General features: G+C 42.7%; 4 protein-coding genes across 4 annotated transcripts; 1 reads left to right on the plus strand and 3 right to left on the minus strand.

Annotated features, from left to right (window-relative positions):
- Positions 1 to 13853: 13853 nt before the first annotated feature.
- Positions 13854 to 321212, minus strand: LOC150076633 (uncharacterized). Its single transcript, XM_090386740.1, has 4 exons — positions 321009 to 321212; positions 156422 to 156666; positions 129445 to 129625; positions 13854 to 16524 (listed from the first exon to the last, which is right to left on the minus strand). Exons 2-4 carry the CDS (start codon positions 156624 to 156626, stop codon positions 14031 to 14033), a joined length of 2880 nt encoding a protein of 959 aa, XP_090242866.1. The 5' UTR covers positions 156627 to 156666; positions 321009 to 321212; the 3' UTR covers positions 13854 to 14030.
- Positions 321213 to 494997: 173785 nt separating this feature from the next.
- Positions 494998 to 499366, plus strand: LOC150076634 (uncharacterized). Its single transcript, XM_090386581.1, has 5 exons — positions 494998 to 495012; positions 495094 to 495207; positions 496051 to 496140; positions 496233 to 496304; positions 496469 to 499366. Exons 1-5 carry the CDS (start codon positions 494998 to 495000, stop codon positions 499364 to 499366), a joined length of 3189 nt encoding a protein of 1062 aa, XP_090242707.1.
- A 2666-nt stretch (positions 499367 to 502032) lies between these two features.
- LOC150076635 (uncharacterized protein F54H12.2-like) lies at positions 502033 to 503319 on the minus strand. Its single transcript, XM_090386582.1, has one exon. It carries the CDS (start codon positions 503317 to 503319, stop codon positions 502033 to 502035), a length of 1287 nt encoding a protein of 428 aa, XP_090242708.1.
- Positions 503320 to 504655: 1336 nt separating this feature from the next.
- LOC150076636 (uncharacterized) lies at positions 504656 to 505099 on the minus strand. Its single transcript, XM_090386583.1, has one exon. It carries the CDS (start codon positions 505097 to 505099, stop codon positions 504656 to 504658), a length of 444 nt encoding a protein of 147 aa, XP_090242709.1.
- Positions 505100 to 576716: the final 71617 nt, after the last annotated feature.

A 576716-nucleotide genomic window follows, 5' to 3' on the forward strand; every position in this document is an offset into this window, starting at 1 on the left:
TACATTTAAAGGAAAATGAAGCAAATTTACTTTTAAAACGTGACTCTGAAACACTTGAAGTTTTTTCTCAAAGGCAATAATCTCCTCGTAAAAAACTACCACAAATTTATCTTTTCCCTGTAGTCTCAAATTTAACTCATTTAAATGGCTGAAGATGTCAACCATAAATGAAAGTAATCCTGAAATCTTCAATAAAAATTTAATTAAAAGGGTTTCTTATTGCTTTCTATTAAAGATTTTACTTCTTCAAACACCTCCCAAATTCTGGGGAGCTCCTTTCCACGACTGAACCAAAGAACCTCTGTACGGGTAATAAGATCAGAATACGATGCTTGAAGATCTTCTGAAAATATTTTTCGCTTATTTAGGGATTTAGCAATTAAATGGTTGATGACTTTAACAATGACTTCAAGACATCCTATAATTTCCTTTTCATATTTCATTCGTGAACACAAGGCCTCAATATAAATCAAATGATAATGCACAAAATCAAGTATCATTTCATCTCTATTAAGATAACCAATAAGGCATTTGTTTTTACCTATCATGGAAGGCACTCCATTGTAACAATTGATACAAGTTTACTCAGATCAGGTTTGTGCATTGAGGAATTTCATAAGTGCGTCATTTACATCTTTTCCAAGTGTATGACCAGTAAGCGGCAAAATAGCCAAAAAGTCTTCTTCACTGCTGCCATCATGATGAATGTAACGAACAAAGCGCATCAGTTGTGATATACCCCCAAACATCAGTGTAATAATTACAGTGAATATTACATCTGCCATTTTATGAACTCGATTTGAAACTGTATTATTACTCAAAGGAATATTTTTGGCGGAGCTGATCTGGGCAGCTTTCTGTTTTCTGATAAGACGCTAGCAAACACTTCTAATGATGACACTACACAAATTTTTATTATTTCACCACTAGTGTAAGGCAATGAATTCTTTGCAATTATATTTGATAAAATAAATGAAACTTCATTCGCTAACACTTTGCTACTATTAGCTTAACCTGAATTTAAAAGTTTTCTGTCTTTCACGTTTCTTTTTTTCTTCTTGAAGTCCAGCTTTTCTAATATCACTAAATTTGAGAAAAGCTTCGGAAAATTCCTGTGGCATGTTTGGTAATGTCTTTCACGATTCGACTTCCGATAGCCAGCCAAACACGCCGAACATACAGGTAATAAGCAAATTACACCAGTTCCGCTACTATTATCTGTTACCAAATAATCATATTCCAAGAGGACTGAAATGCGTAGTTTTTAATTTTTTGTTTCTTTGCACTTGAAACGTGTAGGTCTAAATCGGACGACTGCGAAGGAACTGTTAATGCATCATTTTTTTCCTCATCATGTTCGTTTCGGTTTTTTTTTTTGAAAACGTATCCATTTTGAAATTAACTTTAGTTAAATCCGTTAAAAGAAAATATATTTAAGTATTTGCGCACAAAATCAAAAGTCAGCACTTTACATATACGGTACCTATTTATTGCAGCAGAGCAACTGAGCGTAACACGGCAGAAACCTGTTTTAACTTGTTAAAACCAGAAACTGAGAATCACATGAGACAGTACCATCGGTCTGTAGCGACACTACGGCAATATTGCCCGTAATCTCAACAAACCGTTTTGAAAAAGATTTTCTTCCTAAATTGAATACTTCCAAGAGAAAATCACTCCACGGGGCTCACAACTAGTGAGCATGGACTTGGCACACCCAGGGTTCTGAGCTGGATATCATTATTCTTCTCTTTCTTGATGATTCCTCTCTCTCTCTCTCTCTCTCTCTCTCTTAGGGTAACTCGGGAATTGGTTTTGGCTGATGCAGCATAAGCCTCATGGTTTATTGCACCATATGGCTAATAATAATAATAATAATATTTACCAGTTGAACAAAGAAAGTGTACCATACTACAAGTACAAACCCCAGGCAGTACTAGAGACCCGAACCCACAAGCTGTACTGGGACCGCGCCATAATAACGGATAACATCATCCCGCACAACAGACCGGACATAACCCTTGTGGACAAGATGAAAAAAGCTTCCTACTTGATTGACATAGCGGTGCCGAACACTAGCAATGTCCAGAAAACCAATGAGATAAAAATTAGGAAGTACACGAACCTGAGACATGAGATCAAGGAGATGTGGCATATACAAGAAGTATCAACCATCCCAATCATCGTGTCAACAACCGGTATGGTACCAAAGACTCTACATAGCAGCCTAGCAGCAATAGGTCTCCCAGAGAACACCTACAAGGAACTCCAGACAGTCGCAATCCTGAACACCTGTAGGATAGTCAGAGATTTCCCCGACCGACAGTAACACCAGACATTCAGGAAAGCTTTTGACACTGTTGCGCATGAAACGCTATTGTACAAATTGGAGCAGAATGGTATTAAGGGTAAGTTGCTACAATGGATAAAAGGATGGTTAAGTGGGAGAAGACAGAGGGTGGTAATCAATGGGTGCTGCTCTTAGTGGACTAATGTTATTAGTGGAATCCCACAGGGTTCGATGTTGGGTCCACTGTTGTTTTGTATATTTATCAATGATATTGATGAAAGTATATCAGGCTTAATATCGAAGTTTGCAGATGATACAAAGGTTGGCAGGGTTGTTAATGACAGTAATGGCAGTGTGCTACTGCAACAGGATCTAGATAATTTGGGCAGATGGGCTAAGTTGTGGCAACTGAAGTTTAACCTTGATAAATGCAAAGTACTGCATATGGGTAGAAGTAACCCCAGAGAAACGTACCAGCTGTGTGGTACTACACTTAAGGTGGTGGAAAATGAAAAAGAAAGACCTGGGAGTAATTGTGCAGTCAGATATGAAGTTTTCTGAGCAATGCAGACAGGCTGCAAGGGCAGGTCATGAGGTTTTGTCAATGATATATAGGAATTTTGCTAGCAGGGAAAAGGAGGTGATTATCCCTCTGTATAAGGCAATGGTCAGGCCACGCCTTGAGTACTGCGTACAGGTCTGGTGGTCTCATTTTAGGAAGGATGTAGATTTACTCGAGCGTGTACAGAGAAGGGCAACAAGATTGGTGATTGGAATGAAGGGATCCTCTTACCAAGAGAGGCTTAAGTTCTGCAAGTTGCAGTGGCTGGAGACTAGACACCTGCGCGGTGATCTGATTGAGGTGTATAAGGCCTTGAATGGGTTGAGCACGCTGAATTCTGATGGGATCCTTCCACTTGTTCAGATTACGAACCTAAGGGGGCATAAATTCAAATTAAGAAAGGACAGATGTAGAATAGATGTGCGTAAATTTGCCTTTAGCCAGCGGGTGGTTAATTGCTGGAACAAACTTCCATCTGTCGTTGTGGAAGTTGATAGGTTGAAGAAATTTAAGGAGGAACTGGACAGGCATTTCGAGGGAATGGTGTGATTTTTTTTTTTTTTTTTTTTTTTGGCTGATGCTGCATAAGCTCATACACATGCCACTTTCTTGCATCACATGCCACTACTACTACTACTACTACTACTACTATTACAACCATCCTGTGTATTTGGTAGCAGTACCCGTTACGGAGTGGAATCCCCCAATCAGGGAAAAATAATATAAGAGCAACAACAACAATAATAACTCTGTACCTCATAGCTGGCTAATAGAGACCCTGAAGATCTACAAGGTCAATCCGATAGTGACAAACTTCCTAGGAGCAACAATGGCGAAATGGAGTACCACCATTAAGGACAAGAACATCACAACCAGGCTAATCCCCATTAGAAGAGGAATCTTTCAGCGAGATGCTCTGAGCCCACTGTGGTTCTGTTCAGCACTCAACGTACTGTCCACCATGCTTAACGGCAGCAAGTATCGATATAATCTCAAAGAAGGAAAGAACCTGTACATCCTCATCCACCTGATGTACATGGATGACAACAACTCTATGCTGCAACCGAGAAGAAACTCCAGAAACTACTCCCGATTACCGAAGAATTCAGCAAGGACATCAGGATGGAATTTGGTCTCGACAAATGCAAGACCCACACACTGCAACAGGGAAAATTAGTTGGCCGAAACTACCAGCTGCTGACTGGTAAACAGATCAAAGCTATGACAGAAGGAGAGTTTGTTTTTGCTATTTGGTTTTTAGGAGCATTAGCAACTAAGGCCATATTGCTCCGGGATATGCGGCGGTCATTCCCTGACCTTTCCGCATCCTCCGTATTTTATGGTGACAGGCTCGAACCCCGGTCTAATCAAGAAGCGTGCGCTACGCACTGCTGCTCCTTCCCACCTGGCTACGGAGGCGCCTGATAGAAGGAGAGACCTACAAATACCTAGGGATGATGCAGGCTCAGCAGTTAGAGCACAAGGAAATCAAAAAGTGCCTGACTGAAAAATATCATCGGAGACTCAGAAGCCTGCTGAAAGCAAAATTGAACGGAGGGAAGACAGTTAAAGCCATAAACACCTATACCTATGCAGCTCCAGTACTAACATACATGTTCGGGGTCATAGATTGGACTAACACCGAGCTAGAAGATATCATGCAAAAGACAAGGACAATGATGACCAAGAGCCGCCAACACCACCGGAAGTCAGCAGTGAAGAGACTAACAATAGCTCGGAAAGAGGGAGGAAGGGGCCTGATAGACCAGACAGAACAACAGAAAACAGCGATAGTTAACCTGAAGGATTACTTCGAGAACAACACAGCACCACTCCACTAGGCCATAAGGAAGATAGATAAGTGGTATACTCCACTCAACCTAAGCGAGGAACCCCCACCTACCCAGACGTCACAAGAAACGAAGTTAGAAAGATGGGCAAAGAAGACACTCCATGGCAGACACTACTCCACCAAGATCATATCAATAACATTGCTTCCAATGCATGGCTCACAAGCGGGATACTCTTCCCCGAGACTGAAGGATTCATGCTGGCCATCCAAGACCATGTAATCAACACCAGAAACTATAGAAAATACATCACAAAGGAGTCCGGAATGCCAGATGACACATGTCGACGATGCCACCTGGCCTCAGAAATGATCCAACACATCATCTCGGGGTGCAAGGTGATCACCCAGACTGAGTACACTCATAGACACAACCAGGTAGCCAGTTAATACGTCAGAAGCTAGCGAGGAAATACCAGTTGACCAATGAAAGTGTACCATACTACAAGTACGAGCCCCAGGCAGTACTAGAGACCCGAACCCACAAGCTGTACTGGGACCGCGCCATAATAACGGACAAGATCATCCCGCACAACAGACCGGACATAACCCTTGTGGACAAGACGGAAAAGGCTACCTGATTGATGTAGCGGTGCCCAACACTAGCAATGTCCAGAAAACCCATGAGGAAAAAATTAGGAAGTACACGAACCTGAGACATGAAGCCAAGGAGATGTGGCATATGCAAGAAGTATGGACCATCCCGATCATTTTGCCAACCACCGGTCTGGTGCCAAAGATAGTGAGAGATTTCCTCGACCAACAGTAACACCAGACATTACAACCACCCTGTGTACTTGGTAGCAAGTAAACAGGGTGGTTTTAACGTCACGAATTGGAATCTCCCAATCAGGGAGAAATAATATAAGAGCAAAACGATAATAATAAGATCAATAACAGTGCGTTTTAACTATCAAGTTCGCATCATTCGTCATGAATGCAGTAGAGACAAAACAACTTATAAAGCCGTTTTCGTTTTTCTTTCCAAAAAGGTTGGAGAATATTTCTTACAGAAAATTACATTTTTTTATTATTATGTAGGATTAATTAATAAGCGCATTTACAGAGGTTCTTGATAGGATGAAGGTAAATCTATCTGGCGGTGGCTTGTATGTTTTCTGTGAAGTCGAGTTCTGTGTCCACTGTAGACTACCGAATTCTATTACTTTATTATACGATCCTACGCTTTTTTGTAGAATTTGAGGCGTCGGGTGAAAAAAAGAATTTTCTAGAGAAGATCGGCATGGAGTTTTGTAGAATATTCAGAAAGTTCAGAAATAGAAATCACCTTTTTTTTTTTTTTTAATATTAAAATTTATATAATTTTTCAGCTTAAACGATCGATCCTAAAATGGGAGCGAAGGTGCTCGCTCCCATTTTAGGATCGAACGCCAGCAAAATTTATTTTTTAAATCGCATAAGCACCAGATTAAGAGCCCCTGATTTAGGGTCTGTGTGCCCTGTGTGTGTGAGAAGTCTGTAAATAAATAAATACCGAAATTTGTAAAGTTGTAAATTCGTATGCTTTAAATCTGCTTAAATTTGTAAATATTTCTTTTTTATGGCAGTTAATGAACTAATGAGACTCGTGCAGAGAAGAAAAATGCATGGGGTGCATATAAATTATCAGTGACACAGAAGCCTGTGGTAGATACAAGCTAGTCTGTAATCAGGTCACAAAGGAGGTTATGCAAGTGAAGGCTGATTATGAGAAATCCTTGGTAGAGGATGCAAAGAAAAACAATAAAGACTTCTTTACTTATGTAAACTCTAGAAGGAAGGGGATGAATCAGATTGGTCCACTTGATATCGATGGTTCAACTGTTGATGATCCTGCTCAGGTGACTAACAAACTAAATGAGTATTTTGCATCTACATTCACACATGAGGAGCTATTAAGGATTGAAAATGCCAGAAGTTTAAAAAATTGTAACAGGGTGCTTAATGATTTTGTAATAACTGAGAGCAAAGTGGAGGAGAAACTGTTGAAGTTAAACAAAAAAAAAGGCACCTGGGGTGGACGGGATCTATCCAGTTATAATTCAGTGGTGTCCAACGGTTTCCGTACGAGGGCCCTATTCGAAGTTAGATTTGTTTCGCTTGCCGCACAGAGTGATTCGAGAAAAAAATTATCACATTTTCTGTATCTTGTTACTCGTAAAAGGAAGTTTATATTTTTATGATATCGTTTTTTTCTTTTCAAGCTATATATATAAAAAAATGCAAATTACCAGCACTTTTATGTGCAACAAATCTATGTCAGTGATTTATTTTTTAGATTTTATTAAAATATTACTTACTTTACTTTTTTTTCTGTTTGAAATACTTCACGTTTGTTTAAAAAAATACTTTACTTTTGCTTTTAAATGCTCATGTAGAAATTTACACCTGAAAATGATCACTGCTTTTCAATATTAAGGTGATTAAATAAAAATAATGATAAACCTAAAATTGAAATATTCGAAAATTTTATTAAGTACAATACACATTAACATTTACTGGACAAAACTGAACATTTAATGTGATAATTGAGGCTGGATATTTTTAAATAATTGTTCAAAATTTGGTTGCAAATTTGTGACGTGAATCTCAATACATAATGAAGATTATGTCCTGATGGTATTTCTCGATGGAGCTCCACGTCCTGATGGTATTTCTCTACTTGTTCTCAAAACCTGCGCTCCTGAACTTACACCTATTCTATGCCATCTTTATTCACTTTCTTATTCCAAAGGTGTTTTTCTTTCTGCTTGAAAATCTGCTTATATTCAGCAGTTCCTAAAAAGGGTGACAAATCCCTCCCATCCAATTACTTCTATTCTTTCTAAAGTAATGGAGAAATCACTTAACCGTCAACTCTTAAACTATCTAGAAACCTTCCGTCTGATCGCCAGTATGAATTCCGTCAGTGTCGATCCACATGTGATATTCTGGTCTATGTTACCAATTTATGGACAAATTCAAATGGAAAGTTCGGTGAAACACAAGCAGTTGCTCTTGACATCTCAAGGGCTTTCGATCGTGTTTGGTATAAAGATCTTCTAAACAAGTTTCCATCTTATGGTTTGCCAACTGTTCCTTGTAATTGGTTATCCAGTTTTCTCTCTGACCGCTCACTGAGAATGATGGTAGATGGCTCTCTGTCTTCTAACTCACTACTAATGCTGGTGTCCCCCAAGGTTCAGTTCTTTCCCTCCGTTCTTTTAGTGTTGTATATTAATGACCTTCTTTCATTGATCGGAAATCCTATCCATAGTTTTGCTGATGATAGCACATTGCATTCCACTTTCAAGTTTGAGAAACCTTGCCCTGCTCAATCAGCTTCAACTTCTCGAATATCCGCAATCAATTACTTAAATGCCGATCTACAGGTAATTCTCCAGTGGTGCAAAGACAACTTAGTTGATTTCAATCCTTCTAAAACTCAGTCCTGTCTTTATATCTCGCAAAAAGGGTTCTTCTGCTCCTATGTTTATCTTTGGTGACACTCCGATTTCTAGGCAAAATGATATATCTCTTTTGGGGATTACCCTGACTTCTAATCTCTCTCTCTCTCTCTCTCTCTCTCTCTCTCTCTCTCTCTTGGCACAAGCACATTATAAATATTGCTTCCTCTGCATCTAAAAAACTTGGTTTTCTCTTTCGCTCTCGGCGTTACTTTTCTTCCAAACAGCTTCCATGAGCACTGTTCTTTTGAATTGGTTTCTATAATTCCCGCTGTCTCTTTCAAAACAGTCCGAAGTCAACATCCATTTACTGTCCAACTTCAAACTCACAGAACCAACTTTTTTTCTTCCTCATTTATTCATTCAACTGCCGTTTACTGGAACAATCCTCCTTCATACGTATTTCCTGAAAATCTACAGAAGTTCAAGTCTAATGTTAACAAATATCTTCTTTCGTCTTCTCAACTTCCAACCCATGCACGGTACTATAGATTCTAATACCTCTCGTGTTTGGGGTTTCATAAAAAAAATGCTCATCTGTTATTCTGTTTCTTTTTTAAATATTTATTTAATTTTACGAGTGAAAAAAAATCTTCTTGCAAACATATGTTCGGATTTCATGGCATTTTATTTTAATAGCGGAAAATCTTCAGATGGGAAAGCCTTGTAGAATTCAAATAGTTTATTTTTGCAGTCTATATACTTATTTTTGAATCATATTTTGGCTTGAAGATCAATAATTTCAAGTTGCAATCTGGGATTGTAGTTTTCAGCCGCCATAGAAGTGAATGGATTCTCAAAGAAAAGCTTATGTTTATTCATGGAATTTGATATCAGAAAATCGAATTTCAAACTTGTCGAAAAGTAATTGCAATCACGAAAGGCAACGATTCTTTGGAAATGTGTTTCTCCTTTAGCTCAGCACAACATTCAAAGTGAAATAAATTGTCTTGCTCAACTGGGATTTAAATAATAACAACATATTTAAAATGATTTGGTGTCACGAAAGAAATTGGACCAGTATTCCTTTCCCTTGTAGTTTTAAATTAAGCGCATTTAAATGATTAGAAATGTACGTTTGAATTGCAAGATCAAACAGCCACTCCATATTTGATAGTTGTTTTTATTGGTTTCCCTTTTTCTGTGTTGAAACATTCGGTGATGTTTCAACAGCCATATTAAGGCCATGCGATCTTGTAAAATTTACAGTTGAAATAACCACATTCATAACGTGTTGGAGATCCAATACTTTCCCATAAAGAGCTTCTTGATGCACAATGCAGTGAATTCCAATCGGAGTTTCAGCTCCGATATCTATCATTTTCTTATTCCACCCATAAGCCCAATGTTTTAACCAATCATATTTTTTGCACCGCCAGTTGTGACTTCTACCAGATTTTTAACATTTAATCCTAACTTTTCGATAGATTGGCAAACATTTTCAAAATGATTTTCACTTGTAGTTATTCCGCGCATACTCTGTAGATCAGCTAAATCTTCAACTGGTACAAAATTATCATTAATTTCACTTATGAAGATAATGAGTTGGGTTGTGTCATTTACATCAGCACTGTCATCCAGTGCCACACCAAAATATTCCACTTGTTTTATGTTTTCAAAAAGTGTTCGAGCAAATTCTTTCCAATATCTTCTACTCTTCGCATAATTGTTTGTCGAGACAAACTAATGTCTTGTATCATTGTCCGTGTCTCCGGACAAATTTCTTCCACAACTTTTAAGAAACAACGCTTAACAAATTCACCATCATTGAAACGTTTACTTTCAAAAGCGATCAAATGTGCAACTTGAAAACTGGCACGCACAGCAGATAAATTTCTTGACTGATACCTTCTCAGTATTTTTTGTTGTTTTCTTAATTCGTTTTGTAACTTTGAACACTTTTCTTTTCGCAGCACTCCTTTATGTTGATTTACGATTGGAATCAGAGTTATATTCTTTAAAAACTCACACAGTCTCCTGACACACCAAACACACTGCTTTTTCGTGGTAATCAATGAAGAAGTGGTCTTCAGTCCATCTTGGATCAAAAACACGACACTCCAACTCGATTTTCCCCTTTTGGAACATTTTTAAGAATGACTTTTTTAAAATTCAATACAAATTAATAATTAATTCAATGCAATGAACAAGCTATATCAAAATACATAACTGTATTTAGCGTACATATGACTGCACTGAATCACATGTACATGCTAATTCAGAAGAACAGTGCCCATGGAAGTATCTGCAGAAGAGGCATGCAGCAGAAACAGTACGTCTATGAGACAGAGGGGAGAGACTCTGAGTCGCCTCCGTAGCCAGGTGGGCAGGAGCAGCAGTGCGTAGTACACGCTTCTTGATTAGACTGGGGTTCGAGCCCGTAACCACCAAATACGGAGGATGCCGAAAGGTCAGGAAGTGACCATCGCATATCCCCGGAGCAATATTCCATGGTAGTGCGGATTTGCGATTTGTACAGAGTGAGCAGCTGTTTGAAAGAAAAGTAATGTCGAAAGAGAAAACCAAGTTTTTTAGATGCTTGGTTTGGTTTGGTTTGGTTTTTAATGGCGCATTGGCAGCTCTTTTTAGATGCAGAAGAAGCAATATTTGTAATGTGCTTGTGCCAAGAGGGATTAGAAGACAGGTTAATCCCCAAAAGAGATATATCATTTTGCCTAGAAATCGGAGTGACACCAAAGATAAAATTAGTAATTAATTTTATGTTTGGTGACATACATAAAAAAATATATAAGAATATATGTTTTTTTAATTTATTTTTATTATTATTTTATTTTTTAAAAATTTATTTTAATTTTTATTTTTTTATATATTTTTTATTATTATTCTATATTATTTTTATTTATTTATTTTAGTTCGTTTTTTGCTAAATTTGCTATAGTTATAAATTTTGATTTTTATTTATTTATTATTATTATTTTTTAAATTTTATTTTATTTTTTCCTATATAAATATATTATTTTATTTTTACCTACACCACTAGCTTTTTATTATTATTATTATTATTATTATTATTATTATTATTTATTTTATTTTATTTATATATTTCTTATTTTTTAAATTTGTTTTTATTATTATTATTTTATTTTTTTATTTTTTATTTATTTTACTGGCACTTTTTTTTTTTTACAATCTGCACCACGTGTAGTTTTTTTTCCTCGGAATGGGTTCCAGGGGGGCCCATTCGGGGGAAAATTCTGGGGCCCATTCTGACCCACCTGCTGACAACACCAGGTGGGTCAGAGTGTCATTTGAGAATACGTGCTCTATACGGATTGACCCACCTTCCCGTGGTGTGGACGAGTATCCAGAATCATCTGTCCAAGTGACTGATGCTTGTGGGTAGCCAATCGGCCAGAACATTACAACAGATTACACACAGAATACAGATAAACCTACGTCACACATATATCTGGCCCATTTGTACTGATTTTGTTCTTCACAGAGATATGAGGAGGAGTTGAAGTGACGTTCTAGTTGCTGCCCTTACATATACACGTGTCCACATGTATGCTCCAATATTTAATTCTACGGTTCTGTAAGTGGTGTTGTTTAGCTTCTTCGGTGGGTGCTTTTCAAGAAGAAGCTTCCACCCCTCACATACTTCAGAAATGACCAAACTTCTAAAATACAGAAAAGTCTGAGAACGGATCTTCACCTTCCGCTTCCTCGTCACCATTAAAATGATAGCGAGTTGATATCAATACGCAAAGATTTTTCAGATTTGTAATTGGAGAATCCCCCCGAAACCCTTAAGGGCCTTCTCTTGTTTACAGTCCGTGGCGTGGAGGCTCAGGAAGGGCTACAGATTCCTACCAATGGAGATGCTCCAAAACGTTCAAGAAATGGATGCTGACTACAAGAAATTCATTGAGGACAAAGTCTACAGAAGACGTATCATCAGAGAGCAGCTCTCGTCTTCAACCGTGACACTCACTGTTTCTCCTTGATCGGTTTGTTGATATTGTGAAAAAAAAAAAAAAAAAAAAAAAAAAACAGTTTTTGTGATTACAACTTATTTTTTTTTTGTTTTTAGAGTTTTAATTGGTTTCTCTGTCAAACCCCTAGCATTGTTATGGGCATTGCATCAGGCATCCGTGCAAAATTTACTTATTTTCGCTGATTGCAATAAAGGTATTATGATACGTAATAATACAGTTTTTGTTTTTTCTTTCCTCGCCTTGTTGATTACATTGAGTTATCCTTTCGCGTAAACCTGTGAAGGGTGTTGTGCGCGGAATGTGCCCTGTGTATACAACAAACACTTCTAATCTCTTGTCAATAATCTCATTTTGTAAATAATTGCCTTTTTGTACACCCTTCTAATAATAATATTTAAAAAAATATATTAAAAAATTAAGAAATAATCATTTTATAATAATATTATTGTTATTTGTTTTTTGCGCATTAAAGTGGGGGCCGTAATTTCAGCGGCTTAAAATGGCGTCAAAATGTTTCTCGCAAAGAACCCGTAAAAGCCGCAAAAGAACATTTCGGGAGGAGGAGCGGAGTTTAGAACATCGGATGGTCTGAGAAATACTCCGTGCCCCCCCCCCCCGTCCCTTTTCAAGTCCACGATTTGCCCAAAGTGAGTTTTCGTGAACAACTTCCGCCCATCTCACCGGGTCTGTCCTGACGATTACGACGTGTTTGTCCTCGGAGAGCGGCACGTGCCGAATTACCCAGCGGATGAAGAGAACGCGATTAATCCCCGCTTGGAAGGAGGCTTTGTATTCACGCGCCACTCTCGTAATCGCGGTACGATCAGCGGAATGGCAAGTAGACGCACGTGCGTTCAGCTCTGTGCGCGAGGACTGCGTCGCCATCCATCATCTGGCTCCGACAGGAAGGACGCTACGTATGTGACGAGGTGCTTCGCGCATCATTTTGCGATCAGCGAGGTCCAAAACCAGCGAACCGGCGGGGAAGTGCACCTGTTGAACGCGCGCTGATAACAGTTTGAAAGTGTTGGCGGAGAGAGAGATGAGGCAACGACTGTCTGCAAAAGTTGACATTTATTGACACTAACAGTGGGATGGAGAGGAGCGGAAGGACGAGCCTTTGTGCCTCGACGACCCCCTTGCATTCTCAACAAGCAACTTTCCAGTGGCCCTGCAACTGGGTCGGGCCTTTCTCAACGCGGGTCGAAACTTACGCGAGTGATCGGAAGAGGCGATGAACGGACGAAGATCCTTTCGTTGTCAATAAGCGATCGCACAGCGTCCAGTGTGGGCCGGGCTGGGTGGCAGTGGTAAGAAAGGTCATTCGCGTGCGCCTTACACTTGTCGGAGGCAACTGCAACGCTGTCCGCTATGTGCGCACTTTACCACTCTGCCGAAGAGGATCAGTTTGTCATTCTCGGGAAGATTGAGAAGTTGCCATAACAACGAGGCAACTTCATTGTTGCTATGACGCTGGTCATGTTAATAGTAACTGTGGATAGGTTGCCATAACAACGAAGCATCTGCCAACGGGGTGAAGCCAGAGGGATCGGTGACTCGTATACCGCGCTCGGCATCGCATCTCAGCAGACACCGCTTTTTGTCAGGTCGCCAGAAGCTCTGACCCTCCGCAGACGGACTTCCTCGCCTCAGCCCCGTGGAAAACTGACCAAGCGATCCTTGCTTGAACAGCAGAGAGACAGGGCATCCATTCCTCTCCCCCTGGTCCTCCGTATAAGAGGGGAAAACTGGAAAAGGGTCGTCCTTCCGCTTCTTCTGGGTGACAGAATACGGACATGTGAATTGACAATGAAACGATGGAGGAACGGAACGCAACTGGATCGACGGGGGAAAGTAGGAAGACTCCATCTAAGTCCGCAGTCTCGGCGTGAGTGAGGCACTTGAACGCAGTGTGGGGGTCGTCTCAGATGTGCAGAGTGGCCATTCGGATCTCCACCGCCTGCAGGTGTCGGATGTCCTTCGAGGTCTTCTTGCGGCGACAGCGACGACTCAACACCACGGCCACCACCACGACAACGGCCAGGGTAACTCCGGCCCCCACGGCGAAGTAGAGGGTGGGAAAGCGTTGGCAGTTCTCGGGCGACTCGTCGTATCCGTAAGGGCAATGAACGGTCCCGTCGCACCACAGTTCGGGGTTGATGCACGCGCTCAGCTCGGGGCACTCGAAAAGGCAGTTCACATTGCGCATCGTCTGCCCGCTCTGCGTCCTGATCGACGGCTTCGTCACTTCAATCCAACGCAGCGAAAATGTCCCAGCATAGAACGCCACGATCTCGACGATGACCTGGTCGCGGTGGTGGTAGCGGTCCTCGTGGCGGGTGTCGTTGCTCCACGAAACCGAGAAGAAGTCGTAGGTCTCTTCGTTCGCCCCTCCGTCCGCGCACACCACGGCGTCGGGCTCGAAAGTGCCCCTCCCGTACACGATGATGCGATTGTCGTCGTGACAGTGTCCGGTCGCGGCGTCCGTCCCTTTCAGACGAATGTAGAAGTACGTCTCGGGGGAGGACTCCAAAGTCCATCGGCACCTGAGCGGCAAGACGTCCCTCGGAGGAAGGGAAGGCGCGTAGAAGAGCAGTTCGCCCTCGCTGCTTCCGTTCTTCAGGTAGAGCCCCGAGTCGCATGAGGCGGAGGTCAGAAAGCGGAAGGTACCTTCGAAGTTATAGTCGGTGAAGTCTTCGAGCGGGGTCATCCCGCTGACATAGAAGAGCAGCTTGATGGAGTTGCTCACGGACTGCAGGGTCGCCGGGAGGTCGCTGTTGCACAGACATCCCACGGGGGAGTTCGATTCGCGGTACTCGGTCACGTACACGAAGGCGTGCCGGTCGCTGGTGCTGTTGGTAGTGTTGCACACGTGCCTGTGCAGTACCCTGTCGTAGTGGTGTTCGCACGTCTCCGACTTGAGGTTCAGCTTCGTCAGTTCGATCTGCACCCTCTCCGAAGGAAGGCCGTCGAAGGAAAAGCTGCACGAGAGGCGCGACCTTCCTCCCCTCCCGTACAGAAACACGTTTCCGGGCGAGCGGAATGTTCCGTTCTTGAGCCTTGTGCTGTCGAAGTGTCGGTCGCACGAGGTCCAGTTGTCCGTAAGCTCGTCCTGCGAGAAGTCCACGAACTCGAACCTCGCCACGAAGGTGCTGCTGGCGCTCGCGACCTCGGCCGAGCGGAAGAAGTTGTACTTGAGCAGCAGCTCGGAGCCGTTGGACAGGTAACTCTCGGCGGGATACAGGCAGGGACGGAGGGGCACGTGGTCGACACGGTCGGCAGCGCGGGCGCACATCACCGGGGCTGTCTTCTCGCAGAAGCGGAAGGCTGGCTGCTCGGGGTTCTCAGTTCTGGAGAGGTCGAACAGCTGGAGGGCGCTGACGTCGCACGTGTCCTTGGCGGACCACTGGTGGTCGTCCCGCACGAAGTAGGTGAGGAAGTAGAGCCACACGCGGTCCGAAGGCGCCGACCCCCGCAAGAGGATGCTGCACGACGTGTTCACGGGCATTGTGTGGCGGGGGCTGTAAATGAGGCCGAATCGTCTTTCGGTGACGTCCACTCGGTACTCGCACGTGCCGTTGTCTATCCGATATTCAGAGGCGTTCACGAACTGCACCTTCACGTCGATGTCCACCCGCGAGTTGTAGAGCAGCTGGTAGGGGGCGCTGTACAGCTGGACCACCATTTCTGGCCCGCTGGAGACGAGTTCCGAGAGACTCCCCGAGCCGCAGAAATCCATGAGCAGGGGAAACGCGACGCTGGGTCCGTCGAACACCCTGACGATATCGCTGAAGCATTCGGTGGTGAGGCCAGTGCGGGAGATAGTGGCCGAGCTCGTGCCCCCCGTGTACACCGAGATCTTGTACTCGTTCTGCTGGAAGATGACGATCTGCGCGTGTTTTCCGGGAGTCACGTGCTCCTGCCGGATGGCAAAGTGGCACGTGAAGTTGCGAAGGTAAAATCCGGGAAAGTTAGGGGAGCGGATCTTGCACCTCTTCCGGTCGCAGTTAACCAGAACGCGGTCGCAGTACGTGTTGGGCACCCGCGAGCCGAAGTAGAAGGGCGCACTCTCGTGGCCGAACCTCGTCCTGGACGGGAGGCTCGGCAGAAACTTGTAGGTCAGGTAGACGCTGAAGGAGTGCGAGTGGATGGAGGACCTGCTCGGCAGGGAGACGACCAGAGAAACGTTGTTGCCCTCCGAGTAGAAGGTCACACTGCGGCCGACCATGTGTCCGCAGAACTGTCCGAAGTCGGCCTCCCCCACGGTGTCGTAGAGCGACGAGAGCTGCATGGGCGGCTCCTTGAGGGCGGAGATGAGCTGCGAGAATCCCCGCGTCTGCTGACTCCGGAGGCCTTCGCTGCCCTTGCGGGACTCCACCAGCTTCATATAGCCCTTGTGGCACACCTGCGTCTGGTTTCTGCGAAGAAAATTAAAACAAAAAATTAGCACCGAGGCGACCTCTTTTGGCATTTGTATTTTGCTTTATTTAGAAGAAGAACTGTTTATTGCATACAAAAGGCACACGCCGTACGCAATACCCTTCACGGCTACAAGCCAGGGGTTCTCAGTAAAGGCTAACACAATCAAGGATGAGATAGGAGGAAAAAATAATTTTATTACTAATTATAAAAGTGTAGGATTAAACATTGGAGAAAACAAATTGCAAATTTACATATGAAAATATATGCACAACAACTAGTGACCCAATACATCGAAAGATGTATTGTTCCTGTTTCCCTCTATGCCTCAATTATTTGGTCTTCTGCCCCAAATACTAGGAAGTTTCTCTACTGGGTGCTGCGGTGGTTGAATAGGATTGCCGGGAAGCCCTTTACAATTTCAAAATCCATACTGTATACAAACTTAAACGTAGCTCCATGGATACAGATGGTCACCGTGCGTAATATCAGCCCTCTTGCACAACTTCTGACTGGGAGTTTAGATGCCCCTCAAATTGATAATCTTGTGATCAGGCCATGCCCTGGGGCTCGGCTCTACTACCCTTATAGTCTCCGAAGCTCTCCATCACACGGAGGAGTTGTTTCCTGCCAATACTCTGGAGCTCTTTAGAGACTTCAAAATGGACCTAAACAGGTACTGCCCTGACAAAGCCTACAGGAAGCTGATAGCAGCTGACTTTATTTATACTACACTAGAAATTGAACGAAGAGGAGAGTGAACATTTGTGTGGAATTTGAACTGTTGATCATCTGTAAAGAACGATTTTTGTGGCAGGTGACTGTCGATGTATTTATTCTTATGTATTCATTGATTCATTTATTCTTATGTATTTTCTGATTTTCAGGATTGCCCTCTAATTTGTTGTAGGATGTCTGTATTAGCCACCCTCCTAGACAATGTCTGTACAGGGGTGTTACATAAATAAACTGATAATAATAATAATTTCTTCGATTTAAAAAACAAAAGCGCAGCACTGTTTTCCGTGACTTTCGCTACTTATTGCTCTGTTCGAAAAGTGCCGGTTCGATTCCCGTCGATCAATGCAGGAATTTCTAAAGCAGACGGCTGTGTACAGGCGATCCCGTAATCAACTAATGTGAGCAGGACCGAGCGAACATTGACCTGCTAAGCTGGACCCTCACAAATAAATTAAAAATATCAAACGCGAAAACTAAGATAATGATCTTCAAAAATAGGTTGGATTACAGCAAACCCCTTAAAGTGCTCATTCATAGGAGGCAAATTCCATATGTGGTACAATCTCAACACCTTGGTACCATTCTGGACGACAGGCTCAGTTCCGAACCACACGTGATCAGTTTAGCAAACAAAACCAAAGCTTTCAGCCTTCACCACAGCCCATTCGAACTGGGACTCGCCAAAAGAACCCCCCCTTCTCTCTCTCTCTCTCTCGCTCTCTCTCTGTGCTACAAAGCTTGGGTCTTGCCATTTGCCTCCTGTGCTCAGGGGTCTGGTTCCATGGGATCACTAACAGCAAAATCCGGACCAAACTCATTTTCATGCAAAGAACTATGTTGCTTGCGATATACCGAGTACCAAAAACAACCTGAACTAATGCACTGCAGGTTGTATTAGGGGGCCCCCTCCCCCGAACCTCTATATAGCTTATAGAGGCTTCATCTACAAACTCAAAAAAGCCTACCAACCTCACTCGTAGAAATAGACTGCAATGCTGCTACAAATATGAAACGAGAAAAAAATAAACTTATGGAATAAACTCGTATCCCTATGGCAGGTTAGATGGGATGAAAGTCCACTGGAGAGGTCATCTGACTTTTCATCCCGAACGTCACGTTTGTTACGAATAAACCGTATTGCAAATGGTTCTACTCAGCCATGAGCAAGGTGGTAGATGACTTTCATCAACCGGTGAAATACCACCACTTTGCTTATTGGAGGCTTAAAGTGGTGAAACCCATGTTCAGTCTCTAGAGCAAAGTTTCCGGCATCCCCCTCCCCCCCCCCCCCCCTATACTTCTCCTTCAACCCATGCACGGTGCTAAGTACTATAGGTTTTGACACCTTTCGTGTTTGGGGTTTTCATAAAAAAAAAAAAATCCTAACAGGATATGGTGTCTTTAAGGCGAAACTGTTCCAATTGGACTAGTGACAAACTGTTACTGGTTCTGTGGGGCAAAGGAACTTGGAATCACGTCTTATTGTCCTGCCCCCACTACGAAGAACAACGATCAACAGTTAAAAATAAGTTACAGAACAATCTTAAAGCCTTAACAGAAAATGAGACTACAGCTTTCAAGCCCTTCAAATCTTCACCAACAGCGTCTTCAGCAGAAGAATGCAGTTCCTTCACCACACTGGATAATTCAACAAACCCCTGCTGAGCCGTTCCCTGTGTCACCACCAACCGTCCTGGACTTCAGTTCTATCGATCTCTCAGGTTGTTCAAAGATGGCACCCACTAGTTTCTTTTCTTTTTTCTTTATTGCTGGTACTTCCGTACACAGGACTGGTCATCCTGAGTACGGGATTGCTGTCATCCCCTGCTATTGCACTACATCCAATGAATGCTGGATTGTAGGGCACTACTGAGGCGCAGATAGTAGAATAAGCCCGGCTCCACGTGCCTAGGGACGGGCGTCAGGCAGCAGTTGCCCAGGTGTTGGCTGCTCTCTGGTGGCAAAGAGGCCTGGTACAATACACAAACACCCACTAACACGTGCATATTATTATTATTATTATTATTATTATTATTATTATTATCTGTTTATTTCTCTTTCGAGACGCCCATAGACAGCACGTGGCTAGAGGGTGTGGTTACATTATATCAGTATTTACAAGCACATTTACACGAACTTATTTACAAATTTGGTGATGAAAAAACACAGAGTATGTGGTTAATGAATTAATTGTTAAGTTGGTTTAATTAATTGCAAATGGTTGTTAAATGCTAAATATTATTATATAAATTATTAAATTAGTCTTCTTATTATATTTATACTTGCCGATACACATTACCAAAGATTTCTGTCCTATACATTTTGTCTGTACATAGTTTCTCTGCATCTATATTTAAATTATTAAAATAACTCGCAGTATTTGCTGGGAAAAATCTCCCCAGAGAGTCCAATTGAGTCAGTTGGCACTTGAGACTTGGTTCTCACTCTGCGTTAGTAGCTTTGCCAGAGTTAAGATGTTTCTGGTTATGATGATATACTTCCAGGGTGTGATGTTCAGATTGGCAAACAAGACCGCTCTTGGGATGGTAAACGGTTTCCTGGAGATCTTGTTTAGCCATCAATAACTTGTTTATTCATCAGAAACTCACATTTGAGGCTTCTGCTTCTCTTTACAGACATTCTGTAGTGAACACAGACGACTGGTGGAGATGGATCCAGGGCCAGAAGCCGCTACAGTCAAGCCACACACATACACATAGATGCCGAAAAACTGTGTGAGGATGCAGCATACCGGAAAGAGATCTTCCAGAATTCTTACCGGAAAGAGATCTTCCAGGATTCGTACAGACTTACCGAAATATGAATCGGCTGCAAAGTACCAAAGAATTGTGAATAAAAGTGAAACTTTCTGCTTTAAGAACAATAATAATTTGTTGACTGTAAAAATATACCTTCTGTAACAGTTATGTATGTTATAGATGGAATTATTAGTGAATTGTAAATATATGAGTTGTAGAATGTATGTCCACAATCATTAATGTGTAAATACTGTATATATTAAACATAAAATGTGTATATAATATTTCGTGACGAGACTACGTGTTCAGTATATGTTATTATTATTTTTAACATATAATATACACAACAGGAATTAGCCCAGTAAAAGTGTATAACAGAGCAAAGGTTGTACAAAACATAATATACTTTGTACAATGAAAGTTAATTTAAACTGGAAAAGTCCAATTCACAAAAATAAAAAAGATATTCATGACGTCAAGTCCAGCGCTATGTAAACTCGCAGAAAGCAGTTTGCTGCAGGAGACATCATCACACACACACACACACACACACACACACACACACACACACACACACACACACACACACACACACACACACACACACACACACACACACACACACACACACACACACACACACACACACACACGAATAATGAGGACATCTTTAGCCCAGAACTCATCCGTCAATCGGTCAACTACTCCAAATAGTTCTGTGAAACTGTTTCTTGTTCACAGCCATATCCAAGTCAAATTTGTTCATGAGTGCCAATGTTCTTTTGAAGAAGGAGTTCCTGGATATCTCTAATCTAGAATTACCGATGTGGAATGTAATCTTCTGTCTAGTGGCCACGGCTGGAGCGTGAAGGTCAATATGGCATAGAAGATGTGGTACAACAGTTTTAAATCAAGAACAGTTCGCCGAGTTTCCAGAGATTGAAGCTTGAAGTAGGAACAGAGATTCCGGTAGAAGATTCTGTGGTAAAACATGGGGTTACGTCTGGAAAGGTAGTGGATAAAGTTCATCTGGAGCGATTCTATTTGCTGTATCAAGTATGCATAGTGTGGGTTCCATATAGGAGAAGCAAACTCCATATAGGGAGTATAGTTGTCTTAAATAGGAGCACAGAGAACTCAGGATCTTGAAATCTGTACGTCTGCCGTTTAATGAAGCCAATTTGTTTTTTCGCTTGGTTTAATATATTCCTAACATGTTTATCAAACCCACATGTAGCGGTAAAAGTAACTCCCAGATCTTTAACTTCGTCAACTCTGGAAATCGGCATCTCCTTGATGTAATATTCATTAACTAAAGTCTTAGTTTTCCTCGAAGCTGCAAAGGAAATAGAGCTGCACTTCATAGTATTAACCTCCAAACCATTCAAAGCAACCCAATCAGCAAAAGAGTTGAGAGCAGTCTGAAGGTTAACTGCATCATCTTGACTGCTGATACGTGAATATAGTTTCACATCATCGGCAAACATTAGTGTCTTGGTACCACCTCTCTCAACAAATTGCGGTAGATCGTTGATAAAGATGGTGAATAAAAGAGGCCCAAGAGATGATCCCTGAGGTACTCCTCTCGATGGAAAAAATTCCCTTGAGACTTCCTGTCCGATGATCACCCTATGTTTTCGATATGAAATATAGCTCATCAACCAGGATAGTAAAGGGTCAAGTATTCCATAGTGTCTCAGTTTTTGAGCAAGTTGATTATGCGGGACACTGTCGAAAGCCTTAGTGAGGTCTGTGTAGATCACATCAACCTGTCCCCCGCGATCGACGGTGTCTAGAACCTGTTGCCAGACGGTGAGAAGATTAGAAGATTAGTTGATCGGCCCCTGGTGAAGCCATGTTGGCAGTCGCAGATAAAGTGATGAAAATATTCCATTAATCGATGGTGAATGACAGAGACCAGAATTTTTGCCACCGAGTTCATAAGGCAGATGGGACGGTAATTCTCTAGTGAGTGGTTTGCACTTCTCTTTAGGATAGGAATAACATTAACAGTTTTGAAGTGAGTGGGGTAGATACCAGGCTTAAAGGAAAGATTGAATATATGCAATATTATATATTTAAGTTGTGGAAAGCATTTCTTCCACAAGATAAGTGGAATCTTATCTGGGCCTGCAGAAAAATCTTTTGTTAGTTTCGAAGCGCTTGAATGATATCGTCTATGTCCACCGAGAGATTATTCAGTGTATCATCCTTAATGACTTGAAATCGATAAGCTGAAGCAGCAGTAGCTGCTGCTGTTTTTTCTGAAAAGGAGGAGAAAATGGTCGCAAAAATATCTGCTTTAGTTTTGTCACAGGTTTTCCATCGGAATCAATGATCCTGGTTCCTGTTGAGCAGTTATTAGAATTCTTTAGCATGTTCCAGAATGGCTTCAGGTCTCCATTTACTGTGAAACTGTGTTGAATTGATTGAATATAACGAGCGTATTGTTTTCTGATCATCCTTTTAACGTTACTTCTGTGTTCCTTGAAGAGTGCCATATATACTTCATCATGTGTCGTCCTAAAGTGTTTTCTGCACTGTTCTTTGGCTCGTATAATCGCAATTATGTCTGTCGTGATCCAATAAGGAATCTATTCCTGTAATTTTTACTAAGAGGTACGAACTCTTGAATGATAGAGGAGATTGTGCTAATAAGATGATCGGTGACTGCGTCAAGATCATTAATCCGTGGGAAGGAGAACCAATCAATGCAATCGAGCTCACGCCCTAATAGTTGCCAGTCTGTTCTCCTAAAGTTCAGCTTGGCTGGGACAGGAGTAGTGCTTCTACTCTTCCGTGATATGTTGATTTGACAGCTTAAAGCCTTGTGATCAGACGGCAGAAATGAAACTGCTTCTAAAATTAGGATCTGCTTGGATGCAAAAATGAGATCCAGCATCGCCTTGCCTCTAGTACAATTATTGTTATACTGCTTGAAACCCAGTTCAGACATGATGTCATATAGCAGCTTAGTTGTAGCGGTTGATTCCTCAATGCCTAGTGGAGAGTGTTGAGTATTGAAGTCTCCAAACAAGTACACCTCATCCTACTGGTGAAAAAACGTTTCAAACTCACAGAGTGCTTGCGACAGCCTCTCCATAAGAAGCAGATCGACTGGGGCGGAAGGTAGATAGCTGCAATGAGAACAGTTTTATTATGAACCTTCAGCTGACAAAAGATTCCTTCAATGTTGTGGAAAGTCCTGTGCATTGTAACTGCAGATTGGTTTGAGATGATAATCGCGACACCACCTCCCCTAGATCCCCTGTCTCTTCTGAGGACAGTATAGCCCACTGCTCCCACTTCCGAATCCAGAATCCCAACATGTAACCATGTTTCTGTGAAGATATATACATCAAACTCCAGACAGCAATGCGAGATTCTAAATTTGTCAATTTTATTCACTAAGCTCCTACAGTTCTGATAATATATGTGAAGAGATTGCTGACAGGCATCATCGGTTCTCTCTGTATGTACAGAATCAGTAGAGGCCTGGAAAAGAAGAGAACAAGAGTTGTTTGTGCACTGTGATTGCTAACTATCATTCTTCTCCACATTATTTGTACTCTTGTTGTAGATTTTGAATGGTCTGATTATTAATCCGGGAGGCCAATACAGGGAATCCAGTAGTTTTCTTTCATCTAATGTATTGCAGGTCATCAGGAAAGAAGCGTAGGATGGATGTTTAGTTCTAAGTGCACGAACTTCAGCTACCACTCCGATTTCGTTTCTGATGAATTCATGTAAAACTTCCACTTTTGTGTGTGGACTGAGCCGGGAAATAAATAACTTGGATTTGCGTGGTACTACAGTGAGATTGTATTTGCCTTTGAATAGGCGATCCTCACATTGAGAAGGTGTGTGCGCCGAAGAGAGATAATTGGCTGCACGATAATGGGCTGAAGAGGTGTTGTTATCAATTAGATCCTTATCATTCTCGTAAGTTCTTCCACCAGTATTTTTGTTATCATTCCCGTGAGTTCTTCTACTGGATTTTTTGTTATTATTCTCGTTAGTACTTCTACCGGTTTCGATGTTTCTATCCTCTAAGCTGCCGACGTCGAAATCCACCTGCAGTGCCTTATCCTTTGGAACTTTAGACACCTCAGACTCTGATCTCTTGTTACCAATAGGTATGAGATTACTGATGTTGGCTTCGCCTACAGAGCCAGTTTGTTGTGGTTTCCTCTGTTTTCCTGCTTTAGCCTGAACATCAGATATTTTCTTCCCTTTGCTGAGGGTACTAACTTTTCAGCAGATCTATCGATCTTGCTTGAGGAAGTCTGCGGTCTATAAACAGTTGATTGCTTAGCTGGGTGCTGATTCCGTTTTCTACATCGCAAAAATCTCCTCCTGAAGAGGAGGATTGCCACGCAATCCTGTCAGCAGGATTGCGCATGCAATGAGGGCAGATTGCAATTAAGCTGGATTGGGCATAGTTTTTATAGAATCGGATAAGCTCAGTTGAATTAAGTAAGTTCGTCAATTTAGCTGGGTCATCAAGATTCCTTAGTTCGATTTTGTTAAATATATCTAGGAGGATAAGTTTGATTTCCTTATTTTCCCTGTGCAGTACCTTTCAGCTCTTGTAATTGAGCTTTAATAAGAACGTTTCCTTGCTCAGGATTAGTAACGAAATCTGAATGAACTTCACCATTGCACTTTCTTCAGTTTCAAGTATTTTTTTCTCAGATTGTAGGAACTGAGTGATAACACCGAGGTTGGTTGTCAGTTACTTCCCATCATGAGAACCCTGTTTTGTCAACTCCAGAAGTTCAATTAGTTTATTAGCCATAAGATCGGCTCTATTTGAATGATCTTTCTGGAAGTTGCGGAACTCATTTGAGAGTTGTTTCACAGCTGTCGAAATCTGTGTAAATTCTTCGTCACTGCTCACGCTCCGCGTTCCATTCCATGTTAACGACGGAGGGCATGTTAAATCGGCATCATCTAATGAGTCGTCATTTACTGAGTCCTTAGACTGATTGCCACCCTTACATAACTCACATTTCCAGGATTTTTTTACTTTTTTGGCGAGTTTTTTCAGATCCGCGTAGGGAGAACAGGATCCACAATAATGGGCATGACAGGATGTACATTGAAGTGCATAGTCCACTTGGATGCTGCAACTAGTACAGATTAACAATTTCTCCATAGTCTTGTGGAAAAGAAAACAAAATATACCAAGAAGCCCTTCCGATGTGCTTCGTAGTGACAGTCAGTAATTAGCCGTGACCTTGAGCGTGTCCAACTTAACGCACGCGCGATGTGTGGGTTCTTTTAGCTGGTTCTATATTCGGGAATTGGAAGTACTGTATCGTATTGAAAAAATCAACCAATAAATCATATATATTAAAACATTATATGAATCAAATTGAGAACACTGATAATGGTAACAAAATTTTTGAATTCCTGAAAGATTTAAAAAGCGAAACTATTCGGCAATAGAGGAACCAACAAGACCTCCTTTGAGTGAAATACAAATCACCAAAGGGAGCGTAATGAAAGCAATCAACGATCTGCCCAATAAGGTCACTGTTGGACCAGACAAATTTCCAATGTTCATCCTTAAGATAAGTAGCCCATTTATAATAGATCTATTACTGCACATCTATCAGGAAATCATTAGGTCAGGAGCTTTCCCGCAAGCCTGGAAAAATTACATTGTAACCCCAATACCGAAGATTAAACACCCAAAATCGGCTAAGGATTACAGACCAATTTCTGTCAGTTGCACCCTACAGAAGGTATTCGAAAAAGCACTGCTTCCCACCATCAATCAACACTGCTTCAGCCATAGACCACAACATTTGCACTCAGTTATTTCGGGTAGATCAACAATAACAAACTTACTGGAAACCCTTTTTCGCGTGCAGAAAGCACTAAATGAGAAAAAGCAAATTGATATTATTTTTTTGGATATCTCCGCAGCCTACGACAACGTCTCAATTCCAGCGCTCTTTGCGATTTTAAGGAATTATTTTAATGTAAGAGGAAACTTGTTAGCTATAATAACCAGCCTGCTAGAACATAGAAAACTTACTGTTAAGCACCAAAAGCTACAATCTTGCTTTACCATCTCGCAAGGAGTGCCACAAGGGGGAGTTCTTTCGGCTACTCTCTTCGCGGCCGCCTTGGAGCCGTTTCTTGCACGGTACTACAATTTTATAACATATGCTGACGATGTAAAATTCTTCATCACTTCCAAAGACCATGAATCAGCAGAAAGTATTTGCCAGATGGCAAATAACACAATCCGAGAATTTGAGAGCTACCTGGATTGCATCGGGCTCCGTATTAATGCACAGAAGTCTGCCCAAATGACCATAAGTTACAAGCAGAATAAAAATGACATCTCAATCTCTGTGAACGGGTCTAGTGTGGAAAAAGTGCACTCTCACCTGGACCTGGGTCTTAAGTGGGATGACAGACTCACCTTTGCTCAACACTTCGCCCATATGAAGAGAAAAATATTCGTCGCTTTATGGGCTACTAGACAGGAACTGGTAGGAATTAGGGATCCTCAGCTACCGACCAAGTACATTTTAATGTGTGTCCTGCCAATTGCAATGTATGCCTCGCAAATCTGGTCTTCAGCTCCAGATTCACATTATAAATCTGTCCTTGGGATCGAGTACTGATTCTCGCGATGGCTTAACAGAGTTGCTGGCCACCCTTTTACTATCTCAAGGACCATTCTCTACTCAAACCTTAACATCACACCCTGGATGCAGCGAACAATTAACAGGAACATACACACTCTCGCACAAATGCTCACAGGCAGAGTGGATTCTCCAGTCCTGGATAATATGCTAGTCAAACCGCGTGCCACTGCTAGACGTTGCGGGGAAGTAAATAATCATTGCGTTTAGTCCTGAACAATCTTAGTAGCCTGCAAAGATTCTTCCCATCAAATGCAGCGAAAATATTTAACTCACTACACATAGATGCCGAAAAACTGTGTGAGGATGCAACATACCGGAAAGAGATCTTCCAGGATTCGTACAGACTTACCGAAATATGAATCGGCTGCAAAGTACCAAAGAATTTAGAGTAAAAGAGAAACTTTCTGCTTTAAGAACAATAATAATTTGTTGACCAGAAAAATATACCTTCTGTAAAAGTTATGTAAGTTATAGATGGAATTATTAGTGAATTGTAAATATATGAGTTGTAGAATGTATGTCTACAATTATTAATGTGTAAATACTGTATATATTAAACATAAACTATATTTCGGGACAGGACTACGTGTTCAGTATATGTAACCCACTGCACGTAGTATCTCGCACCCTGATATGTACTTAGCACCCTCCTGGCACTTTGACGTCCCGGGGGTGGTTTCCTTATGGAAATAAACAGATAATAATAATTTATTTATTTTTGTTACACAGAGCATTAAAACTATGATAAATGAATTAGCTTTCGGCTGGGTGGCAGCCTTCATCAGATTAAAATACTTTGAATGGCAGTTAGAATAGAGATGCACTGCCAGGATGGTGCGTGAGACACGTGGTTAATTGTTTGTTGATGTTTGTGGCTGTGACGTATGGTGGTGACGTGGCCAGCGTTTGTCCATGGACAGAATTACTGTTTCTGTGATGGGGTTAAGTTGACAACCACTGTTCCTGTTCAACGAGGTATCCGAGCATTTTATACTTAACGATTCCAACCAGGTGCGCCTTAGGTAATGGTGGGACTTGTCTACAACCACAACATCGCGGTGTGGGTCGATGTCGTGGTGGGTTGTCCAGACATGCTCGGCAATAGCTGAGTGTTCTACATCCGCCAAACGGATCGCCCTTTTATGTTCTGAGAGGCGTTTCTCGAGACGACGACCAGTCTCTCCAAAGTAGCAGCTCGTGCAGTCACGGCAAGAGATGCGATAGACCACACCACTCTGTAGAAGGGTGGGGACAGGTGTTTTTATGTTGGAAAGGAGAGAACGCAGTTTCTTGCCTGGGAGTTGGATGCACTTTACCCCATGCGATCTTAGGATTCTACCGATCTGCTGTGACAGGTTGGGGTAGTATGGGATGAATGCCCTCGTGGAAGACTCGTCACTGTTGGCGTTGCTGTCGGTCGTCACGTTGTCGCGTGCTTGTAGATCACATCTGTTAAGGACATCGATGGGGTAGCCACACCTCGTAAGGTCTATTTTGACTCTGGTGATCTCTTTGCGCCTTTCATCTGCAGAGCTGGAGTGTGTCCAGGCGCGAGTTAGCAAGGTTCGGGCGGTTGAGAGGAGGTGTGTGTGCTGACTGGAAGTTGGTAAATTGGCCAGCACACATAGGCTTACGATAAACTGTCGTCTTTAAGCATGTGTCTTCGCGCCGGACAAGTGTATCTAGGTATGGTATAGAGTTGTTCGACTCCAGCTCAACCGTGAATTTTATGAAGGGCGACAGTGAGTTGAGGTGGGTTAGGAGTCGCTGACTTGAGTCTCTAGGGATCACTACGAACACATCGTCTACGTAGCGACACCAAAAGGCGATGTGATCCGGTGCGTGTGTAAACGCACGTCCCTCTAACTCCTCCATCACGATGTTTGCTGTGACCGAGCTGACAGGGGAACCCATGGCTGTGCCATGTATCTGCTGGTAGATTGAACCAATAAACATGATTGCACCCCCTGTTAAGCACAGTCTGAGGGCGGCGGAAATGTCATCAGGCGTCAGCTTAGTTCTGTCGCTGAGGGTTCCATCATTGTCCAAGAGTTGTTTTGCGCAAGAGATGGCAAGTTCCACAGGGATGGAGGTAAAGAGTGATATGACATCGAACGATGCCATGACTTGATCTTGCGAGATGGATATAGTGCGGATCCTTTCTATGAACTCAACACTGTTGGAGACGGTGTAGGTGGTCTTGCCAACTAGAGGAGAAAGAAGTCTCGAGACAAATTTAGACAGCTCGTAAGTCGGTGATCCACAGCAGGATACAATAGGTCTTAGTGGCGTGCCTTCTTTATGCACTTTCGGCAGGCCGTAAAACCGTGGGATCTGACACCCGGAGGCACGGAGGTGATTACGGGTTGACTGTGTGATTTTCCCTTGCTTCAGCCAAGTGTTGGTGAGGATATTCACCTCTGACTCCCATCGTTCCAAAGCCTTGTTGGGGTCGATGGTTAGGGGTTTGTAGACGGTAGTGTCTCGTAAGAGCAGTAAGGTTTTCGCCATGTAATCAGTGTGGTTCATTACAACTGTACGACGGCCTTTGTCCGCCGGTAGAATGACGATGGACGAATCCCGTTTCAGTGCCTTGAGGGTAGAAATCTGTATACGGCTGAGGTTTGAAGAGACGGGGCGAGCATGGTGTAGAACTGCTGCAGTCTTTAAGCGGATTGCGTTGGCTACATCTTCTGGGAGGCGTGATAAGCTTGCTTCCACACCCAAGGCGATGTCGGTGATTGGTGGGTGCTTTGGAAGAACGGCAAATGTCATGCCAAGGGTCAACAAGTTTGTTTGTTCTGCAGATAACTGCTTGTTGCTTAGGTTCAATACGAAATCCGTGCAATTTGTGGGAGGGGCATTACGCTGGCGCCGAAATTGACGGGATTCATTAATCAAAGTATTGAACTTACGTTTCTGTCGGGCACAATAACGATCTGATTCTCTGACGGCCTGGCAACATAAAGTATTGATTACCTTGGTGTAAATAGGATCGGGAATCAGAGCCTTAAGGTCGGCAAGTAGGGCTGCTTTGCTCGCTGAAGCACGTTGTATGTCACGATGGAGGCAGCCGATCCATATGCGTAGAGTTCTGAAGCCGAAGTTCCGACAGGCACGTCCCATACGCTCACTAGGAAACGGTTGTTTGTAGCGAAACCCTTTCGGTATAATCCAGTTAGCTTTGCATCTATGTGCAAACCTCAGGTGTTGCCTGCTACGGGCTATGAAGATAAAATCTTTCTGGAGTCTCACGACCATATCATATGTTGGTTGGCCAAGAATAGTCCGTACATAATAAAACACGCCTGCGTGCTCTGGATTCATAATTTATTTATTTTTGTTACACAGACTCCTAACCCACCTCAACTCACTGTCGCCCTTCATAAAATTCACGGTTGAGCTGGAGTCGAACAACTCTATACCATACCTAGATACACTTGTCCGGCGCGAAGACACATGCTTAAAGACGACAGTTTATCGTAAGCCTATGTGTGCTGGCCAATTTACCAACTTCCAGTCAGCACATACACGGGGCCACCTCCTCTCAACCGCCCGAACCTTGCTAACTCGCGCCTGGACACACTCCAGCTCTGCAGATGAAAGGCGCAAAGAGATCACCAGAGTCAAAATAGACCTTACGAGGTGTGGCTACCCCATCGATGTCCTTAACAGATGTGATCTACAAGCATGCGACAACGTGACGACCGACAGCAACGCCAACAGTGACGAGTCTTCCACGAGGGCATTCATCCCATACTACCCCAACCTGTCACAGCAGATCGGTAGAATCCTAAGATCGCATGGGGTAAAGTGCATCCAACTCCCAGGCAAGAAACTGCGTTCTCTCCTTTCCAACATAAAAACACCTGTCCCCACCCTTCTACAGAGTGGTGTGGTCTATCGCATCTCTTGCCGTGACTGCACGAGCTGCTACTTTGGAGAGACTGGTCGTCGTCTCGAGAAACGCCTCTCAGAACATAAAAGGGCGATCCGTTTGGCGGATGTAGAACACTCAGCTATTGCCGAGCATGTCTGGACAACCCACCACGACATCGACCCACACCGCGATGTTGTGGTTGTAGACAAGTCCCACCATTACCTAAGGCGCACCTGGTTGGAATCGTTAAGTATAAAATGCTCGGATACCTCGTTGAACAGGAACAGTGGTTGTCAACTTAACCCCATCACAGAAACAGTAATTCTGTCCATGGACAAACGCTGGCCACGTCACCACCATACGTCACAGCCACAAACATCAACAAACAATTAACCACGTGTCTCACGCACCATCCTGGCAGTGCATCTCTATTCTAACTGCCATTCAAAGTATTTTAATCTGATGAAGGCTGCCACCCAGCCGAAAGCTAATTCATTTATCATAGTTTTAATGCTCTGTGTAACAAAAATAAATAAATTATGAATCCAGAGCACGCAGGCGTGTTTTATTAGATAATAATAATAATAATAATAATAATAATAATAATAATAATTACCTGAGGAAGATGCAGGCGATTTGGCATCATTACCGGGCAGATTATCACCAGAGGAATTCTTTAAAACATCTTTATCGAAAATCAAAACAGTATAAACTTTAATCGGAGCTCATTCGCAGGCTGCCACACACTCACTATACGCGCACGCACTTGCTCCAATTCAAAACTTTATGTATCGTATTCCCAGGATTATCCACTAAGCCTAACTGTCAACAATGCGTGTGTGACTACAGCAAAATATAGTGTTAGCAGAATGCTAAGCCTAAAGGGATTAGGTAGATGACGAGAGAGTACAGAGAAGTTAACCCTCGTAATAACAAAATTTTCTCCACCACGTAATCCTCTTGCGAAGTTCTTTTAGCTGGTACACTTTTCCAGTGGAAGAAAACACTTTAAACACATTAAAATAACGCAACATTCAGGAGCTCCAGAACACGTGGCTACACTGAATGACGGCCACTTTAATTAAATGATGGCCAATGTAACCCACTGCACGTAGTATGTCGTACCCTGATATGTACTTAGCCCCCTCCTGGCACTTTGCCGTCCCGGGGTGGTTTCCTTATAATAATAATAATAATAATAATAATAATAATAATAATAATAGCAGCATGTGGGGATGAACTCAACGTGTTTTAATCTCTGGGGAGCAACTTGTCAACATCCCACTGGGTTTCCGTTGTTAGCGTCTGTTCGGGGACAGTTAGAACAGTCCAAGCGCGTTATCCACGAGTTTTCTTTTTTTTTTTTTTTTTTTTTTGTTGCTGTTTTTTAATGGCGGAACGTTTAAAAGGACCACTTAAACATAACCGAGGCGAGCGCGTCTCGCTTGTTCCGTGCGCGTTGTCATGACAATTAACGCCGTAATTATGGAAAGTGCGGCGCCCCGTATGAGCTCGTGCGACGTAAATGAATTCGCAAAATCTCTTTTCGCCGCTCTTTTTCTGCAGAACGACTGGCGGTGCTACCCACTGGAGGGAGAGGGGGGAGGGGAGCGGGCCGAATGTAAATAAGTCCGAAGAATTTAAACAGCACCGGATCGTTATTCCTTTTAAGAAAGGAAGAAAAACCGGGACTTTAATTGCGTTAATTATTATTATTATTTATTTATTTTTTTTTTCATTTAACTGCGCGAGCCTCTTCATCCTCGGGTTTTATCCCCCGCACTGTCGGTAGTGGTTGCTATGGTTACAGGCACCGGGGAACTTCTGGCTCGTCACTTTCTTCCTGCCGAGATTTGAACGTGACGACGAGCCGCACAATCGCCCTCGTGCTCCAAATGAACCACCAGCGACACTCACGAACACGCCCTCCACGTCACATCTCGTCTTTCAAGAGTTAAACCAAATGCGCGTGTTGCGTGTGTAATTTCACGAAGAACAAGAATAGGTCGGGATACAGTTTATTAGGGAGGGGTTCAACGAGCTCCTGAGCAATCCCCTACACGCGGTTCCCAACCGGTGGTTCGCAAAAGTGTTCCAGGGAGTTCGCACTAAAATATTCTGTAATGGCGTCTGCTAGATTTACATATTAGGTTAAGTTACCTGCAGCCATTATCAACCCACTGCAGGATGGAAGCCTCCTCAACAATTCATGCTGAGGGAAATGGATCACCATAATCTGCCATGCTGGTGCAGTGCGGCTTGGCAGATCGACCGTTTTCAGCAGTCAGGGGCTTGAACCCCGGTGTACTCAAAGAGCGTGTACTACTGCACTCCCGCTCCTGACCACTCGGCTACGAAGGCCGCTGTTCTTATTTTTGTTAACCTCATTTTATCAGTGGGCACACCCCCGGAACAGCCTGGTTCGGCTAGAGGGGCGACTACATTGATTGAATTTAAAAGAAAGAAAAACACATTGTATTTACAAGTAAGCTAACATCGACATTGAAGTTTCAAAACTGTGAGAGTGGTACAGTAAAAGTGGTTCTACTTTATACGCTTCTTTCAAAGCTTTAGCGCTTCCAGCTGCACAAAGCCGAGCCACCAATTCCCACCAAGGAGTTAAACGGTTCAAACGTATTCCCCCGGAAACACTGATTCTAGGTATTGAAGGGTTTGTAGTGATGATCTAAGACAGTGGTTTTCAACCAGGGCGCCGCAACAACATTCCAGGGGTGCCATGTAATTTGGGTTTAAGTTACTTAAACTTATTTATTTTTTTTTTGAAATTTATATATTTATTTTATTATAAAAAGGCGTATCCATTGTACCGTATCTTTTTAATTTTGCGTTCATCTATAATTGATGTTTAGTACTTCCACATAAAGAATAAAATTATTATACAGTATAGGGCGTTTCAAAAGTGATGGTCAATAATTTAAAGGTGAGCTGTACAGACTACAATATGCAAAAAAGCCTAGTAAACATGGGTCCTTAAGTGAATTGTTTTCGAGATATGGCACATTTCTAGTTGGGATCCACCACCGACTTGTTTGTTTAGGTTAGGTTATGCTCATTCTCTCCGTTTCTCCTCTCTCAATGCTCTGAAACGTATCAAACATACTTGCCAAAGGATAGTCAACATGGAAAGAGGTTACAGCAACGAAGACTATGCGGACGTGCACTTCATGTAGGGTAAAGCTAATGCACTCGAGGCTGCACGTTTTCTTGTTTATACTCCGGCACGACCACCAGGTCACTGGAGTTTACAATAAATCAATCGATATAAATGTTAATCGTATTTAGCAGTCACGGGCTTGAACCCCGGTCCACTCAAAGAGCTTGTGCTACTGACCAATCGACTACGTCAGGCCTGTTGTACCAAGAAGCATTTCCTCGCCGAAAGCAGCCCAACGGGCGCACGTTCATTGGGGCACATCAACTCTCTTAGAAAACATGGGCGCTTAGCACATGGAGCACGAGCAGGTAGGCCCAGAAGCATAACACCTGATGTTAAGGAAAGAGTATTAGAAAGAATAGACATATGTAAGGAGGCTCCCAAACGCTAGATCAACTCCACCGTGGTACACACGGTGGAGTTGATGTTACAAAAACTCTGCAGAAAGGCCAGAAATGTGTGTTTTAATGCTACGTTTGTGCCGTGTATGTGTTTGTTTAGTTGTTTCTGGCGCTTTGCTATCAGGAAGCAACAAGAACCAGGGTGGTGGGTCCTGATACCCGTCTACGCCGCGAGGAGGCGGGTCACAACTGAGCGCGAACCGCAGAAAACCTCGAATTTCGAAATCATTCAAAATATAAGCAAAGTTAATTTTAACAATAAATTAAAAAAATAATAATAATAATCAGAAAAATTAAAGATAAAAATAAGTAAAAATAAAATAAAAATAAAATTCAGTAAAAATAAAGATAAAACTAAGTTAATAAAATGGAAAAAAATAACAATAATAATAATAATAATAAAAAAAATCATCCTGCACCAGTGTAAGGATGCAGACCCCGCCTCAGGACCAGCCTGAGATCAGCAGGAAATAGAAATCAAGAAGACACAGTGATGTCACTCGGCGTCATACACGTTTGTTAACCAACTGTCCAAGTCGAAGATGGTGGTGAAGACGGTACTTGAGCTAAAAAAAAAAAAAAAAATGGTGGTAGTGACGATGGTGGTGGTGGTATCACGAGATGGCGATGGTAGAGATTCTGGTCTAGACTGGTGGTAGGGCTGGAATAGGAGTAGTTCCTGAAATTGGGGCACTACTGATGATTTCTCCACTTCTGGAAAAGGCTTTATGTGCAAAATCTTGCAGAAGATGAAAGTTTTCTTTGGAGTCCAGGGTTTCGACAAGGAGGGTTGCTCTGTAAGAGCTTATACTCAGTCATAACAGTGTGTGGCAAATTTTACATCGCCAATTACTGTACCCCTTCCATATCCTGTACAAGGTCTCAGCAATACAGACTACCCTCCCACAGTGAACTTCTGCCAGTGGATGCAACAACAGTGTGTCCTGAACCCCAATTTTTAAACAAGATTTTGTTCACTGACGAAACTAGGTTTAATCGTGATTGTATTTTTAATTTTCATAACTCTCACGTTTGGTTCGATGAAAATCCTAATGCAATTCACGAGTCACGACATCAGCAACGTTTCTCGTTGAATGTCTGGGCAGGACTACTAGGAGACCATCTAATTGGACCACACTTTCTGCCAAACAGGCTAACAGGAGAGCTGTACCTTCAGTTCCTGCAGAATGTTCTTCCAGACACCCTTGATGATGATAATATTCCACTTCAGCAACGCCAGAACATGTGGTTTATGCATGATGGTGCGTTTTGCTCGAGTTGTGACTCGGTATCTAACTCGAAGGTGTGGTCAACGGTGGATAGGTAGAGGTGGGCCTGTAATGTGGCCTCCCAGATCGTCAGACTTAAATCCTATGGATTTTTATATCTGGGGGTCATGTGAAAAGCTTGGTGTACACTTCTGACATTAACACTCTTGAGGAATTGCAGCGTCGGGTTGAAGGAGCCTTTCAGCAAATCACAAATGACCCAGGAATGCCTCTCGCAACTCAATGCAGAGAAGTCTACAAAGCTGCGTACGGCTGCAAGGACAGCATTTTGAACATGTAACATCTGTAAAATCCTGTGGTGTTAAATCCAAAAATTAAAAATGTATTATCTTATGTTTAATAAAACCACCCTTAGCAGAGGATTCACAGCTTTTTGCTAAACTGGTGCTCCCATAGTCAGTGGCGGATCGTGACAGAAAATATCTCGAAAACGGTTCATTTGCGGCCCGATGTTCACCAGGACTTTTTTGCTTATTTTAGTTTGTACTTTTCACCTTTAAATTATTGACCATCATTTTTGAAACACCCTGTATAAGTATATATAATTTGTATTATGAATTGTAATTTTGTTTATAATTATATTATTATAACATATATTTTTTAATATTATATATATATACACAGAGAGAATCAGATTATTAAAATGTCGAAACCACTGTGTTAGGTATTTCATTTGGCCTATGGTGCTGTGAAAAAGTTACTGGAACACTAAGGGCGCCTTGAACCAAAAGTTTTGGAACTCTGATCTAAGACAAGGTGTTGCACTTCACCGATTCGTTCGGTGGTCCGACAGTTTGTCGTCACTTCCCAAATGTCGGGTGAATCCATTCGGCCACAAAGCAGTTGTGCCAAAGTGTGCAAATTCCGCTCGTTGATGATGGTTTCCCATTGTTTCATGCGAGGTTTGCGTATAGCACGCTCAGAGAGATGGTAAAAGGATGGCTCATCGCCCTGTTTAACCATCTCAGGAGCCAATACTCTTTTCCAAGAAATCTCTTGAGTTGAGGAGAGGAGGCCACTGACCAAAGTACAGATGCGTAGAGCGGTACGGGGACCAAATTTCTTTGGACGTAATGCAAGAGGAACCCTCGAGGCCTAAGACTGCTCATTTACTGAATGATTGCCCAGAGAGCCGCGAGCGTTTTCTGTCTGGCCATATTGAGGTGGTCTTTGAAGGTTAGTCTGTCATCCCACTTCAACCCTAAATCGGTGTGAGAGTTAACCTTTTCAATGTTTGTAAGTGTAAACCACAGAGGGTGGCAAGGGTCGCGGCGTTTACCTCTTGTCTTGTTTGGGCCAGAGATTAAAGGGGATATAGATGGAGCATCTATTCGGCCTGATAAGTCGTGCTGGCATGAATGCATTTCTTGTCGTGATGAGAAGTCTCCAGGGAGTGGTCCCTAGATTAGCTTGGAGGATGGATCTGGAGATAGTAAAAGGGTGACCCCACCAACCTGTTCATCCATCTGAGCAACCAATATTCCAGACTACATGAGGAAAGAACTTTCCCATGTGGGATGCCAACAGAGGGCGTGGTGGTGCTGTCCCATCTATGGTCATATTTGATAAAAATTTATCTGCTGTTGAGAAGTTCATTGAGAATAGTAAGAAGGTTTCCTTCGATTCTAAAATAATGTATAAAAATGTTAATCAGCTCTGTTCTGCTTGCAAAGTGTGTCAAAAGCTGGTTGTAGTCCAAGGATGCGATTTCGAGTCGTAGAGCTTTTTCGATTACCCAGATGGTCATTAAAAGATTAGACAACGTAGACCTTCCAGGAATAACAGTATGGAGATAATAAATAATAAATATCTTTATTGCAGGCAGTGATTGGTTACATGATTGCCTGATGCAATAATACCCACAACAGCGACAATGCTAGGGGTTTAACATTAAATAACTTATACAGAATAAATTACTTAAAACATATATTAGGACATAAAACGTATAATTACATATTTTACATATAAAATTAATATTAACATGTGAAATGAAGAAACATGAAAAGCGATGAAAAGAGGATGGCAGTCACTCGGTTGAAGACGAAAGCTGGTCCCTGATGATGCGTCTTCTGTACGATTTGTCCTCTATGAACTTTTTGTAGTCCACATCCATCTTCTGCACATTGTGGAGCATCTCCATAGGCAGGAATCTATCCCCTATTCTGAGCCTCCACACCACAGACTGCAGAGAGGGAAGGGCTCTTAAGGGTTTTGGAGAGATCCTCCAATTGCACATCTGCCAAAAATTTGGCGTATTGACTTCACCCGCTATCATTTTAATTGACACAAGCAAGCGGAGGGCGAATGTCCGTTTGGAGACTTTTCTGTAATTTAGAAGTTGGGTGATATCTGAAGTATGTATGAGTGGTGGCAGTTTATGCTTGAAGAGGACCCACCGAATAAGCCAGTACTCATCAGATGCAATGGTTTTTAGCGTAGTTTTCGTTGCCGACGCCCAGATTTCTGACCCGTAGGTGATGGCTGGCTGCAGAAACCGGTATATGTATTGGAGCGTGTACTCGGGCTCTGTGACATGAAGGAGGTGTTGTTTGGCAAGCCATCTTGCTCTGCAGACCTTGTTGTGAATGTCTGCAACATGGTGCTGTGGTCGTCCGTTGAAACAGTGTTCGACTAAGATGGGGAGGATTGTTTTTTTTTTTTGTAAACTACAAAATAGTTTAATATTAATTTATACGGTTCTGTTCAAAGTTTATATTTCCTTGTGGTTTGTGTTACGCTCCTTTACATAGCGAGCATGCGCAACGGGATTGGTTGCGAACTTGCCGATATGTATCGCACCGTTCGGCTGTAGTAAAAAACCGGTTTTAAAAATTATAACTAAAAATAAAGAAAGATAGAATAAAGTAAAATAAAATTAAATATAAAGTAAAGAATTGTCAACGAAAGAAACCACATCCCCACAATTCCTTATAATTAGTTTGAGATCTGACAGTATCGTGTTAGATAAATATGTTTTCATTCTCAAAGGCCATGGCTCTGTAGAGGTACTTAATAATAATTGTACATAATATTTGTGTAATAATTGTATAAGTTAAATAAACATAAATTAATGTGTAATATATTATTACGCAATGCTGCTTATAAAAACGTAGTATTGGAAATATTTCATAATAAAAATTCCGAACTATTATTATTCGATTATAATGGAAAGGCGCCTCACCCTAACTGCTAAAATGAGCACTGGAATAATCTCGGAGCCCAGCACAGTTCCCAATTGTGGGAACTGTGCAGCTGGAGAACCCCTCAACCCGGACTGAGGTCAGCTCCCACACTTATAGCCAACCCTAATAGACTAGCCCTTAGCGACCGCTTTCTCCCCAAGCAGATGCTCATCACAGTCCAAGCAATCGAGGACGATCTGTCTACAAATTTTCCAAGGATCGCAAATACCGGAGAGAGATTCTTGATGACCTAAACTCAACCAGGCAAACTGCACAGTAATGTGGCAGTATAATAAATTTAAAAAGGATGTCTGTATAATGTTGTATACAGGGTGTTTCAGTTAAACGTTTCAGAACTTCTAAGAGGGGTAGGGTACATCCTGACAACTCGAAATCATATAGCAATGTGGGGTCGGAAATGCTTTCCTGAAGCGGTATTGTACACAGAAGTCGTCGTGCGACGTCGTGCAGCACAGATTCGATTTTCAGTCAATGTATGGGCCGGTATTATGGGAGATCACCTCATCGGACCTTACCTGTTACCGTGTCGTCTAACCGGACCTATCTACTTGATCTTTCTGCAGCAAGTATTGCCACAACTTTTGAGAGATGAACAGATTTCTGCATGGACGCAACAGACAATGTGGTTCCAACACGATGGAGCCCCTGCCCATTATAGCGGAGATGTTCGTAACTACCCGGATGTCACATTTGGTCAACAGTGGATCGGACGTGGTGGTCCCGTGCGTTGGCCTGCTCGGTCACCCGACCTATCATGTCTTGATTTTTATTTCTGGGGTCATATGAAATCGCTAGTTTATGACACCCCTGTTGACAATGCTGAGGAGCTGGTTGCAAGAATCGCAGTAGCTGCCGAAGAAATTCGAAATTCGCCTGGAGTATTCCAGAATGTTCGGATGTCCATGCGTCGGAGATGTGAGGCGTGCATTGTAGCCCGTGGAAGAAACTTCGAACACTTACTTTAATCCATGTACCTTTTGCTTCTTCTTTTCATGTATTATTAAAACGATTTCTCACTTACGGTCTCTTTTCTTTATGGTGCTTCTGTGTACAACACCGCTTCAGGAAAGCATTTCCGACCCCACATTGCTATATGATTTCGAGTTGTCAGGATGTACCCTACCCCTCTTAGAAGTTCTGAAACGTTTAACTGAAACACCCTGTATATTGTCAAAAATACTGTATAATGTCTTTATGGGTATATTGTGAATAATTTAACTGAAAAGTATTATATTGTTGGCCCTGGGGGATGAACCCGAATCTCGATGTGTACCCGGTCCTCCAGGCCTTTGTCCACCAGCCAATGTGAAGCCCCTGGCATTCCTGTTATATACACCCTTTTGTACACAATAAAGATTATATATATTTCACAGAATACAGGTTCCTGATAAAAAATATTATGGTGAAAGGGATTAGCGAGTCAAAAGAGGTTGGGACTGCTGGCCTAGACGGACACCTTGAACGTTTACCGAAAACAAAGGAACACCGTCTTCCTGGAACAGGGGAGGAATCTGTACAACCGTTGCGACATCTATTGGAGGTATTCTGGATCTCAGCAATAAACCAGTAGGAAGAAGGTCTTTCGTATACATCACGCTAATTGCCTGACGTACAGGAACACTTCATTTAATGCGTGACGGGGAGCGCCTCCATATATTGCGCACGTGGTAACCCCATTACATAGATCGTCCAATACTGCAAAGATACGATATGTGCCCGCCACAGCCAGCAGGCCAAAGATGATGAGTCATTCTCAACGGGAATCACTGCTCGCTGGTGTGTCGAAAAGCAAAATGCCCATTTATGGCCACCCTCTGTCTCCAGTCTTTCGGCCATCCCTAATCCACTGGTCGGTTCTTCCCTGTTATCCCGACCTGTTGTAATTTAGGCAACGTCTCATCAAAGGGCGTCGAAAGCCTCGCCGAAGTACAGAACGTCAAAGTTGCTTCCTTCCTCAAACAGCTTTATAACCTGGTCGTAGTAATTGACCACATTTGTCAGGCAACAACTCCCCCTCCCCTTTGCGAAATCATGCTGACACTCATTTCGCGCAAAATTCTTGTCGCGATGGTGTAACTCTAACCTTTGATTCCACCTACCGCAAAAGTCAACTTAGTGGTATTTTACTCGGGGAGGTTTATTTTTGTCCCTCCCACCTAAGAATCACTCGCTATATCTGGGAACCTTCTTTTCCAGTCACGAAAGAAAAAAATCGATGCAAAAATTAAGAATAAAATCAAAGAAATGGCTCTATTTTGTTTTGGAGATGAGAGAGAGAGAGAGAGAGAAAGTCGGAAAGTCGGCGCTTTGTTATGAAGAAAGATAAGAAGGACAGAAAAAGGGCGGCGAAAGTGGGAAGTCGGCTTTATTGGGAATTGGCAAGCCGCGAGCTACGAAAATGCACCGGCAGAAGATACGAAAGGCGCTTCCCGCAAAGATACGGAAACTGCAGAAAACGGCACACAAAGGGACGAAGGGAGATTGCATCGAGGCAACGAAAGAAACAGAAAAGAGCACGAAAGAAAAGGGCCTCTGACGGGAAAGGTCACAGCGAAATGCAAGTTGCAGGAGTGCGGTTTTGATCATTATAAGAAGGCTTTGGGATTGGAACTGGGTCCGAAACCTCCCCAGGGAAAAATTAGGAGTTGATCTGAGTTCTGGTTGTCGAGGAATGCTGAAAAATTCTTTGATGGCTCGAAATCCTATGGAAAGGAAAAAAAAAAAAAAAAAAAAATGCCCAATATGTATTTGTCCAATTTTAATGAAATTGGACAAATACATATTACTGAACTCTAAAAATATCCAAATATAAAATTTTATGAAATTTCGACCACAGAAACGTGCAAACTACCGAGAAATTTCAAAACCGAGTTTAACCGAAGTTTATTCTTAAAACCGGGTTTAAAACCGATTTTCTCAGACTTAGGAAAAATAATTAGGAAAAAATTAGGAAAAATAATTAAATGTTTATAACGCAGTTATTTATTTTATCTTGGGTAGATTGTACAAATCGTAACCAAATCTTTTAAACAAAATCTATCACTTCTTATAGTAAAAAAAATAAAAAAATTAAAATGCTCCAAAAATGTAACCGGCTTGAGATTATACAAAATTACAAATTGTATTCAAATCCTTTGAATAAAAACTATCTTCTCGTGTAGTAAACAAAAAAATAATAAGCCCTATAATAATAATAATAATAAATAGATAAAAATAATGTGAAAAAAACAGTTTGGGGAAATTACTTTACTATTTATTGCTCAGCTTTTTTCTGAAAATGATCCTTTAAAAACACAGTATATTAAGCATTTTTCCTGATAGACTTGACCTTATTTTTGTGTTAAAGAGACCAGTGATCGAAAACACTGTCTCAGATTGGACACTTGTTGGTTTAATGGTCAGCAGTGCTCTATAAACTTTCTCCAGCTTTTCACTTCTACTGTTAGTTGCCTCCGAAATTTTAAATTCTTTGCTGATTTCCAATTCAGACGGATATTTTGAAGGCTCTTCAGTTAATCTCGCATGAGTGTATCTCCAACATCGGAACTTGACGAGTCTTGTTTTCTTCTAAAAGAACAGTTCGTTTATTTTCAGTTTCTTCATTCAACGCTAAGACTCCTTCGCAATGTTTTGCAAATGATCTCTGATAAATCTCTTCAACATGCTTTTTCGAAACTTGCTTACTTGGAAAATCAAAAGTTCTTGAACCTGAATCTTCTTTCCTAAACTTTTTGGGGTTGTGTAGATAGCTCAGCAAAGCCACAGTTTGGCAATTTTGTCTTGCATTGTAACGCTGCAAAGGCTTTGGTGAAACTTTAAAGCAAATGGGTTTTCTGCTGTATCAAGCTTAGCAAGCAAAAATTCTATTGAAGACTCTGCTTTAAGTAAGTCTCTATCTTCTGAGGTTATATCCTCAGAATCATTTCAACTGGTCGCAAAGTTTCAGGTAGCAATTCAAGTGTTTTCCAGTCATCGTCAGACACAGCTTCAGTTGACAATACTGCACATAGAGCATTTGGAATGCAATCTTTCAATTTCAAAAATCTCTCAGTCATATAGAATGTGCTATTCCATCTATTCAAAATCTAATATAAATTTATATTCTTTCCCATTAAATTTTACTTTATCAAAATTTTGTAATATGTCATTTTTGGTAGGCGATTTTTGAAAAGGTTTGCAAATTTTTCTGACTTGGTTAATAGTTTGTGCAATATTGGCCATTGGATTAAAGAAATAAATGAGCTCAATGGTAAAGTCGGTTTGATAAAGCATGTCTTGCTGGCTTTCTTCAACTTCTTTATCATCACTACTTTCCTCATTATTTTCATTTTCTTCATTGTCTTTGGGAGACTCAGAGACTGTGGCACCATAATTGACTGCTTTTTCATAAAGTGCATCTATAACTGACAGATGTATACAATGGGCTATACATTGTTGATGATTAGGCGTAATTTGCTTGCCAAACTTAATCATCATTGCTGCTCCATCGGTGGTGCAGGCAACAATATCCTCATCCAAGTTCAAACCAAATTCCTTCAAGTGTTCATTCCAATTTGCTCAGTTCTTCTGCTATCAAGTGAACCATTAATCTCAATAAGACCTAACGACCAATGATTGTCTTTTGAATGCACATTTATATTCATATACATTTTATTTTGTATAGACGTATATTCGTCAATGAATACCGTGCACCCAAAACCATTGAATTTTTGAAATGCTGAATGAGTTCTTCTTTCTTAGTTTTATGATAATTCAGAACCATATTTTTAATTCCATTCACTGAGGCTGGTGGTAATTTATCGTACTTATTTCTGTGAAGGTGAAGGCTTCATTGTATAAACTCACTCTTGGCAATTGAATGAAAAGAAAATCCATCTAAAGCAGCTCATTTTGAAATCTCTTCTTCCATAGATTTTTTAACGATAAAGTTTTTTAATGTTCTTACCATTTTTACGGGAGGTTCACTGTTATCTTGTTTAATGTCAATCTGATCCATTTTCTTTAAATGCAACATCAAAGGTGATGTAGATCCTCCAGACGACTTCATTATCTTCTGACATTTCGAACATTGTGCTTCATCTTTGCTTTTTCGAGCAAAATAATTCCATACATTTGATTTCATCTTAGACATATTAAGAATAATAAATATTAATTAGTAGGAATTTATATCACCGACAATTTAAAAAATATATATTGAAGATAACAAAGGCACAATACTATGCGTCACTCCCGCAAGCACTGAATGAAGGGTCTAAACGAGGTACGTTTCAAATATTTCCCAAAAGAAATTTTTTATTTATTTACTCGAAATTTTTTTTCCCCAATTAAATCTATTGTATTTTAAAAATTACATAAAAGCTAAATTTGGTGAAGCTGCTTTTTGGAGAACATTTGATCGCAAATTTAATAGGAATAAAGAAGCAAAAAACTTTCAACGATTGAAATTTGATGCAATATTCAGCGAATCTGTTTCTAGTTGGTAACCATCAATAAGGCCGGTTCCACAACTTTCCTGGCGAACAAGATAGATGGAACGGAGAAATGTTGAGCATTTTCTTTTACGCTATCGCTCCGACTCACTCAGTCGTAAATGAGTGCACCTGCATCGTGCCATGATACAGGTGGGAAGATAAAAGGTACCTCTCCTAGATTTGGGCCACTTGTCCATGAGATTCGTACCTTAAAATAAAATAAAATAATAAAAACATAAAGCAGTTGAACGATCCAGACAAACGAACAAACAAAAGAAAATATGCGTAACAGAAAACTATATTCGAGGGCTAACTAAGAAAATATTCGAATCCAGTTTTAGAAGCTCGGTTTCGGTTTTAACAACTCAATATGAAAACCGATTTAAGCAGTTTTATAAAACCGGTTTGCAAGCCCTAGAGCCCAATGGTGGCGGTGGTTCCTAATATGGGATATATCGCCATAACCAAGGCATCTTATAGGTCGTCAAGTAAGAACAGAGTTTGAACCAGACCCTGTGCTTGGTGGACAACAGAATTAACCACGGGTCTAAGGAGAGATGTCCACAGAGCGCGAAAACAATATCAGACCTACAGAGACTGGCCAGCTTCTGATGTCACCCGGCTCTATAGAGACTACACAAATAAGAAAAATACATAGACCAGGGAAATAGCAAAAAGCGAAAAAAAGAGACCGGTTTTTTTTTTTTTTTTTTGATTTGGTAGTTGTTGGCGCATCGGCTTCTGTGGCCATATTGCACCTCCCAAGGTTTTTTGCAGTACTTTGATCCAAGCCCGAGGCGAGAATCGAACCCGCGACCTTTGGGTTGCCGGGCAGGTACTTTACCCACTCGGCTAGCCCGGTCGGCCTAAAAAAAAACGGGTCCAACTTTGTAAATGAATCAGGTAATATGAATCCATGGGGATTACTATACAAGTTAGCACGAGACAAGACTTGCATCAGACATATTTTTTCGAACCATCAAATCTAGTCAGCAGGAAACCTCTAACTGACCCATTCACAAAACTGGAACATGAAGCAGTTCTTACGAAGATCAACATCAAAAAAAGCCCATAAAATTAAACCTGAGCTCCTGCTACTGTTATACAACAAATGTCTCTCTCACTCTTGTTTCCCACAAATTTGGAGGACTGCACTACTCCGTCTCATTGCCAAGCCCAATAAACCAATTACAGAGCCGAGATCATTCAGACCCATAGCACTTCCGGCCAACATAGGAAAAATCCTAGAACGGTTAATAGTTCTGCGCATTAAAAATCTGTTTCTTTCTCGGAATCTGATCTCGCCTGCACAATATGGATTTACCACAGGTAGGTCCTGTGAGGAAGCGCTCTCAGACATGGTCCTGCATCTGGAGATGTCCAATCACAAGTACGAAATGGCATTGTTCATTGATTTTGAGGGACCTTCGACAACGTGTGGTGAGAAAGCGCCCTGGAACGCCTCAGATCAGCAGAATACCCTCACAGTTTCTATTGGCTAATCCGAAACTACTTTTCAGAGCGATCGATCATCGTAAAATTGAAATACCAACAGATCCACAGGCCTGTTTACAGGGGGTGTCCACAGGGGTCGGTTCTGGGACTACTGGTCTGGAATATGGTGCTTCAAAACAGGCTACACAAATCATTTGAACATACTAAAGTCATTGCATTTGCCAATGATTTGATTGTCGTCATCTCAAGTCATTCAAGATTGGTCCTTGAACTGAGAGCGCAGAAAGTCCTTGATTTCACCCAGGAAACAAACTTCAGATTAATCCCACCAAAACAAAGATGATGATTTTCAAAACTAAACTTGACATAAGAAGGCCCTCCCCAGGTCGAAATTAATGGTATCCAGCTACCCTGGTCGTGCAGGCCAGGATCTTGGGCGTGATCATAGACCACAGGCTATCATTCCTACCTCACCTACAACACCTTCTTGAAAAAACCAGGAAGTTTACAGCCTCCATCATTAGAATTTCAAGAAATGAAATGGGGCCTGTCCAGGACGACCCTGCTCCTCTACTATAAAGTGGTTTCCCGCCCCCCCATAGTTTCATTCGCGGCCGGAGCTTGGTTCCACAGAGTGGTAATCGTCAAAATGAAGCAAAAACTCAACTCACAGAGGGCTATGCTACTAGCAACACATCGCATCTGCCGAACGGTGTCCACTGCAGCAATTCAGGTTATTGCTGGGACTCTGCCGTTAGACCTTTATGTAATATTTAGAGGATTATGCTGCAGGCTCAAAAAAGGAATACCTACCTCCATCATGGATATAGACCTATCGCTGAATGATGACAATAAAAGGGAAAAAGCTCGATGCTTTAAAGAGCTAATAAATGTCTGCAAACAAGGTGGGACAATTGAACTGTTGGCACTGTAACCAGAAATTTCCTACCGTCTCCTTTGTGATGTCGAAGAAGGTTACTTCGTGGTTTACAATTAGTCTGGAAACATCGTATCTTATTACTGGGCATGGATCCCTTAACGAAAATCTCCACCAGCTAGGCCTGTTAAACACTGATCTCTGTTTCTGTGGAGCAAAAGAAAATTGGCAACATCTTCTCCACCGATGTGCCTGCTGTGAAGACATTACGAATGAGCTGCGAAATGAAGTCCCATCCTTCAGCATAAATCAGGTTGACCAACTTGTTCTGACCCCACATCACTTGTCTCCACTCCAGGCTTTTGCAGCTGCTGTCTTTGTAAGAAGGAAAGATATGCTTGCAACTAATGCGGTAGCAACATAACATCAAGCAGCAATCAAAGATCAACGTTTTCAGGCATATTATTATTCTATTTTTTTTATTTATATTTTTTTTTCCTTTCCTCACCTCTCTCTTTTTTTTTTTCTTCTTCCTTCTTTTCTTTTTTTTTCTTTTCTTTTATTATTATTATTATTATTTTTTTTTTTTTCTTTCTCTCAAAATCTGCACAACCGGTGATTGTTTTTTTTTTTTTTTTTTGCTGAAGTCCCTCTGGAATGGGCCCCCAGAGGATCCTGGCCCACCTGCTGGCAACACCAGGTGGGTCAGAGTCTCTTTTGAGACGTTACCTGATATACTGGGACTGGCCCACCTTCCCGTAGTGTGGACGAGTATCCAGAATCATCTGTCCAGGTCACTAATGCTTCTGGGTAGCCAAGGGGCCAGACACAACAACAGAACATACGCATAATACACACAAACCTACGTCACACACACACACACACACACACACACACATATCTGGCCCATTTTTAGTGATTCTGTTCTTCACAGAGATACGAGGCGGAGTTGAACGAATGTTCCAGGTGCCGCCCTTACATATACACATGTCCACATGTCCACACATAATATGGGATATGTTTTGCTGGCAAGAACTACGTCTCCTAAGAGCTGCCATGTTACGTTTTTTCCTGTACAGAAATGAGATCTTCCAAAGACTATAATGCGCCGTGTGATCGGGCCCCGCACTGTGCACAGGTTTGAGGAACGAAGTGAATATATCATCCGTCTCGAATGGCCTCCAAATTCTCCTAACCTCAATGCGATTGAACACCTGTGGGATGTTTTGGAACGGGAAATGTGACATATGGACACGCAGCCGTCATCCATTCCAACGCAGTAGAAAGTCGCGCAGATAGGACGGCTGCAGATTCCTCAAGACGTCTTCAGACATCTAATGGAGTTGATGTCTAGGCGAACAGCGGCTGTTATCCCTGGCAACGGTCTCTTAACACGTAGATATCCATAATTCAGCGGTCACTGAGTGTATAAAAAGTTGGCCTCAAAAATCAAATTATCCACAATGGACATACTTCTGGAACCGTATCGTTTGGAAGTGGACTTCATCGAGGGTCTTCTTCTTCTTCTTTAGGTCCTTTTTAGAAAATAAATCAAAAAACTAGGATCGAATCAAATGCGAAAGAGATCGTCGTTAGCTAAATGGCGTTTGTGGCCTGATCCTCAGGAATGTTCACAACTTGAAGTTACAAAGGACCAACGACCACTAGCGCCTAACAGGTGAAAAAAGAAGGAAACGGGGGAAATGCTCGTGCGCAGTGAATGGAAGAAATGAATTTGGGTTTGGCTCCCACTCGAACGAGACATTTGCAACAGAAGTTGGCGACAGGTTTCGAAGGTGCTTTCGTAGGAACCGAATCGCCGAGGGACTGAACCATTTCTGTTTCTTATTACCTCCGGAACAATCGGATCAAATAAATAATCTTTTATTTGTCCCACCATACTGTCATCGGTCCCAGTAACGCACTCTGCTTGTGTCGAATACAAAGTGCAGTCGTAAAATGCGCGAAAATCGGCTTAGCAGATCGTGGCCATCGTGAAACATTCTGTGTAGGCGAGATGCTCTTCCAGGCATCTTTGTACTGGGGAGGGACGTGGGGAGGTTAACGTCATAAATTAACCGAGAAAAATAAATTAGTAAAATTATAAAGATGGTTGATATTTTGTTCAAAGTTTGCAAATCCGACGTCAGCACCCTTATTTTAAACAAGAGTTGCTTTTTTTGGACGACGGGGATGTTTAATTAATTGCCGTTTGAAACGATCGCTTAAGAGGAAATAAATCATTAGCGGGATCATTTGGAGGGGAGGGGGGATCACTGAAGAAAACACGTTTTATTTGCTCAGATAATTAGTGAACGCTGTGCTGAGTGCAGGTGGAGCTACACTATTGATACCGAGACATCCTCTTTTCCAAATGAAGCAAATTCGTAGAATCAAAAAAAGATCGTCCGCCATTAAAGCGAACATCCCCTGTGCGGACGAAACTGGATCTCCTCCCGAACACGTGCCTTTTCTAGAAACAAATTAAATGAGATCAGCACGAGATGCCGTCTGCCACACTTTGCTTCTGGGTGGGGGGGGGGAATTCGTGCCCGGCGTCAACCGCGTGGTGTTGCGAATGATTTTCCCAACCAGAAACCCGCCCGTTCAGTTCGCTCATCCGAATCTCCTCCATCTTCGTAAACTCGAGGAGAGAACAGAAAGCTCGAGGCCGGGAGTAGTAGACCGTGCACGAGGCAGTAAAGTCGAAATGGACAGACGAGACAATGCGGAGGGGGAGGGAGGAAATGGGGAGGAGGCGGTTCTCTTTCTCTCTCTCTCTCTCTCTCCAGGGCAAACTTTCCTCTTTTCATTTGTCTTCACGACTCTCTGAGTCGCTATCGACGACGGCTGACCTCTGACTCCATTTCAACAGCTACTCAAGCCGCTATCGATTCCTTGTCAGCGTCAGCGGAACACGGGACTGTGCAGCGCTCGCTCCCTTTGTGGCACATTACGAGCGTGTCTGGCGGAACAATAACTGAGCTGCCACAGTGTACAGCCGGCGTTGTACTCTGGTAGTCGCTGTGTGTGTGTGTGCTCGCGATGTGATGCTCCGAATGTAATTGCCGGCTCGAGCCGTCAAGGGAGCGTTGTGTTAATCTCCTCTACTGCAGCGAAGATAACTCGAAAAGACCATTCCACGCCGTAATAAAGTAAACGTGTTTTAAGCGAACGAATTGTCCGAATGCCCCTCTGAAGGGCTTTCTTTACAGAAGCCAACCCCACCATAAAACCATTATTACCGTCAAATCAATTCGTTACTGAATTCCGAACGGGGCGTCGACGTTGCAAAAGGCCTGCCCGCGGTATGACCGAGAAAAGACGACAGCCAAACGATTAAGTTGAATTCGAAAATAATGCGAAATTTCTGCATCCTTTTATGACACGGTGGGCACAGCGGAGGATGAAGTTGCAAAAGATAAGCGCGGATTAAAGAAAACGGGAGAAGGAAAGCATGGGAAGAGTCCTGGCAAACATCGTGACTAAAGCCCTCGTTGATAGGGGGGGGGTGGAATGGAAAGATCGATAAGATAATCGCACGAAATGGTTTAACAGCTGTGATTCAATAGAGGAAATCAGTTGAATCCACCCAACAAGGAAACATAACACCTCGATCTAATTTATCGAAGATATTATCAAAAAGGTAAACGAACGACATTTTGTTGCAGAATCAATTGCGTCCTCATCACTTGCTGGAAAAGTATTGATCAGCTATTACGGTCGAAAGAAATCTCCTTTTTGGAAAGGAGATTTCTTTCGATGGCGATAAAAATGCTAACAGGTGAGATAAATATCCGAAATATTTGGGACATACGTGTGTGGCACGCTCCTTCGCAGTCTGAGAAAAGGAAGCTAAAAGTAAACAAAATCAGCTCTTTTAAGAACTGCTCCAGAAGACGCCTTACAATTTTTTCCGGTTACTTTGTCTAGGTATTTATAGGCGTACCTCAAGGCTCCTCCTTGGGACCATTGTTGTTGAACGTTTGTATACACGACCAAACTAAACTTCTCACATTACGTGAGGTTCATTTACCACTACGTGCAGATGACGTAAAGTTCTTTACCGCCTGACGTAACCCAGTGGTCAGGAGCGATAGCACGCGTTCCTTGAGTGGACCGGGATTCAAGCCCGTGACTACTAAATACGATAAATAAATATTTGTATTGACGATTTATTGTAAACACTACTGAATTGGTTTTCGTGCCGGAGTATAAACAGAAAAAAATTTATTATTTTTTTTATTTTTTACACTTTGCAAACCCCCGATACTATTCCTCCCTGGACTAATGAAAATAACTTTTTTTGGAGGACTTGTACGCATTGAAGTGCTTGAGCCGGTAAGAAGCGATCACATATGTGCAGCAGGTTCCGTTTTGGTATGGTTTGGGGGCTCCATCTGAGAGACTGCGAAGGGGCGTGCCACACACGTATATCCCAAATATTTCGGATATTTATCTCTCGTGTTAGCATCTTTATCACCATCATCGTACGCCTCATGGTAGTGAGGTTTGGCAATCTTGGGACGTTCAGATATTGTACCATATCTGTGGTTCTAGTCTCGGGGGAAGGTTGCTCTTGGCTATCGTCTATTTCAAGGGCGCAGCTGAGTTCAGAACTGAATACTGACTTTTGCAGGGAGAGAAGTTCCGAGGCACAGATTTCTGGTGCGTGCAGGACTGCGGAATATACTGATGTTTGTACCTGCTGGTTGTTTCCTTATCGTGCACGTACAGTGGGTGCTGCTTCGCTCTCCATCTTCTTTTCATCCGAGCTTTGGATCAAAATACACCCTGAGATCTTTACGACTGGTGGCTGGGGGTATTGTCGACCCTCGAACTTTACGTTGGTTTTTCAGAGAGAATACCATAATGATTGATTTGTCTGGGTTCAGGTGTAGGCCGAAGAAAAAAGGCAGGTGCTTGGAGGCTCTCACTAATGCCTGAAGTCCGTAGAAGATGTGATTTCAGTAAATAGCTTGATATCACCTCCGTATACTAAATACCCAATTCGAGGGCATATGAAGAGGATAAGGATCACAGTGAGTAGGAGGCTGGGCATCCTCCTCCCTCCTTGCGGGAGTTATCTTCCGGGTGAAGGCCCTTTTTGAATGGTTAGACGCACAGTCCTATTCATCAACAGTGCAGAAGGAAAAGCCAGGAGGTCCCGATTTATTGTTAAAAACGATTGCAGCAGTAGGAACAGGGCTGAGGTGTTCACGCTGTCGATGTGTTATTGCCATTTCGGTTTCGAAGGCATTTGTAGGATTGCCTTTCTTCTTATATATATATATAACTTTATTGATATTTATATATTTGTACCACCTTCTGCTGAATTAAGGTTATCCTTTTTGGCCACTGACTGCTTTTGTGTGTCCAGGGATCTTAAGTTAACTAGAATAGAGTGAAACAAACTAACATGGACGCAAATATATTTGCAACAAAATTTCAAGCGTTAAGCTATACCTTATCGTTACAGATAATAAGAATGAACTTTCCCTTGTTCCTTTTACCACCGACTTCACAAGCAAGTTGTTTATGACAAATAAACCCTTTGTTGTATGCACAATTACTACGCTTTACAATAATTGCAGTTCTCAGCAACGGGTCCTTGCTACTTCATTAGACATTTCTCTTCTAGAAATCAGGTAAAATTTCCCCTTTTATTACATTTGTTAATTGAGTCTTTTGTTAGCAGGAACGCAGAGTGCCTTTTTCTTTAGTTCTTAATTAAAGTTTAATTCCTCTTTTCAGGACAAAATATTTTGAGCTAGACATAGTATAAAAAATTTTTTCTTACAGTTCTTTTTCCCATCGCCAGGTTGGGCCAGTTCCCTTAACAAAGGATGATTTTTCGATTCTGGGCTTGAATTTTGGAATCCTCTTTCTTTGGCTGTTTTCTCTTTTCAGGACTTTAGACCGGACTCAGGTGCTAACGGACTTTCTGTTTTTCAGAACCCTTCGCATCTCCTTGACTACGGCTATTATTATTATTATTATTATTATTATTATTATTATTATTATTATTATTATTATTATTAGTTTACTAATGAAACACCCCAGTACAGAAGTTATCTAGGAGGGTGGCTCATACATACATCGAATGTAACTTATTAGATAGGAACACATATAATTACATAAAATTATCACAAAATACATAAATAATTATTAAGTAAATAAATAAATAATAATATAACAGTCATTTTACACTTGGATTGAATGTCATAGTCATTCTTCTGAACGGAAAATCGTCAGTCCTATAAGAGTCTTTTGAAGATTCTATAAACCGTTCATTACAGTTTTATGAATTCATGGGCTTTTGAAGTCTTTTTCTATGAGCAAAACTCATTTTTCTCGAAATGCATTCTTCATTAAGTTTGTAGCTTAGTGTACAGATCCGCTGCAATGAGTTTCCTGTAGGTTCTGTCATGGCAGTACCTGTCCGGGTCTATTTTGAAGACTCTAAGGAGCTCCAGAGTATTGGCAGGAAATGTCCGCCTTAATCAGTCCGAATGATGGAGAGCGCTTCGCAGACTGTGAGGGTAGTGGAGCCGCGCTCCCGGGCGGGGCCTGACCACAAGATTTTCAATTTGAGGGGCATCTAAACTCCCAGTCAGAAGTTCTGCTAGAGTGTAGATGTTACGTATTGTGATCATCTAATCCACGGAGCTGTATTCAAGTTTGCATAAGTGTTGAAATTGCGAAGGGCTTCCCGGCAATCCTATTCAACCACCGGAGCAGCCAGTATTCCACTCTGAGAAACCTTCCTGATATAGGTATTTGGGGCAGAGGACCAAATTGTCGAAGCATATAGGGATACAGGAACGATACATCTTTGGATATATTGGGTCACTACTTGCTGGTTTCGAATCCCAGTTATTTCCTGTCTTACAGCCCATATGGCAGCAAGAGTTTTTAATCTCGTGTTCTGAAAGTGCCTTTGGAAGCTGGGCCCTCGATCCACGTCACTCCTAGGTCGGTGTTTGAGTTGACCTTCTTAACCTGTGCTTCATTAATAGATAATTTGATTTTTTATCTTCTTATTAGTTACTGTCAGTTGCGCTGACTTGTCACAGTTTAGCCATAGACCGATTATATCCAAGTATAAATGCAGTACGTGAAGCTTGGCGTTGGACACAAGAGATCTTTCGTTAGACACAACGAAATACTTTATATCATCAGCATAAGAAATAAAATTACGGTTCTGCGCTAGAAAGGGTTCCAGGACGACAGCGAACAGCAAAGCTGATAAGGCACCTCCCTGAGGTGTTCCCCAAGTGAGGGTGTATTCTGCACGGAATTCTTTATATTGTACAATTAGGTACCTTGGCTTCAATATGGTCTTGATAATATGTAATAGCTTGTCTTCAATGCGGAAATAAACTTTCAGTATATTTTCAAGTGCATGTAACGGCACTTTATCGAAAGCTGCCTTTATATCAAGGAATATAACATCAATTTGGGCCTTTTCATTTAAAGGTGTTGCATTCTGAAGAGGGTCTCAACAAATTATTATTATCATTATTATTATTATTATTATTTTATTTAGTGGATTGTATTGGTACTGTGGTATGGAGGTGGGGTGGCCTGTGCGGAAAACACTTGTTTTGTTAAAGAAGGAAGAATGGCTTTTTCGAAAAGTTTTAAAAGAGAACGATTGACCGATATGGGTCGAAAGTGTGAAGATTTTTTGGATTCTTCTTTTTTGGCAACGGCCTCACAAAGTAGTGATTCCATCTTCGGGGGAGAACCCCGTCTTTGAGGATGTTTTGGAAAATGCGCAACAACACATCAACAATATAGGCGCTGCATATTTTTAAAATAAAGATAGAGAACTCTTCGGGGCCGATCGTAAATTTGTTAGGCAAGGAGTTAATCGCATTGATGAGATCTTCTCTAGAAATAGCGAAGTTGGATAAAGCATTCCTTCTAACCCTGCCACCCTGAACAATATATTGTGCCATATCCTCCGGCTGATCCTCTTGTATATTTCTAGCTTGACATTCAACTGCCAGCCTTTCGAAGCTCTCCTTAGCCCAGTTTCTGAATATGGGTGGGTAGGTACCCGAGTGATGCAATGATGGCAAAACAGTTATGAAGTATAACAGTTATGAAGTACTGTATAATAACTGTTTTGCCATCATTGCATCTTTTCATGCCATCATTGCATCGATTAACTGTTCAGGCATCTCTCATATTGTGGAGTTATACTTCATAACTGTTTTGCCATCATTGCATCACCCACCCACCCAAGAAAGGCCAAATAGCTCTGAAACGGTGCCGTCTGGGTGGTGGTGGTGGTATCCATCTGAGAATAAGTAACATTAGTCTTCTCCTCAGGTGAAGCGGTACTTATTCGAAGTAGTGCAATATCATGGCAACTCATGCTTGGCCACAAATGCCTGTTTTAAATACTTGTTGAACCACCGTTTAGATTTGTCCATGATTCTCACCTCCTTCGAGGCACCCGGGTCAGCAATAAGTAAGAGCTCTTTTTCAGTCAAGTTGGTAGCTTCATCCACCGGTTTATTGTACAGATCAATCCAGTTGTAGATTTTTAGATGTGCTAGAATAATTTTAGATTTAATAAACTTAAGGGAGTATATTTTCTTAGTCTGTCGAGTTAGCACATCGCTATGTTTATCACCTGCACAATTCGATGGGGAAATTTCGCAACATATTGGGCATTGATCTGACTGGAATTTAGTTTAGTCGATCGTCACCACAAAAGTTATTAGCCTACCCTGCTCATATTCACCTGTTCAACCCAAAACCCCTTCCAGTACACCTCTTCTCCTACCGACACCACCAAGGCTTTTCCCGCCTCTTAGCTCCTTTTATATCAAATCACGCTCCCTTTTCTCCTCCCCTTATTTTTCTCTACTCCTCATTAATCCGGTCCCCTTGGACTGTCTCATTCCTTTGCTCCGCGCTGTCTCCGTATATTCCCCCCCCCCCTCTTTCTAGGCCTTTTTACCTTCTCTGAAGCAAAGGTGTCCTTTCTTTCTGGGAAATTTGCCTCGCTTTTACGCACCTTCTTAAACAATTAATTACCCATTTCTTTTTATTGAATAATTTGGTGTTCAATTTTTTTTTTTTTTTTCTTCGCTTTTTCCCATTATATATGGGGTCAGCGTTTTTATTGTTTTGGCATGAAATTTTTTTTGCTACTGGATGCCCTTCCTGACGCCTACCCTCACCCTTTATCCGGGGTGGGGATATGCGGTGGTCATTCCCTGACCTTTCCGCATCCTCCATATTTGGTGGTCACGGGCTCGAACCCCGGTTAATCAAGAAGCGTGTGCTACGCGCTCTGCTCCTGCCCACCTGGCTACGGAGTTCAAATAAGTATTGTTAAATGAAGCAAAGCTGAGGCCAATTAAAAAAACTATGGAATTAATAAAAAAAAATTCAAAGTAAGCCCGAGCTTACACATCTGTGGCGTTTCGATCACTCTTATCACTTGATTATCACATTATAAGGGTGATCATTATCACTCTTATAATGATCTTAATTTCATTCCTTTTATATAATTTCATGGGGTTTTTTTTTTGTATTTTTTATAAAATTTCTAAATAAAAATAAATAAATAAATATTAACCGCATTGTTTCAATTACAAAATTATAAACCATTTTTGGTTTTAAATTTTGCTATTGAGCAAACAGTGAAGATATTTATTTTCACGTTTTTCTTGTTTGCTTTCGCGTGTTCCTGTGAACTGTTTTTTTTTTTTTCACACATTTTGTACGAGGGTTAAGTTGCAACTTCTCCATAAATAAATAAATAAATAAATAAATGATTTATATACAGTGAATTTATATGCACATGTATCTATCTTAAGGAATAAAATCAAATATATCTATCAATGCGTGTGTGTTTATTCTGGTGTTGGGGGTGGCTCCTAGGCAAATGCCCATGTCCACCTTTGTACTCTGTGATCGTACAGAAACTCTGTATAGCGAGCCTGAAAAAAGTTAGTGTTTGTTGTTATCATCTGTGTATGATTTTTTCTGCACAGATCCCGCACCCACCGGAGGTAGTGCAATACCGGTGGGAGCCAGCAATCCCACTCCCAGGTTGCCCATAGCTGGGAGCCAGCGAAAAAATATTACAAAATAAATAAATAAAATAATAACAATAAACAAAAAAATAAATAAATAAAAAAAGAAAATTGAATCATATGTGATCGTTTTTTTTTTTTTTTGGAGCTAGGGACCTGAGCTGAAGCCGCTTTTTAAAGACATTAGAAGCGAAGTTTTGCAAGGCTCTGAAATTGCCAGCATTCTCTATAAGAACAGTGACATCCTCTTGCGATAATTCTGGAACCAGAATCAGCAGTGTGTGCCTGAATTATACATACTGTGGGCAACGCATGACAACATGTTCCAAAGTCTCGAAACCACGACAAGCACAAAACAGGTCCGGCTCAAACTCACGCTCAAAAGGCTTAGCTCTCAAGGAGCCATGCCCCTTGATAACCAAGGCGTGAACCAAAAATTTATACCAGGAGTTGCTAAGTAATCAGCTTGTTGAATGTATCTCTTTGTGGTTAGGCCATGTTGACTCTCATTCCATCTTTTTTGCCATATTCCTGTGAGCTCTCTCTATACACACACACAAACACACACAATAGTTTCTGCATCCATCGCCGTGTACCAAGGCGGAATTGAATTTCGGACAGTGTTGAACTCAGAGAGTTTGCACCGGGGTGAGGGGAATGTAAACTTCGGGGTTAGATGTATATATTTTATTATTATTTAATATTTGTAACATATGTATATGTTACAAACAAATCTGTATATTTACATTTATGCATATTTTTGCATAATACGCATAAATGTAAATATTCAGATTACGCATATTTATAAATGTTATAATAATAGAAAACAAATTAGGAAACATTTAACATCTAAATACTAACAGTGAGTTCACAAAAACCACATCATTGACAATAATCACAGTTTAATATGAAAATCACCGGTTAAAATTTGCAAAAAATAAAAATAAATAAGAAATTATACAAATTTTACTGAAACATGCAAGTACTGCATTGTAATAATCTTATTCTTCTTTGCATGTGTATCAATCACTTCATTTATTAATTTTCCCGATAACTCATTCGGACGCTCAGCTTATCTTCATGCAATATTACAGATGCATACATAATAAAAAGATTACAAAATGTATTGTTTATAGGCTGCGACCAAACCGTCTTATTTGCTGTATACAAAAGAAGATTTAGCCAAAGGTAGACTTTTTGCTGTGAAAAAAACAAAAAAAAAAAAAAGGAATGTGAAAACCATAAAGCGAAACTGCTGACGGTTGAATTAGTGGCTGCAGACTCCCCAAATGTAGACATTAACTCTGATATGTATGCCTTCATTAATATCATTGATGAATACAGAAAATAACGATGGACCCAACACCGAACCAACACTGAAGGCCTCCACAAATAAAACATTAATCCACAAAGAGCAGTGTCCATTGGTTACCACTCTCTGTCTTCTCCCACTCAACCATCCCTTTATCCATTGTAGCAGCTTGTGTTTAATGCATACTGATCCAGTTTGTACAGTAGTCTTCCATGTGCAACAGTATCAGAAACTTTCCTAAAATCCAAATATATGATATCAAAATTATATTTTGCATCCAGTTCCTTTGGTACAACATCATAGTATCCAATCAAATTGATCAGGTAAAACTTGCCCTTGACAAAACCATGCTGTGTCCGAGCTATAGCTGAAGTCTTGTCTAAATGATCCTGCAGTGCTTCTTTAACCAGTGCCTCCATTAATTTTCCTGGAACAGAAGTTAAACTAACAGGTCTGTAATTACTTGTGTCAGCCTTTGATCCTCCTTTGTGAATTAGTGATGCATTAGATCATCTCCAGTCCATGGGAACCTCCCCTGAGTCCAAGGATGCTCTCATAATTATGGCTAAGGGTTTGCTTACTCCCTTTGCTGCTTCCTTTAATATAATTAGATAGATCCGATCCACCCTGGGTACCTTTCTTATGTTTAACTTCAACAATTTCTCCTCTACTTTGCTCTCAGTTATTACAATATCATTAAGCCCCCTGTTAGAGTTTTGAGTATGGGCTTGGCCTACCCAGGGTCCTGAGCTGGATATCATCATTCTTCTCTTTTTTGGTGATTCCTTTCTACTTCTCTCTCTCTCTCTCTCTCTCTCTCTCAGGGTAACTCAGAAATAAATTTCTATTTTGCTGGCGCAGCATAAGCCTCAGGCTTCCTTGCACTATATGGCTAATAATAATAAGCTTCTGTGCTCCCCTGAAAGCCACGGGACACTTTATAATTACAATAGCATCTATCAGAAACCAATTCAGGCGAACCTATTCCTAGTGGTCAGGCGCGCGGGTGCATAAGTACACGTGCCTTGAGTGACCGAGGTTCAAGCCCGTGACTGCTGAATACGGTGCTGTTTTTTGTATTCTGTGTATCTTTTAAATTCCTCTGACCATTTGGTCGTCCCAGAGTATAAACAGAAAATTTATTATTTTATTATTCGCGGCCTGCAACCTTGTTTGCGATATACAAAGAAAGAATTAGTCACGAGTAGACCGTTTGTGGGAAACACTCCCACAAACGGTCTACTTATTGTAACTAAAAGCCACAAATTGTGGCGTTTAGTTACAATCTGTGCAGTCAGAAATATTGGCCATTTAATTATTTTGAAAATTTCGTGTCTTCGATTTTAGTGATTTATTTTCGCCACCTAACAAGAACCACACTTAGTTGATGTGAGTTTTCGCGTTGTGTTTGTTTGACGTGAAATTTTTGAATTCGTGTTCTATAAAATAAAAATTACTATTTTTCACCGGGGTTGGATTTCATCCCCGGTGAAACCCTCCTGGTTCAACACTGGGTTCGGGTGCCGCCCTACATTAGATCCTGTACGTGCCTGCATCTCTCCCCCACCGCGTTACAGTACAATTTGTGGGGTGCTTTATGTGTGTTTGCCAAGTCAGAGACGTTTCCTCTCCGGTCAGTTCACGCGCTAATTAAAGACGCAGAATTTCAACTCGCTCTGCAAAAGGAAATAACATCGGAAGGCGACACGTCAAGCACGCGATCTCACAGGAAATGATGTGCTCGACGGGGGTGAGCGGAATCGCTTCCCGTCGCCTTTGTCTTCGGATGAACTTGCAAAGATGGGCGACAACAGAGACGCCACAGCAGCGAATGGCGGGGGGAAGCGACACTGGCCGTTATCTACAGCGCGGTCATTACCATAGCAACAGTGGCAACATTGCGACGCACTGCTCCGTGCGGATTTAGTGTTCCGCTTCAAACATCGCCGAACCCGTAACCATGCCAACGCCACATAATATTCGCGCAGAAATATTTGCGGAGGGGAGGGAAGGAAGGGTTCGAGCATTTTTTTTCAGAAATCCCTTCGCAGTTCGGTGATGGAAAGTCTCCGATTCTCGAAGTCGTGAACAAACTCTCGGGAGTTGTTTCTCGGCCCACGTGCCCAGCACGACAGTCTGTTGCGTTATCGGCTCAGCTCCTCGAGCCTTTCGGACAGTAGAAGTTTAAAACCTTTCCCTCGAAGTTGTAACGCATCAAACTTCCCGCCCATCCTTGTGGAATATCCCTTCCTCTCCTCTCCTCTCCCCTTCCCTCCCCAACAAACCGCTCTTTAAACGTTTATGTATCCCTCCCGGTCATCAAATGAACGCTGGTTTCCAGAAACGGCTGGATTCCCTCAAATCGGATTCGCCTCAACTGTGCGAAGGAGTTTGTTTTTCGTTTTCCGAGAGAAGACGTTATTCACGTCTTAATTCGCGTGTGACACGTGCTTAATATCACGCCCTAGCACGGGGCTGGCATTACTCGGTTCTCGCACCTCCGCCATTACAAAACTGCCGCATTTCTGCCCCCTCCCACGTGCAATTAACAAACCCCGGAAGTTTAATTTGGAAGCGCTGAAACGGAAGCTGTAATAAATATTTATGCGCTCGCTGACTTCCAATTTGTCTCCATTACGGCGGAGTCTTTAATGGGCCCCCACTTAAGCCGTTAAACTTTACATGGGACGCTACTTATTACGGGTGAAACATCCCCCCCCCCGTCTTCAGCGCCGCCGAGATTTATTAGGAAAGCCCATTTCTCACCTTCCCCTCGAACGGACCGCGCACCTTTCAGTCGCGCTGAACTTCTCAGATGTCAACGACTGTCGCCCGTTTACGATCTGTCACTTTTATTTCAAAAGGCACCGAAACGAAACAAAAAGAAAAAAAAAGAGAAAAGCCGCCTCCAGAAATTTTCTGTTGGGGTATACACCGAGCGGTGGATCCGATCTCCGTAAGAATCGATACGCCATTAAACCTGACGATAACACTGCAGTGTTGTTCATAATAAACTAAAAAGAGCAAAAAGAATTACTAGCAATAGAAATAGCACAGAGAATTTGACCGAATGCATTTTCAAGGAATGGGCTAATAACACTTTTAGTAACCTGCATGGACTGAATCAAATTGAGAACACTGATAATGGTAACAAAATTTTTGAATTCCTGAAAGATTTAAACAAGCGAAACCATTCGGCAATAGAGGAACCAACAAGACCTCCTTTGAGTGAAATACAAATCACCAAAGAGAGCGTAATGAAAGCAATCAACGATCTGCCCAATAAGGCCACTGTTGGACCAGACAAATTTCCAATGTTCATCCTTAAGATAAGTAGCCCATTTATAATAGATCTATTACTGCACATCTATCAGGAAATCATCAGGTCAGGAGCTTTCCCGCAAGCCTGGAAAAATTACATTGTAACCCCAATACCAAAGATTAAACACCCAAAATTGGCTAAGGATTACAGACCAATTTCTGTCAGCTGCACCCTACAGAAGGTATTCGAAAAAGCACTGCTTCCCACCATCAATCAACACTGATTCAGCCATAGACCACCACATTTGCACTCAGTCATTTCGGGGAGATCAACAATAACAAACTTACTGGAAACCCTTTTTCGCGTGCAGAAAGCACTAAATGAGAAAAAGCAAATTGATATTTTTTTTTTTTTTGGATATCTCCGCAGCCTACGACAACGTCTCATCTCTAGCGCTCATTGCGATCTTAAGGAATTATTTTAATGTAAGAGGAAACTTGTTAACTCTAATAACCAGCCTGCTAGAACATAGAAAACTTATTGTTAAGCACCAAAAGCTACAATCTTGCTTTACCATCTCGCGAGGAGTGCCACAAGGGGGAGTTCTTTCGGCTACTCTCTTCGCGGCCGCCCTGGAGCCGTTTCTTGCACGGTACTACAATTTTATAACATATGCTGACGATGTAAAATTATTCATAACTTCCAAAGACCATGAATCAGCAGAAGGTATTTGTCAGATGGCAAATAGCACAATCCGAGAATTTGAGAGCTACCTGGATTGCATCGGGCTCCGTATTAATGCGCAGAAGTCTGCCCAAATGACCATAACTTGCAAGCAGAATAAAAATGACATTTCGATCTCTGTGAACGGGTCTAATGTGGTAAAAGTGCACTCTCACCTGGACCTGGGTCTTAAGTGGGATGACAGACTCACCTTTGCTCAACACTTCGCCCATATGAAGACAAAAATATTCGCCGCTTTATGGGCTACTAGACAGGAACTGGTAGGAATTAGGGATCCTCAGCTAGCGACCAAGTACATTTTAATGTGTGTCCTGCCAATTGCAATGTATGCCTCGCAAATCTGGTCTTCAGCTCCAGATTCACATTATAAGTCCGTCCTTGGGATCGAGTACTGGTTCTTGCGATGGCTTAACAGAGTTGCTGGCCACCCTTTTACTATCTCAAGGGCCATTCTCTACTCAAACCTTAACATCACACCCTGGATGCAGCGGACAATTAACAGGAACATACACACTCTCGCACAAATGCTCACAGGCAGAGTAGATGCTCCAGTCCTGGATAATATTCTAGTCAAACCGCGTGCCACTGCTAGACGTTGCGGGGAAGTAAATAATCCACTGCGTCCAGTCCTGAACAATCTTAGTAGCCTGCAAAGATTCTTCCCATCAAATGCAGCGAGAATATTTAACTCACTACAGATAGATGCCGAAAAACTGTGTGAGGATGCAACGTACCGGAAAGAGATCTTCCAGGATTCGTACAGACTTACCAAAATATGAATCGGCTGCAAAGTACCAAAGAATTTAGAGTAAAAGAGAAACTTTCTGCTTTAAGAACAATAATAATCTGTTGACTGTAAAAATATACCTTCTGTAACAGTTATGTTAATATGTAAGTTATAGATGGAATTATTAGTGAATTGTAAATATATGAGTTGTATAATGTATGTACAGAATCATCAATGTGTAAATACTGTATATATTAAACATAAAATGTGTATATAATATTTCGGGACGAGACTACGTGTTCAGTATATGTAACCCACTGCACCTAGTATCTCGTACCCTGATTTGTACTTAGCACCCTCCTGGCACTTTGCCGTCCCGGGGTGGTTTCCTTATGGAAATAAACGGATAATAATAATAATAATAATTTGGGGAACTTCAAACGAAACTGCGACAGAACGTATTCGGTCGTTCGCTTTACGAGCATATCTCGGCACCACGAATCTTGTCTGATGGAATGGGGTTCTGTTTCTTCATCTGGGTCATAGGATGGTTTCAGCAGTGGACAGCTTCTTAAAACTCTGGTCGAAGTTCATTTTTGAGACTAAGTTGGGGCTATTTATGGCGCCATTTAGCAACTCGTTGAACAGGAGTAGCTTTGATCAAAATTACTCACAAGCCGGACAAAAATAAATCTCACCCCAAAGCATACAGACTCATCTCTCTTTTGGCAAACCTTGGCAAACTATTTGAAAGATTGTTAGAGCCCACAGTAGCAGATTTAATTGAAGGTCAAAACTTAATGTCTCCATCCCAATTTGCCTTCAAGAAGGGAAAATCCTGTGAAGACGCCTTAGTTAACCACATATCAGCTTCGAGGGCTAAATATGAAATGGCCATATTCTCTGACTTCGAGGAAGCTTTCGATTCCAACTGGTGGGAGACCGCTCTCAATTGTCTTACCAAGCCGACCGGGCTAGCCGAGTGGGTAAAAGTACCAGCCCGGCAACCCAAAGGTCGCGGGTTCGATTCGCGCCTCGGGCTTGGATCAAAGTACTGCAAAAACTTTGGGAGGTGCAATATGGTCACAGAAGCCGATGCGCCAACAACTACCAAATCAAAAAAAAAAAAAAAAAAAACTGTCTTACCAAAGCCAACTGCTCTCCGAAACTGTTCCAAGTTATTAGAAGCTACTTCCAAAATAGACTCATCCAAGTAATCTCAAAACAGCAGTCTGTCTCGAGGACCATCTCAAGAGGATGCCCCCAGGGATCAGTTCTGGGACTCCGCTTGTAAAACATAGTTTTGGACAGCAGGCTCACACAAAAACCTGACAATATCTCTGCCTTCGCCTACGCCGATGATTTGGTTCTTCTAATTCCAGGTAGATCGCATCTTCAACTAAAACAATCAGCCAATATAACTCTTTCTGAGCTAATCAAGTGCTCAAGTATACATAAACTGCGAATATCTGCCACAAAAACAAAACTGATGGTTTTTAAGGGCAAGGTACAGAAGACCTCCAAATATAAAGATAGACGGAAAGAAAATCCGTTTTGTTCCTGAATTAAAACATCTGGGCGTAATTTTAGACGACGGGTTAACCTTCTTCTCCTCTCATATTAATGACCTCGCCACGAAGATTATGAAGTTCACTGCAGCAATTATCCGCATCTCCAAATCGGACTGGGGACTAAATAGGAAGACTCTCTTACTATATTATACAACATTATTCGTACCAATAACAATATATGCTTCGGGACTCTGGTTTCATAGAACCGTTAATGCTAAACTCCGTTCCAAGCTCATCTCCATTCAACGGATTATGCTGCTTGCCATGCTCGCGGCCTGCAGGACAGTGTCCTCTGCTACTCTGCTGGTCCTTGCTGGAGTCTTACCACTAGACCTGCATGTCATCTTCAAAGGAGTATGCTATCGTCTAAAGCATAGAGTTCCCTGCAAGATTCTCGGCATCTCATGCAACCTAGCTGCTAACATCAAAGACGAGAAACGGAGAATCTGGAATGAACTTATCAGTGTGTGGCAATCACGATGGGATTCCAGTACTACTGGTCAAGTCACCCGCTGTTTTGTTCCTGCAGTCACCTTCCCTCTCAACAAGAACGTCAGCCAATGGTTTTCTCCCAGCTTAACAACATCGATTATACTTACTGGGCACGGCTCATCAACTCCAAACTATTTCAATTTGGCTTGTCTGACACCAATCTCTGCTTGTGTGGTGCTGAGGAAACCTGGACACACATTCTGTATCGCTGCAGCCTGAACCACGACGAGAGATCCACACTACAAGCTGCTGTCAGCAACTTCTCTGAAGGAAATGAAGTGGCGCTGACTGAAAATTCTCAATCGTTCTCAGCTCTATAACAATTCTACTCTGCTGTTTTCACCAAAAGAAAGCAACTCTTTTCAAGTTTATCAACGTATCAACAACAAGGAACCAACCCAACACCTGCAATGTCTATCGATATTTCTTAAAACTGATATCGCCTGCCATCTACCTTTTTTTTTTCGTTCTTCCTAGGACAGAAAACGACTGCTGTCTTGTGGTTCCTGTGCCACAATTTATACTTCTGATTAGTTGCGTGATGTGATTTGCTGTGTGAACATGTTACATGTTCATTACACTTATAACATTGTAATTAACACGATTATATGTATCATATATATATATCATTGTATATATATATATATATATATATATATATATGTAACCATATAAGTAAGAATAAGAGTTAAAAAATAATGCCAGCAGTATGGTAAGACAAGAGCGAAAATAATCAAAAATATATATATCTATGTATGTACATAGCGGATTTACCACTTTCTGGCTAAGGGCCGCTTGTTGTTTTTGTTAATAAACTGTTTTGATTTTCGAGAAAGATGTTCTAAAGAATTCCTCTGGTGATGATCTGTCCGGTAATGATGCCAAATCGCTTACAACTTCCTCAGGTAATGTTTTTTTAATATATTATTTCTTGACTGATTGTATCAATACGATACAGTACTTCCATTGTCCAACTGTAGAACAAAAGCAGTTGGCTATTGACAACCAGTGTTCGACGACTGTGAGTGCTCCCACCTCTTGGTATCTAGGTCATTGCCTCCGGCTGTTTTAAAGACTTCGCCTGAAATAAACTAGGGAGTTGTGCTACCACAAACACCGCCTAATCCCTTTAGAGCAATTGTCAAAAGTGTTCTGCTTCGCCTTCGTTTTTCCGCCCTGGTAGGGTAACTACTAATATCATTACTGTCGCTTTCCGTCATACTGCAATGCCGTCCAGGAACACCAAAAATCAACTAAAGACGACTACTGTCGTTTGCAGCCGCTGCAACAAAGAAGTCAGTGAAGTGGTCTCGTGTAAATTATGTTTCGCCCTGCTTTGCGAATCATGTTCGGGCCTAAAATCCCTACATAAATTAAATGCCCCGCGTCGCAAGAATTTCACGTGCGTTCCTTGCAAGAACAACCAGCCGAAAAAATTTAGGTCCTGCGAGCAGTTGACCAGTTGCACAGATAATCAACTTGGTGAAGCGATCGCAGTTCCATTAGCAGATGATAATGATACATCACCCACTTCCAGCACACCAGCTGCTGATACATTTCATCCAACTGACTGCTTCCCAGATATAAGGGCCGGATCCGTGGAACGGCTTATTTCCCATTGTGATATCACTAACGCCGCAACCTGTTCGGTTGACCCTGATGATGAAGACTCTAGCTTCTCTAACTTAACAGATGCAAAGGATAAGTCCCACCATCGCAGTGTCGCCACTGTAGCAACTCAAACAGAAGACTTCGCCAATATCCCGCATGCACAGCCAACAATGCATGCAGATCCCCAAAGAAGGAACTCCCCACCTTCTATCATGTTTACTAATGTGTCTGCACAAACTAATTTTTCGCTTGCTGAATCTTTGTTTCCTAGCCATCCCACGTGCCTCTTCAAGAACCGTAAATCACTTGAAATTATTATAACATCAATACTTGAAGATATCAAACATCGTATGCTCTGCACTACTAATAACTACGTATCCGCCATAGCTGATAACTTATATCAAGATCCAAGTTTGTGTACATGTAATGATGGTGGTCCAGCTATTAAATGCGCTACGACTCAGACCTGCGCTACTAATCAGGATCACAATAACTTATCCTACAGCACTAATGCACTGAATTCTAGCCAAACACTAAATTGCCCCGAGATCCAGATAGCCAAAGAACTTCCTTGCCAGGAAAACCAGACCAGAAACCCTGCCAATCCTACGGAAGAATCAGCTAATCCAGATAAACCACTTAGTGTCCCACCCCACAAATCACAGAAGCCATCTACTACATTGCAATGGAAACTCAATCCTGAAACTATCGTCGAGCCTTACTCGTACTCAAGCCGAGTGTATCAACCTACAATGCCGAAGAAACCTGAAATCCACAATTGCGGCCCCCCACTGCTAACATTACAACCATCCCGGGCGGAAGTTGTAGCTGCACCTCCTCCTACACTTGTGGCCCAGAGTTACTGCAGTAAGCCTCGCCATCCTGAAGAGGGTAAAATGGGAACCCCAAATGTACTAAAGAGAAGGCGATCATTTAAAATGGGCACCTCGGCCACCTCCAGGCTGCAGGCGATGAATCCACCAACTGTCCGTCTTCGACGAAGTCTATTCGTTTCCCGACTGGCCCCAAATACAACTCCAGATATTATATCGCGTCATACATAATGCATGAGCTGCACTTTACTGTGTCCGTCACACTTCTTAAGAAAACACCCCTGCATACATCGTTCAAAGTTGAGTGCGATGCACAGAATTTCAGCTCCATATCAGCGACTGCTCTCTGGCCGTCTGGATCACTACTCAGGCCATTCTCTGAACCTAAATCCAATATCACCCCACGCCTAGCCATGGCTAATGCGCTATCCCACCAAGACTGCTCCCAAGCGTGACGGTTTGATAGGCATTCCTATTCTCAGAAGCCCCAAAACCAGGAATCAGGGTCACACGATGATGAGCCCTATACATACCCCGATGACAAAATCTCTGATCAATCTCTGCAATACCACAGCTACAATGAAATCCACCCTCAGCTCATACCAACTATTGTAACCAACCGTGCTAAAAAGCCAACAAAAAAAATAAATAATGTCCTCGAATCAGCACTCGTGAAGGTCTCGTGTCACCTAACACTCAAGATTTTTTATCAAAATGTTCGTAGTATTCGGAATAAGCTCGAGACACTTGAGCAGATGCTTCTGTCCCAAATGGCTGACGTCATCTGCATGTCTGAAACCTGGCTGGAACCACAACAAGAATCAATTGCCTCCGCCCAAGCTGCTGGTTACAAATCTTTCTTCACCTCCCGCTCTCATACCTGTGGTGGGGGCGTTGCTGTTATCATAAATGCCAGTAGACTTGAGTTCGTACATGTAGTCTCCAGTAAATCCAATCTATTCGAAGCATTGATAGTAACGGTGAAGATCAACTCTTGCTTATTAGATCTCGGTGCAATATATACACCCCCAACCCCCGATGCTCAGACAATCAATGATATTGCATCCTGGCTAATAAATACGCTTCACACATCTGCTATCCACCTCATCTGTGGGGATTTTAACTTACCACCAAATCTCCAACATCTTCATGAGTCACTTATGGCTAAGATTGCACCTAGTGGCCTCAGGATCATAAACGAAGGCCCAACTAGAGGTCTTCATCGCCTGGATCTCATATTATCGTCTGGTTCCTGTAGCGTCGACATTAAACCCGAAACTCACTTTGAATCCGATCATGAACCCATCGTAGTCCTATTGCAGCTCCCAACGCCCAACTTTAATGTCTCCCACTACGTCAAAAGGAAGATCATCATCTCTCCCACCTTCCTACAACCGAACAGATGCCTTTATGCAACAAGATTAATTCCCTGGGAAGTTCCCGAATCAGGAGATCCGGAACTGGCTCTAGACATATTAACTAGATGGTTGCACACTGTTACTATGTTCTCAGCAGCTAAACAGGTCAGTATCTCCGCTAGAACTAATGCTTGGTGGTCTTCGGAGCTAAATCACAGTTTCAAGTGCAAACAGTCCCTCCATAAACAATGGAAACAGTCTGGTACAGCATATGACCGAACTCAGTACTCCAAAGCTAGAGCACTGTTTAATAGACTGAAATCGCAAGCCATTAAAGAATACACTGACAAGACCTTATCCAAAGGCAAAGTGCCATATACCCGTAACTCTGAACCAGATTCCAATTTCAATCCAGTTGAATGGATCAACTATGTAGCCAGATTCCAAGACAACATCACACAACCATATGATTACCAACCAGACCCCATTTCAAGTCCAGATGATGAGCTGTTTTCCATTCAAATCGATCGACAGCAGCTTCGTCAAGCCATCAACTCGCTGCGTCCGTCATGCACCGCTGGCATCGATAATGTCCCATATTTCATCGTAAAGTGCCTCAGTCCATATATCCTTGATACTCTGCTCTACTTGTTCAACTCCATCCTCTCTCATAGAGTGTTTCCGGCATCCTGGAGCAAATACAGTCTTGCCCCACTACCTAAAGTTCAACTACCAAGCCAGCCGAAGCACTATAGACCGATCTCCACTGCATCCACGCTCCTAAAGCTACTGGAAAAAGTCCTTCTTCCGCATATAACACGCCATCTTCTTCCACAATCATCAAAACAACTCCATTATGTTCTCCCTAATAGATCAACTGTCTCCAACCTTCTGGCAGTCCAAACGGAAATTTTAAATGCATTTGAGGCCAAATCAGAAATGGCGGTTGTTTATGCCGATATTGAAGCTGCTTTTGATAGCCTCAACATCTCAGCCCTTCTGAATCTCCTAACCAATTTCTTTCGGATCAAAGGTGACGTTTTCGCTTTTCTGCACTCGCTCCTCCGGAACAGAACAGTGTACCTCACTCATCGTAACCTCTGCTATACCCGATCCATCAATGCTGGTGTGCCGCAAGGTGGCGTTTTATCGGGGTTACTTTTTACCGCCCTCCTTATTCCATTTGTGTGTAACAGAGATGGTTTGGTTTTGTTTTGTTTTTATTTGGTTTTTAGGAGCATTAGCAACTAAGGCCATATTGCTCCGGGATATGCGGTGGTCATTCAATGAATGACCTTTCCGCATCCTCCGTATTTGGTGGTGACGGGCTCGAACCCCGGTCTAATCAAGAAGCGTGTGCTACGCACTGTAACAGAGATGATGTCATTACATACGCCGACGATATAAAGTTCCTAACGGAAATACCACCATCAGCCGACAGGGGAGTGATCACATCGGAAATCTGTAATAAGATCACAGCTTTCTCTAGCCATCTCAACCATTTCGGTCTCAAACTGAACCCCCAAAAATCCGTTATTATGGTTTTTTCTCTGAAGAAGTGTCCCACATCCATACAACCCTCACTGCAGGGTGCAGTTATTCCAAGTGTAACTAAACACAAAGATCTCGGTGTGACCTTCGACCCAAACCTTAGGTTCAACTGTCACATCGAATGTGTTCTACGCAAGATCAACCGAATGCGCTGGATTGCCCGTCAACATCTTCTTCATAACACAGACGCAAGAACCACCATCAGATATCTGGAAACCATTGTGTATCCTACCTTTCTGTATGCCTCTGAAATATGGGCATCCGCAGTACCTTCTCTCATGAAGCCCATCCTCGCCAGTGAATACTGGATATTGAAGTGGGCAACCCACAAACATCGACTCTCCCCTCAGCAGAGGACCACCAGCATGGCCGACCAACTCCAAATCCCGCGGCTACCTCAAATAATAGGCATGAGGAGAACTGTGACCACAGTCAAAATGCTGGTTGGCAAAATCAACTCCCCTGACTTCTCGGATATATGCCAGTGGCATGTTCCACTTCCTTCCTTACGAGCCACCCCTCTTCTTCAGCTACAACGGAACAGGCTGAAGATCAGTGACAGATTCCTTCCTGGACAAGTACTTCCTACAGTACAAGCCCTGCTAATGATCGGAGTTGACCTCCAGAAATTCGCTTCTGATCGCAATTACAGGCGCTCATTGGCCGAACTTGTTCCCCTTTTGTTTGGCCCCTGATGTCGACTCATATGATATCTCCATCTGCTATCTCCTATGAGGCGCATAACGGCACGTCGCAGGCAAATGGACGAACTGTTTCACAATAAAATGCAATACCGAACATCAATTTGGCACTGTGAAATATTCTGACATGTGTGAATATGCTTAAATATGTGCTTTGTACATAAGAACGTGTACATACCTTGGTGTACTGTCTGCCTCACAACTATGTACATACTCATATCTATTGAATGGCTAATGCTACGTTTTTAATTGTTATGTAATATTTTATACTGCACAAATTTTTATACTGTACATATTTTTATATTTCTATATCATTGTCAAGCCCCTGGCCTCCTGGCTGTGGCGGGCACATTATTGTATCTTTACTGTACAATAAAGATTTTCTTCTTCCTCTTCTAGGAGTAAAATGTCCTCAGTCTTTTCCAGAGTTTCAGAAAGAAATCGCGCCACTCTTCAGAATATTTCTCGTTGTCTTCTAACGTTTAAGACAAATGCTTTCAATTTTAATCTCTAATTTTTGATAGGCTGCATGGGGAGACTGACTATACCTGTGAGGCATATTCTGGGACTGGCCTAACGGACATCCTGTGAATACGGATGAGTAATGCCAACTGATTGAAACCTCTGCTTACCCTCTTAAAAAAACCTGACCTTTTGCCTGCTGCTTTCCCTCACAATGTTTGGGACACGAAACTTAGAGGATTCTCTAACAAAAATACCCGAATTTCTCTATGCACTAACTTTCTTCATCACGTTATTTTTATTTATTTATTATTCAATTTATTACATATACTTCACCCCTGAACAGACTTCAGCCAGGAGGGTGCCTATATACATTTGTACAGTATAACTTAGAGAGCAAACATAGAAATCGTACATAAATTACGCATATTATTATTATTTATATTTTATAGAAACATTAGTTTCTATATTCCAAAAAAAAAAAAAAAAATAACATCTAAATTATTGTTAGTACGATAACAAAAACTGTTTCGTATTCTATGTGTGTGTGTGTGCATTAGCAAAGCTCATCAGCTCACACTTATTCTCATTAAGTGCCAAATCCATTAACTGCCATTCTGTTCATCTCCTTCAGGCACTGAATTATGTTGCAGAGCTTTATTTAAAACGATACAGTGGTTGGTACTGCGAATTGCTCCAGAAATTTCTATGCCGTATGCAAATATGTTAATTTTGGTTTGGGAGGTCCCTAAAATATTTGGCAGTTCGTTGACATAGATTACAAATAGCAGCGGGCCCAAGGATGAACATTGTGGGACCCCAATTGCGGATTTTAAACGGTATGAAATGTTACCTTTAAAGGGTACCGACATTTAGAAAGAAAGAATCTTTATTTATCCTACCAAATGTAAATATTTGGTAGGACAAATAAAAAATATGAGACAAATTCCCTTCACGGCACAAAATGCCAGAGGATTGATATAAAATGAAACGTAAAAGAAATATAACAGAATAGCTAAAATATAAAAACCAAAAAACTAAACTAAAACATAAAAGAATTGCACTTCCTTTCAAGTAGTTTGCAATTCAGTGAAGAGCCTGTCCTCTGAGTCCGTAAAGTAAAGGACTTTGACCTTGTCAGAGGCTTTGCTTAAATGCCTAGGAAGATTTTGCCAAATTGCTCTTCGTTAGGATACGAAAGAAATCATGAGTGTGTAGGTGGATCGTCCCTAAAGGGACCCTAAAGCCACGAGTATAATCCGACAGATTAAGTTTCATAACTTAAACAGCTGCTTCATTACAATGGATTCAATTGTCTTTGAGAGTATATTTAATTCGCGCTTGCGCGAGTTGATGTATGTCGTGTTCAGTTATGCTCTTCATAGATAGTAAGTTTTAGTTACTTATCCTTGACCATGATTCAAGTACTAATGGATTCCTCTTCTTCCGCCCAACACGGATGAGCCATCATCTCCATCATCAAACAAACAGATACTTCATGTTTTATACTTTTCTATGCTATTGCTTCCATTATATTAGCTCTAACCCGTATACAGCCAGCAAACAAAATGCCCTAAAGGCATATGACGACATCGTGGTCAACCTTGAGAAGTCACAAAGCCCTGCGCTGCTGAACCCCCAGGGTACGTTAAACTCTCCTATTCTTTCAACTTTAAAAACTCCCCTCTCAGCAGAAATACAATGGTTGTATCAATACTAATTCTCAGAAGTGAATATAAAGGCTCTGTATAACCCGTCTTATTCCGACTCCCACAGTCAAACCATCGTCAAAAGAACACCTAAAATACAAGCGGTTTTAATTCTTCGCAGAAAAGTAATTAGTCGGACAAATTTCAGCCTAAAGGCAAAGTATGGCAGAATCAGAAATTTCGACAAGCCCTCCCACGTGCTTCCGTTGTAAAGTAGATCAGGAAGCAGTAATCCAATGTATGTCATGTCGGCAATTTTACTGCGTGGCCTGTACCAAATGCGACATAAAGCGGTTCAACAAGCAGCGACGTCAAAAGTACATTTGCCCATTCTTGAAAGAAAGTAAAGAACAAATGACAAATGCAACGGAATGTGTGGATATCCAGAATGACACGAAGGTCGAAAATAACCACACATCAAACTTTAGTCAGACTCACGCTGCAAGTCAAACTGACTCAGTAGCGGTTAACCCGGAGTGTGATATGGACTCAGAGGTCTGCAGTCAACAACCAATCATCGCGATATATGAAAATCCTGTGGAATGCAGGAAAGAAAGCCAACGGGAAAGTGCCCTCCTTAATGATGAGCAAAACAGGTTCCTGAAAAACATTGATGGCATCTGTACAGAACACATGAAATTGTTCCACATGCAAACTGCAGAATTTCTGGAAAACATAATGTTGAAACTCACATCAATCTCTGACAGTCTGCAGAATTTATCTGAAGAGAACCGGCAGCTTCGTGTATAAAACAATGACATGAAACAAGAAATAGGTTAAAGGAGACAATCCATACTGGATAGGGTGCATCAAGACCCACATTTGCAGAAGTAGTCACCGGCAAAACAAAGATGCTGAGAATAACCAAAAGATCCCACCAGCAGGGCTCATAGGCAGCCTCTACTCCCTGGCATCTCTCAACCGACCAACTCAAAAGAAACCCGGATGACATATTCAACGTATCAGAACATGGAACATGGAAGACAACACGGCAATAGAGATGCCACAGAACTTTCCTCGAAGGGGACTCGTGCTAATTCGTACAATATCACAGCAGTTCAGACTCATGGTCGAATCTTTATATCTCGATTAGAACCGACTACTAAACCAGACAGCATTAAGGCCATGTTTACAGAAGTACATAGGATGAATATTGGTGTGAGACAGAAAAGAACCAGGTATCCAACCTACGCCTCTTTCATCCTTACCTGCCACCCAGGGAAGATGAGCTTCGTACTGGATCCAAGGCTATAGCCCCCTGGAATCCTCGTCAAATCCTTCCTAGATCAGAAGTCAAGAACCGCAATAAACCACCGACATCAACATCAAACGCAATAGCAATTAAAGCTACCGAGCTCCCAAGCCAACACAAAGCATGAGAAATCAAATAATTTCACTGAGAACAAACTTACCATAGGAAACAAACTGTATACATATCATTCAATCCAATTCTCAGCAGATTATAATGACAATCCCCAGAGTTCCAGACCTGTGAAGAATATCCCTGTACACATCGCAATGCACAGTAGACCAGTGCGAACCTTAAAAAGAGGCTTGCCACCTGTACGAACTCCAGTTACTTTGGCTACCACCATTCGAATTGTCTATCAAAATGCAAGGAGTATTTGTAACAAGCTAGACACTGTCGAACAGCTTCTCCTCTCTAAAACCTTTGATATTCTCTGCATTGTGGAAACATGGCTTGGGAATGGGCGGGACACCCTTGCCTGTGCTCCTCAGGCTGGGTACCAGATGCTCAGTTCCTCCAGAGAGGATCGTAGAGGGGGAGAGTCGCAATATTCTATAATACCACTATCTTCTCATTGGCACATTCTGTGGTAACCCAATCCCTTGCATTTGAAGCTGCTATGGTGTCCCTCAAGCTCAATGCCAACCTGATAGACATAGCACAGTATACATTCCACCAGGCCCAAACAGTGACATCATTGAAGATGTGATCCACTGGCTGGTAAATTACCTCTATGCCTCTGCTAAGCACATTATTTATGGAAATTTAAATCTTCGACCTACTCTCACACATTTCAGTAGAAAACTCATTAGCAGTATCGATTCATTGGGTATCGGCGAAAGGTGTGGACATGTGATATTTGTAACAGAACGAGCGAAATCAACAGAGAGAATGAAACCGTAAACCCACGGAAAGCAGACAGCAGCATCCTAGACACTGACCTCGACAATTTCACATCACTGACATCATTACCGCCTGCCGAACCTTCTGACTGTCTTGTTACTAACGAAAACGGAACAGAGATTGTTTGTAATGGTTCCAACACAAAAACTATTATGCCTGAAAGCCCGATGGCCAATACTGACCAAGTAATCACCAACGATTTCATTAGTAGAAGCCTTACAGAAATCATCACTGAACACACGAGAACTATCACAGCCCTACAAACAGATAATGCAAGGATTACGTTAGACAAGATGGAAAGAATTTTTGAATGCGTCGCTGATCTCTTCACTGAAAACCAGTTTCTGCGGGCTCAAAACTTAGAAATCCTGCAGGAAGTATCTCATCTGAAGAGCCAACTTGAAGAACTTAAGAGCATGACTATGAATAGTTTCACTTCGAAGCCTGGCCAAGGTGCAGGATTCCCATTCACCTCTTCTATACTCACTAATGGGATGACACATAACGAGAATGATGTAACAGCATACAATCAGACTTCCGCACTGAAAAAGAACCCAATGCGGAATCAAAAAGAAACCTATGAGGTATCAACTTATGAAAGTAACGCTGCATGTGTAGATCCCCTAGCTCTCTTTATAGCAGGCCGAACGTGCACACCTCACCAGCTTGACGCACCGAATCAAATTTTGGATAGATCCATGATTACAAATACCATTCATCCCAATTCTGTTAGTAGACACTGTCAGGAAACTCCTACAGAAACTCACCTTGGCCCCCACTCGTGGGGTGAGGTTGTCGCCGGGCCGTCCCCTCATGTATCCAAAGGAAACACAACGAAGGAAAAGCGCCAAACGGCAAGGATGGTACCTGAGACACGAAGAAACAAGAGATCGAGAAGATCATATATAACTGGGACAGCCCCAACTACTTGGCTCAAGACTAGTGGCAACGTAGCACACATCGACCAACAACCCACTCGCAAAAGCCTATTCATCTCACGATTGGCTCCACACACAACCTCTGAGCAAGTTAAAAATGGCATAAGTGATAATTTGAATATATCCGTTGATGTATACCAACTACCCACAAAATGGCCTTCTTATTCATCTTTCAGATTAGATTGCAACAGTACCCAATATAAAATCCTGTGTCAGCCATCCACTTGGCCTCAAGGGCTCCTCATCAGGCCCTACTTTCAATCTTCGCCCCACACCAGACTTCAGAGGCACAGCCAATCAAGACACGATCACATTCAGGGTCCAGTAAACCCCACTAGCTGACTCACTACCGAAATCATGAATGGAAGCCAATTCACAATAATTCCTGTTAGGATATCTGAAAGAAACACCTTAAAAAAAGAGAGAAAAAGACCGCAGAGGGTACTAAGGAATATCCCCAGACATAATAGCATCTCTATATTCTATCAGAATGCCCGTAGCATCCGTAACAAGCTTGAAACTGTAGAAGAACTTCTACTTTCGCACAAGTTTGATGTGCTTTGCTTAACAGAAACCTGGCTTGGCCGAAATGAGGAGCATTTTCCATATGCAGTGTCGGCTGGATATAATGTGATTCTCTGCTCCCGACAAGACAAAAGGGGAGGTGGAGTGGGACTCTTCTACAAAACACCGCACATACTTGTTACTAAGAATTATAAAAGTCAGTCCACTAAGTTCGAAGGGCTAATTGCGTCATGCGAATTTAAATCTGCTCGCATTGATTTTGCAGTTATATACACCCCTCCAGGACCCGATGCTGAAACCGTCGACGAGATAACTAATTGGCTCATTCATGGGCTCCATCACTCAGCAAGGCATGTTATCTGTGGAGACTTTAACTTTTCCCCTCAACTTGTTCATCTTCAGTCCAGATTGCTAAATAACCTTCACCCATTAGGAATCCATCTGATTAATAATCTCCCGACCAGAGGTGATCACCATCTTGATCTTGTGCTATCATCGAGCAATTGTGAACTTGATTCTACAACAGAAATAGCTTTTCAATCTGATCACATGCCAATTTTAATTAACTTATATTTTCCGACTCCAAATTACAACGTCTCGACTCAGGTCCACACCAAGATAATAACGAGCCCAAAATTACTCAACATTACTAAATGTCTAGAAGCAGCCACTGCAATTCCTTGGAATGCACTTGAGCAATGTGATAATCAACTTGCCTTAGACCTTTTAACTCGCTGGCTCATCACAATTTCTAATTATGCAGCCTCAAAGAAAATAAGGATCTCTGAACGTACGAGAGGATGGTGGACTCCTGAGCTGAGTAACAGTTTTAAGCTTAAACAGGAACTGTACAAACAGTGGAAAATGACAGGACTAGCTCCGGACCGAATTGCGTACTCCAAAGGACGAGCAAGCTTCAACCGCCTCAAGTCTCAAGCCATAAAACATCACATTGAAACCACACTTCATAAGGGCTGTCCATCATACCGACAGAAATACAGTGAACTCCCTCCACAGTGTGATCCTGAAAGGTGGATGGACTTTATTGCACGAGTTCAGCAAAACCAACTTGAGCCCAGTGATATTCCCATGTTTGATGATGATGTGCCCAGAGATGCACTTGAAACCATTCAATTAACAAGACAAGACCTTTTATCTGCGATTAATAAGTTGCCTGCAACTGGTACAGCGGGAATCGACAAAGTACCACAATTTATCATTAAATGTTTGAGCCCATTTCTAAGTGATCCGCTCCTAATAATTTTCAATAGCATATTAAAAGGAGAATTTTTCCCTCCAATATGGAATTTATATTCTGTTAGGCCACTCCCAAAAGTTTCCCAGCCAACTGAAGCCAGGCACTTTAGACCCATCTCTCGTTCCTCGTGTCTATTGAAATTACTTGAAAAAACAGTACTGAAAACACTTACCACGCACATTCTCCCGCACAGGCCCCAGCAAATTCATTATTCGTTGCAAAACAGATCAACAGTTAGTAACCTGATTATGACTACTAATGCAATCCTTGGATCATTTGAGGAGAAAGAAGAAATGGCAATCACATATCTTGATTTACAAGCTGCGTTCGATAGTGTTCACATCCCAGCCTTGCTCAAACTCCTTCGAAATTACTATCACATCACAGGCCCAGTATTGAAGTTTCTGACATCCCTTCTTCAGAGCCCCGCGAGCAAGAAGACTGCCCGGGTGCACAGTGTATTAAAAGTGATTTCTATAGTGCTTATTTTGAGCTAGAGACAATACTAACTCAAGACTTCCTTTTTTTATTTTGTGGACTGCAGTGACTGCTCAGAGGCTCTCACATCCGCGTTGTGCGGGGTGGGCGCCCAGGCTTGGCCTGGACGGCTAAGACGAGCCTGACTGTTGATTAACAGTTAAATTGTCAGTGTAGTGTGGGATATTGGAAACATTAATCCGAGTGTTCCGCGCCCTTTTGGGTTGCAATAACTGGTGTTTTGGCTAAAGAACTTGTTGCTTTATTGCGACGAGAATTGTTATTGCTCCTGTGGAGTAAGTATATTTGTTATTTTGTTTGGCAATCTGCGATTGCTGTATACTGTGTGTTATCTATTGAATTACTTTTGGTTGTATTGGCTTCTCATGGCTGCGCGTCCTGAAGGGAGGCCTGGCATTTCTGGACATGATGAACAGAATGTAACAGAGCTGGACTTGACCTCGTCTCCGCCTAGGTTGAGATCATTGGCAGTTTGTCTCGAAAGAATGGAGGATCCAGAGACCTCCATGGATGATTCTAGTGATGCAGATGCACGTCTGGACACGGCACAACGTACAGGTTTAAAGAGGATAAGAGTTGACAGTGGTGAGAAGATAGAAGTTGAGGGGGCCTTGTCATTTGACGATATTAAGGACACAAGGAAACAGTTGCAAGAGTTCCTTTTTAGGGACAGTAATAAAGTGAGTCGTGCGGTAATTAATGCGATTCTTGATATGTGGGACGTCTTGGAGTCAAAGGCGCTTAAGGTGAATGAGTCCAATAAGTTACTTAGGGTTCGTTTGCAAGAACGTGCTGTTGTGGGACAGGTCCAGGAATCATTTGCAGAGGTAGTAAAGAGAGGTGGTGGTGTAACACCTCAAAAGGAAAAGGACAGACATGTGGTTTTTATTAAGGCGGACCACGAAAAGTATAAAACAAGCGAGGACGTGAGAAGCGAAGTCCTTAAGTCAGTGAGACCTCAGTTAAAGGAAATGAAAGTTAAGAGTTTCCGAACGATTCGCGATAAAGGTGTTGTGCTGGAACTTGACTCAAGGGAGGACCTAGCCAAGGTCACGAACTGTGCTGAGATAAAGAATTGTGGGATGAAGTGTGAGATCCCAAGGAAACAAGGAAATAGAATAATTATTTACGATGTGGATGGAAGCTTAGAAAAAGATGAATTCCTGGAGCAAGTCTATATCAAGAATGTGCAAGAAGCTGGAATTTCGAAAGACAAATTTTTGAGTGAGACTGTAGTAAGATCTGTTGCCAGGGTCTATGATTCAGAGGCGAAAAATTGGATCCTAGAGGTTGCAGAGCCAGTGAGAAAATTTTTGGTGGAGAGGGGTCGTCTTTACGTCCATTGGAGCTCACATAGAGTGCGAGATATCGCATTCTTAACGAAGTGTTTTAGGTGTCTAGCATTTGGGCACGTTTCCAGAAATTGCAAAGCCAAGCTAACCTGTGGGCATTGTGCGGGAGAGGGTCACCTCTTCAAGGACTGTTCTCGGAAAAAAGATTCACCGAGCTGTGCGAACTGTAAGCGAAAGGGATTGGGGGCTGACCATAGTATTCGGAGCAAAGATTGCCCAGAATACAAGAAATATGTTGAATCTATCAAAAGGAAACCGTTAAATGGATAGTACAACTAAAAATAAAGCAGTTGCAAAATTAAAAGTTATTCAAATTAATGGTCAGCGTTCCTCCCAAGTAGCGTCGCAGTTGGCGCAGAAGACACGAGAAGAGGATTGTGATCTCCTCCTTGTACAGGAGCCCTATAGGGTAAAAGATGGAATAAAAGGATATCCGGTAAGTTATAGGATTGCGCAGCATGAGAATTGCCAGGCTGCTGTTGTTATATGCAACCCCGACCTTGCAGTTACTAAGATACAAAGTCTTTCATTCTCACATGGAATTTGTGTAGAAGTTATTGGCCCGATTGGGCGGATATACTTAGTGAGTCTGTACTGCCAGTTCCAAGAGACCCCTGAGTTGTACCTGAGGTACATAGATGCAGTGTGTAGAGCGCTTTCAGGGAAGCGGATAATACGTGGCGTGGACTCCAATGCAGACTCTGTACTGTGGTACAGTAATGAGACCGATGCTAGGGGCACCCTCTTTGAGGATTGCCTGGTTAGTAATGGCCTGGAGGTTGCGAATCGGCCCCACAACCTGAGCACCTTTTCGACTGCTAATGGCGAATCGAATATTGATGTAACACTATGTAGTGTATCAGCCATAGATGTGGTGCAGAATTGGTGTGTACGGGAGGGGTGGTCGACAAGCGACCACCGGGCTATAACGTTTGATATAATAAGCAGAACACAGAGTCTGGGGGAGGAAGTGCCAAGTAGGCTTGTTAGGAAGTCTGTGAACTGGCAGGTATTCTGGACTTGTATCCACAAGCGAATGCAGGAAGGGAAAGCTGATTTTATTGCTAATAATGCGGATTTTAAAGCGAACTTTTTGACTAGAGCTCTGAGAGGATCTTCATGCAGATCAATGGTTAGGGGACCAAGACGAGCTAGATCGGTGCCCTGGTGGAGTGTGGGCCTCAGATGCTTGCGAAAGCAAGTTAACTGTGCCAGACGAAGGTGGAAGAGGGTGCGAGATGGTAGGCCGGAATTGGTGGCTGTTTATCATAGACTGTACAAAGACCTTAGAAACAGATATGTAACTGAAATAAGGAAAGCAAAGCAAAAATCCTGGGAGGACTTTGTACACATAGAAGGAAATCGGGACCCTTGGGGTTTCCCGTATAAATTAGTTATGGAACGGCTAAAGATGGAGACAGTTACCTTCTCGATTCGTACTGCGGGTTCTGAAACAAGAACATGGGAAGAGTCGATTGAGGCAGTGTTGGATGCCCTCTTTATTCCTGATAATGCACAAGAGGACACACCGAACCAGGCTTGCATCAGGAGAACAAATGCTGAATATCTTGGGCAAGGTATAGAAGGCCCCTTTAAAATGGAGGAGCTGCAGGAGGCACTGAAGGTAACGAAGAATAAAAAAGCCCCAGGTGACGATGAAATCTTTGCTGAGACACTTAAAAAGTTTTTTGAGAAGTATGCTTCTTCTTTGTTGGAAGTTTACAATGGGTGTCTGGCGGAGGCAGTTTTTCCGGCTTGTTGGAAGTCTGCCTTGCTAAGAATCTTGCTAAAGAATGGTGATAAGGACACATCGAACCCCAGGTCATATAGACCGATAGCACTTCTTTCGGTGCTAGGAAAGGTTTTGGAGCGCCTAATGTTGACTAGAGTCTTAGTGAAATATGAAGCTAAAGGGCTAGGCTCGGCGAGGCAGTACGGTTTCAGACGAGGGAAGTCTATTGAGGATGCCCTATCAGAAGCCATGCGATGCGTGCGAGTCAGTGATAGCAGGTATGTGTTAGGCATATTTGTTGACTTCAGAGGTGCCTTTGATTCTCTCTGGTGGGAGAGTATATTGGCAAGATTGAGGGTTATGACCTGCCCGCATAACCTCTTTAAACTGATGCGAAGCTACTTTTCAGACAGAAAGATCATAGTCAGGAATAAGTTCACCTCCGTAGTTCGGAGGATTGAACGGGGAGCACCGCAGGGCTCGATTTTGGGCCCTGCGGTGTGGAACATTGTCCTTGACGAAGCTCTTAATGATGATTGGGGAAATGCTGAGATATTTGCCTATGCAGATGATGTGTTATTGCTAGTTCAAGGGAACTCACGGTTAGTCATTGAGCAGGAGGCTGAACAAGCAATACAGAGGCTGGATTTGTGGGCAATTACAAACAAGTTAGCGATATCGGCGGAAAAGTCGATGATTATGTTGCTTAAAGGAAAACTGAGTGCCAATAGAAATCCCACGGTGAGATTGAGGGGGTGTCCTCTGAGGTACCAGTGCCAGGTGAAATATCTTGGAATTATGTTGGGCGAAAGGCTTAGCTTCGTGCCCCATGCAAAATATGTGCGCGAAAAAGTAAAGAAGATCTCCGGCAGGATTCGGAGGATAGTTCGCCACGAGTGGGGTCTGAGAGGTAAAGCTCTCGGACTACTTTACCACTGTGTTTTTGAGCCAATTATTATTTATGGCTGTGGAGCATGGGGCGAGGCTGTTAACCACTGTTTCGTGCGAAGGCACTTAAGTGCTGCACAAAGATTAGCGGTGCTGTCTTTGACGAGGGCCTGTCGAACGGTGTCCAGTGAAGCGTTGCAGGTGTTATCTGGGAAGTTTCCCATAGATCTGGTTGTAGCTAAGCGGTTCCTGTTGTTTAATACCAGAAGGAACCAACGGGTAGAACTTTTTGGGCTAAGTTCTTGTCCTGAGCAGGGACGTATTTATGGAGTCCTTGATGTAAGGAGAGAGGAGAAACGATTGCTAAGTGAATTGACCCAGATCTGGCAAACTCGCTGGACGACTTCAGAAGTAGGCAGAGTGACGTATAAATTTATTCCTTCGGTAGAGACTCGAAGGCTGCAAGAAAGGTGGCCACATCTGGGATTGCACCAGACAATGGTGGTGACTGGCCATGGGCTTGGGGTTCGTTTGAAACAGTTTGGACTAATTCAGCAAGATACGTGTGCCTGTGGGCTTGCAGAAGATAGTGAGCATATTATGTGGTATTGCCCAAGATATGATGGGCCCAGAAATAGATTCCGGCAAAGGATCGGAGGTGTAGTTGATCTGCATGAGATCTTCGAGGACCTAGGTTTTTATAAGGCTTTTTTGTGTTACATTGATGAAATTTTTAGAATAAGAGATGTTTAAGTAGTTACTGTTGTGTATATAGAGATGTGATGTTTTATAGTGATAAAACACTATGTGATTGCTTCAGGCAAGCCTAATTTGTATTTAGGGAAAGCTTTTAGTGTGTTTTTAAGGAAGTATGTCTTTTAAGGTATGTTTTATGGTAAATGTACTATGGAAGTTTTATATTTTAACGTAGATAGTAGAGGACCCACCTCCACGCGGTAGGGGCGGAAACCCCTATCACAAAAGCTAACTGCGTTAGCTGGTGGAGGGGGCCAAGTGGTCCGAGGGCATATATGTAAAGAATAATCTGTTCTTTTTTAGTTAAATGTGTTGATGAGCTTTTGCTCAAGGAACACAAATAGATTATATGATGATGATGATGATGATCCCTTCTTCAGAATAGAATCATCCAAATGTACATAGGAAAACAAAGGTATACTAGACAAATACATGCAGGCGTTCCACAAGGAGGAGTCCTGTCCGGAATTCTTTTCACTGCTATCATCTACCCACTAATACACAATAGAACAGATATGATATCATATGCAGATGATTTAAAGATCTTCACAAAAATAAATTTGACCGATGAAGCCAAAAACGCCACAGTAACCATCAACAAGACCTTATCAGAAGTACAGCAGTACCTCAAGAATTCTGACCTGCAAGTGAACCCTGAGAAATCTGCCATCATGGTATTCTCTCTTAAACCCATACCAACCATAATCAGCCTGCGATTGACGGAGTCCCGATCCCCTGCGTTGAAAAGCAAAGAGATCTGGGTGTAATCTTCGACAGAAAATTACGATTCCATCACCATATAGAAGAACTCTGTGCTAAATTCAACAAGAAACGGTGGGTTGCCAAGCAGCACTTGCTACACATTCACAACAGAAACCTGATAAAAATGTATATCAGGATGAAGATTTTTGGAATTGTACTGTATGTAGTAGAGTTGTGGGGCTCAGCTGCAGACACCACAATTAAACCATTAAAAGCCGCTGAATACTGGCTCCTGAAGTGGGCAACCTGGAAGTGTCATCTCCCACCACAGCAGCGCACAACACCGATGGCCAACGCGCTGAATTTAACCAGGTTTTCAGCATTAATGCACGAGAGAAGACTCATCTTCACCGTAAAAATGATTGCCGGGAGAGTCTCAGCACCCAACGTTTGGGACACCGTGTGCTGGCGGATTCCCCAACCAGGTCTCCGCTCCACTCCCAAGCTTCTTGCTCTTCCTTCGAGACTACATTTGAAAGATCGGTTCCTGCCTTATCAGAAGCTCCACCTGGTTCAATCCCTGGATGCTGACTTATTTAAAATCATAGATGATAAAAAGTATAGACGGATCATCCTAGATCTGCACGTGGTCTCCAGAACTACCAACTGATCTCAGATCGTAATGGCGGGGCAAGAGACTCTCAGAAAACTGGACTTGAGGAAAAGCTTTTGTTATCACAATTTGTTATTTTTGTTATTTTGTATTAGTTTTCAATTCAAGTCAATGTTATCTGCTATGAGTACTTTTTTTTTTTTATTATATAATTTGCTTATAATTAATCTTTACAATTTCTTTATTATCTCTGCCGTTTGTTAACCTCTGGCATGGTGCCGTGAAGGGTATTGTATGGTCGTGGTACCTGCGTGTACCGGTGAACTGTACAATAAAGATCTTATTTATTTAATTGCCACCCCACGAGAGGATCTAATCTCTTGGATCTGATATTCTCTTCAGCACCATGCGACCTCGAAGACAGTCTCAAAACCTATTTCAATCCGATCACGAACCCATTGGTATACTTCTGCACTTAGCCGCACCTAACTTTGATATCCAAGGCCCAAAAAAGAAAAAACGACATCACAGTCCCAAATTCATTGATCCACCACGATGTCTCGAGGCTGCATCCTCGATACCTTGGGAGGATCTCAATAATTGTGAACTCGAGCGAACTGTGGACCTCATGACCAGATGGATTCGAACCATTGCAATTTATGGTACTACAAAGACTGTCTGCACCACTCCCCGTTCGAGAGCTTGGTAGACACCAGCACTGAACAACAGCTTTCAACAAAAACAAAATCTGCATAAGAGATGGAAAGAATCAGGCGCTATACAAAATCGTATTGCCTTCTCCAGAGCCCGGGCAGTTTTCAACCATCAGAAAATATTTGCAATTAAAAAGCATTTAAATGCAACCCTACGAAAAGGCAAATCGTTTTATGACTCAGCACACAGGAATTCCTAAAACACTGGGCCTTGAACTGTAGATGGACCACATTGCACGGTTCTCAAACACTGTGGCCCCGAAGCACCTAGGCAACGTACCCATCAACAACGTCCCTACTGATATGCTCGCCACCGTTCGCATCACCAGGAAGCAGCTTATAACTGCTATAAATGGATTGCCACCCACTGCAACTGCAGGCCCCGATCTTGTGCCACAATTCATGATTAAATGTTTTAGCTCGTTTATCATCGATCCTCTACTATCAATTTTTAGCCGTGTCTTAACGCAGCACTACTTTCCCCCTCTCTGGAACAGATATGCTGTGAGGCCACACCCTAAATGCCAATCCGCAACCCTCATTAAACAATTAAGGCCAACTCTCATTCTTCCTGCCTCTTGAAGCTCATGGAGAAGACATTACTTTCCACCATCACCAATCAAATCATGTCTTACAAACCCCCACAGATTCACTATGCCATTCGAGGAAGATCCAATTTAACATCCATAACCAACACCATTCTCAGTGCACTAGAAGCGAAATCAGAGCTTTCTGTCACCTTCATCGACCAGGAAGCTGCCTTCGACTCCATCAGTGTCCCCTCACTTGTTCACCTCCTTGAAAACTACTTCTACATAAAAGGTGGCATGTTGTGGTTTATCACAGCCCTGCTCTCCGACAGAACCATTCTTCTTAAAGCGGATCAACACACAATCTGGAGAAAGATCACTGCGGTAGTTCCCCAAGGCGGAGTTCTCTCCGGAGCATTATTCACCGCAGTTATTCTTCCGTTTGTGCAACAGAGAGAAGACATACTCTGCTGTGCCGATGATATTAAGATATATACTCAGATTAACCCCGGCGAACATCTCTCAAACATCAATAAAAAGATCTGTGAAAAGTTACACAACTTAGGATCCTATCTCCATCAATTTGGCCTCCTCATTAACCCTGCCAAATCAGCACAAATTGTCTTTTCTCTGAAGCGCCAACCCACTGAAATCCAAGCCTCTCTAGACGGCATTCCCTTCCCAGTGGTCAAGATGCATACAGACTTGGGAGTCGTCTTCGACTATAAACTGAGCTTCAACCCCCACATTGACAAGCTCATAGCAAAATTCTGTCAAATGCGCTGGACCACAAAACAACAACTGCTCCACGTTAGGGATCTGGATGTGACTCGTCGGTATGTATACACCTCAGCGTACTCCGTCGTACTGTATGCCTCGGAAATTTGGGGGTCCGCGGCCCCTACCAACATCAAGCGCGTGTACTCCGCCGAATACTGGCTCCTTCGTTGGATCACGCAAAAACATCGTCGTCCACCCCAGCAAAGGACAACTGCGATGGCGACGTCACTTCACTTTGCCCGCCTTCCAGATCTTGTATTTGAAAAACGCCTCGTTCTCACTGTCAAGATGGAATGGTCTCGGAGCCAAGCATCTGGGAACTGTGTGGCTGGAGGATCCCTCTACCCAGACTGAGGTCAGCTCCCACGCTCACAGCTCACTATAACAGACTAGCACTCAGTGAACGCTTTCTCCCCAGGGAGAGGCTCCCCAAAATCCTTTCAATTGACGGCGACCTCTGTAGGTTTGTGAAGGGTAGGAGGTACCCACCGAAAACAGATCCTTAAGAGCCTGACCTTGGCCAGGCAAAGTGCACATTGATAAGGGCACGTTCAAATTTTGGATTACTTTTGGAATTAGCGATTTTAAAGTAGTGTCGTCGACTCCATATTAGTTGGTGAGTTGGTGCATGTATTTTTGTGGCTAAATTTTAAGTGAGTGAGAAGATATTAACGTTTTTCTAATTTGCATTGTACAGACATGCTACCTCGTTGTTGCTTGTATGTAATGGCCGCTCCCACTGTAGTTCTGCCTATGTCTTGTATGTCTTGTAATAATTTCTATAGTGTCAGTTAATACTGTTCCTGCTGCTTGTTAGTTTGATTAACTGTACTTTTGGAACACTGGGGAAATTGTTATTATTTCTATATCAGTTATACTCACTACCAAGAAGACTATGGGGTTCTTAGTATTGTTGCCACATTTAGCGATAAATTAATTAGCAAATAGTCGGCCATTGCTTCTTCCGGAAGCAAGTCACGTGAACAGTGCTTTCTTCTGTGATTGGTTGCTGGAATTCCTGCATTTGAAAACTGCCATGAACCTATATTTTAATTATGCTGCTGCTTATTTTCTTAAATTTATAATCCCCTTATTTCATAATGTGTTATACAGTATAATGAGTGGAATTAATTCAATTGTCTCCACAATCAGTATAGTTAATTAGTGCTTGGAAACTTGATCAAAACCTTCAGATTGTAACAGCGCGCTATTCGCAGTGCCCCCTAGCAAGTTCGCAGCAAGTGCAAATTAAAAATTATCTCCTCAGACAGCCCAACCTCCAGCCCAACAAGCTGCTGGTTTTTGTCAATGCTACATCGCTACACTTGTGCTTTGCTTTTCATCCTGCACTCCCTTCACCTGACATGAGCGGGAGGGAAAGTTCCAGTTCTGCTAGTGAGGAGGAGCCTGAAACAGTTCCAGAGAATCCCCCTCCAACTAGTACCCTGCCAAAGATCCAGCTCAAAAGTGGCTATCTCGCGAGGAAAAAAGAAAAGAAAAAGAAGGCCAACAAGAAAACTAAGGAGACCATGGAGACATGGGCTGCTCTCCTCTGCTCGGAATTTGTGACCCAAGATGAGGGGCAACCACTGGCATTGGCCCCTGACCAAAGCCCTGTTGCTGAACCCACTGATGCTGCTCCACCTTCTGGGGAAATAGCCTCCACCCATACAGAGATTAAAAGTGTCTCCCAAACTATCACACCGACAGCCCTTGCCAACGCTATCGCAGTTGGGTTAAAACCCTCTCCTAGACTGGGGATACCTCCTCCATCTAGTGTCCCAGAAGGTGAACCCACTCCAGAGCCAGCTACCCTTCAACAAACAATCTCTCGACTTCGTAGGCAGTTGATCGCATTCCTAAACCACGACTCCAGTCGCTTCACCAGAAGTGCAGGTAACCGTGTGCAGGAGTTGTGGTCCACCCTTGAGTCAATTACAACTGAGCTCCTCATTGACAATGAGAGGCTCAAAGCTGTGAATGAAGAACTTCGATCCAAAACTGATGTCCTGGAAAAGGTCATTGATGCTATTGGCAGGCCCCAAAATTGTACTAATGCTGACCCTGACTATATTGAGACTCCGTGCCCCCCTGAGCCTGCTGCGGATGTCACTTCCTATGCTGATGCAGTGAAGTCGGGACAGGAGCCCCTTGCCCGTGGCATGATACAAACTCTCCATGTGCACCGCCCAGAGAAGAAGCCACAGCATCTACTACTGTTGAGAGCAAGTGATACCTCAGAGCTCAAGACTAGCAATGACGTCAAAGATCTGGTGCAAAGCACTATAAGGGCTGATTATAAGAATCTAAAAGTGAAATCCCTGAGACCCATTAGGAACAAAGGAGTCCTACTGGAGACCGCAACAAAAGAAGACCTAACAAGTATTGCCACATGTGGTACTCTCACAAATGCAGGAGTGGTCATAGCTCCTCCTAAAAAGTCAAATCCGTCAATCATAGTGTACGATGTTCCAAAGCACAGTTCCAACGACGAATTACTTGAAGATCTGTTCCACAGAAACCTACAGGACCGGGGATTCGCCTGGGAGGAAGTTAAGGATGAGACCACTTTTAGGTTTGCAACAAAATCAAAATCCAACTCTACAGAACACAAAGTAATCAGCTTCTCTCCACGGATTTATAGAACTGTCCTCTCTACAGATAGATTATTCCTTGGTTGCAGTGCACACCGATTTCGCCCGTTTACAATTGTCACTAGGTGTTTCCTATGTCTGGGATATGGGCATACCTCCCAACGCTGCTCCCACAAATCTCCATCCTGCGGGCATTGTGCCAGGAGTGGGCATGTCCAAGCAGAATGTCCCTACATTGACGAAGAGCCCTCTTGTGTGAATTGTAAAAGGAACAGGCGAGCACATAACCATTCCCTCCGGGATATTTTATGCCCAGAATACCAAAGGGCTCTGGAACTCGTAAGACTAAGGACCGCTGATGCCTAAATCAACAAGAAATCCCAGTTGTGTCCCCGCTCCAGTCCTGCCCACTCTTTCTGGGAGCCTAAGAGGAGCCCCTGTATCTCAAACTAAATACTTGCGAATGATGCAAATAAATGGGCAAAGGTCCCGCACAGTTGCGGATGAAATACGCCAGGCCACTGAGGAGCATTCAATTGATGTTGTTCTGATTCAAGAGCCGTATGCTGCAAGAATACAACCCCATCCAACCTCTAAAATTACTGGCTTTTCCATACACACGCGAGTCATTCAACCTGTCCCAGTGGACCCAAAAACATGTATAGCAGTCATAAATAGGGATCTCGATGTCCTGGTTGTCCAGGGCCTCTGCAATCAGTTCTCCACCTGTATCCAGATTACATGTACAGATCAATCATTCTACCTGATGTCACTCTACAGCCCTCCCTCAAGTAACATCAATGAAGCACTAAACTTTTTGGAATTTGCCCTGAATTTTATTGGCTCCAAACAACTCCTGGTTGCATCTGACTTGAACGCAAAATCCCCCTTCTGGCACAGTGCAGTTGCCAATGGCCGTGGCCAGCTTCTTGAGGACTTCATCCTCAGCCAAAATCTTATTATCCATAACCAGCCTAGCCAGTTCACTACTTACTCTAGCTCCACCGGTGAATCTAATATTGATTTAACCCTGTCTACAAAAGACCTACGTCAGTCAGTTAGTTGCTGGAAGGTAACTCCGAATCTGACTGTTAGCGACCATAGAGCCATACTGTTCCATCTTGACTTGGTTCCACCGAGAAACAACAACAGAACAAGGCCAACTGACTTCATTAGATTCTCTTCGAGAAACGTCAATTGGGAAGCATATGACAGCTCCATAGAACTGGACTTTCCAAATCCAGACCCATCACAGATGGACTCGCTAAATGCACAGGACTTGACCACCTTTATCCAGCACTCCATACTCAGAGCCTCATACAGGTCCTCAAGGAAGAAGGTGTTCCGCCCAGCAATCTGCCCATGGTGGACCCGGGAACTTACCATCCTTCGTAAGGCAGTCCACTCTGCGCGCAGGAACTACCAGCGACACCGTGATTGGCCAGCTCCTGATGTCGAACGCCTTCATAGGGATTATATCGCCAAAAAGAATGAGTATACCAAGGCAATTGCAGCCAGAAAGAGAGAAACTTGGGCAAATTTCGTAAAAGAAACCAACCGTACAAATCCATGGGGCCTGGCATATAAGATTTTGAGAGAGAAAACCTTCTCCCCAGAAATATTCAACACTGTTTCAGTAGACGCTCAGGAAACTAAGTGTTGGCAAGATTCTGCCAACCTTATTCTAGACAAACTGTTTCCACCTGATGACATCTCTGAGGATCATCCAGAACACTCAGCAATTAGAGCTGCCAACAGCAATTACATAGCAAAAGAGCAAGCCAACCCATTCACACTAGAAGAACTGGGAGCAGTCCTTAAAAACATTAATGCCAAAAAGTGTCCAGGCCTTGACCTAATAGAATACATCTTCATCAACCGCTTTCACACACTGCGGCCGCACCATCTACTCCTTCTCTTCAATAAATGCTTGGAAGAAGGATGCTTCCCAAAAGAATGGAAATTTGCCCTCATTCGCCTCATCAAGAAGCCTCACAAACCACCAACAGACCCCCGCAGCTTCCGGCCTATTGCCCTGCTGGCTAACCTTGGTAAGGTCCTTGAGCGACTCATGGCTCTCAGGGTTGTCTCCATGCTACAAATGCACGATTTGGTCTCACCATGCCAGTATGGCTTCACCCGTGGAAGGTCGTGTGAAGAAGCTCTGTTCGATTTGGTTTTACATATTGAAAGTTCTGAAGAAAAATTCGAATTGGCCATCTTCATAGACTTCGAGGGAGCCTTCGATACCGTCTGGTGGGATAGTGCCTTGGCACGCCTTCGAACTGCCGCTTGCCCCCAGCAATTATACAGCCTCTTCCAGAACTATTTTTCCGACCGAGCAGTTATTCTCAAGTCAAAATTCCAGCAAGTCACAAGATCAGTAAATCGAGGTTGTCCCCAAGGGTCAGTCCTGGGACCCCTCATTTGGAACATAGTCCTCCAAGACTGGCTCTCCCGCACCTTCAGGAATACAAAAATTGTGGCCTTTGCCGATGATCTCACAGTTGTGGTGTCAGGGCATTCACGGAAGGCCATTGAAGAAAATGCAAACCAGGTCCTCGACGATCTCTCAACTTGGGCCGCACTTAATAAGTTGCATATCAACCCAACAAAAACTAAAATGATGCTATTCAAGAATAGACTGGATCTCAGGCGCCCACCGCAGGTAAAGATATGTAATGCTCAACTGCCAATCGTCACCGAAACCAAAGTACTTGGAGTGATTATTGACCACAAACTCAGCTTTCTTCCACATCTTGTTAATTTAAGAAACAAAGTTAAGAGATTCTCAGGAACCATCATACGCATCTCTAAGAATGATTGGGGACTCTCCAAAAGGTCCCTGCGGTTGTATTACAACGCAGTATTTTTACCAATTGTGACCTATGCAGCTGGAGCCTGGTTCCATCGGGTAACTCTTGTAAAGATGCGAGACAAGCTTGGAACCATCCAGAGGTCAATGTTAATGGCAATCTGCCGAGTGTGTAGAACGGTCTCCACTCCTGCCATTCAGGTCATTGCGGGAGCACTTCCGCTCGATCTACATGTCACCTTCCGAGGGCTGTGCTTCCGCATTACGAAAAATATCCCAACAAGGATCCTTGACATTGAGGTTAATCTGGATGCTGACCCCAAGGCTGAGATGACACGTTGCTACAACGAGCTCTTCAACATTTGGCAAACTCGATGGCATAATTCAACAAAGGGCATTGTCACAAAAAGATTCCTACCTGATGTAACCTACACTGCTACTAAATCTGTACAGTCTTGGTTCACCCCTTCACTAGAAACATCATACCTAATTACCGGACACGGATCCATGAATGAAAAATTACACCATCTGGGTCTCCACCCAACAGATCTCTGCCATTGTGGAGCCAAAGAGAACTGGTGGCATGTACTATTCGAGTGCATTGCGTATGCTGATCTGAGACACAACCTTGTCAGCTGTACACAGATCTCTGGCGAGTATCTAGAGCTCTTCCTACAGAACCCTAACAACCTCCCTGCACTGCAAACCTACTCAGCTGAAGTCTTTAGGCGCAGAAGAAGGATTAACAGACCACCAGTGGCAAACATCGATGACCAAGCAGTGGACTGAAACCGACCATGTATTTCCCCCCTCCCCCCAGCCTGCTGCATGGGCTGTGGAGCTTGTTTCTGCGGCCTGTGTTCAGGAAGGAAAACATCTCTCTCTCTCTCTTTCTCTTCCCCCCCCCCTTTTTTTTTTTTTTTTTTTTTTTTTTTTTTAATAAATATATATGTATATATGTTTTTTTTTTTTCTCGCATTCTACAATCAATCCATGGCTGTTTTTTTTTTTTTTTTTTTTTTAATTTATTTTATTTTTTAATTATTATTATTATTATTTTATTTATTTAATTTATTTTATTTCTTTTATTCTTACTATTTTTTATTTATTTATTATTTATTTTTTTTTTCTCTCTTCGCGTTCTAAATCAGTCACATGGTTGTTTTTTTTTTTTTTTTTTTTTTTTTGCGTTCTTCAGGGTTGCTGTCACTTTTTTTTTTTTTTTTGCGTTTTACAGTGATATTATTATTTTATTATTATTATTATTTTTTTTTTTTTTTTTTTTTTTCTTTTGCACCACGGGAAAATCTAAATAAATATATATGTTTTTTTTTTTTTTTTTTTCTCTCCTCTGGAGTGGGCCCCTAGAGGAATCTGGCCCACCTTTTGGCAACATCAGGTGGATCAGAGTCTCATATTGAGACAGTACGTGATTAGCTGAGACTGGCCCACCTTCCCGTGGTGTGGACGAGTACCCAGAATCATCTGTCCAGATGACTGATGCTTCTGGGTAGCCAAGTGGCCAGAACAGAACAACAGAACACACACATAATACACACAAACCGACGTCACACACATATCTGGCCCATTTGTAGTGATACTGTTCTTCACAGAGATACGAGGCGGAGTTGAACTAACGTTCTAGGAGCCGCCCATTACAAAAACACATGTCCACATGTCCACATTGATAAGGGCAGCATAATAATGCCCAAATATATTGTAAATAATGTTAAAAGCCCGATGTCTTTATGAATGTGTTGTAAATAAAGTCAACAATATCTTTATGAATATAAATATCAATATAACATAATGTAAATCTGAATATCTTTATTATTTCAGTGTAAATACTGTGAAAAGCATAAAATGTCCTGTAAATAATCTGACACTGATTCTATTTTATTGTTGGCTCTGGGGAATGAGCCCGAACTTCGATGTGGGTCCCGTCTCCCCGAGACTATTGTCCACCAGCCAATGTAAAACCCGTGGCATTGCTGCTGTGAAGGGTCTATTGTATATACGACGTTGTATACAATAAAGATTATATATATAATTGACAAAGTGATCTCCAGTTGATGTGGTCAAGATGAATCTCCTTCCTTTTTTATATAAATAGGGGAAACGAAAACCTTCTTTAGTCGAGCGGGATGGATTCCCCTCTCAACAAATAATTTTTATTAAGTGAAGCGACGGCTTTGCGAATGTTGTACCCAATTTTTCTATAAAACGGTAGAAATACCATCAGGACCGCGAGCAGACCATCAAGAATTCGGCTTGATAGATCTCAAATGGCTTATTGTATATAGAGAAAATACTTTGATTATGTCGTTGTCTGTTCTGGTTTGAATACTTCTTAAAAGCTGCTGGCAGGCCAGTCTGCCTCAGACGTCTCTGAGAGATCTTGGGGAATGTCTAGCGTGTTCACAACAGCATTGATAATTTGCCTTAACGTACTGTAACCGATATCTTAGGCTTCGTACTGTTTGCCTCAAAAACACTCGTCTTTCAGCGAAGTCCAAATATTTGTCGAGTCACGTTTTAAGGCGGTCTTGATCTGTATTCTTAAAGAAGATTATTATAAAAGTAATTTCCTTATTTATCTTAAATCTACTATACAATTTTGTTTTTATTTATTTTATTTTATTATTTGATTTTGCCAAGAAACATTTTTAACTTTAATTTTAACCATTTTAATTCGTTCGAGAGGCAGTGTGGGTAATCTGAATCTGTAGCATGCACGGTACAAGGCTGTTTCTAACTTCGTTAATGCTTTCATAAAAGCTGTCCAGTGCTTCGGAAATTGGTTAAATCCGAGTAGTTCTCGTTTCCTGTTAGAATTGCCCATTTCTGATTCAAATTTAAAGATGACATTACGTTTTGAAATGTGTGTTTCAGTGGGCACGCATTAGTTTAATGGGCATTACTCGCATTGGAGGCATGTGGCGTATTGAAGTCGCCCAAAAGAAATAAATGATCCCGAGTCTCAGCTGTTGGTCAAAAATTTGGTCAAATTCTCATATGCAACCTTTAGAGAATTATGTAGAGGTGGTGGAAGTCAGACAAGCACAACATAGCAGGAATAAGGAGCAATGCCCACTTGGAAGAAAATACTTTTAACCATTTTAGAGAGAGCAATCTCTCCACCGCCTTTCTTATCCGTTCGATCCCTGCGAACAACATCAAACCTCGGAGGAACCAATTCAACGTCCCTAACATCTTCAGTGAGCCGCGTGTTTCCACTGAAAATGAAAGTCGACAGCAGTGTGTCCCAGTGGAACCACACGGCGGGACTTCGGAGACGGTGGACTGATCAGAACACGAGACGTAGAACAACTGCAAAGAGAGAGCGTGATAAATGAAGTTTGCAACGAGGGATGTTTCAAGAATCAGAAGGAACGATGGAGTATATTAAAGGGGCGACAGAAGGGGGGTTAGGTTGAAGGCGTGTCTGAGCTATCGCAAGATAATCGAGCGAAACGGCGTATTAATTTCTGTTTGCGGCCCCAAACGCGTTTCATCGGAAAGAAGAATAATCGAAGGAGGCATCGATCTTCATTTGCAGCAGCAGCGCCATCTACGGCACTAATAAGAACCCTAATGAAAAACGGCATAAATCTCGATTTGCCAGTCTGGCAATGCGTTTTTGTTGTTGATTACAGCGCCCTCTCGCCCACTAATAAAGATGAAATATCCGCGGCTTCGGAACATATTTTAAATATGACAACGTAATGGACACGCGCGCCCAAAATGGGCTAAGTGGGAACGCGGACGACACTTACTCGCTTAATTGGGACGCACTAAAAGAGCGTCTAGAATTTGCGAGACTATCGCCGAAACATTTACTGCAGACGAATTCAGCGCGTCATCGAACACGGACGCACGCGATTCAGAAACGCAGATGCCGCTCAACGAAGCGATGACGGCGTTTAATTAACGGTATTATTAACCGAAAGACACCTTTAGGGGCGAAGGCGTTCTCGGATTTCACGGATTTAATGGAGTCTCAATTTCAGCTTTAATGACCCGAATGTTGGCTGCAGCGGGGAAGGAAATGCGACTCTCTACTTCTGTGGGGTGGACGCACCGAGTCTGTCGTTCCCCAGAAGTGCAGACGAACCAAGCATTTAAACCACGGGTCAAGAGAAGACTAGAAGGGTTTTATTTACGATGGGACTAAGGCGTGCGTTCCCACGTGCACTGAGGGGTACATTGCAGAGCACGTTGATTCCATTCGAGAAATATAAAAATGGTCTTATTGGCACCCGCTTATTAGGCGTACCCACTGATCTGTGGTCAGTGGGTACTGACCACAGGTCAGTACTTGTCAGAAGGAGTGGCTTCTTCGTCGTGATAACTGCCGATGACCACACTTGAGCGTAGAGGAGTGAACTGTAGATTACTGTTCTGATGTATTTCGTACACAGTTGAGGTTCCTTAACAAGGACATTCCCTGTCAAGGAACTTGAACTATTTCGGAAATAAATCAGAATAGTAATCTATAGTTCCTTTACATAGATTAAGTGTTGTTAACTGTACAGAGGTTCTGTATACATCAAAAGAGTACTCCTGGCGCAGATGTGGGAAACCACAAGTAGCGCCTTATCCAACCACTATACGCTACGGCCATCGAAGAGGGGCTTCCCTGACAAACTTGTTCGAGAAATCTCACTCTGGTGAAGGTGTTTCGAACTTTTCGATGTGGTCTGACGAGGTAGCTGTGTCAGGCTTGAGAAAAGGTTCTTGTTGTCAGAATTCCTTTGAAAATGGTGGCGAGTTGTCCACGTCAGAAGAAGGCTTTATGCGAAAAAAGTTTACAGAAGATAAAATTTTTCCTTGGAGTCCAAGAGAGATGATCCATTGTCTGGAGTAAAATGGTTTTCACACAGCACACAGAGGTGGACGAAGATCGAAAACAAACATCTAAGGGGAAATTTAAATGGGGCGCTATAAAGCATTGGAAGGAATGAGGAATGTGTGGAAGAGTGTGTGGAAGTCGCTGGCACCGTCCAGCAGGTTCAAGATTTTATGGATTAAGATGCGACGTTTCTCAATTAAACATTTCTTGCGTAATTTTTTAGGGCCCTTTTCAAAATTAGAGCGTTTACTGGTTGTAAACCCGTGATTCTATAAATAAATAATTTGTGCGTTCTGTTTGGCGTTTGTCCTGTCATTAATAACCGACAGCCAACGACCAAATGTCCAAACCAAACGTATTTTCTGACTCGAGAAAATTTAGCATTCAGTACTCGCATCTTCTGCGCTTCATTACCCGTCTTCTAAAGAATGAGCTTCTTCTGTCCATTTTGGGAGACATTTGGAGAGATCGGTGGCAGACAGACGGGCTTCCTTCCAATGTTTTTCACCGAATTTTATTTTGCGTATTAACCTACATTTAAAGACGGCTCTCCAAATATCGACGGTTACTCTGACGTCACCAGCACGTTGGTGGAAGCAATCGTTGAAAGAAGCCTTATGCCGCCGTGGTCTCCACTGGGGTCGGTGGACGAGATTTCTTAATCGGAAGTTGTCTGCGGGGTTACGGAGAAGGTCAAATTGTGATCCGCATCGACTTCCGAAAGTGGAAATTCGAGAATGTGACCTACCGGACTAGCAACGGCGCCTTCACGTGTTTACGGAATCATGGAAGGGAGGTCGTCGTTCGTGCGTCCCGGAACACGGAGCTGTCATTTGGGTCGCAGCCGGAGTGTGACACACTTGACGGAAATGGGCAGCCGCATCCCGCTGGCTCTGGAAGCGGTGCAGGGAAATGACCCGAATGTCGGCTGCAGCGGGGAAGGAAATGCGACTCTCTCTACTTGTGTGGGGTGGACGCACCGAGTCTGTCGTTCCCCAGAAGTCGCTCCGGGCCGCTGGTTGAACTCCCGAGAAAGAAGATTGATGGAAACCTCTTCGGGGTGCAGCGACCCGCTTCGCCGCTACCAACTACTCGTATCCAGTTGCCGTCAATTAGCTCGGAGAACGCGGCGTTGGACTCCCTCCAATGCCGCGCGCGCACGCATACACGAAATGCTTGCGATCATCAAAAGGAAAGAATCTATTTGTCCTACCAAATGTAAATACATTGGTAAGAGACGAATTGTCTTCAAGGCACAAAATGCCAGAGGATTGACATAAAATGAAATAAAAAAGAAATACAGAAGAGCTAAAATATAAAATGAAAGTGTGATCACTACATTTCTGTGTAGAGTCCTGTCAGTTGTAGTAAAAAGTTCAGCTTAACATCACATCTACTGAAACAACCCACGCGAAATGTACACTCGTTCAAACAATTACACTCAATTGCGCACAACTGTTGACACAAAACTGCCAGGCAACATTTGCCACCCTCCTCTGTTTGTCTTCTATAATTCTGATCTTCTACAAGTTTATCAAAGTCAATTCCCATATGTGGTGATAAGCTGTGAATTGACTGCAACGCTCTGGCTGGTAAGAACCTGCCGGCCATCTTCAGTCTGTTGGCTATCATCCTCGGGGATTTGGTGCCTCTTAAGGCAGATGGTTCCTGGAATCGTTCCAGGCAATGATGTCTTGTACAGAGGCATGGTCAGGAAACTGCATGGTCCTTAACTGATGGGGGAGACGGTGTTTATTGTTTAAAGTTTTGTTTCGTTGAAGTATTAAAGTTTTGTTCAAGTTTTGTTTTGTTAAAGTATTGTTTAAAGATGTAGAGGAACAGAGTCCTCTACATCTTTAGCTTCGTGTGCCCCCTCTCCTCGGCTGCATCTTAACTGTGATGGGGAAAGGAAAGAGGTAAAATGTGAATATTTACTCCTCCCCCCATTGCCACCGCGAATTGCTCAATTTAAAGCCCCTTTCAATCCGCGGTGCGAATTTAAATTCGAATCTGCAACGCATTTCCTCCTGTGACCGCGGAGAATTTTGGACTCACTTCGTCTGCTCCCTCATCTGGACCCCTCTTCCCGGCCAATGAATATCTGCTCCCGCATTCGAATGGTTTATAAGAGTCATCTTGGTGTCTGTATGTCGGGAAGGGAGTTACCTTTTTCACGAGAGGAGGCAATTCCCCTCATCGCTGCAGCTGAAAAAAAAAAACAAAAAAAAAAAAACAAGGACCACCCAGTCTGAACTGGACAGATTTTCGAACCATTACGCTAACGTAATGGTTCTCCCTCGAAACCCCTCGTGGGATGTCGTTTATAAAGATATGCTACGATCGCAAGAGTGAAGAGCAGTCCCATCATGAGATTGTGCAAATAGTTGGGCTTTAGAGAACGATGTAACACCACGTAGTTATCGACCCGGATTCGAGACAAACAAGAAGGTGGTCTGAAATGTCTCAGATCCATTTTGATGCAATCCACCTAGGGAGACCATCAACGCTGCTCGTTGGTGAGTTATCCGTTTCCCCCGGATGTAATGGTGTCTCCTGTAGCGCATCAGCGCCACCTTTCGCCGTGATCCAAGCAAGCTACTCACAAGCCTGAACCATTCTCACCCCAGCCAACCCTTGTCACGATGGAGAACAGTGGAAGACATTCAGCAACTGCAGAGGATAACGCGGAATAATGAATCTCTCAGTACACTCCAGTTTGCAGAGTTCTTTTTTATTAACGCCAAGAACAGCGTTACATTCGCGATTTACAATTTGCTTTACAATTTTGTCTTTAAATGCAAAACAATCTGCAGTAAATAAAACAGTTATAAGGAATTTAAAGAGAGATACAATAAATATAAATTAATTAAAAAGAATGATATAATAGAACGATTAAAAGGAAAAACGTTAAAAAATAAGGACAATATTGCATCATTATCATTCCGATAAATTTATTTTTTATTAGCTTAAATAATACATAAAAGAAAGTAAATTATTATAAAACAGATTATAAAATTCGTTTTTAATAGTGATTTTGCTGAAAAAGATTTGTTTTCATTCAGAAATGCTGCGGTTCTGTTCAAATATTTAAATTTAAGATGTTCTAAAATACGAAATAAATTACGTTCCCTCAAAGGCCTCGGTGTACAGTTGAAATGAATACAAGAAGACGGAAGCAGCAGTTTTGCGTTGAAGTACAGAGTGTAGAAGATTGAAATCATTTCTTCTATCTCTCAAGTGGGACCTAGGCTAGGCTAGGCGCATTATAGCCTAAGCTGCTCTTGCGCCAATAGCTTTCAAATAACAAACAACAAACAAACAAACAATCTCAAGTGGGGAGGTTGAATGTTTTACACCAATCTTTATAACTGTACAAATAAGAGTCCAGTATACACCTCACTTTATGAGAGATTTTTGCACCCGTTCTAACATATTCATATTATTTTTTCCACACCTGCGTTGCGTACTCCACAATCGGTGGAACGAATGAAATTTTGGGATATCAGGGCCAATAAAATCAACCAGGCTCTTTTTATTAATGCAAGCATTGTAGATGTTTTAATTGTAGATGAGAGGAATAAAAGAATCATAACTGGTTCTTAATACCCCGAAATCCAAAAAGTGTACGGATTCCAAGGTGTAATTATAACAGATGTTTGTGGGAATCAGTTATGGCAATGACATGGCATTTTCGATATTCATTGAGAGGCCATGCCTTTTAATCCAATTAAAAATCAACTAATGCCGTTTTGTAACTCCTCACAGTCCATGCCCTGGTTAATTTCTCTGTGCAATTCCATTTCATCAGCCAAGAAAGCCAAGATCAGAACTTTGCTTTCTGTAAACAAAAATACACGTCATTCAAGAATATGCTAAGTAATAAAGGACCCAAGGAGGAACCCTGTGGAACACCCCTCTCTTTATTAATGCGATCGGAATAAAAATCATTAATACTTTTCATATATTTAAAATAGTGTTGAAACTAGTTAAAGGTGATCCCGTTACGCCCACATTAGCGAGCTTAACGCGCAATGTTTTATGAGAAACTGAATCGAAAGTTTTTTCGAGATCTAAATAGATTGTCCGCTGTTTGTTATTATCAAGTGCCTTCCTAGTACGTGCTCCATTGTCAATAAATTTGTAACTGTCCACCTACCTTCTATAAATGTCTGCTTATTGTAGGGTTAACGCCTCAGACTGACTAAATCAGCCACGTTGCGAAAAAGACCCATAAAAATTCCCGACGTTGTTGAAAAGACCCGACGTCGGGTCTTTTCCATCGGGTGTGGGGAAGACGGCGATTCTACCAACTGTGCTACACGCAGGGGGGAAATTTACAGGGGACGAGGTCGGGACTGTGTATGCCCGAGGAACGCAGATAAGCTGTTTGAGTTGATTATTTCGACAGACGCTAATGCAAAGTCTCCATTGTGGTATAGTGCAACATCTGACATGAGAGGTTTATTGCTGGAAGAGTTTTTATCGAGCCATAATTTATTTGTAATGAACAAGTCAAATCAACTCTCTACTTTCTGTGGACCAATGGGTGAATCTAATATTGATTTAACTATAACAACTTCTGGTATTAGACATTGTATTTGTAACTGGAAGGTAATGCCTGATTGGACATCAAGTGATCATCGAGCCATATTGTTTTATGTGAAGAATGTGCCGGATTTAACTGGTACTCAAGATCGGATACCACACATTGTTCGGTTTTCGTTGAAATCATTTGATTGGTCCATGTATGAAGCTTCTATTCTTCGGGACTTTTCCTCGGATAAACAACAACAGATAGTTCGTGAATCTGCAATATATTTAGCTAATACTATAGAGGATTCAATAGTAAGAGCGGCATATAAGTCAGGTAGGAAGAAGGTTATTAAACTAAAATCCTGCCCATGGTGGACAAACGAACTGACTGTCTTACGACGGGCTGTATATCGAGCTAGGAGACAGTACCAGCGGCATCGGAATTGGGGTCATTCTGAGGTAGTTAGATTGCATGACAATTATGTATCTCTTAAAAATAATTACAAGAGAACCATGGCAACTCGGAAGAGAGAAACCTGGCAATTGTTTGTAAAACAATCGGGGAGAAACGATCCCTGGGGTTTGCTATATAAGTTGTCAAGAGATAAACTGAGAAGTTTGGAGGTATTTAATACAATTCAAGAGGATTCTACTGAGACTATTGGCTGGGAGGATTCAGTAGATGCAATATTAACCAGGCTGTTCCCGGTTGACGATCCCATCTTAGACTCACAGTGCCAATTCGAACTGCGGAGAAAAAATCAATTTTATGTAGCTAGAGGCAATACCATGGCGTTTACAATAGATGAACTAGCAGGGGTGTTAAAGAAACTTAATTTTGCAAAATGTCCAGGAATAGATTTGATTGAGAACGCATTTATAGTGAGGTTTTTTAAGTTAATACCTAACATGTTACTTTTGTTATATAATAAGTGCCTAGAGGAAGGACTGTTTCCATTGAAATGGAAGATTGCTTTATTGAGGCTAATTAGGAAGCCTGGGAAACCTTTAATTGAGCCTAAGTCGTACCGTCCAATTGCTTTGTTGGCTAATCTGGGGAAAGTGTTAGAGAGGTTAATGGCAATACGTTTACAAGAATTGTTAGAACGCCATGACATGATTACACCTAATCAGTATGGTTTTACACCGGGGAAATCGTGCGAGGATGCTCTTCTGGACTTTCATACATACATTTCAAACTCTGATTCAAAATATGAACTCGCTATATATATAGATTTTGAAGGTGCGTTCGACTCAGTATGGTGGGAGGCAGCTCTTTCTCAACTGTGTCGTGCTGAGTGTTCTAAGCAGTTATACAGTCTGTTCAGGAGTTATTTTTCTGAGAGATATGTGACTGTAAGGTCTAAACATTTTCTCCTTCAAAGACAAATCACGCGAGGTTGCCCTCAGGGCTCTGTATTAGGTCCTTCTATTTGGAATTTAGTGTTACAGAACTGGCTGGTTCGACCACAAGTAAATTGTCACGTGATAGCTTTTGCTGATGATGTCACATTAATTGTGGCAGGTCGATCACGACACGATTTGGAGCAAAATGCAAACCGTGTAATAAATGATATTAATACCTGGGCACAAGGATTTAAGCTTACCATTAGCCCCCAAAAGACCAAAATGATGCTTTTTAAAACCAAACTTGATTTGGGACGACCGCCGCAAATAAAATTAAATGGGAGACAGTTGACTATGGTTTCTGAAACTAAATACTTGGGGCTCATTATTGATCACAAGTTGTCTTATTATGCGCATATAACACATCTACATAGCAAGATTAGGAAATTTGCCGGCTATATTATAAGAGTATCAAGAGGAGATTGGGGTGTGTCCAATAAAACTTTATTTTTATATTATAAGGTGGTGTTTCTGCCTATGGTTACATATGCAGCGGGAGTTTGGTCTCACAGAGTGGCTCTTGTTAGATTTCAGGCTAAATTAAACTCACTACAAAGAGCAATGCTTCTCAGTATATTAAGGGTATGTAGAACTGTAGCTAGGACTGCACTTCAAGTGATGGCTGGGGCAGTCCCCTTGGATTTGTTCGTGGCTTATCGAGGGCTGTGCTATGGCATTAAGAAGAAAATATCTACTAGACTTGTTGGCATAGAAGTTGACATAAATTCTGATATTAAGAGGGAGAAGAGAAGATGTTTAAATGAGATTGTTAACTTGTGGCAAACAAGATGGGACACTGTATCTACTGGTCGAGTGACAAAGAAATTTATTCCGGATGTTACCTTTTTAAGTGACAGAACAGTTCGAAGTTGGTTTACGCCAAGTTTACAAACATCATTTTTACTAACAGGTCACGGCTCGATGAAAGCGAAATTATTTCAGTTGGGTCTTTCGGATACAGATCTCTGTTTTTGTGGTGAGAGTGAAAGTTGGCACCATATATTATATGTGTGTACAATTTACGATAATGTCAGGGAAATAATCAGGGAAATCATTGCTGAAAATGAGTTAGGTCGGGAAGAGGTGTTTGTATCTAATAGGAGTGTATTTCAATTATTCCAGGATTTTGCAAAGGGAGCCTTTGAACTGAGGAAACGCCTGTTAAACAGTTGAACCAGAATAGTGTGTTGAAAAGAATACTGAAGTGGGTCCAGAATGCCCAAGAGACTATTGGTGATGATGAGGAGGATTTTATTTATTTATTATTATTATTATTTTTTTTTTATTATTTTTTTAATTTATTTATTTATTTATTTATTTTTTTTTTTTTTATTTATTTTTTATTTATTTTTTTATTATTATTTATTATTATTTTTTTTTTATTTTATTTATTTATTTTTTATTATTATTTTATATATATATATATATATACACGTGTGTTATTTATTATTATTATTATTATTTTTTTTTTTTTTTTTTTTTTTTTTTAAGCTCTGGATTGGGCCCCCAGAGGGTTTTTTTTTTTTTTTTTTTTTTGTTGTCTCATAACCTGAGACCTTATGCGTCCCATCTACTGGAACTGGCCCACCTTCCCGTGGTGTGGACGAGTATCTAGAAGCAGCCTTCCTGGTGATAGCTGCTTCTCGGTAGCTAAGAGGTCAGCATAACACAACAACATAACATGCATTAAACTACACGAACATTGCACTACTACACGCTGGCCTGTTTTGCAGAGTCTGTTCAACGTACAAAGAAACGAGGTGGATTTGAACGGACGTTCTAGGAGCCACCCTACCTATACACACACATGTCCACATGTCCACATGTTTGAGTTGTTTAGAACAAGCATTAAGTGATTAAGGCCGCGAGACATGAGAACATCATTAGTATACTGATGTCGTATTTAATATTAAATAAATAAATAAATTTTCTGTGTCTACTCCGGGACGACCAAACGATCAGAGGAGGTCACAAGATAGACAGAATACAAGAAACAGCACCGTATTCAGCAGTCACGGGATTGAACCCCGGTCACTCAAGGCACGTGTACTTATGCACCCGCGCGCCTGACCACTAGGCTACGGCGGTCTCATATTCTGTGTCGGTTTGCTCGTTTCCGGAGGGGGGTGTGGGAATCCTGTGTTCTGCCCGACACGATATGAAGGAAGCCCGTAAAAGTTCCCGGAATTGATGTAGGGTATTTAAGTCGTGCGTGCACCAGTCTGGTTTCTTGTAATGTTGCTTCGTTTGACGCTGCTGTCGTCCCTGTAAATGAATAAATCCGGCGCTTACTGGTAGCGCCGGTTCACTTTTATCCGAAATAATTATTGTGGAGGCCGCTAGATGGCGGTAGAATAAACGTTGCCCATGTCTTAATTGGCTTCGCTCAAGCCCCGTGGGTTGGTGTTTCCGACATTGAAAGTTCATTTGTTTCTTTCTTGTCGTATAATTGGGCAAGACCGGGGTTCCTTTTACAGTTTCTTTTGTACTACGCACATTTACACCCACAAATGGGCCCCGTTTGTGAAGAGGGCGGGGGAACAGACTGCAGGATTCGCATTTATTATTATTATTATCTGTTTATTTCTCTTACGAGACACCCATGGACAGCACGTGGCTAGAGGGTGTGGTTACATTATATCAGTATTTACGAGGTGGTAGATGACTTTCATCAACCGGTGAAATACCACCACTTTGCTTATTGGAGGTTCGAAGTGGTGAAACCCATGTTTAGTCTCTAGAGCAAAGTTTCCGGTATCCCCCTCCCCCCATATTTCTCCTTCAACCCAGGCACGGTACTAAGTACTATAGGTTTTGATACCTTTCGTGTTTGGGGTTTTCATAAAAAAAAAAAAAAAAAATCCCAGAGCATGTGGTTAATAAATTAATTGTTAAGTTGGTTTAATTAATTGCGAATGGTTGTTAAATGCTAAATATTATTATATAAATTATTAAATTAGTCTTCTTATTATATTTGTACACTTCAGCCGGTACAAATTAACAAGTATTTCTGTCCTGTACATTTTGTCTGTACATAGTTTCTCTGCATATTTGTACTACTGTGAATTATAAAATAACTCGCAGTATTTGCTGGGGAGATTCTCCCCAGAGAGTCCAATTGAGTCAGTTGGCACTTGAGACTTGGTTCTTCCCTCTTTATTCTCGGTCGTATCATCCGGGGGCGAGTGATCACGTTTCCCACTTTCGCCCCATCTATTCTCTCTCTCCGTTAGTAGCTTTGCCAGAGTTAAGATGTTTCTGGTTGTGATGATATTTGGGCCAGGCGGTGGAAAGGCACGGGACAGCCTTATTTATGGTTTGCCGTTTCGCTTCTGACCCCTGTTTGATGAACGGGAAAAAAAAAAAAAAAAAGCATAAATAAAATAAAGTGTAACCGAGGTGTAGCTGACACATTCGTGTCTCCTTCCCGGCAGATGGGCCTGTGCAATGCTTTAAGTGTCTTTGAAACATTATTCCCAATGATGGTTATGAGATCTGAAAACAAGCACTCCGCTCAATCGCCTTTAAGGTGCACCGTCGCTACACTTTCGAATTTATCGAAACAAGTGCCGCTTAGCGGAACTCGCCTTGCGAACGAATTCAAAGTGGCCACCTCGTGGCTGCAGTTTTAAATTTTATTAAAGAATCTGCAATCTTTTATAACACCGTGTACATTGACCTTTAATTAATATCTTTATTGCAGGCAGTGATTGGTTACCCACAACAGCGACAACTGTATTAACAGAAGACATTTAGCAGAGTTTAATGTTTCTTTTCGAATTCTGACAAGAACCCTGCGCTTTTTCGAATTGATTCTCCACAAATCGTGGCAATTTAGCCCTTTTGAACTGGTGGCACCATCTGAATCTGTGTACTGAAATTTCTTTGTTTATAATAAATATAATTATACCGCAGATCGCCGCCCCTATTTGGACCCCGCCCTATGCATATTTGATACAGCAAATAGAATCGCTGCAAATGAAATTCGCGCAATCTTTTTCAGAGTAATCCCATGTTTAACCACCGAAATTTCTACCCGAATCGCTGTTGATTAAAGCTTACTCCAAGCTTTAATCTGTAGAAATGCGTCGAACTGTAATTGACGAGGCCATCAAGGCGAAAGGTGTCCTCGTCAATTCTTGTGTGTATGTGATGATGATGATGATGTCGCCTGCTCTCTGCGATTCACTTCGTGGCTGTGGACTTATGATGTCATCGATACTTCTCTTTATTTCCTCCAATTGGACTTCTCCCGTTTGCAATGAGTTATTATTGTACTTATTCTTCTATTTATTTATATGTTATGTATAATCTTCCTCTATTTATTCTGCTCGGTTACACACTTTAGCTGGGCGCATGCCCATTGTGTATATTATATGTTAATAATAAATAAACAAATGAATACGATGTCCCTGTAAAGTGTATTGATGTCTAACGGCACCAGGGATTTCTCCCATCTCCGCGTACGATGTCCCTGTAAGTGTAAGTGTGTGTTGTTGTTTTACGGCACCAGGGGTTTCCCCCATCTCCGCGTTGCTTTCATTGTGGTGAACCAGTTCACTGGGAAATGCCAGAGATTTAAAAGTGTGTGGGAATTGTTCATGTGTTGTGTTCTGTACCGTTGTTCATCTGGTCATTTAGCCGTTGGACCCCTATTGAGGTCCAACGTTGTCCCACTTACGCCCCGTGGAAGCAGACCAGGAACACAGTAGCTGTAGATTCACTCTGGCAGGTCCTGCCGCTTAATTTCCTGAGATTTCGGCGGCTAGGACCTTAAAAAAAAAAAATAATAATAATAAAAAAATAAATAAAAATAAAAATAAAAAAATAATGATAATAAATAAAATAAAAGAAAAAGAAAAAATAAAATAAATAAAATAAAAAAGTAAATAAATAAATAAAAAATATAATAAAAATAAAAATAACAATAAAAATAAAAATAAACATATAAAAATAAAATAAATAAATAAAGAAAAAAAATAAATAAATAAAAAATCTGCGCTGTTGTAGGGGTAATGTCGCTTTGGTTTGCTAGGCCGAGTTTTGGGCGTAAGGTAATTTTATCATATTAAGTTTTTGACGTGTGGGGTTTTCGCTATGATGAAGGTAGAGAGGGGAGGGAGACCGAAGATTGGGGGGAAAAGACAGAAATATGGGGCCAATAGAGAGGATAGCCCCAGTTTTCAGTGGGGCATGCCCATGCCCCACCAGAGTAGAAGTTTGGGGGTGGAGGAGAAGGAACAAAAAATGTCCCCTCCCCCCAAGGAAGTGGGAATAATAGTTGGAGAGGGCTAGGGTGTCCTCTTCAGATCGCCATCAAGCTGTTTCCAACTGTGCTGCGTTTTGTCTGTTCTCTACTGTCTGTGCTGCATTCCCCCGTCCTTGCTTTTCTCTTTCGTGTGATCAGCACTCTTCTTGTCTAAGTGCTGGTCCTCTGCAGAGTTTAAATTTTCTATCACATTTGGCGCCGATTTTTTTTCAATCTCTGTGTACATTGCTGTAGATAGCTATTAGTGTTTTTCTCCTGGTGAATAGGTCTTGCGCATACTAGGAGAGTGCCCTATATTCATCCTCAGTGTCCAGGAAGTGGTGCTCCAGTCCTTTTGGGAAGTATCTTAACCTTGTTATTAGTTGCACTCTGAGGTCTTCATAGTGTTGACAATCATAGACTATGTGGCTCCAGCTTTCACTTTCCCCACATATGCAGTTGGGGTCCTCAACGAGCCGGAAGCCAAACAGCTTCTCCTTGTAGGGTCCGTGTCCGGTTAATAGTGTTGTCATATGGTACCCTGGGAAGTACCACGGTGGCTGCTTTGGGTATATTTTTCGGAGGTCTGGTAGAAATCTTTTTGTTACTTCGCCTTTTGTAGTCTCTATCCATCTTCTCTGCCAAAGATCTAGTAGGTGGGTCTGTAGCCTATTTTTTTCGTGTTTTAGGTTGCCCCCCGGGTCAGTCGTGTATCCTTGGTGGGTAGCGGCCACTCCCCTGGCCAGCAAAAACAGTAGCCCCGCCTGAACTGCCTCCAGGTCCAGAGGGAGCGCTCCAGCAAGAACCTGCAATGCTGGGGTACTTACCGTGCTGCAGGCGCGCGTTGTTGATAGCAGTATGGTCCTTTGGGTCATTTCTAGTGTTCTTTTGTTGGCTACCAGTGTCGTTTTTGGATACCACACCGCTGCTGCGTAGGTGATTGCTGGCAGGAAGGTTGTTTTATAGTAAAGCATCAGTGCTTTTTTCTTGAGTCCCCAATCTTTCCTTGTGATTCTGGTTACCAGTCCAGAGTATCCTCTGATTTTTCTTCTGATGTATTTCAGATGCGGCTGGAACGTCAGGTTTTTATCTAGGATAACGCCCAGATACTTCAGTTGGCTCACATGTCCCTGTAATGGGCCCAGAACGGCAAAACATTTGTTTAACAGCTGTAAAATATTAAAAAAAAAAAAAAAGATTTGTACTAAAATTAGGTGGCGCTAAATACTTCCTCAGGAAATATTATTGAGTGTGGCTCAAAAGACTTCCCTTCTGTTATTTATCAAACGGGCGAAGTCTGCTCAAACTTCAATTTGTTTATCACCTTCTTTTACGTCACGAAATCTTAGATAGAGATTGCGCATAAAATATAACTTTATTCTGTTCCTTTCGCTTCACTTTGGTCTCTCTCTCTTTTTCTTTCTTTCTTTCTCCAATCAGATACAAAACTGACCAGAGCAAAACAGTCCACCTTAATGTTGCTGAACAACTTCCTAAATTAAACAAATGTCGTTCACACTGCAAAACTTCAACTGATTCCAACTCGGGTTCGAATATTGTTTAATTTGTCTTGCGACACTGCGCATTGTCATTGCAGTTAACTCTGCAATGCATGTTTTTCAATAAAAACTTTTAAAAAAACAAACCCAATGTGGGTCTGCATTTCCTCTTCGCCTGCCTTTTGTTGAGGGTGTTTTTCGGGAAGAGAGAGAGAGAGAGAGAGAGAGAGATCGGTAAAAAATTCCCACAGCGGCGAGGGTGTGGAAATTCCTCTCCTCCCGAGAGTTCCTCCGTTCGGATTGTGGATGTCTCTAGATAAAACTCATCCGGTAACGCCACTGCTTCCCACCCCTCCTGTGTTCGCCTGCCCATCGAACTCTGGTTGTTAGCGACACCCGGTAACCGTAGGTTTCGTCCAAAAAACCGCTGACCTGCGTGCGTTCCTGTGTTCGACTATTTCGTTTTGAGTTGTGCCCGACAGCCAAGTTGGATGTCGGAACGACCCTTCTGGGCTCTGCACACACGCGCTCAGAAGGTAAATATCTCGCGCTAGTGAACCCCACTGTCTGGCGGGTCTGAGGCTGTGACGTCAGACACTCCTTCAATACGTGCGCCGAAACAATGCCAATAAAGCGCGGAGAAGGAAAAGAATCGTTCGTGTAACGCCGAAGCTCCCTCCCGGTCCGCTACACACGCAGTCGAATCAATTACACGCGGCGCACGACGGAGACTGATAACACCTGACCTGCGGCACGGAGAAGGCGAACAGATCCCCCCCCCCCGCACCAACTGGATTCCACTCGAGGGGAGGGAATCAAGTTCGCAATATCGCGACACACCTTCGTCTCGCAGTCGCCCGCCGGAATCGTTTCTATTTTGCACCCTCGCACGCCGAAGCTGACATCGCTCGTCACTCACTCAGTTAAAGTGAAAACGCGGCGACGAATACGGTCGCGACTGCAATTACGGCCACACCGAATATCACGATCATCCTGCCGAGTTCTTTTTGATTCGCGAAGGGGCTTCCCACGAGAAGAGATGCGTGTGGCCGTGAAGTGTTCTGAAGGTCCGTTTGTCTGTTCTTGGGAATGAACGCTGCGAGTGTTTTATTCGAAAGATTTCTTTTCTGTCAAAAATTGTTCGAAAAACAAGAAACGTCCCCACGGAGAAATAGTACAGCTCGCTGCGAGAAATAGGGGCCCGCATTCCACTTGAAATGCATTTCTTTCTTCTCCAACTTCCGTTTCGATTTCAGTTCTCACAAAGGCATGCGCATAACCACCATTACAGCAGCAGCCTTCAATTACACAACTACGAAATCAAATGTTGAGGAAAGAAGACCGACTCTATCACCTTAAAACTGATGGCTGCGCGAGTTCTCCTGATTTCTAGGACGTTTGCTGTCCCACATCGAACCCTCGGAGTGTTTCCCCACTCTCTCCGCAGCAACTTTAATAGGCTTACCTAGCTAACCGCTTCATTCCCACCAGCATGCTTCACACTGTCCAGAACCTGGATGCAGATCTCCATCAATTTATATGTAACAAAAAGTACAGAAAAGATGTCAATGCAAGCGTAACATTGTAGGACGGAAGGCGGGAAGGAGCTGGATGTCTATGCTGTCGAATGCAGACTGGATATCCAGATAAACAATTGCCATCTCAGCCCTATCTTGTAGAGCCCGCAGAATGGTGTTGGTGGTTTGCAATAGGCTGGTAATGGTGTTGTTTGGCAAACCATCTTGCTCTGCAGACCTTGTTGTGAATTTCTGCGTTTCAAGGCATAGTGAATGTATGGTGATTCACATGGCAGAACCTGGTTGATTAGGATGGGAAGAAGGCACTTCTCCATGACTTTGAGGAGACATGAGGCTTTCATTATTGGCCTGAATTGTGAAATTAATGTCGCCCCTTGTGTTTTGGGGATTGGTCGGACAATATATTGATTCCAGGTTGTTGGGAAACTTTGCGTTGTGAGGATTCCATTGAAGATACCTAGGAGTGCATCAATGATGAAAACACTAACGCTCTTAAGAATGGATTGTGGCACCCCATCATATCCATCCAGTGCAAGACGTTGGTGGGATATCATTGATGGCCTGGACAAGTTCTTTTTTTGCAATGATGATGGAAGCGAGAACATCTCGCTGACAATTGTTGTGAATGCTCTTAAGGTCTGACACTGGCTTTGGCTTATATCTTGTGATGTAGTCTAGCCATTCGATTGGATTAAGTTGATGAGGGAATTCATCATGCTGTGCCTTAAACGGTGTCTTCCCGATCTTGATTGTTTTGTTGATGTAGGCTTTAATGGCTTCAGATTTGCTTCTATTGAACTGGGCACGGGCTCTTGATATGCAATTCTATCAAGTGAGTCTGATTTTGCTTTCCATTTTGCATGTAGTCTTTGTTTATTCTGAAATTTAAAGCTGAGATCTTGGGTCCTCCATGCTTTGTTTCGATAGGAGATTGAAACTGTTTTTGACGTTGCAGTTCGAGCAATAGACTGCGACCAGCAGGTAAGAAAGTGAAGCTCGAGCTGTGGATCACATTGGTTTAGGGCTTCCCAAGGAAAAATGGATGCTGCGAAGCAGCATTTCTCTGGATTCAGGAGAGAAGGGATAATCACTGTCTTCTTAATTGGTGCCTGATGTTGGCAGGATGTCCTGGAAGTGATTGGAAGAATGAGGGCTTCTGGTAGATGGTCTGACATGAAGGCTGTTTCCGGTTGGCTCTCAACGGTGAGGGTGTCTGTTGCAAATGTTAGGTCTAACAGGTTAGCGCGTCTGGTAGGGGAAAAATTCTGGAGTGTCAGACCTACTTCAGCCAGATTAGAAGATAACAATCTGCGAAGACTGTGTTGGCCTGAGCTAATATTAAAGTCTCCACACACAAGTAATGTTGCTTTAGGGTGGCATTGATTAATGATCCAGTTGGAGATCTCTTGTAAAGTGTTCTTTACTGTTGGAGGGGGGGCTGTAGACTGTGCACACGTCAAGTCTGTGGCCTTGAATGCTGAGTGAGGCTTTGCAGCTTCAAACAGTTCTGTTTTTAGAGTGGCTGAGCTAGTCAGTGAGAATTTTTTTGTGTTGAAGAGAATGCCTACACCACTACCAGTTGTCCGTTCCCTGGAGGCAAGCGAGTTGAGAAAATGCGAGGTCTTCTTCATTGGGGACAGCCATGTCTCTGTGATACAAATGATGTCATACAACCTTGACAAGAGAAGAATTTCCATTGTCTGAAGTTAATTTCTCAGACTTCTAGTATTTTGATAGAAAATTGTGCACATTAAAGAAGTTTGGATGTATGCTCTTGTTGGAGCTCTGATGGCCTTCATCAATCGTCTATGGTTCGTTCTGGAGGTAGTTCTCACCTCAATCTTCATATGTCTTCCCTCAGGCGTTTGTGGTGGGTGATCATGTCGCTGGCAAGCTTCTGTGAAAGTGTTTGAACCTTTAAGAAGGTCCTGTTCAGTATAGGTATACGTGTATTTGGGTGTAATGGCTCCTGGGATTTCTCCCATCTCCGCGTATGTACACTGAATCGGACAAGCCAAGGATTTAAAAGTATAGGAGTTATGTGGTATGTAGCGTGCTATGCCGTTGTTCATCCGGCCTGTTAGCCGCCGCGCCCCATGGGACCCAAAGTTACCATACCGTGCCACGGGGAGGCCGGCTGGGTGTTACCTGTAATATATAGTACTCTGGCGGGTCCTGCCACATACTTTCCTGGGACCTAAAGAAAAAAAAAAAAAGTGCTCGCGATTTGTCATTAGTGTATGTTAGAATAATTTAGAAAAAGCTTGCGAGGGGCTACACGCTGAAATGATATTTTCTATATTCCTAAATGGGTCGGGCAAGAAATTTTGATGTAGTTAAATTTGGACGAGTAGGACCGAAAACGCTGTGAAAGATGTTTAGGTAAGACGTTAATGAGATTTGGAGTCCAAAAGAGTGATGCACGGCTAAGGCGGTTGCGGGAAAGTGCTTTGCGATCAGATGGAAGGAGTCTCGTGAACACATGCGATTGATAAGGGAGATAAGAGCAGTGGTGCCGGAGCCCTTCCCCTTGACCTGGACATCATACGTACTGGAATAGCCTATTATATAAACAAAGGAATGCCTTGCACCCACCTAGACTACACAGTGGATAACAGTGCAACCCACGAGGCTGAAAAGAACAGGCTGCAGAAATACTTAAAAGAAACCTGGCAATACCGCTGGACAAACACAACAAAAGGGAATATCATCAAAAAGTTCATCCCGGACGTAGACAGAGTATACCCCATTCTTCCAACCTGGCTGCAACCCGGACTTTACACGACCTACCTCCTTACGGGTCACGGGGCTTTCAATGCAAAGCTTACAGCATTGGGAATAGTGGAGGATCCGCGTTGTACTTGCGGGGAACAAGAAAGCTGGGTGCACATTATGTTTGAGTGTGCCCAATACCTTAGATGCAGACTAATACCTAGAGTTCACTATCTACCGAGGGATCTTGAGTCACTTCTACTAGATACACAAGAGGAATATTTAGCCTTAACTGATTTTGCCAGGGATTATTTACCAGGCGCCAAACACTAACCGCCATATACAGAAGACCTTAAAGGAATGAGAGAAAACAAACCTGCAAATAGCAGCGAGATGACACAGAGGAGCCGACTATACAGACCTTGGACTGAGTACAAAATGAACTGGGAAAAGACAAGTGACAATATATTGTTTAACCACAAGAGTCATGATTACCGCCAATGGAAGCGAAAAAAAAAAAAAAAAAAACACCTTTAAATAGTTGTGACATCAGAACAAAGGGACACTGCCCCAAGACCTTGCAGCATAGACCCACTACATAATGACAAAAGGTAGTGTAAGGACTAGCAAACATCACGGAAGGGATAAAACCCCATAATGACAGCCAGTAGACTTGATTATGACCCCAAGATAATGACCAGAAAATAGGACCCAGACCACATGCAGTCTGGAAGGATGACATCCCAGATTTAACCCCCTATTAGTGTCCCATCTAGATGAGACTCAACGGCCAGCTTTTTAGGGCCTGCCAACTGATGGAGACGACATACGTGGCACTCTCCCGCCGGAACAGCCTATTGGCGACCCAAATCCGCACTCTCTTGAGCGGATCTTTCTTTCCAAACTCCTGGGGAGGAGAGGCTTGCCTCCCCAATTTTCTCACTCTGGTGGGGCACGGGCATGCCTCACTACCTGCAGGGGCTATCTACTCTGTCGGCCCCTTATTTCCAACTTCTTCCCCCCCTCAGTCTTCATCATTCCCCCAAACTTTTGTCTTGCACAGCGTTTAGCCCTACATTTCAAAATCAAAAGAGAACATCAAAATTCTTGCCCGAACCTATTTGGTTTTTAAAACTCACTTTCACCGCACAGCCCCACGTCGCGTACTATTAATACTAACTTGCTAAGTATCACTAATATCAACCTTCTAATATAACGATATCAACTCACTAATATAAGGATGAACAATGGGCACAACAAACTACACAGTGCTTATCCCACACACTTTTAAATCTCTGGCTTGTCCGATACAGAGAACATACGCGGAGATGGGACAAATCCCAGGTGCCGCCAGACCCCGAACATACCTAATACCAGTTTAGCCATTAAATTATGAAGAAGTGTTGCGAGAAAGAGAGAGAAGCAGCTTTGGAATCGAAGCTGGATAAATACAAATGAACCCTGGTTTGTAGCTGTGAAGGGTGTTGTGTGTGGCGTGTGCCTTCTGTGTACAATAAAGAGTTCTTCTTGTTAAGTCTAAATTTCCGAAAATAAGCCTTCTGGGTACCGTGGATGAGAAGTTCCATTACAAAAAGATCCATTCTGTGGGAGTTTTTTGAATGAATGTTTTTCACTTTGGAGGAGAAGACGGATTAGAGTCAGCACGCAGTTGAAATTGTGAGGTGTAATGTGGCAGTCGAAGCCTCGTTCATCACCAACAGAATTGCGCAACTGCAATCCGCAAATTCATTCAATTTCCGTTTTCTGGAACAACCTTCCTTCATACGTATTTCTTGAATATTACAATCTACAGAAGTTCAAGTCCAATGTCAACAAATATCTTCTTTCGTCTTCTCAACCCCCACCCCCCATCCAAGTACTAATACCTGTTGTGTTTGAGGGGGGGGGGGTTTTCTTAAAAAGACAAACAAACAAAATTCACTTTTCAAATACAATATTTCTTTGTACAATTCTTACTGTAGAAAAGCAACCAATCCGATACTTTGCGCATATTCATCCAAAGCCGACGGAAACGGAAGGGGGGGGTGAACTTTATGACTGGTGTGAAGAGGTCTTGTGGCTATCGCAAGGTTCTCGCGAGAAAGAAGCCACCGCACAGTACGAAACCATTCGTCAATTGCTCGCCATAAGACGGATGATGAGCGATCCGCACTGTCCCGGAAAACAAATTGTCGGCCGAAGCAATTCGTTTTGTCACCTCGCTGACAGCGCGATCGGCTCGCGAACTTTTCAGTTGTCGTAGCTTGTTGCAGCGTAAGAGGCTCCAGGTGGCGCTACACAAAGCGGCAAAAGAGACTGCTTAGGTTCAACCGCCAAAAATCGTCCGCGATTAAAATCATTTCAGCGACCCTACCAAAAAGCAAATCTCTCGATGACACGGGAATTTCTAAAGCCTCCGTAGACCTTGACCTCTGGAATGGTCATGTTTGTTCCACGATCCTTGAACCCTGCGGCTCCGACAATCTAAATACCGGTAAGTTCTTGACAAAAAGTCCATCTTGAAAAAGCACACTACTGTCCCTCCTTCCTTCTGGAACACATTTACTGCGAGCGTCCCATCCTAAATCTCAATCACCCACCCTCACTTTTCAATCAAATCTCAAGCTCATCTAGTCTCTTTAAACCTCGAGGAGAAGTCTCTGCTCTCAACTACCACCAACCAGAGTGTGCCGAAAATAACCACAAATCCACTACGCCATTTTCGGATGGTCCACAATCATCTGTGCAGATAATCTTATGGAGATCTTTGCCACGATTGGTGTCCATGAGCAACGCCATTCTCATATCAGCAGAAGCTAAAGCGGAGCTATCATTAAGTCGACGTTGAAGGAACCTTCCACTTCATCAGCATTTCCTCGCTTGTCCACCTCTAACCAAAGCTCCTTCCAGAAACAAGGTGACTGTGATTCATGAAAGCGCTTTTATAAGAAAATGAACTCTTCTCCTTGGGACTTATCGGTACGTAGAAATATCAACGCAGGAGTTTCCCTCGGTGGCGTCTGAAAGTGGAGTAACAGGCAAGTTGAACCTGTGGTATGTACTCAGTAATCTTGGTTACTAACATTGGTAGGATTCGTGTAGTAAACCCACACCGTTCCTCTGCGTGTTGGTACATATTTTTCACTTCTACTTTCGCGTCTTTTTAACGTGTGGGAAATACGAAGGAGGTTCTGAAGTGGGTCGGTTACACTCGTGCGGTTAATGATTGGTTAAAAATGAAGCGCGGGCGACCAACTAAGCAGTTAAGGGAGCGTCTCTAAAAGGAGAGGAATCGTGTCGAGCCTACCGATTAATTATTTATCAATCGATTCACGACACAGAATGCTCCTCTATTTGTAGTTTCAGAATATCGGTCAGTGAGATTGTTAAGGTGCAATCAGGAATCTGACCAAGGTTCCAATTACGCAAATCCGTTGAGGAGTGAGTGGAAGGTACCTGTTGGTTGCGCATTGATTTGGGCCTCACAGAAAGCGGGGCGATTGCGTTTAGAATTGAACTTTCCGCGTCTCGGAGACGAATGAATTCGTCCCAGCATGCACCGGACGATTTCCCCTCTTTTGCCGATTCCACTTTGCCGCAACTCAACTTCCTTCGTTCGAGAGGCGAAGCAACAAATCCAAACGGGGAGTCACGTTGCACGAGCTCGACAATGAGCAACCGGACGTGCCTTCCCCGCTCGAATTGCGGTCGTGTCGCCGAGCACCCGAGTAATTACGGGCGACAGCAAAAAACCGCCTGCCGAAAGTGCGTCGTAAAAAAGGGGGGGTCGCTTTTACGGTTCCGCTTTTATCTCCGGCTTCAGCAGCAGCGGGGAGTAGGATGGCTTTTGTCCGTCCGCCAACTCCATTCGGAAGGAAATCAGACGACCGTAATTATTTCGGTTAATTGTTTCGCCCCCCTCTTAAACTAATTGCGGCCAAACGAAAGAAAAACCATCGTGGTTCCGAGAGATGGCGCCACTGGCCACAGGAAGCTGATTTCGAGAGTTTCGTTACGACAACTAGGGGGGGGGGTCAGCCGAGGGTCGAATAAGGAGTTATTAATTGGCATAAAATCAGTGCATCGAGCACCAGCACCTAGGGGCCCTGCAGACGCACGTGTAACGAAGTCCGAAGGGCCATTATCGTAATGTATCCGGTAATTAATGAGTCGCCGCATACTGCGAGTAATGAATCGAGTAATTAACGGCTGATTGGCCTCCTCTCGTGCGGCACCGAGTGGCCATCTAGGTCACGTGATTAATTAGGACGAGAACAGCCGCCATGCCCGCAGGGGTTACCAAATACGGCGCACGTGGAGGGATCAATCGGGGATCGATCTCTCGATCCAGTCGGTCGCCCCCGTCCGAAAGGTAATGTCGTTTGCGCGACGGGTTAATGATCACGGGACATAATATCCTCGTTGCCATGACTACTGCACCGGGCCGTCTAGCGGCAGATTACTCCGCCGAGACCTCGTTTTCGTCTGAACTCCTAACTGCCGTGACATAAACACCAGTTGGTGGATTTCTCGAAACCCCTTCTCGCAACTCCCCGATTGTGTTTAAGGGATTGTAAGAGGAGAGAGACTGAAAAGCGCAATATTTATTCCCTCTGCCTCTCTCACGTTATCTTCAAGACATTTTTATCGCAAGAAAGCATTGCAGGTGGTCGTGGGAGAGCAGAACCGAACACTCGAATTTTGGAAATCGTGCGTGTTGGAAGCAAAGTCGCTACCCCCCCCCCCGCTTCCAGATCCCTCGGATTATTATTGTGGTGAATTAAGTAATGTCCGAACAAAACAACGAACTCAGCCGCCATACGTTGGAAGACTGTGACTCGTTGCGGACACTCACTGAAACCACCTTTTACCCTCCCCCCATTTTATGGTGAGATGGCCCACAAAATCATTGGCATTCATTGCCGAAAGCATTGTTTTATTATTATTATTTTTTTATTAATAACACGGTAGAGAAGAGGTAACCATGAAGAGTGTATCCGAGAGCAAAACAGTGAACAGAGTTGATAACAATAATAAGAAATCCAACAGGAAGATAAACATCGATACAGAAACATTAAAATCATTTGTACAAAACAGATACAAAATTAAGTCAAAAACAAATAAATTAATTAGAGAATGGAAAAATAATAAAACAAATAATAGTAATAAACTACAATAATTAGATGAGATCTAGTCACTTTGAAGTTTAAGAGAAGAGGCAAACTTGTGGATGGAGTTCATCAGTGATTGGGTGTTGACAAAGAATCATTTGCGGATTCTCTTCAGTGGACTGAACTTCATAAAGTCCGCGATGGCAGAGTCAAGGCGAAACAGCGTAAGATTCCTGATTTGTCAACAAGGAGCATTGAAGCTGAGTTTACTAAGGATATCAGTTGCTTACTTTGGCTCAGGTCTTTAAGGCTGGCTAAATAAATAAATAAATGTGATAATTATGTGCACAGGGTACTGAAATCATACTTTAATGAGAGATACATCATGGTCAAGGCAAAGCATCTGTCTTATAAGGCCCAGGTTTCCAGAGGATGCCCTCAGGGGTCGGTGTTGGAGCCTCTCCTCTGGAATGCCGTACTAGATCAGTGGCTCACGAAATCACACGAGGATTCTCTAAAGGTGGCCTACGCCGATGATCCGTTATTGCCATAGAAGGAAGGTTACGTGAGGTATTAGAGGACAAAATTCAACCCATCTTAGATGACTTGGTGGCATGGGCTGACATCAACAAGCTCAAGATATCTCCGAGTAAAACAAATTTCATGACATTTAAAAACCACTTTAATTACGGAAGACAACCAAGAATTCGACTGAATGGTTTACAGATACCTTATGTTCCTCAAAACAAATATCTTGGCATAATTCTTGATGATAAATTAACTTTTCTCCCTCATGTCACTAAACTGAAGGAAAAAATTAGAGATTTTACTGCTTCAGTCATAAGAATCTCCAAAAGAGACTGGGGTTTGAATAAAAAGACTATGAAACTATATTATAAAGCAATATTTCTACCTATAGTTTCGTACGGAGCAGGTATTTGGCACCAGAACGTCGTTAAGGTGATAATTAAAAACAAGTACTATCAATTCAAAGGACAATGCTTCTGGCACTAAACAATGCCCCTCGTACAGTATCAAACAATGCCCTCCAAATTCTTGGAGGAGAACTGCCTTTAGATTTGTTTATCTTATACCATGGCATGATTTATAAACATAAGAAAGGACTGCAGGTATCTATTATGGGAATTACAACAGACCCAGTTAGTAACTTAAAGACAGAACGGAAAAGATTATGGAGTGAAATGATTAGTATTTGGCAAAGTAGATGGAATGAGTCTGTGCACGGCGAAGTCACAAAGAAGTATATTGAAAATGTTGAGTTTGCTTCTACTCAACCTTCTGTTTCGTGGTTTGCACCAAGCATGTTTTCCACGTATTTATTAACAGGCCATGGATCTTTGAGGGCCAAACTTTTCGACAGAGGTTTGGAGCCGGATCCTTTTTGCACCTGTGGTCAAATGGAGGACTGGATCCATGTTTTACTGTTTTGTCCGCAATATACAGACCATCGAGTATTGCTACTTAATCAGGTTCCAGGTCTAGCTGAGGACAATGTAAACATACTACTTGAAAACAAAACAAACTTCGAGACTTTCCAGACTTTTGCAGAATCGGTCTTTAAGAAAAGACTTGAACTGAGAACTCAAATCCAAAATCGAATATAAATCTGACAGCTGAGAAGTTAATATATATGTTTGTATCCCATTATATATAAATAGAATGACTCGTTGTAAGATATGTAAATTTAATTGGATTGCTAGGATTTAGAGTTAAAATTCTATTATCTTGTTCAAATATGTAAATAAGTTTATTGGAGTTTTCCAAATTGACTTGTATCTGCTGCTGCTGAGGCGTGGATATTCTCCCTTTTTTGTTTTTGTTGCTGGTTTCCGGGTTTGGGCAACCTGGGGACGGGATTGCTGGCACCCACCGGTATTGCACTATCTCCGGTGGGTGCGGGATTTGTGCACAAGGCACTCACTAACGGTGACGGTAGACCCAAGCTTGGCTGCTTGTGCCTGGGGGCGAGCAGCGGCTGCCTAGGTGTTAGCTGCCCCCCGGTGGCAAGGTGGACGTACGCAAGCGATAAAAAGCTTTGCACAGTTTCTGCACCAACACAGACGTGCAAGGTGGAGATGGGCTTAGGCCCAGGAGCCACGCTTGATACAGGTAAAACACAAACACACGTGTTCATATATAATATATAGTATTTTATATATGTATAATGAGAATGCTAATGAATATAAAACTGTATATATATCTTCTTTGTAAGGTTTTGTATATAATTTGTAAATAACTGTGTGTACAAATAAATGGAAAATGGAATGCTTACTTTGGCTAGAAGGGTGATGTCAGCAATAACTCTTGTGGTGGTGCACAGAGACCTCAGATGAAAGTAATCACACAGCGATTCATAATACACTGAGTGATAAAATAAAAAGATTAAGGAATGCAAGGTAACAGACAAATTTTTTTTGGACTGCTTCAATTTTGTTAGTTAAAGTCTTTGTGTGAAGATTCCAGATGGGTCAACTGAATTCCAGGATTGGGAGAACTATAGTTTTATAAAGGATAACCACATATCTGTAGTTTTTGAACTTGAAAGTGTTTCGTTTGATGAATCCCAGTGTTTTGAATGCTTGACTGGTGATTTTAAGGACATGAGCATCGAATTTAGCACTGCTGGAGAAGAGAATCCCCAAGTCGTTAACTTGGTCTCAGAGTTAATAGTGTATTGCGAATTTATTAGTTGTGGAGATCTGCAGAATGAGAAAGAGATTACTTTGCACTTCGAGGGGTTAGCAGACAATCCATTCAGAGATAGCCACAGAGAGAATTTATTGAGGGGGCATTGAAGCTGTTGAGAATCGGTAATCTCCTTCACTGCTGAGTACATCTTAAGATCATCTGCATAGAGAGCAACTTGAACATTGGAGGTGTAGATGAAAGAAGGAAGATCATTTACGAAAACAATGAAGAGAAAAGGACCTGAGGGGGAGCCTTGTGGTACTCCACTTAGTGGAGTACCACAAGGCTCAAGGTACTCCATAACGCTCAAGGAACGATGCGTAATATAGCTACGTAGCCATGAGAGCAAAGGGTCACGGATATCATATAGCTTAGGTTTTTCCATATGTGGTTCGTAAGGGACTTTATCAAATACATTATATATATCTGTGTAGACTGCATCAACTTGAAGGTGGTTAACAAGAACTTCAGAGGTGTATTGCCAGAAAGGAGCAAATTTGTGACCACTGACTTTGCCACTGCAGAAACAACGTTGATTCTGATTGTCGTTTAAAAAGATGGGTTACATGTCCGTCAGTCACCGCAAACACCACTCGTGGCATTTCGCACTCCCGGAACACCCCCCTTCCCAAGTATCTCGCGAAACTTCCCCGTTTTGATTGCAGAAATCGCGCAGTTTGAGTCTGACGTGATGTTCAGCCAAGAATGCACATCGCTATCATTTACTGCTCGCAATGCACATGGGTGTTCGTAGGTTTACGGGTTGTCGACGGACGGCAAAACCTTGAAAATAGCGAAAAGGTTATCGGCCAGAATTCGACGATCGCTTTGTTTTTATCGATGCCAGGTAAGAATAAATTGCGGTGGCTCGTTATGTATCGAAAGACCGAGAACCACCTCGCAGTCCACAGAAGCACCTTTATTATTAGTTTATTCACCTTAGGTTCACACCTGAATAGTCACTGGGTTCACCCCTTGAACAGTCGGTATACAAATATTTTTTTTATATGTACAGCGTCCAATTTTATACAAATTTTCGATATTTAAAATAATGACATTAATTAGAAATTAACATCAATCATTAATGTGCTGACAAATAAATCTGATGTTATGGCAGCCAACGGGCTCCTGGCCTAGAATATTCTGGGCTATCCCAGAATATTCTAGGCCAGGATATATAGATAGCCCAGAATGCAGCATACGTCTTCTTCTTTCTCTTGAGGGCGCCGAAGGGAGATTTTTGGAATCGTAACGGAATGTTATTCCTGACAACCCCTCGGCAGAGTTTACTCCAGAGGTGCCCCCACACGCTTAAAGGGATTTCCTCCAATCACACTTGGCAGTGAATCCAGATGCCTCCCAGAATATTATTATTATTATTATTATTATTATCAGTTTATTTAACAAACACCCCTGTACAGAAATTTCCTAGGAGATTGGCGCATACATACATCACTTATTAGAGTGTAACATAGGATTAAATATCAGGAAATACATAAGATATATACACATAGAGGAAGAATTACATACAGGCATCATGCATTCACAGAAAAATTACAAAACTATATATGTACATAGAAAAATTACAAAATTACAAAACAATGTACATACATAGAACAATGACATCGTCCTTTACACTATGAATTCGTCCTCATTGTCATTCTTTGAACAAAAGGAATACCCTCAGTCCTATAAGAGTCTTTTGGAAACACGATATAGAGTTCATTTAAGATTTTTATGAGTTCGAGGGCACTTGAAGTCTTTCTTCAATTACGTTCTTCATCATATCTGTAGTTTAGTATTCAGATCCGCTGCAATGAGCTTCCTGTAAGTTTTCTCGTGGCAGTACCTGTCCGGGTCTATTTTGAGGTCTCTAACCAGCTCCAGAGTATTGGCAGGAAACATCCGCTTTAATCCGTCCGTGTTGTGGAGAGCGGTTCACAGACTATGAGGGTTGTGGAGGCGGGCTCCAGGGCGGGGTCTAACTACAAGACTTTCAATTTGAGGGGCATCTAAACTCCCAGTGAGAAGTTGTGCTAGAGTGCAGATGTTACGTATTGTGATCATCTGAATCCACGGAGCTATGTTCAAGTTTGCGTACAGTAGGGATTTCGAAATTGTGAAGGGCTTCCCGGCGATCCTATTTAACCACCGGAGCAACCAGTATTCCAGGCTGAGAAATTTCCTGATATAAGTATTTGGAGCAGAGGACCAAATTGTCGAAGCATATAAGGATACAGGAACGATACATCTTTGGATATATTGGGTCACTAGCTGCTGGTTTCGAATCCCAGTTATTTCCTGTCTTACAGCCCATATGGCAGCGAGAGTTTTTGTTCTCGTGTTCTGAAAGTGCCTTTGGAAGGTTAGGCCCTCGTCCCACGTCACTCCTAGGTCGCTGTATGAGTTGACTTTCTTAATCTGTGCTCCATTAATAGATAATAATTTGATCTGATTTTTTATCTTCTTATTAGTTATTCTCAGTTGTGCTGACTTGTCTGAGTTTATCACCAAACCGATTTTGCGTAGGTATGTCTCCAGTTCATTCAGCTTAGCGTTGGCATTGAAATTGACGTCGGACACCTGAGATCCTTCGTTAGAGACAACAAAATATTTTATATCATCGGCGTAGGAAATAAAATTCTGATTTCGCGCCAGAAAAGGCTCTAGGGCGGCAGCAAACAGCAAAGCTGATAAAACTCCTCCCTGAGGGATGCCCCAAGTGAGGGTGTATTCTGCACGGAATTCTTGGTGTTGTACAATGAGGTGCCTTGGCTTCAAAATGGTCTTGATGATCTGCAATAGTTTGCCCTCAATGCAGAAATAAACTTTCAATATGTTTTCAAGTGCAGGTAGTGACACATTATCGAAATGTGTGTCAAGGAATATGATGTCAATTTGGGCTTTTTCATTTAATGCGTGCTGCATTCTGAAGAGAGTCTCCAACAGATTAGTAGTAGTGGATCGTCTCGGTACTACGGTATGGAGGTGGGATGGCCTGTGCGCGAAACACTGTTGGGTTAAAGCAGAAAGGATGCCTTTCTCAAATAGCTTTAAAAGAGAACAACTGATGGATATAGGCCGAAAGTCTGAAGAAGCCTTAGGATTCTTCTTTTTTGGCACCGATCGCACAAAGTAGTGATTCCATCTCTCGGGGAGGATTCCATCTCTCAAGATGTTTTGGAAAATGTGCAACAGCACATCAACAATATAGGCACTGCATATTTTTAAAATAAAGATAGGAAACCTGTCGGGGCCAATCGTAGATTTTGTAGGCAAGGAATTGATGGCATTGATGAGATCTTTTCTAGAAATCGTGACTGTGGATAAAGCATTCTCACAAACGCCTCCTCTCACTAAAATATGTTGTGCCATATTCTCCAGCTGATATCCTTGGACATTTTTTGCTTTACCTTCAACTGGCATCCTTTCAAAGCACTCCTTAGCCCAGTGTCCGAATGTGGTTTCATCCATTTCAAATTTAGCGGCCTTTTTGCTCACGATTCTTTTCGAATGTCGAAGCTTTCTAATAACCTCTTCGTAGCGTGAATGTCGTTTCTTTTTCAAGAAAATGGCTCTTTTTTTCTTGTAGTCCGTGAAGTTTTCATTCAATCCTGATTTTTTCCATATTTCCTATAAGCCTTTTGCTTGGCCACAAACGCCTGTTTTAAAATTTCGTTGAACCACGGTTTAGTTTTGTCCGTGACGCTTACCTCTTTTGAGGCACCCAGGTCAGCAATAAATAGGAGCTCTTTCTCTATCAAGTTGACAGCTTCTTCCACCGGTTTATTGTATAGAGCATTCCAGTTGTAGGTCTTGAGATGTTTTAAAATAATCTTAGGTCTAATGAACTTAAGAAAGTATATCTTCTTGGTTTGACGAGTTTGCTCATCGATGCGTTGCTCACCTGCACTATTGGATAGGGGAATTTCACAACATATTGGGTTGTGATCTGACTGGAATTTAGTTTGAGGGGTGACATTTTTAATGTTTATCAGATTATGATATAATAAATCCAAATGCTGCTCTCCCCTAGTCGGAAGCGTATCAAGTAGGGTCAGTCCTAAGGTCTGGAGGGTTGCATCAAGGTATTCTTTAGCTTGATCGTGTCTTGGGCTAGGCATATTAAAGTCGCTAGTTACAATCATGGGAATATCTGTGCCCAGATTCTCTGAAATCCACACAAGAAGCTCGGTCCTGGTGTCAGCACTGTGTTCCGGCGGAAGATAGATAAGGCAGACTTGGATTTCTTGAGCCTTCCTTGTGAAAGACGCGGATATGGCTTCAAAGTTTTCAGACTGACTTTGTTTAATTCTTATAGGATGTAAACTTTCATGATAAAGGATTCCAACTCCTCCACCCCGCTTATCTATTCTGTTGTTCCCAATAAATCTGTAACTGGAGGATTGTACCAGCAGATCCAGTTGCCTGTTATAATTTAACCAAGTCTCCACTATACACATAAAGTCATATTCTTCAAGGAGTAGGCAAGTCTGCAATGTGTGCAGTTTGTTAACAACACTTCTAACGTTCTGAATAGAAAAGCAAATGGTCTGGCATTCTCCAGAAGGGGCATTCCGTTGCTTTAGTGGCTATGTAGGTTGATGCGTACTACTGGTTCTTTGCACATATGCGGTGTTCTTTTCTCGATATCGTTTAACTAGTGCACCCACTGGCCAGTTGTTGTTTTCAAGGATTAGATTTAGGTCATCAGGAGAGCATGTGAGCAAAAATGACGCATAAGAAGGATGCCTTGTTTTCAGCTGTCTTACTTCTGTGTTGACTCCGAATCCTTGAGCAAACATGGCCTTTATGTCATTCGCCTGCGTGTTCGGGGCAAGCCTAGTAACAAAGACTTTCTCTCGAGTTCTGACGGCTGTAATATTGAACCTCCTTGCCAATTGGCCATCTGTAGGGAGGTTCGTATGCGCTGTATCTACATTAAAATTGTAGTTCGGAGATTGTGTAGAGGGATAAGAGTTATTATTCCCGATCTGGCTATTGCGTACATTTGTTATGGAAGTTGCTCTTCGGTTGGTAGCCTTCGCCAAACTCTGATCCTGCTCTCTCTCATAAGTCTTCTGGGATAAGGTTTTCCTTGTATTCCCGTTTGATGTTATTTCCGCATATGTCAGCCTGGGATACTTTTCAGGGCACACTCTATTAGCCTCACACATGGCCGGAGAGAAAGAGCAAGATAGATCCTGTGGTGAAGGGGATGGGAGGCTCGGGTAGGGGTCTTAGATCCTTGTTGCATATATTCTAACAGGGGCTGTTGCTCATGATTATCTATCATCGGTGGTTGCTCGATTAATCCTCTAGTTTCTCTGTTTCGCCGATAGGGAATGACGGGAGGGATATTTAATATGGCATCTTTTGGTCTATGTCCCACTAATGGTTCAGCATTAATAACCGAGAAGGGGGCATGAGCTTGGGCATCCTGTCCGCTTCTATGGAGTATAGCGCCATGCTCTTCGCGTTCAGGCTCCGAGGTTTGAGGCACTCGCGGTATTGTTTGGTAATTTGGCCTACCCCACAGCATCATACAGCTTTTCAGGTCAGTGATCTGGCCTCTTATCGAGCAAATTTCCTGTTTTATTTCTTCGTTCTGTGCGCGGAGTTCTTGGTTGATAATGAGAAGGGTGGACAAGCACTCGAAAATTCGAGGAAATTTTTCTTCTAGATTATGCATGTATTCTTCGGCCTGGATTGTAATAGGTTTAAGAAATTCCCCAAATACTTCATCTGTTACGCTTTTGAGCATTTGTTTAGTGCCACTGAAAAAGGCGGTGTTTGACTGATTAGCCAAGGCCTTAGGTGGGTTTGCCTGCGGGCTGACATTTGCATGAAGACAGTCCTCGGGACATGTATCACAACCAAGGACGTTTAAAATGTCAGAATCGAGTTCTCTGCTGGTGTATTTCCCATTAACATCTTTTAGACAGTCACTTGTTCCTTCATGGCCATAATTTTAATCTTTAATCTTTATTGTATACAAACATGGTATATACAATAGACCCTTCACAGCAGCAATGCCAGGAGTTTTACATTGGTTGGTGGACAATAGCTTTGGGGGAAGGGAGCCCACGTCGAAGTTCGGGCTCGTCCCCCAGAGCCAACAATAAAATAGAATCAATGTCAGATTATTTACAGAATATATGCTTTTGACAGTATTTACAATGAAATAATAAAGATATTCGTATTTACATTATGTTATATTAATATTTATATTCATAAAGATATTGTTGACTTTATTTACAACACATTCATAAAGACATCGTGCTTTGAACATTATTTACAATATATTGGGCATTATTATTATGCTGCCCTTATCAATGTGCACTTTGCCTGGCCAAGGCCAGGCTCTTAAGGATCTGTCTTCGGTACCTCCGATCCTTCACAAACCTACAGAGGTCGCCGTCAATTGAAACGATTGTGGGGAGCATCTCCCTGGGGAGAAAGCGGTCACTGAGCGATAGTCTGTTATAGTGAGCTGTGAGCGTGGGAGCTGACCTCAGTCCGGGTAGAGGGATTCTCCAGCCACACAGTTCCCAGATGCTTGGCTCCGAGACCATTCCGGTTGTCATCTTCACAGTGAGAACGAGGCGTTTTTCAAATACAAGATCTGGAAGTCGGGCAAAATGAAGTGACGTCGCCATCGCAGTTGTCCTTTGCTGGGGTGGACGACGATGTTTTTGCGTGATCCAACGAAGGAGCCAGTATTCGGCGGAGTACACGCGCTTGATGTTGGTAGGGGCCGCGGACCCCCAAATTTCCGAGGCATACAGTACTACGGAGTATACTGAGGTGTATACGTATCGACGGGTCACATCCAGATCCCTAACGTGGAGCAGTTGTTGTTTTGTGGTCCAGCGCATTTGACAGAATTTTGCTATGAGCTTGTCAATGTGGGGGTTGAAGCTCAGTTTATAGTCGAAGACGACTCCCAAGTCTGTATACATCTTGACCATCAGCGGTGGGGTCCCTCACCCCACCGCTGATGCACATCACAGTGACTCGGGAAACAATGGAAGAAGTAATAATTTAGAAAATAATAAAGAAGACGAGATAGATCACGAAAATTATGGCCATGAACGAACAAGTGACTGTCTAAAAGATGTTAAAAAGGTTCTATCTTTGAACTGTACATTTGGGCGGGGGGGATGCTACGAAAACCGTTTGGACCTCTTGATGAGATCCGGCTGAAGAGAGAGCCGGTGACACAGAAAAATGTCCAATCCTCTGTGCAGTGCAGACGTCAAGGCGCCTAAGTGGGCAGGAGTACATGCGTCTTGATTAGACCGAGGTTCGAGCCCGTGAGCACCGAATACGGAGGATGCGGAAAGGTCAGGGAATGACCACGCATATGCCCGGAGCAATATGACCTTAGTTGCTAATGCTCCTAAAAACCAAATAACAAAGAAACAGCGGACGTCCACCTTTGTCGCCGAGGAGGAACACCCCACAGGATGTTCCTCCTCGGCGTACTAAACGGGAACAGCCCCAGCGGGTGCGCGTCTCTCTCAGAAAATAACGAACAAATGTCTCCCTCCATCAATTCTGAACGCTTTAAGTAAATTGAGACAACACGCGCAGTAAAAGCACACTCTGTCAAAGGCACGACGCAGGACTGCCAGGCCGGTCGTTACCAACACAGCGAAAACGGGGTGGGGAACGAAATTGCCGATTTAAGCTCCCGATTATGTTTACCGTAGGTAGGGTTGTGGTGAAGGGATGGGGGAGGAAGAGGATCCGTCATCGGCAGCTGACTGATTGCCTTTCTCTTTGCATTACGGCAACGGCGAATACCAGCAGGGCCGGCATCACACATAATGACACCCATTACTGTTTCAACGGGCCTATTTCGTGATTATTTAAACTGAGCAGTTTCCGTCCGGTAAGACCCCTCCTTCGCTTAATGCCCCTCATTAGCTACCCACAGAGCTAATAAACCTTTCTATGCGCACATCGAAGCATATCGGAAATCGATGAGAGTCCTCGCCTCACCGAGCGTCCAATCAGAGGGGATCGGCTATTCAGGGGAGTTATCCGAAGTGCTATCTGTAAGGAAAGGCTTAATTTAAGTGTCAGGGAGATGACCGGAATCCCCCCCCCCCTTTAAAGAAACGTGTTCAAATTACGCATACTCACCTTCCTAAGTTCAAAGCTCCGATCTGAAAGGACAGAAAGGTCAACTCCACGATATCCCCGTAATCTTTGCCGCCCGCAGAGAAGGTCATCGTGCACAGAAAAGGCAAATTCCGCTGGAAAGGCTCGGAGATGCGCAGAGGATATTTCGTGCCGACGTCGCCGAAGAGGGACTTGTTGCAATCTGAAAAAGAAAGAAAAACCCACCATCAGTGAGTGGTTTCTTCAGAGAAAGAAACCCCAACCACATCTTATTCTTTTCCTTATCCTTTTTTTCTGTTATTAAATGTTTTATTTTTATTATTACTCTTTTGTTTGCTCATGCGTACACCCCCTCCCCATAGTATAGCAAGATTCTCCTGGCACTTTGCCGTCCCGGGGTGGTTTCCTTATGGAAATAAACAGATAATAAAAAAAAAAAAAATTCGCTAGGAGGGTGTCCGTTTTAATGAACACTAAACCTTCTTTTTGATGATTCAATCGTAACACAGTGGGAACTCACTGCACTGCGGCCCGTTTCCGCAGCCGGGTTCAAAGGCCTATCCAGCATGAGAACTGTCTTCTCCTTGGATTTGTCACGAGTAGATTTAAATTTCCTGTTCTCTTTATGTACATTTACTTTGGAAATTTATCCTCCGAGGTTCAGCTTGGAGCTGTGCAATGATGCTTTGTAGCTGCACCCTCACGCTTGTTTCATTGCTGTTTTGTAGCTGCTAATAATAATAATAATAAATAGTCGCTTCCTGCGATGGATTTTTGACTGGATGATGGACTTTTTCATAAGAACTGCATCGGGTCCTCACGAATTATTTTGTCATTTCGTCACGATCTGCTTCTCTTCTTTTTCTCAATTTTTATAACTTCGCACCAAATCCCCTGTTTTATTCCATTGTTACGCGGCCTGTTAATCTTTTCAGTTTGGTAACCTTATCATTGAAATGCAATTGATAATTGAACCGCAACTGAAGTAAATATGGCTGGCACCTTGTCGTGTCACATGGTCTCAAATGGAATAAATAAAAAGAGTCTAACACACACACGCACACAGAGCGCAATTAGAAAGGCGCGCTGAGCACCATTTGATCGAGTCTGGGAAATTTTAGATGACACCGAACTCGGAAAGTTGGGTTGCTCGTATCGATCGCTCATCAACGACTTCCGCAATCTACGAAGCAGTTCATTGTGCGGATCGTTGGCTGGACCCGCGATGCGAAGCACTTCGCCACGATTAGTCCTTCGTGTGAGGTCAAAAGGGTTATTGCGAAGTGGTATCGTTCCCCAATAACTGGGTTAGTTTCAGTATTGCAATGGCTGAATGATGCAAAGGAAGCGGGATTCTTCTCCATCTGCCAAAACTATGACGCTGCACAGTTTCGTAGTGATTTCGGCCAGCCCTCAGTCCTATGTAATAATATTACAAACAATTAGCGCAACCCTTTGCAGATCTGTTCAATAAGCAGTTTACCTATCTCTCTCTTTCTCTCTCTCCAAAAGGGCATTTATTACTGCAACCCAAAAAAAAAAAAAAAAATAATTCAAAAAAATAAGATGGCAAACTATTGATCTCTAACAGTGCTCAACAGTACTTCTTTGACTCCGTTATTCGGAAGAAATTATCGTACTTTATGTTATTTATTTATTTGCATACAAACATGTCACCCACTGGGCACACAGACCTTAAATAATGGTGACAACGCTGACAGTTATAGAATCAATACAAAACAGTATAAATCAAAACAACCCAGAATTAAAATATACCCAAAATTTAGATTAGAGTGTAGAGTGTGTCAAAACATGACCAGGGGCTTCCCCCATCTCCACGTGCTATACGTTGTGTGTATGAAACAGAACACTGTCAATGCCAAAGGTTCAAAAGTGTATGGATTTTGTACACGTGTACTGTCGTGTACCGTTGTTCCTCTGGTTATTTAGCTGCTGGGCCCCTAATGGGACCCAACGTTGTCCACACTCCGCCCCGTGGAGGCAGACCAGGTATACCACTATTATAGTTATTTACTCTGGGAGGTCCTGCCACCTAATTTCCTGAGATTTCAGTGGCTAGGACCTAAAAAAAAAAATCCGTTATAGATAGGGGTCATCCAAAAGGAGTACTAGTTATGCAAATTAATGTTAAGTTTTTGGGTGTAGGGCTCAAGAAATTTAACAATGGTTCAGATACTAGTAATTGTAAGTTAGAGAAAGGGATGTGGAGATTGAAGGCTGGGAGAAAAGCCATAGATAAGGGGTCCATAGAGTTTGTTTGTTATTTGGTTTTTAGGAGCATTAGCAACTAAGGTCATATTGCTCCGGGATATAATATCCCGTGGTCATTCCCTGAATGACCTTTCCGCATCCTCCATATTTGGTGGTGACAGGCTCGAACCCCGGTCTAATCAAGAAGCATGTGCTACGCACTGCTGCTCCTTCCCACCTGGCTGCGGAGGCGCCCGGTCCATAGAGAAGATGACCCCCAAATCAATAAAGCAGGCCCATGCCTCACCAGAGGGAAGAGAAGGGCACGAGGGGGGAGGAGACCAGAAGTCACCTCTCCCTCCCGCCTGGGGAATGGAGGAAAAGGGCCATGCAAGGGAGGGAGAAAAAAATGTCTCCCCCCTGCCAGGAGTTGTTAATTAAAAGTGAATAGGTTTAGAGCACCCTATTCAGATCGCCAAATAGCATTTCACAGCACAGTTGCGATCTGTCCGGTTGTCCCAGTCTGATCCCAGCAGGGATCAGACCAATTATATGGGATTTATCCCACGCAGTCCGGTGTTTGGAGTCCGCCTGCGGTTTCTCAGGTCCGTGGTATTAATCTTGAGCGGGTTCCTTCGCTACCTTGGGTCGGGTCCTGCGAGTCCTTTATTATGCTAGTTTAGTCAGCGTCAATGGGCAAGTAAGCGTCAATGCCTTATTATGGGTGATTTCAATTTGCCTCTAATTGATTGGAGTAAATGGGAAGGAAACTCGACATGGGGAACAAAATTTTTAAATCAACTAGATGACTGTTATTTGTATCAACATGTCAGGGAAAGTACTAGAGAAAAGAATATCCTAGACTTCATCATCACACATGAATCAGATGACATAACAGGGCTGACAGTAGAGGAACCAGTAGCAGGAAGTGATCACGGAGTTCTACGGTGGATGATGACGAGAGAGGTAGCAGAAGTAAAAGGCAAAGGAATGGGTTTTAATTTCAGAAAAGGAAATTACGATGCCTTAAGGTACTACATGGCCTCTATTAACTGGGTAGATATCGCGCAGAGAATGAATACAATTGAACTGTGGTACGCTTTTAAAACATTAATCACAGATGCCTTGAATGCGTATATACCATTAAAAAAATACTCCACGAGGAGGGTTCCAAGTTGGATGAATAGTGAAGTTGCCACATTACTTGAGCAGAAAAAGGTGGCATGGAAAGGTTACAGAGCAATAAAAAGTACTGAAGCCTATAACAGCTACAAGGTGATGTGTAATAGAGCCACAGAAAAGGTTCGACAGGCAAAGGCAGTTTATGAGAAATCACTAGTAAACAGAGCAAAGACGGGGGGGATAAAGAATTCTTCACATATATAAATGCCAAGAAGAGCAGGACAAACCAGATCGGACCTTTACGTAAGGGAAAGGAAATATACTGTTAAATGCACCAGCTGCCGTTGCAGATGAACTCAACAGTTATTGTGCATCGATATTTACAGAAGAAAAACCTTTTGTGGCAATGGGAAATTGTGGGAGCGAAGTTGAAAAATATGTAATTAATGATATTGAAATTTCGCGAGATTATTTAATGAAAACACTTTCGAGCCTACAGACCGATAAGGCTCCTGGAGTTGATGGCATAACCCTATAATCTTAAGGGAGGCGGCAAGCGAGTGCATTGAAACATTGAGGCTAATTATGCGAGCATCACTACACAATGGGGAGATTACGTTGGATTGGAAAAGTGCAAATGTATCTCCCATACATAAGGGTGGCTCTAAAAGTGAAGTGGGAAATTATCGACCTGTCAGTCTGACTTCAGAGGTAGGGAAAATCATGGAGGCAATGATCAAGGGTGGAATTCAGGATCATTTGGATCGAATTGAAATTGTCAAGGATACTCAGCATGGTTTTGTAAAGGGAAAATCATGTTTAACAAATCTGGTTCGCTATTTCGAAAGGGTCACTCACGAGCTGGATTTAGGCAATAATCTCGACATTGATTATTTAGATTTCAGCAAAGCTTTTGACTCAGTCAGTCCCACATGAGCGGTTGCTTCATAAGCTAGGACAGGTGGAATCACTGCGAAAATCCTTAGATGGATTGCAGGTTGGCTTCAGGGCAGGAGGCAGAGGGTTGTGATAAATGACTATTCCTCAGATTGGGTTGATGTAAGAAGTGGGGTTCCCCAAGGATCAGTATTATGACCACTGTTTTAATTTTCATAAACGACATCGATGAAGAGATAGGCGGCGTGATGTCTAAATTTGCAGATGATGTTAAAATTGGTAGAGTAGTTAATGATCACTGCCAAGCTGAGCTTCTTCAGAGAGACCTAGATAGACTTCAGGAATGGTCAGAAAAATGGCAGCTATGCTTTAATCCGACAAAGTCTTAGGTATTACACCTGGGAAACAGTAATCCCAAAAAAACTTATTCACTTGGTGGAGTTCAACTAAACCCAGTACCACCACATGCCTTGGATTCACAACTGATCCTGCCAACAATACCAAGGGAAAGAGAAAAGCAGCTGACACAACACTTAATGAAGACTTGGCAGTCAAGATGGACTAATGGTGCGCTTGCGCGAGTTGATGTATGTCGTGTTCGGTTATGCTCTTCATAGATAGCAAGTTTTAGTTACTTATCCTTGACCGTACAGCATGATTCAAGTACCAATAGATTCCTCTTCTTCCGCCCAACACGGATGAGCCATCATCACCATCATCAAACAAACAGGTACTTCATGTTTTATACTTTTTTATGCTATTGCTTCCATTATATTAGTTCTAACCCGTATACAGCCAGCAAACAATAGTGCCCTAAAGGCATATGACGACATCGTGGTCAACCTTGAGAAGTCACAAAGTCCTGCGCTGCTGAACCCGCAGGGTACGTTAAACTCTCCTATCCTTTCAGCTTTAAAACCTCCCCTCTCAGCAGAAATACAGTGGTTGTAAGAATACTAATCCTTATTCCGACCCCCACAGGCAAACCATCGTCAAGAGAACGCCTAAAATACAAACGGTTTTAATTCTTCGCAGAAAAGTAATTAGTCGGACAAATTTCAACCTAAAGGCAAAGAATGGCAGAATCAGAAATTTCGACAAGCCCCCCCACATGCTTCCGTTGTAAAGTGGATCATCAGGAAGCAGTAATCCAATGTACGTCATGTCGGCAATTTTACTGCGCGGCCTGTACCAAATGCGATATCAAGCGGTTCAACAAGCAGCGACGTCAAAAGTACATTTGCCCATTCTGCAAAGAAAGTAAAGGACAAATGACAAATGCAACGGAATATGTGGATATCCAGAATGATACGGAGGTCGAAAATAACCAAACAAACGTCCAAACATCAAGCTTTAGTCAGACTCACGCTGCAAGTCAAACTGACTCAGTAGCGGTTAACCCGCAGTGTGAAATGGACCCAGAGGTCTGCAGTCAACAACCAATCATCGCGACACATGAAAATCCTGTGGAATGCAGGAAAGAAAACCAAGGGGAAAGTGCCCTCCTTAATGATGAGCAAAACAGGTTCCTGAAATACATTGATGGCATCTGTACAGAACACATGAAATTGTTCCACATGCAAACTGCAGAATTTCTGGAAAACATAATGTGGAAATTCACATCAATCTCTGACAGTCTGCAGAATTTATCTGAAGAGAACCGGCAGCTTCGTGTACAGAACAATGACATGAAACAAGAAATAGGTCTCCTAACCAATCAAGTGCGTGAACTAACAACCTTATTTTTTCCCAATGAAAATAGTATATCCAACAACGTGGCTCTGGGAACCTCTGAAAACAAGCCACAAGAAGTAGAATTGATACATGATTCCAACGCTAAAAGGAATTATACTCCCCAATTTTTGTATAATGCAATGCCTCATATGCCTGTCACCCTTAGCCCAATGGTAGCTATAACACAAGGAGATAATAATCAGCTTAATAGCAGAGACACAGGGCTGAATGACAGTAACTCACCCAAACCTGCATCTAACAACACTGGGGGAAGCCACGCAAAGACCTCTCAGGTGGCCCTCTCCACAATACCGACCCAAAATACTACTAAATCTAAAAGGTTAAAGGAGACAATCCATACTGGAAAGGGTACAACAAGACCCACATTTGCAGAAGTAGTCACCGGCAAAAAAGATGCTGAGAATAACCAAAAGATCCCACCAGCAGGCCACATAGGCAGCCTCTATTCCCTGGCATCTCTCACCGACCAACATGTTCACTCAAAAGAAACCCGGATGACATATTCAACATATCAGAACATGGAACATGGAAGACTACACGGCAATAGAGATGCCACAGAACTTTCCTCTAAGGGTATTCGTGCTAATTCGTACAATATCACAGCAGTTCAGACTCGTGGTCGAATCTTTATATCTCGACTGGAACCGACTACTAAACCAGACAGCATTAAGGCCATGTTTACAGAAGTACATGGGATGAATATTGATGTGAGACAGAGAAGAACCAGGTATCCAACTTATGCCTCTTTCATCCTTACCTGCCACCCAGAGAAGATGAGCTTCGTACTGGATCCAAGGCTATGGCCCCCTGGAACCCTCATCAAACCCTTCCTAGATCAGAAGCCAAGAACCGCAATAAACCATCTACATCAAACGCAATAGCAATTAAAGCTACCAAGCTCCCAAGCCAACAAAACGCATGAGAAATCAAATAACTTCACTGAGAACAAACTTACCATAGGAAACAAACTGTCCACATATCATTCAATCCAACTCTCAGCAGATTATAATGATAATCCCCAGAGCTTCAGACCTGTAAAGAATATCCCTGTACACATGGCAATGCACAGTAGACCAGTGCGAACCGTAAAAAGAGACCAGCCACCTGTACTAACTCCAGTTACTATGGCTACCACCATTCGAATTGTCTATCAAAATGCAAGGAGTATTTGTAACAAGCTAGACACTGTCGAACAGCTTCTCCTCTCTAAAACCTTTGATATTCTCTGCATTGCCGAAACGTGGCTTGGGAACGGGCGGGACTCCCTTGCCTGTGCTCCTCAGGCTGGGTACCAGATGCTCAGTTCCTCCAGAGAGGATCGTAGAGGTGGGGGAGTCGCAATATTCTATAATACCACTATCTTCTCATTGGCACATTCTGTAGTAACCCAATCCCTTGCATTTGAAGCCGCTATGGTATCCCTCAAGCTCAATGCCAACCTGATAGACATAGCAACAGTATATATTCCACCAGGCCCAAACAGTGACATCATTGAAGATGCGATCCACTGGCTGGTAAATCACCTCCATGCCTCTGCTAAGCACATTATTTGTGGAGATTTCAATCTTCCACCTACTCTCACACATCTTAGTAGGAAACTCATTAGAAGAATGGATTCACTGGGCATCGGCCTACTTAATTGCCACCCCACGAGAGGATCTACTCTCTTGGATCTAATGTTCTCTTCAGCACCATGCGACCTCGAAGACAGTCCTCAAAACCTATTTCAATCCGATCACGAACCCATTGCCATACTCCTGCACTTAGCCGCACCTAACTTTGATATCCAAGGCCCAAAAAAGAAAAAAGACATCACAGCACCCAAATTCATTGATCCACCACGATGTCTAGAAGCTGCATCCTCGATACCTTGGGAGGCTCTCAATAATTGTGATCTCGAGCTAGCTGTGGACCTCATGACCAGATGGATTCGAACCATTGCAAGTTATGGTGCTACAAAGACTGTCTGCATCACTCCCCGTTCGAGAGCTTGGTGGACACCAGCACTGAACAACAGCTTTCAACAAAAACAAAATCTGCATAAGAGATGGAAAGAATCAGGCGCTATACAAGATCGTATTGCCTTCTCCAGAGCCCGGGCAGTTTTCAACCGTCAGAAAATATTTGCAATTAAAAAGCATTTAAATTCAACCCTACGAAAAGGCAAATCGTTTTATGACTCTCAGCACACAGGAATCCCTAAAGCACTGGACCTTGAACTGTGGATGGACCACATTGCACGGTTCTCAAACAATGTGGCCCCGATGCACCTAGGCAACTTACCCATCAACGACGTCCCTACTGATATGCTCGCCACCGTTCGCATCACCAGGAAGCAGCTTATAACTGCTATAAATGGATTGCCACCCACTGCAACTGCAGGCCCCGATCTTGTGCCACAATTCATGATTAAATGTCTTAGCTCGTTTATAATCGGTCCTCTACTATCAATTTTTAACCGTGTATTAACGCAGCAATACTTTCCCCCTCTCTGGAACAGATATACTGTGAGGCCACACCCTAAATGCCAATCTGCAACCCTCATTAAACAGTTCAGGCCAATCTCTCATTCTTCCAGCCTCTTGAAGCTCATGGAGAAGACATTACTTTCCACCATCATCAATCAAATCATGCCTCACAAACCCCCCCAGATTCACTATGGAATTCCAGGTAGATCCACAGTCACCAATTTAACATCGTTAACCAACACCATTCTCAGTGCACTAGAAGCGAAAGCAGAGCTTTCTGTCACCTACATCGACCTGGAAGCTGCCTTCGACTCCATCAGTATCCCCTCACTTGTTCACCTCCTAGAAAACTACTTCTACATAAAAGGTGACATGTTGTGGTTTATCACAGCCCTGCTCTCTGACAGAACCATTCTTCTCAAAGTGGATCAACACACAATCTGGAGAAAGATCACTGCGGGAGTTCCCCAAGGTGGAGTTCTCTCCGGAGCATTATTCACCGCAATTATTATTCCGTTTGTGCAACAGAGAGAAGACATACTCTGCTATGCCGATGATATTAAAATATATACTCAGATTAACCCCGGCGAACATCTCTCAAACATCAATAAAAAGATCTGTGAAAAGTTACATAACCTAGGATCCTATCTCCATCAATTTGTCCTCCTCATTAACCCCGCCAAATCAGCCCAAATGGTCTTTTCTCTGAAGCACCAACCCACTGAAATCCAAGCTTCACTAGACGGCATTCCCTTCCCAGCGGTCAAGATGCATACAGACTTGGGCGTCGTGTTCGACTATAAACTGAGCTTCAACCCCCACATTGACAAGCTCATAGCAAAATTTTGTCAAATGCGCTGGACCACAAAACAACAACTGCTCCACGTTAGGGATCTGGATGTGACTCGTCGGTACGTATACACCTCAGTATACTCCGTCGTACTGTATGCCTCGGAAATTTGGGGGTCCGCGGCCCCTACCAACATCAAGCGCGTGTACTCCGCCGAATACTGGCTCCTTCGTTGGATCACGCAAAAACATCGTCGTCCACCCCAGCAAAGGACAACTGCGATGGCGACGTCACTTCACTTTGCCCGACTTCCAGATCTTGTATTAGAAAAACGCCTCGTTTTCACTGTTAAGATGACAACCGGAATGGTCTCGGAGCCAAGCATCTGGGAACTGTGTGGCTGGAGGATCCCTCTACCCGGACTGAGGTCAGCTCCCATGCTCACAGCTCACTATAACAGACTATCGCTCAGTGACCGCTTTCTCCCCAAGGAGATGCTTCCCACAATCGTTTCAATTGACGGCGACCTCTGTAGGTTTGTGAAGGATCGGAGGTACCGAAGACAGATCCTTAAGAGCCTGACCTTGGCCAGGCAAAGTGCACATTAATAAGGGCAGCATAATAATGCCCAATGTGTTGTACATAATATTCAAAGCACGATGTCTTTATGAATATAAATATTAATATAACATAATGTAAATACGAATATCTTTATTATTTCATTGTAAATACTGTCAAAAGCATATATCCTGTAAACAATCTGACACTGATTCTATTTTATTGTTGGCTCTGGGGGATGAGCCCGAACTTCGATGTGGGCCCCGTCTCCCCAAGGCTATTATTGTCCACCAGCCAATGTAAAACCCCTGGCATTACTGCTGTGAAGGGTCTATTGTATATACCATGTTTGTATACAATAAAGATTATATATATATACTGGAGGAAAGGGACTTGGGTGTTACGATACGGTCAGACATGAAATTCTCTGAGCATTGTAAACAGGTTGCAAGGAAGGCCCATGGTGTCCTATCGATGAAGTAGAGATAGGGACGTGATAATCCCATTATATAAGGCTTATGTTAGACCACACTTGGAATACTGTGTTCAAGTATGGAGCCCGCACCTAAAGAAAGAAATCGAGCTTCTTAAAAGGGTGCAAAGACGGGTAACTCCTCTGGTGAGATCGGCAAAAGGGCGTCCTTATGAAGAAAGACTTCGAATATGTGGGTTGCAGAGTGTGGATACCTTGGAGGAGATTGGATTGAGGTGTTTAAGACTCCGAGAGGCATCAGTAAAATGAATGAGGACAAAATTTTCAAGATTATAAATGATGCTAGAACTAGGGGACATAAATTCAAGTTACAGGGGGAAATGTTTAGATTGGACTGCAGGAAGTTTTATTTTAGCTAGCGAGTTATAAATTAGTGGAATAAGTTGCCTTCATGGGTGGTAGAGGCCGACAGTTTGGGGAAATTCAAAGGTCATCTGGATAATACCTTCGGGTGAGGGAAGCGCATAGGATGATAGGTTTAATTTCCTTTTATTAATTATTATTATTTATTTATTTTTTTTTTTATTATTGTTTTATTCCGGTTTTTTTTTTTTTTTTCGCTGTGCAGCATAAGCCATAGGCTTTCTTGCACCATGCGGCCCTTACTAATACTAATACTAGTCCCAAAGGAAAGTCTTGTATTTGGGTGAGAGCCAGTTTTGTTGGATCCAAGAATGGTTAGTTTTGTCGTGGTGTCTCTTCTTGATCCCTGTAGATAGCAATGTGTCCTCCTTCGCGTGTACAGTCCCTGGGCGAATTTTGTCAACTCCTTATACTCCTCTTGCGAGTCCAACAGGTTTGATTCCCTGTCACGAGGGAAGTAAGTCAGTTTTGTGGTCAGGAGGCAGCGGAGATCCTCATAGTTTTCACATTTGTACATTATGTGAGATGGAGGTTGGGTGGTGAGTTTTGTTTTCTCTCTTTTCAGGTTTTGTTTTCTCTCTTTTCAGGTTTCCTGTAGGGTCAATGGAGTGGCTCAGGAAGGTGCAGGGAAGCCGTTTTGCGAGATGCTGCATCATTCGCTGGCCTCCAAGTCTGGGCAGCCTTGGAGCCAGGATTGCTGGCACATACCACTATAGCACTACATCCGATAGGTGCTATAATGCACAAATCTAGGCATATGGTGGGATTTCTGCATTATAGCACATTATAGCACAAGTGTTGGTTAGTCCCTGGTTGACGAAATGGCCTGACATAACACTGTTTTTTTAAGCCTGTTTTGCAGAGGTTCTGATCTATTACAGGAGTAATAGGTGGAGATGGGCTTATGTCTAGGATCCACCCTTCATACCAGGACACACACACACACACATGCATATGTACACAAGGGGCACAGCCAGGGCCGTGCGGTAGATTTTCTCAGTATGATGCAAGTCTTCGAAATGCCGCCCCTTAATGGTTCAAATTGTATTTTGATTTCGCTCCTTATGCCGTCCCCTTACGGTGCCACCTGATGCGGCCGCCTCTGTGTATCATAGCATGGCACGGCCCTGGCCACATCATATATAAGAGTAGGCATATAAATTTTGTATATAAATCTTGTATATAAATTGATTAATATGTATCTTGAGAATAAATATACAGTTGTATTTTAATAAATGGAAAAAAAATGCATCATTCGAGGGAGCCTTCAACACCATCTGGTGGGATAGTGCCTTGGCACGCCTTCGAACTACCGCTCGCCCTAGGCAATTATACAGCCTCTTCCAGAATTATTTTTCCGACCGAGCAGTTATTCACAAGTCAAAATTCCAGCAAGTCACCAGATCAGTAAATCGAGGTTGTCCTCAAGGGTCAGTCCTGGGACCCCTCATTTGGAATATAGTTCTCCAAGACTGGTTCTCCCACACCTTCAGGAATGCGAAAATTGTGGCCTTCGCTGATGATCTCACAGTGGTGGTGTCAGGGCATTCACGGAAGGCCATCGAAGAAAACGCAAACCAGGTCCTCGACGATCTCTCAACTTGGGCCGCACTTAATAAGTTGCATATCAACCCAACAATAACTAAAATGATGCTATTCAAGAACAGACTGGATCTCAGCGCCCACCGCAGTAATGATATTTAATGCTCAACTGCCAATCGTCACCGAAACCAAGGTACTTGGGGTGATTATTGACCACAAACTCAGCTTTCTCCTACATCTTGTTCATCGAAGAAACAAAATTAAGAGATTCTCGGTAACCATCATACGCATCTCTAAAAATGATTGGGGACTCTCCAAAATGTCCCTTTGGTTGTATTACAACGTAGTATTTTTACGAATTGTGACCTTTGCAGCCGGAGCCTGGTTCCATCGGGTAACTCTTGTAAAGATGCGAGACAAGCTTGGAACCATGCAGAGGTCAATGTTAATGGCAATCTGCCGAGTGTGTAGAACGGGCTTCACTCCTGCCATTCAGATCATCGCTCGATCTATTTGTCATCTTCCGTTGGTTGTGCTTCCCAATTACGAGAAATATCCCAACAAGGATCCTCGACATTGAGGTTAATCTGGATGCTGACCCCAAGGCTGAGATGACCCGCGGAGAGGCTACAACGAGCTCTTGAACATTTGGCATACTCGATGGGATAACTGAACACTGGGCATTGTCACAAGAAGATTCCTACCTGATGTAACCTACGCTGCTACTAAATCTGTACAGTCTTGGTTTACCCCTTCACTAGAAACGTCATACGTAATTACCGGACACGGATCCGTGAATTACACCATCTGGGTCTCCACCCAACAGATCTCTGCCATTGTGGAACCAAAGAGAACTGGTTTGAGTGCATTATGTATGCGGATCTGGGACACAACCTTGTCAGCTGATGTCTGGCGAGCATCTAGAGCTCTTCCTACTGAATCCTAGCAGCTTCCCTGCACAGCTGTCTTTAAGTCTTTAAGTGTAGATGTGCAGTCTTTAAGCGCAGACGAAGGATGAACAGGCCCCCGGTGGCCAATGTCGATGACGCAGCAGTGAACTGAAACCGACCGTGTATTCCCTCCTACCACCAAATATGGAAGATGCGGAAAGGTCAGGGAATGACCACCGCATATCCCCGGAGCAATATGGCCTTAGTTGCTAATGCTCCTACAAACCAAATAACAAACAAACAATGTACAATGTATCCCCCCCCCCCCCGCTGTGGAGCTTTTGTTTCTGCGGCTTGTGTGCAGGACGGAAAACACTCTCTCTCTTTTTTTTTTTTTTTATTTCTTCGCATCTCTTCTTTTCTCTTCGCGTTCTACAGTCAGTGCGGCTGTGACATGGTTCTCCCCCCCCCTCTCTTTTCTTTTTGCATTCCTAAGGGTTGCTATCACATTGTTTATTTTTTTTTTCATTTTTTTTTTCATTTTTTTTTTGTTTTGTTGTTTCGTGTTCTACAGTAATATCACTTTTTTTTTTTTTTTGCACCACGAGAAAATTTAAAGTTTTTTTTTTTTTTTCTTCCCATCTCTTCTTTTCTCTTTGCGTTCTTCGGTGTGGCTGTCACATGGGTTTTTTTTTTCCTCTCTTTTCTTACTGCGTTCTTCAGGGTTGCTGTCACACTGTTTTATTTATTTATTTATTATTTTTTATTGTTTCGCGTTGTACAGTGACATCACTTTTTTTTCTCTCTGTCTCCTCTGGAATGGGCCCCTAGAGGAATCTGGCCCACTTTTGGGCAACATCAGGTGGGCCAGAGTCTCGTATTGAGGGCATCAAGTGCTCTATTGGAACTGGTCCACCTTCCCGTGGTGTGTACGAGTACCCAGAATCATCTGTCCAGGTGACTGATGCTTCTGGGTAGCCAAGTGGCCAGAACATAACAGGGCGCCTCCGTATCCAGGTGGGCAGGAGCAGCAGTTCGTAGCACACGCTTCTTGATTCCACTGGGGTTCGAGCCCGTCACCAACAAATACGGAGGATGCGGAAAGGTCAGGAAACGATCACCGCATATCCCCGGAGCTTGTTGTTATTTGGTTTTTAGGAGCATTAGCAACTAAGGCCATATTGCTCCGGGATATGCGGTGGTCATTCCCTGACCTTTCCGCATCCTCCGTATTTGGTGGTGACGGGCTTGAACCCCGGTCTGATCAAGAAGCGTGTGCTACGCACTGCTGCTCCTTCCCACCTGGCTACGGAGGCGGCATCCCCGGAGCAATATGGCCTTAGTTGCTAATGCTCCTAAAAAACAAACATCAGTAACAGAACGCACACATAATACACATATTTGGCCCATTTGTAGTGATGTGAGGTGGAGTTGAACTAACGTTCTAGGAGCCGCCCCTTACAAAAACACGTGTCCACATGCACCATGGCACAACGCAAGGTCAAGGGGAGTGCTCAAATTAACAGAACAAAGTAAGGAGCAAAGTCTCATCGAAAGATTTATGTGGTTTGCGCCTGTGGATTCGGAGGTGACAATGTCATTCCCAGCCAGGTAAGGGTAGGGAGTGAGGCTGGTGTCATTTACATTGATCATTCCTTGCTCACAGAAAAACTAATCGTGGAGTTACCACTTAATTAAACCGGGATGTATCCCAGAGAGAAAGTAGACTAAATTGAATTATCAATCTACGAGGCTATCGCGTTTTGTACTCCAGTAAAACCTGATAGCCTGGGACCCTTTTCATTTAATGTACGTATCAATGACATCCCAAATATTAACTTAAATTGTGTTATATATTGTGTTATATGGTGTTAAAATATTTGCGATCTGGCAATTTAGACCAATACCAGTCATTGCAATTTGCATTAAATGAATTCAGCGGTGAATTTTCGAAATAAAAATAATTTCAGACTTAGGCGGACGAATGTAATCTTCTTACCATTTACACATCAAAAAAATTTAAAAATCTCACCTTCTTTCACCACACAGAACAAAGTAATTAAGCGATGGTTACCCACAGAAATCATTCAGGAATACCATTCACATGGAACGGCTCTTTTCAAAACCATATCAATCACATCCCATTGCGAGCATATAAAAAAGACAGAAGGATTTCCTAAAAGATTGGCTGCGAAATTAAACAATTCTGAACTTAAAGCTTGATCCTGTCGTCTAATCCTTCAAAGTAAAAACAATACGTGCATACAGTATAAGTTAGATATTAAGATATTAGTATAACTTTGATATAAGCTAGTCTGTAATTAAGTCACAAAGGAGGTTAGGCAGCCAAAGGGAGATTACGAGAAATCTTTGGCAAAGGATGCAAAGAGAAACAGTAAAGACTTCTTTAATTTGTAAAAACTCTGGAAGGAAGGGGATGAATCAGATGTTGGTGTTCGACTGTTGATGATCCTGTTCATATATCTGACAAACTAAATGAGTATTTTGCATCTACATTCACATGTGAGGAGTCATTCAATGAGGGGAGTGCCAGAAGTTTATCAAACTCTAACAGAGAGCTAAGTGATTTTGTAATAACTGAGAGCAAAGTGGAGGCGAAATTGTTGAGGTTAAATACAAGAAAGACACCTTGTTAATGTTAAACTCCAGTTGCCACTTCTCAGCCCATCTGCCCAACTTAAGCACCTTTAGAGTCAGGGGAGGTCCCCATGGACTGGAGATGTGCAAATGTATCCCCAATTCACAAAGGGGGATCAAAGGGTGGCACGAATCAGACCGGTTCCTTTATTTTCGGTTCCGGGGAAAATTATGGAGTCACTCGTTAAAGAAGCATTGCAGAATCATCTAGACAAGACACTGCAGTAATAATTCATACACGAGTTTGTTAAGGGGAAATCTTGCCTGAGCAATTTGATTGAATACTACGATGTGGTCACAAACGAACTGGATGCAAAAAATTATTTTGATGTCATATACTTAGATTTTAAGAAAGCTTTTGATATTGTTGCACATGGAAGACTGCTGTTCAAATTGGAGGGTATGTTGACTAATGTTATTAGTGGAGTGTCTCAGGGTTCGGTGCTGGGCCCATTGTTGTTTTCTGTATTTATCGATGATATCGATGAAGGTATATCAGGCTTAATGTCCAAGTTTGCAGATGATACAAAAAGGTTGGCAGGGTTGTTAATGACAGTGTGCTACTGCAACAGGATTTCGAAAAGTTGGGCAGATGGGCTGAGAAGTGGCAACTGAAGTTTAACATTAACAAATGCAAAGTACTGCATATGGGTAGTAGTAACCAAAGAGAAACGTACCAACTGCTTGGTACTACACTCAGGGAGGTGGAGAATGAAAAAGACCTGGGGGTTTTTGTGCAGTTGGATATAAAATTTTCTCAGCGATACAGACAGTAACGAACATATATTGCTGGTAGAACAACTTATGGGATTTTTCAATGATATACAGGAATTTTGCTAGCAGAGATAAGGAGGTGATTATTCCCGTGTATGACGCAATGGTTAGGTCACATGTTGAGTACTGTATACAGGTCTGGAGGCATCATTTTAGGAAGGATGTAGTGTTGCTGGAACGAGTACAGAGAAGGCTAAAGAGATTGGTAAGGGGATCAAAGAGTTGCTCTTACCAAGAAAGGCTTAAGTTCTGCAAATTGCAGTGTTTGGAGATGACACGTGTGAGGTAGTATAATTGAGGTGTTAAAGGCCTTGAATGGGTTGAGCAGGCTCAATGCTGATGGATTCGCTCAGATTACTCACCTGAGTGGACTTAAACTGAAATCGAGGAAAGACAGTTGTAGAATAGATGTTACGAAATTTGTCTTTAACCAGCAGGTAGTTGATTGCTGGAACAAACTTCCATCTTTTGTTGTGGAAGTTGGTAGCTTAAATAAATTCAAGGAGGAACTAGATTTTTTTGACTGATGCTATGTAAGCTTTCTTTCTTGCATCATATTCCTCTGCTAATGTTAATCCGTATAGAGACTAATTATATACAGAACGTTGCAGTGTGTGTACTTACAAAGCTAATAATGGATAACTAATAACGGATAATCCGGCTATGTGAAGGTAGTTTCGAAATGATGTTCATAACATATGAACCTAAGTAGGTTTAAAAGTCACTGGACTACATTACTGAATCTCTCTCTCTCTCTCTCTCTCTCTGTAGGCTCAAAAATCAGGTGAATTTTGAACGTACACAGAGCACGTTTATGGAAGCGAAAGATTTGGTAAACGAATTAAGTGTAAACTGTTTTGGACAAGAGAACAAAAGTCCGCGTCGGGTGGAGTGGCATGGCGATTACCTGTATTCAAGAAGAAAAAAAAAAAAAAAAAAAAACAAGGAATAATACAATCGTTTTCGCTCTTGGCGATCAGAATCTGCAAGCCTGCGAGAATCCATCACTCCGATTATTTGCGTCGACTGGGATTAGCGGGAATTAATGAAGATCCATCGTAATTGGCAGGGGCACTTCGCGGCAGTCTCAGGAAGTAACTTCCTTAATGAAGTACTAATGGGAATACTTAAACCCCATGACGAACAGCGGCCCTCGACAGACATCGGATCAACGTACACAAGTCGACACTGGAGTAGAACGCGCAGCGGATTAAGAGATATTTACTTAAGAAGTACACAGCGATGGAGATATTGAGCCTGAGGGACTGTCCACCCTGTAATGATTTGTGGACGGCCCAGCAGACAAAAATGTCGCCGATTTTATTTGTGCAGTTTTAAGTGTCCGTGCCCGATGCGATCGATCCCCCTTTAATTAACGGGGCAATGCAGCTCCACCGCACTGTGTCCTGCCCATGATTAATCGAACATTTGCTTGCAGAGAAACCTTTTGTATACTTGGGAGGGAGCTTGGAAAGTCGACCCAGATCTGATTGAAGCGCAAGGCTCCGAGGGGTGAAAGTGAAATGCGAAGGGTGAAATTTTCACGCTCACATGAGTCCAAAATGAGTGCAATAAATTGAAATTATTGTCGGAAAAGTTTAGACCGGATTGCAGGAAGTTTTTTTTTTTTTTTTTTTTCAGCCAGCGAGTTGTTAATTATTGAAATAAGGCGTCAGAAGACGTAAGGAGGGAGTCAATTGAATGCTTTACTTTGAATGCTTTGATTTACAATTGAATGCTTTACTTTTTCGGTTTGTCCAGCAAAAGCGTAACTGCCAACTCGATGGAGACTCGATCTTTTCTACTTGATCTGTCCCGTGTCTGTTTCGCTCTTCTAATATAGTTGATGGCAAAGAGTTTCGACGTATTTTTTCAACTTGCTTTATCTCCTGTTTTTCCTGTTCGCAAAAAAAGATAAAGGTTCCTAATTTTTGCTTATTTTCCTTATCGAATTGGCCGTCTGGTGTACTGTTGTACAGTGCGTTGCAAATCAGAAACGCGCGAACTGCTTTCTGGTTCACTGTTCTTTGAGTAAGATGCCAACGAAATGGGACGTCAAATTTCAGGAGAAAAGATCTTCCATGTGTTGTAAAATCTTAATTTTTGTGGAGTTCCTTCAGCTAATAGAATACCATCTCATTAATTTGTGCGCTGGAAAGGGAGCTGCGTACATTTCCTGGTAGAATAGTGGCACCCTTTGACAAGTGTGTTTGAGAAAGAGGTGAGCCCTTTTCACAGTTACCAACTTGAAAAGTACGACAAGCGAGTGGCCTCGACTCCTGTTCAAATCTGATCGTCGACCGAAAAGCTTTGAAAGAGGCCAAATGGATGAACTCAAGAAAAATAACTCCCCAATCGCAAACTTCTGATGGAAGCAATCCTGGACAAGTAAAAGCAAACTGATAACTGTAGGCACTCCATCCTCACTCGTGCAGAAAGCCTGCTCGTGTTTCTTCTGGCTCGATCGCACTAATTTGCTCGGTTCTTTTAAATGCTGGGCCGTGGAAATGGCGTAATAGCGAAGCAGCGCTGTGATTTGAAAATCCAAAGATGGCGCTGCTGTCGAACGCACCTCGCATTCGCATACCGAAGTCATTGCTCCTGGATACGTTGAAGATTCAAAGAGAAATCCAGACACGGGAATATGTAAGTTAAGGACGTTTTAACAGCGTACTCTACTGGTAAAGCACGCGACGGCTGCAGTTTAATGTAAATGCGTAATTTGAAATTTAATTTCGACCGCAGCTGACCTCCAATTTTTTGGAGGTCAAGAGTTCGCAGCGAAAGCGTCGCACTTCCTTACGCCAACTGACTGATCGAAAAGAGAGACGTCTTCGCTTTACGTTGAAAACCAGATCGCTTACTTGTCACCCAACGATTTTTTTTACAAAGCACGTGCACTGTACAGCGCGGGTAGTCGCGCACCAGGCCGACACTTCTTACATTAATGACGTCGTCTTTCGCGCAGGATGGCGTTGTTGCAGCAGTCATCGAGCGCGGGTGCCGCTAAATGTTAGCCAGATGCCAATCGCACGCGGAAAGAGGGCGGTCTGTGTTTGACAGATGCTACAGCCGCGCCATCTGGAGAAGACGATGTCATTAGCGGAATACGAGGCCGCCAGGACGTGCCTATACAGTGGACACTTGACAATCCGGTACAATAAATGTATCTTTGGACCAAAAGGACCATCATTTTTGACCCTCCTCGCATACATTTCCTGCAAGAGAATTGCGAGAAACTAAAAGCTGATTGTGGGAACTGATGTGGTTACAGCCTAAACCGGTGTTTCCCAATGTGGGTCCCACATCCCACATGGAGGAAATTTTATTGTTCGGGGGGGGGGGGGACAATTCAAAAATTGCTCGTCTAGAGTTTAAAACAACCGCCTACTATGATTTAATTTAATTTGTAGAAAAGAAGAATTGTTGGAATCTCAATTTGAAATAAGCATTCGTTAAATGTTGTACTTTCTATAGAGTCGCACTTGAAAGTTTGGAGTAATATCAACTACATGTGGATATGTGTTTTTGTAAGGGGCGGCTCCTAGAACGTCAGTTCAACTCCGCCTCGTATCTCTGTGAAGAACAGTATCACTACAATTGGGCCAGATGTGTGTGTGACGTCGGTTCGTCAGTCACCTGGACAGATGATTCTGGGTACTCGTCCACACCACGGGAAGGTGGGCCAGTCCATGTAAAGCACGTACTGTCTCAAGAGAGACTCTGACCCACCTAGTGCTGCCAGAAAGTTTGCTCGGAGAGTATTGCTTACTATGCCTAGTGAAGGAATAGTACGTACTATATTGGACGATTGCTTGTGGCATGCGCAATGCGCGAACAAAGTGGTTGTCCACTGTAGCCTACCGCAAACTCCGCATGTTGTATGAATTCCTTTCAAACAAACGCTCATTTGGGCGTCATGACTGTATATTTGGATGGGTTTGGCGATCTCGGATTAAAATAAAAAATTACTTTGTGCGCGCACAGAATTATTATTAAAGAAGAACCGCGATACACAATGGTACGTATTTGTCGTATTTCTGCGGTCTCAGTAAATAAACTCGAATTTGCGGGAGAGGAAATATAAACTTCACACTCTCATATAAACACGCATATATTCGAATATAGAAATATTTGTTACTCACGCTAAAAGTACAATTACGAGATATCTGCGTGTCACATAATAGTAAATAATAAATACTTTATTATAGTGCACTTATCTCATTTTTGACAAATTAGACTTATCTGCTTGTTCACAGAGACCACAGATTTAATAGCCCGAATTCAGTAATTCGTGTGATTTATTCATTCAAAAAGCGTACTAATAATTAATTTTGATATATTAAAATAAAATTAAATTAACTTTAATGCGTAGTTTATTTTTAGTTTTTGATTTATCTTATATTTATTTCTTTCAGTTGCGCAGTAAAATGAGTAGTGCAAGTAAAAAAAAAAGTTCGTCGGTATTCAGAGGAATACTTAAAATTTGGTTTCATACCCGCTGTCCACGATCAAAGGTCACCTTTTTGTCTTTTATGCCAACGATGCTCGACCAACGAATCGATGAAGCGAGGTCGTCTTGAGGAGCATTTGAAGGCGAAACATAATGCTCGTGTAAATTCAGATTACTTTCAAACTTTAAAAAAGAATTTTGAAAAAAGAGCAACATTAAAGTCTCTGTTTATTGCTCATACTGCAACTGTCAATCGTACTCTTGAGGCTAGTTATGAAATTTCTTTACTCATTGCTAAATCTGGGAAAAATCGTACTATAGGAGAGAATTTAATCAAACCATCAAAATCAGCATTTCTTAAAACAGTTCTGGAAAAGGATGATAAAGACGTGAAAGCTATGCCACTCAATAACGATACTGTTAGCAGAAGAATAGATGAAATGAGTGAAGGTATTGAGAGGCAGTGAAGCCCTACTGATAACTTATGTAAGATATATTGATAAAGGTAATTTTGCCGAAGAAATGTTATTCTGTAAATCATTAGAGAGCACCGCTACCTCCAAAGATATATATAATAAGCTAAAAGATTACTTAGATGACAATAATATATCAATGAAAAATATAACATCTTGCGCTGCAGATGGTGCTCCTAATATGATGGGCAAGAAAAATGGCTGCTTAAAATTGATGAAAGATGAGAATCCAGAAATGCTTCTTATGTTATTGAAGCATAAGAATAACGTCTTGTATTATTCATAGGGAAAACTTGGTAGCTAAAAATATTTCGCCTGTTCTTAATGAAGAACTAAAATCACTTATAAAGTGTGTCAACGCTATTAAAGCTAATGCCAAATGTGAGCTTCTCTTCAAGCTTTTTTGTGAAGAACAAAACGCAGACCATGTGAGACTTTTACCTTGCACTGAAGTAAAGTGGCTCTCGAAAGGGAACTGCTTGAAAAGATTTATGGAACTATTTGATACTATTAGTGACTTTTTATGTGACAAATCTGAAATGAAGCATCTGTTAACGGTCGATGGTAAAGCATTTGTGAGTTATTTAGCGAATATCTTTGAAAAACTAAATATATTAAATAAACAACTTCGAGGAACAAATAAAATTCTCGTCGATGCAAAAGCGAAGATATTTGGTTTCATTACATTTGTCGAATTATGTCAAAAATATATTTGTAACAAAAATTTTGAACAGTTTCGGTGGCTGCAAAAATGTGAAGTGACTGATACCGCTGTACTTGTTATTGTCGATCATCTGAAAATTCTGTCCGCTGATTTAAAAGAAAGGTTTTCTGATTTAAAACAAATTGATTTTCCAACCTGGATGATGCAACCAATGTTAGTGGATTTGTCTGATGTATCAATGCAGTACCAAGAATAATTCTCAGAAATGCAAAATGATGAGTCAGTTAAAACTTTATTCAATATAAAAGAAGCGATGGCATGGCTTTGTGATGAAACAGAAATTAAATACCCAAATTCAACCAACTTTGCAAGAGAGCTATTGTTACCGTTTCCATCTTCATATTTAGCTGAATGTGGATTTAGTGCCATAAATGATTTGTTACTAAAGAAAATAAATCGACTGGATATCACAAAACGGGGAGACTTGAGACTGAAGCTGACTAAATTGGGGCCCTATAAAAAAATCTCAGAGCTGCGGCAAGCATCAAGCACAAGGGTCTCACTGAATTTCGTGCACTCATCTAGAAGTGACTTCACGTGGAATGTTGGAATCCTTAAACAATTAAATAATAATTACTAAAAATTAAAATATTATAGAAAAATCTTTCGTATAAATTATTTTCTACTTGAATTTTAGTTGTCTATTATGTTTTGAAAATTTACTTCCTGTTTTTTTCTTAATAATTTCCTAATGATTTCTTCCTAAAACCTAAGTCTTGTGTCCTGAACAAGTTGTTGTCGAGACAGCCTGGGATTATTCATTTAGGGAATAATTCAATTTTTGAATATAAAAAAATATGTATATCGGTGTTTCCCAACGTTACTAGGAGGGCATCAGAATTTTAATAAGACTTAGGTGGGGCATGGTAAAAAAAAGGTTGGGAAACACCGGCCTAAACATTTGTGGGAACTATTTATCAATACGCTATCTTAATCCCAGGCTGTCTCGACAATTTTGGGATCTTAAAATACAATTCTGACTTCAGTTTACCTCGGAACCTCAATAGGCTGTTGCTGTACATTTAAAATCTAGAACAGAGGTCCTCACTTCCCTTCCAAGGTCCACAAGCTATCTGCTGCTCAATAAAATTATTCCATTTAGCCCTTTTGACATCAGAAAATTTCATGTAATGAGAACTTTCTTTTATTTTATTTTTATTTTATTTTATTTTTATTTTAAAAATAAAAAATAAAATAAAAATAAAATAAAAATTTAATCAAACCATCAAAATCAGCATTTCTTAAAACAGTTCTGGAAAAGGATGATAAAGACGTGAAAGCTAAGCCACTCAATAACGATACTGTTAGCAGAAGAATAGATGAAATGAGTGAAGGTATTGAGAGGCAGTGAAGTCCTACTGATAACTTATGTAAGATATATTGATAAAGGTAATTTTGCCGAAGAAATGTTATTCTGTAAATCATTAGAGAGCACCGCTACCTCCAAAGATATATATAATAAGCTAAAAGATTACTTAGATGACAATAATATATCAATGAAAAATATAACATCTTGCTCTGCAGATGGTGCTCCTAATCTGATGGGCAAGAAAAATGGCTGCTTAAAATTGATGAAAGATGAGAATCCAGAAATGCAGAATGAAAGATGAGAATCCAGAAAATTTCATGTAATGAGAACTTTCTTTTACTCTTACTATATATATTACTTTCTGTATAAATAAAATACACACACTTAATAATTCAAGATATTACAATTTCTCACAGCTATCTTTTACTATACATAATATAACGTTCTTATACTTCTTTCCTTTCAATGAATTTATAACTATCTAAAACCTATAAGCAATACAAAGTACTAACTTAACGAGCACATGTAATTATATATGTATATATATATATATATATATATTTAGATAATTACATTATTCTTCCTCTCTCTCTCTCTCGATACACATGAACATCAAATGGATATAAACCCTTCTGTGCCTTCGGTGGGCAATGAACAAACTAGTGGATATTTCTCAAGAATACAGACTAATTTCTCTTTTATATCAGTAACACATCTAATACATTCTTTTTACACATACTTCTAATACAGATGGGTAACTCACTCTTTCCCCTCTCTATATATACTATTGTTCCCCCCTTTTCTTTTAAAATACAGCATTTAGTTTATCATAATCATCATCTAACGGTCCTATTCATTTCTCCCCGTTTATTTTCTTTCTATAATTCAGTTTTGCGTTAACAAAATTTTCCAGACTTACTTCTCTCTGCCTGGATGGGTGTTTCTGGTTTCAGGTCTTCTTCCAGAGGTCGCCTCAATGGGCCTGGCCTTTGCTGGTCCATTAGGCGCTCATCTCTAGACTGCTCTTTGTCGGTTCTCTCCATGCACAAGGACTTTTCTCCAGGGATGCTGCCTTGGCCATTCGTTTGGAGCTCGAGCCGATTTTCTTCTCAATCGTTTCCCTCACTTTACTATTACCAATACCTACTGAACTGTACCATTCCCAAAACTCTCCGTCTAACAATTTCCCCACACACCTCCAACACCACTCTCACTCCCAAAAAAAAATTTCTCTTGCTCTCAGGCGATTCTCCCTGACTCTCTCCCACAGTTCCGTGTCCCGGACTCTATCTCTCACTTCCCTATCTCCTTTTTGTTCATCCTTCTTTCCCCCTTTTCTTGACCAATCATTTTCTGTTTCTCTTTCTTCATCTTTATTCTTATTCGCCCAATTCTTTTATTGTTGTCTCGGCCCACGTTCTGGTAGGTCGCGCTCCTTTAGTCGTAGCGGGGAGATTCGGATGGTATGAAATTTCTAGAACACTTCTTCTGACCATCCTTGTTCACTTACCCCTTTCGTCACGCCCGTTTTGAAGTGACCGCCCTTGAAATTTATAAGAGCGGACTTCGGTGTCGGCCTGTTTATTCAGCGCTATGATACAAGATCTCGGCTTGCTCTATGATCCTGGTCCTTTCTTCTTTGGAGTTCGAACCCTTTCTTGGGGGGGGGTGGGTGTCCCTTTGTCCATTTTCCACAGAGCAGCTCCCGCTGTACTTACCATAAAGAAAACGGCTTCTAACTGGCACTCCTATTTTGCAGTGTCTCTTCTTCAAATTTAAAACCTGCTATTTTTAGACGTTGGTTCATGTGACTTTTGCATCGTGTCGACATCGATGTCCACTCAATTGGTAGGCAAAACGGTGCAGAGCCGTCTTCTCATTTGTTCGGGACTCTTTTGAGACAGTATATGAGAAAGTTTCCACGATTGTCGCTCTTCGTCAATGAAAACCTCATTTCAATGTTCGCGTTCACATGTACACGTGCTCCTTGAACTTTTGTCCCACCAAATCCTTCTTAAAAATTCAAATTATCGAGTAGTCAGCCATGGATAATCCATTAAGCTTTGTACACGAGCGAAACCACTACACCATTTACAATGAGTTTTTTCCTCTTTTGGTGCCTTTGGACGTTAGACCGGTACAACTGTAAGCTCTGGTTTACCAGTAATGAAAAAATTATATTATACTTATAAAATTTTGGATACTATAGGTAAATATAATTTAGCTGAATTTAGCAATTATTCATTTGAATACGCGAACAATTTCAATAGAATAGAAACGGGTAATAAATGGTTTACGAAGGTGCGTAAAGTGAGGAGGGAGGGGGGGGGGGGAATTTGACGCATAAAAGATCAAAAGGAACGTTTCCTCGAAAAGGCCGATTTCCTAGACATGGCCAAGCCAGAGGAATTATACGGCGAAGTGGCCAGAAAGAGCATTAGGAACTGAAGTGCGACGGGATTAATGGGGATTAGAGAAACTTAGGGGGAGGAGAGACGAGAACATAAGTTCATACTTAAGGAATTGATTGGAGGGAAAATGAGTTGTTCCTTCGGGTAAACATCTAGAGGCTGCGTGTGTGTGTGTAGTAGTTGTGTACCGGGGAGTATTCCGAAAAGGGTTTCGGATCAATGAAAATCAGCTGAGTATGAGCAGAGTAGGCTAAAAGAGTTTTCAGGGGTTTTCGACAAGCCGTAGTTAAGTACTGTATATGCGAAAGATTGTGGAACCCAGATGGTCCACTAGCACCCGAGTCCGGTCTGATAGTCCTAAAAGGAAGGAGGAGTAAAAAAAAAAAAGGGGAGTTCCCGAATTGCAAGCCCCAGATTGGAAAAATCGTCCCTTGATAACGGAACTGGCCCAACCTGGCGGTGGGAAAAGGTACTGTGAGTACACTTTATTCGTACTGTGTCTAGTCCTAAGATTTGTCTGAGAAGAGGAATTAAACCTTAATGTGAGAGCTAAAAGAAAAGGAAAGCTCTCTGTGTTCCTGCTAAGAAAAGACTCAATCAACGAGTGTAATAAAAAAGGGGGAAATTTAATGCGATTTGTAGATAAATGCTGAGAAGGGGAATTATTAAAAAGCTTAGAATTGGTGCATATGAAGAGGGTGTGTTTGTCATCGACACCTTCTTTGCGAAATTAAGGTTTATTACCAAGAGCAATAATGCATAAAGCCATGCCTAAAACCTTTATATTAAACACGTTCAAATTATAATTGTGTCTGCGTCAGTTGTTTCTCTTTATTCTAGTTTAACTTCAGATCCCTCGACACCGATACGCATTCAGTGGCCCAAGGATACATAAAGTTAACCTAAATAAATAACAGTAGGGGAACCGAACATAAAAATAAATAAAGAATAAAATATGTACTGTATATATAAGATAGCGAGGAATACAACAACGCTGGTAGAGCCCGTAGCAGTGCTGCTGTTGTGGGTATTTACATAAGGGGAAAAAACTCTTCCCTGATTGCAATAAGAGGGTGAACATAATGGCTCCACTGAGAAGGCACTTACTTGTGCATCCGACGGTCTCGTCGCTTCCGTCCCCGCAGTCGTCAGTGCCATCGCAGTAGCGGTTCAGGCTGACGCAGGTTCCGTTGCCGCAGCGAAACTCCGACAGGCGGCACTGCGGAGTGGACGTCGACGTCAGGAGAAGCGGCATCAGGAGGAGGGTCGCCGGGAGAGCGAGCGGGGCGCCGGAGGAATGTAGCCATCCCATTGTCCGCCTCCTCTAGGTCCAGGGCATGGCCAGACAGTCCCTGAAAGACAAAACGCCACAGGATTGATTACACGAGCACATACCAGCAGAGGGAGCCACTGAAGGGCATAACAAAATTATCTAAGCACAATACGCTTCCCAAATCCCTCCCTCTCCCCCCCCCACACAACTCCCAACGAGGAAACCTGTCCCTTGTGAAACGTTACAGCCAGCGAGAATCTTTTCAAATCTTCCGACGCATTCACTTCCAGCATGCAAATTTCCGGGTTCAAAAGTCGTTGGCTCGTTTGTGCTTTGCCACTTGTGGTAAGTTTGAGGGAGGGGGAGGGGATCACAGCGTGAGCGTGTCCTGGCGTCGGTACACGTGCCGAAGCATTAGGCCGCAGTCAGCTGTCTTTGCAAACACAACAATGCGTGTCATCAATCACGAGCCACGTGTGATTGCCGTGTCGTGGGGGGTCGTAGAAGCTCGTTTAAGTCTGTAATTAATCATCGTAGTCGAGCACTAATGGCTTTTCCGAAGGAATCACTTTTGCGATGACGTCACTCGGCCCGCACCGGATCGCCACGCAGCGCGGAAACAGCCCTCGATGCAATTTTCCACACCAACACTCGCTCGGTCATTTTTTTTTTTTTTTTTTGGTTGATTTTGCACCCACGCTGCTGCTCTTATTCTTATAGGACCGGACGAGCATCGTAGGCCCTTTCTGTCATTGCGTGAACGGGTACCAGACCCTGTCGCTGTTTATCGGTAGCAAAGTGGCCTCGTGTCGTCACACAGAATCACGGCACAGTTGAATTAACGGTGACAGGTATCCCGCACAATCCGCATCCACAAAAAGTCACCTCCAACATCCAGACGAGTTCGTCTCAACCGACAAGGGTAAAATGTCGCTTGCGAAGTGATCCTTGAAAGGTTCCCCCGAGTTTAAGTAGCACTCCGCGCGAATACGCCAAATATTAAAGAAAAAATCTTTTTTTGGAGATTAAAACTTGGACTGTTGTTTTTGAATACTCGGAAATCATGTCGAGCGAACGTCGTTTTTGCGAGCAGAAATTTAATTTAAATTAATTTAATTTCACCCGCCGATTTCTCAAAGCGAAGCGGCGATACTTCGTTGCTGAGCTGAATGCAAATCTGTTTCGTGCGAGTGAAATCGGGGTTGAATCGTGGCCACAGTAGCCTTATCACTACCTCGTCGGAGGGTTAATCCGTTGTTCTAAGTGGGCCGAAGGGTAAAGGTCGAGAACTACAGTAATTCTAGGAGACAGAGCTTAAGCGTTTTCGTTGCCTTTGTTCATTACTGGCATCGCTGTTTCAGTGTCTTGCGCTATTTCATCTCATAAAAGTGCTTCGAAGTTTTTAATGATGCCCGAAAAATGTTGTGTTCGTGGATGCTGTGGAAGTGATTGAAAGCTACACCAAGGGAAGGCTTTGTGCCACCTGAGCATTCAAAGGTAAGTTTGCTAAAATAATTTGTGGTACGTTAATAGCAGTTATCTTAAACAGGAGTGTTTTAACAATAATGGAACGATAATATATAAGAATATGAAACAGATATATTTTGGTCAGAATACAGAAGTAAATTTCGTCAGAATTTCGGCTTTTGTGGTTTCATTTATTTATAAAATATTCCTTTCATGCATTGGATACACTGAAGAAAAGTGCGTGCATGTTTGTTTAAGAAATCAAAGCGTCTCAGTATTTGTACGATTTTTATTGAAACTTTTAGCGTAGATAAATACACGAAATGTAATTATACGCAACCTTCGATAAAGTATAGGCCCGTGTACGCGGACTGAGGTATCCTTAGTTGTAAAAGCTAATAACAATCGTCTAAGACTCTGAGATGCTACAAGTGAAGTGAAATTCGGAAGAGAACGTAACATTTTATTTATAGATGCACTTCATATATTTAGAAATGTATTCGCAGTAACTGATTAAACCGACGTACTGCACTCTGATACAAAAATTTATTTTTCATCTTTCGAAGCGGCTGAACATCTTCTTACGGCTCGTTCACTGTCTTGCCTTCCATTCCGTAGAAAAGAGCCCAATTTAAAGTAAAACAAGTTCTGTCCAATTATAGTAAATCAAATTATTAGATTAAATGCAAAACATTCAAAGTGTAATAAAATAGTTAACTGTAAAAGGCGTTATCTTCATTTTTCAGAATTTGAAAAAGATTATCACTCACTTAAATATAGCAAAACTGATTAATTAATTTATTTATTATTATTATATATTTTTTTCTGTTGACCCTTGCAACATACATTAGCTCCCATTATGCACACAAAATGAAGTACATCTGCATTCAACACTTGCTCGTGCTTTTGGCGATTCTGTGCAGCGATGTAGCTTCGTGTACTTCTTATGGCCCACTTATAATGACGTCACACACGCGGTGATCGGGCTTTGTCTAACGGTGGGTGGCGACTGTTTAACCGACAAGAGCGCGCTCCAAAGGAACGCACACGCACCTCTTATTCGTAACAATTTCAAAATTAAATCGTCAGACGACGGAACACTCCCCTTACGTTTGGAAAAGTTCGCCGCGCGATTCTCCAAATTCGCCTCCGGAATTAAAGCGAATGCAGCACGAGACTGGTGCACGTCACAGTTCGAACAGACCCCGAAGTAGCGAGTCGATGACTTTCCGAAACTGTTTCCACTTCGACTCCGCTCCACTCCCGAAGGCAGCGACTTCGGCCCAGTTCGAATCAGCTGTTCTCCCTCGAGCGACTCTCGCATCCCCGCAGCTATCTGTTGGCCATCCGCGGATATCGATCGGGCATCCAACGCACACGCTCGCGACGCTCGGTTTCCATGGCAACTACAAGTACAGACGGCGGTACGCCGCGACGACTGCACTCCGTTACGACAATTCTCGGTTGCGCAGCGACTTCCATACACCGAGTAGCGACACTGTAAAGTGGCAGTGCACCGCCGTTCCCGCAACCCCCCCTCCCGATGGGCACAAACTGTCAGGGTTACAACGCGAACAGCGAGTCGCGCTTGCTGTTATTCGACCACAGAAACACAGTTCAGAACAAACGCACAATACAATCATCAATGTTGCCATTATTATTATCTTTATTTTCTCCTAAGAGACACCCGCTTACAGCTATTAACCAGGGGGTGCACATTCATATATTGGTATTAATAAATATGAATTAATCCATCCGACATCATCACCGAATACGTCCACTGCTAGAAAGGGCAAGGCGGAAGGTTTAAGAACTCTGAACGTGGAATGGTAGTGGTGCCATGAGAAGTATCTCGGAAAAACTGCAACCCTACCGGAGTTTCCACCGGTGTGTTCAGATTGGTCCAACGACCAAAGAACGGGTAGCCAACGGCAATCCCTGGTCGGTGGACAGGGCACCTGAAAGAGTACAGTTCGGTCCAACAACGACTGTGCACAAGCGGTAACCGCATTTCAAAACGCACAGATCTTCGCATCTTGGGATATCGCGGCCATTTTTAATGCATTTGCTTTTGACTCCAACTTTTAATTACAAAGAGAAGGCGATTCGAAGCTGAACATAAAAAGACACTTGGGGTGGACGGAATTATTATTATTATTATTATTATTCTTAAATCTATCCAGTTATATTAAAGAAGGAGATAAGCAAGCAAGCCTTTACCCATAATCAACAGCGCATCACTGGATTCAGGAGAGGTCCCGAAGGACTGAAGATGTGCAAATGTATATCCAGTTCAAAAAAGGGGCGGGGGAATCAAAGGGTGACACGCGTAATTACAGACTTGTTAGTTGAACTTATTATTACTATTATTGTTAAATCCGTTTATTAAAATAGCAAGTGTTTGCTTTCACCCCTTATACACAGCCGACCGGCTAGAAGGGTGTACAAATGCAAGAATTGCAATTATATACAATATGAGAAGGGTGTACAAAAAGCAAAAATTACAATTATTTACAATATAAGAAGAGTGTACAAAAATGCACGAATACAATAATTTACAATATTTACACAAGTGCGTATATTTACAATATTGTTTACAAATTCACTCATTGTCAAGATTATAGTTGGAGTAAGCTGTGCGCTTCTGAGATGCTCTTCACTTCTGTCACTGGTTTCATTCCCAATAATCTGGAAGCGTGCTGTCCTAAACTTGTTGCGCAAACCTGGCAGGGAATTGACCAATCCTCGCAGTTTTAAGCCGATCTCATTACTATCAAATTTTGGTAAGTTTTTGGAAAGGTTAATTTATTTTCGGTTCAGTGATTTTATGGTAGACAAACAAGTGGAAGTGCCCTTCCAGTATGGATTAAGAAGTCGAAGTCTACAGAGGATGCAATAAATGATCTTTTAGGTTATGTGTTAATAATTATAGTAATATGTCTTATATGTCTTAGCTTTGTTTGTGGACTTTGAAGGTCCTTTTGATACCAGTTCGTATCAGAGCATCCTTCATTCATTAAAAATAATGCATTGTCTATTATACGGTAATACATACCGTATAATAGTTACCTACCTAAGTTCCAGTCACGTTGTCATTGGTAGCAGCACTTATCATATAAGAAGACTGTGACCAAAGGGTACCTACAAGGGTCGATATTGGGGACCCTGTTCTAGAATTTAGAATTCAACAAGTGGCTGCAATTGATATTAGTTAGTTGTCAAAGAATCACTTTTGCAGAGGACTTGGTTTTATTTGTGCCAGGCGAGTCTAGGAAGGAAGTTGAGGACAGAGTTGAAGCAGTGGATCAAATGTTTGGTATCTTGGCCAATTTAAAGACTGTTATGATGTTGATGAATGGTATGTTGGATTTTAATGGTCCTCGTGAGGTGATTCCAAATGGTAGCTCTAGTAATGCACACCAAGTATCTTGTTAGATTCAAGAATGTCTTTTATTCCGCACTTGAATTACTTGATTAGTAAAGTAAAGAGTTTTATGCAGCCATAATTCGTATCTCTAGATCTAAATGGGGACTGCCAATTGTGAATTGTGAATCTTTATTATAAAGCTGTGTTTATACCAAGAGTGACTGATGTCATCTGTGTTAGTGACTCGCATTAGTAAGATTAAACTTAGAGCCAAAATGTGTTCTTCACAAAGAGCTATGTTGTTGGAGTGTGTTAACTCATGCCCTGCAAGTAATTGCAAGACATAGTCCTCTAGATTTATTTGTAATTTATAGGGCATATAAGGAAAAAGAATTTTTTGCTTGCAGGAATATTACTTTTGACATTGAAGGTGATCTTAGGGTGGAGAGGAAGAAGATATTTCAAAAAATGATGGATTATTACAAATTAGATGGTCTGATAGTGTGACAGGAGCATTTACTCGGTTATATTTTCCAATGTTTCCTTTACTTAAGACCGTCAGTTAAATAATTGTTTGTTTTTTTTTTGTTTTTCAAGTATGGAACATCTTTTTTAATGACAAGACATGGGTCCTTATATAGTCCTTAAACTGTATTATTTTGGGCTGAAAAGCAGTGCCAATTGTTCGTGTGGCCAAGAGGAAACTTGGTGTAATATTCTTTATATTCGTCCTTTGTATGTAGATTATAGAATGCAATTGAATAAAAATGTTATTCTTAATTTGGTAATGAATCCAATTGTGTGAACAATGTTGGTAACTTTGCTGCCTTTTAAAAATTTGCTACTTTAGTATTCTTGAGGAGAAGGCAGCTTTTACTTTGGAACCTCATCGATAAATCAAATTCTCTCTGTGCAGGTTCTTTTCTTTCCCTCCCACTGGACTTCGGTTCCCGATTTTTTTTTTTTTTTTGTTTGTATCGTCAACTGGATTTCGGGTTTTTTTTTTTTTTTTTGCTAGCGTTCAGCGTGGTTTACCCTAACACGGGATGGGGCAATTAGTTCAGTGGAAGTGGTGATGAGTTTTTGGGGCGTGGGCAGCCTGAGAGCGGTTTGCTGGAACTCTCTGGTCAAGCACTTCTATCTGTGGGTGCGGTATTTTCTGTGCGGTGCACAGAAAGAGTAAATATCGCACTAATTTCAGACAACGTCTATTCGCACCCATTCACATATAGTTCGTAAAAATTTTGACAATAACGACATTAACTGGATATGGACTTATGTCTAGGGGCCACCTGCATGCATTTATATTTTTATTTTTATTAATAACAAGAAAGAGAACAGGTAACCGTTAACAGTGTGTCTGAGAGCAGAACGATGAACACAATTGATAACAATAATAAGATTGGTTGGTTGGTTGTTTGTTGGGTTTTATTGGCGCATTAGCAACTAAGGCTATAATGCGCCAAAACCACAATAATAAAAGATCCAACAGCAAGATAAACCATTCATACAGATTGACACATTAAAATCATACGTACAAAAGAGGCACAAGATTAAGTTAAAGTAGCGGTAAAACAAATAATAAATTAATTACTTACGGATTAGGAAAATAATAATTAACAGATATGTATAAAAAAGTAATAATAATAAACTACATAAACAAATAAGAGCTAGTCATTTTGCAGTTCAAGAGAACAGGCATACTTGTGGATGAAGTTCATCAGTGATTGGGAGTTGTCAAAAAAGTCAATCAGAAACAGTCATTTGTTGATTCTGTTCAGGGGACTGAACTTCATAAAGTCCGTGGTGGCAGAGTCAAGGCGAAACAGCATAAGATTCCTCACTTGTCTACAAGGAGCATTGAAGTTGATTTTACTCAGGATATCAGATGCTGATATCCTTAGAAATATACAAATGTGTTCCCAATTCATAAAGTGTACTTGTCAAAGAAATTCTTGAAAGTACAGCCAATAACAAATACCTGAATAATTACAGTTTTAGTTATGCAAATGATATTTATGACGCATCTGCCAAAATACATTACTGTGAATTTTCATATTCCGAAAGTATTCTTATTCCAAGTTTTTTTATCTTTCGCATTTCAGTGCTGTACCTATAATTATTACTGAAACGCCCTCTACAAATACCAAAATTCCACTCGAAAAATTACCAATTAAACACAATATAATAAAGCAAAATTAATTAAATCGTTTTTATTTGCTGATCGTATTTTAAAACTGTTTGTTTTTGTAACGAAAAACACGACCTTCAAATTGAAAGAGGTATTCGTCGTTAAAATTTTTATTTTTTATATTACAAATTAATCTAATAAGGTAAATGTTTCTTAATAAAAAACTAATAAATATATAGAATTATATTCATATATTTTTACAATATAATAGATATTGAAAAGATTCTGGCCTTCGGGATTTTGGGCCAGACCCGCTTCAATCATATGGTCCTCTGCCCCGAATACCTATATTAGGAAGTTTCTCAGCGTGGAATACTGGGTGCTCCGGTGGTTGAATAGAATTGCCGGGAAGCCCTTTACAATTTCAAAATCCATACTGTATAGAAACTTGAGCGTAGCCCCCTGGATTCAGATGGTCACCATGCGTAACATCAGCAGTCTAGCACAACTTCTAAGTGGGAGTTTGGGTGCTCCTTAAATTGATAATCTTGTGGTCAGGCCCCGTCCTGGAGCCCGGCTTCACTACCCTCATAGTCTCCGAAGCGCTCTACATCACACGGGTGGATTAAGGCGGATGTTTCCTGCCAATACTGTGGAGCACTTCAAAATAGACCCTAACAGGTTCTGACATGAGAACACCTACAGGAAGCTCTTTGTAGCGCAAATGTACACCAAACTGAAATTTGATGAAGAAAGGCATTCAGGAATGAAGAGTGATCTTAACAAGAGACGTTAAGTGTCTATGAGCCTCAATAATCTCTATAGAACACTAAACAGTGTCTTCAAAATATTCTAAAAGGACAGAGAAACACTGTTCAACGCAATTACTACGGGACTCAATCCATTGTGTTCATGAGTGAAATTATTTGATTTTGTATTTTCTGATATACAAGACACGTTACAAAAAAAAAAGGCTACAAATTACAGCATACAAATCTTAAAAAAAAAAAAAAACTTTGCAATGATTCAGCGGGGATCCAGTGATGACAGATTTGAACATGGGGATAGGAGCATGACGATCCTCTTCTAGAAGGTCAGGGTTCAAGGCCTTTCATAAAGTTGTATCTGTCCTTCTTTTTACTTATTAGCCTGTCAAAGTTGGCGTCTACGCAGTTCAAGGTGGCAAGCATCTGTTTGGGGAGAACCCTGTCAGTGAGTGCAAGCCTGTTGTGGTAAGCCACAAGTGCAGGTGACGATCTTAGGCTAGGCTGTGAGATCCTCCAGTCTGCGTGGGTAGCACAGTGGTATCGCCACCGTCCTCCTCACAGTGGTTGGAAAAGGCCCGGGTTAGAATCCCGTCGATGACGAGAGGAACTTTAATGGGATTTTTTCACACCGTGGATGAGTTAGTCGGTCTGAGGCATAGATAGCAAGGTCCGCCTCCCTCCCCCCCCCCCAGAAACTGGGGTTTTTCGTCCAGCAAAGCAGACAAATCGACCATAGAATACACGCAATTAACAGACATAAGACACAGCACGGCAGATGAATTTCAATTCGGGTGGCCTTAAAATAATAGTTTTTGTGGGATCCTCCAAGAGCAAGCGTTCCAAATATTCAGAGATGATATCTGGCCTGTGATGATTTTGGCTGTGCCTCCACGAACGGTCTCTTATTCTATATTGATGACATCAAACTGCTGACGCAAATTAACACTGGCGACAACCTCGTTCAGCTCAGCAACAGGATCAATTCCCAACTTAAGGATCTTGAATTGTACCTGGCAAGCTTCAATCAAAAAATCAACCCACGGAAGTCCATTCAGGTTATATTCTCCCTTAAATCCGTGCCAACACTACTCAACATGTGATTTGGAGTGGTCCCAATACAAAAAGGTACCCTCGCACACAGACCTTGGTGTTCTGTTTGATCAAAAGATTATCCTTTGTCAACCAGTCAACACCAAATTTTCAACTCTACGGTGGATATGAAAGCAGCAACTGCTACACGTCCGACATCCCCTCACTGTTAAAAAGTTCATCACCTTCATGATCTACCCTGCCATTCTCTATGGTGCAGAAATATGGGCCTCAGCCGCACCAGCAAACCTTAATCAGGTGTACACCGCTGAATATTGGTTATTGAAATGGGCCGACAACAAGCTTCGTCTGCCTCCTGTTACTACAACCACCATAATTGCACAAGCACTCGATCGTGGAAAAGAGACTGGTCTATATGAGCCACCCTCATAGATATTATCTGTAAAGAGGTGTTTGATGAATAATAATGATAATAATGAGATCAGGTAGAAGGCTACCTGTCTGATTGACATAGCGGTACTCAACACTGGCAACTTGCAGAAAAAGCATGGAGAAAAAATGAGGAAGTACACGAACCTAAGACACAAGATCAAAAAGATGTGGCATATGCCTGAACAGCTCATGGGGTTCTGTCAATGATATACAGAAACTGTGCTGGTAGGGATAAGGAGGTGACTATTATATCTTGACTATTACTGTATATATACCAGGAAGATGCCACTTTAGCAAGGATAGAGATCTGCTGGAACAAGTACAGAGAAGGGCAGTAAGATTGGAGAAGGGAATAAAAGGATGTTCTTGCCTAGGACCGCTTCAGTCCTGATTTTTTTTTGAAGCTTCTCGACACTAGACACCTGAGAGATAATGTTATTGAGGTGTTTAAGGCCTTGAATGGATTGAGTAAGCCGAATGGTATTTTTCTTTTTCACTTGCTGAGACTACACACATGAGGCGCATAAATTCAAGTGACGAAGGATTGCAGGATTGAGTGTTTCGAAGTTTGCCTTCAGCCAGCGGGTGGTTGGTTGTTGGAACAGGCTTCTATCTGTCGTTATGGAAGTGGATAGTTTGAATAAATTCAAGGAAGAACTAGACAAATTCTTGGAGGAGGAGGATGGATGGGTGAATTAGTGTAAGTGTGTGTTGTTGTCATATGGCACCAGGGGTTTCCCCCATCTCCGCGTTGCTTTCATTGTGGTGAACCAGTTCAGTGGGAAATGCCAGAGATTTAAAAGTGTGTGGGAATTGTTCACGTGTTTTGTTCTGTACCGTTCTTCATCTGGTCATTTAGCCGTTGGACCCCTATTGAGGGCGAACGTTGTCCCACTTACGCCCCGTGGAAGCAGACCAGGAACCCAGTAGCTGTAGATTCACACTGCAGGTCCTGCCGCTTAATTTCCTGGGATTTCGGCGGCTAGGACCTTAAAAAATAAAAAATAATAATAAAAAATAAATAACAAAAAAATAAGAAAACAAAAAAAAATAAAAATAAATAAATAAAATAAAATGAATAAATAAAAAAGAAAAAGTAATAAATTAATAAAAAAAATAAAGAAAAAATTAATAAATAAACAAAGAAAGAAAAAAAATAAATAAAAAATCTGCGCTATCGTAGGGGTAATATCACTCAGGCTTGCTAGGCCGAGTTTTGAAGGTAATTTTATCATGTTAAGTTTTTGACGTGTGGGGCTTTCGCTATGATGAAGGTAGAGAGGGGAGGGAGACTGGAGATCGGGGGAAAACACAGAAATATGGGGCCAATAGAGTAGATAGGCCCAGTTTGCAGTGGGACATGCCCATGCCCCACCAGAGTAGAAGTTTGGGAGTGGAGGAGAGGGAACAAAAAACGTCCCCTCCCCCCAAGGAAGTGGGAATAACAGGTGAAGAGGGCTAGGGTGTCCTCTTCAGATCAACATCAGGCTGTTTGCAGCTGTGCTGAGTTCTGTTCTGCTTTGTCACACATGGGGCGAACCCCGTCCTTGCTTTTCTTTTCCGTGTGATCACCACTCTTCTTGTCCAAGTGCTGGTCCTCTGCAGAGTTTAAATTTTCTATCACATTTGGCGCCGATTTTTTTTCAATCTCTGTGTACATTGCTGTAGATAGCTATTAGTGTTTTTCTCCTGGTGAATAGGTCTTGCGCATACTGGGAGAGTGCCCTATATTCATCCTCAGTGTCCAGGAAGTGGTGCTCCAGTCCTTTTGGGAAGTATCTCAATCTTGTTATTAGTAGCCTTCTGAGGTCTTCATAGTGTTGACAATCATTGACTATGTGGCTCCAGCTTTCGCTTTTCCCACATATACAGTTTGAGTCCTCAATGAGTCCAAAGCCAAACAGCTTCTCCTTGTAGGGTCCATGTCCGGTTAATAGTGTTGTCATATGGTACCCTGTGAAGTACCACGGTGGCTGCTTTGGGTGTATTTTCCGGAAGTCTGGCAGAAATCTTTTTGTCACTTCGCCTTTTGTAGTCTCTGTCCCCCTTCTCTGCCAAAGATCTAGGAGCTAGGTCTGTAGCCTAATTTTTTCGTTTTTTAGGTTGCCCGCCGGGTAAGTCGTGTATCTTTGGTGGGTAGCGGCCACTCTCCTGTCCAGCAAAAACAGTAGCCTTGCCCGATTTGCCTCCAGGTCCAGAGGGAGCGCTCCAGCAAGTACCTGCAATGCTTGGGGCACTTACCGTGCTGCAAGTGCGCGTTGTTGATAGCAGTACGGTCCTTTGGGTCATTTCTAGTGTTCTTTTGTTGACTACCAGTGTCGTTTTTGGATACCACACCGCTGCTGCGTAGGTGATTGCTGGCAGGAAGGTTGTTTTATAGTAAAGCATCAGTGTTTTTTTTTTATTTGAGTCCCCAATCTTTCCTTGTGATTCTGGTAACCAGTGCGGAGTATCCTCTGATTTTTCTTCTTATGTATTTGAGATGCCGCTGGAACGTCAGGTTTTTATCTAGGATAACGCCCAGATACTTCAGTTGACTCATAAATTTGATGGTTACATTGTTGATTTTAATTTGAGGATGTCGTCGTAGTTGTAGAGGCCCCTTTAGGAGAATCGACGAGGTCTTCTCTGACGATATTTTCAGCTGGTTCTTTGATGCCCATTGCTGCAGCCCCTGCAGTGCCTGATTTTCCAGCGGCTCCAACTGGGCCCTGGAATCCGCCTCTACCGTCAATGTCAAATCGTCCGCGAAGGTGTGTACTGCCACAGAACCAAGGTCCGTCGTAAGGAATTAATTGAGGACCATTGTCCACAGGAGCGGCCCCAGCACCGACCCCTGCAGACATCCTGTGTGCACCTCTTTTGTTGTATTTTGATAGTGTACGTTGATTTACACTTTCTTTGCGTTAAATAGCTTTCGATTACTTTGTAGAGGTTAAGAGGCACCTCAGTGTCCTTCAACCTTACCAGGACGCTTGGCCACCAAAGTGAATCAAATGCTGCAGCAAAGTCAACAGAGATGAGCAGCAGATACTTTCGTCTACAATCCTGGAATATCCTTAGCAAGTTTCCCAGTGCGTCCACAGTTGAGGATCCTGGTCTGAAGCCATACTGATTTCTGGCATGTAGGCCTGCCGCTTCATAGTGTTTTATAAGTCACATGGTGTAATCTTTCAAACAATTTGCTTGCCACTGGATGGGTGAATTGTGGTTTTTTTTTTTTTTTTTAGTTGATTCTTAATAAACTTGCTATTTTTGCATCAATTTCCATTACTATTACTTCTACCTTTCACCGCCATCTTGTCGAGGGCATTTTGCAAACAAAATAGGGACCAGACAGGCTATTACTTAGATTTTAGATTACTTAGAACCTCTGGCTTGTAGCCGTGAAGGGTATTGTGTACGGCATGTGCGTTTTGTACGCAATAAAGAATACTTCTTCTTCTTCTTCTTCATCTAGATACATTTGGGGAAGAATGTGCAAGAGTAAATTAATAATATAAATTGATACGGATTGTTCTTTAACATTTTGATGACATCTGAAGTTCCTATCCGTATTTCCGGATCCGAACTCGACATTTATCAACACAGTTTTCTGATCCGATCCTTGGCGGCGAGTTGAAGTTGGATTTCAGAGCAAACATCAACCGAATTCTGTCGTGGTGATTCTAAAATTCTTTTGGAGAGAGAGAGAGAGACAGAGAAGAATACTGTTCTTCACAGAGATACTGTAAGACCTGAAATCTTACAAAAATTAAAATATTTTTTTAAAACTTTGGAAGTCAGTTTTTCTTTGATTCTTGCCGTTAATAGGATAAATGGGTAATATATGCAGTCTCAGAAATAAGAATTATTCTGGTAAGAGGTATAAAAATTAAAAGGGTAGTAGGATCGAAAACAGTGCCATTAGCTTTACATCCGTTAAAACTGGGAACTGACGGAGAATACTATGATAAACCCAGCAGGGGGTTCGGCGCTACAAAAACAACTTAAGGTTTATGAGGGGTCACACACCGGAAATGTATTCGGAAAAACACACAATACTCTCTAAAAATAGACGCGATAGTCTCCAGTGTCACAATTTGTGGTTTTTCTGAAGTGCTATAGAGACAAGCTGTCATGAGACTGGTAGAATTGTTTTGGAATATTCGGCCGACATCAAAAGACACATCGGATGTCAACAAGTTGAAAATAATAAAAGAGAGGGATATTGGGAATCACGTGCTACGGGGCAGGCTGATCTAGGCTTTCCAACTAATTAAAGGAGAAAAATGAATATAGGAAGGAGGAGATTGGTAGAAAACACTGTGGAGAGGCGTGGAAAACTCCGAAGCAAATTGTGGATGGTGAAGAAAAAAAAAAGGAGAACAGAGAGGAGAGTGAAAAGGTAGGAAAAGGAGGAGGAGAGACCTGTGTGAGCTATGTGGGAGTGTGGGTTTTTTTTTTTTTGTGGTTTTAAGAAATGGAAGTAGTCAGCGGACACAGCTGTTAAGATTTTCGTTAGTGTAAATAAAAGAAGTGAGTAACAGTTAATATTTGAGGGTTTCGTCGTCGAAAAAAATTATGTGTTAGTCATATCTGAGTTTTCGGAGCGTTAGGGATAGTACGGAGATTAAGTCAGTCCGGTATTAGAAGGCAAGAGCAGTGGCCGTCTTTACGAGTCAATCCGTCATGGATAGTGACCGTGTGATACGAGCACTGTCAAATAATGCTTAGTTTAATAAGAAGCTTGTGAAAGATAGAGTAAAGAAGAGTAGCTCCGGTGCACTCTCTCCTTGTGGAAAAGATAGCCGAAAAGGGTGGAAAAAGGCCTCAGGAAGGAAAGATAGCAGTACCCGTAGCCACGGAGTAAGACCGTGCGACAAAGTGCCAGTCCAGTTCAGATATACAGTGAGGACATCTAAATGCCAGAATTGTGATCCTTATTAGAGAAATTAGCCAGGAGTCCCAGAATGAATGCCCTGAAGTACGACGATGACATTTTCAACTAAGAATGGAAGGATCCAAAACAGCGAAGCCCGACAAAAGAAAAATTAAGTAAGTGGCTAAACATAATATTCTCATTACCTTAAAGGACTTTAGGACCTAATAACTGATTAGTGAGGATTTATGATACTTAGAGATATATGTACATGTATAAAATTATATACGTAAGGTGAGAGGGATAGGTTAGAAATATAATAGAAATTTGACTGATATAAATTTTGTAATTAGAGAAAAGAACTAAAGAAAAAGATAAGAGTGTTAATGATATTAGTGGCTTTGATTACTAATCAAACATATGTTATGTTATAATAAAGGAGAGAAAAAGGGAATATTTGTAATAAGTTGTTCCCTGGAAATTGTAGATATGAATAGCATTTTTAGAAAGGGAGAGTAGGGTCCTAAACCTGTATAAAAGTAAGGAATTTGGAGCATGTAAAGAAAATTATGGATAATGTGCAAGGTAGAAACGATAATAGATTACTGTACTGATATCGTTTGTGTTATAAATTACAGGATAACGTTAATTGAGAATATTCGATATATGAAGTTGAGTATATAACTAATACTAAGCCATCAAGGTTGAACATTAACTGTACATTCCCCAGTTGTTCATTTCGTATGTTGTATATATGTGAAAATAAACTGTGTTATATTATATATTTGTGTGTGTGTATTTCTTGTACTGGACAAGCCTAATCAATGGGAATTAAACATACATAAGAGTTTCTCCCCTATGAACTTAGAATTTTCTGAGAAATAAAGTCAGGTACGCTTGTGGGGTGAAATATTATAAAGGGGAGTTGTTTAAACAAAGGACATAGTAACAAAATAAATAATAATAAAAAATAAAAATAAAAAAATTCCCCCCCCCACAATACGAGGCGGAGTTGAACAAACGTTTTAGGTGCCGCCCTTACATGTCCACAAGAAAACGTAACGGACAGTAAGTGGATGAAAGGTGCTGTTCCGAGTTGTTGAAAGAATTCACTGAAGGGCGTTTGTTGAATAGTTGCATCAGTCTAATGCTTCGTGTTCGAATCGAGAAAGTGGGCAATCCGTCGCTTGTTTTCAGCGATTTCTTGTTGTAGGCGCGTTTTAGCGCATCAGTAATTGGGCCGTATACATTTTGGCTGTAAATGGCCCGTGTTCTGTGGTCGATTTCCGTTTGCTGGACGAAAAGCCAATGCCACACTCACCTGAGTCGAACTAATATGGAACACTTTACTGCTTTGACTGGATGACCCGGTCAGTGGACCCGATCTGACATAAAACAGGGATTACGAACACGGATTATTCTTGGATTATAAAATAAAATAAAAGAAAACAAATTACGCATCTTAGCAATTGCTGTACAGTTCTCCAGTTGCTGTTACAATGAAACTACCATCTGTCTAAAAGCGTCTTCATTGCGAATCCGATGGCGTGGTCCTCTGTGTTGCCATAGTTACCCGGCGACACAAGCAAATTAAGCTTGGCGCACTTCGCCTACATCCCAATCGATGGAGAAACGACTCCCCCCCACCCAACACGGGTCTTATTTTGCACCCGTAAAAAATGCGTCGGTGGTGCGGGAGAAATGCACGTGGAAACAGTCGTTACGCCGTGGGATGAGCGAGCAGGAAGCTAAGCGACGTTGTCATCAAAGCGTTCAGTGAGGGTCGTTCCTGTCGAAGGGGGGGGAGCCGAATTCGGTTTAGAGTAGTTTCTGGAAATACCGTTTCACTTGGGCGTGGTGGTTTTAAAGATAACAAATAAATAAATCTTTATTGAGAAGTACAGAGTCACATAACTTAAACTAATCTAAATAACAGGCTAATTAGAGCGAATCCGCTGTTAATTAATCCTCTGTCACGTGACGCAGAATACCCGCCGTGTCTCGGAGATGTGGCGGGAGTCAGTCTCCTGTGTCGATCCGGCTGCACAGGCTCGCCGCTTTGCTCTCAACTGCGTTTTTATCGAATACCGCGGAGCAAATCCTCCAGGAGGTGCTGCAACGAGCTAAGATGTCGTTTTTCTTTGCTTCTCAGTTGGGCGCCTCCGTAGCCAGGTGGGAAGGAGCAGCAGTGCGTAGCACATACACTTCTTGATAAAACCAAATAACAAACAAACGAGCTTCTCAGTTACTGCGTTTTCTGTTGTTTTCAATTCCAGCCTGAATTTCCAAATACTGTCTGCGTTCACGATCGGTGTTGACGATAGTCGTAAAAAGGACCCGTCAATCATTGCACGTTTTCACGTGACAACTGTAACCTATACCGGAATACGTCAACGCATCGTCTTCTGTCGAAATATTAATCAAATTCCTCCGTTAATATCTCGAATGCACACCTGAATCTCACTGGGGAGGGGGGGGGGGTGCATCCGCTTTAACCCCATGTCTTGGGGGCTCAAGGATACAAAATCCCCTTCTGGCTGTGTACGGGCAAAGTCTGACGGTTAAATGAACCGGCAATAATAATAACTTCGCCAGCTCAGTATTTTATTTATTTATTTATTGTATTGTATTGTATATTCATGTCGCTAGGTGGCTCCCAGACGTATTCCTATCTGCACCTGCGTACTCTGTTGGCAAAAGAAACTTCGTATTCTGACATGAAAAGTGCAAATGTGTAGGTGTAGTGTAGTCGGAGCCGGATTTAAACTTGTTGTGACCCTAAAGTTATAACGTGCAAGAGGCCCTTCCCTCTTACAGATCACCTGTAAGAAGGAAGAATGTAATGTCAGAATTGTAATGACAGAAAAAATATGTAGGACAACTTGTATTTGTAATTACAATATTAATTGAATATCAATTTTATTTTAAAGTTACTGCTTATTAATATAAGTGAATAGATTATTATTATTATTATTATCCGTTTATTTCCATAAGGAAACCACCCCGGGACGGCAAAGTGCCAGGAGGGTGCTAAGTACATATCAGGGTACGAGATACTACGTGCAGTGGGTTACATTTACTGAACACGTAGTCTCGTCCCGAAATATTATATACACATTTTATGTTTAATATATACAGTATTTACACATTGATGATTCTGTACATACATTATACAACTGATATATTTACAATTGACTAATAATTCCATCTATAAATTACATATTTACATAACTGTTACAGAAGGTATATTTTTACAGTCAACAAATTATTATTGTTCTGAAAGCAGAAAGTTTCTCTTTTACTCTAAATTCTTTGGTACTTTGCAGCCGATTCATATTTTGGTAAGTCTATACGAATCCTGGAAGATCTCTTTCCGGTATGTTGCATCCTCACACAGTTTTTCGGCATCTATCTGTAGTGAGTTAAATATTTTCGCTGCATTTGATGGGAAGAATCTTTGCAGGCTACTAAGATTGTTCACGACTGAGCGCAGTGGATTATTTACTTCCCCGCAACGTCTAGCAGTGGCACGCGGTTTGACTAGAATATTATCCAGGACTGGAGCATCTACTCTGCCTGTGAGCATTTGTGCGAGAGTGTGTATGTTCCTGTTAATTGTCCGCTGCATCCAGGGTGTGATGTTAAGGTTTGAGTAGAGAATGGCCCTTGAGATAGTAAAAGGGTGGCCAGCAATTCTGTTAAGCCATCGCAATAACCAGCACTCGATCCCAAGGACGGACTTATAATGTGAATCTGGAGCTGAAGACCAGATTTGCGAGGCATACATTGCAATTGGCAGGACACACATTAAAATGTACTTGGTCGCTAGCTGAGGATCCCTAATTCCTACAAGTTCCTGTCTAGTAGCCCATAAAGCGGCGAATATTTTTGTCTTCATATGGGCGAAGTGTTGAGCAAAGGTGAGTCTGTCATCCCACTTAAGACCCAGGTCCAGGTGAGAGTGCACTTTTACCACATTAGACCCGTTCACAGAGATCGAAATGTCATTTTTATTCTGCTTGCAAGTTATGGTCATTTGGGCAGACTTCTGCGCATTAATACGGAGCCCGATGCAATCCAGGTAGCTCTCAAATTCTCTGATTGTGCTATTTGCCATCTGACAAATACCTTCTGCTGATTCATGGTCTTTGGAAGTGATGAAGAATTTTACATCGTCAGCATATGTTATAAAGTTGTAGTACCGTGCAAGAAACGGCTCCAGGGCGGCCGCGAAGAGAGTAGCCGAAAGAACTCCCCCTTGTGGCACTCCTCGCGAGATGGTAAAGCAAGATTGTAGCTTTTGGTGCTTAACAATAAGTTTTCTATGTTCTAGCAGGCTGGTTATTATAGTTAACAAATTTCCTCTTACATTAAAATAATTCTTTAAAATCGCAATGAGCGCTGGAATTGAGACGTTGTCGTAGGCTGCGGAGATATCCAAAAAAATAATATCAATTTGCTTTTTCTCATTTAGTGCTTTCTGCACGCGAAAAAGGGTTTCCAGTAAGTTTGTTATTGTTGATCTACCCGAAATAACTGAGTGCAAATGTGGTGGTCTATGGCTGAAGCAGTGTTCATTGATGGTGGGAAGCAGTGCTTTTTCGAATACCTTCTGTAGGGTGCAGCTGACAGAAATTGGTCTGTAATCCTTAGCCAATTTTGGGTGTTTAATCTTTGGTATTGGGGTTACAATGTAATTTTTCCAGGCTTGCGGGAAAGCTCCTGACCTGATGATTTCCTGATAGATGTGCAGTAATAGATCTATTATAAATGGGCTACTTATCTTAAGGATGAACATTGGAAATTTGTCTGGTCCAACAGTGGCCTTATTGGGCAGATCGTTGATTGCTTTCATTACGCTCTCTTTGGTGATTTGTATTTCACTCAAAGGAGGTCTTGTTGGTTCCTCTATTGCCGAATGGTTTCGCTTGTTTAAATCTTTCAGGAATTCAAAAATTTTGTTACCATTATCAGTGTTCTCAATTTGATTCAGTCCATGAAGGTTACTAAAAGTGTTATTAGCCCATTCCTTGAAAATGCATTCGGTCATATTCTCTGTGCTATTTCTATTGCTAGTAATTCTTTTTGCTCTTTTTAGTTTATTATGAACAACACTGCAGTGTGCCTGTCTTTTTGCTTTGATGAAATGTGCTCTTTCTTTCTTATAACGAATGTGATCGGCAGGATGACCCGTTCTTTGCCATTTTCTATACAGTTTTTGCTTCCTGAGGAAACTTGCTTTCAGTTGTGGGTTAAACCATTCTTTTGTTCTCTCAGATATTTTGATTTCTTTTGCTGCTCCTTCCAATGCTGTTTGGTATAACTTTTTAGTGATCATTTCTAAAGCTTCGTCTACTGGCTTTTCTTGCAGGTCATTCCAGTTGTAACTAGTCAGGTGACTGAGAATGACCTCTGATTTAATATACTTCACGGAGAAAAGATACTTACTTTGCTTTTCCCAGTTCGTGTGGTTACCCTGCATGTATTTGTGTATCTTCAGTGCTGCTTCTATTTCAATGGGATTGTGGTCCGACTTAAATTTTATGCAGTTTTGCGCTAGCCTTATGTCTAAGGAACTATGATACAACAGGTCAAGTTGCTGCATTTCCCTTGTCACTGGTGTCGGAAGCTGCGTTAAGTGCAATGCACCCAATGTAGCATCCAGCTCTTTCTTGGCCTCCCTGTGTTTCGGAAAAGGCAAATTAAAATCTCCCGCTATTATTGTGTCGACTGATGGCTTTAGATTTGCAGCAAGCCAAGCATAGAGTTCGTTTCTTGTCTCCTTTGTGTGCTCAGGTGGGAGGTATATGATGCATAACTGTATTTTCACGTGCTCTTTTGAAAAGGTAACGCAAATCCCTTCAAAATTATTTGAATTGGTTTTTCGTTCTCTTATAGGCTGGTATTTATTTTGATAGCAAATTATAACTCCCCCTCCTCGCCTATCTGTTCTTCCGGTTCCCACACATTTGCAGTTTGCTGCCGCAGTTAGCCGATCTAACTGTTTTCCATTTCCCAACCAGGTTTCGATTAGGCAAATGAAATCCAGGTCCTCGTACATCATCATCGTTTGTAGGGTGTGGAGCTTATTTGAGATGCTCCTCACGTTTTGTACAAACAGGTGGATGTGATGTTCTGCATTCCCAGCTGGGGGTAGTTTTCTTGATTGCTATTGAGCCCGATTCCTTGCATCATTTTTAACCAGTGGTCTGGCCCATCTGTCTCTGTAGGGCTTGACTAAGGTACCTACTGGCCAGGCGCTTACGTCTTGTAGGCGAGTTGCTTTATCTGGTGGACAAGAGATTATAAAGGAGGAGTAAGCTGGGTGTCGTGTTTTCACCTGCTTTACTTCCACAGTTATCCCATGTTCGCCCTCACACATGGCTTTAATGTTTCTGGGCTGTGTTGTGGGTCCCAGCCTTGATACAAAAATTTGCTCTCTGGTTGCAACGGAAGTAATGTTGTACATTTCAGAAAACCGTTTGTTTGTTTCAGGTGTGTTACAGGAAGACACGTTAATACTTTCTCTGTGAACTGGACTACGTCGTCGGCTGTCCTCGGCGAGAGTAGGCATGAAATTTTGGGATGGGCGGGTTTTTCTACCCTCAAAAGTGTTATGCTTTTTAGGTAGCATAGTGATGTGCGCATAAGTGAGTGGGTTTGCAGGAACATGATTTGAGGGGGAAGATGTAACTCTGGAGTTCGTACTCTTGGAATACATGCATGCTCCAATCATTTCAGTTGATTCCTGTTGTCCTAATATTTCTGAGGCTTCTTTATTTTGGTTTCGACTTTTCCTAGTGGAATGTGTGGAGCCATTTCCTTGTGCTGCCCCTAAAGTTTCACTGGGTTTGGTGCTATTGCTTGCGAGGTCCTGCTGCAAACAGACAGTTCGCGGCTGGGCTTGAGATTCACATATTATTTGGCTGTCTTGTAGTTTTGCAATTCTTTCTGATATGTTTTCCTCCGAATTCAATTCTTTTCTTGTCTTCTGTTTGTGATTTTCAATGCTTTCTGTCCTCCTGTACAATCCATGCATATCACTTCTACTTTTCTTTGGGTAGCTCTGCCTCGCATAGCAAGTTTCGTCGGTTACGGGAGCCGTTGAGCCACCTTGTGCAACGAGGACGGATTCAAAGCATCCTAGCTTTTCCTCCAGTCGTTTAAGGGTGTGCAATATTTTACTGTTTTGTTCTTTGAGAAGAAAATTCTCTTCCTGCAGTTCCTGTAGCATTTTATGTACAGGGATGAAATTGCTCGCGAGGTTTTCAGCGTATTCCACAGCCTGCATCGAAAAGGGGCTGATGCAGTCTGCAAGGATATCCTTTAATTCCGTACGCGAGACATATTCTTTACGGTTCTCTTCCTGCCTTTCATCCGGGCTATGATTGCTCCTCTTTCTAGCGAAACTCCCGTCAGAGTGCTCGCAGTCTTCCGGGCAAATATCGCATCCCAAGGTTTCAAAAATTGATCCTTCAGGATGGCCCAAGATGCCTTTTCCAAGGTCAGTCTGCGAGGGGATTTCTCTTGTTGCTTGTTCAAGGTCATTAATCTGTTCTGTGCAAGAATCTTCACAAATGACTTCATTGGGTAATTCTTCATTATTTTTCTCTGTTTGTTGCCTACAGGCGTTACATTCAAACTTGCGTTTTCTAGTTTTGTTTAATTTCTTAATATCTACAGAAGTACAATCAGGCTTATTGCAATAGTTTTTGTGACAAGTAACGCATTTAATTATGAAGTCATCATTGGTCAGACATATGCAGCAAGTAAGCGGCACGGCTGATGCGATGAAATCTGTCATTCTGAAATGCAAATGGGGGCTGGAATTTCAGTAATTTCGAGGTAGGTAGTCTTTAGTACAACAAGATAGGGCACTTCTATCGTTCGATGACTAGCCTACGAAATATGCAGGTGGAAATGGGGGAGGTTTTAATCCCTAACTTTGTCACCGCTTGACCTTGTTCAGAGCTTAAGTGCCGTATTGCCTTAAGCAGAATATTGCTATGTTCCGCTGCACTGAATCGCTATAAACCAACCGTTCCTTTCAACTATTACGCGAAGTATGAATGCTTAAAATCAAGATTAGACATATTACCTGTTCAGGATTCCATTAGTAGACACTATATCCAGATTCCACTTCTCATAAGCTCTCTGTCAATATGCAGTTCATTTATGATCCTTTCAGGTTAACTTAGGTATTTGAGTATTTTTAGGAGCACATAATTCAGTAACTCACTGACCTTCGCCGCTAGGTGGACTATAATCGCTAGGTGGACTATAATAGATGCACTATAATCAGCAGTAGCGCAAGGCTGGAGGGCCAGAAATTCTGCTCACAGACTGCCCAGATTAATAATTTTCAAATAGATATTTACAGTATACCCAGTATAAAATAAAATATAAGTACAAATTCAGTAGCTTTCGGAACACGTGTCCCTTTATCAACTGACAAATTTGAATACATTACAAGCAAAGTGTAATGTATTCAAATTTGTCAGTTGATAAAGGGACACGTGTTCCGAAAGCTACTGAATTTGTACTTATATTTTATTTTATACTGGGTATACTGTAAATATCTATTTGAAAATTATTAAACTATGGACCCCAGTACTCCAGGCCCATTTGTCACTATAAGTGAATAGAATTTCCTAAACAATTTCATTATTTTAAATATCAAAAATTTCTATAAAATTGTACCTGTATTTAAAAATATATATTTGTACACCCTCCTAGCCCACTGGCTGTTCAGGGAGTGAACCTAAGGTTAATAAACAGATGATAATAATAATAATAACCTGTGGCAATATTAAAAAAGGATTTTTTAAGATACACCGAGGCCCCTTATAGTGTGAGGCCCTAAGGTGTAGATTGTTTAGCTTATTTGTAACTTCGGCCCTCAGTGTAGTGTGCCGCAGTGCAGTGTATTATGAAGTCAGGTCACTTTCCCACCAGGGCTCAGCCACCACGTGGGCAAATGCAATCCGGCGCTCATCTCTGACACGTGAAGCCGGACCTGGGAGTAATAAATCTGCCAGTGCAATCCAGCACTATAATCAGCAGTAGCGCAAGGCTGGAGGGCCAGAATTTCTGCTCACAGACTGCCCAGACTTGGGAGCCAGCAAAGATAAAAATAAAATAAATAAATAAAAATATAATTAAATAAAAGATAATCGCGCGCTCAGTAGATGGCGCTATGTATCTGCCATTTGCGGACTTGGAAAAGCCCTTCGGTTGATTTCAACCGACGAACGGCGTTCGCATCGAATCCGCCAGAGGGGGGGGGTTTGGACGGGCTGTGCCGAGCAACGATCGTCGCGTGGATCGATACTTTGCGAAATCAGTTTGGCGAAATATGAAATGTCGCCCGCCGCAATAAAGCGTCTTTATTCCTCGACAGACACTTTCACCTCTCTAAACGTAACGACATGTCGTTTGGCGCAAACACGCGACCCTCGCCGTTATTGAACCCGAACCCGTCATTGAGCGAATCGGCTGCCCGAGTCCGATAAAACAGTTATGGCTGCGCGTGAAAGCCCTTCCCGCTCCTATTTACGGCCGTTTATGGCCGATCGTCGTTTCGTGGCGCATTAACAACGTGCCCCCCCTCCTGTAAGTGCAGGGGGAGGGGACAGGGGGCAGCACAGACTTTATTACCAGCGCCCGCGAGGGAACAGCGGGTGGCGGTTCGTGTTTGTATTTCGCGAGTGCGAATTGGCCTCGAGACCAGACCGCCGCCGCCTGCCAGAGATGGAGAGGGAGAGCGGACTTCGATTGAACGGCGGTATCGGTGATCGATTGACCTCCTCGCAAACAACCCCCGCCACTAACAAGACCAAACTGCTGACTCCCGCTCGAATACTTCCCGCACGCCGAAGGTCTTTCGCTCAAGTTTCTTTTAAAGTTCACTTCGCTCGCAGAAATTATCCTCCGGTGAACTCCGAAGAAGAGTGGGGGGGGGGGGCAGTGAGGGGTTTTCTCCCAGTAAGTCGCATTTCGCATCTCGTGAAGCAGCCGCCAGAAATTGAAAAGGGGTCCGAGGAGGAACGCTCGTCGCAATCGGAACGCGATCAGTGCCAAAAAGAAAACTTCTGTCGGTCGAACTAGATAACTAGGGGTAGGGGCCGGCGCTTGGCCCTGTGAAGGAATTCCATAGAACGACACCTGAAGGGAGGATCTGGTGATTTCCTCTCCCGTAGAATCCCCTTTGGAGGAGGGGGGGTGAATCAATAAAGCTGCGGTTCAGTCCGAAACTGACACCAGGAAGTGAAAAGCACCTCGCGCAGAGCGAAGTCGACGTGCGAATAAACGCAGCAGAGGAAAGGGGGGTGAGCAGAATTTGCCCGTTGGCGAAATAACCACGGAAGTGAACGGAGCCGAAGGTGCTTCGTAAGAGGGGAAGGTGCGATCACGAAGAAACACCCACGCGCCGAAGGCCTTTTTGGCGACGTTTCGCGAGGACGTTGGTGTCCCGATGATGCAGTGCGGTGTGGCCACCCGTGAGTAAGTGACTGTTATCGGAGCCAAAAGGTCGTGGCGCTGTCCCATCCATACGGAAGCACTTTGACTTCCTGTTCGCCGGGAGCCGATAAGATGACAACTTTTCGCCGAGTGCAGCAGAAACGCACGTGACGTCAATTACAATCCCGCTCTGTCAGCCGCGTACTTTTTATCCGCCGATTCGGTACAGAACTCCGCTGGACCAGGCGACGGGGATCATCGCAGCGTGTACGAATGTGACGACAGCCCGTGCAGATGCAAGACCCCGACGAAATTGTCTTTCTGAGACGAGCTTAGTTCCGCACTTTCGTCGCGCCATTTTCCAGAAAGAGTACACTCCCGTGGCAAAATAACAGATGCTTCACTCGCTGTCGAGTAGAAAAGAAAATCTTTATTGTACACTAAAGATACAGTCCTCTACAGCGAGAGGACAATGAAGCCGATACACTCAGCGCAATTATGAAGAGGGCGTACGATGCGAGGATATGCGAATGGAGGTTTACATCCATCTGCGATACAAACGTGATTTTGAATTTTCTATTCTTCCTTCAATTTTGCCAAACCCTCCTCCTCGGCCACCTTTGCAAGAAATTTATTCATAAGACCCAGTGAGAATATTCCGCTCTCATTAATTTTCCTAATTGCGTCCCCACCCCCCTTTAAAGGTGTGTAAATAAATAAAATAATAAATTTTCTGTTTATACTCCGGGACAACCAAACGGTCAGAGGAGTTCACAGGATACAAGAAAGAGCACCGTATTCAGCAGTCACGATCTCGAATCCCGGTCAAAAAGGCACATGTACTTATGCACCCGCGCGCTTTACCACTCAGCTACGGCGGCTTTCTAGTTGCTAAAGTCTGCAGACCACACCTTCAGAGCCGTTCCTCAAAGTGATAATGCTTGCAGAAAATTCATCTTTCTTTAGATGCACAGCCGGATACGATGTTCCAATTGGGATATCAAGAAATAATGACCTTCCCTCTTCTTGCAAAAGTCTTAAATTATAGAGGGATCACCCCGTGCCCTTCTCCTCTTGCTTACACTACACTTCACGTTGAACTTTGCGTCTTTCTGTAAAAAATCTTTAACTCCTCACCCCTTAACGTGTGAATGACTCCTGCGTTTCCACTTTAAACTTTGATTGCCTCTTTTCAGACCACAGTCGGTCCAAATCCTTTTAAAGCGTGAGTCTGACCGTGAACCGTCCTCCCAGTATTCAGAGAGTTAAAGATCAGCTTCTTCCCATTGCATTCCGACATCAGTGTAAGAAACGAGGAACAGTTCGAACATTTATCCCTGAGGGACCTCACTTGAAGCTCCATTCCGCTCTGAAGAACACGCATTTATGACCACCCTCTATCTCCTCAACCCCTAATTTACCGAAGAATCTCCCCTCTTATTCCTACACACTCTAATTTACGAACAACAACCTCTCCTGAGAAACTGTCAACAGCTGTGTGGTTACTCTTTGGTGAATTTGACCCAAATGAACCTCGTGGACAGCAGCTGCAGAAGAACCTAAAGTGCACATACTTGTAAACATATACGTGCGTGTGGTGACAGAGGGCGCTCCAAATTAGGGGGAAGATCGTGCAGAGGATGCCGCGATCAAATCGGGTTGCGAATCACGTGGCATGTCCAGCGAGGACTGCTTTGGATTCAACGCGGTGTCGGTGAGATGAGTACGTGGACTACGAAATTCGTTTTTCCTCAATCCTTAAGCGAGAGGTGATGGATTAAACGAAGAAGTTGGAGGAAAGGTCACTGCACTTAGGTGGTCACTGTAGGGTTCGCTCACAAATAAGTGCCAAACAGCAGAATTTTCATTTTGTTGGTTAAAATGAACCTTGCCCTTCCTATAAATGCAAAATATCCTTGAGCTAAAAGGGGACAGCGTTGCAAAAAGAAAAATCCCATAAAACTATAAACACATTCCTTTAAGACCAATTAATCCAGCGACACCCACGAAATATTTCCAAGATATTAATTCTAAGCCTGTTCAAGTTTCGGCCACACGTGGCGATTCTTTCCCTCACACCCTCAACGAATAAACGGTATACGTAGAACCCAGAGCTTTCTTACACCACTCTGGAAAAGTATCGCAAATGTTCGGCGGCCACTTCCAGTTGAACCGATGGAAATGCGGAAACGCGTTCCTCCCTCACGAGAAATGGTTTAGCGGTCGATGAGCCCGAAGAGAAATGGCAGAACACGGGTGCGCTTTTGTCAGCTAATTACGACCTTAAATCTCACGTGCCTGGTTTTACAATGAACACTCTGATTGACCTGGAAGCAAACATAAAGTCAATAAATATTTCTCCGCGATTGGAGGAAAGTGACTTTTTTTTATGGGCTAGCAAACATCAGTAAAGCTTGTGGACTAAGACAATTAGATTGCGCCTTCGCACCATCAGTTATTTGGGAAATTCCTTTATTAGGTGGTCAAACACAAGGGGGTCATCGGATATCCGAAGATTACTTTCTCCCGTTTCCGACTGGTTGTTCAGAATTTAGAATTTGTTTTGAAAGGAATCGCACTTTTCTCGTGGATTTTAATCTTGCCGACCGTGAATTTTCCCAACTGACGATCCTCAGAAATACAGCATCCCCCAATAGGCACCTTTGCCAACCTGGTTTCACTTTTGGAAACCCATAAAGGACTTTTTTTTTCCCAAAAGACTGAATACCAGTTGTCGTTATTAACAAGTAAGTTGACTATTAATCCCAGCAGAACTAAAATGGTCACATTCGCCTCAGCTAGATTTCAACCGACCTCTGAAGATTAACATAAATTCAGTTAACTCCCTTTGGTAAGACAGAATAAATACTGAGATGTGTGTGAGTGTGTTGCAGAACGTTTTCTACTGCTGCGTTACAGCTTTTGGCTGTTACTGTTCCTTTATAGTATTTAGTGGCCTCAGTTGTAGAATCAAAAAAACGCATTCTTACATCGTTTTTGGGAATCCAGTTAGATCTGCAGGGGTGTATCCTAAGGTAAAAAAAAATGGCGAAGTGTTGGAATGTTCTGGTCAGACAATGGCTTTCTCTACTACTGGTCAGGTAACAAGACAATTTTATACCAATGCTTCATTCTTAGTGAACAAGAGGACAAGATCACAATCTTCTTTAGAGCCACAGTTATCGAAGTCGCTGTGGCTCTAAAGATTGGAAGCATATTACTGAAATTTCGGCTTCCATTTGCATTTCAGAATGACAGATTTCAGCGCATCAGCCGTGCCGCTTACTTGCTGCATATGTCTGACCAATGATGACTTCATAATTAAATGCGTTACTTGTCACAAAAACTATTGCAATAAGCCTGATTGTACTTCTGTAGATATTAAGAGATTAAACAAAACTAGAAAACGCAAGTTTGAATGTGACGCTTGTAGGCAACAAACAGAGAAAAATAATGAAGAATTACCTAATGAAGTCATTTGTGAAGATTCTTGCACAGAACAGATTAATGACCTTGAACAAGCAATAAGAGAAATCCTCTTGCAGACTGACCTTGGAAATGGCATCTTGGGCCATCCTGAAGGATCAATTTTTGAAACCTTGGGATGCGATATTTGCCCGGAAGACTGCGAGCACTCTGAAGGGGCTTTCGCTAGACAGAGGAGCAATCATAGCCTGAATGAAAGGCAGGAGGAGAACCGTAAAGAATATGTCTCGCGTACGGAATTAAAGGATATCCTTGCAGACTGCATCAGCCCCTTTTCGATGCAGGCTGTGGAAAACGCTGAAAACCTCGCGAGCAATTTCATCCCTGTACATAAAATGCTACAGGAACTGCAGGAAGAGAATTTTCTTCTCAAAGAACAAAACAGTAAAATATTGCACACCCTTAAACGACTGGAGGAAAAGCTAGGATGCTTTGAATCCGTCCTCGTTGCACAAGGTGGCTCAACGACCCCCGTAACCGACGAAACTTGCTATGCGAGGCAGATCTACCCAAAGAAAAGTAGAAGTGATATGCATGGATTGTACAGGAGGACAGAAAGCATTGAAAATCACAAACAGAAGACAAGAAAAGAATTGAATTCGGGGGAAAACATATCAGAAAGAATTGCAAAACTACAAGACAGCCAAATAATATGTGAATTTCAAGCCCAGCCGGGAACTGTCTGTTTGCAGCAGGACCTCGCAAGCAATAGCACCAAATCCAGTGAAACTTTAGGGGCAGCACAAGGAAATGGCTCCACACATTCCACTAGGAAAAGTCGAAACCAAAATAAAGAAGCCTCAGAAATATTAGGACAACAGGAATCAACTGAAATGATTGGGGCATCCATGTATTCCAAGAGTACGATCGCGAGAGTTACATCTTCCCCCTCAAATCATGTTCCTGCAAACCCACTCACTTATGCGCACGTCACTATGCTACCTAAAAAGCATAACACTTTTGAGGGTAGAAAAACCCGCCCATCCCAAAATTTCATGCCTACTCTCGCCGAGGACAGCCGACGAATCCAGTTCACAGAGAAAGTATTAATGTGTCTTCCTGTAACACACCTGAAACAAACAAACGGTTTTCTGAAATGTACAACATTACTTCCGTTGTAACCAGAGAGCAAATTTTTGTATCAAGGCTGGGACCCACAACACAGCCCAAAAATATTAAAGCCATGTGTGAGGGCGAACATGGGATAACTGTGGAAGTAAAGCAGGTGAAAACACGACACCCAGCTTACTCCTCCTTTATAATCTCTTGTCCACCAGATAAAGCAACTCGCCTACAAGACGTAAGCGCCTGGCCAGTAGGTACCTTAGTCAAGCCCTACAGAGACAGATGGGCCAGACCACTGGTTAAAATGATGCAAGGAATCGGGCTCAATAGCAATCAAGAAAACTACCCCCAGCTGGGAATGCAGAACATCACATCCACCTGTTTGTACAAAACGTGAGGAGCATCTCAAATAAGCTCCACACCCTACAAACGATGATGATGCAGGATGACCTGGATTTCATTTGCCTAATCGAAACCTGGTTGGGAAATGGAAAACAGTTAGATCGGCTAACTGCGGCAGCAAACTGCAAATGTGTGGGAACCGGAAGAACAGATAGGCGAGGAGGGGGAGTTATAATTTGCTACCAAAATAAATACCAGCCTATAAGAGAACGAAAAACCAATTCAAATAATTTTGAAGGGATTTGCGTTACCTTTTCAAAAGAGCACGTGAAAATACAGTTGTGCATCATATACCTCCCACCTGAGCACACAAATGAGACAAGAAACGAACTCTATGCTTGGCTTGCTGCAAATCTAAAGCCATCAGTCGACACAATAATAGCGGGAGATTTTAATTTGCCTTTTCCGAAACACAGGGAGGCCAAGAAAGAGCTGGATGCGACATTGGGTGCATTGCACTTAACGCAGCTTCCGACACCAGTGACAAGGGGAATGCAGCAACTTGACCTGTTGTATCATAGTTCCTTAGACATAAGGCTAGCGCAAAACTGCATAAAATTTAAGTCGGACCACAATCCCATTGAAATAGAAGCAGCACTGAAGATGCATAAAAACATGCAGGGTAAGCACACGAACTGGGAAAAGCAAAGTAAGTATCTTTTCTCCGTGAAGTATATTAATGCAGAGGTCATTCTCAGTCACCTGACTAGTTACAACTGGAATGACCTGCAAGAAAAGCCAGTAGACGAAGCTTTAGAAATGATCACTAAAAAGCTATACCAAACAGCATTGGAAGGAGCAGCAAAAGAAATCAAAATATCTGAGAGAACAAAAGAATGGTTTAACCCACAACTGAAAGCAAGTTTCCTCAGGAAGCAAAAACTGTATAGAAAATGGCAAAGAACGGGTCATCCTGCCGATCACATTCGTTATAAGAAAGAAAGAGCACATTTCATCAAAGCAAAACGACAGGCACACTGCAGTGTTGTTCATAATAAACTAAAAAGAGCAAAAAGAATTACTAGCAATAGAAAAAGCACAGAGAATATGACAGAATGCATTTTCAAGGAATGGACTAATAACACTTTTAGTAACCTGCATGGACTGAATCAAATTGAGAACACTGATAATGGTAACAAAATTTTTGAATTCCTGAAAGATTTAAACAAGCGAAACCATTCGGCAATAGAGGAACCAACAAGACCTCCATTGAGTGAAATACAAATCACCAAAGAGAGCGTAATGAAAGCAATCAACGATCTGCCCAATAAGGCCACTGTTGGACCAGACAAATTTCCAATGTTCATCCTTAAGATAAGTAGCCCATTTATAATAGATCTATTACTGCACATCTATCAGGAAATCATCAGGTCAGGAGCTTTCCCGCAAGCCTGGAAAAATTACATTGTAACCCCAATACCGAAGATTAAACACCCAAAATTGGCTAAGGATTACAGACCAATTTCTGTCAGTTGCACCCTACAGAAGGTATTCGAAAAAGTACTGCTTCCCACCATCAATCAACACTGCTTCAGCCATAGACCACCACATTTGCACTCAGTTATTTCGGGTAGATCAACAATAACAAACTTACTGGAAACCCTTTTTCGCGTGCAGAAAGCACTAAATGAGAAAAAGCAAATCGATATTATTTTTTTGGATATCTCGCAGCCTACGACAACGTCTCAATTCCAGCGCTCATTGCGATTTTAAGGAATTATTTTAATGTAAGAGGAAATTTGTTAACTATAATAACCAGCCTGCTAGAACATAGAAAACTTATTGTTAAGCACCAAAAGCTACAATCTTGCTTTACCATCTCGCAAGGAGTGCCACAAGGGGGAGTTCTTTCGGCTACTCTCTTCGCGGCCGCCCTGGAGCCGTTTCTTGCACGGTACTACAATTTTATAACATATGCTGACGATGTAAAATTCTTCATCACTTCCAAAGACTATGAATCAGCAGAAGGTATTTGTCAGATGGCAAATAGCACAATCAGAGAATTTGAGAGCTACCTGGATTGCATCGGGCTCCGTATTAATGCACAGAAGTCTGCCCAAATGACCATAACTTACAAGCAAAATAAAAATGACATCTCGATCTCTGTGAACGGGTCTAGTGTGGAAAACGTGCACTTTCACCTGGACCTAGGTCTTAAGTGGGATGACAGACTCACCTTTGCTCAACACTTCGCCCATATGAAGACAAAAATATTCGCCGCTTTATGGGCTACCAGACAGGAACTGGTAGGAATTAGGGATCCTCAGCTAGCGACCAAGTACATTTTAATGTGTGTCCTGCCAATTGCAATGTATGCCTCGCAAATCTGGTCTTCAGCTCCAGATTCACATTATAAGTCCGTCCTTGGGATCGAGTACTGGTTCTTGCGATGGCTTAACAGAGTTGCTGGCCACCCTTTTACTATCTCAAGGGCCATTCTCTACTCAAACCTTAACATCACACCCTGGATGCAGCGGACAATTAACAGGAACATACACACTCTCGCACAAATGCTCACAGGCAGAGTGGATGCTCCAGTCCTGGATAAATATTCTAGTCAAACCGCGTGCCACTGCTAGACGTTGCGGAGAAGTAAATAATCCACTGCGTTCAGTCCTGAACAATCTTAGTAGCCTGCAAAGATTCTTCCCATCAAATGCAGCGAAAATATTTAACTCACTACAGATAGATGCCGAAAAACTGTGTGAGGATGCAGCATACCGGAAAGAGATCTTCCAGGATTCGTACAGACTTACCAAAATATGAATCGGCTGCAAAGTACCAAAGAATTTAGAGTAAAAGAGAAACTTTCTGCTTTCAGAACAATAATAATTTGTTGACTGTAAAAATATACCTTCTGTAACAGTTATGTAAATATGTAATTTATAGATGGAATTATTAGTGAATTGTAAATATATCAGTTGTAGAATGTTTGTACAGAATCATCAATGTGTAAATACTGTATATATTAAACATAAAATGTGTATATAATATTTCGGGACGAGACTACGTGTTCAGTATATGTAACCCACTGCACGTAGTATCTCCTAGCCTGATATGTACTTAGCACCCTCCTGGCACTTTGCCGTCCCGGGGTGGTTTCCTTATGGAAATAAACAGATAATAATAATAATAAAAAAAAATAATAATATAAATGTGCCTTTTATCGAGATCTATGCTTGGAAGTGTAGGTTTATGACAACCGTGAAGACCTTCCACTGCGGAAGAAATTTTGATGTCATCAAAGGATAATTACCTTACAGATATCTGAACATAAACCTCAGCGCCAACTTTAATATACAGTGCTCCGAAGATTAGATCCAAGTGAGACCCTCAGGGATCTTCTTTCCATGATCCGGAAAATCCCTAAAAGTGTCAGATGGGAGCCCATGAATGGTGCACGAGTCCGAAATTAATGCGCCACTTACATGTATCTCCTTACAAGTAGCTCTCAGACAACCAGAAATAAATGTCTATTCTTCGTGAATTTCAAAGATGAATACAAAGGACGAGTTCTTTAAATATAATTTTAAAATGGATGCAGAGAGGATTATTATTTTTATAATTTGTTGTGCATGCAATGCAGAATGTGAATGGATTTCTTGTAATTCTTGGATGGATGTTTATTTTTTATGTCTGCCACTAACGAAGCCTCTGAACACCGACTGTTTAAATCCTATAAATGAATTTTTTCTTCTTAATTTTCTTCTTCGACAAAAGATTGTCGCAGGGACTCGGGTTTTTCTGTCTCGTATTAATTGGGGCTACTCCAAGCGAATGATCTGAAATCTGGGGGACGTTCGCTTCTTAATCTCAGAAGACAGGAACCACTTCGTCTGCTCGATTTATTTGGAAAAACGCCAACACCAAAAGATGTATTGAAAACGTCCCTGAGTGGATCAAAGGAACCTCGTTTACGTCGTGAACTCTTAATTGATCGATGCGCTTGTTAAATCCTGGTAGTCCAATGACAGTTCATTAAGCACGCCTTCGGGATCGATCGAAAACTCTCTTCGACAGATGTAATCCCATCGCAGCTGCTGGAAAGAAGCTAAAACGCCAAGTGCTTGCGCTTCATGAACTGAGGCTGGACTCAAGTGATCTTCAAGACGTTTCAGAGCCAGTTTCTCTTTGTCTTCTTCCAAAGGGCGGAGAGCTATTCATGTCGTTACATCACATTTTCAGTTTTCTCCTCGTACGCAATTAATCTTCCCTTCTCCTCCTCGGTCATGTTTTAGAAACGAGAAATTTAAATAAATAATTAGAAAATAATTTCCATTCTCACCAAGGCAAGTTGCCAGGGGGTTACAAAGTATGTGGAGGACAACGGTATATAAGAAAAACAAACACAAAATAACATAACATAGGAAGGTACAACATAATGAACTTGCGTACGGGGGAAGAGTTAAAAGTCCCACGAATCGCTGCAGCAATGCAGGTAGTCCAGTTCGAGATTATGACGAATCCAGTCGGAGGTGCTGAAGCCAAATGCAAAGTGGCAAGTATCAAACTCAATCCACACGGTTATGATGGCCAGTCAGTTGGAGCCTTGCGATGAGGAGCACATGACGCCTATAAGCTACAATGGTGACAAATGGAAGGAGGTCAGCATCGAGTCCTTCGATTCTGTCAAGAATTTCATTCTGTAGGCAATGGTCCGATAAGGAAGCCTGTTAGAATGCACAAGTTGGAGTTCGACTTAGCCGAGCGTCTGGGTGAAGCGCCTTGAACATATGTTCGTAAATTCAACTCTCACCACAAGCATATCACATATCAAATCTCCTTACAGGAAATCACAGTCTTGATCTGCCTAGAAGTGAAACCAACCAGAGAAAAAATTGATCTTTTCCATAAAATTCCTGAAACCAGAAACCATTCGCCGAATTCAACTGGACACGCCTTTCACTGACGAAGCACTAGGCCATCTAGCCGAAGAGCTTTATGGAACATACATTATTCAATTTATTGCATACGCTTCACCGCTGAGCAGCCTTCAGCGGGGGCTTCTATACATTTGCACATTATAACTTAGGCAGGCGCATTATAGCCAAAGTAGCTTATGCGCCATCAAACCCCCATATCAACAACAACAATAACTTAGGCAGCAGACATAGAAGTCGTACATAATTTACGTATACATAAATAAACATTAGTTTCTACAAATAATACCACAAATAACATCCAATGCGAGTAAATAAACCACATACACATATATACAGTGAAACAAGCAAAAGGTAGAGACATACAAACGGAGATTCCATCCTGAAGGAGATAATCAGGAAACTTCTACAGTTGTATGTGGTGGTACATGTCCTGTATCTTCTCAGATCTATACGCTTTCTCATCACAGAATTTGTGGGGATCAACCTTCAGGGTATTGTACGTTTGAAGGATGTTAGACAGAAAAAATCTTATAAGCGTTGTAATAAGCTTCTTAGGGAAATCCACGCGTCATTGCAAAGGACGCGGGAAATCCTAGAGCCTATAACAAGATTGTGGACAATTGGGGCGTCAAGACGTCCTGCAATGAGCAACTTATTTCAAGGGGTGCAACCAAGGTTTGCATATATGACTGATGGCGAAAGGTTTGGCAGACGGTTCAACCACCTTAACATCCAGTACTCGATACCCATGAATTTTTTGATGTTAGTGAGGGAAGCAGAGGACCAGATCGTCGAGGCATACATGGTAATCGGAACAAGACATGTTTGTATATAGTGAGTGGCAAGATTGTGGTTGTTTACTCCAGTAAGTTCCTGTCTTATCACCCAAATTGCTGACAGAGTTTTTGCCTTAGTATTGGCGAAGTGCTGTTGGAGGGTCAGGCCTTCGTCCCAGGTAAGCCTCGATCAGTATGATGCGCGACCTTTTGGACCCTAATACCATTGATGTAGATGTCTGTGTTCTTCTTCTTCAGTTGGTGAAAGACATTTGTGCTGACTTGATCGAGTTTATGAATAGGCCAATATTCTCAAGATAATGGTCAAGTTCTTCTATTAGGGCAGTGGCATGGGCGTTGATTGCGTCAGATTTGTCACCGTATTTCGACGAGATGAAGAGTTTTATATCATCTGCGTAAGAGCTGCAGTCAAGGTGCGTAGAGAGAAAGGGGTCCAAAGCGGCAGCAAAAAATAGGGCAGAAAGGACAACACCTTGGGTGACACCTCTATAGATGACGTGGTTCAACTGAAAGATCTTGTGTTGAACCCTCGAATGCCTTTGTTTGAGAATGAAAACGATGACTGTTAATAAGCTTCCCTGTATTCTGAAATGCCTTTCAATTATTGTCATCAAGGCATTGATTGTGACATTGTCGAAAGCTGATTTAATGTCTAAAAAGATTACATCAATCTGTTCTTTGGCGTTCAGAGTCGTTTGGGTCCAAAATAGGGTGTCGATTAAATTCGTCACAGTCGATCTCTTTGGAATCACAGTGTGTAAATATGGAGGTCTTTTCTGGAAAAAATGCATGACAAGAATTGGCAACAGAATCTTCTCGAACAATTTTAATAAATTGCAGCATATAGAGATGGGACGAAGGTCCTTCTTGTCTTTTGGATGTTTGTCTTTAGGCACGGTTTTTATCATATAATGTTTCCATATTTCAGGGATAATTCCAGTGTGTAGGGTTTCTCTAAATATGTGTAGCAAGACCTCAATGATAAATGGACTGCTTAAGTTCATGATGAAGAGGGGAACTATCAGGACCAGAAGTGGATTTATTTTGGAGACTATTTAATGGCTGAATTACATTTTCTTTGGTTATGGTGATTACTGTAAGGAGAGGTCTATTATCAAGATTGGATCCGGATGGAGTCATGCTGTTCATGTATTTTACCAGCCAATTGGTATTGTCTGCTCCATGAGAGTTAAACTTTAGTTTAGGATCTGTAGAGGTTCCGAAGGTACTGCTCGTCCGTTCCCTAAATAAGGTTTCATCCATGGTGAAGTTGGAATTTTTGCGGCTGTTGGTTCTTTTAGACTGATTAAGCTTTTTAGAAATAGCGAAGAAGTTGTACTCTTGGCGTTTGTGTTTTAAGAAACAGACCTGTTCTTTTTTATATCATATCAATGGCAGGTTTTCTGCCATTTTCTATAAGCCTTTTGTTTTCTTACAAACACTACCTTGATGTTTTTGTTAAACCACCAGTTAGACAGATGTGTGATCCGAATCACCTTAGACGCACCGACACATGCTATTTGAAATAATTCTTCGGCCAGGGTGGAAGCGGCTTCGGGCCCTGATCTTTCCTTTTATACCTAGTGAGGCGTTGGAAGATTATTTCTTGCTTTATGAACTTGGCTGAAAAGACTCTTCTCGTAAACTTCCGACCACATCCTTCAACCGAGGGATTAGAGAGATTAAATTGGGCATAAAATTCACAGTGCAATGGTTTATGGTCTGAATTGAAGGAGACGGTTGGCATGATAAGTTCTGCAAGAGGTATGTTGTGAAAAATGAGGTCTCGTTGCTGATTTCTCCGAGTTGTGGGAGTTTTAAGGGGATGAAGGTCGAGCATATATAGCATGTTTACCAGAGAAGACTGAGCCGTTGAATATCTTGGCAGGGGCTTGTTGAAGTGCCCTACGAAAATAGCAGGGACGTTGGGCTGGAGGTTAGTAGTAATCCAGGTTCTAGTTCTGTTCTAGGAACATAAGAGAAAAGCAGCTGAAATTTTTTGGGCACATCATGAAGAAGGAAGGTTTGGAGGAGTTCATCAAGAATAAACTATATTAGTAGTCTGACTAACTGGATGAATGTACGAAGTCTAGACCTGCTGAGAACAGCAAAAGATCGAGAGTTGTGGAAGACCATGATCACCAACGTCCTTAATGGACACGGTACATAGAGAGAGAGAGAGAGAGAGAGAGAGAGAGAGAGAGTTCCGTTCTAACTTCTAGGGTGGTGTTCTGGAGGGTAGGTAGACAATGCAGGCCTGTATTCTAAAATCGAAGTCAAGGATTGCAGAGATTACAGAGATGGCTTCAAAGTTTTCAGAGCTACTTGAGTTGGTCCTGGGTAGAACAAAGTAATTTTTATATATGATTGTCACTCCACCACCGCGGTGAATGGCCCGTCAATTACATTGAGCAGCATAGTTTAATGGGAGGAAAAGGGCGTCAATAGATATATTGTGGTTCAGCCAGGTCTCCATTAAACAAACAATATCATATTCTGCAGCAAGTAGAATAGACTGCAGCGTATCGAGTTTGGAACTTATTACTCTTATGAATGTTACAGATGCGGGTGTGAGTGGGGCACTCTGTAGTTGATTAGGTTATTTCGAGCCCATTGGTCCAAGCTGATTAACGGTTTGTTGGGATCGGCTGGCTTTGAGACAATGAAAGAGGCATGTGATGCGTGCCTTGTACGCAGTTGTCTTACATCTACTTTGATGGAGTATCCCTTCCAATACATTTCTGTGACAGCCTGAATAGTGGTTTTTGGATTTAAAGTGGACACAAAAATTTGGTCCTGAGTCTGGACAGCCGTTATATTGTAGTTATATGCTGGGCAAGCCCTTCATTCATTGGATTTTGGATAACGTTTTATCTTCTTCGCCTTTTCAATGATGTTTATTAAAGATGGAGGGAAATAAGATGCGGCGCTGGGATTAAGAGGTTCGTTTTCTTCACAAGTGCTGTTTTGGTTGTCTCTGCCCTTGGGTTGGACGCCAATGGGACTGACAGCGGTACCGTCGGCATAAGACCGCCAAAACGATCGTTTTTGTTATGGAGCGTTTAGGCTGCTGTCGACAACCTCATCGAGTTTATCCAAAGAATTAGAAGCAGCGTGTGTAACGCATTTTTTTTTCTGAGTATCCTTTTTCAGTGTATCCTCTGTCATCTTTTTTACTGTATGAATTTCAGATGAGGGATTATTATGTTTAGCAACACTGCTCTGGGACAGTTGCAGTGTTATGCGAATGCTTAGCAATTTTTTCCTGTTCGAGGGTGACAAACTGTTCTTGAGCTTGTGGTATGTATTCACTTGTTGATGGATCTTCTCTGTGAGAACTGTTTGCTACACGTAGATACGGGGTCTGGCTCGAGTATGACAATACCATCAGTGACCAGGTGTTGGGTTTCTGCTGAGACCGCGTTTGAATCGTAATATTTATACGGTTGTTTGTACTTGCCATATGTTGTTCTTTCAGGTCTCAGTACATATCCGATAAATGCAGATTCACGATGAATTGCTTGAATGTGAATAACTCTTGAGTGAGAGATTTCTGTATTTCGCGCTCTAAGTATTTGGTTTTCGTCAATCAATACCGCTAGATTTTCTTGCACGTTCTTCAGATTCCAAGCAATACTTTCTGTTATCGCTAAGAGTTGTTCAGGGGATTTTCTTGTGTTCTGGGACTCTGTACTTGCAATTAGTGATGCATGACTACTTTCGCATAAACTTTCAGTTTGCATGCTTTTATTCAGAAAATCTTTCCCGATCTTCGGAGACCTGACAGGACTGTAAGTGTAAGTAATCTTGAGTGCCCGTGACCACCAATCCTCCGCATTTTGGTGGTCACGGGCTCGAACCCCGGTCTAATCAACAAGCGTGTGCTACGCACTGCTGCTCCTGCCCACCTGGCTGCGGAGGCGCCAGTTAGAATGTGATTCTGAATAAATTCCTCTACTATGTTCAGTGTACTTTTAAACTTTCTAGTGTTCTCAGTGATTAAAGGATTATTGTGCCACCTGTGGAGTGGTATATTGTTTAACCATCATTTCTTGCGGTATATTGTTTATTGTTTTGTTTGTTTGTTATTTGGTTTTTAGGAGCATTAGCAACTAAGGCCATATTGCTCCGGGATATACGGTGGTCATTCCCTGACCTTTCCGCATCCTCCGTATTTGGTGGTGACGGGCTCGAACCCCGGTCTAATCAAGAAGCGTGTGCTATGCACTGCTGCTCCTTCCCACCTGGCTACGGAGGCGCCTGTATATTGTTTAACCATCATGTCTTAAGAATAAGTCCCTGGCTGTTGGCCGTGACGGGACAATTGCAACTTCACTTAATTTTATATACAGGGTGATTCACTACCAGGTCGACAAATTTGCAGGAGGTGTAGGGGACACAAAGACGAATCGGAATGCGACAAACTTGCGGGAGGTGTAGGGGGCACAAAGACGAATCGGAATCACATAGCATTGCAGGGTCCAAAATGCCATCTTCATGCGGTAGAGGACGTTGAACGGAAGGTCCCGTGAACAGCGATCCCGCTGGAAGTCAGCATTTGCGAACCGGTTCCCGAGGCAAAAGTAAAGTGTAAAGTGTATTTAGTGTCTAACGGCACCGGGGGTTTCCCCCATCTCCGCGTTGCTTTCATTGTGGGTGTACCAGTTCACTGGGAAGGCCAGAGATTTAAAAGTGTGTGGGAATTGTTCATGTGTTGTGTTCTGTACCGTTGTTCATCTGGCCATTTAGCCGCTGGACCCCTACTGAGGCCCAACGTTGCTCACACTTAGCCCCGTGGAGGCAGACCAGGTACACCAGTATTTTTAGATAAGTACTCTGGCAGGTCCTGCCACTTAATTTCCTGAGATTTCAGTGGCTAGGACCTAAAAAAAAAAAAAAAGGGGGGTGGGATAAACGCTTGAATTTAATTAGGCCGAAAGAGGTTGCAAGTGTGGCGAGTTTGGCATTTAAAATTTTTACGTTGTGTGGGGCATTCGCTTTTCGCTGGCGATATAGGTAGAGTAGGGGGAGAGATGGAAGGCTGGGGGGAAAAGACAGAAGTATGGGGTCAATAGGGAAGGCGACCCCAGGTATATCAGTGGGGCATGCCCTTGCCCCACCAGAGAGAAATGAGGGGGGTGGGGAGGGGCAGAAAGTCCTTCCCCTCAAACATCATAACCAAGGCAGCTGAAGTTGCCATAAAAAGAAAAACGCTTTCGAGCAAGACCATGCCCTGGTGGACCCCAGAGCTGCAACGACAAAGGAGATTAGTCCAACAAAAAAGGAAGGAATATCAGAGAGCACGGAGGTCGTGGCCACCCGCTGAGGTCACTTACCTGCGCCGCCAATATACAGTACTGAGAAATACTTATACCGAGAGTATAAAGAAAAGTAAAAAGTCCTCCTGGGAACGACTGGTCTCAACTAAAGGTAATGAGAATCCCTGGGGAGTGGTCTACAAGATCACAACAAATAAACTCCCCAGGGGGGAAATAACCACAGCAACTATAACGCCGCAACGCACCCTCACCACAACATGGGACGACTCGGTGGCCAACATTTTGAACACCATTATAAAAGACCCACCGCATATACTCACGGAAGACCAACAAGCTATCATACAGGCAAACGAGACCTATAACACCCAACAAATGGAGCCGCCAATTACCATGGATGAGCTGCAGGAAGCTGCAACACAAATGCGCAACAAGAAATGCCCTGGCCCTGACCTCTTGGACCCAGAACTCGTTAAGAGGGCGGTGGAGCACATACCGGAACCCCTTCTGCACCTCTTCAACTGCTGCCTCAGAGTGGGCCATTTCCCAACTAGCTGGAAAACAGCACATCTCAAGCTCATCCTGAAAAACCCAACTAAACCACCTGAACAACCAAACTCTTACCGTCCCATAGCGCTGCTATCAACACTAAGTAAACTCCTGGAGAGAATACTACATCGAAGAATACTCAGCCACTACAAAGAAGCTAACCTAGAGTCACCCAGACAATATGGGTTCAAACCCGGACTCTCCACGATTGAAGCAATTCGGAACCTCCTAGAAAGCGCAGCACAATGTAATGAAAAGTACTTCCTGGTAATTGCGGTCGACTTCGCTGGGGCGTTCGACACCCTCTGGTGGCCGAGCGTCCTGGGCAGACTCCGCAAGGCAAAAATCCCCATGAATTTATATAATTGCATTAGATCCTACCTCTCAGATAGAAAAATCAGGGTAATGGCACCGTTCCGGAGCCTGACAAGATCGGTCCGCAGGGGCTGCCCGCAGGGATCTGTCCTGGGGCCGCTCCTATGGAACATTGTTTTTGATGAATTCCTGGCACTCGACTTGGGTAATGTCAACGCACAAGCTTTCGCGGATGATCTCGTCCTAACGGTGGCAGCGAGCTCTAGATCACAGTTAGAAGCCCGTGCAAACCATGCACTGCAAGTGCTCCAGGACTGGGCAAACCTGCATACACTGGAGATTTCCCCGACCAAAACGAACTCAATTCTACTGAGAGGAACACTCGACATCAGACGGCCGCCCCAGATAAAAGTAAGGGGAAGCACAATCAAACTGGCAAAACAGATGAAATACCTAGGCATTATCCTAGATTCCAACCTGTCCTTTAAACAACACCTCTTATATCTGAAGGAGAAGCTGAGAAAATACGCAGCACTAGTAGTCAGAGTAACACGCAGAGACTGGGGACTAAACAAAAGAACATTATCCCTCTACTATAAAGCAATTTTCTTCCCAGCAATTACTTATGGAGCCCCAATATGGTACGTCAAAGCAAGAACTGCAGTAAATAAAAGAATCCTCGATACAATACAGCGAAAAATACTCCTCACCATCACCAGGGCGTGTAACACGGTGAGTACCTGTGCGTTGCAGGTCCTGGCGGGAACTCTCCCTCTGGACCTGGAGGTGGCGAGATGTGGGTTGATGTACTACCTGGCAAAGGGAACACCGACCACGTTTGACACTTTTACACTGGACCCTACAAACAACCACCGAATGGAAAAACAGAAAATCATGGAACACCTGAAAGAAACTTGGCAGAGGAGATGGCAAGAGACGACCAAGGGTGAAGTCACACGGAAATTTATACCCTACGTAGACAAGACCTATCCAAAAGCCCCCAAATGGTTCTACCCAGGACTGAACACCACCTTCCTCCTGACGGGCCATGGGCCCTTTAACGCAAAACTGAATTCATTCGGACTGACCGAGGACCCAACTTGCACCTGTGGCAATATGGAGACGTGGCAACATATCATGCACAAATGTGAATGCTATGAGGAACAAAGATCAGTACTCATCACCAGTATAAAATTTGTACCAAAAGACAATGAGCATCACCTCCTGGATTCGGAAGACGAGTACACCGCGTTCAGCCGCTACGCCCAGGACATCTTTAACAGAAGGAGAACAGAAATCGCTATCCGCAACAATATGGAAACATCTGAATAGAAGAACTCCATTGAAACTAACCAAGGAGGAGACTACAGCATGAACATACCGCATGACTACAACCGATCAGAAGAAATTACCAACAAAGATAACCCTCCATTCATGACCTGGTGCAAATGGCCAGGACTGATGCTCTCAACGAATATGACTACCTGAATTGACATCAAAGCAGTACTACAAACTGACCAGAGTCATCACTCCTCTTCCTGATCCCATAAGATGAACACGAGACAAGTGAGACTGAACCAAGACTGTGACCTACCTGAAGCGACACTGAACTGAATATCCAAAAACCATGACTGTGACTGCAGCTACGCTGTTGCCTCGCCTTTTGGCGATCTGGGTTGGACACCTAGTCTGGCCCACTTTCTCTCCATATCCTGGCGGTGGGAGGGGCCGGGACCGTCCCCTCCCCCGTCTCCCCCGTTTACTTCTCCTGGTGCGGCATGGGCATGCCACACTGATATCTGGGGTCGTCTACCCTATTGGCCTCATACTTCTGTCTTTCCCCTCCAGTCTTCAGTCTTTCCCCCCACTCTCTCTCTCTATACATCACAGTGTACGCCCCACACGACAAAAACTTAAACTTCCAAATTATAACAGCCAAATCGTGCATCAATTCCAAAACTTAACCTCATTAGCGAACCACCCCTTAAAATCGCGTTATTATTATTATTTTTACTTATTTTATTTTATTTATTATTACTATTTTTTTTTTTTTTTTTTTTTTTTTTTTTTTAGGCCCTAGCCACTGAAATTTCAGGAAATTAGGTGGCAGGGCCTGCCAGAGTAAATAATTATGCTGGGTGTACCTGGTCTGCCTCCACGGGGCTGAGTGTGAGCAACGTTGGGCCCCAGCAGGGGTCTAGCGGCTAAATGGCCAGAGGAACAACGATACACAACACAATACTTCCAAATCCCATACACTTTTAAATCTCTGGCCTTAACAGTGATCTGTTACACCCACAAAGAAAACCACGCGGAGATGGGGGAAACCCCTGGTGCCGTTTGACACGAACACACTTTACACTTTACACTTACCCCACCAGGGATAGGGAGAGAAAGTGGGCTGGGCAAGGGAGCCCTGCCCAGTTCGCCATAGCGGCAATTTGCAGTGTTCTCCAGCAAGTGCAGTCTGATGATGACTCGTTGGTGCGGCTTGGTCCTTTTCTAGGTGTGTGGGTTCTTCCTGGGTGCGACGACATCCTGGCTGGAGCCACTCCCACTGGTTCCTAGTTCGATGCTGTTTCATTTATTGTCCTTAGTATTTTGCTATCCTTTCCTCTGTGTTGATGTTTTATCAGTTTGCCTTTATTTGTTATTTGTGGTCATCTATTCGTTGTGGATGGCTATTTCTGTTCGTCGTCTACTGAAGACGTCAAGTGCAAATCGGCTGAGGGCTTTGTATTCATCTTCTGAATCCAGGAGATGGTACTCTTGATTTTTCGGCAAGTATTGAATCTCAGTTATAAGTCTACTTCTGTGTTCTTCATAGCATTCACAGTCGTGCATAGTATGCTGCCAGGTTTCAGGTTCTCCACAGGTGCATGTGGACTCTTCTATTATTCCGAGTGCGTTCAGTTTTGCTTTAAATGGGCCGTGGCCCGTCAGGAGGAAGGTTGTATTTAACCCAGGATAGAACCACTAGGGGGCTTTTGGGTACATTTTTGCGATTATCGGTATGAAGTATCTTGTAACTTGACCCTTTGGCGACATCTCCCATCTGTGCTGCCATATATTCAACATGTGAGCCACTATTCGTTGTTTCTCTACCGTCCGGCTGTTGGTTGGGTTCAAGGTAAAGTCATAGATGGAGGCAGGTATATCCTTGGACAGTAAATACATGAGTCCACATCTAGTCACCTCGAGGTCCAGCGGAAGAGCTCCTGCCAGGACCTGCAGAGCGTGGGTGCTCACCGTTTTGCATGCCCTAGTTATAGTTAGAAGTATGTTTCTTTGGATAGTGTCCAGCAGTCTTCTGTTGCCCGCGGTTCCGGCCTTCCTGAACCAGATTGGCGATCCGTAGGTGATCGCTGGGATGAATATTGTTTTATAATACAGTGACAGGGTTTTCCTGTTGAGTCCCCAGTCCCTGCGAGATACTCTTGCTACAAGTGCTGCATAGTTCCTCAGTTTCTCTCTCAAGTAGGTGAGGTGAGGTGTAAAGGACAGGTTTCCATCCAGGATAATACCTAGATACTTTATTTGCTTTGCTAGTTTAATGGTGGATCCCGCTATCTTTATTTGCGGTGGTCGTCTGATGTTTAGAGAGCCTTTTAATAATACTGAGTTTGTCTTGGTTGGTGAAATCATTAACATATTTGTTTTTGCCCAATTCTGTAAGGTTTGTAGTGCTTGGTTTGCTTGTGTTTCAAGTCCCGTTCTGGAGTCCGCTTCCACCATTAAAATGAGATCATCAGCAAAGGCCTGACTGGCCACATTTCCCAGGTCCAGAGCCAAGAAGTCATCAAAAACCATGTTCCACATTAGTGGCCCCAGGACAGATCCCTGTGGGCAGCCCCTTCGGACGCTTTTAACAACTCTTCGGAAAGTTGTGACGACTTCAATTTTCCTATCCGACAGATATGCCCGGACACTGTTATACAAGTTTTCTGGGAGTGCTGCTTTCCGGAGTCTGCCAAGGACACTGGGCCACCGGACGGTGTCGAAGGCCCCAGCAAAATCCACTGCTATTACCAGAAAATACTTCTTGTTACTTTGGGTTGCCTTGGTTATGAGGTTTTGGACTGCTTCAATGGTCGAGAAGCCCGGTTTGAATCCATATTGCCTGGGTGATTCCAGGTTGGCGGTTTTGTAATGGTTCATGATCCTTTTGTGGAGCAGCCTTTCATAGAGTTTGCTTAGAGTAGAGAGTAGGGCTATGGGGCGATATGAGGCTGGTTGGTCCTGAGGTTTTGTTGGGTTTTTTAAGATAAGTTTTAGGTGTGCAGTCTCCCAACTTGTCGGGAAGTTCCCAGTTTCCAGGCATTGGTTGAAGAGATTAAGTATCAGGTTTGGTATATATTCCACGGCTTTTTTGACCATCTCTGGTTCTATGATCTCCGGGCTGGGACATTTCCTGTTGCGCATTTGCAAGGCCGCACCCTGTAATTCATCGACTGTGAAGGGCGGTTATATTTCTTGGGTTCTATACGTTTGGTTTGCCTGGCATATTACCTTTTGTTGTTCATTAAGGATATCTGGTGGTTCATGGATGATAGCACTAAGAATATTGGTAATCGATTCCTCCCACGTTTTGGTCAGGCTTCCATTGGGCAACCTGGTTCCCGAGGCAGTAGGATGGACGAGTATTCAAACGTTGAACTGGCCGACATGCACCTCGCGTATGGAGCTGCGGACTGTAATGGGCGCCGCTCTGCGCTTGTACCAGGAACGTTTTCCGCACAGGCGTGCTCCTCATCATACGATTTTCGCACGTGTGCACAGAAGGTTACGTGAGACTGGTTGTTTCACGAGAGGTACCATGAATCGAGAGCGAACGACGAGGACGCCAGACAATGAGGAGAATGTCCTACGTCTTGCAGAAGGCAATCCGAGTATGAGTACTCGAGCGATAGGCCAACGATTGGGTATTTCCCAATCGACTGTATGGAGGATACTATCAACAAAACAAATGAGATGAGTTCATACCATCTGCAATGCATCCAATCATTGGAGCCTGCGGATTATCCACTCCGGAGGACTTTTGCTACTTGGTTTCTTCAACAGAAACGGTTCGCAAATGCTGACTTCCAGCGGGATCGCTGTTCACGCGACCTCCCGTTCAACGTCCTGTACCGCATGTCTAAGGCATTTCGGACCCTGCAATGCTATGTGATTCCGATTCGTCTTTGTGCCCCCTACACCTCCTGCAAGTTTGTCGCACTGGTAGTGAATCACCCTGTATATCATTTAGTTGTAATAAAGATTTTCTCTTTCTCTAATATTTGGGAGAGCTAGCCTTCCTTCTTACTTGTCTACTTACATGATAGCAATTGTGTGTTGAATCACAAGGGGTTTAGTATTAGTAATGGCCACACGGTACAAGAAAACCTATGGCTTATGCTGCACCAGCCAAAAAAAAAAAAAAAAAAAAACAACAAAAAACTAATAATTAATAACAGAAAAGGAAATTAAACCTATCATCCTATGCGTTTCCCTCACCCGAAAGTATTTTCCAGTTGACCCTTGAACTTCCCAAACTAACACCGATGCAGCAACTTATTCCAGTAATTTATAACTCGCTGGTTAAAATAAAACTTCCTGCAGTCCAATCTAAACATTTCCCCTTGTAACTTGAATTTATGTCCCCTAGTTCTAGCATCATTTATAATCAGTCCAATCTAAACATTATAGTTTACTTAAGCTTTCTGTTGGATAACATTGTGGGCTTGTTTGGGCTATCATTTTTCAATCATAACGTTGATATTTCTTCTCATCTATTGGTCCTAGGGACCCCCGTTATTGGTAGTTGAGGATCTTAAGAAAATACTTAATTTCAAGAATTTTTCTGGCGGTCTCAGGCTATTAGGGACCAAGATCTAGACACTGCTTTTCGAAGATTTCAGAACTTCCCTTCCACTTTCCATCCAGCTGGAAAAGTGTAAATACATACCAGTCATAGACATATTGGTATAACTCTGTCTTTAGGGTACTAGTGAGTATCCTATTAGGATTGAGAAGACAAGTTTAGAACAAGAGGATAGACAATAGTTGTGTTTTTTTTTTTTTTTTTTGTTTTTTTTTTTTACCTACACTTATCCGACATGGATACTGACATGGACCATGACCAAGTTAGGATACTGACACAAAATATTGACATTGAGAATTCTTCCGGATCAGAGTCTACGGATTTTTCTAAGAAAAAAAAGGGGGTGTAGGGGGAAGAAAACTCCCAAAACTCCTAGAATTACTCAAGCTCGAGGAACTAAAAACCTTGTGGTGGAGGATAGTCCCTCTGTTTCGTTGGCTTCTGAGCCTCCCATGGTCATTGTCGAAAGTAACTCGGTTCCAACAGAATCATCTGAAGATCTTTCTCTAACAGAGGGACTGGACCTGGGTGGGTCTTTGAATGCTTCAATTGTATATGCGACGGTTGCCAAAATCAGGAAAGCTCTGGGAGAGTTTTTATCAAAGTATTCTAGCAAGAGAACTAAGTCTGCCTCTAACCGCATTCATAGTCTATGGGCAGATCTAATGGCAGTTACCACCGCAATCTTAATTGATAATGAACGACTTAAGACCAAAGCATCTGAATTGGAAATCAGAGCAGGTCTTGTGGACAAGATGATACAGATCCAACGTGATTTACATCCTCATAAGACTTTTGCGGAAGCTGTTCGTGGTAGTTCAAAGCGAAATAGACAGACTCCTGAAATAACAGAGATTCCACTGCTGACTTCTTCAGTGGAGGTGGCAGCTTCTTCGGGCAGATCAATTGCTGGTGAAGATAGGATGGATTCCGGAAGTGAGGTCTCTGATTCCGAAAACATACTGATACTTAGGCCCTCGGCAGAATCGTCCCTGGCGTCTAGAAAGGATGTCAGGAAGGCAGTTACTGAAGAAGTGATTGAAAAAGATCACAAGGACATGAAAATCAAGGGAAAATCAACGTCTTTTGAGAAACAAGGGTGTGTTGTTAGAGACAACAAATCCTGATGATGCCAAGAAGATCTCAAGTGCTTCTGCATTAAAAGAAGCAGGATTGTCAATGGAAAAACCAAGATTGTCCGATCCTACAGTTTTGATCTACGGTGTCCCGAAGGACTACTCAAAGGAGGATATTTTGGAGGATTTAATTAATAAAAATTTAAAAGACTTTGGTCTTAGCCAGGAGGAAGTTAAGAATGAGATTACATTCAGATTTAACACTGGCACCGGAACCAGAGTGACCAATTGGGTTATTGGTTTCAGCCCACGCCTTATGGGATACGTGATTCAGAGTGACAAAATTTATCTAGGTTTTACGTCACATAGATTTTGTAAGTTTACACTTGTAAGCAAATGCTTCAGATGTCTGGGATATGGTCACAGTGCGCAGTTCTGTTCCCATAGAGCTGTATCTTGTGGCCACTGTGGGGGTGGAGGCCATGTTTTTGCTGATTGTATCCACAAGGAGGAACCACCTCAGTGCGTTAATTGCAAACGTAGAGGTAGGGATTGTTATCACTCGGGATAATAAATGCCCCGAGTATCTTAAAGCTGTTGAATTGACAGACCGAAGAACCAGACATGAATAATAAGACGTTAATTGATTCAACAAGTGTTAACCTGCAATACGGCGAAATAAAAATTCTCCAAATTAATAGGCAAAGATCTCGTGCAGCGGCGGACGAGATTAGGAAAGCTGATGATGATCTGGGGTTTGATATTGTATGCTTGCAAGAACCGTATTACTCTTCTCAGGTAGGGGGCTCAGCGTATAAAGTTATAGGATATCCAATTTCGGCAAGGATTATTGCCTCAAGTGACGATCGACCCAAGGCCGCCATAATTATCTTTAACAGTGAACTAGTAATAACAAATATCTCAAGTGAATGTTCTGCTACCACAGTTTGTATCCTGGTTTCCTCCACGGACCAGTCGTTTTATCTGGTTTCCCAGTATTTTCCTCCCTCGGAAGATATTCAGCCAGCCTTACACAGACTTGACAGGGTATGTAGCAGATTTTCAGCTAACAACTTACCAATTACAGCAGATTTCAACGCTAAGTCTACACTTTGGAACAGCGGCTTTTCTGATGCTCGAGGCGAGCAGTTGGTTGATCTGATCTTGGATCATAATCTCTGTAATCATAGGATGTTTCTGGTTTACAGTGCGAGTTGATCTTCAGCTCCTGGATACCCAAATGCAGGCTTGTATTTGTGGATGGGCTCTAAGAGGAGATAATGTTAATCTAATTAACATTATTAGTTATTAAGAGGAGATAACTAAGAGGAGATAATGTTAATCTAATTAACATTATTGATAGGTTAATGTCATTCAAAGTGTATGTATGTATTTGCATGTAAATAATTGTATAATGTTGCTTTTGTTTCAACAAGTATACATTGTTCCTAGTTGGAATTTTTTTATTATTATTATTTATTATTTTTTTATTTTTTATTTTTTTCTTGCTGGCCTCCAAGTTTGGGAGCAGGATTGTTGGCACCTACCAGTATAGCACTACTTCCGGTAGGTGCGGGATTTGTACATTACAGCACACACAGAGAATGGTTGATCCAGGTGTTGGCTAATCCCTGGTGGCGAAATGGCCTGACATAACGCTCTTTTTTCAGGCCTGTTTTGCAGACGTTCTGAGCTTTCTCAGGAGTACAAGGTGGAGATGGGCTTATGTCTAGGAGCCACCCTTCATATCAGGACACACACAAGCAAATGCACAGAAAGACTACAGTATATATAAGAGTATGTATATAAAATCTGTATATAAATATTGTATATAAATTGATTTGTGTGTTAATAAATAAAAATAAAAAAATTCCCCGCTTAAGTGAGCAGTTGTCACATGACTCGTTTGCCGTGGAAGACACTGACGATAAACTCGTCCCCCCCCGATTTGTTTACGCAACGTCAGCCACACGATCCCCACTGATTTCAACCAAAGCATCCAAAATGGAAATGAACGCGCTAAAACATCCAAATATGCAAATCAGTGCGCCTCACGGCTTCCGTTTGCATTCAAATTGCACCCCCACAGGGAACGCAGATCCCCAGTGTGAACCGGGGGAGTGGAGGGTAACTGATGGCCATCGTAATAAACACGAATTCATTCCTTATTGAAGAAATGACCACGCAGTGGATTCGACGAGGTGCTGCTGTGGCCGTCCCACTTCCGCCTGTTTGCTGCTTGCTTAAAAACACCCTTGAAAATCCCGAGGGGTTTTCATCAGCAACGCCTCACAAACAGCAAGCGGAATTTGCACAGTTGCAATTAGATTTCGCTTCTATTTTACGGAAGCTTAATGGCATTTGTGTCTTTCAAAATCCTTTCTCATTTTCAAATACAGACCCTGAAAAAAGTAACCGGACACACGTCGGTTTCATATCGATGCTAGTGCACCCGGGGAACGCGCTATCGTTTGTTGATGCACCCGGGTCTTCTCTTTGTGCCAACGAGAGATACTGTATGGCGAGGGCACCCTCCCGAGGAATAGGCAGCGCCTACTTGAACTACATATGCGGGACGGACGTGTCTGCTGACCCTCGCGGGACGTTCATCCTACTGGGGTGTCGCGGGATAAAAGTCGGATTGAGTGGCGTCATTCTTCTTTCCCCGGAACTGGTTTCCGTGACCTACACGGACCTGAAGGCTCAACCGCCGTATTCGTCAGATGGAAAAAAAAAAAGCAAAAACAAATATCTGTAAATGGATCAAAACCGACATCCGCAGCGGGATAACTATTTGTTGACTGACACTCGTTGTAAAGAACGAAAAGAAAAGAAAAGAAAAGAAAAGAAATATTGGCAGTGTAAAATTTGACTGACAAAAAAGAAACCCTCCATCGAGAAGGTTTTTGGTGACGTCGAAGCCAGTGAAGTGCTTTCTAATATGCAGGTGGCGTCGACCCGAATCGGTCAAGAAATGAATATTAGCCCCTGGGGATCCCTCGCTGTGGAGAGACCCGAGTGTAACCAACGGCCACGACGTATTTTCATTCAACAAATTTGCCTTTGACCCGTTTCGGACGTGTCGTCGCCCACATTTTCATTCCTGTTGTTCGGAGCGCTGTCACTCACTAGAGGGCGCGTAAATTCGTTCGCACACGTCGGGTCTGTTTGTTATTAGCGATCGTCGTTATGTTTATTTGTGTGACAATATCCCCGTAGAGACAATATCACGGAGGGTGGCTCATACGGACATCCAACAACAAATTAGACATACCAACAACAGAATATAAAGAGATAAAGAGGAAAAGTGACAGAGCAACACTGATGACATGCTCCATCTCTCTTATCAATGACCAACCTACAAGAGGTGAAAATAGACTCGACCTAATTCTGTCTTCTGGTAAATGTATAATTGATGTACCCCCTGAAAGGTTCTTTCCATCCGATCATAGTCCAATTGTAATGCTCATAATAAATAAATAAATTTAAAATTTCTGTTTGTACTCCGGGACGACCAAACGGTCAGAGGAGTTCACAAGATAGACAGAATACAAGAAACAACACCGTATTCAGCAGTCACGGGCTTGAACCCCGGTCACTCAAGGCACGTGTACTTATGCACCCGCGCGCCTGACCACTAGGCTACGGCGGCCTTATGTGGACTTCAATGCCAAGGAAAAAATTAAGAGCCAGCTTGTCACTTCGCCAGCTTTTCTGGACCCAAATAAATGCTTATTTGCTGCCAGCTGTATCCCGTGGGAATGTCTACTCAAATGTGATGCCTTATTTGCAACAACTGTCTTAATCAGTTGGATCAACTCTATTACAGAATTTGCGGCTCCCGAAGTAGTAAGGATGTCATCAAAATCGAAAACCTGGTGGAACTCTAGCCTAACTGCATTGTTTAAACTAAAGCAAACTCTGCACAGAAAATGGAAACTGTCTAAGGACACACAAAATAGAATTAACTACTCGAGGGCCAAAGCAATATTTAATAGGGAAAAATCTAGAGCAATCAGCCGCTACATGAAAGACACACTTGACAGAGGAAAGCTACCTCGTTGTACACATAAAAGTGACACAGATCAGGGGCTTGACAAAGAAGCGTAGATGGACCACATCAGCAGATTCTCCAGAATATATCATGAGTCTCGAGTCAGTGAGTTTGAGTGGGATCAATTAGTTGACAATGAGATGGAGTCTGTTCTTATCACTAAAGAAGCACTAATAAAGAGTATTAACTCCCTCGGGCCAACTAGCACAGCTGGAGTTGATGGATTCCCCCACTTCATGGTAAAGTGCCTCAGCCCTTACCTAATTGAACCACTCCAAGCAATTTATAGCTCTATCCTTGCTTGCCGAGTTTTCCCTGAGAACTGGAATAAGTACGCTGTAATTCCAATGCCAAAAATTACAAAGCCTAACCGTGTGGAGCACTGTTAAAAGTACTGGAGAAAGCTCTATTGCCAAAGTTGTCGAATCAGATACTGGCCAGGCAGCCTCAACAAATTCATTATTCAATAACTGCAAAATCTACTATTACTAACCTCCTCACAGTTCAAGCCGCAATACTAAATGCTTTTCAAGCCCGAAAGGAAACTGCAATAATTTATGTCGATATAAAAACAGCCTTCGATAGTCTGGATGTACATGCCTTACTTCATCTGCTCCAACACGCTTTCCAAATAAAAAGAAATTTGCTGAAGTTCCTACAGGCTCTGCTTACTTGTTGGTCCATTTTTTACAGCACAGATAGTCAGATCCTCAAACGCCAACTCCATGCAGGAGTTGCAGAGGGTGGAGTGTTATCTGGACTCCTCTTTACCGCCATGATGATCCCGTTCTGCAACTGTAGGGATGATGTATGCACTTATGCAGACGATATTAAGATCCTAACACACATCCAACCGTCCATGACCAATAGGGCATTGTGTGACCAGATTAATTATAAGCTTCTGAACTTTAGACAAATTTGGCTTGGCCCTCAGTCCACAGAAGACTGTAATCATGGCGTACTTGCTCAAAAAATTGCCTACGCTCGTACACCCGAAAATTAATGGCAAACCTATCCCAGTTGTTGAGACCCATAGAGATCTGAGAGTAACTTTTGATACTAAACTTACGTTCAAGTCTCATATTGACCTGATTGTAAAGAAAATTAACTACTTACGTTGGGCAACAAAACAGAACCTCTTTCAATTGAAACAGACTGGAACGACCGCACGATATTTAAGAACCACAGGGTATTCGGCCATTTTGTATGGCGCCGAATTGTGGGCGTCAGCCACCCCTACCCACATTAGGAGAATATATGCGAGTGAATTCTGGCTGCTGAAGTGGGCAAACCATAAGCACCATCTCCCTCAACAGTTAAAAACCACGCAGCTCTCTGAACAGCTTAAACTGCAGCGTTTACCAGACATCACTACCTGGAAACGATTAATAACCACAATCAAAATGACTGGCAGGCAGGATATCATCATCACCATGCTTCTGGCAGCTTTGTGAGTGGCACATCCCACCATCTGCATTAAGAGGTACAAAATCCTTGAGAATGAAGCCCAACAGACTGAAGATGGGTTTATACCCGCCATTGCGTTATAATCAATTCAGTTCCTTAAACGTATAGAAATTGACCTACTAAAGACCCTCACAGAAGATTCGAAATACAGGAAACAAACCGCATTGTGGTTCGCTGAGGCTACTGTTGTTGTGTAGTAGTTGTTTGAATTTCTGTCAACAACTGCGTGTACGCAATTGAATATCTCGCACAAGATGATTCAGTGGATGTGATGTTAAGATGAAATTGTATTACAGTTGCCAGGACTCTACACAGAAATGCAGTGATGAGTAATGCAGTTTGTATTTCATCTGTTCGTGTATATTTAACCTTTCTCGTATATTTCAGCCATTCACGTTTTATGGTAATCCCCTGGCATTTTCTGCCGGGAAGGGAATTTGTCTCTTACCAATGTACACCTACATTTTAATTTTAATTTGGTAGGACAAATAAAGATTTATTTATCACTACCGAACGAATCTCACAATTTCCACAGAACGCAATTTGTTGTTTAATTCATTTTTACGCCTTCGTTTTTTTTCAAAAATACTTTCTAACAACGGGACAGAAAGAAGAATAAAATAAAACGTCTCTCGCTCCACCGAGGGAAGTTGGTTTTTGGAGCACGATGTAAGAAAAGCTCCTTTGAACACGAAGGAGATGATTTTCATTAACGAAAGGGCTCCGTTGGAAATCCGTAACTGCGTAAAAGTTCTTTCCGCATTTACACCCCTCTGGGTCTCACCGTAAATCGTTGCCGATACAACCACCGAAGCATAGAGGGGTCACGTGCTCGGGGAGTCGTTCTCGTTGCGCTCGTTTCCATAATTAAACCACTCAATTTTCATAACGATTGCACGTGCAGCGGCATCCTCTCTCTCTCTCTCTCTCTCTCTGTCTCTCTCTCCGTATTTACCTAAACCTTGCTGGGGGCATCGTGCCGGGGTAATAATTTAATATTGAAAGGAACGCTACTTGGCAGCAGTTGTCCCATCCCAAGAGGGGAATTTCATTAGCACGTGCTTCTACAAACCCGCAATTGCCTCGCTTTATTTACGATTTACGACTTTCCGTACAAGATGGCCAAGTGTTTATGAGCTTGTTCGGGTACTACCTCTGATGTCGCTGTCCGTTCTTCTCCCCCCCCTTCCGTTGTTCGCAATCCAGTCCCTGCCATTCGACCTCCGCACTTTCTGGCAACCGTCGTGCGGATTTCCAATTTTCGACTTCACCAATTGCGTCTGCGCTTTTTTCAAACGCCATCAGTTTGTCCCATTCAATGGTCAATGTCGACGGAATGTCTGGTGGTCGTCTTGCAAAAGACGGCCCTATCAACATCGTCCCGCAAGTTCGAACGGGACTCGGACTCCCCGCCGACCTAACGCGGTCCTTTGGAACTGTGGCACACCCGTTGCCATGAAAAGCAGCGCTGGAGCGTGGAAACGAAAGCGCTCTCATCGGTGGCGCGTGCGCGTTTCGCCCGGGGACAGGAATCACGTCACTTTTTCGCCCCAATCAGTGCGCTCCGAAATCGGTCTCGAACGGAAACTATTCACAACGGACTGTGACTGAAAAAGAATCTTCGCACAACCTCTCAAACATAATTGTTATTATTATTTTATCAGGTAAAGAAAAGTTTACATCCACCCCTTGACAACAATCAAATGCTAGGAGGGTAAACAGAATTATAAAAATAAATAATCGATGTTGCGTAAAATAAAATATACAGAGATAGCGTGAATAATTAATTACAGAAGTTAAGACAGATTGGATTCGACATAATACTCTAAATACATTCAGCATCTGTTCAGAAGAGTGCAGGGATGCCAATAAAATGCTGCAGGCTGTCAGTAGTAATAGTGGCATGTGATGCAAGAAAGCAAATGTATGAGCTTATACAGCATCAGCAAAAAAAAAAAAAAAAAAAAAATCACACCATTCCCTCCAAATGCCTGTCCAGTTCCTCCTTAAATTTATTCAACCTATCAACTTCCACAGATGGAAGTTTGTTCCAGCAATTAACCACCCGATGACTAAAGGCAAATTTCCGCATATCTATTCTACATCTGTCTTTTCTTAATTTGAATTTATGCCCCCTTAGGTTCGTAATCTGAACAAGTGGAAGGATCCCATCAGAATTCAGCGTGCTCAACCAATTCAAGGCCTTATACACCTCAATCACATCACCGCGCAGGTGCCTAGTCTCCAGCCACTGCAATTTGCAGAACTTAAGCCTGTCTTGGTAAGAGGATCCCTCCATTCCCCCTCACCAATCTTGTTGCCCTTCTCTGTACATCCTTCCTAAAATGAGGCCTCCAGACCTGTACGCAGTACTCAAGGTGTGGCCTGACCATTGCTCAGAAAACTTCATATCTGACTGCACAATTACTCCCAGATCTTTTTCATTTTCTACCACCTTAAGTGTAGTACCACACAGTTGGTACGTTTCTCTGCGATTACTTCTACCCATATGCAGTACTTTGCATTTGTCAAGGTTAAACTTCAGTTGCCACTTCTTAGCCCATCTGCCCAAATTATCTAGATCCTGTTGCAGTAGCACACTGCCATTACTGTCATTAACAACCCTGCCAACCTTTGTATCATCTGCAAACTTCGACATCAAGCCTGATATACCTTCATCAATCATTGCTAAATATACAAAACAACAGTGGATCCAACACCGAACCCTGTGGGACTCCACTAATAACATTAGTCCACGAAGAGCAGCACTCATTGATTACCACCCTCTGTCTTCTCCCACTTGACCATCCTTTTATCCATTGTAGCAACTTACCCTTAATACCATTCTGCTCCAATTTGTACGGTAGTCTTCCAAGCGCAACAGTGTCAAAAGCTTGCCTGAAATCCAAATATATGATATCAAAATTATTTTTTGCATCCAGTTCCTTTGTAACCACATCATAATATCCTATCAAATTGGTCAGACTAGACTTTCCCTTAACAAACGCATGCTGAGTCTGAATTATTGCTGCAGTCTTGTCTAAATGATCCTGCAATGCATCTTTAACCAGTGACTCCATAATTTTACCCGGAACAGAAGTTAAACTAACTGGTCTGTAATTACCCGTGTCACCCTTCGATCCCCCTTTGTGAATTGGGGACACATTTGCACATCTCCAGTCCGTGGGAACCTCCCCTGAGTCCAAGGATGCTCTCATAATTATGGCTAATGGTTTGATTAGTTGCTTAGCTGCCTCCTTTAATATAACTGGATAGATCCCATCCACCCCAGGTGCCTTTCTTTTGTTTAACTTCAGCAATTTCTCCTTCACTTTGCTCTCAGTTATTACAAAATCATTAAGCACCCTGCTACAATTTGATAACCTTCTGCCATTTTCGTGGGGTGGCAGTTGAGAACGCTGATACCCAGTGAATCCATACTATTAACGAGTGTCCTACTAAGATGTGCGAGAGTAGGTGGAAGATTTAAATTTCCACAAACAATGTGCTTAGCACAGGAGTGGAGGTGATTCACTAGCCAATGGATTACATCTTCAATGATATCACTGTTTGGGCCTGGTGGAATATATACTGTTGTATGTCTATCAGGTAGGTGTTGAGCTTGAGGGACACCATGGCAACTTCAAATGCAAGGGACTGAGTTACCACAGAATGGACCAATGAAAGGAGGGTGGTATTGTACAGTATTGCGACTCCCCTTCCTCTACGATTCATTGTAGAGGAGCAGAGCATGTGGTAACCAGCCTGAGGTGCACAGGCAAAGGAGTCTTGCCCATTCCCAAGCCACGTTTCAGCGATACACAGCATATCTAGGGTTTTCGAGGGTAGAAGCTGTACGACAGTGTCTAGCTTGTTACAGATACTTGCATTTTGAAAGACAATTCGAATGGTGGTAGCCATAGCAATCGGAGTTCATACGCGTGGCAAGTCTCTTTTTTGGGTCCGCATTGGTCTACTGTGCGTTGCATTGTGTACAGGGATATTAGAGACAGGTTTGCCGCTTTGGAGACTGACATCATAAACGGCTTGTAGTTGGATTGATTGATATGTGGACATTTTGTTTTCTAGTAGATTCATTTGAATTCTTCTGCGTTTCTTTAGCTTGGTAGCTTTAATTGCTATTGCATTTGGTGATTATTTTGGTGGTTTATAGCTTTTTTTTTTCTTTTTTTAGTTGTTGGCGCATCAGCTTCTGTGGCCATAATGCACCTCCCAAAGTTTTTGCATTTTACTGTGATTAAAGCCCGAGGCTGGATTCGAATCCACGACCATTCTGAAGCAAGAGACATGCAGGAGAAAGAATAGGAAGGGAATAGTGTAAAGTGTAAAGTGTGTTTAGGGTCAAGCGGCACCAGGGGTTTCCCCCATCTCCGCGTAGGTTACATTGTATGTGAACCAGTTTACTGGAAAAGCCAGAGATTTAAAAGTGTATGGACTTTGTATATGTGTGATGCCTTGTACCGTTGTTCATCTGGTCATTTAGCCGCCAGACCTCTACTGAGGCCCGACGTTGCCCCACTTTCGCCCCGTGGAGGCAGACCAGGTATCCACTTGAATATAGTTCACTCTGGCAGGTCCTGCCACCTAATTTCCTGAGATTTCAGTGGCTAGGACCTAAAAAAAAAAAATAAAAATAATAAAAAAAAAAAAAATAAATAAATAAATAAAAAAAATAATAATAATAAAATAAAAAAAAAAAATAAATAAATAAATAAAATAAAATAAAAATAAATAAAAAATAAATAAATAAAAATGTGATCACGTTGAGGAGGAAGTGCTAGGAGGTCAAAAGAAATGTTGGGCGAAATTGATTTTCACTTGTGGAATTTAGATTGTGTGGGGCGTTCACTAGCGTGCAGGTAGAGTGGGGAGGGAGACTGAAGACTGGGGGGGAGATAGATAGAAGTATGGAGCCGATAGGGAAGACAACTCCAGTTTACAGTGGGGCATGCCCATGCCCCACCAGAAGGAAAAGAAGGGGTGGCGAGAAGGGGAGGTGACAGCAGGGCTGTCCCCTCATCCCCCGCCAGGGACGGGTAGAAAGTAGGCCAGGCAAGGGAGCTGGCCTATTTGCCAACAGGGCATACATGTGGGGTGGCTTCAGTCGGGCGCCAAGGCGTCAGGGCTGCCCCATTTGGTATTCCCAGGAGTGGAGTGAAGATATCTCTGTCCAGGTTTTCAGTCCAGGTCTGTATGACATTTGTGCAGATCATGCTTGGTCTTTTATTAAGTAGTTACTCGTGGGATCCAGGTCCATCCACTAGTGGATATTCAGTAGGATAGGCTTCAGTCACAGTCAGGGTGGACTCCCGAAGGTCCGATTGTAGTCAATGCATTTGGTTAACAGTTCTCAAATGGAATCGGTGTCCTCCATCGGTCAGTATTTGGGAGAGTGCAGTTCAGGCACAGTCCAGTTTTATCTTGGTTCATCATTTGTTGTGATTGTTGTTGTATTTATCCTAGTTGTCCTAGATTTTCCGGCAAAGGAAGAGTCTGGCGTCTTACAAAGAGGCACTGAGCAAAGTTGGTTAGGGCATTGTAGGTTCCCTCGTCCTCCAGTAGGTAGTGCTCCTGATTTTTGGGGTTGAACTGGACTCGTGTGATGAGGTGTCCACGCAGATCTTCGTACAGTTCACACTCGTGTAGCAGGTGGTCCCAGGTCTCGAGGGAACCACATGCGCAGGCTGGGTTATCTGTCAGTCCAAAGAGGTGTAGCTTGTGGCGGATAGCTCCATGTCCTGTGAGAAGGTAGGTGACGTGGAGACCAGGGCAGAGCCATGTCGGATATTTTGGGTACACCTTTTGCAAGTTCGGAAAGAACCTTCGCGTGATGTCTCCTTTGTCAGAAATCGTCCAGCGTTGTTGCCATATCGATGTCAAGTACGTTTGCAGCCTGTATTTCTCAACTTCACAGTTATTAGCCGGGTCCGTAGTGTGGTCCTGGAAGGTTGTGACTTTGCCACGTCTGAGTTGCTGAAGCATGCCATTGCGAATCACCTCAAGATCAAGAGGGAGAGCGCCCGTGATCACTTGTAGTGCATGAGTAGAGACTGTCTTGCATGCTCGGGTGAGGGTCAATAGGAAGGGAATAGTGCCAAAGTTTCAGCGGGAGACACGCTCACACACTGAGCCTAAGGAGCCAAAAGAAATACACGACCACCAGCAAAGTCAAAGTGCCAAAGTTTCAGCGGGAGACACGCTCACACACTGAGCCTAAGGAGCCAAAAGAAATACACGACCACCAGCAAAGTCAAAAAGACGCCAGCGAGGAGAAACAACCGGATCTGCCTCTGGATCCCAACCTGCCAGAGGGCACCGTACATGAAAAATCAATGTTCCTCAAGGCTGCTCTGGAAACACTGTTCAAGGAGCAAACCAATAGGGTGACCACAGGGCTTAGAGCCCAAATCGTCAACTTGTGGAATAAGCTGGATACATTCCTGATAGAAACTTTCCTAGAGAGTGAAAGAGCAACAGCAAAGCTCCAGGCTTATATTGATTGTGGGGCGAACAAAATGCCACAGCGTGTCCCCACATACGCCCAAGCGCTGAGGACCACAACAATAGAGCAACAGCCGATTCCTGCTGCCCCCAGCAGGAAGAAGGGGCCCCTTCTACAACGCCCACATCTGGTCATCTTAAGGCCACCAGCCACACCAGAGACTCACCATACAAGCGAAGAGGTAAAAAACTCGGTAATTACTAACCTTGGTGAAGATTTTAAAACCACCAGAATAAAATCGATGAGGAAGACTCGCAACTTCGGCGTTATTATTGAAACTGAGACACAGGAAGAGGCGAATAAAATCATTGAAAACCAGAAAGTGCCCTCCCTGGGTCTCCATGCAGAGATCCCCAAGAGAAAGGGACCGAGTATTGTAATTTACGACACTGGAAGTGACCTCTCTCCAACCCAACTACAGGACGAAATCTACAGAAGAAACCTGCAGCACGACATTCCAGATATTGACCCATCGGTGCTAATCACACCTAAATAACAGACAAAGCCCAGAAACGGTAACGCCACAAACTGGGTAATTGAGTTAGCCCCAAGAGCCTGGAAGATAATCAGCCAACAGACACGGATTTATATCAATTGGGGCAGCCACCGCTTTAGAGAGCACGTGGCTGTGCCCAAATGCTTCCGGTGTTGCCGATTCGGCCATACCACACATACGTGTGTGCAACCACAAACCTCCCCAACTTGTGGACACTGTGCAGACATAGGCCACAACTACAACTCCTGCCCTAATAAAACCGCCCGACCAGTGTGCGCAAACTGCAAAGCCTTAAAACTAACAGCAGATCACTCCATTAGAGACAGAAACTGCCCCGTCTACATAAAAGCCAAAAGTGCTCAACAATCAAGAACCGATTATGGGAACTCTTCATAAAAGCAATAATGAAATTTGCTCAACATAATGCACAACGGGCTAAAGCTGTTGCCGCGCAACTAAAGAAGAAGGCCAATGAAGACAATCTTGATGTCCTCTTTCTCCAGGAGCCTTACACGCACAAGAAAGAGGTGAAAGGCTATCCCCTCACGTATAAAATAGTTCAGCATGACCCCCTGGGAGATACCCCCTGGGCAGCCTTGATAGTTCGCAATCCTGACCTCACGGTAACAAAGATAACTCATCTCTGCAATAAATGGGCTGCCTGTGCTCAAATCATCTCCCCATTAGGAGAATTCTATGCAATATCATTATACTGTCGACCTGGCGAAGACATCCTCCCTGCAATACATTACCTGCAAAACGTTCTCCATGAGCGTTTTGCAGGTAATGTATTAGTAATAGTCTGTGCAGATGTTAACTGCAGGTCGCCGGCGTGGCACAGTGCAACCCCTGACCGACGTGGTACTACTAACGGCCAACGCCTCGAAGAATTCCTCACCAACAATAGCCTGGCAATACTACACCAGCCTTACAGAGAAGCGAGAAATGCTTACACCGCGCAGATACGTAACTGCAAACAAGAGACTTGGCAGCGATTGGTCACAACTACTGGCAATAACGATCCCTGCGGGGTGGTCTACAAGATCACCACAAACAAGTTCCCTCGGGGGGAGGTTGTCGCTACGACTAGAACTCCACAAGGTGCCATGACTACAAACTGGGAAAGCACCATAAACAATATTCTTGATGTGGTCTTTCAACCACCGGCTGAATCACAGACTGACGATCAGAAGAAAATGTGCCAAGATAATGCGACCTACAATAACCAAGCAATGGAAATGCCTTTCACCAGGGAGGAGCTAACTGCAGCAGCATCAACTATCAGAGGAAATAAATGCCCAGGGCCAGACCTGCTAGAACCAGAAATTGTTAAAAAGACAGTAGAACATGCCCCTGACCTGATGCTAAATCTTTACAACAAATGCCTCCAGACAGGAGCCTTTCCAACATCTTGGAAGGTTGCCAATGTTAAACTTATCCTAAAAAATCCTTCCAAGTCGCCTATCCTCCCAGACTCTTACAGGCCTATAGCCTTGCTCTCCGTGGTCAGCAAGCTCTTCGAGCGCCTATTACATGCTCGTCTCCAACATCACTACAATACTGCAGGACTAGCAACGCCCAACCAGTTCGGCTTTCGACAGGGTCATTCTGCCATAGATGCCCACCAGCACCTCCTGGGGAAAGTGGAGAACTGCAACAGAAAATACTTCTTGGTGATCTCTGTGGACTTCGCTGGGGCATTCAACACACTTTGGTGGCCGAGTGTCCTGGCCAGACTCAGAGCTGCAAATCTTCCCAGTAACCTCTATCAGACCTTACAGAACTACCTATCCAACAGATTCATAGTAATGAATGCACCCTATCAGACCCTCTCTAGAAGCATCCACCGGGGCTGCCCGCAGGGTTCGGGCCTGGGACCATTCCTATGGAACATCGTCTTGGACAGCTTCCTCGTCTCGGACCTCGGAGAAGTGGATGCTCAAGCATTTGCCGATGACCTCATTCTCTCCATCTCGGCAAACTCAAGGGCAAAACTGGAAGAATCTGCAAACCTGGCCTTGGAGCTACTGCAGAAGTGGGCAAAACAGAATCACCTGAGAATATCACCAGAAAAAACCAACTCAGCCTTGCTGAAAGGGAACTTGGACCTACGACGGCCTCCTCAAATTAAGATAAACCAGATGACAATAAAATTCTCCAAACAACTCAAGTATCTAGGGGTCATCCTTGACCACAACCTATCCTTCAAAGACCACCTACAAAACATCCGAACCAAGATTAGGAAATATGCTGCCCTCGTTGCTAGGGTGGCTCGAAGGGACTGGGGCCTTGGCTGGTATACGCTACATATCTTCTACAAAGCCATATTCATACCTATCATCACATATGCCTCTGGCGTATGGTATCACAAGGCTACTACCGCAGTCAACCGACGTATCATCAACTCAATCCAAAGGTCGATCCTACTATTTACTTCTCGTGCCTGCAGCACGGTGAGCACCCACGCTTTACAGGACTTGACCGGAGTCCTCCCCCTTGATCTGGAGATTGTGGGCAAAGGTTTACTTTACCATCTGGCAAAGGGCACCTCAAGGACGTGTCTTGGACATACAACTGATCCAGCAAATAACCACACCGCTGAAAAGAAGAGGCTCTACGCTCACCTGCTGCAGGTGTGGCAAGAGAGATGGACAAACTCCCATACAGGCGAGATAACCAGAAAGTATATACCTGACGTCGGCAGGGTCTACCCTAAGTTCCCAATGTGGTTCTCACCTGGACTCCATGCAGCATACCTTCTCACCGGACATGGCGCCATCAATGCCAAACTTTGCCTTTTGGGAATTGAAGAGGACCCTACCTGTGTTTGTGGTGGTCTGGAGAGCTGGCAACACCTAATGTATGATTGCCAGCTTTATGACGACCTCCGCAACATCTCAATAACAAAGATCCTATATTGTCCTAGAGGACGGGAACACAACATACTGCAAACAAAACAAGAGTACCTGGCTTTCTCCTGCTACGCCCAAGAGCTCTTCGCAAGAAGACGAGTGCTCGCTGCAATGGAGCAGAACTGAACCCTATACATGACAACCAGGAAAAACAACTGAACCTACTTAATAAAGGACAAGAACTGACTTGACTAAACTGGACGGGACCTGGTCCCATGAGTGATATCCCAAATGGGAACACCAATGCCACTGAAGACCAACTGCAGCTTGCTGCTTGCCATCTTGGCTCTCAAACCATGCTCCCTTGCATGGTCCTATCTTTTCCTCTCTCCCCCGGCAAGGGGAGGGGACGGTATCTTCCATCCCCTCACCTCCTTGCCACTCCCCTCTTCGCCTGGTGGGGCATGGGCCTGCTCCACCGATTATCTGGGTTCGCCTTCTCTATTGTCCCCATATTTCTGTCTTTTCCCCCAGCCTTCTATCTCCCCCACACCTCTACCTAATACGCAAGTGTATACCCCACATAACTTAAAATTTAATAATGACTAAATTTAATTGCGTACACACTAAACTCATTTGGCCTTTCTACACAATTTTCTTAACCCCCACTGAGCGAAAATTTCATTTTTATATATATATTTTTTTTTATTTTTATTTTTTTTTAAGGTCCTAGCCACTGAAATCTCAGGAAATTAGGTGGCAGGCCCTGCCGGAGTAAATATTCCAATACTAGCGTCCCTGGTCTGCCTCCACGAGGCATAGTGTGGACAACGTTGGGCCCCAGCAGGGGTCCAGCGGCTAAATGGCCAGAGGAACAACGATACACAACACTACACTCATACAATATCCATACACTTTTAAATCTCTGGCCTTTACAGTGAACTGTTACACCCACAATGAAAGCAACGCGGAGATGGGGGAAACCCCTGGTGCCGTTAGACACGAACACACTATACACTAAACCAGCCGAACAATCCGCCCACGTTCTCAAGCACATTATGGGAAGCAACAATAGATGTAATGATGCTTTGCTACCCGCTCCATTGCTGGACATATATCTTCGTGGAAGGTCAGAGAGGATTGGACAACCTCTGACCACAGAATTATTACATTCCAGATGCGCCGTGCCCTTAACAGACAACCCACACCTAGAATAACCATAAACAGATTTGCCGTGGACAAGGCCAACTGGGAACAATTTCAAGAAGCACTGACTGGCTCTGTCCAAACTTTTGACTATGCAACTCTTACCCCGGACCAACACCAACGCGCCATTGTAAACATAATTATAGAGGCTGCAAACGCAACCATCAGAAGTAGTTAATGATCACTGTCAAGCTGAGCTTCTTCAGAGAGACCTAGATAGACTTCAAGAATGGTCAGAAAAATGGCAGCTGTGCTTTAATCCAACAAAGTGTAAGGTATTACACCTGGGAAATAGTAATCCCAAAATAACTTATTCACTTGGTGGAGTTCAACTAAACCCAGTACTGGAGGAAAGGGACTTGGGTGTTACGATACGGTCAGACATGAAGTTCTCTGAGCATTGTAAACAGGTTGCAAGGAAGGCCCATGGTGTCCTATCGATGATATATCGAACTTTTGCAAGTAGAGATAGGGACGTGATAATCCCATTACATAAGGCTTATGTTAGACCACACTTGGAATACTGTGTTCAAGTATGGAGACCGCACCTAAAGAAAGACATCGAGCTTCTTGAAAGGGTGCAAAGAAGGGTAACTCGCCTGGTGAGATCGGCAAAAGGGCGTCCTTATGAAGAAAGACTTCGAATATGTGGGTTGCAGAGTTTGGAAACTAGACAGTAAAACTAGACAGGAAACTAGACCTTAAACACCTCAATCAAATCTCCTTAGAGGAGATTTGATTGAGGTGTTTAAGGCTCTGAGAGGCATCAGTAAAATGAATGAGGACAAAATTTTCAAGATTATAAATGATGCTAGAACTAGGGGACATAAATTCAAGTTACGCGGGGAAATGTTTAGATTGGACTGCAGGAAGTTTTATTTTAGCCAGCGAGTTATAAATTACTGGAATAAGTTGCCTTCATGGGTGGTAGAGGCCGACAGTTTGGGGAAATTCAAAGGTCATCTGGATAGTACTTTCGGGTAAGGGAAGCGCATAGGATGATAGGATTAATTTCCTTTTTATTTAATTTTTAATTTCATTTTATTATTTTTATTTATTTATTAATTATTATTATTTATTTATTTATTTAATTTTTGTTTTTATCATTGTTTTGTTCGGATTTTTTTTTTTTTTTTTTTGGCTGGTGCAGCATAAGCCATAGGCTTTCTTGCACCATATGGCCGTTACTAATACTAATACTAATACTAATCCCCAGGCGCGGTCCCCTGGTGGTGCCCGGAGCTTCAGAGACTCCGACATGAGGTAAATACACGCAGAAAAAATTTTCAACGAGCAAGAAGATCCTGGCCGGCAGCAGAGGTGCAGGTCCTCAGGCAGCAATACCGTGAGGTCAGGAATGAATACACCGCCTTGATCAGGTGCTAGTTTCAACTACCGGGAACGAGTACCCTTGGGGGATTGTATATAAAGTCGCAATGAACAAGCTACCCAAAGGAGAGGTAGTTCCCTCAACTAAAACACCTGCTGGCTTCTATACAAAATCATGGCACCAATCAATAGACAATATCCTCAATACCACCTTTCGGCAACTCCCGACAGCTCACTCCCTGGAGCAGCTCCGTCTCTGCGAAGAAAATGCAAACTACAACCCAGTAGAACGCGAAGACCCATTCACACTAGCAGACCTCTACTTGGCGACCGCCAAAATACGAAACAAGAAAATGCCTGGTGAAGACTATCTGGAACCAGAGATCGTAAAAAAGGCCGTAGAATACATCCCAACAACTATCCTAAATCTGTTCAATCACTGTCTCTCTGCAGGCTACTTTCCTCACGACTGCAGATCTGCACGGATCCGACTGATCTTGACAAAATCACGGGAACTTCCGGAGTCATACAGACCTATAGCACTATTACCGGTACTGAGCAAACTATTTGAACACTTACTCCACAACAGAATAGAAACCCACTACCTAGAAGCAGGGCTACGATCCCCCAAACAATTTGGCTTTCGTAGAGGCTGCTCCACTGTAGACGCCTTGGAACGCATAATAACCGCAGCTAACAACTGTAACCGCAAATACTTCTTAATGATCTCTGTCGATTTTTCCGGGGCATTTGACTCACTCTGGTGGCCAAGTGTCCTCGGCAGACTCCGGGAGGCAAATATCTCCAATAACCTGTACCACTGTATCAAAACCTACCTATCTGATAGAAGGATTTCAGTATGTGCTCCCTACTTTCAACTTACTCGGCCTATCTTCCGAGGGTGCCCACAAGGTTCAATCCTGGGGCCACTCCTTTGGAATCTGGTGATGGACGGCTTCCTCAATCAGAATCTCAATGGGGCAGATGCACAAGCATTTCCAGACGACCTCGTCCTGATGCTGGAGGAGGACAGCCGGGCACAACTGGAAGCCACTGCAAACCGGGCAATTGACTCCCTGCAAACGTGGGCGAAACAGAACCACCTAACAATATCACCAACCAAGACATCCTCAATACTCCTCAAGGGTTCTCTCGACACGAGAAGGCCACCACAAATCAAAATAGAAGGAACCACGATTAAACTAACTACAGAACTAAAATACCTCGGAATCGTATTGGATAAAAACTTAACCTTTACCCCACATCTCATCTATCTCCAGAGAAAGATCAGGAACTACTCAGCCCTCATAGCAAGAGTCACACGAAAAGATTGGGGACTACGGAAACAGACCCTGTCTCTCTTTTACAAGGCTTTTTTCATCCCTGCCGTCTCATACGCTGCAGGGATTTGGTACAACAAAGCAACCACGGATGTGAACAAAAGGAAATTAGAATCAATACAGAGTAGCATCTTGCTCATCATCACAAGAGCATGCTGCACTGTCAGCTCTCATGCGCTGCAGGCCCTGGCAGGATCACTCCCCCTGGACCTGGAAATTGTCCGCTGCGGCATGCTCTTTCAACTGCCCAGAGATAAAAGTGTATCCTGCATCGGCTTCACTACCGATCCAGCCAACAACAGCAACATAGAGAAAAAACGTCTTATCAACCATCTCCGGCAAACCTGGCAGTCCCGATGGGCAGAATCAAATAAAGGCGACATAACCTGGAAATTTATCCTGGACGTTACCCAAGTCTACCCCCACCAGCCGGCCTGGTTCTCACCGGGGCTCTACACCACTTTCCTTCTAACGGGATATGGTTCCTTTAATGCCAAACTTTCGACCTTCGGAATAAAAGAATCACCACTATGCCACTGCGGTGAAAATCAGACATGGACACATCTGATGCATGAATGCCCCCTCTTTGATGATATAAGATGTCACTTTATAACAAAAATATGTTTCAACCCGAAGGATCGGGAACACCTTGTACTGTCGGAGGAGGAGTACTATAGAGCCCTCTCGAAATTTGCGCACGAACTGTTCAGCAGGCTACGAGCATTACCACAACTTTCCTAAACTCGACACTGGAACTCTGACAACTGAAACGGACAACAATGACTAGGACTTTACTGGATGAGACCTATATCCCTTTAGTGACACCATCCCACACTGACACCCTGATTATTGGAACAGCAGTGGATGAGATCCTATCCCAACACTGACCAACTAATGGACTGTACACTGTCATGGACCTGACGAAGCCACAGCTTTGCTACATACACGCCATGTTAGTGATCTCAGCCGGCTCCCTTGTTCGGCCCTTTCTTCTCCCTTACCCCGGCGGGGAGAAGTGACGGCTTTCCTGTCTCCTCCCCTCCTTGCCGACCCCACTCTTCCCTCTGATGGGGTATGGGCATGCCCCACTGATTCTACCTGGGGTCGTCTCCCCTATTGACCCATTCTTCCCTCCAGTCTTCATTCTCCCTACCCAACTCTATCTGTATGAAAGCGAATGCCCCACACGCCAAAAAAAAACCGTGTCTAAATTACGCTGTTCGCCCACCATTTTGGCTTTTCTAATTCTAGCGCAATATTCCCATGCAAAAATTTTTTTTTTTTTTTTTTTTTTTTTAAAGGTCCTAGCCACTGAAATCCCAGGAAACTAGGTGGCAGGACCTGCCAGAGTGCAAATTTAAACTAGTGGTTACCTGGTCTGCCTCCACTGGGAGAAGTGCGGGCAACATTGGGCCTCAGCTGGGGACCAGAGGCTAAATGGCCAGAAGAACAACGGTACATAACACAACACACTCACATGATCCATACACTTTTAAATCTCTGGCCTTCCCAGTGAACTGGTACACTCACAATGAAAGCAACGTGGAGATGGGGGGAACCCCTGGTGCCGTTAGACACTTAACACACTTTGCACTTTGCACCATTCTGAAGCTGTTACTAACTTAGGAGAGCTTACAGCACACGTACAAGAAGAGTGCACAGCGGAAGCAAGAGAACAACCGGAAGTAGCTGCGCCCCAAAGAGATGTAAATGATGATAAACAGCAGGAGCCGCTCCTGGACCACACGCTGCCCGAGGGTACAGTCTATGAGAAAACCCTCGTATTGAAAACGGCCCTAGAACATATCTTTAGGGACAATCCCGATCGGGTATCCACAGGACTGAGGTCGCAAATAGTGACCATATTTCACAAAATGGAGACGATCCTCCATGACACGTATGTAGAAAGCCAGAAAGATAACCCACGGCTACAAGCATATAAAAAATGCGGGGCAAAACAAACGCCACAGCGCGCCCCGACATATTCGGAAGCGCTGAGGATCCCAATAGCAACAGAAACCCAACAAAATGCAGAGACGCACCAGAAGAGGAAAACACTGTTACCAACACCAAACCTGGTGATACTCCGACCAAAGGAGACTGGCAAGATCCCCTCTAGTGAGGAATTAAAAACAAAAGTAATTAGTAATATGAGGGAGGACCTTAAAAATACAAGAATAAAAGGAATACGGAAGATGAGAGACGTAGGCCTAGTAATTGAAACCGAAACTAGACAAGAAATACAAAGTATCATAGAAAACCCCAAAATAGACGCTCTAGGATTAACGGCCCTGTCGCCCAAAAGGAAGGGACCGTCAATAATAATCTATGACGTCAATCCAGAAGTCATAGCCGCCCAGCTGGCTGAAAAGCTCTACCTCAGGAATCTGCAAAAGGAAATACCAGACAAAGAAACACACGAAGTAATAACCACAAAGTTTCATATAAAGGCGAGAGGAGGAATAAACAACAACTGGAGCGTGGAGCTTATACCGGAAGCGTGGCAAGTCTTAAAGGACAGAACAAGGGTATATATTGAGTGGGGCAGCTACCAATTATTATTATTATTATTAAAATCAGTTTATTTCCCAAGAAACCTTGGGTCACCCCGGGATGGCTCTGTGCCAGAAGGGTGTGAATACAGACTAAGGTGCGAGGAACACAATGTACAATAAACACGGGTACATTCGTGCTCGACCCGAGACTTTTACAGGGTTAAATAAACAATAATGTACAATATACAGTAATATACATGATTACATGAAAACAGAAAGTCTTTGCCATATACAAATAGGCAAGTTAAAAATTAAAAAAAAAAAAAAAAAGTCTGTCCAGGAGAAGGGGAGTATTATAAGTTCATAATCTGGTAACAGTTCTTGAGGGTTTCCTTCCTGTAGGGCTTGTCTTCACAGAACCTATCAGGGTGGATCCTAAATTTATTGAAGATCCGAAGACAATTGGCTGGAAACATGTTCCTCAGGGAATCAATGTTTGACAGCGTAAGACGTAGAGGGAGACGGGAGTCGGGGTGCTTCCCTCTTGCCCTCCTCGGGCCAGAGATTAATGCGGATACTGATGGAGCATCAATTCGCCTCGTTATAAGCCGTGCAAGCGTGAGGACATTTTTTGTCATGATGATATGTCTCCAGGGAGTGGTGCCTAGATTTGCTTGTAGGGTAGATCTGGAGATAGTTAGGGGGTGGCCTACCACCCTGTTCATCCATCTAAGCAACCAGTACTCTAAACTAAGATACTTCTGAAGGTATGAGGCAGGGGCAGATGACCAAATTTCCGAAGCATAGAGAGGAATCGGCGTAATACACCTCAATGATGTGCCGAACAAGCAGCGCTGGCTGATGCACACCAACGAGCTCTTGACGCACTGCCCAAAGAGCAGCGTACGTCTTCTGCCTCATCCTGGCAAAGTGAGGCTGAAATGTGAGCCCAACGTCCCAGGTGAGGCCAAGATCAGTATGAGAGGTCACCTTTTGCACCGGTTCCCCACTAACAAAGATTTGTATATCATTTTTGGCTCTCTTCTTGGTTATTGTCAGTTGTGCTGATTTGGAAGGGCTCAGATGCAGCCCTATTGTGGCAAGATAACTTTCCAAGCTCAATATCTGCCTAGAAGCTTGCTGGTTGATATCATGAATCTGATGATTATGGTCTGAGCTCACGTAGAACTTCAGATCGTCGGCATAGGAAACAAAGTTCGGATTCTGAGCAAGGAAAGGCTCCAAAACTGCTGCAAACAGTATAGCTGACAGTACACTTCCTTGTGGGATGCCTCTTGAGACGTCAATAGTTTCTTGAAAGTCATTGTGGGTCACATACAGATGTCTACGAAGTAAAATAGACTTCAAAATTTGAAGTAAGGTTTCCGCCAGGCCGAAGTAGTGTTTCAGAATGGTAAAAAGAGCTGGGAGGTGTATTCTGTCATAAGCCGATTTTATGTCGAGGAATATGATATCAATCTGTGATTTGTTGTTAAGGGTGTGCTGAATTCTGAAGAGGGTATCAAGAAGATTGGTAGTTGTCGATCTCATTTGTAGAACGGTATGGAGGTACTTGGGCCTGTGTGCAAAGCAATGCTGGGCAATTGTTGGCTGAATTACTTTTTCGAAAATTTTGAGTAAAGAACAGCAGATGGATATTGGTCTCAGGTCTTTAGGAGATTTGGGTTTCTTGATCTTTGGAATGGGCTTAACATGGTAAGTTTTCCAAATTGAAGAAACTATTCCAGATTGCAGGATTTGTCTGAAAAGGTGAAGGAGAAGGTCGACTATATATGGGCTGCAAATTTTGATAATAAAGAGTGGGAAACCATCCGGACCTACAGTGGCTTTGTTGGGTAGTTTATTGATGACATCAATTAGGGTCTCTCTAGTTATTTCTATTTCAGACAAGTGTGCCCTAGGTAACCAGTTCTCCTGCGAGAGAAAGGAATCAGAGTCAGGAAAATCTGCCTGCTGTAAGCTGAACTGTGCCCATTCCTGGACAAGCTTTTTGTCAATGGCTAGGTGATGATGATGAATCGAAAGGATCCTTCTACCACTCTTCAACCTATTGAGAACAGCTTGGTTAAGGACCAGCCTTTTTTTTTTTTCAAGAAGCAAGCTCTTTCTTTCTTAAAGATGGAATGGTCTGAGGGAAGTTGAGTTTTCTGCCATTTCCGGTAGGCCTTCTGCTTCTTGATGAAAGCCATCTTAGTTTCCTTATTGAAACCCCGATTCGACCTGTTACCACTCCTAGTGATTCTGGCTGCACCATGTAGTGCAATTAACTTCAGTTGTTCCGACAAGAGCATAATGGCATCCTCCAACGGCTCAGAATAGAGACGCCCCCAGTCAAACCCAATCAAGCATTGGAGAATGATCTCTGGCTTCAGATATTTGGTAGAGAAGGCTATCCTAGGTAATTCAGCAGAGTACTCGTCAGGTAACCCAAGGGAATTGTTCTGTAAGGATAGTTTACATGTAATTGGCGAGTGATCAGATTGGAATCGAAAGTTGCCAGGTAGGAGTTTGATATCTTTTAAGTTGTGGAAGATTAGGTCCAGTGCTTGACACGCTCTAGTTGGTTGCGTCACTAACCGTGTAAGGTTAAAGGCCCGGAGAGTGGCCTGAAGGCCCTCAAGAGCATTCCCATGCCTGGGCAGTGGCAAGTTAAAGTCACCTGCTACAACAGTTGGAATTTTAGGCATTAAGTTGGTTGCTAACCACGTGAGCAGCTCCTCTCTAGAGTCATCATTGTGGTCCGGAGGAAGGTAAACCAGGCAGCATTGGATTTGAAGAAGAGGACTCCTCAGCGTCAGGGAGACTGCCTCAAAGTTGTTAGACTGGCTCACTCGTGTCCTTATTGGCCGGAAGCGATCGTTGAACAGGATTTCAACACCTCCGCCTCTCCCGTTAATTCTGTGATTTCCAATGTGTTTGTAAGGGGTGTTAAAATGGGTAAGGTCAAGCTGTCTATCTGCCGCTAACCATGTTTCTGTAAGGCAGATGATATCAAACTCATTAAGCAATAGGAGAGTCTGGAGACAATGAAGCTTGTTTTTTAGGCTGCGAACATTCTGCATAAACCAAAGAATCTCTCCTTCGTGTGAACCTGGTAGCAAGTCATCCTTTTGTAGTTATGGCTGTTTATCTCGCCTGGATCCGCTATAAGCGATCGATCTGCTCCTCTCTTGGAACGGCTTTATAAGGGTGCCTACCGGCCAGCAGCTAGAATCCAAGACGATATGCTTTGCATTCGCAGGGCAGGAGATGATAAAGGAAGAATAGGTCGGGTGTCTGGTTTTGATCGCTTTTGCGTCTAAGTTGATCCCATGTTCTTGGGCAAAGAGTGCCCTGATACTTTCCACTTTTGTTGCTGGTCCTAGTCTGGAAACAAAAATTCTCTCTCGGGTCTGGACAGCTGAAATATTATATATCTCCTCAAGTCTCCGCGACAGAGGGACCGAGGCAGGTTCAGTAGGAACCGACATATTAGGCTCCTCGCATGGAGTTTTGTTACCTTGTGTTTTCACAGTCAAAACACTTTGAGCGTAAGCCATTTGTGGCTTATGCCTGGGAAATTGCGCAAGATGGTTAATTTGGTCAGAGAGACAGAAGGCATCCGCTTGAGCATAGCTCCGCTCCTCCCTGTTTTGGCGTGGGGTTTCTCTCATCTCCATCCTCTTGTAACCGTGCTGGGCCTGGTTCAGAACCTGGCCACCAGGCTTCTCGTGACGTCTTTTGCAATGTTGGTGCAGATTAGATTCACCAGGAATAACACACTTGTCCTGTATAAAAGGGCTGTCAGCCTCGAAGGTCGGATCGCGCTGATGGAGAGCGGTGTGAGGGGGATGAGTACACAAAGGGTTCAACATCACGGCCGGGGCTACGATCTGTTCAGTTGTTTTGTCTGCAAAACGAGGTGAACTGTGCAGATTCCAATTCCGGGAGCGAGTGGTGGTTCCGAAATGCTTTAGATGCTGCAAGTTCGGACACACTACGCATGTCTGCACCCAGACAGTTCCAACTTGTGGACACTGCACAGAGAAGGGAGACACCTTTAAAGACTGTCCACACAAAGACAAGGAAGCCACATGCACAAACTGTAAGGCAATGAAAATAGAACACGCGCATTCAATCAAGGACCCGAAGTGTCCAGTCTACCATAAAGCCAAAAGCATATACCAAAATAGAATCGATTATGGGGACAAGAAATAAAGAGTATAATATAGCAATGATTAAGATAAGCCAGACTAACGCGCAACGAGCCAAAACAGTGGCAGACCAAATCCGGGTCAGGGCCGATGAGGAAGACACCGACATAATCATATTGCAGGAGCCATACGTTCACGCAAAGCGGGTGGTGGGGTATCCACTGCAATATAAGGCCGTCCACACGGAAGAGGACATCCCTTGGGCAGCGGTCCTAGTCAGGAACACCAAAATCACTGCAACAAAAGTAACTCAACTGTGCACGACCTGGGCTGCCTGGGCCCAGCTCATTACAGCACTAGGCTCCCTATATGTAGTGGCCCTTTACAGCAGGCCAGGTCAGGAAATTGAGACCACAATCAACTACCTGCGCCGTCTCCAAAACACTGTACCGAATGAAAAAATAATTATAGGAGCGGATGTAAACTGTCGCTCTCCACTATGGCACAGCGTTACTGCTGACAGAAGAGGAACAACAAATGGGCAGCAACTCGAAAACTATCTGATTGGATCCCAATTTGTTGTACTGAACCAACCGCACCAGCTGCCAACATTCTGCAACACCCTCTGGGAGGCCACCATCGATATCACTCTAGCAACTAGGAACCTGGCAAACCACGTGACCGACTGGAGGGTGGAAGACGCTTGGACCATCGGGTAATCACCTGCAAAGTAACAAGAACGCTGCCAAGAATAACACCAAATATACAAACACCCCACAGATACGCAGTTGCCAAGGCAGATTGGCCCCAATACAAAGAGCTACTAACTACAGCGATTAACAACAAACCTCCGTCCCTAGATTCACAAAATAATCCGAACGAACTGCAAAAGGCAACTACTGAATTGATGATAGACATCAGCAACCACACTATCAGGAAGAAACACCCCCGGCTGGGCGCAGCCCCTCGTGGACCCGGGACATTGCCATGCTCCGGCGACAAATGAACAAGAGTAGGAACGACTTCCAGAGGGCCTGAAGAACATGGCCAGCAAATGAGGTTGAAGCCCTGAGACAAAGATATAGACAAATAAGAAACCGGTACACTGACGCCAGAAAGACAAGTAAAAGAGGCTCTTGGGAGTCCTTGGTCTCCACAGCAGGAAACAATGACCTCTGGGGCATTGTCTACAAGGTAACAACCAATAGACTGCCTAGGGGGGAGGTGATTGCTACCACTAGGACTCGGCAGGGAGATCTCCTCCTGGCACTTTGCCGTCCTGGGGTGGTTCCTTATGGAAATAAACAGATAATAATAATAATAATAATAATAATAATAATAATAATAATAATAATCTCACCACAACCTGGGAGCAGTCGATGAATAACATACTCGACACAATATATCAAAATCCAAATATGCTAACTATGCCAGCTCAGCAACAGACATGCGACAGAAACGATAACTACAGAAACCAGGCAATTGAGCCCCCCTTCACCCTGGATGAACTCAGCGTGGCCGCTAGTAGGATCAGAAATAGAAAATGCCCGGGCTTCGATCTTATTGAGCCTGAAATACTCAAGAAAACCGTGGAATACTCCTCACACTATACAATAGATGCTTGGAAACAGGACATTTCCCAACTGCATGGAAAACAGCAAATTTAAAACTAATACTGAAAAATCCTACCAAAATCCAGAATTCCCGGATTCATATCGACCTATCGTAACGGCTCCCAGTGGCAAGCAAATTGTTTGAAAGATTACTCAATGTCAGAGTTAAAAAACACTATGAAGCGGCAGGCCTATATGCCAGAAATCAGTATGGCTTCAGACCAGGATCCTCAACTGTGGACGCACTGGGAAACTTGTTAAGGATATTCCAGGATTGTAGACGAAAGTATCTGCTGCTCATCTCTGTTGACTTTGCTGGGGCGTTTGATTCACTTTGGTGGCCAAGCGTCCTGGCAAGGTTGAGGGAGGCTGAGGTACCTCTTAACCTCTACAAAGTAATTGAAAGCTATTTAACGCAAAGAAGAGTGGAAATCAACGTACACTATCAAAAAATAACAAGAGAAGTACACAGAGGATGTCCTCAGGGGTCGGTGCTCGGGTTGCTCCTGTGTACAATGGTCCTCGATGAATTCCTGACGACGGACCTGGGTTCTGTGACAGCACACGCCTTCGCGGACGACTTGACATTGACGGTAGAGGCGGACTCCAGGGCCCGAATGGAGACGCTGGCAAATCAGGCACTGCAGCGGCTGCAGCAATGGGCATCAAAGAACCAGCTGAAAATATCGTCAGACAAGACCTCATCGATCCTCCTAAAGGGGACTCTACAACTACGACGACCCCCGCAAATTAAAATCAACAATGCAACAATCAAATTTGTGAGCCAACTGAAGTATCTGGGCGTTATCCTACATAAAAATCTGACGTTCCAGCCGCATTTGAAATACATCAGAAGAAAAATCAGAGGATACTGTGGACTGGTAACCAGAATCACAAGGAAAGATTGGGGACTCAAGAAAAAAAACACTGATGCCGCAACCATTCGGTCCTCTGCTCCCACAACACACTTCAACAAGTTCCTCAGCCTGGAATACTGGCTTCTGAAATGGCTCAACTGGCGGACTGGCAACCAATACACCATTTCTAGGGCTCAGTTCTACATAAATCTGGAAGTCACCCCATGGAAACAACAGATTGTGGCAGCAAACCTTCTTACACTTGCCAGACTAATCACAAGACGACTCGACGCCCCTGACATTACTGATCTGATAAAAACTGTCAGCATTGCCGGAAGGAATCAAATGGACCCAAGGCTCCCACTCACAATCAGTTTGAACAACCGGAAAGGATTGAGAGGCATGTTCCCAGGAAACACGGTAGATTTGATGAACAATCTAGCCATCGACCTGGATAGATTGTGCGAACAGCATTCATACAGACGTCAGAAGCTAAAGGACACATATGCAAACATACACTTATGAGACGCCACCACAATGCATCCCGTTAAAGATAGGTGAAGCCATCACTGGTCCTCTCTTACTTAGAATCTACTACTCCAAAGACGGCTGGCTGCACTATTACGTTCAAGATTGAAGAATTCAAGAGATACCACGTGTAACAACCGGTGGACTGCCTCATTTCTTTATATTTTGTATATTTTATATTTTCCCTCATGCTTATGTAATTTATAGCAATTTTGAGAAAATAATATCCTTTAATTCTTTCAATTATGGAAAATAATAAACACTACTTTCTGTACATGTCGAGTTAAGCATACATGTGCCCCATGTAACCGCCAGGCACATGTCCCTGTCTTAACCTTTGTGTGTAATATCACCCCCCTAGCTTCCAGCTGTCCAGGGGGTGGCTCTTTGGCAGAGCAATAAACAGATTTAATAATAATAATAATAATATAAAACAACCTTCCTGCCAGCAATCACCTACGCAGCAGCGGTGTGGTATCCAAAAACGACACTGGTAGTTAACAAATGAACACTAGAAATGACCCAAAGGACCATACTGCTATCAACAACGCGCGCTTGCAGCACGGTAAGTACTCCAGCATTGCAGGTACTTGCTGGAGCACTCCCTCTGGACCTGGAGGCAGTTCGAGAGGGGCTACTGTTTTTGCTGACCAGGGGAGTGGCCGCTACCCACCAAGGATACACGACTGACCCGGCGGGCAACCTAAAACACGAAAAAATTAGGCTACAGACCCACTTCCTAGATCTTTGGCAGAGAAGGTGGACAGAGACTACAAAAGGCAAAGTGACAAAAAGATTTCTGCCAGACCTCCGGAAAATATACCCAAAGCAGCCACCGTGGTACTTCCCAGGGTACCATATGACAACACTATTAACCGTACATGGACCCTACAAGGAGAAGCTCTTTGGCTTCCGGCTCGTTGAGGACCCCAACTGCATATGTGGGGAAAGTGAAAGCTGGAGCCACATAGTCTATGATTGTCAACACTATGAAGACCTCAGAGTGCAACTAATAACAAGGTTAAGATACTTCCCGAAAGGACTGGAGCACCACTTCCTGGACACTGAGGATGAATATAGGGCACTCTCCTAGTATGCGCAAGACCTATTCACCAGGAGAAAAACACTAATAGCTATCTACAGCAATGTACACAGAGATTGAAAAAAATCGGCGCCAAATGTGATAAAAAATTTAAACTCTGCAGAGGACCAGCACTTGGACAAGAAGAGTGGTGATCACACGGAAAAGAAAAGCAAGGACGGGGCTCGCCCCATGTGTGACAAAGCAGAACAGAACGCAGCACAGCTGCAAACAGCCTGATGGTGATCTGAAGAGGACACCCTAGCCCTCTTCACCTATTATTCCCACTTCCTTGGGGGGAGGGGACGTTTTTTGTTCCCTGTCCTCCACCCCCAAACTTCTACTCTGGTGGGGCATGGGCATACCCCACTTAAAACTAGGGCTATCCTCTCTATTGGCCCCATATTTCTGTCTTTTCCTCTCAGTCTTCGGTCTCCCTCCCCTCTCTACCTTCATCATAGCGAAAGTCCCACATGTCAAAACCTTAATATGATAAAATTCCCTTACGCCCAAGACTCGGCGTAGCAAACCAAAGCGATATTTACCCCTACGATAGCGCAGACTTTTCACTTATTCATATTTTTTCTTTATTTTTATATATATTTTTTATTTTTTTAATTTGTTTTTATTATTATTTATATACACATATATATTTATATACACACACATATATATATATATATATATATATATATATAATTTATTATTTTTTTATTTTATTTTATTATTATTATTATATATATATATATATTTTTTTATTTTTATTTATTTTTTTTTTTTAAAGGTCCTAGCCGCCGAAATCTCAGGAAATTAAGCGGTAGGACCTGCCAGAGTGAATTTACAGCTACTGGCTTCCTGGTCTGCCTCCACGGGGCATAAGTGGGACAACGTTGGGCCTCAATAGGTGTCCACTGGCTAAACGACCAGATGAACCACGGTACAGAACACTACACATGAACAATTCCCACACACTTTTAAATCTCTGGCATTTCCCAGTGAACTGGTTCAGCACAATGAAAGCAACGCGGAGATGGGGGAAACCCCTGGTGCCGTACGACAACAACACAGACTTACACCTTTGGGTTGCCGGGCAAGCACTTCACCCATTTGGCTAGCCCTGTCGGCTGGTTTATCGCGGTTCTTGGAGTCTGGTGTAGGAATGGTTTGACGAGAGTTCAAGGGGGGCCATAGCCTTGGCTCCAGTACGAAGCTCATCATCTCTGGATGGCAGGCAAGGATGAAAGATGCGTATGTTGGGTACCTAGTTCTTCTATGTCTCACATCAATATTTATTCTATGAAGTTCTGCAAATATGGCCTGCAAACACTACTAACACTACGCAGTGCTTTCGAGCCTTTTTCCAATCGGTAATTGATAATGGAAGTCACAAAGGAAGTCACAAACTTCCTTTGTGACTTCCATTATCAGGCAGCATTTGCTGTGTAGTAATGTCTACTAAACCAGGCAGCATTTGTTGTCTGGTTTAGTAGTTGGTTCCAGTCGAGAAAGAAAGATTTGCTCACGAGTCTGGACCGCTGTGATATTGTATGAATATTAGGGATTCCCCTTAGTGGAGTGTTGTGTGCGACCTGTTTTTTCCCGTTTGTCTTCCACGTTCCATTTTCTGATAGGTTGAATATCTGAGCCCGGTTTGTTTTGAGTGAACCTGTTGATCGGCGAGATGAGACTTGGGCAGGGAGTGCATGCAGTTTGTAAGCCTTGCTGGTGGGATCTTTTGGATTTTATGATCATCTTTCCAGTTTGGATTGTCTGCTCTAACATTTTAGGTTTGGTATTATTTAGGGTCGATACTGTAGAGGGGGCCACCTGAGAGGTCTTTGAGTGGCTATCTCCAGTGATGTTAGATTATCTGCACTGAAATCTGCATCTTTTCTGTTGAGCTGATTAAGTTGATTATTTCATACTTTGTTGACCATCACAATATGCTGGTACCTTGTATTCTTTTCGTGTATCTCGTTTGCCATTTTGAAGGTTGGGTTCTATGATTCAGTACAGTGAATTTATTTGCAACTACTTGTGCCTTGAGTTGTATTTCTTCAGTAGGCTTGAGTTTTGGGCTTTGATTTGCTTACTTGTTACTAAGAATTATAAAAGTCAGTCCACTAAGTTCGAAGGGCTAATTGTGTCATGTGAATTTAAATCTGCTCACATTGATTTTGCAGTTATATACACCCCTCCAGGACCCGATGCTGAAACCGTCGACGAGATAACTAATTGGCTCATTCATGGGCTCCATCACTCAGCAAGGCATGTTATCTGTGGAGACATTAACTTTTCCCCTCAACTTTGTTCATCTTCAGTCCAGATTCCTAATTAACCTTCACCCATTAGGAATCCATCTGATTAATAATCTCCCGACCAGAGGTGATCACCATCTTGATCTTGTGCTATCATCGAGCAATTGTGAACTTGATTCTACAACAGAAATAGCTTTTCAATCTGATCACATGCCAATTTTAATTAACTATATTTTCCGACTCCAAATTACAACGTCTCGACTCAGGTCCACACCAAGATAATAACGAGCCCAAAATTACTCAACATTACTAAATGTCTAGAAGCAGCCACTGCAATTCCTTGGAATGCACTTGAGCAATGTGATAATCAACTTGCCTTAGACCTTTTAACTCGCTGGCTCATCACAATTTCTAATTATGCAGCCTCAAAGAAAATAAGGATCTCTGAACGTACGAGAGGATGGTGGACTCCTAAGCTGAGCAACAGTTTTAAGCTTAAACAGGAACTGTACAAACAGTGGAAAATGACAGGACTAGCTCCGGACCGAATTGCGTACTCCAAAGGACGAGCAAGCTTCAACCGCCTCAAGTCTCAAGCCATAAAACATCACATTGAAACCACACTTCATAAGGGCTGTCCATCATACCGACAGAAATACTGTGAACTCCCTCCACAGTTTGATCCTGAAAAGTGGATGGACTTTATTGCACGAGTTCAGCAAAACCAACATGAGCCCAGTGATATTCCCATGTCTGATGATGATGTGCCCAGAGATGCACTTGAAACCATTCAATTAACAAGACAAGACCTTTTATTTGCGATTAATAAGTTGCCTGCAACTGGTACAGCGGGAATCGACAAAGTACCACAATTTATCATTAAATGTTTGAGCCCATTTCTAAGTGATCCCCTCCTAATAATTTTCAATAGCATATTAAAAGGAGAATTTTTCCCTCCAATATGGAATTTATATTCTGTTAGGCCACTCCCAAAAGTTTCCCAGCCAACTGAAGCCAAGCACTTTAGACCCATCTCTCGTTCCTCGTGTCTATTGAAATTACTTGAAAAAACAGTACTGAAAACACTTACCACGCACATTCTCCCGCACAGGCCCCAGCAAATTCATTATTCGTTGCAAAACAGATCAACAGTTAGTAACCTGATTATGACTACTAATGCAATCCTTGGATCATTTGAGGAGAAAGAAGAAATGGCAATCGCGTATTTTGATTTATAAGCTGCGTTCGATAGTGTTCACATCCCAGCCTTGCTCAAACTCCTTCGAAATTACTATCACATCACAGGCCAGTATTGAAGTTTCTGACATCCCTTCTTCAGAATAGAATCATCCAAATGTACATAGGAAATCAAAGGTATACTAGACAAATACATGCAGGCGTTCCACAAGGAGGAGTCCTGTCCGGAATTCTTTTCACTGCTATCATCTACCCACTAATACACAATAGAACAGATATGATATCATATGCAGATGATTTAAAGATCTTCACAAAATTAAATTTGACCGATGAAGCCAAAAACGCCACAGTAACCATCAACAAGACCTTATGAGAAGTACAGCAGTACCTCAAGAATTTTGACCTGCAAGTGAACCCTGAGAAATCTGCCATCATGGTATTCTCTCTTAAACCCATACCAACCATAATTCAGCCTGCGATTGACGGAGTCCCGATCCCCTGCGTTGAAAAGCAAAGAGATCTGGGTGTAATCTTCGACAGAAAATTACGATTCCATCACCATACAGAAGAACTCTGTGCTAAATTCAACAAGAAACGGTGGGTTGCCAAGCAGCACTTGCTACACATTCACAACAGAAATCTGATAGAAATGTATATCAGGATGATGATTTTTGGAAGTGTACTGTATGGAGTAGAGTTGTGGGGCTCAGCTGCAGACACCACAATTAAACCATTAAAAGCCGCTGAATACTGGCTCCTGAAGTGGGCAACCTGGAAGTGTCATCTCCCACCACAGCAGCGCACAACACCGATGGCCAACGCGCTGAATTTAACCAGGTTTTCAGCATTAATGCACGAGAGAAGACTCATCTTCACCGTAAAAATGATTGCCGGGAGAGTCTCAGCACCCAACGTTTGGGACACCGTGTGCTGGCGGATTCCCCAACCAGGTCTCCGCTCCACTCCCAAGCTTCTTGCTCTTCCTTCGAGACTACATTTGAAAGATCGGTTCCTCCCTTATCATCTGGTTCAATCCCTGGATGCTGACTTAGTTAAAATCATAGATGATAAAAAGTATAGACGGATCATCCTCGATCTGCACGTGGTCTCCACAACTACCAACTGATCTCAGATCGGTTTGGCGGGGCAAGAGACTCTCAGAAAACTGGACTCGAGGAAAATCTTTTGTTATCACAATTTGTTATTTTTGTATTAGTTTTCCTTTCAAGTCAATGTTATCTGCTATGAGTACTTTTTTTTTTTTTTTTTTTTATTATTATATAATTTGCTTAATCTTTACAATTCCTTTATCTCTGCCGTTTGTTAACCCCTGGCATGGTGCCGTGAAGGGTATTGTATGGTCGTGGTACCTGCGTGTACCGGTGAACTGTACAATAAAGATCTTATTTATTTATTTAATCTCATTAATGAGCATATTCAGCTGAGTGTTTAGAGCATTACATAATCGAAGCCTTAATGGTAGTTTAAATGATGTGCGTGCATTAGCCACGCATAAACAAACTCTTTCACACAATTTTCGGCATTTAGCCAAGAAATATTATTCTTTCGATCTCAATTCCAGAAGCAATCACGGGGATTCTTACGTTGGACAATTACAAGATGGTTCGCTTCGTCAACTGACCTCATTCCATCCGATGCATTCGGATCAAACAGAAACGCACGCTTCAGTTTCACTCGAACCCTCGGTCTGTCTGTTCCGCTGACTGCAGCGACCTTTATTCTGAACTGTCGGAGTGCAGACAGATATTGAACGGACACTCGGCGTGACAGTTCTCGAATGACATTGCTTGCAGCCCTCGACACAATGTCCCTCGGTGCTCGTGGATGACGATGGCGGCACTGCCACTTTCCACGTCAAGAGTTCGCCATAAATTCCTCTCTCTCTCTCTCTCTCTCTCTCTCTCTGGTTCCAAGTACAGTCCAGACGGGTGCCCTCGTGACCCTTGCGGGCAAGCTGCGATGCTCCGCTGCCCAAAGAGAAGGAGGCAGTCGAGCACGAACCGATCCACTCCGCGTGTCTGAGAGTTCATTTCGCCGCGAAGCCGTCTGGTGAACGTCGAGGCCTTCGCAGTTGCGCGCGCAGCGAAAGAACAGCAAAACGAAATGAGTGACAGAAAGATGAAGAAAACCAACGGAATGCGAGGAGTTGGAAGAGCGGTTCCGAGTGCGGAGATGAGAACGATTGCAGAAGCGGCACTTCGCGCATCAACGCACACGTCACTCGTCATTAGCGCCACCTGCCGAGATGAACAGGAACCAAATCGAAACCGGGGATGGTCCGAGGTGCGGCGCATTTGCTTCGCCCACTTGCAAATGTCATTTCTTTGCGGCGCGTACTCTGTTCCGTATCACGTTGTCCCACAATAAGCCCCACTTTTTCCCCCTCGTGCAGTTTACATTTTGTAAATTATTTATTTATTTTGTTTTATTATTATATCTATTTATTATTTATTTATTTATTATTTTTTTTAACAACTCTGGATCGGGCCCCCAGAGTTGTGTTTTTTTTTTATATGATTTTTTTTTTTTTTTTTTTTTTCTCATTTTGTCTGAAAGTGAGACCTGAGGCGTCCCATGTACTGGACCCGAACCAACTTCTCGTGGTGTGGACGAGACTATCTGGAAGCAGCACTCCCCGCGATTGCTGCTTCTAGGTAGCCAAGAGGTCAGCACAACATACATAAAATACACAAACATCACACAACACCAATCCCCACACTGCACGTGTACAAAATTCATGCAGTTTTAAACCTGTGGCATTGAAAGTGTTCTGTTTCACCCCCACAATGTATAATAGCACGTGGAGATGGGGGGGGGGGAACTCCTGGTGCCGTTTGACACTAAACACAGTCTGCTCCAATCTCCTAATGCTGTTTGTTCCAAATAACTGCCAGTTCCAGCACCTCACTCCAGGGGTCGCTGCGGGGTGTTTGGGTAAGACGCCGGCAAAGTTTGCGTTGTCGTAAAAAGGGAGGCGAAACATTCGCATTAATCATGCGTGACCTGCGACGTGTCGCAGTGCTTTCGAGCCTTTTTCCAATCGGTAATTGATAATGGAAGTCACAAAGGGCCTTCGCCACCCCTTTCCCTCGCCGGATAGGAAACAGCGCGCGAAGGTGGTCGAGATAAGATTCATTTAGCCGGCGGAAGTGAGGGGAGACAAACGCACGAGGAGGGAAGACATATGCTCGCCCGTAATTCAAAAGCCGATAATCGCATTCGAGCCGATGCGTTTAAAGCTTTATTTTTCTTTTCTTTTTTGTTCGCGTCGCTGCACGAGCGGCTAAACTCACCCTAACGACGAATATCCGCCCGGATAAAAGAGAATTTTTATCGCGTTTTAAGTGGCTCTCGGCCGCTTTTTCACCCTGGGAAGAAAGGATCGCTGTTGTCACGAGATAGCCGACCCCGGCGACTGCGAATAAAAGCGCTCATTCGCAATAATCGACATTTAAACACCGCGCGCGTGTTAAACCCCCCATTATGTAAGTATCGGAACATCATTTGCAGACTTCGTCCCACTGCGTCCCGCCCGCTCGCCCGCCCGGCCAGAGAGAGAGAGAGAGAGAGAGAGAGAGAGATCGTCTTCTGCTGCTGAATAGAACGAAAGACGCACCACACGAGTGTCGCCGCCTCTGATTTATCGATTTCATTTGAACACGAATTCGGTCAATTTTGCGTGGCATTTTCGCTCGACCTCGAATGCACAGCGCGTGGCCAGTTACAACAATTCCTCAAAATCCCTTTCGTACGTAACGAGCCCTAGTGGCTGATACAGTGGCTACGCCCACGCTCTGAGAATATTTCCTTTCCGATGCAGCCCTCTCTCTCTCATCACATCCACACGCACGCAGAAACTTCCTGGGTTCGATTCTCGTCACCAGTCAAAGGGCAGAAATAACATTTCGCCAGGGCAACGGAAACCCTTTTTTTATGCGGTGTATTTTAAAGCAGTTACAGAATGTGCAGTTCCTTATTCGACACCGAAGTGTCCTCGTGATGGAGAATTTCCTGGAATTGCTTCTGACTGAAAGGACCATTCTCTGGTTGTGGAGAGTAGGCTGAAAGGTTTGGGACTAAAGTAGGACCGTGTAGAGCTCTACCTGATGTCACTGATTTCGTGGCAACTGATGCGTCATCATGGTATCCCGTTAAGTATAAATAGAATGACGTTGAAAGGTATGCAAATTTTTTTATTAATCACAAAAAACAACAAAAAGCCTTACATTTGTGAAAAACAGTTTGAAATATAATAATAACGTATAAAAATAAAAGTAATACAAATAAACTCCAGTGAAGTTAAAATATAAAGAATTAATAGAAAACATGAATGGGCTAAAACAGCAGTTTGTGATATTCATTTTTAACACCGGTTTCATTAATAAAAATACCAATTTTATTTTCATTTAAAAATGCTGCTCTGCTGAAAAATTCAAATTTAAGATGATTTGCCCTAAATTTGGAGATGTGAAATAATTCGTGTTCCCTCAAAGGCCTAGGGGGACAATTGAAGTCAATACACGAGAGTAGCAATGGAGCGTCTATTTTGCCTCGAAGAATCGAATGTAGAAGGAAGCGGTCAAACACATTCCTTCTTTCTTTTAAAGTGGGAAGGTTAAAAATTGGACACCAATCTTTATATTTGAACATAAAATAGTCTAAATCTGATTTACAAACCAAGAATCTGATGAGAGATTTTTGAACCCTTTCGGGCGTATTAATATTATTTATACCAAAAGGGGTCCACACTTGTGTCGCGTACTCCACAATTGGACGAATAATACGATGTACAAGCAAGCTTTGGTGGTATGAGGGCCAACAAAGTGAAAAGAAGCCCTTTTTTATTATTATTATTATTATTATCCGTTTATTTCCATAAGGAAACCACCCCGGGACGGCAAAGTGCCAGGAGGGTGCTAGGTACATATCAGGGTACGAGATACTACGTGCAGTGGGTTACATATACTGAACACGTAGTCTCGTCCCGAAATACATTTTATACACATTTTATGTTTAATATATACGGTATTTACACATTAATGATTCTGTACATACATTATACAACTCATATATTTACAATTCAGTAATAATTCCATCTATAAATTACATATTTACATAACTGTTACAGAAGGTATATTTTTACAGTCAACAAATTATTATTGTTCTTAAAGCACAAAGTTTCTCTTTTACTCTAAATTCTTTGGTACTTTGCAGCCGATTCATATTTTGGTAAGTCTATACGAATCCTGGAAGATCTCTTTCCGGTATGTTGCATCCTCACACAGTTTTTCGGCATCTATGTGTAGTGAGTTAAATATTTTCGCTGCATTTGATGGGAAGAATCTTTGCAGGCTACTAAGATTGTTCACGACTGAGCGCAGTGGATTATTTACTTCTCCGCAACGTCTAGCAGTGGCACGCGGTTTGACTAGAATATTATCCAGGACTGGAGCATCCACTCTGCCTGTGAGCATTTGTGCGAGAGTGTGTATGTTCCTGTTAATTGTCCGCTGCATCCAGGGTGTGATGTTAAGGTTTGAGTAGAGAATGGCCCTTGAGATAGTAAAAGGGTGGCCAGCAACTCTGTTAAGCCATCGCAAGAACCAGTACTCGATCCCAAGGACGGACTTATAATGTGAATCTGGAGCTGAAGACCAGATTTGCGAGGCATACATTGCAATTGGCAGGACACACATTAAAATGTACTTGGTCGCTAGCTGAGGATCCCTAATTCCTACCAGTTCCTGTCTGGTAGCCCATAAAGCGGCGAATATTTTTGTCTTCATATGGGCGAAGTGTTGAGCAAAGGTGAGTCTGTCATCCCACTTAAGACCCAGGTCCAGGTGAGAGTGCACTTTTACCACATTAGACCCGTTCACAGAGATCGAGATGTCATTTTTATTCTGCTTGCAAGTTATGGTCATTTGGGCAGACTTCTGCGCATTAATACGGAGCCCGATGCAATCCAGGTAGCTCTCAAATTCTCTGATTGTGCTATTTGCCATCTGACAAATACCTTCTGCTGATTCATGGTCTTTGGAAGTGATGAAGAATTTTACATCGTCAGCATATGTTATAAAATTGTAGTACCGTGCAAGAAACGGCTCCAGGGCGGCCGCGAAGAGAGTAGCCGAAAGAACTCCCCCTTGTGGCACTCCTCGCGAGATGGTAAAGCAAGATTGTAGCTTTTGGTGCTTAACAATAAGTTTTCTATGTTCTAGCAGGCTGGTTATTATAGTTAACAAATTTCCTCTTACATTAAAATAATTCTTTAAAATCGCAATGAGCGCTGGAATTGAGACTTTGTCGTAGGCTGCGGAGATATCCAAAAAAATAATATCGATTTGCTTTTTCTCATTTAGTGCTTTCTGCACGCGAAAAAGGGTTTCCAGTAAGTTTGTTATTGTTGATCTACCGGAAATAACTGAGTGCAAATGTGGTGGTCTATGGCTGAAGCAGTGTTGATTGATGGTGGGAAGCAGTGCTTTTTCGAATACCTTCTGTAGGGTGCAACTGACAGAAATTGGTCTGTAATCCTTAGCCAATTTTGGGTGTTTAATCTTTGGTATTGGGGTTACAATGTAATTTTTCCAGGCTTGCGGGAAAGCTCCTGACCTGATGATTTCCTGATAGATGTGCAGTAATAGATCTATTATAAATGGGCTACTTATCTTAAGGATGAACATTGGAAATTTGTCTGGTCCAACAGTGGCCTTATTGGGCAGATCGTTGATTGCTTTCATTACGCTCTCTTTGGTGATTTGTATTTCACTCAAAGGAGGTCTTGTTGGTTCCTCTATTGCCGAATGGTTTCGCTTGGTTAAATCTTTCAGGAATTCAAAAATTTTGTTACCATTATCAGTGTTCTCAATTTGATTCAGTCCATGCAGGTTACTAAAAGTGTTATTAGCCCATTCCTTGAAAATGCATTCTGTCATATTCTCTGTGCTATTTCTATTGCTAGTAATTCTTTTTGCTCGTTTTAGTTTGTTATGAACAACACTGCAGTGTGCCTGTCGTTTTGCTTTGATGAAATGTGCTCTTTCTTTCTTATAACGAATGTGATCGGCAGGATGACCCGTTCTTTGCCATTTTCTATACAGTTTTTGCTTCCTGAGGAAACTTGCTTTCAGTTGTGGGTTAAACCATTCTTTTGTTCTCTCAGATATTTTGATTTCTTTTGCTGCTCCTTCCAATGCTGTTTGGTATAGCTTTTTAGTGATCATTTCTAAAGCTTCTTTTTTTCTACTGGCTTTTCTTGCAGGTCATTCCAGTTGTAACTAGTCAGGTGACTGAGAATGACCTCTGCATTAATATACTTCACGGAGAAAAGATACTTACTTTGCTTTTCCCAGTTCGTGTGGTTACCCTGCTCGTATTTGTGTATCTTCAGTGCTGCTTCTATTTCAATGGGATTGTGGTCCGACTTAAATTTTATGCAGTTTTGCGCTAGCCTTATGTCTAAGGAACTATGATACAACAGGTCAAGTTGCTGCATTCCCCTTGTCACTGGTGTCGGAAGCTGCGTTAAGTGCAACGCACCCAATGTCGCATCCAGCTCTTTCTTGGCCTCCCTGTGTTTCGGAAAAGGCAAATTAAAATCTCCCGCTATTATTGTGTCGACTGATGGCTTTAGATTTGCAGCAAGCCAAGCATAGAGTTCGTTTCTTGTCTCCTTTGTGTGCTCAGGTGGGAGGTATATGATGCATAACTGTATTTTCACGTGCTCTTTTGAAAAGGTAACGCAAATCCCTTCAAAATTATTTGAATTGGTTTTTCGTTCTCTTATAGGCTGGTATTTATTTTGATAGCAAATTATAACTCCCCCTCCTCGCCTATCTGTTCTTCCGGTTCCCACACATTTGCAGTTTGCTGCCGCAGTTAGCCGATCTAACTGTTTTCCATTTCCCAACCAGGTTTCGATTAGGCAAATGAAATCCAGGTCCTCGTATTTTGATTAATCCAAGTAATTTAGAGGCTCTGGCAGTTACTTTATTGTTGTGTACGATGCATTACTACTTCTTAAAATCCCTAAATCTTTTATTTCACGAGTTCTTTTAATATGGAAAGATTCTAACTGTGACAGATGAGGATCTGAAATGGTAATGACATGACATTTATCAATATTAACGTGACTTTTAATCCATTGGTGTATTAATTGAATACCTTTCTGCAGCTCCTCACAATCCAAAGACTGATTAATTTCTTCGTACAATTTCATGTCATCAGCGTAAGTAAGAATAGTGAATTTGGCTTTCTGAAGACAAGCGGATGTATCGTTAAGAAAAATACTAAAAAGTAAAGGGCCAAGAGAGGAACCCTGTGGAACACCCCTCTGAATATTAATGAGCTTCCACTGCACATCATTATAACGAATAATACTTTTCCGATTGTGAAAATAATCCTGAAACCGAGTAAGAGCAAGTCCTGTTACACCCAGTTCATTGCATAAAATTTTATGGGAAACTGAATCAAAAGCTTTTTCAACATCTATATAAATGACGTCCAATTGTCTGTTTTTGTCAAGGGCTTCTCTAATGTCAGGTTCCATTGTAAGTAAGCTTGTGATCGTCGACCTTGCTTCAATAAAACCGTGATGAGAGAAATTTAATTTATTGTGGAAGAAAGAAATTAGTTGTCTATAAACACTATGTTCCACAATTTCAGTCATTGGGCTAGTTTTGTGGTTAGGCCTAAATTTAATTGTATATCTAGAATTTACAGTTGAAATTCCAGTATCTTATTTATTCGCTGAGTTGACTGCAGTTTTTCAAATTGGCTTTTTCGTATCTACTGAGGCTTGAATATTTTTCCACTAGTTTTTTTTTTTTTTTTTTTTTTTTTGCTGGCTGCGAGGTTTGGGCATCCTGGAAGCGAGATTTTTGGCACCCATCAGTATTGCACTATCTCTCTGGTGGGTGCTGGATTTGTGCACAAGGCACTAAAGGCGATAGTAGACCCAGGCCCGGCTCCTGACACACCACGCACTAATAAATAAAGCTCTGCAAAGTTTCTGCACCAACACAGGCGTACAAAGTGCAGATGGGCTTAGGCCTAGGAGCCCCCCTCGATACAGGTAAAACACACACACACACACACACACACACACACACACATGAACTTGAGTCAGCGCTCATTGAGTAGAGCAAATTCCAACACGCGTGCGTGATTGAGGAACTGGAAACGCGGGATCAAATCAATTCTTCCGGTTGAATTCCATCTTATCGAATGATGCTTTCTTTATTTCGAGAGGCAGAAGGGGATCAAAACCTGTAATAATAGAGACTTTTATTTCTGTTAGCTTCAACGGCTCTGTAAAAAATAATCGAAGATGGAGTCATTCGGGTGCAATTGCTCTTTCTGCTCTTAAGGTGCTCGAATTCTGCACGATTCAAACATGTTAGGGGAAAGGGGGAAACCTGATTTCTGATTCGCGTCAAAGAATTTCTAAATCAACTTTATGGAACTGAAAAGTGCACCTCACGAAAAAAAAAAAAAAAGAACACGCGTCTTCCCCCCCCCCCCCCTTTCTAAATCTAAAATCCAAACTTAGAGAATAGGCACATTATAGCCATAGCAGCTTATGTGCCATAACAACAACAAACTTGGAGAACGCAGAAGTAAGCATCGCGCCTCAACTAAAACAATTCGCTGGTGTTAAGTTCGTTTCCTCTTTCCAGCCTTGAAACACACCACTGATCGCACACGACCATCATTTAGAAACTTCTTCCCTCAACGAACCCCTTTCAATTCTAAAATGATGTAAGAAACATGCTTTTCGCGTCTCACAAAAATAAATAATTAAATAAACGCAGAAAATAATTTAAAGACACAAAATATAATACGAATATTAATGTTACTTAGTCGTCTTTGGCGGCACTTAATCCCGCCCCCTCCCCTAACACACTTACCAATTTATGTAATAGTCTTTCGTGGGGGCCCGCCTCAAAAGCCATATTGAAGTGAAGGAAAACAACGTCCAATTTGCTTCTTTCGTCCATTTCTTTCTCTCTCTCTCTCTCTCTCTCTCTCTCAACCCTGACTTCATCCTGATCACGCGGGAATTTCTCTTCGCAAACACCTTCTGCGATCCATGGCGTCGTGTTGTACCCTTCACCACAGAATCCAAGAGACCTACCCATTGCAGTTCAACTCACTGGTTTGCACTTGCCCATTATGTCTTTCTCGCCTCGTTTATGGACTTTTTTTTTTTATTACATATATACAAATATAGATACAAACACTTTCTATTTACAACCATCGCATTCTGCGTAAGAAACAATATTTTAATTATTCAAATTCACTTGCAATCAATAAAACGCAATAAAAGATGTAATAAAGAAAAGATATGTATGTATGCGGATGTACTTGTTTTGGGTGCCACCTACCCGTTTAGTCGAACTCCACTTTGGAAAATCTGTGTTGAGAGAGAGAGAGAGTAACTCTGATGTCTACACCCTACAAACGATCAACAGCACCCGCTCAATCACTGCCCATTCCTAAGCAAGCGCAGTTGTGCCTGCTTCTATCATTCCAGTCCTGCTGCACCAATTTGTCGTCCAGTGGAAGGAGCGCAATTTGTGGACTGGGATGACTTCAGCGCTTCTCCAGTCCAGGGGTTCTCGACTCAACGAGTTGCTGAAGGATCTAACTCATTGTCACTGTCACTGACCGCGCAGCCAGCTTTAGAATAAATCTCGCGCAATAATAATACAATTTATTTATGAAGAGAATATGTTTACAATAAACGATAATAATAAAATAGGAAAATCGAAGATCATTGGAAGGCGTTTTTCAATATCAACTTTAGAATGAAGTTGTGCAAATAAAAAAAACTTTAAACCTAATCAAATTGCGCTTAATTTGCGAAATAAAATGCCAGGAATTTTAATTTTGATAAATCAAACCAGTTTTCATATCATCCTCGTAATGGGAATTGTCGCAGATTGTCTGGTCACATTATGAGAACTCCAATTGGAGTCTTCTTCCCAAGGAACCTTCCATTCTTCGCGATTCACTGCCTCATTGAGACGCTTTTCTTTTTTTAGTCATCCCTGCCCCACCCCCGATGAGTTCTCGAAAGATTTAAAAGGAAATTGGTCGAGCAAAGTTACTTTCTGAGGTGCAAACGGATTGCCATTCGCCTCGCGGGTCACAGAAGCCAAAGGCGGGCGCTGTGTACAGCTGCGGTGCACAGTGCGGAGTGTTCCGCACAAAGCGCCTAAAAGGGAAGGCGGCGGGGAGACGCACTTCAACAAAGACTTCGCTATTCTGCGTTCGAGAAGCGCGAAGTCGAGGATTAGCGGACGCTTTGCAGAGAAGTTCGATCTTCCAACACTTTCAGCTACGCGGGAGGGGGGTGGGGTGGTCTGTAAATATCACTGAGCTACGAGCACAAAAAGGTCGGGGGGAAGGGAACGAGCCGAAGAACATCGTCTACCGCGCGCCGCCAACTAAGAAAACGGAATGTCTGCTTTTATCGCGCGAGGCTCGGGAGTTCTTAGAACACGAGTGCGAGCAGGAAACACGCTATTAGGGGGATTGTGCGCGGATAAAGGGCGCAAAATACACCGCAGGGCTTCTTCAGTCCGCACACGTCCGCCCAATAGTGCTCACGTGATCGGACAGCTGCGCGTGATGAGGCCTTTCAGCAACCTCGCTGCCCTCCCCGCACACGGACCCCCCACCACTGTAAGGCGCTGACTTCACACCCAATCCGATTCCAACTGGACTTGAAGCTCGCGGGCAAATCTACATCGTCGCTACAGGAACACCGAGACACCACTTAACCCTCCCCGAACACGGGGGGGGGGGCGTAAATCCCCCTTTGACGAATTTTAAGAGGGCGTTTTTGCTGTATTTTAACTGCCCCCTCGGGTCGAGCGACTGCACTTTCCTGTTTTATGTCCGCTGCCGGTACTCGTGGCCTCCGTACACCGTTGTGGCGGTGAAGCGGAGTTCTTAGCAATCGAGCCACGACCACCCATAAAGTGACGAGGCGGAGGTAAAAAGAAAAGGGTAATCAACGGCCAGAACAGACCGACGGCTGTTCTTACGGCGTAGTCCCGCGGCGCGTACAAGTCATAAGTGCGAACGTGTTGCAGTTACGGAGGCGGCTTGCGAAGGGGAAGGGTAGGGGGTGAGCTGAACGATTACATTTCCAATAGCGCACTCCGCAGCAGCTGCGACCTCGGTGAGAACTCGCCTGCCGGATTCGGGGATCGGGGAGAGCGAGAGGACGATTAAATCTCTCGCCAGTAACAGCTGACTTTGTCCGCCATGCAGCGATGATTCATAATCGCTTGAGGGGGGGGGGAAGGATAAAAGGGAAAGAGAGAGAGAGATGGATTTCATAGTGGAGACACTACAAAATGAACGCAATCCCCTCATTCAGTTTCGTCCTGAACAGACGACGCGTTTCCTGAAAGGGTGAATTCTTCCTCGTCGTCCTCGCATTACAAGAAGCTGTTCCATCTGCCAGAGATTTCATTATTTCATATTTCGTTATCTACTAGTCCAGCCCAATCACAAATGAATTTACAACTAATTTTGATTTTATTATGTTGTTTAGAACAATAACAATCCGTAACCGGGCTCCCAGCCAGGGTCAGTTTAATTTCAATAAACGCTTGAGCGTAATCGGTGACGCAGTGCCCATTTTGAGAGAATATTCGCCGGGTTTCTTGTTTTCGTCTTTGTGCTGTGAAAACAATAAAAAATCTTTCAAAAGCAACTAGCATAGATGGTAGATGTTCACTGACCTACTGATGTTAGCATCCCCCAGTTCATCATCAAATGCTTAAGTGTGTTCGTCATTGATCCGCTACTGAACCTATACAACAGATGCCTTAGATATCATTGCTTGCTTGCTTGAGCCCCACACCCAAAAACTTAATAACATCAATTCGCATAACTAGTACGCCTTTTGGCTGACTCCATTGAGACGCTGCTCTTGTGGAGAAATCGAGGACTGGAACCATTTACTGTACCTCTGCCCACCCTATGAGGACCTTCGTAGCATCTTTTACACTAGAATCCAAAGACATACCACAGGGACATGAACACTTCTGTTCATTACAGAAGAACAGTACTATCATGCGTTCACCAAATTTGTCCAAGATCTGTTCTCAAGACGGAAGACCCTACCGCCTACTCACACTGGGAACCATGATGATGCCCAGACTTGAGCCAGCTTAATATCATGTGGTTCAAAGGCTGTACACTGCGAATATATCTGCTAACCCTTATCGGGGTAGGATTTGTTAACCCTGTCTTTCAACAGAGTAGGATTGAACACTTAGCTCCCATGCTGTGCGACTTTCTTCCTTTTTCCTGAGACTTGTTCCCTTCATCTGGTGGACCTTGCTCCACTGAACTTGGACAGCTGCCTTCTCTATAGCCGATACACTTTCTTCCAGCTTTACTCCCTTTTTGCACTATATATCCCCCTGCTATATACTATAATATATATATATATATACACTATAATATATATATATATATATATATATATAGTTTGATTGCTTAGATGAATTAAACTTTAGTGTCTATTTTCCATTGGGTATTAGGGTGTATCCTGAACAGGAGATTTTGTTAGCATTTCAAGTCTAACATATTCCTAGGGGTCTGTGGTGGCGTTCAAATTATATAATAAACAATAATAAAAGTTAGTTCTAATACTAATTATTTAATTTTAATTAATGTTATTAATCAATACTAAACAATACTAAATAACATTCCCTTATCTGGTCATCTATCCGCTACTTCTTCAGGGGCTTTGAGCGGATTTTTATTATATAATTTGAACGCCACCACAGACCCCTAGGAATATGTTAGACTTGAAATGCTAACAAAATCTCCTGTTCAGGATACACCCTAATACCCAATGGAAAATAGACACTAAAGTTTAATTCATCTAAGCAATCAAACTAAAATATATCAAGCACGTATAATTGTCGAATTGCCAACGGCAATGGCATTAACGTAGCAAGGGATAAAATATTAGAACAATCAATAAAATATTAGAACAATCAATAAAACAATCAAATTTAATTCATTTAAGCAATCAAATATATATATATATATATATATATATTATTTTATTTATTTATCTATTTTTTTCTTTTTTTTCTTAATTGTTTTTTTATTTTTTCTTATTTTTTATTTATTATTATTTATTTTATTTTTTTACTTGGTCTCCACTCATGAAGCTCAGGCAACCCTGACAGTGACTGGCCAGAGAAAAATGAGCAGCCTGGCTACCTCCTAGTGGTGTGTTCGGGCAACGTGGGGTCCCAGTGGGGGCCCCGCGGCCAAATGCCAAGACACAAACAGAACTCAACACACAACACCTTCCTGGCATTTACAAGAGTTCTGTACCCCTTCACAGCGAAAAACTCGGTACATAAATATAACGTGGCCGTTTTCATCGACTTCGAGGGCGCCTTCGACTCCCTTTGGTGGGAGGGCGTCCTGGAGCGTCTGCGATCGCTAGGTGCTCCAACCACCTTTACCTTTTAATCCCTAATTATTTTGGCAATAGAACCATAATAGTCAAGGCTAAACATAGCCAAGTATCAAGATCAGTATCTAGAGGATGTCCACAGGGCTCTATATTGGGTCCTTTTACATGGAACATGGTGCTGCAGCAGTGGCTCTCCCGATCTTTCGATAACGTCAAAATAATAGCGTATGCAGACGATCTCACCATCTTGGTAAATGGTAACTCTAGGGCCGATCTTGAAACTACCGCAAATTTTGTTCTCCGGGATCTCTACGATTGGGCTGTGGCCAATAAGCTTAAAATCAGCTTGTCAAAAACAAAGATGGTGATTCATGGATCAAAGTTGGATATCTCTCGTCCTCCACTGATCAAGATCAACAACATTCGTCTCCCCATAGTTAAAGAGTACAAGGTTCTAGGAGTGGTAATTGATTCCAGTCTCAGTTTTATTCCTCACTTGACAAACTTATCATCTAAAATACGTAGATTTACTGGTGCAATTGTTAGGGTGTCCCGTGTTGAATGGGGCCTCTCCAGAAAAACTTTAAGGATCTATTAAAATGCAGTTCTCCTCCCTCTAATCACGTATGCTGCCGATGCATGGTTTCACAGGGCACGGCTCAAACACTTCAAAGCAAAACTTGCCTCATTGCAGAGAACCATCTTGCGGTGTTTAGTTAAGGCATGCAGGATAGTCTCGACGCAAGCTCTGCAAGTACTAGCCGGAACATTCCCTTTAGACTTGCAAGTTACTCATAGAGGATTTTTATGCAGACTGAAAAAGCAGATTGAGACCGAATTTCTTGGAATAACCATCAACCTTCAAGATGATGCTAAAAGAGAAAGAAAGAGACTGTGGAACGAGTTAGTTAACATCTGGCAGTCTCGATGGGATACAGCTCCCGTTGGTGCAACAACGAGAAAATTTATACCACAAGTTTCATTTCTCCTTGATAAACGTGTTCGATTGTGGTTCTGCATGGACATATTCACGTCCTACCATGGATGGACGAACCAGAGTCTTTGTAGGTTCAATTTATCACAAACAGACCTCTGTTCGTGTGGATCACCAGAGAGTTGGGATCACATCTTGTTTCATTGCTCCCTGTATGACGATCTCAGACTTCCTCTTCAAGAACTTACTAATTTTCAACCAGGACAGGAGTCGTCTTTGATTCAAAGCACGGAGTCATATCAGATTCTTCAGGCTTTAGCTCAAGGCGTATTTCTTCGAAGGCGTATATCTTCAGTGTCGACAGATCTCAACAAGATGAAGCACAATGGTCCTGCTGATGCATAACTGGTTAGATGTCCTTTAATAATATATAAACTCAAATCCTCAAGAAGTGAAATTTTTCCTCGGCCTGCAGACAAAATTAAGTGCTTTCTTTCTCGGTTTATTTATTTTTTTTTAGCAGCACCACTACCTTCTTCCATTTTACTTACTGATTTTATTTATTTTTTTTATTTATTGATTTATTTTATTTTCTTTTGCTTCATTTTTATTAATTTCGGTTCCATATCCAAAACAATGGGTGATCGTTTTTTTTTCCCCTCTGGAATGGGCCCCCAGAAAATCCTGGCCTACCTTCTGACAACATCAACTAGCGTCCCATTAGCCACTAAAATGTTAAAAAAGGAAATATTTTGAGACAGTACGTGCTTTACAAGGACTGGCCCACCTTCCCGTGGTGTGGGCGAGTACCCAGAATCATCTGTCCAGGTGACTGATGCTTCTGGGTAGTCAAGCGACTGATGCTTCTGGGTAGTCAAGCGGCCAGAACAGAACACACACAGAATACACACAAACGTTACATCACACACATCTGGCCCATTTGTAGTGATACTGTTCTTCATAGAGATATGAGGCGGAGTTAAACTAACGTTCTAGGAGCCGGCCCTTACAAAAACATGTCCACATCCCTTCACAGCGTACATATGGCGCAGATGTGGGAAACCACAGGTGGCGCCTGACCTTAACGCTATGCACACTATGGTCAGGTGCGCGGGTGCATAAGTACACGTGCCTTGAGTGACCGGGGTTCATGCCCGTGATTGCTAAATACGGTGGTGTTTCTTGTATTCTGTCTATCCTGTGAACTCCTCTGACTGTTTGGTCATCTGTGTGTAAACAGAAAATTTATTTATTTAAGACCTTCATGCGTCATTTAACTGCCAGTTTGTCTCAAGGGGGGAGGGGGGGTTCTGTCCGGCGTTCTCCTCACGCCAGTAATAGTGTCGTTTGTGGCCAACAAGTGCAATTGGATCACATGAACCCCTGGCACCACGTGACGGGAATAATTGTATGCAGGTCATATACAATTAAACATTTTATATTCTGTTCTAGTGAAAGAGCGAAAACACAAGCAACCTGAAACTTTACAGAAACGTGGTATGGACAAGCGCTTGTCCGGCCCCATGGCATTCTTCGAGCAAAATTCTACGACAGTAGTTACAAAAACAAAAACGAGAACCTGTCAGGTGCCCCGCCACCTGACAGGCTCTTTTACAGTGATACTCTTCTTCACAAGGATACGAGGCGCAGCTGAACTGACCGCCCCTTAAAAAAACACATGTCCACATGGCAGTTTCTCCCTTCCAATTTCTGTCTAGCCCTTTTGCAGGGTAGACGTTCTACAATAACACACGTCCTCAATTTCTATACGAAAAAAGTTAAGAAAATCACTTCGGTAACTGAATTGAGGAAGGTGGAAAAAAAAGATGGTGAGAATAATCTGTAATTCTTTCAGAAATTAAAGGCAGATTTAAGCGCTCGTTATTTCTCCCCACGCAAGTTTAAGCGCTCGTTATTTAACCAATTTCCAGCTCTACTCGTTAACAATTTAGTTAAAAGTAATGATGCTCGCGCTTTGTAGAAGCACACAAATTGCGCATCCATTTTCCTGGACATCGCGGAATTAATTTAGAACCGCAAGTAGCTGCCTCTCTCCAACAAATTTCTCATTTATTCAGCCAATATCGCGAAGATATTCATCTCAACACCTCCACCGTCCATTGTAACCGTGACAATCACTGCCTCGATCAATATTCTCACTTAACCGCATCGATCAGTTGAAAATAGATGGAGAAGACATTTTATCAGCGGTAAATTACCCAAAGAGAAACTAATCCTCGCGGGGGGGGGACCCCAATACAATTCCTCTAATTATTTGGAGGAGCTAAATTAGTTTCTTAAACTGTCATCTTCGTTTCATCTTTAACAACTCATTAACTGCTGTAAGTTACCCAAAGTACCTTAAAATAACTTCTTTCAGGTACACAAAAGTACAATTGAAATTTCACACCACAAACTAGCGTCCCATTAGCTACTAAAATGTTAAAAAAGGAAATATTTTGAAACTCAAATTAATAATTTGCGATGAATAATCTGTTTATAAATTCCGTTTTTTTATCGCCGGATGTGCAGGGAGTCCGTACAGAAGATCAGTTGGCAACCATCCATTCCTTCTGGCAGTTCTTTCGCACGGGATCTCTGGAGAATATGGTTAGGAAGGCTAATGAGAGCGCCATTCAACTCAAGGAAGATCTCTTTGTATTTTTGGAGGGTGTGGTAACGTCTCCCCAAGAAAGCAAGAAAGGTGTTGCCAAAGAGGAGGTAGGTAACTATAGGTCAAGTTAGCTTGACTTCTGTGGTAGGAAAGATCAGGGAGGCTATTGTTAAGGATAACACTCGGGACTATCTCCAGAAAGAAGGGTATCTTCTATAGATCCCAGTCGAAGTTTGGCGATTTGAAGGCGGCAAAGATAGTTAACTATAGGAGCCAGACCACGTTGCTTCGAAAACATTTGGATCGATCACAGGGTCAGAGAAGGGAGACCAGATTGAGGAGAGTACAAAATGATGTAAATATGAGGAACAGCTAAGAAGGCATGAACTGCATAGTCTGACAACCACAGAAGTGAGAGGAGATCTGATTAAGATGTAAAATTCCCGATTTTTCCACCCGATGCTCAGTAATGCAACATTCACAGTACGTGGCATAACGAACTTTATCTTCAAACATACACGAACCCTAAGAGATACACGAGGTGATAAGAAAAACTGGACCATGGCATTCTAGAGCAAACTGGAAAGGAAGCACGTTTCCTTTCCTGTGAGTACGATCATCATATAATTAGATGAACTGATTTGGCCTTTTGGAACCACTGCTATCGCAGAATCATAGAAATGAAGCGTTGCAATCAAAAGCCGAATCAGATATCGAACTTGCAGCCTTCCTCGTTTATGCATATTGTGAGAGGCATTGGCAACAAGGTACTCACGCTGCAAACTCTTCTTTCACTGAACGACTGTTCCCTTTTGTGCCTGATGGAGACATTGCTAACTGTGCAGAACACGACAGAAACTCACAAGAGAGCTCCCACACGGTTAACCTTATATCGCTCCTTACAAACGATAATTGGAGGAGCCGTTAACGTGGCCCTCTCAAAGAAAATGGAAATCGGGCCAGAGACAGAATAATTTTTTGAAATCCTTGATTTGCCACCAACCACAAGACGGAACCAGAATTCATACATATTTTAACGTGAGTAATTCTGTAGATTCGGCTCTGATCAGTACCTTATTTGTATCAGCATCGCGAGCTGGGAGGCTAATAAGGCACGCACCATCCAAGCTTACAAGAACAAGTTAGTTAATGTACGCGCTTTAAAGTGTAACGCAGTGCTACATTTCGGGCGCCTGTTAGCAAATAGTCATGTACGATATCCTGTGTGATAGGTGAGAAAAAACAAAAAATAAATAAATAATTGCCGGATTTATTCGATTTTAATGAAATTTGATGCTTCCATAAATCTTTTAACAGGCCCAAATGTAAAAATTTCATGAAAATCTGTCCTCTGCGAATCGAGTTGTTACTTGTGCTAACTCTCCCAAAGAAAAGGCGCCTCCGTAGCCAGGTGGAAAGGAGTAACAGTGCGTAGCAGACGCTTCTTGATTAGACCGGGGTTCGAGTCCGTCACCACCAAATACGGAGGATGCGGAAAGGTCAGGGAATGACCACCGCATATCCCCGGAGCAATATGGCCTTAGTTGCCAATGCTCCTAAAAAAAAAAAAAAAAAAAAAAAAAACCAAATCCAAAAGAAATATCCGGTGTCTTTCCTTAGCTTCGCGCAGCCGCTTAAAATACTGGAAATCGTGAGACTGCAATGCTATGAAAAGTACTTTGCTAAAAATGTTCACATTTCTAAGGAGGGAGCAGTTCAACAAATCAGGGATAGATTAATGATCTAATCCGGATCACACAAGCAAATATAGCCTCTACAGCCAAGTTGAAAGCCTGTAGGAAGCGACGGATTTCCAAATCACCACTACCTTAATTCGGTATAATGAAATGAGATGAAAGTTGAACTGCCTTGGAAAACAAGTTCAAAACTGATCCCGAAGCAAAGCAACTTGGAATTGGTACAGGCCCATCCCCATTATACAAGAACTCACCGGTCTTCGAAGCCCTCGTCTTACGATCCAATACATCCTTAAATATGTTACACCGATTCCTTTGTACGCATACATACATTTACATACATTTATTAATACACACAATTTACATACATTCATTTCATATATATACAAAACTTATATAGGTTTATACAATTATATATACATTTCCATCATCCAGGTGTATGTATGTATTTATGTAGGTTACTGGCGGTTTCCAGGGTTCCCCCTATGTCCGCCGTCTATTAAGCGGTAGTTATTGCCAGCAGAATTGTAATGATTCATCTAAGGAGAACGACTTGAATTTTGAATTTTGAAGTGACTATTTTGAGTTTAATTTAGGTTTAGCCGCGTTTTGCTTTGGGATTACTATTTACACCCGCGCATGCGAGGGGTTTAAGTTTAGTTTAGTATAGGGTGACATGAATGCACTAGGGAAGAATTAAGTTTATCGCTAGTTTAAGGTTTGGAAGTTTGGAAGGCGCGAGATAGAGTAGTATGGCGTATTAGACTAATTTAGTTTAGGATTCTTAATGCTGATGGCACTTAGATCTTTGATGTTCATTTTAGTGTGTGTGGAGTGTTGTATATGTTGTTGTGGCTGGCATCTGGCATTTAGCAGCAGGGGGCTGAAGGCAAGTAGAGCCTCAACCCCCGCTCCCGTCCCTAGCCGCGAGGAGGCAGCCAGGTTCTACTATCTTGTTTAGAATCAGTTATCAATAACACATTTTGTGTTAACTCAGCTTCAATCTATATAGGTGTGCACCCGGATCCGCAGGGCCCGATCCTGACCTAGATCACGGGACACACCCATAGTATTTTAAATTCAACATTGGCTCTACATGGTTTGGAGTGTGCCCAGTTCCCGCAGGGCCCAAACCTGTCCTGGAACGACCACACCCTTAAATTTTTGGGTTGGAATTACTGAAGTAACATGGTTTGGAGTGCGCCCAATTCCCGCAGGGCCCAATCCTGACCTGGAGTTGAAGCGCACTCAATCAATACGTTGATTTCGTTGATTTACATTGATTCCAATACAGTCTGTAGCAGTGTTTATTCTTGTGTTCCTAGTTTCCTGTGGCTTGTATTCTCTTTCTACGGGAGAATACCTTTTCCGCGAAGGTGGCCAGCGCTGAGAAGGACTCGGGGCTGTCGAGTAGCATTGGCAGGTCATTGGGGTTGTAAACGTTTGTTACAATTTGGAGTTGTGTTCTAAGGTCCACATAGTAATTGCAGTCAAAGATGATATGGGACACCGTCTCAAGCTCCCCGCAAGCACAGTTGGGGGATTCAACCAGGTTGAAAGTGAAGAGCTTGGCATTTATGCTGCCATGTCCTGTTAGTAGAAACATTGTATAGAGTCCCGGGTTGATCCAGGGCTTGCTTGTTTTATTGATTTCTATAACTTCTGGCAAGTATGTAAATGTTATTCTGCCAGGGGGAGAATCGGTCCAGTCCCTTTGCCAGTCAGCTAAGTACAATTGTCTGAGCCGGTTGTTATCTTCTTTAGTTGGTAGGGCAGCATCTATGCTGTATTGTGCTATGCTCTTGGGAATGGGCTGTTTTCTTTGGTACTGCAGGAAGGTGTCAATCACATCGTATATTACTGGACGTTTCCCACAGATGACACTTAGGGCAGCGGTAGAGATGGTCCGGCAAGCCCTGGAGGTGGCCAGGAGGAAGAAGCGTTGGGCTCGCAGAAGTATTTTGCGGACTTGTCCTCTGCTCAGGCTCGGTGCCCAAGCTCCTGCAGCGTAGCAAACAGTGGGGAGGAAGAGGGTATTATAATATAGTCTTAGCGTTGATGGCTTTATCTTCCATGATTTCCTGGTTATTTTCATTAGGTTTCCTGTTAAGATTTTGGTTTTCCTTAGCAAGTACTTAGCATGAGGAATGAAACTGAGCTTGTTATCCAGCATTACCCCCAAGTATTTGTATGAATCAACCAGTTTGATTGTTGTGTTCCTAAATTTGATCTTTGGTGGCCTACGTGGGTCAAGGTGGCCCTTTAAGAGCATCTGGCAAGTTTTCTCTGTTGAGATTGTTAGCTTATGGGTTATGCACCACTGGTCCAGATCTTCCAGGACATCCGTGGCTAGTGTTTCCAATTCTCGCCTGGAGTTTCCGTTTATAAGCAAGATTAGGTCGTCTGCAAAGGCTACCTTTGTGATTTGTGGTTGACCGGTGGCGAGCCACCCGTCAAGGACCAAGCTCCAGCAAAGGGGGCCAAGAACTGATCCCTGGGGGCAGCCTCGAGTGACCAGTCTGTTAACTGAGCAGGATCGATTGTAGACCACGAGGCTACGGTCTGTGAAATAGTCGGACATTAATCGGTAGATTGGGGCGGAGACCCCGGCCCTCCGCAACCTCTCCAGGACACTTTGCCACCAAACGGTGTCAAAGGCCCCTTTGAAGTCCACGAAGAGACCGAGGACGTAGGTATATTCCGAGGATGAGATAGACTCCAGGACATGGTTTATAGCATCAACCGCTGATTTGCCTGCAGTGAAGCCAAACTGGGAGTTGGAATTGAGGCTCTTTGAGTTGTATAATGTGCGTATTCTAGCTGCAAGTAGTTTTTCTAGCACCTTTCCCAGGACGGGGAGAAGGGCTATTGGGCGGTATGATGACGCTTGGTTGGATGGTTTGTCCGGTCCTTTCAGCAGTAACTTCAAGTTTGCCTGCTTCCACTCCTTGGGGAAGGAACCGTGGTTTTGACAAGAATTGAACAACTGTATCAGGGTGTTTGGGGAGATGGACCAAATTCGTTTGACTACTGTGACCTCCAGGAGATCCAGTCCAGGGCATTTTCCTGATTTTAGCGTGCTGACTGCATGGTCTATATCTAGGTGGGAGAAGGGGTCCTCATAGCTTGTGGCCGAGTAGGTTAGATGGTCCAGCCGAAGCGTTGTTTGGGTGGTACCCTCCGCGGTGGGACAGTATTGCTGTATGATTCCATCGAGCAGGTTGTTGATTGAATCTTCCCATGTAAGTGACTCCTGATTGTTTTGATTCAGGGTGGATTGAGTGATCTCCCCTGGGTGGATCTTATCAAAGATGAGCCTGTAAACCAGGCCCCAAGGGTCTGTACTCATGGATTTTTCAACAAGTTTTCCCCACGCTTTGTGTTTTTCCTTGTAAATTCCATTAAAATAGAGCTTCCGTGCACTGCGGTAGTTTTCATTTAGTCTGTCTATTTCAGCTGGCGATCTCTGGGTCCTTCTTGCACGGCTAAGTTGCTTCCGTGCCTTCCTCAGGGCTTTCCGAAGGTCCGTGAGTTCCATTGTCCACCAGGGCACGTAGTTTGGTTTGCGGGACTTCTTCCGAAAGGAGGAGTCGCAGATTGCGGTGCACTGCGTCATGAAGTCTGTCAAGGGTAGGTCAGGAGGTGGCAGGTTTGCCAGGTCTTTGTCATTGTTAAGGAATGCAGTTTTGGCCAGGTTGTCAAATTTTTCCCAGTCTGAGTTCCTTATTTTGTATCTGGGAAGATCATAGGATTTCCTCCTGAGTGCATGGTGTATGAGTGGGCAGAAGGAGAAGGCTATAACCGAGTGGTCACTCGACGTCCATGAGGGATGTAGCTTCCATTCTTTTATGCAGTCTGCTATGGATGAGGTTGACAGTGTTATGTCGATGTGAGAGGTTCCTGAGGCGGAGGAGAAAGTAGGTGGGTGGCCGGGTGTGTTACAGATGTTAAGATTTTTTGTGGCAATCAACTCCTCCAGGATTTCCCCTCTGGAGTCTGCCGTTGGGCTGTTCCACATTGGTGAAGATGCATTTGCATCCGTTAGAATAATTATGCTTTTCCCTACTAGTGTATTCATTGCGTTTTCGAGGTAGTTAACGAACGGCTCAATCTCCTGGGAGACTCTGGAGCATCTCATGTACAGGGAGATGACATACAGTTGCCCAAAACTACCCTCAACGCACGCAGCTGCTGCGTATTTTGTGCAGAGGCTATTGATTCGGCTGACTGTGAGGGAAGGGTTAGCCACGGCCAGTGCTGCCCAGACTCTTGAGGTTGCGTTCCTTCCAGATCCGTCAACTGCTGGGTCAGATTGGATGATTCTGAAGGAGTAGGGGAGGCCTTTGACCTTGCCCTTGTAGGAGTACAGCTCCTGGAGGCCGAGGATGTCAAAGCTTTTGTCCTGGGAGAGCTTGGCTAGATCTGACAGGACTGATGCGGATCGCTGACAGTTAAGTTGGCAGAAGCGGACAGTACTGTGGGCGTTAGCTCTAGGATTGAATGTAATTTGTTCTTAGTTTGGTTAATTCCTGTGCTCTGGTGAACTCAGGGCATGATGGGTCTCGATAGGAGTGTGCAGCGTCACGCTTCCTGCGCAGGCAGTTGGAGCAGGAGGCAGGGTTTGATGTTGATGGGCATGAGGATTGTTGGTGGCCCTCCAATCCACAATGTCCACACGTTGGTTTTGGTTGTCTGCAGTATTTTTGTGAATGGCCGTATTGGAGACAGTTTGTGCAACGGGAGGCAATAAGGAAGTCCTTGACTGTATGAACTGACCAGCCGAGGTAGATACGGTTACCCATATTCACTAAGTGTTTTCTTATTCTGGGAGTGAATTCAACAACCCAGTGTTTGCTATTTTTGTTTTTGGAAAACATTTTGAAGCGTATCTTCACTTCCTTTTTGAATTCCTCCATGGTTATTTTGGTGCTGCTTAGATTCTTGTCGTATAAGTCTTCCAGTATCTCCTCCTCTGGAGTTTCGTTTTGGATACCATAGATGACCATGGTGGGGTTTAGTTTTTTTGGTAAGTCCACGGTGAGATTCATTTCATTAAGTTTTGTACAGTTTTTAATTTTATCTAAATCCTGTTCGGTGGCGGTCTCTATTGCTACCCCCTTGTCTCTAACTTGTCTGATCGATTTGATTTTTATATTTTTTAACTCCGTTTTTAGGTTGTTAGTGATGGCCTTATTGACCTCATCACTAGTCTGATGGACACATTGGGGGTTTGCCTTTATCAGTACCACATGTCTAGCCTGTGAGCCAGCTGGGGCCAGCTGTGCTTCAGTTTTCTTGTCGACTCTAAGTGTGGCGGCTTGCGCATAGGTATATACTGGAGTGGAGGACGACATTTGCTTGCAGTCAATGATCGTTCTTAATCTCTGATTTTCCAATGTTGTTTTCGTAACTATTTTCTCCAGGTCACCCCACAGATCAAGCAGATCCGCGACCAGTTGGGGGGTGATGACCCGTTGCACCTTCCTTTGTACGCATCAACTATCTGGTCTCAGCCCCCTAGAACAACTTCAAGGCCTTCTTAGACGTGGAACACAGGCTTCTCAAATGGCTGAACAGGATCGCCGAGAAACCGTTTACCATTTCAAAAGTGGTCTTGTAAGATAATCTAAACACCACACCCTGGAAGCGTGTCATCATTACTAGAAAATTTGATTACTGGCCCTCGGATGATATGACGGAGAATAAATGGGGAAGAACCACGTCTCAAGTGTGAATTCACTCAGGTAGACTCTCTGGGGAGATTCTTCTCAGCAAATACTGCGAAGTATTTTAACAATTTAAACATAGATTCAGGGAAATTATGTACGCAGATGAAATGTACAGAAAGAAATCGTTGCTGATGTGTACCGGCATGTACAAATATAATAAGAACACTAATTAATATAATAATATTTACTTTTACGATTTATTTTATAATCACTCGCTCTGATTTTGATTTTCAAATTTTGTAAATAAGTTCGTGTAAATAATGCTCGTAAATATGGAAATAATGTCACGACACCCTCCCAGCCACATGCTGTTTATGGGCGTCTCGAAAGAGAAATAAACGATAATAATAATGACAATTAGATGAGGACTGGAAAAAAATTTCTGATAAGATTTAATTGAAGAGTAAAATGTGAATCGCTGACCAGCATTTCATGAAGACTTCAAGTAAACCAAATTCTCTTTCCTCTCGGTCTGTTACAGGTGTTGCTGGATTGACCCCAATGCCACTTTTACAGAATCCATTAGATTTTTAATGGCATTCCGCGAATAAGGAGACTCGTGTGCGTGTGTGGGGGGGGGGAAGGGTATCCCATCTTGGTGGAAAACTAAGCCCCTGTACTTCAGCTATCACGCTCTTTCTCTGCCAAGATTCTCCCTGAGTTTGTTTCGCTTAATTTTGGAGTTAGGCAACTCCGTTTGTCATTAATAAAAGAACAAACTAAATTTATAAGTTTTGATTAAGCGAAGTGTACGGATTCATTGCAGGTGACAGAATTGCAGGTGGCAAGCAGCCTTAAAGTGGAGCGGAGGGAAATATATTTTATTCAATGTTTATTTCAAACCTGAAGTCAGCATGCATCGTTGATAAATTCAGGAGTCCGTTAAATTAACCGGCTCAGGATGAGAAAGTAATTTATTTAGAAACAGTTTTCTCCTTGAAATATGCAAAGAAAGGGGTAAAATATCTAATTCCTGATTATTTATTCAATGAAAACATCGCATCAGAGAACTCGGCCTCATTTTTAATTGAGGGAAGAACTGACGTGGAGCGAATTCGTGGCGATTTCAGCATTAATTAGCACAAGCAAATTGCTTCTTGCTTCGATGGAGAAATTAATTACTTTTAAAACAAACGAATCTCCACGGAGATGAATTCGAGTTCGTCCTCTACAGAAACAACTGCGGGTTGCGAATTTTATTCGTTTGATTCGAATGTTTTCAACGTGTACCGGCAAATATACGTGCGCCTGTCCTTGCTCTTAGGTACCTTAACACATCCAATGTATTTCCTTGTTCCACGGTGACCCACAGAAGGTGACCCTTGAAATCCCCAGCACCTTGTTTTTCGGGGTGCTGAATTAGAAACAGTGCAAGAATCACTTTCACCTCTGCCTGTAGCTGTTGCCCAGTTTTCCGACTTAAATAACAGTGCCTCGATGGCATCAGCAAGTATCCTTGCATCCCCCCGTCCTTCTATTTAAGTGTTTTTCACCCCTGTAAAAACAGTCTTCTTTTAACAAGCACAGTCTTTCCAGGGTCGAATTGATCGATAAAGCACTCGCCAAGTACCTCTCTTATCGTGTCTGGTGATATGAAGAGACAGAATTGTAGACACCTTCAAATTAACTGGTGACGTTTTCCAACATTTCCCCGTACTTGTTAAATAAGTCCTCCGATCAATGTCATGATCAGATATGATCGTACAACAATATCATGTCTTAAAAGGTGATTTCTGCTCTACAATGTCATCTACTTTTGCCCGTGGCAGACGCACCCCAGTCCTCTTCCACCTATCCTCTGTGTGTAATACATTTCCCCTTTCCCTGACACAGGGTCACCGATGATAACAACCTCCTGCGGAACCAGCTCATTCTGCCTTGCAGTTGTGCAGCTGAGAGCTTAATGGGTCCACATTTTAATTCTTTCGAGGGCATTCACCCTGTTCGTGAAGCTCTCATAAACGCCCATCAATAGGCTGAGTTCGCGCCAAATTTTCTCACACTGTTTTCACACCTAATTTTTTCCTCACACTTTCTGCATCGAATACACACAGACCCCCCCCCCCCCATTTGCTTGTATCATCTCCCGTTCCAGGATCAGCAAACATCACACAAACAGCACATTTTGTAAGGCTGTGATTCGTAGGAGAGCTGCTCCTTTAGTCCACTCCCTAAAAACAAAAAAAAGAGAGAATCTTTAATTATAGATGAATACAAGGTAGAGTAACACGTCGCCGCCAAAAGCTCAAGGGGTCACATGTGAATTAAATAATTGTGACCGCCTGACATAAAAGTATAAAAAATATATAATAAAAAAAAATAAAATTATTGCTATGACAATTCGTCACATGATGCAAGTATCAGCTGCGTTCAGAATGCTACCTCAAAGGTTTACAACAATATTAATATTGATGAATGGGATGCGCACCGTCTTTGGGGATACGCATCGGTGCGCTCTGTTTTACAGAAGCTTCAGTAAGCCGAAACTTAGGGGCCCTCCAGCCGAAGCACTAGCTTGCTTTTATTGACTTTTGGGATGCGAGCAATCTGCTCACATAAAGGTTTTATTGTGGAAAACTGATTCAAGTCGGCATCGAGGTGCGGTGCTGCCAAGATCAAAGGTGCTCACGTGAACCCCCAATAACCTTCGAGCTGCTCATCTGCACAGAACTCTTTGGTAATGTGTACCGGCTGATGTGTACAAATATAATAAGAAGACTAATTTAATAATTTATATAATAATATTTAGCATTTAACAACCATTTAGTAATTAATTAAACCAACTTAACAATTAATTCATTAACCACGTACTCTGTGTTTTTTCTTCTCCAAATTTTGTAAATAATTTCGTGTAAATACTGATATAATGTAACCACATCCTCTAGCCACGTGCTGTTTATGGGTGTCTCGAAAGAGAAATGAACAGATAATAATAATAATAATCTACCGCATTATCAAATTCTTTGCATCTTTTGTAACCAGAAAGCTTTCTTAATCCGCCGAAGTGGCCCCGGGATGCACAGAACGGAAGACATTATTGTCGGGAACGGAAGGACGATCACCAGAGGGACCCCAGTTGAACAGAACCATGGGGAGTGTGTTGACCAAGAGGGGACTGAAAGGAAGAGGGGGTTTGCTTACGAATGTGACGTGAATAATCACCCACTGACGGATGCCAGGCTGCGAGCGACTGTCCGCATATAATTCCAGAAGGCATTTACCGAAGATGGATGACCCTCGTAGATTCGTAGAACAGTCGAAACTTCTTCGGACTGACGTCTTCGGCGGTCTTTGTTGCCTCACTCCATCACCGCTACTTACCCGGGTAATCTTTCACGTGCACTTCGCAGACTCCCTCGTACGCCGAGGTGAAATACAAATTGAGGTGATCTGGGCGCGCGCGCCTCTTCCTCGCCCATAATGACGCTTTCGATCAGAAGAGACGGCGTGGGAGGAACGTCCTGGGTTAACGGGGGGCATCAATCAAGTGACGCGCTCGCAGTGAACTTCACGAGACTGACGGACCAACGGATAATTGCCGTATCGGCAACCGAATCCCTCTGTGAGAACCCGCAGCACACCTGACACCTTCGGAGAAGCCGATCACTTCACTCGGAGGGTGAAGTGATCAAGGGAGACTCTGCACGCGCCGGCGAGCAGTGCCGCCCGTGAGGCATAAACTCACCCCCCATCCGCGGAGGACACCCCGAAGATGGGAGTCCTCTGCAGGTTGCAGACCAACGTCATCCAAGTGGGTCGCCTCCTCCAGTCCGGAATCCTGTTGTTCGTTTTAAGGTGGTCGCTGTTTATTTCGTACAAATGGACTGAAACTATTTTTCTGCACTCAAATCTCGAAAGAAAGATAGAAAGGAAAATACTGCAAAAAATTTTCGATTCTTCGTCACCAAACAGTGGCTGTCCAATTCCGGTTTGAGCTTCAGAACACCCCCCCCCCCGGACCACTCTCAATTCCGACCAATTGGATCTCGAAGAAGAAAAGCAAAGCAGCGCAAATTGTGTGTTCCCTCAGATCGCAGTGAAGAAACCTTACTGTGAGTGATCACACGACTCGTTTCGAACCCGAACACAACGTGAGGCGATTGCCTCCAACGGCTTGAACACCGATGCCCACGGTTCAAACATTTCTTGTTGAGAAAACATCTGTCAAAATGAGAAAAAGATTGGTAGGAAATGAGTGGACGCCATGAGAACCCATGGTGCCTGTAGGAAGAACCTTCAGAACCGTTTAATGAACGAGAAAAAATACAGCGCAAGGCGGGCAGGTGTGGAAAAGGAAGGTTACGATTCAATCTCCGAAATGAGCAGGACATGCAGAGGAGCGGAGAGCTTTAAAATGTTAAAAGTGAGAAGAACACGACATTACTACTTTAGAACGACTGCCACTTAAGGGTAAGGCATTTGGGATTTAGCGATTTCAAAGACGCTGTCAGCAGCAGGGCTGAAGGAAAACAGGTGGGGGAACGAAGGTTTCAATTGCCAAGAGATGGATGCGATGGGAATTTTGAGAAATAGCAGGGTGATTGGGCATAATTTCGAGTGGAGATGAGAAATTCGAAGGGAAAATGTTTTTTTTCCCCAGGAAGAGGAGCGTGAAGTTATTGAGGTTACCGCAAGATGACGCCGTTTCGTGTATCAGCCACTGTAGCCGAGTGGTCATGTTAATAGGAGTGGAGCGGGTGCATAAGTACACGTGCCTTGAGTGACCGGGATTCAAGCTCGTGACTACTAAATACGGTGTTGTTTCTTGTATTCTGCCTATCTTGTGACCGTTCGGTCGTCCCCGAGTATAAACAGAAAATTTATTTATTTTTACTGTGAACATGTTGCTGCGATCGTCTTGACTCTCTAAACATAAACGGGTGGCCACGTGAACGATCTCAATAACCGTACCAGATCGCCCACGTGATTACTTCGGACTGGTAATTTTGCTTTTAAATATTTGATTTATGATATTGTTGGATTATTTTGTTATAGGTTTTCCTGTAACAGTTTGATTTTTATAATATTATATAGATATAATTTTTTAAAGTTAACATTCATTGATATTTGGCTAATTTTATAAGGTAGTTACGAGATCTGCCTTAACACGTCACGGGTATCGTGACTCACACGGGAATAGCCAATGACGATTTACGGGTGAGTCATGATTTAATCCGTTGCGGAACCTGTGGAATGTTTTCCAAGGTCGACCTGGTGACTAATCCTACCTCACCTGGGGATTCTTTTCTTTGTGATCAATTATGAATCGACAGGGCTTACCTTTATTTTTTGATATAGGAAGCTTCTTTTCCAACTCTCCTTGTCCAACTCGCTAATAATTCATGGGGAAGGCGATATCAATTTTGCAAAACATTGTCATAAAGTTAGATTTTGGTCTTGTCGGATTTTTTTGCTATGTTTGTTGCGAGGTTGTTGTTATTTATTTTATCACGGACAGACAGATTTTTGGCCTCCCACTGGGCTTAAACATTATCGGACTCATTGCTGAACTATACTTAGACAAATTAAAAAAGATCCATCTTGATCCATTTATACCACAGATCACATATTACGGAAGATACCTGGACGACATCCTAATCATCACAGACCATTTGACCATAAACAATATTCTACAGGTTTTTAATAACATCCATCAGAGACTAAAATTTGAATTAGAAACTGAAGCAGAATCCCACTCCATAAATTTCCTTAATTTTACCATACACAGATTAGACCAAAAACTAAATTTCAGCCTATATAGAAAACCCACTAATAAAGGGATGCTTCTGCACTTCCACAGTTACCACCCCCAACCATACAAAAAATCGGTCATGCTGAACCAATTTCAAAATGCCTATAAATATTCTTCCACCCAGATTTCTCTAACCACTGAAATAAATGAACTAACCAGAAGATTCTCAAATAGGGGTTACCCTCTAACCTATATAAACAAAGTCAAAACAATAGCCCGTGATAAAATAAATAACAACAACCTCGCAACAAACAGCAAAAAAATCCGACAAGACCAAAAAAATATATTTCATCACCATCCCATATATCGAGCACTGGTACAATAAACTTAACCAAATATGCAAGGGAACCGACATGAAAATCATAGCAAAACCTTGAACAAACTATACACATTCTTCAGAAATCGGCCTTCAAACACCACATTCCAATCACAGCATGACCTCGTATACAGTATACCATGCAAAAATTGTGACGCTGGTCTACGTAGGATCCACCATTCGAGTGGCACAGCTTCGAGCAAAACAACACGAAGCTTCGGTGCAGGCGGGTCGTTCAAATGCATCGGAACTTTCGTTCCACGCAATAAATGAACGACATACATTCGGCTTTACTGAAACAAAAATTATAAGTATTCAACACAACTACTACAAACTACTCATTGCAGAAACTTTAGAGATGAAACTACATGAAACTTCAATCAATATCCGTAGGCCATTCCTATTGTCCGACGATTGGTCACTTATACGCATGCGTGAAGAACAAATACTACAACATAAGGAAAGAAAAAGAGTTTCGGATTAATTGTGAGTAACTCTCTTCCTGTGAACATGATGCCCCGAAAAGTTCTAGTCCAACTTAAGGAATGTAGAGAATAACCCCCAACCCCTACCCCCATCCCCGCCCCTTACCCAATTATTAGACCCCTAAATTTAACTCAAAATTCCAGCCACAGGACCAAAAAGAAAAATCGATCCTTAATTATTAGCCTGTTTAGACCCCCAAAATCTAACTTTATGACAATGTTTTGCAAAATTGATATCGCCTTCCCCATGAATTATTAACGAGTTGGACAAGGAGAGTTGGAAAAGAAGCTTCCTATATCAAAAAATAAAGGTAAGCCCTGTTGATTCATAATATAATAGAATATAGGAATTATCGAGCACGTAATAGCTCTCTAGTATCAAATCTATTTGTGATCAATGTAAGGAATGCATCAATTTGGTGCACTGATGGAACAATTTGATTCCTTGAAAAAACGGGTGCTTGCCCTCGAGAATAATGCATCTGGGAGCTCGTCAGGGACTCAAAACTCCGGCAATCTACCAAGTGATGCACACCCGATTCGAGCCTCAAAACAGAAAAACCAAGTGCAAACTACCCTGGTTAAAAAGGACATTGTTTTATTAGGAGACTCCATTGTCAGGGAAACGGGGAATATTTTTTGTAATAAGGATAGGTGGAGGAGAACCAGGGTATGTCTGCCGGGAGCAACTATTGATGATGTCACCAACAGACTGTCAGATTTTAAAGGGGGTAAAGAAAATATTATTATTCATGTGGGGACAAACGATATTAAATGTACACGATCTGACGATTTGTTGGAAAAATACAGGACCATGCTGAGGAAATGTCGCGAGCTAGGCCATAATGTCTATGTGTCTGCAATTCTGCCCAGACACGATTGGAGGGATTATATGTTAAGAGCCTTGTGGATTAACTCAAGACTTGAAGGAATCTGCATGGCTTTAGGGGGTAAATTTCTATCAGCATGGCCCACACTTGTAGGTAGAAGGAATTTCTTTTGTAGAGACGGGATACACTTAAACAAAGGTGGTGCAAACGTTTTTGCCAGTATTATTGAGGATATCTTAAAGGCTCAGGGAAACTGCTAGTTAGGGGGGATGTGGGTAATACTGACACGTGTTCATCTGATAATATTGGTCAAAGTAACTCTTGCACATACCTCAAGAGTTCTTATCTTTTACCCCAACTGGACGTATTATCTAGATGTTCTGGGGGCACAAACGTTTCACGTGGGCGGATAGCTAATATCAGGGAAGAGAGCTTAAAAAACTTCAAGGGTTGTGTTAGGGTTGTTAAATATACAAGAACAGTAAATCTTAATTGTTTATACAGTAACGTTAGAAGTGTCGTCAATAAAATGAGCGAATTCGAACTGCTGGTTAAAACAAGTAACGCGGACATAATAGGGCTTACAGAGACACCCGGAAATTGGGGATGATGAGTTCCAGTACGGCTTGTATAATGTATTTAGGAAGGATAGGTTAGATAGAAGGGGTGGTGGGGTAATGCCTCTTATCAGAAGTAGCCTGAGTGCGACGATAGCTTTCCCGGATTCAGATATTTCACATGCCAGTATAGAGTCTGTATGGTGTGACATAGTTGGAAACAAAGGTACAATGCGAGTAGGAGTAATCTACAGACCCCCGTGATTGTGAAGATTATGACAAAAGCCTCTACATGCAAATGAATGAGCAAGTAAGCGTCAATGCCTTATTATGGGTGATTTCAATTTGTCTCTAATTGATTGGAGTAAATGGGAAAGAAACTCGAAATGGGGGACAAAATTTTTAAATCAACTAGATGACTGTTATTTGTATCAACATGTCAGGGAAAGTACTAGAGAAAAGAATATCGTAGACCTCATCATCACACATGAATCAGATGACAGAACAGGGCTGACAGTAGAGGAACCAGTAGCAGGAAGTGATCACGGAGTTCTACGGTGGATGATGATGACGAGAGAGGAAGCAGAAGTAAAAGGCAAAGGAATGGGTTTTAATTTCAGAAAAGGAAATTACGATGCCTTCATGTGGCCTCTATTAACTGGGGAGATATCGCACAGAGAATGAATACAATTGAACTTTTAAAACATTAATCACAGATGCCTTGAATGCGTATATACCATTAAAAAAATACTCCACGAGGAGGGTTCGAAGTTGGATGAATAGTGAAGTTGCCACATTACTTGAGCAGAAAAAGGTGGTTGCAGAAAAAAGGTTCGGAAAAAGGTGGCATGGAAACGTTACAGAGCAATAAAAAGTACTGAAGCCTATAACAGCTACAAGGCGACGTGTAATAGAGCCACAGAAAAGGTTCGACAGGCAAAGGCAGTTTATGAGAAATCACTAGCAAACAGAGCAAAAAGGGGGGGGATAAAGAATTCTTCACATATATAAATGCCAAGAAGAGCAGGACAAACCAGATACGTAAGGGAAAGGGGATAGTAATAAATACACCAGCTGCCATTGCAGATGAACTCAACAGTTATTTTGCATCGATATTTACAAATAAAAAACCTTTTGTGGCAATGGGAACTGGTGGGGGCGTAGTTAAAAAATATCTAATTAATGATATTGAAATTTCGCAAAATTATTTAATGAAAAAACTTTCGAGCCTACAGACCAGTAAGGCTCCTGTAGTTCATGGAATATACTCTATAATCTTAAGGGAGGTGGCAAGTGAGTGCATTGAATCATTGAGGCTAATTATGCAAGCATCACTAGACTCTGGAGAGATTCCCTTGGATTGGAAAAGTGCAAATGTATCTCCCATACATAAGGGTAGCTCTAAGTGTGAAGTGGGAAATTATCGACCTGTTAGTCTGACTTCAGTGGTAGGGGAAGTCATGAAGGCGATGATCAAGGGTGGAATTCAAAATCATTTGGATCGAATTGAAATTCTTAAGGATACTCAGCATGGTTTTGTAAAGGGAAAATCATGTTTCAAAGGTTTTGAAAATGTTTTGAAAGGGTGACTCACCAGCTGGATTTAGGGAATAATTTCGACATTGTTTATTTAGATTCCAGCAAAGCTTTTGACTCAGTCCTACATGATCGGTTGCTTTATAGGTTGGAACAGGTTGGAATATCCTTAGATGGATAGCAGGATGGCTTCAGGGCATGAGGCAGAGGGTTGTGATAAATGGCTATTCCTCAGATTGGGTTGATGTGATAAATGGCTATTCCCCAAGGATCAGTATTAGGACCACTGTTGTTTTTAATTTTCATAAAGGTTTCGATGAAGGGATAGAGGGCGTGATGTCTAAATTTGCAGATGATGTTAAAATTGGTAGAGTGGTTAATGACCACTCTCAAGCTGAGCTTCTTCAGAGAGACCTAGATAGACTTCAGGAATGGTCAGAAAAATGGCAGCTATGCTTTAATCCAACAAGGAATTACGCCTGGGAAACAGTAATCCCAAAAAAACTTATTCACTTGGTGGAGTTCAACTAAACCCAGTACTGGAGGAAAGGGACTTGGGTGTTACGATACGGTCAGACATGAAATTCTCTGAGCATTGTAAACAGGTTGCAAGGAAGGCCCATGGTGTCCTATCGATGTTCTATCGAACTTTTGCAATAACAGATAGGGACATGATAATCCCATTATATAAGGCTTATGTTAGACCACACTTGGAATACTGTGTTGCCGACCGGGCTAGCTGAGTGGGTAAAGTACCTGCCCGACAACCCAAAGGTCGCGCGTTCGATTCGCGCCTCGGGCTTGGATAAAAGTACTGCAAAAAAAACCTTGGGAGGTGCAATATGGCCACAGAAGCCGATGCGCCAAGAACTACCAAATCAAAAAAAAAAAAAAAATACTGTGTTCAAGTATGGAGACCGCACCAAAAGAAAGACATCGAGCTTCTTGAAAGGGTGCAAAGACGGGTAACTCGCCTGGTGAGATCGGCAAAAGGGCGTCCTTATGAAGAAAGACTTCGAATATGTGGGTTGCAGAGTTTGGACACCTTAGAGGAGATTTGATTGAGGTGTTTAAGGCTGTGAGAGGCAGCAGTAAAATGAATGAGGACAAAATTTTCAAGATTATAAATGATGCTAGAACTAGGGGACATAAATTCAAGTTAGGGGGGGAAATGTTTAGATTGGACTGCAGGAAGTTTAATTTTAGCCAGCGAGTTATAAATTACTGGAATAAGTTGCCTACATGGGTGGTAAAGGCTGACATTTTGGGCAAATTCTAAGGTCATTTGGATAGGACCATCGAGTCAGGGAAGTGCATAAGATTATAGGTTTAATTTCATTTTCTTTTATTAATTATTATTTTTCTTTTTTTATCATTGTTATATTTTGTTATTTATTTATTTATTTTTTTTTTTGGCCGCATGGTGCAAGAAAGCCATAGGCTTTCTTGCACCATGCGGCCATCACTAATACTAAGGCCGCCGTAGCCTAGTGGTCAGGCGCGCGGGTGCATAAGTACACGTGCTTTGAGTGACCGGGGTTGAAGCCCGTAACTGCTGAATACGGTGCTGTTTCTTGTATTCTGTCTATCTTTGAACTCTTCTGACCGTTTGGTCGTCCCGGAGTATAAACAGAAAATTTATTTATTTTATTTTAATACTTCACCGATTGGAGTACGCAACGCAGGTGTGGAAAAAATAATATGAATATGTTAGAACGGGTGCAAAAATCTCTCATAAAGTGAGGTGTATACTGTACTCTTATTTGTACAGTTATAAAGATTGGTGTAAAATATTCAACCTCCCCACTTGAGAGATAGAAGAAATTATTTCAATCTTCTACACTCTGTACTTCAACGCAAAACTGCTTCTTCTGTCTTCTTGTATTCATTTCACCTGTCCACCGAGGCCTTTGAGGGGGAACGTAATTCATTTCATCTTTTAGAACATCTTAAGTTTGAATATTTTAAAGGAACCGCAGCATTTCTGAATGGAAACAAATCTTTTTTAGCAAAATCACTGTTAAAAATGAATTTTATATTAATTTATTTACTTTCTTTTATTAGGTTTTATGTATTATTTAAACTAAATAAAAAATAAATTTATCGGATTGATAATGGATTAATATTATCCTTATTTTTTTTAACGTTTTTCCTTTTCTTATATCATTCTCTTTAATTAATTTATATTTATTGTATCTCTCTCTCTCTCTTTAAATTGCTTATAAATATTTTATTTACTGCAGATTGTTTTGCATTTAAAGATATAATTGTAAAGCAAATTTAAATCGTAAAATGCTCTTGGGATTAATAAAAAAGAAAAAGATCGGTGGGAGAATAGAAAGAAAACATTTGGACCACCAGCGGAAAAATCTTCCCGCGGACCGATTTATTTCTTCTGATAATGCGGCAGGGAAAGAATTCACGTTCCTCTCCTCTCCCCTCCGTTCCCTTTCCTTCCCTCCCTTCCTCCGGTTATTAATGGGGGTTTAGACGGCTTTGGGAGTTTAGAACGCGGTCACATATCCGGAGACGCTGATCTATTCCCAGTTTGTTAAATGCATTACTCGCCGATGAATGAGCCGCCCACCCACATCTGTCTTCTTACTCGGGTCCGTCCGTCCAAAAACAGCTCGGAGACATTCTCACTCACTCTCTCTTTGCCCTCCGCCTATAATCAGGGGGGTTCATTCGGCCTCTCGTTACCCCGGCGGTGATCAACACACTGTAAATACCCCCCCCCCCCCCCCCCCCACACACACTGAAATGCCAAGCCGCAACTCTTCGTCGGCTGTCAAAGCGAATTGTCTCGATGATCGCAGTGTCTTATTTCCCGTCAGACGGGTCCTTTGTCCGTGTGTGTGGGGAAGGAGGAGAGGGGGTTAGAATGGGGGATTGCAAAGAGAGAACCTCGGAGCGCGAAAGTAATCCCAGTGCGGCGGGCGGGTGTCGGATGCATTAATGTGACGGGACGGAATGAAACTGCGTTTTGTCCGGAGTGTCGAACGCCAGCTTAGCGTTGGCAGCGACCTTTCTGGGAATTAGCGGCGATTGATTCATCGCGCCGCATTAACTTTGACACCCGATGGAAGTGCGCGAAGATTCCGAAGGGGATTTCTCTCATCTCGTCCGCAGTCATTAATTTCCCCCCAAAGTGTTTCAGCCCCGCAGACGACGAAATATTCCGCAATCCACTTACGGCTCCGAATGTCACGGAATCGCCACAATCCGTATCTGTCAGGAACGCAGCCAACTCTCCGTAACCATCCCTTTTCTTCGGGCGAAGAAAAACACGAAAGTCTTTGTGTCTGATCTTTCTCCGCACGCGCGTTCATCACTCCTTTAGCATATGCGCGAGCCTCGAACAGACCACACCCCGAGAGGATGCACGGAGCATGGAACACTGCGTCGACGATCGGCGAGCTGTGGAAAGGGGGAAGGGAGGGGAGGGGAGGGGGGGAAATTCGTAATGGCACGGAAAGATGACGGTAGAAGGGGCCTCTGGCTACCAATCCCTCCAGAACCCCGACGGGGTAATGGCCAGCGGCTCCGTTAACAGCTCTTCCCCGACTATTTTAGGCTTACAGTAATGGCGCGCGCCTGCGAAATAACCCGAAAAGCGTTTTACGTTCCGGAGTGGCTTTCGAGAGGTTTAGAGCGAAGACGTTTAAGACGTCTGGGGGGGGGAGGCAATTGACAGGAATGGAGGGATGCTGCAGAGTGGCAATGACGCTTGGCTGTTTACATTTCGCTGCTGACCAATCTGCATTGACCTTCGTTGCAGCTAAGGTCAATGCGGATGGGTTAAAAGCGCGAGTGGTTCGTCACCATTCTGTCACCCCACAATGCGTGACGTTCGTTATTTTTTTTTGTTTACAAATCGAAATGCGATGTGTTGACGGGAAATTCACTGAAAATCTCAGCAGTGAAAGCGATGATTAGGGAAGGGGGTGGCTTTCTGACAGAATCATTCTTCTTACAGCGGATCAAGATATTATCTCAAGAAAAATCACTGCGGGAGTTCTCCAAGGAAGAATCCTCTCCGGATCATTATTTACTGCAGTCATTGGCGCCTCCGTAGCCAGGTGGGCAGGAGCAGCAGTGGGTAGCACACGCTTCTTGATTAGACTAGGATTCGAGCCCATGACCAGCAAATACGGAAGATGCGGAAAGGTCAGGGAATGACCACCGCATATCCCCGGAGCAATATGGCCTTAGTTGCTAATGCTCCTAAAAACCAAAAACAATTGCAATCATTATTCCATTTGTTCAAGAGAGAGAAGACATAATCTGCTATGCTGACGATATTAAGTTACACACCCAGATTAACCCGGAGGAACATATCTCAAAAATTAATGAAAAGATCAATCGAAAGGTACACGAGTTAGAATCCTATCTCCATCAATTTGGACTACTTATTAATCCTGAAAAATCAGCCCAAAGTGTCTTTTCGTTGAAGCACCAACCCACTGAAGTCCAAGTTTCTCTAAATGGCATTTTCCTTCCAGTGGTAAATACACACACAGACTTGGGAGTAGTTTTCGATTGCAAACTGACCTTCAAGCCCCACATTGACAATCTTAACAAAATTCTGCAAAATGCGGTGGAGTACCAAACAACAACTACTTCACGTTAAGGATCTGGATGTGACTCGGCGGTACGTATACACCTCTGTATACTCCGTCGTGTTATACGCCTCAGAAATATGGGCATCTGCAGCCCTCACGAATATCAAGCGTGTGTACTCCTCCGAATACTGGCTCCTTCGTTGGGTCACACATAAACATCATCGTCCACCCCAGCAAAGAACAACTGCGATGGCAACCGCACTGAACTTTGCCCGACTGCCAAATCTTATAATGGAAAGACGCCTCATTCTAACTGCCAAAATGACCACTGGAATAATCTCGGAGCCAAACATATGGGAACTGTGCAGCTGGAGGATCCCTCAACCCGGACTGAGATCATCTCCAACCCTTATAGCCAACCATAACAGACTAGCCCTCAGCGACCGCTTTCTCCCCAAGCAGATGCTTATTACAGTCCAAGCAATCGAAGGCGACCTCTACACATTTGTCAAGGACCGCAAATACCGGAGGGAGATCCTTGATGACCTAAACTCAACCAGGAAAACTGCACAGTAATGTCGCAGTATAATAAATTTAAAAAGGATGTCTGTATAATGGTGTATATATATTGTCAAAAATACTGTATAATATCTTTATGAATATTTCCTGCCGTGAAGGGTACATTGTATACATCCTTTGTACAATAAAGATTATTTATTTATTTATTTCTCGTCCACCCAGTAGGAAATGGAAGCGTCGGATATGCTTTCGTTTTCACAATCTTTTTCCTCCTTACGAGCAATTCGCTTCTCCTTCAACACTTCAAGACAACATGTTTCTCTCCTTTCATACCCAAGCCCACCCCCCCCTTCCCTTCTCTCATTTTCGTTCTCCTCTGAAAAATGGCTTTGTTTACTCCGCTTCAGACTGAAAACAAAAGAAAAGCGTTCGACGCAATTAAAACGTAAATTATTCATGTTGCGCATTATGAAAGGACGAATAATATATTTTGATGAAGAGAGAGCTGCACGTCGTCCTCCTTTCTGTCACCTGGGGAAGGTGACACGTCGAAATCGTACTTTCATTCTCTTTCTTCCGTTGCGCTCTTTTTTTGAAATTACCGTCAAAGGCGGAGACAAACAGCAGCGACGTTTATTCGAACCAAAAGAAGGCGGAAAGGTCAAAAACACTTTTTTGGGTCCTCTAAAAGAATAACTAAGATTTTTTGTCAGGGCTCGCTGCTTGCTAGAGATGGGGGGGGACAACTCCGTACGCAGTGCCGGCCCCATTACTCTCATACGACTTTTAAAGAAGCGAGAACATTAACGTACTTGACAGCTACGTGGATGCAAACAGCGGTCACTGAAACGCGTGTACTGGCAGAACAAAATCTCATCATGAAAAATCAAGTAGTTCCTAACAGGATAACATCATATCAACAGGGATCTCCGCAATAGTTAATCAAACACCACTCGAACACAGTCCACTCTTTGTCTCGCTCCTCACAAATATCGAGACAACTCTATGTATAAAGCTGTCCCCAATTAATAATATCCTCGCAGACCTACTGCATGAAAACAAGCGACTACGAGAACAAAATGAATGCATGCACAAAACATTGGAGGTGTTGGGAAAAAACTTTGATGACCTGAAGCACTCTGTTTGTGATCTTGCTGTTCAAACTAACCATCATGAGCAGCATCCTCCGGACGGACACGTTCATGCGAAACCGAGAGCTCCTACCCAAACCACTCCATCTTTATTATCACATGATTCCTCTCCATCCCCCATTCTTACAAGATGTGAGTCTGAAGTTGTGTGCCCTGAAATCACAGCAGATGCCAGCGAATACTCTGGAAATACTGCCTCCCAGAAGATCCAAAGAAGTCATCAGGAGCAAAACCTGCCAAAAAACACCTTTTCGCGATACAAAACTCACATATGGGGTCCTCGCGCTCGAGACCAGATAATGCTCTGGCTGCGGAAGTACATCGCAATTGTGGCACCACCTCAAACAACGTGAGGGTTAACCATTATACAGCGACTACGATTGTTTCTAATGTAAAGACCCATAGAGACACTACATCGTATGCAATGATTGCAAGCCAACGAACAAAAGAACAAACACTGACCCGTAATCCAACTCTTAAAGAACTGAGCCCCAATCTTAAAGTAATTGGAACCAATTTGTACTTCGGCAAGATGCAAATTGCGAACACTCGAATGATGGACAAGCGGATGCGTAATGTCTTCATTAGTAGGCTCTCCCCTGCTACCTCAGCTGATAATGTGGAAAACCTTCTTGCTGCATGCAAAATGAATGGTAGAGTCACTAAGCTGTCCACGAAATATCCCACCTACGCCTCCTTTAAGATCGATGTAGCTGATGCAGATTTTGAAGCACTCTTCAATCCTGAAATCTGGCCTGATGGAGCTCTTGTTATGTCATATCTCGGGCAGCGATATAGAAGTAATGGAAAGGACTCCCACCAATGGTACCCTGATTCATAGCAATCCCAGATCTCGTTACCGCAACCAGAACCACAGACACAGAACACCAATATGCTGATCCCTGTGCTCGTCAATCCTAGACACTCCCCGCTGAATCGAGTAGCGCCATGTCAGAGACCACCCGTCCGTATCAAAGTACCCAGAGTACCTGCCTGCACCATCTTTTATCAGAATGTGCGTAGTCTTAGGAACAAGCTTGATACTATGGAGCTTGATACTATGCGATCCATGAGGAATAAATTGAACGAAGATGAGGAGCTCTTGCTGTCCAGTTGAATGGACGTTGTTTGCTTCGCAGAAACATGGCTTGATCCCAGTGAAGAAACATTTTCTTCTACTTGGCCTGCAGGATATCAGATGATGTGTACGTCTAGACAAAACCGCAGGGGAGGAGGAGTAGCAATTTTGTTCAATGAGCAGGTATTTTCTATCCTCCACTCAGTATCGAGCCAGTCCGATTCTTTCGAGGCAGTACTAGTCACACTAAAACCTAAAAACAACAACAGCCAGAACGTTTCTCTCGACATTGCCACAGTGTATATCCCACCAGTTCCAGACGCACAAGTAGTTGATGAACTCCTCAATTGGCTGATTAACCATCTCCATTCATCACTGAAGCATATCGTGTGTGGGGATTTCAATCTCCCAAATACCCTGGGGAGCCTCAAGAGAAGACTGAGTCAGCATTTAGACATATTAGGTCTTAAGCCGGTGAGCACACCACCCACTAGAGGTGAAAGCACATTGGACCTCGCGTTCGCGTCAGCAAATTGTGTAGCTAATCAAAACCCGACAAGCAACATACAGTCTGATCATAACCCCATCATTCTCTCTGTGCAAACAGAAATTCCCATCACTTCTGGCAGGAGGAAAGTCACAGCCAAAACTATTACAGCGCCCAAATACCTCGATCCTGAAAGGTGTGTTTATGCAGCCCAGTCAATCCCATGGGATGTATTTGAGGAATGCGACCCTGAACTCGGAATCGACCTAATGACAAGATGGATAGCCACTATCTCTCTCTATTCTGCAACAAAGAAGCTAACCATTACAGAGCATTCAAGGGCCTGGTGGAGTGCAAAAGTCTCAGAAAGCTTCCACGTCAAACAGAACATGCACAAGCAGTGGAAAAACTCCGGCTCACGCTCGGACAGAACTGCATTCTCCCGAGCTAGGGCTCTTTTTATTAAGAACAAGAGGGAGGCAATAAAACTTCACCTAGAGGCTACCATAAATAAAGGGAAGCCCTTCCATAGAAACGAATCAGAGGACGCCATCCACTCACTCAATCTGAGCAGTTGGCTCGACCACATAACTAGGTTTGCGGCTCAACCAGAATCCACTACACCAATGGAATTACCAATCAATCCGATTTCAACTGACCTCTTAAATTCAGTTCAACTCACCAAATATCAACTGATTGATGCAATAAATAGTTTAGCACCTACGGCCGCATCCGGCGCAGAAGGGATTCCTCAGTTTATGCTGAAATGCCTCAGTACATTTATTGTTGATCCCATTCTGTCGTTATTCAACAAAATCCTTCATCAAAAATTCTTCCCTCCTATGTGGCATGTCTATCTAGTAAGACCGCTGCCCAAAATACGCTCTGCTTCTCAGCCCAGTCACTTCCGTCCTATTTCTTCTGCATCAAGCCTATTAAAGATATTTGAGAAAACTCTTCTGAAAACGTTAACCACCCAAATAATGCCACATCAACCACCGCAGATCCACTATGCTACCCGGTCAAGATCCACCGCTACAAATCTAGTCACCACCACTACTAAGATCCTCGAGGAATTTGAGCACGGTTCGGAAATCATCGTTAGTTATATCGACGTCCAGGCAGCATTTGATTCTGCATCCGTTCACGCGTTGGTAAGGCTATTACGTGAGTAGTAGGTAGAGACCTCATTGGCGGAGACGTGCTCTGGTTCATTCAGTCAATGCTTGGGAATAGGACTATTATTGTTCGCGATGCCAATCGGCGCTACACCAGAACTATTACAGCTGGAGTCCCACAAGGCGGAGTCCTCTCTGGTATTTTGTTCTCAGCTGTTCTTCTGCCTTTCGTGACGGGCCGAACTGATATTATCACCTTCCCTGATAATATAAAGCTGTTCACTCCTCTCAACCCCGAAGACACTGCTGACTACACAAATGTCTTAATCGAGCATAAAATCCAGAACCTCGAGGCCTTCCTCTCCGGTTTCGGCCTTCACATCAATCCTGGGAAGTCGAAACAGTTGACTTTCTCGCTCAAACGTAACCCAACGATGGTGCAACCCAATATAAGAGGATCCGCGATTTCTGCTGTTCAGCAACACACCGACCTGGGCGTTATTTTTGACCAGAAGCTCTCCTTTCTACCACACACAGACCACCTGCAAAAAAAATTCTATCGACTCCGGTGGATGCTTAAGCAACAACTTATGCATGTCCATGACCAGGCCGTTGGGTGCAGGTATATCAAGACATGTGTCTATCCGGTCATTCTTTATGGAGCAGAAGTCTGGACCTCAACTGCCGCAACGCATCTAAGACAGATTTTTACAGGCGAATTTTGGCTATTGAAGTGGGCCACATAGAAATTCCGGCTTCCCCCTGCACGAAGGACCACCCAGATAGCAGCAGCTTTAAACATCAGACGTCTTCCTGCCATTATCCATGAGAGAAGACTCGTCTTTTCTGTAAAAATGATGGTTGGCATTATTTCGGAACCAGACTTCTGGGCTAACTGCGGTTGGAGGATCCCAGTCCCAAGCCTTCGGGCCAATCCAGTCCTCCAGGCCACCCCAAACCGGTTAAAGTTATCCGATCGCTTCTTCCCCGTGCAAATGCTGCAGTACATATACTCCTTGGATGGCGACCTCTACAAGTTCGCATTGGATAAAAAATACAGGCAGAACTTACTCCATCGACTTCCTTCTCAGGACCATGTCACAGGGCATTAGAACCTGCTCCCAAGGACCTGTCCATCACTCCCATGGATCCCTCACTACATTGCTCCAACTTTCTGCGCCTGCTCAGATGACTCCAACACTGTAAGAGGACTGCTCCCTGGAGAAGAATTAAACATGATGACATGCTGTTGTGTATATATGTTCATATGTAAATTTTTCATTCGGTTTCCTACACTTGTATAATTAGTAATATTATTTTTTTCTCTTATCTCATCCTTGTTTATCACAGTGTATTAGCCTTTACTGTAATATTGTATTAGCCTCTGTAACCTTATATTAGACTTTGTAACCTTGTATTAGCCTATACTGTAAACACCTGGCTTTTCGCCGTGAAGGGTATTGTGTACGGCATGTGCGTTTTATGCAATAAAGAGTTCTTCTTCTTCTTCTTCTTCTTCAAATTCTGCTCCCCGGATATTTTGACCTGCTCGCCATCACCGAAACCTGGCTGAATGATGATGAAGAATTCCTAGCGGCAGCTGCCCCAGCTGATTATGGGGTCGTATTCACATCTCGGATTGCACGCAAGGGTGGAGGCGTCGCAATATTCTGCAAGAAATCCGCTTTCAAGCTATTGGATAATAAATCCAGTAACTCTCCTAACTATGAAGCAATCCTCGTTACGTTAGGATACAACTTCGTGACGTTTGACGTCTGTGTGCTGTATATACCCCCAAAGCCGTCCCAGCAAATCATCCTTGAAGTTTCCAACTGGATAATCAATCAGCTGCATCCCACAGCTTCTCACGTAGTTTGTGGTGATTTCAATTTACCTCCTCAGCTATCTAATCTGAAAAAGGATCTTCTGGCACACTTGAGATGTGCTGACCTACAACGTATTAATGAAGCTCCAACCAGGAGGAATAACCGCTTAGATCTAGTTCTAGCCTCTTTCCCTTGCACCCTTGATTACATTACAGAAACGTCATTTGACTCTGATCATGTCCCGATGCATGTAACCGCATATCTGCCAGCCCCCAAATTAGAAACTAGAAGGACAACAACAAAGGTTGACATCACTAGCCCCAACTTACTTGACGTAGATAAGTGCATCAGAGCCGCCTCGCTTATTCCCTGGGTGGCCTTAGAGACTTGTGACCCAGAACCAGCTGTGAACATTCTCACAAACTGGATCAACACGGTTGCCAAATATGCTGCCTCTAAAAAAAATCACAATCAGTCCATATACAAGACTTTGGTGGAATTCAGAACTCAAAATGAGTTTCCAGCTGAAGCAACAGCTCCATCGCACATGGCAACAGTCTCAAAATGTCAATGATCATATCGTTTGTTCAAAGGCATGGGCTCAATTTAATCGCCTGAAATCTGAGGCAATCAAATTATACGTTAACCGTGAGCTGGCTAAAGGAAAAATTCCATACAAGAAAGTGAACCCTCACTTTCCTTTACAACTTGATCCTGAATTGTGGCTCGCTTTCGTCACAAGATTTAACCGTAATCCTATGCCAAACTCAGATCTAGCTCTACTAACAGAGCCCATCCAGCAAGAAGTGTTGAACAACATTCAGATTACAAAACAACAACTGATCGTAGCCATCAATTCTCTACCTGCCTCGTCAACCACCGGTGATGATGGAGTTCCCCAAATTCATGCTCAAATGCCTAAGTCCGTACATTATTCAGCCACTTTTAATTATCTTCAACCAGTTACTCTGGAACAAAATTTTCTCACAGCAGTGGAAAAACTATCTCATCAAACCTTTAGCCAAAGTTCAGACGCCATCGAAACCTAAACACTTCCGGCCCATCTCCAACTCCTCCAGCCTGCTGAAGCTCCTGGAGAAGGCCTTACTCCCCATCCTCACTAAGCAGATCTTGCCCAGTAATCCAGCCCAAATTCACTACTCCCTTCCAAACAGATCAACGATCACCAATCCGCTAGCCACCACGAATACTATCTTGTCAGCATTCGAGAAAAGGCACGAACTAACCGTTACTTAGACATAGATTCTGCATTTGATGCCGTCCAAGTAAACCAACTACTCACTGTTCTGGAATGCCACTTCCAGATCACAGGGAACATATTATGCTTTCTCTCCTCTCTTCTGAATAACAGAGTTATAAAGCTTCATACAGGAGATCACACCCTTACTAGATCCGTCACCGCAGGAGTCCCACAAGGAGAGGTCCTTTCGGGCCTTCTGTTTTCATCCATTATCTTCCCACTGGTTGCACATTCTCGATGTCTACTTAGCTATGCGGACGATATCAAGATACTCACTCCCATCATCCCCGGTCAAGACCTAGATCTGGTAAAAGTGGAAATTAACAACACTCTCACTGCAGTCACATCTTACCTCTGCCAGTTTGGGCTCAAGATCAATCCTGCTAAGTCCGAATTCATGGTGTATTCATTGAAGCAAACTCCTTCTTCTCTCCAGCCTTCGGTCGGCAACACCCTCATCCCAATTGCGTCCAGCCATCGTGATCTGGGCGTTGTATTCGACCCAAAACTTCGATTCAACGCCCACATGGATATGCTCCTCACACGTGCTTCAAGACTCCGGTGGATAGCAAAACAACATCTCCTTCATATCAGAGATAAAAAGATAACCGTGAGGTACATAAGAACAATTATCTTTCCACCTTTATTCTATGCTGCTGAAATTTGGGCGTCAGCGGCACCATCAATAAAGAAACCACTCTTTGCCACAGAATTCTGGCTCCTGAAGTGGGCCAACAGGAAGCACAACCTTCCAGCTCTGATTCGTACCACGCAGCTTGCCATCTCTCTCGGGATTCCACGGCTTGCCACCTTAGTCGACGACCAACGCCTGCTAGCAACAGTCAAGATGATAACAGGCATAATGGCAACACCTTCATTCTGGGATACTTGTGACTGGAGGATCCCCCCTGCTGCCCTTAGGGCCAATCCCGAGCTCTACTCGCATTCAGCACGACTCCATCTCTCGGACAGGTTCCTTCCTCAGCAGATGCTCAAGCAAACCCAGGCACTGGACGCCGACCTGAACAAATTCGCTGTTTCCCGGACTTACCGGAAAAAAATTATGACGAGTAGGACTAATCAGCAATGACTGATGTATACCTTGCACCTGTTCCTGTCTGATTGAGCTGGTGCTCTTATCTCGATGTTAAGCCAGCTCAAGCAGATTTAACTCTCGTAAGGAGTTCTCTCCTTTGTATTATAATATGTTTTCTTTGTAAAATTACCTTTTTGTAAATAATTGTTCAATTTTCACGGAAGTTTGGGAAACTGTAAGCCCCTGGTTTTACGGCCGTGAAGGGTAATAAACATTCTCTCTCTCTTTCTCTCTCTCTCTCTCTCTCTCTCTCACCTGTTAGTTTTAACTTCTGTTTCGGAGAAATTAATAGGGGCACTAGTTAAAGAAGCACTGCAGGATCATCTAGACAAGACTTCAGTTATAGCTCGGACACAGCATGGTTTTGTTAAGGGGAAGTCTTGCCTGACCAATTTGATTGGTTACTATGATGCAGTCACAAAAGAACTGGATGCAGGGAATAACTTTGATATTATATATTTGGATCTTAGAAAGGCTTTTGATACTGTTGCACATGGAAGACTGCTGCACAAATCGGAGCAGTGTGGCATTGGAGGCAAATTGCTGCTACGGATAAAGGGATGGTTGAGCGGGAGAAGACAGAGTGGTAATCAATGGACACTGCTCTTCGTGAATTAATGTTATTAGTGGAGTCCCTGAGGATTCAGTATTGGGTCCATTATTGTTTTCTGTATTTATAAACGATATTGGTAATGGTATATCAAGCTTAATGTCCAAGTTTGCAGACGATACAAAGGTTGGCAGGGTTGTCAAGGACACTACTGACAGTGTGCTGCTGCAACAGGATCTAGAAAAGTTGAGCAGATGGGCTGAGAGGTGGCAATTGAAGTTTAACATTGACAAATGCAAAGTTCTGCATATGGTTAGCAGTAACCTCCGAGTGACCTATCAACTGCTCGGTGTTACACTCAGGGTAGTGGAGAAAGAAAATGACCTGGGGGTAATTGCGCAGTTAGATATGAAGTTTTCTGAGCAGTGCAGATGGGCTGCACGAGTAGCTCATGGCGTCTTGTCGATGATATACAGGAATTTTGCAAGGAGGGATAAGGAGGTGATTATTGCAATGCATAAGGCAATGGTCAGGAGACACCTTGAGTACTGTATGCAGGTCTGGAGGCTTCATTTTAAGAATGATGTGGAGTTGCTTCAGCGAGTACAGAGAAGAGCAACGACATTGGTAAATGGAAGAAAGGATTTCTCTTACCAAGGAAGGCTTAAATTCCGCAAATTGCAAACTGCAAATTGCTAAGGCCTTGAATGGTTTGAGCAGGCTCAATTGTGATGAAATTCTTTCTCTTGTTCAGATTAAGAACCTGAGGGGGCGTAAACTGAAATTGAAGAAGTATGGTTGCAGTTCCGATCTGGAGAAGTTTTCTTTCTGCCAGTGGGTAGTTGACTGTTGGAACAAAACTTCAATCTGTTTTGTAATTAACAGCTTAAATAGATTCAAGGAAGACATGGACAATCAGCTTGCTTTCTTGCATCATTTCCCATTGCTAATGCTAATAATTTTAAATGAAGCTCTGTGCAAGGAGTAATTCAGTGGGTGCTGGAGAATAAAACAGCAGTTAATGAGAATAAGTGTGAGTTTTGCCAATGCACACACAACAAAATAAAATTCTTATTGAGCTACTAACGTGATGAAAAAAGTAATAACAGTGAAAAATGTGGGTGTTTTTATTAGAGGATCGCAAACATTGTGAAGGCAGCTAGCAAAAAGCTGGGTTTTCTTAAGGGTCATCAGAGATTTAAATCAGTTGACAGAATTTAAAAATTTTTGTTAGGCCAGCCCGGGAACGTGCGTCACTAGTTTGGTCTCCCCATTAGAAAAAAAAAAAAAAAAAAAAAAAGAGTAAAAATGCCCTTCGTTTGTTTTGAAATTTTACAGAATTGAATGAGAAATCACGTGAAGAGTGGTTGGTGCGAATTCTTTGGGTCTGAAACGCTTGAAGAAAAAAGATTTTGCCGACTTACTCGTGTTTAACACGATGTTAAATGCCACCATAAAGAACCCCAATCTAATCTGAGAAATGAATCAACGGGATCCGGTTTTACTGTGGGCGATGTGAAGAGAAGAGAATTTGTGTTTGCATTGGATCTCTGGCATCACGGAATTAAATATGGCTCGAGGATTAAAAAGGAGCGTTGATGTAATGAGTACGTGAGATTCGGGGATGGGGTGGTATTTGCAGCCAAACACTGAGGTCAGTGTGATCCCACAGCACGAGATTGTAGTCCGAGAGGACACGCTCCAGAATAGATACAACTGAGATGTTGCGGTCATAACTATTATTATTATTAAAATCAGTTTATTTCCCAAAAACCTTGGGTCACCCCGGGACGGCTCTATGCCAGAAGGGTGTGAATACAGACTAAGGTGCGAGGAACACAATGTACAATAAACAAGGGTACATTCGTGCTCGACCCGAGACTTTTACAGATTAAATAAACAAAAATGTACAAAATATACAGTAATATACATGATTACTTGAAGACAGAAAGTCTTTGTCATATACAAAGAGGCAAGTTAAAAAAAAATAATAAATAAAATAATAATAAATAAAAAAAAAAAAGGGTCTGTCCAGGAGCAGGTGAGTATTATAGGTTCATAATCTGGTAACAGTTCTTGAGGATTTCCTTCCTGTAGGGCTTGTCTTCACAGAACCTATCAGGGTGGATCCTAAATTTATTGAAGATCCGAAGGCTGGAAACATGTTCCTCAGGGAATCAATGTTTGACAGAGTAAGACGTAGAGGGAAACAGGAGTCGGGGTGCTCCCCCCTTGCCCTTCTCGGGTCAGAGATTAATGCGGATACTGATGGAGCATAAATTCGCCTCGTTATAAGCCGTGCAAGCGTGAGAACATTTTTTGTCATGATGATATGTCTCCAGGGAGTGGTGCCTAGATTTGCTTGTAGGATAGATCTGGAGATAGTTAGGGGATGGCCTACCACCCTGTTCATCCATCTAAGCAACCAGTACTCTAAACTAAGATACTTCTGAAGGTATGAGGCAGGGGCAGAGGACCAAATTTCTGATGCATAGAGAGGGATCGGCGTAATACACCTCAGGATGTGCCGAACAAGCAGCGCTGGCTGATGCACACCAACGAGCTCTTGACGCACTGCCCAAAGAGCAGCGTACGTCTTCTGCCTCATCCTGGCAAAGTGAGGCTGAAATGTGACCCAACGTCCCAGGTGAGGCCAAGATCAGTATGAGAGGTCACCTTTTGCACCGGTTCCCCACTCACAAAGATTTGGATATCATTTATGACTTTCTTCTTGGTTATCGTCAGTTGTGCTGATTTGGAAGGGCTCAGATGCAGTCCTATTGTGGCCAGATAACTTTCCAAGCTCGATATCTGCCTAGAAGCTTGTTGGTTGATATCATGAGTCTGATGATTATGATCTGAGCTCACGTAGAACTTCAGATCGTCGGCATAAGAAACAAAGTTCGGATTCTGAGCAAGGAAAGGCTCCAAAACTGCTGCAAACAGGATAGTTGACAGTAGGCTTCCTTGTGGGATGCCTCTTGAGACGTCAATAGTTACTTGAAAGTCATTGTGGGTCACAGACAGATGTCTAGGAAGTAAAATAGACTTCAAAATTTGAAGCAAGGTTTCCGCCAGGCCGAAGTAGTGTACTAAGATTGATCGCGAGATCGATTGGACTGTTAACTCGCTTGACGACAGTCCCCCCCCCCCAGTAAATAACAGATTCGATAGTTTACGGGGATGCCACCGACAGCAACTACGGCTGGGGAGAAGTCGAAGAGACAGCCGCAGTAAGATTTGAAGGACAACAAGACTAATCGAAGAATCAGACAGGAAAGAAAGAAAGAAACAGATCAGTGCAACGAACAGGTGGCGGGATGCCGATGGTAAAACTGCAAATGTGAACGAGAACGCCATTCGGCAGGGGTGGGGGAGTCAGACAGTTACAAAGCGACGTTTTTTCTTATTTTGGAACTTCTCGTTAAAGTTGAAGTATAAAATAAATTTTCTTATTTCAGTAGCAGCCACAATTTTTTGCAGTCATTTTGCTTCTCACGTTCAGTAAATTATTGGTTTCATTTTTTTTTTTTTTGGAATCTGCGCATGCTGTCCGCGCATTTGGACAATTTACGTTTAAAAGCACATTTACAACTGCTTTGATTGGCGGCGGCGGCGGCAGCAGCTCGATATTTGAAAGTGTGGTGTTTCAGAATCTAGTCAAATCTACGCGGATCTACTCAAAAAGACAGCGCACCAAAAAGAGAATTCAAAAGGGCCCGTGTCGTTAATTCTAAAGAGATTTTACCGCGATACGATATTACTAAACGCAAGCGACAGACCGGAAATTGGAATAGAGTTCAGATGCCCGATCCTGCAATGAGCACGAGGTCACCGTACGATACACCTACCAGCTAAAATAGGCCAATTAAAAAAAAAAAAGCAGTCAGTCCAGTCATGTCCAGGAGCAGGTGAACATCGCAGATTCATTATCTGGTAGCAGTCCTTGACGGTTTCGTTTCGTGCCTGTAGGTCGAGAACATGAAAGAAGATATTTGTTCACATTGCACGTGAACTTCTGTATGTACACTGTAATTTTCTGAAAATAAGTGTGACGGGGGGGGGGGGTTGTGACAGAAAACGGAAGTTCAAAGAATAATTGAAGAACAACAAAAGTTGGTTCTGGGAGTTTGAAGTTGGATAGTAAGACGTTGTTTCCCGGTTGGGAGAGCGGGAATTATAGAAGCCAATTCAGAAGAACAGTGGCCATGAAAGTATCTGTAGAAATAGAAAAGGCATGCGGCAGAAACAGAACTTGTACGAGACAGAGAGTGGACAAACTCTATTAGAGATGAGTCGTCAATTAACCTAACTGCCCTCTTTTGAATGGAATCTAGAAGCCTAAGACAGGGTTTGGGGGCATCGCCCAAGACGTGGGAACAATATTCTGGAGGGGTGCATTTGAGATTTGTACAGAATGAACAGCTTTTTGGAAGAAAGGCAATGCCCGAGAGTGAAATCACAAGTCAGGGAAGATTACGCATCCTTTTTTGCCAGGTATAACACGGTACTCAGTTTTAGAAGGATTGAAATCTACTAAGTTATTGTTTGTTTGTTTGTTTGGTTTTTAGGAGCATTAGTAGCAACTAAGGCCATATTGCTCCGGGGATATGCGGTGGTCATTCCCTGACCATTCCGCATCCTCCGTATTTGGTGGTGACGGGCTCGAACCCCGGTCTAATCAAGAAGCGTGTGCTACGCACTGCTGATCCTTCCCACCTGGTTACGGAGGCGCCTACTAAGTTATCTGTGCCCCAGTGGGGAATTACCGGGAGATCAGCATTTAAGGAATTGGTTGCGGATATTCGAAAAGTTTAAGATTATTTGAGCGGAGCAAAAGGTTTCTCAAACTGGAAGGTGGAATTCAGTGTGCTATCATCAGCTACACTATGGATAGGACTTCCGGTCAATGGAAGAAGGTGATTAATATACAAAACGAAGAGAGTGGGAGGAAGAACTGAACCTTGGGAACACCAGCAAAACTAAGATATGACTTCCGGTTAGCGGAAGAAGGTCGTAGAAGAGCCAACCGTTTGATTACTTCATCAATAACTTAAGTGAGTCTTATCTCCAGTCTCTGGTTATGAAGACGTGGTGCCATTACACGTGGAAATGTATTTCTGCTATCATTCGATCTAAATAAGATCCAGTGATAGCTCTGTTCGCCATTTCAGGGATATTATCGAAGGAACCTCTCAAGTTGTGAACTTAATTAAAGCTTTTCTTCCTTTTCACTAGGGTTGGCGTCGCTCGTTGGACTTCTCATTTGGAATTGGTGTTCCCAGGACGCTCCTGTTTCGATACCTCGTTTTAAAGTTATTGACTGCTTTAAAAAAAAGTTCAGAAATGTGTCCTCCTGCACCTTTATTCTCAATTGCATTTTCTTAATGATTTCATTTTGCAACGCTTCGAGTTACCGCTATTTCTTTTTTTTTTTTTTTTTTTTTTTACATAGTGAGGTCACGAATGCCGAATGCACCGCAGTTTCTTTTCACGTAATTCTTAAAGAAACCAGAAATGAAGTTATTTTTTCATAAATTTTAAAACTGAATTCAGGAGCTGAAATCAATTAATATAAATTAAAATTTACTTACTAAATGGGTTTATTAATGTAGCGAGTGTTTGCTTTCACCCCTTATACACAGCAGATCGGCTAGAAGGGTGTCAAAATGCAAGAATTGCAATTATTTACAATATGAGAAGGGTGTACGATACAATATTTACACAAGTGCGTATATTTAAATATTGTTTACAAAATGCAATTATTGACAAGATGGAGTAAGCCGTGTGCTTCAGAGAGGCTCTTCACTCTCTACTGCTTGTTGCCTTCAGAGTATTTCACAGGGTGGTCACGGGCCAATCAATTGAAAAGGGTGACTGCGTTGTTAGGACGGCACAGATTCGACAGTATAGAGTGTAACGGTAGGTGGGGGTTTTCATTACTGCGTCCAGCACATGGAGTAGAGATAAGTCCTCGAAGACTAGGGAGGACGGCGTCAGTGACACCGGTAAGAATCTGAGACAGAAGAAGAATATTCCTGGATGCAATGTGAACTCTCCAGGGAGTGATATTTAAGTTATTTGGTATATAAAACAGCCCTGGGGTCAGATGGTCAATGCGTCGCCCGTGACCCTGTTCATCCATCTGTTTATGTACGACGTCGGGGCAGAACACCAGATTGGTGATGCATACACGTGATCATAATAGGTTGTAGGCACCGCTGGACGCATCCTCCAACGTGGAGTAACCCCGTCAGCTCTTGTCGAATTGCCCACATCGCCAAGAATGTCTTCGATTTCATGGTCGAAAAATGGTTCTGTCTAAAAAGTGGAGCCCTCATCCCAAGTCATGCCGAGGTCTGTGTGAGGCTTCACTTTCCTTATCTGCAATCCCTTGGGATGTCAGTTTAGATTCTCTTTTTTTGTGAAGGTAAGTTGAGCTGATTTTAATGCGTTTAGTTCCAGACGTATCTGCAGTAGATAGGTTACAAGGCTGTTGATCAGGACGGAGACTCGCTGATTAATCAGGTGGTTTTGATCATTGTCTTTAGGATGTTATGTATAATTTGAGGTCGTCTGCATATTATGAGAAATCTGTGTACCTTGCGAGTAAAGGTTCAAGGGCAGCAGCAAACAACAGACCGGACAGGACACTTCCCTGCGGCACTCCTCTCGTTATAATGCACTCCTATTCGAAGGATTTATAGCTGATCATGAGTTGTCTTGGTAAGGACAAGGTTGATGGCAGGCCTTTTAGCAGGCCTCCTGTAATGCCAAAGTATTTTTCCAGGATGTAGATGAGAGCTTATCATAAGCAGATGAAATATCAAGGAAGATGACGTCCAGCTGAGATTTACTGTTGAGAGCAGTTTGAATTTTAAATAGGGTATCAAGTAGGTTTGTATATGTAGATCTTTTGGGGATCACAGTATGCAGATGTTTGGGTCTATGAGAGAAGCATTGTTCGATCAGTGCTGATAAGATCAGCACTGATCGATCTTTTTTTTTTTTTTTTTCATTTTATTTATTTATTTTTTTATTTTTATTTTTGGCTGGTGCAGCATAAGCCATAGGCTTTCTTGCACCATGCGGCCGTTACTAATACTAATACTAAGATAGTTTTCTCAAACACTTTTAACAGAGAGCAGCCCACTGAGATCGGTCTGAAGTCCTTAGGCTCCTTAGGGTTTCTTCTTTTGGGTATGGGTTATACCCTGTAGTGATTCCACATTGTCGGGATTGATTCGGAATTCAATATGCGATTAAAGATTACAAGAAGGAGCTCCACAATGAAGGAACTACGCACTTTAACCACGAATAGAGATGCCGTCAGGACCAATTGTAGATTTATTGGGAAGTCTCTTGATGGCATTTATAAGGTGCTGTTTTGCTAGCGTTATAGTTGAAAGGGGCTCTCTGGAGTGCATGACGAAATCGCTTAGGTTTGGAGTTTTTTCGGTCTGATGGCATCTCGTTGAAAGTCAAATATACACATTCCTGAAATACCTTCTCATCCATATGGAAATCCTTGTTGCACCTGGATGTAATACGTTTGGAGTGGTTTATTCTGTTGAGTACCAGCTGCCAGACTGCTTTTCGTTTACTTTTAAGGAGATTGCCCGCTCTTTCTTCTACATCTGGTATTCAGCTGAGTTATGATACTTTTTCCATTTTCTTAAAGCTTTTTGTTTCCTCTTGAATGCTTCTCTGACTTCATCATCATTGAACCATGTGTTGAATCTATCAGAGAATTTTAATTGCTTGGCAGCTCCTTGGGTGGCAATTTCAACTAGCTGGTCAGCGAGGCTAGATATAGCGATGTCCATTGATTCTTGCTGTAGATTCTTCCAGTTTATTTCTGTGAGACGTGATGGAGTACATGGAGTATTTGATGGAGTATACTGTTTTGGTCTTCACCTCATTCCCGAAAGCTTCACCAGCGTTTGAGGTTTTAGTAACGTTCAACTCAAACGTGATGGGAGAGTGATTAGAAGGAAAGCCGTGTGTTCATTAGTCAGATTAAGGTGTGGGAGATTGTGGAATAATAGATCCAGCATCTGGTTTCCCCTAGTAGAAGATGTAGTTTGGTGAACTTTGCCAAATGTGCCAATGACTGATATGAGGTCTTCAGGGGCCGCATCATGTCTAGGCGTAGGCATGTTAAAATCGCCTATAATGAAGGTGGGGGTACTGGGGGCTATATTGGCTGCTATCCATGCTATCAGTTCACTTCGTGAATCTTCTGTATGGTCGGCAGGTAGATATAGAAGAGAAATTTGGCATTTAAGAAAGAAAATGATTTGTCAGTAATTGAAGCTAACTTCCACTTAACCTTGATCAAATGGCGGGATTAATTTCCAGAAGAGCCTACCCTTGCTTATTCTAAATTTCATCTTCGGGTGATCCTTGTTTCCCATCCACAGATGGGGCACCTTAAATATAAAACCACCCCGCATATACATAAAAATAAAAGCGGATCTTTCTGGACCTCGTGACGAACAAGATTGTTTATTCGCTTCAGATCGGAAAAAGACTGAACCGAATTTTCGGTTAATCTGATAAAAGAAATGTAATTTGATGATAACAACAAAAACTCCGCTATCTAGCGAATGGTAATGCTTCATTCGATAGTCGACAACCCCCCCCCCCATAACTGCGCTACTCACTGCGAGCCTCAAAACGCTATATTTGCATAGTAATTGAAAACAGATTCGAAAGGAAAGCGAAGATTCCAATCGAATGGGATCAGCGAGAAAACGTCCACAAAAATACCACAGATCCGCAACTGCGAAGGCGATCCACTTTGGAAAATTAATGTCGCTGATTCTGCGTCGTTTTAGGTGCAGCTGCTAACAACGCTTCGGTCCCGCTGTACGTATGCGAGTGTATAACCTCCGACGTAATGGATTTTGTTACTTTTGGTATTTGAGGAGCGTTTTGAGTTCTGCTGCTCTCCACGACTTCCTTCTCGGATGCGCTTTTATCCAATTAACTCGCGCACATTTCGGTGCATCCGCTCTCTCGCGAATTTGCAATAACTCAACGCCAACGCAGCGACAAGCGTTTGATCGCTGCAGCAAATAGCGAAAGTTCCGTTGTATTTTAAAGGTTTTAAAATTAAAATTCAAGAATTGTTGTCCCACTGGCCACCGAGGGCCTCTGCTGACGAAGACACAACACATAATATGACGCAAGTTTTCGTCAAGAAGTCGACTCGTCGGTTGTGAATTTCACGGTTCATATTGAAAAGTCAAGCTCGGATGCGAGTGCTCTCAAAGACTGGCGGAATTAAATGCCACAAGCGGTCCGTTCCGAAATTTTGATCGCACTTTTCTTCCCCACAATATTACGAATTCCAAGTGGTATCTTCTTTTGGTCACTGATTCAACAATCATCGCAGAGGGCGATACGCGTACGATGCCAAAATATCCATTGATCCACCTTTGCCGGTTTAGCGCACAGATGCAAACGTAGACCAGTTTATTTATTTATTCAATTTCAGATCACGGTATCGGCCCCGGAAAGTTAAATGTCAGCGGGATTCATACAACAAGGACAGACTCAGAAAATGGTAAGTGACTGCGCAGCATTGAAAACATTTCTCTCTCTCTCTCTCTCTCTCTCATGCGAAATTCCACTGTTTATTAAGGATCCAGCCAGGAGATTTATGTAAGTTGGAGAACAAGATCGCCGGGAAACCATTTACCATCTCAAGAGCGGTCTTGTCTGCCAATCTGGACATCACCCCTGGAAGTATATCATCACAACCAGAAACATCTTAACTCTGGCAAAACTACTAACGGAGAGATAGAACAGATGCGCCGAAAGTGGGAAACGTGATCACTCGCCCTCGGATGATACGACCGAGAATAAACAGAGAAGAATCAAGTCTCAAGTGCCAATTGACTCAATTGGACTCTCTGGGGAGATTTTTTCCAACAAAACTGTGAACTATTTTAATAATTTAAAATATAGATCCAGAGAAACTATGTACAGACAAAATGTATAGGACAGAAATCTTTGGTAATGTGTACCGGCAGATATAGAAATATAATAAGAAGACTAATTTAATAATTTATATAATAATATTTGGCATTTAACAACCATTCGCAATTAATCCATTAACACACATTCTGTGTTTTGTCATCTCCAAATATTGTAAATAAGTTCATGTAAATATGCTTGTAAATACTGATATAATGTAACCACACCCTCTAGCCACGTGCTGTCTATGGGTGTCTCGTAAGAGAAATAAACAGATAATAATAATAATAATAATAAAAGATTAAGAAGAATTAATAAACAGCTGGGTCATCGTAATTTCAACACAGATACAGGCAGAGTCAATCATTTTCCTTACATTGACAGAAGCGGTATCTAATAATCGGTTTAAATTATCTCCACAGAGTGTTTCGGGTCTGCGCCCTTCTCTCCCTCAAACGTACCTTGAGATCACAAAAACAGAATTTAAAAATAATCATTCCTTAAACGAAATAAGACTTACTATCATTGTTGCTGTTGCACGGTTTTATGTGCATCATCAACTTAGGCCGTATCTAATCTGTCTGCAAACCGCTTGTGTTCTCTTCTCGATTTTGGTCTTTTCTCAACACGGAGTGGGAAAAGTCCATAAAAGTTCCTCGCGTTGTTAACGAGTGGTATTAATCACCGTCCTTCCAGTGTCGAAAAGGACGGTGATTATAACCACTGCGCTACCGCACGGAGGGTTCTGGCTATACAAGCAGTTTCCAGTCTAGACTGAAAACGGATCCAGAAATAATTTCAATGAAAGAGACGAACTGAGATCGCCTTTCTCAGTGGAAACAGACGACGGAAGTTACAACGTTGTAATCGCATTTTCTCCAGGTGCAAACAGGATTTGAAAACTTCGACAAAAGAAACCCGGTTTGTGTGAACAGATGAGGTCCAAAGAGTTGAGTTCCAGTGTTGTTTGTTTGTTCGGGAATTTTTTAGGCGCATCGGCGTCTATGGCCATAGTGCGCCAACGTTCTAGTGCGCAAGGACGTTTGTTAGTGCAACAACGATGATGGCAATACAAGACCATCCCTCCCATTTATTAACCATGGGTCGTGTTGCAATATAACTGGGAGTGACATTTGTGTATTTCCCACCTTCTGCTCGTTAAATGCGAAATCAAACGTGCCAAACGGATTCCCCTGCTTCGTGGTGGCCCGAAGCGAAGCGGCGGATTTGGTAAACACCGCGTGATTCATTTAAAGGATTTGACCAAGCGGAAGGAGTCTAAGCCAGCTGGCGTCCTCCTATCTCCAGATATTTACCCGATGAATACGGACACGAGGGGAAAGTTTTAGGAAGAGAGTCCTAGAGTGGCAGTGGGGAAGGAGAGGTCAGGAAGCAATTAATTAGGGACTTCGGAGGGCGAGCCCTCGGAGCTGGACGGAGACCTTAATTGGTGTGTCTGTCTGGGGATAGCGCAGTGCTCGTGATTAGTTAGCTGTCGGGAGAGCAAGGAACATCCAAACTAAGAAAACTAAAGACCGGCTGGGCTTCTTTAAGTGCCGCAGTACTTTTCCGATATTTACAGCGAGTTAGTGCTACCCATCCCCGGAGACAGAAGGGGAATAGGGAGGGAAGAAACCCTGGAAACATCGTGCACGAATAGTATCACCAGTCCAGAGAGAGAGAGAGAGAGAGAGAGAGAGAGAGATCAGTATTCTTCCACAAAGAAAGGAAAGAAAAACCTGGCAATGGAAGAAAATTAAAAAGATCGATCAGGCATCATTCCTTTAATCAGTTTAATCTCTCTCTCCCAACTCACCTGCCCCACTGACTCTGGACTCAAATTTCAATCCAAGATTCCCGGTACAGAAAGAGTCCTGCATATGCTTCCTGCACTGGATGAGCTGATCTTCTCCTAAGGGCTTGGGCTGGTTCAAAACTGCAAAGGCAGATAATGACAAATCATTGGCTAAGAGCCTAAACAACGGCATCTGAAGGTGAGTAAGATACCGGGAATTGTGGGGTGTACCCAGTAATTTTGAGGGATGCAGCCAGAGAGTGCATTGAACAATTGAGGTTAATTACGAAAGCATTATTGGAATTGGAGAGATTCCTTTGGATTGGAAAAATGCCAGCGTACTGCCAATACCCCAACGTATATTGGCACTTTTCCACTGAGTAAGGTGGGTAACTACCAACCGGTTGGGCTGATTTCAATGGGAGGAAAAATCATGGAGGCAATGATAAAGAATGCAATACAGGATCATTTAGATAGAAATGGATTTCTGAAGGAAACACAGCACAGTTTTGAAAAGTGAAAATTATGTTTAACAAATCTGGTTAGCTATTTTGAGAGTAACTAAAGAGCTGAATGTATGAAATAATCACGACATTGATTACTTGAATTTCAGCAAAGCATTCGACTCAGTCCCACACGAAAGATTGCTTTATAAGTCAGAACATGTTGCAATCGCAGGAAAGATTCTTAGATGGCTCGCAGATTGGCTACGGGGCAGATGGTTGTGATTATTCTTCATATTGGGTTAAGAAGTGAGGTTCCCCAAAGATCGGTACTGCGACCACTCATGTTTTTGATTTTCTTAAATGACCGACGGAGGGATGGAGTGATGTGATCAATAAGTTGAATACCCTAGAGCAGGATTGGCCAACGAGTCGATCGCGGCTTTAATTTCGGGCGATTACGACGAATTTTAAATATACGAATTTTAAAGGTTATTATTATGCGTCCCACTGCATACGCTTATTACAAATCCGTTGAACCACGTGACCACTCTTGTTGCCGCGCAGCCGCTAGACTTGTCTAGTGAAAATTCACGGAGTTACTACGTTGAGAAGAGCATAGCGTTTGTGTCGAATTCTTATTTGGCTTACTTAATATCAATAACTGGACAGTACTTATACGTTAATTTAATACCCTTCGATTTAAAATGAATACTACGAAAAAGAGTAAAACGCATCATTTTAATCAAGAGTGAGAACTAGAATACTTTTTTGTAATGATAAAAGAAAAATGTTGTTATTTGATTTGCAATGCTTCTGTGGCCATACCCAAACAAGGAAATTTAGAAAGGCACTTTAAAGCGCTCCATGGTAAATACCAATCGGATTTTCCACCTAATCGTGACCTTAAAAAGAACTTAAATCCAGATTATTCGTTCAACATTTTTTCTTCGCGTCACCTAATTTACAATCTAAAGCTGCATCATTTAAAGTGGGTCAACTCACTTTAAATTGACCATTTTCTGATGGTCAGTTCATCAAAGACGCATTTTTAAAAACAACAGATTCTCTTTTTGAAAATTTTAAGAACAAAAATGGAATTAAAAGTGCCCTTCAAGATCCGCAATTATCTCGAAATACTGCGATGCGAAGCCTCGAAAAAATGAGTAAAAATGTGAGCGAACAATTGCGCCCTCATATTGCTGGTGGTGTGTCCTTTTCCTTACAACACACGTCAGATGATTATCAGCAGCTGCAAGATACGGAGTGGTTGTGTGATCGGGCTTTTTTGGCAGATTTTACCAATTAAGTGATCTGAATTTGGAATTACGAGGAAAAAATAAAGATGTGGTGACACGATTAGTAGTATTTCTGCGTATAAATATAAATTTTTGGCAATGGCTAAGGATCTCAAAGAAAAAAATCGATCACTTTGCAAATATGCAAGACCATTTGCCAAAGTATCCTGTTTTTGAATTTAATAGTGAGAAATATGTTTCTGAAATTGAGAATGTTGTGGATGATTTTGAAACCAGATTCGGTGATTTTAAAACAATCGAAGACATCGTTCAATATATTTCTTATCCATTTAATGTCCACTTAGTTACGAAACAAATTGCAGAAAAAAATCGCTGAGATTTTTCACATGGAGAAAAAAATATTACTTGAAAATGAAATTATTACATCGCGAAACGATATCTTCCAAAAAGAAGAAGAAGACTTTTGCAAATATGTTTGCGGAGAAAAGTACCCACATATAAAAAAATGCAGTGAACTTGTTTTGGTTCCAGATACAGTATTTATGTGAATCGGTCTTTTCGTATTTGAAACAAAGAAAGACGAAGAATCGCTCTACTCTTACGGACTTGCATACAGAAGATTCTTTACGGTTGGCCCTATCACAGTACATCCCCGATTTTGAAAGCTTGGCCTTGACACGAAGACACAAATTCGCATTAATTAAAAATTTAAATACGTGTGAATTTAAAATAAGAATTCCGAATTGTATTGAATTTTAAAATTTATAAACAACATTTTTCAATATGTGTTGATTAACCTTTTTAAACCGTGTGCAATGAACTTCTCGAGATGGTAGATGGCGGCACATTTTGAAAAAAAAAGTCGATTTGCGTCACAAATTAAGTTGGCCACCCCTGCCTTAGAACAGATATTCTATTCCGAAATGGCAGACATTGTTTGCATTACAAAAACTTGGCTGAACCAGTGCAAGAAACAATTGTTTGCGCAGCTGCGGGGTAGTTAGCCTTTTTCACATCTCGCTCATGTTCCGAAGGAGGAGGCGTAGTTATGTTTATTAAATACGCAAAAGGCACAATTTCGACACTTTGCTTCTAGCCATGCTCAGCAGTTTGAAGGCTTACTGGTCACAATTAAGGCCAATGCCAGACTAATCGAGTTAGTAGTAATTTATCACCTAGTCCAGATGAGAAAATCAACTCTGCAATAGGAAGGTAGGATGGCTGATGAATAGGTTGCACACGTCAGCCTGTCATATAATTTGCAGCGATTTCAATCTTACTCCGCAAATACATAAATTACTGGAAGTGATGCTCAGAATGATCGCTATCCTAAAATTAATAAAAGATCAACCAACCAAAGGGCATTCATTTAAGCAACAGAACCTCCAGTGCGCCACCCAGGCAATTTGCCTATCTGCGCAAAAGTCTTAATCTTTTGTTTTATTACAGTTATATTTTATGTGATTTATCATCACTGCAATAGTTATCAGGCCAAAATTATTCTAAACATTTCTGTTGATTAAATGACTCGTTATATCGGTCTTTAGCCTGTGGTCACACAGAGATAAATAAATATCCCGTGTGACCACAGTTACCGCCCCTTCCTCGTGGAGGAAGACCTCTACTCGTTTTGAGGTTAAAATTATTAAACTTTAACTTCATAAAATCTTAAAACTGTAGTCTCACACTGAGTCTCTTTCCAAGCATAGCACTATCTCATTAAAGCCTTACCTACCAGGCCAATGACAAGCCACGGCACCTCCTGACACAGACCCATAACTACAGACAACATTACTTAACAATTTCAATCATAATCTGTTCTTCTCCGACTTATGGCCATTGCCTTTTCATACTCGGGACAAGTATGGTCTACAGCATTATGTTCTGCTGTTACTTTTCTGCGTTTGCAATTTATACAACAAGGTGGCATTTCCTTGTTCACACAATCTTTATAGGAATGTCCTTCAGTGGAACAATATCCGCAAAACGCTTTCATTTTACAGAACTTTGCAATGTGGCCAAAAGCCATGCATCTGTAACACTGGGTCACCGTGACAATGTCACGAACCCGACAGGCAGACCAATTCATAAACACTTTTCCTTTTCTAATCAACTACTTATGGACGGGACCTGCTATCTGCACTATCCAGTTATTCAAATGCTTGCTCTTTGCTTTATTCACAGATATCACGTTAAAACTTTCTTGGAATACTTCTTGGTTTATTCCATAATCTTTCAAGTTCTTAATCCATAATTGTTCTTTCAACTCATCTTTATTCACATCTAGTTCCACATCATAAATCAGAACCTTAGGATCTCGCTTCTTTACCTTATCCACACACAATTTTAGTTTTTTTAAACTTTGGACAATCAACGAGCATATCTATATCCTTTTCCGACTCTACTTCAAGGATGATCTTCTTATCCTGTACAGCTCTTAAATTTTGTACTTTAACATTCTGTAGTTCAGGTCTCACTTTTCTAATTAAATCTTTTTTAATATCTTCACTGCATTTATGTTTACTGTTCTTGGTAGTAATAACTACTACTCTGGGTTTTGCAACGCACTTTTCTTTTACCACAGTAGCATATTCCTTTTTGTATTGTTTTTGAATATCTTCCTTTTCAGCCCTAATAACATGCAAGTCTATCTCCAATTTTACTATGGCCATTTCTAGATCATCCCATATTTCCATAATCTTGGTTGCTACATTGCCCGTTACCCGATGTTCTCTTTGCAATAGGAGAGCCCTTAATCTCCCTCGTGCCTCCACTATTTTATCTAATCCAGTTACCACAGGTCCTTGTTCCGAACTTTGTCATAGAGTTCAACAACTTCTTCATACTATTTATCATTTCTAATTTCTTTTCTGGTGTCCACATCCCCTGCTTTTTCTTTTTACAAGCTGAATCCTGTGATTCCCCAGTGCTAGCAGATTTTTGCTTCACTTCTTCATGAACTATGTCTTCCACCTCTTCCTGAACCTCAGAGTTTTCACTCTCTGAATCACTATCTGCTTCCATCTCAATATCTGCTTTTTTCTTGGAAAGAGAGCCAGCGCTCGACTTTCTACCGGACATATTAAAAGGCTGTAATTGCCAACTATTCACAACTTTAACTTTATAATACGAAGGTCTTTAAGACCAACACTTCAACTCAAAACACGAGAATCCAAAAATCTGTTCAACCAAAGGGCAGAAGAGACTCGATCTAATCCTGACTTCTATTGATTGTAGCTTAGAACATTCTAAGCCCGAGACCGCGTTCATTTCACACCACAAACCGATTTTTTTTGTTTTCTTTTTGTACGGGTACCGATGCCCAGTTTCAATTTCCAAAATGCGAAAAAAAAAAAAAAAAAGAAAAGGATTAATTTCTCCAAAATTTCTGTACGATGAGAAATGTCTGACAGCAGCACAAACCATCCTTTGGAATACATTTGAAAAATTTCATATAGATCTTGCAGTGGAGCTCTTGTCAAAATGGCTAAACACTTGCATTATTTCCTGCATCCAGATATGTCAACATTGCACTTAAGTGTCCTTGTCATTGGGGACCTCGAGAAGGACTTATATGCGCCTCCTTCATTAGTGCCTCTTTCATTCAAAAATTATGGAAACAGTCAGGCTCTACTGAAGACAGGATGTCATATTCTAGGAACAGGCTCTTTTCAACAGGCATAAATCGGCAGCTATAAAGAAGCATATGAAACAACCTTCAAGTGTGAGTGTGTGTGTGGGGGGGGGGAGAACCATACCTGAAATTCTGAAAATCTTCTTGCAAATTTAGATCTTGAAGAGTCAATGGATTTCGTAGCTAGATTCTCTGCAGAGTCCGATGGAACCAGCAGCTTTTCCTTACCACAGACCCAAAACAGCTTTCTCAAACTTAACGCAGTCCAATTTAGCAGGCAATAGATGGTCTTCGCCATAAATTCCATTCATCCAACAGCAACAGCGGGAATCGATGGAATACGACATTTTATGGTGAAGTATGAGTCCATACGTTGTTGATCTACTAGTAAGCATATTAATGCATTCCTCTTAAAACAGTAATTTCCTCGCGCATGGAACAAATACTCCATTAAACCATTACACAAGACGTCAAGCACTTCAGGCCTCTATCATCCATTTCAACCCCACTCAAAATAATGGAAAAGCACTTCTACCTGTGCTAACAAAGTATCTCCTTTGTTACGACTAGATCTTTCGCATCCTAATAACTACGCCTCCTCTTTCGACTAGATCCGGAGGCAGCCTTCGATAGCATAAACGTCAAGACACTTCTGGCGCTGCTGGAATCGTTTTGTCACCTTCAGGGAAACCGGATAATGCTTTGGCTGCTGAAGTACATCTCAATTGTGGCTCCGCCTCAAACAACGTGAGAGGTAACCATTATACAGGGACTACGATTGTATCTAATGTAAAGACCCATAGAGACACTACAACGTATGCAATGATTGCAAGCCAACGAACAAAAGAACAATTACTAACCCGTAATCGAACTCTTAAGGAACTGAGCCCCAATCTTAAAGTTATTGGAACCAATTTGCACTTCAGCAAGATGCAAATTGCGAACACTGGAATGATGAGCAAGCGGATGCGTAATGTCTTCATTAGTAGGCTCTCCCCTGCTAGCACAGCTGATGATGTGGAAAACTTTCTTGCTCCATTCAAAATGAATGGTAGAGTCACCAAGCTATCCACAAAATATCCCACCTATGCCTCCTTTAAGGTCGATGTAGCTGATGCAGATTTTGAAGCACTCTTCAATCCTGAAATCTGGCCTGCTGGAGCTCTTGTTATGCCATATCTCGGGCAGCGATATAGAAGTAATGGAAAGGACTCCCACCAATGGTACAATGATTCATAGCAATCCCAGATCTTGTTACCTCAACCAGAACCACAGAACACCAATATACCGATCCCTGTGCTCATCAGTCCTAGACACACCCCGCTGAATCGAGTAGTGCCATGTCAGAGACCACCCGTCCGTATCAAAGTACCCAGAGTACCTGCCTGCACCACATTTTATCAGAATGTACGTAGTCTTAGGAACAAGCTTGACACTATGGAGCAAATTCTGCTCCGCGGATATTTTCACCTGCTCGCCATCACCGAAACCTGGCTCAATGACGATGAAGAATTCCTAGCAGCAGCTGCCCCAGCTGATTATGGGATCGTATTCACATCTCGGATTGCACGCAAGGGTGGAGGCGTCGCAATATTTTACAAGAAATCCGCTTTCAAGCTATTGGATAATAAATCCAGTAACTCCCCTAACTATGAAGCAATCCTCGTTAAGTTAAGATACAACTTCGTGACGTTTGACATCTGTGTGGTGTACATACCTCCAACGCCTTCCCCGCAAATCATCCTTGAAGTTTCCAACTGGATAATCAATCAGCTGCATCCCACAGCTTCTCACGTAGTTTGTGGTGATTTCAATTTACCTCCTCAGCTATCTAATCTGAAAAAGGATCTTCTGGCACACTTGAGATGTGCTGATCTACAACTTATTAATGAAGCTCCAACCAAGGGGAATAACCTCTTAGATCTAGTTCTAGCCTCTATCCCTTGCACACGTGATTACATTGACTCTGATCATGTCACAATACATGTGACTGCATATCTGCCAATCCCCAAATTAGAAGCCAGAAGGACAACAAAAAAGGTTGACATCACTGGTCCCAACTTACTTGGTGTAGATAAGTACATAAGAGCCGCCTCTCTCATTCCCTGGGTGATCTTAGAGACTTGTGACCCAGAACTAGCTGTGAACATTCTCACAAACTGGATTAACACGGTTGCCAAATATGCTGTCTCTACAAAAATCACAATCAGTCCGTATACAAGACTTTGGTGGAATTCAGAACTCAAAATGAGTTTCCAGCTGAAGCAACAGCTCCATCGCACATGGAAACAGTCGCAAAATGACAATGATCTCATCGTTTATTCAAGGGCACGGGCTCAATTTAATCGCCTGAAATCTGAGGAAATCAAATTATACGTTAACCGTGAGCTGGCTAAAGGAAAAATTCCATACAAGAAAGTGAACCTTCATTTTCCTCTGCAACTTGATCCCGAATTGTGGCTCGATTTCGTCACAAGATTTAATCGTAATCCTATGCCAAACTCAGATCTGGCTCTACTAACAGAGCCCACCCAGCAAGAAGTGTTGAACACCATTCAGATAACAAAACAACAACTGATCGTCGCCATCAATTCTCTACCTGCCTCGTCAACCACTGGTGATGATGGAGTTCCCCAATTTATGCTCAAATGCCTAAGTCCATATATTATTCAGCCACTTTTAATTATCTTCAACCAGTTACTCTGGAACCACATTTTCCCACAGCAATGGAAAAACTAGCTCATCAAACCTTTAGCTAAAGTTCAGTCGCCATCGAAACCTAAACACTTCCGGCCCATCTCCAACTCCTCCAGTCTGCTGAAGCTCCTGGAGAAGGCCTTACTCCCCATCCTCACTAAGCAGATCTTGCCCAGTAATCCAGCCCAAATTCACTACTCCCTTCCAAACAGATCAACGATCACCAATCCGCTAGCCACCACGAATACTATCTTGTCAGCATTCGAGAAAAGGCACGAACTAACTGTTACTTACTTAGACATTAAGGCTGCATTTGATGCCGTCCAAGAAAAACCAACTACTCACTCTCCTGGAATGCCATTTCCAGATCACAGGGAACATATTATGCTTTCTCTCCTCTCTTCTGAATAACAGAGTTATAAAGCTTCATACAGAAGATCGCACCCTTACTAGATCCGTCACCGCAGGAGTACCACAAGGAGGGGTCCTTTCCGGCCTTCTGTTCTCATCTATTATCTCCCCACTGGTTGCACATTCTCGATGTCTACTGAGCTATGCAAATGATATCAAGATACTTAGTCCCATCATCCCTGGTCAAGACCTTGATCTGGTAAAAAAGGAAATTAACAACACTCTCACTGCAGTCACATCTGACGTCTGCCAGTTCGGGCTCAAGATCAATCCTGCTGTCCGAATTCATGGTGTATTCATTGAAGCAAACTCCTTCTCTGCAGCCTTCGGTCGGCAACACCCTCATCCCAATTGTGTCCAGCCATCGTGATCTGGGCGTTGTATCCGACTCCAAACTTCGATTCAACGCCCACATAGGCATGCTCCTCACACGTGCTTCAAGACTCCGGTGGATAGCAAAACAGCATCTCCTTCATATCAGAGATAAAAAGACAACCGTGAGGTACATAAGAACAATCATCTTTCCACCTTTACTCTATGCTGCTGAAATTTGGGCGTCAGCGGCACCGTCAATAAAGAAACCACTCTTTGCCACAGAATTCTGGCTCCTAAAGTGGGCTAACAGGAAGCACAACCTTCCAGCTCTGATTCGTACCACGCAGCTTGCCAACTCTCTCGGAATTCCACGGCTTCCCACCTTAGTCGACGACCAACGCCTCCTAGCAACAGTCAAGATGATAACAGGCATAATGGCAACACCTTCATTCTGGGATACCTGTGGCTGGAGGAACCCCCTGCTGCCCTTAGGGCCAATCCCGAGTTCCACTCGCATTCAGCACGACTCCATCTCTCGGACAGGTTCCTTCCTCAGCAGATGCTCAAGCAAACCCAGGCACTTGACGCCGACCTGAACAAATTCGCTGTTGACCGGAATTACCGGAAAAAATTATGACCAGTAGAACTAATCAGCAATGACATGTGTACCTTGCATCTGTTCCTGTCTGATTGAGCTGGTGCTCTTATCTCGATGTTAAGTCAGCTCAATCAGACCTAACTCTCGTAAGGAGTTCTCTCCTTTGTATAAAATATGTTTTCATTTGTAAAATTACCTGTTTTTGTAAATTAATTGTTCTATTTTCCCGGAAGTTTCGGGAGGCTGTAAAAATGTAAACCCCTGGCTTTTTGGCCGTGAAGGGCATTAAAGATTCTCTCTCTCTCTCTCTCTCTCTCTCTCTCTCTCTCTCTCTCTCTCTCTCTCTCTCTCTCTCTCTCTCTCTCTCTCTCTCTCTCTCTCTCTCTCTCTCTCTCTCTCTCTCTCTCTCTCTCTCTCTCTCCTGGCCATCATAGTCACATGCAGATCTGTATCTCAAGAATAACAAATAATGCACTAAAAATATAACTGCTGGAGTGCTACAAGGAGGTATTTTGTCCGGATTGCTCTTCACAGCTGCACTCTTACCTTTCATCAATCGCAATGAAGATATTTTGGTGTACGCAGAAGATATCACGATATTGACCACTATTCTGCCAGCAACTGACCTAGCTAAAATTACCAATGTAAATAACAAGATCGCTGAGTTAGCTTTCTACATTGAAAAGTTTGGGCTCCGCCTAAACCAGTAAATCTGACATGATGTTATTCTCTTTAAAGCCATCACCAGCCAAAATTCTACCCTTTTTGGGTGGAACGCAGATCCACTTAGTGAAAAGCCACAAAGACCTTGCGCTTATTTTCGACCGAAAATTTCGATTCCATCAGCATATTGAGGAGATAGTAATAAGAATGCGTAGCCTTAGATGGTGTGCCAAATGAAACCTTGTGAGGTTGCAAATGAGTTAAGAACAACGAAGAAATATATCCAGACGGTAATTCACACTACGGTGCCCTATGCAACTGAAATTTGGACGTGAGCACCCCGACAGGCAAGAAAAAAAAATCTTTGCGGAAGAGTACTGGTTACTTAAGTGGGCCCCCTTCATAACATCACGTCCTCCACAGGTAAGGACAATCGAAACTGCGAGACAGATAAAGCTGCCAAGGCCACCAATCACGTAAACGTCTGAAGCTCACAACATCTACAAAAAAATGCTAATTGGTTCCATTTCATCCCTATATTTTTGGAATTTCTGTACACGACGCACCCATGCACGATCCTCAATGTTAACACCAACGCTGTTGCCAAAGTTACGTAGACTTAAACTGAGTGGCAGATTCACACGTACGCAGTCACTACCATTCATTCAAATAGTGGAATTAGGTTGAGTGGATATGGATTAATTCGCAACCCAATCCGCATATAGACACCGATCTGCTGAGTAAGACCCCGCCTTACTCCGCGAAATGCACTTAGCCGTTTATGCAAATGGATAGGTGTATTTTGTGTGTGTCTATGTGTGTGCGCGTGCGTTGCCTTCGGACCATAAGCCTAAATGAAGCCTAAAGCTGCTGGCCGCCAAAATGAGAGCCCGTGTTTCTCCAGTCCAATTGACCGCGCAACTGGACTGTTGAGTTGCTCTTGTAGTAGCACAGTTTGTAGAACCACGGTCCTCCGCACACCGGGTGGAAAAGACCCGAGTTCGAGTTCCAGCAAATATCAAATGAACCACAGACTACGCAATTTACAGACAATAAAGCCTTGTATGGCCTTAGTCACCGACGTTCCTGACCCTACAACAACGTAAATGTTAACTTAACCTATGGATTTTCCTTATTGTTAATCTCTAATTGTATATTGCTGTATACTCAACTTGCCAAACCCTGCCTTGTAGGCTGTGATGGGTATTTGTTGCCACTGTTTCTGGTTGTGTACAATGAAATATTATTTAAATATCAAGGTAGGCAGAGTAGTTAATGATTACTGGCAAGCCTTTTAAACGACGGGGAACATCAACCCTAAAATAAATTGCACGCTTGGTCGGGCTTCAACTGAAAACAGTGGAGAAAGAAAGAAAGAAAGATCTGGGAGTTACGATGCGGTCGAACATGAAGTCCTCCGAGCAGCGTTGACAGGCAGTCCTGTCGATGATTTATCGAATATTTGCTTGTACGGATACGGAGTTCGTAACACCACTGCACGAGGCAATTGTGAGACTGCACTTGGAACACTCTGTCCATCTATGTGGACAACACCTGCAAACAGAGTTTCTTTGAAGGGTCCAAAGAAGGGGAATGTGCCTGGTGAGATCGGCAGAAGGGCGTCCATACAAGGAGACTTGGAATAGGTGGATTGCACAGCTTGGAGACACATCCCACAGGAGATTTGATTCAGGCGTGTCAAACTCTGAGAGGTGAAAGTAAAATGAACGAAGTTTACATTAAAAATATTGGGAGAAATAATACCGATGATAATTAATCTTAATTGTACGTAAAGGTATGAAACAATAGTAAAGATCATTCGTTCACGAATTCGAAGAAACGAAAGTACAAGTTAAGACAAATAGAGTATGAGGAATCACGTGTGAAAAATACAAAACATTCCTTTAATTAAAATAATAAAAAATCATTAATGAAATGAAACAGTTATTTCGATGACGGATGTTCGGCAACGCTCAATAAGGAGGAGGAGGAGTAGACACTTGTCGGAGCGCCAGTTGGCTAATGGGGTCAGTTAAGTGGCACCAAATTACAGTATTTGAAATATCGGGAGCGCAACCTGAAACGAGCCTGGCACAGAAGCAATATATTTCCTGGACATTTGTACGTTTCTTGTAGACCTTTCTTGGCACGCAGTCAACGTCCAGCTCGTCAGGAATTTCACAAGATTCTGGGGCATCCATCAAGGGCACTTTGGTCTGGTTGCTCGGATCTGGAGAGCCAAAGTGCTCGAAGGCTCACTGGCCGTGACAGCATCCCGTCCTGCCCGGGATTTCGATCCTGTATGGGTTGTTGTTGACGGGGTTGTAAGTGCAATGGCTACTTAGGCCATATTGCTAGGATCCCTTTCGGCATAGGAACCCTGGAGATGATAAAAGCCCTTCCCGGAATGCGGTTGAGCGCTCTTAGGATAATACTCGATTTACTTGCTTTTATCAAATTTCAGTTCTGTCTTCTTTCGGAATTGGGGGATGAAAAATCAAGTTTTTTGAGGTGGAGAACCACGCGACCTTCTGCCGAGACCGACTAACTCCGGAAACGAATTTTGAACTTAGCGAAGTTTAAACGAAGATCATTTCCTTAGGACGGAAGTGAGAAGCGATCTCAGTAGAACAGCGTAGGAGTATCTGCCGCTCTCTCTGCCTTAAACATCTGTCAGTCAGAACACCCACCTAGGTGGTGGGTGCGGATGACTGAATGAACGAAACGTAGAGGCGAATCGAATCTTTCCTTTCCAAGCATTTATTCCTCAAAATGTATTTTACTACAATTGGGAACCTGTTATAACTTTCCCCACCCCTTCTACTCACTCTCCAAAAGTAACCCCTTAGGCCGCCCAAACTATTTACTTCGATGATGTCCCCTTCGGTAACAAACAGTCGCTATTTTGTCATGTAAGCAGTGTCATCAGCAAATATTTTTGGGGAATTTTTCTGATTCATTTCCTCGTCTGTTTCGTTCTGATCTTCCCATCGCCCGCTTTCAGCATCAGGGATGTCGGCAACCCCATCTCTTCCGTCTGCCCTTGCTCCAGTGAAATATTCCGAGGATATTCATCCACAGAAAAATTTCTAATGCTCCCTCTCGAACTCCCTCGAAATTGACTGCTGGAGGGCAACTCGCCAGATGAGTGTTGTCCCACCAAGCTGCACATGGCGGATGAGTCCTCCAATTCCAATCTTGTATCCTACACACTCAAGCATGAAACACAAAAGGAAGGAAGGGGAATCCGTCCTTTCTTAGATTTCCAATCGTGCTTTTCAAGATCTCGTCGAGTACCCCTCCAACTCCGTAATTAATTCATTGCCATTCATCGCGAAGTCCTCCGAGGACTAATTGGCTGCGCGTGCACTTAAACAGCTCGCGGTTCAATTAGCTCGCTCAGGCCGAGGAATCCGCCTCGAGTGGCTGCAGAAACAAAACCGTCGTGGGTACGGAAACGTAATGAACGAATTATGACCTCTTTCGCAAACAGCCACGTGCCCTTCCACCTACTCCATCAGTTCTCCGATCAAATGTCATAATTTCATCCGGGAAGGGACGAGGCAGCAATACTCATCGTCCCATGATCGCGTAACATGAAGACACGTATAGATTCTTATGTAGGGCGGCACCCGAACGTCAGTCCAACTCCGCCTTGGTACACAGTGATGAATACAGAACTCTGTATTCAACACGCCAGAAATGTGTGTAATGTTTTATTTTTTTGCGGCGTGTGTTATTGTTTGTTCACTCTTACAGGATAATAAATAAATAAATATTCATTTATTGCAAATACAGCAAGTCCGTCGCAGTACATGGCTAGGGGCAGGTAAAAATACGTATACGAGGTCAGTATTGATCAACAAAAATATTTGCAATTGTCTGTGGTATTTACATAAATACCACAGACAATTGCAACATAAATACCACAGACATATAAATAAATATAGTACAGATAGCACATAAATATAATAAATACCACATAAATATAGTAACAGATAGTGCTAGTATGCAGGTGGCTTTAACGAAAATAAAGAAAACCTCGAGTGATTTCATGGCTGTTGAAACGAATAAAGTAACTAAGGCAACCTCAAACATAATCCATAGCTTTTGGGCAGAGATGGAAACAATTATCACGGCATTGATATTCAAAATGAGAAGTTAAAAGTCAAGACAGAGGAATTACAAGTAAGAGCTAATATGTTTGACCAAATCATGAGTTTGACCAAATCAAGGCTGGTTTGATGCCACCTTTACAGCCCTCTTACGCCGATAAAGTCATGATCAGCTCGACACAAACGAAGCAGATGTATTCTGGAGGGGATAGAGTGGAACGAGGGCAGCATTATATATAACTGACTCTAGAGATAGGATACTTATGGAAGCTAAAACTGTTACAACACAAATCAGTGCCCCTCAGCATGTGGCGATCTTTAGACCGGTGGACGACTCCAAACTGGCCTCGGGGTCGGAGGTTAAAGAAGTAATAGCCAAATCTCTGCGTTCTGAACATAAAAATTTAAAAATTAAAAACGTCAGAATTGTGAGAAATAATGGAGTGTTAGTTGAAACATCTCAAGATGAGGATTTAGAGCCGCTAGACAATCCTCCACATTTAAAGACGTTGACTACAGTCAGACAAACAAAAATGACATTTCCTACACTATTAGTTTATAACGTTTCAAGAGATTCGACTAAGGAAGAAATAGTAGAGGACATCTTTATGAAAAATCTTAAAGATTATGGCTTTACTTTCGAAGAGATTCAGGAAGAGGTGATGTTACGTTTAACTCCGGCACAAAGACAAAAGTGATAAATTGGGTGATAGGTTTCTCACCGAGAGCATTTAGACATCTTTTAGAAAACGACAGAATTTTCTTGGGATTCTCAGCCCATAAATACAGGAAATTTACAAAAAAGTGACAAAATGCTTCCGTTTCTTTGGCCACCTCACACAGTTTTGCACCAACAAGACTGTATCTTGTTGTTATTGTGCAGCTGGGGGACATATATATGCAGATTGCCCCCATAAAGAACAATCCCCGAGATGTATAAACTGTAAGAGGAGGAATAGGGACAATGCACATTCTGTAAGGGAGCTACTCTATCCAGAATATCAGAAAGCAGCTGAACTTGCAAGACTGAAACTTGCTAACGAATATTACCCAAATAAACCATCTAAATTACAATAGATCTGCCAACAAATACTTCCTAAAAATAATGCAGGTGAACTAAGAGTTTCGTGTTTGCAGGATAAAGTAGACATTTTGACTATTCAGGAGCCCTACTCGCTGTATAGACAAACGGATAAGTTATATCACGTTGTTGGTTATCCGTTAGTAGCTAGAGTTGTTGCATGTGAATCCATGCAGCCAAAAACTGCCATCGTTGTATTTAATGGAGCTCTAACTGTAACAGCGTATCTCGTTTTTGTACATACTTTTCTACCTGCATCCATATTTCTACCCATTTTTTAGACTTCTACATGGTTTCTTTATATTGCGCTCCAAATGATAATATTGAGGTACGAATGCATCTTTTGGAAGAAATTTTAAGCACTTTTCCTAGTGCAAGTATATTGGTTTCAACTGACTCCAATGCAAAATCTCAAATTTTGTTTAGCGAACGCAACGACGCTAGAGGTTCTGTGTTTGAAGAATTTATATTGACTAACCACTGGAATGTGCATAATCTTCCCAACATGCCAACAACCTTTTAGAACGTTCACGGACGGTCTAACATAGACCTTACCCTTTTCTCTCCATGTTTGTCGCAGTATGTAAAAAACTGGATAGTCTGCCCGGATGTATGCAATAGCGATCATTTTTGATTTAGTATTAAATGTTAGGGATGGAGGTTCTTCAGGTCACCTTCAGGATTTAAACCGCTTCTCTATCAGAGCCACGAACTGGACCAAATTTAAGCAAGTCTTGCAACAAGAATTTTCAGATGATAAAATTGCACAATTGAACAGTTCATCTGCAGTAGAATATGCTTACTTTGTGCAGAACACTCTCTACAGAGCTTTGACTGAATCCACTAAAAGGAAAGTTAGCAGACCTGGCTCCACCCCATGGTGGAATCCCCAGTTATCTGTTCTGAGAAGACGGGTTATAGATGCAAGGAAGAATTTCCAGAGGCACAGATACTTAACAGAAACAGGCGTTGGGCGACTAAAAGAAGTCTATTGTCAATTACGTAAGGAATATTTCGGAGCTATTGCGGAAGGCAAAAGATCCTCATGGCAGAAACTAGTGTCCCAGACAGGAAATTCTGACCCATGGGGATTAATATACAAAATTTGTCGTGACAAACTTGTAACTCCTGAGATATATAGTTCTCTTTACTCTAACGCAAGTCTGACTACTGATTGGCTCTCCACCGTTGAAGCTGTTATAGAAAGACTTCCCAGAGCAAGACACAACCGAACAAATTCAGATAAGGTTCGTTAACGGATCTTACAAGGGATCAAATGACACAGAACTATTTAGTCTAGATGAACTTGCACTGGCAATTTCTAAAATCAATCTGTCAAAATGTCCTGGAATAGACATAGTTGAAAATGCGGCAATCAAAATATTTCACCAACATTTTCCCCATATATAAATGCCTATTAGAGGGGACTTTTCCAAATTTTTGGAAGATTGCGTTAGTAAAGATGCTCAGAAAGCCTGGAAAATTGGCAACGGATCCCAAGGCATATCGCCCTATATCCCTTCTAGGAAATCTTGGAAAGCTTTATGAGAGATTATTAGCGCCTAGGATGCAGAAGGTTTTGGCTACAAGTAATATGATTTCTAATTCACAATTCGGCTTTAAGAAAGGCTCCTCCACTGAAGATGCCATCAGAAATTTGGCGAATCTATGTAAAACTACAGACAAGAAATACATAATGGTTGTTTTTATTGACTTTAACCGCTATTTCTCAGAGATCTGATATCTCAATACTGGAACAGCGTCTACAAACGCCCTACAGGTAATTGCTGGTACCATGCCATTGGATTTATTTATTGTCTACAGAGGGTTTTTGTACAAATTGAAAAAGGGTACATCAGTAACGTTTTTGGATATTACAATTGATTTGGAGAATAATATTAAAGAAGAAAAACAACGAATATGGAACAAATTAATGGATTTATGGCAGACCAGATGGGAAAGTGGTGAGGTTGGAGCTGTGACGAGGAAATATATTCCCCGGGTGAACTATGCATTGGCAAAAACCGTGGCATCTTGGTTTACGCCTTCTATGTACACTTCTTATTTGTTAACAGGACACGGCTCACTTAGGGCCAAATTATATGAGAGAGCGTTGGAGACAGATCCTTTCTGTACATGTGGCGAGCAGGAGACTTGGATGCATGTAAATGTTTTATGTCGGGAGTTTGAAGACCAAAGGCGGATTTTGATGGCGCATATTCCTGACTTATCATTTGATACAGTACATTTGCTTATTGCAAATCGTGACTGTTTTAATTATTTCAGGAGTTTTCAGCTGCTGTTTTTGCAAGAAGAACTGTTCTCAGAGCCTTTTTTCAGAGGCAAACCTAGTGTCTTAATTGTCTTCATGGAGTTTCACTATTGGTTTCTGCATCTGGCTGGCGGCTGGGGTGCTGGGTCTGGTGCTCTGGTTGGTTGTCTTTGTGCTGCAATCATGATACTCCATTCTGGATTCTGCCGTGCTGGATCAGATTCACTGCGTCGGGTCTGGTGGTCTAAAGGGTCTAATATCCATGGCGTACAGTTGGAGATTGCTGGATAGTACCGTTATTGGTTTTGGAGGGTTCTAGTGCATGTGAAACAGCAGCTGAGGAAATATTCAATTGAACTGTGATTTTTGAAGTTTATAGTTGTGCCATCCAGACTATTGAATATTATTGTTGTTTTATTATATATATATATATATATATATATATATATATATATTTTTTTTTTTTTTTTATTTTTTTTTTTTTTTCCCTGGTGGCTCCCTGGTATGGGCAACCCGGGGCGCGGGATTGCTGGCACTCACTGGTATTGCACTACCTCCAGTGGGTGCGGGATTTCAAGTGCGAATAGCGCTACAGTAAAATCAGACTCAAGTAATTTAACATACTTTTTAAGGACTGCTTTGTAAAGACTATATATTCCCAAGTTCTCAAGGTAGATTTGGGCTTATGCCTGGGAGCTACCCTGAATAAGAACACACTTGCACACACACATGAGAGTTTAATGTTTGTCAGAGCATATAATTATATGTAAATATATCTTGTATATAAATCATGTATATACTTTTATGTACATGATGTTGAGACTATATTGTGTGTAATTAATAAATGAATGAATAAATGAAATGAATACTGGCATGCCCAAGGATAGCGAACGTTTTTGCGGGCGGCGTTAGTGCTAGGGCCACTAAGAAAAGTATTTAGGGTTGGGGGCCACCAGTGGTTTCCCACATCTGCGCCATATGTACTTTGTGATGTCACCAAGAAAAGATATTTGGCATCGAATATTGGATTTTAAGATGTCCGAACCGCACACGAGGGACGCCGTTCACAGTACATTACACGCCATCCTTGACATGACAACCTTGAAGCGCCTTGTCCTAGGAAAAAATGCCGTCACTCTATCGAAATTGCTGACCAATGCAATGATAAGAGTTTGGCCTTCACTGTAACGTGAGTAACCCTAGGAAACCATATGGCATACAATTGACAAAAATATAGCCTTATAATATAATGCTTAATTGATGATAAAATAAAATTTATCATCAATTAAGAGACCAAGTTATTTATTTTGAGAAAACAAGGAGGAATTTGGACATTGTTGATATGAAGTTTAGGAGGTCTGTTATAATTCAGTTTATTGTTGAAGACCATCATTTTAGTTTTCGTCTCAAATTTTTTATTTGTTTATTCCTGACCATTCCAGCAATTCATCCAGGATTTCATACATAGCAGTAAATCGTCGGCAAATGCTATTTTATTGCAAATTTGACTTTCTTTTATAACCATTGGTCTAAAACAGAATTCCAGAGGAGAGGCCCAAGGACCGAGCCTTGTGGGCATCCTCTGGAAATAAATCTTGAAAATACCACAGGTGCGTGTACTGCGTATACTTTTAACGATTTAAATATTTTAATTCGGACATAAATTTATTTTGCCTCATTCAAATGTTTGCCCGCTGCATCGGGGCTCTGTTCACGTGATCCCAGGTGGAGCAACAACGAACCACAAATCAACTCGTGTCCTCCATCGCGGAAGTAGACCACCGTATTCGGCTGGCTCTCTGCATTTCAACGCTTTTAAACTGAATTAATCGAACAAGACCCGCCTCAGTTCAACAAGACCCTTCATCCAAAGAACACACCATTGGCGTAAGTTTCTAACTCGCGCCAATTAAAAAGGTCACTTTGTAACATTGAGTCTCACTCGTAAGGCTGGATAATTGGGCCGCAGGAGAAGTGGTTTCTGTTTCAGTGATCGAAGTCTATTCCCAGTTTCCGTGGCAGTGGGCCCCTCGGTGAATTGACTCGCGGGACAGAACCGAGTTAAGAGCGGAACCAACACTCGTCAAGTTCGCAGAATGGTGAAGTACCACGGTGGTTGAGAAGCAGCTGGTGAACCGAAGATGTCTCCCATCTGCGCCAATAGCGGCGTCATTGAACTCGAGGACAGCGCGAGAACGTGATGTTGTCTTCGATGAATCTCGCTGCACTGCGCATGCATCGGATGGTGGCAGCTCGATGGGCCCAAAGAACACCAATGACGGAGGTTGATGACGGTGGTCTGCGATGGTCCGCTTTATTTGGGGCCGGATGTGGCGATCGATGAACCCACGTTGGTTTGAGAGACGAGATTCCAGTTTCCATTCGTTAAGCGATTCTGTTTCTTCCAACAACGATCTTCGGGCTTCTCAAAATTAACGTAGAAAGAAACGCGTGCAGCTTCGTTACCCTTGAACAACGTTTAAGGCAACTGCTCCAAAAGACATTGTAGAATTATTTTCCCGTTACTTTGTCTCTGTGTTTACATCGCTACCACCAATCCGCGTTTACACATTAAAGTTTCTCCGTGTCCCCTTTGATGCGGATCGAAGGAGGGATGCAATTTCTGCACTGGACCACCGGACTAATGATTGTTCCCGAGGTTAATGATTGCCAAGGAACTTATCCGAAGGAGGCTTTCTTCTCACTGCAACTGCTGTTTAACGATTTATCGGTTGCAGCCAATGATTCGTAGGAGATCGAAATAAAATTGATTCACGAGGTGTCTCTCGAGATTGGTAAGTGCGCACTTCCCTCGGTTTCACTAAGTATTAGAGAGAGAGAAATTGTTTATTGCAACTAGATGTAAGTGAAGTTGGAACTGTCCCAGCGCGGCAAAGGCCAGGGGCTCACCTCAGAATTAATTGTTTACACAGCGATATAAAAGGCAACATTTGCAAAATATACACGAGTGGCACTGATGCCTTCTCTGTGGAGACGCACCCACGCGCTCTTGTTCAAAGAAGGTTATGGTGAGACTTCGCCCGCACGTGCAGCAAGCGAGTTTTGTCGTAGCACAGGAGAGCTTTGCAGATGGTGCGGAATGGAGCACGAGCTTGTTCTTATTGGCTTCTGGTATTATTCTTAAATAATAAGAAATCATCTTCTGTCGTAGAACAGAAGAGTGAGAAAGAAAAAAGCAGCAACGCTTGGCCTCGTGGGTAACGAACAAATGAATCTTTTTCAATCTGAGAGATATCACGTGACTAACAATTTTTGTTTTATTCTGCTCTTTGCTGTTCAGCAATTATTTTCGTTTACTCTCTCTCTGTCATATTTTTCACGCTTTGTACTAATCCCCTTAAAGGTAGCAGGTCGTAGCATTTAATGGAACGAGGGGTGGTCGCAACGTGGACAGCATTGGCAGAAAGCGAATTATCCTCAAGATTACGCCGAGAAAAAGAAAATCGACTTTTTTCTTTTTAGAAGGAGTTTCAAGAGAGATTCCTTCTCTACAAAGTTCTGTCCCCTTTTTGTTATTATTATTATTCAGTTTATTAAGCTTGAATTCACCCCCTGTACAGCTGGGGTGAAACAAGGGGCTGTACAAGGGGTGAAATCAATCTTAATAAACTGAATAATTTTTTATTGGGGGTCGAGTACTGATAAGGCGGGTGTCAGTGGAACTGACTGATTCGGGGGATATCAATAACCTCCTTCCCCCATCTCTGGTTTTTATCTCTCTCTCTCTCTCTCTCTTGTTCAAGCGACCCCGAAGTTTCCCGTTTTCTCCCTCCCCCCCGACAGAAGGTGTTTGCCGCTGCGTTCAGTCGGAACGAGAGAAACTGTCGCTACTAAACTCTCCCCGCATGAACGTCCCCGTGAAATTGCGGCCTTGTGAGTGCTGCGCGGAAGGAGCGGCTAATAAAAGTACGCCAGAGAGAGAGCGCGGGGGGGGGGAAGCACGAGGGCCAGCTGGGGAATGCTCTCTAATCGAAAGACGACTCCTTCGAGTGTGTCCCCTCTGCATCAGTAGTTCGGGAGAGCGAAGTCTTTACAAAATGGAATTCGGATAGTCCAGAGCACGTGGGGGGGGGGCGTTGGCGCTGATTGGAAGAGGGAAAGCGACGAATGAACAGTTAGAATAAAAAAAAATAAGAATAAAATAAAATAAAAGTGACTGAAACTGAGTGCGTTTCGATTGTACAGTTCGCTGTTCACCGACAACCGAGGGGTCATCGTGTTCTCCAGATGAAAAATGCAAATCCCCGTCCTGTAAGAACTCCTTCCGTGTATTCCGATAAGGGTTGGCCGACGATGCAACTCAGAGATCGTCCGTAATTGCGACGACTCCGACGCTGCGATTTTAATTAAATCGATAGTTCAAATCACGGCCCGCAAAGGCAGGCGGTGTGACGTGTTCGGTGATGCACGCGCATCCTCGAAACACTAGTCGGAAGAATTAACGCGCGCAGCAGCTCCCCCTCCCCAGTATTCGGACTCGCGAGAAAGCAGACGGCATCGGCAGCCCGCAAACTGACCTTCAGTCGAGCCCGTTCGCAGGCGCCCTTCGAAATGCAATCTCGCCTCCCTCCCACCGAGTTGCCGATGCAAAAGAGACGCAGAGGACTGTCGACAGATCGTTTTAAGAAGCTACGGAAACGGAGAAATCAAACAGAGAATGCTGAGAGGGTGCTACCGCCCCCCCCCTCCGAGGATGGCGATGCGCTTACGAGGTTCAATTTCTAAACGTTTGTCGACCTTTAAACTTACAGGCGCCGTCATCAGTCGGCACATTGTCTTCCGGCGGATACAAACGCTGCGTGGTGGCATGGAGGGGAGGAGGGAGGGCGGACAGAAAGAGTCTTCTTACCTATTTCTGTTGTGCGGCCCACTCCGACGGAAGCTGATTCGCTTGTCCGTTGCACGAGCGCTGGATGCTTGGAGGTGTTGCCATGGGATACGCGGGTAGTCCTTTTGACGAGCGGGAAGAGCGTTAACCGTAGTCTCCCTCGCGCAGCATAACTTTCCCGAAGCTGTTCCGTGATGTCGCCCGGCTGCAACTTGCGGCACACTGTCACACTGTCGTCTGCAACGAAACAAATTCGTCGCAGTATAAAAGGCTACGGCAACGCCCTCTATGTTCGAAAGAGTGCCGGCCGGAGATTTCGGTGTCGCTACTGCGCTCGTGTCCGCCGAAGCTTTTAATCAAACTCGGCGGGCGATGCGGTAAAGCAGCCCCGTGCGAAGGGAAGGCGACGTTTACAGGGGCACTGCGGAAGGCGGATCTGGGGCCAGGGGGAGGGAAAATAAGCGCGCGATTGATAACCTTTTATTCCGCTTTTTCCTTTCGGGAAAATTAAATTAATTTTCACGAAGTCGACGTCGCTCCAAGTGGTCTTCTATTACGGACTGGAAGGGTGATGAATATGCACGCGACTTTTGGCGAACGTCTATTAACCGGTCGAATTTTTACTTTTTTTTCTGTTTTTCTTGGGGGGGGGGAAACAACGCGCAGAAATCAGATGCTGCAGAATGTTTCCGTATCCAGCAGATGTCCCTGAGGGGTGAGGGGGGGAACAAAGGCGCTTTAAGGGGTAATATTAGACAGAGTACTTCCTTCCCGTTTTTACTCGAAGGTTGTGAAAGGCTCCGCTTGGTAGCATTTACTTTTTGTCATTGGTGTATACAGATGGCAACTTTCTGCCTTCGGATTCCAATTCGCGCAGGGAAAAGGAACTCAGCTGTGGGGGCCCATTCACTTGCTTCCACTCTCGCTCTCACTAAATTCTGTGATCACGCGGCTCCTGGCGCTGTTCTCGCTCTGCACGCTCATATCAAAATGTCAGCCGTAAAACGCCGCGGATAAACAGGAACAGAAGTCCATTTGAATGCGGCAGCGACACCCCTCTCGTTGGAGCGTGGCTCGAACGACAAGCAGACGATGCAACGAGGATCGCTGGAATCGAAAGAGGCCACACACAGCGACAGCGTCACGAATATCGATTTATTGATCAGCCAGGTGGGTTGGTGGGTGGGCCGAAAGAGACGGAGAACATCGACAGTCAAAAGAGCGCCCTCAAAAGGTCAAATTGTGCCGGTGTTTACGATTCACATTTCGTTCAAAAAAGCACCGTCCACCCTTTGACATGAGCATGTCCCACGACCACGACTATTCGTCCGAGTCAACAAATCTTATAATAGAAAGATGCCTCACCCTGAGTGCCAAATGACCACTGCAATAATCTCGGAGCCAAACATATGGGAACTGTGCAGCTGGAGAATCCCTCAACCCGGACTGAGGTCAGCTCCAACACTGATAGCCAACCATAATAGACTAGCCCTTAGCGACCACTTTCTCCCCAAGCAGATGCTTATCACAGTCCAAGCAATCGAAGGCGACCTCTACAAATTTGTCAAGGATCGCAAATATCGGAGAGAGAGATCCTTGATGACCTCAACTCAACCAGGCAAACTGCATAGTAACGGGCCCCCCAGAGGATCCTGGCCCACCTGCTGGCAACACCAGGTGGGTCACAGTCTCTTTTGAGACGTTACGTGATATACTGGGATTGGCCCACCTTCCCGTGGTGTGGACGAGTATCCAGAATCATCTCTCCAGGTGAGTGATGCTTCTGGGTAGCCAAGAGGCCAGAACAGAACAACAGAACACACACAGAATACACATAAACCTACGTCACACACACACACACACACACACATCAGGCCCATTTGTAGTGATTCTGTTCTTCACAGAGACACGAGGCCGAGTTCAACGAATGTTCCAGGTGCTTATGTCGCAGTATAAAAAAGGATGTCTGTATAATATTGTATAACTATGTAATGTGAAAAATACTGTATCTTTATGAATATTGTGAATAATTTAACTGAAACTTATTATATTGTTGGCCCTGGGGGATGAACTCGAACTTCGATGTGGGGCCCTGTCCTCAAGGCCTTTGTCCACCAGCCAATGTGAAGCCCCTGGCATTCCTGCTGTGAGGGGTACGTTGTATACATCCTTTTGTACACAATAAAGATTATGTATATAGACATAAAATCCGAAATATTTTGATTCTGTACCGGCAGGATAATTGCGAAACTTCTCTCAATTCCCTCGCCCACCCCCTGGTACTTGTCGGCTTCCTCCAAGAGCTGCACTGTTCCGCAAATTACGCGTTTTGTGTGTCGTCAAAGTTTCTCTCTAAAATTCCGACGGAGGGGGGGAGGTAAGCGCAAAGATGCACGCGGATGCGAGCCACTCAAGACGATGCGTGAGCGCGTTGTTTAAGGAGGTTTGGAGTCAAATCACGCGCGCATGTTTTATTCATGGAGAGAAAGCGGGATACGAAGGGAGAGTCCATCGGAGCAAGATCCACTTACGGATGTCACGGCTATTTATGGTTCGTTGTTACTCACACGCGACACCACACGACGCGGCGCCATCTAGCGGTCAACCAAAGAATCTCGTACTTTCGCGCCGGCTCACCAAGACCCGACACGCGCTTTTCTGGGTTTTTTTTTTTTTTTTTTTTTTTTTAGGGAAGACCAAGACGAGGTGAAGACAGGACAAAAAAAAACAAAAAAACAAAAAAACACTTAAGTTTTTTATTTGAATCTTGTAAGCTCCCGATGGTTGAACTCTGGAATTAGATACCATACTGATCCAACGCCATATAGGTCAATATAAAATTCAAACTACACGCCCAAAACACCACTTTTGGATTAGATAATATAAATGGTGCCGTGACAGCCACATTGTTCACAGCAACTTTCATCCCTCCTAATTTCCTCATCAAATGATTTCCTACACTTGACTGCGTGGGAAATGAGGAATTGGAAATAATGTATTATAGAGGAACTGTCTCATTGTGGCTGGTGACCTGCTTCCTGACGCTTGAGCTTTTTGTCATCTGCATCCAGTACATCTTTTCTGTGGAAGATTGAAAAGCAAGATTTATAATCGTTGAGTACCTTTGACTGGGAGGATGACGAGGATCATTTATGCTCTTCCGTGGCAGTGGTCTCTTCTAAGGTTGATATTTCAAGTTGAGCAACGTCTTTTTGGACCAGCTAATGGGCTGGGACATTCTCATTGTTGCTGTTCGTAATAGCCATCATCATCTCCATTAAATCTTCTCGAATTTGACTGCGTGAAACTCGGTGCTTTACAGAGAAACAGTTTCATTGCGGCTGTTGTTTCCCTGTTGACGCTGCTGGCTCTATCATCTGCTTCCAGTAGACATCTTCTCGTGGAAGATTGTAAAGATGTGTTTCATTGCTGCGTATCTTGGAGCAGAAGAGACGAATATCAACACGCTTCATCTGGTGGGAAGTGGTCTCATCGTGACTACTTCCCACCAGATGTCCTTTTAAATGCTTTTAGTAATATAATTAGTTTTAACTTTTAAATTTCATTGAGTTGCAAAAATATCTAAAAGTTAAATTCAAGTAACGTAAATTATCAAAATTTCTGAGTAAAATAATTACTACGTTAATTTACGCAGTTATTATTACTATTTTTTTTTTTTTTTCACTGGCTCCCTGGCTTGGGCAATCTGGGAGCTGCATGGCTGGTATTGCACTGTAGTGTGTTCGTGTCTAACGGCACCAGGGCTTTCCCCCATCTCCGCGTTGCTTTCATTGTGGGTGTAACAGTTCACTGTAAAGGCCAGAGATTTAAAAATGTATGGATATTGTATGAGTGTAGGGTTGTGTATCGTTGTACTTCTTTGTAGTACAACGATAGTATCGTTGTATCGTTGTGTTTGGAACCTAGTTCTCGATGATTGGCTGCTTAGGACTCCTGAATTTCAAAATGTGCGACAACTTGCGTATGCAGATGACATTATCATTTTAGTGAATGGAAACTCAAGATCTGAATTAGAACTCTATGCCAATAAAGTACTCTTTGAACTATCGTCCTGGTCCTCTAAGAACAAATTAAAATTATCCCCAACAAAATCGAAGATCATGATTTTTAAACACAAATTAGACTATCGCAGACCACCAGTTGTAAAACTTGACAAGAAATCACTTCCACTTGTCCGAAGCACCAAATTTTTAGGAGTCATCATCGACGACCGCTTTTCCTTTACTGAGCATATTCAACATCTGTCTGTCAAAGTTAAGAGTTTTACCGCGATGCTGCTCCAAATTACCAGACATGACTGGGGACTGAACACTAAAACCCTACATCTATTTTACAATGCTGCCATAATCCCAATTACAACCTACGCTGCCAGCCTTTGGTTTAGACGTACTGCACTCAAAACAGTACAAACCAAGTTATCCACTATTCAACGTTGCTTTCTCCTCAGCCTACTTCACGTTTGCCGAACAGTATCAACTCCAGCTTTACAGACTCTTGCAGGCACCATACCACTTGACTTGCATGTTGTGTTTAGAGGGCTTTGCTTTTACATCCGCAAAGGCATTTCCGTGGAATTTCAGGGAATCATTGTTAACCCTCAGACTGATCCCAAAACTGAGCGAACCAGATGCTGGAATTTGTTAGGGAATACCTGGCAGAATAGATGGAATTCTACCGAAAAAGGAGCTATCACCAAAAACTTCGTTCCCGACGTAACTGCACTACTTGCATCATCCACCAGAAAATGGTTTTCACCCTCACTGTTTACCTCCTACATACTAACTGGGCATGGTTCGCTTAACGCAAAACTCTACCAATTCAGACTTTCCAATACAGTCTCCTGTCGATGTGGGCTACCGGAAGACTCTCCTCACGTACTTTTTGAATGCTCCATTTACGATGATCTAAGATCGGCTCTTAAGGCAACAGTACCAAACTTGTGTCCCGGAGGTGAGAAGATACTCATTTCTGTCAACAATTTCCAGGCCCTTCAAACCTTCTGCAATGCTGCTTTTAATCGCAGGAAGGCTCTCAACCTCAATGTTAATTCAAGAAATGAAACTGAAAATGCATCATAAATCATAATACAACTGTGCGCTGCCTCGTCGTCCTGATGACGTCATATACAAAATTGTTGTGGCTTTCAAGAACACACAAAGATTTTGACAGATGCTGCACTTCTCTGACTCATCCTTTATCAAGACTCTCTTCAACTAAACCTCTGCTCAGTGATACCGTCATCTACCAGAGACTTCTGACACCACTCCAGATTAACAGAATTCAGAATTATATCTAGAACTTGTTCCTGCCGATCATGATTGAATGACATTACAACTTCTGTTTGACAATACACCTTTTCTCTTTGTGGACCACTTTGGGCAGCACTGCATACAGATGTGGGCAAGAAATGGATAAAGATTTTATTTTTATTTTTTTTTTTTTTACTTTATGCTATTCTCATCCTTATTTCTTCGTCTTCTGCTGTCCTTTCTCCTGGGAGTGTGTGTGTGTGTGTGTGTGTGTGTGTGTGTGTGTGTGTGTGTGTGTGTGTGTGTGTGTGTGTGTGTGTGTGTGTGTGTGTGTGTGTGTGTGTGCGCGCTGTTGCCGGCTTGCTGGCGCGGGGTTCTTTTGAATGGCTCCAAATCCTCTTTGGACATTCAGTACGTGACTGTTGAGGTTGGCCATGGTTCTTGCGCAGTTGTGGCCTACCTCCCCGTGGTGTAGACGGACACTGGGCAGGCTTTCCAGGTGATCGCCTGCCTGGTGACAAAACGGCCAGAAACAACTAAACAACACACACACTGCACGAACATAACGTTACACACATTTCTGGCCTGTTACAGTGCTTTCTGTAACCATCACAGTGTACAAAGACGGAGATGAACTTTCGTTCAGGTGCCGTCCTACATAAGATACTATACATGTCTACATGTCTACATCGTTGTACTTCTGGCCATTTAGCCGCATGACCCCATGCTGGGGCCCAACGTTGTCCACACTATGCCTCGTGGAGGCAGACCAGGTACACTAGTATTGGAATATTTACTCAGGCAGGTCCTGCCACCTAATTTCCTGAGATTTCAGTGGCTAGGACCTATAAAAAATGTTATATATAATAAAATTAAATAAAATTTTCGCTCAGTGGGGGTTAAGAAAATTGAATAGAAAGGCCAAATGAGTTTAGTGTGAACGCAATTAAATTTAGTCATTATTAAATTTTAAGTTATGTGCAGTATACACTTGCGTCTTAGGTAGAGTGGGAGGAGACAGAAGGCTGGGGGGAAGACAGAAATATGGGGACGATAGAGAAGGCGACCCCAGATAATCAGTGAGGCAGGCCCATGCCCCACCAGGCGAAGAGGGGTGTGGCAAGGAGGTGAGGGAACGGAAGATACCGGGGGAAAGAGGAAAAGATAGGACCATGCAAGGGAGCATGGTTTGAGAGCCAAGATGGCGAGCAGCAAGCTGCAGTTGGTCTTCAGTGGCATTGGTGTTCCCATTTGGGATATCACTCATGGGACAAGGTCCCGTCCAGTTTAGTCAAGTCAGTTCTTGTCCTTTTTTAAGTAGGTTCAGTTGTTATTCCTGGTTGTCATGTATAGAGTTCAGTTGTGCTCCACTGCAGCGAGCACTCGTCTTCTTGCGAAGAGCAATTGGCCATACCAGGAGAAAGCCAGGTACTCTTGTCTTGTATCCAGTATGTTGTGTTCCCGTCCTCTAGGACAATATAGAATCTTTCTTATTAAGATGTTGCGGAGGTCGTCATAAAGCTGGCAATCATACATTAGATGTTGCCAGCTCTCCAGAACGCCGAAAACACAGGTAGGGTCCTCTTCAGTTCCCAAAAGGAAAAGTTTGGCATTGATGGCGCCATGTCCGGTGAGAAGGTATGCTTCATGGAGTCCATCATCATCATCATCATCATATATACACTCACTTAAGCGTTTCCTGAGCAGAAGCTCATCAACGCGATTACACGTCTTCCGACCTATTTAGCCTTCCCAGCAGCAGGGGTGATCCCGCTACTAGGAAGTTTACCATCCCTAGCCCCGTGGAGGCAGGTCGCTACTATCCTTATTGTTGACACCTCTTAATTCTCTAATTTTACACTTATAGATCTTGCTACATATTTGATTTCACTCATTTAGAAAGTCTTAGGAGAATTCCTCTATTTCTAATAACACTATTTCTATTTACACTATTTATTTTATGCAATCATTGCTGTTGCGGTCATTGCTAACATCCGCGAGCATGCGGGAATAATGCCCCGTAGGGTCAGGTATCGTCGGGCGCCACCCCAACGATGCCACTATATGTAATGCAACGACAGGTGTTGCGGTCATTTCTAACTTCCGCAACATGCGGGAATAACGAACCCGAAGGTTCAAGTAGTGTCAGGCACACTACGTATAACATTTACTTCATTAAGATAGTTTACAAAAGTGATATAATGTTCTTTAGTCTCAAAGAACCTCTGCATCTCATGAGGAGAGGAAATCCCTAATTGGCTAATTAGCCTCTGCCTTGGTGTGTCATAGTGTGGGCATTGAAAGATAATATGCTGGCTATCCTCAGTCTGTCCGCATCGACAGCGATCGCTGTCTACGAGTCCCAACTGAGACAGCCGCAACCTCAGCCCATGTCCTGTTACCACCATTGCCTGGAAAACTCCCAGTCTAGGCCACTTGCTTATCTGTTCGAGTCTTGAGATGTCCGGTATCATCTCATGAGTTATAAATAAATAAATAAATAAATAAGATCTTTATTGTACAGTACATCGGTACACGCAGGTACCACGACCATACAATACCCTTCACGGCACCATGCCAGGGGTTAACAAACGGCAGAGATAACCTCGCCGGAATTATAAAGATTAATTTTTAAAAAATTAATTAAAATTAAAAAATTAAAATATTAATTAAAATTAAAAGATTAATTAATAAACAAAAAAAAAGTACTCATAGCAGATAACATTGACTTGAAAGGAAAACTAATACAAAAATAACAAGTTGTGATAACAAAAGATTTTCCTCGAGTCCAGTTTTCTGAGAGTCTCTTGCCCCGCCAAACCGATCTGAGATCAGTTGGTAGTTGTGGAGACCACGTGCAGATCTAGGATGATCCGTCTATACTTTTTATCATCTATGATTTTAAATAAGTCAGCATCCAAGGATTGAACCAGGTGGAGCTTCTGATAAGGGAGGAACCGATCTTTCAAATGTAGTCTCGAAGGAAGAGCAAGAAGCTTGGGAGTGGAGCGGAGACCTGGTTGGGGAATCCGCCAGCACACGGTGTCCCAAACGTTGGGTGCTGAGACTCTCCCGGAAATCATTTTTACGGTGAAGATGAGTCTTCTCTCGTGCATTAATCCTGCCCTTGACAGAAGCAGCCCAACGCTTCTGCCAGAGGCGGTGGATGTCCAGTTCGATTCGCTTGCTCTCATCCTTTAGGTCAGTTCTGCTGTATGTTTTCCCCGCATCAGGGCAGCAGCAAACACCCATGAACTCCAAGGGTTGATTATTCTTGGTGCGATACTTCATCAGTCTTCCTAGGATCAGAAGGTCAACTGGCAGAGCTCCTGCTATGACCTGTAGGGCTTCTGTGGAGACGGTGCGGCACGCCCTGGTCACGCACAAGAGAGCAAATCTCTGCGCAGCCATCAGGTGACGTCTCACCACGCAACCGTCGATTGCCTGTCCCCAGGCACCACAGGCGTATGTAATGATCGGGACAAAAAGGCACTTGTAAAGTATATCTAGGTTTCGTCCTTTTATTCCCCAGTCTGATCGGGTGATACGCCTCAGTTTCCCGTACAGGTTTTTAATCTTGTCCCTCATGGCCTTCGCATGGGGTATGAAGTTTAACCTCTGATCCAGGTTGACTCCCAAGTATTTAACTACTGGAGCAAATTTCAAAGGAAGCCCATCCAATCCTATAGTGGGTGGTCTGGTAGGGCTGAATTTACCCTTGAGCATTAGGCATAACGACTTCGTCGCCGATATCATCAACTTATGAGTTGCTGCCCAGGCCAGGACTTTGGTCAGTGCCCAAGTGGCCTTTGTCTCAAGCTCCAGGCGGGCGTCTGCACCCACCAGTACAGCAACATCATCTGCGTACGCTACTATCTCCACGCCATTCCAGTCTTGGTTTAAAAGGTCATCCAAGACGAAGTTCCACATATAGGGCCCAATGATGGAACCCTGTGGGACCCCTCTGGAGACTACGTGCGTCACTTTCTCGAAGCGGTTCTGTACTGTCACACTTCGGTCCTGAAAGTAGCTACGCATCAGACGATACAGTGCACCCGGGCAACTCACAAGTCTCAATCTGCTTAGAATGCTCTCCCACCAAAGGCGGTCAAAAGCTCCCTTAAAGTCCAGAAATATGCCCAGGACATACTTGTTCTCTGAACAACGCACCGTCGAGAGCAAACGTACCACTGCATCCTCGGCAGAACGGCCCTGCCTGAAGCCGAACTGCCTGTCAGACTCTTGGTGCCTGTCTCTGTAGACGGCATGTAGGCGACCCATGATTAGTCTCTCAAAGGTCTTGCCTAGTACTGGAAGCAAGGCAATCGGCCTATATGAAGCCGGGTCTGTCTTCTCCCTGTCATCTCCCTTCAGGAGAATTACCAGTTTAGCCTCTTTCCAGCATCGTGGAAATGTACATTCCTCGAGGCACTGATTAAACATTGACAGGAGCAAGTCAGGACATTGTTTGTGGAATTCCTTTAAGATCTCAGCAGTAATGTTGTCTGAGCCAGGGGCCCTACGGTTCCTCATGCTTTTTACAGCGAACTCTAGCTCCGCAGCGGTGAACATCTCAGGGGATGTACCAGAACTACAGTAGTTCTGGTTTGCCGCGCGGTGTGCCAGTTGTTCCGCCGTCTCCCCCATGACATCGTCATCAGGGAAGAGCGTCTGAAGCACCGTAAGCATTGTGTCGCTCCAGGTCTGAGTCTCGCTCACATCCCCTAGAACGGAATGCTGGACTTGTTCAGGTCGAACCCTCTCCATTGCTAACCGATACGGCAAACCCCAAGGATTCATGTTGCCTCTATCAGAGACGAAATCCTGCCAAGCCTTGCGCTTGCAGGTTCGAATTTCCTTGATGTAGTTCCTCTTTGCCGTTGCGTACTGCTCTCGGTAGCTGGCAAGGTCTAAATAACCTGAACGCCTGGCTCGTTGAAACTTCCTGCGAGTTTTATTCACCAGGCGTCTGAGTCTAGTCAGTTCCCCGCACCACCAGGGAACAGACGTGATTCTAGTCCGGCCTCTCCTCATGGATGCATTACAGGCCCTTTGCAATAATTTATTAACCATTGAAGCTCGCTGGGCCGCCAGGCTGCAACTCCAGCGCTGTCTCCAGGTTACATTGGCAGTTATGTTGCTCAAAACTGATTTGAACATACTCCAGTCGGCGGTACTCACCACAAACCTATCGACCTCACAGTTCTCTGTTTTCCGTTCAAACCGGCGTATCTCGCACCGGAGAACTCTATGGTCGCTCGTAGACCAGCCGGTCTCGACTGACCATTTTACAATCTCGGGAACTAATGCACTCGTGCAAACAGTCACATCAATGTTTGATTCACCCTGCAGTGTGGAAAAGGTGAACGGTTGATCGGGAACATTCAGGATATCTAGCCTGTTTGCCAAGAAGCAGTCTTCGAAGAGCGCACCTCTATAGTCTGAGATGTCGCTCCCCCAGCATACTGACTTGGCATTGGCGTCGATACCCAGAAGTATCCTTTGCCCTCTCAACTGAGTGCATAGTTCATCTATGTAACGGAGATAGGCCTGTGGCTCTTCCCGGAACTGGGCATATATACTGACCAAGTATACCCTGCCAAAGGTACCTATAACCTCTGCACATACACAGTGCGAGGAGCACAGCTTCTGCAGCTGGGTTATCACCAGCGTCTTGTTGCAGACAACGATCGCAGCCTGGCAACCCACGCCAGCCTGAACAACCCTATAGTCTAAGGGGTAACCACAAACTTTATTGTTTACAGTGTATGGTTCTTGTAGGAGGATACAGTCAATCTTTTCACGTCTGGAGCGCTGAGCTAGTTGTAAGGAGACTGGGTACGACCTCTGACCATTGATCTGGATGATGCTTAACCCGTCAGTTGAAGGTGTTATGGGTGTATTATCCATAAACGACCTTTTGCTTTAACTGTTCGAGATAGCTCTTCAGTACAGGACAGTCTCTGCTGCGCACGGAATGGTCAGATGGTTTTCCTCGCTTCTTACAGTTCGAGCAGGTCGGCTTCTCGGCCGCCTTGGGACACTCCTTGTGAAAATGATTTTCCCCGGCACAATGGGCACACACTGCTTTAAATTTGCAATTTCTTGCCAAGTGCCCGAAGGCTAGACATTTAAAACACTTCACTGTAAAGTGTATATCACGCACTTTGTAGGAAGACCAGTGGAGGAACACTCTACCTTTGTTGATCAGGATGTTCCTCACATCCGAGGAAACTTCCACGATCCAATTCTTTGTATTCCTGTCCGCGACTGTCGCCGTGGACCTTATTGTGGTACTCTGTAAGAACTGCTCTCTCGTGACGTTATAGGAAGTTAGATTCCGCTCATGTAGTTCTGTAAGGAAGTCCTAATTTTGGACCTCCGGGTCCACATCGTAGATGATCAGGCGGTGACCTGGTCGCTTGGGGACCTCAGTCTTCAGGCCTTTGGTTTTTATCATCTCACACTCTAGAACTCGCTGAGCATCGGCTTGGCTAGAAACCTCCAGCACAATACCGTTATCTTTTATTGTTCTCATCCGGCGAACGTTTACCGTCTTCAAGGCAGGCTTTACAGACTGTAAAACAACCTGTTTTACAGCCTCACTGGTCTTGAGAGAGTCTGTGTTCGACTTTATCAGCACTGCGTGCACTTCCGTCTTCTTTTGAGGATTTCCCTGCGGGAAACGTACGACTTCCGCGTACGATGTGGGAGCTACGTTGGCCGAGGACTGTCTCGTCTCCAACATCGCCTTCAATGTTTGGTTTTGGGCGAAGATCTCCATCGCCTTGGATTCTAGCTCGTCCCACATCCCCAATATGGCGTGCATTGCCGTGCGATTCACTTTATTGGAGTCGATGAACAGGAAGTTGCGCAAGCGCTCCCGTACTATCTTCAAGTCATCGAAGGGTTCCGTCGGGCTGGCATCTTCAGGAGAGTCAGGTCGGGGTCCCGCTGCGGTGTCTCGCTGACGGGGCTCCGCGACCGAGGAGTCACTGGAGTCACTGTCTATAGAGATCTCCACCATGTCGTTTGTCACTTGGTCATTCACTACTCGTGTCACTTCTTGTCTAGTGCTTTCAGCACTACCGTCCGTAGTACTTGTTGCACACTTTGCACTTTTCACTCCCTTCGTACGTGGTTGTCCAGACATGTTCATGGTCTTTGCAACTGTACTTTTTCACTTTTGTTTGTTTTTATGGTAAGAAAACGAGCACACAATGTCTTGCTCCCAAAAGAGTCCCACACTACACTGTATTTGATCGACAAGTCCGCCGATCGGGCCTAATTTCGCCGACCAGGACTCGCCTGGCCGCCCACCCCGAACTACGTGGAAGTATAGGCCCACACCAATCAGCAGTGCACACAGTATAACAAGTAGTCTCTTGTTGAAAATCGCTAAGATTCTAATATACGCAAATCTGAGCAATAAGATAAGATCACTGTGCACCCAGACCGCTAAAATGGTACCGGGGCCTTCATGGAGTCCAGGTGAGAACCACGTTGGGAACTTAGGGTAGACCCTGCCGACGTCACTATATCCGGCCTGCCAATTGCAAGGCCCTAAAAGTGCCAGCCAACCATTCGCTCCGTGACAGCAGTTGCCCAGTTTATTTCAAAGCCAGAAGTGCTCAACAATCAAGAATAGAATATGGGGAGTAACAGACCAAACCTAAATACCCACACTGTGAAAATAGCACAACATAACGCTCAGAGGGCCAAGGCTGTTGCTGCACAACTGGTCAAAAAGGCAGATGAAGAGAACTTAGATGTGCTGCTGCTTCAGGAGCCATACACTCATAACAAGGAGGTAAAAGGCTACCCCTTAAGATTTAAAGTGGTCCAGGTTGATGGTGACACACCCTGGGCCGCGATCGTCGTTCGCAATCCCGAACTGACTGTCACCAAAATCACTGATCTGTGTACTAGCTGGGCTGTGTGCGCCCATGTAATTTCACCACTGGGGCAATTCTACTTAGTTTCGATATACTGTCGACCGGGGGAAGATATTCTTCCTGCCACCCGATATCTACAGACCATCCAGCTACAAATGCCAAATGCTAAACTCATTATAGGGGCTGATGTTAACTGCAGGTCCCCAGCCTGGCACAGCCGAACTCAAAATCACAGAGGAAATAGAAATGGCCAACGTCTTGAGGACTACTTGTCTAACAGCAACCTGGTCATTCTAAACAAACCTAACTGCCTGCCAACTTTCTCCAGTACCCTGTGGGAAGCTACAATAGATATCACCTTAGCCTCAAGCTCCATTGCTCAGCACCTTGCTTCCTGGACAGTCCGTGAGGACTGGACCACCTCTGACCACAGGGTACTAACCTTCCAACTACACCGTTCACTAGTCACACAACCAACCAACCGAACTCAACAAAGAAGATATGCCCTGAATAAGGCTGACTGGAACCTTTTTAACGAGGAATTGACCAGTGCAGCCAGCCGCTTCAATCCTAGCGGCCTCAGCCCAGACCAGCATCAATGTGCAATTACACAGCTCGTCAGTAATGCTGCAAACAAGGCTATCAAAAAGAAGAGATTCACACCTGGTGCTGTCCCCTGGTGGTCACCTGAACTCCAGGCTCTTAGACGCGAAGTCATTTACCGACGAAAACGCTATCAACGTGCAAGAAGAACATGGCCTCCAGAAGAAACAGAGGCTTTACTGCAGCAATATCGAGTGACCAGGAACCAGTATACCACAACAATAAAACAGCGCAAAAGGCGCTCATGGGAAGCCCTGGTAAGCACTGAAGGGAACGCCGATCCCTGGGGGATTGTGTACAAAGTGACCACTAACAAGCTTCCCAGAGGCGAGGTCGTATCAACCACAAAATTACCGAACGGACTGTATACCAGATCGTGGCAAGATACTATCAATAATATTTTAGACGCTACATTTCAGCAGCCTGCTGACCCACACACACCGGAACAGCTACAGCTCTGCATGGAAAATGAAACATATCACACAACTGCAATTGAAGAACCCTTCACCACAACCGAGCTCAACTTAGCTGCATCTAGAATCAGAAACAAGAAGGCTCCGGGCAGAGACATGCTCGATCCAGAAATCGTCCAGAAGGCCATTGAACTTATTCCCACTACAATACTCAACCTGTTAAACCACTGTCTCCACCAAGGATTCTTCCCCACACAATGGAGGACTGCAATCCTTAGACTTATATTGAAGAATGCAACCAAACCACATGATCTGCCACAATCTTACCGGCCCATTGCACTGCTGCCAGTCTTCAGCAAACTTCTCGAAAGGATGATCTCCCATAGAATAGAAGCCCACTACAATGACGCTGGTCTCTCCTCACCTAAGCAGTACGGTTTCCGGAAAGGACGCTCCACGATTGATGCACTGGAAACAATCATTGAAGCTGCTACCAACTGCAACTCCAAATACTTTCTACTAATCTCCTTTGACTTTGCTGGTGCCTTCGATTCCCTCTGGTGGCCCAGCGTCCTGGGCAGACTCCGAAGAGCGCATGTCCCAGAAAACTTATATAGATGCATCAAGACCTATCTCCAGGACCGGCGAGTTGTCGTGTCTGCTCCCCACTGCAGTGTCTCCAGACCAGTCTTCAGGGGATGCCCTCAGGGATCTGTCCTGGGGCCTCTCCTCTGGAATCTGGTGCTGGATGATTTCCTGAACACCAAACTCAACAATGTACAAACCCAGGCCTATGCAGATGACCTGGTCATGCTCTTTTCTGCCAATAACAGAACCCAACTAGAAGCAACTGCCAACCAGGCCATCTCCACCCTTCAAGCTTGGGCAGAGCATAACAACCTAAAGATCTCCCCAGAGAAAACCAATTCGATCCTACTAAAAGGCACCCTTGATTTGAGAAGACCACCCCAAATCAAGGTCAATGGTGTTACAGTAAAACTAAAAACAGAGCTTAAATATCTAGGTTTGATCTTAGACAAAAACCTTTCCTTCACTCCTCATCTAGACCAACTCAGGATTAAGATCAGGAAGTATGCTGCCCAAGTCTCAAGAGTTGCCCGGAAGGACTGGGGCTTAAAGAAGAGAACGCTGTCACTCTTCTATAAGGCAGTTTTCATCCCGGTTATCACCTATGCTTCTGGAGTCTGGTACAAGAAGGCCAATACCGTAGTAAACAGATCGCGCCTAGGAACTATCCAGCGCTCTCTTCTCCTTCTGTCCTCGCGTGCTTGTCGCACTGTCAGCACCCATGCGCTACAGGTCCTCACTGGATCTCTTCCACTGGACCTGGAGATTGTTCGTCATGGGTTGCTCTACCAAATAGCCAAAGGAAGAGCAGTTACTTGTGCAGGTTTCACCACTGACCCAGCAAATAATAGAAACGCTGAAAAGATGAGACTTAATGAACATCTAACAGACACCTGGCAAGAAAGATGGCAGACATCAACTAAAGGCGCTGTCACCAAAAGATTCCTCCCTGATGTCAGGGCCTTCTACCCCCTCACACCTGTCTGGTTTTCACCAGGACTCTATGCTACCTACCTCCTCACTGGACATGGCTCCTTCCAGAAAAAACTACATGACTTCAGAATTTCAGACTCACCCCGCTGCCACTGTGGAGAGGATCAGACGTGGGAGCACCTTGCCCACAGCTGTGAAATCTACGAGGACTTCAGGAGGATCCTAATAACAAAACTACGCTTCAACTACCAAAATCAAGAACACCTCACCCTACAGAATGAAGAAACTTACCGAGCTCTGACTCAATTTGCAATGGACTTATTTACCAGGCAGAAAGCACTACCACCACCTTAGTATCCGAATCAATAGGTCATAACAACCATGACTGCCAATTGTTGCTATTCATCATTGAGCCATGAATGCTAATGCCTTGGACCAACTTGCACAAGACTTGACCAGCAGTGCAATCAAAGACAGGGTCCACACATACTTTGACAAATTCCTCATCATTGATTCCTGGACAAACTTTTCTCGACCAGACGTGACACATCTCATCAAGAAGAGGCCTAGCATCGATCCCTGGACTTGACCATTAATCTTGGACTCCCGGTTTTGACCACCCCCACTGTTCGTTCTGATGGACTACTGGACCAGCCTTCAGTCTGGATGCGACAAAGACTCACCAAATGGAGTCCCAATGACGGCACCTGAACTAGACCTTACTGAACATGACCCATCCACCACAGCAGCACTCACACTGCTGGATTTCCAGCAAGTTGTCGGCTCCAACTGACTGGCCGTGCTAGCTGTACCTACCCTGAACTTGCGGGGTATATCTCTCTCTCATTTTTTTTTTTTTTTTTTTTCCGGCTTTCTTCTGTTTCCTGCCATCCGTTCTTTACTCCCCCCCCCTATTTTTCTCTTACAGAATGATTTTTTTTTTTTTTTATTTATTATTATTATTTTTTATTTTTATTTATTTTTTTTTTTTTGTGGAGAGGTGGTTTTCGTCCACCCGCCACCCCACTCTTCTCTCTGGTGAGGCGTTGGGCATGCCACACTGTCATCAGGGGCCATCTTCTCTATTGGCCCCTTTCTTCTGTTTCCTACCCTCCAGTCTTTTTGCCTTCCTCCCTTACTTTTCTCTTGCACAACGTTTTTTTTTTTTTTTTTTTTTTAGTTTATATATATATATATATTTGTGTGTGGGTGTGTGTGTATATATATTTTTATATACACACACACTCATGCCCCCACAGGTCTAAATCTAAAAACATCAAAATTACTGCCCGACCTATTTGGCCCTAGAACAAGTTATCAGCGAACAACCCTACGCTCTGTTAAAATTACAACCGTTGCTCAAGAAACAGCGATCATCTCATTCTCAAATCTGGTCCTAGCCACTGAAATCCCAGGAAAGTAGGTGGCAGGACCCGCCAGAGTACTCTAGCTACAGTGGTACACCCGGTCAGCCTCCCCGTGGCATGGTGTGGTAACGTCGGGTCCCACTAGGGGCTCGGCGGCTAATAGACCGGAGGAACAAAGGGCACAACACAATATACAGCACATGACCCCCACACACTTCAAATCTCTGGCCCCGATACAATGTACACCCGCGGAGATGGGAGAAATCCCAGGAGCCGTTAGACACTAACATACCTTATACCTTATACCTTATATCCAGCCTGCAGACAAAATTAAGTGCTTTCTTTCTTTTTTCTTTTTTTTTTTTTTAAATTTTATTCATTTATTTATTTTTATTTTTTAATTTTATTATTTAGTTACATAAATGTTTTATTTTAATAATTTTGGTTCCAAATCCAGCACCACGGGTGATCCTTTTTTTTTTTTTTTTTTTTTTTCCCCCTCTGGAATGGGCCCCCAGAGGATCCTGCCCTACCTTCTGACAACATTAGGTGGGTCAGAGTCTCTCTTGAGACAGTACGTGCTTTACATGGACTGGCCCACCTTCCCGTGGTGTGGACGAGTACCCAGAATCATCTGTCCAGGTGACTGATGCTTCTGGGTAGCCAAGCGGCCAGAACAGAACAACAAAACACACACATAATACCCAAAACCTACGTGACACACATATCTGGCCCATTTGTAGTGCTACTGTTCTTCACAGAGATACGAGGCGGAGTTGAACAAACGTTCTAGGAGCCGCCCTTTACATATACACATGTCCACATGTCCATGTCCACATATCCGGTGGGTGCTGGATTTTGTGCGTTTCAGCACTACGGGTGATAGTGGACTCAAACCAGCACATTGGGCTGACACAACACGAGCGCTAACAGTTTTTGGGGCTCGCTCTGCAGAGGTTCTGCACCAACACAGATGAACAAGATGGAGATGGGCAAATGCCTAGGAGGAGCCACCAGAGATACCACACACACACGCACACACAAAAAGACTAGGGGACCGAGTGGTGAATCCCAGAATGACCATCACGTTGTTACCACTCGTCCTGTCCGCTGCGGTACAAGTAACGGCAGTGCAATGGTGGGGTCACACACAGGGACATTCGAGTGCTTTGGGAATGGGCGGAAATGTTTCGGTAACCCTTCGGCAGGAAGAATGTCTGAAACAGCGCCCTCTACGGGGAACTTCAGATGTTCAGACGGGGAACTAATAGGAGACCCAGAATCAACCACATCAAGCCTTGAACATCTCACCCAAGAAGAAACTTAACACCTCAAACAACCATCTCAGAGGCCAACACAGTCCACGATTTTCGCAACCTTATCACTGAAGTTTTAGACGCATATAACGTACAGTTAACTCGACAGAACAATTTGGATCGGGCTGCAGATAGTAATACCGTCCACCGCATCCAATCTAATCATGATACACTAATAGAAGAGATGCACTCGCTTCGCGAGCAGAACCAACAGATATTAACAGAAATCTTCCATCTAAAATCACAGCTAGTAAACATTGAAACCCACTTAATTTTGGAATCTCAGTACCTTCGGAACTCTCCTAAAGCTGTTGAACGCCTCAGGAGTCGACATAACAAAACCACGTCTCAAGTTGATTTTGATTTTGATATAACAGAACGGAACCAGGATCTCAATGCGAATATCCCCAAGTGGGGCCCTTTTCAACCAGTAGGACGCAGCAACTCACCTGACGCCATTAGGAGAGAAATGCCAGCCCCCTCTTACCATTTTTCTGAGGATATCCAACCACTGAGTACCAGAGAATCAATTCTCCAAACACACACCCCAGTGAATAACACCTCATTGTCAACCGCACTCCCAAGGCAGCAGTATTTCCCGGTGGAGGCATCCAATGAACTGGCACAAGAGAACAACCTAGCAACTACCAGCAGTCAAAGTACAAAATCACGAAGCTTCCAGAGCCAGCCTGCATATAACCCCCAGAATAAAAACCGGGGTGACCCGTCAAGCCCTCCCACCAAACAGACATATGCTAAGGTGGTAAAGATGCACCCAGAAAAGCACGACAGGTTAACCTCACGGTCAGCAGTTAAACCTACCTCTCCTCTAGTCAGGCAGTTAAACCCACAGTCAGCTGATATGGTTCAATCAATTGACCCAGGCATCAATGTTCCTCACGCAAATAACTCTTTACCAGACACCAGATCATTAATACCTCGAAGAGACCAACACTCACAACGCCTGTCTTCCATTTATAATATCACTGCTGTCCCAACTCGCGGGAAAATTTTCGTCTCAAGATTGAGCCCAGCTACAACGGGCGAAAACATCAAGATGATGTTGGACACCGAGTTCGCAGCACAGGTAGAAGTGAAACCCGTCAAAACAAGACGCCCAAGTTATACCTCATTTGTAATTTTCTGTCCTCCGGATAAACAAAGCATAATTCTAGATCCCAAAATCTGGCCACCAGGAACCCTGGTTAAACCATTCATTGACAGGGTTCATAGAGAAAATTTCACCACCAACGAAATCAACCATTCGACATAGCAACCAACAGATCAGGAACATATGAATCCGAAATGCCTTCAGCTCAGTTGCTTCATCCAAAACGTCAGAAGTCTCACCAACAAACTAAACACACTTCAATCCCTGCCCCTCATGGAAGAATATGAAATTATATGTATCACAGAAACATGGTTACCCAAGAGCAATCACCTAGATACACTCACGCAGCCAACAAAGTACAGATCTCTAGAGAATTCCAGAGACGACAGAAGAGGAGGTGGAGTCGCACTGGTGTTCAGAGAACATTTTCAACCCACTAAAACTAAAACCAGCCAAACATCTAACTTTGAATCTCTTTCCACAGTGTTATCGTTCAATGATACCCAGATTCAAGTCTGTGTAATATATTTTCCCCCAGATCATACTGAAGATTCAAGAGTGGAGCTACACAACTGGATAGCTACAAACTTAGAAACAAACCTCAAAACCATAGTGACCGGTGACTTCAACATGCCTACACCACGCCATGAAGAAGCCAAGAAAGAACTGGACGCCATATTTGTTGCCCTGGGCCTCGTACAAAGTATTGCCAGCCCAACCAGAGGTAATAGCACACTCGACCTCGTATTCCATAATCTTGACAGCATATCTATGATCACCTCTTCTTTTAAATTCTACTCTGACCACAATCCTATCACATGTGAAATCGCCTTACAAAAAAATCACAATCATCACTTGCCAAGAAAAGAAAACCAACCTGAGAGAGAACTCACCTTTTCTACTAAATTCCTGAAACCGGATATCATCCTCAGACGTCTCAGAGAATTTAACTGGACACACCTATTCACTGTCCCTCCTGATGTAGCCCTAAGCCACCTAGCCGAAGAGCTTTATGGAATAGCCAAAGAGGGAGCTGCAAAAAAAATACGCATCACTTCCAGAACCTCTGTATGGTTTAATCAAACAATCAAGCAAACTTTTCTCCAGAAACAGAAGGCTTACAGACGATGGAGAAAATCAGCTGACACCGAAAACTTCAGCGCCTATAAAAAGGCAAGGGCTCTCTTCTTAAGACAAAAACGACTTGTCTGCAACCAGTTTGCCCTGGATAAGCTGAAAAGATCTCAAAGACTCCAGAAACAGAGCCATAAGCAAATCAATATGAAGGAAGAAATATTTAAAGAATGGACTGAGCTTACTTTTCAACAGACCGACCAGTCACATGTTCCACCCCCTGTTACACTTTTTGGCCCTCTCTTCAAACCTCCAATATCACTCATAACCATAACCCGTAACCATCTGATGGAGGTCATCGAAAAACGTCCACTGAAAGCTGTTGTGGGTCCCGACCGGTTTCCTCTGTTTCTAATCAAAATCTGCAGTACATATATTATAGACCCACTAGTCCATATTTTTAACAAAATCTTAGAAAATGAGGAGATTCCAAATATCTGGAACACATACTTTGTGTGGCCAGTCCCTAAATGCAGGGACCCCAAGCGGTCTCAAGATTTCAGGCCGATTGCCATCGGCTGTGGGTTCCTAAAGATATTTGAAAAAGCAATCCAGCCCACCATTGCAGACCACTGTTTCAATCACAGGCCTCCGTACCTCCACACTGTGATTAAGGGGAGATCTACTAACAGCAACTTCCTAGACACCCTTACCAGAATCCAGAAAGCCCTCAACAACAGGACACAGCTTGATGTTATTTTCTTTGACATAAAAGCGGCATATGACAAAATAGATATAACAGCTCTAATCACCATTCTCCAGCAGTACTTTAACATCACTGGAAGGATTCTCCGTATCATTAAATCAATCCTGGAGCATAGACATCTCATCATATCACATCGCAGATTTCAGACAACTTGCATTACTAATAGGGGTGTCCCGCAAGGGGGAGTCCTATCACCAACCCTATTTGCCGCAGCGCTGGAGCCCTTCCTTGCATCCCAAACTGACTTCCAATCATACGCCGATGATCTGAAACTTTATATTACATCCTCTGACCAAACTCAGGTTCGTAGCACTACCTTGCAGACAAATAAAACCATACATAACCTTCAACAATATTTGGCTTCCATCGGACTACAGATTAACCAAACAAAGACAGCTCAAATGTCCTTCACCTGGAAGAAGTCACGCAATGACATTAATCTTACTATCAATGGATCACCCATTCAGAAAGTTAAAACGCACAAAGATCTCGGATTAGTGTGGGATGATGGGCTGACATTCCAGGCTCACCTCCTGAACACAAAAACAAAAATGTACTCCGCTATGTGGGCGATCCGCCAGGAACTAACGGGAATTCATGACGCCGACCTGGTAAAGAAATATGTTGTCCGATGTGTCTATCCTATACCTCTCTATGCCGCAACCATTTGGTCCTCTGCTCCCACAACACACTTCAACAAGTTCCTCAGCCTGGAATACTGGCTCCTGAAATGGCTCAACTGGCGGACTGGCAACCAATACACCATTTCTAGGGCTCAGTTCTACATAAATCTGGAAGTCACCCCATGGAAACAACAGATTGTCGCAGCAAATCTTCTTACACTTGCCAGACTAATCACAAGACGACTCGACACCCCTGACATCACTGATTTAATAAAAACTCCCCGCATTGCCGGAAGGAATCAAATGGACCCAAGGCTCCCACTCACAATCAGCTTGAACAACCTGAAAGGATTGAGACGCATGTTCCCAGGAAACACGGTAGATTTGATGAACAATCTAGCCATCGACCTGGATAGATTCTGCGAGCAACATATGTACAGACGTCATAAGCTAAAGGACACATATGCAAACGTACACTTATGAGACGCCACCAGAAGGAAAATGCCGCCACAATGCATCCCGTTAAAGATAGGTGAAGCCATCACTGGTCCTCTCTTACTTAGAATCTACTACTCGAAAGACGCCTGGCTGCACTATTACGTTCAAATTGAAGAATTGAAGAGATAGCACGTGTAACAACCGGTGAAGGGCTGCCTCATTTCTTTATATTTTGTATATTTCTCCCATGCTTATGTAATTTATAGCAATTTAGAGAAAATAATATCCTTTAATTCTTTTAATTATGTAAAATAATAAACACTAAGTTCTGTACCTGTCGGGTTAAGCATACATGGGCCCCATGTAACCGCCAGGCACATGTCCCTGTCTTAACCTCTGTGTGTAATATCACCCCCCTAGCTTCTAGCTGTCCAGGGGGTGGCTCTTTGGCAGAGCAATAAACAGATTTAATAAATAAATAATAAATAAATAAATGTTTCTGAAATTTTAAAACGCTTCGCCTGTACGACAGCAGCTGAAGGACCTCGCGTTTATCTGAGCCCTCCCCCTCTTCGCCCATTACGGTGTTGTTCGACAGCAACCTCGAAAGACAAAGACACTTGACGTCACGCGCGTGCTGCGGAACCCGATTATTACCCCAAACCCAGGTGTTTGCGTCGCGCATCAAATTCCTTGACTACTCTCGTTACAGCGGTTTATGGGATATCCCTCATCCCGGAGCAGCAGCGTGACAGCCTCTCGCAGTCTCCTCTCGTCATCCTTCCTGCAGTGGCAACGGTCTTCGTAATTAGCTCTTCCCTGTCAACTCGCGTTCGCTCAGCACCCTTCCTTCCTCCGTAAATTCCGGTAACGGCTGGCGCGAGCTCCTACCTGCGACGTATATTGGCGAATTTATATTCAGCCGCCCGAAAATCGATCGGCAATTTGTGTATCGGCCGCCTTTATGGGCTTCGCCGTTTCAATATCGCGGAGGGCCACCTTCTATCGCGGGCCAACGCTAAACGCATTACGACCTCGAGGGTTCCGCTAAGTCTCGCTCACCGAAACGCTAATTGAATAGTCAAACGGCTTTCTGATAGACGATTGAGCTCTTCCCTCGCGCGTCTTACTCACATCCCCGCTCATTACGCCGTCTCCGACGAAGACAGATTCACGCCGTAACTTAACTCGATTAAATAAGTTGTCCGACATGCCAGCGTTAAACTTTTCCCTCTCGAACAACCCCCACCAGCGCAGCCGCAGTTCATTCTCATCCAGTTTTCCCGCTCGTGTTATTTTCTTTAGCACCAGAGGAGTTTCCCGGCTTATGACCACTTCAGACAAGAACTATTCAACAGCACTCAACCATTAGGACTGACAACATCGATATTTTGATTCGAGATGCCAAGAACTTTGCAGCATTCCAATCTTTTTCTGACAAGCAAAGCATTCAAAACACTGGGATTCATCGAACGGAACACATGCAAGTTCAAAAACTACAGATATGCGGTTATCCGTTATAAAACTATTGTTCTGCCAATCCTTGAATTCAGTTCACCCATCTGGAATCCTCACACAAAGACTTTAACTAACAAAATTGAAGCAGTCCAAAAAAACTTTATCCGTTACCTTACGTACCGCAATCCTCTATTCTATCACTCAGTGTATTATGAATCGCTGTGTGATTACTTTCATCTGAGGCCTCTGTGCACTAGAAGAGTTACTGCTGACATCACCCTTCTAGGCAAAGTATAATCACTGGAACTTATGAAGCATCTGATATCCTGAGTAAAATAAACTTCAATGCTCCCTGTAGACAAGTGAGGAACCTTACACCGTTTCGCCTTGACTCTGCCAACACGGACTTTATGAAGTTCAGTCCACTGAACAGAATCTGAAAATCAGCAAATGACTCTTTCATTTTGACTTCTTTGACAACTCCCAATCACTGATGAACTCCATCCACAAGTTTGCCTCTTCTCTTAAACTGCAAAGTGACTAGCTCACATCTAATTATTGTAGTTTATTATTATTTGTTATATTATTTTTCTATTCTCTAACGGATTAATTATTACTTCTTTTAGCGGTAACTTAACTTAATACAATCCTCTTTTGTACATTTTATTGTTTGAATCTATATCAATGTTTATCGTCCTGTTGGATTTCATATTATTGTTATTATGTTTATTGATCTGATCTCAGATACACTCTTCATGGTTACCTGTTGTGTATCTTGTTATTAATAAAAAAAAAAATAAATAAAAACAAGATGTTTAAAAGAAGACGCACCTTGTTTACTAATTCTAGAGTGGACAACAGTAGACTGATGTATTCATGAAATTATATTTCACCTTACAACTGTTAACTTAGAAACTAAATGTTGTGTTCTTAAATTAGTAATAATATAGAATGTATAAAATGCTATTAACTATACATAATTTTTTTTTACATAGCATTTTATTTATTTATTTTTTTTGTTTATTTTTTTTATTCATTTTTTTTGTTTCTTATTATTTTTTTCTATTTATTTATTTATTTTCTTTTATTTATTTATTTTTTCCTACGGGTTGGGCAACCTGAGGGCTTCTGTCCTTTGCGGTGACCCACAGTTTCTTGTGGTTAATAAACGAATAATAATAATATATCTTTTACTGCTTTTTATTGCTTGCAAGTGAAGATGTATAATTAAAATTGTTTCTTACGCAGAATGCGATGATTATAAATAGAAAGTGTTTGTGTATTTGCATATATGTAATAAATAAAAAAATAAAAGAGCACTCCCTTTTTTTTCTTTTCCTTACAGTTGCAGGGGAGGTCTCGCATCTGTTCACCGTCGAAGACGCCTCGAAATAAAATTTGAATCTCGCCCTGTAACTGAAAACCTCTGTAAAATACTTCAGACCAATCGTTGTCGGATTCAGTTTTCCAAAAAATCTTCTTAAAAACAATCCTGGACATCATCATCATCATCAGCCATTTTCAATCCACTGCAGAATGAAGGCCTCTCCAGCAACTTTCCAGTTCCTTCTGTTTTGAGCACTGGCCATCCATTTACTACCCAAAAACTCATGAATTTCATCTATCCATCTCCGCCTTTGTCTTCCAGGTTTTCTTCTAGCTCCTCTTGGGTACCATTCTGTTATTTTCTTAGTCCATCTGTCATCATGTCTTCGAGCTATGTGTCCTGCCCAAGACCATTTTAGTTCTTTAGTTTTGATAAGAATGTCCTTTACTTGAGTTTGCTGCCTAATCCATGTGTTTCTCTTCTTATCTAACAGCCTGATTCCCAATATAATTCGTTACATTCTTCGCTGTGTAGTTCTCTTCCATTCTTTTGGTGAGTGCCCAAGTTTCACTTCCATAAGTCATGGTGGGGAGTATACATTGATTCATTATTTTACGTTTCAGACAAACTGGGATATTGCTCTTCAGTATGTGACTATATTTCCTGAATGCTATCCATCCAAAATTTATTCTTCTCTTGACTTCCAGCCATTTATCATTATTACAGCTAATAACTTGTCCCAGATAAGTATATGACTCCACCTTTTCAATTACTGCTCCTTCAATCATTATTTCCCTTTCCGTGGCATACTTCTTCATCATTACTTTTGTTTTAGCCATATTCATCTTTGGTCCAAAATCCTTACTAACTGTGCATAACTGATTAAGATTTTCCTCTAATTCTTTGGGATCGTGGCTTATGACCACAATGTCATCTGCAAATCGTAAATGGTTTAGGTACTCTCCGTTCACATTGACTCCTTTCTGCAACCAGTCTAATCTTCTGAAAGCTTCGTCAAGGGCAGCAGTAAACAGCTTCGGAGATATTGTGTCTCCTTGTCGAACTCCTTTCTCGATTTTAAATTTGCTACTGTCTTTGTCTAGTCTAATAAAGGAGGTAGCAGTCTCATATACAGGGTGTTTCAGTTAAACGTTTCAGAACTTCTAAGAGGGGTAGGGTACATCCCGACAACTCGAAATCATATAGCAATGTGGGGTCGGAAATGCTTTCCTGAAGCGGTGTTGTACACAGAAGCACCATAAAGAAAAGAGACCGTAAGTGAGAAATCGTTTTAATAATACATGAAAAGAAGCAAAAGGTACATGGATTAAAGTAAGTGTTCGAAGTGTCTTCCACGGGTTACAATGCACGCCTCATATCTCCGACGCATGGACATCCGAACATTCTGGAATACTCCAGGCGAATTTCGAATTTCTTCGGCAGCTACTGCGATTCTTGCAACCAGCTCCTCAGCATTGTCAACAGGGGTGTCATAAACTAGCGATTTCATATGACCCCAGAAATAAAAATCAAGACATGATAGGTCGGGTGACCGAGCAGGCCAACGCACGGGACCACCACGTCCGATCCACTGTTGACCAAATGTGACATCCAGGTAGTTACGAACATCTCCGCTATAATGGGCAGGGGCTCCATCGTGTTGGAACCACATTGTCTGTTGCGTCGATGCAGAAATCTGTTCATCTCTCAAAAGTTGTGGCAATACTTGCTGCAGAAAGATCAAGTAGATAGGTCCGGTTAGACGACACGGTAACGGGTAAGGTCCGATGAGATGATCTCCCATAATACCGGCCCATACATTGACCGAAAATCGAATCTGTGCTGCACGACGTCGCACGACGACTTCTGTGTAGAATACCGCTTCAGGAAAGCATTTCCGACCCCACATTGCTATATGATTTCGAGTTGTCAGGATGTACTCTACCCTTCTTAGAAGTTCTGAAACGTTTAACTGAAACACCCTGTATTTTCTTCAAAATCATAATATATGGAGTATCTATGCCTTGTCTTTCTAGTACCCGAAACATTGCCTTATGCTGTATGGAGTCAAATGCCTTTTCATAATCCACAAATGCCAGGCATAATGGTGTTTTATATTCATTTGCTTTCTCTCTTTTTAGCTGTGATATTACGTGAAGGTGATCCACAGTTGAGAATCCTGTCCTAAAGAGAGCCAGCTTGCTCTTTCGGTTGTTTCCCATCAAGTATTCTTTCTAATATGTTAGTAATGATCCTTGTGAACAAGTTGTAGATGTGGGATAACAAGCTAATTGGTCTATAATTTCCAATTTCTGATTTATCTCCTTTCTTATGCAGCAAAACTATGATTGCATTATTCCACTGCTTAGGCTTCACACCTTTTGTAATGTACTTTGTGAAGAGCCTTGCCAGTTTTTGTGTTATGTCTCTGTCTCTTCCTCCCAATTTTAACAACTCATTTTCTTCAATGCATGTTCTACCTCATCAGGAAGAATATCGGGTATGTCGTATGTGTTGCTACTTTGCAATCCATCTTCCCCACTGCTGGTAGCATTCCCTGGACATCCTGGACATCATCATCCAACATTGCTTCAAACACAGACCTGAATACCTGCACTCAGTTCTTCCTCAGAGATCGACCATCACCAACCTCATGGGAACACTGCTAAGGATCCATCAAACGCTAAATAACAAGCAGCGACTGGAACTCGTTCTTTTAGATGTGGCAGCCGCATTCCAAACCATACTGTTAAATGCTTGAGCACATTCATCATAGACCCTCTTCTCTCGATCTAGAACAGATGCCTCACTGAGCATTATTTCCTTGCCAATGGAATAAATACAGAGTGTACCCGATCCCTAAAAACCAATTTGCCACAAACGTCAGCCAGTTCAGACCCATCTCCGTTGCCTACTGTCTGCTAAAAACTCTCGAAAAGTCTCTGCTACCGACAATTACTCACCAAATCCTGCACACGAAACCACCTGAAATCCACTACGCCATCTCAGGAAAATTATCAATCACTAACTTGGCAGCCACCACAGAACGCATCCTCTCAGCCTTCGAACAAGCAGTTCAGCTAGCAACCACATGTCTCGACATAAGCGCAGCCTTTGTTGCCGTGTCGATTCCGGCCTTGCTCCTCCTACTTAAGGAGAAATTTCACATTCGAGGTGATATGCTGTGCTTTTTGGAATCTCTTTTCTGTCACAGGGTACTTATTCTCCATTGGCAATAACACACCCTATCCTGCGACATTACTGCTGGAGTACCGCAGGGGGGTGTCCTGTTCACAGCTATCATCGTGCCCATTATTGCCTCAACGAATGGTCTCCTATGCTATGCCGATGACTTCAAACTGCTGACTCAAATTAACCCTGGCGACAACCCCGCCCAGCTCAGCAACAGGATCAATTCCCAACTTAAGGATCTTGAATTGTGCCTGGCAAGCTTCAATCTAAAAATCAACCCACAGAAGTCTGCTCAGGTTATATTCTCCCTTAAATCCGTGCTAACACTACTCAGCGTGTCATTCGAAGGGGAACCAATACTAAACGTATCCTCTCGCACACAGCAGACCTTTTGGTATTCTGTTTGATCAAAAGATGTCCTTTGTCAACCAGATTGACAAAATCAACACCAAATTTTCTCGTCTACGGTGGATATCAAAGCAGCAGCTGCTACATCCGACATCCACTCACTATTAAAAAGTTCATCACCTCCACGATCTACTCCGCTATTCTTTATGATGCAGAAATATGGGCCTCAGCCGCACCTACAAACCTTAAGCGGTTTTCACAGCTGAATATTGGTTATTGAAATGGGCCAACAACAAGCTTCGTCTGCCTCCTGTTACTACAACCACCATGATGGCACAAGCACTTGAAATCCCGAGGGTGAAGTTCCTGATCATGGCAAAGAGGCTGGTCTTCACAGCCAAACTCATCACAGGCCAGATATCATCTCCGAATATTTGGAACGCTTGCTCTTGAAGGATCCCACAAAAGCTATTATTGTAAGGCCACCCGAATAATGGAATTCATCTGCCGTGCTGTGTCTGATGTCTGTTAATTGCGTGTGTTCTATGGTCGATTTGTCTGTTTTGGGGATAAACCTTGCTATCTATGCCTGAGACCGACTAATTCAGCCACGGAGTGAAAAAAATCGCATTAAAGTTCCTCTCATCGACGAGATTCGAACCCGGGCCTTTTTCACTCGGTGTGGGGAGGGCGGTGACGATACTACTCTGCTACCCACGCAGACTGGAGGATGTCACAGTCTAGTCTAAAATCGTCACCTGCATTTGTGGCCCACCACAACCTGTCCTGCTGCCAAATGACAACCACAGACAGGAACCTACACCCGGATTGGACAACTAGGACCCAACCAAAGACCTGACTCAAGCAGACATGCAGCTGTCAGGCCATACGGCGACCTGTGCCGGCTCCCTTTCAGGGGAACACTTTCCTTTGTCCCCTGGCAGAGGGGGAGGCGACAGCCTTCTTGTTGCCCCCTTTGCCATCCCACATCTTTCTCTCTGGTGGGGCATGGGCATGCCCCACTGGCACATGCTGGGGTCGTCTACTCTATTGACCCCAGTCTTTCCTAGCTATTCCCTCCCTAGCCTTCATTCTCCTCCCCTCTCTATCTCTATGCTAGCGCAAGACCCGCACCAAAATTCTAGCTTCTTTAAATCATTTCGCCCTCTCCTCGGCCATTAAATTTTCAAACGCAACCCCTTTAAATCGGGAAACGTGTATGTGATCAACATACAACGTGCAAATTTTTTTTTTTTTTTTTTTTTTAGGTCCTTGCCATTGAAATCTCAGGAAAATAGGTGGCAGGACCTGCCAGAGTAAATGCAAACTACTAGGTACCTGGTCTGCGTCCACGGGGCGAAAGTGGGGCAACGTCGGGCCTCAGCAGGGGGCCTGGCGGCTAAATGGCCAGAAGAACAACGGTACATGACACCACACATTTCAATCTGTGGCCTTTACAGTGAACTGTATCACCACACAAAGTAAACTACGCGGAGATGGGGGAAACCCCTGGTGCCGTTTGACCCTAGATACACTTTACACTTTACAACAGGCTTGCACTCACTGACAGGGTTCTCCCCAAACAGATGCTTGCCACCTTGAACTGTGTGGACGCTAACTTTGACAGGCTAATAAGTAAAAAGAAGGACAGATACAACTTTATGAAAGGCCTTGAACCCTGACCTTCTAGAAGAGGATCGTCATGCTCCTATCCCCACGTTCAAATCTGTCATCACTGGATCCCGCTGAATCATTGCAAACTTTTTCTGTTTTTTTTTTTTAACATTTGTTTGCTGTATTTTGTAGCCTTTTTTTTTTTTTTTTTTTTTTTTTTTTTTTTGTAACCTGTCGTGCTTGTATGCCGTATATTATTCTGTTTTCCTCAATCCACTACGTGTGAACCCCTGGCGCTCGTCGCCGTGATGGGGTATTGTGCCGTTACTCTGTACTTCGCATTAAACATTTATTTATCCCCATCCCAGCCCTCACAGTTATTCTGCGGGACTACTTGCTCATTTCGAGAAATGCCCTCCATTTTTTAAAGAACAATCTTCGGAGCAGACAAATTACGGTGACAAATGGAACACGAGCCCTACGTACCAGGTTCATAAAGGAGTCCCACAAGGTGGCGCCTTGTCGGCCGCATATTTTGCCATAGTGCTAGAGCCCTTCTTAGCTCTAAATGCATGGCGCCTCCGTAGCCAGGTGGGAAGGAGCAGCAGTGCGTAGCACACGCTTCTTGATTAGACCAGGGTTCGAGCCCGTCACCACCAAATGTGGAGGATGCGGAAAGGTCAGGGAATGACCACCGCATATTCCGGAGCAATATGGCCTTAGTTGCTAATGCTCCTAAAAACCAAACAACAACAACAACAGCTCTAAATGGGAAACAATTCCTCACATATGCAGATGAAATTAATTTTTTTGTTCCCTCAGAAGATCAAAAATCAGCTGACTTCTGCAGCCATGTGGCTAACATCAAAATAAAAGATCTCCAAAATTATCTTAGACTGTATCTGGCTACACTGAAATGAAAAGAAGGTTGAGCAAATAAAATAAATTCGAACAAAACAGAAATACATGAGAACGACATCCTTGTTCAAAGGGTTCAGTCACATCTTGACCTCGGACTCATACATTCGTAAGAAAACGTATGCGGCGCTATGGATAACCAGGCAGGAGCTCATGGGCATTAGAGAGAGACTCCAGTTTAATGAGGCAACATATGAACAGATGAGTTATCCCAATTCCCCTATACGTGTCACAGATCTGGTCTTCAGCTCCTAAAAGCAGTATCAAGGCTTTCCTTGTGCTTCAATTCTGGCTCTTGAGATGGCTAAACAGAATTTCAGCTAAGCCTTTTACCATCTCAATAGCTATAATATACTTCAGTGTAGAGGACACACCCTGGAAACAATCACTGTAAAGAATAAGATGACGCTTGCTCAGCTCTTAACGGGTCGGCTGGATTCACCGAAAGCCCGACAGTGGCTAATCACTCCACGAGAAAAACAAAGACGAGTTGCAGATAAGGAACTGCAACTCTAGCCGCATTTACACAATTGGACAGTCTCGGAGGACTCTTTCCAGCAAACACCATAAAGCTATTTAATAAACTAAATATCCATCCTGACGAACTCATATAAGCGAATCATACCTAAAAAAAGTTCTCGAAAACTGCTACCTGCAGATACAGATGTAGGAAAACAGCCATAAGCAGTAGCACTAAGAACCTGCAGACAGTATTTATTTTTTAAATCTGTTTATTGCTCCGCTCAAGAGCTACCCCCTGGACAGCAGTAAGCTAGGAGGGGTGATATATACATTCAGAGGTTAAGACAAGACATGTCCTGTGGTTACATGGAGCACATCAAACCAGAATGGTACAGAGCTTACAGCGTTTATCATTTTACATACTCGAAAGTTGCGCAATACCGAAGTGTCCCAAATGAAAGGATATTATTTTATTAAATATGCTATAAATTACAAAAACCTGAGAAATATGAACAAAAATATAAAGGATTGAAGCAGTCCATCACCGGTTGTTGTCCGTGGTATCTCTTCAATGTTGACTGTCTTAGTGCTCACAGATGCCAAGAGACGGGTCCAGCGATGGCGTCACTTTATTTCATTTTACATTCATCGTGTCACGGGAAGCATTGTCGTGGCAAGTTGTTCCATCCAAGATTGCTAAATCCTTTTGCATCTCTTTTGGCATCTTTCTTGTGTGCTACCTCTTAACGGAATGAACGTACTTCGATGGCTCTTTCACTTCGGTGGTTATTTCATCGTAAACTCCCGTTCATTCAAGCGTAATTCCCCTCTCTTTTCATTTTTCTCCCAGTTATCACTCCAAAAAGCTCCTTAGGCCACAATGATCAACTTTCTTGAAACTAAAGTCCTTGCCTTAACATTAATACCGAAAATTAATTGGCCATCATCAGCCTTCCCCACGGCTACTGGTGGTTTCCGTATTGAATCCCTCGCGATGATCGAATCGAAACCAGTCATCTTGCCTTCTGTACACTCGTTGATATGCCCAACGCCTCGAAACATTTCTGTTCAACCACTTCTTTACTTTCGAACCAAGACCTCGTCAGTTATTGTAAAATATATTCCCGCTTTACCTGACAAATGGCCCCGCTAATGGCGCCAACTCCTGTTCACCCAAAAAAAACTGCTCTCCATGATACATATCCGGAGCTTTCACTCTTCGAAAATGATCTCAGCACGCGTTCCTACTGAACACTTTCAGCCGCGAGACGTACGAAAAACATCTGCAGCGAAAATTGCGACGAAATTCCTAAGGGACCACACACACGGAGTGTCCTCAATGATAAAATGCGAGCAGCTTGCGCACCAGCGACGAACATTAATTTTTCATCCAGAGACGAAGCCAAACAACATTGGACGTATTTTATGTTCCGTTTCCTTCGGGTAATAAATAAACATCGAACTGATTACGCTCTTTGTCCATCCATCTGTGAGAAGTGGTTTCATTAGCGATCAAATTTCTACAAAGTTCACTGCAGGTTTCGTTATTACCTGCGGGTATGAAATAAGCGTATAAATAGAAAGGGGTATTCGTTAATTTAGATAGATCATCGGGGAATGCAGGGAGGGGTGGACGTGATAGAATACGAAATCCACGAAGCTCAGTTCACATTTCCGTGTGACTCTAACCCGGCGCTAGGGTGGTAAGAGTCACCCCTTCCAAATACCATAATTTTCAAAATACAATAATCGTTAAACGTGAGCCACAAAATTGGCGAGGAGGAGTTTTGTGCAGCAGCTGCCCAAAACTGATTGCTGTTTATGCACGATTCCGCCTGTTTATGCATTCAGAAAAGATTCACAAAGATCATTGATAACAAGTAGACTACTCAGTTATATTTTCACTCAGTTATATCATCAGGGGGAACGAATACTTTGGGGAGTAATCGAAGGCTGTATCTCACGAAGTTTACTTTCGGCCAGCGCGTTGTAGTACACTTAAACGAATTTCCTGCGACAATAGTGGCTAATAGTTTGACGAAGTTCAAAGTCGAATTTCAGAGGACAATTGGGACGGGGAAGATATGAACGATAGAATGTTTTTGCAGGTGTAGAAAAAATCATCTTCCTCGCAGTTAAGCCGTTATCAGCGTTCTTTGGGTGTTACTCTTGCATTTCAGAAAAGCTTTTGATGCTGTTGCAATGGAAGAGAGTGGTGTATAAATTAGAGCAGTGTGACATTGAGGATACGTTGCTACTATGAATGGTTCAATGGGAGAAGACAGAGAATGGCAATCAATGGACTCTGCTCTTCGTGGACTAATGTTATTAGTGGTGTCCCCCAGGGTTCGGTGTTGGGCCCATTGTTGTTTTCAACATTTATCAAGGATATTGAAGGAGGTATATCAGGCTTAATGTCCAAGTTTTCAGACTGATGCAAAGGTTGGCAGGGTTGTTGGTGTGTGGTTTTAGGACCATCGGCAACTAAGGCCATGTTGCTCCGTGTATATTGTCTGTAAATTGCTTGTATTCTGAGGTCGATTTTCTGTTTTCTGAACGAAAAATCCGGTCTCCGGGAGAAAAACCAGGCTACCCTCGCCTGAGACCAACTAACTCGACTTTTTACAGTGCTTTGTCAAAAAGACCCATAAATGTTCCTTCCGTCATCGACTGAATTCAAGTCTTTTCCACCCGGTGTGGGGAGGATGGCGATCACCCACAACGGCGATTGGCAGGGGTTAACCACATTCATCATGGTGAGCTACTACAAAAGGATCTAGGAAAATTAGGTTGACACGCTGAGAAATGGCATTTGAAGTTTAACGTTGGCAATAAATGCAAAGTACTGCATATGGATAGTAGCAACCTCAGAGAAACGTACCAATTGTGTGGTATTAGAGTCAAGGTAATTGGAAAAAAAAAAAAAAAAGACCTTGGGATAATTATGCAGTCAGGCATGAAATTCTCTGAGCAGTGCAGACATGCTGCCGGGACAGGCCATGGCATTTATTCGATAATACCATAATCTAGGGATAAGGAGATGATTATTCCTTTGTTCACGGCCATGGTTAAGCTGCATCTTGAGTACTGCATACAGGTCTCGTGGCTTCAGTTTAGCAAAGATGTAGAGCTACTGGAACGGGTGCAGAGAAGGGAAACCAGATTGGCGATGGAAATAAGAGGGAAATAATAGGATGGCTGCAGAATAGATGTATCTAGAGACGCTTCAATTCTGCAAATTGCAGCGCCTGGAGACTACGCACCTGCGAGGTGATCTTATTGAGGTGTTTAAGTCTTTAATTGGATTGAGTAAGCTGAATGTGGACGGCATTCTTCTTCTTGCTGAAACAACACACATGAGGGATCATATAATGAGTTGAGAAAGGATGGCTGCAGAAAAGATGTATGGAAATTTGCCATCAGCCAGCAAGTGGTTGATTGTTGGAACACTCATATATATATATATATATATATATATATATTTTTTTTTTTTTTTTTCGACAGTGCTTTATAAGCTTGTTTCTTCCACCATTTTCCACTACTACGACTTCATTTTCTCCTGAGAACGAATCTTCTCTTATAACATCAAAGGAAATATTTAAACTGCTTCACGACTTTTCTTGCAAGACATTTACTGCTTCCATCTCCCCTGAAGGTTCCAGCTGAAGAAATTACCTGGACTACAAATTGCAGTGCCGTCCGCTGCTAAGGTACAACTCCATCCGCCGAATTCTATTGATTCCTTTCTAGACTTTCTGTCCACCATCGCTGCTGGCTCAGACTGGCTCTGAGTCGCGATTGTTGCTGGTACAGGCTTTCTGGTGCATTGGGTGATGGGATTCTTCCTCATCCGTTTGCTATTCTAACCTTGCCATTTTGTTTCCTCTATTCTATCAGGTACGTGTTAGAGTATGGACAAGACAACACTTACGCACTCGTTGGTAGCAAAGTTGGTAGGGTCGCTGTCTGTCCTCCACACATTGGGCGTAAAGGAACTAAGTTCGAATCCCGTCGAAATTGGGAGGAATTTTTATGGGTCTTTTTCACAAAGTGACTGAGTTAATCTGTGTCAGGCGAGGGTTGCATGGTTTTTTCTCCCAGAAAATGGTTTTTCGTCCAGCAAACAGGAAATTGACCACAGAATACGCGAAATTTACAGACAGTATACACGGGGCAACATGACCTTAACCGCCAAAGCTCCTAAAACCTAACACTGTAGAAATTACACCACGCCTTAGAGTGCGAGGTGATTTTAACTGTGTACGAGACTAAGAGCTTTGAAACGGTGTTAATCCGATTTGTCAGAATGGTTGTTATTTCATACTCTTCAAGGATGTGCCAGGGGATGAAAGTAGCTGCTATAAAAAAGGCATTTTTCATTATGCCCATAACGAATCTGCCCATAAGTCAAACTGCCCATTTGACTTATGGGCAGTTTCACGTGACCTGTGATCAGTTTCATTGCATGCAGGCATGGGAAACGAGTGGGTCATGATCAGAGTTAAAAGATGTTTTTTTTTGGGGGGGGGGAGCGGTTCAGATAACAAGCACAGTGTGAATGAGAAAAGAAGATCGAGCTTATTGGTTTCTCTAGTGGGACTGTCATTGATCACAGAGATGCGGACAGATTTCATGTATTCAATCGAGTGCTCTCTTAAGTAATCAAGCTGGATTGGAAGGTTGAAATGGCCAATCACAACGTGGGCTGCAGATGGGTGGAGGGATTTAAAATCCAGTCCGCACATTCAGTAATAACGTCTCGGGTGGGCACTGTTGGAACATGCATTGGACAGACCTCAATGATGGCTGAATTTCGAGCGAGGATTGAAATCAGTGCTTCGAAATTAGTGGTCTCACTTCGCTTCTTTTTCAATGAGTTTAAACTTTCACCGAAAAAAGGTCGCGACTCCGCAGCTCCGCTTGTGTTGTGTAAGACAGTTTTGATTGTACCATCACATTATTCCACGGAGGGTTGAACTAAAGTTTTGGAGCTGCCCTACTTAAGATATGTCCCTCCTCTCCTAGGAGAGACTGTCTCTAGGAGGATATGTATTCTCGCAAGTTGGTGTTGATACAACTAAAGCATTGTGCTGGGATGTCACCAAATTGCACCAACTGCTTCGTTTTATGTAACGAATAAAAGCTAATCTCACCGCCCTTCAGGACCCCCCCCCCCGTAGTATTCTGTCTCTGCTCCGGATAATCAAGAAGCCGCTGATGTGTCGGTCTTCAATCGATTGTTCGGGAGACTCCCAAACTGGCTGGAAATGAACCGTGCCAATCTTGTGGCCGCCGTAGGCAGACCTTCCCCGGCACCAGTTGTGGGGGGAAGAGGGGGTGGACGAGAACGACTGATATTTTGCCGTCGAAGCAAAGGCGGGAGTACCGCAGTGCTGGTGTTCGGTGTCGAACTGGACGGCAATCAAGAAAGTGGCAAAAAATTGATGTACGGAGAATTTATGGCCAACCTCCGTGCTGCCAATGATGGATCACGTGCCGTCAAGGTGATCTATGGCAGCCCTCCCCAGGAAATTTATCACCCGCACCGCTTCTGGCCTCAGCAATATTTCGCGCGAGGTGTGGCGGATCAGACGCTAAATACAACCTTCGGGAAAGGCCGACAAAACGAAAAACCATGCTCGGGCGGAGATAAGAAGGGGTCAGCACACCGCAGACGGCGAATAAAGACGTCGCTCGAAACCCCGCAGAGAGAACAGAAGCTGTGGCGGGGCTCCCAGCAACGGGGGACTTCGGGAACGCTTCTTTTTGGAAACGATGCTCGAAGTTTCGTTAAAATCTGACCGGAACCTCTAAGCCGATGTGTTTCCGGTTTGTTTTTTCTCATTTTGGATTCGATGGAGATGCCGTGTGGAAGGAGAATGAGTACAAAGGTCAAGAGAAACACGGTGTGTTTTGTCGGTGTTAACAGCCGTAAATGTTTCGATGGACACGCGTTCGAGACTCCCGACTGAAAGGAAGTTTTAAAATTAATAACTCGCGCGTGTAACCCGTCCTGTGATTGCGGAACACATTCACGATATGTGGCAAAGTGCTTTGAAATAATTATTACAAAAAAAAAAAAAGAAAAAAAGAAAGAAATCGTTCTCACTGTGAACCCCAAAAGAAAGTTCTTCATCAGCCGCACTCTTCGAACTTGGTATGCCACGATGTTGCAGCGCCACCCCACGTTTTTGCTCGTCAGCCAAGTTCCTGTGGTAGCAAAAGTTGGCGTAGTGCCAAGCGTGATGCGAACGAATATTTGACCCCTTGCGGGAATAATGATCACCGAGACGGGCCCTTATTTCATGGACGGGCAACCGACACCTTTTTTTTTTTTTATTTATTTATTTTTATTATTTTTATTTATTTTTTTTTTATCTATCTTGTTTTACTTTTTCTTATGTACACCTTTTTATTATTATTTTTTTATTTTAAGAATTTATCTAATTCTTTTTCGTATCCTATTCGTATTTCAATTTACTTTTTATACATATTTATTATTGTTTTTTATTTATTTATTTATTTTTTGCTGGCACCCGACAACTTCATTACTGTCTTTGAGGGCGGAATTTTATTTTTTCCTAACCTCTTGCCCTTCGCTCGAGGCGAGATTTTTCTGATGCCTCGGCTTGGGCTCCCTAGGTACATGATCGTGGCATCCACTAGTCTTGCACTTAACCTGTGAACTTTGGATGTTTTTATTTTGTTATCTTAATTATTTATTTATTTTTTGTTTATTTACTTATTCAGACAAAGTATTCAAAGTATTTTATTATATTTTTTTGGCGGGCTCCAGGGTTTCCCCTATTCACTTATTCAGGGATATTCAGGGATATTCATGTGTTGTTGTGGCGGATCCCAGGGTTTCCCCCATAAGCCGCTATTGTACTTCTTGTGTTGAAGCTTATGCCAAGACCGGCCAATTGTATGTAGTGTGTTGGACGTGTAAGTGTTATGATGTGTTCTGTTGTTATGTTATCGGCCGGTACCTGGCTCTTAGCAGGTAAGAAGCAGTAACACCTGGTCACTACGTCTCACCCCCCATCCCCGCCACGTGGAGGCGGCCAGGATCAATTATCTCCTGCTGGGCAAGCCCAGGGCATAAAGAGAGAGAGAGAGATAATCTTTAATGCCCTTCACGGCCAAAAAGCCAGGGGTTTACATTTTTACAACCTCCCGAAACTTCCGGGAAAATAGAACAATTAATTTACAAAAACAGGTAATTTTACAAAAGAAAACATATTTTATACAAAGGAGAGAACTCCTTACGAGAGTTAGGTCTGATTGAGCTGACTTAACATCGAGATAAGAGCACCAGCTCAATCAGACAGGAACAGATGCAAGGTACACATGTCAATGCCTGAGAGTGCCCGAAAAAGAGAATGAAGTGGAAAAAGAGGAATACAGAGGGAGAAGTTTGGGATCTGGGGAGGTAAATGGATAGAATATAGAGGAGAATCAACAGAGGGACTCTCCAATAGTTAGAAGTGAGAAGAAGTTAAGCAAGAATAAAGTAGGGAGAAGTGGACTAACTTCTCTAACCATGGAGACCTATCTCATGGAAAATCCCATCCTAGGAACTAGGATCAGCAAAACATCTTAATTTACAGTTTGCCTAACCCCTTGTAGGCAGAACGTCTTCAGTTGTTGAAGAAATAATTGATCTTCTAACAAAAAACACAGTGAAAGCAAATCCACGAATTCTGAAAAGCTCCACAGAAAGACACTATGTGCAATATGCACAATATCCTCTTCTTCAGGAACACAGCAGAATATACACTATGTACAGATTCGTCCAATGTAATGCCAGGGTAATGCCATAACCTGGCCCAATAAATAAAATGTTTCAGGGTTAACGCAAAAGTAATATACATGTCCAAATCCTAGATGAGATCACATTAGGCAGGGTTCAAAATTATGTTTTAAAAAGTTCTTGCCTAAATACAAGCTCTAAGAGAGCCCAAAAAGTCTAAGATAATCATCCAAGATAGTTGATAACAGAGTTACTAGGAAAAGTCTGTACTATGAAAAGTCACAGTGGTCACATGTCACTCACAAAGAAATATTAATTCCAAAAACTATGAAACGCTAAAGGCCAAATAATATCTCGATGAGTAGAGCAAAATTCCTTATACAATAAATACCTATTCTGCTGAAAACAGTTCCACATCAAGAACAAGTCTATTATAAAATCCAGGAAAGTATAGTGTAGCACTTAATGATACTAATCAGTTGCAGATATAGAATCCAATCAAAAATGAGAGATATTTCTTTCCTAATCCAATAAAGGATCCAAGAAATCGCAGGAACAGTAAAACTAGGACCTAATTTCGGTTCTTCTTTTAAATGCACGAGAAGCAAACACATTCATAGCATTAAAAGCTGTCTGGGACTCAACCAGAATTTTATTGTTGCTGGAGTCCAAGTTAGGAACTACACTAAGTAGGTCACGTCGAAGATCGTTATAATAATGACATTGATGAAGAATATGGTTAACAGTTTCTTCCTGGCCACACAAACAAGATGTTGTTGGTGAAAGTCCCAGTTTGTGAAGTTTAGTATTTATACTTCCGTGGCCAGTTAATATAAACATACCATATAAGCCCGGCGAAAACCACTTTAACTCCTCCTTTTTAATTTCCCTTGCTACAGGCAGAAAGTCCCTTGTGACTGCACCAATATCAGATGAAGACCACTCCTGCTGCCATTTTGCAATAAAAATTTGCCTTAATCTTGTCTTCTCAGTCTTAATGGGAGCACTTAGATCTAATTGGATGTTATCATAGGTCAATGGTATTTTCTTCAAAAGGTGATACTTAAGGTAGCGGTACTGAACTTCAAAATGGACAGGTAGTTTCCCAAGCAAAACCTGAAGAGCCATCGTGGAGGTAGTTCGACAAGCTCTTGACATGGTTAGGAGGGCAGCCCTCTGTGCTTGTAACAGTTGCTTTACTACAGCAAATTTATTAGCTCTAAAGCCCCATGCACCAGCTCCATAAGAAATTATCGACAAAAACACACAATTATAGTGAAGTCGTAAGGTTTGACCTCTAAGACCCCAGTCTTGTCTTGTTATCTGTTTAATTCGGCTCAGGAACAATTTAGCCTTTTCTTTCACATACTGAACATGTGGTAGGAAACTGAGAGCATCATCAATATAAATGCCTAGGTATTTGGTCTTCGATAGGTACTTAATGGTTTGTTCCCTATATTTAATAACTGGAGGTCTTCCATGGTCAAGCTTTCCCTTAAGCAACATCTGAGACGTTTTTGCAATTGAAACCTGCAATTTATGTGTTGAAGACCAGTTGGAGAGTCCTAACAGCACAGCATTTGCTGATTCTTCAAGGCTTTTCCTAGAATTACCCTGGATTAATATTGTAAGATCGTCAGCGTATGCGATCATATGAATAGCTGGAAAACTCTTAACCAACCAGGAATCAAAAACCAGATTCCAACACAAGGGACCAAGTATTGACCCCTGTGGACATCCTCTTGTAACTCTGCGAGAGACCTCCTCCAGTCCAGATTTGACAGAAATGGTACGATCAGAAAAATAGCTCTTTAAAAGCTTATATATATTTATGGACACTTCGGCCTCCCGGAACCTCGCCAGGGCACTTTGCCACCAAAGGGTGTCAAAGGCCCCTTTGAAGTCCACAAAGAGGCCGAGCAAATACTTGGAATCTGTATCAGCCTGAATATCTAGAAGTCTAACTAATGCATCTTCTGTCCCTCGTCCTTTGGTGAACCCATACTGGTCTCCAGAAGCAAGTCTTTTGTCGGCATATGCTGCAATTAATCTGCTGGCAACAACCTTCTCTAGCGCCTTTCCCAGAACTGGGAGAAGGGCTATAGGCCTATATGATGATGGATCCTCAGCCAGTTTTTTGGGATTCTTAAGCAAGATTTTGAGCAAAGCTCTTTTCCACACTCTAGGGAATTCACCACTTCGTAGGCATGAATTAAACAAAATTAATATTGAAGCTGGTACAATTTTCCAGACTCTTTTAACAACATCAACTTCAATTTTATCATACCCAGGGGATTTACCTGAGCGCATGGATTTTATTGCGCATTCGACCTCTTCCAGAGAGAATGGAGGTTCTTCAGTCAATCCTGTGTAGTTAGAATTTAAATGTACGATGTCAATTTGTTCCGGTGACATATTAGTATCAGAATCTTGATGTATAATTACGTCTAATATTCTATCTATAGTAGAAGACCAAGATAGGGTACTTTGACCTTCTGCTGTTGTGACAGAAGTGAAAATCTCCCCTGGTGGAATCTGTTTGGTCACAAGCTTGTAAATAAGTCCCCAGGGATCACTATTTCCCTGGGTGCTAATTAAACTCTCCCAAGAAGTCCTTTTTTGTTTGCGAATCTCATTATGATAATTTCGTCTTGCTTGTTTGTATCTACTTTGTAAAACCGTTAATTCAAGTACCGTACGCGATGGATTTCTCTTCGCCCTCTGGAATTCACGTCTAGTCCTTCTAGTAATCTGTTTTAAATCAGTTAATGTAGAAGACCACCAAGGAACGTGATATGGTTTGCGCTTTCTAAATTTCATTGAGGCTTCACAAGCCTGTATAATAGTGTTCTGTATAAATTCAACTTGATTATCCAAAGGAAGAGATTCCATAATACCCATCTGCTCAGGAGTAAACATTTCTTTTATTACCTTGTCAAAGACCTGCCACTTTGCAGACCTAGTGTGAAAACGAGGCACATCAAAAGGATCCGATCTAGAACGAGAAACAATATCTGTCATAGTAAACTTGATAACATTATGGTCACTTGTTACCCAATCAGTTTTAACCTGCCAATCCGAGATCCTTTGGGCCAAAGACAGTGTTGCCAAGGAGACATCTATAAATGATTGTCCACGTGTGGAAACAAAAGTCGGTGGATGTCCAGGTGTGTTAAGAATTTTTAGACGATGTGTCATAATTACTTCCTCTAAAAGTTCCCCTTTTTCATTTGTTTGTTGAGCATTCCACAGTGTCGAATGGGCATTAGCATCCATTAACAGGAATATTTGTTCATTCTGTAAAGCTCTCACGGCGGAATCAATATAGTTCACAAATGGTTGAATAGAATCATTATGTTGGGCACATTGACAATAAATCGAGATAATATAAAATTTCCCGAACCAGCCTTCAATGCAGGCATAGACTGCGTGTGCAGAGCAAAGACTTGAAATCCGAGTAACAGTTAAATTAGGGTCAGCAATGACAATAGCTGCCCAAATTCTCCTTCTTGCATTTCCGCCAGTACCAGTAATGTCTGGGTCAGATTGTAAGACTCTAAATCGCATAGGTAAACCTTTTACTAATCCCTTATAGGAGTAAGGTTCCTGTAGGGCCATGATATGAATAGAGTGATCAAGAACGGTTGTGGTGAGGTCATGCATAACTGCATAACTGATAGCTACTCAATGGGTAAACCAATTTTGGAATCCAGTATACGACAAGAAAGAGAAAATTATTCTCTCCTTTAATCTTCTACATTTTTTTTTCCCACTGTACAGTCAGGGGTTTGTAACAACCCTATGTTTGAAATAGTATTTATTCAAAAAACTGTCAGCCATTACAAACAGTCTAATAATAGCTACCCTACGTAAACATATGGAAGACGCTTTCCATTGTAGTCTACGGCACGATGCTTGTTTTCAATAACGTTCAGAAAACCACAATTTCTTAATAATCCCTGCAGGAATCACGGTGAAACCTATCTCTATGTACTCACCAACCCTTCATAGATCCAATGGTATCCTATTTGCATAATTAATCCAAGAGTATCCACAGTAATAAGCACAATATTAGGAGCACTATATTAGCACATATACACAAGCCAACGGGCGAGTCCACTCCCTATTCACTTATTATTATTTATTTTATTACTTTTATTTTTTTCTCTTTGAATGATCCCAAACTCGTTTTGGGCTCCCAGTACGAGCTACTCGAGGTCCGCCACAGAACACGCGTGGTTGTGGCCCACCTCCCTGTGGTGTAGACGGGCAGGCTTTTCAGGTGATCGCCTGCCTGGTGACAAAGAGGCCAGGAACAACTAAACAACACAACACACAAACACTGCACGAATATATATTATTACACACATTTCTCGCCTTTTATCTTCAAGAAGACACGTGGATTAATTCCTCGCATCATTGAAGGAATTCGAACCCGGGACTTTTCCATTCGGTGTGGAGGTTAGTGATTACATCCGCTCATTATCGCGAAGGCCTTCTGACGTTAAAAACGTTTTTACTGGCGTTATTCCAAAAAATTTGTAACGACTCACCGTCATGCGTTACGGAAGTGACGTCATCTTCAGCTTCCGCCAGAAGCGAATTATTGTAACTTGTATCGTTGCAATCGTACTTGCACGATGGCAACAATAATTTACCTTCTACTGAACCAAATTTAATGAAATTTTGCCCGGAGCCTAATCTTAGCTCTATACTAGAGGAAAAACCTTTAAACCTCTGAAAGTTGCAGTAGTTTTTCCAGGATAGTGGAAAATGTGATCGAGGAAATTTTCTCACCTAATAAACTGGATACACAAAGTGTATCTCGGAGTCCACACAGAAATAAGACGTCCTTCTTATGGGTCATTTTTGCTCACATGCTCCCCTGATGACCTAAATCTAATCCTGGAAGACAACAACCGGCCAGGTGCACTAGTTAAAAGGTATCGTAAAAAGAACACCGCATACGTGCAGAGAACCAATAGTACGCATCAACCTATATAGCCACTAAAGCAACTGAATGCCCCTTCTGGAGAATGGCAGACCATTTGCTTTTTTATTCAGAACGTCAGAAGTGTTGTTAACATTGCAGACCTGCCTACTCCTTGAAGAATATGACTTTATGTGTATAGTGGAGACTTGGCTAAATTATAACAGGCAACGGGATCTGCTGGTACAGTCCTCCAGTTACAGATTTGTTGGGAACAGCAGAATAGATAAGCGGGGTGGAGGAGTTGCCATCCTTTATCATGAAAGTTTGCATCCTACAAAAATTAAACGAAGTCAGTCTGAAAACTTTGAAGCCATATCCGCGTCAGGCTCAAGAAATCCAAGCTTGCCTTATCTATTTTATTTATTTATTAAATTCGTTTATTAAAAAATCTTCCGCCGGAACACAGTGCTGACACCAGGACTGAGCTTCTTGTGTGGATTTCAGAGAATCTTGTCACAGATATTCCCATGATTGTAACTGGTGACTTTAATATGCCTATCCCAAGACACGATCAAGCTAAAGAATACCTTGATGCAACCCTCCAGACCTTAGGACTGACCCTACTTGATACGCTTCCGACTAGGGGAGAGCAGCATTTGGATTTATTATATCATAAACTGATAAACATAAAAAATATCACCCCTGAAACTAAATTCCAGTCAGATCATAACCCAACATGTTGTGAAATTTCCCTATCCAATAGTGCAGGTGAGCAACGCATCGATGAGCAAACTCGTCAAACCAAGAAGATATACTCTCTTAAGTTCATTAGACCTAAGATTATTTTAAAACATCTCAAGACCTACAACTGGAATGCTCTATACAATAAACCGGTGGAAGAAGCTGCCAACTTGATTGAGAAAGAGAGCTCCTATTTATTGCTGACCTGGGTGCCTCAAAAGAGGTGAGGGTCACCGACAAAACTAAACCGTGGTTCAAAGAGTATTTAAAACAGGCGTTTTAAATACTCGTTGCCTTTTGCTTGGCCTATAAGCATTTTGCTTGGCCACAAGGCCAAGCAAAAGGCTTATAAGAGATGGAAAAATTCAGGATTGAATGAAGACTTCACGGACTCCAAGAAAAAAAGAGCCATTTCCTTGAAAAAGAAACGACATTCACGCTACGAAGAGGTTATAAGAGAGCTTCGACATTCGAAAAGAATCGTGAGCAAAAAGGCCGCTAAATTTGAAATGGAAGAAACCACATTCGGACACTGGGCTAAGGAGTGCTTTGAAAGGCTGCCAGTTGAAGGTAAAGCAAAGAATGCCCAAGGATATCAGCTGGAGAATATGGCACAACATATTTTAGCGTGAGGAGGCGTTTGTGAGAATGCTTTATTTACAGTCACGATTTCTAGAGAAGATCTCATCAATGCCATAAATTCCTTGCCTACCAAATCTACAATCGGCCCTGACGGGTTTCCTATCTTTATTTTAAAATATGCAGCGCCTATATTGTTGATGCGCTGTTGCACATTTCCCAACACATCCTGAGAGATGAAGTCCTCCTCCAGAGATGGAATCGCTACTTTGTGCGACCGGTGCCAATAAAGAAGAACCCTAAGGTCTCTTCAGACTTTCGACCTATATCCATCAGATGTTCTCTTTTAAAGCTTTTTGAAAAAGCCATCCTTCCTGCTTTAACCCAACAGTGTTTTGCGCACAGGCCACTCCACCTCCATACCGTAGTACCGAGACGATCCAATACTAGTAATCTGTTGAAGATTCTCTTCAGAATGCAGCACGCATTAAATGAAAAAGCCCAAATTGACATCATATTCCTTGACAAAAAGGCAGCTTTCGATAATGTGTCGTTACTTGCACTTGAAAATATATTGAAAGTCTATTTCCGCATTGAGGGCTAACTATTACAGATCATCAAGACCATTTTGAGGCCAAGGCACCTCATTATACAACATCAAGAATTCCGTGCAGAATACACTCTCACTTAGGGCATCCCCCAGGGAGGTGTTTTATCAGTTTTGCTCTTGTCTTTATCAGCCTTTTCTGGAGAGGAATCAGAATTTTTTTTTCTACGCCGATGATATAAAATATTTTGTTGTCTTTAGAGAAGGATCTCTGGTGTCCGACGTTAATTTCCATGCCAACGTTAAGCTGAATGAACTGGAGACATACCTACGCAAACTCGGTTTAGGGATCAACTCAGACAAGTCAGCACAACTGCGAATAACTAATAAGAAGATAAAAAATCAGATCAAATTATCTATTAATGGAGCACAGATTAAGAAAGTTAACTCATACACCGACCTAGGAGTGACGTGAGACGAGGGCCTTACCTTTCAAAGGCACATTCAGAACATGAGAACAAAACCCTTGCTGCCATATGGGTTGTAAAACATAAAATAACTGAGATTCGAAACCAGCAGCTAGTGACCCAATATATCCAAAGATGTATTGTTCCTGTATCCGTATATGGTTCGACAATTTGGTCCTCTGCTTCAAATACTTACATTAGGAAATTTCTCAGCCTGGAACACTGGTTGCTCCGGTGGTTAAATAGGATTGCCGGGAAGCCCTTCGCAATTTCGAAATATATACTGTACGCAAACTTGAACACAGCTCCGTGGATTCAGATGATCACAATACGTAACATCAGCAGTCTGGCACAACTTCTGACTTGGAGTTCAGATACCCCTCAAATTGAAAATCTTGTATTAAGGCTTCGCCCTGGAGCCCGCCTCCACAACCCTCATAGTCTCCGAAGCGCTCTCAATAACACGGATGGACGGATTAAGGCGGATGTTTCCTGCCAATACTCTGGAGCTCTTTAGAGACCTCAAAATAGACCCGGACAGGTACTGCCATGACAGAACCTACAGGAAGTTCATTGCAGCGGATCTGAATACTAAACTAGAAATATGATGAAGAACGTAATTGAAGAAAGACTTCAAGTGCCCTCGAACTCATAAAAATCTTAAATGAACTATATATTGTGTTTCCAAAAGACTCTTATAGGACTGAGGGTATTCTTTTTGTTCCAAGAATGACAATGAGGACGAATTCATTGTGTAAAAGACGATGACATTTTTCTATGTATGTGTAATGTTTTATAATTTTTCTATGATTGTATGATTTCTGTATCTATGTAATGTTTACTCTATATATATATATATCTTATGTATTTGCTGATATTTTATCCTATGTTACACTCTAATAAGTTTAATTATTATTATTATTATTATTATTATTATTATTATTATTATTATTATTATCATCTGTTTATTAACCTTAGGTTCACCCCCTGAACAGCCAGTGGGCTAGGAGGGTGTACAAATATATATATTTTAAATGCAGGTACAATTTTATACAAATTTTTGCTATTTAAAATAATGACATTGTTTAGAAAATTACATTCACTTAATAGCAGCAACTTTAAAATAAAATTGATATTAAATTAATATTACAATTACAAATACAGGTTGTCCTACATATTTATTCTGTCATTACAATTTGCTTTATATTTTTGCATTAAATTATTTCCATTTCTCACATAAATAAAGCTCACATTTTATAGCAGTTCTGGTGATTTGGTCAAGATTTCATCGAAAATTTGGCTTCTGTATCTTCTGTTTTCTCCAAACTTATTTTGATCTGTAGAGAAGGTGTTGAAATGTTGAATCGTGTTACACGGGAACATTCCTTTTGGGGAGTCCTTCATCCTAAGGGGACGTTGCCCGCTTTGGTGGTTTCTATTACTTGCTTTGGGAAGTGAGATAATATCCTCTATCGATGGGGCATCAATGTGACGAGTTAGCATCTTACAGAATGATTTTTCTTGAGAACAGTGAGCTTGCAGGTGGTCATGCCTAGATTGACTGGAAGAATAGATTTGTAGATAGTGAACGGGTTCCCCCCTGAACGGTTCAGCCACCGCAGAATCCAGTATTCCATCGCCAAGAATCTGTTACTCAGAGAGGCAGGTGCTGAGGACCAGATTTCAGATGCAAATCTAAAAGGTATAGGAGTGAGACACCGATCAATGTATTGGCAAATCACATTGATATTGTGGCAGCCTACGAGCTTCTGGCGGATAGCCCAGAATGCAGCATAGGTCTTCTTCTTTGTCTTCAGGAAGTGATCTTTGAAATTTAAATCTTGGATTTGTATGTATGAGCCGCCCTCCTAGATAATTTCTGTACGGGGTGTTTGTTGAATAAACTGATAATAATAATAATAATAATAATAATAATAATAATAATAATAATAATAATGTGGACGAATGGCGTATCGTTGTAAATGTAAGGAATTTAAGGAACAGAAATATTAAGATTTTAAGATACAAAAATGCGTTAATTCGAAAACGCGTCTGGTTTCAAGTGACTTGGTGTTTTCCGATTGAATTTTTTTCTTTATAATTAAAGTGTGAGGCTGGAAAAGAGTTTATGAAAACATTCTTCAACTCTGACCCGTCATCAGATCTTTCGATAACTCGTAATGGAACAACCATAGACGGTGTATTTAACCGCGAACTCTTCAATGTGAAAATGAATGATATATCCTACTTTAGTCATCACACTTTCAGTAACCGATAGGTAATTATTATTAATAAAATAAACACATCTTTATATTATTATCCACGAATTTTATTAATATCTCAAAATTAAAACGTTTTTAACGCCTGCTGATCACTCTTAAATGGAAAACACGTGAAATATGCTAGCAGGACAATAAACGTACACATTTTATATTTTTATATATATTTTTTCGCTTTGTGGTGCACTTTGAGGTCATCAGTGTTATTCGTTCGCTCGTGTTATGAAGGACCATTTCTCTGCTTTAAAAAAACGTAAAAGTGATTTTTTAAATTTCTTTATTTCGGCTACAAAACAGCGAGCTTTTACGTATAAAATCGGTGGGGACCCCCTCGGATCGGTTCTCGGACTACGGTGGATCGCCGGGTGGGCTCGGTCTTCTGCCATCCAAGAACCGATCCGTCGGAGCCGGTTTTTGGACCACTGCCGTTTCTCATTTTCATTAATGACACTGACGAGGGAATAGAGGTCAAAAGAGTGTGGCGTTAATGATCAGTGCCAAGTGGCGCTCCTTCGGGGCACTTATGTTTTAATGCAGCAAAATGCGAGGTACTTTCAGCGTATTTTCGCTTTTATTTGATTGCATTTCTTGCCGCTGCACTGTATTATCTAAATATTGTTCGGCGAAAGCTAGTGGCTTCCTTACGCACGTGCGTAGTACTCGATGAATATAAATATTGGTATTTACGGCCCGAAAAGTGCGCTTTTAAGTGTTTTCAGATTGAATTCTGTCTGTACAAGTGTGTGGGCTCAGTTCAGTTCGTGGACAGATTGGCATATTAAGTGGAGTTTGCGCACTGCCCGAGTTTTAAATGTTACCAAAGGAGATTCCGAGAATGCGGTAATTAAATGATTCCGAACCGAAGCCACATCGACGGTGCAGTTTTACATCTGTCAGACGGACGAACAAATTAGTTGCGTTAATTAAGAATGTAAAAACAGTGCTGGGGACTAAAGCTGAACCCTAAGGGACTCTGTAATTGTTTAATTTTCTCAGATTCACTGAGAAACAACATCGTCTTTCTTTCTTTCTCACTTCAGCAGCTATCCCCCCCCCCTCTCTCTCTCTTTCCAAGGTTGCCCGATGACACGTTCTGGTATTATTTCCGAAGATCTGTACGCTTCTTTAGGAGAACTGAATGTCCTTTTCTTCGTGTTTTTACTTTTGGTAATGATTACCGGTTGTTCGGGGGAGGGGGAGTTGAACGTGGGCCAGCAGCATCCGCTCTCACCCTTCGCAAAACGCGATTAAAGCAATCATCGTCCCTCCGGTAATGTGTAGCGAGAGTTTTTGCGAGGAGGAAGAATTCGTTGCGCGGACAGGGTTCGACTACCCCATCAGCGCCCCGAGTGCACCACGAAATATCGCAAGAAGTCGGAGTTTGTTTTACGAGGAAATTGAATTAGAGGAGAACAATCTAATTAAAATATTCGGGAGCCGCGAGAGTTAATTTAATAGGAATGCATTAAAGGGAGCAGCCGAAGAAACGAGATGAAGACGAGGGAGGAAAAAAGGGGCCGCGGGGAATTCTAAATGGGGCAATTTGCATTTGCGCGGAGGACGGAGTTCGGCGATGTTTTGCGAACGTATTCGTGGGCATTACTTCTTCCGGGTCAAATTGCCACTTTTGAAAATTCCAAAATTGTTGAGAAACGCTAGGGGGCGACGAACAGTGAATATTCAAATATCTCGAAGTAAACCTGAAAAGGGATTATACACGGATTACATATTGACAGAGCCGCCTCAGTAGCCAGGTGGGCAGGAGCAGTAGTGCGTAGCAGACGCTTCTTCATTAGACCGGGGTTCGAGCTCCTCACCACCAAATACGGAGGATGCGGAAAGGTCAGGGAATGACCACCGCATATCCCCGAGCAATATGGCCTCAGTTGCTAATGCTCCTAAATAACAACAACATATTGACAGAGAGCGCTTAGCGACGTGTTTTTTTTTTTTTTTTATAGTCACTCGTTGGGGTCAATGCACGAATTTAGGACGCGAAAAGAGACTGGATGTGAATGAAGTTTGGAAGTTTGGTTGTCCTCTACTTACGGCAGTAGAGGACAGCCTCACACGTCCAGCCACGTGCAAAGACGAGGTGCTGTTCCGGAACTCGGATCGACAATCGTTCCTGCGGAAGAAAGACCTCGTAGAGCGTGGGGACGGCCACCAACACGCCGGACGTGGCCAGGAGACTGCAGCATCCCATCCTCGTGTGACCAAAGTAAAGGAAGACGGAGGTCAAAGAAGAAACGGCGAAGGTCATCCTGAACAAAAAATAAAAGTCGTGCGCTGAGTGGTTTTTCTACCCTTCTGGAGTTATTCCCTCCCCTTTTCTCCTGGTGGGGCATATGCTCCACTGTGAATTTACGGGATGCCCTTACCTACATCCCCTTACTCTTACTTTCATCCCCCACCTTCTTCCATACACCCTGTATTGCCGCAATCTACCTTATTTTTTATTTATTTTTATTATTTATTTACTTATTTTATTTTATTTTTTATTTATTTTATTTTATTTTATTTTATTATTATTTTTTATTATTTTTTTTATTTTATTTTATTATTTTTTTTATTATATATATATTTTTTTATTATTATTATTTTCTATTATTATTATTATCATCAGTTTTTTTATTATTATTATTTTTTTAATTTAATTTAATTTTTTTTATGTATTTATTTATTATTTTATTTTATTTTTTTATTTTATTTTATTATTATTTTTTTTTATTATTATTTTTTTTTATTATTTTTTTTTATTATTTTTTATTATTATTTTTTTTTTTAATTGGTCTCCGTTCAGAAAGCTCAGGCGACCCTGACGGAGACCTGCCAGAGAATAATGGGCAGCCTGGCTACTTCCTAGTGGTGTGTGCGGGCAACGTGGGGTTCCACCAGGGGCCCTGCGGCCAAATGCCAGGACACACAACAGAACCCAACACAAAACTACACATTCAACACTACACTTTTTCTGGCATTTACAGTAGTTCTGTATTTCTTCACAGTGTACATATGGCGCAGATGTGGGAAACCACAGGGGGCGCCTGACCCTAATACTATGCACACTATGCACACTATATCTCTCTCTCTCTCTCTCTGGCGCACTTTGGCCAATTGGGGTCCCGGCACGCAGACGCGGTAATTCGAACTCCTGATACTTTGTTTAATTTAAATGCTTAAAGTGCTCCATACTTCTGGAATTACTTCATAGGCAAGTTTAGAAGAGGATTCCGTTGGCGAGACTTTTTTTGGTGTTTTCTGGGATCTTTCTGCTAGATCTTAACGTTAATTTTCAACGTCTTTGTCAATGGTTAGGTCGCCATGCCGCCATTGGCAGGAAATTGAAGAGAGCAGTTTTCGATCTTTTCGGAGCTGCCACGCTAATATCTAGCAAATTGTGACTGGAGATGGGACCACCCGCTGTGTGTCAGCAATTGTCTGCTTACGTTGCTTAGTAATTGTCGCTTAACAAGGTCAAGTATAACGTCACGTGGCGACAAGGGTAGGGATTATACCTTCTCCACCCTAATTGTACTTTTCTCCTCTTATGCCCGCAGGCACAACGTCTCTGAAATTTTTCGCCTGATTTAAACTAACTTTACCATGTTTCCTGTGTGTTCCCCACACGTCTACAAACTTTCTGTGGCAGATGCGAAACTTCCCCCGGGCTTATCCTGCAAGAAAATGAAGACTGTCATCGTATTTATCGCCCCCAAAAACTTTTAATAATAATAATAATTAAAGCAGACCACTGTTTCAATCACAGGCCTCCGTACCTCCACACTGTGATTAAGGGGAGATCTACTAACAGCAACCTCCTAGACACCCTTACCAGAATCCAGAAAGCCCTCAACAACAGGACACAGCTTGATGTTATTTTCTTTGACATAAAAGCGGCCTATGACAAAATAGGTATAACAGCTCTAATCACCATTCTCCAGCAGTACTTTAACATCACTGGAAGGATTCTCCGTATCATTAAATCAATCCTGGAGCATAGACATCTCATCATATCACATCGCAGATTTCAGACAACTTGCATTACTAATAGGGGTGTCCCGCAAGGGGGAGTGCTATCACCAACCCTATTTGCCGCAGCGCTGGAGCCCTTCCTTGCATCCCAAACTGACTTCCAATCATACGCCGATGACCTGAAACTTTATATTACATCCTCTGACCAAACTCAGGTTCTTAGCAATACCTTGCAGGCAAATAAAACCATACATAACCTTCAACAATATTTGGCTTCCATCGGACTACAGATTAACCAAACAAAGACAGCTCAAATGTCCTTCACCTGGAAGAAGTCACGCAATGACATTAATCTTACTATCAATGGATCACCCATTCAGAAAGTTAAAACGCACAAAGATCTCGGATTAGTGTGGGATGATGGGCTGACATTCCAGGCTCACCTCCTGAACACAAAAACAAAAATGTACTCCGCTATGTGGGCGATCCGCCAGGAACTAACGGGAATTCATGACGCCGACCTGGTAAAGAAATATGTTGTCCGATGTGTCTATCCTATACCTCTCTATGCCGCAACCATTTGGTCCTCTGCTCCCACAACACACTTCAACAAGTTCCTCAGTCTGGAATACTGGCTCCTGAAATGGCTCAACTGGCGGACTGGCAACCAATACACCATTTCTAGGGCTCAGTTCTACATAAATCTGGAAGTCACCCCATGGAAACAACAGATTGTGGCAGCAAATCTTCTTACACTTGCCAGACTAATCACAAGACGACTCGACACCCCTGACATCACTGATTTAATAAAAACTCCACGCATTGCCGGAAGGAATCAAATGGACCCAAGGCTCCCACTCACAATCAGCTTGAACAACCTGAAAGGATTGAGACGCATGTTCCCAGGAAACACGGTAGATTTGATGAACAATCTAGCCATCGACCTGGATAGATTCTGCGAACAGCATTCATACAGACGTCAGAAGCTAAAGGACACATATGCAAACATACACTTATGAGACGCCACCACAATGCATCCCGTTAAAGATAGGTGAAGCCATCACTGGTCCTCTCTTACTTAGAATCTACTACTCCAAAGACGCCTGGCTGCACTATTACGTTCAAGATTGAAGAATTGAAGAGATACCACGTGTAACAACCGGTGAAGGACTGCCTCCTTTCTTTATATTTTGTATATTTCCCTCATGCTTATGTAATTTATACCAATTTAGAGAAAATAATACCCTTTAATTCTTTTAATTATGTAAAATAATAAACACTAAGTTCTGTACCTGTCGGGTTAGGCATTCATGGGCCCCATGTAACCGCCAGGCACATGTCCTTGTCTTAACCTCTGTGTGTAATATCACCCCCCCTAGCTTCTAGCTGTCCAGGGGGTGGCTCTTTGGCAGAGCAATAAACAGATTTAATAAATAAATAATAAAAACCTTGTTCTGTTCATTTAGAAGTTTTTCCGCTTGAGCTCTTCATATTTTTCCCACGTGACCAGAAGGCTACAGCCCAATGCCCGGTTCCTGTTTATCATAGAGACTTGTTTCAACCATCATTTTACTACTTTTTAGGAGAATACTAACGGCGCCCCTATTATCTGGAAACCCCTGTTTTCCGTATTTCGAAAATCATGTCCACTGCAGACCATAATATCATTGATGAATTCCAGGAAATTACTCCTGAAACTATCCAAACTGTAAGCCTACAAGGTGATACTGGGGCCTCCAGGCCTACTCCAGCCTCCAAAGAAGCGTAATAAGAAATTAGAAATGGAAACCAGATCCCAAAGTGAACGAAAGGAACTACAAGACCGACCTTCCCAGAAAGGAGAAAATGATGATGAAGAGACGCCACTGGATCCCGCTCTACCTGAGGGTCCCGTTTTAGAGCGGGTTCTCTACCTGAGAACTGCACTAGAAACTTTAATGAAGACAACCAACAGCAGAGTCAGCACAGCTCTGCGGGCAGACAGTTTCCCAATGGACGAAGTTGGAAACCATTTTACTTGCAACGCACCTCGAACGCGAGAAAGCAGTGGCTAAACTCGAGGCATATCTTGACGGTAGGATAATCAAATGCAACAGCGCGCCCCTAACTATGCAGACGCGCTGAGGATTCCCAGAAATGCTGAACAAACAACTGAATTAGGAAACTCAACCAAACGGAAAACTCTTCTACAAAAACCACATCTGGTAATTGTTAGACCTACTTCCACAGAAGATCATCACACAAGTGAGGAAGTAAAAAATACAGTGGTCGCAAATTTAGCAGAAGACCTGAAAATGACAAAAATTAAATCTGTGCGGAAGACACATAATATTGATTTCATCATTGAAACTGAGACGAAAGAGGAAACTAACAAAATCATTAGTAACCCCAAAATACAAACACTTGGCCTACAGGCTGCACCCCCGAAAAGAAAGGGGCCCAGCATAATAATTTATGACACCGAAAAGGACCTAACCCCACCAACACTCCAGGATGAACTATACAGAAGAAACCTCCAGCAGGACCACCCCGATGTTGAACCAAATGACCTCGTTTTCCCGAAATTACAAAAAAATGTCAGAGTGGGAAATTCTACCAACTGGGTAGTGGAGCTTTCCCCCGCAGCCTGGAGAACAATAAGTCAACAAAATAGAGTGTTCATAAATTGGGGCAGTCAGCGCTTCAAGGAGCATGTGGCTGTCCCCAAATGCTACAAGCGTTGTCGTTTTGGACACACGACGCACATGTGTACCCGATCTCAACCCACATGTGGACACTGTGCTGAGAGGGACCACGACTTTAACTCGTTCCCTAAAAAAAAAGAAGACCCACCCACTGGCGGGTCTTCTTTTTTAGGGCACGAGTTAAAACTCGTACAAACTGCAAATCAATGAAAATGCAGGCAGATCATTCCATCCGGGACAATAAATGCCCTGTCTACACAAAAGCTAAGAGCACATGCCAGCTAAGGCTCGACTTTGGGTACTTATCTTAAATCATTTAATACTACCACTGTAAAATTTGCATAAATTAATGCCCAACGAGCTAAAGCAGTTGAGGAAAAAGACAGATGAGGAGAACCTCGATATTCTCTTTCTTCAAGAACTATACTCGCATAGTAAGGCAGTCAGAGGGTGTCCGTTGACTTATAAGATCGTTCAAGTGGACGGGGAGACGCATGGGCGGCTATTCTGGTCAGAAACCCTGATTTCACTGTCACGAAAATACCACATTACTGCCTTCCCTGGACAGCCTGTGCCCATGTCATCACTACGTGGACACCTGATCACACAGATGCAATTCAACCCCAAAAACCAGGAGCATTATCTACTGGAGAATGAAGCAAATTACAAGCAATTCTCTAAATTTGCCCAGAGCCTCTACACCAGACGGCAAACCCTCCCGCCACCAGCAAACCCTGAGCAACCAGAACCAACATAGCTCACTGCTTGAACGACCACACCAAGCCGCACTGACCTGCGGAATAACCAGCACAACAAAAACAGGAGTCTCCAATCCCTATTTTCCCATTGTGACTGAATCCAAACAACCCAACCTGGATGGTAGGCCACTGATGATAGACGACCACTTCGCAGCCACAAGCCTTCACGCCCTATTGGCGATCTGGGTCAGCTCCCTTGTCTGGCCCACTATTACTCCCCTTCCCCGGTGGGGGAGGGAGACGGCTTGCCATCTCCTTAACCTCCACCACCCTTCTCTTCTTTCTGGTGGGGCATGGGCATGCCCCACTGCAAGCTGGAGCTACCTTCCCTATCGGCTCCTTCTCTGACTATATCCCCCCCAATCTTCAACTTCCCTTCCCCCTCTCTAACTATACGCAAGCGACAGTCCCACACAATCCAAATTTAACCATCCAAATAAATTTCGCCCAAAACTCTCGGCTTCTCATTCTAGCGCCTTCACCACGCGAACTAACTTATACCAATTGATGTGTATGCATATGCATTTTTGTATGTCGTATATGTGCATTTTTTTTTTTTTTTTTTTAGGTCCTAGCCACTGAAATCTAAGGAAATTAGGTGGCAGGACCTGCCAGAGTAAATAATTATAATACTGGTGTACCTGGTCTGCCTCCACGGGGCTAAAGTGGGGCAACGTTGGGCCTCAGTAGGGGTCCCGCGGCTAAATGACCAGATGAACAACGGTACACGACACTACACATGTACAATATCCATACACTTTTAAATCTCTGGCATTTCCAGCAAACTGGTACACCCATCACAATGTAAACAACGCGGAGATGGGGGAAACCCCTGGTGCCGTATGACCCTAAATACACTTTACACTTTACACTTTTACCCCTATTTGCCTGGGACCTCTTCACAAGAAGAAGAACTCGAAATGCGATCAGGAACTGACGAGAAGATCCACTGAAGAGAATGTCGTAAGCAAAACCACACAAGGACAAGGCATCCCAAGAGACATTGAGTATGACTCTCATCTACAATGATCAATCCTCCTGAGCACTCAAAGGCAAATTGAGATAACCCGACCCAGCCAAACAACGATGGTGGATGCCGCGCCTGGCTGACAGTGATTCGCCATCAGCTGAGACAAATAAGGAACCAATCTCTCCAAAGAAAATACCCAAAGCAGGAATAAGAAAACACAAGGACGGGGCTAGCCCCATAAATGTGCAACTAGAAACGACAAAACAACGTGCAGCCAAATGCCATATGGCGACCTGAAGAGGGCACCCCTAGTCCCTTTCATCTTTGAATCACACTTCCCTGGGGCGAAGGGAGGAGGGGGGTTTTCCCCTCATCTCCTCCCCTCCTCGCCACCCCCACTTTTCTTCTCTAGTGGTGCATGGGCCTGCCCCACTGAAACCTGGGGCCACCTTCTCTCTTGGCCCCATACTTCTGCCTTTCTCCCCCCTATTCTTCACTCTCCCTCCCCTCTCTATCTGCATTCTAGCAAAAACCCCACACACCTAAATTTAAGCATATCAAATCACCTTTCGCCCATATTTTGGCCTTTTCAAATTCAAGCGACACCACTATCGCGAAATCGATTAGTTATTTTTTATTTTTATTTTTATATATTTTTTTTATATGTCCTAGCTGCCGAAATCTCATGGAACTACGCGGCAGGACCTGCCAGAGTAAATGAGTCTACTGGGTTCCTGGTCTGCCTCCACGGGGCGAAAGTGGGGCAACGTTGGGCCTCAGCAGCTAAACGACCAGATGAACAACGGTACACGACATCACACAGATACAAAGCCCACACACTTTTAAATCTCTGGCATTTCCCAAGTGAACTGGTTCACCACAATGAAAGCAACGCGGAGATGGGGGAAACCCCTGGTGCCGTTAGACATCAATACACTTTCACTTTCACTTTCACCCCTTTGGGGGAATTTTATGCAGTTTCTCTTTAATCTCGGCCGGGGGAGGATATTCTCCTTATTATTAGATACTTACAAAGCATCTCTCTGGAATTCCCAGATGCGAAAATCATCGTTGCCGCCACGAAAACTGCAGGTCGCCAGCGTGGTTCAGTGAAACTCAAGATAGACGAGGCACAAACAACGGACAAAGACTGGAAGAATATCTCTCAAACAGTTCTTTCTCAATTCTCAACCAACCAAATAACCTACCGAACTTCTCTAGTACAATGTGGGAAGCCACAATTGATATCACCCTGGCCACAAGATCCGTTGCACGACACCTTTCATCCTGGACAGTTAGAGAAAGCTGGACCACTTCGGACCACCGTGTAATAACTTTCCAACTGCACCGATCAGTAAGCCGACAACCAATTATAAGGCAAACTCTACATAGATTTGCAATTGACAAGGCAAACTGGCAGGAATTTAAGGATTCACTGATCATGGCAGCCCACTCTCTCAGCACAGTTGGGCTGAACGCAGACCAGCACCAAAAGGCAATTGTAAGCCTAGTCACTGAAAGCTCAATTAACTCTATTAAAAGGAAGAAACCTTCTCTTGGAGCCGTACCTTGGTGGTGCCCAGAGCTCCAACAACTACGACGGGAGGTTTACAACCGACGGAAAAATTTTCAACGCGCAAGACGGACATGGCCGGAAGCGGAAGTAGAGTATCTCAAGCAGCAGTACCGAACGGCAAGAAATGAATACACAGCCATGATTAAACAAAGGAAGAAGCGCTCCTAGGAGCACTTAGTCTGCACAGTTGGAAATTCTGCTCTATGGGGAATGGTCTACAGAGTGATCACAAATAAACTCCCCAGAGGAGAAGTCATCCCAACCACCAAGACGCCACAAGGCACGTATACAAAGACATGGCCCGAATTTATAAATAACATCCTTGAAGCCATGTTCCATCAACACACGCCACCAAGCACCCCAGAGCAAATACTACTATGTGAGGAAAACAGCACATACACCACGGCCCAAGTGGAAGACAGCTTCACCAAGGAAGAACTGGACACCGCTACAGCAAAAATAAAAAAATGAGAAATCTCCAGGAGAAGATATGCTGGAGCCCGAGATCGTAAAGAAGGCTGTTCAAACCATCCCAAATGAGATTCTAAATCTCTCCAACCATTGCTTTGAAGCAACCCATTTCCCAGCAGTATGGAGATCTGCAAAATTAAGGTTTATTCTCAAGAATCCGACAAAACCCCAAGAATTTCCGGAGTCATACCAGCCCATCGCTCTTCTGTCCAAACTAAGCAAACTCCTAGAACATCTTGTAAGCAACAGAATAGTAATTCATTACTCCAAGGCTGGCCTTCACTCTGAAAACCAAAACGGCTTTAGAAGGGGATGCTCCACAGTGGACGCCTTAGAGAATATCGTTAAAGCAGCTACCACTACAAGTCATAAATACTTCCTTGTCATTTCAGTTGATTTTGCCGGGGCGTTTGACTCCCTCTGGTGGCCAAGCGTCCTCGGCAGACTCCAGAAGGCAAAACTATCAACTAATTTGTACAATTCCTATCTCGCAAACAGAACAGTAACTGTCAGTGCTCCGTACTGTTCAGTCACACGACCAGTTTATAGAGGATGCCCACAAGGCTCAGTACTTGGCCCGCTTCTCTGGAACGTGGTGCTCGACAGCTTTCTAAACCTCGACCTTGGTGATGTGAGGTCACAGGCCTACGCGGATGACTTGATCCTGATGCTGGCGGCAGACACAAGAACTGAATTAAAGATCTCTGCAAACCGTGCTATAAATATCCTACAAGACTGGGCCACCCAAAACCACTTAAAGATATCCCCAACAAAAACCTGCTCCATCCTACTTAAAGGTTCCCTCAATATCAGAAGGCCTCCCCAGATAAAGATTCAGGAAACAACAATTAAGCTTTCCACCGAACTTAAATATCTTGGTATTCTGTTGGATAAAAATCTGTCATTCACACCCCATCTTACTTACCTCCGAAGCAAAATCAAAAAATACTCCCCACTAATAGCTAGAGTCACTCGTCGCGACTGGGGGCTTAAGAAGGGAACCCTAGCCCTCTTCTATAAGGCAATCTTCTCACCAGCAATAACATACGCATCAGGCTGACTCCTGTCTATAACGGTTTTTTTTTTCTTTCATTTTATTTTATTTTCATTTTATTTCATTTATTTATTTATTTTTTTTTTTTTTTAGGTCCTAGCCACCGAAATCTCAGGAAATTAGGTGGCAGGACCTGCCAGAGTAAATAACTATAATAGTGGTGTACCTGGTCTGCCTCCACGGGGCGGAGTGTGGCCAACGTTGGGTCCCATTAGAGGCCCAGCAGCTAAATGACCAGAGGAACAACGGTACCCGACACTACACATGTACAAAATCCATACACTTTTAAACCTCTGGCATTGACAGTGTTCGGTTTCACACCCACAATGTATAGCAAGCGGAGATGGGGGGAAAACCCTGGTGCCCTTTGACACTAAACACACTCTACACTCTATTCACGCATGCGCGTAAGCGTCCACGAGTCCGAAATATTATAAGGTTCTCGTATATTAATAGAATTAACATTTAATCTCATTTCGGCAATTAATAATTTCAAATACCTCTTTTTCAAATCGCGATATATGTTTTTAAGTCTATGTACTTCTGGATCAGGCCAATTCCTTTTCCTCCGATAGTTTTTTGCGTGCTTTATGCACTTGCTTACGCAAATCAGAAAGCTCTCCAGTCCACCAAGGAACAGTGTTTGAGCGAACAACTTTCTTCTTAGTGGATCGGGTTGTAGCCTTTATTAGAGCGTTTTGCACATAAGTGGCATATTCAGTAGCAGAGGAGGAGGCCAGAGAAGAAGAAGATGTATCTGGAGAGAAGTCACGTCGAATAGACAAGTAGAAACTATTCCACTCGATGTTTTTGATTGAGTATTTGGCTATATCCTGTGGGGGAGACCAGTTTAAGCCTGTTAGAGATCCTATAGAGATGTTAAAGGTGATAACTCTGTGATCTATTTGTAAGGTCAGTGTTTACTTTTCAGCCTGCAATTTTTGGAGAGAGGATGTCCCCAGGGCTCTGTCCTGAGTCCCCTACTATGGAACATCGTACTTGATGAGTTTCTGAACATAGACCTGCAGAAGGTCCATTCTCAAGCATATGCAGACGACTTAGTCCTTACCCTTGCCGCTGATACTAGATCCCAACTGGAAGCCGCCGCAAATAGAGCACTCGGAACTTTACAGGACTGGGCCTGGCACAACCTCCTGGAAATCTCACCAGTAAAGACAAACTCCATTCTGCTTAAAGGCTCTCTGAACGTAGCGAGGCCACCGCAAATCAAAATCCAAGGAAGAACTATCCGGTTAACAACTGAGATGGGATATCTTGAAGTGATCTTGGATAGGAACCTATCTTTCACACCACACCTGAAATATCTACATACCAAGATTCGAAAATATACTGCGCTAGTGGCAAGAATCGAACGTCGGGACTGGGGACTGAAGCGACGCGCGCTCACCCTCTTATATAAGGCTATGTTCACCCCCATAATCACTTATGCATCTGGTTTTCAAAGGCCACCACAGCAGTTAACAAGAGGAAGCTTGACTCCATTCAACGCGTCATCCTGCTCACCATCAGCCGGGCCTGCTGCACGGTCAGCACACATGCTTTGAAGGTGTTGGCCAGCGTGCTAACTCTAGATCTAGAAATAATAAAATGTGGTTTGCTTAACATGCTTTCCAAAGGTAAAGCCATCTCCTGTCTGGATTTTACCACCGATCCCTCAAATAACATCAAGACCGAGAAGAAGCCTCACTGCATACTTGCAGCACGTCTGGCAGTGTAGGTGGACACAGTCTACAAAAGGAGAAGTCACCAGAAAATTCATTCGTACAATACCAACAGTATACCCGAAATCCTCCCACATGGTTCTCCCCTGGCCTATATGTCACTTTTTTGTTAACTGGCCATGGATCTATCAGAGGAAAGCTCACTGCACTCGGGATCACCGAAAACCCAAAATGCCTCTGTGGCTCCCTCGAAAGTTGGGATCAATATAGGAAGATTTGAGATGCATCCTCCTGACTAGGATACATGACCTTCTTAAAAACCAAGAACAGCATATCCTCCAAAGAGAAGAAGACTATTTCGCCTTTACGCGCTACGCACAAGACTTATTCGCACGACGGAAGACCCTACCATGGACATAGTCACTATTTCCATCATCGTCAAAACCAAGAGAAGACAACCACCTACATTTTGGGAATCGATGCAGAGGCCTACCAGCAAATGAGACTACACCACCACCGATTCCCAAAATGTACGATGGAAGATCCAGTATAGGACAACCACAGCTGCACTCCTATTTATATCCCTACTGACTTAGCCACAGATCACCGGATAGGACTTTAACTACAAAACTGGACATCACCACTGAAATTGACATCACTACCGGACCTGAATGAGAAGAGCAAGAAGATTCTGCCAAATGGCCATCACGCTTGTGCTCTCTTGCACGGCAACTTTTGTCCTACTTCCACCCTTACTTTCGCCTGATGGATGTATTCCATTGAACCTGGGGGATGCCTTCTTCTTTTTCCCTCATATTTCTACCTGTTCCCCCACTTTTCTTTACTCTAAAGCCCACCCACTCTAACGCTCCTTTTTTTTTTACATTGGTCTCTGTCAGGAAGCTTAGGCGACCCTGCAGAGACTAGCCAGAGAATAACGGCAGCCAGGCTACCTCCTAGCGGTGTGTGTGCGGGGAACGTGGGGTTCCACCAGGGGCCCTGCGGCCAAATGCCAGACACCCAACAGCACCCAACGCAAAACTAGGTATTCAACACAGAACACTTTTCTGGCATTTACAGTAGTTCTGTATTTTTTCACAGTGTACATATGGCGCAGATGTGGGAAACCACAGGGGGCGCCTGACCCTAATACTATGCACATTATTCACTATGCCTCGGTGCTCTCATAATTAAGAGAACGCAGCGTTTACGCACGAACTGGGCGTGCTCGACGGAGCTCTTGGCGCATATTGCTGTAACGTCTCGTGATTCAAATATGGTTTCACGTGTTCCTCGCGGCTAGCGCGGTGGATATAATCACCGTCCGGGTGGATAAAGCCGGGTTCGAATCCCCTCAATGACGCGAGGAACTGTAATACTGGCTACGCTGCTGACGTTGTTTTCACAAATGTGGCCCACTTAGTCGGTGTCTGGCAGGAGAGAGAGAGAGAGAGAAAGAACGATGGTTTTTTCCAGAAATTCGGATTTTTTGCGCAACAAAACAGGCAAACCGACATATTGCTTTGCTGTTTAGCGCGAACAGATACCTGGCGCCTTCTCGTGCTGGCTCATCACGTTCACCGTTGAAAAGATTCTTCGGGTCAGTTGTACGTTGCCCGTTGCCATGGATACTTCTGGTTCAGTCGACGATCACTCGATTACGATGGATTGGATTTTAGTGAACTTGTGGGTCACCAAAGAAGTTCGTCCGACGTGTGAAGCGGTGGCCGGAGGGTGAAATCATCAGTTCAAGTCCGTAACTCGATCTTCAAGGGAAAGCTGCGAGAGAGGGGGGCTAGTGAAATGTGGGAGGGGAGACCACTCAAGTTCTGCTGGATCAAGAGAGAGAGAGAGAGAGAGACAGAGAATTTAGAGAGACAGATGGAGACCGAGTATGGATAGATTTCGGGAGTAGTTCAATAATTGGATTGTCCGCTGACGGGGGGTAAGAAATGGGCGGCGAGTGAAGACCTTGGCGGATGGGCGGGGAACGGCTTCCATGAACGGTTGTCAGATCGCACACACGGGAAAAAGAGTTTTCTCGCGAGAAGCCCGCAAATAAAAAAAATAAAAGAAAAGGGAGTGCAGCGCGCGATTTGCTTCTTAAAGGCGGACGTTTAAAAGAATGGGGCGCATCGAGTCGCACGAGTAAGTGACGGGTATTTCGTTGTACGTCACCGGAAGATTGTTGGCTTTTGAAGCTTTACAAAAAGCGGAACGAAATCGAGCGGGGAAATAAGGGGGGACGGGGGGGGCAGAGGCGGTGTTCGCAGCATCGATTCGGAATTTGCATGCGAGTGCCGTGAAAGCGGGCAGGCGGCGCCATCCATCATCGCCCACCCTCCTTCCCGATCGGCGTGTTGACAAAGTAAGAACTCGCTGCATTTTGACATTTGGCCCGCGTGAGGGGAAACCCCTCGCTTCTGGTGATTGATTCGCCAATCGAGGCGCCTCCAACAAGTCCCGTCTGACCTCGAAATGCGCGCGATGTTATTTGTGAGACGCGGTTACGGCGCGTCCGACTGTACGGCCTCATTGGAGGGAGACTTCTTAATTCCTCGCGTGGACAGGTGGGGGGGGTGAGGATAGCATCGCGCGAAGCAAAATCAAAGCTACTTTCGTCGCTTTTAGAGGCTTACTAATAATCGTGCGGGGGTACTTTAGTCTTCCGCTGTAGAAGGGTGGGCTCGTGGAAAACAAGCTACTCCCCCCTCCCCTTCGGAGGCCTCTTGAAAGCGCAATTGAAAGGTCAGTGAGAAAGGTCAGTAACTCACTGACCTTGAAAGGTCAGTGAGTTACTGAATTATGTGCTCCTAAAAATACTCAAATACCTAAGTTAAACTGAAAGAATCATAAATGAACTGCATATTGACAGAGAGCTTATGAGAAGTGGAATCTGGATATAGTGTCTACTAATGGAATCCTGAACAGGTAATATGTCTAATCTTGATTTTAAGCATTCATACTTCGTGTAATAGTTGAAAGGAACGGTTGGTTTATAGCGATTCAGTGCAGCGGAACATAGCAATATTCTGCTTAAGGCAATACGGCACTTAAGCTCTGGACAAGGTCAAACGGTGACAAAGTTAGGGATTAAAACCTCCCCCATTTCCACCTGCATATTTCATAGGCTAGTCATCGAAGGATAGAAGTGCCCTATCTTGTTGTACTAAAGACTACCTTCCTCGAAATTACTGAAATTCCAGCCCCCATTTGCATTTCAGAATGACAGATTTCAGCGCATCAGCCGTGCCGCTTACTTGCTGTATATGTCTGACCAATGATGACTTCATAATTAAATGCGTTACTTGTCACAAAAACTATTGCAATAAGCCTGATTGTACTTCTGTAGATATTAAGAGATTAAACAAAACTAGAAAACGCAAGTTTGAATGTGACGCTTGTAGGCAACAAACAGGGAAAAATAATGAAGAATTACCTAATGAAGTCATTTGTGAAGATTCATGCACAGAACAGATTAATGACCTTGAACAAACAACAAGAGAAATGCTCTCTCAGACTGACCTTGGAAATGGCATCTTGGGCCATCCTGAAGGATCAATTTTTGAAACCTTGGGATGCGATATTTGCCCGGAAGACTGCGAGCACTCTGAAGGGGCTTTCGCTAGACAGAGGAGCAATCATAGCCCGGAGGAAAGGCAGGAGGAGAACCGTAAAGAATATGTCTCGCGTACGGAATTAAAGGATATCCTTGCAGACTGCACCAGCCCCTTTTCGATGCAGGCTGTGGAATACGCTGAAAACCTCGCGAGCAATTTCATCCCTGTACATAAAATGCTACAGGAACTGCAGGAAGAGAATTTTCTTCTCAAAGAACAAAACAGTAAAATATTGCACACCCTTAAACGACTGGAGGAAAAGCTAGGATGCTTTGAATCAGTCCTCGTTGCACAAGGTGGCTCAGCGGCCCCCGTAACCGGCGAAACTTGCTATGCGAGGCAGAGCTACCCAGGCGCCTCCATAGCCAGGTGGGAAGGAGCAGCAGTGCGTAGCACACGCTTCTTGATTAGACCGGGGTTCGAGCCCGTCACCACCAAATATGGAGAATGCGGAAAGGTCATGGAATGACCACCGTATATCCCGGAGCAATATGGCCTTAGTTGCTAATGCTCCTAAAAAAAACCAAATAACAACAACAAACAGCAGAGCTACCCAAAGAAAAGTAGAAGTGGTATGCATGGATTGTACAGGATGACAGAAAGCATTCAAAATCAGAAACAGAAAACAAGAAAAGAATTGAATTCGGGGGAAAACATATCAGAACGAATTGCAAAACTACAAGACAGCCAAATAATATGTGAATTTCAAGCCCAGCCGGGAACTGTCTGTTTGCAGCAGGACCTCGCAAGCAATAGCACCAAATCCAGGGAAACTTTAGGGGCAGCACAAGGAAATGGCTCCACACATTCCACTAGGAAAAGTCGAAACCAAAATAAAGAAGTCTCAGAAATATTAGGACAACAGGAATCAACTGAAATGATTGGGGCATCCATGTATTCCAAGAGTACGATCGCGACAGTTACATCTTCCCCCTCAAATCATGTTCCTGCAAACCCACTCACTTATGCGCACATCACTATGCTACCTAAAAAGCATAACACTTTTGAGGGTAGAAAAACCCGCCCATCCCAAAATTTCATGCCTAGTCTTGCCGAGGACAGCCGACGACATAATCCAGTTCACAGAGAAAGTATTAACGTGTCTTCCTGTAACACACCTGAAACAAACAAACGGTTTTCTGAAATGTACAACATTACTTCCGTTGCAACCAGAGAGCAAATTTTTGTATCAAGGCTGGGACCCACAACACAGCCCAAAAATATTAAAGCCATGTGTGAGGGCGAACATGGGATAACTGTGGAAGTAAAGCAAGTGAAAACACGACACCCAGCTTACTCCTCCTTTATAATCTCTTGTCCACCAGATAAGGCAACTCGCCTACAAGACGTAAGCGCCTGGCCAGTAGGTACCTTAGTCAAGCCCTACAGAGACAGATGGGCCAGACCACTGGTTAAAAATGATGCAAGGAATCGGGCTCAATAGCAATCAAGAAAACTACCCCCAGCTGGGGATGCAGAACATCACATCCACCTGTTTGCACAAAACGTGAGGAGCATCTCAAATAAGCTCCACACCCTACAAACGATGATGATGTACGAGGACCTGGATTTCATTTGCCTAATAGAAACCTGGTTGGGAAATGGAAAACAGTTAGATCGGCTAACTGCGGCAGCAAACTGCAAATGTGTGGGAACCGGAAGAACAGATAGGCGAGGAGGGGGAGTTATAATTTGCTATCAAAATAAATACCAGCCTATAAGAGAACGAAAAACCAATTCAAATAATTTTGAAGGGATTTGCGTTACCTTTTCAAAAGAGCACGTGAAAATACAGTTATGCATCATATACCTCCCACCTGAGCACACAAAGGAGACAAGAAACGAACTCTATGCTTGGCTTGCTGCAAATCTAAAGCCATCAGTCGACACAATAATAGCGGGAGATTTTAATTTGCCTCTTCCGAAACACAGGGAGGCCAAGAAAGAGCTGGATGCGACATTGGGTGCATTGCACTTAACGCAGCTTCCGACACCAGTGACAAGGGGAATGCAGCAACTTGACCTGTTGTATCATAGTTCCTTAGACATAAGGCTAGCGCAAAACTGCATAAAATTTAAGTCGGACCACAATCCCATTGAAATAGAAGCAGCACTGAAGATACACAAATACATGCAGGGTAACCACACGAACTGGGAAAAGCAAAGGAAGTATCTTTTCTCCGTGAAGTATATTAATGCAGAGGTCATTCTCAGTCACCTGACTAGTTACAACTGGAATGACCTGCAAGAAAAGCCAGTAGACGAAGCTTTAGAAAGGATCACTAAAAAGCTATACCAAACAGCATTGGAAGGAGCAGCAAAAGAAATCAAAATATCTGAGAGAACAAAAGAATGGTTTAACCCACAACTGAAAGCAAGTTTCCTCAGGAAGCAAAAACTGTATAGAAAATGACAAAGAACGGGTCATCCTGCCGATCACATTCGTTATAAGAAAGAAAGAGCACATTTCATCAAAGCAAAAAGACAGGCACACTGCAGTATTGTTCATAATAAACTAAAAAGAGCAAAAAGAATTACTAGCAATAGAAATAGCACAGAGAATATGACAGAATGCATTTTCAAGGAATGGGCTAATAACACTTTTAGTAACCTGCATGGACTGAATCAAATTGAGAACACTGATAATGGTAACAAAATTTTGGAATTCCTGAAAGATTTAAACAAGCGAAACTATTCGGCAAGAGAGGAACCAACAAGACCTCCATTGAGTGAAATACAAATCACCAAAGAGAGCGTAATGAAAGCAATCAACGATCTGCCCAATAAGGCCACTGTTGGACCAGACAAATTTCCAATGTTCATCCTTAAAATAAGTAGCCCATTTATAATAGATCTATTACTGCACATCTATCAGAAAATCATCAGGTCAGGAGCTTTCCCGCAAGCTTGGAAAAATTACATTGTAACCCCAATACCAAAGATTAAACACCCAAAATTGGCTAAGGATTACAGAGCAATTTCTGTTAGTTGCACCCTACAGAAGGTATTCGAAAAAGCGCTTCTTCCCACCATCAATCAACACTGCTTCAGCCATAGACCACCACATTTGCACTCAGTTATTTCGGGTAGATCAACAATAACAAACTTACTGGAAACCCTTTTTCGCGTGCAGAAAGCACTAAATGAGAAAAAGCAAATTGATATTATTTTTTTGGATATCTCCGCAGCCTACGACAACGTCTCAATTCCAGCGCTCATTGCGATTTTGAAGAATTATTTTAATGTAAGAGGAAATCTGTTAACTATAATAACCAGCCTGCTAGAACATAGGAAACTTATTGTTAAGCACCAAAAGCTACAATCTTGCTTTACCATCTCGCAAGGAGTGCCTCAAGGGGGAGTTCTTTCGGCTACTCTCTTCGCGGCCGTCCTGGAGCCGTTTCTTGCACGGTACTACAATTTTATAACATATGCTGACGATGTAAAATTCTTCATCACTTCCAAAGGCCATGAATCAGCAGAAAGTATTTGCCAGATGGCAAATAGCACAATCCGAGAATTTGAGAGCTACCTGGATTGCATCGGGCTCCGTATTAATGCACAGAAGTCTGCCCAAATGACCATAAGTTACAAGCAGAATAAAAATGACATCTCAATCTCTGTGAACGGGTCTAGTGTGGAAAAAGTGCACTCTCACCTGGACCTGGGTCTTAAGTGGGATGACAGACTCACCTTTGCTCAACACTTCGCCCATATGAAGACAAAAATATTCGCCGCTTTATGGGCTACTAGGCAGGAACTGGTAGGAATTAGGGATCCTCAGCTAGCGACCAAGTACATTTTAATGTGTGTCCTGCCAATTGCAATGTATGCCTCGCAAATCTGGTCTTCAGCTCCAGAATCACATTATAAGTCCGTCCTTGGGATCGAGTACTGGTTCTTGCGATGGCTTAACAGAGTTGCTGGCCACCCTTTTACTATCTCAAGGGCCATTCTCTACTCAAACCTTAACATCACACCCTGGATGCAGCGGACAATTAACAGGAACATACACACTCTCGCACAAATGCTCACAGGCAGAGTGGATGCTCCAGTCCTGGATAATATTCTAGTTAAACCGCGTGCCACTGCTAGACGTTGCGGAGAACTAAATAATCCACTGCGTTCAGTCCTGAACAATCTTAGTAGCCTGCAAAGATTCTTCCCATCAAATGCAGCGAAAATATTTAACTCACTACACATAGATGCCGAAAAACTGTGTGAGGATGCAACATACCGGAAAGAGATCTTCCAGGATTCGTACAGACTTACCGAAATATGAATCGGCTGCAAAGTACTAAAGAATTGTGAATAAAAGTGAAGCTTTCTGCTTTAAGAACAATAATAATCTGTTGACTGTAAAAATATACCTTCTGTAACAGTTGTGTTAATATGTAAGTTATATGTGGAATTATTAATGAATTGTAAATATATGAGCTGTATAATGTTTGTACACAATCATAAATGTGTAAATACTGTATGTATTAAACATAAAATGTGTATATAATATTTCGGGACGAGACTACGTGTTCAGTATGTGTAACCCACTGCACGTAGTATCTCGTACCCTGATATGTACTTAGCACCCTCCTGGCACTTTGCCGTCCCGGGGTGGTTTCCTTATGGAAATAAACAGATAATAATAATAATAATAATAATAATAATAATAATAATAATAATAATTAGCCCGATCACTTCATCTTCGAGGCTTCGCCGGTACAGACAGTGGGATGCGCATGCGTAGTGCAATTTGGGCAGTTTATTCGGTGCGGAGTATGTTTTCACTAAATAAGTGTCGACCGAGAAAGAAAACTGTCTCCCCCCTCCCTCCACCGCGGTGCACGATGTCGAGTGATTTCTGGTGCCGCCCAAAGCATGTTCCGCCTTGTTGGCGCTCTTTAAAACAGTCGGCGTGATCAATTAGGTGACCTAACTTTCGTGCTAACAGAACACCCCACAGGTGGCAGCGTAATCAATTAGCGCAGTCGATCTTTCGAGAGGCATCGCCGTGCAAAGTCACGTGACACCATACGAGATTCCGAATGGGCTTCGTTCAACGCGCACTGCTGGAGGTTCGGGTTCAAATCTGTCTTCACTGGAGCCCTGCCGGATGATTGCTGAACTCTGTTCTCTATTTTGTGTGGGCAGTTCTGCTATTTGTGCGCTGCATTTTTGTTTTTGTCTTTTGTACGCTCTTCACTCTTCATGTCACGCTGCCTGAACACATTCTATACATCTTTGAACAATTTCGATTCAATTCAAACGAGAAAACTATTCGAAAAAAGACTTCCCCCGATATGGTTTAATATTAGAACACTGCTCGACAAAATTATCAGAACAAAAAATGTTTTTCGTGAATATTTTATTGTGAACACTTTTATATGATACAATAGGCCTTCTGTTAGGCAAATTCGGAGTACCCAATAGAAATCAAGACACCTTGATTATGCAAATTATTCGTGCCTATAAAAACACGTCTTGCGACCTCATCACTTGATTCTCATCTTTTGGCTTGCTCAGTGGGACACCCACGCCTCCAGTACTCAGGATGGCAAGTCATCGTTAGATGACTTGCCATCCTGAGTACTGCAGGCCTGGTGTCTTTTATGCCGACGATCTGAAGTTCTACGTGAGCTCAGATCATAATCATCAGATTCAAGATATCAACCAACAAGCTTGTAGGCAGATATTGAGCTTGGAAAGTTATCTTGCCACAATTGGGCTGCATCTGAGCCCTTCCAAATCAGCACAACTGAAGATAACCAAGAAGAAAGTCAAAAATGATATCCAAATTATTGTTAGTGGGGAACCAGTTCAAAAGGTGACCTCTCATACTGATGTTGGCCTCACCTGGGACGTTGGGCTCACATTTATTAATGTTAAACAGGATCACTACGCAGCCATTTACAATCTCAAGAACCATTTTATATGCCAACTTGGATGTCACGCCTTGGTCTCACATTATTGTCACCAAGAACATTCTCACGTTTGCAAAACTGCTTACCGGGAGACTCGACTCGCCGAAAACTGACCACCTGCTGACTCGGCCCCGCATGACGCAAAGGTGGGCGAAGAGAACACCATCCCCTCCAATCAGTAGCGCGCTCACGCAGCTGGAAAGCCTTCGGCGATTTTTTCCTTTGAACACCATTAAGATGTTCAACGATCTTCAAGCAGACCCAGAAAGGCTCTGCGCAGAGAAGAGATACAGGACTGAAGTGTTTCAAAATGCACTACTCCACCTGTAAATGTTGAGTGATGCCCACATATGAAAACAAAAGAGAATGCAGGAAATTAAGAATGAATTGGTCGGGACTGTTTTTGCTCCGCACTGGTGCTCCTGTTATGTTTATATTGGACGTCTTGTCTTTCTGTGAACTCGCTGTAAATGGTGCTGTAGATGTGAACATTCTCTAATTCCTTGTAAAATTGTAAATTATGCTTGTGCTCTCTTTCTATCTGCCTGTCATGTAAAATAAGGCAATGATGTGTAGAATATAATTAATCAGACAATGTATGACTTAGAAAATGTATAATTTAGACATTGTATAATTTATAAAGACTGATTTGTATAAATTATAAATAGATAATTATGTATATAACTCATATTTGTATATATGAATGTGCACCCCCTGGTTAATAGCTGTAAGCGGGTGTCTCTTAGGAGAAAATAAAGATAATAATAATAATAATAATAATAATAATAATTTCAGCCTCACTTTGCCAGGATGAGGCAGAAGACGTACGCTGCTCTTTGGGCAGTGCGTCAAGAGCTCGTTGGTGTGCATCAGCCAGCGCTGCTTGTTCGGCACATCCTGAGGTGTATTACGCCGATTTCTCTCTATGCTTCAGAAATTTGGTCATCTGCCCCTACCTCATACCTTCAGAAGTATCTCAGTCACTTTAGAGTACTGGTTGCTTAGATGGATGAACAGGTAGTAGGCCACCCCCTTACTATCTCCAGATCTGTCCTACAAGCAAATCTGAGCACCACTCCCTGGAGACATCTTATCGTAACAAAAAATGTGCTGACGCTTGCACGGCTTTTAACGAGGCAAATTGATGCTACATCGGTATCCACAAATAATCTCTGGCCCGACGAGGGCAAGAGGGGAGCACCCCGACTCCTGTCTCCCTCTACGTCTTACGCTGTCAAGCATTGATTCCCTGAGGAACATGTTTCCAGCCTTCGGATCTTCAATAAATTTAGGATCCACCCTGATAGGTTCTGTGAAGACAAGCCCTACAGGAAGGAAACCCTCAAGAACTGTTACCAGATTATGAACCTATAATATTCCCCTGCTCCTGGACAGACTTTTTTTTTTTTTTTTTTTTTTTTAACTTGCCTATCTGTATATGGCAAAGACTTTCTGTTTTCATGTAATCATGTATATTACTGTATATTTTGTACATTATTGTTTATTTAACCCTCTAAAAGTCTCGGGTCGAGCACGAATGTACCCTTGTTTATTGTACATTGTGTTCCTCGCACCTTAGTCTGTATTCACACCCTTCTGGCACAGAGCCGTCCCGGGGTGACCCAAGGTTTCTTGGGAAATAAACTGATTTTAATAATAATTAATAATAATAATAATAATGATTCTTTGAGATGGCGGGTCGTTGAACAACAAGAAGCCCGGAATTTGCAGGAGTTGGCCCGTTGGCTTAATGAGTCACGCAGTGTCGTCTCGGCATTTTGGAATCAATTTCGGGAGACATTAACCATTACAAGAAGAGCTGGCCAAGGTCACCCGAGAAATACGTCAACCAAAACAGACCGCTACCTGGCTCAAACAGCAAGACGGAACCCTACGATGACCTGTCATCGACTGTCTCTTGAGGTTGCTGTGGCCACAGGTGAAAGCATTTCCAACCGGACTGTGTTAAGAAGGCTCAATTCAAGTGGATCACGCAAGGAAGCCAGTAGTTTGTATCCCATTAACCCCAATCGACCGCAGAGCACATCGAAACTACTGCCACGAATATGTGACTTGGAGCCCTGACAAATGGGGCACATGATGATACCCGTTATAGCCTACAAACAGTTGTTGCTGTTGTTATTTTAGAAGTATCGGCATCTAGGGCCATATTGTTTTGTGTATTCTGTCCGTAATTGGCGTGTGTTCAGTACCAGATTTCTATTTGCTGGAAGAAAATTCTGACTTTCCGGAAGAAAAAACCACGCTACTCTCGCTTGAGACCGACTAACTGAGCCACGTTCCGAAAAGGCTTATAAAAATTCCTCGCTTCATCTACGGCAGTCGAACTCGGGTCTTTTCCACCCGATGTGGGGAAGACGGCGATTCTACCAACTGTGCTACCCACGAGGGCTCGTACAAGCAGATTCTAGACATTAATTCTTCGGGAGACAACGGGCAATACGGCACCACCTGGCAGTCGCGATGGGATACATCTCACGTTGGTGCAACAACAAGAAATTTCATACCAAAAGTTTAATTTTTCCTGGATAAGCAAGCTCAATTGTGGTTCTGCATGGACATATTCACGTGTTACCTGTTGACAGGACATGGATCGATGAACCAGACTCTTTTTAGGTTCAATTTATCACAAACAGACCTCTGTTCGTGTGGATCACCAGAGAGTTGGGATCACATCTTGTTTCATTGCTCCCTGTATGGCGATCTCAGACTTCCTCTTCGTACACTTACTCATTTACAAGCAGGACAGTCGTCATATCAGAATCTTCAAGCTTTCGCTCAAGGCGTATTTCTGCGAAGGCGTTCAGTGTCAACAGGACGCAGCACTTTCTAAATGCAATTTTACTTAAATCAACAGCGATAACTCCAACCTTTATTTTAAGTCCTAATCACCGAAATCCCAGGAAAGTAAGTGGCAGGACCTGCCAGAGTATAATTAGTCTCTTGGTACACCCCGTCGGCGTCCCTGTCGCTAGGTATGGTAACGCCGGGTCCCACTGGGGGGCCCGGCGGCCAACAGGCCGGATGAACAATGGGCACAACAAACTACATACCACATGACCCATACATTATTTTTAAACCTCTGGCATCGACAGGGTACTGTCACTCGATACATAGAACATACGCGGAGATGGGAGAAATCCCTGGAGCCGTCAGACCCTCAACATACCTATACCTATACCTATGTATACTCACGTGGACAGGTGTGTAATTTTTATCTCTGGATTAGGCCCACAGACAAAATTCAGTGGATTTTTTTTTTTTAGTGGCACCACTACTTTCTTTCTTTTTATTTTTTATTTATTTATTTTTATCTTATTTTTATTATACATATTTTATTTTTTCTACTTCATTTATTATTTCAGTTTTATTCATTTCTTTTCCATATCCAGCACCATGGGTGGTTTTTTTCTTTTTTATTCTTTTTCCCTCTGGAATGGACACCCAGAGGATCCTGTCCCACCTGCTGCTAACACCAAGTGGGTCAAAGTTTCCTTTGAGACGGTACGTGTTTTTCTAGGACTGGCCCACCTTCCCGTGGTGTGGACTAGTGCTTCTCGGTAGCCAAGAGGCCAGAACAGAACAACAGAATACACACAAACATACACCAACATATTTCTGGCCCCGTTACAGTTACGTAACAGGGCCAGAAACACGAGGCGAAGTTGAACTGACGTTTTGCGAGCCGCCCTTTAGATATACACACATGTCCACACTGTCCCTCCAACATCAGAGAAAATGACACTTACCGTGCTGTAAGTGTGGGGGCCTGGAAACGGTCCAACATATCATCCTGGAGTGTCCCTACTACACGGATTACAGGCTTCCCCTTCAACTCGAAACCAACGTCTTTGATACAAGTGACTTTCCACGGTTGGTTGCTACTGAGGAACACTATAAACAGGTATCGACTTTCGCGGAGCGCGTTTTCAAAAGAAGACAGGCGATACAAGGGAACAATCAGAACTGACTGGTTGGACTGGACGAACTGGGACTCAATCCACACTGTGATGTGCGTCATTAAACTGGAACCACGTGGTGGTCCACCACAAATGGACATGCCACTCTGGGCAATACTCACGCTTAAGTGTCATCAATATGTGTCTTCAATATGTGCCCTAAACTACCATCAACTCACCAGACCAGCATGGGCTCGAAAATGCCAGGGCCTTTGCCAAAATGGATATTAAACCATGTAAATACAGACTTTCACTCACCATGAGGCACCGCACTAGGTCAGGATTGAGCCCTGCGAGAGTGGATCCATCACAATTGAACAGTCCAAATCATGTGTCAACACTAGTATCTTCCTCACTAGGTCAGGATTGGGCCCTGCAAGTGTGGGATCTACTACATTTGGACGGTCCATAAACACGTAATGACTAAGTGACATACCTAGATATCCCTCACACTAGGTCAGGATTGGGCCCTGCAAGTGTGGGATGGCTTACCACGTAATACTAAGCTTATAACCATGTTAAAGGAAGGGAGAAAGGAGGAAAAAAAAAAAAAAAAAAAAGAGAATCTGGCTGCCTCCTCGTGGCGCGGTACGGGAGCGGGGGGTCGGGACTAGTTCTCCGCGGCCCCCTGCTGCTAAATGCCAGATGCCAGCCACAAACAACATACACAACACATTACACACACTAATGACAATTATAAATAGTAACCGCGATAGATAACTTAAATTCCGTAAAGGCTCGCGTACTTATCACTCACTAAATACTTACTATAATTATAAATCACACTCAAATCTTAAATCTTACATTCAACCTAAACTTAAACTAAAATTAAATTAAACCTAACTCTACCTCAAACCCGACTTAACTTCAGCTTAACTTAAAACTAAATTAAATTAGGAAACATCAACCATAAATTAAACTTATAACTTTAATTAAACAGTAACTCAAATCTAAGCTTAAACTTAAACCTAAACTACAACCTAAACTTAAACTCATCTATAACTTAAATTTAAACCTAAACCGAACCTACACTAATGTCAAAACCAGCTTCATAATTACTTAACTCAAACCCAAACTTGCCCACTAAATTAACTAACACTCAACTTAAACACACAACAGAACTTAAACTTTACTCAAACTTAACTTAACCCTAACCTAAAACTAAACACTAAACATTAACTTAAATTAACTAAAACACATTCAAACGATTTGATCTAAACTTCAACTTTAAACTTAACTTTAAACTTAAATTTTAATTAGATGAACTAAAAAAACGATTCTGCTGGCACACAATTAAGCTTAACGAACGGCGGACATAGGGGACACCCTGGAAACCGCCAGTAAACTACAAAAAAATACTTTGATACTTACCGTGGAGGCAGTATTCTGGTGTGGGCCGAAATAACGATCAACAGCTGCACCTCTTCATATTTTTGATAGGGGTACGGTAACTGAGCACAGATACCCAGAACAGATCCTCTATGTGCGAGCTTTCAGAGATGCAGTTGGCCCAGATTTTCTTTTCATGCACGACAACCCCCCCTTCCCCTGCACCACGAGCTCAAGTGGTGGTGGAGTGGTAAATATCTTGAAACTGAAGATATCCAACGGCTGCCGTGGCCAGCACGATCAGCGGACTTGAATCCTATCGAACATGTGCCCTTGGCCGTCGCATTGCATGCCGACAGCCACTCCTCGGTCACTTGGTGACTAAGGTGTGCGCTGGCAAAAGAATGGGATTTGTTGCCGCAGAATCTTATAGACGTCCTTCTATCGAGCATGGCTCACCACTGTCAGGCCTGTTAACATTTGGAGGTGATCATACTTTGCCGTACTGATGTCATGTGGCCATATTTTCAGGCATATTGTATTGGCATCTGTAATGTGCCCTTTTTGGTTATTCTTATGCAACCCCTATAAATGTCCCTTATGAATTTTCAGAAAAGTCCACGAGAGAGTGCTTTGCTGATGTGGTGATTCCGTGTGGTGCAAAGAACTTCGTGAAGTCCCTGTTGGCAGAAGCAAAGCGAAAAAGCTTGAGATTCCTAATATGTGTACTAGGAGCTTGGAAGTTGGAGTTGCTTTTAGGATATCAGTTGCTTCGTTTGATTACTTAGCAAGTAGGGTGACGTCAGCAATAGCTCTTTGGTGCTTACAGGTTTCAGATGAAGGTAATCGCGCAGCAATTCATACTGCACCGAATGAAATGATAAAATAGAGAGCTACGAAGGTGAGAGAGAGAGCAGAAGAAATTCTTTTGGACCGCTTGTATTTTGTTGAGTAGACTGTTGGTATGGTACGAGGATTCCAGTTACAGATTGGTGAGCTGATTTCAAGGGTTGGCACTAGTATGCTGCAGCCATGCTCCATCTCACTTATTAATGACTAACCCAGAAGAGGCGAAAATAGATTACACCTGATTCTGTCGTCCGGTTAATGTCTAATTGATGTACCGCCAGAAACGTTCTTTCTATCCGATCACAATCCAGTCTCGATCCTCATAATGCTACTCTATACTGACTTCAATGTTAAGGACAAATGCACAGCTTGTGACTTCGCCAGCCTTTCTGGACCCGAATAAATGCCCACATGCCGCTGGCTGTATCCCATGGAACTGTCTACTCACATTGACGCCTTACTCGCAACTTCTTTCTTAAACAGTTGGATCAACTCTGTTGCAGAATTTGAGGCTTCCGAACTTGTAAGGATCTCATCAAGATCGAGAGCCTGGTGGAATTCGAGCCGAACTGTCCCGTTTAAATTAAAGCAAACTCTGCATCGTTGATCTGTTAGATAATGCAAAATGAATCTGTTGAGGTTGACTGGCCAGGATCTGTTGTGTCAATTTTGGCAGTAAAGTTTTCTGCAGTATTTCGAAGAGTGTGGATGCTGTCGATATAGGCCTATAGTGTTCCGTGAGGCTGGGGTTACTAATTTTTGGCATACGGATTACGGCATTCTTATTCCACTGTATTAGCAGGTTTTCTTTAAGATATCTGTAGTTTTTGAACTCACAAGTTTGATAAAATCCCAGTGTTTTTAATGCTATGGTGGTGACTTCTTGGACACAAATTAAGCACTACTAAAGAAGTCATAGCAAAAAAAAAAAAACAATTTATTAGGGTCACCCAGAAAGTTATTTCATCTACCCGTGTCTATTTTTCTCTAAATTGCGAGTTCTCTGGTCGATTTGCCCTCTTTGTTGGACGAAAAACCTCGCTGTCTACGCCTGAGACCGACTAACTCAGCCACGGAGTGGAAAAAAGCCCATAAAACTTCCTCGCGTCATCGACGAGATTCGAACCCGGGGCCTTTTCCACCCGGTATGGGAAGGACGGTGACGATACCACTGTGCAGATTCAGAATTCATAGCAGCCTTCCATGATGGACACCCGGATCGAAAGCTTTATTAAAGTCAACGTACACGAGAAATGTGAAAAGTGTTAAGCTGCATCCAACCGCTTAATGACTGCGTCGTCGTAATTTACGAGAATGGTCACGAGGGCCCTCCTCTTAATATCCTGGGAGCTATTGATGACATCATTCTTGTTGAGATGGTGAAATTCTTGACCGATGCCTTCACGATTTATGTAACACACAAGTCAAAGTGACCGACCCATAGTTACCTACTTCATCTTTCGTGACACCTTTGTGCATTGGGGGAAACATCGGCACTTATCGAATTCGAGGGCATCTCCCCAGAGTTCGATGACCCCTCATTAGCATTCACAGTTCGATTCATTCGTACGCAGCAGTCCTTTTAATCACGGCTGAAGAACTGCCCACGGAGGAACTCTCCTTAATCTCACCAGCTTTTCTGCGAAAGACCACTCAGAGACAGAGGCTCTCTCAGATCATTTTTTTCATTGTTTCGTGTGATGTTTGATTTGTACGAACGCCATTTTCTGCTTGTTGGTTCTTCAACCAACGATTAATGCGAGACCTTATTTTGTAGAGGAGCCTCACAGGCCCGGGTGCCTGCCGCAGCGGAGGGAAATTATTTTAGGGAGAGGGCTATCTCCGTACTGTGGGGGACAGCTCTCGCTCTCTTTCTCTCTGTTAGGTCAATGAGCGTAAGAATATCGAATCCATCTGATTCCCGACTTCCCAAAAGGGCATATGTGGGTGAACTAGCACTGTTTGTTGCGCACCCACATATGCGCATCTTCTGCGTTCGTTCGCATGGACTCCGGAAATTGCGCCGAGTGGTGCGCAATTAACGAGCTTAAAAAACTTTTTTCTGGCGGCTAATTATTGTTCGTGCCGCATCGTGCTTTTAGAGGGACGGGAGAGGAAAAAGGTCGCCGCGTTTCCGTGACCCTTGCCGGCATTGAGCGAACTTTAACAATTCAAAGCGCGATTTATTGCGACGCTGAACTTCTGCAACGAGGCGAATATTTCTTTGCCGAAGAAATAAATACCCCTTCGTGAAACGCTTCCGCATATCGTACCTGAAATAAATAGCCTCCGCTTCTCCGTGAACTTTCCCATTCTCTCCGCCGTTCCGAGCCAGTCATGCGAACGCCACTTTCGGGCGATGTTTGAACATTCCGGAAAATTCTTCCGTTATTTTTAGAATCTGCAAATATCGTGTTCGGTTTGATTGCCCCGCTCGCCCTGCGGAGGGAGCCGCTCTTCCCCCCCCCCAACCCCACCACAACTCCGGTTGCCAAGGCAACGATCAATCACTGCGCCGAAAATTACCTAAAAGTTGGTCGCATTCCACAAGTGTGTCGAAAGTGTGACATGCCCTGATTGCGGATGCTGCTGCGTCCGTTGCCGGGTTACAAATGGTTTCGCCGAAGTAGCGGCACACACTTCAGCGGAAGCAAAGCGACACAAACGTGTCGAGCACTTTGTGAAGAATCCCTTCATCGGGTCTGGAATAACGTAGTGTTGGGATTGACCGCGTTATCTTCTTGCGCGATGGTGCTGCCCTCTCGAGGGAGAATATACTAAACATCGTGCCTACGATACCCACGGAACGACACAAACTGAGGGAGTGCGCGTGCGCGAGTTGTGGCATACGGTGTCCGTTTATTTTGGTTTTAAATAGTTATACTTAACTCTATAGAATGATTCACCCACCATTGAATTCCTCTTGTTCTCCTCAAGCCTGATGTATCATCTTTGTGATATGATAAACAGGAATCTCTAATTTTAAATATTCCTGCTCATGTTTCAATTCCTCCATTATGATATATGCGCAGCGCTTTAGCCTTCATGAACCAGGCAAACGCCCCGTTACCCTAAAAGAATAAGGTCACACTGCGTCAACCTTGAATGAGTCACAAAACTTTGGCATTACTAAGCTCCCTAAGGGGAATCTCCCTCTCTTCTATCTTTTGTCTTAATTACACCTGTCCCATTCTCTATGCGACGCCCAAGATGTTCTTCTCCCCCGTGCCGATATTTTGTGATTAAATAGATGTCTAATCTTCAGTCTAAGTTTAAAATTGTTTTCCACCAAGAAGATCTTCAACAGTGGAAACCGTTGGTAAGATTCTTTTGATTTTCTACTGGGTTATTACCTAGATCTCGGCGTTAATTATGTGTTTGCTTTGTTGCCAGCTGGTCACCATGTGGCTGACAGCAAGGAAATAGAGAGCCGGCCAATGTAACGTCGCTGGCATGCTGAGATCTGGCCCTTGACTAGGGAAGTGCCCAAACGAGTGTGCTTTTGGACCAAGACCGGGTCCCAAAATTTCCAACGACTCACGATCAATTACCGCCGAGAAACAATGAGTTTTGTGTTCTCCCGTCCCCCGCCATTGAGTTTCCATGGACATTCCATTTGAGATACCAGAACTTACCACTACTTGTGCCTCAGCACATCCGTGGCTAGGGTCTCAATTTTCATGGCATCTGAATCTAAGCAGTTTACAATTTATTTAAAATTTAGAACTCATAACATAAAACAATAACACAAAATTAGGCTACTTAGCCTGCTCTGAGGAGGACATACTTAGTGTTAACTGCCTGTCCTAATCAATGCAGTTTCCATCCCTGCCTCGTGGAGGCGAGCCTCTACTATCCGGCAACCTTTTCCGTCTCTGAAATATATTTCTTACACATTCATTAAAGTATGAAAATTGTATTCCAGTAGTAAAGAGGACACTCAAACTACCCTCATCCAAGCATCCGACTAGTCTTTCAAGTCTTGATTTGATGTTTCATTGCATCCGCATGTGCACAGCCCAGACTCCTGTAAGCCCAGCTCCGACAGCTTAAATTTTAGTCCATGTCCGGTTATTAGAAAATTAGCCCTCAAACCGAACTGCAACCAAGGCTTCCTCCTAGTGTCCACAATATCCACATTACGAAAGAATAGGAATGTTTGTCTTCCTTTATTTGAATTAACCCATGAATCTTGACATTGGTTGCATATTTCTCTCTTAATCCTTATCTTTTCTATTCGAATACCACTCCTAGTATATACCGTATTACCCCCTGTATAAGACGCACCTTTTTTCGAAAGATTTGGGGTCTAAAAACTGGATGCGTCTTATACAGTGGTTGTAGATTTTTTTTTTTACTTGCATTTCCCGCTTTTTCGCGCTTGTTATCAGTATATTAAGTTACGTTTTGCCACGTTCTGCCCAGAAATGGCTCAGAAAAGATTTTCGTACAGTGCTGAATTCAAGTTAAAAGTGATCCAGTTTGCAAAAGTGAATGGAAATCGTGCTGCTGAACGTAAGTTTGGTCCTCCTCCAACTGAGAAAACAATCGGAGACTGGCTACGGGAACAAAAAACCCTACTGAAAACGTCACAGCAGAAGAAGGCCATGAGAGGCAAGTCAGCAAAATGGCCTGATTTAGAGAGGGAATTGAAGATATGGATTGAGGAGCAAAGGGCAATTGGAACTCCTGTGTCCACAAAGATGGTTCAGAATGAGGCAAGAAGAGTTGCTGATGAAAAAGAAAGTACTGATTTCAAAGGAGGACACAATTGGTGCTTCAGGTTCATGAAACGGAATGGACTAAGCATGCGTACACGCACCAGACTTGCCCAAAAGATGCCTGAAAGCTATGAGCAGAAGGTCCTTGAATTTCATAGTTTTCTCATTCAATGTCAGAAGAGACATCAGTTTGAGTTGGGACAGATTGCAAATATGGACAAAGTACCCCTTCAATTTTATGTCCCAAGTAACAGAACTGTTGATAAGAAGGGGGTGAAAACTAACTGTGAAGACAAGTGGACATGAAATGAGCCATTATACAGCTGTTCTAGCTTGTTGTGCCGATGGATTTAGGTTTCCTAACCTATTCCAAAGATTAGGAAACCTAAATCTCCGAAAGATCTGCGACCAATTTCCATCAGTTGCTCTTTACTTAAAATCTTTGAAAAAGCGGTTCAGCCAGCAATTCCCCAGCACTGCTTTGGTCACAGGCCCGAATACCTTCCTACCCTTTTGCACAAGAGATCAACAAGTACAAATCTAGATACCCTCTTCAGAATCGAACAGGCCATCAATAACAAATCCCATATTGACATCATCTTCCTGGACATTAAATCGGCATACGACAGAATATACCTACCAGCTCTCTTTACTATTCTGAAGCACTACTTCGGCCTGACAGATACCTTGCTGCAAATCTTAAAGTCCATCCTACTTTTCAGGAACTCGTTGTTGTGCATCAGCCAGCATTGCTTTGTCGGTACATCCTCAGGTGCATTACCCCTGTCCCTCTCTACGCATCCGAAATTTGGTCATCTGCTCCTGCTTCCCACCTAAAAAAGTACCTCAGTCTGGAATATTGGTTGCTCCGTGGATGAACATGGTGGTGGTGGGTCACCCTTTTACTATCTCCAGATCCATCCTCCAAGCTAATCTAAGGACCACTCCCTGGAGACTTCTCATTACCGCAAGAAACGTACTCATGCTAGCTCGGCTTATCGCAGGCCGAATAGATGCTCCATCTGTATCCCCGTTAATCTCTGGCCCAAAGAAGACAAGAGGGGAACGCAGCGACTTCTACTACCCTTTGCGGTTGACACTTACAAACATTGATTCCCTTAGGGGCATGTTTCCGGCCAATTGCCTCCAAATCTACAATAAACTGGGCATCAACTCTGTAAGTTCTGTGAGGACAAGGCTCTAAGGACTGTTACCAACTATTGAACCTGTGAAGATCGCCTACACCTTGACCTTTTGCTTGCTACATTTTTATTTTTTTCTATTTATTTGTTTATTTTTTTAAAATTCAGATGTCTATTGCTATAAACTTTGTTTTATTTGAAGCGAATGTAAGTTCAATTATGTAAATATCTCGGGTCGAGCACGCATGTACTCTTGTACACGTGGTTCCTCGCACCTCAGTATGTAAATCTTTCACCCTCCTGCACACTGCTGTCCGGGGTGACGCACAGTTTCTTGTGGTTGACAAACGCATAATAATAATATCAGAAGACCACCCCAAATTAAGCTCCTAGAGAACACGATAAAACTGATGAAGCAAGTGAAATATCTCGGACTTATCAGAGACAACAACCTGTCCTTTAAACCGCACCTCCTATACTTAAAAGAAAAAATAAGGAAATACGCGGCCATGATTACCAGGGTGTCAAGGCGAGACTCGGGGCTAAAAAGACGCACCCTGTCTCTGTACTACAAGGCGGTTCTCATCCCTGTGATCACTTACGGAGCACCCATCTGGTACAGGAAAGTAATCACCGTGGTTAATAGAAAACTTCTCGACACTATACAGCGAACCGTTCTCCTTACCATAACAAGAGCCTGCAGGACAGTAAGCACGCACGCCTTGCAGGTCCTGGCTGAGGCCCTGCCGCTGGACCTGGAGGTCGCGTGTTGAGGTATGTTATACCACCTTTCCAAAAGGAAATAACAAACCTGATTGAATATACCACAGATCCGGCAAATGCCTGCAAAATACAGAAAAGAAGCTGACGCGTTTACAGCACGTGTGGCAGAATCGTTGATGCGCATCTACAAAGGGAGAAGTAAAGAAAAAATTCATACCGCACCTAGACAGAATGTATCCCAACTCCCCTCCACCCCCGGGTTTTCCCAGGTCTAACTCTCAGCACACAGGATTACCTAAAGCACTGGACCTTGAACTGTGGATGGACCACATTGCACGGTTCTCAAACACTGTGGCCCCGATGCACCTAGGCAACTTACCCATCAACAACGTCCCTACTGATATGCTCGCCACCGCTGGCATCACCAGGAAGCAGCTTATAACTGCTATAAATGGATTGCCACCCAATGCAACTGCAGGCCCCGATCTTGTGCCACAATTCATGATTAAATGTCTTAGCTCGTTTATAATCGGTCCTCTACTATCAATTTTTAGCCGTGTCTCAATGCAGCAATACTTTCCCCCTCTCTGGAACAGATATACTGTGAGACCACACCCTAAATGCCAATCTGCAACCATAATTAAACAGTTCAGACCAATTTCTCATTCTTCCAGCCTCCTGAAGCTCATGGAGAAGACATTACTTTCCACCATCATCAATCAAATCATGCCTCACAAACCCCCACAGATTCACTATGGCATTCCAGGTAGATCCACAGTCACCGATTTAACATCGATAAACAACACCATTCTCAGTGCACTAGAAGCTAAAGCAGAGCTTTCTGTCACCTACATCGACCTGAAATCTGCTTTCGACTCCATCAGTATCCCTTCACTTGCACACCTCCTAGAAAACTACTTCTACATAAAAAGTTAAATTGTTGTGGTTTATCACAGCCCTGCTCTCCGACAGAACCATTCTTCTTAAAGCGGATCAACACACAATCTGGAGAAAGATCACTGCGGGAGTTCCTCAAGGCGGAGTTCTCTCCGGAGCATTATTCACCGCAGTTATTCTTCCGTTTGTGCAACAGAGAGCAGACATACTCTGCTATGCGATGATATTAAGATATATACTCAGATTAACCTCGGCAAGCATCTCTCAAACATCAATAAAAAGATCTGTGAAAAGTTACATAACTTAGGATCCTATCTCCATCAATTTGGCCTCCTCATTAACCCTGCCAAATCAGCCCAAATTATCTTTACTCTGAAGCGCCAACCCACTGAAATCCAAGCTTCTCTATACGGCATTCTCTTCCCAGTGGTCAAGATGCATACAGACTTGGGAGTCGTCTTCGACTATAAACTAAACTTCAACCCCAACATTGACAAGCTCAGAGCAAAATTCTGTCAAACGTGCTGGACCACAAAACAACAACTGCTCCACGTTAGGGATCTGGATGTGACTCGTCGGTATGTATACACCTCAGCGTACTCCGTCGTACTGTATGCCTCGGAAATTTGGGGGTCCGCGGCCCCTACCAACATCAAGCGCGTGTACTCCGCCGAATACTGGCTCCTTCGTTGGATCACGCAAAAACATCGTCGTCCACCCCAGCAAAGGACAACTGCGATGGCGACGTCACTTCACTTTGCTCGACTTCCAGATCTTGTATTTGAAAAACGCCTCGTTCTCGCTGTCAAGATGACAACCGGAATGGTCTCGGAGCCAAGCATCTGGGAACTGTGTGGCTGCAGGATCCCTCTACCCGGACTGAGGTCAGCTCCCACGCTCACAGCTCACTATAACAGACTAGCACTCAGTGACCGCTTTCTCCCCAGGGAGATGCTCCCCAATCCTTAAGAGCCTGACCTTGGCCAGTCAAAGTGCACATTGATAAGGGCAGCATAATAATGTCCAATATATTGTAAATAATGTTCAAAGCACGATGTCTTTATGAATGTGTTGTAAATAAAGTCAACAATATCTTCATGAATATAAATAACATAATGTAAATCTGAATATCTTTATTATTTCATTGTAAATATTGTGAAAAGCATAATATCCTGTAAATAATCTAACACTGATTCTGTTTTATTGTTGGCTCTGGGGGATGAGCCCGAACTTCGATGTGGGCCCCGTCTCCCCAAGGCTATTATTGTCCACCATCCAATGTAAAACTCCTGGCATTGCTGCTGTGAAGGGTCTATTGTATATACCACGTTTGTATACAATAAAGATTATATATATATATAAATGCAACCTTCTTGCTGACGGGGCACGGACCAATGAAGGCTAAACTTAACAGTGCTTGAGATTATTGAAGATGGGGCATGCACCTGCGGCGAAGAAGAATCATGGAAACACTTGCTGTGCGAATGCACATTATACGAAGACCTAAGATGTAAACTTATTACGCAAATCATGCACTTGCCTAAAAACCGGGCACACCAACTCCTTGAATCCGAGGATGAATGCAAAACCTTCAGCAAATATGCACAAAAAATATTTGCAAAAAAAGACAGCGAGCAATCCGTAAAACAACACGTAGAACAAGCTACTAGCACACGGACGGACACAGTCAAGTAAAGGAGATAGAACCATGGAGCTGACAGAAGCTGCTGCCTGATGACGCAGGGAACCACAAAGCAGAACTACAAACCCAAGGATTAAAGTGCACCCACCTCGTTGACAATACACCAATGAACTGAAAAGACAGACGTCCCACGAGCGACCGCAAGACTGACCTTCTCTGAACTTTGTCTTTCACTGAGCTTTATCAGAGTTCTAACCTCCACCCACTCTCAAGTGGCGACCAGATGATGGAGTGGAGGGCCCCAGCATGAGGACAAAGAGCCTCCCAGGCCTCATCTACCACAATACGTCCACACAGATAAAGATGACTCCACCTACAAATGAAAAATGGATGAGACCGCACCTCAAGTGCAACCAAAGCCTATACGGCTCTGATCAAGCCGGACAGGAATCTGATCCCATGAGTGACTCCCAAATTTGGGTGACCCGGATAGGAACAACATGACGGCAAAAGAGAGAAGCAGCTTTGCTGTATGGCCAAATTGGCCTTCCTGACTGCACTCCCTTGTGTAGTTCTATCTTTCCCCTCCCTCTGCCAGGGGGTGGGAGAAGACAGTTTCTCCAGTTTCTTCCCTCCCCGTTCTTCGCCTGTTGAGGCATTAGCCTGCCTCGCTGACGATCTGGGGGCTCCTCTATCGGTCCCATAATTCTGCCTTTCACCCCCAGCCTTCAGTTTCCCCCACTCTATCTATACGCCAGCACATGTCCCACACTGTAAAACTCTAAATAACAATGTCTAAATTAAACTAACTACGCAAACTTTTAGGCTTTACAAAATCTTACCCCTACGATGCTTTTTTTAAGGCCCTGGCCACTGAAATCCCAGGAAATTAGATGGCAGGGCCTGCCAGAGTAAAAATTTCAAACTATTGGGTACCTCGTCTGCCTCCACGAGGCTGAGTGTGGACAACGTTGGGCCCCAGCAGGGGTGTAGCGGCTAAATGGCCAGAGGAACAACGATACACAACACTACACTCATAAAATATCCATACACTTTTAAATCTCTGGCCTTTACAGTGAACTGTTACACCCACAATGAAAGCAACGCGGAGATGGGGGAAATCCCTGGTGCCGTTTGACACGAACACACTATACACTTTACCCACGGAATGAGGTCATTTGTTTCTCGGCAGTCTCCGAATGGACACGAAGCCCCCAACGCCGTGAATCAGCGCCGCGTGTTCGTCGCTAATCCATCAATTTGGTTGCTGAATGCGAAATCACAGCGGTTATCGGAAGAATCTTCGAGGGGAGATTTGCCCGTAATCCGCGATTCGAAATTCATTGCGCAGTTAAACCCGCAGGTCCCGAACAACAGCCCGCGCTTTCCCCGCTAACTTTAAGGGGGATTAAGGCGGGAAACGATTAATAAATTACCGGAGGACGCGTATTTACCGTGACATCGTGACGTGACCAAGTTCAGTATTTACAATCCATCCCCGTTGGAATCCCCTTCGTTCCTCCCTCGACATCGCACTGTGGTCCGTTGCTGCGTTGGAGCTTCTACTCCTCGAGGAACACACGAGCGCGTTTCAGTATTAAAGTTAATTTGTAAAACGCACTGATCTTTCGAAGCCATTTTCAGACAGTTTTTATGAGAGTGGAAGAGCACATTAAAATTTCCGATGGTGCAAATCCTTGGTTAGCCCCCAATTAAAATATCCTTTCAAGAAGAAGCAAAAACTCATCTGAAAATGAGAAAACACTGAGTCCACTTGGTTATATTCAACATAACGAAACTAGAGCACAGTTCATTCCATTGAAAAATCAAGCCCATTATGACATGATAAAATCAAATTTAAAAATATGAAGCTGGATATCTAATAAGAAAAGACGTACGGATATAATGCCCGAGCATATCTTCTCGGAACGGACCCAAACCACCTTTACAACTCGTCTGGCAGAAAATCAAGTTCATAGTGAGGCCCACACAAAGAAAATCCGAAAAGCGATTAGCAAATTATAAAAGACCCAGGATTCTCGCCTGAAGACTGGAGTCTATGCGGAACTGTCTGAAATTAATATCACTAGAGACAATCTTAAAGGCGCAGTTAATAGCCGCCACAATTGGGCCCGATTGGACACTGAGCTCACCCTGGCAAGGCACGAAGTTCACCTTGCAAGAAAGAATTACCAGCGACACAGAGCTATGCAGTCTGCAGACGAATTCTCTAGACTAAGATACCGTAACAACCATCTCAAAAGGTATATGCAAAGTCCAATATCAAAAACAAGGTCATCTCCTGGCACAATTTCATCTTCGTCCCTGGTAACAGCAATCTCGTCTACAAGATTGCCAGGAACAAACTAAATATCACTATTATCTACTATTGAAGCCCTTTCCTGGCCCCACACTGTCAACTCCATTTTACACTCCTTATATATATATATATATATATATATATATATATATATATATATAGAGAGAGAGAGAGAGATAATCTTTAATACCCTTCACGGCCAAAAAGCCAGGGGCTTACATTTTTACAGCCTCCTGAAACTTCCGGGAAAATAGAACAATTAATTTACGGTAATTTTACAAATGAAAACATATTTTGATACAAAGGAGAGAACTCCTTACGAGAGTTAGGTCTGATTGAGCTGGCGTAACATCGAGATACGAGCACCAGCTCAAACAGACAGGAACAGATGCAAGGTATACATCAGTCATTGCTCATTAGTCCTACTAGTCATAATTTTTTTCCGGTAAGTCCGGTCAGCAGCGAATTTGTTCAGGTCGGCGTCCAGTGCCTGGGTTTGCTTGAGCATCTGCTGAGGAAGGAACCTGTCCGAGAGATGGAGTCGTGCTGAATGCGAGTGGAACTCGGGATTGGCCCTAAGGGCAGCAGGGGGGTTCCTCCAGCCACAGGTATCCCAGAATGAAGGTGTTGCCATTATGCCTGTTATCATCTTGACTGTTGCTAGGAGGCGTTGGTCGTCGACTAAGGTGGGAAGCCGTGGAATCCCGAGAGAATTGGCAAGCTGCATGGTACGAATCAGAGCTGGAAGGTTGTGCTTCCTGTTGGCCCACTTTAGGAGCCAGAATTCTGTCTCAAAGGGTGGTTTCTTTATTGATGGTGCCGCTGACGCCCAAATTTCAGCAGCATAGAATAAAGGTGGAAAGATGATTGTTCTTATGTACCTCACCGTTCTCTTTTTATCTCTGATATGAAGGAAATGCTGTTTTGCTATCCACCGGAGTCTTGAAGCACGAGTGAAGAGCATGTCTATGTGGGCGTTGAATCGAAGTTTGGAGTCGAATACAACGCCCAGATCACGATGGCTGGATGCAATTGGGATGAGGGTGTTGCCGACCGAAGGCTAGAGAGAAGAAGGAGTTTGCTTCAATGAATACACCATGAATTCGGACAGCAGGATTGATCTTGAGCCCGAACTGGCAGTGGTAAGATGTGACTGCAGTGAGAGTGTTGTTAATTTCCGTTTTTACCAGATCAAGGTCTTGACCAGGGATGATGGGAGTAAGTATCTTGATATCATCTGCATAGCTCAGTAGACATCGAGAATTTGCAACCAGTGGGAAGATAATAGATGAGAACAGAAGGCCGGAAAAGACCCCTCCTTGTGGGACTCCTGCGATGACGGATCTAGTAAGGGTGCGATCTTCTGTATGAAGCTTTATAACTTTGTTATTCAGAAGGGAGGAGAGAACGCATAATATGTTCCCTGTGATCTGGAAGTGGCATTCCAGTAGTTGGTTTACTTGGACGGCATCAAATGCAGCCTCAATGTCTAAGTAAGTCACAGCTAGTTCCTACCTATTCTCCAATATTGACAAGATAGTATTCGTGGTGGCTAGCAGATTTGTGATCGTCGATCTGTTTGGAAGGGAGTAGTGAATTTGGGCTCGATTACTGGGCAAGATCTGCTTAGTGAGGATGGGGAGTAAGGTCTTCTCCAGGAGCTTCAGCAGGCTGGAGGAGTTGGAGATGGATCGGAAGTGTTTTGGTTTCGATGGCGACTGAACTTTAGCTAAAGGTTTGATGAGCTAGTTTTCCCATTGCTGTGGGAAAATCTGGTTCGAGAGTAACTGGTTGAAAATAATTAAAAGTGGATGAATAATGTACGGACTTAGGCATTTGAGCATGAATTGGGGAACTCCATCATCACCAGTAGTTTACGAGGCAGGTAGAGAATTGATGGCGACGATCAGCTGTTGTTTTGTGAGCTGAATGGTGTTCAACACTTCTTGCTGGGTTGGCTCTGTTAGTGATGGTAACCCTTCTGCTGACTCTGCTGAGAACTTAGAAATCAGAAACCTGAACAGAATATCACCCAGAAGACCCTACGGAATTATTCGAGGCCGCAGTGACAGGTATGTCACTGTGGCCCCGAATTACAATTCTGCTACTTGTCAAGTTCGTCGTGGCCAGCCCCGGGGATCTTTCTTAGAATCTCTACAATGAACATGTTTATCAATAAGTGGCGCATCAAAACCTTCGACAGTTACTCCTCCCTGGCGTTTGCAGACGACCTGGCATTGTTTTTCGACGGGAATTTCCGTTGTCAACTTGAGAACAATGCTGATATTGTTCTGAATGAGCTCCATAACTGGGCACTCTCCAAAAAACTTAAAATCTCACCAGCTAAAAATTCTGCTATGGTCTTCAAAGGACGTCTTTCCTCCTCTAGACTTCCTACTATAAACCCATGTAACCGACCAATTCCTGTCGTTATTCTAAAAAGTATCTTAGGCTCATGCTGGATAAAAAAAATTCCTTCCTCCCACGCATCTCACATCTAGCAGAGAAAACCAAAAATTTTTTCTATGATTATTCGAATTTCCCATCAGGAGTGGGGACTTAGTTTTAAAACCATCAGATTGATGTACAGAGTTCTACGGTGCCTGGGTTCACCGTGTCAGGCTTCACATTATCCAGGACAAGTTCAACTCCATCCAGAGATCCTTCTTACTGGTCATCACACGTGCTTTTGCTCCTGCCCTCCAAATTACTCTGCACCCCCATCTATCAGAGGAAGCAAACAAGGCAATCAGGAAACTAGAAGAATATCTGCCCTACATTGGCCTGAAACTTAATGAAAAGAAAACTGCCCAAATGACCTTCACTAACAAAAAGAAGAAAAATGAAATTAGGATTCTAGTGAATAATACCAGAGTCCAAAAATCCCCCGCACATGTTGACCTTGGCCTTAATTGGGATGAAGGATTAAACTTCATACCTCACTTCGAACACATTAGGAAAAAGACATACGCAGCACTCTGGAGCACTAGACAAGAACTCACCGGTCTCCGAAGCCCTCATCTCATGATCCAATACATCCTTAAATGCGTTACATCGAATCCATTGTACGCATCGACTATCTGGTCATCGGCCCCCGAGAACAACACCAAGGCCTTCTTAGGAGTAGAATACAGGCTCCTAAGAGGGCTAAACAAGATCGCCGGGAAACCGTTTACCATCTCAAGAGCGGTCTTGTCTGCCAATCTGGACATCACACCCTGGAAGTATATCATCAGAACCAGAAACATCTTAACTCTGGCAAAGGTACTAACAGAGAGAGATAGAGAGAGAGAGAGAGAGAGAGAGAGAGAGAGAGAGAGAGAGAGAGAGAGAGAGAATAGATGCACCGAAAGTGGGTAACGTGATCACTCACTCACTCACCCTCGGATGATACGACCGAGAATAAAGAGGGAAGAACCAAGTCTCAAGTGCCAACTGACTCAATTGGACTCTCTGGGGAGATTTTTCCCAGCAAATACTGTGAACTATTTTAATAATTTAAATATAGATCCAGAGAAACTATGCACAGACAAAATGTATAGGACGGAAATATTTGGTAATGTGTACCGGCAGATATAGAAATACAATATGAAGACTAATTTAATAATTTATATAATAATATTTAGCATTTAACAACCATTCGCAATTAATCCATTAACACATACTCTGTGTTTATTCAACCCCAAATATTGTAAATAAGTTCATGTAAATATGCTTGTAAATACTGATATAATGTAACCACACCCTCTAGCCACGTGCTGTCTATGGGTGTCTCGTAAGAGAAATAAACAGATAATAATAATAATAATAATAATGTCTACCCCGGACGTATTCTTAGTATACAGAGAGAACTGTCCTATAACATCAGAAAAGGTCATGAAATTTGATGGCATATCCATTAATCCAGATTCCGGGACAGTAAGTGCCGTATTTATCCAAGCGTTAAGAGGAACCAACAAATAAAGACCCTCAATGGCAGCACGCCCTGAATCATTTAGCAGCAACATAATAAAGTTTAACCAACTAAACGTTCAGTGTGCAAATCCAGTAAGCGCCCAGATTAGAATCAGTGCCGAAGAGGAAAATGCTGACAAATTAAGTCTGCAAGAGCCATCTACCCATTCAAAGGTAGTCGGGGGGGGGGGAGATACCCCTCTGACTTTCAAACTCATACGTACAGATGAAGATACTCCCGGGCTGCCACAGTCGTCCGTAACCCTGACATCATGGTTACCAGGATCTCCCAGTGCACTGTGCTGTGCTGTGTGGGCAGCGTGTGCCTATGTAATTGGTCCTTTGGGAGCCCCATCTCAACAATAAACTACCTATGTATCATCCTCGCTACGCTTCCTAATAGCAAGATTATCCTCGCGGTGGAGGTTAATTGTCGCTCACCTACCTTGATATAACTCTGGGTGCCACAACAGAGAGCTCCGCGAAGATTTCCTGGGCACATCGCCCTTCCTGGTCCTGAACAAGCCCGATAACTTAACTATTTCAGCACCTTGTGGGAAGCTACAATAGATATCTTCATAGCCACACCATTCATTTCCAGGAAAAGTTTCTTGGTGGAAGGACCACGAGGTCTGACCACCTCAGATTATAAAGCTATTACATTTCAATTTACAAAATCCAAATCCACCATCTCGCCATAATACCAATCGCTATGCCATTAACAAGGCCAATTGGAAATCTTTTGCTCCGCCCTACAGACAACAATCCAGGATCATTACAACGTCAGAAACTCACAACAGAAATCATCATTCAGGCCTGCAGCCTATCAATTAGAAAGAAAAGACCATTGCCTAATGCCGTTCCGTGGTGGTCTTCAGAGCTAGAGCGCCTTCGCCGCAATGTACACTCCAAAAGAAAAGTCTTTCAGAGAGCCAATATTTCTTGTAAAGGGACTTATACAGAAGTTTAAGGGTACCGACGCACCTGTAAACTTCTGTATAAGTCCATGTTCTTTCCCTTCATAACATATGGATTTGGGGACTCGTTTTCCAGCGCACCATCCCTCTTACTATTACTAGGGCATGCTGCACGATCAATGTGCAGCGTCCTTCCGCTCGATCTGGAGATTATTCGCCGGGGACTCCACTACTGTCTATCAAGAGGGACACCAGCAACTATCATTCACTCCGTCAATAACGTGAATGAAATCAGGCAGGAAAAGAAACAATTGCCACCCTACTGCTCCATACAGATGGACTGCTACGGACAAGGGCCTAATCACCAATAAATTTATACCTTTCATGTGAATCCGTATTTCCCAAGTCTCCAATTGGTTCTCTCCTGGTCTTTATCCCACCTAACTCATTACCGGACACGGATCAAAATAAACCACAAAGTAACAACCATGGGAATTGGAACTCATTGACAACCACTACAGTGATGGAATAGAAGACTGGAATCATCTGGTGTATACCTGTCAACATTATGAGGACCTCGGCAGCATCCTGTTTACATGTATACAAGACATCCCTCAAGGAAATGAATACTTGAAGAAAGCTACTACTAGGAGTAGTAGCTTTCTTCAAGTGTAGTAGTAGTTTTCTTCACCATAGACGAAAACTACTACATACTACGAGTTTACCAAATTTGAGAAGGCATTCTTCATAAGACGGAACACCCTATTGCCAACCCAGAATACGAACACCCTAATATCTAATCCGAGATCTCATCTTTCGTAACTACTGGACCTAACCTGGGTGGGAGGGACCAAGTGCCTCGGGCCACTCGTATAATCACTGACAAACTCTTAATTGACGGCTTCATCTGAGGATCCGCAGTGGTGTCCCAGTTCAATGGTTAATCGTACCATGAAATGTATATTTTTATTATGTCCGTTTTTCGCTCCATTATTTTCAAAATTGCATTTATAATTTATCGTGTATTAAAAATGTGAGTAACGTGATTTTTATTATGTGTACACTCCCGGCTAAAAGTTTAGAATCATAATTTCCAAAGTTTTTATTAAAATATGACCAATTCGTTTACCAGTTCTTATTAAAATATTTTCTGTTATGTGTAAAAAAATAATAATTGAATAATATCTACGAAATATTTTAAGGAATTTTTACAATACTCAAAAATGTTCCAGAAAGGTGTAGAAGACTCCTGAATGTGGCGTAACGTAGATGATTCGAGAATATCGTAGAAAGTGAGAGAATCTTTCCAATATTATAGAAGATCGTAGATGATTGTAGATGATTGTGTTTTGGAATGATATCGAAAAATATTGATTTCTATAAAGGCAGTCGACGACTTACTGAACCTGAAATGCGAACTGAGTTCATTGGGAACGGAGAAACTCCCGTGCCTATAACCTACACCCACTGTAAAACTTCGTCTTAAAGAGAGGGACTTCATGGTCGTGCAGATGTCCGGGAAGTGAAAGAAACGGTTGTCTTGGGATAAGCCAACCGTTTCTTTCAACCCATGAACATCGGACAATGAAAGAGAGGAAAAACATATCCGTCCATCTGTGGATGGATGAACCCAAATTTCAAAATTTTTGGATCTAAGCATTGAGTTTATGCGAGACGATGGTGCCACATTGTTTAGGGCCTACATTCAGACAGGGTGATGGTTCCATCATGATCTGGCGTTGCTTCTATTTTTCTGGAGTGGGTGACATCGTCAGCATTGAAGGAATTTTAAGAAAAGAAGCTTTAAAACATTCTTGAACACAATGCAATGCCCTTTGGACACTTTGTGTAAGAAATTTTATATTTTAACGAAACAATATGACCGATAGCGCAGCTCTAAGCTGAGCAAGGACTTTCTAGGAACTAAACAACAGGAGGGGGTATTGCAAATTATGGAGTGGCCACCCGAACGCCTCGCTTAAATCCAATAGAGCTTTTATGGGATCACGTAGACCGTCAAGTCAGTGAACTGTGCCTATCTTCACAAAAGTTATGGGGAACTTTGTAGATCGCTCGGAGTGATGATAGCGAAGACGCTGTCACAAAAAAGTCGCCAAAGTGTGACGTGTACAATGCAGTGACGCTATCTAGTGGAGAGAATATTTTGATGAAAAATCAGAACAGTTTGTTAAAATGAATCGTTTCAATATTTTTCGGTACATTATTTTTCAACGCTTAATAAAACCTTTAAAAATACTTTGCGGTGTTCTTTTTTTTATATTAAACCTTACATTTTTCCATAGCTATTTAAAAAAAAAATAATAAATAAAAGAAACTGCTGTCATACGCTGTGATTCCAAACTTTTAGGTGGAGTGTATATTTTATCAATAATGTTATTTCTTTTTAAATTACAAAAGACCGAATACACATAAAATTGCTTTTCCATTTTACAATTAATAATAGTTTGAATTTTGAATTTTATTTTTTAAACTTGACCTCTAAAAATATGTTGTCCTTTAACTTCTTAATCTAAACTTCACCCCTTTTTTGCAAGGATCCTTTGCATTGCTGCCCTTGTCCTCGTACGAAACACCCTCAGTGACCTTCGCAATAAAAACAGGAACTGCATCGAACCCGCAATTAACGGTCAATAATAATTTTAGCCGAGTCCACGAAAGAACCCCAGAAATAGCTCCGTAAGTCGATCTCTCGCTCCGCCAAACGGAAATGAAACTGAGGCATTCTCGCGTACCTTCCATCCCCCACCCACCCCCACAGTATTCTCTCTCTCCAGATCGGAACAAAATGACCGCCGCTCTCTTCCGAACACTTCGGATTATTTCCCGCGATAATTGCGTTCTTAGGGGAAGGAGAGGTCCGCGAGGAAGTGCTCCGGGGGGGGGGGAGGATTGTTTCTGCATTTCCGACACCCGATATTAGTTCGTGGGTGGGCGGGCGGTGCCGAAGATATCAGCAAACACCGGAAAGTCGGATAAGTGGCGACAAACACTTGGAGTTCGAGATGGCAGAAATGCGCGTGGTGCTTCTTAGCTTGGTGTGGACACGGCCGCGGTTATTTCCTCTGACATCTCTAATCCCGATTTATTAACCGGGGCTCCCCCTGTCGGCAGCTGGTTAAGCGAAATTAATGGAAATGAATGTGCACGTGTGGGAATTGCCGCGACAATGTCCATCTTTAAGGGAGCCAGCAAGTGGACGTGTCCCTCTCCTCCCCCCCCCCACTGCGGTACGTCGATCGGGGGCGCCAATTAGAGGCCCGCAAAAAGAATCGCGGGACGAAAGGCCAAAAAACGGAGGGCGGCTGAAGTTTATCGCAAACAGAACGAAGATAAAAAGACGCTGACCTACATCTCCCGGAGGCTTTTACCCCGCTCGAGACCATCCATCATTGTCAGCTGCGCGTAAAAATTGCGCTGATCAGTGGAGCGCTCGTCTACAATATTCATCTTCGTGCTCGCCACTCTTTTACTGCGTTTCCGTGGCTTTTCTATTCAAACCCGAACACGAAATGCCCTCGACGGATTGGACTCCCCTCGCGCTCAGGACGAAGAAGCGGGTGCCTTTTTACGGGGCCACATCGACCCGTTTTAATAAAACTCCTCGTAAAGATCGCATCTGTGGGGGATCTGCTCCCGGGGACGTGCTCGGCCTCCTTTTTTCCCCAGCCCCGATCGAGTCTCCATTGAAGTCGGAGCACAATCGAAGCCCCCCCAGAAACAGTTGTTTACAACGAGAAGAAGACTTCGAGCAGCCACCGCAAGAAAGGAGTTCCACTTAAAAAGGGCAAAGAAAGCCCCGCTGGGCACAGTGTGGGGTCGTTCGTCGAGGTAAGGCGGAGGATGGTGGCGTCTGAAGACGCAGAAACTTTGCCGAGGAAATTTCAGCCGGACTGGATCCACAATGACAGAAGGTCGATCGGGTCAGAGCCGATACGTAGTAAAAATGTCGACAGCATGTGTTTTGTAAAGGGCGGCACCTGGAACATCTGTTCAGCTCCGCCTCGTGTCTCTGTGAAGAACAGAATCAACTGCAAAGGGCCAGAAATGTGTGTGATGTAAGTTTGCGTGTATGTGTGTGTGTGTGTGTGTGTCTGTTCTCTTGTTATGTTCTGGCCAAGAACAACTGAACATAAGCACCACTAACCTGGAGAGATCATTCTGGGTACTCGTCCACACCACGGGAAGGTGGGCCAGATTCCTCTGGGAGTCCATTCCAGAGGGAGGAGGAAAAACAAAGAAGAGCGGGGAAAAAAGGGTAAAAGGAAGGAAGAAAAGAAACAAAAAAAAAAAACACAACCACCCGTGGTGCAGTTAGGGAAAAAAATAAATAAATTAAAAAAATAAATTAAAAAAATAAATAATTTAATTAACTAATAAAAATTTAAAAATAAATAAAAATTATTAATAATAAAAAATAAATAAATAATAAAAAATAAATAAAAAAATAATAAAAATAATAACAATGAAATAAATTGGCTACACTAGAGTGGGAACTGAAGGCAGAGCGTGTAGAGAAAATAAAAAAATAATAAAAAAAATGTAAAATAAAAAAATCAAATAAAATAAAAATAAGTAAATAAAAAAGAAACAGAGAAAAATAAGAAAATAAATAAATAAAATAAATAAATAATTAAATAAAATAAAATGAAAAATAGAGAAAATAAAAATAAATAAAGAAAGAATGAAGTAAAATAAATAGATGATATGAAAATAGATGAATAAATAAACTAGAGTGGGAAGTCCAGAAAGAGTAGTACGTGGAGAAGAAGAAACAAGGAGAGGAAGAAAAGAAAGGAAGAGAGAGGAGGTGGTGGCATGTGAATATGGAACCCTTAAGTCACTGAAGAGGTATTCTTAGGTGCAGTTACAACTATGTAGCTCTGCTTCCTGCGCTCAAAGACTTGGGGATTGGAATGCCTTTAGATTGTCAGGTGTTTGGAGTAGAGGCTCTGGTTGCTGTTCTGAGATAGTAAGTAAGTGTAAGTGTTTTCAGTGTCTAACGGCACCAGGGGTTTATCCCATCTCCGCGTTGCTTTTATTGTGGGTGTACCAGTTCACTGGGAAGACCAGAGATTTAAAAGTGTATGGATTATGGAAGTGTGGTGTTTTGTACCGTTGTTCCTCTGGCCATTTAGCCGCTGGACCTCTTCTGAGGCCAACGTTGCCCCACTTACGCCCCGTGGAGGCAGACCAGGTACCCGATAGTCTTTAGTTTACTCTGGCAGGTCCTGCCACCTAATTTCCTGAGATTTCAGTGGCTAGGACCTTAAAAAAAAAAAAAAAAAAAATTTTATACACATATGTAGAGATATATGTGTGATATCTCTCGATTGCGTAGGGTGATGTCGCTTGAATAAGGATAGACCGAAATATGGGCGTCAGTTAATTTGGATTCATTGAATTTATGTGTGGGGGGGGGGAATTCGCTTGTGTAAAGATAGAGAGGGGGAGACTGAAGACTGGGGGGTTAAAGGAGGAAGGATAAGGCCAATAGAGTAGGAGGCCTCAATTTGGTGTCAGCAGAGCATGCCCATGCCCTGCCAGAAGGAAGAATGGGGGTGGCGTGGAGGGGAGGAAACAGTATGACCGTCTCCACCCCCTGCCGGGGTGGGATAGAAAGGGCCGGACAAGGGAGCCGGCACAGATCGCCAATATGGCGTGTGTGCAGCCTGGCTGCAGAGTGGCTAGGTCAGCAGGTTCAGGACAGCATCCGACAATGGCCCCACCAGGAGGTACATCCAGGGACTAGGTCTCTACCGACTTGTTCACAGATCGGTTGAATTCCGGCGTTGGTCATGGGATCAAGGTCTCATCCAGTTTGGTCGTGGTTATGGTCATAGTCCTTCTATTTCCATTTTGGGTGGTCATTCTTGGTATGTGCATAGTGTGCATAGTGTGCATAGTGTTAGGGTCAGGCGCCACCTGTGATTTCTCACATCTGCGCCATATGTACACTGTGAAGAATACAGAACTACTGTAAATGCCAGAAAAGTGTTGTCTGTTGTATATGACATATTGCGTTAGGTTCTGTTGGGTGTCCTGGCATTTGGCCGCAGGGCCCCTGGTGGGACCTCACGTTGCCCGCACACACCGCTAGGAGGTAGCCAGGCTGCCCATTATTCTCTGGCTAGTCTCCGCCAGGGTCGCCTGAGCGTCCTGGACGAAGACCAAGTTAAAAAAAAAAAAAAAAAAAAAAGAGAGAAAGAGAAGAGAAGAGAAGGCCTGGGGAACAAGAGGAAGGGGGGTCTGAATGTGAGGAACAAGCTAAAGTGGACAGATAGAGAAGGCAGTCCACCCGAGTAAGGAGAAATAGGGGATGGGTAGAGGGATCAAAAGTCACAGGGGCAGGCGCCACTGTGCGAGTGCCAAAGGCCAAGCACTCTCTGGGAGTCAGCTTTTCAAGTAGTGCCAACCATGATGATGCCAGCATAGTATTTTAATCTTCAGTCTTACTCTTTTATCAGTTGGGAGAATGCTATCCGACCCCAGTTTGTGTTTGTACATGAGGGTCGTTGTTCTGAGCAGCTCTAAGTTCAGCAAACTTTGCCCGTCTGATGGTAAAGACAGCTTGTGCGTAACTCGTTAAGGCTTTGTATGTCGTTTCATTCTGAAGCAGGTATGTTTCATGGTTACGAGGGTTCTCCTGGATTTCAGTAAAAAATTTGAGCCTACAATCATCGTAAGCAGGGCACTCATACATGAGATGCCCCCATGACTCCTCTTCGCCACAGTGGCAGAATGGATTGCTTTCAATTCCCATTGCTGTCAATTTTTGTTGAAAGGGCCCATGTCCTGTGATCAGGAATGTAACTTGCAGACCAGGTGAAAACCAGGAAGGAGACTTCGGGAAAGTCATGTCAATGGATGGGAGGAATCTTCTGGTAATTTCTCCTTTGGGCGTGGTTTCCCATGAATGCTGCCAAATTCCTTGAAGGTGTGTGAAGATACGTTTTCTTTCTTGTTTCAGGTCATTGGTAAGCTGCAGTTGAAGATTTAACAACTGTGTCGGAATTCCCTTCTTTAATCGATGGTAAAGTCCCCTTTTAATCACCTCAAGATAGAGTGGCAAGCATCCAGTAATAACCTGTAGGGCAGGGGTGCTGACAGTGCGACATGCCCTGCAGATAGATAACATCATGAATCTTTGTATTGAGTCAAGTTTACGCTTGTTCTTTTCCAGGATAGCCTTTGTACACCAAACTGAGGCTCCATAACACACAATTGGGAGAAACGCCACTTTATAGATGAGAGACAAAGCTTTATGCTTCAAACCCCAGTCCGCTCTGCTGACTCTTCTTATCATAGCCGTATACTTTCGGATTTTTGTGGATAAGTACTTCAGATGAGAGTGAAAGGTAAGACCGGTGTCAATGTAGATTCCCAGGTATTTGACTTCTGTGTAGAGACGTATAGGGATGTTATTTAACTTCATTGTTGGAGGCCTGCGTATTTGTAGCTTTCCTTTGAGGAGAATCGATTTTGTTTTCTCACCAGAAATTGAAAGGTTGTGGAGTGCTGCCCAGTTTTGGAGCTTTTCTAGAGCTGTATTTGCTTTTGCTTCCAGTGCCGCTCTTGTGTCACCTTGCACCACCAGAACAAGATCATCAGCGAAGGCTAAGGGTCTGGCTCCACCCAGGTCAAACCCCAGGAACTCGTCCAGAACAATGGACCAGAGGAATGGCCCAAGCACAGAGCCCTGGGGGCAACCCCGGTGAACGCATCTTGTCATAGTCTGGTATTTGTTTACAACTTGTAATTTTCTATTGCTGAGATAGGATTTTAGACTATTGTATAGGTTTTTGGACGTGTTTGCCTGCCGAAGCCTCCGAAGGACACTGGGCCACCACAGTCGATCGAAGGCACCAGCAAAGTCCACCATGATGGCTAGAGTATACTTTGAAGTTGTATGTGTGGCCTGGGTAATCAAGTTATGTATAGCGTCTTCAGTGCTGGAGCCTGTCTTGAATCCAAACTGACATGGTGAGGTGAGTTGCTTATCGGTATAGCAGATGGAAAGGCGATACAGCAGAAGTCGTTCTAGAAGCTTGGCCAAAACGGAGAGCAGTGCAATTGGTCGGTAGGAAGCAGGAAGTTGGGGCGGTTTATCTGGATTTTTCAGGATCAGCTTGAGAGTAGCAGTCTTCCAGGGTACAGGGAAAGTTCCTTCAGCAAGGCACCTGTTGAGGAGGCTCAAGAGTGTGGTGGGATAGACTTCAGCGAATTTCTTAACTACGTCGACTTCGAGTAAGTCAGCACCTGGCGTTTTGCCATCTTTCATTTTAGCCAGAGCCATATTCATCTCTAACATAGTGAAGGGCGGTTCCGTAGCCACTGGCTGATAAGCTTGATTACTGTCGATGAACTGCTGTTGCTCCAGTGACATCGCTGTAAATTCAGTAGGGTAAATGGAATCAAGAATATTGTTTATTGAGTCAGACCAGGTAAAGGTTGAAGAGCCATCCGGTTTGAGAGTTGTACTAAGAACCTCACCTCTAGGCAGCCTATTGGTGACGATACGGAACACGATGCCCCATGGGTCTTCATTGCCAATAGTAGAGACCAGGGTGTGCCATGATTCCTTCTTACACTTACGAATTTCCTTGGTGTACATGTTTCTAACTACCCGATATGCCTCCCGGGCAGCTTCAACCTCATGTGGGGGAAGATGGGCACGTGCACGTTGGTAAGTTTTCCTGGCTTGTTGTGCCCTCTTTCTTAAGTCCCGAAGGTCTGTATTCCACCAGGGGACAGCATAGCGGTATGGCCTCCTACGCGGAATGGACAGATCACAGGCACTTTTGATGATGGCAGTAATATTGCGTACACAGTGATCTGGGGAGAGTGAAGCCGGTAGAGGAACATCATCCGGTAGCCTTCTGGACAGTTCCACAAAGAAGCGTTGCCAATCCGCTTTTTTGGTGTTATAACGCACAATGTCCTTTGGAATCGATGCGACGCGTTCCACCGAGCGAACAAGGGAGAATGTGATCGCTCTGTGGTCTGAAGTGGTCCAGGACTCCTGGACCGTCCAGCCGGAAAGTTTGTTGGCTAAGTCAGGCGTAGCCATTGTGATATCAATTTCGCTCTCCCAGAGTGGGCCACTGTAAGTGGGTAGATGTCCTGGGCGGTTTAAGATTTGTAAGCCTGATGTGAGGATAAGGTCCTCCAGTCTTGAGCCATTTCCTAGGGCATTCCTATCTGGTGCCTGACTGTGCCAGAGTGGCGAGCGACAGTTTGAGTCCATGCCTATCAGTAGATGCCCACCCGGGAGGAGCTGGAGTGCCATTTCAATCAGAGAGATAGCAGCAGTGATGTCTTCACCTGGATGGCTGTAGAGAGAGAGGATGAACAGTGATCCAAGAGATGTCATGATTTGGGCACAGGCACTGATAGAAGTGCATAGTGGTGTGATCTTGGTTGCTGTGATATCAGGGTTTCTGATGACAATCGCAGCCCATGGTTGGTCATTTGTACAGTGGATAATTTTATATGATGAGGGGTAGCCCATAACCACCCCAGAGCGAACATAGGGCTCCTGGAGCAGGATTAGATCTATTTGTTTTTCCTCAGCCTTTATCTTCAGCTGGTCTGCAACAACTCTTGCTCTCTGTGCATTTAATTGTACAATTCTTATCTCTAGTTGGTAATTGGGAGAAAGAATTCTATCCATAATTTATTCGCATTTGGTAAAGACTCTTTACTTTTAGATAGACAGGGCAGTTGGTATCTCGGATGGAATGTTGGTGTGGAGCCTTTGCAGCCTTGCAATTTGCGCAGCTTGGCGGCTGATCTCTGACAGGACAATCCTTATAGCCGTGTCCCTTTTGGGCACAGTGGCCACATGTGGATTCACGCTGATTGCAAGTATGTGAGGTATGGCCAAAGCGGAGACACCTGTAACATCTGCGGACAGGAATATATTCTTTGAATCTATGGCTGCCCCATCCAATGAATATTCTGTTTTGAGCTCCCAGAATTTGCCATGCTCTGGTTGATAGTTCGATTACCCAGTTTACGTTTGTAGGTGACTTGGTCTTCGTTTTGTATTTCGGAATAATATCATCCACGCTAGCCTCATCTTGCAGGTATATACTCAGATTTTTATTAAAGATCTCGGCTTTGAGCTCCTCTGGTGTTAAGCTCTCGTCCACATCAAAGATCACAACTGAAGGCCCTTTTTTCTTTGGGGCTTCTGCCCTAAGCCCGAAATTTGTCATGTCGGCATTATTCAGGATGGTTTGTGCCTCCTCCCTGGTGTCTGTTTCTATTAAGACTCCTGGATGCCTGGTCTTTCTAATACTCTTTATTTTTACAGTTTTCATCTGCTCCTTGAAGTTTTTTGTGAGTGCTTCCTTGACCGCTTCACTGGTATCTAAATGTGCGTCTTCCACTGGTTTAACCAAAATAACATGTGATTCAGGCTTTCTTACCGCCTTTCGGTTTTGTACTTTTCCTGGTTGGTTAGGCACATATTGAGCTGCATTCCTCAACGCCTCTGAAAAGGAGTGGGGGCGTTGTTGCATTTGTTTTTCCCCCTCCTGTGTGAGAACTTCGATTTTTGCTTTCAGCCTCTCGTGGTCGACGTGCAATTTTTGGACCACTGTCTCCATTTTACTGAAGATCTCTATCACGTCAGTTCTAATGGCAGATTCTTGGTATGTGGTCCCTTTCACTGTGTGTTTTGTTATTGTTGTTGTTGTTGTTTTGGGGACTTTACGGCGCAAGGACAGCAAAGGCCATAATGCGCCTAACCATGGTGATGTTAAATCTTGAATTGCATCTGTATAGATGCTATTCAAATTTATATTGTGTTGTATAGTTTTATATGTTTGAGGAAATCAAAAATTTTGGACACATGTGGTGTGTCTCCTAGTAGATCAGAAATGCTGAGAGAGGTGTTCGTCGTGGGAAATGAGATAAACATAGCTTGTCGCTGAATACTGTACTTGGGACAATCAATAAGTAGATGGTGGACAGTGAGCTGAGTGTTGCAGTTTGTACACAGTGGTGGGTCAGTGGCTGCCAGCAAATAAAGATGTGTCAGGTGTGTGTGGCCTATCCTTAATCGGGCTAATACAACTTCTTCATGTGGGTTCTCACGGATACTAGATCTCCATGGTTTTATGTGTTCTGTTATCTGGGCGCCGATGCAGTGTTGTCACTCCTGCATATGGTGATTATCACATCCTAGGGTAGTTCGTTGGGTGCTGTTCTGAGATACCTGGCACAGCCTGCAGCAGGGTCCTTCTTAAGTCATCGTACAACCTGCATTCGAAAAGAAGATGCTTCCAATTCTCTGACCCGCCGCAGAAACAGTGATCGTTGGTAGCAAACCCAGCAGATGCAACTTTTCGTTGAGAAACCCCTGTCCGGTAACCAAGTAGGAGGATTCCAAGGTGAGGGAAAGCCAGGTCTTTACCGTTTTCGAGGTTGTGAAAGTGACATCAGGGAGGAATTTTCTGGTAACCGACCCTGTGTGTGAGGTGTTCCATCTAGATTGCCAAATGTTTTCGAGTTCGTTATAACATCGAGCTCTTTCTGCTTTTGGGTCAGCATTCAGATTTAGTTCTAGGCCCTATATCTTCATTGGTATTTTCTTTTTAATTCTGAAGTTTAGCCCTCTGAAGATTGCAAATAGATGAAGTGGCAAAGTTCCAGCTATCACCTGGATGGCAGCTGTCGACAGCAAATGGAAAAATAATCAGTTGTCTTTCAAATGTCCGTGGTGACGTCACACCCCTAGTGTGACGTTTTTCATAGAGTTCGATGATCGCGATGATCCAGTGCTCAAATATTTTCTCAGCAACACTTTAACCGAGTATTCCTTTCTTTATTGCAGCTGGATCAAGCCCCTTCTGAAGAAATCCCGATTCCCCCTCTGAGACCATGCAAGCAACAGAACATCTCGGACCACGGAAGAAGACAATTCGAAGCAACAAAAGAAAACGGTGGGTTCCAGGGACGCATTCGTTCCGTCTCTCTTCGGGCGCAGTAACCACATCTACCATTGTTCACAGACAGAACGCTGCGTGTGAAAAGACATTAATCTGCAGTGTGGAGGGGGTTGTTCGTATTTGAAGCCCTAGCATTATGACGTCGCGGATTCAAATGCCCTAAGCACGAATTACTCTCCGTAATGCGAACTTAATTAATACGTTCGTTGGTCAATATCATCGCCTGCGGCTCGCAGCAGCCAAATTACAGCAATCAACCCCCTAAATGGCGGAATTATCCCCCGACCTTCCCAGAAAGGAAACTGCACGAAGCCCTGTTAACCACGTGTTTAGGCGATTATCGGAGACGGTCTCTAGGATCCTCTTCCGCAAACCCGATAATACTAATCGCATCTCTCTCTCTCTCTCTCTCTCTCTCTCTCTCTCTCTCTCTCTCTCTCTCTCTTTTTTTCTTCGCAGTGAGAAATTTATCTCAAATGGGGCTGCTGCTGCTGCTGCCCTAACTGTGTTTTTCTCCCCTCTGGTAACAACACCCACATGATGTTACCCACCTGCACAGATATCATTTCTTTCGCATTAGAGCGTTAGATAAAGGAAGACAAACTGACACCACATTCTTTGATTTAAGCAAAGCCTTTGACAAGGTAGTTCATCAGAGATTAATATAAAACTGGATCATTACGGACTGGGAATCCAGGCTGAATTACAAAAACTACTTGGAACGGAGAGAAAATGCCGGTAATTTTACAGATAAAAAAATTTCACATCCTTTTAAACCCGAAACTGTGTCCCGTCCCGCAAGGTTCATATTTCGGCCCTTTGCTATTTTTAAAATATATCAATGACTTTCTTCTTCTTCTTCTTCTTCTTCTTCTTATTATTATTATTATTATTATTATTATTATTATTATTATTATTATTATCTGTTTACAACAAGACGCAAGCGCCTGGCCAGTAGGTACCTTAGTCAAGCCCTACAGAGACAGATGGGCCAGACCGCTGGTTAAAAATGATGCAAGCAATCGGGCTCAATAGCAATCAAAAAACCTCCCCCCAGCTGGGGATGCAGAACATCACATCCACCTGTTTGTACAAAACGTGAGGAGCATCTCAAATAAGCTCCACACCCTACAAACGATGATGATGTACGAGGACCTGGATTTCATTTGCCTAATCGAAACCTGGTTGGGAAATAAAAACAGTTAGATCGGCTAACTGCGGCAGCAAACTGCAAATGTGTGGGAACCGGAAGAACAGATAGGCGAGGAGGGGGAGTTATAATTTGCTATCAAAATAAATACCAGCCTATAAGAGAAAGAAAAACCAATTCAAACAATTCTGAAGGGATTTGCGTTACCTTTTCAAAAGAGCACGTGAAAATACAGTTATGCATTATACAAAATATCTCCCACCTGAGCACACAAAGGAGACAAGAAACGAACTCTATGCTTGGCTTGCTGCAAATCTAAAGCCATCAGTCGACACAATAATAGCGGGGGATTTTAATCTGCCTCTTCCGAAACACAGGGAGGCCAAGAAAGAGCTGGATACTACATTGGGTGCATTACACTTAACGCAGCTTCCGACACCAGTGACAAGGGGAATGCTTCCCTCTGGAATGGGCCCCCAGTGGTTCCTGGCCCACATGCTGGCAACATGTGCCTATATGAGAGCTTGAAGGACAGGGTGGATGTCCTCGAAGGATTAAAAGTGAGTGGCCCATCAAGCTCTCAGTTGTCCACACCAATGCCAGATCTTGCACTTGGTCATCGCGCAACACAGCGGCAGCCCCCCCCCCCCCCCCAAGGCAGAATGCGCTGGTCCCAAAGGAACTAGTAGTTGTTGGTGACTGTAGTAGTAGTAGTAGTAGTATGGCACATGATGCAAGAAAGCAAGTGTAGGAGCTTAAGCAGCATCAGCCAAAAAAAAAAAAAAAAAAATCACACCATTCCCTCCAAATGCCTCTCCAGTTCCTCCTTAAATTTATTTAACCTATCAACTTCCACAACGACAGATGGAAGTTTGTTCCAGCAATTAACCACCCGCTGGCTAAAGGCAAATTTCCGCACATCTATTCTACATTTGTCCTTTCTTAATTTGAACTTATGTCCCCGTATGTTTCCCGTTTCCCTGTATTGTCAGGGAAACGGAAAACATATTGTGCGAAAAGAATAGGTGGAACAGGACCAGGGTATGTCTGCCAGGGGCAAAGGTTCGTGACGTTGTAGAGCGGATATCATCTTTTAAAGGCCCAAAAGGTGATATAGTTGTACACGTTGGCACTAATGATATTAAGAGTAGGAAACCGGCAGAATTACTTAACAAGTACAGGTCACTGTTGAACAAAAGCCGAGAATTAGGGTTGAATTTGAAAGTGTCTGCAATTCTGCCCAGACACGATAGGAGGAAGAATATGATGAGAGCCTTGTAGATCAATTCGGCCCTGGAATGATTGTGCAAGGCTCAAGGGATAGATTTTTTTTCAGCCTGGTCTGTACTTGTCAACAGGAGAGACTCCTTCTACAGGGATGGGATACACTTAAATAGAAAGGGTGCAAGAATGTTTGCTGATGCTATTGAGGCAGTGTTAGGTGGGTCGGAAAACTGCTAGCTTGGGGGGAGACAAAGACTAATAGATTAATAGTAGCCACTGGCAGACGTGAAAGAGATTCTTGCACTGCTTTTATTAGAATGAGCAGAAGCCTGGAAAACAAGATTCAGGATATTTCAGAGACTGCTGGAAGTCACTGGGGTACAAGTAAACACATTGGTTGTGTTAGGGCAGCTAAGAATAGAAACAGGTGTATGTATAGTTGCGTGTACACCAATGCTAGAAGTTTGGTAAATAAATTTGATGAATTTGAGGTATTGCTCAAAACTCAAAGGCAGATATTGTTGGGATATCAGAGACGTGGTGTCACACAGATATAAGGGATGCAGAACTGGAATTTTGGGAGTACAATGTCTACAGAAAGGATAGACAGGATAGGAAGGGAGGATGGGTTATGCTATTAATTAAGAAACACATAAAAACCAAGGAAGTGAAGCCAGTCGACATCACTGGACAGTGCAGTGTTGAGTCAGTTTGGTGTGACATAAGCATTGGGAGATCAAAATTGAGAGTAGGAGTGTGCTATAGGCCTAATGACTCTGATGAGTATAATAAGGAACTGTACAGGGAAATAGAGTGGGCCAGTAAATCAGAGAGTCTTATAATGGGAGATTTTAATTTCCCGGATATTGACTGGAATTGTTTGGGGCTGGTTACTCACACACTAGCAGGGCTTTTGTGGATTTATTGGAGGATTGTTTTCTACATCAGCATGTTCGGGAGGCAACTAGAGGGAGTAATACTCTTGATTTGATTATCAGCAGTGATTCTTCATGCATTAAGAATCTGCAGATAAATGAACCACTAGGTGGCAGTGATCACAGTGTGCTGAAGTGGGATTTACTCAAAGAGGTAACTACCATTAGGGGTAAAGGGAAGGGTTATTGCTTCCGTAAAGGCGACTACGATGGACTGAGACAGTATTTAAATTCTATACAGTGGGACCAACTGATGATGTTACCAACAGCAAATTCAAAATGGGAAGCATTCAAAGAACTTATCTTGGAAGCTACTAGGCTTTTCATACCAACTAAGAAATATTGTTCAAGATTTAGGCCAAAATGGATGTCAGATGAACTAACGAGGCATATGGCAGAGAAGAAAATTGCATGGGCTACATACAAATTAACACGTGACACAGAAGCCTATGATAGATACAAGTTGATATGCAACCAAGTTACAAAGGAGGTTAGGCAGGCGAAGGCAGATTACGAGAAATCCTTGGCAAGGGATGCAAAGAAAAACAGCAAAGAGTTCTTTACTTATATAAACTCTAGATGGAAGGGGATGAATCAGATTGGTCCATTTGATATCGATGAGTCAACTGTTGATGATGCTGCTCGGGTAGCTAACAAATTAAATGAATATTTTGCATCGCATTCACAAATGAGGAGTTATTCAACAAGGGGAATGCCAGAGGTGTATTCAACTCTGGCAGTAAGCTACAGAATCTTGTAATAACTGAGAGTAAAGTGGAGGAGAAATTGTTGAAGATAAACACAACAAAGGCACCTGGGGTGGATGGCATCTATCCAGTTATATTAAAGGAGGCAGCAAAGGAAGTAAGCAAACCATTAGCCATAATTATGAGAGCTTCTTTCGACACGGGGAGGTACCCATAGACTGGACATGTGCAAATGTGACCCAAATTCACAAAGGAGAATCAAAGGGCAACACAAGTAATTATAGACCTGTTAGTTTAACTTCTGTTTCAGGAAAATTAATGGAGGCATTGGTTAAAGAAGCACTGTAGGATCATCTAGACAAGACTTCGGTTTTAGCTCGGACACAGCATGGTTTTGTTAAGGGGAAGTCTTGCCTGACCAATTTGATTGGATACTATGATGCAGTCACAAAAGAACTGGATGCAGGGAATAGCTTTGCTATTATATACTTGGATCTTAGAAAGGCTTTTGATACTGTTGCACATGGAAGACTGCTACACAAATTGGAACAGTGTGGCATTGGAGGCAAATTGCTGCTGTGGATAAAGGGGTGGTTGAGGGGGCGAAGACAGAGAGTGGTAATCAATGGACACTGCTCATCGTCGACTAATGTTATTAGTGGAGTCCCTCAGGGCTCAGTGTTGAGTCCATTGTTGTTTTCTGTATTTATAAATGATATTGATGATGGTATATCAAGCTTAATGTCCAAGTTTGTAGACGATACAAAGATTGGCATGGTTGATAAGGACACTACTGACGCTATGCTACTGCAACAGGATCTGGAAAGGTTGAGCAGGTGGGCTGAGAGGTGGCAACTGAAGTTTAACATTGACAAATATAAAGTACTACATATGGGAAACAGTAACCCCAGAGCAACGTATCAACTCTGTGGTACCACACTGACAGTGGTAGAGAATGAAAAGGACCTGGGGGTAAATGTGCAGGCAGATATGAAGTTCTCTGATCAGTGCAGACGGGCTGCAAGAGTGGCTCACGATGTCTTGTCAATGATATATAGAAATTTTTCTAGCAGGGATAAGGAGGTGATTATTCCCTTGTATAAGGCAATGGTCAGGTCACACCTTCAGTACTGTATACAGGTCTGGAGGCCTCATTTCAAGAACGATGTAGGCGAGTACAGAGAAGGGAAACAAGATTAGTGAATGGAACAAATTGTTGCTCTTACGAAGAAAGGCTTAAGTTTTGCAAAAGTGTTTGGAGACTAGGCACCTGCGAGGTGATCTGATAGAGGTGTACAAAGCCTTGAATGGTTTGAGCATGCTCAATGCTGATGGGATTCTTCCTCTTGCTCAGAATAATCACCTGAGAGGGCATAAATTCAAATTGAGGAAAGACAGATGTAGGATAGACTTGAGGAGATTTGCCTTTAGCCAGCGGGTAGTTGGTTGGTGGAATAGGTTTTCATCCCTTGTCGTGGAAGTTGATAGCCTAAATAAATTTAAGGCTCAGTTGGACAGGTATTTCGAACGAACGGAGGGATGAAATGGGAGTGGTTTTTTTATTTTTTTTGGCCGATGCTTCATAAGCTTGCTTTCTTGCATCATATGCCTCTACTAATGCTACTGATGCTAATGCTAACAGTAGGTTGATCAGGGTCTCTTTTGAGACGGGTACGTGGTATACTGGGACTGGCCCACCTTCCCGTGGTGTGGACGAGTACCCAGAATCATCTGTCTAGGTGATTGATGCTTCTGGGTAGCCAAGCGGCCAGACATAACAACAGAACAGAAACCTACGTCACACACAAATCCGGTCCATTTGTAGTGATACTGTTCTTCCCAGAGAGAGAGATACGAGGCGGAGTTGAATGAATGTTCCATGTGTCGCCCTTTACATATACACATGTCCACATGTCTAGCACGAATCGGGAAGACATCTTTTTGATTGCTAAATGGAACCATGTGGCCACATGCACTTCAGTGGTGCCGAACGAACACACATCCGACATCCGACTCTCCCTCCAAGAGAATTTTTATTTTTTTCATTATTTTGTTCGTTTTGAGATTTCCTTTTAGGGGACCGATTGCTGGTCCCTTCCCTGTTGTGAACGGGTCGGAATTTTATTTCATCTTTGTATTGTTTCGGCACCGTTTCGTACCAAATTTTCGCATTTCATTCATCCCCGTTTTTCTTCTGGCAAGCTGGTGCAGTATTTACATTGCTTTTATCTTCTGGCACCACCCCCGTATTAAGGGGAGGGGTATCCTTTTTTTTGAATGATCCCAAACTCACTATGAGCATTCTGTACGTGTTCCAGCGATTATCTGTGCAGTTTGCGAACCTCTCTGGTACCTGCGTGTACCGGTAAACCTTACCATATAGATCATATACAACTTAGTCGTGGAACGCCTCATCGTAGCGTTGCTTCCTGCTGGCAAAGTGACCAGAAACAACGCCGCGCGAGCGCACACACACAGACACAAGAAAAATAGCTCTCGACTCCTTTCTAACAGTTTTACAGCGGTGTACTAATATGAAGTTGAACCCGTGTTCGAGGGTCGTACAAAGACTCAACTCAAGTCCTGTTGTCACTGGGTCATTTTGCTACTGGCGAATTACAGCGTGCAGGAACGGCAGTAACGTCGACGTGGCTCGATTATTCGATGGTCCGGCAATTCGGCCGCTCATCCCACAGTGCAATGATGCCTACTGGACACGAATCCATCAGAGCCAAGGTGTGAATTCTTGGAATTATTGATGATCCCCTCTGCGGAGAGCGGGAGAGTTAGAGTCAAATAATGTGCGATTGCTTGTTGTACGAGGACCTTGTTGGACAGCGACAGAGAGCCTAAGACCTCGGAATACTGCCAGGAGCTCTTCACAAGAAGAATGACGAAACCAAGTGGTCAGGAGCGAGAGTGCATAGCACGCGTTCCTTGAGTCGACCGGGGTTCGATCCCGTGACTACTAAATACGATAAATATTTGTATTGACGATTTATTGTGAATTCTACTGATTTGGTTGTCGTGCCGGAGTATAAACAGAAAAATTCAAGAAGATCCCTACCACTGGAACAACGACAACATCCACCTGACTAAGACTAGAAAGGTTGAGACTAATCCTCCTGCCAAACATCTCATACCGACCTAGATGAACAACGCAGATATAACCCGCCAACAGTGAACCTGCCAAGTGGCAGTGAAGACCGATCTATACCCCCAACAACCCCCTAGCTTACTGCCGTCCAGGGGGTGGCTCTTGAGCAGAGCAATAAACAGATTTAATAAATAAATAATAAAAACATTGCTTGGTCTACTTTTATTATTATTATTATTAGTTTGTTTATGTAACACCCCTGTACAGTCATTATCTAGGAGGATGGCTAATACAGACATCTTACAACAAATTAGATAGCATCAAAGAAAATTAATAAATACATCAACAGTCAGTCACTTGATGCAAACAAGATAAATACAAGCAACAGCCAATGTGAATGAATCTCATAGAATTTCTGCAGTCCTCATAGACTTTTGAACCCACAAAAAGTCGTTCATTACAGATGATCAAGAGTTCATAGGCACAGATTCCACAGAAACGTACACTTTCCTCTTCTATCAATTTACAAGCTGCTGCTATCAGCTTCCTGTTGGTTTTGTTAAGGCACTACCTTGAGAGCAGGACAATTATTGTTCGCGATGTCAATCGGCACTACACCAGAACTATTACAGCTGGAGTCCCACAAGGTGGGTTCCTCTCTGGTATCTTGTTCGCATTGCCTTTCGTGACGGGCCAAACTGATATTATCACCTTCGCTGATGATATAAAGCTGTTCACTGCTATCAACCCTGGAGACACTGCTCACTACACAAATACCTTAATTGTACAGAAAATCCAGAACCTCGAGGCCTTCCTCTCCGGTTTCGGGCTTCACATCAATCCTGAGAAGTCGAAACAGTTGACCTTCTCGCTCAAGCGGAACCCAATATAAGAGGATCCGCGATTTCTGCTGTTCAGCAGCACACCGATCTGGGAGCCATTTTTGACCAGAAGCTCTCCTTTCTACCACACATAAACCGCATGCAAAACAAAGTTCTGTCGACTCCGGTGGATGCTTAAGCAACAACTTATGCATATTCATGATCAGACCGTTGGGTGCAGATATGTAGAGACGTGCCTATACGATCATACTTTATGGCGCAGAAGTCTGGACCTCAAACGCATCAGAGATGGATTTTTGAGGGCGAATTTTGGCTATTGAAGTGGGCCATATGGAAATTTCGTCCCGCCTGCACCAAGGACCACCCAGATGGCAGCAGCTCTAAACAACAGATGTCTTCCTGCCATTATCCATGAGAAAAGACTCGTCTTTGCTGTAAAAATGATGGTCGGCATTATTTTGGACCAAGACTTCTGGGCTAACTGCGGTTGGAGGATCCCAGTCCCAAGCCTTCGGGCCAATCCAGTCCTTCAGGCCACTCCAAACCGGTTAAAGTTATCCGATCGGTTCTTACCCGTACAGTACGTATACTTGTAAGATGTAAAATCTTACAAATATAATATTTTGTGGAAGAGGGAGATTTATTTAAAGTAAAACTTATAATAAAGCAATATGGGGGAGTGGAACATTACAAGTCAAGAGTATTACTAAGATCACTGGCAAGGATTAAATTAGACAACGTCTATACAAGGGGAGCGGTAAGTGAAAAGCTATTAGCAACCTAGGGACACTTCGACTCTCAGGTCACACAGGCAAACCAGAACAATAGAAACCCGTAGCAACGGCTATTAGTAGAAGGTGTCAACTCTGGTAAACAATAGCGCGGTGGACCATGTGCTGTCGGGACATTTCTTTAATCGGTTACTCCTGGACAGTAAAAACGGAACAAATGCTGGGAATTAGGTTTAAGTCTGGCTCTGACTGTCGGTGATGGCAAGTTTTTAGATCGTGGGAAATTAGTCTGCTACAGTATAACTATAAGCGGCTGACTTCAAAGGTACTGACAGCCTGAGAAAGTTTACAAACTTCTTAAAATAAGAAGTTAGATCGAGCAACAAGGAAACAGCGTGAGAAAGATTAAAATTAGCGAATAAGAAGAGAGAGAAAGTTGATAAAATGAGTAAGATTGGTTAAACAGAAAACTATGGAGCGATTTGACATATGTAGGTGGTACAGAAAAGGAGATGAACAAAAAGTGAGTGAAGTGGGGGAGACGAGTGAGTCACAGAGTTGAGTTTTATGTGTGTGTTTATGGAAATGAGTTAGAAAACACAGAGTTGAGAATTTGGGAGTGTTTTGGGAAGATGAGTTAGTGACAGATCCCCGAGTTGAGATCTTGTGGGTGTTTAGGAAAATGGGTTAATGGGATTCTAAGTTGAGTTTTTGTTGGTGCTAGGGAAAATGAAATAGTCAGCGGACACAGCAGTCGAGATAAGTAAAATGAGTTAATAACATGGACAGTTGAGGGTTCTGTTGTGGTAGGAAATATGTGTCAGTTAACAGTGGACTGTTTGGACGTGGTGGGAAAAGAGAAGGGTAGCGCCCTGGCACGTTTTCTTTTTAAAAAAGTTCTTAATAGGTGGAGCGGAAAAACGAAGGTAGCACCCTATGAGTTTTTCCTTGTGATAAGTTTTGATAAAGTGGAGTGGAGAAGGAGTTAGAGTGAAATGCCCTATGAGTTTTCCTTGTGATAGGTTTTAATAAGGTGGAGAGAAAGGGAGCAAAATCCGCAGAATCAGTAGCTCGAGAGAAAGGAGCGAAAATGCGAAATTAGTAGCTCAACGAGAAGGAAGGAAGCAGCGAATAGAAAAGATAGAAGTAGCCCGAATAAGGTGGAGAAAGAACGCCAGTCCCATGCAGCCAACAGTTCCTAAAGAAATTATCTGTAGCAAATTCAGGTGTAGCAGATGAAGGAGATCCTCAGAGAGCCAAAAATGGAAGTTTGAAACCGCCCCGGAAAGCAAAAGGAAAGAAAAAAAAAGATAATAGTAAGTAGTGTAAGTTAACAAGGACTGTTAGTGAAACAGTATAGTGATTAATTAATGAAAAACAGAGATAGCACTAGAAGTAACTTGATAGATAAATTATCTCATAAGTAAATTATATATATACTAACAGAGTTTAATTAATTCAAAGAGGTTATTGTAAAATGCAAGAGAAACGAAATATAAGTAATAGATTAAATTGTTGTTCAAAAGATTATAATATGTTAGAAGGATAATAAAGTTTATAGAGAGAATCTTTGAATGTTCTAAGGATAGATAATTGAATATAGTGTTTGTATTAATGGAGAATCGTTGGTCTAACTGAAAGACTAATAACAAATAGAGAGTTTAGGAAAGTTAAGATTAGTCTTCAGTGTATTTTAACAGAATGCGAGAACACAGATTATAATGATGAAACACAGATTATAATGATTATAATGATGAAAATAGCATATTGATGGTTAATATAAGAATAATATATGCAAAGTATCCACTTAACCTTGTATGCATATTACATGTTTTTTATTCAATTGTATATTATGTTGTGTATGTATATGTAAATAAACTTTGTTGTTTGTTAATTTGTGAGTTGTTATTCCTGAACACTCAGCCTTTCCGAAAGGAATTATAATTAATTGAGAAGTTCCCACGAATCTGGAATTCTCCTAGGAAGTAAAGTCAGATGCGTAAGTGGGGGAAATAAGAATAAAGTGGACAAACACATAATAGGGAACAAAATAAAAATAAGAACAATAAAACAAATATATAAAATCTCACCTTGTTTTCCACCCCCACCTACTCCTTGGATGGAGACCTGTACTAGTTCGCATTGCATAAAAAATATCGCAGAACTTACTCCATCGACTTCCTTCTCAGAACCACGTGACAGGACATTAGAACCTGCTTCCGAGAACCTGTCCATCACTCTCATGGATCTCTCACTACATTGTTCCAAATTTCTGCTCCTGCTTAGATGACCCTAGCACTGTAAAAGGACTGCTTCCTGGACCATAATCTAACTTGATGACATGCTGTTGTGTAAATATTTTCATATGTAAATTTGTCATTTTTTTCTCAGTGTTTAATCCTACACTGGTAAAATTAGCAATAATATTGTTTTTTTCTCTCTCATCCTTGTTTACTACATTGTATGAGCCTTAACTGTAAACCCCTCGCTTGTAGCCGTGAAGGGTATTGCATATGGTGTGTGTGTGTCTTTTGTATGCAATAAAGAGTTCTTCTTCTTTTACCTGTTTAGGTCCATTTTGAAGTCTCTAAACAGCTCCAGAGTATTGGCAGGAAACAACTCTTCCATGTGATGGAGAGCCCATGTACTACCCTGTACTACCCTGTAGTACTACCTGCATAGTACTACCCTGTACTACCCTCATAGTCGGAGACTATGAGGGTAGTACAGCCGAGCTCCAGGGCGTGGCCTGACCACAAGATTATCGATTAGTTGTGGGGCATCTAAACTCCTAGTCAGAAGTTATGCAAGAGTACTGATGTACGCATGCTGACCATCTGTATCCATTGAGCTACGTTAAGTTTGTATACAGTATGGATTTTGAAATTGTAAAGGGCTTCCCGGCAATCCTATTCAACCACCGGAGCACCCAGTATTCCCCGCTGAGAAACTTCCTGATATAGGTATTTGAGGCATCGAAGGAAACAGGAACTATACATCTTTGGATGTATTGAGTCACTCCGAATCCCAGTTATCTCCTGTCTTACAGCCCAAATGGCAGCGAGAGTTTTTGTTCTGGAAGTGCCTTTTAAAGGTAAGGTCCCCATCTGACGTCAATTCAAGGCCAGTGTAGGTGCTGACTTTCTTAATCTGGGCTCCATTTACAGATAACTCAATTCTATTCTTTATGTTATTGTTAGTTATTGTCAGTTGTGCTGACTTCTCAGAGTTTAGCCATAAACATATTTTACCTAAGTATAAATAAATACATTTCATGAAGCTGAGCGTTGACGTGGGAACTGACCACAAGGACACAAGGCCGAGTTCGCTAGAGACAACAAAATACTTAATGTCAACGGCATAAGAAATAAAACGATGATTCTGCGATAGAAAAGGTTCCAGGGCGGCTGCGAAAAGCAGAGCTGATAAAACACCTCCGTGAGGGATTCCCCAAGTGAGGGTGTATTCTGCACTGAATTCTTGATGTACAATTAGGCTTCTTGGCTTCAAAATGGCCTTGATAATCTAAGATAGTTTGCCTTCAATGTGGAAGTAAACTGACAAAATTTTTTTCAAGGGCAGATATCAGGAAACATCAAAAGCTGCCTTTATGTCAAGGAATATGACGTCGATTTGGGCCTTTTCATTTAAAGTTTGTACTCTTAAGAGAGTCTCCAACAAATTAGTAGTAGTGGATCGTCTTTGTACTACAGTATGGAGGTGGGGTGACCTGTGCGGAAAACACTGTTGGATTAAAGAAGGGAGGATGGCTTTTTCAAAGAGTTTTAAAAGCGAACAACTGATCGATATGGGCCGAAAGTCTGAAGAGGCCTTAGGGTTCTTCTTTTTTGGCATTGGCCGCACAAAGTAGTGATTCCATCTCTTGGGGAGGACTTCATCTCTCAGAATGTTTTGGAAAATGTGCAACAACACATCAACAATATAGGCGCTACAAATTTTTAAAATAAAAATTGGGAACCTGTAGGGGACGATTGTAGATTTGTTAGGCAAGGAATTAGTAGCATTGATGAGATCTTCTCTAGTACGCATGTACTCTTGTACATGGTACATGTGGTTCCTCGCACCTCAGTATGTAAATCTCTCACCCTCCTGGCACACTGCCGTCTCGGGGTGACCCACATTTTCTTGTGGTTAATAAACGGATGATAATAATAATAGAAATAGTGACATCGGATAATGTATTCACACAAACACTGCCATTTGCCAAAAAATGCTATGCCTTCCTCCGACCTGTATTGTTGATCATTTGTAGCTTTCCCTTCACCTGGTAGCCTTTCAAAGCATTCCGTACTTAGCCCAGTGTCTGAATGTAGTTTCATCCATTTCAAATTTAGTAGCCTTTTTGCTGACAATTCGTTTTGAACGTTGAAGTTTTCTTAGAATCTCTTCATAGTGAGCAAGTCGTTTCTTTTTCAAGAAGATGGCACTTTTTTTTCTTATAGTCCGTGAGGTCGTCATTAAATTCGGAATTTCTCCATTTACGATAAGCCTTTTGCTTGGCCACGAACGACTGTTTTTAAAACTCGTTGAACCACGGTTTGGTTTTGTTGGTGATTCTTACCTCCTTCGAGGGTCAGAAATCAATAAGAGCTGTTCCTCGATCAAATTGGTAGCTTCTTCCACCAGTTTATTGTAGAGAGCATCCCAGTTGTATGTCCTAAGATGTTCTAAAGTAGTTTCAGGTTTTACAAACTTGGGGGACTATATTTTCTTGTTTGACTTGTTTGCTCATCGATTTGTTGAATACCTACTCTATTGGATGAAGAAATTTCGTAGCATATGCATACACTGCCCGTGATCTGACTGGAATTTAGTCTGGAATTTAGTTTGTGACATTTTTTATGTTATTCAGATTATGATACAATAGGTCGAAATACTGCTCCCCTAGTCGGAAGCGTACCCAGTAGCGTCAGTGGCAAGATTCTCTGTTATCCACACAAGCAGCTCGGTCCGGGGGTCTGCAGTGTGCTCCAGTGGAAGATAGAAAAGGCAGACTTGGATTTTTTTGCATTCTTTTACCTGAATGAGGCGTAGATACTTCAAAGTATTCAGTTTGACTCGATTTTATTCTTGTAGGATGAAGACTTTCATGATATAGGGTAGCAACACCTCCACCCCTCTTTTCCTTTTTCTGTATTTTTTTTTTTTTATTAATCACAAAAAACAACAAAAAGCCTTACATTTGTGAAAAACAGTTTGAAATATAGTAACGTATAAAAATAAAAGTAAAACAAATAAACTTCACTGAAGTTAAAATATAAAGAATTAATAGAAAACATGAATGGGCTAAAACAGCAGTTTGTGATATTCATTTTTAACACCGGTTTCATTAATAAAATACCAATTTTATTTTCATTTAAAAATGCTGCTGTGTTCTGTTGAAAATTCAAATTTAAGATGATTTGCCCTAAATTTGAAGACGTGAAATAATGCATGTTCCCTCAAAGGCCTAGGGGGGGGGGACAATTAGAGTTAATACACGAGACTAGCAATGGAACATCTAATTTGCCTCGAAGAATCGAATGTTGAAGGAAGCGGTCAAACATTGAGGATGCCTCCCCTTAACATCCCTAATAATTCTGACTGTCCCTTCCCACTTAACATCCCCACACTCTTAACTTTTATTATTATTTTTTTAACTTGGTCTTCGTCCAGGAAGCTCAGGCGACCCTGGCGGACACCAGCCAGAGATTAATGGGTACTGGCTTGCCTCCCAGCGGTGTGTACGGGCAACGTATGGTCCCACGAGGGGTCCAAAATCCAGACCACCACAGCAGAACCCAACGTATAAAATACTTCTCACATTTCCACACACAATAATTTGGCTTTCGCAGAGAGTGAAGAATACCTCACAAGGGTACTACTCAGGGCGGCCCAGTGGGAAACCACCGGTGGCGCCCCCTCCCCAAGCACTGTGTACACTATACAGCGATGATGGCTCCCCTCGTGCTTACGGTGCATGCTACGGCGTCCGCCTTTCGTTTTCGACGCCAGCCAACCGCGTCCCCAACTTCCCCCTTCACCGATGGACCCCCCTCCCACTTAATCTGCAGTCATCATCGGAATAGGGGACGTCGTTACTCGGATGGGACCGCACCGCTCCGCCGATATTGTTGGGGTGATTATCGCGAGTGGCTTTCATTGTTACGAGCACGCCATCGGGCTGCATCGAGGACGGCCCCGTCTATCTGTGGCCCCCCATCTTTGCACCGCCTTGAAAGGAAATGCATCCGAAGTCCCGTAAACTGCCGAGCATCCTCGCCGCATTATCTCTCCCTCGTGATTCCGCCGCCATTGTCAACATCCCCGGCGTCAACAGAAAGCGGGTTCACTTCATGTGAGCGCGTGCAAATGATAATCGCTTCCTGTTGCCCAACTACGGCATCTGTCGTCTTGTCTCCGCACTGCGTAATGAGGTCGTTAGCGGGATGTCGGACATATCGGCTAATGACACGTCGGCCTTCTGCGAGGGGGACGGGAGGGGGGGGCTGACCGACTGTGCAGGCAGAACCCGGATGTAAACGAGCCCAGCAGTCTGTCCTCCCCCACCCTGAGAAGCCATCAGAGTACCACACACACACACACACGCACATGTTTCTTCCCCCCCCTCTGTACCGAGAGAGGGGGCAGAAGGAGAGGATCGGCAATGGACTGACAGTCGGACAAAAAGAGCCGAGAACTGACGGAATCGAGGCCACACGAGCGACAGATGCGATTTGTGTTTATCCTTGGGGTGGGGGGGGGCGTGGATTACTGGGGCCGCGTGCGTAGGAATCGATGTAGACGGTGGATCGGTTTGGTGAAACGCTCTTCAACTTTAAGAATTGGAAATGAGGGGCGGATTCTCCTCTGGGAAACCACGTCCGCCTTCTGTGCCGAAGACAATGTAAACGCTAAATCAGGCGGACGCGCTTTTGCTAACTTGTAAGTGTCACACGGAATTCGCAGTGCCGAAGCCGGCACTGTCATCTCCGCGATTTACTCGCCACACTTCTGATTTCAGTGATCCCATTCCGTTTTTAGCACGTGCGATGTCACCTTCTCCACCCTACCCAACCCTCTCTTTTTTGCGCTACATCGGCGGAATGGCGCCGAATCTGCGATGCAGATCGCCATTCGAGTTGCGGACTACCTTTACAGGAAACGGGGTTTGTTCGCTGCCGTGAAAGACGCTCAAACATCCCCACCCTCCTATGAAATACAGAACGCCACAATTACTGCCACGAGCAGCTTGCAAATGCACTTTCAACTGCGCACCACCGAAAGGACACAAATGTCGCTTTGGGTGGGCAGACATAACAACGGTGGCCGGAATGCTGCATTGACATTAACAAGACGCCGTCGCCAGCGGGGACAAAACAATATCCAAGAATTAAAGCTATGTGTCTCGTTGACTGTCCCCACCCCTTTTTCGGCTTGAAGCTGCCTCTCAGGTGGAAAATGCGCGGTAACTGTACACACGGCATCCTCGTTGAACAGCAGAGCCCCAGACGGTTCTTCCTTGGGACCACTGCTATTCAGCATGCATACGAACGACCTAACAAGAAGCTCGTGTTCTTCAGCTGTGCCTTTCTTAATCAAGGTGACCTTGATTAATTTCAACGAGATTATTTTGATCAAAGGAACGTTTGCCATCATTCGACAAACGAGAATTCTTTAACCGACGAAGTTTGTTTACGTTTACGGATAGCTCAATCAAACTGAACAGATATTTACGTCATCTGCACGTGTCACAACCAAAACTCCTAATTGCCATCAAGATGGGTGGGGAATCTCAAGAATGGCTCAGAGAAAACTAGAATGGGCCGAGGGACCTGTACACGTGTCTTATGGTGGATAACTTCCGAACGCTTGTTCCACTTTTGACGTAAGCGTCCTCGGGAGTCATAAAAGACAAGAAGATTGTGGTCCTCTGAATGGGAGGAAAAAGTTGAGAAGATTCGGAAGAAGCTGTACGATGAAGAAGAAGCAGGAATCCCCGGACGGGAGTGATATTCTCTGCAGTTACTGCAGCGTGGTTCTGAACCTCCTCGGATTTTTGCAATGTCTTCTATACGCCAGTCTGTCAATTATCAGTTTATTTATCACGTGCCCAAGTTCGGGCCAACTGGCAGCGATTAGTTTTGCTTTTGCCACTTTATGACGTTTAATGGAAAGAGAGACAAAAATAGAAATGCCTTTTTGGTGGCCTCCGAATGCCAATCTGAGTGAGGAAGGCAATTGCAACCAGAAAGAGAGAAACTTGGGCAAATTTCGTAAAAGAAACCAACCGTACAAATCCATGGGGCCTGGCATATAAGATCTTGAGAGAGAAAACCTTCTCCCCAGAAATATTCAACACTGTTTCAGTAGACGCTCAGGAAACTAAGTGTTGGCAGGATTCTGCCAACCTTATTCTAGACAAACTGTTTCCACCTGATGACATCTCTGAGGATCACCCAGAACATTCAGCAATTAGAGCTGCCAACAGCAATTATATAGCAAAAGAGCAAGCCGACCCATTCACACTAGAAGAACTGGGAGCAGTCCTTAAAAACATTAATGCCAAAAGGTATCCAGGCCTTGACCTAATAGCATATATCTTCATCATCCGCTTTCACACACTGCGGCCGCACCATCTACTCCTTCTCTTCAATAAATGCTTGGAAGAAGGATGCTTTCCAAAAGAATGGAAGTTTGCCCTCATTCGCCTCATCAAGAAACCTCACAAACCACCAACAGACCCCCGCAGCTTCCGGCCTATTGCCCTGCTGGCTAACCTTGGTAAGGTCCTGGAGCGACTCATGGCTCTGAGGGTTGTCTCCATGCTACAAATGCATGAATTGGTCTCACCATGCCAGTATGGCTTCACCCGTGGAAGGTCGTGTGAAGAAGCTCTTTTCGATTTGGTTTTACATATTGAAAGTTCTGAAGAAAAATTCGAATTGGCCATCTTCATAGACTTCGAGGGAGCCTTCGACACCGTCTGGTGGGATAGTGCCTTGGCACGCCTTCGAACTGCCGCTTGCCCCCGGCAATTATACAGCCTCTTCCAGAATTATTTTTCCGACCGAGCAGTTATTCTCAAGTCAAAATTCCAGCAAGTCACCAGATCAGTAAATCGAGGTTGTCCCCAAGGGTCAGTCCTGGGACCCCTCATTTGGAATATAGTCCTCCAAGACTGGCTCTCCCGCACCTTCAGGAATGCAAAAATTGTGGCCTCTGCTGATGATCTCACAGTTGTGGTGTCAGGGCATTCACAGAAGGCCATTGAAGAAAATGCAAACCAGGTCCTCGAAGATCTCTCAACTTGGGCCGCACTTAATAAGCTGCATATCAACCCAACGAAAACTAAAATGATGCTATTCAAGAATAGACTGGATCTCAGGCGCCCACCGCAGGTAAAGATATGTAACGCTCAACTGCCAATTGTCACTGAAACCAAGGTACTTGGAGTGATTATTGACCACAAACTCAGCTTTCTCCCACATCTTGTTAATCTAAGAAACAAAGTTAAGAGATTCTCGGGAACCATCATACGCATCTCTAAGAATGATTGGGGACTCTCCAAAATGTCCCTTCGGTTGTATTACAACGCAGTATTTTTACCAATTGTGACCTATGCAGCCGGAGCCTGGTTCCATCGGGTAACTCTTGTAAAGATGCGAGACAAGCTTGGAACCATCCAGAGGTCAATGTTAATGGCAATCTGCCGAGTGTAGAACGGTCTCCACTCCTGCCATTCAGGTCACTGCGGGAGCACTTCCGCTCGATCTACATGTCATCTTCCGTGGATTGTGCTTCCCAATTACGAGAAATATCCCAACAAGGATCCTCGATATTGAGGTTAATCTGGATGCTGACCCCAAGGCTGAGATGACGCGTTGCTACAACGAGCTCTTCAACATTTGGCAAACTCGATGGCATAATTCAACACTGGGCATTGTCACAAAAAGATTCCTACCTGATGTAACCTACACTGCTACTAAATCTGTACAGTCTTGGTTCACCCCTTCACTAGAAACATCATACCTAATTACCGGACACGGATCCATGAATGATAAATTACACCATCTGGGTCTCCACCCAACAGATCTCTGCCATTGTGGAGCCAAAGAGAACTGGTGGCATGTACTATTCGAGTGCATTGCGTATGCTGATCTGAGACACAACCTTGTCAGCTGTACACAGATCTCTGGCGAGCATCTAGAGCTCTTCCTACAGAACCCTAACAACCTCCCTGCACTGCAAACCTACTCAGCTGAAGTCTTTAAGCGCAGACGAAGGATTAACAGGCCCCCAGTGGCAAACATCGAGGACCCAGCAGTGAACTGAAACCAACCATGTATTTCCCCCCCCCCATCCTGCTACATGGGCTGTGGAGCTTGTTTCTGCGGCCTGTGTTCAGGAAGGAAAATATCATCTCTCTCTCTCTCTCTCTCTCTCTCTCTCTCTCTCTCTCTCTCTCTCTCTCTCCCCCCCCTTTATTTTTTATTTATTTTATTTTATTTTTATTTTTTTTATTTATTATTATTATTATTTTTTATTTATTTTATTTTATTTTTATTTATTTTATTTATTTATTATGATTATTTTTTATTTATTTATTATTATTATAATTTTATTATTATTATTATTGATAAAAAACAATTCTTTATGGTAGCTCTAAATATCAGATCACTAAGAAAAAATTGGTTTAACTTCTTGCAATATATAAATCCAATGAAAGAATTTATCTCTTGTATAGTTTTAACGGAGGTTAACATAAAAAGTGAGGAAATTTCCAATTATAACATACAAGGTTATGATAAGGTCTATATATTGAGAGAGTTGAGAAGGGGTGGAGGAATAATAATATACTATAGAACATGCTTTAGGGCAATACAGGTTTACCACTTAACTCAGTCTTGTGAAAACTGCTGTGTCAAATTATTAGGAGAAGACCCAGAAAACATATTCATGATTTGTGCTTTTTACAGGCCACCATCACATTCAATAAACAGCTTCCTAATAGAATTGGAAAACATTATTTTGCAATGGGACGACATACAAACAGATAAGACCATACTAGTAGGAGATTTTAATATTAATTTACTAACCGATTGAACTGATAATGTGATACCCAGATACTCTGCAATCTTAAACAATTATGGATTTGAACATACCTTATTTGGAATAACTAGACAACAAAGGATGGAGGGTAATAGAACAGTCAGCTCTTGTTTGGACCACCTAATTACAAATATCAAGTTGAAGTACGCTAATTCCTACATACTATTGAATCAACTTTCAGATCGCAGAACATGTATACTAATAGTAGATATGTATTCAAAACAACACCCATGTGAAGAAAAAAAATTAACAAATGCTATGAAGAAAAATTATTTATCAACAGGGAAACTGAAACAAAACATAGAAAACTTGTTAATACAAGAGCAAGCATCATACACAACAAATGTAAATGTTTGTTTCAAATAAGATAAAACAAATTATAAACAATTCGAGGTTTAATACCGAGAGAAAAGTTAATCACACAGCCAACAACACAAACACTGGGAGTAGCAGGATTAAGCTTAGGAAACCTTGGATGACTAAAGAAATAGAAGAACTAATGGTACAAAGGGATAAATATTACAGGCAGTTTAGAAATTGTCCATCAAAGAAAGAACATTATCACAATTATAAAACACTCAGAAATAAAGTGACAGGTATGATAAAAAAGCAAAAAAACACTTATGACAATCATCTTTTCATGGATGAGCAGATAACACAAAAGGATAAATGGAGCATTATAAATAACATGTTAAGTACAAGGAAGAAAAAGTCAAGGGGAAACCAAATTAAAACACTATTAGAATAGACAGATGGTGCAAACAAACAATATGAGGCTGCAAATAGGTTTGCCAAAGCTGTATTAGATCTCAACAGATATTTAATACATTATTGCCAAAATTCCTTTACTCAACAAGATAGGCTTCCTCAGATAATGAACTCTTGTGTAGTCTTAGCTCCACATTATACTGAGATTCTTAAAATTATAGAACAATTAAAGAACAAGAAATCTTACGGACTGGACTGTATTACAGTAACCGAAGTAAAGAGAAACAAAGAACAGTTCCCTGTTCTCTTGGTAGAGCTAATAGCACGGATGTTAGAGTCGGGAAGCTATCCTACAAACTTACTGTCATTTAAGATAATTCCTATATATAAAAAGAGACCACCAGATGACTTTTGCAACTACAGACCAATAACAATACAGTCAGTTTTAAATAAGATAATAGAAAATTATATATTTTCCCATATAAGCAAATATTTACATCAATATGGACTGTTAAACAACTCTCTATTCTCATATCAGAAGGGCAAGAGCACACAGACATTATTAGAGAACTTAATAGACTCTCTAAACTTACATTTAAACAACAATAACTTCATATTGATTTTATTTATAGATTTGACCAAAGCATATGACCTAATTGATATCCCAATATTGCGACAGAAATTACTGAAATATGGTATAAGGGGAAGACTCAATCAACTACTAGCAAATTATTTAACCAACAGAAAAATAACCGTAGAAGTAGAAAATACAAAGGGGAAATCTTATAATGTAAAGAGAGGAGTACCTCAGGGCACTCATGCTGGGCCAATCACGTTCAACATCTATATAAATGACATATTCGAAGTTTATTAAGAACTCCTTTATAAAAATTTATGCAGATGATATAATCTTATATACAATAGGAAAGAACCTAACAAAAATGGAGAATGATTTACAACAGAATGCAATACATTTAGAAACGTGGTTGCACGATAATAAATTAGCACTCAGCTTTGAAAAAACTAAATTTTTGGTAATAAGGCCTCCTCATCAAACCTTGGACACTCAACCCTCTATCAAATTGCACAAACATGATTGCCTACGTGAGCAGAATTTCCAGAATTGCGAATGTCAAACTGTGGAAGAAGTCTCAAATTATTGTTACCTTGGGTTATGGATCGACTACAGTCTAAGTTGGATAATGCATATAACAAACTTGTACAAAAAAATGAGATTTTATGTGTACTTTTTCTACTACATTAAGAATAAGTTAAATCTTAGAACAAAAGTAACCTTATATTATGCATTAGTGCACTCCCAACTCAATTATTTAGTAAATATATGGGCACGAGCAAATAAAACAGAAATAAGGGCAAAAGACAACTTAATGAATAGGATTCTGAAACTCTTAATGGGGACAAACGCTTGGAATGACCTGAATAAGAGAAGGCAATTTTTGTTGAAACATAAAATATTGTATCCAGTTCAAAAACTGAAGTTAAATCTATTCTTAAAAAATCTTAACACTATTTTTGAAGAGTCGAATCTGCAAAGAAATGTCTCACATAATTTAAGGAACCCAAAAGCAATTACTTTGCCTCACCCTAGGATACTAAATAGATTTGGAGATAGGCACACAATGAATGTAATAAACAACTTGTTGGCTAGCATTGATTTCAGGCTCAGGAGAAGTTATCCCATCTCCAAATTAAAATTCCTAATAAGAAAATTCTTGATACTCAATGACACAGTAGATTAGAATTGATATGCAGATAAACTACCTCTGTTTACAGTGTGGAATATACTATGTGTAGTGACTTCATAGTCTTTTCTGTAAGATAACAAATTTGTACAAAACCTGTAAAGGAAGAATTACAACTTGTTGTCAAGAAATCTACTTTTCTTAACAAGTTCATTTATTGTAAACGAATTCTCTTCATAAATAAAATTGTATTGTATTGTATTGTATTATTATTATTATTTTTTTTTTAATTTATTTTTTATTTATTTTTTTTTTTCTTCGTGTTCTACAATCAGTCACATGGTTGTTTTTTTTTTTTTTTTTTTTGCGATCTTCAGGGTTGCTGTCACTTTTTTTTTTTTTTTTTTTTGTTGTTGTTTTGCGTTTTACAGTGACTGTTTTTTTTTTTTTTTTTTTTTTTCTTTGCACCACGGGAAAATCTAAATATATATATATATATTATTTTTTATTTATTTATTTTTATTATTATTTTTTTTTCTCTCTCTCTCTCCTCTGGAGTGGGCCCCTAGAGGAATCTGGCCCACCTTTTGGCAACATCAGGTGGATTAGAGTCTCTCTTGAGACAGTACGTGCTTTACATGGACTGGCCCACCTTCCTGTGGTGTGGACGAGTACCCAGAATCATGTGTCCAGGTGACTGATGCTTCTGGGTAGCCAAGAGGCCAGACACAACAACAGAACACACACACACATAATACACACAAACCGACGTCACACACATATCTGGCCCATTTGTAGAGATACTGATCTTCACAGAGATACGAGGCGGAGTTGAACTAACGTTCTACGAGCCGCCCCTTACAAAAACACATGTCCACATGTCCAATCTGAGTGAGGCACTTTAACTAACGCTAGCCATTAAGAGGTGGAAGAACCGGAAATAAACATTATATTCATGGGATGATCAGACTAACTGCGCACGTACACTCCCTCCTAAAAGTCTGGAATCACAGTGTATGAGAACGGTTTTGATTATTTTTTTGAAATTAGCTAATACGCTAATGTTAAGTTTAATGTAAAAAAACAAAGCGCTACAAAGTATTTTATTTTTTTTCATTGAGCAATGAAACATTTTCAGCAAAAAACATTGCAATGATTAATATTAACAATTTTATTGATTTTTCATCAAAATATCCTCCTCCAGATTTGATCAGTGGGCCACGCAGACGTGGCATTCTGGCGATTTAATAGTCTAATAATGACCTTTGCTAACATTATCCCGAGAGAGGTGCAAGGTGTCGCATAAAGGTGTCCCCCTTTCTGTTGCTAAAAATTTACAGCTCCGATTCCGGTCAATGTTTTCTTCTAAAATAAAACTTTTCCACAAAGTCGAAGTCCAGAGGACATTGCATTGTGTTGACGAATGTTTTTTTTTAACATTCTTTTCTCGAAATTCCTCCAATTCTGACGATATCACCAACTCCAGAGAAACAGAAGCAACCCCAGATCATGATGGAACCAGCGCGCTTGACTGCAGGCACTAAATGTGTGGCACAGTTTTTTCTCTTGGATCCACACTCCTCAGATTTGGATTCATCCGTCCACAGTACGTTTTCCACTCTTCAATTGTCCAACGTTGATGGGTCTTAACCGAAGCCATTCTTTTTTTTTTTTTTCGATTTTTCGAATTTAATAAGGGTTTTGGGACCGTGAAGTCCTGCTTGTTTAAGATGAAATGTTACAGTGAATGCAGACGCGGCAATTTCTCTGATCCTGTTGAATTCAACTCGGATTTCAGGTGCAGCAAATATTCGATTGCATTTAGAAATCAATGTTAGGGTCTTGTCTTGTCCTTCAGTTGTTACGCGCTGTTGTCCTCATCGTGGTTTGTCCTTTAAACTGTCAGGTTTTTTTTTTTTAAATAGTCGAAGGGTTGGTACGCCTTTAAATGAACGAACTTGTTTTTTGTCAATACTTACTTAATTTCAGTTTATTGACACAAGATTCACCCCCCTGTACAGCAAGTGGGCTAGAAGGGTATACAGAAATCATAAAATATACATTATACACTTTTGTACAAATTTTTAGGTCTTTACAGTATAATTATTGTATAATAATAACTATTGAATAGATATATGCATTTGCTTAATTGTATTCACTTTGAAATAAGAGATCTTGATAATTGAAGAGTTAAATACATATTTGACTTCTTTATCAGTAACCAACATAATAGATTTATTTATTCATTACATTATTGCATTTAATTGTTCATATCATCAAATTTCTAATAAAAAAAAAACTGCTCAATTTTCAGAGCAATCCTGGTGATTTAGTCCAGATTTGGTCTATAATTTGGATTCTGTATGTTTTATTGACTTCAAACTTTACCGGATAAATGGAGAAGGTGTTGAAGTGTTCAATGGTGTTACATGGGAACATTCCTTTTAGGGAGTCCAAGTTTGACACCTTCATCCTACCTAAGTGGGGGATGGCTTCTATTTCTTCCTCTTGTTAGTGCAATGATATCTTCTGTCGGTGGGGCATCTATCGAGTTAGCAGCTTGGTAAGCGTTGACAGATTTTTTTTTAGGACAATGAGCTTCCAGGCGGTCATGCCTAGGTTGACAAGGATTTCGAGATGGTGAAGGGGTTCCCTCCCACACAGTTCAGATACCGCAGAATCCAATATTCCATTGACAGAAATTTATTACATCGAGAAGTAGATGCAGTGATGTTGAAGTAGATGCAGAATACCTCTCTCTCTCTCTCTCTCTCTCTCTCTCTCTCTCTCTCTCTCTCTCTCTCTCTCTCTCTCTCTCTCTCTCTCTCTCTCGTGCGATAAATTTCCTTATGCAGAGTTATGAAAGCAGTTCTTTTCTCAACACCAAGTTCCTCATTTCTTGCCACCTTTATCAAGAAACACACAAACCATACACAACGCTCTCTTTGAATGACGGATGTTCCATTTAATGAGTGGCAGCTGCGACTCCTCAATTTATATTATTGCAAAAGACTCCAGAATCATCTGCAAATATTGCAGATGATTGTGATCTTGAAACAACACGTCCACTTTCTAGAATATTTATTAAATCATCCACAAACGTTCAGTACCTTTTATAATGTCCTACCATATTCCGAAATTTTTTGTATCTTCCTGGAATGCTGTCGAATATTCGAGAATTTTCTTAAAAATTTCTTAAATATTATTTCAGTTTTTTTATTTTAGAAGAAGAACTGTTATATACATAACAGAAAATATTTTGATAAAAATTGGTAAACAAGTTGGTCCTATTTCAATAAAAACCTTGAAAATTAAAAAAAATTAAACGTTTTTCTAAACTTTTAGGCGGAAGTGTAAGAGCATGGACAGCTGGTACTCTGATTTCGACGGAGAGGTCTCTACAGCAACGAGAATCCTCTGCCTGCACTTTTACATCAATTTGTGCCTCTATTTTGCAGAGCGTGTCGAGTATTTGGTTGGGAAGGAGTCTGTCCATCAGATCGAGCCTGTTTGTATGACTAACGAGCATCGGAGTGGATCTGAGACGAGGTCTTGAGACGTTCCAGGAGCACGAGTCCCAAATGTTAGGTTGGGAGATCGATCGTTTAGCATTTTGACTGTGAAAACGATCCTTCTTTCAATAATAAAGAGGGACAGTCTTCTGATTGGCACAGCGGCAGCCAGTTGAGTGGCAGGGATCTCGGGATTGCGATGGAGTTTGGCATTGGCCTACTTCAGAAGCCGGTACTCTCCTGCGTAAATTGCCTTCACGTTGGTGGCAGCTGCTGTGCTCACTTTACTATAGTCACATTAAACAGAAACTCTTCTGAATCTTCGAGCAGACAGGCTGCAGCTACCTTTGCTGGAGGTCAGAGATGGGAAGAGGAGGAATGGGATGGGATGGGAAGAATAACATTCAATGTTATTGGCATCTATGGGTATTAACAAATTCTTATCAGGTTGCAGACTCTTCAGCACCCTGAAGAGGTGTGCAGAGGTCAACTCAGTAGATCCCTTAACAAAATAAAAATTAAAGTTGAATAATTAAAGGTAAATGGCAAGATTTATCACTAAATTGCATTCACTTTTCTTTTTTTTTTTGGGAGCACAAATTTTGAAAACAGTCCATGCTATCGACCACCCTGGCGGTGCTTCCAACGGGCCGAGAGAAGAACCGCAAGGAACTCCATTATCGTGATGTCGAAGTTAAGGCGCACCGTAATCTCGACATCACGATCGTCTTATGCACGAGGGAATCCCGTCTTAAAATTTCATTTCCTTTTCAAACTGCGTTTCCCACGTGACATAATCTCTCTCGATTCATTAATGCAGGTTACGGCCATCATACAGCAATTATTGACCTTACGATGACCTCTCTTAAACCTGCAAAGACGACAAACGGAGAAGATGCAACTTAAAAATTAAAAGAAAAAAAAACCACGTTTTTTTTTTTTGCTCTTACTTTCAACACTCGTTTTCCCAGAAGGTTAGCTTTCCAATTGGAACCCGCAACAATGCCGTGGTACTCCACAAGCAGGGGCCCAATGGAGATATACTGCCACGTGGGGACGATCTCCCGTGGAAAAAAAACCGCTCGTGGGAAGCCCAATAATCTTATTCCAAAACACGCTTTTCGTGGTGAAATGTGTGCACGCGAGCTTTCCGTACACCCGAAGTAATCCTTTTCTCCTGCCCTTCCCTCCCCCTCAATTCGTTCGGACCACCTCAGCTTCCTCTGACGACGTATTAGCGACATATGTACATCCTCGTGCACGCACTTCCCGTAATCCCCTCGTAACATCGTCGTTAGTCACTGCGACAAATCCCTGCAGTTCAGTTGACGGATCCAACGTCCCAGAGTGACCGCAACGACCCATTTTCTCCGTAACAACACTTTGATCCGGCAATGATAGAGACGAAGATTACTCCTTTGACGTCCTTCGCAGTTACGTAATGCCCGCTATCTGTTGATGCTTCCCCCACCCCCTAGGAACGAGTTAACGTATTGATTCCGTTGATCCGCCACGCTCTGATGACGTAAACCACTGATTCAACCCTCCACCCCCCAATGCAGCTCGAATGGCAAACTCGCACGTCTTTCTTGTGGCTAGCAGCGTTGTCCGTGGATGGAACAAAGCCAGCTGCCCACCCGCATCCACCAATCGTGGCCGCTGTCTCTGATATGATTCCAAACGACTTTTAGTCGGCAGCCATTGAGGGCGTGTGGCTGTTATTTTCTTGTTTATTTAAAAACTGTACGGAACAGGGGCATAGCCCCTACCAAACAATTTCACACAGACACGCCAAGGGTTCAGTTATAGGACAGGCACCTTGAAAAGGAGAGAAAAATTCTAAAACTGTACTTAAAAAAAGAAAGAAAAAAGCAAAGATCGGTGAAAATATCTGGACCGTTATTAATTAAAGCCGGGCTTCCTGGCAGGTAAGAATCTACCGAAGGAAATCCGTTTTAAATCGATGGGCGACGGACTTGGAGCGAATTGCGATATTTATGCCGTCAATTTGGAACCAATTAGCTCAAGCAAATTGCTTCGACGAAGAAATCGCTTTTAAAATAAACAAAACTCCACAGCGGTCCCTTTGAGTTCTTAGAGGCAGCGTGATTGAGGAGCATATGATAAACACCTCCTCCGTGAAAGTCCATTGCACGTTTACATTTTTATTCGCCTATATCGTCTTGAAGCACTTCAAGTTCTTCTCCCCCTAGTTTATACTTCACTCCAGATTTCTGTTCCCTCAAATGAACCCAGCATTTAGAAGCGTTAAACTGTAGTTGCCTTTTTTATTTTTAACTACACCCAACCAATCCCAATCTCTTTTAAGCGACGTGGCCTGGCTAGAATTGACAACTGCCGTTTTCACCATTGTATTCTTTGTCATAAGAGCTCTCTCTTCAACGTATACTTAGAGGCTTATAGAAGCAAAGTCAGCAACCTGCCCAATTTCAAAGTTACTCGTGACTCAACTCAACTTTGATACTTTCTTTCTCGCTGAATATGGCTTACCGAAGAACTAAAACATTAATCATTCTTCCTCCCTTCGTTAACTAATTCATGTAGAAAGTATGGAGCACCCTCTCAATGCCATCTGTGCCCTTGTCTCCAGGGCTCTGACTAAACGACCATAGTTTTCCATGCACCATATATTCCAATGTCATCTCTATTTCCTTACTCCACCACACGTCAATTATTTTACGACCTTCATCTAATCTCACCAAATCTTCTTGTATTTCCAACTTGATGTACTTGAAAATTCTCTGCTCTTTCACTTGGACATACTGCTATCATTCCGTATTAACGCTCCACAACCTCACTGAGCGAAATGCATTATTACAGAAGTGTAACACCAGAAAGGAAGATTGATCCCTACCTAAGTTGGCTCTCTCGCCCTTGAAACTGTCTACTATGTCCTCTAAATCAGATGTGGATGCGACCATCAGCAGGCTCATGTACAGAAAATCACTTCTGATATCATTCCTTCTCTCGCTGCTCACTAATAAAAATTTAAAATATCCTGCTTAGTTGGTACAGAGATAATTCACGAAATCAAATCGAAGAATGTCTTTAGAAGATTCTTTTCTTTGATATTAAAACTGAACGAGATAGTCAAGGACAATGATACCCGTCCTGTGACAACAAGCTTAATCATTCTATTTCATCTCTTCAGGATAAAGATGGCTCGTGAACACCGGACCATCCGTGGACGGCAGAAGCCTTTACGAACCATTTCATCAGCTCAATACCGACCATTTCATCTGCATCTTCCACCCAGGGCATTGTATTTCAACGGAATAAGATTTAGATAACGTGGTTATCTGAATCTCATTACTCTCACTGAGCAACATTTTGAGATGTTGCTCAACTGGACCCAATGAAATTCCTGCCAACTTCGCTTACTTTCAAGCAATTACTCTTTGCACCTCTCTCTCACTCTCTCTCTCTCTCCAAAATAGCCTTCACACTATTGTGAAGAAACTCCTGGCAAATGAGTTATCAACTTGTTGTCCTAAGTGGCAATTCATCTCGAATCTCTGCACCGCCACATTCAGGTCTATTTCATCTAGTCCGGTATCCGAAAAACTTTTGATACGGTTAATCGTGATCTTCTTATCAGAAAACTAAAGACTATGTGACTTTTACGGTCCAACTCTTTCCTGGCTTCAGAGCTAAATCGCAAAACGTGCTCTGACAGTCATCATCAATCATAGAAAATCTAAAAACTCCTCACTGCTGGACGTGGAGTTTCCAGAAATCTTCTTTGGACCTGCTCTCCTCAATGTCTTTATTAATGGCCTATCCCATTGTTCCTGGAATCCGAGTAACTCTTTTGCTGACAACCTTAAAATCTATTCCTCAATCAAAGAGGATGTTTCAAACCTCTACTTCGCCATCAACAAGCTGATTTGGAGGTCCAGTTTTATTGAAATGGCATAAATTCTTCCGAATTTCAGTTTATTGTTCGCCTCAGCGAGTATATCAACCTCTGTCAATAATACTTCATCCGTTCGCAATCCATCTGCAAGTGTGGTCACGTGAAGGGCATGGGCGTTGCTTTCTTTCACAGTGGTCGTTTCGATCTTAGATATTAGGTTCCGATGTTGTTATGTTTGGATTCATTCGCAAATGTGGTTTATGAAAAAAAATCTGTTTCTAATTTTCTATTCCTATTTCTGACAGGATTGAAAAGTTACTGATAGAGATTTAAAATAAACTGGTTCCTGTGGAGAGCCCTGGGACAGCTCTGATTGAACAGGAAAAGGATTAGAGGCAGCACCATCCGCAATTTCAGCAATGGACAAGTCTGTCGTATAAGTATTGCAAGCAGCGATTGCGATCGATACCGCGCAACTTCAGCTTGTGCATGAGGGCCTTAATATCTGTAAACTGAGCTTCTGTTTGAGTTTCCCAATCCATCCAGGTGAGCAGCCCGGATATAGTGAGACAAGGTTTGTTGTGGCGACCCGATTGGACTAAGCCACGCTGCGCTTCGGGGGGGGGGGGGTGAAGCATTTATGGTGGAATTGGACGATGATGTTTTTGGCTGAAGCGGGGCTGCCTTTGTTTTCAAAAGTCAGGTGAGTACACACGCTGTGAGTAAATCAACGTCGACTGTTATTTTGGCACGTCTTTAATTAACCGCAAGGGATGTATCCGCAGGCCTCAGAGTTGCAATTTCGAGAAGTTGTTCCAGCAGTGTCTGTCGTCCCTCCCCTCCTCCCCCACACGCACAATGAAGGCGGTGCCAACGAGTGTTTGAGGCTTCGTGTATGTGTGTGAATTGCGTCAAAGTTTCTTCAGTGTATTCTGGATGGGGCAAGGAATAGAAGGGATTAGAGGGGGGGAAATAACGTCACGAGAGACAAAGCGTGTTCTCTTTGTGCGCCTGCACATATTTAGGCCCGACGGAGGAAGGCGCGCTATCCATTGTGTCTGCCAAGAGCGTCGTTAAGGAAGTTCGCGGCACGTGCGAGGGATGACAGATTATGACCACCCTCAGACAACCGAACAACAAAGACACGATTAATGAACGAAGAGGAAGGCACGCACCCCATCCTCGCGATGAATCACGAGGGGAGAGTCGATTTCCCGAATCGAGTGACACATCGACGGACGGCCAGATGTGGCGTCATCAATTCCACTCCCACGCTCTTCCTGAGCACCCCAACCCGCCTCCAGTTGGCGAGACTTTAATTGCAATTATCCGCCGAAAGAGTACAGCCGCCGAGGGGAGGGGGTTGTTTCCTGGCGGGGATCACGTAAAGTAAGTCAATAGCTCGTTGCCTTGTCGACGTCGTAGAGGATTGTCAGCCCGCTGTTTAGGATTTCGTGAACTTTGTAGCCCCCTCGGGGTTTCTTCCCCATTTTCTATACACCAGTCGCATCGATACATTTCACTTTGTCTCGATCTTCCCAACTCCATGCCGACCGGGCTAGCCGAGTGGGTAAAGTACCTGCCCGGCAACCCAAAGGTCGCGGGTTCGATTCCCGCCTCGGGCTTGGATCAAAGTACTGCAAAAACCTTGGGAGGTGCAATATGGCCACAGAAGCCGATGCGCCAACAATTACCAAATTAAAAAAAAAAAAAAACCCAACTCCATTATTATAAATCGAAATATGACCTTCAGCTTTGCCCTGTACAGCGTTTCTGTGAGAGCGATGCGAGAGATCGGATGCGAATGCGGTTTAATAATTTACAGAACGCGCAACAGTGTTATGCCGTGGTGCAGAACGTTCTCGCGTTGTGGATGAAGCGACTCGTTTGGTCCACAGTTTGTGCAACTGCTCGACACCCTACACAGAGGCGACCGAGTTCGGCTGTCACATTTCGTAAAATTCTAATTTAATTTTGAAGCGGCTTATTCGGAAAGACAACTCGTCGGTGCTTTTTTGATGATCTTCTTCTTTATTATTATTATTATTATTATTATTATTATTATCTGTTTATTTCCATAAGGAAACCACCCCGGGACGGCAAAGTGCCGGGAGGGTGCTAAGTACATATCAGGGTACGAGATACTACGTGCAGTGGGTTACATATACTGAACACGTAGTCTCGTCCCGAAATACATTTTATACACATTTTATGTTTAATATATACAGTATTTACACATTAATCATTCTGTACATACATTATACAGCTCATATATTTACAATTCACTAATAATTCCATCTATAACTTACATATTAACATAACTGTTACAGAAGGTATATTTTTACAGTCAACAGATTATTATTGTTCTTAAAGCAGAAAGCTTCCTGTTACAGAAACATAGCAGAAACATAACTGTTACAGAAGGTATATTTTTACAGTCAACAGATTATTATTGTTCTTAAAGCAGAAAGGTCCACTGTGCGAAAGTTGGCATCACAGTATAATATCCCAAATGATGATGACTCCCACACACTCAAGAAGTTAAACTGAAAGAATCATAAATGAACTGCATATTGACAGAGAGCTTATGAGAAGTGGAATCTGGATATAGTGTCTACTAATGGAATCCTGAACAGGTAATATGTCTAATCTTGATTTTAAGCATTCATACTTCGCGTAATAGTTGAAAGGAACGGTTGGTTTATAGCGATTCAGTGCAGCGGAACATAGCAATATTCTGCTTAAGGCAATACGGCACTTAAGCTCTGGACAAGGTCAAACGGTGACAAAGTTAGGGATTAAAACCTCCCCCATTTCCACCTGCATATTTCATAGGCTAGTCATCGAACGATAGAAGTGCCCTATCTTGTTGTACTAAAGACTACCTGCCTCGAAATTACTGAAATTCCAGCCCCCATTTGCATTTCAGAATGACAGATTTCAGCGCATCAGCCGTGCCGCTTACTTGCTGTATATGTCTGACCAATGATGACTTCATAATTAAATGCGTTACTTGTCACAAAAACTATTGCAATAAGCCTGATTGTACTTCTGTAGATATTAAGAGATTAAACAAAACTAGAAAACGCAAGTTTGAATGTGACGCTTGTAGGCAACAAACAGGGAAAAATAATGAAGAATTACCTAATGAAGTCATTTGTGAAGATTCATGCACAGAACAGATTAATGACCTTGAACAAACAACAAGAGAAATCCTCTCTCAGACTGACCTTGGAAATGGCATCTTGGGCCATCCTGAAGGATCAATTTTTGAAACCTTGGGATGTGATATTTGCCCGGAAGACTGCGAGCACTCTGAAGGGGCTTTCGCTAGACAGAGGAGCAATCATAGCCCGGATGAAAGGCAGGAGGAGAACCGTAAAGAATATGTCTCGCGTACGGAATTAAAGGATATCCTTGCAGACTGCATCAGCCCCTTTTCGATGCAGGCTGTGGAATACGCTGAAAACCTCGCGAGCAATTTCATCCCTGTACATAAAATGCTACAGGAACTGCAGGAAGAGAATTTTCTTCTCAAAGAACAAAACAGTAAAATATTGCACACCCTTAAACGACTGGAGGAAAAGCTAGGATGCTTTGAATCAGTCCTCGTTGCACAAGGTGGCTCAGCGGCCCCCGTAACCGACGAAACTTGCTATGCGAGGCAGAGCTACCCAAAGAAAAGTAGAAGTGGTATGCATGGATTGTACAGGATGACAGAAAGCATTCAAAATCAGAAACAGAAGACAAGAAAAGAATTGAATTCGGGGGAAAACATATCAGAACGAATTGCAAAACTACAAGACAGCCAAATAATATGTGAATTTCAAGCCCAGCCGGGAACTGTCTGTTTGCAGCAGGACCTCGCAAGCAATAGCACCAAATCCAGTGAAACTTTAGGGGCATTACAAGGAAATGGCTCCACACATTCCACTAGGAAAAGTCGAAACCAAAATAAAGAAGTCTCAGAAATATTAGGACAACAGGAATCAACTGAAATGATTGGGGCATCCATGTATTCCAAGAGTACGATCGCGAGAGTTACATCTTCCCCCTCAAATCATGTTCCTGCAAACCCACTCACTTATGCGCACATCACTATGCTACCTAAAAAGCATAACACGTTTGAGGGTAGAAAAACCCGCCCATCCCAAAATTTCATGCCTAGTCTTGCCGAGGATAGCCGACGACATAATCCAGTTCACAGAGAAAGTATTAATGTGTCTTCCTGTAACACACCAGAAACAAACAAACGGTTTTCTGAAATGTACAACATTACTTCCGTTGCAACCAGAGAGCAAATTTTTGTATCAAGGCTGGGACCCACAACACAGCCCAAAAATATTAAAGCCATGTGTGAGGGCGAACATGGGATAACTGTGGAAGTAAAGCAAGTGAAAACACGACACCCAGCTTACTCCTCCTTTATAATCTCTTGTCCACCAGATAAGGCAACTCGCCTACAAGACGTAAGCGCCTGGCCAGTAGGTACCTTAGGCAAGCCCTACAGAGACAGATGGGCCAGACCACTGGTTAAAAATGATGCAAGGAATCGGGCTCAATAGCAATCAAGAAAACTACCCCCAGCTGGGGATGCAGAACATCACATCCACCTGTTTGCACAAAACGTGAGGAGCATCTCAAATAAGCTCCACACCCTACAAACGATGATGATGTACGGGGACCTGGATTTCATTTGCCTAATCGAAACCTGGTTGGGAAATGGAAAACAGTTAGATCGGCTAACTGCGGCAGCAAACTGCAAATGTGTGGGAACCGGAAGAACAGATAGGCGAGGAGGGGGAGTTATAATTTGCTATCAAAATAAATACCAGTCTATAAGAGAACGAAAAACCAATTCAAATAATTTTGAAGGGATTTGCGTTACCTTTTCAAAAGAGCACGTGAAAATACAGATATGCATCATATACCTCCCACCTGAGCACACAAAGGAGACAAGAAACGAACTCTATGCTTGGCTTGCTGCAAATCTAAAGCCATCAGTCGACACAATAATAGCGGGAGATTTTAATTTGCCTCTTCCGAAACACAGGGAGGCCAAGAAAGAGCTGGATGCTACATTGGGTGCATTGCACTTGACGCAGCTTCCGACACCAGTAACAAGGGGAATGCAGCAACTTGACCTGTTGTACCATAGTTCCTTAGACATAAGGCTAACGCAAAACTGCATAAAATTTAAGTCGGACCACAATCCCATTGAAATAGAAGCAGCACTGAAGATACACAAATACATGCAGGGTAACCACACGAACTGGGAAAAGCAAAGTAAGTATCTTTTCTCCGTGAAGTATATTAATGCAGAGGTCATTCTCAGGCACCTGACTAGTTACAACTGGAATGACCTGCAAGAAAAGCCAGTAGACGAAGCTTTAGAAATGATCACTAAAAAGCTATACCAAACAGCATTGGAAGGAGCAGCAAAAGAAATCAAAATATCTGAGAGAACAAAAGAATGGTTTAACCCACAACTGAAAGCAAGTTTCCTCAGGAAGCAAAAACTGTATAGAAAATGGCAAAGAACGGGTCATCCTGCCGATCACATTCGTTATAAGAAAGAAAGAGCACATTTCATCAAAGCAAAACGACAGGCACACTGCAGTGTTATTCATAACAAACTAAAACGAGCAAAAAGAATTACTAGCAATAGAAATAGCACAGAGAATATGACAGAATGCATTTTCAAGGAATGGGCTAATAACACTTTTAGTAACCTGCATGGACTGAATCAAATTGAGAACACTGATAATGATAACAAAATTTTGGAATTCCTGAAAGATTTAAACAAGCGAAACTATTCGGCAAGAGAGGAACCAACAAGACCTCCATTGAGTGAAATACAAATCACCAAAGAGAGCGTAATGAAAGCAATCAACGATCTGCCCAATAAGGCCACTGTTGGACCAGACAAATTTCCAATGTTCATCCTTAAAATAAGTAGCCCATTTATAATAGATCTATTACTGCACATCTATCAGAAAATCATCAGGTCAGGAGATTTCCCGCAAGCTTGGAAAAATTACATTGTAACCCCAATACCAAAGATTAAACACCCAAAATTGGCTAAGGATTACAGACCAATTTCTGTTAGTTGCACCCTACAGAAGGTATTCGAAAAAGCGCTTCTTCCCACCATCAATCAACACTGCTTCAGCCATAGACCACCACATTTGCACTCAGTTATTTCGGGTAGATCAACAATAACAAACTTACTGGAAACCCTTTTTCGCGTGCAGAAAGCACTAAATGAGAAAAAGCAAATTGATATTATTTTTTTGGATATCTCCGCAGCCTACGACAACGTCTCAATTCCAGCGCTCATTGCGATTTTGAAGAATTATTTTAATGTAAGAGGAAAGCTGTTAACTATAATAACCAGCCTGCTAGAACATAGGAAACTTATTGTTAAGCACCAAAAGCTACAATCTTGCTTTACCATCTCGCAAGGAGTGCCTCAAGGGGGAGTTCTTTCGGCTACTCTCTTCGCGGCCGTCCTGGAGCCGTTTCTTGCACGGTACTACAATTTTATAACATATGCTGACGATGTAAAATTCTTCATCACTTCCAAAGACCATGAATCAGCAGAAAGTATTTGCCAGATGGCAAATAGCACAATCCGAGAATTTGAGAGCTACCTGGATTGCATCGGGCTCCGTATTAATGCACAGAAGTCTGCCCAAATGACCATAAGTTACAAGCAGAATAAAAATGACATCTCAATCTCTGTGAACGGGTCTAGTGTGGAAAAAGTGCACTCTCACCTGGACCTGGGTCTTAAGTGGGATGACAGACTCACCTTTGCTCAACACTTCGCCCATATGAAGACAAAAATATTCGCCGCTTTATGGGCTACTAGGCAGGAACTGGTAGGAATTAGGGATCCTCAGCTAGCGACCAAGTACATTTTAATGTGTGTCCTGCCAATTGCAATGTATGCCTCGCAAATCTGGTCTTCAGCTCCAGATTCACATTATAAGTCCGTCCTTGGGATCGAGTACTGGTTCTTGCGATGGCTAAATATGGTTTAAAGATTTACTTATTTTCGCTGATTGCAATAAAGATATTGTGGTTTCACCTGGAACGGATACTCACACAGCGTGTCAGGTCACAGGATGTCTTCGCTGTCGGAATTTACCAATGACTTGCGAGTTACGGCATTTTTTCTTGCGTTCGCTGTTCCATGTTTGCAGAATTCACTCTCTGCAGCTGAAAGCGATGCTTTTCTGTGTGGCAAATGCAGGGAGTTCGACGATCTAAAATTACAACTCGGCCTACTCTTAGGCGGGATTGGCTCTCTGATAAAGCATGTTGATGCCGTAAAGAAGAGGTTCGACTCGGGAGGACAGTCGAATGACGTTTGGTGGTTGTATCTCCAATTTGTTTCCAGAATATTCCAGGAGGAGGGAGGAGTTTTCACAGCGTTGCCTGTCTTAATGAATAGAAGCAATCTGTTTTGCAAGGGCTGAATTATTTGAACAAGGAGGTGCAAGAGTTTTTGCTAATGCCATTGAGGAAATCGGTTACTCGAATTAGCAGTTTCCCTGAGGTTCACGGAAACTGCTTAATTCGATGAGTCATTGGCAAGATGCAGGTTTGTTTGTTTGTTTGTTATTTGGATTTTAGGAGCATTAGCAACTAAGGCCATATCGCTCCGGGATATGCGGAAATGACCACCGCATATCGCTCCGGGATATGCGGTGGTCATTCCCTGACCTTTCCGCATCCTCCGTATTTGGTGGTCACGGCCTAGAACCCAGGTCTAATCAAGAAACGTGTGCTACGCACTGCTGCTCCTTCCCACCTGGCTACAGAGACGCCTAAGACGCAGGTGATATGCACCAAAAGAGCACTCTGTAAATACCCCTGCATACAAAGAAACATTGAAATAAGCTAAAAACTGCTAGCAGTCACATCCTACCATCAAATTGGTGTTTAAGCAACTGCAATGATGCGTCAGGATTCCAGAGACCCAAAACTTAATTTGGATTGGATTTCTGTTCCATATGCATGGTAGCACAGTTGGTAAAATCGCCGTCTTGGTCCATACCGGGTGGCAAAGCCCTGAGTTCGAAGCCCGTTGAAGAATCACCACTTTTCAGAAAGTGGCTCAGTTAGTCGGGCTTGAATGAAGGTTTTTTTCTCCCAGAAACTCGTCAAGAATAAAGCAAATGGGAAAACGCAATTTACAGATATACGGCGCAGTATGACCTGAGTCGCCAATGCGCTAAAATCCTAAAAACACACAAACGCATCTCATCCTGCTGAATTCGTGGGGAAGCTTGAACAACTCATCCTCAATGATCCCCGGATGAAAATTAAACAGAATACTTGCCGAAACTGGGATAAGCTATATGAATCGGTGGAGAGCATAATTCAAAACGATGTTTCCAACGAATAAGGTCTGAGCACGATAGATTAAAAACCGGATACGTCACCAACACCCAAAAGGACAGAGAGTGCAACCATCTGCAGGGAAGTTGTTCCCGTCAGTTTTCTAAGATGACGGGCATTATTTTCACAGATTACCTGGTGAAGGGTACCGCCATCAATGCACATTACTACAGCAACTTACTGAAGCAATTGCTCAGCAAAGGCGTGTTGTTGCTTTACGACAATGCACCAGCCCACATTGGTCGGAAGTTAGTACTTTATACCTTTTGCCTCAATCTTCTGACTTGGCAGTTTTTGACTTCCTCCCCTTTCCGCAGCTGAAATCATTTTTGTGTGGAAAGGAACTTTTTGACAATTCGGACAATTTCTGCGACAGAAGACATTGTTTCAAGAGTAAAATGAGGCCTACAAAATTGGCATAAGGAAATATCGCGAAAAACGGGAAGAATTGAACTTTGGGCGGTGACCACATGGAGGAGGAGTACTACACTTCCAAATCTCAACCTCCTGGGACACATAGAACATGGGGAAAAAGCTTTTTGTCGTATTTAGGGGATTTTTATTTTAAGAAAATTTCAGAAGGTTCGAAAAATTGTTCTAAAAAAAATAAATTTAACATTTTATGAAAATTTTTCCACTAGAAGTCGAGTTATTACATGCAGACAGATGGACTGCCAAGGTGAAGGCAATGGACGCATTCTGTGTCTAAAATGGGTAGTGTTCTAAAGAGATTTCTGTGGTGAAAGGAAAGGTGAGTAACGCCATGTTCAGGATCGAAAGGGATAGAGAGTCGTGAATCTTATCAAAAACTATCTAAAAGTGATCAAGCTATATCCACAGAGCGTGATGTAAGATGGTTATAGGAAGGTGGAACGGAGAAGACTTGAGGTAAAGGAAAGACGAGTTCCAGACCAAAATTCAATATAGGCAACAGTATAGGCAGCGAAATGTGATTATGCGCGACTTCAGTCTACCTCTTATAGATTGGAAGTCGTGCACTGACATGGAGAAACAAATTTTTGATTCATGCTACAAAGGGGCTGGGCTTTGATATCTTCGATTTGGTTCTCACCAAGGATCCAAACTGCATCCAAAATTTGACAGTGAAGGAACCAACGTCACTGCTAAAGGAAAAGGGGAGGACTTTAGTTCCAAGGGAGGCGGACTAAGAAGAAGAATTGAGGAAATTCTTGGAAACTCTGTTAACTGGGGAGACAACGATAAGCTGCTGGTTACGAGCTCATTTTGGAAATTATTCAAGGGATGGATCTTGGAAGCTACCAATGCATTTATTCCAGCACAGAAGTTTCACAAAAGAAAGACGTCCAACCCGATGAGCAGAAAGTTAAAGAAAACAGCTATTCAACAGTAGGTCATTTTGTTTACGGAGAGAGAGAGAGAGAGAGAGAGAGAGAGAGAGAGAGAGAGAGAGAGAGAGGCAACATCTCAGTTGTTTCCATCTTATTTCGCACGCTTCGTGCATTCTGATAGAAAACATGAGTGAAACTTTTTGTGTGCACTCTTGCTGTATGCCTGAAGGTTGGCAAGGGAGGCTTTGTTGTAGGACAGGGAGGCGGGTTGCAGTGTTGCATCACGACAGTTAACCCTTGGTGGAATTCTCTCACTGCTGGGCCGACCGGGCTAGCCGAGTGGGTAAAGTACCTGCCCGACAACCCAAAGGTCGCGGGTTCGATTCTCGCCTCGGGCTTGGATCAAAGTACTGCAAAAACCTTGGGAGGTGCAATATGGCCACAGAAGCCGATGCGCCAACAACTACCAAATCAAAAAACTCAAAAAAAAAAAAAAAATCTCACTGCTGGGACGCATCAGCTCTCCAATACAATTTCTGGAATTGACCACACTGTTGTACGTAATGTCGATTGGTGTCTTCGATTTGTATACAAGGGTCTGATTAGAACTCCTACTGTCCGAGAAGAGGGGTCTCTTCTCGGACAGTAGGAGTTCGCTAAGTCCCGGACGCCACAATCAATCCCTGTCTTAAAAACTGATGTGCAGTTTGACTGTTTATATATAATGACAGAGCTTCGTTAAAAGTGATACAGTCGTAGGTATTGCGGATTGCCTTTTATGAATTTCAATGTCTACTGAAAATGCTAATTTTGATTTGATAGTTCTCTAAAGTACTATGCAGGTCGATGACGTAGATTAAAAATAGCAAAAATGAACCCTGTGAGACACGAATTTCGGGTTTTAAAGCATATAAAAGTTACCATTTCTCTGTCTTCCAAGTAGTTTGCAATCCAGTGGTCTCCAGCTGGTCTCCGAGTCCCAAACGATCCAGATTTTCCATAAATCTCTAATAAACTACCTTGTCACTCCGAGGAAGATAATGCCAACTTGCTCTCCTTCGTCTAGGAAGCGAAAGAAATCATGAGTGTGCAGGTCGCTCGTAACCCGTGAGTGTAATCCGACAGATTAATTTCATAAACTTAAACAGCTGTTTCATTACAATGATTCAATTGCCTTTGAGAGTGAGTAAAAAGCATGAGAAATGACTATACTACAGGTCCAGATGGAAAATGACTGTCACTACCTTAAAACCCCTAGCATTGTCGCTGTTTTGGGTGGGTATTATTGCATCAGGCAAGCATGTAACCAATCACTGCCTGCAATAAGGATATTAACTTTATATTAACCCCTCATACTGCGGAACTTCAACTTATCTCTCAGGCTGGGGAAGCATCCTAAGCACTTTAAGCAGGTCAATATAGTTCCTATTTTCAAAAAAGGTGATAAAAATGATGTAACTGATTACATCACAGACATATCTAAGGCATTTGATAAAGTCCTGCAAAAAACTTAAGCTATATGGTATCCGTGAGCCTTTGCTCTCATGGCTACGCAGCTATATTGCGCATCGTTCCTTGAGCTTTATCATCAATCAAGTGAACTCGGATCATTTTATACAACTAAGTGGAGTACCACAAGGCTCCCCCTTAAATCCTTTTTTCTTCATTGTTTTCGTAAATGATCTTCCTTCTTTCATCTACACCTCCAATGTTCAAGTTGCTCTCTATGCAGATGATCTTAAGATTGACTCAGCAGTGAAGGAGACTACCGATTCTCCACAGCTTCAATGTGCTCTCAATAAATTCTCTTTGTGGCTATCTCTGAATGGCTTGTTTGCTAACCCCTGTGTGTGTGGGGGGGGGAATGATCGTCCTTAATAAATATACATATGTCTTTACTCTTCCTTAAATTTTATTTTTGAATATTGATAATAATAATTCTTTATTAAATATTCCTTATTTGTTCTGTTCCCTTATAACTATAGACCTCTATTTTTACACCCCCACGTACACATCTGACTTTGCTTCACAGGAGAATTCCAGATTCAAGGGAACTTCTCAATTAATTATAATTCCCTTCGGAAAGGCTGAGTGTTCAGGAATAACAAACTCACAAATTAATAAACAACAAAGTTTATTTACATACATATATACAACAAAATATACAATTGAATTAAAAAACATGTAATATGACATACAAAGTTAAATCAAAGCTACCTTGCATATATTAATCTTATTCCTGTTTCTCTTCACTAGCTAATCTGAGTTGATCATTATATGAAAACACTTGATTCATTCTTCTTGCCCCAACTAACTAACTCCTTGGATACAATTGTGTTTCTTATATTAATAATCAATATGCTACTTTCATCATTATACTCTGTGTTCTCACCATTCTGTTACAATACATTGACGACCAATCTTAACTTTCCTAAAGTCTCTATTTCTTATTAGTCTTTCAGATGAACCAAAACAATTCTTCATCAATACAAACACTATATTCAATTGTCTGTCCTTAAAACATATTCAAAGTTTCTTATATAATTCAATTATCTGTCCTTAAATCATAATCAAAACTTCTCATATAAACCTTACTACCCTTCTAACGCATTATAATCATTTGAATCTATTACTCATCCTTCGTTTCCCTTGCATTTTACAATAACCTTTTTTTAACATAATAACTCTGTTAGTATATATGATTTACTTCAGAGATAATTTATCTATCATTTTACTTCTAGTGCTACCCCTTTTTTAATTAATTACTATACTGTTTCAGTATCAGTGCTTCTAGTTAACTTACAATACTTAATACATATCTTACCTACTTCTATCTTTTTTCTTTTCTTTCCAGGGGGTTTCAACCTTCCATTTTGGGCTCTCTGAGGATCTCCTTCATCTGCTTCACCTGAATCTGCTACAGATAATTTTCAGGAACTCTTGCCTGCATGGGACTGGCGTCCTTTCTCCACCTTATTCGGGCTACCTTCCATTCGCTGCTTCCTTCCTTCTCATCGAGCTACTAATTTTTTTGGCTTCGCTCCTTCCCTCTCCACCTTATTAAAACTTATTCACAAAAAGAAAATTCACAGGGCATCTCACACTAACTCCTTCTCTACTCCACTTTTTACAGCTCATCCACAAGGAGATAGCTCATATGGTGCCAGCCTCGCTTCTACGTCCACCTTTTAAAAACTTCTTATTCAATTAAGAAATACATTTCACAGCGCTCCTTTGCGTACGGGTCACTACCCTTGCCTTTCTTCCGATAACGGATTAGACTAATTGCAAAACGGCCAATGCTCTTGCCTTCCAATGACGGACAGGCTTATTCTCCTTACACTCCATCATTTCTAACACGACAGAAACTCAACTGTCAACTGTTACCAACTCATATTTTCTACCACGACCAAACACTCAACTGTCCATGTTACTAACTCATTTTTACTTACACCGACGAAAAAACTCAACTGTCTGTCCTAACTCATTTTCCAAAACGCCGACAAGAATCTCAACTTTGTCTCCCCCTAATTCATTTCCATACACACCCCAATAAACTCAACTCGGGGTTCTGTGTCCCTCTCCCTGTTCACTCACTTTTTTCATCTGAATTACGTACCGCCCCTATGTGTCAGGGCCGCCCTTGTTCTGAGTCTTAACTAATCTTTCTCATTTTGTCAACTTTCACTCTGTTCTATTTGCCCGTTTTATTTTCTCTAGCTGTCCCCTTATTGCTCGATCTAACTTCTTATTTTAAGAAATTTGTAAAATTTCTCAGGCTGTCTGTACCGTTGAAGTCGGCCGCTTATAGTTATACTTTAGCAGACTTATTTCACAAGATCTACAAAACTTGCCATCACCGATAGCCAGACGCCAGTCTTAACTCTAATTCCAGCATTTGTCCCGTATTTACTTCCTGTCTCTTCTCCAGGTGTCACCGATCAAAGAAATGTCCCGACAGTACCATTGTCTTCCAGAGTTAACACCTATTACCAACAGCAGTTGCTACTCGTTTCCATTGTTTTGGTTTGTCTGTGTGCTGGGAGTCGAAGTGTACCCAGGTTGCTCCCCTACTATAAACGTTGTCTAATTTAATCCCTTGCGAGTGACCTTAGTAATATTCTTGACTTGTAAGGATTCGCTCCCCCATGTTGCCATATTATAAGTTTTACTTTAAATTAATCTCACTTTTCTATAAAATAATATATTTGTAAGATTTTACATCTTACACCTCGAAGTGCAAAGTAATCTCTTTCTCATCTTGCAGATCTCCACAACTAATGAATACGGAGTATAGTATTAACTCTGTGATCATCGAAAGGTGTGACCAAGTTAACGACTTGGGGATTCTCTTTTCCAGCAGTGCTAAATTCGATGCCCATGTCTTTAAAATCACCAGCAAAGCATTCAAAACACTGGGATTCAACAAACGGAACACATACAAGTTCAAAAACTGCAGATATGTGGTTATCCTTAATAAAACTATAGTCTCTCTATCCTTGAATTCAGTTCACCCATCTGGAATCCCCACACGAAAACATTAACTAACAAAATTGAAGCAGTCCAAAAAAAATATTTTCCGTTACCTTACGTTCCGTAATCCTCTATTCTATCTCTCAGTGTATTATGAATCGCTGTGTGATTACTTTCATCTGAGACCTCTGTGCAACAGAAGAGTTACTGTTCACGTCACCCTTCAAAATAATCATTGGAACTTATGAAGCATCTGATATCCTCAATAAAATAAACTTAAACGCTCCTTGTAGACAAGTCAGGAACTTTACACCGTTTCGCTTTGACTCTGCCACCACGGACTTTATGAAGTTCAGTCCACTGAACAGAATCAGCAAATGACTCTCTCATTGACTTCTTTGACAACTCCCAATCACTGATGAACTCCATCCACACGTTTGCCTCTTCTCTTCAACTGCAAAGTGACTAGCTCTCATCTAATTATTGTAGTTTGTTTTATTATTTTTTTATTCTCTAATTGATTAATTATTACTTGTTTTACCGGTAACTTAACTTAATGCAATCCTCTTTTGTACATATGATTTTAATGTTTTAATCTATATCAATGTTTATCTTCCTGTTGGATCTCTTGTTATTGTTATTGTGTTCATTGTTCTGCTCTCAGATACGCTGTTAATGGTTACCTGCTGTGTATCTTGTTATTAATAAAAATAAAATAAAAAAATTAATTAGCACAGTGGTGTTCAGTTGATGGATCTCCATTTTTTATATAAATAGGGAAAATGAAAACTTCCTTTAGTCGAACGGGATGGATTCCACTGTCAACAAATAATTTTATTGAGTGCAGCGATGGCTTTGCCAATATTTTACCCAGTTTTCCGTAAAACAATAGAAATACCATCAGGACAGAGAGAAAGGTCTTCCTGAGGGATTCGGCTTGCTTGATCTCAAATGCACTTAAGTGTATTTAGAGAAAATACTTCGATTATGTTATTGTCTGTTCTGGTTTCAATACTTCTTAAAAGCTGCTGGCAGGCCAGTCTGCCTCAGACGTCTCTGAGAGATCTTGGGGAATGTCTAGCGTGTTCACAACAGCATTTTGATAATTTGCCTTAACGTACTGTAACCGATATCTTAGGCTTCATACTGTTTGCCTCAAAAACACTCGTCTTTCAGCGAAGTCCAAATATTTTTTCGAGTCACATTTTAATGCAGTCTTAAAGAAGAATATTTATTATAAAAGTAATTTTCTTATTCATTTTAAACCTACTATGGGGTTTTTGTTTTTTTGCAAATAAGGGTTTTAATTCTTAAGAGAAGCAGGTGGATAATTGAAATCCGTAGCACCATTCGAGCGTGGTAAAAGGTAAGTTCATCAATGATTTGATAAAAGCAGTCGAGGGCTTCTTGGGATCATTCATTGTGAGTACTAATTCCCAATGGAAGTTTTTGAATACCTAATTCTATCTCAGGCCACTTCACTTTATTGAATCAAACTTCTCTTCTTAATAGGAAGAGTCACAGGTGATGTAAAAGGCGTTGTTGGCTTTTTTACCACCACTGGAATTGGTAAACATTGAAATCTAATTAGTTTTCATTTTTAGTTGCAAATTCAAAGTTCTCGTTTAAATTTTTGCAGTCCTTTTGTTTTTTTGCCGAAATTTTTTGCGTAACAGACAGATGTCAATGGCAGGAGGAGGGTGGAGGGTGGACTTGATTATCGTAAGGGTGTTCAGTGAAAAACGTGACATCGGTGGGGACAGCGGAAAAGGTTGTACGAGAAATGCTTCCTTTCGCCTCCGAGGCGCGATTTCTTGCAGTTTAATGGGCACAAGTAAGCGGCAGTTGTGCACCCCCTTCATCCCTCCCTCTGCCGCCATTGTGTGCGGGCGGACTCGCTGCGAAAGAAGCGAAGGAAGCTTCCAAAGTGACTGTTGATAAGCGCCAAACAGTGCGGGACAATAAAGATATTCAAAAGCGTTTTTTGTTCCGCCGTTCTCAGAGGGCACCGCTGCTTCGTGCCGGGGGTGGGCCGCTGCCAAATGAAGCAATCTCCGCTATCTCGCTCTCTGTCTTCAATACTTGGACGAAAATGTGTAAATCGACCGAACGACGCTATCTGCGCTTCCTGCCAACAATGAAAGTGCGCGCCACTGCAGGGAGAAGTTCCCCCATCCCCCGCTTCCCCCCAGTTCTGCCCGTGTTCATTTCCTGCCGGGTTTGTTTATTTGGCGGCAACAAAAACGAAACCCCTGACGGAGATTGTCCTACTTAAAATGACCCCGCGATAGTACCGACGCACATTCGAAGGAAATCTGAGCCTTTCCTAAGGATTAATGCCATTGAGGGGAACGCCGCTGGGTGGGAGGGTGGTTGAAACTGCCGCGGGAAATAAATGGATATACGAATTTTTGCCTTTTCGATTCCTGATGGAAAGATGGCCGTCTTGACCCTCGTCTTTGAGCGGTGGACAAGGTACTGCTTCTCCCCATCCCCACTCGCCCCTTCCTAAGAAGCGCGTGCTTCCGAATACAGTATGTGAGTGACAGGACGCAATCCATCCATCCATCCATCCATCAGGAGCTCGTTTCAGTCGCACGCGACCATCTGCCTCCCTTCTCGCAAAGACGCCCGGAATGTGCCGCCGAGTGGGGTGACTTAAGGCACTCCCGGCCCGTATTAAGAGTTAAAGGCGGCCTTTTATGAATGTAATATTCCTCTCATTGTCCGCCCTCTGCAATCGGCAATCGATCCCCGCACACATCCCTCGCAGGGGGGGGGGGAGTTGCATACCGTAAATACGAGTGTGCGTGCGGAATCCGCGCGCCGAACGAATTAGTTGCCGGTGACGTCGCCAGCGCCTGCCGTAATGGAAAATCGTTAGGGCCCCCGAGCACACGTCGTAATTTGCGCGAGATGCAAGAACTCACTCCTCCGACATCCGATATAAATTCCCGGCCTGTCGACTGGCGGATAAATTATGTCGAGATTTATACACGAAGCGGCCACAGCAGCTGTCAGACGGCCCCGATGCATGCAAACAACCCTCGTTCGGCGGAAGCAGATTCCTCGAATTGGCGCTTCCTTCCCCTCGCGAGCACTCATTAAATCGGCGGCGCGTTCTTCTTCTTGAAAGCGACCTCCGACCGAACAATCTCGGCCCTCCTCTTAAACGCATTTGTTAAATTGACATCCCCACCCGAAGCATCGCCTGTCTCGTCGCACGAGTCTGTGCCCTGCAATCGAGCGGGGTGATTTCGTTTCCACTCTCTGTGAAGTGCAGCCGTTCTCTGACCTTTTAACCTTTTGTCCAGAGAGAGACCTTTGGCAACACTCTCTCTCTCTCTCTCTTTCTGTCTATCTGTTAACGAAACAAATTGTCAACAGACTCAAAGTATTGGTGTATTGGACTCCCCGTGTACGGTGGAGGGGTGTCTCAGTCCCCTTGTCCAAATAGGGAACGGAGGAAAACGAACCACCGGAGTCAGTCTGAAGTGCTGAAAACTGCCAAAAACCACTTTGTCGTAATAAAATTACTAAAAAACCCAAAATACAATAACCCCCTAACTCCCACCCGTCGTCAGGGTCTTCATTTGTTATCACTTTGTTCCCCCTATCGTAACATATAAATATTTCTTGCTCAATGGCTGACAATGGGGAGGAAAGAGAAGGATTCCCCTTTCAATGTCACGTGATCAACATCGTCCAATCAGCTTTTAAACCCACATTCACCTCTGCCGATTTATTTTTTTATTTTTTTTTTTTTATTTTAATTCTTTTACGTGAACAGCTTCGATCCGTTGAAAAATTTCGCGTTTTTCTGTTTCCGACGGCGTCCGTCATTTAAAAGTGTTCAAAAAATGAGAGCGGCTTCTTCTCGTCCGTCCCTCTTTTCTAAAATGTAAGTAATTAGTTTCGGGCAAACATTCATTGGAGCGAGCTTGCCGAACTCGACTTCTCCCACGGGTGCCCTTCTTAGAAAATTGGAAACATCCGCCCGCCAAAGAAGCAAAACAGATTTTTAGAGGTAAAAAGCGGTTTTTCATCGGACACGATGCACTCCATCCGCCATTTTTGCGCCCGTTCTTCCGAAACTTCTTCCGTTTGCCTAAAATCAAAAAGAGAAACGTCTTCACGAGGAGGTTTTTAGTTTTTTAGTCGTAAACATCAAATTCAGCGAATCCAGGTGAACCCACTGTATGTATTGTATGTATCGGTGTAACTTGTTCTGGGTGGCTCCTGGACGTTAGTCGAACTTCACCTTGAGAAATAAGATGTAATGTTTCAGGCCGCTTCGTTACCAGGGAACGATCTACGCCTGGTCGAACGCTGCTACCTAGTGCCCACTCCTAGGCACTAGGGGCCGGGCCTGGTTCTACTATCTAGTGCTGCAGCAGCAATTTATTGTCCAGTGGAGATAGTGCAATACCAAAGGACACGAAACCCTCAGGCTGCCCAACCTGAGGGGAACAAAAAAAAGCACTAGTGGTGTGGTGAAAAATGCTGTCCGAAACTTAGGGGCCTGTAGAATTCCACAAACCCCAGCAGAAGTTATAATAAAAGCCATTCTGTTCACTCCGAACGCTGCCGATCCACCATGTTAGGCAAGCTGTGCCAAATAATGAAATTCAGTGTCACGCCTTGTGACTATTGCATACGACAACCTGTGGCCCACATGTCCTGATGTTTACAGAAGCCTCCAAGAAAATTATGAACTTAATAGTGGTGATTATTCACCACAGTCCATAACCTCTTAAGCTAAAACTCTAAGAAAGAATTTACATTGAACTAAAAAACGTGGAATTACATCAATACTTCTTCTTTAACAAGAAGCCACAGTGGCCAAACTAGACCCCAAGAGCTTTACCTACACTAAGGTCGAACTCCCATCGTTGGTTTTACATAAAACATTTCTTGTAAAACCAAAATGAAATCTGAACACGTTTGCACATAGGATTCATTCCAAATATGTAATAACCTACACTCATATGGAGTTCATGTCTGCAGACTAATCATAAACCAGATTACAAATTTAATTCCAAAGAAAAATTTTATTTTTAAACTTCAACCTGCAATAAAATAATTTTGGACAACCAGTAACCAGTAGGTTCAAATCTGGACTTCTACTGATGTTTCTTCATTCAAATCTACTGACGTTTCTTCCATCATTCAAAATTTCTTTAATATTCTCTTGCACTACACTCTCCTAAATGTATTTTCTGATTACAGTTGCTCTAAAAGCTTAATCTACTTTTAATATTTTTACGATTTTTAGATAATTTCCATCAATAAAGACTGGAATTAGCAAATTTGAATTTTGTGGCCGACTTAATGAACATCGGACTAAGTCGAATACAGTTTGAATTTTTCGATATTTTCAATGTCCGTATTTTAAAAACTGGCCACTAGGGGTCAAACTAAAATAATCTAAAAGGAAGTAATTTATTCCTGGTCAGCATATCACAATAACATATCTCTGTAACAAAGAGATAAAACATTTGCAAGGGGAGTCCAAAAGAAGCCCCCTTATTGTACTTCCTACGTAGTACTTAATACATGTTAAAAGACAATTTTAAATATGTAGATTAGCCCTATAATCATCTTCTAAGGACATCACAAATTATGTGTTTTTGTCCGTGAACCTCAACAAAATTGCATAAATCTCAAAACTAGATTAGAACCACCTCCAAGGCAACATAGCTGCAGCTCGTTAATCCCTAAACAACTGAGTCGAAGATTCTCAGACCCTGAGAAGAAACTTAACTTAATATGCATAGTTAACTGCTACGTCCATTTACTAATATTTCCCCCTTTAAGGATAAAAGACCGCATTGACCTGATAAGTCAAATTACAATTTCCCGAATACACGAATCTACTGTCCTCTTCCGGTATTACTAAACGTGGCCTTCTCTTGGAGGACTTCATAATTAATCAGTTTTTCAATTCACAACAAGCCTAATCACCCTCGTATTTGCAGGACCATCCTGCAAGTGCTAGATCCACTCGCCGCCGATTGTGTAATTTTTTTTTTTTTTTTTTTTATGTGTAGGCGGTCCCACGCACGTTATGGCTGGGACCGCCTACATATTATTTATATAAAAAAAAAATGTTAAGAATGACCGCGGCCATTTGATCCCAGCGCAACTGGGTACCTTCCCTGGCCACGAGTATGCCGGGCCAGGAACTACAATTCAAGCAAAACCCTGCCTTATACTGGACAACCGAAACTTACAACTGATAATGTTCTTATTCTTCGATCTTCAGACACCAGTGGGTGCAAAACAAGCGGCGATGTTAAAAATCTCGTTACTAAGACCCTCAAGGCTGATCTTAAGACTGTTAAAATTAAGTCCCTGCGCATGATACGAAATAAAAGAGTTTATAGAAACTGCTACCAAGACAGACTTAGAAAATTTATCTGCTTCTGAGTCTCTTACTTCGCCTGGCGTCTCTCTCGGTCGCCCTCGCATGGGAAACCCCTCTTTACGACGTTCCAAAGGATTTAACTAAAGACGAAATAATCGAAAATCTTCGTGTGAAAAACGTGGCTGACTATGGATTTTCCTTAGAGGAATGTAAACAGGAAATTGCTCTCAGATTTACTACACGTGCAAGATCGTCGTCACTTGTGAATTGGGTAATAAGCTTCCCGCCAAGAATGTACAAACGCCTTCTGTCACAAGAAAGGATTTTCTTATCTTGGAGTTCTCACAAATTCAGTCGGTTTACAATTGTAACCAAGTGTTACCTCTGCTTAGGATATGGGCACACTACACAGTTTTGTTCCCACGAATCCCCTTCGTGCGGTCACTGTGCCCGCAGTGGTCGTGTTTTCTCTGAGTGCCCTCATAAGGAAGAGGCGGCTTGCTGCGTAAACTGCAAGCGACGTAAACGGGAGTACAGCCATTCTGTAAAGGACAATGAATGTCCTGAATATAAAAGAGCATTAGAAACAGCAAGAATAAGGACCGCTTATGATTAATTTGGCTCATCACTCTGTACATAATGTAAACAACACCACCTCTCTAAACGGTTCTACGCCAGTTTCGTCTGTGAGGGAGAAAGACCGTCTGAGGATTATGCAGATAAATGGGCAGCGATCTCGGGCAGTAGCTGACGAGATTAGGCTTTCTGCCGAGACAACTTGTATCGACATTGTCGCTATACAAGAGCCTCATTTTGCACGCGTCCAGTCTGGACCACAGTCTAAAATCCTGGGTTACTCCTTAAAAATGAGAATAATACAACCCGTTGACCAGAATCCCAAATCTTGTATATTAATTCTTAATGACTCTTTAGACATCACGGTTCTTCATGGATTTTGCACTCAGTTCTCTACCTGCGTTCTTGTCACACACACTCAGTAATGAATTTTTACTTAATTTCTCTCTACTGCCCTCCATCGGAGGACTTTAATCACTCTCTTGCTTACCTAGAGACTGTCATAAATACTTTGGGACCGAACAGCAATATATTGATCTCATCGGACGTCAACGCAAAATCAAACTTTTGGCACAGCTCTTCTACAGATGCACGTGGCCTTCTCTTGGAGGAGTTCATAATTAATCATTGTGTTTCAATTCACAACAAGCCTAATCACCCTCATACTTTCTCAAGTTATGCAGGAGAATCTAATATAGATATAACGATGACAAACTCTCACGTCGATTTGCGGCTTACTGACTGGACTCTGTATACGGACTGGTGCACCAGTGACCATAGAGTCATCTATTGTATGCTTTCCCCTGATTCTACCGTTCCATCTTCACACACTTGCTCACAGCCAGAATTAATAAGATTTTGCATCAGAAATATTGACTGGAATGCTTTGGACTCTTCCATTCTTCTGGACCTTGACAAACAGAAACTTGCTTCTTTTGAAACCTCACCTATTTCTCATCAAGTGAACTATATTCAAAATGCATTAATAAAAGCGTCATATAAGTCTTCTAGAAAAAAGAGGGTTAATCAGAAGACGTGTTCATGGAGGACACAGGAGTTATCCCAGTTAAGAAGGGAAGTTCATCGAGCCCGTAGGTACTACCAAAGACATAGAGACTGGCCCCAAGCCGACGTTAATCGTTTTTACCAGCAGTATTCTTCATTGAGGAAAATCTACGTGAAGGCCACTGCCTCTCGAAAGCGTGAAACGTGGATGAATTTCCTTCACACCTCTGCAAATGCTAATCCTTGAGGTCTTCTATACAAGATTATAAGAGGAAAAACCGCTGGTTCTAACATATTTGACTCAATTGTGGCGGACTCTGTGGAAACACTCAACTGACATGATTCTGCAAATGCAATCTTAGATGCTCTTTTTCCGTTGGATGATCCTACCTCAGACTTAGCTGCTCATTTTAAAATCCGATCAGACAATGAATTTTATGTGTCCTCAACAACCACCGAACCTTTAACGTTGGATGAACTGCAGGCTGTCTCGCATAAAGTTAATGTTCAGAAGTGCCCAGGACTAGATCTTGTAGAAAACATTTTTATTATCAGAGACTTGAAATTAAAACCTTATGTTCTTCTAAACTTATTCAACAGACGCCTTCAGGAAGAAACTTTTCCGGAAATATGGAAGGTCGCTCTGCTTAACAGAAACCTGGCTTGGCCGAAATGAGGAGCATTTTCCATATGCAGTGTCGGCTGGATATAATGTGATTCTCTGCTCCCGACAAGACAAAAGAGGAGGTGGAGTGGGACTCTTCTACAAAACACCGCACATACTTGTTACTAAGAATTATAAAAGTCAGTCCACTAAGTTCGAAGGGCTAATTTTGTCATGCGAATTTAAATCTGCTCGCATTGATTTTGCAGTTATATACACCCCTCCAGGACCCGATGCTGAAACCGTCGACGAGATAACTAATTGGCTCATTCATGGGCTCCATCACTCAGCAAGGCATGTTATCTGTGGAGACTTTAACTTTTCCCCTCAACTTGTTCATCTTCAGTCCAGATTCCTAATTAACCTTCACCCATTAGGAATCCATCTGATTAATAATCTCCCGACCAGAGGTGATCACCATCTTGATCTTGTGCTATCATCGAGCAATTGTGAACTTGATTCTACAACAGAAATAGCTTTTCAATCTGATCACATGCCAATTTTAATTAACTTATATTTCCGACTCCAAATTACAACGTCTCGATTCAGGTCCACACCAAGGTAATAACTAGCCCAAAATTACTCAACATTACTAAATGTCTAGAAGCAGCCACTGCAATTCCTTGGAATGCACTTGAGCAATGTGATAATCAACTTGCCTTAGACCTTTTAACTCGCTGGCTCATCACAATTTCTAATTATGCAGCCTCAAAGAAAATAAGGATCTCTGAACGTACGAGAGGATGGTGGACTCCTGAGCTGAGTAACAGTTTTAAGCTTAAACAGGAATTGTACAAACAGTGGAAAATGACAGGACTAGCTCCGGACAGAATTGCGTACTCCAAAGGACGAGCAAGCTTCAACCGCCTCAAGTCTCAAGCCATAAAACATCACATTGAAACCACACTTCATAAGGGCTGTCCATCATACCGACAGAAATACTGTGAACTCCCTCCACAGTTTGATCCTGAAAGGTGGATGGACTTTATTGCACGAGTTCAGCAAAACCAACTTGAGCCCAGTGATATTCCCATGTCTGATGATGATGTGCCCAGAGATGGGCACATCATCATCAGACATGGTGAAACCATTTGTTTGAAACCATTCAATTAACAAGACAAGACCTTTTATCTGCGATTAATAAGTTGCCTGCAACTGGTACAGCGGGAATCGACAAAGTACCACAATTCATCATTAAATGTTTGAGCCCATTTCTAAGTGATCCCCTCCTAATAATTTTCAACAGCATATTAAAAGGAGAATTTTTCCCTCCAATATGGAATTTATATTCTGTTAGGCCACTCCCAAAAGTTTCCCAGCCAACTGAAGCCAGGCACTTTAGACCCATCTCTCGTTCCTCGTGTCTATTGAAATTACTTGAAAACACAGTACTGAAAACACTTACCACGCACATTCTCCCGCACAGGCCCCAGCAAATTCATTATTCGTTGCAAAACAGATCAACAGTTAGTAACCTGATTATGACTACTAATGCAATCCTTGGATCATTTGAGGAGAAAGAAGAAATGGCAATCACATATCTTGATTTACAAGCTGCGTTCGATAGTGTTCACATCCCAGCCTTGCTCAAACTCCTTCGAAATTACTATCACATCACAGGCCCAGTATTGAAGTTTCTGACATCCTTTCTTCAGAATAGAATCATCCAAATGTACATAGGAAATCAAAGGTATACTAGACAAATACATGCAGGCGTTCCACAAGGAGGAGTCCTGTCCGGAATTCTTTTCACTGCTATCATCTACCCACTAATACACAATAGAACAGATATGATATCATATGCAGATGATTTAAAGATCTTCATAAAAAAAATAAATTTGACCGATGAAGCCAAAAATTCCACAGTAACCATCAACAAGACCTTATCAGAAGTACAGCAGTACCTCAAGAATTCTGACCTGCAAGTGAACCCTGAGAAATCTGCCATCATGGTATTCTCTCTTAAACCCATACCAACCATAATTCAGCCTGCGATTGACGGAGTCCCGATCCCCTGCGTTGAAAAGCAAAGAGATCTGGGTGTAATCTTCGACAGAAAATTACGATTCCATCACCATCACCATATAGAAGAACTCTGTGCTAAATTCAACAAGAAACGGTGGGTTGCCAAGCAGCACTTGCTACACATTCACAACAGAAACCTGATAAAAATGTATATCAGGATGAAGATTTTTGGAATTGTACTGTATGTAGTAGAGTTGTGGGGCTCAGCTGCAGACACCACAATTAAACCATTAAAAGCCGCTGAATACTGGCTCCTGAAGTGGGCAACCTGGAAGTGTCATCTCCCACCACAGCAGCGCACAACACCGATGGCCAACACGCTGAATTTAACCAGGTTTTCAGCATTAATGCACGAGAGAAGACTCATCTTCACCGTAAAAATGATTGCCGGGAGAGTCTCAGCACCCAACGTTTGGGACACCGTGTGCTTGTGGATTCCCCAACCAGGTCTCCGCTCCACTCCCAAGCTTCTTGCTCTTCCTTCGAGACTACATTTGAAAGATCGGTTCCTCCCTTATCAGAAGCTCGATCTGTTCGATCCCTGGATACTGACTTATTTAAAATCATAGATGATAAAAAGTATAGACGGATCATCCTAGATCTGCACGTGGTCTCCAGAACTACCAACTGATCTCAGATCGTTATGGCGGGGCAAGAGACTCTCAGAAAACTGGACTCGAGGAAAATCTTTTGTTATCACAATTTGTTATTTTTGTATTAGTTTTCCTTTCAAGTCAATGTTATCTGCTATGAGTACTTTTTTTTTTTTTTTTTTTTATTATTATATAATTTGCTTAATCTTTACAATTCCTTTATCTCTGCCGTTTGTTAACCCCTGGCATGGTGCCGTGAAGGGTATTGTATGGTCGTGGTACCTGCGTGTACCGGTGAACTGTACAATAAAGATCTTATTTATTTAAGTTGATCAGAAAGCCGGATAAGCCTTCTGGAGCGGCTAGATCGTACAGGCCGATCGCTCTTCTGGATAATTTGGGTAAATTGCTAAAGCGACTAATGGCCATTAGATTGAATATCCTACTGGTAGAACAGGATCTGCTTTCAAGGAGTCAATATGAGTTCTGTCCCGGACGTTCCTGCGAGGATGCTCTTGTGGACTTTGTCTCTTCAGTTCAAAACTCAGTACATAAATATACCCTGGCCGTTTTCATCGACTTCCAGGGCGCCTCCGACTCACATTGGTGGGAGAGCGTCTGGAGCGTCTGCGATCGGCTATGGGCTCCAACCACCTCTACCTTTTAATCCGTAATTACTTTGCCAATAGAACCAATAATAGTCAAGGCAAAACATAGCCAAGTATCAAGATCAGTATCTGCAGCAGTGGCTCTCCCGATCTTTCGGTAACGTCAAAATAATAGCGTATGCAGACGATCTCACCATCTTGGTAAATGGTAACTCTAGGGCCGATCTGGAAACTACCGCAAATTTTGTTCTCCGGGATCTCTATGATTGGACTGTGACCAATAAGCTTAATATCAGGTTGTCAAAAACAAAGATGGTGATTCTTGGATCAAAGTTGGATATCTCTCGTCTTCCATTGGTCAAAAGTGAAGTGGGAAATTATCGACCTGTCAGTATGACTTCAGTAGTAGGGAAAATCATGGAGGCAATGATCAAGGGTGGAATTCAGGATCATTTGGATCGAATTGAAATTCTCAAGGATACTCAGCATGATTTTGTAAAGGGAAAATCATGTTTAACAAATCTGGTTCGCTATTTCGAAAGGGTCATTCACTAGCTGGATTTAGGGAATAATTTCGACATTGTTTATTTAGATTTCAGCAAAGCTTTTGACTCAGTCCCACATGAGCGGTTGTTTTATAAGCTGGAACAGGTTGGAATCACTGGGAAAATCCTTAGATGGATAGAAGGATGGCTTCAGGACAAGAGGCAGAGGGTTGTGATAAATGGCTATTCCTCAGATTGGGTTGATGTAAGAAGTGGGGTTCCCCAAGGATCAGTATTAGGACCACTGTTGTTTTTAATTTTCATAAACGACATTGATGAAGGGATAGAGGGTGTGATGTCTAAATTTGCAGATGATGTTTAAATTGGTAGAGTAGTTAATGATCACTGTCAAGCTGAACTTCTTCAGAGAGACCTAGATAGACTTCAAGAATGGTCAGAAAAATGGCAGCTGTGCTTTAATACAACAAAGTGTAAGGTATTACACCTGGGAAACAGTAATCCCAAAAAAACTTATTCACTTGGTGGAGTTCAACTAAACCCAGTACTGGAGGAAAGGGACTTGGGTGTTACGATACGGTCAGACATGAAATTCTCTGAGCATTGTAAACAGGTTGCAAGGAAGGCCCATGGTGTCCTATCGATGATCTATCGAACTTTTGCAAGTAGAGATAGGGACGTGATAATCCCATTACATAAGGCTTATGTTAGACCACACTTGGAATACTGTGTTCAAGTATGGAGATTGCACCTAAAGAAAGACATCGAGCTTCTTGAAAGGGTGCAAAGAAGGGTAACTCGCCTGGTGAGATCGGCAAAAGGGCGTCCTTATGAAGAAAGACTTCGAATATGTGGGTTGCCGAGTTTGGACACCTTAGAGGAGATTTGATTGAGGTGTTTAAGGCTCTGAGAGGCATCAGTAAAATGAATGAGGACAAAATTTTCAAGATTATAAATGATGCTAGAACTAGGGGACATAAATTCAAGTTACGCGGGGAAATGTTTAGATTGGACTGCAGGAAGTTTTATTTTAGCCAGCGAGTTATAAATTACTGGAATAAGTTGCCTTCATGGGTGGTAGAGGCCGACAGTTTGGGGAAATTCAAAGGTCATCTGGATAGTACCTTCGGGTGAGGGAAGCGCATAGGATGATAGGATTAATTTCCTTTTTATTTATTTTTTATTTCATTTTATTATTTTTATTTATTTATTAATTATTATTATTTATTTATTTATTAATTATTATTATTTATTTATTTATTAATTATTATTATTTATTTATTTATTAATTATTATTATTTATTTATTTATTAATTATTATTATTTATTTATTTAATTTTTGTTTTTATCATTGTTTTGTTCGGATTTTTTTTTTTTTTTTTTTTGGCTGGTGCAGCATAAGCCATAGGCTTTCTTGCACCATACGGCCGTTACTAATACTAAGATCAACAACATTCGTCGCCCCATAGTTAAAGAGTACAAGGTTCTAGGAGTGGTAATTGATTCCAGTCTCAATTTTATTCCTCATTTGACAAATTTATCATCTAAAATAGGTAGATTTACTGGTGCAATTGTTAGGGTGTCCCGTGTTGAATGGGGCCTCTCCAGAAAAACTTTAAGGATCTATTACAATGCAGTTCTCCTCCCTCTAATCACGTATGCTGCCGATGCATGGTTTCACAGGGCACGGCTCAAACACTTCAAAGCAAAACTCGCCTCATTGCAGAGACCCATCTTGCGTTGTTTAGTTGAGGCATGCAGGACAGTCTCGACGCAAGCTCTGCAAGTACTAGCCGGAACATTACCTTTAGACTTGCAGGTTACTTATAGAGGATTTTTAAACAGACTGAAAAAGCAGATTGAGGCCGAATTTCTTGGAATAACTATTAACCTTCAAGATGATGCTAAAAGAGAAAGAAGGAGACTGTGGAACGAGTTAGTTAACATCTGGCAGCCTCGATGGGATACAACTACTGTTGGTGCAACAACGAGAAATTTCATACCAATTTTTCCTGGATAAACGTGTTTGATTGTGGTTCTGCATGGACATATTCACGTCCTACCTGTTGACAGGACATGGATGGATGAACCAGAGTCTTTGTAGGTTCAATTTATCACAAACAGACCTCTGTTCGTGTGGATCACCAGAGAGTTGGGATCACATCTTGTTTCATTGCTCCCTGTATGACGATCTCAGACTTCCTCCTCCTGCACTTACTAATTTTCAACGAGGACAGGAGTCGTCTCTGCTTCAAAGCTCGGAGTCGTATCTGATTCTTCACGCTTTCGCTCAAGGCGTATTTGTTCGAAGGAGTTCTTCAGTGTCGACAAATCTCAGCAGGTTGCAGCACAATGGTCCTGCTGATGCATAGCTCGTTAGATCTCCTTTAATAATATATAAACTCAAATCCTCAAGAAGTGAAATTTTTCCTCGGCCTGCAGACAAAATTAAGTGCTTTCTTCCTTTTTTTTTTTAGTAGCATCACTTTCTTTCTTTTATTTATTTATTATTATAATTTTTTTTTTTTTTTTTGCTGTTTACTAATTTATTTGGCTTTTTTTGTTTACTAATTTATTTGGCTATTTTTTTTTTTTTTTATTATTTATTTATTTATTTTTATAAATGTTTTATTTTAATAATTTCGGTTCATATCCAGCACCACCGGTGATCGTTTTTTTTTTTTTTTTCCCTCTGGAATGGACCCCCAGAGGATCCTGGCCTACCTTCTGACAACATTAGGTGGGTCAGAGTCTCTTTTGAGACAGTACGAGCTTTACATGGACTGGCCCACCTTCCCGTGGTGTGGACGAGTACCCAGAATCATCTGTCCAGGTGACTGATGCTTCTGGGTAGCCAAGTGGCCAGAACAGAACAACAGAACACAAACTGACGTCACACACATATCTGGCCTATCTGTAGTGATGCTGTTCTTAACAGAGATACGAGACGGAGTTGAACAAACGTTCTAGGAGCCGCCCTTTACATATACACATGTGCGCATGTCCACGTGTACCTTGCGAAGAAATGTTCAAGAGCAGCAGCAAACAACAGACCGTACAGGACACTTCCCTGCGGCACTCCTCTCGTCATAATGCACTCCTGTTGGAAGGATTTATAGCTGATGATGAGTTGTCTTGGCGTAAGGATGAGGTTGATTGTTTTTAGCAGGCCTCCTGTAATGCCAAACATTTCCAGAATGTAGATGAGAGCGGGAATTGAGAGCTTATCATAAGCAGATGAAATATCCAGGAAGATGACATCCAACGGAGATTTACTGTTGAGAGCAGTTTGAATTTTAAATAGGGTATCCAGTAGGTTTGTATATGTAGATCTTTTGGGGATCACGGTATGCAGATGTTTGGGTCTATGAGAGAAGTCGATCAGTGCTGATAAGATAGTTTTCTCAAACAGTTTTAATAGAGTGCAGTCCACCGAAATCGGTCTGAAGTCCTTAGGTTCCTTAGGGTTTCTTCTTTTGGGTATGGGTTGTACCCAGTAGTGATTCCATATTGTCGGGATTGATCCAGAATTTGATATCTGATTAAAGATTGACAGAAGGGGCTCCACAACGAAGGCTCTGCACACTTTAACCATGAATAGAGGAAAACGGTCAGGACCAATTGTAGATTTATTGGGAAGTCTATTAATGGTATTTATAAGGTGTTGCTTTGCTAGAGACATAGTTGAAAGGGACTGTTTCGAGTGTATGAAGAAATCGCTTAGGTTTGGGGTTTTTTGGGTCTGTTGGCACCTCATTGAAAGTCAAATATACATATAAATATTCAAATATAAATATAAAATAATCAAATATACATATTCATGATTCTTTTCCATATGGAAATCCTTGTTGAATTTGGATACAAATACGTTTGGAGCGGTTTATTCTGTTGACTATGTTCTTTTCCCGTATCCCAGTTCAACCGGCACTGAACCGTCCGTCCTGTGTGGAACGATTTTTTTTTTATTAGACGACACACACTGACCTTACCTCGACTGAGTCTGTGAAAGGGAACAGAGCCACGAGGCGGAGATGAACTTCTGTTTAGGAGCCGCGCATACAAAAATACAAAATACAAAAAAGATCTCTCTCTCTCTCTCTCTCTCTTTGAATTGCCCAGGTATAGTGGTGGTTTATATCCAGTCGAGGTCTCGTTCATGTTCAGGCCAATTGCACGTTAGTGGTGTCCATCGGAATTAGTGAAAATCCTCTCTGAGGGAGGAGTGAAAGGACTCGGCTGATGAAATGAGCAAAATTTACTCGCTTTTAAGGTTCCTCGTTTTATTTTCTTTAAACGTGGGTTAAGATTACGAACTCATAGAAGGGCGTTTTGGCTTAACACGCGTGGCGTCACTTTATCAAGATGAGTGCTCACCCCTCCCTACCCTGAATAGATTAAAATTCGCCGTTGTTTTTGATATCCAAAGTTCAAATAAATCGAACAGTCGCTATTGTAAAGAATTGCTTCAAATTCTGTGAGGTGTGTCCATTTTTTTTTTTTTTTTTGGCCACTGCTGTACATACACGTCCGCTAACTGACGTACAAACATCAGTTACAAACATGAACTCCACTCGTAACAATTGCAGCTGAATGCGTCCCCCTCAGCATCCCCGGATCGTAATTTTGTCCCCCCTTGTAAATAAATTAAATTAAAAACACCTTTTGTTACTTATCGGAGGCTGCGGCGTTTGTTCGTTAATCTCTGCGTCCTGTTCTTCGCCCTCCCCTCCTTCCGAACCGGCTGCCGCCGTGCTCCGCCACTTATTTCTTCGATTCCAATAATCCCGACTGTACTTTTAAACACGCGCATAATAAAGCGATCGCGCGTAATTCGGACATCCATTCTTGTCGCCCACTCGTGCAAATTCGCCGATTCGATTTCTCCGCTCCCCGCCGCTCTGTTTTGTCTCGAGGAATCGTCGTAGGGTGTTCGCCCGATCCCGCATTTTTTAACAGACACTGATTTATACTCGCGGCTTTTATTCATTAAAGTGGGTCGGATTACTCGAGAACCCGCTCGGTCCATTCGTCTCCCCCGCCATAAATCGTGGCGAAGTTTTGTCCGTTTTCTAAAACGCTAATTCATCGTCAACCCGGTCCCTTATTGCCTCCCTCCCTCCACCCCTTCCAGCTATACTCACGGGACACGGCGCAATAAGAGCAAACTCTCCAGTTTCGGATTGAGTGACACCCCTCTCTGCCATTGTGGACATGTGAGTGTGTGTTGTCGGGGTGGTTCCTAGGCATATGCCCATCTCCACCTAATACATTTAAAAGAGATACAGAAAAACTGTAAAGTGGGCCTGATAAATAGCTAAGAAATAGAATTCAAAACAAGAAAATTTTGAGTATCTAAAATTAATACATAATTTTGTATAGGAAAGGTTAAAATGTATTAAAGAATTGTTTGTGTGGTTAGTGTGTTGTTAATGTCAGGTCACTTTGCCATCAGGAGGCAGCTGCCAACTGATGTCCGTCCCCGGCACGTGGATTCGGACCTGTTTCTACGTTGTTATCTGTAGTGCCAAAGCACAATTCTACACCCAAAAGAGAAAGTGCAATACTATTGGGTGCCAGCTTTCCAGTCTTGGGCCACCCAAACCCAAGAACCAGAAAAAAAAAAAAAAAAAAAAACCACCGTAGTGGTACATACTCCGGAGCCCAAGACCTGACATAAAACTTCCAGGTCTGAAGCTCCCAAGCCCAGATGCATTCAAGTAAAACTCTCAACGTATTCTGCCAGTTCATTTTCTGATAGGTTCCTCATAATTTATCTCTTAGAGAACACTGCAGCAGCAAAAACCTGCAATGCCTCAAAATGAGACACTCCGTTCACAAACTCCTGCACGTTGTTTTCAGCAAGATCGGGAATCTGTTCTAAAAGACGACGCCTCTCAACATTATAAAATGGACAATAAAACAGTGTATGCAGCCAAGTTTCCGCCTCACCACAAGAACACCACGGATCTGGCTCCAAACCCCGAGAACATAATTTATCTCGAAAGGACCCATGTTCTGTCAGCACATAGTTGATGAACATTGAAGGACAAAACCATGACGAAACTGTTTTAGAAATTGCAAAATCTGCTGCAGCAGGGATAATCTTCCTAGTTATTTCTCCCACCTCCGAGGAAATCCACCGATTCCTCCAAATCTCAATTAGTCCATTCCAAATTCTAAGTTTCTCCTCCTTAACACTAGCATCCAGGTTGATGGAAATGTCCAAATAATGGGTAGGAATTTCTTTTCTCATAGCATATAACATTCCAGATGTCGATAAACAATGTAGAGATCAAGAGGAATAATCCAGCAGTCACTTGTAGCGCAGCCGTAGATACCATCCTCGGGGCATGTAAGAGGGCCAACAACATAGATCTTTGTAATGATATGAGTTTGTTTAATTTTAATAGATCCTTAGAATAATAATAATAATAATAATATTATTATTATTATTATTATTATTATTATTATTATTATTATTATCTGTTTATTTCCATAAGGAGACCACCCCGGGACGGCAAAGTGCCAGGAGGGTGCTAAGTACATATCAGGGTACGAGATACTACGTGCAGTGGGTTACATATACTGAACACGTAGTCTCGTCCCGAAATATTATGTACACATTTTATGTTTAATGTATACAGTATTTACGCATTAATCATTGTAGAACTCATATATTTACAATTCATTCCATCTATAACTTAATTCCATCTATAACTTACATATTCGCATAATTACAGAAGGTATATTTTTCCAGTCAACAAATTATTATTGTTCTTAAAGCAGAAAGTTTCACTTTTATTCACAATTCTTTGGTACTTTGCAGCCGATTCATATTTCGGTAAGTCTGTACGAATCCTGGAAGATCTCTTTCCGGTATGTTGCATCCTCACACAGTTTTTCGGCATCTATCTGTAGTGAGTTAAATATTTTCGCTGCATTTGATGGGAAGAATCTTTGCAGGCTACTAAGATTGTTCAGGACTGAACGCAATGGATTACTGTATTTACTTCTCCGCAACGTCTAGCAGTGGCACGCGGTTTGACTAGAATATTATCCAGGACTGGAGCATCCACTCTGCCTGTGAGCATTTGTGCGAGAGTGTGTATGTTCCTGTTAATTGTCCGCTGCATCCAGGGTGTGATGTTAAGGTTTGAGTAGAGAATGGCCCTTGAGATAGTAAAAGGGTGGCCAGCAACTCTGTTAAGCCATCGCAAGAACCGCAATAGAATAATAGATCTTGTAATGACATGAGTTTGTTTTTTATTCTTACTTTAATCACTGCTCCCGACCACACTCCAGCCGCATAAGCAACAATTGGTGGGAAGATAGTTTTGTAATACAGTGACATCGTTCTTTTGTTAAATCCCCATTCTTTTTTAGAGATTCCAATCACCGAAGACGTGAATTTCTTGATTTTATCATTGAGGTGTGACACGTGCAAATGGAATCCCAATCTATCATCCAGAATATCTCCTACATATTTAGTGCTAGACACTACAGACAGAGACGTGTGAGCACCTCATGCACCATTGCCAACTATATGAAGACCTCCGCTGCTTCTTAATAACCAGAATTCGTTTCTCGCCAATAAACCAAGAACAATATCTCCTGGAGAGCGAGAACAATTATAAAGCCTTAACGCAGTTTGCGCAGGATCTTTTTACTAGAAGAAGAACATACCCACAATCTTAGCAGGAATTTTCCTACAAACTAACCACTCGTCATCCAGAATAAAGATCCTTAGATGTGTCAACCGAACAACAATCTAACAGCTACAATCTGAAGAACAACTAATCATTAATTTAACCTGGATCTGACCACTGACTTAAACTGGAGTCATTACCTGAACTTGACCACTCACACGGACAGGACACCATGTCCCAGGAATGGCATACGAACACCTGACAAAGACATTGTGCAGTTTGCTGCCGAAACATCATTAGGCGATCTGAACCGGGTACCCTCACTTGGTTCACTTTCCTTCCCTTCCCTTGGCAGGGGGATGGTTTCTCTGTACCCTCCCCTATCTTCACCTGGTGAGGCATGGGCCTGCCCCACCGACTTCAGGGGTTATCTTCACCTGGTGAGGCATGGGCCTGCCCCACCGACTTTAGGGGTTACCTTCACTATTGACCCCATATTCCTGTCTTTCACCCTCCAGTCTTCAGTCTTCCTTCCCTCTCGCTATCTTGCGACTAGCGTTTAACCCCTGTCAAAACTACACAAGCCCCACACTAAAAAAAAAAAAAAAAAAATTAACTCCACCCCGCATAACTTATATCTCTTTCGGCCTGACCCAATTTCTAGCGTTAGTCCCCCCCCCCCACTTTTTTTTTATATATAGGTCCTAGCCACTGAAATCTCAGGAAATTAGGTGGCAGGACCTACCAGAGTAAATAGTAAACCTCTAAAATACTGGTGTACCTGGTCTGCCTCCACGAGGTATAGTGTGGGCAATGGTGGGTCTCATTTGAGACCCAACGGCTAAAAGACCAGATGAACAACGGTACAAAACATTACACACCACAATATCCATGCACTTTTAAACCTCTGGCCTCTACAGTGTTCTGTATCACACCACAATGTATACTACACGGAGAGGGGGGGGAACCCCTGGTGCCGTTAGACCCTAAACACACTATTCACTATACACTATCTCACCAGATGAAACGTCAACACTTCTCTTTCCGCTCGAAGGCTTCCCTCAGACGTTGGAGTAGTTGAGGTGCTTCCCCCCCACTTACTTACGTTTCCCACATGTTCATATTGGATGAGGCAGTGAGGCGGATAAAGGGGATTCTGTATGGACTCATTTCCAGACTTAACGTTTAGGGTCGGGGACCCTAAACCTTAATAAGCCCGGAAATGAGTCCAGATGAAACTGGAATGTTCCTCGCTAGGAGGAGAAGGTATTTCATTGTTATTCTGTTACAAGGACCAAATGCCAAGGCCCGCTCCACTTGATCAGTCCTGTTTGATTGGTGGTCAACAAGAGCACGAGACAAAGAATTCCTTGATGTGGGGGCTCGGAATATTATTTCATGAAGCGTGTACGCTGGTACTGGGGCGAAGCATCGTTGTAGATACTGAGTTGTGAGCTATCAAGACCAGCTCCAATATGGTGGAACGGGCCTTGGCATTTGACTGCAAAATGGAGTTGGAACGTTAAAGCGTCGTCCCACATTAAGCCTGTACCTTCTTACATGCAGGAGTTACTAGGCTTACCACCAAATGACTGTACTTTGCATCATTCAAAATCACTTCTGCGGAATCCAACTACAAACTAATCATCCTTGCATCATCGTGGCCTGCCGGGGCACTTGTGAAACATTTCTACCCTTCCAAGCGTCTCTCTTGGAAGATGAAACATTTCTACCTTTCCAAGCGTCTCAGATGCAGTTTCCCGAACGGTATGAAACCATGTTGAAGGAAAGGAAGAGTTGACTCAGACCCACCATCAAGTCTAAGAAAAGGGAGAAGCATTCAGATTATACTGTTCCGAACCTCTCCAAGGTCCGAACAGCCTCATAAGTAGGAGTGGGGGCACTTTGAACGAAACTGACCAGGGGGGGCGGTCTGTCAATCCTCCCTTCCCCCACCCCGCCAACCCTCCCCTCTCCGAGCTCGCGGTCTGCTTCCCCCCTCCCTCCCCTACCCCCGAAACACTTTGAGCCAATTTTGTCAGCGGGTGGTCCGTCGACCTACCCCTCACCACTAGGTGGCGCTGCCATCGAAACACTTTGAACAATTTCCAGCGGATGGTCTGGCGACCTTCCCCCTCCCCTACCCCCGAAACATTTTGAACCGATTTTGTCAGCGGGTGGTCTTCCACCCTCCCGCTCCCTACATACGCCGCCAGGTGGGGCTGCCATAGAAACCCATTTAACCTAGCTGACCATGGGCAGTTTTCCACCCTCCCCCTTCTCACCCCCGCCGCTAGGCGGCGGCACCGTCGCACACTGTTAAAACATGCATAGTGTCTTATGACGTCATAGTCCTTTGAGGTAATTCTTGGAATTCAAAGAGAGGGTTTTGTTCCCCCATGAATTTGAAAGTGTTTTTTTTTATTTTGCTGCTGGATGGTATATTTTTAAAAGAATTTTAAATGAGAAGACTATTTTAAACGTTATTTTTAGGCAATAAATTAAAGTATTCATGAACAAATCAGTGGTATTATTTCAACATAATTAAAGTAGTTTAACCTATGGTATTTTTTAAAGTATTCATGAGCAAATCAATGGTATTTTTTAAGTATTCATGAGCAAATCAGTGGTATTTTTTAAGTATTCATGAGCAAATCAATGGTTTTTTTTAAGTATTCATGAGCAAATCAATGGTTTTTTTTAAGTATTCATGAGCAAATAAAAGGTATTATTTGAATATAATTAAAGTATTCATGAACAATATTTTTAACCAATGGTATTTTTAAGTACTCATAACCAACATGTTATTTTTAGGCAATAAATTAAAGTATTCATGAACAAATCAATATGAACAATATTTTTAACCTGTTCCCCAAACACGGTGTAACAAGTCTTAAAACGTCATAATCCTTTGGTGTAATCCCAAGAGAGGATTTTGTTCCCCCATGCATTTGAAGGTGATTTTTTAAATTTTGCTACTGGATGGCAACAGATGTATATTTTAAATATGAAGACTATTTTAAACAACATGTTAATTTTAAATTGTTGTTTTTATTTTAAACTATTCATGAACAATCAAAGGTATTATATGAACATAAAGTATTATTCATGACCAATATTTTAAACATGTTATTTTTAGGCAATAAATTAAAGTATTCATGAACAAATCAATGGTATTATTTGAACATAAAGTATTCATGACCAATATTTTAACCTGTTCCCCAAACACGGCGTAACAAGCCTTATTGACGTCATAATCCTTTGGGGTAATTCTTGGAATTCAAAGAGAAAGGTTTTCTTCCCCATACAGTGTATTACCAGTCTTATGACGTCATAGTCCTTTGGGGGACAACACAATTCCTAATTAAATAGTTTATTTTTTACTTTATTTTAATTTGTTTTGTAGCCAATAAAAAATAATTGCACGTTGATATGAGTGCAATAATAAATATTGTGATCGTATAAATAAGGGACCGTTTCAAACTGAGTGGACAACCATTTTTTCTAAATTAATTACAGATGCATTGGTATATTTTGACAAAATGTGTTTCTTTTCTTCCCCTTTCACAAAAATTATACTACACTTTGTAGTGACCATATCCAACCACATCCTTAAATCTTTATGTTGAATGAAACCCGAATTCAATGGTAATTTATGGCAATTTTAAAAAATCCAAATATTTTGTCTCTTAATTGCGTTTGGTAATTTCCACCCACATGGTGGGTACATTTCATTGCTAAATAAATTTTCACGGTCAAAAAACGCAACATCCTTTATAAAATAATTTCCATGAGAATTTAGAAACATTTGAATATCAATGCCCAGCTGATTTTTGAGTCATTTCCTGGAACTGCCTGTGGGCAGTTGATGTTGACCACCGCTGATATATCACGTGACCGTGATAGTTGTTGATGATTGACCAGCACTGTTACACCACCTGATGGTCATTGTAGTTGATGATTGGTAGGTCTATAACCTATATAAACACCTTTGGGGGCCTGAATGTGCACATTTCGTTTTTGCCTACTTTCATGCTTGTGCTTATTTGGTGGATATTGGAATTATGGAATCCAGCACTGTAAGTATTATTTCTAAAGTCTGAATTTGTGTGTTATTTCAGCATTTGGTTTGTACTTTAATCAAAAATTTATTTTTATAGATTTTTGAAGATGTAAGTCTAGAAGTAGAACAACAGTTAATTAATGCCGTTAGTGAATATGATCCTATTGATAACAATGAAATTGTTACTGCGAACGAGGATCCCAAACACGTGGTAAGTATATTTTGCTTTTATGGCTGCTGAAAGATATAATTTTAATGTATGTTTTCTTGCTTAGTTGAAACCGTGTGAACGCATTGTTTTTTGGTTATTCGTTCCAAGAATTATAACTAATCTCTAAATTGTATTAACACGTGTCTGTGTCTCGATAATATAGAAGCGTTTGGTTACAAGACTGAACGCATTTACATTTCTGTTAGTGACCATCTCTAGTTTATTGTGTGCAGTAATATTTATTGAAATTCTGTGGGTTATCAGTTCAATTTTTTTTTTTTTTTTTTTTTTACAAATACCTGTGAACAATTAGCTACATAGATTTATTTTAAACACCTAAGCATTGCTAAAGGGTGATTTTTATAACGGAAATTGTATTTCCGGATCGATCTTATTGTTTGAAATTTTTAAACTTTAATCATGCAATTTGCTTTTTTTTACAAATACCTGTGAACAATTAGCTACATAGATTTATTTTACTACCTAAGCATTGCTGAAGGGTGATTTTTATAATGTAAATTATATTTTAGAACACTTGGGGGGAGGCTGAGTTTATATTTCCGGATCGATCTTATTGTTTGAACAGGCAATTTGCTTTTTTACAAACATCTCTGAACAATTAGTATTAAGCTAAGTGTAAATTAATTCGACTAATTTTAGTTTATTCCTACTATTTTCTCTTAAACCCCCAATTAAATGATCGTTATTGTTTTTTAAGAAAGCTGGATTATTGGTAATACTTTATACTTTCAACCAATAAATTTCACAATTTCTTGTAAGTTAAGAATAATTTGAATTTAATTTTTTAAAAATATAACCTTTTGCTGAATATCTTTTTAATAGGGTTTAGAAGACATCACCACAGATGTTGAAAAGGAGTTGATATTGGCGGTTGATTCCCCCAATTTTAATCTTGGTTTTTCTCTGGACCAGGTGTGTTTTTTTTTTTTTTTTTTTTTGCTTAAATTTTTTACAACAATTCTTTTGTGATTTCGACTGTTATTTAATACAGCTCTGTTTTTTAGGATAATGATATGGAGACTCTCAACCAACCAGGAGGTGATATAATCCCTGAGGTGACCATTTCTCTGGATCAGGTGTGTATTTACATTTCTTTTGTAATTTTTCCAAATATTTTTTGCTTAATTTTTTTAAAATAATTCTTTTGTGATTTAGTTTGTTATTTAATACTGTTTTTTTTTGTTTAATTTTTTACAATAATTATTTTGTTATTTAATACTGTTTTTTTTTTAATTTTTAGGGTAATGAGAATCAAACAGGCAGGGGTTTGCAGGAAGATGATAATGCTAGTGAAGGGACCCACAACGGTGAGGGTGTTACTATTTCTCCCCCTTTTAATAGATTTTATGATATTTGTGCTGGCGTAGAAAAAATTTCTCACAAATATAAAACAAAATTCATAACATATACAACAAAATATAAAGACCTTGACCAGTTGCCCGAAGGGACATTTTTTTCAGTTTTCAGAGAGGTTCTTGAGGAGGTTATTAGGCTTCTCAGCCAGGAAGGAACCTTTTCCCATGTTAGACTGTGTGTGAGGGCCAGTACACTTGACACCAATATAAATTTACCTTTCATGTTAATTGGTGACCTCACACTTGACCGCATTTTTGATGCTTTTTTGGCTGTGGAGCAGTCAAAACGTGAGTTTCTCCTGGCTGAGGATTTGCAAATTGATATAATTTTAATTAATATTGCTAATCGTGGAGGAGGTCGTAACAACATTAAAACAAGGGCAATACTCAATTTGGAAGCATTTTTGTCATCGAAAAAATCAGTAATCCATATAAAAAACGCGGATAATCTTTGTATGGCCCGAGCGATCGTGGTGGGTATTTCTGGTTTTGAGGATGACAAGCAAATGTACAGACAGGTGCGGGAAGATGTGAAAAGGGTTCAGAAAATTCGAGCTGCCAAGCTCCACAAGATTGCAGGAGTGCCTCTGATCAAATGTGGATTGCAGGAGCTGGATTTATTTCAGAAACATCTGGCCCCCGAATATCAGATTATAGTGTTTTCTGCCGAAGACGGCTTTAACACTATTTACAGGGGTTCAGAGGCCAAGAAGCAAATCTGTCTCCTGTATCACAGTAGTCATTATGATTTGGTGCGATCCCCTAAAGCGTTATTCGGCAGTTCATACTACTGTCCAGATTGTTTGAAAACGTTTAAAACAGCTGAGAGGTTAACCACACACATATGTCCCAAGGTCTGTACACGCTGTAGGGCAAAAGCCTATCATAGTGGAGAGCGCTCTCTCTTGTGTGAGTCTTGTAATAGATATTTTCATGGCCGCGAATGTTTGGAAACACATAGGACAAACAATATATGTTCTCAGTTCCGTCGCTGCAGCAAATGTATGCTCACCTTTTCATCAAACAAAGAGCACGTTTGCATATCACAGGATTATTGTCACTACTGTAAGGTTGAACATGAACCCGAACACTGTTTTGTCCTCAAACCAGAACCACCAAAGGACAAAATCTCAGTTATATACTTTGACACAGAGACTATTCTAAAGCAGGGTCAACACGTGGCTGTTCTTTGTGTGGCTGTGTTTGGGAGTCAGGAACATGTCTTCTGGGGAGAAGACTGTGTCAGACAATTTATGAATGAATTGTTTGCTGTCAAGGAAACGGTTAAGCGTGCACGTGATGGTAGGAATATTCGCACCATCGGACCAAAATATACTAATGTCAGGGTTCTAGCCCACAACTTTAAGGGGTTCGATGGCTATTTCGTCCTTGAGTATCTTTACGGCCAGGCTTATGAACCCCGAGTGGTGTACGATGGTTCCAAAATCCTTGGTATTTACCATGACCAGTTGAATATTGTCTTTCTCGACAGTTTTTCTTATTTGGCATTCCCACTTCGCAAATTACCTGCCATGTTTGAACTTCCAGAGGTCAGAAAGGGTTTCTTCCCCTACATATTTCACACCGAACAGACCGGTGATTACCAAGGCCCATTACCTGCTAAGCAGTATTTTCAACCTGAATATATGGGGAAAGAGACCCTAGCTGAGTTTGAAACATGGTACGAACAGCGGAGACACGAGCCCTACAATCTGAAATCTGAACTGCTTCGCTACTGCCAAGATGACCTAAGGGTCCTGAAAGGTGCCTGTGATAAGTTCCGCTCTCTTTTTTTAGAAATTACAGGTGTTGACCCTTTCCACCAGGACATTACCATTGCAGGTGTTTGCAATAGGGTATTCCTTCAGAAATTTCTTCCTCATAACACGATGGCCATCTTGCCACCTGCAGGTTACAAGGGAAAAAACATACAGAGTCGTAAAGCTTTAATATGGCTCACTTATTTAGAAAAAAAGCACAATGTTACAATTCAGCACGCACGCAGAGTAGGTGGAGAAGTTAAAATTGGCCCATACTTTGTGGATGGTTTGTATAAACAAACAGTGTATGAATTTAACGGATGCTATTATCACGGGTGTCCAAAATGTTATAAGCCCTACACACAACAGTCACACCAAAATATTACAATGGGTGCTCTCTATGAAGCAACATTAGACAGAGAGGCATATTTAGAGTCACAAGGTTTTCAGGTGGTCTCCATATGGGAGTGTCAGTTTGACGAATTGGTTAACACTGATATAACGCTAAAACAACATGCAGATGAGACCATTCATTTCGAAGGTTTGACACCTAGGAGTGCCTTAAAAGGAGGAAGAACAGACTGTTATAAACTTTATCACAAGGTCGAAGAGGGTGAAGAAATCCACTATCTTGATTTCTGCTCCCTTTATCCATGGGTGTGCAAATATGGTGTTTTTCCTCGTGGGCACCCTAAAGTAATACTTGAAAACTTTGATTACACACCAGGGGCATACTTTGGCATTTGCCATGCCCGTGTTGTTGCTCCTGATCAGCTTCTGTTACCTGTTTTGCCCATCAATAGCAATGGTAAGCTTGTTTTCCCACTATGTGGTCAGTGTGCTAATGAATGTTTACCCCAGTGCTCTCATTCAGATCGATCATTCACAGGAACATGGTGTACAGTTGAACTTGACCTTGCAGTATCCCACGGTTACAAAGTGCTACAATTTTATGAAGTATGGCATTTTTCTGAAAATTCGAAAATTTATTCGGGCCATACATGGACACTTTCCTCAAGGTGAAACAAGAAGCTTCAGGCTGGCCCGAGGGTAAGAATCGGGATGAATATATTCAGGAATTTAAAAACAGAGAAGGTGTCACTTTAGATGTAGACCAAATTAAGAAAAATCCAGCAAAGCGTTCACTTGCTAAAATTTGCCTTAATTCTCTGTGGGGAAGACTTGGTATGAGGACACAGCGTGTGAATACACAGGTTGTTTCCTCTTATGAGAACCTTGTTGAACTCTTTCTGGACAACACAAAGATTATTCATGATGCCAGACTTGTTACAGAAGAAAAAATGTTGGTTGCATCTGCTCCTGTTGCTGGAAAAGAACCGGCATACAGGAAAGGTAATGCTGTTATTGCTTCGTTTGTTGCTGCCTATGGTAGGATAAAGCTTTATGAGGCTCTAGACTCTCTCCGTGAACGTGTCTTGTACTCAGATACCGACAGTGTCATATTCACACAAAAAACCGGGGTGAATATGCTCCACCAATTGGTCATTCTTTAGGAGAGCTCACTAACGAACTTGACAGTGGTGATTAACATTGTCGAGTTTGTCACTACAGGCCCCTAAATCATATTCCTACAGAACCCACAAGAATAAGATGGTAACAAAATGCAAGGGGGATCACGCTGAACACCTATGCTAACAAGTTGATTAACATAGAATCCATGTATTCAGCGGCTATGGGAGAACCAACAGATATTTCTGTGCCTGTCCCCTTTGCTGTTCATCGCGACAAGTGGAATTGCCATCTCTTGGAAACTTCCATAACCAAGAAATTTAGGTACACATTTACAAAACGTGTGGTGGGGGAAGACACTCGAACCTACCCTTATGGTTATTTCCGTGTGTAAAGATTTCTCACCTACAACGGTATCCACACACACACACATATATATATATATATATATATATATATATCCTCCCACTCACAACAACCAGTTTTAAAATGTTTGTACATCCGTTTACATCTATTGTCTCTGGGGGCACCCAGTCAGGGAAAACAACATTTGTATTATCCCTCATTCGTAATAGAAACCTATTAATAACCCCCACCACCCAAAAGAATCGTGTACTGCTATTCAGAGTACCAGCAAAAATTCAGCAGTTTCCTAGAAGTAGAGTTTGTAAACGGGTTAAAACCACCACAGTTTGACCCAAGTATTGAAAATTTGCTAATTATCGATGATTTAATTCATCAGGCTAAAGACAATACCGAAGTAGCCGAAATTTTTATAAAAGGGTCACATCACAGGAGTCTAAGTGTGATTCTGCTAACACAAAATTTATTTTGTCAGGGTACACAGTTTAGAACTATCAGTCTTAACGCACACTATTTGATAGTTTTCAAAAACCCACGTGACTCTCGGCAATTTTCTCATCTTGCCACACAAGTTTTTCCTGGACGGTCGGGTGTGCTGATTGACATTTATAAAGAAGCAACAAGTCGAGCACATTCTTATTTGCTCCTAGATTTTAAACAGGACACACCTGAGGTGCTCCGTCTGCGAAGTAATATTTTGCCAGAAGAGGCCCCCAACGTTGTTTATGTACCCATATGGCTTCTAGACTCCGAAAGCACAAAAACCTCATCAAGTTTATTTCTGAAGCCACTCCAAAACAAGCCACAGCTGTCTTAAAACACACTACGCCAGCACAAATCACATCTCTTTGTGAAATTTGTAAAAATCTCCTTTGTGGCAATATCCCTCTAAGTCGCAAACAGCATTCACAGCTCTCCAAGAAAAAGAAAATCTTGAGATTATTAGGAAATAAACAGGTGCCCTTCATACAAAGGCGAAAACTTATTCACCAGCACGGTGGTGCTTTGTTTCCCCTACTTGGTAGCATAATAGTACCATTGCTCACATCCCTCATAAGGAAATGAATCAGCTGTATAAAAAATTCACACTGCTAAACACCCCAGAGCAGAAAGAAATTGAAAGTTTGGATGACAAAATGTCATCTGTTCTTCAAAGGAAAGATTTGTATGTTGAAAGTAAAGTTAGAGAATATTTAACCACTTTACAGACTTATTTAGGTCTAAAAAGACAGCTTGCACCATCAGTACACACGGAAGAAATGCCACCACCCCCACCTGTTGAAGATGTTCCTGTGAAGAAAAGAAAAAAATCATCTTTTTTCCTACCCTCCCCAAGGCGGTTGAGGGCAAGAAAGCTGAAATGGGTTCGAATGTAAGTAAAAACCATCTTTTTTTTTTATTTAAAATTATTTTTATTTAGAAACAAATGTTCTGTTATGTCAACAGTTACAATAACATCATTCATCCACAAATCGGGAGAATAACACACATTAACAATCTGGTGCATGGTTAAGCCACGACACCTGTGTGTAAGGAAATAAATACAGTGTAAACCACAGGCTATAGACAACTTGTGTTGGATAACAGTAGCATTATACGTCCATTTTTTACATTGTTTAGTTAAAAATTTCACAAAGTCCTTTTTTGGTTTGCGACCATAGCTGTCAAAGTATTCGCCACATTGTTCTTGTAGAAATAAGGCAACCCAGTGCTGCCCAGGTAGATGTGAGGGATCTGTATTGACTACAAGGAGACACGGTTTTGGTAGCATCCGTGTAGGTAGTTCATCACGTGCACACACTCCCAATGGAAATTTCCGTGTGTAGACATCCATCTGTAAAATCTGTTCAATCTGTTCAGTGTTCATAATCCAGAAGTACCGAGCGATCCCTGGTGATCGAAAGGATGTTTTCAAACTCTGCGAACAACACCACTGTAACGTTCTCAGGTAGGTGAGCAGAAAATTTCAGCTCGATACGTACACTTCCTCGTCTATGAGTATTGATGTGTTCGCCTACGGCATTATGGTCAGGAGAGAGGTCAAATCCATACAACACATTACCTTCTAGGTATTCTTTATATGAAATATCATTACCCACATCACGTGTCCACTTGTTCAGTGATGTGAAAAGAGAGAGGTATGATCTGGTGTAATGACCCTCTTTATAATTAGGTGTCAGAGGTTGACTTGGGTGCTGAATACCATCAGCTGACACTACCAGATAACATAAATTGAAGTGGGCAAAATTGAATGGATTGCGACTGTACGAACCATTGAATGCTTCACTTGCAACTAGACCTATAACTAATCGAGAAGGAATGTCGCCCAGATAGATGTTGTCTCTTGTAGAATCACTCATACCTTTAGGAATCGAGTAATAGCTGACTTGCACCCTGTTTATGGGGTAGTGAATAGGATTTTTTTCAAGCACAGTCAAGTGGGCTAACAGAACTTTAGGATTTAATCTCACTTTGTGCACGAAGAGGGTTGCTTCCTGAATATGAACTCTGCATTTCATGTCTGTGGTGACGGCCAATAAACAGAATTCTGGGTTACTTCGCACTAGACGAATACGTAGTGACACATTATTAACGATATATCTTGCCTGGTGACACAAATCCAGATGTAGGCGCCCTAGAAGTTCCACACTCCTTGATTTTGCAATTGAATCCTGTCGTTTACACATCCCGCATTCTGTCTTGGTGAACATTTCACTGACATCCGCAACGTCATCTTTCACATACAGTTCTGTTGTTAATTGGGTACATTTGGCACCGCGATCGTAATTCAGAAGTTTTTCTAAATATGCCCTGTAGGGATAAGTATCTGCTGATGCATTGATTAATTTATCTTGTAAAAACAGATCGACCTGACTGAAAAGGGAATGAAAAAAATTGTTCACCACACTCACAGATGTGGCATCTATCTCTTTCCCGTCACTATGTGTAACACGAACTTTCAGACGTAAAAATGTTTTTCCAAAATCTAAATATTCTTCTGAAGTACCGGGAATAAAAAATTCGATGGGGCCTCCACTATCCACACTGCCTAGTGGTTGAAAAGTCACATAAGATGAACGTTCGATAGATAGGTTAATAGCCGGTTTTTGAAATAGGTCTAGTTCTGACATCATAAGCTCCATGTTTAAAAAATATCTCTGCGCTTCCTCTTCTTCCCTCTTCCTTTCTGGTTCAGAACCTTGTCTGAAATGGACTGACCGACTTCCGATGCTCTGTTTATAAAGGATCGTTTGAGGGGCACCCCCTCCAAAACATCACCAATCACGTTTTGACCTGCTCTTAAAACATGCTTACCCACAAAACGGGCAGCGGGTTTCAAAAGTGGGGTTAGAAAAGAGAATGCTGAACGAAAAATGCTACCAAGTCCGTACCCACGCTGCAAAGGTTGTCCGGCAAATGCATTACCGCCTCCCGCTTGTACCTTGTAGTAATCAATGTATTCACTCATCTTTACGAAAATGCAGCTTCACTAAAGTCTTCCCACTTCTGAACTCTAGAAACTGTCCGCTGTCTGTACAAATACTGATGGACACGGTGTGAAACCTGTGTCTCAAAAGGGGGTAATAGTCTGGGTTTTCGTATGTAAATGTGTTCTGTTCAATACAGGGAACAACACGTAACAGTGGAGCACACGTATCACCTACAATCTGGTCCTGAATCAGGTTGGAATAAACAAAATACGCTGAGACACCCCGTTTTATATCTGCAGGGTACTTCCCGCTGACAGCTCCACTCAATTTAGTACCAATCTGGTGAAAACCAAGCATAAGACCTAAACCTGGGGAATCTTGTGGAAACACTAATGAAAAGTTTTCTGGTATATGTAAAGTCAGGGTATCGTCTGAATTAACATTTCCACTTAAACTCGGGCAAATGCTCAACATTGCATCAAGAATACTAGAGATTGATTTATAGTTTCCATGGGGAAGCACACACATCTGGTAACTGCCACCAGTAACAAGAGTAAAAACAACATCTCTTGCACTTGGGGCAAAAGAAATTTGACCTTTGATAGGTAATACACTCTCACCAACAGATGTATCTGTAAATACACGGCAGCCTTTCCCCCGTACACCTGCTTTTTGAAGTCCAAATAATTTTACTAGTTTCTCGGGCAATTGTATTTTACCTTTTCCATGCACATTCACTGAAAATTGATATTTTGCAACAGTCTTTGTGTGTACTGTAAATGAAATAATGGGATGAACACTGTTCAACTCATCTAAAAGATGTTGATAATCTTTATACTTTAAAGAAAGCACATGTAAAATTTGTTCAGAGTCATAATCGTCGCGAAGTACATGAAATTCATCGTATCCTTTTGTGATATTGTTCCACACTCCTGGTAGGTGGATTTCAGAAAGTGCCACCACCCACTTCCCACTCAGATTAATTTCCCGGGGTAATTGAACTTTGAAACGTGATTGGGTGTTATCGGGATACATGTCCATACTTGCATTACTTGGTAGGGTTAGGTAAAACATCTTTGCTTCGTACCCAAGAATTGTAGGATGCAGGGTATCCAAGCCACTTCACAAGTAACTGTCTCTGGCCACGCACTGTACGCTTCCCAAGTACTTTTTCAATCAGATACACGTTTTCAGGTACCTCGTTATCAAAACGGACTCTCTGTAGCTGATGTTCATAAAATGTCCCTTCTATCACCTCACCATCTCTCCCTTTAACCTTATATACTACAGGGTGCCTTTTGATTACCTGAGCTATGAAAAACACCTCCTCAGACCAATTCCCTCTGAACGCTTTTCGAAAATTATGGCTATCATCACTAAGAACAACATGGTCACCGATTTTAAACTTGGGTTCCGAAACTTTTGGATGGGGTCTATATAATTTAGCATAAACTGTTTCTTCATTATGCATGGTGACATCTGCAGGGGCCATACCAATAGATCTGTGTACAGTTTCATTATAAGTTTTCACTAATTTTTGCAGCACATGAATATATTTATCATTTTTTGAATATGTAACCCATTTATAAATTTTTTCTGTTAATGTTCGAATAAATCTTTCTGCCATAGAAGCTTTCTTTTCACTTCTAGTGGTGTAAAAGTGGATATTTTTAGATTTGAATAATGCACGCACTTGTTTATTAGTAAATTCCTTTCCTTGGTCACTATTAATATTAAATGGTACTTCTTCTTTAAAAATAGATTTGAAAGCTTTAACTACTTCTTGTGAATGTTTAGATTTTAATGGTCTTACCCAGCCATATCGTGAAAAGCAATCAATACACACGAGAAGAAAATGAACACCATTATTTGCTTTAGCAAGATTTGACATGCTGGCTAAATCACATTGAAATGTATGGTGAAGACCAGGAACTTTCATCTGGTTACGAGGAAAATTTCTTCGTTGCTGTCTGTGTCTCACATATGTGGGCTGTCCCGATAACCATTCTTTCACAGTATGTTTGGGTAATTTTGTATGTTTTTGTAAAGCATTAACACTAGCAAAGCTCCCCACCACAGTGGGATTATAATAATCTTCTAACATGTTCTCTTTATTGCAGGTAAAACAACACTAACCCTGGAACAGAAGATACTTACCTTTATAGTACTTTTCATACTTTTTGTAATGGGAGAATTGTGGACTGTCCTTGAAAAGAGAGCTGTGTCAAGATTTTATCAGAATAATGATTCCTTTGTAAATAATTTTGTTAACAGTGTTCAATAAATGACATCGTTTATTATAATTCTGTGTCTTCCTTAAAAGTTATTTAAAATCACTTTCAACTGGTAAAATACTACCATTGATTTGTTAATGAATACTTTAATTATGTTCAAATAATACCTTTGATTTGCTCATGAATACTTTAAAAAATACCATTGATTTGTACATGAATACTTAAAATAATACCATTGATTTGTTCATGAATACTTTAATTTATTGCCTAAAAATAACGTTTAAAATAGTCTTCTCATTTAAAATTCTTTTAAAAATATACCATCCAGCAGCAAAATAAAAAAAACACTTTCAAATTCATGGGGGAACAAAACCCTCTCTTTGAATTCCAAGAATTACCTCAAAGGACTATGACGTCATAAGACACTATGCATGTTTTAACAGTGTGCGACGGTGCCGCCGCCTAGCGGCGGGGGTGAGAAGGGGGAGGGTGGAAAACTGCCCATGGTCAGCTAGGTTAAATGGGTTTCTATGGCAGCCCCACCTGGCGGCGTATGTAGGGAGCGGGAGGGTGGAAGACCACCCGCTGACAAAATCGGTTCAAAATGTTTCGGGGGTAGGGGAGGGGGAAGGTCGCCAGACCATCCGCTGGAAATTGTTCAAAGTGTTTCGATGGCAGCGCCACCTAGTGGTGAGGGGTAGGTCGACGGACCACCCGCTGACAAAATTGGCTCAAAGTGTTTCGGGGGTAGGGGAGGGAGGGGGGAAGCAGACCGCGAGCTCGGAGAGGGGAGGGTTGGCGGGGTGGGGGAAGGGAGGATTGACAGACCGCCCCCCCTGGTCAGTTTCGTTCAAAGTGCCCCCACTCCTACTCTCATAGAAGCAAGTCAGCAACAAGAACACCTGCCACCAACTGCTGAGGGACATATGAAGATTAAAGTAAGGATTACCTCCAGATCAAATCAAAGCCGATTTTCGAAGGCCACCAGAGCTCCAACAAGGACATACATCAAAACTTCTATGATCTGCACTGTTTTTTACCAAAACGCTAGAAGCCTGAGAAATAAGCTTCAGACAATGGAAATTCTTCTCCTATCAAGATTGTATTACGTGATTTGCATTACAGACTTGGCTCTTCCCTAATGAAGAGGACTTCGCCTTCTCTCAACCTGCATGTTTCTCTGGCATTTTTGCCTCAAGAAAGTGGAGGACTGGCGGCAGTGTAGGCATTCTCTTCAACACACAGAAATTCTTACTGAATAGCTCAGCCACTTTGAAGATAGAACTGTTTGAAGCTGTAAGAGTTTCACTCAGTGTCCAAGACAACAGACTTGACATGTGCGCAGTCTATATCCCCCACCTTCAATTAAGAACACTATACAACAGGTCTCTAACTGGATCATATCATAATCAATGCCACTCAAAAGCAACTTTACTTGTGTGTGGAGACTTCAATATTAGCTCAGACCAACACAGTCTTCGCAGATTGTTGTCCATATCCAATCTGGCTGCAGTAGGACTGACCCTCCAGAACTTTGCCCCCACTAGAGGCACTACTAGTTAGCAGCGCCAGTTAGACCTAATCTTTGCGACAGACTCCCTCACCTTAGACAGCTAACCTGAAACAGCCTTCATGTCAGACCACTTACCAATAGCCCTCTGTTTCCCAATTGCTTCCAAGTCACCATGGCAACACTAGATTCCAGTTAAGAAAACTGTGATTAGTCCTTCACTCCTCGACCTACAGAAATTCTGCTTTGCAGCTCCATCTTTCCTTGGGATGCCCTATACCAATGTCATCCACAGCTCGGCCTGTACTTTCTTATCTGCTGGCTGAATTCCATTGCTCGATCTGCAGCGTCAAAAACAGTATTAATTTCTCGCCGGAGCAAAGCATGGTGGAACCAAGAGCTCAGCCTCGAATTTCAGAATAAGCAAAGGCTTCAGGCAAAATGAAAACCCACATCAGACCCAATAGACAGCATAGCATACTCAAGAACACGTGCTGAGTTTAACAGATGTAAATCTAAAGCCATGAAAGCCTACATTGATAAAACACTCGAGGTAGGGAAGACACCGTTTAAGGCAGGGCATGATGATTTCAGCAAATTAATCCGATCGAATGGCTTGACTATATTACAAGATTCGAGCCCAAGTCTGCAAAAGGAGAGCTCATCCAGGCCATCAATAGTATCCCACCAACATCATGTACTGGATTTGATGGGATCCTACAATTTATTTTATTTTTATTTTTTTATTTTTTATTTTATTAATAGGAATATACACAACAGGTAACCATTAACAGTGTATCTGAGATCAGATCAATAAACATAATAACAATAATATGAAATCTAACAGGACGATAAACATTGATATAGATTCAAACAATAAAAGCATATGTACAAAAGAGGATTGTATTAAGTTAAGTTACCGGTAAAACAAGTAATAATTAATCCGTTAGAGAATAGAAAAATAATATAACAAATAATAATAAACTACAATAATTAGATGTGAGCTAGTCATTTGGCATTTGAAGAGAAGAGGCAAACTTGTGGATGGAGTTCATCAGTGATTGGGAGTTGTCAAACAAGTCAATGAGAGAGTCATTTGCTGATTCTGTTCAATGGACTGAACTTCATTAAGTCCGTGTTGGCAGAGTCAAGGCGAAACGGTGTAAAGTTCCTGATTGTCTACAAGGAGCATTGAAGTTGATTTTGCTAAGGATATCAGATGCTTCATAAATTCCAGTGATTACTTTGGCTAGAAGGGCGATGTCAGCAATAACTCTTCTGGTGCACAGAGGCCTCAGATGAAAGTAATCACACAGCGATTCATAATACACTGAGTGATAGAATAGAGGATTGCGGTACGTAAGGTAACGGACAAAATTTTTTTGGACTGCTTCAATTTTGTTAATTAATGTTTTCGTGTGAGGATTCCAGATGGGTGAACTGAATTCAAGGATTGGCAGAACAATAGTTTTATAGAGGATAACCGCATATCTGTAGTTTTTGAACTTGTATGTGTTCCGTTTGATGAATCCCAGTGTTTTGAATGCTTTGCTGGTGATTTTAAGGACATGGGCATCGAATTTAGCACTGGAGAAGAGAATCCCAAGTCGTTAACTTGGTCCACCTTTCGATGATCACAGAGTTAATACTATACTCCGTATTCCTTAGTTGAGGAGATTTGCAAGATGAGAAAGAGATTACTTTGGACTTCGAGGGGTTAGCAGACAAGCCATTCAGAGATAGCCACAGAGAGAATTTATTGAGAGCACATTGAAGCTGTGGAGAATCGGTAGTCTCCTTCACTGCTGAGTCAATCTTAAGATCATCTGCATAGAGAGCAACTTGAACATTGGAGGTGTAGATGAAAGAAGGAAGATCATTTACGAAAACAATGAAGAGAAGAGGACATAAGGGAGAGCCTTGTGGTACTCCGCTTAGTGGTATGAAACAGTCTGAGTTCACTTGATCGATGATAACTCTCAAGGAACGATGCGTAATATAGCTGCGTAGCCATGAGAGCAAAGGGTCACGGATACCATATAGCTTAAGTTTTTCCAGAAATTGTTCGTGCGGGACTTTATCAAATGTCTTAGATATGTCTGTGTAGACTGCATCAACTAGGTGGTTATCAAGAGCTTCCGAGGTGTATTGCCAGAAAAGAAGTAAATTTGTGACTACTGACTTGCCACTGCAGAAACCATGTTGATTCTGATCGATGAAAGGCCTGAAGAATTCGAAGAAATGTTTGTGTACTGCTGTGTCGAAGAGTTTAGCCAGGCTTTTATGCAAGGTTATGGGTCTGTAATCAGATACGTCATTTTTATCACCTTTTTTGAAAATAGGAACTATATTGACCTGCTTAAAGTGCTTAGGATACTTCCCCAGCCTGAGAAACAGGTTGAAGATCCGCAGTATGAGGGGTTTTAATGTAGTGACAGTCATTTTCCAAAATAAGCCTGGAATGTCATCTGGGCCTCTAGTATAGTCATTTCTCATGCTTTTTAGTGCCGAATTTAAATCTTCATCAGTGCTAAAGAGGTTAATGAGGATATCATCTTTAACAGGTGTGAAGTCAGGAAATGAGACAGGTCTCAATGTATCATTTGTTTGAATTCTAGAAAAGTGTTTGGCAAACTCTTGAGCAATACTGAATTCGTCAGATAAGAGAATTCCATCTGCGTTATGGAATTGTAACTTTCTACTGGTTATATTCTTATGCTTCATGAAATTCCAGAATGGTTTGATATCTCTGTGAGTAAGCAGACTATCCTGAACTGACTCTGTATACATATTGTAAGAGTTTAATATGAGCCTTTTCACTTCTTTGCGGAGTTGGCTGAATATTTCGTAATATTGGCTGTCACCTGATTGCTTATATTTGTTTCTATAAAATTCTTTGGATTTAATTTTATGTATTAATTCGCTGTTATACCAGTGCGGGTAGGTAGAGCGTGTGGTAAGATGGGATTGAGGAACAATGTCAGATATAACTGAATGGACACAGTTAATCAGGTTGCTGGTGAGCACATTGATGTCATCCATAGCGTCAACGAGCTGCTTGTCTACGTTTCTTAGAGCTAGGTTGAGCAGAGGCCAGTCAGCCATTCTGAAATTGAATCGTGGAGAACGGGAGCTGCATTTGAAGTTATGAGAGGTCACTGTGATGTCAAAAGTAATTGGCGAATGATCCGAGTGAAATATAGGGTTGTCATTGTGAACATCTATATGAGTAGAGGAAAATATTAGGTCGAGGTAGGCACTTACACTCTTATCCTTAAGAGTGTAAGTGTTTTCATCATAGATGCACTTCTAGGAATCCTAAAGATAATTTTCCCAACTCAAAGTTTCCCAACAGCCTGGAACCTATATGTAGTTCGGTCAATTCCAAAAACACATGGAGCTACCTCATTATCACAGTTCAGGCCAATTATGAAAGCGTCATGCATCCTCAAAGTTATGGAGATGTGCCTTCTTCCCATTTTAACCAACCAGGTTCTCCCATGCAATTCACAATTTGTCCATTATGCACTGAAACGCAGGTCCACTATCACCAACCTGTTAGCAACCACTAACACCATTCTGGAGGCTCTACAAGACAGGCAGCAGATGGCAATTGTGCATCTAGATATCCAGTGTGCCCTCGATTGCATTGACGCCCAGGGTTCATGGTCAATAAAAAATCCTTCACTAAGAAAGTCAGTGTAGGTGTTCCCCAGGGCGGAGTTCTGTCTGGACTCCTCTTTACTGCTGCCATCCACCCGTTCCTATACCAGGAAATGGATTTTTTCAGCTACGCAGATGATATAAAGCTTCTCTGTCGGATCCATGGGACCGACCAACCTGAGACTGCTTCCGACACCATCATCAACAGAATAAAAACTCTTTTTACGTACTTAGCACAGTTCTCTCTTCAGATTAACCCAAATAAATCTGCACAAATGGTGTTCTCACTCAAATCACACCCAACTCAACTAAACCTGAAAATCAATGGAACCTCCATCTCTCCAGTAACCAAGCATAGAGATCTCGGCATTATCTTTGACCCTAAGCTTAGCTTTAAACACTATGTGGCAGATATTCACAACAAGGTCTGCCGATCCAGATGGCTTGAGAAACAACACCTCCTTCATGTCACAGAATCCCGGTACACCATTCAATATATTTACCGGTTTCTTCAGCCAGTCATTATCTGAAATCTGGGCGTGGACAGCAAAAACCACGCTAAAAACCATCTCATCTGGTGAGTACTGGCTTCTTTGGTGGGTGCTCTTCAAGCACAAGCTTCCACCCCTCACACATACTTCAGAAATGACCAAAATTCTAAACTACAGAAAAGTCTCAGAACGAATCTTCACACTCCGCTTACTCGTCACCATTAAAATGATAGTGGGTGAAATCAACACGCCAAGAACCTCGAGGCCTTCCTCTCCGGTTTCGGCCTTCACATCAATCATGAGAAGTCGAAACAGTTGACTTACTCGCTCAAATGGAACCCAACAATGGTGCAACCCAATATAAGAGGATCTGCAATTTCTGCTGTTCAGCAACACACCGATCTGGGCATTATTTTTGAACAAAAGCCCTCCTCTCTACCACACATAGACCACCTGAAAAAAAAATTCTGTCGACTCCGATGGATGCTTAAGCAACAACTTATGCATGTTCGTGACCAGGCTGTTGGGTGCAGGTATATTAAGACATGTGTCTATCCAGTCATTCTTTATGGAGCAGAAGGCTGGACCTAAACTGCCGCAACGCATCTGAGACGGATTTTTACGGGCGAATTTTGGCTATTGAAGTGGGCCATATGGAAATTTCGGCTTCCCCTTGCACCAAAGACCACCCAGATGGCAGCAGCTCTAAACATCAGATGTCTTCCTGCCATTGTCCATGAGAGAAGACTCGTCTTTTCTGTAAAAATGATAGTTGGCATTATTTCGGACCCAGACTTCTGGGCTAACTGCGGTTGGAGGATTCCAGTCCCAAGCCTTCGGGCCAATCCAGTCCTTAACAGACGCCGAGCCACACTAGCCCAACAAGCAAATAACAACACAACTGGAAACTAAATGGGACAAGCCATTCCCACAACAAATTTAATACCTCCAATGAGAATAAAAGGACATGGCCTACAACTCTGCGACTGACTGAACCCTGAATCTGTAAAAGCCCACATGGACCTGAACCATGCAGCTTCACTGCCATCAAGACTCGTTGGGGACCAGAATCGAGCACCTGACTCGATTCCTTTCCAAACCTACCACGGCGGGGCGGAGACTCCTTGTGTCCCCTCGCCGAACCCCCCCCCCTTTCCTCTCTGGTGAGGCATGGGCATGCCTCACTGACCAACTGGGGGCATCTTCTCTATCGCTCCCATATTTCTATCTTTACCCCCCAGTCTTCTGTCTCCCCTCCTACTCTATCTATATACAATGCGAACGCCCCACACACTAAATTTAACAACACTCAAAATAATCTTCGCCCAGTTTCGGCCTATCCATCTGTGTAATATCAAACCCCCCAGCGGTGTGTATAGGCATACAACATATGGTGTATGCAGACAAGTGAAATGAGTATATACATGTGCATATACATACATATTATGATTTTTTTTTTTTTTTTTTTTTAAAGGTCCTAGCCGCCGAAATCTCAGGAAACTAAGCGGCAGGACCTGCCAGAGTAACTAAGTCTACTGGGTTCCTGGTCTGCCTCCACGGGGCGAAGGTGGGGCAACGTTGGGCTCCAACAGGGGCCCAGCGGCTAAATGACCAGATGAACAACGGTACACGACATTACACATGTACAATACCCACACACTTTTAAATCTCTGGCATTCCCAGCAAGCTGGTACACCCACAATGAAAGCAACGCGGAGATGGGGGAAACCCCTGGTGCCGCATGACATCAATATACCTTACACCTTACACCTTACCCGTGCAAATGCTGCAGTACATATACTCCTTGGATGGCGACGTCTAAAAGTTCGCATTGGATAAAAAATACAGGCAGAAGTTACTCCATCGGTATCCTTCTCAGGACCACGTCACAGGACATAGAACCTGCTCCCAAGGACCTGTCCATCACTGCCATGGATCCATCACTACAGTGTTCCAACTTTCTGCGCCTGCTCAGATGAGTCCAGCACTGTAAAAGGACTGTTCCCTTGAGAATAATTTTTTATTATTATTATTATCTGTTTATTTCCATAAGGAAACCACCCCGGGACGGCAAAGTGCCAGGAGGGTGCTAAGTACATATCAGGGTACGAGATACTACGTGCAGTGGGTTACATATACTGAACACGTAGTCTCGTCCCGAAATACATTTTATACACATTTTATGTTTAATACATACAGTATTTACACATTTATGATTGTGTACAAACATTATACAGCTCATATATTTACAATTCATTAATAATTCCACATATAACTTACATATTAACATAACTGTTACAGAAGGTATATTTTTACAGTCAACAGATTATTATTGTTCTTAAAGCAGAAAGCTTCACTTTTATTCACAATTCTTTAGTACTTTGCGGCCGATTCATATTTCGGTAAGTCTGTACGAATCCTGGAAGATCTCTTTCCGGTATGTTGCATCCTCACACAGTTTTTCGGCATCTATCTGTAGTGAGTTAAATATTCTCGCTGCATTTGATGGGAAGAATCTTTGCAGGCTACTAAGATTGTTCAGGACTGAACGCAGTGGATTATTTAGTTCTCCGCAACGTCTAGCAGTGGCACGCGGTTTAACTAGAATATTATCCAGGACTGGAGCATCCACTCTGCCTGTGAGCATTTGTGCGAGAGTGTGTATGTTCCTGTTAATTGTCCGCTGCATCCAGGGTGTGATGTTAAGGTTTGAGTAGAGAATGGCCCTTGAGATAGTAAAAGGGTGACCAGCAACTCTGTTAAGCCATCGCAAGAACCAGTACTCGATCCCAAGGACGGACTTATAATGTGAATCTGGAGCTGAAGACCAGATTTGCGAGGCATACATTGCAATTGGCAGGACGCACATTAAAATGTACTTGGTCGCTAGCTGAGGATCCCTAATTCCTACCAGTTCCTGCCTAGTAGCCCATAAAGCGGCGAATATTTTTGTCTTCATATGGGCGAAGTGTTGAGCAAAGGTGAGTCTGTCATCCCACTTAAGACCCAGGTCCAGGTGAGAGTGCACTTTTTCCACACTAGACCCGTTCACAGAGATTGAGATGTCATTTTTATTCTGCTTGTAACTTATGGTCATTTGGGCAGACTTCTGTGCATTAATACGGAGCCCGATGCAATCCAGGTAGCTCTCAAATTCTCGGATTGTGCTATTTGCCATCTGGCAAATACTTTCTGCAGATTCATGGTCTTTGGAAGTGATGAAGAATTTTACATCGTCAGCATATGTTATAAAATTGTAGTACCGTGCAAGAAACGGCTCCAGGACGGCCGCGAAGAGAGTAGCCGAAAGAACTCCCCCTTGAGGCACTCCTTGCGAGATGGTAAAGCAGGATTGTAGCTTTTGGTGCTTAACAATAAGTTTCCTATGTTCTAGCAGGCTGGTTATTATAGTTAACAGATTTCCTCTTACATTAAAATAATTCTTCAAAATCGCAATGAGCGCTGGAATTGAGACGTTGTCGTAGGCTGCGGAGATATCCAAAAAAATAATATCAATTTGCTTTTTCTCATTTAGTGCTTTCTGCACGCGAAAAAGGGTTTCCAGTAAGTTTGTTATTGTTGATCTACCCGAAATAACTGAGTGCAAATGTGGTGGTCTATGGCTGAAGCAGTGTTGATTGATGGTGGGAAGAAGCGCTTTTTCGAATACCTTCTGTAGGGTGCAACTAACAGAAATTGGTCTGTAATCCTTAGCCAATTTTGGGTGTTTAATCTTTGGTATTGGGGTTACAATGTAATTTTTCCAAGCTTGCGGGAAAGCTCCTGACCTGATGATTTTCTGATAGATGTGCAGTAATAGATCTATTATAAATGGGCTACTTATTTTAAGGATGAACATTGGAAATTTGTCTGGTCCAACAGTGGCCTTATTGGGCAGATCGTTGATTGCTTTCATTACGCTCTCTTTGGTGATTTGTATTTCACTCAATGGAGGTCTTGTTGGTTCCTCTCTTGCCGAATAGTTTCGCTTGTTTAAATCTTTCAGGAATTCCAAAATTTTGTTACCATTATCAGTGTTCTCAATTTGATTCAGTCCATGCAGGTTACTAAAAGTGTTATTAGCCCATTCCTTGAAGATGCATTCGGTCATATTCTCTGTGCTATTTCTATTGCTAGTAATTCTTTTTGCTCTTTTTAGTTTATTATGAACAACACTGCAGTGTGCCTGTCGTTTTGCTTTGATGAAATGTGCTCTTTCTTTCTTATAACGAATGTGATCGGCAGGATGACCCGTTCTTTGCCATTTTCTATACAGTTTTTGCTTCCTGAGGAAACTTGCTTTCAGTTGTGGGTTAAACCATTCTTTTGTTCTCTCAGATATTTTGATTTCTTTTGCTGCTCCTTCCAATGCTGTTTGGTATAGCTCTTTCTTGAGGGATCATTTCTAAAGCTTCGTCTACTGGCTTTTCTTGCAGGTCATTCTAACCAGTTGTAACTAGTCAGGTGACTGAGAATGACTTCTTCATTAATATACTTCACGGAGAAAAGATACTTACTTTGCTTTTCCCAGTTCGTGTGGTTACCCTGCATGTATTTGTGTATCTTCAGTGCTGCTTCCATTTCAATGGGATTGTGGTCCGACTGTTCCAGCAATCAACTACCCATTGGCTAAAGGCAAACTTTCGCGCATTTTATTCTACAACTGTCTTTCCTCAATTTGAATCTATGCCCCCCTCAGTTTCTTAATCTGAGCAAGAGGAAGAATCCCATCAGAATTTAACACGACAACATGCTGTTGTGTATATATTTTAATATGTAAATTTGCAATTTGTTTTCCAATGTTTAATCCTACTGTTGTATAATTAGTAATAATATTATACAGTATTTTTCTCCTATCTCATCCTTGTTTATTACATTGTATTAGCCTTTACTATAATATTATATTAGCCTTTGTAACCTTGTATTAGACTTTGTAACCTTGTATTAGTCTTTACTGTAAACCCCTGGCTTGTAGCCGTGAAGGGTATTGTGTACGTCATGTGCGTTTTGTATGCAATAAAGAGTTCTTCTTCTTCTAAGTTTTTGGCAGATTTATAGTTGGAGAATCCCTCCGAGACTCTTAAGGGCCCTCCCTTCTTTAAAGTCCGTGGTGTGGAGGCTCAGGAAGGGCTACAGATTCCTGCCAATGGAGATGATCCAAAACGTCCAAGATATGGATGGTGACTACAAGAAATTCATTGAGGACAAAGCCTACAGAAGACGTATTATCAGGGAGCAGCTCTCATTTTCAAGCGAGTGACAGTCACTATTTTTCCTTGATTGGTTTGTTGACATTGGAAAAAAAAAAATCTGTTTTCATGTGTTTACAACTTATTTTTTTGTTGTTAGAGTTTTAGTTCGTTTCTCTGTTAAACCCCTAGCATTTTTGCTGTTATGGGCATTGCATCAGGTACCCATGGAAAATTACTTATTTTCGCTGATTGCAATAAAGATATTATACATGATCTCTGGATTTGTATGTCCTTTATATTCTTCTCCTTATCTTCCTTATTATTCTCCTTCCCTTCCGCAACGACAGATGGAAGGCTGTTCCAGCAATCAACTACCCATTGGCTAAAGGCAAACTTTCGCGCATTTTATTCTACAACTGTCTTTCCTCAATTTGAATCTATGCCCCCCTCAGTTTCTTAATCTGAGCAAGAGGAAGAATCCCATCAGAATTGAGCATGCTCAATCCATCCAACGCCTTTTACACCTCAATCAGAAATGATGAACGTTTGAACATTGTTAGCAGAAGACGTTGCAGAGAAGGGCAAAGGACCTTTTTGGGACAACGTGCATAGTGTTAGGGGAAGTGGTGCGACCGGTGGTTTCCCAATTCTGCGCCATATGTACGCTATGGGGACAAATAGTACTGTTGTTAATGAAAGGAAAATTGTTTTGTGTTACAAAACACTTTTCCTAGGTTTGAGCTTTTGGTTAAGCGTATGTAACACAAAAGCTCAAACGTTGCTTTCTCTGCAGCCTCCCTTAACATGGCTCGTTTTTGGAATGTATCTATATGGACTGCACTGTGATCATCGTGCTTCACTCTTTGGTCTTAATGTTTCTTCTTCCAGCAACTTTTAAATAAAATTAACCGATTTTCTACCAATAAGTTTGTTGAGAAATGTTTTCTCAACCTTAATATCTACTCTGCCGACCCTTGACACGTTTTAATCTTCAGATGCAACAATACTTTTGGTAGCTACTAATAATGAAAGCCTGCAGGTATACTTGCGTGTACACCAATGCTAGGAGTTTAGTAAATAAATTTGATGAATTTGAGGTATTGCTCAAAACATCAAAGGCAGATATTGTTGGGATATCAGAGACGTGGTGTCACACAGATATAAGTAATGCGGAACTGGAATTTGGGGAATACAATGTGTATAGAAAGGATAGACAGGACAGGAGGGGAGGAGGAGTGATGCTATTAGTTAAGAAACACATAAAATCCAAGGAAGTGAAGCCAGTCGACATCGCTGGACAGTGCAGTGTTGAGTCAGTTTGGGGTGACATAAGCACTGGGAGATCAAAATTGAGAGTAGGAGTGTGCTATAGGCCTAATGACTCGAATGAGTACAATAAACAATTGTACAGAGAAATAGAGTGGCTAGTAAATCGGAATGTCTTATAATGGGGGATTTTAATTTCCCAGATATTGACTGGAATTTGGGGGCTGGTCACTCACACACTAGCAAGGCTTTTGTGGATTTATTGGATGATTGTTTTCTACATCAGCATGTTCGGGAGGCAACTAGAGGGAGTAATACTCTTGATCTGGTTATCAGCAATGATCATTCGTGTATTAAGAATTTGCAGATAAAGGAACCACTAGGTGGCAGTGATCACAGTGTGCTGAAGTGGGATTTACTCAGAGGTAACTACCATTAGGGGTAAAGGGAAGGGTTATTGCTTCCGTAAAGGCGACTACGATGGACTGAGACAGTATTTAAATTCTATACAGTGGGACCAACTGATGATGTTACCAACAGCAAACTCAAAATGAGAAGCATTCAAGGAACTAAACTTGGAAGCTACTAGGCTTTACATACCAACTAAGAAATATTGTTCAAGGTTTAGGCCAAAATAGATGTCAGATGAACTAATGAGACATATGGCAGAGAAGAAAAATGCATGGGATACATACAAATTAACACGTGACACAGAAGCCTATGATAGATACAAGTTGATCTGTAACCAAGTTACAAAGGAGGTTAGGCAGGCGAAGGCAGATTACGAGAAATCCTTGGCAAGGGATGCAAAGAAAAACAGCAAAGAGTTCTTTACTTATGTTAATTCTAGAAGGAAGGGGATGAATCAGATTGGTCCACTTGATATTGATGGGTCAACTGTTGATGATCCTGCTCATCAAACAGTTGACCAAGCTAACAAACTAAATGAATATTTTGCATCGACATTCACACATGAGGAGTTATTCAGCGAGGGGAATGCCAGAGGTGCATTCAACTCTAGCAGTAAGCTACAGAATCTTGAAATAACTGGGAGTAAAGTGGAGGAGAAACTGTTGAAGATAAACACAAGAAAGGAACCCGGGGTGGATGGGATCTATCCAGTTATATTAAGGAGGCAGCAAAGGAAGTAAGCAAACCCTTAGCCATAATTATGAGAGCTTCTTTGGACTCAGGGGAGGTACCCATAGACTGGAAATGTGCAAATGTGACCCCAATTCACAAAGGAGGATCAAAGGCTGACACAAGTAATTATAGACCTGTGAGCTTAACTTCTGTTCCAGGAAAATTAATGGAGGCACTGGTTAAAGAAGCACTGCAGGATCATCTAGACAAGACTTCAGTTATAGCTCAGACACAGCATGGTTTTGTTAAGGGGAAGTCTTCCCTGACCAATTTGATTGGATACTATGATGCAGTCACAAAAGAACTGGATGCAGGGAATAACTTTGATATTATATACATGGATCTTAGAAAGGCTTTTGATACTGTTGCACATGGAAGACTGCTACACAAATTGGAGCAGTGTGACATTGGAGGCAAATTGCTGCTATGGATAAAGGGGTGGTTGAGGGGGCGAAGACAGAGAGTAGTAATCAATGGACACTGCTCATCGTGGACTAATGTTATTAGTGGAGTCCCTCAGGGCTCAGTGTTGGGTCCATTATTGTTTTCTGTATTCATAAATGATATTAATGAGGGTATATCAAGCTTAATGTCCAAGTTTGCAGACGATACAAAGGTTGGCAGGGTTGTCAAGGACACTACTGACACTATGCTGCTGCAACAGGATCTGGAAAGGTTGAGCAGATGGGCTGAGAGGTGGCAAATGAAGTTTAACATTGATAAATGTAAAGTACTACACATGGGAAACAGCAACCCCAGAGCAACGAATCAACTCTGTGGTACTACACTGACAGTGGTAGAGAATGAAAGGGACTTGGGGGGGGGGTGTGCAGGCAGATATGAAGTTCTCTGTGCAGTGCAGACGGGCTGCAAGAGTAGCTCATGGAGTATTGTCAATGATATACAGGAATTTTTCCAGCAGGGATAAGGAGGTGATTATTCCCTCGTATAAGGCAATGGTCAGGCCCCACCTAGAGTACTGTATACAGGTCTGGAGGCCTCATTTCAAGAAGGATGTAGAGCTGCTGGAACGAGTACAGAGAAGGGCAACAAGATTAGTGAATGGAACAAAGGGGTGTTCTTACGAAGAAAGGCTTAAGATTTGCAAATTACAGTGTCTAGAGACTAGGCACCAGCGAGGTGATCTGATAGAGGTGTATAAAGCCTTGAATGGTTTGAGCATGCTCAATGCTGATGGGATTCTTTCTCTAGCTCAGAATAATCACCTAAGAGGGCATAAATTCAAATTGAGGAAAGACAGATGTAGGATAGACGTGCGGAAATTTGCCTTTAGCCAGCGGGTGGTTGGTTGGTGGAACAGATTTCGATCCCTTGTAGTGCAAGTTGATAGCCTAAATAAGTTTAAGGCTCAGCTGGACAGTATTTTGAACGAACAGAGGGGTGAAGTGGAAGTGGGTTTTTTTTTTTTTGGCTGATGCGGCATAAGCTTGCTTTCTTGCATCAAATGCCTCTACTAATGCTAATGCTATTAACTCAAGCCTCCTGTCTCCTCAAGGTCATGGAGAAGTGCCTTCTTCCCATCGTAACCCACTATGTTCTGCCATGTGAGTCTCCATTTATTTACCATGCCTTGAAACGCAGGTCCACCATAATATCCAGTCTGCATTCGACAGCATAGACATCCAGCACCTCCTGCAACATTGCGAGGAGGGATATCAGATCAAAGGCAATACAATAGAATTCTTGAAGTCGCTACTAACGACCAGGGTCCTTCACTTGACTGTGAATAAAAAAATGATTCACAAGAAAAGTCTTCATAGGTGTTCACAGAGAGGAGTTCTTTCTGGGCTCCTCTTTACGGCTACCATCCACCCATTCCTTTGCCAGCAAACGGAATTTATCAGTTGTGCAGACGATTTGAAGCTGCTCTATCCGATCCACGGGACATCCTGACCCGATTCTGCTTCGGAAACCACAATTAACAGCCTTAAGAATCTTATTATGTACCTAGCTCAGTTTTCTGTTGAAAAAATCCTAATAAATCAGCACGAAAGGTGTTTTCACTTAAATCAAATTCAACGCGACTAAAGTTGATATCAATGGTACTCCAGGTTTATCACCCGAGTAACCAAAGCACAGAGATTATCCTCGACCATAAACTCAGCTTCAAACTCCGTTTTCAGGTATTCACAAAGGTCTGCCGATCCAGGTGCCTTGCCAAACAAAATATCCTTCGCGTTACAGAGTCTCAGTACACCCTTCAATATATTTACCGGTTTTTTCAGGCAGTCATCATTTCGGGGAGATCGACAATAACAAACTTACTGGAAACCCTTTTTCGCGTGCAGAAAGCACTAAATGAGAAGAATCCTGCCTTACCGGTGAACTGTACAATAAAGATCTTATTTATTTTCAAAATGGAAAGGGAATGTGCATGTGAAGGCACTGTTGCAACCCGCATTACCCGCATGAATAAAAAAAAATGAAATTAAAAAATTAGCGCAAATTAAAATCAATTGTCGAAACGTGCAAATTCTCTCAAAATCTACTCCACTCCACTCCTGGATCGTTATTTACTGGGTTATTATTCGCTGAGGCGTTCGTTTGTTCTTTGGTTCAAATTAAGCAACCAGGAAGGTCGTGAGGCGATAGTTCCTTCAGCCCAGGCAGGAATTGAACCGGGTCTTTTTTGCTACCCGCTACGAAGCGGCAACGAAACGTAAGCAATTAAAAAGGCGCTCGTGAATACCTCGGGACTCGGTCCGATTGCAGCGACCCCTGTCTTCATTTTTTCCTCGAAACCGGCAGTTCTTCCAATTTCGCGAGGGCTTCTCCGTAATTATCGGAGCCGCGGCGGACACAGATTTGATGGGATTCCTTCGTTCCCCGAAATAGGGTGATCTCTCGATGCGCACGTGCGTGGACAGCTAACTTGTTTTAAGTGACGGAACTTTATTGATTCCGTCGAGTCGTACAGCAGTCCCGAAGACGTCTCGTGCATAAATAGGGTCGGCAAATTTCGCCTCATTGGGAAACGCGGGAATTGGCGGCAACAGAGAACGCAGCAAGTGCAGCGAGCGCGTGGCCTCTGCAGAAAATCCATCGAAGATGAAGCGAAGTCGCTGCACACCCTCGGATGGGAGGTGGGTGGAGACCGTCCCCATCGGCTTATTACTCTCCTTTGGGCGTCGACGTGTTTCGCCTTCCGAGGACCTGACCCCACTTGCAGTTTCAGAATTATGCCGCTTCCACATTCAACTAATCGACACCTACACTACCTTACAAAAAGTATCGTGGCGACATCTGTCACTTTCCCGAACTTTTGGTGATGAGGTGTACACATCAACCAAGTATTTCGGGAGCGTCTCTTCTTTCTTCGATGCGGCCTTCTGTGGGCGATGCCGAAAGCGCCGAGGATGATCCCAGGTGGCAGCACTGACGCACCAAAGGAGGAAATGCCCACTTTCTTCAGGCGGCTGCAGCAACTTGAAGGGAGACCTCGCTTGCGCGTGAACTACTTAAATATCACCCCCGAATTAGGGGGGGGGGCGAGAATGAATCACGGCGACCCCGTTTATTTCGGCAATCTCCAAGAATGTGCTTTTCGTACTAACGCTGTTTGTGCTCGCTCGTGCCTTTACTGCTCCCTCTTGACTCGCGCACATCCTTTAACAACCCCCCAGACACGCATATTTTAGCTCGCCACCAGTTAATCTTAACTTCAGCCCGTCCCTAATAAACCTCCCGCGACTTTCTTTTCCTCCTGAAATCCCCGAGAACTTTTCCTTCGAATTTTCTTTAAGCCGGCAACCGACAGAAATCTAAAAAATGGGCCCCCGCAGTGCTGCTCCATCCTTCCTGCTGAAATGCCTCGAAGAACTCCAAGAAAAATTCCTCCCCTTCCCCTCCCTCCTCCATCCAAGATTGGGATGGGGGTCTGGCGGATTACTTCCGGCGTCTGCGAAGAGGAAAAGGAAAAGAGCAAAAGAGCGTCCTTCGAGTGACCTTTCCAACAGGACCAAAGCAGTCAGTCTCATCAGACTGCACGAAGAAAGCCCCTCGTGCAGAGAGAGAGAGAGAGAGAGAGAGAGAGAGAGAAAAGGAAGATCTGACTGACTTTTGTATTTCAATTAAATGCGTTGGATGACACAATTATTTGCCAACGCGTGTACTTTTTTCCTCTGCTCGTCTGTGAGTAACTCCACCTTCGATGCAGCCGATCCCTCGGGAACTGCGACACTTCTTCCCGGAGATTCGTTACTCTTCCCCCATAATTCCCGGTAATGTATGAAAATGGATTCCGTCTCGTGACATTACACCATCCTAAGCGGCATTCGCTAAATAAATTTCCATGCGTTGCGTGCCATCTGTTGGGAATGAGCCGCATTAAGCGGGCCGCATTAGACAATCGACTCAAAGAAGCGTTAATCTGCTCCTGGGGACGGGGGTGGGGGGATGATGATGCGCCTCGCGCTGCAAACATCTCGTACTTCGGCTCCCCGAGGAAAGGGTGGGTAAACTCATAGAGATAAGTGCTGTCTGCTGACCCCTGACAGTCATCCGTCTTCTGGCGGCTGACACCCTGCAGATAACCGTACCTCGTGCACGCATCTTTTTATTGATCTCGTCGAATCGCGCGGCTGCATGGGGAGGTCCTCCCCCCCCTGCAGACACGAAGGAAAACTCTCGCTGTTCGTGTATCCCTTTTTCTCCATCCCTCCCCCCCCTGGCTCTGGGGACCTTCGACTGCTGTCGCTGTCATTAGACTTCCAATCGCCGCTTTGTTTTCGCCTGCTGGTCTGGACACCAGAGGGCGCTAATGACCGACAAGAGTAATGGGAAGTTCAATGCCGATGAGACGCATTCGTTGTTAACGCGCGTCTTGGAAACCCGAGAGGGCTTCGTTAGTAACTCAATACGCCTGCAGGTGGCGTTCACGATAAATTACGAAGACCCACGGAATTTTTAAGAGGCGCGTTTTTCTTGTTAGCGACGGCCTAATGAGGGAATGCGATTTGTCTCGTTAGAAGCAGGAGGAGCGAGGACTTCCTCGCGATGGCATTCGGCTTTCATCGCCATTAACGTTTCGACTACAGATGGCGCTATCGTGGATATAAACTAAAATTATTAATTGCTTGCCGATTGAATGAGTCCCGCGCAGCGCTCAGGCTCTTTCCAATTAGGAGTACACACTGTGAGGAGTCAACACACCGCGTATGTGTTCTAAGGTCGGTTTGTGTGTTCGTCGGATGGAAAATAACACCGAAATAGTGGTTCTTTGGACGAAGAAGAGGAAGCCACGTCTTCGTTTATTTAAAAGTATATTTTCTTTTTAATTCAAGAGTCCGATGATGAAAAAAACTGCCGTGTGTATAGTACGTAGCAAAATATGAGAAACGATGCAACTGGCGCGATCCGCGGTTTTATTTTTTTCCTCGCTCCGCTCTCAGATCAAGAGATTTTAGAAGCAGGACATCAATTGAAAGAAAAGAGAGCCCCTGGCTTTGATGAAATATCTCCTGCTCTGCTGAAGAAGGTCCTTAACTCAATTCTAACACCACTGAAGTATATTTACAATCTTTCCTTCAAATCTGGTAAATTCCCGTCTCGATTAAAAAAAGCAGTCAACTGTCCACTGCAACTCTATCAACAATTTTCGTCTAATAGCTGTACTCTCATTTTTTGCAAAATTATTCGAAAAAATTCTTCACGGCACACTCATGGGCTTCCTGGAAGTCAATCAGCTTATCCATCAACAACAGTACGCTTATCGTTCAAAAAGATCCACTGACCTGGCAATTGTTGACTTCTGCTCCAGGATCACGGACTGTCTTGAAAAGGGTCACTATGCAATAGCACTGTTTCTAGACCTATCAAAAGCTTTTGACTGCATAAATCATAAAATCGTAGAAGAAAATCTTTATTGTACAGTAAAGATACAGATACAATAATGTGCCCGCCACAGCCCAACAAGCTCAACAATCTTGGCTTGAGAGATAAAATTAACCTTCTCCTTGAAGACTACCTTACTGATAAGCCATTTGTCGTTAAAACTAGTCTTTTTCAGACATTTCTTATTTCTCCAGGGGAGTAACCTCAAGGCTCACCTCTCGGACCTATCCTATTTGTTCTTTACATTAATGAATTTCTCTCTCATCTTCCATCTTCCCACCTAGTAGCGTATGCCGATGACATTTCCATTCTAATTACTGATAAAGACCCTCACCAACTTCAATGCAAGATCTCTGCCTTCAAAAGAATCAGCTGATACTAAACCCAGAAAAATCCAAATATATGGTGTTTAGGACGAAAAATAAACCATTGAATATTGATTTCGAAATAACATACAAAGGAAAACAACTGGAAAGGGTGAATGATACCAAGTTTCTAGGAATCTGGCTAGATGACAAGCTGAGTTGGGATAAACAAATGATCACCTTACGAAAGAAAACTTCGTCACTAGCAGGAATACTCGCCCGAGCCTCTGCCTGGGTACCTCCTTCACTTCTCACACTAGTATTCCTTTCCTTAATACAGCCTCACTTCACATATGGAATCATCTCATGGGGTACGACCAGTCAAGATAACCTTACGAGAATCAATTCAATTGTCAATCGATGTGTTCGTTCAATTTTGGGCCTTCCCTGGAATGCATCGGTGACTTCGAGATATAAGGAAGCGAGACTCTTAAGCATCTACCAACTGATACAAAAAGCTGAGGGGGTCTTTGTCTAGAATGCTTTGAAAACACCGAACTTTCCTCCTCTCTTCAGATCCTTTTTTATAACAATAGAAGAAGAAGAAGGAATAAGATATAATTTAAGAAATGAAGCGAACCTGAAGGTTCCGCTTTTCAGAAAAGCCATAGGCCAGAAAAATATAAAATACAGAGGCGCAAAAACCTGGAATAATCTTCCTGAAAACATCAAAAATGCCATTTCACTAAACAAGTTCAAGAAGCTCCTGACTGAACACATTACCAGGGAGGCCTGATCTAAATCACCTTCCACTCAACTCCTGAACTTTCCACAATGCATACCAGTTTGGAAATTGTGTAAACAAGTTGAAGGAATAGCTGTCATAAATTGTAACATTCTATGCAATTATTTCATAATTTTTCTTTCATACTCGTTATTGTAAAAGTACTCGCAATGTAATTATAAGTACTGTTGTTAACCACGCGACATGTGTGGTTGGTTTACGAAGTCTCTGTAATGGAATGTAGAAACATGTCCGATTCATGGTGTATCTGGTTTTATTGTTATCTTTTTCAAAGGGAACATCCCCTAAAACGCCTCTGGCTCATGTGTTCTCCCTCCCGTCTTGCTGTTATCTCCCAACAATTGCAACACAAAATAGGGATAAATAAATTATCAATTTGTTCAAAACGTTATGGCAGACAGACAGACAGCGAATGTCATCTGTTCATCTCCGTCCATTCGTCGTAGACGAAATCAAAACGTGTTTAAAAAACCCACTTCGACCCCGAATTTGCCGTTCCGACTGCGTTGATCAAGTCTGCGCGTGCTATGAAATAAACCCGACGTTTATGACAGACGAAAACGATCAAATTGGCGCCATTAATAAGCCGCGATTAGCTACACGCGGAACTCGGAGGAAGACGGATTTCCATTTCACCTGCGCCAGCGGCAGACGGGGGAATGCTCGTTGCGATTTTGTGCCCCTTTCCTCCCCCCCCCCTCCACGCGTCTTTCCTCTTCGCGTTCGCATCTGCACCCAATTCCGCGGTTCGTCCGTTACACGCGACGCGCGCTCATTACCTCGCTCGCTCGAACGCACTCCATTGTTGTAGCGCGCTCTGCGCGAAAAATTCGCGATTTTCCGTCAGTTTCAGACGCATTTTTTAATTGTTGCGCTCGTGTTTTTCGTTTCTTTCTTTCGCGGGGAAAAGCGGCGCGAGACTGTTTCCTTCGTTTTGTCTTTTTTTTTTTTTGTTGTTGTTCGTACCCTCGCGTTCGTTAAACGCTATTTAAATTTGCTTCTTCGGTGGAACGCTATCGGAGAAGCTTTTTCCGTCATAATGAATACGGCGCTGCAACAGATAAAAATCCTTTTTTTTTAAATTCGAAAAAAAAAAAAAAAAAAGCGCGAATTTTCCATTTCAGTCGGCGTGGAAGTTTCGGCTTTCGGGATGGCCGTAAAAAATGCTCGAGAGCAGAGATAACACGGACATAATTATCTGGCATTGTTCCGTCAATATGCTATCGACCCTTCTCCGCAAATGAGCGGAGGGTCGGTCCGCTTTCGGCGAATTATTTAATGAGTCGGAATGTTTCCGTTTTTGCGAGGGAATCTCGAGTGTTTTTTTGATGTTTTTGTCTCTCATTGGAAGCCTTTTTTTATGAGGGAAGAAGAGGGGGAACTGCAGATAAAAAAAGCTCGCAGTCACAAATGAGGGGAAAAAATGAAACTCCATTTATATTCCCCCCCCCCCACTTATTTCTGGTTGTTTTCAAACTTCGGAGTTTTGCACGAAAAAAGTGGCGTTTGTTGTTCGTCCATGCGAGCCCCGGAAGGGCTCGTTGCGAGTGCGTGCGCGCGTGAACAGGGCTGTTTACCGAGGGCGAAGAAGCGACTTCATTATTCAACGGATTCTCCGCCGCACTCTCCGACGAGTGTGTCGGACACCCGCTTTGTAAACAAATAGTTCGCCGGGGAATGCACGTGCAGCCGACGTGCGGCCACGAGGGAGCGGACGAAGAAGGAACGAGACGAAGTCATTGACTCGCCCACGGGGTCGCCCGGGGTTGCTTTGCCACAGAAATGGGCGGAAGAATCCTTCCATTACGAAGACAAATATCGAAGACTTATCGATTGTTAAACCATCTCCGGGGTCCCCAGTAAGCCGCCCCGCCCCACTTACGAACAGGGTTTGCGCGTCGTTGGGGAAATATTAATCTGGGGAGGACACTCGCGCGACAAAACCGGTTGATTTTCACTCTCTCACAGACGATATTTCAACCCAACACCTCCCCTCCCCTGTGGGATCGATCCTTCGAGGCCCACTCCTTTATGAAAAGGCGATATTTTCCACAACAGCCTTAAGAGGCAACATGTCTGCCAAAGACATCAAACTCATTTCAGTGTTGAACAGAAAGGAAGAATAGAACGAGGACCTGACAAATGCGAGCCCCTACTTTTGCCATCGCCGTCTAAAAATAACATGGAGGCTGTTCTCTACAAATATCAACTTTTCGTAATCGTGGGCGACCAGCCATCTTGGGCCACCCTGAAGAAAGCATCTCAACTATCACATTCAGCGTAAAAAAAAAAAATGGCGCGCTTTCAACTCCTTACGTCAGAAGTAAGAAAAACACCACCGGGAAAGAAATCGTGAGCTGTTTAAACTGAGTTTTGCACGTACCCACCATTTGTATCGTCAACTGTGCAAAGACGTCCTCGAAAGAATTCCTCATTTTCCTTAATCGCCTCGAAATTTCATTAAAAATGTCGTCTTTGGGAATGTCCGAGTCAATTTCAGGAAGAAGGCAATGTCCACTCTTGTAATACTAAGATGGGTTATTCAACTATAAATCCCTACGCGTTAAATTAATGTTTCGAGAACCTTGCCGGAACCCATCCTCAGCTCCTACGAGCACACAGGCTGTTGCTAGCCTCCTGCTTGCCGAATGTCTCAATTCCGACTGCACGTTCTCTCCAATTACATTACAGAGATTGCGTTGTACTTCTAGTAACGCTATTTGGGACAAGGTACTGCGAAATCATGTATTGGATTTCACGGTTAATGCAATCAAACGTGGCCCTTGTTTCGTCTGTGATGGTGCTTGTTGCAATTCCTGCAATGTCAAAGTCAGGTTATGTACTGGCCATCATCTATTGAGGAAAAAACTCGGTTCGTGTCTTTCTCTGCTTTCATATTTGAAAACGAGGAGTACACGAGGTGGTCGCTGATGTTTTGGCGAAGGTATCGCTTAGTGCACTGGCGACTTCCGAAGGCTCTGCAGTCAGTTGTCCATTCCAGTTAGGGATCCGAGTTGGATTAATCTGCTATCTGCCATTCATTCTGCTGATTTTATTTCAGATTCCAGATGGTGTTAAACTTGTTAAATTGAACCCAGATTTTATCCTAAATTCCGGCTCTATTTAATTTTGCAAGACCCTTATGCGTTTCCAATATGTGGTCCTTGTGGGTGGCACAGTTCCTAAAATAGCCATCCATCCCACACCTAGGGGAAAAAGACCGGAGTTCGAGTTCAATCAAGTTCTCAGGCGAGGGTAGCATGATTTTTTCTGCCAGAAACTTGGGTTTTTCTTCCATCAAACAGAAAATCGACCACAGAGCACGAGCAATTTATAGACAGTATACACGGAGCAATACGGCCTTAGTCGATGATGCTCCTTAAACTCTACAACAACAACAACAACCCAATCTGCTCGCTTTATTTTCATTATGGGATTTCTACGTGACTGACACGCCCTTCCCAATGACATGGTTAAGTGTTGTTAAGTGTATTTAGGGTCAAACGGCACAAGGGGTTCCCCCCATCTCCGCGTAGTTTACATTGTGGGTGAACCAGTTGACTGGAAAAGCCAGAGATTTAAAAGTGTATAGACTTTGTATATGTGTGATGCCTTGTACCGTTGTTCATCTGGTCATTTAGCCGCTGGGCCCCTATTGACATGGTAATGACCATTGGATGATAATCGAGAGGATCACTGTTCGTTTGTTTAGGGATTTATTAAGCGTATCGACAACTATGGCGATAATGCGCCAAGACCGTGTACTGCCAATGAGGTTTTGGAAATAATGTTGGAGAACGTCTAGACGGGTCAATCACTGTGCTGCTTCCTGATGGAAGATGTGTGTAGGTATGCATGCCATCGTTCAACAAGATTAAGTTGTTATCTTCTGTCCGTTTTAATTTTTCAATTTCTCGTCCTGGAGAGGACGAGAAATTGAAAAATTAAAATCTATGACATATCTATAATCTGCGTACAACCAATCTATGGTTGTACGCAGCGAAGGGCTGTGTCCATCGAGATCTTCCAATATAGAATTTGGACTTTTATTTGAGTTCGCACAGTATTCAAATGGGACATTTGAAGTAACAGACGAGATTCGGAATGCATGGCCTGATGTTACAATTTCAATATCTGGATTTGACTGATGTAGTGTTAAAGGTCAGAATGGGATTTCTGGTTGGAGATAACTGTCCCATCTCTGGTTACCCTAATTCTTTTCACACCACACGATGATGGCATATTCATCAAACTCATTTCTAATTTATTCTTCCGAGACGTTGATAAGGTCCCATTCTGAAATTACTCTTCTTGATATGTTCAGGGTATAAGAGAGAAGCCATTACTGCAACCCCACCAATGTTGTCCTTTGAGGTGGTCTTCCTGTGTGGCTACTATTTATTATTATTATCATCTGTTTCACGTTTCGACTACAATGTCGTCTGATTTAAGTCGCTTGAAATTTTTAGGTGTTCTTGCCACCCTTTCTACGCATTTTCGGAGGACAAATGGCGATTTTCCTAATGATGGCCTATCGTCCAATGATGGACTACAAAAATAGGCACATGAAGCGATGTCGTGTCCTTTTTTTTTGTCTTTTCATTATCCTCATTTTTCCGACTCATTTGACATGTGGACATGTGTTCTTGTAAGGGGCGGCTCCTAGAACGTCTGTTCAACTCCGCCTCGTATCTCTGTGAAGAACAGAATCACTACAAATGGGCCAGATATGTGTGTGACGTAGGTTTGTGCGTATTATGTGTGTGTTCTGTTGTTCTGTTCTGGCCTCTTGGCTACCCAGAAGCATCAGTCACCTGGACAGATGATTCTGGGTACTCGTGTACACCACAGGAAGGTGGGCCAATCCATGTTAAAGCACGTACCGTCTCAAAAGAGACGCTGATCCACCTAGTGTTACCAATAGGTCGGCCAGATTCTCTAGGGGCCCACTCCAGAAGAAAAAAAAAATAGAAAAAAAATAGAAAAAAAATAGAAAAAAAAAATTTTAATTTTCCCGTGTCGCAAAAAAAGAAGAAAAAAGTGATATCACTGTAGAACGCGAAACAAAAAAGAATAATAATGAAATGAAAATTAAATTAAAAATTTTAAAAATTAAATTAAAATTAAATTTTAAAATTTAAAAAAATTAAATTAAAAATTAAAAAAATTAAATTAAAAATTAAAAAAAATTAAATAAAAAATTAAAACAATAAAATTTAAAAAAATTAAATTAAAATTAAATTTTAAAATTTAAAAAAATTAAATTAAAAATTTTTAAAAATTAAATTAAAAATTAAAACAGTAAAATTTAAAAAAATTAAATTAAAAATTTAAAAAAATAAATTAAAAATTTAAAAAAATAAATTAAAAATTAAAAACAATAAAATTTTAAAAAATTAAATTAAAAATTTAAAAAAATTAAATTAAAAATTAAAAAAATAAAATTTAAAAAAGTAAAATAATAATGGAAATAAAAAAACACACAATGTGACAGGCACACTGAAGAACGCGAAGAGAAAAGAGATGGGAAAAGAAAAAAAGAGAGTGTTTTCCATCCTTCACACAAGCCGCAGAAACAAGCTCCACAGCCCACGCAGCAGGCCGGGGGAGGGGGGAGAAATACATGGTCGGTTTCAGTTCACTGCTGGGTCATCGATGTTGGCTATTGATCATTCGTCTGCTTTTTTTTTTTTTTTTTTTTTTGAGCCGGATCTTTGGAATTCATGGTTGTGACGTTTGCTCTTCTTAGCCCTGGGGGTGAAGTGAAAGCTCTTCGTTCCGGGTTCCGCCATGGAGAAACAGAAACGGTGACCAAGCAGAAGTTCAGAATACAATAAGGTGTTTAAATCAAAGAGATTTCGTTCCTTCTTTTGTGCTTTGAGCACTGAAAGAGTAAACGCAATGTTGGATGCGCAATGCAGAAGGCACGTTGGATACGCATAGCACACGCTGAACGTATGATTTTCGCATAATTATTTTAATTTTATAATCGAATTTTCTCACAGAATTGCACTTAAACCACGACCAACAGCCAAAGCTTCTGTACTTCTGACAGTTTCAGAAAACGTTCTTCGCCCCCGAGGACGCATCTCAGTGCACAGATGCGTTCTCAACGGCCACCACGAATCCGCCATTCGCTTCCTCAGAGGTCAACAGGAACAAATCTGGTTGCAACCACCACGGAAATCGAAAGGCTTTTCAGCTAAGGCATCTAATGGTGTTTCAGGACATCGGTCAGCTTTGTATATTGACAGCATCCCTGCGTTTCACCTCTCTGAGACAAATTATCGAGTCGAAGGCGATACCCTTCCTTTCCTGACATCTCTCTAACAGAATGTTACGTCTCGCATTAGAAACTGGGCCCGTCAAATTCGTTTTCCGTAAAGTCCTTACAGGAGATTCTCAGAGAGGAGTGCTATCAGGCCTCCCCATTACTCATGCGTTGTATATTTTCATTGAGCATTCTCGGTTATGCAGACGACTGGAAGATAAGATTGGGACTCCAGGCTCTCCTTTTACTTCCCCTCAGAATTATTATTATTATTAAATCCGTTAATTAAAAATAGCAAGTGTTTGCTTTCACCCCTTATACACAGCCGACCGGCTAGATGCAGCCAATGGGAAACTGCAACCTTTCTTCATCGGCAGGATTCCAAAAGTTTTTAAATACGGCAAAATTCAAAAACAAAGATGGTGTCCAGGCGGAATCAGTCTTCGTGTTTCAATCCATCTTTGAATGAGTTACATTTAATTTTATTTTTTTAATCATTCTATTTCCGCTTTAAGTCCCAATGAATCTACATTGTACTTTTGTTTTGCGTTGCCTTGTCTCTGTGACCCCTGACGTATCGAAGGTGATTGGAAATACTGCGCGAGGGCGTATTTTTTCAAAGACGAAAATTATAACAGGGGTTGCCAGCAGACGCCTATAATTTAACATTTATAATCGAAGGATTTTAATTGGTGTAATGAAATCGCACGAAGAAGCGCACGAGCGACAGATGATGCGTGAAGTTTGAATAGAGCGTTTATTTAATTTAACTTTATTTAATTTAATTGAAGATTATAGCTTTATAGAGCACTTAATAAAACTCTGTACTACCTTCTCGAAACTTAGTCGTTCAGTTTAATTACAGCTGTACAATATTTATTACTATTCTCCCATATACTTTTAAGCGTCTATCTCAATTATGTTTTTCTTTTTCCTCTACAATCTGTATGGCAAAAAATAAATAAAATTTTTTTTCGGATTGTCGATTTTACTGAAATTTGCGATGGCCGGACAAATAATTTGAAAACACAAAAATATAAATTTAATACTTTAAGCATTACGCACTTCTCTCACGTTGCCACTAAAAACGGTTTGGCAATTTTTTTTTTATTTTTTCTGTTTACAAAGTGGAACTTCTCAGGATCGGTTCTAGGACCTTACAGGGGATTTGTCCTTGGTGTACAGGGCTCTAACAGGGAATCGCAAAATAAACGAAGACGAAATGTAATGTCCACTGTCATATTGCTCCGGTGGTTAAATAGGATCGCCGGGAAGGCCTTCACAATTTCAAAATCCATACTGTATAGAAACTTGAGCGTAGCCCCCTGGATTCAGATGGTCACCATGCGTAACATCAGCAGTCTAGCACAACTTCTAAGTGGGAGTTTAGATGCCCCTCAATTTGAAAATCTTGTAGTTAGGCCCCGCCCTGGAGCCCGCCTCCACAACCCTCATAGTCTCCGAAGCGCTCTCCACCACACGGACGGATTAAGGCGGATGTTTCCTGCCAACACGCTGGAGCTGTTTAGAGATCTCAAAATAGACCCGGACAGGTACTGCCACGAGAAAACTTACAGGAAGCTCACTGCAGCGGATCTGTATACGAAACTACAGATATGATGAAGAACGTAATTGAAGAAAGACTTCAAGTGCCCTCGAACTCATAAAAATAAATAAATAAATAAGATCTTTATTGTACAGTACATCGGTACACGCAGGTACCACGACCATACAATACCCTTCACGGCACCATGCCAGGGGTTAACAAACGGCAGAGATAACCTCGCCGGAATTATAAAGATTAATTTTTAAAAAATTAATTAAAATTAAAAAATTAAAATATTAATTAAAATTAAAAGATTAATTAATAAAAATAAATCTTAAATGAACGATATATTGTGTTTCCAAAAGACTGTTATAGGACTGAGGGTATTCCTTTTGTTCAGAGAATGACAATGAGGACCAATTCATAGTGTAAATGGCGATGTCAGTTTTCTATGTATGTACATTGTTTTGTAATTTTGTAATTTTTCTATGTACATATATTGGTTTGTAATTTTTCTGTGAATGCAGGATGTCTGTATGTAATTCTTCCTCTATGTGTATATATCTTATGTATTTCCTGATATTTAATCCTATGTTGCACTCTAATAAGTGATGTATGTATGCGCCACCCTCCTAGGAAATTTCTGTACAGGGGTGTTTGTTAAATAAACTCATAATAATAATAATAATAATAATAATAATATAAATGATTCCAGAAGTGTTCTGACCATTCGGTGCTGCTCCAAAACTTTGCACGGAGACATTTCATCGCGCAGGGCCCCCTCGTGTTATCCAAGGACGGACAATTTTCCACGAAGCGATGACTGCTGAGTTATCGGTGGAGCTGCGTGACTCGGAGTAGTGTCGCCATAAAACAGGTGCAGGTTTAAGGAAAGGCAGGGGGGGTGGAAATCTCCATTTCCATCGATCTCTTTCTCCTCTGCTGATGGAAGTCCCGCCACGTTACGCTTTTAGAACCAATCGGAATGAACGAGGTGTGTGAGAAGAGAGAGAGAGAGACAAGGGGTGCTTTACTGGCGTCCCAGTGCGGCCTCCCTCTCCTTAACTGCATCGCAGGCTCTTCCAGGGTTCACTCGACCAACTAAAATGGCTGAAACTGCTCGAGCTTTTAAGAACGCGGATGTAAATGAAGCTCCCTTTCTCCGCCACATAAATCGTTTCCGGGGATGCACGTGGCGGGGAGCTTCCCTTATTAGCGCGCATTTTTGCCGGCCGTCCAACACGTGAGGAACTTACAAAACGCGAGCCACGCCTGGAGGTAAATGACGTGAGCGTAATTCGCACGTGGAAGTATCGCCGTCGCGTTTCTGTGATTTAAGGAGCGGCCGACGAACAATGAAGTGGTAATGCCGGCACGCGCTCACGTGGAAGTTGGCGATGCCGTTTTACGCTAGATTTACATTTGAATGGGGGGCCGTAATGGTTGCCGCGCGCTCTGCGAAAGTTTTATTGTTTCTTGAGTGCGATGGAGATCGTCAGAGTCCGCTACACTCAACAGATGAAGGGCCCCCACCACGGAGGTATTATCGGCGCTTCCTTATTTTCTCCCCCCTCCCACTGTTCGCGTGAAAAAAAACAGAGCGTCACGAGTGCAGTGTCTCCGCGCGGCATTTTGAGTACTATTTTTTTGTCGCGATTTTGTTCACAGAAACCGGGACCTTCCTCCCCCCCCCGTGCATCGTGAATTCGTTTACAATGCGGAACTCTTTCCCGCCCCCCACAAGATGCGCGAAAAGCATTCTGTGCGCAAGAAAATATGAAGCGGTTTTAAGATTCAGAAAATATAAAGAATTCTGTTGCTCAATAATAAGACTACTACTGTACATTGCGAAAAAAATTTAAGAAACGTTGCAGTTCCGATGGAGTCGGTATTCATCGACAAATTGGGGGCTTCGTTTCTCTCTGTCATTTGCGGGATGCGAAGCATTTTATTTATTTATTTTAACATAGACGAGAGGCATGCGCCCAATTAAAGTGTATAACGGAGCAGAAAAAAGAAAACAGAACAAATATTGTACAAAACATAAAAATAAATAAGTAGAATAACCCACAATGTGTACAAAGAAAGTTCATTCAAACGGGAAAAGTCCAATCCACCGAAATAAAAAAGGTATTCGTGACGTCAAGTCCAGCGAATTGAGGAAAATTGCGTCGAGCATGTAGCTGCAGAAGACATCATCGCGCACAAACGCTCATACACACACACACAAACACACACACGCAAGAATTAATGAGGACATCTTAACCCAGAACTGAATTGTCAACCTTCCTACTTTGCTCCAGATAATTCTGTGAAACTGTTTCCTGTCCACAGCCATATCGAAATCATGCTTGATCGTAAGAGTTCTTTTAAAGAACCAGTTCTTCGGTATCTCTAACCTTCGCGTGAAGACCAATAGAAGAAGGTCGAACCAAGGAAGATATTGTTCAACACTTTTAGATCGATTCGCCGAGTTTCCAAAGATTCAAACTTGCAGATGCAGATTTTTCGAATTCGCCAAAGAATCGGACGCGATGGTGATGATGGACGTGTTTGATTTCGACCATCCCGTAGATACATCCGTCCGTTTCTAACAGGGCCACAATTTTCGAGTGGTTACCAATGTGTCAAGTGAGGTGAGCGTGTCCGTCTTCCCTTCCCTGTAAATGTAGCTTCACCTCAAGAGCAATTGACTAGAAGGGAACTGCATCGGATCGTGGCGTCACGTGACTTACGTCGATTAATAAGCGCCTGTTGTTTCGTTTCGGGCCCTGATTTTCCTCGAATCCCTTCTTCTGCAGTTGTCCACCTCACCACTCGTCTTCGCATTTTTCTGAGTTCGTATTTTTGTACAGATCATTTTTCAGTTTCTGTGCGTCCCTGTTGTTTTTTTTTTTTTTTTTTGAAGGCGCGACAGGGGAGATTCGCAAAAGCGCGAAGAGAGATTGAGTTGCCAAACGGGACGAAATTAATGATGGCCGCAGCAGCCATCACTCTTCGCGCTCCTCTTGCATAAGACAGGGGTGGGGATCAACGTAATGATGAAAGTAATTAGCCGCTCTCACTCCCGACTTCGGAAAGTTTTTCCGCTTCCTCCGTCGCGGCAAAAACTGCCCGCTCTCGTTAAATGGCAGCGGGGCCTCCATTGGGTCGAGGTCTGCTGCTCGTGCGGTTTACAAAGTGGGGAATATATAAATGTATACAGAGAGGGGACAGATGACCATTTCGACAGGTCCCTTCTCCATTAGGCGAAGGGGGGGAGTTGGAGGAATGTTAACAGTAGGCGATTGTAAATGCAGTTGTCGACCCTTGAGACTGAGAGGTCATATTTTTACTTCGCAACACTCGAGCCGTAATTGTAGGGCTCGTGTGTTGGCACGTACGGCCGGAGCTGTAATGAGGTTTTAATTACGAGTCGGTGTTGACGAACGAGCGTGCATTTTTTAATGACAAGGAAGGGGGAAGAGAAATAGCTGACCCCTTAAATATCTCGCTGCTCGAAGGCGTGGAGGTGAATCAACTCTGTTGCAGAATTTGCGGATGTAAATTCTGATGAAACAACGAGGCTTGATGACAGCGAAGCTGTCATCAAGCCTCGTTGTGGATCAGAATCGAGCACCTGACTCGATTCCTTTCCAACCCTACCACGGCGGGGAGGAGACACCTTGTCTCCCCCCGTCGAACCCCCTTTTGCCCTCTGGTGAGGCATGGGCATGCCTCACTGACCACCTGTGCGCGACTCATCTATCGCTCGCATATTTCTATCTTTACCGCCCCCCCCCCCCAGTCTTGTGTCTCCCCTCCTACTCTACAACGCGAACGCCCCACACACTAATTTAACAACACTCAAAATAATCTTCGCCCAGTCTCGGCCTATCCATTAACATGATATCAAATCCCCCAGCGGTGTGTATGGGCATACAACGTATGGTGTATGCAGACAAGTGAAATGAGTATATACATGTGTATATACACATACATATTATAATGATTTTTTTTTTTTTTTAGGTCCTAGCCGCCGAAATCCCAGGAAACTAAGCAGCAGGACCTGCCAGAGTAACTGAGTCTAGTGGGTTCCTGGTCTGCCTCCACGGGGCGAAGGTGGGGCAACGTTGGGCTCCAGCAGGGGTCCAGTGGCTAAACGACCAGATGAACAACGGTACACGACATCACACATGTACAATACCCACACACTTTTAAATCTCTGGCATTCCCAGCAAACTCGTACATCCAAAATGAAAGCAACGCGGAGATGGGGGCAACCCCTTTTCCAATCCAGCGGAATCACTCCCGAGTCCAGTGATGCTCTCATAATTGCCTCAATGATTCAATGTACTCACTTGCCGCCTCCCTAAACATTATAGGGTGTATGCCATCAACCCCAGGAGCCTTACTGGTCTGTAGCATCAAGCTTTTTCATTAAATAAACGTGCAACTTTCGCTGGGGTATCTAATACTATCCCACGTCCATCACATAACGGTCCAATCTGGTTTATCCTGCTCTTCTTAGCATTTATATACGTGAAGAATTCCTTATCCCCCCCCCCTTTGCTAGCGATTTCTCATAAACAGCCTTTACCTGTCGAACCTTTTTTCTTTGGCTCTATTACAGATCATCTTGTGACTGTTATAGGCGTCAGTACTTTTTATTGGTATATACGCATTCAAAGCATCTGCGATTAATATTTTAAAAGTTCAATTGTATTCATTCTCTGCGCGATATCTACCCAGTTAATAGAGGCCATGTAGTACCTTAAGGCTTCGTACTTTCCTTTTCTGAAATTAAAACCCATTCCTTTGCCTTTTACTTCTGCTACCTCTCTCGTCATCATCCACCGTAGAACTCCGTGATCACTTCCTGCTACTGGTTCCTCTACTGTCAGCCCTGTTATGTCATCTGATTCATGTTTGATGATGATGAGGTCTAGGATATTCTTTTCTCTAGTATTTTCCCTGACATGTTGATACAAATAACAGTCATCTAGTTGATTTAAAAATTTTGTTCCCCATGTCGAGTTTCCTTCCCATTTACTGCAATCAATTAGAGGCAAATTGAAATCACCCATAATAATAAGACATTGACGCTTACTTGCCCATTCCATTTGTATGTAGAAGAATAGGAGTGGCACCACGTTTCCTGTCCGCGTTACTTGTTCGAATTCGCTCATTTTATTGAGGACCCTTCTAACATTACTGTATAAACAATTAAGATTTACTGTTCTTGTATATTTAACAACCCTAACACAACCCTTGAAGTTTTTTAGGCTCTCTTCCCTGATATTAGCTACCCGCTCACGTGAAACGTTTCTGCCCCCAGAACATCTAGATAATACGTCCAGTTGGGGTAACAGATAAGAACTGTTGAGGAATGTGCAAGAGTTACATTGACCAATATTATCAGATAAACGCGTGTCAGTATTACCCACATCCCCCTAACTAGCAGTTTCCCTGAACCTTTAAGATATCCTCAATTATACTGGCAAAAACTTTTGCACCACCTTTGTTTAAGTGTATCCCGTCTCTACAAAAGAAATTCCTTCCACCTACAAGTGTGGGCCATGCTGATAGAAATTTCCCCCTAAAGCCTTGCAGAGTCCTTCAAGTCTTGAGTTAATCCACAAGACTTTTAACGTATAATCCCTCCTATCGTATGTGATCAGAATTGCAGATACAGAGACTGTGATCAAATATAGTCTACCTAAAGCTGTTGTTTGTTGTTTGGTTTTTAGGAGCATTAGCAACTAAGGCCATATTGCTCGGGGGATATGCGGTGGTCATTCCCTGACCTTTCCGCATCCTCCGTATTTGGTGGTCACGGGATCGAACCCCGGTCTAATCAAGAAGCGTGTGCGACGCATTGCTGCTCCTGCCCACGGAGGCGCCCTGCGTTTTTCTGATAAATCGTCAGATCGTGTATGCTTAATATCATCAGTCCCCACATTAGCATTGGCAGAGGCATTTGATGCAAGAAAGCAAGCTTATGCCGCATCAGCCAAAAAAAAAAAAACTTCCACTTCACCCCTCTGTTCGTTCAAAATACCTGTCCAGCTGAGCCTTAAACTTATTTAGGCTATCAACCTCCACCACAAGGGATGGAAGTCTGTTCCACCAACCAACCACCCGCTGGCTAAAGGCAAATTTCCGCACGTCTATCCTACATCTGTCTTTCCTCAATTTGAATTTATGCCCTCTCAGGTGAGTCACCAACAACTACTAGTTCCTTTGGGACCAGCGCATTCTGCCTTGGGGGTTGCCGCTGTGTGGCGCGATGACCAAATATCATCAGTTCCCACATCAATAATAATATTCTCTTTTTTAACCCCCTTAAAATCTGACAGTCTGTTGGTGACATCATCAGTAGTTGCCCCCATCAGACATACCCTGGTTCTACTCCACCTATCCTTATTACAAAAAATATTCCCCGTTTCCTTGACAATGGAGTTTTCTAACAAAACTAAGTCCTTTCGAACCAGAGTAGTTTTCACTTGGGGGCGCGAATCGGGAGTGCACCACTTGGTAGGTTGCTAGAGTCTTGAGTCCATGACGAGCTCCCAGTTACATTATTTGACGGCAAGCACCAGTTTTTTCAGTGACTCAAATTGTTCTAGCAACGCACCAGATTTTAACTAAGATGCATTTAGGGCTAAAGCCTCAAGCTGCGAGCAAATTTAGAAGAAGGGCCAAATAGTCCTGAAACGGTGCCGTCTGGGTGGTGGTACCCATCTGAGAATAAGTAACATTAGTCTTCTCCTTAGCGTTACTTATTCGAAGTAGTGCAATATCATGGCAACTCGTTGTGAAGGTATTCACAATATGAGATATAACTTAAAATGATGCCACCTTATAAATAATCTGTTAATTCAGAAATGGCTGTGTATTAATGATGCTATTGCACTTAATATACACACAGTCCCGATTTTAACTTAAGATCAGTGCACTCCTTACAACGGTGACAAAGAAAAGGATTATCAACTAGAGATAACGAAGATTGAACGAGAGGAGCACGCCGAGGTGTTTCTCCACATTAACCCATGTTTCCTAGATGGAGATGACGTCAATGTCTTCCTGGAGGAGCAGGGCTTGCAAGGTATGGAACTTGTTAGCGGGGCTTCTAACATTTTGTAGAAATAATGTCAATGATATTTGAGAAACATCCATTTGTCTCCTGAAAATTGATTGCTATTGGTGTATAAAGGGGCGTTGTGGTTGATGTCAGTTTTTGTTTAAATAAATGCTTTAATTAAGACACCTGTCGCCCAGACTGCTGGATTAAGAACCGCGTGGAGATGCGCCCTGGGGCAAGAGAAGTATGGTGACATAAAGGCCCCCTTCGATAGTCAATGTACATGCTCTACTACTTCTGATGCAACACGCCTTTCGAATAAAAGGAAATCGCTTAACTTCCTGCAGTCCCTTCTAACTTCTCGTTCCATTTACTTCCATACACGCAGTCTGATCCTCGAACAACTAATCCACACAGGAGTTACGCAGGGTGGCGTCTTATCCGGACTCCTCTTTATGACAATGATGATCCCGTTCTGCGAGACCAGAGACGATGGATACACGTACGCAGATGGCTTTAAGATCTTAACGACCATCCAAACATCCTCGTCTAACAGTGCAGTGTGTGACCAGATCCATCATAAGCTTATGGAGCTATTCATATACTTATATAAATTTGGCCTCACCCTAAATCCCCAAAAGACTGTAATGATGGTGTATTCTCTCAAAAAATCACGAACGCTCATTCATCCAAAAATAAATGGAATGCCCATCCCTATTGTCACCACTCATACAGATCTGGGGATAATTTTTGACACTAAGCTTGCGTTCACCTCGCGTATGGATTTACTGGTAAAGAGGGTGAACAACAAAAGAACACCTCTTGCACGTGAGACAATCTGCGACAAACACGCGATTCGTAAGCACACCGATGTATTCGGTCATATTGTACGGTGCCGAATTGTGGGCAACCACCACCACCACCGCTATACTCATTAGGAGAAAATATGGATTCTGGCTGCTGAAGTGGACCAACAATAAGCACCGTTTTCCTCATCAATTAAGGACCACGCAGCTCGCTTGACAGCTTAAAGTTGTTGCAGACATTCAGAACAAGGTCTGCAGAGAAAGAGGGCTTGCCAAACAACACCTCCTTCATGTCACAGAGCCTGAGTACACGCTCCAATACATATACCGGTGTATGCAGCCAGCCATCACCTACGGATCAGATATCTGGGCGTCGGCAATAAAAACCACGCTAAAAACCATTGCATCTGATGAGTACTGGCTTCTTCGGTGGGTCCTCTTCAAGCATAAACTGCCACCACTCATACATACTTCAGATATCACCCAACTTCTAAATTACAGAAAAGTCTCCAAACGGATATTTGCCCTCCGCTTGCTTGTGACAATTAAAATGATAGCGGGTGAAGTCAATACGCCAAATTTTTGGCAGATGTGCAATTGGAGGATCTCCCCCCCCCCCCCGAAACCCTTAAGAGCCCTTCCCTCTCTGCAGTCTGTGGTGTGGAGGCTCAGAATAGGGGATAGATTCCTGCCTATGGAGATGCTCCACAATGTCCAGGAGATGGATGTGGACTACAAAAAGTTCATAGAGGACAAATCGTACAGAAGACGCATCATCAGGGACCAGCTTTCGTCTTCAACCGAGTGACTGCCATCCTCTTTTCATCGCTTTTCATGTTTCTTCATTTCACATGTTAATATTAATTTTATATGTAAAATATGTATGACGTTTTATGTCCTAATATATGTTTTAAGTAATTTTTCCTGTATAAGTTATTTAATGTTAAACCCCTAGCATCGTCGCTGTTGTGGGTATTATTGCATCAGGCAATCATGGAACCAATTACTGCCTGCAATAAAGATATTTAAAGTGCAGCGTTTAGCAGAACATCGTTGCCTGGAAACGATTGTTAAACACAACAACGATGATGACCTCTTCACCTTTCTTGTAGCAGCTGTGTGAGTGGCCCATCCCACCTTAAGAGGCACCAAATCCCTGAGGATGGAAGCCAACAGACTGAAGATGGCTGGTAGGTTCGTAGCAGCCATGGGCGTTGGAGTCAAATCTGCTGCTTATCTCCAATCGGAATTAAGCTCGAAAGGGTAATGTAGAAGATCCGAAGTAGAAAAAAAGAAAAAAACAGGGATGTGGTTCGCCGAGGACTGTCGCCTAACAGTGCTAAGTCTTTTGTAAACAACTGTGAGTACTGAATGGGGTGTTCGTGTGAACAAAAGTGTTTTCAAGCGATATATACACGCACGCAGTTGCCAATAGTTGTTGTTATATTATTATTATTATCTTTATTTTATAGTGAGAAGCGTATGATCTGTGAGGACTGCAGTCAGAAAATGTACATTTAATGACTTTGTATTTTCTCTTTCTTTCTTTCTTTCCATTGTATTAAATGTTGTTTGTTTGTTATTTGGTTTTTAGGAGCATTAGCAAGTAAGGCCATATTGCTCACTTGTATTGTGGCATTTACTGCTTGACAAGGGAATTTGTCACTCGCCATTCAACACTTCGTTTAGTTTGGTGGACGAATAAAGATTTATTTATTTATTAGACTTTTCTCGCGTGACCTACCAGCAATCTTTGGGGTGAAAATTCGTTCCCCGCACACAAAGGGAGCAGATGGTCCCCCGTGAAGAGTTCTTCTGCCGCGTTCATGTAACGGAGGTTTCTTCAGAAGTTTACTCTCCGCGTGGAAGTCGCTCCCGGGGCGTACAATGCGAGACTCCCACCCTCCCTTCCGTCTGTCCCTGCGGAGTAAGCGATTCTTTTTCCGTCTTTCCGCGGACGAGACAGAGCGGAGATTACTTCCGCCAGCACAATCGACACCGGATTACGAAATCAGACGACACATCGGCGGACCGCAAAAGGGCCGCCTTTCGATGCCCGGATTAGGGACGTTAATCCTCGAGAAAGTCTTCGGCGACGACGGAGAACAGCGTCGATGCTCGCGGAGAAGCGTTTTCATGACGCGACACTTCGATGAAACTGCAGCAGCTGTCGGGTTAAAGTCGAGACACCCCCCCCCCCCCCGTCTCTTGTGGGTGCATCGCGTCCTCACCAGCAGACTGGATTTCCGTTTGCTCCGAGTCAGTTCGCACCCAGTTAACGCGCCTGCGAACTGTAGGCTGCGTGGGGTCATTCTACGGCAGATTTGGCGGACGAGAATCGCAGCTAAAAGTGACCTCGTGTCATTCGGCTCTCTCAGCGGGTCGTCGCGAAGTCCTTTGAAAATAAGAACCGCCGGGAGAGCGCTTTTGCGAATTGAAATCGTCACGTGAGAATTTTTTTTCGTTTAAACTGAAAATAATTAGTTTAAAACTTAACCACCAGGGGGCTTCAAACAGGGCTAAACTTGACGCCGGAGTAATTAAGTTAATTCGTCGACTATCTTTTTATCGTCCACACAGGTTCGCCCCCTGTACGGCCAATGGACCACGAGTGCGCAAATGTTCCCTAATTTACAGCGCGTAAATTGCGCGAGATTTAATTACAGAGAGAAAATTGAAACTGTGAATAATTTTGTCGCATTTCCTTTCAATGTTCTTTTATTGACATCAGTAAATTGCTTTTCTCGTCAGTTGTGCGCGCACACACACACACTCAACGAAAAATGTATTCTTGAAACGGTTGTTAGAAAAGGAAAAATCTTCGGAGATTAAAAACATAATCGCAGGCGTCAGCTGCAACACAAATAGGAATGAGGTAAAGCAAAGAGGCGTCGCTTAAATGTTCTGAGAAGAGTGTTGCCCTAAATTTGAACACATTTCGAGAGGGCAAACGGGTGCCTCTCCGGAACGGTTCAGCCACAGCACACTCCGACGTTCCATCGATGTTACAAAGACAGACAGAACGAGATTCTGAAGGCATACGAGTTGGTGGGAAACATTTCTCGAGGTATCTGCCGATTAGCTGAATCTTAGCGACGAACAATTATCCCGAAATCATTACAATCATGAATTTTATTATTATTAAATCCGTTTATTGTTATAACGAGTGATTGTTTTTATCAGTACCATCATCATACGATGATGGTACTGATTCACTTCAACTAAACCTAGCCGTTCAATTGAATTACAACTGTATGACATTTATTACTCTTCTCCCGTATACTTTTTACAGTCTTCTATAAAGGAAGTTAAGGCATCCAAGGATATCCTTGGTTTCAGGGTATGCTTTCCCCTATAGACTGGAGATGTGTGAATATATATCCCTAATTCGGCTGCAAAGTACCAAAGAATTGTGAATAAAAGTGAAACTTTCTGCTTTAAGGACAATAATAATTTGTTGACTGTAAAAATATACCTTCTGTAACAGTTATGTTAATATGTAAGTTATAGATGGAATTATTACTGAATTGTAAATATATGAGTTGTAGAATGTATGTACAGAATCATTAATATGTAAATACTGTATATATTAAACATAAAATGTGTATAAAATGTATTTCGGGACGAGACTACGTGTTCAGTATATGTAACCCACTGCCCGGAAGAGTATCTCGTACCCTGATATGTACTTAGCACCCTCCTGGCACTTTGCCGTCCCGGGGTGGTTTCCTTATGGAAATAAACAGATAATAATAATAATAATAATAATAATAATTCATAAAGGGGGATCAAAAGGCAACACGATAATTACAGACTTTAACATCTGTTCAGGGGAAAATAATGGAGTCACTGGTTAAAGAAGCAATGGAGGACCATTTGAACAGAAATGCAATTATACTGCAATCACAGCATGCATTTGTTAAAGGGCGGTCTTCTCTAACCAATATGATAATTTGCTATGATGCAGCAACCAAACAGCTGGATTCAATAAACAATTCTGACATCTTATACACTTGTGTGCAAAAGTTAAGGACCAACACTATTTCTAAAGGTTACACTCACAAAACCTTTACTTAAGGTACTCTTTACTGATGAATCACTCTCACCAGCGATTCTGGACGTCAGATAATCTGCCGAGAGGTTAGCACACGGTCTCAGACCAGTTAGTTTAACTTCTGTTCCGGGTAAAATAATGGAGTCGCTGGTTAAAGATGCATTGCAGGATCACCAAGACAAGACTGCAGCAATAATTCAGACACAGCATGGGTTTGTTAAGGGGAAGTCTTGTCTGACAAATTTGATAGGATATTATGATGTGGTCACAAAGGAACTGGACACAAAAAATAATTTTGATATCATATATTTGGATTTCAGGAAAGCTTTTGACACTGTTGCGCATGGAAGACTATTGTACAAATTGGAGCAGAATGGTATTAAGGGTAAGTTGCTACAATGGATAAAAGGATGGTTAAGTGCGAGAAGACAGAGGGTGGTAATCAATGGATGCTGCTCTTCTTGGACTAATGTTATTAGTGGAGTCCCACAGGGTTCGGTGTTGGGTCCACTGTTGTTTTGTATATTTATCAATGATATTGATGAAGGTATATCAGGCTTAGTGTCGAAGTTTGCAGATCATACAAAGGTTGGCAAGGTTGTTAATGACAGTAATGGCAGTGTGCTACTGCAACAGGATCTAGATAATTTGGGCAGATGGGCTAAGAAGTGGCAACTGAAGTTTAACCTTGACAAATGCAAAGTACTGCATATGGGTAGAAGTAATCCCAGAGAAACGTACCAACTGTGTGGTACTACACTTAAGGTGGTAGAAAATGAAAAAGATCTGGGAGTAATTGTGCAGTCAGATATGAAGTTTTCTGAGCAATGGTCAGGCCACGCCTTGAGTACTGCGTACAGGTCTGGAGGCCTCATTTTAGGAAGGATGTAGATTTGCTTGAGCGTGTACAGAGAAGGGCAACAAGATTGGTGAGGGGAATGAAGGGATCCTCTTACCAAGAGAGGCTTAAGTTCTGCAGCTTGGCGTGGCTGTAGACTAGGCACCTGCGCGGTGATCTGATTGAGGTATATAAGGCCTTGAATGGGTTGAGCACGCTGAATTCTGATGGGATCCTTCCACGTGTTCAGATTACGAACCTAAGGGGGCATAAATTCAAATTGAGGAAAGACAAATGTAGAATAGATGTGCGGAAATTTACCTTTAGCCAGCGGGTGGTTAATTGCTGGAACAAACTTCCATCTGTCGTAGAGGAAGTTGATAGGTTGAATAAATTTAAGAAGGAACTGGACAGGCATTTGGAGGGAATGGTGTGATTTTTTTTTTTTTTTTTTTTTTTTTTTTGGCTGATGCTGCATAAGCTCATGCACTTGCTTTCTTGCATCACATGCCACTACTACTACTACTACTACTGGAACTGGCCCACCTTCCCGTGGTGTGGACGAGTACCCTAAGGGGGGGGGGCATAAATTCAAATTGAGGAAAGACAGATGTAGAATAGATGTGCGGAAATTTGCCTTTAGCCAGCGGGTGGTTAATTGCTGGAACAAACTTGCATCTGTCGTTGTGGAAGTTGATAGGTTGAATAAATTTAAGGAGGAACTGGACAGGCATTTGGAGGGAATGGTGTGATTTTTTTTTTTTTTTTTTTTTTTTTTGGCTGATGCTGCATAAGCTCATACACTTGCTTTCTTGCATCACATGCCACTACTACTACTACTACTACTACCCCACAAACATCACTGAAAGGGATCGATATGTTCTAGTCTGGGAAGCGTCATCTTGGATGGACGTACACAACTCCAGATACTGTAACCGGTGCACGCTACTGTACTGAGGTAGTCCTTCCCAATGTGCGTCTGTTCCGAGTTTCCTATTGGCCCCGAGTTCGTGTTTATGGATGATAACGCCACACCCCATCGCACTGCAACTGTTGATATCCTTTTGGAAAGTGAGAACATTGTTCGTATGAATTAGCCTGCCCGTTCCCGCGATCTAAACCCCCTCGAACACATATGGGACGCTCTGGAGCTAGACACCTAGCGACACGTCCACACCCACCACAAAATGTTCACCAGCTGAAGCTGGCGCTGACAGAGGAATGGACGACGTAACCGCAAGAATTTATCAACAACACTGTTCTAAGTATTGACAGGCGGTGCAAAGCCTGCATCGACATTGGGGTTGGCCATATCTCCAACTGAGGACCACCTCTTTCATTTGTTCCATCTTTGGCAGTGATGCAGCTGTATCATGGCAGTCAGTGCTATGTTGCCATTTTGAATAAAGTTCCTCTGTACTGTTTTGTTTCCGATGTTGTTTCCTTCATCATTTCTGTACCTCACGAGGTTCCTTTGGTATGCTTTTCCCATATCAAGGCCATTCCTATGAGAAAATACAGGTGAAAACTTGCCTGGTCCTTAAATTTTGCACACCACTGTATTTGACTTCAGGAAGGCTTTTCATACTGTTCCACATAAGAGACTACTGTATTGAAGCAATGTGGCATTCAGGGCAAGTTACTGCTATGGATAAAGGGATGGTTGAGTGGGAGAATGGAACACCGCTCTTCGTGGACTAATGTTATTAGTGGTGGTCCTCAGGGTTCGGTGTTGAGCCCATTATTGTTTTGTATATTTATCAATGATATTGATGATGGTATATGAGGTTTAATGTCCAAGTTTGCAGACGATACAAAGGTTTGTAGGGTAATTAAAACAATAATCAGGGTGAGTTTGTGCAACAAGATCTAGAAAAGTTGAGAAGATGGGCTGAGACGTGGCAACTAAAGTTTAACAAATGCAAAGTACTGAATATGGGTAGAAATAATCGCACAGTAACTCAGTGAGGTGGAAAATGAAAGAGACCTGGGGGGGGGGGGTAATTGTGCAGTCGGATATGAAATTCTCCGAGCAAGTGTAAAGTGTAAAGTGTAAAGTGTATTCGTGTCAAACGGCACCAGGGGTTTTCCCCCATCTCCGCGTAGTATACATTGTCATGTGAAACAGAACACTGTTGAGGCCAGAGATTTAAAAGTGTGTGGATATTGTACATGTGTACTGTCGTGTACCGTTGTTCATCTGGTCATTTAGCCGCTGGACCCCTACTGAGGCCCAACGTTGCCCACACTTGGCCCCGTGGAGGCAGACCAGGTACACCAGTATTACAATTATTTACTCTGGCAGGCCCTGCCACCTAATTTCCTGAGATTTCAGTGGCTAGGACCTATGTAAAAAAAAAAAAAAAAAAAAAAAAAAAATGGGGTAGACGCTAGAGGTTTAGGTAAGGCCGAGATAGGTTTTAAATGAAGGTTAGGTTAATTTTTTACATTGAAATTTAGCAGCATGCAGTGGGACATTCACGGTCGGTAAAGGTAGAGTGGGGGAAGACTGAAGATTGGGGGGAACAGATAGAAGTATGGGAACGAAAGAGAAGGCGATCCCAGGAGTGTCAGTGGAGCAAGCCCCACCAGGGAGGAAAGGGGGGACAGGGGAGGGGATGAGACAGAGGCCTATCTCTTCCCCTTCCCTGCCTAGGGATGGGGTTTTAAAAGTGAACTGGGCAAAGGTGCCCAGTTTAGAACGCCAGGCGGCGTGCTGAAGCAGAGCTGCTGTGGTCATGTGGTCCAGTCATTGCGTCGCACATGGGAGAAAGAGTCCCGTCCAGAGAGAGATCATTGTCTAGTAGGAGTCCGCATATATGGTGTCGGATCGTCTATCATTTGCAATGGATGTTCAATCCTAGGAGACAGGGAGAGTGAGGTCCCACCATAACGGCCATAGTCTGGTTCAGTTTGGATGCTCATCTGCAGGGAGCCCTGGGCTAATGGCGTGCATTATTGATTGCAATTTGTGTTCTCCTTCTTGCAAATAAGTCTTGTGCAAATTTGGCGAGCGCACTATATTCATCGAAGCTGTCCAGGAGATGGTGTTCCTGGTCCTGAGGTAAGTAAGTTAGTCTGGTGATTAAGATTCCGCGTAGGTCGTCGTACAGTGGACATTGGTGCATCAAATGTTGCCAGCTCTCGCGTTCCCCACATGGACAATGTGGGTCCTCCACAAGCCGAAAGGCTGCAAGTTTTTCATTGAAAGGGCCGTGACCCGTCAGGAGGTAAGTGGAGTGCAGTCCTGGGTGGAGCCAAGGCGGTGATTTAGGGTACACTTTGTGTATTTCCGGAAAAAATTTCCTTGTCACTTCTCCTTTGGTACTGTTTGTCCAGCGGGTTTGCCACTCTTGCTTTAGATGCCCTAATAATCGGGTTTTTTCTGTCTTTCTGTCATTTGTAAGTTCGATGGTGTACCCCATGAATGTGACGAGCATCCCTTTAGATAGGTAGTATGACAGGCCACACCTGACAATCTCCAGGTCCAGCGGGAGAACCCCCGCCAGCACCTGGAGCGCATGCGTACTGACAGTCCTGCATGCGCGGGTTATTGTTAGAAGGATTGATCTCTGGATTGAATCAAGAATTCTTTTATTTACGGCCATGGCTGTCTTGTGGAACCAGATTGGAGCAGCATATGAGATTGCTGGTATAAATGTAGCCTTATAGTAGAGAGAGAGTGTTCGCTTTTTCAGGCCCCAGTCACGCCTTGTAACACGGGCTACCAGTGCAGAGTAGTTTCTAATTTTTATTCTTAGTTGCTTGAGATGAGGTTGGAAGGAGAGATTGTTGTCAAGGATGACACCTAGATATTTCATTTGGGTGGTAAACTTTATCGTTTTTCCTTTTATTTTAATTTGCGGGGGTCTTCTGATATTTAATGATCCTTTGAGAAGGATCGACGTTGTTTTTGTCGGTTCAATTTGTAGGAAGTTTTCTTCCGCCCATTGTTGTAGGATCTCTAGGGCATGGTTTGCCTGTATCTCCAGTTGGGCCCTGGAGTCTGCAGCCACCATCAGTGCAAGGTCATCTGCGAAGGCTTGACACTTTACTTCCCCCAAGTTGGTGTCAAGGAAGTCGTCGAAGACTATATTCCAAAGCAGGGGGCCAAGAACGGACCCCTGCGGGCATCCTCTATGGATATTTCTTGTTATCCTTTGGAAGGGCGCTATGACTTCAATTCTTCTTTGGGACAGGTAAGCTTTGATAGTATTGTAAAGGTTTATGGGCGTATGAGCTTTGCGGAGTCTGCCAAGGACGCTTGGCCACCAGAGAGAGTCAAACGCCCTAGCAAAATCCACAGCGATCACCAGGAAATATTTACTTTGGCATGAATTGGCAGTATTTATAAGGTTCCTGATGGCTTCGATTGTTGACAGTCCCGGCCTGAAGCCATATTGGTTTGCTGCCTCTAGGTTTGCTATGGAGTAATACTGTTGAATCCGCTTGTATAAAAGTCTTTCATAGAGCTTGCTCAAGACCGACAGCAAAGCAATGGGCCGATAGGAGGTCGGAAGAGTTGGGTTTCTGTTAGGATTTTTTAGGATTAATTTTGTATTGGCAATTTTCCAGTCCTTGGGGAAGTACCCCTGTTTCAGACAACAGTTATAGAGTCGAAGTAGGAGTCCTGGTGTTAAATCCACAACACGCTTAATGATTTCCGGTTCAAGCATATCCTTGCCCGGGCATTTTCTAGTTTTTATCTGCGCAGCAGCGCTCTGAAGCTCTTCCTGTGTGAACGGCTGTTCCTGGTTGTCAGTGGCGTAGTCATCGTTTTCTTTACAAAGCCTGCATTGTGCTTGGGACTGCGGGTAAACCTGCTCCTTGAAGATCGAGTTGAGGATGTTTTCAATCGACTGCTCCCACGATGTTGTAAGCAGTCCCTGCGGTGTTCTGGTAGTAGTAAGGATTTCCCCCCTGGGGAGTTTGTTGGTCCGAGCAGTGCGAACATGCTGCCATAAATCTTACAAATTTAAATAAAAATATTTGTATTTTGCTAAAAGCAAAACGTTAAAGTTTGAAGAACGCTAGATTTAATAATGGACAGTTTCAAGCGTAGGAATTAAAAATAGTAGCAAAGGGGTAAACAAGTAATTCAAATAATAGAAGAGAGCAAACAGGGACAGCAGGAATAGGTAAAGTGGTGCCATTTGAGAACAGGCATGAAGGGGTTGTTTAAGGAAGAACAATAGGACGTGAAACGGGATTATACGAAGCGTCTCTTTTGATCTATGCCACCGTTAGAACCAAAATAAGAAATGAGTGGACGTCCGGTGTTCGCGTCAAAATAAAATGGCGTCACGCTGACTGATATTTGGGTGTTCGGATACATTTAGAGAGAAAGGTGTGAAACGAAAATAAGTGTCTTTGGAGGTTACAGGCAAACATGAAAGTGTCATACTACTGTGTGAAAAAAAAAAAATAAATAAGAAAATCCTAGAAAGAAGGTTTGTGCACTAGGAAGACAGCTTGGAAGAATTGTGTTAGCAAATAGAAAGGAATGGAAAATTAAACAGAAAATGGGGATTGGTTGGAGTCCTTGGGGGAGGCGTTCCAAACTTGAGGGGAAGAGTAAAGTTCGGGCAGAGAAAAATTGAGAGAGAGAGCATTCCGTGTCTGACTTCTGTGTGATGTGGCCTAAGGGGGGAGGGTCGTGCGTTGCGGGTTGAAATAGAGGTAGGAGAGTTTGGTAGGCCCTTGTGAAGAGTCTGAAGGAAATCTCGCGAAAGAACTGCTCATGGGTTCTAGTGCCTACCGCAAAGAATGAGCAAGTATGTACTCCTGCAAATATATCGTCTACACAAGAAGGTGAGTCATGTCAAGAGTGCCCCAGAAGTGAACGCTTGCCTTTCTGCCTCGAAGGAAAACTGGAGTGCCCGAGAAACTGAAGTAAGCCTGTCAGCCACGTAGGAAACCTGAACGCGAGGACATTGGAAGTAGCGGCGATGTCGGAAAGTAAGTCTGTTCCTTGTTTCTCTATTGAATCCTGGACTCAAGGGCTTATAACCTAGCTCTCTAAGCAATTGAGCGAAAGTCCTTGTAAAAGAAAGGAACATTCCTCTTGTTAATGATTACGAATAAATGTAAGGGTGGTTCAGGAGTAGTAAAATCGAAGTAATAATGTAAAGGAATTAGAAAAGAAATTATATTTATAAGGGTAGTACTGTAAGGATAGGTTAACCAGTGTCATTAAATTAGGCCAAGTGTCACACAAGGTAACATATCAGATGAAGTGCAAAAAAGAGAAATAAATTTTATGAATAGAAAAACCTCATGAGTAAAGAGGGGTGATTAAGATGATAACTTGGGTGAGTAAGATATTAATTAAGGCAAATTGGGTGACCTATAAGGAATGTGATTGAGATAAGAGGGTACCAGATAATACGCTTCATGTGTTAGAGGCTAGAAACAAAGATTCTGAAGGAGTAATAAGAGCTGAAATAAATATTATTGATGTAAGAGAAAGACAGAAAAACAAATTGGTAATATAATAATAATAAAATTCTTTATTCATAGAAATGTAGGACACGATCCCCGCTACAGGCAACCAGAGGAATCTTACAATTAACTGTACACATTACATTCAGTACATAAAAACTACGTGGGTACACAGCAGATACACAGAATACATAGACAGTGCAATATACACAGCTAATATTGCAATCAATGGATTTCATAGTTATTATAATAGATTGATTATACAGAGCTTATATTGCATTACAGTATAGATTTTATAGTTATTATATCCAAGCTGCAACACATTGAGACAGTCCGGAAACGTTCACTGGGAGTTGACTAGTTGCGCTGACAATTGCAGGAATGCTGACTGCACTTCACTATGGATTTGCGCTTTTCTTCTCTGTAGGCAGGATCTCTGGACCACACATCCAAATCGATGTTTGCGGAGTTCGGTGGGCCGATGATGCTGTTCGAAAAGTGACGCTTGAAGGTCGAGAGCTTCTGCAGGTTACAACAGAGCACTGAACGGTTCCTGAGGGCTCTACCAGGGATTTTCCACCCTTCAATTTTTTTTTATGTGAACCCCAAACAAGAGAGGTATTAGAAACTATAGTACTTAATAACGTGCTTAGGTTGGAGGTTGAGAAGACGAAAGAAGATATTTTTTGACATTGGACTTGAACTTCTGTAGACTGTAATTTTCAGGAAATACGTATGAAGGAAGGTTGTTCCAGAAAAGGCAGTTGAATGAATAAACGAGGAAGATGAAAAGTTGGTTCTGTGGGTTTGAAGTTGGACTGTAAATGGATGTTGGCTGGTGGCGGCACGTGTTCGGACTGTTTTCAAAGAGAGAGAGAGGGAATTATAGAAGCCAATTCAGAAGAACAGTGCCCATAGAAGTATCTGTAAAAGAGGCATGCAGCAGAAACAGTGCGTCTATGAGAAAGCGAGCGGAGAGACTCTGTTGGAGATGATTCATTAATTAACCTAACTGCTCTCTTCTGAATGGAATCAAGAAGACTGAGAGAGGTTTTGGGGGCACCACCCCAGATGTGGGAACAATATTCCATGGCAGGGCGGATTTGCGATTTATAGAGTGAGCAGCTGTTTGGGAGAAAAGTAACGCCGAGAGCGAAAGAGAAAACCAAGTTTTTTAGATGCAGAGGAAGCAATATTTGTAATGTGCTTGTGCCAAGAGAGATTAGAAGTCAAGGTAATCCCCAAAAGAGATATATCAATTTTCCTATAAATAGCAGTGTCACTAAAGATAAGCATAGGAACAGAAGAATCCTTTTTGCGAGATGTAAGACAAGACCGAGTTTTAGAAGGGTTGAAATCAACTAAGTTGTCTTTTCCCCACTGGAGAATTACCTGAAGATCGGCATTTAAGGAATTGGTAGCAGATTTTCGAGAAGTTAAATCTGATTGAGCAGAACAAGGTTTCTCAAAATGGAAAGTTGAATGCAATGTGCTATCATCGGCAAAACTATGGATAGGATTTCCAGTGAATGGAAGAAAGTCATTAATATACAAAAGGAAAAGAGTGGGGGAAAGAACTGAACCTTGGGGGACACCGGCATTAGTGGAGAAGTTAGAAGACGGAGAGCCATCTACCATCACCCTCAGTGAGCGATCACAGACAAAACTGGATAACCAATTACTAAAAACAGTTCGCAAACCATAAGATGGAAGCTTGTTTAGAAGACCTTTAGGCAAAACACGATCGAAAGCCTTTGAGATGTCAAGAGCAACCTCAAGGACCTCGGATTTCCAGATATTAACGAAGTCGAGAGCAGCGGAGCACAGATTAAATGCCACTGTGAGCTTCCTCGCATATGCCAGGTGGTGTATCTCAGATTTATGCAGATTTTGATGTTGTATACAGTTAAAGTTAACTGCAGCCATTATCAACCCACTATAAGATGGAAGCCTCCTCAACAATTCATGCTGAGGGAATACGGTAGGTGAGTCCAATTGTTTGCCCACTTTAGGACCCAGAATTCTAGACCCCAGAGTATCTACAGACTGGACATAGGAAAAGCCGACCAAACTTCAATACCATAACTGATGACAGAACTAAAATAATAGAGAAGAAATTTTCTGACTGTTTCCTTGTTGTGCGCTCAACAGAGATCAAGTTTCATACCCCAGAAAGCCCGTAATGTTCTTGAACGCAGTTGCTGGATTTGTTCCTTATACTTTAGGTTTTCGTCCATTACAACTCCCAGGAATTTTACGGAATGAGTGGCGACGAGAACATTCCCGCAATGGAGGGCTGCAGGGAGGCTGCTGGATTGAGGTCTGCTTGTGCTCTAGGTGAGAAGATGATATATTTGGATTTTCCAGGGTTTATTTTAAGCTAAAAATAGGTAGCTTATTCACAGAAAGAGGACAGATATTAGTTCAGGATGACAGCATTCGATAATTCCTCTGCCTGGTCCGGTGAGGTGTTAGCCAGGCTTGAGAGGTAACATACTTTGTACAATGTCGTCGGCGTAGGCCATAAACGCAGATATTTCATTCATTAATGGAATAAATATTGCTTAAAAGAGCAGTGCCGACAACGATCCACCTTGGGGTATTCCGACTTCCACCTGTTTTGTGATGCAGTTATTCCCTTGCTGGAAGGTAATTATTTTTTTTTTATTTTTGTGTTTTCGTATGGGCGGCTCCTAGAACAGAAGATCAACTCCGCCTCGTTGCTCTGTTCAGTTTTTACAGACTCTGTCAAGGTAAGGCCGGTGTGTGTCTCTCGTAAAAATAAAAATAAATATATATATATATATATATATTTTTTTTCCCCAAACCAAATCCACACAGAAATATCCCAGGTTGGATGAAGATAGATGAAAAGGAAGGCGAGAGAGAGAGAGAGAGAGAGAGAGAGAGAGAGAGAGAGAGAGAGAGAGAGAGAGAGAGAGAGAAAAGCTTTTCATCCCGCACGGTAGAAAGTGATAGGAAAGAAAAACTGTGTTTGTGAGCTTATGTGTGTGTATTCTGCAGCGTGATGTTGTGTTTTGGCCTTTTGGCTACCTGGAAGGAGTGAGCACCTGGACGATTCCTCCAGGTACTCGTCCCTAGCAGAAGGAGGGCAAGGCCTCCCCTACTATCTGCACGCCCTCCTCCCTGGGGAAGAGTTCCCAGGGAAGAAAGAAAAACTTGTATAAGAAGAAGAGAGGGAAGGAGTAAAGAGGAGAAGGACTGTTCCGGCCCAGGGAAGTTCCAATCCAGGATGGATAGCTAGAACAACAACGCAAACAAAAAAATAAATAAATAAAATAATAATAATAATAATAATAATTAAAAAAAAATATATATATATATATATATATATATATATATATATAAATAAAATAAACGTATAGTGTGAGAGAGGAGCTTTCCTGGTCTGGAGAGCCCCAGCCCAGGTCAGATCGCGAAAAAAAAATAATAAATAATAAATAAATAAATAAATAATAATAATAATAAAAAATTTAAAAAAAAAGTTTAAATCCCACAACCTGGTCAAAGAAAGGAATAGAGCGTGGGCCAGGATGTCAGCAAGTAGAATGATGGGGAAAAATAAAAGAAAGAGGGATTTTTTTTTTTTTTTTTAAATAATTATTCCGCACGGGGTGGATAGGAAAAGGCTATGAGGAGAGCGCTAGGGCTACTAGTGCTAGCAGATTATGAGAAGAGAGAGAGAAAAAAATAATAATAAAAAATAATAAAAATAAATAACTAGTTATTGAATTGCAGAAGCTTCGAGGATGATCCTCCTTCTACGCTTGAATACCTCTGTCGCAAAGTGCGGTAGTGCACCCAAGTTCCTTTGGGATTGTACCAGGAGTTCTACTTGGTCAGGAGAAAATCCCGAAATTGCTGCCTGCAGTTGTTGTCTATGGTCCTCGTAGATAGTGCATTCAAAGAGTAGATGTTCCCAACTCTCGACAGACCCACAGAAACAGAGATCAGTATTTAGTAGACCTAGTTGGTGGAGTTTCTGGTTGAGAGATCCATGTCCAGTGACCAGAAAGGAGGTTTCCATGCTGATTGAGAACCACTTGTTGACCGCTTTGCTGGTTGCGAATGTGACATCCGGTATAAATGTTCTCGTAACAATACCTTTTGTGGTCGTGTCCCATCTTGTCTGCCAGAAATTGATTAGCTCGTTATAGCAACGAGCTCTTTCCTGTTTGGTATCACTGTCTAGGTTGAGTTCAATGTCCAGTATTTCAGTTGGGATTCTTTTCTTCAGGCGGTAGGCAAGTCCTCTATAGATAAGAAATAGATCCAGGGGGATATTTCCAGATATTACTTGCAATGCTTCAGTTCACACAGTTCTACAAGCTCGATGGATAGCAAGAATAATGCTTCTCTGGATGGAGTTAAGCTTCTGTTTGATTTTGCAATTGGTCGCTCGGTGAAACCACGCTCCTGCAGCATAGGTAAGGCACCTCTTCACCATCAAACTTCTGAGTAGCTTCAAGACATTACCCGTGAAACCATATTAGTTCTCCAGAAACATTAGCATTAGCATTAGTAGAGGCATATGATGCAAGAAAGAAAGCTTATGCAGCATCAGCCAAAAAGAAAAAAAAAAAACCACTCCCATTTCACCCCTCCGTTCGTTCGAAATACCTGTCCAGCTGAGCCTTAAACTTATTTAGGCTCAGCTGGACAGGTATTTCGAACTTCCACGACAAGGAATGGAAGTCTGTTCCACCAACCAACCACCCGCTGGCTAAACACAAACTTCCGCACATCTATCCTACAACCGACATTCCTCAATTTGAATTTATGCCCACTCAGGTGATTATTCTAAGCAAGAGGAAGACTCCCATCAGCATTGAGCATGCTCAAACCATTCAAGGCTTTGTACACCTCTATAAGATCACCTCGCTGGTGCCTAGTCTCCAGACACTGTAATTTGCAAAACTTAAGCCTTTCTTCATAAGAGCACCCCTTTGTTCCATTCACTAATCTTGTTGCCCTTCTCTGTACTCGTTCCAGCAGCTCTACATCCTTCTCGAAATGAGGCTTCCAGACCTGTATACAGTACTCAAGGTGTGGCTTGACCATTGCCTTATACAAGGGAATAATCACCTCCTTTCCCCTGCTAGAAATATTCCTATATATCATTGATAAGACACCATGAGCTACTCTTGCAGCCCGTCTGCACTGTTCAGAGAACTTCATATCTGCCTGCACAATTACCCACAGGTCCTTTTCATTCTCTACCACTGTCAGTGTAGTACCACAGAGTTGATACGTTGCTCTGGGGTTGCTGTTTCCCATGTGTAGTACTTTACATTTGTCAATGTTAAACTTCATTTGCCACCTCTCAGCCCATCTGCTCAACCTTTCCAGATCCTGTTGCAGCAGCATAGTGTCAGTAGTGTCCTTGACAACCCTGCCAACCTTCGTATCGTCTGCAAACTTGGACATTAAGCTTGATATACCATCATCAATATCATTTATAAATTCAAAAAACAATAATGGACCGAACACTGAACCCTGAAGCACTTCACTAATAACATTAGTCCACGATGAGCAGTGTCCATTGATTACCACTCTCTGTCTTCTTCCCCTCAACAATATTTGAACAATATTTGAACAAGCCACATGAGCGGCTTAACTTGCATTGGGTCGAAGGCCGCTTTCAGATCCATAAAAACAGGCATGCATTACACAGCCTCGCTCCCAGGCTTGAAGGGTTTTCAAATTCAGAGCCTGTATGCATGTTATCGGCGGCGATCTTCGTGAGAGCGCGTAATGTATATGCTGAGGTGTCTGGGAAAGGATCTGATTGGCAACCACTTGAAACAAGCACTTCTCCAGGCATTTGAGAAAAGGGGAGGAGATTGAAATAGGCCGGTAGTCAGCAGTAGAGGTCGGATTCTGCACCTTTGGTATTGGGATGACTCTATAATTTAGCCAAGCGTTTGGGACAACTCCCTGTTGTAAAATTCTATTAAACAACTTTGTTAGCTCGTCGCTGATGAAGTAGGAGGCAACTTTAAGGCAAAAGGTGGGAATAGAGTCACTTCCCATTGATCTTTTATTGGACAGGGCGTTGATGGCTTTGATTAGCTTCTCTTCGCCAATCGTCACGTAAGTGAGATTAGCGATGTTGTAGTGTGCACTGTTCCAGGGGGAGTCCGCAGCTGCACTATCTGTTTTGACGAACCTGGTTACATGATCGCACCATTCGGCCAGGTCTAACGATTCTGCTGACCGGATGTGATTGGCCGACCAGGATCGCTGGCCACCCGCTATTCTCTTCTCCATGAACGAGTTTATAGCCTGCTTCTTGGATTTCTGGAAACTATATCTGGCCATTGAGTACGCTGAGTATGATCTTTCTGTGGGTGATCACTTGAATTATGCGTGTAGCCGTTGTTTTTCTTTAAACTGGTGCATAAGGGTGGATGACGCAAACACTTGACATGGCCACTCTAGGAATGAAAGACAACCATTTCTGAAGCCGAAACGCAGCTTCCTCTATGTGTATTTCACTGAGAGTTTGCCAGGGGTAGAGCCTAAAGAGATCCATTGCTGTTTCAATTTTCAGGTATTTTGGATCTTATACAGTTTTCCTGATCTTATCAATCGAGGTCCATTGGTTTGGTTGGTTATAGCATTCTTTCAACAGGATGAGAGAAGCTTCGATTGGCCTGTGGTCGGAGGGAAATGCCGAATTGGAACTGATTGCAGCTTCAGCACTCCCATGGCTGGAAAAGATTCTCTGTAATGTGGCTTCTCCTCGAGAGGGAGGGGTACAGAGATGCAATGGATGTTGAGACACGACAGATCCGAAATTAACTGATCGAGGAGCTTTGATGCAGCAAGCAGGGGCAGGTTGAAGTCTGCGAGAATTATTACTTTCTGGTTGCACTTGATAGAGGTCAGGAGCCAAGCAGAAAAATTAGTAATGAATTGGTCTTCAACGGGTGGGGGGTAAGAAAACTGCGCATACTAGCAACTGTAGTCCATCGACTAGATAGCAGCCCAGTGCAGCCTCAAAATCGTTACCGGGGTATGCACAAGCCTTGATCAGAGGGAACTGTTGCCTTTGGCAGATTAAGACTCCGCCTCCTTTCCTATCTTTCCTGTTCGCCAGAACCGATGTTGGTGGGTAAAGGCCATATGTCCATGTCATCACGAAGCCAGGTTTCAATAAGGATACAAAGTCGTAATCCGCACTTAGAAGTATGTCAATCAGGGCATTGAGTTGTTCTTCAGGTTCCTGATGTTCTGCACGAAGCAAGGCAAGAGAATGCTTGAGTAGTCACTGTGGAGTCAATTTTATGTAAAATACAATTGATACAAACTGATGTTAATAATTCGCATATTGAGAATAACTGGGCAGAGAGAGAGAGAGAGAGAGAGAGAGAGAGAGATAGATAGAGTAGTGTATTATTGTAGCATGGTTTACACATGTAGATGGGAATTGCGATGCTTGCATGTAATTATTTGTTTCTTTTATTTAAATGCTGTATTTATGTAAATGTTGTATACTCATTAAAGGTCTGTAAATTTTTGTAAAATAAATGTGTGTGGCTTTAATGTTCTTCTAACAACCGCTTTACAAACTCTATAAATTTGAATTTCTTGAAATTGGTAGTCAGATTTGCGTATGTGGGGGTGATAAAGACGTCAATAGGGTGTTCAGCGAAATGCAAATTTTTAGATAAGCTAATAAGAGAATTGTAAAAAATAATAATAAAATAATACACCCTCCCCCACAATACACAGAAACTTTGCTAGCAGGGATAAGGAGGTGATTGTCCCTGACTGAGACTGAGATGTTTAAGTATTGAATAAAAAGCTAATTTTTGATGGGATTCTTCAAGTTTGTTGAGAACAGATGTTTTCCTTCAACCAGAGGGTGGTTGATTGTTGGAACAAACTTTCATCTGTTGTTGTGGAAGTGGGTGCTTTGAATAAATTCAAGAAGTAGGGATGGGCGAATTGTGTGTGTGTGTGTTTTTTTTTTTTTCGGGGGGGGGGTACTGATGCTATTTAAGCTTCCTTTCTTGAATCATTTCGTGCTTTTCTTGCTATTAAACATTATGAAGGCTATAATAACATATAATAACTATAATAATAATCCAAGGAAACGAACTTTGCATTTGCAAAAAAAAATATTATAAAATATTGTACCCCTTCCCTAGAGTACACAAAAAAGTGAGCGTGCAAATTATGCACACCATTCTTCGTCTCCCATTTCGAAATAATTCTTTAGAGATGAAAGCTGCATTTCGAATTGTGGCCCACGCCTTTTCTCATCCTCCTCAATCTTTATATGCTGCGCGTCTTCTTAGAGGGGGCTTACTTTATCGATGGATTCCTTCTTGGATTATCGATGGATTCCGAATTTCCAAGCAACAATTGATGCAGGCCATTAATACTCTCCCTCTCACAACAACCACCGGTGACGATGGCATCCCCCAGTTCATAATCAAATGTTTAAGTGTCTTCATCATCGACTCACTCCTCAACCTATACAACAGATGCCTCGAAGTTCATTTCTTTCCACCCCAGTGGAACAGGTACTCTGTCTGGCCCCTTCCTAAGCACCAACAATCGACGCTCCCAAGCCAACATAGGCCCATCGCTTGCGCCTCTGTATTGCTAAAAATTCTGGAGAAAGCATTGCTACCGTCTGTCACCCATCAAATTCTCCGTGACAGTCCTCAGCAAATACACTATGGGATATCAGGAACGTCAACTATAACTAACCTTGTAACAACCACTCTGCACATCTTAGATGCCTTCGAACAAAGACAGGAATTGTCAGTTATATATCTTGACATCCATTTCGCTTTTGATGCCATCTATATACCTAATCTCCTACGTCTCTTAGAAAACTACTTCAATTTTCGCGGCGATGTTCTCTGGTTCCTAGAATCTCTCCTATCGAAGAGGACCCTTGTTCTAAAGATCGGAACAAAGACCTTCACGCGCCACATAACTGCCGGTGTACCTCAAGGGGGGGGGGTCCTGTCTGGCATTCTCTTCTCAGCAATCATGGTGCCATTTGTGACCAATAAGTGCAATTGGATCACATATGCTGACGATGTCAAGCTCCTTACTAAAATATTGCCATCCAACTCGGCAGCCGAAATCACTCAGCAAATCACTAGCAAACTGCAGGACATGGCTGACTACCTCAATACCTTCAACCTCCAAATCAACCCCCTAAAATCAGCACAAATAACGTACTCTCTAAAGGACAGCCCAACAACGTTGCAGCCTGTGCTTAACGGCTCCTCAGTTCCAAGTGTTCAAACACACAAAGATCTGGGGGTCGTCTTCGACTCCAAACTATCTTTCAACGATCACATAAACCTCATACAGTCGAGGCTGAACTCACTACGCTGGGTCGCCAAACAACAGCTGCTCCACACCACCGACCCACAACTGGTAAAAAGATACATCGTAGCAATCCTTTACCCGACAATACTGTATTCTTCAGAGATATGGGCCTCGGCCGCCGAATCCAACATCAAAAGAATATTTTCTGCCGAATTCTGGCTTCTAAAATGGGCCAACAGCAAACTCCACCTTCCCCCAGCTCTCAGATCAACGCAGTTAGCAGAAGCTCTTCACCTACGCAGGCTCCGGTCCTACATCGGAGAAAGAAGGCTGCTGTTCACCATCAAGATGGCCACCGGTAAAATTACAGAGCCGAACTTGTGGGATCACTGCTCTTGGCGCATTCCTCCCCCTTATCTCCGGTCTTCAGCACAGCTGCTAGCAAACCGTAACCTGGTAGTACTAACCGACAGATTCCTGCCAAAGCAAATGCTGCCCTCACTGCAAGCCATCAACGGGGACCTCCAAGAAGTGGTCAATAATAAAAAATACAGGAAGGGTATCCTCGTCGAACTGAAAATGTAAAACTGTGCTTTGTTAATAATCTGATGTAACTTATGTTTTTCTCTTTTGTGAATATGTTTTGTAAACCCCTGGCACCACCATGCCGTGACGGGACTAATTGTATGTCTATCATTGCTGCAATTAAAGATTCTATTCTATTCTATTCTATTCTATTCTTGACCAACAGACACCCAGTGGGGAGGGGGGGAGGATAATGGGGTAGCTTCTCCCCTTCTTTTGGCATATTTAGCAACTTCAGAAAAGGAGAGACTAATGGCTCTGCCCTCGAGAGTCATTAATTCCCTTCCCCCTTCACCTCTTTGGGGTTGACGACGCTGTTTATCCGCCCCCTGCAGCAGACGCTAATCGAGTTCCGATTCCGTAATGAGCCGTAATCGCGGTAGACCCAAGTGCACGTGGCCAACTGGTAATGGATGAGCCCTTGCGGCGTCATTCGGGGATCTCCAGTCGCTCCTCCGATTAATTTCCTCGCCATTTATCGACTGTCCTACGTGCTTTGGAACATCCCCTTATCCTGGCGAGCCTAAAAAGGGAAAGTCCCGGGTTCACTTCCCACCTATCTTCGTGAAGATCGAATCCGTAACCCCACCCCAGGACGCTTTTTACCAAACGCTTGTACAAAGCGTTTTGGTTGGTGTACAACCAATACAAAGGCAGAAACCGCGGTCAACAGACGACTACTAGAGACAACCCAAGGAAACATCCTCTTCACGATCTCCAGGGCAAGCAGCACAACAAGCACTGCTGCTCTTCAAGTCCTGACGGGGGCTCTCCCGCTGGACCTACCTTGAGGTGCTCCGATGTGGACTGATGTACCACCTTTCACGGAAAGTTCCCATAACAACGAATGGATACACAATGGATATGACTAAGGAGTATAAAAAAGAAAAAGCAAGAGTATCGGATCATATGACGCAACAGTGGCAGACTAGGTGGAGCGAGACAAGTAAAGGCTAGATCACCCGTAAATACATATACAATGTCACGAAACTATATCCAAAGGCTCCAGAATGGCTTTGCCCAGGACTGAACACCACCTTCCTCCTCACAGGACATGGACCCTTTAAAGATAAGCTCCATGATATGGGTATTATTGAGGAACGTCACTGCCCCTGTGGCGAGATAGAAACCTGGAAGCACGTTATCCACGAGTGCGAATTATATGAAAACCTAAGAAGAGAACTGATCACGAGAATAAGATACACTCCCACAAACCAAGAATACCGCATATTTGACTCCAAGGAGGAATTTGCTGCCCTCAACAAATTTGCGCAGGCATTATTCAGTAGACGAAAAACAATGATAGCAATTTATCAAGGAACGCACTAAGAGACAAACATCAGATGTAGTGTTGCGACACCTGGACAGGACTTTTGAGACGGGTGATCCCCTAATCATAGCAATCCAACAAGGAATACGCTAAACAGACAAACCTGAGATGAGAGGACATGACACCCGAATAAGACTGGAAGACTAATGATTCCCCCCCCTCCCCGAAGACAGCGAATCAACGAGGAATCCTTTAAAAAGACTCGTCAGATCTGACGAATAGCCATATGGCAAACTGGGCTGGATACCCTTGTCTCAGCCTGCTTTCTTCCCCCCACTCTCTGGCAAGGGGGGGGTGACGGCCCTGCTGTCTCCTTCCCCTCCTGCCGTCCCGCTCTTCCCTCTGGCATGGCATGGCATGGCATGCCCCGCTGCCCTCTGGAGGCCATCTTCCCTGTCGGCCTCCTCCTTCTGCTTTCCACCCCCAGTCTTCCGCCTTCCCCCACTACTTTCTCCTTACACAGAGTAAATTTCTTTCCCCACAGACTCAAATTTAAATACACCAAAATTATTGCCCGACCTGTTAGGCCTTTAGAACAAGTTTTTAGCGAATAACCCCACGCACTGCTAAACTGAACAACCACATTTTGAAGAAACCGGGATCTAGTTTTTTTTTTTTTGAATCAGATCCCAGGCACTGAAATCTCGGGAAAGCAGGTGGCAGGACCGCCCAGAGTACTATGCAAAATACTGGTAATACCCGGCTGGCCTCTCCGTTGGCGAGGTATGGTAACGTCGAGTCAAATCTGGGGGCCGGCGGCCAACAGGCCAGAAGAACAAGGGCACAACACACGACGCAGTACAAATCCCACACACAATTTAAATCTCTGTCTTGTCCGATATAACGAACACAGGCGGAGATGGGAGAAACCCGAGGTGCCTCTAGAACCCAAACACACCCACCCCAGGATAAAAATCTTAAAAATCTTAAAAAGAATTATCGGAAAAAACAGTTTTCATTTAAATGCATTCCTCAGAGTCTTTTGGAGGATCCACTTGGAACGATGGATGGTACTGCAACCATCCCCCTCCTATAATCGCGCAAGTATTTGCCACATCTTTCCCCCTCGTGCACATCTCCCACAGCCCCCTTAACCGCTTCATTGTCCTTTTTGGCGGAGGGAACAGGGGAGGAGTTGTTCGATCACAGCATGCTTAAAAGTCCCGCGACTACCCTGGAATTTCCCCCCATCCGGGGACCTCCTGTCCAATTAATAGCTGCAATCGCTTTCTGCTCCGGCAACAGGGGAGTTCACGTAGCCCGACGCAGTCTGCGTACGAACCGGCGATCGGCTGCTTCGGGAGGAGAATCCGAGATTCGTGAACACAAGGGACCGTCTGCCAGCTCGGAGGCTGATAACATTGCTGTTGAGACGCAACGAGACGCCCCCTTCTGGAGTCGGCAGAGGGGGGGGGGAGGAACGGCTTATCTAAAACGGACACCCGGGGAATAGCGGGCGATGGTCCACAAGCTGCAATTACAGCGAAAGATGATTAGGGACAGCATCCAGGCACGATGCACGTGACAGGAGGTATAATTCACTGGCAGCCAGCGGAGTTAGTTCATTAGCGAATACTTCCTCCCCCCCCACCCATCCGTTAGAGATTGTCTTGCACGCGCACCGAAGATCCCTTAGTCCTCTGCGTCCCCCCTTCGCGTCCTGCAACGAGAAAACGCCAGGAACAAGATGTCGGCATGGAGAGGCAGGGCCCCCACCGCATCTCCTTGATGGGAGGTTTGCGAGAAGTGACATCTCTCTCTCTCTCTCTCCGTCAACGGCACTGAACCCGCGGCCGCTAATGAACTCTTCCGCGAATCGCGTCGGACAGTTCATTAATAAACTGGAGACGGAAAAAAAAGAAGTCGCCCGCAGAAGATACAAACAAGACGGAACGAAGAAAAATGACGAGTCACGTGACGAAGGCTTCTTTTGGTTGTTTTTCCCCGCACTTTTAATTTCCAGCGTTTGTTTGCGCGTGGAAATTAATTAAAGCGGGAAACGCGGAAATAATTAACTAAACGGATAATTAATGACGTAGCTGCGCGAGATTTCTCGGATAATCGCCTTAATTAAATTCGGTCGAGCATCGGAACCGGGCACGGGTCTAATCCTGTTCAAAACTGAGTCCGTTCGCGACCCGCTCAGGGTAGCACTCCTCAGTCACCCCCTGCGGCGGTCTGTTCCCCCCCCACTTTTCATTTGCTCAAAAAAAGGACACATATCGGACGCCGTGTTCTGTTTTCATCGCGAATTTGTATTGACGAAGGGGGGGCTGTGTAAGACGCAAACATCTCCGCTGGAGCGATCTGCGAAGTAAAATAAACAAAGGAACTGGTGGTGGTCCTCCGGGAACCACAAAGGGCCTTTTGTCGGGCGGCCACTCGAACATAATTAGCCCTAATGACTTAACCGCAAGATGTTTATTGCCTTTGTCTCGCGTCTTAGTTCGCTTTCTCAGGCTATTAACACTCCCCTCAGCAAGCAGGGAGGGTGATGGGTTGGGGATGTTTGCATCTTTCCCCCCCCCCCCTCCACGCAGCTCACTCCGAGCTGCATTAAAAGTTCCTGGAAAAACTCGGAGCAACGAATCAATAAGAAGAATGCACCCTCGGCGGTAACCCCCTCATGCGTGATGCCATGAAAGATGAACCCCCGTACAATTCTTTGGATTGGCAACCAACCTTGTCTCCAGCGTGCTTCTTTGTGTAAAAATTTTCTTCCGGAAGCATTCAAGAGCGAATCCTATTCCCTTTGACCAGCAGAATCCCTCGCCCATCTCCGTCAAAAAAAAAAAAAAAAAAAAATTTGGGTATCGGAATTGGCGGTTTTATCATTTTTTTTTCAGGCAGTGTACGCAGAATAAGCGCACGGATGTTTACGATCCATCTCGGTCCCCTGCCCCTCATCAGCCCCTCCCCGCTGCCTAATCCACTTCTCATTTCAGATTCGGCGTCCGCGCGCCACTGATACTTCCTCCTCCGCCGGTTTTAAACTGGCACGATCCAAATCTGCCGTGATGGCCTCTTCGTCCAATCAGGGAGGATGCGGGGCCACTTGGGAAATTTAGGTCTGCGAACGTTTGAAGCCGTTGCCGTTTTCCAGCACAATCTCTCCGTTACTGCCGCAAACAATTTCTCGAAATTTGGGGTTGCTGCATTATTAACCTCCCAACTGAGACAGGAATCGAGTCTGCGGCGGTTTAATCTGTTCTATCCTGCACGGACAAGAGGATCGCTCGAGAAAGCCTTCCTCCCCTCGTGGAAGCCGCCGAAACAAGAAATAACCCCATCACACTAAGACTAAATTGTCCTCCCTAAGACAAGCAATAAAAGAGAAATAAATCCGAAATGAAAACAGAATTTGCGCGCAGAAAGATGGACAGAAGAGAAGAGTACAATGAAAACGACCGAGAATAGAAGTTAAAGAACATCTAAAGGGATGCTGCGTGACGGAAACGATATTTTAATTATAACGACGTTCCAAGGATAAATTGGCATCCTCTTGCTCAGAGTGACCGATGTAATTCGCACGATATTGCTTAACAAACATATTGCAGATGCGATTTCGCTAGTGAATAATGGTCTTCGCGGAAGCCAGTATACTAAGCACAAAAGGTTTAAGTGCCTGTGGCACTGCTAGCGTGGATGATGGGCAGAGGATTGCAAGGAGAGAACAGTGACATCAGTTTTATCTTTTCTAATGGCTGGATACATTTAATTACAAGCCACGCTACCAAAAAATAAATAAATAACTTCTTTTTGGAGTTTTATATTCTGAACGAAAGTTAAACACTTTCACTTCCTCGACCATATTGCCTCCCTTCATCTGGTCAATAAGTTACACACTCATTGCAGTTCTCCTAACATTCCTTTTCGTGCAATATATCAGCCCAGATAACAATAGTAATAGAGCCGCAGGAAGTCTTCCAGCCATCACTTAGACGACCTGGATCCGATGTATCTGATTTAAACATTTCTTTCTAACATAATTTTGAATGCAGCGCACCCAAGCATCGGATACATAAGTTAAAATGGGAGCAAACGAGCAATCGTAAATTTACCGAGGGCCCTTTTATGTGACATTCAACTCCGATAATTCTTCTCAGCTTGGTGTACAATTTCTGGAACCCCAAGTACTTCACTCATCGAAAAAAGAGGAGACATCCCGATCTTAACTACTGGAGGACGATTCGTACTCAATCTAACTTAAGTAACATTTGCACAGATGAAAGTGCAACTTATGTGACGCACTCCGAATCTTCAATATACTGATTCCATTCTCAACTGTTTGTTATATTTGTGACCGTGAATTCCCATAACTGAGAAAGAAATTCATCAAATAAATCAATAAATATATTTTTTTCTCTTTATACTCCGGTATAACAACCAAGTCAGTGGAGTTTACAATAAATCGTCAATACAAATATTTATCGTATTTAGTAGCCACGGGCTTGAACCGCGGTCACTCAAGGAACGCGTGCTATGCACTCTCACTTCTGACCACTCGGCTACGTCAGGCCACCATATTCCAGGTAAAGGGACCGATCATCGAGTCCAATCATCTAGAAATACACAAAGAACATATCGCCCCATAAACTCTTGAACACTGTACCATCTTATGTATGGCATCCTCTGTTGACATAGCCTTTTTAAAACCAAAATGGTCAGCAGAGGACACGCGTCTTTCATTATAACTAATCATCAACCGATGATTAGTTATAACGAAAGAAGATCCTGGATTCAACAATTCCAGGGTCGTCTTAGTTCGATATTTGCCATACTAGTGAAATAAAGCACAATATGAGCCTGTATCACGTAGAGGTCTCTTAGGTCCCTTTACAATTAATTTTATTGATCTTGTTGTCCATAAATACGGAAACACACCCTCCCCGAGACAACTATTAAAGACCTGACAATACAATTCAGGCCCTAAACTAAAAGTTCTTTTTAATACGAAGAACAAGAAGAACTCGTAAGGTGTTTGCTGAAACTGGGTACTCCTACTACCTCAGAAATTGCAGCCACGCTAACTTCAATTAGATCAAGGCTAGCCGATTTACCCTCCTCTGCATGGCCAACAGCCTCTACAATTTCACTCATACTAAATGGTTCCACAATTGTTTCGGAAACGTATATGGCATCGTGAATCTGCAGCTGACGAAGGCCATTCCGATCTACGTTATCCTCTGGATAGAGATCATCAAGAATCCTGTTCACTGAACCAGTCCAATTCAGAGTTTCGTCCCCTACATTAAAATAGCCTGTACAAACTATAGCATTAAAATAGCACTTTTCATTAATAATCTTAAAATACTCCAAGGGTCACGTGATCCATGCACGTCCAGAAACTCTGCTTGGTTTTAACAATAACAGTCGCGTATTCTTTCCTCTTATGTGTACCCAATTCCTTACACACATTAATTAACCGAACATCACTCAATACCTCTGCTATAATGCTTTAAGTATGCCTGCGCAATTCAGTAAGTTCAGATGTCCACTGCTCATTACTTTCCTATCTTACATCTGCTCCCACATGACAAAGATACTCCCTGTATCTTCTCAACTTGTTAAGTAGAATTTGAAGCATCCGAATCGATGGAATCAACTACATCTTTAAATTCTTTATCAGTCTGCATTTTTCAACTTCAATCTTCCAGCATTATTAAAAACCTTCGTATTCAATACGTGCAGTTTCCAACGCAATACTACCATGGTCACCAGACCTAAGATTTTCATCTACGTGTCGATTCTTGACAACACTCCATGGAGAATAACACGGAGTAACGTTGATATAAGACCGTCGATGTACAACGCAATAAGTTGGAGAATGCCCGAGTGCATCAAACAATCCTAGATCAGAGGTAGAGAGAAATTCTTCAAGAACGTTAGCTGTCTATCATCCCAAGTCTTGGCCAAGAATGGAGAATTAGCATTTATGCGTCCAAAGTCACAATTATTGCATATCCTCTTAACTTTTGACTAACACGCTCACTCATAAAAGGCCTGTTTGGTCAGAGCTCTGACAACAGATTGACGAGACATGATGTCCTCAAAACCACCAATAACTTCGCAACAAATGATGCAATCTTTGGGCAAAGATTTTTGAATCTTAATTACAACTGTCCATATTACCGATCTATCATCCACAAAGTTGTGCTGCCGTGCGAGTGATGAACCCACTCGCACCCCAGCATGACCCTTCAATTCCTCCTTCCCCGGTTCGAAACCGACGAATTCCCGAATCTTCTTAATCGCAACTGCCGACAGTTCGTGCTGAAGAAGAAGAGTTGAAAGTTCACCCGCTGACCAGACGGTTGTTGTTCGAACTTTGAAATTTCGAGGGCGCTGTAAATCAAATGCGTCAGTGGCGCGAGGGAGCGACTCGAAGCAGCTGTCAAGGAAAGACAAACACCGGCGAAGCACAATCTCTGACCAGAAGAGATTTTTCTTGGGGACGAAGACGTTGATCGATGGCCGATGGCCCGCAGATACGGCGCTCGGAATTACGGCTTCTTTTCTTCTTTTTTCTTTTGTGCGCAAAAGGTTCATTGGGGCAGATTCTTGATGGGCTGGGGGGGGCTCTTCAAAGGGACTCTCGCTATTTGCGAACCAATCGTATTCTCCCGAGTACGCGTATTACGTCACCGTGACGTCAACAGCAGACAACGTGCCTTCGATACCCGAACGCAAAAATAGTGGTCTCCGATTTCGCCTGTTATTCCGGAAGTCTCACGTCGATACCCTGTCGGGAAAGCGCGTGGCAGAGAAACGCGTGCGAATGTTCCAAACTGCTCACTTTTTATTTTTTATTTTATTTGTTTTATCATCGAACTGTTCCCAAGGAAACACTCCCTCCTGCCGGTCGTTACCACCAATTAATTCACGATCGCAGTTAGAGTAGCCGAAAGTGTAATGGCGATGGGATGTTTACACTGAGGCTCCCAAAGAAACGGGGAAAACGAGTCGAATCTCTCGATTCAACATTTCGACGCAAGGAAATGTTGCCACAGAGTGTGGCACGCTACGCTGCAAGTCCAACGTCCCGTAAAGGCGTTAGCGTGCACGGGGAGAGGTTTCTTCCTTCGACAGCACTTTCAGCCATCCCCACAAATTTTCAATGCAGCGTTTCCGATAGCCTTTCGTGTTTCGGATCGCCAAAACTGGGTCACAAATATACAACCTTCAAGTGGGAAACACCCCAAAACTTCGCTAAATTTTGGTAGGATGATTCCTGGATACGAGCCTAATTGCTGCACAAGCGTAATCAGAAGCTACTTTCAAGCCAGATAGATCAGAGTCATCTCAAATAGCACTTTCTCCACAGGGTGTCCCCAAGGTTCTACCTTGGGAACCCCTCATTTGGAATATACTCCTAAACGGTTAGTTAGTTCGTAGGTTTGATAAGACACATGCAACAGCACATGCTGACGATTTGACTGTCATCTTCAAATCTGAGCGAGATTCGACTCAAATCTTGCTGAGATCTCGACTCCCACGCCAACGTGGTCCTATTTATCGTCTTGTTTGGCAGCTATAAATAAGCTGAGTATATCTCCTTCAAAGACTTTCAGGAGGAAATCTGACTATGGAAGACGTCCGCTCAATAAAATTAATGGCAGTTCCATCCCAATGGTTTCACAACTCAAATATCTCGGAGTTATTGTGGATACCGATTATATTCCTCTTCTTAAATTTTGTGGCCCACGTCAACTATCTGACTTCAAAGACCAAAAAGTACACAAACGCTGTAATCATCAAGAATGAATGTGGATTAAATAGGAAAACTGTTTCCGTATGTGTGGTGTTTTTGTCACAATGGTTACGTATGCCTCGGGTGCGTGGTTCCACAGCGTGGTTCAGCAAACATAAAATTTAAAGATAAACTGATCACAATTCAACTCCTTTGCATGCTTCGGGCCTATCCTCTGCTGCACTGCAGGCCTTGGCAGGTGTGCTTCCGATGGACCTTCACCTCCTAGCAAATCAGATAGGAAACTAGCTACGCTGGACGTGTAACACGAAACTTTATAACAGATATTACCTTTGACATCGGAAGGGATGTTAAGAGCTGGCTCAGCCCTAGCCTTTGCTCTTCATTCTTAATCGCTGGTCAGGGAGCCCAATTCAAATTATTTCAATTCGGCCTCGTCAACTCACAGCTTTGTTCTTGCGGGGCTGAGGAAACAACTTGGGCTCACGTGATTTATCATCGCTTCAACTACAACTACCAAAGATCAACGATAAAACCTTATCGCAATAATTTTGCCGAAGGAAGTGAAACCATTCTATTGGAAAATGAAGAATCCTTTCGGGCATTTCACGTTTTCGCTGTCTCTTTTCTTTCATTTTCAGGCAATTATAACGACAGTCTTCCTTGTGTTCAACCGCTTTTAGCCCCTCCCTCCAGCTTGTACGTGAATCCAGGATTTCTGGGGAATTTTTCAGACCACATATGGAATTGACCACATTCTTTTTGAGGCGAGTCTCGATCCGCTATTTAACGCCCTTTAAATTATTAACAGACGTTGACAGTTTACATTGGGTACTCCGTTAAATTTCATTTATGCAAAGAGAGAGGAAGTGGACATCGATCCCTGAAGGACCACACGTATTATTTTTTTAATTTTTTTATTTTTATTAATAACAAGATACACAACAGGTAATCATTAACAGTGAATCTGAGATCAGTACAATAAACATAATTACAATAATATGAAATCCAAGAGGAAGATAAACATCAGGCCGCCGGTAGCCTAGTGGTCAGGCGCGTGGGTGCATGAGTGACCGCAGTTCAAGCCCGTGACTGAATACGACGTTGTTTCTTGTATTCTGTCTATCTTGTGAACTCCTCTGACCGTTTGGTCGTTTCGGAGTATAAACAGAAAAAAAATATAATAATACTGATTATATTTTTTTTCTGTTTTTTAATTCAAACATTAAAAACATATGTAAAAAGAAGGGTTGCATTAAGTTTCCGGTAAAACAAGTAATAATTAATCAGTTAGAGAATAGAAAAATAATAAAACACAATAATAATAATAAATTACAATAATTAGATGTGAGCTAGTCACTTTGCAGTTTAAGTGAAGAGGCAAACTTGTGGATGGAGTTCATCAGTGATTGGGAGTTGTCAAAGAAGTCAATGCGAGAGTCATTTGCTGATTTGCTGATTCTGTTCAGTGGACTGAACTTCATTAAGTCCGTGTTGGCAGAGTCAAGGCAAAACGGTGTAAGGTTCCTGACTTGTCTACAAGGAGCATTGAAGTTTATTTTACTCAGGATATCAGATACTTCATAAATTCCAGTGATTACTTTGGCTAGAAGGGCGATGTCAGCAGTAACTCTTCTAGTGCACAGAGGCCTCAGATGAAAGTAATCACACAGCGATTCATAATACACTGAGTGATAGAATAGAGGATTGCGGTACGTAAGGTAACGGACAAAATTTTTTTGGACTGCTTCAATTTTTTTTTTTTTTTAAAGTCTGTGTGAGGATTCCAGATGGGTGAACTGAATTCAAGGATTGGCAGAACAATAGTTTTATAACGGATAACCGCATATCTGTAGTTTTTTGAACTTGTATGTGTTCCGTTTGATGAATCTCAGTGTTTTGAATGCTTTGCTGGTAATTTTAAGGACAACAGTGCCCTCAAATTTAGCACTGCTGGAGAAGAGGATTCCGAAGTCGTTAACTTGGTCACACCTTTCGATGATAAATAAATAAATAAATCTTTATTGTGAAGTAGAGTTACAGCACAATATCCCATCACGGCACGAGCGCCAGGGGTTCACATATAGCAGTTAGAGAAAAGATAAGTACAGCGAACAAATACAAAATGCTACAAAATACAGTTTACAAATTCAAAAGGGTACAAAATACCGATCACAAATGCAAAAGCAATACAAATACAGCATAAAAACGCAGAGCTAGACATAAATACAAATTGGCCATATATCAGGGTTCAAGGGCTTTGATAAAGTTCTGTCTTCTTACTTATTATGCTGTCGATGTCGGCGTCCACACGGTTGAGGGCAGCGAGCATCTGCTTGGGAAGAAATCTATCAGTGAGTACAAGCCTGTTGTGGTGAGCCACGAGTGCTGGTACCGACCTTAGGCTTGGCTGTGGAATCCTCCAAGAGCAAGCGTTCCAAATATTTGGAGATGATATCTGGCCTGTGATGAGTTTGGCTGTGAAGACCAGCCTCTTTTCCACGATCAGGAACTTCAACCTCGGGATGTCGAGTGCTTGTGCCATCATGGTGGTTGTGGTAGCGGGAGGTAGACGAAGCTTGTTATTGGCCCATTTCAGTAACCAGTATTCAGCGGTGTACACCCGCTTGAGGTTTGTAGGTGCAGCAGAGGCCCATATTTCTGCACCATAGAGAATGGCGGGGTAGACGGTGGAGGTGATGAACCTTTTAATAGTGACAGGATGTGTAGCAGCTGCTGCTTTGAGATCCACCGTAAACGAGAGAATTTGTACTGATTTTGTTGATCTGGTTGACAAAGGACATCTTTTGGTCAAACAGAACGCCAAGATCTGTGTGCGAGGGTACATTTGGTATTCGTACCCCTGCGAGTGAAACGTTGAGTACTGTCGGCATGGATTTAAGGGAGAATATAACCTGGGCAGACTTCACTGGGTTGATTTTTAGATTGAAGTTTGCCAGGTACAATTCTAGATCCTTAAGTTGGGAATTGATCTTGTTGCTGAGCTGAACGGGATTGTCGCCAGGGTTAATTTGAGTCAGCAGTTTGAGGTCATCGGCATAGCATAGGAGACCCTTCGTTGAGGCAATAATGGGCACGATGATAGCTGTGAACAGGACACCGGATAGGACACCCCCCTGCGGTACTCCAGCAGGGGGATGTCTTATCCGGTGTCCTGTTCACAGCTATGATCGCAGAGTTAGTGTAGTGTACTCTGTATTTATTAATTGTGGAGATCTGCCGGAAGAGAAAGAGATGCTGGGCCTCCCTGAAGAGTGATAATGGTGCTTGCTTAGTGCTTTCTTTTATCCTACCAATAAGTGCAACCACTCTACCACTCTTCCAGGATGGACAGGAAATTTATCGAAGTCAATGTACACAAGAAATACGAAAATTGTCACGTGCATCATCCAACTTTTTACACTTTTATTAATACACACAATTTACATACATTCATTTCATATATATACAAAACTTATATAGGTTTATACAATTATATATACATTTCCGTCATCCAGGTGTATGTATGTATTTATGTAGGTTACTGGCGGTTTCCAGGGTTCCCCCTATGTCCGCCGTCTATTAAGCGGTAGTTATTGCCAGCAGAATTGTAATGATTCATCTAAGGAGAACGACTTGAATTTTGAATTTTGATACGACATCAGTGACTATTTTGAGTTTAATTTAGGTTTAGCCGCGTTTTGCTTTGGGATTACTATTTACACCCGCGCGTGCGAGGAGTTTAAGTTTAGCGTTAGTTTAGTATAGGGTGACATGAATGCACTAGGGAAGAATTAAGTTTATCGCTAGTTTAAGTTTTGGAAGTTTGGAAGGCGCCAGATAGAGTAGTATGGCGTATTAGACTAATTTAGTTTAGGATTCTTAATGCTGATAGCACTTAGATCTTTGATGTTCATTTTAGTGTGTGTGGAGTGTTGTATATGTTGTTGTGGCTGGCATCTGGCATTTAGCAGCAGGGGGCTGAAGGCAAGTAGAGCCTCAACCCCTGCTCCCGTCCCTAGCCGCGAGGAGGCAGCCAGGTTCTACTATCTTGTTTAGAATCAGTTATCAATAACACATTTTGTGTTAACTCAGCTTCAATCTATATAGGTGTGCACCCGGATCCGCAGGGCCCAATCCTGACCTAGATCACGGGACACACCCATAGTATTTTAAATTCAACATTGGCTCTACATGGTTTGGAGTGCGCCCAATTCCCGCAGGGCCCAATCCTGACCTGGAGTTGAAGCGCACTCAATCAATACGTTGATTTCGTTGATATACATTGATTCCAATACAGTCTGTAGCAGTGTTAATTCTTGTGTTCCTAGTTTCCTGTGGCTTGTATTCTCTTTCTACGGGAGAATACCTTTTCCACGAAGGTGGCCAGCGCTGAGAAGGACTCGGGGCTGTCGAGTAGCATTGGCAGGTCATTGGGGTTGTAAACGTTTGTTACAATTTGGAGTTGTGTTCTAAGGTCCACATAGTAATTGCAGTCAAAGGTGATATGGGACACCGTCTAAAGCTCCCCGCAAGCACAGTTGGGGGATTCAACCAGGTTGAAAGCCACCTAATTTTCCAGATCTAAATCCAATTGAGAATGGTTGAGATACGTTGGAAAGGATAGCTGCGATTCGCATTCGCTGCCGACCACAATACAGCAGCTAACAAATACCCTGAT

Source organism: Mastigoproctus giganteus, chromosome 12, assembly GCF_048544385.1.
Source record: "Mastigoproctus giganteus isolate SK-2022 chromosome 12, ASM4854438v1, whole genome shotgun sequence".
Lineage (NCBI taxonomy): Eukaryota > Metazoa > Arthropoda > Arachnida > Uropygi > Thelyphonidae > Mastigoproctus > Mastigoproctus giganteus.

Excerpts from the sequence above, each read along its gene's own strand:
- LOC150076633 (XM_090386740.1), bottom strand. The coding sequence starts at position 156,626 with ATGGGATGGCTACATTCCTCCGGCGCCCCGCTCGCTCTCCCGGCGACC. Across the intron at positions 129,626-156,421 it reads CGAGACCGTCGGATGCACAA|ATTGCAACAAGTCCCTCTTC; the intron begins GTAAGTGCCTTC and ends TTTCTTTTTCAG. Across the intron at positions 16,525-129,444 it reads GGAGCTTTGAACTTAGGAAG|AAACCAGACGCAGGTGTGCC; the intron begins GTGAGTATGCGT and ends TTTTCTTCGCAG.
- LOC150076636 (XM_090386583.1), bottom strand. The coding sequence starts at position 505,099 with ATGGCCCCTGCAGATGTCACCATGCATAATGAAGAAACAGTTTATGCT.
- LOC150076634 (XM_090386581.1), top strand. Across the intron at positions 495,208-496,050 it reads ACGAGGATCCCAAACACGTG|GGTTTAGAAGACATCACCAC; the intron begins GTAAGTATATTT and ends TCTTTTTAATAG. Across the intron at positions 496,141-496,232 it reads TTGGTTTTTCTCTGGACCAG|GATAATGATATGGAGACTCT; the intron begins GTGTGTTTTTTT and ends TCTGTTTTTTAG.
- LOC150076635 (XM_090386582.1), bottom strand. The coding sequence starts at position 503,319 with ATGGAGCTTATGATGTCAGAACTAGACCTATTTCAAAAACCGGCTATT.